Below are 576,716 nucleotides of genomic sequence, written 5' to 3'. Positions count from 1 at the left end.
CTCCTCTTCCCCTCATGAGGAAGTTGTACCTGCACTGAGGTCTCCTCCAGGCTGAACAGACCAACTGACCTCAGCCACTCCTCATAAGTCTTCACCTCCAGAACCTTCACTATCCTTGTGGCCTCCTTTGGATGGTCTTTAACAGCTTAATATCTTTCTTATATTTGCTGGGCATGCAAAATTGCCTCCAGCACTCGAGGTGAGCCCGCCCCAGTGCAGAGCAGGACAGCCCCCTCCCTTGCCTGGTTGGCCATGCTGTGCCTGGTGCCCCGCAGGACAGGGTTGGCTCTCCTGATTGCCAGGGCACTGCTGACTCGAGTTCAACTTGCCACTGACCAGGACCCCCAGGTCCCTTTCCATGGCACTGCTTTCCAGCCTCTCATTCCCCAGTCTGTCTGTACATCCAACGTCGCCCTTTCCCAGTCACAGAATCTGAAGATTGCCCTCGTTAAAATTCATATTGTTGGTGATTTCCCAGCCCTGTAATTTGCTGAGATCTCCCTGCAGGGCCTCTTCAGCACAGACAATCTCAGGAGAGGGTATTTCAGGGACCCATGATGGTACTGGTGACCTTTCAGTGTAGCTGCCTTGGAGGAAATTAGGCAGCTGTGTACCTTTTCCAGTCTCTCAGAGGAATCTTCTGTTGTGAGATTGGTGAAGGTTGGAGAATGATAGATCATGATTACTACCAAAAATATTGCACTAACCAAGACTCCCCAATTCCCATCCATAAGTTGATGTGTTGACTGCAGAGCCAAGGAGTGATTAACAGGACTCACTCAGCCCTTAATATTTCCACATGGCCAGTGCAAAATTCTAATGGAGAATGGAGACTAACAGTAGATTATTGTGGACTGAATGAACTCAGGGCACTGCTGGGTGCTGCTGTGCCAAGCATGCTCCAACCTCCATACGAACTGGAGTCAAAGTATATGCCAAGTATACGCCACAATTTATATCACTATTTATATCACTAATGTGTTTTTCTCAATCCCTTTGGAGGCAGAGTGCAGACCACAGTTCACTTTGCCCTAGAGCAGCACCCAGTACACCTGGAGATGACTGCCCCAGGGGTAGAAACACAGCCCTCCTGTCTGCCATGGACTGATCCAGACTGCACTGGATCAGGGAGAAGCTCCAGAACATCTGTGATAAACTGATGACATCACTGTGTGCAGCAATCCAAAAGAAATAGTTCAGAAAGGGAAGCAAATAGTCAAAATCCATATGAAAGCTGGTTTTTACATACAATTTTTTTTAAAGGCAAACAGAAGATCTACCTTTTAGAAATAAAATGTCAAGATGGACTTCATCAAATCCTACTGGATGTGATCAACAAAACAACAACTACGTCTCCACCAACTAACAGAAGCTTTCTTAAGCATCATGGGTTTTTAGAGAATGTAGGTTGCAAATGACAGCCTGATTGCTAGCCCTCTCTATCAAGTGACCTGGAAGAAGAATGATTTCAAGTAGGGCCCTGAGCAATGACAAGTCTTTGAACAAATCAGGCAGGAGATAGTTCAGCTCAGGTGAAACCTTGCTGAAGAGGCCTCAGTGTATCATAAATTACCACTAAGTGAGAAACAATACGCCTTGTTTACTGATAGTTTCCTATTGCCATGTTATCTTGGAGATAGAGGTCATCTGTATGGAGTCCTCTATGCCAAGTCTGGAAACGGCTCAAGAAGAAGGGAAAATCAAGTCAGTTTGCAGAGGGGAAAGCTATCCACCTGGCTTTAGACAGGAGGAAAATGGCCAATATTTTATCTATACACTGACCTCAAGGAGGAGATGCAATGTATACATAGGCTCATGGTTGAGGAGTGGACTTGATGTGAATGTGAAACGCGCTGCAATTATCAAAGCAACGAATTAAAGTCTATGTGCCATGAAGGGCAATGGCTGAAATACCAGTATGGGAAGGTCTGGGAGATTGACTCTATCACACTCCCACAAGCCTGCCAAGTCATGGGGCCTGTCTCTGCCACTTTGGATTTGGGGATCTCTATCCAACTCCCCTTCAATCACACTATCACGGATATGACAGTAAAAGTCACTCAGATGTGGTCTTCAGGGCAGCTAGGACAAGGGTGAGAGACGGAGACATTTTGATTCTATGTTTCAGAAGGCTGGTTTATTATATTACGATTTATATTATATTAAAAATGCCACACTGAAACTATACTAAAAGAACAGAGAGAAAGATGCATTAGAAAGTGAGACAGGAATAGAAAGGAATGTATAACAAAGGCTTGTGACTCCCAGAGAGTCTGACTCAGTTGCCTCCTTGATTGGTCAGTAAGTAGAAACCCTTCACATTGACCAATCAAGGAAGTACCTGTTGTATTCTACACTAGCAGATAATAATTGTTTACATCTTGAGGCTGAGGCCCTCAGCTTCTCATGAGAAGAAAATCCTGACAAAAGGATTTTCATAAAAATATCATAATAACACCCAGATTAACCAAAAATGAATTTTGATGAAACCACACAATCTCAGAGGTGGTGGAATCAGATTTGACTTCAGCATGCTACAATCCAACACTCTTTCCTGCTCTGAAAGACTGCTATGAATGATGGTGCCCAAAATCATGGACAAAAATCTCATTAGATATTTTATAGAGATTTACCCATAGACTAAGGGAATGCTATCTGTGTATATCACAAGACAGGAAAGGTGATGGTGGTTAACTGGATGTATTAGAAGCTGTGGGACCTGGGCATGACTTAAATGCCATAGAATAACAGGTGGATACTGTCCTGATTTTGACTGGGATAGAGCTATTTTTCTTCCTAGTAGCTGACACAATGTGGTCCATTTTAGATTATGAGATAATTGCTGATAGCACAGTGATGTTTCAGTGGTTGCTGACTAGTTCATACCTTAAGTCAAGCACATTTCAATTTCCCATGCTCTGCCACAGACGACATGCACAAAAAACTAGGAGGGAGCATGGTCAGGAAAGCTGATTCAAACAGTTCTAAGGGATATTCCATATCATAAAACATCATGTTCAGCATGTGAACTGGAGGTAATTGACAGGAAGGGGCCAATCTCTGCTCAGTAACAAGCTGGGCATCAGTCAGCAAGTGGTAAGCAATTGCATTTTGCATCAGTTGGTTTTTTTGATTTTGTTCTTCTCTCTCCTCTTGTTATCTCCTTAATAATTACTACAAATATATCTCACTCCATTTCAATTATTAAACTGTTCTTATCTCAAACCACATGTTTTACCTTTTTCCAGTTCTCTTCCCCATACCACTGGGGTGGGGTGTGGAGGCCAGTGAGCAAGAGGGTGTGTAGAACTTAGCTGCTGTCTGGCATTAAGCCATGACAGGAGGGAACCCTGTAAAAAACAGTGCTTGCAATGCGCAGAGGACATGGGAAAAGAAATTTAAGAATTTCAAACAAAATTTAGAAAAAGTGAGCTCTTAAATTTTGTGGACGTGGTAATCACAATAATATATTATTACCATCACAATTTCACAGAATCAAGTAAGTGTTCTTCAAGCATAGTATGGAAATAAAATAATTGAAATTTGATTGAGCTTTGTTCTGCACACTGACAGCACAACCACACCTCTTTCTTGAAAATTTGCTCTTGAATGTGAATCTGTTTTCATTTGACTGTTGAGATTGTCCAGTTTACTCTGAATAAGGCTAATTTACTGGTTACATGGTATGCCTAAAATATATGTTGGAAAAACACATTTCAGGAGAACTGTTATATGATAATTTATAGCTTAATATCTGATGGTTTTTTCCATTTTATAGGATCCTTGTAACTTTAAATGAGAAGGGGAAATAATTTCTAATGTATTTTACATCAAATAGATTAATGTTAGGTACGTAGTGCTACAAGTTATTCTTTAATACCAGGTATTGCAGATGATAAAAGTTTACATTAATTCATAAAAACACTCAAAAGTTTTAACAAAATTTAGCTTACCACAGGAGTGGTACCAGCTGTACAAACCAGCTATAGCCCCATGGAATTGCCCATTACATTCTGAAGTTTCCCTATCTTTATAATTCTCTATAAATGTTCATATTGCACTGCCAATTTTTGGTGATCTTTCTAACACTTTTCCTGGTGCATTCTGGTGACCTTTCCCCTCAATAAAATAGTCTGATGGTCCCAAATTTTATCTATTTACAAATTTATCAAATTCATTTAACTTGTCAGAGATATCAGGAAATATTTACTACCTTATATTAACTGTGAAAAATGTCTTAATATTCCAAGCAAAGCTCAGTTTTGCAGCTTTTGTGTTTCCATATATCTTCAAAGCCACCTATTTTTTCTGTGAGTACTCCGTAGATGTTTATAACATTTTCATTAATGTGTCACCAGAGCAGTAGTTCCATGAGAATATGCCTCTTGTGATACACTGAAATACTTAAAAGAGTGTTGTCAGAGGCTCTAGATAGCTGTGAAATATTTCTACTTATTACTGGTTTAAATTAATGTACAAATAAACTAATCTTTTATAGTTTTATTCACTAGGAAGAAAATTATAACTGGGATTCTTGTATTTTAATAAAAATATTTTGGTTAAGACAATGGTCCATACTTTTTCAGTTTGAATCTTTCACAGACTACTCTCACTTCCTCACTCTGCATAAACAAGAGGTGAACACTGGAGAAATATTCCTCAAGCATTGGTCAAAAGCAGAAATGTTGCTAAACTTGGGGTCTGTCCTACTAAAGGAGCAGTAACAACCCTCTCAAAACAAGGATAGAGACTCTGAATGGGTAATTCATCTCCAAGAGTTAGTTATTCACTCTGAAATCAGCAACTCCGAACACTAGTCTGTCACATCTCACAGTTCATGAACAAACAGCTGGATTCCATGATTTATGAAAGATGTGTCATTAGAATGGAAAATGAAAGAAATGCAAGCAGCATAGATTAGAGAGGGTAAAACTCTGTCTTCCCTTTAAGATACCCTTTAGAAGGAATATCTCTGGAGGGCAGTGAAGGATGAAGAAACTCTACAAACCTCAGACAAGTTTAGAAACTGAAGTAGGAAAAATTTTTATTAACCTTATAATTCCAAATGAACTCTTCATTTTTATTTGAATATGTTTGAATTCACAGACACAGCCTTCTTAACAGGAAAGGTCTTTCTACCACTCCTAAAATCTAGTTAGTTGCCAAAGGTTTGACTTCAGGTCTCTTGCAACTGCTGACATTTGTGCAATTCTCCCTAACTTCTTGATCAGAAAAACTACACTGCATTTTTTTCTGCTCAATTATCTTACGTCATTTACAAAAATAATTTAAATGAATCTGTTTGATTTTGCATTACAGAAGTGGACCTTCCTGCATACCAAAGGATTCACATCCTTGTGACGCAGCCTGAATGATCAGGAAGGCAATGACCCAAGATATCATTCTGATACATGACTGAGGTTTGCCCTTTCCAGTGGTTGTAGGAGTCTCTTTCTTTCTTATACTGCACAGTATAAAAATCATGTGTAACTTGTTTTTTGTGAAAGCAAGGATGCTTGTATGGCTCAGAGCAGGCTCTTCACATCACTATGATGTAACAACTATTCAGGGAATGCTTAAATTTAGAAATTTTCTAAATTTGTTTCTATATCAAACTGTTAGCATCCTTTCAAATGCCCACAGAACAGCTGATCTCCAGAGGTCAGTCCGATGAGGAGTATTTTCAGTGATGCTGAAGAGTGAAGAACAAGTGTAACTACAAAACAAAATGAAGAAACTGACCCAAAAACTGACTCAAAAGAAGAAAATGGTTTTCAATGCACATTTGAGCCATGCATCATCCACTGTGCTAGCACTGTCAACACCTGAAGAAGTGTTTACCTACCTATTTATCAACTCCAGCTGTTGGTAATTGCAAGACATCTGAAATCAAATCATGGACAGCTAGCTTATTCTTATTAGAGAACTAAAAGACTGTTTCTTCTTAAAAAGGTTCTGGCTGAGAAATTTTGCTTTTTTTCATATCTAAATGAACATTCCCACAAATTTCAGGGAGAAATCCCTGTAATGTAACCTAAATTGTTGTCTGCACATTCCGAAGCGGAGGGGTTGCCTGAGAAATTCCTTGTTCTTTTTTTTCATTTATATACCTATAACAAATAAATCTGTCTTTAAGCCCAAGATTTTGCAATGTATCATTTAAAATTTGTCTTCACAGGTGACTTTATCTCAAGTCCGATGAGTAACGTAGTAGGTAAAGAAAAATAACAAATAATTTATAGTGATGATTATTAGCATTAGCAATGATTCTTCAGATTTGAAACCTCATATATCACAGAATTACAGAATTCTTAGTGTTGGAAAGGACCTTTGGAGATAATCTAGTCCAATCCCCCTGCCAAGGCAGGGTCACCTAGAGCCAGTGACACAGAAACGCATTGAGGCAGGTTTTGATTGTCACCAGAGGGGGAGAATCCACAAACCCCTTGGGCAGCCTGTTCCAGTAGTTTGCCACCCTCAATGTAAAAAAGTTCTTCTTGAGGTAAAACTTCTTGTGTTCACTCTGTGGCCATTGCTCCTCGTCCTGTCACTGGGCCCAACCCACTTGGCACCTGCTTTGAGATATTTACATGCATTGATGAGATCTCCTCCCAGTTTTTAATCAAGGCCAAGCAGGCCCAGCATTCACCTCATAAGACAGATGCTCCAGATCCCTAATCATCTTTGTATCTCTCCACTGGATCCTCACCAGTAGGTCATTCTCTTTCTTGTACTGAGTAGGCTAAAACTGGATACAGCACTCCAGATGTGTCCTCACTAGGGCTAAGGGAAGGGGGACGATCACCTCCCTCAACCTGCTGGCCACACTCTTCCCTATACACTCCAGGATATCACTGCCACTTACAGTCCATAATCCATCAAGGCTCCCAGATTCTTTTCCAAAGAACTGCTCTCTAGTAGGTCAGTTCCCAGCCTGTGCTGATACTTGGGGTTACTCCTTCCCAGATGCAGGACTCTGCACTTGGCCTTGTTCAGCCTCATTAGGTTTCTCTCAGCCCAACTGTGCAGCCTGTCAAAGCCCCACTGAATTGCAGCCTTCAAGTGTAACAGCCACTCCTCCAGTTTGCATCATCAGCAAACTTGCCAAGGGGTCATTGTATCCCTTCATCCAGGCGATTCATAAAAAAGTTGAATAAGACTGGACTTAACATTGTTCCCTGGGGGACACCACTGACTACAGATGTTCATCTGGATTCTACTCCTCTGATCATGACCCTCTGAGCTCAGTTCTTCCATTCAGCCAGTTCTTGATCTACCTCACTGTTCTTTCATGTAACCCATATTTCCTGAGATTACCTACAAGGATAGTATGGGGGACAGTGACAAAAGCCTTGCTGAAATCGAGGTAGACAGTATCCACTGCCTCCACTTGTTGACCTGTCCCATCATGCTATCACAGAAGGCTGTCAGAGTGGTCAAGCATGACTTGGTGCATCTATGCTGACTATGCCTGATGGCCTTCTTTATGCTTGATGATGATCTCCAGAATGAGCTGTTCCATCAACTTTTCAGGGATCGAGGTGAGGCTGACTGGCTGATATTTTCCTGGGTCCTCCTTCTTGCCCTATCAAACCAGTCCTTGTTAAGCTGAGCCCTGTAAGAAGTGATGCTTAAAGTAACAGAAGGGTTCACATTTTTTAAATCACATTAGATGAAACGTGAAAAATGCACAGCTAATACTTTATCAGAAGTGTGTAGAGCTAATACTTTATCAGAAGAAAGTAGGTGCTGTAGTGAACAGTGAAAACTGCAGGAAGTACATGCAACTAAGGATAATTAATGGCTACATTGAGATATGTGCTTTGTGTAGCTGGGGTGTGTGGGTGCAGCATAGGAAGGCATATCAGCCATTTTCAGTCTGGTTAGTTAATATGTGTATGAAATACAGCCATGCCATTGGACACAGATTTAGTGCACAATAGCAAGAAGTATGCAGATGTAAGTTCTCCAAGCCCATCCTGAAAGCAGCTTCATTGCTTTTGCACTGTGCTTGACTGTAGAGTTAATGTGTCAGCTCTCTTCTGGTGTTAGTCATGCCCACAGCTGAAGATGTGCTCTTATGATAAGCCTTAAGCATTATTGCAATTGAACCTCACAATTTCATCACAGGCATACCTTAATGCTGCCATTCAGCACTTTTGGTGAAACTGCCTGACATGAAAAGAGGCTGGGCAGAAACTCATGGCCTCAGGTGTTGCACTGAACTTGATTCCTCCAGGCATCCACCTCTTTTTCTGCAGTTCCATGTGTTTACTTACAGTTGGCAATTCCTAATAGTGGGATATGATCTCTTCTCACAAGGGCAGTCAGTCTTGTTAATGTATTTCATTTGTACCATCTGGCTTTGTAGCTTTATCTGAGAAACATATTGGCAATTTCAGAACAAGTGAAAATAAAACATTGTGCGCAAGAGGCTGTGGAAACAATCTGCCACTCTTACTTAGCAGATCCCTCCCACAAGTAAATGTCATTCAGGAGTGTAGCTGTCAAGTGAAACGGTGTCCCATGCAGCCCCTGGTGCCAGGCACTGAGCACATCTCTGGATGTCAGGAAATGTGCTGGGAGAGTGTGCTGTGCAGCTGCTCCTGGGTCAGAGAAACTCCTGGAGCAGCTTCTCTGTCCTGAGAGGGCACTGTGAAATGCAGGACTGTCTTTGCTTTGGAGAGAATAACAGGTGGGGGAAAACAGCGCTACTAGCAAAATTCAGCTTCCTCATAAATCCTTCTGAACTGATGCAAAAATGTTATCCAGGCTTATTCCCTGAAGCCTGTTATTAAACTCTGTGTGAATAGTTAAGTTTTTCAGCAATAGGTAAACAACTGCTGCAGTTCTGAGCTCAGTTTCTGAAATGTCTGTAAGAGATGTTGGCAGAAGCACAGGATGAAACTCCCAGCTTGGTTCTCATTTCCCAGTAAGCTTGAAAAGCAAAAGCAGTGTTACAGATTCATAGATATGTTTTTGTTTACATATGCATGCACTCATTACATTTTTACAAATGTACAAATAATTGCCAAGACAGATGAGGGAACAAGGGTGAAAATAGTCCTTCACTCTTTTATTGGAAAAAGACTGTGGTTGAAGACAAAAAGTTTTGTAGACTTTTCCTTTCTAGCTAAGATTTGGCAGGGGCTGCCCTTGGGGCAGTAGTGGTGAAGCTGGGTATCGCTGACCTCTTTTCTTCCTTTCCTGGGACAAGAAAACATTTGGAATCCCTTTGCTTTGACTCCAGGGCATCTGCATTAGAAGTACTGTTAATTCTTTATCCTGGTCTCAGGGACAGCAGCAGTGCTTGAATTTCTTGCACTTCCTCATGAGCCTCTGGCATCATGACATTTATTCAGAGTTTGGTTGACCTCTGCTGCCTTTATGTATCTTTAAAGTTCATTCCTGCGCAACTGTCAATACATCTATTTTGTAGCTTTGAAATAAGAAGCTTTAGGGTGACTAAAAGGACACTTGTAACTGTTCAGTCAAGTGTGGTTGTGATTTCAAAGCCCTTGCTGTTTCGGTTGACTTTTTACTAATACCATATCTATTTTCATCAACGTCTTGGAAAATATGTTGCATTTTCTAACCACTTTACCTTGTGTTTCATGAAGCAAGCTATAAGGTAGAAATAGAAGTAGTTTTGGGATCAAAATTTATCCCAAAAATATTCCCTGGAGCAATTTTTTGTTTACCCTTCAATCCTTTCTAATAGTAAAATCAGTTTTTCCCAGAATGATTGAGGTGGTGTTACCATAAAGCAGAAAGTAGACTTTGAGTAGTATAAAATATTTTTAATGCAATACTAAAATAGAAGTAAGAAGTGCAGACCATATAAAATGTACCAGCAATTGAGCACTGTGATTGAGGTTAGTTTCTAGAAGAGCTCGCAATGAAATAAGGGGATACAATGGGTCAGTTTAATTCTCTGCTGAAAAAAGGCATGGCTGTTATCTAATTTGTTACATTATATGTGACATTCTTATCTGGATAGAGCTACAGGAGTTGTAGTACCAGCTCTATTTCTTTTTGCCCATTATATGTCAGTGCAATAGTATGGTAAGCCTAATGCAAATGTATTTTAGGGTGTCTTTTCAAGTTTAGGACAACAAAAAACCCACGGTGTTTACCTTTTCGGTCACAGGCAAGAAGTCAATTGGCAACTTCAGGTAGGCTGTAGTAAGCTTGCTTACTTAAATTCTCGCTCAAAACAAGCTGCATTTTGTTCTTTAGTCTATGGCATGAGATACATATAGACTGCACAGATTGCATGAAAAGAAATGACAATGATGTATTTGTTGCACAAAATGTCAATTTTACCCTCAGATACCCTTGCCTTTCAAAGCTGTGTTTGCCATGTAAAGCACCATTGTTTTCCGTCTCCTTGGGTGATGTTTACTGTCAGGGGAGTCAAAGGACCCAGTGTAGCCTATTTAATAATCCACAAAAATATTTTTTCCCATCTGGAAACATAGGCCTGTTGTGGGCAGTTGTGCTCTGCCCACAACTCTTAGATGGCTAAGGTGTGCCTCATAGGAAACGGTGATGATCAAACCTGGAGATGATGTAGTCACAAGTTTCATTGCTAACTAAGGAGAGTCACAGTCTTTACTCTGAAATTAAAAAAAAAAAAATGCTATCCCAATGACTTGTGCCAGCTGGCTGCTGCAAGCCCCAGGGATGGAGCCGGTGTCTGAGGAGGTTCAGCTGACCAGGACCATGTCAGCAGCTCCTCCTTTCAGGATGGCACACTTCAGGGATATTTCCCACTGTACCAGGCTGTGCAGGCTACCAGTGTCGGGTCTATCTGCCAAACACATTCATCTTTTTTAAACCAGAGTATCTCTACTGACATTCTCATACATATATTTGGTTACGTGTATGGGTTTCCCACCTCCTTTGGCAGCTCATATTATTTTATGTATTTCATGCCTTCTGCTTTCTATCAAACTGTATCCTTTTGTATCAAAGACAATTTCCTTTGGTCTTTTCTCATTCTCTCTGGTGTTAAATCTGATTTTTTAAATTCTAATTTTTTGTTTATATTCACAATTCCCCTCACCCTTTTTTATATTTCCATTCTCCTCTTTTCCTGTTTCTATGCCTGCATTCTCACAATTCTCTTTGCTCCCTTCTCTTTCCTGCTTCCTTTATTTTCTCTCATTTCTTGAGAAGAGGAGGCTCAAGGGTGACCTTATTACTCTCTGCTCTCAAGTAAAAACAGATATCACAAGATGAAATACCCTCAAGTTGCATATAGGGAGGCATAGATTGGATATTAGGGGAAAATTTGTTCACTGAAAGAATTGTCAACCATTGGAACTGGCTTCTCAGTGAAGTATTTGAGTGCATATCCCTGGAGATTTTAGAAAAGGTGTAGATGTGGTGTTTAGGGATGTTGTATAGTGATTAGGGACACAGTTTAGACTTGACAGTGTTGGGTTAATGGTTGGACTCAATAACCTTAGTGTTCTTTTCCAACCTAAATGATTCAATGATTAATAATTTTTTGTGTCTTTCTTCTTGATCTGATTGTTAGCACTACATTGTGGTGCTGGATTAATCTATTTTTCAGTGACATTTACAGGCTGAGAATTTAAGTAAAACTAATTCATCTACTATGAATATAAATCTGGGATTTATAAAAAGACTTCTTAGTCTTTTGTATGAAACCCAGTAGAAATCCAGTTCTCAAATCCAACTTCTTTAGTTAAAGGCAAATGCTGAATTTACAATTAATCCCCTCCCACGCATACATCCCACTTCATTAGACACCTTTCCTTTGCTATAAGGTCACTGCAATATTTTTCTCCCTGAACTTCACAGTCCTGAGTCTAGAACTATTGCTTTTTTGGTTTTTTTCCCACTCCTGAAGAATTGTTTAGTTTACAAGCAATATCCTTTTTTTTTTTTTTTGGCTAATAGAAGAAGGATGTTTTTTACATCATATGGTAGTTACACAATCTCTCAGTCAGAATCAAACAAACCAGAAACTTAGAGTTCATTAAATTTCTTTAAAACTTACTCAGTTTTGAAGGCCCTTTACCCAAAAAAAAAAAAAAAAAAAAAAGCTAATTTTCTAACAAATATATTTTCCTTTCTCTTGGAAAAAAAAAGCAAAATACTATCAACAGTCAGGTAGATGTCAAGTTTAATACTAGCCTTCATTTTTCTGATGTCAATGATTTAAAGAGGACATTGCATTTCTGTGGTTTTAGTGGGATCTCTAAAGGACTTAGCAAATAGATGGTGGTCAAAAAAGCTGCTTCATACAGCCTAAGCTCATGTGAATGACAAATCTGGGTATCTGTGTCTTTTCAGAAACCCTCAAAGTCCTCATCTGACAGGAGTGAGATTAGCTGTCATCTTTAAATCATCAAAGCCTGAGATCAAGCAAGGCTCCTAATCTCAACAATTCTTTTCCTGCATATCTTGGTGTAGCCATCAAGGTCAGAACCTGCAGCTACAGCGCTTGCTCCTAATACGGTGGTGAGGGAAGTTGAAAATGGATGGGCAGTGCAGGCTGAGCAATGGGGAGAGAAATCTGAGTCTTACAGACAAGGGAACGCAAATCTTCAGATATTCCATGTATTTTGCACATGGAAAACAGAGTTGAAACTTCATCCAAGCACTGAGTAACAAATCAAACCTTTTTTTTCTTTCTACCAGCATTTCTTAACACATTGCCCTGCACTGGTTTATACCTACTTATGCTAGACAAGAATTTTTTCTTATCTTGTTCACTTTCACTAAATTGTGTTTTATTATAAACTATGCAGCACAAAGAGGGGCAGTTACAACTAAATTATTGTCTTTATTACCACTGTCTGTTTGGCACAGTGAGAATTGCTTTCTGATAGCCAAGGTTCATGCAAATGTCTTCTAGAGCGCTCTACCCCTCACTCTGAGCAAGGGCTGTCTGTGACTGAGCCAGTTCCCAGGAAGACCCAGAGCAGCTGAGGGAAGGAAGAGGACTCATGTGTTTTTTTTATATATATATATATATATATATATATATATATATATATATATATAAAAAACACACATATATATGTATATATATATATGTATATATATATATATGTATATATATATATACATGTATATATGTATATTATGCTGAAACAGCTCTTCAAGACTTAATATTTATTGACAAACTGTATTTCCAGTTTTGAAGTCTCCCCCATTGAAGGTGAAGGGCTTTACAGGTCTAAAGTCATGGGTTTGAAGTAGAATAACTGTTCAAAATAAAATAAAAGCAAATTTCCAGCTGCAGGGGTCAAGCCTGCCATGGATTTACTGTAACTCTTTTGTTGAATGAATATTGAACTGAATATTTTTTAGATTCCTGTGGCTGGAGATCATGGTAGTCCCTACAGTACAGTGATTTCAAAACTTTTTTGGTCAAGGAAAATATTTTGAGCACACATTCTCCATGTACCTACAGTTACTCATTTATAAATTATGTGCATGCACAGTGTACTATAAACAAGTCACACTCCAAATTGTACCAAAGAACAGCAATTTTAACAAGGATGATATAAAGACAAAAAAAGCCTTATTTTCAATTTTTAAAATATTCTATCTTTATTATTGATGGCACAAAAAATATTTTCTTCTTGCACCCCAAAGGATTACCTTGCACACCCCCTGGGTTTTATGTATGTCACCCCACTTTGGAGATCACTGTTACAATTGATGTGCTATGATGCACTAAGCACCTGCTCAGTAGCAGGACTAACAGTAGCAGTAACCCAGTGTAATCTGTCCACAGACCAGAAACTTGACTTTAACATCACATTCACATGAATTTTTCAGTCTTTCAAATCTAAGTCATCTTCCGCTTTGAGTCTTCTGAAATATATGTGTCTGGTTTGAGTGAAAAACACTGTTATTATGGTGTTAGGAAGTGATGAAGTAAGATCATATTCACATAAATTTTTCAATCTTTCAAGTCTAATTCATCTTCTGCTTTGTGTATTCTGGAGTATCTGTGGCTGGCTTGAGTTAAAAGCATTGTTATAATGGTATTAGGAAGTGATGAAGACTTGGCCGTAGCTGTCTGCTCACTTCCTTTTGAACAGAATCACAGAAATTAAATAAGAGAGTGTTTGTCATTTATTTAATTGTTTGGAAATGACTGTTTATTAAAAAGTAGGGGACGGTGGCTGATGCATTTCCAGTATTGGCTTCAGTACCTGAATCAACGTTGTAACCTAAAACCATTGCATTTAGACCTGAATTAATGATACATCATTTATCCAAGAGCCTAGCACAAACATTAACATTAATTCAAATTCATGAAAGTAATGAATTAATCCAAGTTCTGAAAATATTTTAAAATTTTCTTTGAACTTCCAGCTTTAAATATTTACGTAAATGCTGTAAAGCATGGTTGCTTTTTTGTTCATTTTTATGAAGGTCAAATATTTGAATACCACAATTTGGCCAGTAGCAAAATATAGAAGGAGATCAATGACCTCCAGAACTCTTCTGTCCCAAAACAGGACTCTGAGGGTGACCTGGGATGGACTGAACTGCTGCTGTAAAAACAGACTTGAGCCCTCTGATCTGCTGCCTCTGACACACACATCACTGTAGAAGCAACCTTCCACAAAAACTCCAATCTCAGAACTTTGCTTTTGCAGAAAAATTACCTTTAACATTAATGCCAAATAATTGAAATTCTTGCCTATAAATTTTTAAAGTCTAATTTCTGAAACTGATTTTTCTGTTTTCTATCCCTCAGAAAATCAAATCTGGCGTTCAACTTACTATTTTTCTCACTGTTACAGCTGAATCTCCATCTCCATGCATCTTGCCAAGTTGTTATGGTCTGGAGAGTGCCACAGCTTCCTTTAAGTATTATTAGGGAGTTGCTGAACCCCAGCATGTGGGAAAACATGGATAGCATTGAAGTTCATTGAAAATCCCCTTCCCAGTTAGAACCAAGTAATATACAAGCCATGTAAATCACTGACATGTAACTGCTCTGATTATGCCACATTTCTGCCACTGTTGGTTTTTCTTTCCACAGTTTAAAACTGTTAAAGGAATACTCATACATTATCTCTTCCTTGCAATAGCAAGACTGCCCCTCACTTAAAGCTATAAGCTATTATCTTGCCAAATTAAGGAAATCTCCTTGTGATTCCAGGATGGACATTTATTAATTCCTTTCTTGACTTTTTGTCAGTGAAAAGATATTCATACTTCTCTAGAGCCTCTTCAACAGCAAAAACTTGATCCTGCTCATATTCAGGTAAAAAAGTTCCCACAGAGCTAATTGGAAATGGAGAGTAGACCATGGTCAAAAGTACTGTAGTATGCAGACATCACAGCAGCACCTAGCTGGCAAGAAGATTAGCAAGCACATCTGTTCTGAACCATTAAAATGATATAAAGAAATTGCCTTTAAACCACCTGCAGGACAGTAATTTCATACAATCATTACAGAGTCATTAAAAGTTAATGTAGAAAAAACACCACTGTGGGAAATGCAATCTTCTTCTGTGTTCACTAGATACGCTAAAAATGTGAGCAGTCTGAAAATTATTGTGTCAGATGATTATGCCTTATCTCCACAACATATTGTCTCAAATATGTCCTTTGCCACGGATTAGACTACTTTCTACATTTTCAAGCCATACAGAGAATTTTCACATTGGACATGACATGCACATGGCAGCGGGATTTTGGAACTCTTTTGAGAAGATATTCTTGAATTCTGAAGGTGGCATAAGGATCTGAATTTCAGTTTTTTAAGTTCTTTTATTCAAAAGAGAAATATCAGGATGGATATAAGCAATGGACATAAAGAAAGATGTGCTAAAACTGAGAAGGGAACATAGTTATTCATGCTAGGATCAAAGTAAGACTGGAGAGAAAAACAGTAATGGAGTGCAAAAAAAGAAACCCAGTGTTTTAGATCAAAACAAGAGAAAGGCATAAAATGATGCAAATAGAACATAGTGGTTATATACAGGAATATTTTCTTATAATCCTTAGTTACATCGATAACATGAATGTGAAGGAGATATGAAGGGGGTCATGGAAAGAAGAAATATTACTTACAAATGCATTCATCTGCTCAGCAGGACAGAAAGTTCTCAATGACAGAATGGGTGGGAAGACATATATGGAAAGCACTATCTGTTGAGTTTGTTAAGACTTTGATGTTGTCCCCCACAACAGTCTTGTAAATAAACTATTGAAATACAAGTTCAGACAAATACATTGGGAACAGGAAAGATCCATGCACGAGGACAATGGTGTATGATGTAGAATCAGCAGTATTCCCTCATTAATTGCAAAGCTACATTGTGTGGAGTATTTTCCTTAATGAACAAAAGAAGAGAATAGAAAATCTTAATAATTTTAAATAGGATTAGAGATAAAAGGGCTTCATGAACTGGGGAGATTGGAGGAAAAGTTTGAAATCAAGAGTATGTATTTTAAGTGGTTCTGGATATTGTAATGATTTAATATAAAAAGCACATGATATTGATATGTGTAATGGAGTAAATTCTAGCTGTAAAATATACAGTATGAAAAATGTGTGAAGTAGTCTTTGAAATCTATTGAAATCTATTTGGGTTATTTTTTCTTTACTTCAAGAAAGATTTATCAGAGGTGTAATCTCTACCGAAAATAACCCAAACAACCAAACCAAACAAACAAAACAACCAACAACAACCACCAACAAACCATTAAAAAAACCCGCCAAAAACACAGAGCAAAAAGTGTGGTTAGAAATGTTGAAAATATAATTGACAGAGAAAAACAAGGAGACCTTGTATGGAGAAAGCTGAAGGGTGATGGATGAAACACAATCTATAAGATTTAAATGCTGATTTTGAAAAATTCAAATGCTTTAAGATGTTCCCCATTTCTCCTGGGAAGGATACAAGTGAGAAAACCTCAATTGCAGCAAACAATGGTGAGGTTGACTATTAGGAAAAACATCCATTAGGATAGTGAAGTAGCAGCATATGCTTCACAGAAAAGTTTTGAATCTCCCATCACAAGAATTTTTTAGACATTGTTTTGTCGACTATCAGTCAGGGAAATACTGATGTAATTGACTCCTCATTTAGTCAGAATTGCAGCTGATGTCTCAGGACCATTCATCTACCATCATATAATGTGGCAAATGCCTGGAGTTTTGGAATAAAGTCATTTGCCCAATCCACAACTAAATTCAGATTTTCACAATTCACAATTTTGCTACAGCTGCTGAAAAGGGGGGAAGACTGGAGTGGAAGCAGGAGTGTAAGGAGGGTTGGAAATGGTCTGGAAAGCAGAGTGCCATATAATCAAAAAGATCATTTTAAAATGTGTAATTTAAAATACGTCAGTAAAAGGTAAAGCTACAAATGCAATAAAATAATCAAAGGAAATAGACACTTCTGTAGCAAAAATATGGTCTTATGTCATTTAAATACACAAGCAAAAAGCCAATCAAGTATTCTGTGAAGCCACTGAGGGATATACAGAAAGTGGGAAGTAAGTTAATGACGTTAGTATTGCTCTGAGCCTGAATAAATTCTCTGCTTTCGTCTTCATGAAATAAGCCAAAGGTCAGATTCTGAGGATTGGGATATTTTCCCAAGTGGGAGGGAAGGGAATGGAAGCGTTGAAAGACTTTATGAGTACATCAAAGCAGAGAGGCAATTAGAGCTGATAAAAGTTCACATAGAAGCAGATAGAGATAAATCGCATCCCAGATTTTTTTTAACTTAGCAAGTTGTAGAAAGATGTAGAGGTTTCCAGCTCATAAGCTCTAAGAAAGCATAATAGGATTCAAGAGAACAGAGATTCAAGAGTCAAACTGGGTGGGACAGCCATGACACAGGTTTATTTATTTGAAGATTTATATTTTTGTTTATTTATTGTCTCAGCGACACACAAGGGAAAGACTTTATAATGAGATTCAGTGAAGTGAGTTATACATTGACAAAGGAATGAGATATCAGTAAGCACTGATCTGAAATCATCACTGTGGTGTTTTCAAAGTAATTTGCACTTTGCATTCTCAGGTGTTTGCTGCTATTGAAGTTGTTTTCTTAATATCTCATACTTCAATCAAACATGTCTGAGTTATTTTCTGTAGAATTATGACAGAAGATAATTCACTGATATTCTGTTATGATGATCTCAAATGTAATTTTTCTAGTACCATTTTAGCTGTCTTGAGTAAACGAGTTAAATAACATTAGCTTTCTTCTTCAGCCTACTTCATCTCTGCTCAATCGGGCCACCATATACAGAATATTACTGGGTTCTGAATAAACCAAAACCAGAGAGAACAGTTAAGAAGAGAGAGTTAAAAAGAAGTGTGAGGTTTCCAGATAACATGAGTTACTGTACTGCCCAATGCATTCAGTAGAGGGGACTGCTCTGATTTAGAGAAAGAAACTGTGGCAAACCTATAGCATCTACTGACGATTTTATGCTTACATGCAGAGACACTTGTGCACTTCTCTTTATGTGAGGGGCTTCCTGTACAGCTCATAAAATATGTATAGTTTCACATTTTCAGTATTACTCATCATTTTTTTGTCCTTCTACTTCCTCCTCTATGGCACCCTATAACCTGCTGGAAACAACTTTGCAAAAGAAAGTCGCAAAGTGATTTTCCTCGATCAATAAAAATCCAAGGTTCATCAGATGTCTAGATCCAGTTATATGTTTTACCACAAAATATTAGAACAAATACAATCATTAAAAGATTTCTCTTATTAACTGGTCTTCTAAATATGTCAACCCCAAAACATCAAAAACAAAAGAACATTGGCATCTCAGTCAAAATCTGCCTTTTAATGCATAAGCACTTAGTTTAAGTTTAGTAACAGAAGTAGCAGACAGCAAGCTGAATAAATCTGCACAGGAGATCCCTTTTCCACAAAACTGTTACAGTACACCAAAAAGCAGTTTCCAGTGAAAATGGTAAAAGGAAAGATAAAAACCAAGGAAAACTTTAATCCCTCTGTCACAAATTGCTTCAGACAATCCTTGCACGCGTAAAGATGGTTCCAGTTAGAGCTGATAGGATTTAGTCAGCTCCTGCACTTTCAGAAGTGCTAATAAAAATTCCTAATTGAGAAAAAATTACTTTTTAAACATTCTCTTTTCAGGAGATAAAATATCAAGTATATTTAATATTTTAAAATTATTTTTAAAAAGCTTCATATAAATATGGTCTATGTGATTACGAAAAATACATGTTAAAATGAACATTAAAATACTGAAATGCTATATAGCTCTTTGTGTGTGGTTTACTGGAAAAATATTCTCCTTTAAAGTGAAACTTTAAAACAAGCCAAAAAAAGATTTTATTCAGAATACCATTTTGAAGTTGTATAAATGTGTCTTATAGTTTTCAAAAGACACTTTTGGCAGATTTTAGATCACTTCTAGTTGCAGGCATTTGAAGTCAGTTTATTGAAAGTGTGGTTTTGAACAGAAAACATAAGCAACAATACATACCAGGAATAAATACAAGGTTTTACAAGAAAATTGAAATACATGAAACCTAGTGTGGAGGAATTTAATTTTTACTTCTGACTATCAAATACTGAATACTAATCCATTAGGTTTTTGTTAGATGACTTTTCAGCCCTTTCCACTCAGAGAGTTGAACAATTTCAGGGGTTTTCTGTAGCAGTTGCAAGTCACCTTTAGACATGGAAAGTTAATGTTCCCTTAATCTATACTGAGCATATGAGCATGAGTATCCTTATGGATTAATTGCTAAATTAAGTATTTCAGTAAGCAATTTAATATTTTAGTAAGTGCAGTGTCTTGAATCTCAAACCCTGCCTCAGCCCCTGGCTGAGAAACAGGCATTTTATGGATTATTTTATCTTTTCTTCCAGCTAGAGGAGTGGAGCTGAGTCACAGGACGTGTCTCCATTGTGTCGACACCAGGCACTGCTCCGCAGGGCTTTTCCACCTGCAACTCTAGTTTAAGCAGTGAGGATTTTTGGGGGGTTATTTTCCATCTCTTAATATATTTTATATGCAAAAGGCTGGTACCCAGCAACTAAAACAATGAACGACTGAGGGTATTGGCTTTAATTTCTGGCTTTGTGGAGATATCAAATATGTTGCTCATGTTTTCTACAGCATAGTTTCTCCTCCTCTGTCAGATGATTTTAATGATTCTAGCTCTGCTTCCCAGGAGTGTTCTTGATGAGCTTTAATTAATATCTTTAAAGTGTTCTGAGCTCCTTACCTATGCACTGTAATATCAATATGAAATATGATTAGATTTCAGAAACAATGACGATCCCAAAGGTTAATAATAACAAGATTAATAGTGCAGTGAATTTTATGTCATCAGTTAGCAGCTTGCATGTCAGATGTTATGGTTTATACTTGTACCTGCCTAGAGGAAAAGAGTTTTTGACTGAAGACTTTTTTCCTCTCTATTTTTGCATATCATGTCTAAACCAGTTCTGGTAAAAAGTCTGTTTCTTTCAGAGATTTAGTAGTCATCAGAGATTTTCCTTTTAATAAGTAAAATCACTGAGGTAGAGACCAAAATAAACCTCCTGCTCCCACACAGGAAAAGTGAATTTCATGCTCCTCAAAAAACCTCACATCAACTAAGGCTTTCTTCCTACTTACTCAGGCAAGTTTGCTCAGTACATTTTTCACTGTTTACAGATTTAAAATGGGATTGTGCACCTTCCCTCAAAATCTCAGTTTGAGACTAATTCACATCCAGTTAGGCCAAAAATCTTTGTCATCTGACAGCCATCCCGGGTAGTGCTGAAGGTGTTTTGATTGCCATGGTCTTGGGCTTCTGGTTTCAGGTAGTCACATTTGTGTTAAACCCTCCCTCTCAGTACTCTCTCAGATGTTACAAGCAGTCACAGAAAGAAAATCAATCTTGTCATGTTTTGAATTAAAAGAGGCAGTATTGGAGGGGTACTGAAAGTCTTCTGCTTCCACTGCTGCTCTTTGATTGAAGAAACGAGGCTTTTAGCAACATTACATGGAACTGGTCATCCAAAAATTGATGGCAGTGAGTGCCAGTGCTTCCTGTACACAGCAGGACTCTCAACAGAGTATCTGCAAGCTTTGCATGTGCTGACCAAGGCAGTACCCAATCCAGGCCATCCTGATTCAGCAGGATATCTCAAGGGCTGTCTTTCTGAATACTATCAGGATTGATTTTCTTTTCTTTTCTTTTTTCTCTTAAATATTCTTTATATTCCAGGATATAGATGCCAGTACAATTCCCTTTCTTAAAAAATTCTGTATCTTTATTCAAAACCCATGAAATAAATACAAAGTTTTTTGCAAGAGTACCAAGAATCCATGCTTCTCCCAGCCTCATTAATTTTTGCTGTTTTTCTGGCATCGTGAAGGGTTTTATTGCCCATTTATAATGAGGTATTTTCAACAGAAAGGCTCAATAAACATTCCTTTCTGAATGAATATTTCCTGAATGCATACATCCCTTTGGTTAACACAATTTACTAGAAAGCTGAGCTTGAATCTGCTCTGGCAGTAGCTGAAATTTGTAGAGTGTTGCCAAAGAGGGAATGTCACCATTCCTTGGAGTTGTAGGATAAATAATGGGGTCCTGATGTGTAGATGAGTTTAGAGACCTGGCCCACTCTGGATGTGGGTGCAACAGGCACCCTCCACTCTGTGGATACTTCTGAGATGCCAGCATCAAATCTGTTGCAGCTGGAGGGGCTTCTTGGATTCTTCCAGTACCAGAATTTTAGACATGAGGAAATGTAATAGTTTGAATTACTTTGGGTGCCATTAGGTTTCTTCAGGGTCAGGCAAGGAAACATGACTCTTTTCTCTGCCTCTCTCTCTTTTTTTTTTTTTTAATGACTACTTCCTTTTGTACACTTTTTTTGCAGAGGTACCAATGAAATTTTGATACTTAAGTCTAAATTTTAAAACTGCTGAATAATACAGTGAGCTCCCTATTTGCCAGCATTGTTTCAGTTTTGTCCAGTCCTAATTGCCTTAAAAAGAGTCTTTTGAATATTTAAATAAATTTGATGTACTCTTTTAATTTTTCTTTTGCTTCCTATGTTGTATAAATAATTGTGTGTAATACATAACTATATACAAATTCTTATACATTACATACGGAAGTAATAATTCCTGCTGTTCACCATTCTAAACTTACAATATTTTACTCTCACAATATTTCTTACTTATTTTTCCCTCTTACAATGAAAAATATAAGACACCATTTACCATATCTTGTTTTCAGCTAAAGCATTCATTTCACATCAGACTTTCAGTGCCTATTGATAGTTTCATTGCTTGTTTTTAATTAATATTATATGTCATTCAGCTTACAACATTCAAAGTAAATGTTAAACCTCTGGCAGAAAAAAATCCAATTGGCACTTTATGTGCCTCAGTAAAATGGGAGGCAACAGTTGGCACTGTTCAGCCAAAGAAGTGCTTTGCTGGGAAAATGGAGCATGATTATCACCTCTTCTGACACTGAAAATCTGTTAAGAGTCACAGAGCTTATGACACTGACCTCAAGGAGTAAGGTCCAACATGCTTGTGGGCACAGCAGCATTGCTGCACCATTGCTTCATCCCTGGGATAAACCAGAGTGCAGGACTCAGGCTCTCATTGCTCAGGACCTGCAGATGAGTTATGAGATATACTTTGGCCTCTCCTGAAACAGATGTCAGTCTTTGTGATAGGAAATTAATTTTATGGATAATCAAGCAGTATTATTATCTATCATTGTTATCTGATGTATAGCTGAACATTATAAACTCAGCTCAGTGATAATTATTACTGTTAATGACCTGTCATTTTCTCAGCTTGCACTGTTAACAGGGAGGTGTATCTGTCATCTATCATGAAGGTGTAAGAACGAACAAGAATTTCTTCTAGGGCCAAGCCAGGTTGCCTTTGTGTCTTTGTCACTCGATCACAGTTCTCTGTTTTGTGGAACATACGCACGTATCTGTAGAAAATAATAAAGGTACACCCTGCCAAACATACTCACCAGGATTTGTAGGTTGTTGAGACCTGTGCTGGAAATAGAACATTAGAAATGCTGTAGACATTCTGCCCTAGCAGGGTCCATGAAAGCTGCCTTGTTGCCTTCGCTGCCACCACCTAAGCAATGAGCACGTCTCCTTGAAACGTGTGATCAGTCCAAGAACCAGTTTACATCAAGCTCCCTAATCTTTTGTAGTGTCACCAGTCACCACAAACAATAGGGTTTGATTGAGATTTCTTCTCTTCTGAAGGAATCAAATTGCAGTTTTGTCTCCCATTAAACAAGGCTCACTGGTTTGTGATTAAGATGTATTATATATCATCACTTGTTTCCTTGTTTGTATGCCTATATATGTATGATGTGCTCAGCCAACATTGTGATAAATAGATTTCTTTCAAGAAAAATCTCTCATTCTTTGAGGTCATATCTCCTTGCATTATTTTCTGGCAACTGCAATTAACAATAGCTCTTGTATAAAGTTTAATATAAGGATTCACTTCCATACTGTTAGTGACTGGCAGGTAACACTTGTTTAGACAAAAATCTTATTTCCATGCAAATAATTTTTCTAGCTTTTCTATGCAAGTACAGCTCATGACAGAGAAGATTCTAAAGGATGTACAGTTGCAAAATGGAGGTCTAATGGTGGGAAATAGGACTTCAATAGGCTGAGGGTTTTTTGTTTTGTTACAACTCACCACGACACAGACCAAAATATTTTTACATATCTTAAAATTAATGTAAGATGGCGCAGTAACACCTTGTCAGGGCTCTGGTTTGGATATAGACGCCAATAATGTTCAAACAATTCATCATTTCACAAATAACTAAAAGAATGACCGTGTGATTCCTTTTATTCTAGGATAAAATAGGCAAGGGAGTTGCATAAGATGATCTTTAAAGGTCTCTTCAAACACAAACCATCCCATAATTCTGTGATTCTATGAATGGAAGTTATTTTTTTATGACGGTAATAAACATGTTTATAATAAAACACAAATACTCCAGCCACCCAAATAATACACAGAATAGTACACAAAAAAACTATACCAAATATTAATTCCAGAAGGGATATATACACCCAACTTTATCTCAATTCTAATGAAAGTGACGGAGAAGAAATATATTTCCTTTTCTCAGTTGAAACTGACACAGATTTCCCATATCAAACTAAATATCAGAGTTCAGCTATCAATAGTGCTACTCCTATTTGTTCTTTGACTTTTTAATACACCCTCCACTTACAGTGTAAATAGCACCAACATGCTGAATGTACAAAAGCAATTAGTTATGAATTATTTAATCATGGTTTTTACCATGATTATTTCAAATTATGGTACAGATATTGAAAAGGAAAAAAGAATCATGATTCCTTCTCCAGCTGACGATGTATCAAAAAGCTGAATTCCATTTTATGTATACAAATTTTATGTATTTGTGATACCAGAAAGACATAAATCATGATCATTATTTTGGATATATATATTTGGCTTGTATCCTTTCAAACTGGACTATTTTCACAGTATTACATTGCTTTGCACCAGAAAAAAAAAAACCAAACAAAACCAAAAACAACAACACCACCAAAAAACCAAACCCGAACCCCAAAATAATAAAAAACAAATCCACAAACAGAATAAGACAAATTTTCCATCAGCTCCTTGATACTTGTAATTTTTTTAATTAAGGCTATTAAAAACTTATTTAAAGCTACTGAAGAGATGGAATTGATCAAAAGTCCTGAAGCTGTGAAAAACATGCCAAGGATCTAACCCATTACTGCTTGGGGTTTATTACTGCTGGTCATGATGGGCATAAAGAATAAATTTGAAACTTGCCTGTGGTATGCTTAGCTCAATGGAACACAACCACAACTAGTATCACACAGGTATAATTTCTGTAAAACCATTGGTGTTAAACAAGCATAAAACTGCAGTTTTAAACCAAAGTTTTAATTGCAATGATGTATTGAGACAAGGAGGGAAAAGAAGGTAGAATGAGTGCTAGAAAGCCTCCTGCGGCAAAGCAACTGTTGGAAAGAAAACTAATCAGACACAGTTGGAAACAGCTGGCTTTGATAGACTGTAAACAGTAAAAGTCATGATTTCTCTCCAAGTCATCTGACACCTTCATTACTGCAATTACTTATTTAATGCCCCTCACATCAAAAAGCAAACACAGCTTTATTAGCTCATGCGAGCTTATTTTTTAATCTGTATTCTTCACCAGTACTTACCAATTAACACTGTGAATCAACAACCTGCATTTGTAGCAGCTGCTCAGCTAAAAATGTATTCAGATAGTAGAAAACTATTCAGAAGTGTCATACTCCTTCTAGGAACATGACTAAGTGAAGTCAATATTATAAAATACATTTTGAATTACAGCTTTTCGATACCTGAAAGGCAAATTTAATCTGTAGATTTATCATAGCTGTCCAGTTTAGCAAATATCAAACATTGCATTTCACTCTGTATATTCTTGGTCCTACTTTACAGATGTTCAAGCAAGAAAATATCTTGGGTTTGGCCCACAGGCATCTTTCAAAATATTTAACTTAAATATCAGCTTCTCATGCTACATTGGTTAACTCATCTACAGAATCTTGGTATCAGGGCTGTTGCAACCAAAACAGAGGAAGTAAATAAAACCAGGTTTGTGAGGAGAAGCAATACCCTTCAATAGATCAAATGTTACATTTTCCATGGAAAAGCATTCAGACTCAAGCTTTTCTTTAAGTAAGAACCAGAAATAACGAAGAAACTTTTGGGATCTCGTAATCTCATTTTGTAAAAATACGAAATTCCTGGATTGTGGCCACAGAAATTTGACAATTTTCAAAGATATCGCTTCCACAGAGTTTTTATAGCAGCTGTAGTGAGGCTTTATTTAGCCAAATGCCTGTAATACATGTTTATCTCCCTTGCAGTACTGAGCCAGATGTCAAGTGGAAGGCTTGGAGTGGTTTTTTTCAGTTTTTAGATTGATTGAACATTTTTCTGTCTTTCCAGTGTGCTGGTGCAGGTAAGAATACACTTGTAACACTTACAAAATACCAGTGAAATCTGAATAAGTGACTAGAGTTACAAAGAAGGGTTGATAGATTCAATTATCACAAGAAATATTATCAGTGTATTTTAGTATCATCAAGTATTTTAACCCTTTAAACAAAAGAGTTTCACTGAAAATGCTATAATGTGCTTTCAAAATATATGTCACTTACTGACAGGGAAAATCAGTGTATCTTCTTTTTTTTTGTTATTTCCTTGTTATTAGGCTGGCTGAAGAAAAGGTAGATAAATTCTCTATAGGACTGAAATGTGTTCCTTTATGTCTCTTTGTAACATGCAGAAATCATTCACCTGCACTTTGAGAATAGTGGGAAGATCTCAGATGGAGGTAGGGGCTTAAATAGAGGTAATGGAAGTCAACATTCCATTTTTTCTGAACACAATCTTGCATACAAGAAATATAGATCATGTTGCAAAATGCAAAAACTGAATCTACTGCATGATACTCTGTTATTTTATTTTTTGCTATTCCATATTTCACATTCCTTTTAAGGTTTTTCCTTCTTGAACTGCAATTTTAGTACATGACTTTGTCCAGTGAAAGCTGCTTCTGCAAAGAATCATCACGGAGAAGGTAATGTCATACATGCAAACTGAGTTATAGTAATTTCTTCTGTACCTTGAAAGTGTAAAATTCTTGTACTTTATGATCTCAGAGGAGGCAAGCAGCCCTTCTGTTCCAAGTCAGTCTCCATTAAAGTCCTGTAATGCACATTAATGCAGTGTTCCTAAGGGAATGCCATGGTGATATTTATCCTTGCTCGCCTACTAAGAAAATCCCTGCCAAGCAGGAGAGGAAGCATCTGTATGCGTGGTTGAGTGACATTTTTATGCTAGCAGATATTCAAGGGCTCTGAAAAGATTCAGATTCTGTAGGAAATGAATTTGAAGAAAAACACCTGAGGAAAGGCCATTTGACTTTTTTTTCCCCTTTAGTTTGGGGGCTTACCTTGACATTTAAAGTAATAACACCATCTGCAAAATCATGTCTTGTCCAGGAGTGCCATTATAACAAGTTGAACTCTTCCAGATTGGATGAAATAACAACTTAATTGTGGTCTTAATAGATTTCCCAGTTGCTTGCTGCAATCAGACCTACCTTTTTAACAGTCCTCATTGCTCATTAATTACATTTCCTCTCTTAATTTCTCCATTTCTTTCCTATTCCTTGAGGAGTATGGAAACCAGTACAACTAATCACGTCTGAATTATGTATGTGAATCATCCCAGAAACACGTGGTTGGGATCTTTCTCTAGGTCAAGAGGCTATTTTAGATACAGCATAATTTCTCATCTTGTGGTAGGGACTTATTGTGAACTTCAGTTCATCCAGAGGCTGTGCTAAGGCAGGAATTTTCATTCTAAACTAATTAACATGTCCTAAATCTCTAACTACAATAAATGAGAAATAATTTGAGATGACTGACTCACCTGATCATTCTTTTCTTTCCTATTAAATGCATTTAAACTCTCTGAGCACTCTACCAAATGGACTTCAATTAACCTAACACCCTGACTTCAATGATTAAATGGATGTGGATACTTTTCTTATACCATGTTGCTTTCTGAAATAAGTTTCTAGTTTAAAGATGTTACCTGGCACAATGCATTATTTATGTGATTGTAGGGGAGTTGTGATATGCAAATAGAAAAGCAATTAGAAGCAGAACAATGCCCAAAACAGGTATCTGTTTTCTCTAATAAATGAATTAAACACAATAGGTTAGCCAATTATTTCTGAGTAGCACAATACAGAAGTATCTCAAAATATCAAAACGTTGCACTTCTATCCTAATCCATAGTATTTTTCATTGTCTTGAATAGGATTCAATTCAGTTTTTCTCCTTATATGGGTCCTTCTTTGGCTTACCCATAAAAACAGTGATATAGTCCATTTTCATATCTATCCCCAGCTGATAAGAGTCGGGGGGTTTTTGGGTGCACACAAAGAAGATTAAATGTGATCTGGATATCTCTTTCGTTTTTGTAGATCTATAGAGCCAGTCAAGTAACTATAGCTTTGCAAGCCCTTGCAAAGTCCACAGATAATCCAGGCCTCAAGCGCTGCATTCCTTCCTGTGGAACACAAACCCAAATTTAAAAATTCAATTTTTTCAATTAGAAATTTTCTGAAGAGCCATGAAAGCTGTATTCCAATGACTCACTTTGATGACATAATGAACCTGAAGGTAATGGGAAACAAAGCTTTGATTGACCATGTTTATGCTTTATGCTGCATGGTTTCCTTCAAATTGTCATTTTCCCTGGAAAGTCCAACACCTGCCAAGAACTAGAAAGACAGCTATGGATGCAAAAGTGTGTTGGAATATATGTGCATTTATTTTTATATACATTGAGTGAATTAATAAACATGCAGCAAAGTATATTTTTCCAATTGTATTTTATTTATCATGCAACATTAAAAATGGTTACATATGCTACATTTTTCTACCTAAAAGTGTAGACTTCCTTAGTTCTGAGTGATATTTTTATATGTATGAGATTTCACTGTCTCTGGAAGTCTTTTGTGACCCAAAATATTATTTATTCTCTACATATCTGCTTTTACTGATGTATTTTAAAAAATAAAATCAGTACATCTGCAATATTGTCAACCATCTAAGTTTCTCTCAATCTGTCAATCTATACTACAAAACAGCCAGTGTGAAACTCAGTTAGTTTGACAAATAACAGATAGCCATAGTGAAAAACTATGATTTGCTGATATGTGATTTTCTTGTATGTTCATTTGGAATAGGACACTCAGATCCCTTGGATATTCGAGATCTAGTCCTTGCTATCACAGAAGAACCATATCAAATTACCAGTTTCATAAATGCACTGAATTTATGACGTAGTAACTTAAAATTCTAATTGGAACATGCTTCCATAATTTCAGCTCTTTCAGATATCGAGAAACTTCATCTCATTTCTCACCTAAATTTATTCTCTGCTAATTTACACAAACTTGTCTTCCACAAGCATTATCCTTTTTGTTTATGCTTTCTTTCTCCTATGTACTTATTCTTGACGGTGTAAAAAGGAAATTATGAAAATTATGGAAAGGAATTATATCAACTGTAAGGTGATGTTTTATTTTGAAATTATATTTAAAATAAAAATAAAAATCCAATTCACCAAGCTACTATTTTTTAGTACCTATATTCTGTATACTTAATATAACGGTCAATGAACAAATATAAAAGTCGTGGTTTTAATTACATTCTAGTTATAGTAACAGTTCTTTATGTCTACATGATTAAGGAAATACTTTTAAAACCTTCATAACTAAAAGAAATTTAACCAGAAATATGAAGTACCAGGAAACCCAAGAAATCACAATCTTCACAGTAATTGTAACTCCACACAATTACTTTTGACATAAGTAATTAACAGCGAGCTCCATCAAAGATGGGGCTATAGCTGTTGTGCATCTGGAGAAAGGGTCACATTCCTGCAAGCCACAATAATTCAGAAAAGTCATAGACATGCTGGCCCCTTCATCAAAATAGAAGGATAATGTACCTGAAGAGTACTTTGCTTTCAAATCTTCTCCAAATATTTTATGCAGAGAGGAGCAGTTCATTAATTAAATAAATTGTCTCCTAACTAAATCAAGTTATTTGAGACACTCTTCAAAATCCAGTTTCTTGGAATTCTTGTTTGCTGGCAAATGAATACTAGCAAAAGGAAAAGAAGATTGAAAACATTAATTTGCCTCAGTTACAGTGCAACCAGCTTTAAGAAGTCTAAATAAATGTTGGTGTGTGCTTGTATGGCTCAGCTTAAAACTTTCTACCACTACCAAGTACAAATAGAGTGTAAGTTCTTTTTCAATTTACTCTTATTTGGTTTTATTCTGTTTCCTTGTGCAAAACATCAGCAACACGTACCAGTTTAAGCTTGCGTCTCAGCTGCAGAATGGAAAAGGAAAATGACAGCTCGACCAGGTGTCATTGGTAACTTGTTATTTGTACACTTAAAATTATTGTCTGAATGAAAGTCTTTAATCAACACATATCTGAAAAGCTGTCATAGAAGAAACAGCAAAAACTAAAAACATGAATTAATCTTTTCTCTTAGTTATTTTGAATATGGGTAATTCCTCTAGCAGATATATAGGGTGTGAATGCATGTAAGCATTAAAAAACTTGAAGTTTTTTCCAAGATTTGAGCTGAAAATCTCAGAAAATTAGACCTAACTAAGTTTCGGTTTCTGAAGATGACAATGTAGAACCTGGAAAAATGTAAATGTTTAACAATTTTTCAAATAAATATCAGATTTTACTTTAAAATTAGTAAGGACTCAGATTGCTCTTGTTTTATTCAGTAGCAGATTCTCCCACAATGGATAGTACTCCATGAAGTTGTCTCTTTATTTAATGTCATTCTATGATGTATCTTGTGATGTAAATAAGTTACAATGAGTTCTTTCAAATTCCTTTGTTTATGTCCAGTCATAAAAAGAAGCCTTAAATAATAGTAGGTACTCATGGAAATGCACACTAGAAAAAAATTCTTGACCAGTCAGGGCTAGCCAAAAACAATGCTCTTTACTCAGCTGAATTTGGAAGACTCTGGTTCCTGAGCCTGTCAAACTCCTCTATTGATACACAGCTCTTGCAATATGTAATCACATAATGTAGGTTATAACAGCTTAAAATCTGCTTTAAATTTTACTAGAAAGAGTGTAGAAGTCCTTGAAACCATAATATTTTCTGCTGTGGTCTGCTGTTGCAGCTACAGAGTAAAGCTGCAGCAGGAAAAGTTCTCCTTCATTGATTTCTTCACTTTTTAACAGGAAATAATTCAATAGTCTGTATGCATTATAATTATGTAGCATGCTGTTTTTACACTGAGGAGCATCATTCAACAGACAAAAATTCATATAAAACCTAATATGTCTTTGAAGCAGAATTTCTGATCGATTTCTCTCAGGGAATTATTAAGAGGTAATGTAATTAGAAATATAACATAGAAAATTTATATGGATTAGTTCTTTTTACAAGGATAAGTTTTCTAGTGGCCATGGACTTTCTTACTAATCAGATCCTGCAAACCTATTTATAAAGCATAGCCAAGGAAAAGTCCCATTGAAATGTCATTCTGACTTTACCAGGTGAAGTTCTGTTTGTTCCAACACCAAAAAGCAATCTAATTACCTCATATATGATTCCAGAACCCTTCAGAACATTTTAAATCTGAAAAAGCTATTCAACAGTGCTAAGGCTAGGGAAATGAAATTTTGAATTAGCCATTCTTTGGGAAAATACATTTAAATGGAGCCTGAAAGTTACCAAATGGGCAATACCCAATTAAATTTGATCTTTACAGAATCAAACCCCTTCTCTGTGAAAGTAGGGTACATTGAGCACTTGTATTCTCACCTGTACTGAACAGACTATGAATCATAAATCAAAGAGCGATGACCCAAGTAGTCCACTCAGCTGGATTTCTTTATTCCTGCACAGCAGTAGACTAATGATCCAGAAGGTAATCCCTGTTGTAATCCTTTAGCTATGGATGAAAGGAGAGGCTCAGCCCCTTAGCATCACTGGCACTACACTTTAGCATGATATTTTAATATACATGACATAAATACACAAATGAGTGCCTGTCTGGCTCTCTTCCATCTTAGTTTTGAAGAATTAATGTGGATGACAAGCTAGTGTGTGAACTATACTACTTACTACTCGCAGGGCAAGTCAGAGGACATATAGCTGTTTTTACCCTAATCTCCCTGATAGTGTGCTAGGGATTTGTTGTGAACTGATCTCTGTTTTCTCTTCCATAGGCTGCCAAAAGTCAGCAAAGAACCAGGGCTTCTCCTGCTGCCACAGGTCTGTCCAGTATCACAGAGGATGGAAGGGCAGCATGAGGGCTGCATTTACCATTTCCCTTGGCTGCAGATTAAGGAAGTTGAATTAAAAATATAGGCTATAGCCATGTGTAAAGGATGCAGAGATCTAGGTGAAACTATCCAGTAATCTGGGCAGTTGCCTTTTTAGGAATTGAGTTTTGCTTTAGATTGAATTGAATGTCTCCCCCTCTACTTGCGCCAAAGAAGATTCCCTATATCAAGTGCTCAGTGATTCTGTTTCCTCAGCTTTAGAAAACCCACAAATGAGAAGCAACAACAAAAACAGTAGCCAGACTGAAAAATCAGCTCTTCCAAGATCTTCAAGACAGACCTGCAAAACCACTAGTCACTTTTCCTAAATGTCTGCAATACAGAAGAGACTTTCAGATTCAGTAAGCAAACAGTAATTTAGGAGTGGTAAACTAATTTCCGAAAATGAGCCCACTGGGCATGGGGCTCCAGCACAGTCTTGGAAACACAGATTCATTTATAAGGTTGGACAAGACAAACTGTTTCTTCAGCTAACAAAGCAGGGCTGGGAGGGAAAAGCAGTCTATAAATACATCTAGGAATACAGGTCCCTGAGAAGAGTAATGGTACTCCAACAATAGGGAGATTAGGATGGTAAGAAATGTTTGTAAAAATGTGGGTCAGTTTAGGCTGCCGGGAAAAAGAAGGTTCCCAACAAGTACAACTGCTAGATTGGTGCAGCAGCAGAATTAGGGACCAAACAACCCAGCTGTGCTCCTGAGGGAGTTTGCTAAGTTAATGAGTGAACTTAGGTAATGTGAGGTCCTGACAGCAAGAGATGGCTATTTCTTCTCAAAGCAAGACTCTTAAACCTGCAGAGAACAAACAGCCCTATATAAACTGAGTTTAACATCACGTACTTTTCTGAAGACATAGTCTTCACCTGCTCTACCTCAACATTTACCCGTTTCCTCTTTCTTACTACAAGCTCAAGACCAGAGCTCTGACTCCAGCTTTGGACCTCCAAGTCCAATGCACTGCTGTGGAAGGAATCATCAGATGGGACTGAAACTATTAACACCAAATCTTTATTTTCTCAAACTCTTCTTTCTATTTAACCAAGACTCAGTCTTTCTGCATAAATTATATATCCTTGGCCTTTTCATGAAGACTCTTCCTAGAATGCAGTAGTTTGCTTTCTATACTCCCTAATAAGAGAAAATTGCTTGCTTAAATCAGTGTGCAGATGTTCTGGCTGTGATTATGGGAAGAGGGACTGTCTGAAAAACAAAGATTAAGAACTGTGTTAGAATAGAAACAAATGGTGATAAGACATCTGTCAAACATATTTGTGACCACTTTTTGTGAAAAGCAATTCAATGATGTATAAAACAAGCAAACAACTAGAAGCCTCCCAGGCTTCCATATAACTGAAATATTCTCTACCAAAAAGCTAATGTGTAACAACTTGACACCTTCCAGTCAACAGCTTTGCTATTTGATAAGCTACGGACAAAAGTTGCTGCTCTGAGTACATTTCCTAAGAGACCTAAGTAGAAAGGTCTTCACAGATATATCTCATCTAACAGAAGATGGTGACTGTTTTTAGATTTTCTTCTACTTTCCCACCATTCAAAAAATAGGATATGTGTTGGATAAATTCTGACTAGAAAACAATCAAATAACTGCATCTAGATACTAAAAGCATTTCTATCTCATGTTTAGAAATAACTTAGGCTATAAGATTCTGTCTCACTGAAATGTTCAGGGCAGTTCTAGGAAAGGATACAGAAAATGTTTCTTATGCACCCTTCTCATGTACATTCTTCTAAGCATATTATCCTATGCAAAAGTTGTTCTAATACTAAATAATCTGCTCAAAGGGGAATAACAAGAAGCAACCCTCATTCTTTCCCAAAAATATGCTCTACTGAGAATATTGTTCTTACTATAATATTGATATTTCGATATGTATCTCTTTTTACTGTATCATTATGATTTATGTCACTTTCAGCTTAATTTTGAATAGTCAGTTATATTTTTATTTTCAAAGGTTGATTAATTAAGTTTTTGAAAATATTTATCCTCACAAGGAAAAACTGGGGTTTTTTTCCCCTCTTTAAGTGGCCTGCATGTATCTGTGAGCAAAACTGAAATAAAACCTTTCCTATTTGTTTACATCAGGAGAAGAATATGCATCAAATTATTCTTTGGACTTTTTAAAGATTGGTGTAAAAGATGGGTGCCTGGTTTCCTACTTCCAGTTCTAAACCAATTTGGCAAGCTGGCAAGCAATTTGTCTGTGACTGCTTCAGATCACAAAAACTGAAAATATTGTAGTTGCCCGAGCCAGCGCAAGCCCCAGGAGGACACGCGTTCTGTTTGATGTATCCAAGGAGAGGTCAGTCTTCTCTGCCAGTCACACAGCAAATGGGAAGTCTCCAGTGGTAAGTCAGGGACTGTTTGTGAGCAGCACAGGCTGCTCCTGCAAATCTGGTTGTGCCAGGTCCTCTGCAATCCTCCTCTCCATCAACAAGCCGGCAGTTCTTTAATTGCTACACCCTAAACTTAAATTTTGCTCTAATTGCTCTTCTCAAAAGGAAAGGTATATTCATACACCAACGTTGCAAGGCAACAGTGAGATTATTAAAGTGTGGGAAAGCCTGTGGTCAGTGGGAGGAGGGAGAGAAAAAAATTAGGAAAGACAAAAGAGGTAGTGGAAAGCATAAGTAGCATCACTAAAGGCAGTTGGCAGCCTCTTCCATCTCCCTGCCCCAAATATCTTTCATGCAAATAAATTATTCCTGTATGCATACAACTCTTTCCATCTTTGGGGAGAACTCAATATGTCTATACACAAAATTTTAACTATGCTTTGGATCAAAGCTACCCGTTTCCGTAGTTTTAAACAGATTTTTATTCTCAGACTTTCAGGTGGAACAAACACTCATAGCCCCTCAAATCCATTTAAAATATCAGAGGAGCAGTTAGGGTTTTATTAGTTTTTAATGCGCTTTACTGGCTGTAATCTTAAATTGTTTTGTCAACTTTTGTAATTCTCATGGTGTTATACACAGTTCTGACTGTTCTTGAATGGATGATGAATGCACAGATGCACACAAGCATGCAAATCCTCTCTATGGATTCAGGCCCAAAAAAGATCCTCTTCTAGTGCTGGTGAAGATGCACTAAAAGGTGATTCTGTACCTTTCTTTAAGAGCTCTAGAGGGAAGCTTTAAAAAGCTAACCCCATATGATAAAACAAAAACTAATTAGTTCTATCCTGTGAGACCACAGGTATTCCTACCATGTGTTAGAAGTGAAATCCTGAAGAAACATGGTGAGATCTTCCTTTAATATATACCCCAATAACCCATCACAGTTTTATTCCTTCCCCAGTGGCTTCATTTTTCCTGTAAGTGGTGCTCTTCTAAATCTCCTGGGTATTTTTCTCCTCCTAGTTCTCCCAACACCCCCTTTAGAGCTGACATATTCATTTCCTAATTGAAATGTTTTGATTCCACTCTTAAGACATTTTGCAGATGGGCTTTAGGATTGGTGGGATGTATCAAATCATTGACAAGATGAAAACTTGCGTCATTCAGTGAATGTTGCAATTTCTCTTCAATTTCATCATTTAACCTTACCCTGAGCACTTGCCCCTGGGCTTGAGGTGATCAATGTCACCTCTTCCCCAATTAACTACTCTCACTGTATTAATTGGGCTTTTGATCTCCTATGGAAAGTCAAAGGTTGCTATAACAAGTTAAAAGCCATCCTTCAACACAAATACCAAGACAAATATATTATTCTCTAAGTTAGTGCCTCCCCTGTCAGTGCTAGACTTTGCTACAATGTACACAAAATACAGCATGATTCTTAGACTGTCACTATTTGCTAACCCTCAGGGGAAGCTACCATGGTATTATTGAATTATTCCAACGTGTGTGTGTCTGTGTGTGTGTGTGTGTGTGTGTGTGTGTGTATGTGTGTATATATATATATATATATATATATATATATATATATATATATATGATTTCCTATGTTTTCTTCTCCATCTTCATGTAACAGAGAAAATACAGGTTCCAGATTCTGCAGTTTTCAATGGAGAAAAAAATATCAGGAAGATAATACATTGGCCATGGAAGACAAGTTCTTCCATCAGATGCCTTATTGGTAAGCTGGAAATAAATAAGAAATTAAAAGAAAAGTTTAGGAAAAATTATTTCTGGAATTGTGTAGTCAAAAGTTTCATTACTCTAACTTTTTTTTACTTTAAATGGAGTGAATGACATACATTTTAAAAGAACTCTGTGTGTAAAGACCATATGCAGCTTTGGTTTTGGTTGATTTTTTTCACTTATTTTTTAATGATTGCATCTCACAGAAATACTAACATTGTTCAAACTACACCGAGGAAAATTTCTGAAAAAGTATTATAGCATGTCTGTTAGTATCCTTCAAGTATTTACAAAGATGTTTTTGCTTTCAGATGTTCATAGTATGATAGGAATTGGGGGTGGAAAACCACTTTTCAAGAGACGACTTCAAAATTATGTCTTTTGTGAAAATATAACTTTTGTGAAACACTCATTGGCTTAGGCTAAAATAGATTCTGTCAAGGACAGATAGAAATAGCAATATTAGCACCTGATCTGTGAAAGCTGGTTTTCTTTTGACATGCAGTTGCCAATATTCAAAAAAATTGCAAATCGGAGGGCTACATATTTATGAGATCCAGTCTCCATAAATCTCAGATTTTATCATGTTAGAAGTTTCTTTCTAAATGAGAACAGTAAACTTGTAAGTGAAACTTGCAAATCAGTTTTATCGCTGTCTATGTGTGCATATGTATGATTTATAAATATACTTGAAATTCCAAATTGAGCTTGTAAGTAGGTCTGATAAGTTTTTCTACTTTCTACATCAGTGCTGTGACTCAAACAGCTGCAAACTTTCAGTTCCATGGTCATCTATGACAATAGAAAGCTACAGAAAAGGGGACCCTAGGTTTATTTAGTTGTCCTTCTAAAATAATATAGCATAAATCAGTAAAAAATATTATCTTCTCCTGTTACTACAGGACAGACAGCACTTAGAGGAACCTCTGTTGTTCCAGGTAGCTGTAGCACTGATTCAAACCAGCAATAACTTGCCATGATAACAAAATGATTTATTGTCTGCATATTCTGAAAATTACATTCATTCTGAAAAAATAGTAAATTGTCTTCAGGTCTATTTAATATATAAGCAATAGTTTCATCATCAAAGCTACAGACAATTAAATATAGAATAACTGATGACTTTAGGCATCAAACAAGTCAAAAGATTGCATTCTTTTAGTGCTTTGTCAGCCCCAGAGCATCTGAAACACAACTGAAAATAAAGGAGACATTTCTGATCTTAATATAATTTATATGCTGTGTAATATTAAAAATGTGAACCAGAAGTAAAGATACTACTGGAGGTCAAAAAATTCTTAATTCTTATTAATTTTTTGCTAGTTGCTTGGTTGCTTGGTAAACTGCTAGAAAAGCATTTCTTGGCAATAACCTTCAGAGATCTTCGTAAAGCAGTTTTACGCACTTTGGACATTTTTCCCCTCATGTTGTTATGTGTTCTTTATGAGGCTATCTAGAAATGCTTCCTTATTATTACACATGTTTGTCTGAAGTTGGAACACACCTAAAATAAGCCAATTAATTAGTCATGATGGGCTCTTTTCAGCTGCACACTCATTTTCAAACGAATTTATTGAAGTAAAGGATTTACAGCATATGGACTCACAGACTTCTTATGAGTTTAACTGGCATCCATATGTACAGCTTTCAGTAGAGAATGCTAGAGTAATATTTACAATGTAAATATCAACTTTTATTACGTAAGAAACAAATATATCACAACTTTCACTTCACAACATATTTGTTCTGGTTTGATGACTAAAGTCATCTCTTTGAAATACTATGTGGAACTCAAAAATAGCTTGTTCTTGTCATAGACTTTACCAGGTGTCCTTCAGAGGTCCTGAAAAGCAAAGGAGAGATGTGCTTTAGAAGTCACTTTTGCAAGCAGTTGCATCATGAGGTGTACGAGGGAAGACAGCAGGAATTGAGTAACACTCGATACAAAACAATTGCTGTGCTTGGGACTAACAAGCTGAGATGTGGCTGCTCACAGGAGTTTGCTGGGCATTACACTCAGACCAGACCATGGGATGAGCAAAGAAAGGCTGAAGGACTAAAAATGTTACTGCAGATTAGCCTACAGCACAGATTTGCTTGCTTTGGAAAAACCTATATCCTTGAAATGGATACACAAATTCAGGTTGCTCTTTCCACACTATATTAGCAACTGGGCACTGCAATAAAATGACAAGTAACAGTCAATACTGATTCACCTATAGGCAGATTTGCCTCATCAGTAAAGTCAATAAAAATGGAAAGGACTGAAAATGTTTTCAGGAAGACATCTACGACCTGCTGTACCACTATGCTTTCTCCCTTAGTTAATGCCAGAACTTTGAGAAGCTGCAAAATCCAAGAGCAGGTATTTCTTGTATTAATCTTGCCCAGAAAGAACATTGCTTTCCAGAATCATGTTGCTTAAAAATTATTTAATTCCTCAATGCATAAGCAGTTTATGTCCTTTCTAACCTCCAGGAACTTTAGAGGAATTGCCACATTTGTGGAAAGGAAAAGAACATTTTCTCATTTTATTTCAGTCTTGAAAGGAAACAACTTTTTTTTTGGGGTCAGAGGGATGGATGGTTCAGGATGATACAAGAAAAGATATTTCTCCAAATTTTATCTTCAAGAATAGCCTTTTTAATCTTTTTTCTTACTTTTTGAGACACAGTTGAATGCCAAAAACTATCCCATCATCAATTTCATAATACATTTTCAATAATGCCAAGCCAAATTTGCTTCTACCTTACTCTTTCAATATTTTATTCCTTCAAGTGTTGATATAGAAGGGATTATGTTTCAGTAAACTAAAGAGAAAATAATTGTGCATGACTTTAGAAAAAACAGCAGTAGCTAAATGGAAAACAGTAACTGCAATATTTGCATGTCAAGTACTTTCTTAGTGCATAAAGTTCATCTTGCTAATGCTTTTAGTTCTAGGGGCAACTTCTTTCTAATGAAAAATATGTTGAACAAAATCTGCAGCATTTTTTAATTAAAAGAAATATCCTCAAGTTTGTTCTCGGAAGAAGTAATGATCTTTGTAATTAAAAATCAGTCACTTCTGGTTTTATGCTGCAGTGCTCAGTGGTTGAAACACCCAAATGAGTTAGGCACATTATGAAGAGTGCCATTTAATTAGGAATTTTCAATAGCAACAATCATGTGATAACATAAAGCTTATTATTAAAATTATTATTTTATTCAGACACAGTGAGTGAAGAAACATCAGAAACATCAAGCTTTTCATGGAACATGACTCCCTTTCCTAGAATATCCTGATTTTCTGATAGGCCACACTCCATGTACAAATGATGTCATTTTATGGAACAAGTCAAGTAACAGATAGCAAGAGAAAAGACAATCTTGGCATCTCACCAGTGGGAGGTGGCTCAGCAGCTCATCTACAGAATCGTAGTTTTCTGAAAAGGATGGTTCTAGAAGTTCTGCTTCATCTCGAAGTTTAGCAGGATTTAGCTCTTCCTGGCTGTTGTGGATCAGAAACAATTTTTATTGTTCTCAGAAGAAAAAGCAAAGAAAGCAAAGCCTTCTTCTAACTGTAGATTCTGCAAATTTTCTTGTACTTAAACCATAGTGTTACAGAACATAAGAAATAGCATGTTTAATGAATACTGAGACACGATATTTAAAAGCAGTTGTCTGAGTGAATATACAAGGTCTAAAAAATATAATACAAGGTCTACAAAAATGTATGCTGGCACATCTCACCTAAACTGATGAGGACATTTAGTCCTTTAGGGATTTTCAAATTTTCATTTCATGTGTTCACAGAGAGGCAAATTTTCAACATATTTCTTTATAGAATTGTTGTTCATATTCCATAGCTCTGTGGATTTTTTGCCTTAAGAAGATTTTTTTCTAAACAGAAACTACTTAAGAATCTGTTGGACAATTTTTTTAATTGTCAGATGCCATCTCCTCTTTATTCTTCAATTCTGATTGTGCTGTCTGTTCCAGTCAGGAAAAAAAAAAAAGTTGTCTGTATTTGAAAACCACGCTATAAACTATGCTATAAGTCTTTAACGTTCAGTGCCTTTGCTTGTCCTCTCTGTATACATACATAGATATAAACATTTTCTGTCTTAATGCCACAGAAAGAATACGTATGTGCTTTCTTGTAGTACCTTCTTTTTCCAGTTAAAACTGAGTTTAAGTATTTCTTCACAGCCATCTGCTTTCGAAAGCGGCTGTAGTTGTCAGTGAAGACAGCATCAGAGTGGCGTTTGACAGGGCTGTCCTGGGAGCTGGCAATACAACAATTACAAAGGAATAGTTAAGGGACGATATCTGTTTAAAAGAAAATGCCATTAAATGAGTGAAATAAGCTTTATGGTATTGATTAGCCTAATAAAATCAAATTTTCATTTCAGCTTTCATTTCCATCTGTGACTAAGGACCTTTCTTCTGCTGAAAAAAAGCCACTGCTTCCACAGCTTACTATGTTCTTTAATAACAAGGATCAAATTCCAAAGATTGTTATTCAGCCTTTGGGGAGCACCTTCCACCGACTGTTTTCTCATCTCAGTTTTGCCATGGCCTATGCAATTAGGATACATAGTCAATGATTTCTAAAGTCCTTGTCCTAGGAGTTCTGCAAGATCAAGTGGTTAAGTGTGGATTTCATGATTCCTGCCTATTCTCACACCCCAGTTTGCACCTTTTAATAAATAGATTTTATTCTTATTTCTATAATTTGTGTGAATAAATTTCAGTATAATGCCAAGGTACAACCTGGTTTAAGTTGCAATAAGCTCTTAAAGGACCTCATCACTCTTCACATTGAACTCAGTGGAGGTGGAGTCTGCCACTGAGGAAAGTTAGAGTGCAGCATCACATAAGTAGCTATAAATGCTGGTTCTAAGGTTTCAGAAGACGAAACACACCTTGTGAAAGCCAAACCTGGAGGTCTTTTCTTCATGCACAATCTTGGGAAATGTCAGGGTGCTCTATTTTAAATAGTGCTACTTTAAATGTGTTACTTTAAAGCATATGAGAAACTGGAACTGTATGTTCTGGAACAAAGACAGCACTGACATAAACGGAGGACCTAATTTTTATTTGGCTTTTGAGCATATGAAGTAGGCACTCAGTGGTATTGTCACAGTGGCTCACAGTTGCTGTCCATGGATTAGAAAACAAGGGAAGTATATAGTGATCCTACCCAGCACTCTGTGCCCATTAGTTAATTGATGTACTGGTCTGGAAGCTGTATCCAGACCCCTAGTCTATAAATTTGCCTCATTCTTTTTTGAATTTTGCTGCAATACAGATCTCACAAACATCTGTCAATGTGTTCTACAGCGCAAAAAAACTATGCCTTTACATTTTCACTATAAACCAATCATTTATTGATTTCATTGTGTATTTCCCTGTTGTTAAGTATTGAGTAATCAATCACTTTGTTTTTACTTTTTCCACTCATCCACCAAGCTAGTAAAAACACTACCGAAAAAAAACAATTAGCAATTCAGCACAATAATCATTATAATATTTCCAGTACACATTATCCATGCTTTGTGCAGTGTCTGTTGCTCTACCTCTCACAGCTGTGTCAGGAATAAACAGTAACATACTCATTTAGTAATATCACTAAATACTTATATAGGATTTTCAGCTCCCCCATAATTATATAAGCTTCTCTTTTGGTATCTCTAAATCACGAAAAGGAGACCTTGGATACAGAAGGGTAAAAAAAAAATTGCCAATAAAGCCAGCTAGGAAAAAAAATCTACCTAATGTGTCACCTCACCTAACTCGTTTTCTAATAAGCGAATGCAGATATCTCTTCACAGCAAATTTAGCCAAAAGATGGCTGTAGACACTGGTGAAAATTCCATCAGCATGCCTTGCATTTCTGAAATGGACAATAAATAAACTCTACAATACAGCCTGGATTCATATAATTTTGAAAATGTTCATTTTGCAAACATACTGCTTTCCTTAATTTAACTATTGCACATATTAAAGGGAACTAATTTCATAAAATAACTTTCAGATTTTCACAATGTACTTTTTACTCCTTCCTGGAAAGTGAATCCATTCACCATGCCAGAATGGCAATACAATCAACATTTCTGCCGACATCCCTACTGCTACCACTATTCAAGCAGCGGCTGTGGGATTTTCTTCCGTAATTGAGTCTTCCTTTCCTAATCTCAGTTTGAAAATGTGAATGATTTTTTGGCAGAAATCAAGTAGTCCATCATCTTTTGCATTTATGATAATAAAGGAACTCACCTATCAATAATTCTGGACAGATCAAAATAGAATTTCTCATTTTCAGGTAGTGTGTTCTGCAAAATATCTGATTCTGACTTTAATGACCCACGGGCATGGTCAGGTTCACTGGCTCCATCAAATGGCATTCTGTTTCCCAATCTGTTGGAGAAAGAAACCGTGTAAAGTACAGCTAGCTGAGGACATGAGACACTTTACTGGAGATAACATTCTGGTTTCTGTCAAAATGCACATCTACCTGCTCTCATAGGTAAGGCATTTAAAAGAAATCTGAATAATTCAAAAATCACTTTCAGGTAGAATCCATGCTTAATTGTAGATTAATTGACATAACGCATCCTCCTCTAAAATTTATATTTTCTAGATAAATGTTGTTGCTGAATGCAATTTATTCCAGTGCATAATGTATGACAATCACAGCACAAGTGACAACTGTGAAGCTTTTCCTAACAACTGCATTTTGTATAAATGACGGATGAAATTAACAGCCTCCACCCAAGCAAAGTGAAAACTGCTCCTGTGACGTACTTACCTCCCAGTTAAGATATAAGATGTGCATTGAAATGCAGAATGAAACAGTTCTTAGGCCTTCTCCAAAGAAAGCAAATACACCAAGAACTTCAAACTAAATAAAAAGTGCTGTCATGTATTTCTATATGTTTTTATGCTCTCATGTTAGAAGCCAAAAAATCTTTTAATCTCCTCATATGTATAGTGGCAATTGCTCTGTATAAACTGATGTACAGTTACTTCACATTTTTGTAAACTGCAGTTTCTTATAAAGTGTCATATTTTATCAAGGGCAGTCTGACTGCATAGCAGTGGTTTGGCATCATTCCTTCTGGCTGCTCTGATATTCTGTGGCAGACAAGGAAATCATTGTAGGAAACCCCTGCGTGTGACGACATGTAAAAGTCACATACTAAAACTAAGATAGACTTATGCCCTTGTAATTTTAAAGTCACTTTTAGCACTATTTATATGTCTGATTCATGTAAATCTTCTGTCTGGTAAAAAAAAAAAGATTCAAAGTTGCTGGGTAAAATGAACCAGCTCGAGTCACAGCTTTTGGAAGTCAGTCAGTGCTTTTTTGCCTGGTTTTCATTGGTGCCTCTACACTTTATGTTTCTCTTACCTAAAGGCAAACCGTATCGTTCTGCCATCCGATTTAGTTTAGCTGGACCACTAACAGCACCTTCAACCGCCCGAAGCACGCAGAGGTACAAAACCTGCCCTCCGCTCTGTCCCCACGGACCCGTCCCAGGGCTCACCGTGACCCACACCGCAGCCGCCCCCCACTCACACCGCGGTCACCGCGACCCAGCCCGTGGGGCAGCGCTGCTGCAGCCGCCTCGGGAGGTGCGTGCGTGTCCCGGGGGCTTTTACCGGGTGGGTTCGGCGGGCACCGGCCGGGACCGCCTGACCGCAGCCTCGCCGCGGGGACCCCGCGCACCCGCCGATACCGGGCAGACACCCGACGGCAAGCGCTGCACTGAGCGCTCCTCGGGACGGCGCAGCGGAGGAGCGGCGCTTCCTACAGCCCCTCCGGCAGCAGCCGGGGCTGGGCAGGTCCCTGCTGGCGGAGGGACGAGGGACGCGGGGCGCGGAACGCGAGGCGTGGAGCGGAGCGCGGCCTTACCGCGGGACGGGAGGGAAGGCGGCGCCCCGCGGGGGCAGCGCCCGTGCCCGCCAGCAGAGGGCGCTGAGGAGGGCGAGGGCGAGGAGGAGAGGGGAGGCGCCGCGGTGCTCCATGGCCGCCACCTGCGGAGGGAAGAGCGCAGCCGTCACCCTCCGACCCGGCCCGCCCGCCCCCGCTGGCCCCGCGCCGGGGCACCGGGACATCGCCTCGGGCCGCCGAGCGGCTACCCCTGCCCCGCTCCCAACCCCGGTCCCTGTCCCGAAAGACGCCGCCGGCCAGCAGGGTCGCGATGGCGGGGGAGCTGCCCGCGGTCAGGGAGAGCCGGCATCCCCGAAGGCGACCCCCGGCCGGTGCGAGGCACAGAGGTGCCCGGGGCTCAGCGACTTAAGCGGTAGCAAGAGAGGGTCCGCCCCGGCTGCCCTGGGCTTTCAGAATCTCTCCCCTCTCCCCGACGGCCGGGATGGCTTCCCCGCAGGTCCGGGAGAGGCGAAGCGGAGCGAGGGTACGGGACAGGGACATCCTTCCTCATGCGCTGGGAAGTTGCTGCTGTGGCGGGGAGAAAGTTACTCACGGGGCCGCGAGTCCGTCGGTAGGTCCGGCTGGGCGGGCGCGGAGCGGAGCGGTGCTGGGGGAGTGCGCCCTGCTCCGCTGCGCGGCTGCCGGGGCGGCGGCAGCAGAGGGTGAGGAGGAGGAGGAGGAGGATGAAGAGGAGAGCTCCGTCTCGCCGCACGCTCTGAGCTGCCCGCCGCGCCACCGCGTTTTATAGCGTTTACACGTTTCTGCTTCCGAGGAAGCAATCACGTTACTGGAGAGACGTCACCCTTCCCAAGGGGACGGTCGCTTTGCTCAGGACACTCAGAGACTTATATTTAACACATGAGCAGTCGCGTACCTCTTCCCCCTCCCCCTCACCCCCTCGGCCATTATTTGATTTATGTTAATGACATAGTTTTGGAGGAGCGGAGCCCCGTCGGAGGGGTGATTCCGCCTCGCCAGGCGGGAAAGCAGGCGGCCGTCGGGGTCTGCGGGCGCGCACACGGAACATCCCTGCCCGCACCCGGGATAGCCGGAGCGAAGGTGGCTGCACTCTCCGGGGCCCTCCGCTCCCAGCCCACACTCCCCCAGCCCCCGTGCTTCCCTGAGGAGACCCTTCCGCGCCGCGGGGTTGCTCCTTTCCCTAGCTCTTCGGCAGTGATTCCGTGCTAAGCTGCTCCCTCTCCGTCCTTAGCAAATGCAAGTCCCTAACGGGGGTTCCCGCCCGAGGTGTGCAGGGAGCTGGTCTGAAAAACAAAATTTTCCTACGGGTTTTAGTTTGATTTTAGCAAGTGTCGGGGTGCTTTCTACTCTTCGCTACCTTGTTTAAACTGCTGCGTGTTCGTGGAACACGGATTAACCCCACATCCAAGCGCCTCTTGGTGCAGCCGAGCGCGGTGTGTGCTTGCGACGGCTCCGCGGATCCCAGCGCCGAGCGCGCCTGGAGCATATGTTAATCTCCCCCTGGCAGGAGGGGGATCATCTCTTCCTGCTAAGGTGTCTTAAGCCCAAACCTCGGGGATGCCACAGCAATCAATGGTTTCAAGCCTTTGATTTTTCTCCTTCGAATTTTCCCTGCCTCAGAGAGATCTGTGGACAGCAGAGAAAGAAACACAGGGGAAGTGGGCGTGGGACCCGTGGGGGGGCCGGCGGGACGGCGCTGCTCCAGTAAGCGGCTCTTCAGTATCCCACCATGTCTTTGCAGTGCCTGCCCTGAAATATTTGCCAAACAATCGCGGAAGAATTTCAGCTGTAAAGATTATCACCCATTTTTTTTCCTTTTTTTTTTCTTTTTTCTTTTTTCTTGAACTTTTGTGCCTCTAATCCTCCTACTCAGTCGGTAACGATTGTACCAAATCCATACGGACGATTTCACCATTTCTTCTTGCTTCTAATAAGTTTTTCTGTTTCATGTTTCGCTAAAGGTTAGGCAGGCTCAATGCCGAAGATTCTGCGATGCTTAATCACATTTTCTAATTCAGTTACATAAAGAATAAGTGAATTAGATTAAAAATGCCTGGAAATTTGTTTCTCGGATGACAGCTGTGACTAAAACCAGAGTTCCTGCAGTAGTCTAATTTCAGGAAATTTTCCCCTTGTTACTACATGACTAGGGGTCGAAGGAGCTATTCTGCTCCGGAATGGCGGGATGAGCATCAATGGCACCGTATTCCCCTCACCTCACAAATATCCCGGCTAGGGCGAATAGGCGTTATGCGGTGTGCATGACCTGGGGAAACGCGGTGGTCTTCACTCAACTCCTCGCAAGAGGAGAGAGGAAGGAGAAAGCCATCTCCTGGAGCGGCGAGCGACGAGGGGAGGCTGCACTCGGGACCCCGCGGCCAGGGCGGGTTCGAGGGGTTGGCGGCTGCCCCGGCTCCCGCTCCTCAGCCCCAGTTCCCAGCCCCTCTCCTTCTCCTCAGTCCCGCTCCCGCCGAGGGCGGCGCTGCCGGAGAAGCCAAACGCTGTTGGCAGCAGGAAGCGGAGAAGAAAGAAGTTTCCTTCTAGCGCTGGCAAGCCTGAGCTAGCGCAGCCTGTAGGGGGGGTCTCGCAGGAGTCCTGCGGACTGCGGTCCCCGGGAGGAGGAGGGGAGCGGCCGACTCAGTCTAAGGGATACGTGAAAAACAAGTCTGCTGCCAGTTGCTCTGTATGTGTAGTATGGGTGGCGGCGTGCTCTGGGGAGATGTATATAGACTAAAAACGGGAGAATCACTGGCAAATCAGGGCTTTCTTGCCATACTCAACCATTTAGGGCTGTGATGTACCGCACTGCACCCTTCCGTACCCTACCTGGTGAATCTGGTTTGCTGTAACTTTTGTTTTTGCAGGTAGTACTCTAGGTTGGACAGCAAGCTGTCAGGCCGGCTAAAGCGGCCTCAGAACCTCTCTAGGGATGACAGTGCTGATAAAGAAACCTCTCTAGGGCTCCCGTAACGATCGGAGAAATCTGTAGTGCATCTAATCTTGCAATACCATCTATTTTCCCTATTCTATAGACCAGAAACTGAGTCATAGGGAGATCAAGTGGTTCCTCTTGTTTACTCAGGAAGTCTCCGGTGCAGCTTTGAATTGGCCCCAAATGCCCCGAGCACTCTTCAGTTGCACTAACAACTGCCTGCATTTCCCTTCAGCAACCTGTTGCAAGCAACCATCTCCTCTTCTTGAAGACAAACTGAAGAAGAGATGCCACCTCCTCCTTTCTCCTTAGTCCTTCCTCACATTTCTTGAGAGGATTTTCATTGAAGGAGGATGGTTTGAGATGACAAGGGTTTGGGATGGCAGTCCAAATTCTATCTTTTCCAATTTTTTCCCCAAAAGCTTACATACGCTACTCTTTCCACATTTGATAAGAGTAAGTTATTAAAAGAAAAATAATTGTTTGTAAACACAGAGCTGGAGAAAAGACCCTTTTCCATTGACGTCCTAAGTGAGTCCTCCAAGATCTAGGCAGATGAACCCTTTTTGGATGGTAGCTCCCACTGTTCTGTACAGGAAAACCTGTGCCCTTTTAGGAAAGTGCCGCTTGGGAGAAAATAGTGCTCGAAAGCATCTCCAGGATAATAATTACACACAGGCAGATCCTGGGAAATCAAGTATTTTTCAGTGGTTTTTACAGGAATCCTGATGCACAGCACCCTCACATTTACTGAACCTTTTATCTTTATTTTATGTGTTATCAAATATCTTTTGGTTACTCTCCATTTTTGCTTCAATGTCTTCTTAAATGTTCCACTTAATAAAACAAAAACAAGTTACAATTATATTAAAATCAAAAACGTTACAATTATAAAATTGCAGTATTTAGGAATGATGGAAAACCAATTAGACCAGATGGACCAAAGAGCAAAAGTTTTCTGAAAGTTTGTCTCACTATTTGTACACAAACTTGTGCAGTGTACATAAAACAAGTATAACCTAAAATAGGTAAATCATCTGGAGTAAGAAATTTGGAGTTCTAAGGTTTGTTAGTCAGATTTGTTTACTATTTTTAGCTTGTAAAACTGTTCTGAAATTGATGTGCTAAAAATCTCTAAAAGCCAAATCCTTAGAAGAGAGAAACCAGCTTAGTTTCATGAAGGACCTGCTTCACATTTACCAAATTTATCATGTAATTGTATTTGAAAAAGAGAATTACATCAGAAATAGAATTAACATTTTGTTTGGCAAAAAAAAAAAAGTAAAAAAAGAGAGAGAGATAAAAATACTAAGAGATTTGTTTTAGGACTTCCATATTCTATCAGAAAAGAAAACTTTTACTGACTCATGAGCTCTCTCTTACGAATCATTGGGTTAGCAGAATGTCCCCTGTGCATTACAGCTCATGTTGCTGTGGATGAGTTCAGAAACTCTGCCTTTGATCCCATAGCCACAGCACATTGATCCATGAGTTTTTAGAGCTTATAGAGCAGATTGATGGTGCACTACTAGTCAGCAGCTAACAGAACAACTTTTTCAACTTTCACAAAAGAAATAACATGAAAATTCAATAAACTGTATACGAAGAATAAAAAATACAACTAAAAAATTGGTAAACCAACTTGTCCTTTTCCAATCCTTTAATGGTATGATTAGCATATTCTCCAATATCTGCTTTCAGCACCATGTTGCACTGCTGGATACCACTCTCATAAATATTCATATTCCTCAATATCACCTGGTTTGAAAAAATGGATGAAATGCTGAAAGGAAAATGCTGAAACTTTTTCCAGTGTCACTTTCTTTGCAGCTATCTCTGAATGCTTTTCAAAAGAGATAAGGAGAAAACCATCAGTTTATTCTTTTAGGTAAGTTTTATTACAGAAGTACAATCCACATACCTTTAGCCTGAGTGAGTTCTGCAGACTCAGAAATGTGATGTCAAGCAGAATAAAACACAGACAAATAATTTTAAATTAAAAACTCATGAGTTGTCTTCTGCATCAGAAACATTCAGGAGAATAATGCTTGTGTCCTCAGATCCCAGGCTGCAGGAGGGCCACAGGTGAAACAGGGGAGCCTTCATTTCCTCTCTCACCCTTTCTGAGTCCTGCATTCAGGTCAAAAGTGTGGATCCTCAGAACAGAGTTATCAACTGAAGCAAATTCCTGCAGCATGTAAATTGTATTAACAAACACGATACTGTCCACACCACTTGAACAAGTTCCTCCTGTTCCAGGTGGTACCTTCACATTATTAATCTGTGTGGGTTAACAATTTTCAAAACCAGCTTTCAAAATCACTGGAGCATTTGGATTATGCCCATGATTCCCAAACATACTTCCACCGTTTGCATTCGTATGTCTGGGTATGTCACCAGCATCCATGTCAGAGACCTGCTTGATTAAAACTTCTGAACAGATGTAATGATGAGCAAAAGCATGAAAGAGAGCTGCTGAGTCCTGTGATACTTACAAGGTTCTTTCCCCCTTGCCTGGGATGTTATCTGGGAAAACTCCTAATGCTTCTAGTATAGTTCTGTGTTTTCATATCCCTGCTCCTTCACCCCAGAATGCAATCTCAGCTTCTCTCAGACTCCAAAGCAGTTTGGGATAGATATTTTGTTCTCCATATGCTTATGTCCGGTATGTGTGTGGACTACTGCTTCATGTCCATCTGGTTCACGATATGCAGCTGTCCTAGAAGTGTCAGTCTGAATTCCTTCTCATTCTTTAGCATGGATGTGGTGTTTTCGCCATCCCCCTCTCACTATCGGACACATGTATTCTGCACTCATACCACAGGAGGATCTGTGACTGCGCAAGCTTTAACAGGAGTTTTAACATATCTGGTTTTCTTTCAAAGCAATTTCCTTCTAATGTTTCACCTGACTTGTTTAAAAGGTTTCCATTTACCTTAAAGCCCAGAAAACCACACGGTGATCCAAAGTTTGCCAGCAAGCAAAGTAGTTTCTGATTTGGTCGTGTTATATTCTTTGTTTTGAACAAGCTCTCTGAAATAAGCCCTGTTTCTATCAGCACAGTTATAATCTTCAAACTTCAGCTAAGGATCAGATGATTCTTTCATCACCAGGTATGTTTCCCTCCTCCTTCAGCTCCTCCAACCCAATCCTCTTCTTGGCAAATCTAAAATAATCTCTGTATACGACAAGAATGTGTATTTTAGATGTCATAACATACATAACATTTAGATGACAGAACACACATTATGACACATATGTGATAACATAATTCAGTCTGAATTTCCCATTAATTTTTACCCAGATCTTTTCTTCATGGTTTTGGATTTAAAAAACTGGATTTTCTATGGTGAACCTTTGAAAAATCACTTTATTTTTTATGATGTTCTTACATGTGTAAATATCTCTAAGCTAATATCTAATTATCTAAACAGATGCTAAGAACAATCTTTCAAACCCATGCCCCTACATTTTCCCCCTGCTCTGAGGCCTGTCACCTGTCCTACAGGATGGGACCTTATGGAAGTCCTTTTGTCTCTACCTGCACAAAAGGAATGCAGAATAGAAATAACCTCCAAAATTTATTTGGATTATCTATTAAAAGTAAAACCCATTAACAGCGCCATAGTGTAGTTCAAAATTTAGAAAACTGAGACCAAACCTGCCTAGGGTGCCTTATCTCACTGTGATTCACTATTGACACTCACCTTATGGAGCCTGCAAGTTTACCAGGATCTTGGGGAATCCAAGCTTCCTTGGGAAACTAACAATGCTAATGACAAGGAGTGCATCTGCAGGTGCAGGCAAGCTGTTAGAAGTCTCTTTGCCTCCTTAACTAATTCCTGTACAGATGCCTTAGGTTTTAGTTTTTATATTTTTCAGATTCTCTACTGCTTTAGTGTGTAGTTCTGATATTCATGTTAGGAGATGGTAAATTCTCTTCACAGAGCAGGTAGACGAAACAATTCCTTCTCTATCTGGGGACCCAGGGACAAGTGATCCAAATTTCAGTCCCAAGAGCATAAACAACATGGGCTGAAGAGAGAAAAACAAGAAGGATAGGACTTCATGGGCTAAGGCTGTAATTGGGTAACTAACTCAAATATGGTAATGAACCAGAACTTATAAAAGTGAGAGACCTCATGACCGGTCGTCCATTTTGTGACCATTCGGTGTTCTTGGGTGTAGCCCTGGCTGAGCTCTTGTGCTGCCCAAGGTGTATTCACTGAGGCCTTTTAATAAATACCTACTTTATTCTTTAACTCCATCTACCCTCTATTCTAGGTCAGCCTTCTCAAGGCATCAGTTTTGCAAAAGAGTGCATGAGGAAGGAGAGAATTTAGTCCATTTCCACATTTGTAACTATATGATAGGAATCTTTCATGGGTTGTAATTGTAACATCTGTGCTGAAAACACTGGTGTACTTCCCCAGTTTTGCATAGATCCTTTTTCCTCTGTATAATACAAGATACTGGTTCTAGGCTGTGTGGACAAATTCTTTTTGTCTTCCTCAGTGAATACTGCTACTATTGCACTGTCTGGAAGCTTGTGAGAGCAGACATACCAGCTCAGGATATAAAAAACCCCACGTCAGTCGGGCTGGAAGGCTCATCTTAAGATGCTAATTATGCCAAGATAACTTTATCCTTTGAACTGACCTAATCATCACAAGTTCTTTATTTACCAAGCTGAAAAAGGAAACCATCTAAAAGCTAGAGCAGAAACAAGCTAAAAATGCTTCAGTCTCAAGCAATTACCACTATTGTCTTCATGGAAAAAGAGCTGAGAGAGGTTTTCTAAAACTGTCCATGTGTATAAAGAGCATAGTGTAATGTGCTGTCTCTCAGCACTACTCTAAGCCTAATGTACATTATTATGGCTGTGAAAATCTATATTCACATTTAATTGCCACAAAAAAGCCATATGGAAGAAAGTATCAACTTGCTCGTTTATCATCCTTAATAAATGATATAATTTGAACATGACTGTTTTTGAAAGAGTTTCTGTAGTCTTCATGGACAAGAGAGATAGATTTCCAACTTAGTTTATCATTTAGTTCAACTCCACAGGTCATTCGAACAAACGATAACTTCCTACGTCTTGTTTAATTGGCTTCCTGGCCAATACATCAATGGCTAATTACCCTTTCCATCTTACATGAAGTATTAAGAGTGTTCCAGTAAACATGGCACCACAGTCAATATATTCCCCTTTATAAAGTACATGTGAATAGATGCAATACTAATAAGTTCCTAAGAGATTTGGGGAAATGACAATCATCACAAAGATAAAAGACATTAATAGGCACAGCAACACCTTTGATAGTCATCCTGTGTGCTGTCATTGTGTATGTGTATAATTATATTCTGCAGTTTGCATTTTTGAATGTGACAAATAAATTAAAGTGATTTCTGCAGAAATAAGTGAAACATTCAGCACCAGAATCAGCATTATTGAATATCAATATTAAAATGTTGCTAATTATTGGATTTAAGCCATGGACCTTAGCACCTTAAAATTTGCTAAACTTTCTGTTCAAATTGTACTAGATCATGAATTCATAAATTATTAATATAGATTTGAATCTTGCTCCTGGTGACTCTGTGTCAATCATGTGGTTACATTGATAGCTGCACAGTAAAAATAACTGTGTAACTACTTTCCAGCATGTACCTACAGGATTTTCAAGTATTATTTCATGTAGTAGAGAATTATTCTGTACACTTCCAGCAGTCCAAGTCACAGGTAATTTTTTTTTTGTCTGGCCTGAGATATTATCTGGTTTAATAGAAAAATTTTCCATAGATGTGAAGTCACGCAATTTCACAATAGAAAATTATATCACAGACCCACACAACACTAGGTGTGAAAAGGAAAGAAAACATCATCTGTCGCAGGTATTCTTCCTGGTTTATTTTCAGAGATGCTCTCAGGTTGCTTCTAGTAGCTTCAGCTTGGAAAGAGCAGGGAGGATCTTTCAGAATGGTTAGAAGATTATCCAGACAGGGCTTCTTTGTCTATTACATTACTCAATAACTGTTGTTATTTTGAATACTGGATTCAAAGACTTTCAGAGTGAAATAGTAGCAGAACAATTGGCTCAAGGATGTTTACCCTTTCCTCGGATCTTGAAACAAATACGTTGCATAGCATAGCTTGCTTTTTAAGACATAAGGTAGTTTAAACTGAAGCTGAATCCACAGTTCTGTCTTGGCCTCTATTCCCTTATGCACATTGCTCCATCCAGAATTTTATGGCTCAGAAAGCTCATCCTCAGCACAGCTTGTGGTTCAGGTGTCTGTGACTACACAAGGTCAAGGATCAGCTTCTTCCAAGCAGAAACAAGGGCTGCATCTCCCAACTTGACTACCACTGGCAGGCTGGGGAAAACTTAATGATTGTCAGCTTGGAAGCTGAAGAGCATAGTAATGTGCAGTGTAGTCATATTTTAGCTACCTACTATGTACACTGCCCAGTAAATAACTGTGCTTACTAATAGGGTTGCATACAATTCTTCATGCAGAATTTGTGCGCACAGAAAAAGATAGCCAAATAAAATTGTCCTAATAGATAAAAGGTTACAGGGTCACTCAGAAATGCATGCCATATACAAATTTAAGAGCATGAAAATAGGCCAGAAACTGGAGTCATTAAAAAAAATTTCAGCCTCCTTTTTGCCTTGTCCTCCAGAAAAGGCTGCAGACAAAACTGAACCTGGAGGGACATCTCAGGATCTATCAGAATAATGCATTTTGTCAATTCCTCATGCTGTCTAGAGGCAGTAAAGATTAAAAGCAATCTTTTCACAAGCTTTTAAGAGACTTTTCTGCTGGGGACAGTTTGTCTTCAGAAAATCTTGATTACAAGCAGGATCATTGTAATGTTTGCCTCAACAGTCAGAGGAGAGACTGGCTGGCTGATGCTAGAACTGTCTTTGCCCTTCTTTGCTTTCCAAACCCACCTAAATGCCCCTCCAAAAGTGGTGTTTGCCAGTGTGAGACTCTAGAAAGACTTCTCTTTAGTCTTTCTTGCTGTCATCCAATTTCATAGGCACATAATCCAGAGAGATGAGATAATGCAAAAACCTATATTGAACAACAGAAGTACCAAGATTACCAGGCTGTAATCCAGAGGTTCCTAACCCTGCTCTCACATAAAATAATGGAAAGGAATGGCCAAGCATTGATTCATGATGTTCTTTGTCATCAGCCTCTCGTGTGTCTGCAGAAGGATATAAGGATCACCCTTATATCCCTACAGAAATTTTTACATGCTCAGAGAGAGACTGGGCAGGTGAGATGGGCAGAGCAGTTATGTGTTTTCACAGGGAAGAAACTTTCAAGAAACAGAAGTCATTTCACAGATAAAAATTCTGTTCCTAAATTATCATCAACTAGTTCCTAAACTGGAATTATGTGCTTTATGAAATTATATTCTGATTCAACAGAGTTATTAAATATATGAGTAATCTCACTGCAACCAATAATAGAGCAACATAGATTAAACTACCACCAGTCAGCCAGAGCATTTGGAAGGTTAAGGGTGGATTACAAACAAGTTTTTTCTGGATTGGGCTTGTGCAGCAAGGCCCTCAGTTGTGTTTCTAGCATGTCCCATTTGCAAACCTACCCCTTACGTACAGCAATATATAATTCAGTATATTTCTTATTTTCTTTTGGTTCACTATTGTGGTTTAACCCAGCCAGCAACCAAGGCCTACTTAGCCCCTCACTCATTCCTGCAGCAGCAGGATCAGGGGGAAAATCTGAAGGGTAAAAGATAGAAAACTCATGGCATGGGCTGAGATAAAAAAGAGTTTAATAGGGAAAGCAGAAACTGTGCACACAAGCAAAGCAAAAAAGAGAATTAATCCACTGCTTCTCATGGGCAGGCAGGTGTCCGGGAGAGCAGGGCCCCATCACAGATAAGAGTTACTTGGGAAGACAAACCATCACTCCAAATGTCCTCCTTTCCTTCTTCTTCCCCCCACTTTATACATTCTGAGGATGGCAGAATGTGGTCTGGAATATCCATGTGGTCAGTTTGGGTCACCTGTCCCTGATGTGTCTCCTCCCAACCTCCTGTGCATCCCCAGGTTCCCTTGCCATGTGGCAGTAGCAAAAGCAGAAAAGACCTTGTCTCTGCAGTAAGGCCTGGTCAGCCATAACCAAAACATCTCTGTTTTTATCAACCCCGTGTGCAGCACAAATCCAAAAAATATCCCTGTGCTCCCGTACTAGTACTGTGAAGACAATTAACTGAACCGAGCCAAAACCAGCACAACTGTTTTGTTGTACTGTTAAATAAACAGCCTTGAAACTTTTTGATTGCTAGTGACTCAGATTTTGAGTATAAGCACAACAAGACTGTCTGAAACATTCTTGGTTTATTTTTAGATCTTTGTAATGCCCAGCACTGGAAGCAGCTTTTAAATCACCTAGCCATTTAGTGTCTTGCAGGTGCTTTGAATGAAGCAGGAACATCTACTTATACCTCTGTGAACTGAGAGAAAATGCACTCAAAGGTATGTGATGACATCTAGCCTTCAGTACCTATAAAATGTCTGTGAGAAGGCATGCAGAGGCATATGCTTTGTTTTGGATCAGGGAATGATCATTTCAGGCATCTTTCAGGAACATTGTCAGGACATCAAACACACTCACTCTTCCCTTATTTTGTGAAGTCATGGTAAATCTGCCATTCTCCAACACATTTGGATTAGTTGAATCCTGTCAATCTACACTGAGCTTTCACAGTGTCCTTATTTCTCTCCTATATATTTTTGGTTTTATTTGGAATATCTCTGCCCTAGAGCAGGTTCCATGTATTGGTGAACAAGATAAAAATTTGAAAATGCTTAACTTTGGTGTCTCAGAGACAGTTTATTTTTTTTAAGCTAATACATTCCAAACATGATTACATGATGTGGAAATGTATTTAATGTTCAGTTTCCTTGTCAGAAGTGATTCAATGCCTAGAAGCATTTAGAAGCTTTGAAAGATTTAATTTAGTGTATATACAAGTACCCAAAATTGTGTTCTTGTGCATGCAGAATTTTTATAGAAGTAAGTTTTATATTACCCAAAATGATCCAAAAATATCTTCATCATGACTTAGTGCATTGTGGAGTTATGAGAATTTTGCAAGGCAAATTCTAAATGTTGTCTGCCACTCAGTACTGACAAAAAGGTGTCTGTATCTTTCCATGACATTTGCCCAAGGGATTAGGGGAAAAAAAAAAAGAAAAAAAGATCAGTGCTTTGATGCTGGCAAACTAGTGCTAGAGAGCTTATCACAACACAAACCAATCAATTCCTCAAAGTGATTTTCTATATAAGAAAGTTCTGGCAGAACAACAAAAGAATGAGATAGAGTGAAGATTTGTGTATTTTTATCATCATGCTTATCCACAGATAGATACTCTGGAAGTAAATGGAGAAGCACTAAAGGAGAAGAGAAAACCTACAATCTGTCTAGAAAAGGTTTAAAGGGAATTCTTCCCTCTTATTAAAAAAAAAACCCAACAACTTTAGAAGATCATGAGGATATATAGTACAGGAACAGAGAACAGGCAAAAAACGGGACTCCTGCTTGCCTCTCCATGTACTCAAGCACTAGACTGATCAGTCTAGGAGATTCATCCTATTTCAATGTGCATTTAATCATCAGCAACTTCTCCAAACATGTCAAAGAAATGCATATCACTGCCAGCTGTGGTTTGTGCTCTTCTTAAGTTGGAACAAGAGAGCAGCATCATCCTTCCTTCGTACACATCAACATGCTGCTATAAAATAAAGTGGATTGATATGGATGCAGGTCTGACATGAATTAGATAGGAATAATTTTGCATTCCAGTGCCTTTCCATGCTGTTCCTAGTCATAGGCACATCAGACAGTTATGTCCTAAATCAGCAAATCCAATTTCCTGCTATCTCAGTCCCATCACTGTGCGTAATCCCTTTCATGATTAAGCTACTCTTGTTTAAAAGAACTCCTTGGTCTAAAATAGGGCAACTGCTCCTTCACAGCCCTCAGCACACAATCACTTGATTCTGCTGCTAAATAGATGAAAACATGTCTCTGATGCAGAACATCTCCGGGAATGCAGACAGGAAACATGTTCACTGAAATAGCTCCTTAGTCCAGTCCATGCCCATCAGGCGGTGCCACAGTCATGCACTAGTGTCGTCAAAACCTGATGGAAGCCAAAAGCTTTCACAGAAGTCAAAAGCAGAAACAAGACTCACAAACCAGACTCCTCCACAGTTGTTTCCTTAACCTGCAGACTGTTTGAGGTCAAAAGCATGGAATAATGCACAGACCGCACCTGGCAGTGAGGCCAGAGATCTGTAGTGGAGTCACGGGTGTTGCTGCTGCTACAGTGTGAGGCATTTTGTTGCTTTGTGTGCTTCAAAAAGAGCTGTTGCCAGCAGTAGTTCACCTACTGAGTACTGCAGTAATTTTCTCAGAACTCTCTAGACCAGCTGGTTGAAAAATACTGAGTCAATTGTGGCCAATATTAATATTAGATTGAAAAAGATCCTGACAAGATCAGGATCTTGTCATCCTTTTTTGGCATTCAGAAAGCTAAATATCCAGACAAAGTAATATAGGAACTCCAAATACTCAATCCCTTTAAAAACTCACTTTTATTAAGAGAGCCAAATGAATACAAAAAGGTACAGGTATTTTCCTTGAGTTTTAAGACTTTGTAAGTATAGTTTCTAAAATACTGTTCTCAGTATTTTGAAGTTATATCAATGCCTTTTTCTTTAGTCTGCTCTGAACTTGGAAGAGGTAAATTTCCAATTAGTAGTTTCTTTCTTTTTTTTGTTCCAGAAGCTGTACTGCATCATAGACATCACCTAATTTTATCAAATGCTTATAGGTCAGGGATCTGGCATGTGTCATTTCACCTCTGAGAGATTATTTCCAGCGAGCATAGTTTTGGGTTTATATTTAAGAATGGATTTTGAGAGGATTCAAAAGTTTCATGATAAATTACAAGTGAACTTTAAAATGTGATTTGGCAAAAATATCGCATGTTCAGTGTGCTACAGTATGGTCATCAGTAGCTGTCTGAAGAGGTGATCAGCAGCTCTTCAGTGGGGAAAGATCAAGGAATATAGCATGAGCTACTTTTGTAAATAAGATGGAACGTAAGTATTCTCTGACTAAGAGCTGTCAAATTCTGCCTTCTGTATGAACCCATAACTGGAGTAACTTTTTGTGGACATGGACATTAACAAGATAGCATTTCTCTTCATGAAGAGGAGAAGTAGTTCTGCTTACTCAGAACAAGGTGTCAGGATATCTGGATGTTGAGCTAAGTTCTGCCTATCGGTCCCTATGTGATTCTGGCAGCACCACTTTAATTGTATTACATGCAAAATAGTCAAGTTCAAATTCATGCTTGTGAATGCTCTGAAATCTTGAAATCTGCAGTAACACGCTGTTTTAATTCAGCTCTTCTTTCGAGTACTTTAAATTGAAATAAAAGATTATTTAATCAAGCAAATATAATCTTTTTTTGCATATCGAACACACAATGATTCCTGAATCCCAGTGTTAATTTAGGGGTTGGTTCTGTGCAGTGTGCTTTGGTCCTAACGCAATAAAATGTGCATGAGTTCATTTAAGCATGAACCTTATAGTGATTGCCCTTTTGCTTAAAGCAAGCATTTGCTCAAACACAATGTGAATTGAAGCTGAAGTACTTAAAAAGCTGTGGATTTAAAAGCTGTAAGCACTGTTATTTGTGAGAGACCTTCTCACTTGTAATCCTTTGAAGCTGTTCTCATAGGGCAAATTCTGACCCTGACTTCAAAATAACATCAGTTTTGGGGTGTTTCCCCACAGAAGCAAAGGAAGGAGGGAGTCCTCATTCACATTTCTAACTGTATCAGCTTGCATAATTAAAGATAATACTCTTACCTTTAAAGGATCTTTTATGCAAATCACCGTATTCATCATTAAGAAAAAACATGAGCTTGAGATTATAGCATCTAACTTTATTCCACATTCCGAAGCTTCCTGAATGCTTGCAAAACATTTCTTTCAGATGTGAAAACAAGGTTTAGGCTTCTGACAGTCATATTGGCTATGCACCAAACATGTGCGGTTTTAGTCTCCCTAATCCAGGCCACATAAGAAATGTTTCAATATTCAGTGCAGATTTCAGGAGGAAAAAAAAATACAGTGCATTTAAGTTTCCCTCTTTACAATGTTTACTAAATACAGTGTAATACAAGTAATAATTGTGTAATAATTGTGCTGTGGAGAGTTCTACTGTAGCATGCACTTACAATCCAGGAGTAAAAATTTACTCATCTAAAATGATTTCACTCTCAAGGAACAAGCAGTTTTGGCCAGGTGGGTGCAAACTGGGTACATAGCTGGTAAGGTAAGTTGTCTCTTCCACAGTCCATCAAACCCACTAAAGAAAGGGAGCAGGCTTGAATTCTACTTTTTGTAGGCAGAATACCTATAAAATAGGCTGCATCACCTATTCTATAGGAAGGACATATTTTTGCATGCAATGAAATTCACCAGACTCAGAAAAAATCTAAATGTGAAAAAAAAATTAATGAATGAAAAAGCATAACATTCTTTCTTTCTTTCTTCAGAGGACGGCTATTTTAAGTCTGTAGCCTGTGAGCAGCCAAATGCAGTGTTACAATCTTATCAGCAAATTCTGGGTGTGCTAGAACCCACAGTGTCTGCAGTGAAATGCTCTGTAAACTCTGGAAATGGTTGTTCTCCTAGCAATAGCATACATCTCTCCAGATGTGCTGCACACTAAAAATAAAACAGTGAAATCCAGTCAGTAAACAGTATACAAAATAATTTGCCTTTACAATACGGAATACTTGTTGTTTACAGTAAGTATTGATTGTAAGCTGAATGTTTTTAGCATTATTTGTGAATGGGTGGATATTGGGCTGGAATACTGCAGGTCAGAGATCAATGCCAGAGCTTCCCAAGGGATGTTGACCTCAGCATGGTGCCAGTCTCGAAACGCCTGGAAAATCTGGGAGATGTTAAGCATTTTGCCCATTCTCAAAAGCCGCTGAATCTTTGTCTCTCCCAGAAGAGAGACAAGAACTTGTTCTCCCTGCAGAAGCCCCCTCAGAATCAGGAGTCCTGAGGCTGGTATTGCCCAAGCCTTTTAGAAACAACAGGCATATTTGCAAGTGTGGAATGTGGACAGCTCCTCTACTTGTGGAAATTCTTTACCCTTAATTTGAACATGAAAAATTTAACAGGAAACTGATACAATAAGACTTAACTTTGGTCCCATTTGTCTCTGTTATTTCCAAATCCTGAACATTTGTCATATCAGTGCAATTATTCTTTACTAAGCCAGGGGTTAGCTTGGCATGACACACATATAAAAGTCAAGAATACATGTAAGCCTCAACTAAATACTTCATCTTTGTCTTCATATCCCAGCTCATTATACAGTCCCTGTATTCAGCCACAGATGTCTGAAATCTTGTTTTAGTGAAAGACAAGATTTCAGTGAATAAAAGAAAGAATTAAACGTTGGTACAATTTGAGAAAAAACATTTGAAATAAGGAAATGACTAATCCCATAGGAAATCAGGAAACTTAATTAAAAAGTAGTTGTCATTCATACTGCTTATCTGGATAGCCAGAGCTAGAAAAATGAAACATGAGGAGCTCTGCCCATGCAGCCTCACTGGATATTAAAACATGACTACCTGTTCTGCTGGCTGCTGACAGAAAAGTCTTTATAATTGTTATCATGCATTTATTATGTTGCTCAAAATTTTGTTCATGAAGCTATATATACTTCACAATTTTTTTCCCCACACTGCAGGGAATTTGAAACAAGCATCTCTAATATGGAGTCTTTTCAGATCAGATCTTTGCAATCAACAGAACAGGATGTCTACAGCAGCCAGGACTGCATCCTCTATGAGGTCTGCATCTAAGGTTCCTCAGACTGAAGCTCTTCTGGGGTTATAGCAAGAAGGTGGGTAACAGGAGGTGCTCTCCGAAAATGTAACAAAAACATGTGAAATCAAGACTTCTTAAAAAAAAAAAAAAAAAAAAGAAGAGTGACATTTGCATTGATGTGCTGTGTATATCAGTAATCTCTAGTATTATCTGTTTCTTCAAGAAATTATTTAGTTTTTATGTGGCAGCATTTTTCCCTCTAAAATAAAGAGACAATGGCTGCAATTAAAGATACAACACTATAAATTTGCAAGCATACAGCAGAGCAGTAAATAAAAGGCAGCAGTGCAAAGACAAATGATCTCTCAGACAGAGAGATGTTGGGATGTTGGGCTCCATGAAATCACTTCTACATGCCGCTTGACAAAGTATGTCCCCTCTGCATCTGCAGATAGAGACTTCTCAGAGACCTTCTTCATGCACAGAAAATTGTTGAGATGATTGAGGTTCCTCCTAAGATGCATATGTGTGTTTGCAGTGAGGATGAAGCTCAGGATTCTGGGAAAGCTTTTATGATGGTTTCATAGGCAGGAGGTGGGGTTTGCGTGGAGTGGCAGATGCGGAGGTTGTTGTTAGACCAGTGGAATTCAGGTCGACTCAAGCTGTTGGTGGTGCTTCCCACAAGAGTTGTGGTGGTGTTCGTGGGAGTGAGGGTGATCAGCTGACTGTTCGTCTCCACGGGCAGGGGAGGACACTGCAGAAAAGGGTGGAAGGTGGATGCACGGAAGCTTGACTTCCTGGGGAAGGAGTTGGCCTGCTCCAAGGAGGCTTGCCGCTGGAAGGTAAGGCTGGCCAGGCTGAGGTTGCTCCGACGTTCACAGCTGCTGTTACGGTAAAATCCAGTCCTGCCGGCAGTGTGGCCATGGGAGGAAGGTCTGGACCGGCGGCTGAAGGATGAGGGGCTCCCCTGGGAGATGTGGGCACTAGCTCTGCGACGGGACAAGCAGGTGAAAAATGCCCAGATGATCCCTCCAATCACCAGTCCAATCAGCATGGACACTGTGAAGGCTATTGTTATCTGCTCTGAAATACAGCAAAAATTAATCTCAAAGTTAATGAAGTAACTCTGAAGGATATTCCTGCAAGAAAATGAATTTAAAATGCCAATCTCCTTAAAAGATGAAACGGCCCTTAGATCTTTGTAACACATGAACTTCACAACACGAACACAACAGTTAAGGGTGCTCTTACTACACAGTATTTTGGTGTTTTGTGGGGGTTTTTTTGTGGTTTTGATATTTTGTTTTGTTTTTGTTGATTTTTTTTTTGGTTGCTTGTTTAATTTGCATAATTCAATAACATCCAGAAAATAACATTTCTGTACCAAGGCAAGGAAAGTCTTTAGCCTTTCCCAGAATCAGCCACTCACCAGCTCCAAGTGTTATAAAACTGCCAAGTATTTCCTTCTCTGGGCAATAGGAGGTGTGGATTTATGCAGACTTGTCCTTCTGGTTATAGACCTTTATGTTCTGTGTGTATGTGTTTGCAAATTCACCTATTAAAACAGCGAGGTACCCTCTGCCATGTTCTTAGTGGAGTAAGCTCTATATTTATTACAACATAAGAACACTTCCCAGCCTTTTACTGCTGAGTAACAGATAGTTTAAATCCTCACAGTAATCAATGTAAATGACTACATCCTAAATAATTTTGGTCAGAGATAACCATTTGTAATACTGTCTCTTGAATATTTCCTATCCCAAATGACCAATTTTAAGATGCATCAATGTGCCATTAAGAAAAGTAAATTTCTAGCTCTTTAGAAGTGTTTTCAAGGCCTGCAAGATCTGAAAAAAAAACAAAGAGGAAAACCAAAACTGATGGCTAGGATTGTTTTCTCTTGCACATGGTCTCACAGGATGGAGAGATGTGATTTTTCCTTGTGTATTTCTAAGAAGAGGACAGTTACTTCAGAAAACTTCACTCAGTTCGCAACTGAGCACCAGCATTATTGCTGTTGTAAAAAGTCCAGAGATATACTTGTACTCCTGGATAAGGCCTGAAATAAATGCAAAACCTTTATAGATCCTCTCAAAATTCAAGAAGTGCTTGGATCTAAAACAAGAAGGAACACTATGTTGACAACTGGTGTAGCAAAGAGGGAATAAGCAAAATATATACATGGGACACCTAGAAACATGTTTGTTCTGTCTGTACTGTTCTCTCATATTTGTGGAGCATTTTTGTGAAAAAGCAAAATGTATTCATTAGATAGAGGAAGGTGAGTAACTCCTAGAGCATACTGAAGAGCAGCCCCAATAACACTGTGCCAGACAGCAGGTATTAACTCGAGGACTGGGATGCAGACATTAGAGGCCAGAGAATGCAAGCTGAGACTAGGCTCAGAATTTTCTAGCAGCCACTAAAGAGTTTCCCCTGAATTTATGGTGCTGTACAAACAGTCATTCCCAAACCCTATAATAATGACAGTGCATCTGAGCTGTGGGACTTGGCCAAAGCAGGTGCTGAAGATGCAAGGAGAGTGAGCAGCCTGAGTGATGGCTATGGAGAGCAGCCAGCACACCATGAAAAGGGAGCAGAGGTGCCAGGCAGGACTGACTTGCAGACAGAGGCACCTCAGTACTGGCACCCTGGAACAGATTCTTCTGTTTTAAGTCAGCCCTTAGCTTAGGACAAGTCACTTCAGGAAAGGGGAAAGAAATATTATCTTTGCTTCAAATAGAAGAAATGTACATGCTTATTGGTTAATTGCACCTTAAGAAGCAGTCATTATTATCTTCCTTATCTACCTTCTTACTTTTCTCCCTTCAGGGAAAAATTGCTTGTGATGTGATTCATACTTGGAAGGCTCACAATCCTACTGTTCCTGGCCTGTAACCTCTGCTTTCAGGTAGGCTTATAACATTATCCTTTTCAAATAAAGACTGGCAAGGATAATGCATTGGATGTTGTTGCAGGGGACTGCTCCCTCTCAGGAACACTTTGGTGTCCTTTCAGTCCGAGACAGGTCAGACTTGACCCTAAAAGACAAATTTTCTTTAAGCTCTCATTTCTACAACTCAAAAACTTTTGACTGGACACACTAAAGACAAAGAGTGACTGTCCAGTCTGCTTTCTGCAAGAACCCACAGGCAGCATTCTGCACTGCAACTCTTGGCTTCAGAACAGATCACTTATAAGCAGCCTTCTTCTCACAAGCTCAGTGTGATTCTGCCCTTTATAGAACATCTTTAGAGGCACAGCAGGACTTACTGTGCCCCCCTTTTGGTCAGGAATAGCTTATTATGCCATTTTAATAGATTGAATACATTCTGTTACTGCAAGTTCCTACTCATACTCCCAAAGGTGGGAAGGGAGAGCCAGGACTCAGTGACCTCCAGTTGAATAAATCCCAGGGGGAGTCCTGAAGACAGCACTTCCCACGCACTACTGCTGTCCCTGCGTGGCTATGGGAAAGTGGAGCAAGAAATAAAAATTTATTGTGCTCATTTCTTCTGCACTTCAGCTCAAATGCTAGTTGGGTTATATTTGAGGCAGCCAAGGAATCCCCCAGGCACAGGGCTCTCTGCTGCCACTGGATATCCCTGCAACTCTTTGGGTTCTCAGCTGGCAAAGGGGATCTCCACAGGGCTCAGCAGCCTCCAGCATAAGCAGAAGCACAGCAAGCAGCACAAGTGTACCTGGCTCTGGGGTTGCCATGCACCATGGTGAGGATTTGTCCCTGTAACCGTTGAGTCATGATTTTCACCACCTGCACAATCTAACCAGAGTTTCACACTGTTAAAAGCAGATAAAGGAATTGACAAAAGTATTGAGTGCAGCTCTTCAGTCCTTCCCACGTGCTGTTCCCCTGTGCTGGAGGTACAGCACAGGCAATTATCTCTTTGGATAATGGCGTCATTTTCTTTAACTTGTTTAGATCTTTTATTTCTCTATCTCCATATATGATGGAAAAATCGAGGGTCGAATTATTCCCTGATGAAGCACAGCTGGGTTTACACTATTTAAGTTGCCAGGACTCCATATGCTCTCTTCTCCATTTGGACCTACATTTAACCCTCTTGGTTCTTATTACAGGAATATCCCTAGACCCATTGGTTACAGACATTTCATTTTTTCTATTCCCAAAATCTCACTGACTTCAGTTGGAACTGTGGGTCACAACTGGGCAAAACTTGTTCTTTGCTTACTCCCTGCAGAGGATGAGTTTCACAGAAATGTAATTCTGTTCTAAAACCTTATATTGTAGAATTGTAAATCTATGCCCATTGATTTCCTCTTTAGAATGTCCAACAATCACTGCCCTGAGGTACATTGGAGAAAATATTATCAAACAGAGAAAAAGATCAAAGGCACTTGCTGCACCTGGGATTTTGAGTGGAACAGCTGGCCTTCACCAAATTGTTTTTCTCTTCCTTAATCTGGGCAGTGCCAGAGCAGAACTAGCCTTCAGGGTAGTCAGAATGATACTAATACAAAGTGTCTCCCAAGGGGCCATTGTAATAACTTATGGCTTCCTGAGAGCTGCGCCTGTCATTCTGTCCTCTGCTTTTAAGGAAAACAGTAAAAGAAAGATCTGGGATAAGTTAGGGATGCTGCTAATAACAGCAACTGCCCAGTGCCCAGTCCCCTAAATATGTTTTGATCTGTATATTTCTCAGGCTGCTCCCATTGTCTGCTTTATTTGATTATGCCATAACAGAAAAGATTTGATACCTCACCTCAGTCAATTCTCCACTCTCATCTATAACACCAGCTGAGGTGAAGAACAAAGGCTTTTATCAACAGTGCAGGACAGACTTTGAGGTACAAAGCCAGAAATGAAAGGCTAAGGTAGAAAAGCAATTGGATATCTTAGCCAATTTACTTTTCTATCTGTGGGACTTCCAACATGACCACACAAAAAAGGTTGGTATTTCATAACCCACAGTAACACCCATAACTTCATGTTACCCCCAGATCTGAACATCAAGTCAGCACATTTGTCAGCCCAACATCTATCCAGATCAGGCAATTTCTTTTGAAGTCTCTCTGTTTCCTCCTCTCTAGTTTCTGCACACAGTGTTATGGAAATGTGGTGCTACAGGCTCTTACAGGGGATTATGGCATCTGCTGTGCAAAACTCTCTCTTGGTCATTGAAGCTTTCTTCAAAAATTTCATAACTTTCCATGAACTATATATATTAAGTGATAGCATATATCCTATCAAATTGATAACCTCTGGCAAGCGCTTATCACTTGACTGAATCCACACTGGAGAAATTTACACACAATTAGGCATCACATTAGTAACATGTGATGATAGACTGGCGGATGTTTTTCCTAGTACTGAGCCCTGAATTTTTTTTTCCCATCTGGCCTGGACATCTGAAGCAGGGCCAACCAAAGGTGGCTCATACCAATCAGTAAGTCTTGTCAGAAGTGTACTATGTTCCCTTCTTCCTCCCTTTGGGTTTACCTCACAGAAAAAGAGCAACACAATCCCCACCTAGATGCATCAGTCCCTGAAATACCCAAAATATTCATAAAAGAGATTTGCTTTTTGTGATAGAGTATCCTACTTCCATCATGTAGGCTTGCAGGATGCTAGCATACATACTAGGACAATCTTTTACTGAGTGTCAATTTCCTTTATTTTATGGACCACATCAGCCATCCCTTTGAATTCAAAACACATTTGTTTTGGGGATTCAATTTCCCAAGGAGTCTCTCTCTTGCCCTCAGCTCTGGCTGCAATGAGCTGCAATAGGACTTTGTTCCTTGACCTCAGGAAATCCTTGGGACTTGTATATTTCCTATATCCTTATGGTAAGTTCCCCAAGGTGTAAAATTAAGGTGGGCACGGGATCTTCCTTCCTCTATGCTCCCAAATATATACTTTGGAAAACTTTACATCTAGCCATGATGGGAGAGTGGTACCTTTCAAAATCATGTAAGCAGCACCCTCAATGAGAGCATATCAATGAGAGCAGCACCCTCAATGAGAGCATATCAGAGCATGAACCAGGGTGGGGTGGAGGAAGACAGGAGAAAGTATTGAATGCAAGGGAAAAAGAAAATGAAAACAGTCTTTTAGTCAAGCTGTGGACACGTGATGAATTTGAACTGCATCTTTGCCAATATTAGCTAATAAAGAACCACTCATCTTTCCAAGCATCTGTCCTGCTCATTTTATTCCTAAGCACAAGAAGTCAGAAAACACCACAGGTTGAGATGATACCCACACACCTGATTTGGTTTCTAGTGGGTAACCTCCATATATTGCAATCTTTATGTTTTAGAGCTGTTAAATTTTTTTGGTTATTCCATTGTTCTTGTTTTAGTCAAAGAGTAATAATTAGGCAGTTGTCTTGGTTTTGGCCAGCACAGAGCCAATTTTTTCACAACAGCCATGAGGGGGCAAAGCCTGGAGCTATGTGGGCACTCTAGGGTGCCATTCCATGCCACTTCATAGGGTGGAAATAAGGAATTCTTACTTCCAAGAAGAAGGGTGTGGCTTCAGGTGGGACAAAAAGTGTGGCAGGGTAGGGAACCTGTTGTTTCACTGTCTGCAGATCATGCCATGCTGCACTGAGCTTTTGGTTTTTTCACATGTAAACCACCCACTTTTTGTATACTTTTGTTATTCCTATTGCTGGTGTTGCTGTTTGTGTCATTGCTGTTTCCAGTAAATTGTTCTTATCTCAACCCATAATTTTCACCATTTTATACATCAAAATCTCAGCTCCACCCCTGGGGAGGAAATTGGAAGGGGAAGGCTCTGGACAGTGAGCTAATGGAGTCTGGTTTGGGAGAGCCTTGGGGGGCTGGGGGTCACTAAAGTGAGGAGTGTCATTTCTAGACCACAACGGAAGTTTTATTTTAAAGTTATTAGAAGTGGTAAGGTAGCTTGTCACCCAAAAATGGCATTTTTCAGCATTTAAACTCAACATTCTGTAGAGGCATTTTACTTATACTACATTAGAGCAAGACTCTGTTCATTTACTTAAATGTGTGACAGTAATTTTCCTATTTTTCTTTTTTTCCATCTGCCCCAAACTAGCATGAGACATTATGCATCTGACATGCAGCTTTTATTCCATGGGGACTCCAGCAAGCTCAGAGGTAAAACATACAAACTTATTGATTTCAGCTGTGTTATCAACAAGAAATATCAGTGCATATCACTGTGACATATAGTGGAAGAGAGTTATTTTTATCCTTTAAAACAAAATTCTAGAATTTTAAATTTATTTCCATTCTATTTCCTTCCTTCTCACATTTTTGCCAGCTCTCTCTCCTTTATGTGATGTCATGTGCCAGCTACACAAAACTTGTTTAAGTTGGTAAGCATTCCTCTCCCTACAAGCACACTCATTTGCACCAACAACTTCAGCTTGCCTTGACCCAAAGCTGAAAAGTCTTGGTAACTAGTAGAGGGCTTGATTTCAAACATGAAAAAATCAGCTCAGCCTTTTTTTTTTACTGAGATGATCTTTTCCCAGAATGAAAGCTCGGTACAAAAGCAGATTTAAAATGCATGCAAACCAGTATGGGAATTCATACCTTACTCATCCATTGCACGGCTTAGTATGGAGCACCAGCTAGTGCACTAAAGCATGAATTGCATTCCACATATTATAAAGCTGTTAACCTGATAGTATCAATGGTTCAGACACTATTTTTGAGGACTCTCAGGTTTCAAGCGAGGTTCAGCTGTCCTTAGCAGAGGATCATAGCACAGTCTCTTTTGTGCAAAACCAGAATGGAGTAGCCAGAGTTCATCAGAGCTTGAACAATCTCACTGAAACTTCCTAACAGTTCCAGTGTTAAGGGCACCTCCCTGTCTGACCGACCAGGAGCCACTCTGGCAGTCACACTCGCACCACCAGAGCTGGGACAGAAGCCCTTTCACAGCTACACCCCCCCAACCCACACAGTCAGACCAGGTTTTCTTACCAGCTCAACTCCTGGTGTCCCACAGCAGAGTCTCAGAACTCTAAATCCTAAAAATCATTTAATCATGATGCAATAACTAAATAACAAAATAACAGCTCCAAGAAGGCTCGAGCCTCCAAGAAGGGACCCAGAACAAAGGAACCTCTAGGCTTTTATCCCCTCACAGTCTAAGGGTGGGAAAATCTGGGGTGCTTGGCTCCTGCTGTCTCCAAGAGTCCAAGTGTCTGGTCCTGTGGCAGGGCCACAGGTCCCTGGGCCCTTTTTTATGCAAAGGGTCAGCAGGTCACGGGCTCTTGCCTTGGGCTCAGCCTCCTGCCTCCCTGAACACAGCCTGTAGCTGGCCCTGAAGCTGCACTCTGAGCTACCTGCATTGAATAGATTCCTCAACAACTGTAAACAAACATCTCTAATGGACAGGCTGCAGCTACTCATCCTCATGTATCCCAGGCAGCGAGTTTGGAAACAAAGTACACCTGGGGCCCAAACAGCCTCCACTTCTTCCCACCACAGAAGGCTTGAAGCAATTAGCTGGAAATTTTATGCTGGTTCTACCAGCTCCAAGGAATCATTTTAAAGCTGAGGCTAGTATCAGTAGCCAACTCCTGTGCTACTGTTGTCATGCTGAGCTCAAAAAAGCAATTTCTTTATATCTGACAAGTGTTGATATTACTATCTTCCCAATTGCCACTAATTGTGTTACCAAAACAGCCTCTCATTAATCATTTGTAGGCAGTCCATGATTCAGTTGGGTGGATGAATCAGTTGCTGCGTAATATCAGCCAGCTGTGATCTTAGTCATGGCAAAACTTCAAGAAACTTCACACATGACTCCTGTGAGATGACTGAGGGGCAAGCTGCAGCACAAATTGGTTCAGGTAGTTGGGATATCCAGAAAACAGAATCTGTAGGAGAAAATTAGCTGAAAGAAAAGCAGACTGTGCAGGACATAGGAACTAATAAGTGAGATAGACTTGCTGCCAGAAATATCAGAGTTCTGCATTAAGACACACACTTGCCAAAGGGATGTTTTATTCAGCCTGTGCTACTGCAAGATTCTTTTCTACAGCAACAGAGAGCAATTCTCCCACTTCACCTAATAACAGGGGTTTTTATGTCCACAGCAGATAAAACAAGATGTGCTCTGTTTAAAATAAACAAAGGAAATTAAAAATCTGGTTTTAACTATGAGAACAGGTAAGAACTAGCATAGATAACCCAGGCATGTAGATCATACACCCCCAGTAAAGATTTTAAAAAGCAACATCAGTCAATGCTGCTAATTCTGTCTTGAAAAAAAGAAGGTAGAACAAATGACAGCTCAAGGTCCGCACTGACATTGTGAAGCTTTGTGCAGCTTCTAAGATTTTCTTTGATTCGGTAAGCAAATGGCCTCCAGAAGCATCAGAAAATTTATGAATTAAATGACAAGTTAAAAAAAAAAAAAAAAAAAGGGTAGTCCGTGCTTTTGGATTAATGCTCCTTTTGAAACGCAGAGGGGCTGGTTGTTCATCAGAGGGTTAACTTCGCAAATGAGGAGCCTATCTAGGAACAAGATTGCCCTCTGCTGGAAACTGATGCTGGAAATCGAAACTATACCGAAACCACCTTCATTCTAGTAAAACAGGGAGCCAGAAAAAGCTCTCGAGAAACAATGCAATGGAAGATTACAGAGCTGTTCTTGGTACCTCAAAAACCAGAAAAATTCTGAATTGCATCACCATAAAAACTTAGGACCGGCATTTTGCAGAGGCTTTGAAAGTGAAGTAAACCAAGGCACAGCAAAAGTGTTCAGAAATTTAAAGATGTAAAACTTGTACAGTTTTGTACCTTGATGCAAGTATCTGTGATCATGGAGGAGCATAAGGCTACGTCTATTCTTAAAATCATATTTCTTGACATCCACAGTGATATCCAGAATGATCTTCACGGACCAGAGCACATTTGCATTGATTACTAATATAATTCATTGTGATAAAAAGCCAGAGGAGTGGAATATGCCATCTCAATATCCCACAAACCAACTCAGAATTAATGATGTTCCCTTGATATTACTGGCAGTTGTTTTTTTACTGGAATGACAAATAAAGAGTAATTGTAAAAATCAGAAGGAAACATCTAAGATAGACATGTCAGCGTGTTTAATTTAATGCCTTTGGCACAACTATGTAAAACAAAGCAAAGATTCCTTCAGGCATACTTTGCTACTATGTGGTTTCATTGTGATTCCTAATGCATAACAAAAGCAGTAATAGAATTTGATCATTTCCGCATATGCAGCAAGCAATCCTCTGGCCAGACATTCTTACCCACCTCACAAAAGCACAGCTAAGCTATATGGCCTCTGCATAAACCTAAATCAAACACTAAATCACAATCTGACACAGCACAATATGACATTATACCTATTAGTTAATTGATAAAAAAATAATCTACACCTGAGAATAAGTAATCTCATATATGAACAGACCTTAAAATTAACCAGAAGTTTCTAAAACTCTTAAAATTAAGGATGAAATACTGAAATGTGTAGCCTATATTTAAGAAAACAGAAGACATTCAGAGGTAGAACACAGCACAAGGATTTGAAGGGACTATTGGGAAGAATGTGGGGTGAGGAATATATAGAAAACATCCTCAGTCCCACCACAGTAATTCTATTGTCAGTGCCTGACCCAGATACAGCTTCAGGTGGAGCTTGTTCTTACTTTAAGAACCCACAAAAGCCAGAAAGCATATTGGAAGCCCAAGCCTTATAAGAATATAGAGAAGAATATTTCAAAAGATTCAGAGTGGGAAAGCACACTATGAGTGCCTTGAGACACTAGCTACACTAGAAAAGGGTGACTAGAAAGGGTGACACAGTGGCTCCCAAGGCAGAGCTTGCAGTAGAGCTTGAAAGCTTTGTGCATGTCCCTCTGAGGCTCAAGAGTCCCTTTCTGTCACCTGAGAGGCAAGACCTTGTTTTTGCTTCTTGCTTTTGGCAGTGCAACCTCTCTCCCTCTCCCCCTGCAACCTGCTCATCTGTTTCCCTGTTTCCCAGGAGAGGAGCAATCTCCCCTTTACAGTTCCATAACTCTTACTCTCCCTTTTGAATGCACATCACGTATTTAGCAAGGTATTGGAAGGTACCCCTTCCTATGGCAGACAAGTTGGACCTAGATGATCTTTAAATTCCTTTCCAATATAAACCATTCTATGATTTTGTGACTAACATAGATAAAATTAATGAAACGTGTGCAGCATGGTGTCTTGGCAGAAGCTGAGGAAATCTACTGAGGCTCAAAACTGTGAAGTTTCTCCAAAAGAGTCCCTTCTCACTCATAACATAGTGCTTTTGAAATACTTCCACAGTGCATTCTGCTGACAGTCCAACTTCTGCATTACTTGTTCAAAAATAGACATCATTGCAGATACTGCTTACTACTCTATTTACAATCTCATTATTTTTTGAGATTGCTAAAACAAGGACCATCTTCAGGTGAAAATTAAAAAAGATGTACAAAGAACGGAAGGAAGAGCTGTTTGTGAAATTTGCTGAAAACTTTTCTAAAGTATCCAATAAACAAGTATTCAAGGAGCAGGAATAGTGATCTGTATTTTTTTTCACTACAGTAATATCTGACCTACATCCAGTAATGCAAAAAAAAATCTCCTGCTGCATGTCTTCCTCTGCAAAGAGGTGTAATAGTGAGCATTTTGAGAACACAAAAGTATGTTTATATGTAATAGTACTGTACTCTTCAGTTACTAACCTGAGGTTTAAACCTGATCTTTCTTTGTCCCAGTACTTTCTGGGTGAACATCAATCTGTTTGGGAGAGTGCACAAAATATTTCCATGAATATCTGTATCAGTGTGGGCTAGGAGATCCAATTAAATAGCAGTCAAAAAAATCTGTGCAACCACAAGCTAAGAAATGCTGACATAATTTCTAAATGAATGGATCACTGATCAGGAGTATTAGTCAACTCTTCTTGACCCAGGACAAATGATCCAGGCTGGAGACTCAGGATGAAGTGGGATGTTGTGCTTGTCTCACATGAGCCAGTGGTCTCTGGGAGGCTGTATTTGCACCAGGCTGGCCCAGGTCCTGCTTGCCCAGAGATTCCTACACTTTTCAATTAACAGAGCCATCAATGGCTTCCTTCTTTGTTTATATTGTGTCTGCATAACTCATGCACTTCCCACAGAAGCCATGTGTTTGCTCGGTTGATTCATCTTCCATTACCCTGGATAACAGAGAGATGGTATTCATGTAACATAATTTTTGAAAGCAAAAGGTTTAAAATTACCAGACGTCACTCAAATGGTCAAACATGCTATAAGTGTGTGTTAGGATGCTGGATTGTGAATGCAAATGTCCGAATCAGGGAATTAAATTTCTTTTGCAAATAAGATGCCAGAGAAGCAAGGCAGAGGCCTCTGGTGAGAAACAGAAACTGCCTTCAGCAAGCATTTTTCAGAGCCTAAAGAAGTTTATATACTATATTAAACTGACTATTTTTTTCTCCCCCATTTATTTTGCTGAAAATTTCCCAGATGTTATGTCATAACAATGCTGTATTTATTTATATCATTGATGGAATTTTGGTTGTAGTCATTTAATAGATAAATCTTAAAATACGATTGTCTCTTTTTCAATATGTGACGATCAAATTAATGTATTTCCTGCCTCTTCAAGTAAAAGGGAATAAATTGTGTTAGAAAAATAATTTCTGATTGCTTGGTGCAAATTTCAGTACAAAAAATACAATAAGTTTCAAAATCAGAATAAGTACATTTTTGTATAAGTGAAACTTCCTCCTTGAAAAGCAGGGGAAAATTACATTGTTGATAAATTCTGATAGTCTTTTCTGACTATTTTAAATTTTTCTTTTATTTTTTTCCAGACAAAAGGATGTTGTGAGGCTATTGTGTGGCTAACAAAAGGCTATTAGGTGAAAATAATCTTAGTAAGAAAAGGATTCAGTCTTGAACCTAGATTTTGCCTTGCGCTCCTGTTTTTTGATTTTGGACATTTCATTCCCCCTCCATGCTTCAGATTAATCTTCTGTATAAGGAAGGTGGTACCACACACAACCAGTCATTTGGCTCCCAAAGATTTTAACAAATATTATAAACTCATTTAACTCCCGTTTAAAATAAATTACAATGGCAAAATGGGAAATTGTGTATAAATACAGAGCATTTTCCTTCAACAAGTTCTGCAAGAAGAGCTGAGGCAGAACCATGGCTCCCACAGTGTGCTGACCAGTGATTGTGAGTATGAACACTCTTAGGGCCTAGCAGGTGACCATGCAGCCTCAGGAGTTTTGTCCTGGGGAGAACACAGAGTCATAAGTTGCTTTGCTTATGTGACACTTTCACATTCCAAAACGTTCCCTGGTGTAGTGCATAAGAGAAGAAATAGACTTTGTTTCCTACAGACCAGATTTCTGCATTTGGTGGATAAAGAATGATGCTTCTGGCAGCTCATGTAACAACAAGCAGCACCACATAATTAGTCAATAATGTAGGTGTAATTGCTAAAATGTGTGCATGCTGTCTGCTTGATTATTATTTAAATAATACTCTGAAAAGCCTTTTCCTTTTCTTTGTACTACCTCAAGTTTGTGTCCTTCCTGCTAAAGATGGCAAAGCATTTGATAAATCAATGGCTATGTATAGTGGGGTGGGTAAAGCAGAAAAGCAGTAATTAGGATGCCACAATAGACAGCCTGAGGAATGACATACTCACTTTAAAAGAATAATTTATATACCAGGAAGAAATTGTGCTCCAAATAGACAGAATGCAAGAATAAGACTGGTCTCTTCTCTTTGTGACATAGTTTGTTGCTTTCATCCAACTACAGTAATAACGCTCTTTTCTTTGGGCTTGCCAGAATAAGGGCAAAGAAAAAAATAAGTTCCTCATTAGTATCTACTTTTATCTCTCTGACAGGCTTGCACATAAGATCTTGGAATGCATTTACATATTAACTTTTTCAGTGTAAGCCTCCCTCAGTCAGACTTTGTCAATATCTGACTATTGTTATGGTCCCCTTCGCTTCAGTAATAGAAGGGAAAACTTTAACGTGTTTATCAAATATTTTACCAGATAGAAAAATACATATAATTATATTAAATTTGGGATTTTTTGATAATTCTTCCCCCTCAGAAGACAGAACATTACTTTTAAAGCAAAAGGACACAGCCACTCCAACAAACAGAACTGCCATGTGCATAAGAAATCTAACGGAAAAGTTGCATACAGCTCTTCCCAAACACAGCTGAAGGGGAACAGAAACATGGGATATCTTGAAGCTGAGAAGGGGAAGATGAGCAATGCCTTCATTTTTAATTACACAACAGCTCATGGATTTATTTCTTTTTTCATATGAGAATATTTCTGGAGGACTTCAGATGGAGAGCCAGGGACCTTGAGTGTTACAAAAGAATAAGATTCACTTCTGTCATGCTGGCACTGCAGAGCTGATGTTCAAATGCAGTTGCTGCCATTGCTAATGCCTCACCATCACATGCTGTCTTTTATCTTCCACACCCTTGCTGCCATTGCTCTCAGTATGACCACTATTTATATGACTGCTGTGTCCTCTTTGAGTCACGGGCCCAGGCTGCTCCGCTGCTGCCTTGTGATACATCCCAAGTCAGCTCAGGGGAAGTGAAAATGGGAAGATCTTCTGGTGATTTTGACCTGATAGATAGGACAATAAAGTCTTCCTTGTAGAGATCTTAAAAGATTCAAGAAGAGGAAAGGTGGTGTGTGTGGGTCTCACTTGCCCTAGAAGTCTTCTGGCTACCATGTTTTTTGTTCAAATTATGTGGCATGCTTAAATCAGCTTCAGACTACTTGATCACTTGATAAGTTATTTATTTATGTGATATTTTCTATATCTCTATCACAGGATTGTCATGCAGATCAGTATCTTATCTGAAGTGGAAAAGAAAGCAACTGAAATATCTGTAGCTCTGGAAGCCATGCAACAAAAGCTACTCCTGATGCTGCTGAGCCTGTGAGGATGCACAATCCTACAGCCCTTTCCAAGAGGGAAAAAAAAGGCTGTCTCAATTCTTATATAGGTCAAGCTGAATTTTACTGCTGTTGACATTATTTGGTTTTGCTTGTGTTCTCAGGGTCTGTCTGATGTCCCAGTGTGTAGCATTTGTAACAAAAGCAAAACTGGCCCCTGTCCTAAAAACTCTGCTGAGATGTATGGGACTTTCATAGCCCTGATTTCTGCAAATTCATTGTGCAGGGACATTGCCATTGTTCTTCATCCATACAAACAAGGTTACTCACTCAAGGTATATATTTGGTGAAGTAATCTGGAAATATGGCTTCACTATTAAATTTATGGCATCATGTAGCATTTCACTGAGGAGCAGGAAGGAGAACATGTAGGTACTCTAGATTTAAATCTGGTAATAAAAAGGGAAACATTTCAAGGATTAAAAATTAAAATAAAGATCTTACTACCTTTCAAAGTGTTGTTTAAATGCATCATATTTTATATCTGTGTTGTACATCTGCTTCTCAGCTAAATCTACTTGAAATAGTCATTGTGTTTACAGGAAACCTTTACAAAGCCAGAGATGCCTTTCTATCTGATCATGTGTCATATTTTACCTCATCATTTTTCGCTTGAGAACATTCTTATGATGAAGCACAGGGAAATTATCTCTTATTTTCAGATAGGGACCTGAAACATTCTATCCATTCTATCTGATACCATCTATCCTCTCTACCAGAAACCCAACCAAAAATCTGTCTTCCATTATGCCAATTTCCAAAAACATATTTAAGGGAATCCAGCTTGTTCTAAGTTCAAGTTGCCTGTAGGAAAATAAGACAATTCAATTTCTCAGTGAATTTGGGAAGAATAAAGGTATTTTACTCCAAGTTAAGAACTCCACATTCAGACTCCTGGCTCAGGAGTCTAAATACATTTTGAAGTTGATAAAAATTTCTCATAGGAGGAGTGTGAGAAGGCTTTATGTCACCATTGCCTTTACTCAACACAGCTACACATCCACTAAGCAGATATGCTTGCAGGTGTCTTATTTGACAGAATCAGAAATCTTCAGCCCCAAGGACATGGTCTGTCCATACAAGACTGACACAAAGGTGTATAGGCATTCCCTAATTCTGTCTGCACTATACCTTGTAGTATGCACTCACACCATTCACATATTTTGCACATACTTTAAGGAAATAGTGCTCTAATTAGCCCATATGACCAATATCTTCTGGGCTAAGAAACAAGGCTATATTTCTCAGCCAGTTTTCCTGGCCATTTCATGTAGTGAATTCTCACAGTTTTCTGACTAAACTAAGAAATGCATCCCTCCTTATTATTTACTATTTTATGTTAGACTACTTCTCCATGGGGTTGCCTGAATTCACATGCTACTGACTGATACTAGAATAAGACAACGAGGAGGGCATTTGGATTATACACTCTTCAAAACAAGGTCTTATTCTACCATCAGTAGATATACTTGGCTTTGAAATAGGAATGCAAGATAAACTGCTTTTTTTGCCTTTTTTAAAGGCTCCTTCTTGATTGAGTAAAGGAGAAAAATCTTAGTTAGAAGATTAAAGGTTAGGCAAGCAATAAAGAACTATGACTCGAGGAAATTTATAATAGCAAATCTGCTACTTATTTGCTTGTAAAAAATAGGTGAGGAGTCGGAAGGTTTGTTCACACACAATTAACTCTCATATCAACTCCATCATTATGGATACTGCTCAATGTCTGCTCAATGATTTGAGCCCCTTAATATCATAGACCATGAGCTAAAATCCCAAGCTGCAAGTAAGTCCTGAGCTGTGGATCAGTAACCCTGATGAGGCAGAATTCAAACTCTGAGATCCAAGAGTTAAGCAAACGTGCTAAAGCAGTGCTTGATAAAGCACTCTGGGAAATCTGAGCAGGAGAGTGGTTGCTGTAGATATTGTCAGTGTACGCCAGATGGGGAGCTGCAGATTCAGTGTGCAGACTGCATTTTACATATACATATATGGCTGGCTGTGACACAGGAAAGGTTTTAGTACAGGCTCCTGACCAAAGAACTCAGATATATTCCCTCAGATTTGTCTGAATTCACCAGATCAATATGATTCATTCCTTCCTCTGATAACATTTGCTTAGATCGTACTGCTCCTTTCCCTCCCATTCACTATGTATTAATGAATTTGACTTGCTTTTAATTTTTATTCTTATAGGGTAATCATAACTGGTTTTTTATAGCATTTTAACTAAATGCTAAAACCCAATGAGGTTAAAGAAATTAAAAATTGGCAATATCAGTTATCATTGGAATTCAATTTTCATTTATTGTTTATTAGAGTTGTAAGGCTCTATCCTTACTTTAAGTCTCTGTTTTCTAAGAGTACCTTTTATTTTGGATTAGCACTGTAAGGAATCATTCCCTAAAACACTACAACCAGGCTGCATGATGAGATTGAAAGAAAGCATTTTGCCTCTCCCTGTCTCTGTTCTCCTATTGGGGCTGCTTCCAACACAGGAGCCTGTAAAGTCTGAAGTCATCTGACTCCAGCATGATAATTTCAAAAGGAAGAAGCTCCTTTTTCCAAATTTTGTAGGCATTAGTGATCTAACCCAAAGACTCTGCAGAAAGAGATTATATCTCCTGGAAAAAAAATTTATTCCTTGTACTATGAATTCCTTATGATGTGTGATATGCTGCCAAATATCACACTTTTAAAATTATTGGTTTTTTTCCAAATCACAGAGAATTGACAAAACAAAAGACACAAACTGCAAGGAAAAACTCCAGGTGATGCAGTGTCTGCAATCACCTTGCTCTGTTTTGGCTCATTGACATGAATTAAAATACCAGAAAGAATGAATGCACACACTGGCGTGATTTTGAAAAGGGAGAAAAGAGAATTGAAGAGAAGAATAATAACAATTTAGGAAATACATCCTTGAGGTTGATAGATCACCTGAATCCAAAGCTGTAATTTTGCTGTGTTTTCCTCCCTCTTTTTTTCCACTTCAACCCTGAAGGTTTTCTCTACTGAGAAAAAATCTTCAGTGGTATAAATCAGCTGTAAGTGTTTCTATGTCACAACTTTACTTCCTCCTTTCTGCCAGGAAAGGAGCTGCATTGTCAGCTCATTGAAATCCTCTGCCCTGTTAGCAATGGCAGGATAAAGGCTGTATGGGTGACTCTGGTTCAAAGACACTGGTCTCTTTCAGTCATCAGACTAGGAACAGTAGTGGCTCGTAAGAAGATCCCACTGCCACATCTGCTTGATGTCAAGTGCTCCACAGCTGGCGCCAACCTGCAGTCTTCCTGTGTCCACACGTCCAGCAGGACAGCTGAGGCAGGTCCCTGAGCCTTTTTGTTGCTGCTAAACTGTGCCTGGAATGTGTACACAGCATGTGAACAGGAGCAAAGGGAATGAGGGCAGACCAGCCAGGGGCTGTGCTGGAAATGGGCTGACACAGACATCCAAGTGTAAGCCAAGAGGTTTAACCTGCTGCACCACAAATGCTGCTTTTCCTACCTGCAAGGAACAGGGCTGGATCTCTTGCTTATGCTTCGACTCTGCCATGAATGGCACTCATGAAGGATCCCAGAAGAGGAATTATGTCCCGTGGCTGTCTAGGCAGGACTTTGCAGTGCCCAGCAGCTGTGTTACTGATTGTGGAAGTGCTGCCCTTCCCAAGTATTACTCCAGTGCACAAAGAGAGTGATGCACAGCCCTTAACCACGATTATTGCTACACCAGTAACAGGATAAACACAGCATGAGGCATTAGAATATGCTCATCTTTTATGGCATTTTCTTCAGCAGAGCACATGGTCTGACTTCTTTCAAACAAACAGACACATTTTAATGAGGAGAAGACCAGTGGGTTGAGGGAGAGACTAGGAAAACTTGATATATTTAAAAGCATGGGTGCATTTGTGGCTTATGAAGCCAAGCAATATAGTGCTATAGTGTGTGCTGAGTACACAATGCCTATAGTGTGTGCTGAGCAGTTTGCAATCTCAAAATGCTGGAAGCCAGCTGATATATGGCATTATTTCCACACACCAAACAAACAACACCCTGGATTCTGATTCAAGAAAAGAAAAGTGTCCTTAATGTTTTTAAGTTATTAAATTTTAAGGTTGAATTTTTAAATAGACACTTGAGTAAAACTAGACTGAAGGGTAGTCTAGAGATCTAAGTTAATGTTGATTAAATTCTGCTTGCACTTTTTCTCTCTGCTACTGTCACATTGATCAAATGTACTATTTAAATTAAATTTCCTGATCTGTAATTATATTGTTATCTATGCTGAAGAAATATTGTCTTGAAGACATTTATTGTATTTACTTGTGTCCAACTGAAAATGCTTTTAGGAATTACAAGAAATGCACTCCTGGTTTAAGTGGAAACATCTTTGCTCCCGCTGTTATCTTATAAATCAAAATGAACTCAATAAAGTCTATATTAAAATAGTAAAAAGTGAGATTATTTGTTGATGAATGGGTATCAAACCTTGAATTTCTCACTCAGCTATTATTAAGCTCAGTGAGAGAGATGAGCTCACTCAGCCTCCTTTTGAAACTAGTAATAAAAAAATACAATCCAGACTCTCTGTCTACAGTTACAATGTGATATCAGCAGTACTGAAGTTCAGCAGGGACTGCCTTTAAGTGCTTCTCTTCTTACCACTTCCAAAGTACCATACCATGGATTCCCACTGCAAAGGAGGGTGGGCAGGAGCTACATAGCTTCACAGAAGCTGGCACCTCATAGAAATGAGCTCCTGCATCCTGGCATTAGCTCAGACAACTTATCTGAAACAGACATGGATATCTACAAAGACTTTGCAAAACATCTGTAGTCGGAAAAAGCTCTAGCCAAGTGAGAGTCAGGATCTAAATTTTTTGCTTATGACACATTACACAGAGGTCATTTGCTGACAGGGCCAGGAGGTCTATCATAAACTCATTAATTTAAAACAGAAGAAGAGTTTAAGATTTTTCTTTTCCTAGCAGAAGTGATTTTGGGCCTGCAAAACAACTTTTTTGCTTCTTTGTTTTCCTCCACTGCATAACTTAGCATTCCAAAAATACTGCAGATTGACAATGGTGGCATCTGAATTCAAAGAAGAATTCCTGCAAGGTCTACAGCTAAGCATTACAGTTATTAACTCTCCAGTCTGTCACTGATTGTAAACAGAGCTTGCAAAAAAATATGTACCAATTTTTAAAAATATTATCATTTTTCAAGGTCTTTGCATGAGAAAAAGGGTTTAGACTACTTAGACAACTCACACAGAATGACTTATATTGAGGTGTTTATAGCTTGTTTTTCTCTACACAGCTTGCTTGAGGCACACTTGCACTGGCCTGGAGCAACTGTAAAATGATTTATATGTGCTCACACATAAATAAGCAGAGGACAGCTTAGTTTGTTCATTGTTCTAAAATTCTTAGAGTCACTTTTAAGAAGCTATTGTGTGAAGTTATCACTGGAAACTGGGAAACTATAGAAAACAGGATGCCTGTATATTTTCCATCATAGAGAACCAGTTGTTAGACAATAGATGGTTTATAAAATCATAAGAGATTAAATATCATTATGAACAGCTGCTTGACTGTTTTTACAGCACTGATTTTTTTTCTCACAAACTTAGTCCCTCTCAGCAAACCTTTGTGCATATGCTGAAGTTTGCACTTTGGCTGAGTCCATGGAAGATGCTGAGAAGTCACACATGTAGGGAGAAGGAATGTATCATGGTAATGTAATAACATCCACATCCATGGTTGGTGGCTTAGAAAACATCCTTTAAGCCATGTCCAAAAAAATCAGTTCCAAGTACTGCATTCTTATTTAATAAAGAACTAAATTTTATTTATATCTATTATGTATAGTTTTTGGGGTTTTTTCCCTCAAGTCATGTATCTCCAGGATGTCAGGAAACACATTTCTATTGTTTAAAGTGATGTTTCCACACAGTGAGCTTATGTCAATCATCTTCTAACATAAACTATACAGTCACCCTTCCTAGTCTACCATACATGATGTACCTACAGGAAACAAAGAGAAAACTATATTCACTCCTCTAAAATCTGTCAGAAAAGTAAGAAAAATCTGAGAGGCATCTTCCCTTTCAAGAACCATGAAAGCTCTTCACAAAAATCCAATTTCTGAGGTTCATCTGCTGTCAGAGCCTAAGAAAATGGGATGTGATCAGGTCTGGGCACAGTGTCAGACCAGCCAGGTGAGCGATGAGGATGAAAGGAGGTGTTTACCCTTTCAATAATAAGTCTGATAAGGCGTGTCCTGCTGTGTGTTGTCAAATGCAGCAAGTTTTTATTCTGGAACAGCCATTTTAGAATCACATCCACCTTCACTGTAAAAAAATGATTGCTGTTCTTCAGAGTCCAACAGACAATCTCCAGACAAAAGACTCTGAAACAGTAATAACTCTAATTTTTCATCAGTTAGTCTGTAAGTCTTTATCAAAGATAAATATCAGTACTCTACTCTAAGATTATCAGTACTCTACTCTTTAGCCCAAGACACAAAAATTAAGTGATACTTTCATGTCTGTCAGTAGGAAAATATATGTGTCACTGCAGGAAGCCTAGATGGCATCCAAGAGATTCTTGTTCCTTATGACAAGAAAGAAAAGGGACTTCTTTCCATCCACTTGTATGGGGTTTTTTTTTTTCCACTCTTTTCCTAGTGCACTTCTGTGCAACTGAAGTTGTATTTCACTGATGCATATTATTTTGTAGTTTTAAATAGTGTTCAGATTCCTGGAGGGATCATTGCTCAATAGCAATAATACAATAGAGAAAACCAGATGTGTAATTAATTCCAAGCTAATTGCTAATAAATGTTAATATTAAACAGAGCAAGCAACAGAGGGAATCTTTGGAGGGAAAGATTTTCCACAGCAATTGCACAGAATCCTTTAAGATCAAATCAATTAATCTAATTACCCTGAATGAATTTCAGTATAACAGATACTTTCACCTCACACTGTACATTTCAGTTTATGAACTATTCCCAGATTTGGGTGAAAGAAAACAGCCATAATAGATAATAAACAAAATACACATTGAGGAAAAAGTAAGGAAAATCTCGCCATAAGGCAGCACAACAAATTACAAATAACTTTTCATTCTGGAGGAATAAAAGTTTATTCCAAATGTTGAAACACATTTAGCCTTTGCTATCCCATTTTCATCAAGAGATGAAACAGATCATGTCTGCTGTGTAGGTACATCCATTAAGCAGTTGAGAATGTCTACCTGGTCTGACTATTGACTGAAGTCAATGGACACCTTTTCAACTGACTGCAGTAATGAACTTTCTTAAACAATCAATTTTGCCCTGGCAGCTTCTGCTGTCTTCATTCATTTAAAAACATTATAAATCTTTGTCAAAGAAACATTTGGAAAACAGTCTTATCACTGCAGGAAATACAAAACCTATTCATTACTCTTTGCATCCAACATGAGGCTTGAAAGTATATAGAAGTATTTTTTTAAGGCAATCAACAACAAATATCTGCATTTACATTAGGAATATTCTGGAAAAAAAAATCAACATCCTTACCCCAAAACTTTGGTGGCCATGTGATTGGAGTAAAAGTACTGTTCCTATCCATAACATCCAAATAGCAAATACAGAATGGTACGTCCACAGAGGAGCAATAGTTTTCTGAATTTTGAGATTTTTGTACTAGAAGCAAAGCTTTTGTGCTGCCACGGAACTGTGTTGTTTGCCTGAAAGGAAATGGATGTATCACATTTCCTGCTTCTGGACTCGAATTAGTAAGTGCTTGCCTTATCTTGGAACACCACATGGTTCCCGAGACAGGGAAGTAGTTTCCTTCTCGTCATTTCCTTAGTCAGAGCAAATTGACTCAGAACAATACCAAATCACCTCCTTCTCTGAACTTTTAGAACTCCAAAAGCCCAGAGATAGAGAGATGAAAATTCCTTTCTCTTTCCTTTAAGGATTTTCTATGTTGAAGACGTTCCTTCAACATCCAAAAGAACTTCTATACGAGTAGGAATTTTCAGTAAGAAAGAAATGCATCAAGAGGTTTTTAATGGACACCAATTCTTTAGGATATTAATTTAGGGTATGAGGATGGTTTAGTATTTACCATTGCTCCCTGGCTGGTTTGAGGAACTAGCTGGGCCTGACAGTTTAACTGTACATTTTTTCCTTTCCACACCCCATTCTGAAATATGAGTTCCCTGGCACACAAACAGGCTTTGAGCTAATTGCTTGGACACGTTTAATACAATGTGTTAATTCCCCAATGGGATTGTAGGTATTGCTGCTATATATAACATATAGCAATACCAACACAGCTACAAGAGAAAATAGCCAAGACATTTAACGCCATAGACCTAGAATTAATGGAGAATGAGCAAACATGGATTAAATATATTATCTTGTACTTGTGTGATAATTTCTGTAGAATCAAGCTTTTAACTATTTTCTTCTTAAATATATTTCAGATAATGGATGTCCATAAACATTCTGCTATGAATGGAAACCTCTGTTCTCTGAAGAGTCGTAAGAGGGTTTCCTTGCCCTTATACTATAAAATCCCCAAACAAACCCAAACCCAGAACTAGCTGAGTTTATTTTTCATAATAAATATCTAGAATCCACTAAATTTAGGACTATTTCAATATTAAGATGTGTATGGGGCATAATTTTAATCTTAAATTATAGACTCTTTGTTGTGCTTCAGTTTGGTTTTGTTCTTCATGAAAGAAATTTTTAAAAATACTGAGTAAAGACACCCTGATGGTTAATGGACACTGATAGTTTTCAAAGCTTGTGCTTAAAATTGCATATCCAAATACTGAGTTAAGAACTTAAATGAAAAAGATCTGGTTTTCAGATGACTGTGAATAAGATACAACTTCATAAGAAGTTCTGAGATTATTTAGTTTCAGTTGGGACACTGATACCAGAATAGATGTTAAAAATATACAAAATAAGTAGTTATCAACTAGGGTTAGATTTGTTTTCCAAGACCATAGGGAAATAAACCAAAACTGAATTATTGTAAACTCTAAAATGAGGAAATTAAATTATTTTAGTTTACTGACTGCATCTACTGAGATGATCATTGTAAAAAAGAATTTAACACAATCTAGTTGAAAAGCATCTGAGTTCAGACACGAACATGTATACAAATCATTGCATATTACCCATAATCAAGTGTATGAAATAAAAACCTTAATTCTTTGGGAAAAAGCTGACAACACTGAGAAATAGGACAGTGTCTACCTGGACAATATGTTCCAAGATGGGAGTTTTCTTGCTTTCCTCAGAAACAAACAACTGATATGGGCAATTACCAGCAGCAGATCAGAGAAGCTGCACAACCAAAAGTCTTACCTGTGACACACACCCATAATGCCTATCAGCAACTTGCAACAAATAAAGTTTTAAATGAGTAAAGGTGATGTGGGTTTAAACTGACTTGCTAAGCAGGAGGCTCTCTCTGGTCAGTTTCAATCTGTCTTTCCACGATTTACTCTTGCAAGAAGAAGTAAGAATTGCTAGTTCAGGCAACAGAATTTATCTAAAAGGGGTTCCGCACATCATATCCTGAGACAGACTCATAGAATGGTTTGGGCTGGAAGAAACCTTCAAGATCATCTAGTTCCAACCCCTTTGCCTTGGCAGGGTTGGAACCTTCCACTAGACCATGTTCCTCAAAGCCACATCCAACCTGGCCTGGAACACTTCCAGGGTTGGGGCACCCACAACTTCTCTGGGCAACATGTGGAATCTTCACCAAAAAGTGAAAGCAGATTGTTAAATTTTAGACTGTTCTTAATTTATTATTTTAAGTGTTAGACTAATTTTATTTCTGTTCTCTTTTTTTCTGAGTATTACAAAAACATATTTTACTGGTAATCCTACAGATTCTTTAATTTCTCTCTATTGAGAAGTATCTTTTCCTGCAAATAAAATCATCATAGCTCAAGGTACCCTCATGGATAAAAATTCCCATCATCTTTCATTATACTGACAAGCATAACCCTGTCACTTCTGACTGATGGGATATAGGGATATGTAGATGATGAGATGTCAACTACATTACTAATGTGAGTTCAATTCCAACAAAATGAGCAGTCTTTTACTCTTTGAAAAGACTAATTTAATTCTGTCCTTAAAGGTTTCAAACTCACTGATTAAATTAGGGGAAGTGCTTTGAATTTACTGCAGCACCAGTCCTGATCCTGATGAAACACCTGTATATATATTGAATTCTCCTGCACAAACCCACAAAATGTTCTTATTTCAAATGTAAGCAGAGTTCACTGAAAAAAAAAAAAAAGAATAGAATGAGCATCCAGTGAAACTTTTTCTTCTTTTTTTTTTTTTTTTACACTTTCCATCTGGAGATTATGATTTAAACTGGGATTTCCTTTAATTGTTTCATATTTCAGCAGTTTCATGTTTGTCCTTGGTTAGTTTTGAGCTCTCCGGATGCATGAAGAAAAAACTCAGGAATTTTTTTTTTATTTGACCAGTGATGAAAAATGTTCCTGTCCACCATCACATTACCAATGTTAAAAGCTGCTCATAATGTGACAAAGGGCTGAAAAGTTACATCTTGAATTGACTGGCTTTAATGACTCGCTTCAAGTTCAGATAGCAAAGTTCTTCAGTGTACCAGCTGCAGGTTAAGTGTCCTACTGCCTCATGGAGGCTGTGTCAGAATACACCTTTCAATGTGATAAGGATGCTATAAATGAAAAGAAACGTGGCTGCAGTAACATTACCCTCTTAGAAAACACACTGGTTTCTGGGAGTGTGTTTGTTGTTACTAATTTTCCTCCACATTTTTCAGACAAAGAATCGTGGGTAGGAGTTTCATGAGAATTTCAGATGTTCAGATTTTTTGGGAGCTGGGAAATCCTAAGGATATTATGTAAAAAGAAGATTCCTCATTGCTAAATATGCACCATGACATGATTGAGAAGACAGTGTCACTGTGCAGTATATGAATACTCTTTTTGTTTACTGGAACATGTGTAACATTTTTAGATACGATATTCAACTCAAAACCCTGAAACCATATTATTATATACAATATTCAACTCAAAACTCTGAAACCATATTTTTTTCCCTAATGTGGAAGTCTTATATTACTCAGCAAAAGATGACTGAGACACATAAAAAAGAGGCTGAGGAGAGCACTCCCCTTCTGCCAACTGGGCACTTACTGATTCCTGGTTTTTTTTCATGGTATTTGAGATATTGAAGACTGTGTGTATTTATGTGTGCATGGAAAAGGAAGGAGAGAATTAAAAGAGAACAAACAGCAAACATACTTTATGTTACTGCGTTTCAGCACTGGTTGAACTTAAGGTAAGAGAAAAAAAAAAAGAAAGTATTTTTGATTCAAGCTTAAATATTTTAAATAAAATCTCAAAATCACCCCAAGGCAGTGGGTTCTGCTGGAAGCAATAGTGGTAAGTCATGTGGGCAAAAGAGATTTCTAGCATCTTGGTTCCGAATTCCCACAGGCCAGTAATATTTAGGGAGTATGGTGCTGAGAGCTGACACATTATGGGGCTTGTGGGAGTCCATCTGCTCACCTCAGTAATGGGTGTCATGCTCAGGGACACAAGGAAAGAGGGAGGGGGGAAAGATGAGCTATTTGAGGCTAACAGAAAATCAGGGATTTCCTCTCTCACTGCTTCCTATCTAGCAGATTTCTTGATATTTTGTGGTGGCCTACATGACACTAGCAATTTGGAAAGCTGAAAGACCCAAATTCAAACCTTTATTAGGAAACTAAACTGGAAGTAACCATCCCAGAAGAGAAGAAAACAAGGTACTGTCATTAGCTAAGATTTCTTTCCTCACAGGGAATTAAAATGGAGGCATAAATTAATCTAGTTTCAACCTTCAAGTTGAAGTTTCACAAATAATTACAGAGGATTATATTACATGATTGTCAATAGGGACAGAAAACTGGAGTCAGAAAGCCAAAAAATCCTTCATTGTTAATTCTCCTACAAATGCATCCTGTGAACCTACTTCCCACACAGCAGATGAAAATGAAATCCACCAATATGCTTTCCAAAGTGTGGAAAATGTTTATCTAATGGACTAATTTGTTAATTTTCCATAAACTTACAATCTAGGAAAGTTAGCCATTATGTTCTTAGAGTACAATATTTCCTTGTCTTCAGCTAGGATGCTAGAGGGGTAATGGCAGAGCAATAAACATGGGAGTCTTTCTACTCATTCCTGCTCCCCTGAAAGGCCTGAGACATGCAGTGCTGAAGCATGACATTTACCTTAACTCAGGTTGCTCTTCTATTCTTTCTTCTGCCCCCTTAGAAGGGAACCAAGTAAGGGGACTGAAGGCAACAACACCCAAAAGCAATTCAGTCTAAGATTTTATTTTAACACTTTGATGGTAACTGATAGAGGTCTACAGTTGAACTGAAAATTTTACCTCCACCTACCAGTACTGGTACAAAATCATCTCTTGCTGTTGTATACTGTCCAATCTGCTGTTTAAAAGATGGAACTGAATGGAATCTATTTCTCCACCCCCCTAGAATGGTCTAAAATCTATCATTTCATTGAAATAATACCACAGATGTAGCTGTATTTGTTTATGCTGAGAGATACTTCTCTTTCACAGACACCGGTCTTCTGAGCAGCAAGTCTCACCTTTACAATTCACAAACTGTTTAGAAGCAGAATTGTATTTCTCCTGAGTGGCCGCATGGAATTTAATGGACTTATCATGTAGCCTTCCCTTATTACAAGAAAAAAATTCCTGTGTACTACCATTTGTGTGTGGAGTTGTGCACCACACACAGTGAATCTGTGTGCATGTTCAGTACCTCTGCAGTGCTGCTGCCTGTGGGTGGGCAGAGATTGTCATCTGCAATCCTTCTGCTGAGATGCAAACTGGGATTTAGGACTGACATGGTCTTCATTTTATGACACAGTTAGTCAAATCAAGAAACAGCATACTGGTTTCAAGGTATGTTTCTGGGACCCATTTTTATAGTCATTTTTGCGGGCAGGGTTCCCCACAGTTATTTCATTACGAGTGTTAGGTAAGAGCCTAATCCAAACACATCATTGCTAATGAAAACATCCCTAAACATAATGAGATATCATAGTAGGTGTGAAATGGAAAAATAAGCCTCTAGAGGGTATTTATAGCTCCTGAGTATCTGAAATATTTTCCAAAATGAGAATAGAATGATGGTAAGAACAAAATCTTTACTGTTCATATGTTTATATTAGAGCTGTTTCCAAAGCTAATTCTTCTATAGATTCCAATGCTAAAAAAAAAAAATCAGAGTAATTTTAAAATAATTTTTTCCCAGTCTAAGGTATTATATCTAGATTACTTAATTATTTCTTTCCAGACCTATATCTGGTCTACCAGGCTAGTCACGAAAAATAGTCTTCCAGTAACCATATGCCACCACAGATACCATTTTGGTTTGATTTAGTTAGGTTTACTGTGGGCATACTGTTTAATTTTCATGACTCCATTTGTGTGATAGATGAACAGATTGAGAATTCTTCTTTCATTTTTCCAGCCAAATGTCTTGTTGGAGTCAAAATCTGCTTTCTGAGTCATACCATAGGTAAGTGAGTAATGTGAAGCAAAACAACAACAAATGTTTGACAATTATAGCCCCCTTCATCAGTTTACTACTACTATAAAAAGTCGAGTAAAAAAAATTTGCTTTTCTCAAGTTTAGAGCAAGAGGAAATCCTATGGTGAAGGTTAACACTGGAGGCATGATGAACAATTGAAGGAAATTGCCTTTCAGTATTCATGAATGTTTAATCTTCCCGTCCTCCGATTGACAGGATCACATCATAGTCATGTTGTATCCATTTATTTCTATAAATCCAACAAGCTGGAAATGCCACTCGTGAATTTAGCTGGACTTGTATTCCTCTGTTACAGTACTTTTGTTTTTCTGATGGAAAACTCAAATTAATATGATGTCAAAATGTTCTAAGTACATGAAGACAAGATCAACCATTCAGAAAAGTACAAAGAGTGCAACAATACCTCATAACATTGAAATTAGAGGTTTTGAGGACTATAAAGTCCATGGGCAATGCTTTGTAGGCCAACTTACCTTGCTTGGTTATTATTATGGTTTCCCCAAGGCTTCCCATCTGTCAATCCCAAATCTGTTGTACTTAAGTTCTGTACAGACAGATTACAGTGAAACTAGATTATTTGCATTTCTTTTTGTGCAAGTTACTTTTTCCTGCACTCTGCAGGAAAACATCACAATGCAAAGCAAGAGTGCAAGCTTCCATTCATTGTATTTTTTATTTTCATTTATTTTATTTGCCCTTCCCCTGAGAGCAGTGTGTGAGGGGTAAAGAATTTCACAGGGAGCTTGTTTGCCAGGTTTGTAGTGCTTGCCTTGCTTGTTGAGCTGCAGTTGATTAGAGCAGGACCATTACTTGCTGTAACAAGAAGACTCTGGCAGCAACCTGTTTGTCTGACCTTGTCTTAAGCAGAGAAGTAGTCAAAAGCAAAAGCAGGTACTTGATCCTGTTTAAGTGGGAAAAAGAGAGAGGTCATGTAATGAAAGCCGTTCTTCCCTCAGCATACCTATGAGTCCCAGAGAAGTTATGTCCCAAACTAATTACAGAATTTTGCTCTGATGAAGGACTGCAGTAGTCATTCCTCCCACATATACTTTCCTTCCAGTCATTCCAGAACTTTCCACTGTCAAAACCTTCAAACCTTTGCCCTCAACCATCCTAGCCACCTCTGACAATCCCTACTCACTCTCTCCTGAGCCCCCACACGAACATCTGTACTTGTAACCTCCACACCGCTGAGCACCCCCGTCCCTCAGCAAGCTAATTGGAGAGCTCCGCAGAGAATGGAAATGCAATTATGGTCCTTTGGAAACTGGTGAATAATTAATTTAACCATTTTGTACTGCAGATCATTAATTTTTACTGCTCTTAGATAGCTTGTTGTTAAGGAGAGTAAGCTTAATAAATCTTGGGCTGTAAGGGTAGGAGGCTGTGGACACAGGCATCCAAGCATGGGGTGACTACATAAACTCCAGATGTAGAAAATAATTTACCAGTAAGTACAAGGAGCTTGGTATTCCTTGAAAGAATGCATGTGCACTTTCATGCATGCTTTCAGTTTTACAGTGATGAAACTTTCAGTAGAACAACTCCTGATTTATTCTGCAAAGGTCTTGGGAGACAAGCATATCTAAGATGTTGGAATTCTGAAACAGATTTTAGCAAACAGAAATCTGCATCGGTTAATTGAATCACACGTACTCACAATCGTGTTCTGAATGATTGAAAATATCAGGAAATAAAATTATGAGAGATGAGGGAAATGTTTTGGAAATGAAACTTAAGAAAAAGGCAAAGCGTTCAACAACATGACTACTTGACATGGGCCAGTCAAACTTAAGAAACTTAAGAAAGAAAGCACTGTCAGAAAGAAAGCTCAATAAGAATAAAATGTAGAATTAAAGGACATACATAAGAATGACTGCTAACCCTTTGAATTTAGATTACTTGATCTTAACCAAAGATTTCTGGACTGATCAGGGAACAATCTGAAGACTGTCAGGACAGTGCATGGAACTAGATTAAAAAATAAATAAGAAACAAGTGGAGATTTAACTAACCAGAAAACCATCAGAAATGGTATGGGGAAGCAGGAGTAGGGGAATTAATGTCAGCAAGAATGCTTCCACTTTCCAGTTTTGAAGACAAAGATAAGTCACATGTCTTTTGAAACAATGGGTGTTGCCAGTTCCCAGGAATATATTATGAAAGGTTCTTGTATGGTGATGACTACCTAAATCTGATCTTCAGATGAAACCAGTGAAAATATCCTCTGACTGGGTGATTAATTTCTTGCTGTTCTCTTATTTTGAAGCACAGTCAATAAAATGAGCAGGCTGACCTCAGAATGAAATCTGTTTGGATTTTTCCAGGGATGGGTTGAACTGGCTGGAGCTGGGATGGGAATTTTGAGATGAGAAAAGAGTAGCAAAATGTGGAGCATCTAATGTGGTTTGCCTCAGAAGACAACAGAAAACAAAAGAAATCAAAAGGATCTCGAGGCTATCAATGCTGGGTCTATGCTGAACCTATTGCACTCTTCTGTGTCCAGAGAACATGACTCTGTGGCAAATTTGAGCTGTAGAGTGTTGGTGGTCCAGATGCTTCTGTGGCAGGTTGCCCTTTTAATTCCGGGTGATGCACTTCAGAGTCAGAGGTGACTGTCAGAACAGTCAGTAGCTGGTATAGTCATCCCTACGAATGCAACAGGAGTACAAACCCAGTATTTCTGACAATATTTTACAAAATCTGTGTAAACAACAACAAAATCTGTCTCTGGAGAACAGAGAACATGTATGAAATCTCCAGAAATTAGCACGGAGGAGCAAGAAGCATCTGGGCCTTAATACCATAACTTTGACAGGCTCCTGGAAATGGCACTGCATAATGGTCCCTATAACACTGAGGAGCAGTTTTATTTAAGGTGATACTGGCAATTTAAAGCAAAGCCCTGTAAGGATATAAATCACCAGTGGGCTGCCTGAGCTTCTCTTTCAACTATAAAACTTTATTTTTGGAGGTCAAAGAGACACAGTTATGAGATATTTTTCACACAACAGAAAAATTCTTCCAAAAGATTGTTTGTTCTCCCAAGAACATTATTTAACAATTATTTGGTCTATACAGGAAAATATATTAGTCCAAAGCATTAAGGTAGAAAGAAAGAATTCCCTTGGGGACTTTTTGCCTAGTGGAAGAGCATATTTACTGAATAATTATTGTGATGAATTTAAACTACATTCTGTATTTTTGCATTGTGCCATAGTATTTTCCTGAAATAAATGTTGCAGTGTAGTCTTGAAACTACCTAATTTCCTTGCAGTAACAGCTAAATATTGAAAACATACAGTGAAAAAATATTCAGACATTGTCAGAATGAATGACTCACATGAAATTGCAGCCACCTTCAGGATAAAGCATGGCACTGAAACAGTGGACACAGTTAAAGCCAAGAGAGGGGTAGCACATCATTTTGGGGAAAAAAAGGAGACATTTTGTAGGCCTGATAACTCATTCTTTCAACATTTCTTGGCCTTTCTACTGGCCATTTAGAAATCTTATCATTTCATTCTTAGGTTTGATCTACCAATTCAGAAAATGTTTTTTCTTAATAAAATTCCTGCCTGTCTTTGTATAAGAGAGACTTGTGTACCATTATTTTTCATTGTCTCTTTATTACATTATATTATTCTTAAATGTCTTATTCTAAATAAGCATTTTTTTTACAGAAATTGCAACGCTGTTTTAAACAACACCATCTGTTTTCACAGAAAACAACATGCTTCCTACTCATTATATGCTATTAGACAAGACATAGAGCTTCAAAATCCTGAATGAAAATGAACATGATGAAAAACATGGATGTCTCATAAAAGAATCCTGACGTTGTTCAGAAGAACTTCTGGTGCTACCTGTCAACATCAAATGATAGAAAATATTATCTGATTACATTAATTTCACAGAGATGGCAGATTTCTGCCCTTGGAAGTTCACATGAATACCAAGATGGTTCTTTCACCTAAAGAGTTTAAGGTATATTCAAAATGAGGTCAGGAAAGATTTTAGATAAATTCTTTCACTCCCGCAATAGTGTTCAGTGGCTCAGATATATGCCTTGTCATTTAAAATATTTACCATATTAGACATATTTTTGATATTTAATTTTAATAGTTTTTTTCATGTTTTCTGTTCAGACCACTACAGAAATCAGAAAATACAGCTTTGAAACCTCAAGCATAATGGCAGTGACAGAGAATAGCCACTGAGTGCCAGTCAGCCAGTAGCTGAGTTATGATAGTGATCATGAGAGTCTTAAATATATTGATTACAGATTATGAAAAATCATGGGGCCAGGGTTTCCTCCAGGTAAATATTGTATTATCAGGGAGACTAGCTGTGGGGTTTCACCCCCGGATTGGGATGACCCCAAAAGATGGAAAAGTCCCTCCTCCAACCCGTGCCTTTGAAGAAAGACTCAGTAGTCTTCTGTTGTCTGTTCTCAAGGTTGTTTATTGTTGGTTATCTACAAGATTCTTCTCCCTGAACTGCTGTGGCCCGTTCAGCAGCTCAGACAAAGGCACTCTGCCCTCTCAGGGGGCTGGTGCTATCTTTTATATATTACGTACTACATGTTTATACTTTTTCTCCAATACCTACTATCTATATTGAATGGTGACTTTCTACTCTAAACCAATCTGTGAGTGCCAACATCACCAAAGACATGGAGGCTAGGAAGGAGAAAGAAAGAGGACAGGGCACACCCAAGTCCCTCCATCTTAGATCTCCTGACCCCAATGTACAAAACTTGGACCCCTGCGTACAAGGCTTAAAACCCCCCTGTACAGCACTCAGAAATCCTTCCTTTCACTTCGTGATTATCTCTACTATACTATCTAAACTTTTGTGACTTCTTGTTCTTCCTGCAAAGTTGGTAAACTGTTCCATGGGTCAGATTCAAAGCCACAGGGGTCTCTGGCTGCATGCCAGGGTCTCAGATGCTTTTGACCTGGGTCTGGAACGTCCAAGAATGTCTGTGGGACATTCTGAGTTCCGACAACTAGCCTCATTCTAGACCCATATGCTGCTTATAGCAACTGAAGTAAAGCAAAAAGTTTCAAAATCTATTTCTTATTAGAAAAATAATGCTTTCTCCAATCTCTGACTGATACCACCTGCCTTCTCATGTTTTGGCAACATCAGTTTGTTCTTGCAAGATGCTGTAGCTGCCTCATTTGGCACACCAAGATTCTCACTCCTTATTAAATACCCTGCTCTCAATTTCTGTTTAGATCTCCTTTCAGATTAGATCTTAAAAGACTGCTCCACATTGTCTAATAACCCAAACTTTCCCATGAGCCGTCTCTTCCTACCAGGATAGTCTTTTATTTTAGTCTCCAAATCATCATTTTACTGTGGCCACTGACTTATGCTGTGGTTTCCATCTTGTTTATTGCTTTACCACGAGGATTTGTTGTTTGACTGCAATATTGTATTTCAGAGAGGTAATTATTTTGATTTCTTTAAAAGTTAAGATAGATTGTTTTTTCTGTTCACACATGCATCTCCAAGCAAGTAAAGAAATGCAATTATTCTGCCTAGTCTTACATAACAGGAAGATAATTCACCAAGTTATTATGACTTTTCCTGATAAGATATTTGTCTATGTTTGTTTGAGATTGGTGCCAGCTGAAAATCTGCCCAGTGCTGCTCAAAGGAACAGCTCAAAAAGACATTTTGTCTCTATTAGAATTTAAGGAAACCCAAAATGACTTTTGCTTCAGTGGCTGAGAATTTCTTGGACTGTTCCTGCAGCATATTTTTAGCCCAGCACTAAAGGAAGCATCTTTTTGATACAGTCCACAGGGTGGCACAATCTGATCATGATTGCTTTGTACTACTGGTTCATTACAAAGAATTTACTCTTACCACGCTCATCTGAATTTTTTTTTATTTCTATTTTTTAAATTTTTCTATATTTTTAATGTTAAAAAATGTTAGGTTATGTGTTTAAAGACTCATCTCCACAACACACAAAGGGCTGGAGGCACAAGGGTGGGTAGAGGAGCGCGGAAAATGGAAGGCTAAGGGGATAAAAGGTGTCCTGTAAAAAGGAGCAGTGTTTGTTGATGGGTCAGTGAGTCTTTACCTGCCAGAGGAGCAGGACTCAGGCCTCAGGAGCTGGGCAGACTGTGATCCAGGGGCCAAGTGCTGGCACAATGGAGTGTTTTACACCAACTATGAGAGGGGTATACACACTTATGGCTGTATGTGTATTTGATTATATTTTCTGCTCTCAGGCTTTCACCCTGATGAGGCAGGATCAGGCTGGTCCTGTGCCAGGTGTCAGCATGAGCACTGTGATTTTGGTCCCTGCTGGGCTCTGCATGCAGCCACACATTCCTGTGCCTGCACATTTATACCATGAGCACACACACCTCTTGGGGGTGCACACTCAGCTTTGCTGCTGGCTGCATGTTGGGATAGGAACCCATGGCAGCCTTGCTGCTATTCAGCTGCTGGATTGGGCAGCTTCTAGTGGAATTTTTAGGCTGGAAGTTCTTCTGCTTGATTAAGACCTACAAGTAATAACCTTCGAGTCCTATTTTAGACAATATTGGAGCATCCACTTTTCATTCTTGTATAGACGTTTGAGATTTTAGGGTTTTTTTCAAATTTAACTTGTAACTTGTGAAGCATAAACAAGAGAAAATTGTCAAAACAATACATTTTGAAAGGATATAATGACTTTCTTGACAAAAAATGGGGTGACTAACACTAGAAATAAATGCCATTTGTTTTAGCTCGACTCTTGCCATATGCTAGACTGAGCTCATTCAGTACATATAAATCCTAATTATCTCTAAGCTGTTATAAGTTAATAACTTCACTTAAAAGAATGTATCACATATCACAGTATAATATACTAGTTTAGCAGATTATTTTTTCCTGATTTTTTTTCCACTCCCACATAATTTTGTGTAATCTCATCCCACTATATATATTTCAGCACAATGCAAGGGAAGTGAAATGGTGTGTTGCTGTATTTCATGTAATTCAGTGTATTTCATGTAATTCAGTATTTAATGTAATTTCATGTTAGAGGGAATGTATTCTCTGGCTTCTAGTTGTATCTTTATTTTATTTTCAAAATTTGTTCGCCCAGGTTTTGTTACACTCAAATATAAAACTTAAGCACATAAGTACAACATACAAAACTATGTAAAAAAATCATGCAGTTTTACAGCTTAGAGATTCTTGGAGAAGTAAGGAGAGATTTCAGCTACCTTGGACTTCTGGAGGGCAGACTTTAGCCTGTTTAGGAGACTGGCTAACAGTCCCTTGGGAGGCAGCCCTGAAAGGCAAAGGAGTCCAGGAAGGCTAGTCATTCTTCAGGAAGGAAATCTTAAATGTGCAGGAGCAGGCTGTCCCAAGGCACTGAAAGATGAGCCAGCAGGAAAGCCCGCCCTGGCAGAACAGAGAGCTTTGGCTCAGGGATAAAAGGTGGTGCTCCACAAGTGTTCCCCAGGTGTCAGTCCCGGGTCAGTTCCTTTCCTTCATTTAATATCTTTATCAACGATTTGGGTGAGCGGATCAAGTGCAACCTCAGTCAGTTTGCAGTTGTGACACCAGGCTGGGAGGGAGTGTGGATCTTCTGGGGAGTGTGGATCTGGACAGGCTGGGAGGGAGAGGGATCTGGACAGGCTGGATCAATGGGCTGAGGCCAATTGTATGATGTTCAACAAAGCCAAGTGCCAGGTCCTGCCTCTGGGGCACAACAACCCCAGGCAGTACTAGAGTCTTGGAGAAGAGTAGGTGGAAAGTGGCCTGAGGGGAGAGGAACCTGGGGTGCTGGTCAAGAACCACTGAGTCTGAGCCAGCTGTGCCCAGGTGGCCAAGAAGGCCAACGGCAAACAGATAAAAAAAACCATATCCAGCAGGACCAGGGATGTGATTGTTCCCTTGTACCCAGCACTGCTGAGGCCACACCTTGAATCCTGTTTTGGGCCCCTTACTACAAGAAGGATATTGAGGTGCTGGAGCATGGCCAGAAAAGTGCAACAGAGCTGTGAAGGGTCTGGAGCACAAGTCTTGTGAGGAGTGGCTGAGGAAGCTAGGGTTCTTTCTCTCCTAGAGAAAAGGAGGCTCAGGGAAGACTTTTCTGTTCTCTCCAGCTGCCTGAAAGGAGGCTGTAGCAAGATGGATGCCAGTCTCTTCTCCCTATTAATAAGTGATAGTACAAGAACAAACAGCCTCAAGTTGCATCAGGGGAAGTTTAGACTGGATTTTAGGAAAATTTCTTTGTGGGAAACATCATTCACTGGAACAGGCTGCCCAGCTACATCATTGATTCCCTGTCCCTGGAGGTCCCTCTCATTTAAAAGAGATGTAGATGTGATGCTTAGGGACAAGGTAAAGCACTGGACATGGACTGGGTTAACAGCTGGGCTTGATGATTTTAGAAGTCTTTGTTCAAACGATATGATTTTTGATTAAATGTTTACATATTTATGCTTGATGCAGTACTTGGAAACCAGATGTAGTGTGGCAACGCTTCCAGGTTGTACATAGATACTGTGTGGCAGTTTAGGACAGGAAGGAAGTGGCAACTATTGCTCACTACAAAACCTGCAGGAGGAAGGGTATGCTCTTTTACTCAAACCAGGCTCACCATCAAACCAGGCTTCACAGTTACAACAAATGGACTCAAAAGAGATCAAGACATTTACAGAGACATCTTGTTCTGCACCCTGACAAAGTACTAAAAAATTAAAAATGCCTTCCAGGAACACACTTGTCTAGTCTGAGCTTAAACATTTTCCATGACACCAGTTTCACTTCCTTCTTATGGTATGTGGTGCAAAGCTTTATTTCCTTCTAAAATTTTTGGTTCTGATGTGGCAATATCATGTACAAGGTAAGCAGATTACTTCTTGTCCTATGTACGGTGGACACTGAGAAATGATGATTCCCTTCCTTTCAGTGCTCCTTTAGAATGTTTTTATACCTCATGCCAGTTTTTAATCTCCAGATTGAATAATGATTTCAGACTTTTCTTTTGGATTAAGTGTTCTAAACTTTCCACCATTCCCATGGCTGTCCTCTGGATTTTCTCTACTTGATTTAGATATTTTTTGAAGTCTGGCAACCCAAACTGGACCAAGTAGAGAGTGATATAATACTGAGGCAAACCAAAATGTTACTGTACCTCTTTTATAGGCAGCATTTCTCTTTTGAGGAAGAGTACCCCAAATTCTTCAGTGTGAAAGACCTCTTCATATCTCAGCTAAAAGAAGAAGCCCTTGAGGGTGCTATATATTATCAAATCTAATTGTCTGTCCTTTCAGAAAAGATATTTACACATATCCAAGTGGCAACAGTTTCAGATCCTGATTTTTTACCAGTTAAAAGCAAAATATTAAAAGTAATAATTACAAATACATTGTTCTTAGGATAGCACAGACAATTTTTTTTCTAGCTGAGCTTTCAAAATATACAGTGCCGCATTTAGTGCTGAAATTGAAGCTTACACTAACAAGTACTTAGTACAAGCTGAACTGCTTCAAACAATAGTAGTATTACTATATGAAGTCTGAGCTTTTGCAGTGAAGATGCTCTCATTCAGGTTAACACTCATATTCTTAAACCTAGAAAAAGTAAGATAGTATTTTCTGAAAGAGGCAGCAAAGTGAAGAATTTTTTCAGCAAAAAGATGTAAGTAGAAAGGTGGAACTCAGAAACAGGTTAGCATCCTCTTCCTTTGCTATTTTGGGTACTGCAACTGGCATGGGGTAAGGCAGAGAAGAAGGACAAAGAGGTAAGAAAAACTGAATGAGAAAAGCTTTTCAGTTCCCCTCCGGCACACCCTCCCCCCAACCCAGAACATCCCTCCCCCCCTCCAACCAACCAACCAAAAAATCCCACAACCCCACAAAAGGAGAAAAATTTCAGGCCCAATATGCCTGGTTACACTCATTGTCAGAAAGAGGTAATTTCTGTGGATGGCTGGAGGTGACCTAGATATGTACATCCCAGTTTCACATGAATTCTTGCTGTAGCTCCTGGTATGTCTGCTTCTTCCACACAGGACCCTGGCTCCAAGTGTGCAATCCATAATTGCACGGTGTTGGGATAGGTGCCACAAGTGTAAGTGTTCGAATCACAAGGGTAGCACCAATGTTACTATGTCTGGTGCTAAAGGATGGGTGATGCTGAGTAATCTCTGCTGCCTAACTCAGATTTTATCCATCCACTCAGTAAACACCCTGCATGCTAATGTTGTAGAATGACTGCAGCACTGCCAGAAACGATGAAAACTAAGAGGTTCATTGGCACTGCTTCTCCCAACTTCTCAATTTCAGCTCCAAATGAGTGGGTTTTTTTTCCCCAATGACATAGAGCAGAGATGATCCATCTCTTAAGCAGAAAAATATCCTTCTGTCTCCTGCATGAAGCTAGCCTTAATGGCATCAATAAAATGAAGCAGGGAAAAAGCAAAATTAAGTCATAGGGATTGTGCAATGTCTTTGGAAGAGGCAGAATCACGTTTTATGCTGGGGACACAAGCACTGTTGCATGGTTAGCGTGGTCTGAGCTCGAAAGTGGCAGACCGTCTTTCCAGCTCCTTTGAATATTTCTGTCCTGCTGCTGTTATGTAAGAGCTGCTGTCCCAGTTTGCTTGTGCAGCTCTCTGCCTTATGCGTGATGATGCTCTGGAGCCTACGCCAAAGGTAATGCCCTACAGCACGCTCCACATTGCAGCAATAATAATAATAATAACAATAGTAATATAACTAGTAATAGTAATTAGCAGCGACAGCTAGATACAGTCGTTCTCAGGAGTATTTCGGCTACTCGCCAAGAACGCACTTCGGGGGTGAAGCCGGTGTCTTGTCCTACCACTCCCCGGCACAGCGGTCAACGCAGCCGCCCCCGGACAAGCTGCCCCGGCTTTGCTGCTGCTGCTGCAGCCGCGGCGGGGCGGGGCGGGGCGCGGCCCCCCCGCGATGCGCGCAAGGACAGCGGGCACCGGGGCACGGGCTGCAGCTCGCAGGCGGCGGGGCCGCGCACTGGGACGCGCCGCAAAGGTACGGCACACGCACCCCCGGCACACGCACCCCCGGCACACGCATCCCCGGCACACGCATCCCCGGCACACGCACCCGCGCTCCCGCCCTCTGCCCACCCCCGCACCTGCTTCCTCGCCGCGGGCCGGCGGGGCGGGGCGGCGCGCCGTGTTGTGCTCCGTAACCAGGCAGCTGCGCCGGGCGCACCGAGGCGCGGAGCAGCGCGGTGCGCAGGGCTGAGGTAGGGCGCGGCGGCGCGGGGCCGGAGCGAGGGGCTCCCGGGGACGGGGGTGTTCGGCGGCTTCGGTGAGCCCGCGAGTGGCAGGAGCGCGGCCGGGAAGAAGGGGGTCCCATGGGGCAGCCTCTGCCGGCTGCCCCCCAGCCGCCTCCTGCCCCCCCTGCGCAGAACTGTCTTGAGGTGAATCCGAAACTCCGTGCCGTGGTTGCGGAGTTTGGCCGTGTTTCGGGGTGGGTTTGGGGTTTTGCCCTTTTCGGAGCGGACAAACCCGGCGGAGGGCTGTGGTGGTTGTCCTCTCGTAGTGCGCGTACGTGTGTGTTGCAGAGATAGCCAGTTTTATGCTCAGTCACACACTGCAGGCCAAAACGTAGTTAACCAAAGGAAATGTGACTATTGATGGGCGCTCCCGGGAAGCCAGTTTTAGCCTGGGTTGCACGCAGTGATGGTGCAAAAAGGACAAGTGCACCACGACAGAGACGCGTAGAGCCCATATGTTCCCTGGCTTGTGTGGTAACTCCTCGGAGGTAAGACCTGCTGAAATACTCACCGACAAGGTTGTTACTAGGATTTTGCCAATCGTATTCGTGCTGAGGAGAAGTGCTTGTAAGGAGTATTAGTACCCTGCCACGAAAGACCATATATTGGAATTTGATGAGGAAATACTTATGTAAATCATCTGTTTGATGCTGAGGGAAACTCCAGTGCATCTGGCTGTGAGGGATGTATACCTATGTGGCTTGTAGGGAAATAGTATGTGGTGTTTCTGGCTGCCTGCCAGAACTCTTCTAGTGCGGAGCCTGTTGAACGACTCCTAACAGGCACACGCTTTCCTGTAGTAGTACTAGTGATGGACTGTCTGCTCCCCGTGATCTCTGATAATTATTTTTGTGATTCTTGCGTGCACTTCAATATTAAACAGATCCCAAGCTGTAAATGCTGATGGGCTATGTTAACATGTTGCCACCAGACAGGAAAAAAAAAGGCTGCTATGTCATTTTGGTTGGTAAACAGGCTTTCTTTGTTTGTTATAATAAATGTTTGTTGTGTACTGAATGACATTAAAAAAACTGCTTTCTGAGGTACAGCTTTAAAATTTTGGAGTTACTTCTTTTCTGGTGAGAGTCAGGCACTGTTATTTGGAGTGTTTCACACAGATGTTTTGCCCTGAGAAAGGAGCTCTCCAGAATGAGCATGGTGCTGCGTGTTGCAATGATTAAATTCTCATCTTTGCAAACCCTGTTAGATGTGAATGCAGAAGGAATAATCCCTACAGTTCCCACCTGTTCCTTTAATTGCTGTTCGTAGTGTCTGCTTTGGTTTGTTTTGTTTATTATTACTTTCAGAAATAATATGTGTCAATATTATGAAATTCCATGTTGCTGAGTATAAAACACCAGTGCTTACATATTTTACAGGTGAATCTAAATACATTTGAGATTTTTTAAAATTTTATTCTATTTTTACTTTAGGCTGTTGTAATAAGTTTCAGTAGTGATTTGGACTGCTGTCATTAATACAGACACAGGAAACTTGTAATGACTGTATGCCTTCATGCACTATTACTTTCTCTTTAATAAATACGAGAGTCCTCAATGATGTTTTTTTGAGACCTTAAGAACTTCACTGGAGCCATGCAGAGTTACACAGCCTGTCGGTGAGCACACTGCTCAGAGAAACTAACTTTGATACTGGATCAGAGAGGGCAGAGGCACACAGGAAAAGAACAGCACTCTGTTAAATTTGGGGACAGAGTAAGAGTTCCTGGCAATGAAGAGGATCTTCCTGGGTGAGGCACTGAACAAGGCATGAACCTTTCAAGGCCAGCACAGTGAGAGTGATTGGTGGGGGTCTGCAGAGCTTTGGTCCCAAGAGCAATATACATGCATTCACCCTTCAGACAAGACACCACATTAACCCACCTCGGCTATGCTATGTTAAAGGAAGTTCAGTTGTGGCTCAATTCTTTTCTTAGCAACTAGTGGCAGTAGTTTTTGAGAAAGTACATACATTAAACATGAACAATTGTTCTTATACTTACTCCTTACCATAGCTAGCGACAAAACTTTAGAGTTCTTGTGTCTCCTTAGAGGTCATAAAACTAACAGCGGTGGTGTACATCTGAAGTCAATGGACTTTTCGCTTTGTTTCACCCATAGGCACAATTTAAAGGGAAAACCAGAGGGGTTTCTGCTTTTGCATTCATTTGGCAGTTGTCTGCCACTTGCTTGTAAGTTATAGCTAAGTTTCTTGCTTGGGAGATGTGCAGGAATACCAAAGAACTGACGCTTACTTGCTTATCTCAAACTTGGTTTGACCCACCCTTTCCTGAGATGCTCCAGTGTTTTCTATTTTAGTGGTCCTTTTTATTTTTTCTCCCACAGATGTACCTCTGCAATAGTCTTGTGCTATAGGTCATGTTATGCCACAGAACTCCTAGATACCATCAGTGTTAAACCAGAAAAATCAGAACAATTCTCCTACAATTAACTGGCTTACACTTCAGATGTGAACTTCACTCTGTCCTATTTGCTTGTGTATTGTGACCTCTGATCTTAATCTCACCCTGTCTTTGTCTGCGCAGATAGTAAGCTCTTTTAGGCAAGGATTATATCCTGTGTTTGTAGAAGGTAATGAACTACTGATCACAGTAGTTCATTACCTTAGTCCTGCTATTACCAACAGCTATATGACTGTAATATATTCCTGCACAATTTCAATCTGTTACTACTTCTAAATTGTAGTTTAGGCTGTCTTTAACTTTTTGTTGTGTCAATAAGTCTGAATGACCTTTCTTTGCATATATCTAAAAATGTATGTTCTGCCAATTTTCCTAAAAAAAGCAAGTCTCTGCCTTTTGTTTTCTCCTAGAACAGTTTGCATTTTCTGTTCAAATGGAATTACAGCTTTCAAGACAAAAATGACACCATTGGATTTTCATCCATCTTACAAAAATACTAATAAAAAGCAGATAATAAAATGCTCACTTGCTGAAATGTAAATACATACATAGGTATGTGCATGACTAGGATCCTACAAATATTTTTTAAATACTGGAGTACAATGGTAGGTAAAACATAGAAGATTGTGTGCCATATATGCCATTTAAATGTCAGATGTGCAAATTACCTTGAACTTGCAAATTATTAATTGCTGTTGCAAGACCTTCATGCAGAATGAAAAATACTTCTGTTCAACTCCAAAATATGCTTAAGGATACCTAGATGAACCAAAATAATCTGGAGTTCCAGAAAGGATCTAAATCTCTCTCTCTGCTGCCCCACTTTCCCCAAGAAAAACAAATTTCAATACCTCCAGGTAGTTACTGCACATTAAGTCAGTGTGAGGTTGGATGGTCAGTGAGAAAGAACATTGTGTTTCAGTGTTCCTGTTTCAATGCATTTTTTGTCAGTAGAGAAAGGAAGCACAGATTGACAGTGTTGGTATTCAACCATCAAAAACACCTTTCAGAGCCAAAATTGCATTTTCCATGATCTTATGTGGTGTGCGGTTACGTCCCATTGCCTTTGGGAAAGTTCCAGTATCCACTGATACGCTTCTGCTGCATTGGGTTTAAGCGACGAACTGCAAACTTGCAGTTCAGCTGTCAGAAAAAATTACCAAAGGGACTCCTCTGTTGGCCTGGATTTTGGAAGATCAGTGAGGAGATACTGCATTTTCTTTGAGGAAAATATAAGAACCCTGTTGAATCACTCTACCCCACTTCTTCATCCTAGCTCTGAATTTTATATATCCAGTAGGCATCAAGTGCAACTTGACAGATATATTCAAATAAGTTTACAAATGGATTCTCAATACATAATCTACTGGTTATCAATATCCTGGAATGAATTTTATTGAGTTTTTCCACTTTTAACTTTGAGTTTATTTAAGAGGCACTGCTTCCATTTTTCATCATGCCTTTGTCTATCAGAAATGTCTTCAGTGGAAAAATCAGTATAATGCTAACTGAGGCAAATTAATCTCCCCTTGATCTTATTTTCTATTTTGTTTTTACTTGTCTGGCTAAAAACCAGTTGCTTGCTGTCTTTATTTCTCAGATGGTCTTTTAGCACGTCTCTCTTCAAGCCTGTATTCAGCACACACTATGGCAGTGCTCTTCAATTCTCATGCTCTGTTTCTGCCCACTTATTTCTGAGTGATGGCTCTTCCAATTACATCTGGAGCAGTTTTATTCTGTTCTGAGCAGGTGTAAAGCTGCTAGACTTTGGATTTAAAGAAAACCCCAGCCTGCATAACAGGGGAGGCACTGTGCTTTTCAGTCTAATTGATCTCTCTGCCAATTTCCCTTTTATTTTTTTAAGCACTGTGTTTCTAAATCATCTCCTGACCTCCTCAAATGCTTTGGATTATTCTTGTAATATTTTGGACAACGTCAATTACTTCCTTAGTTGGAGCTATTTTCTATTGATTAGCATTTTCTTCCTACTAACAACTAACACCCAACTAAACCAGCTGTTTTTCTGACTATTTGCTGTTTAAAAACGCAGTTATAACCTCCAGAAAATTCTGGTTCCTATCTTTCTGTGAGTCATTTATTCCTGACTGGCAGGAGGCTCACTGCTGTCTCATAGAATTGCATCTGTTCCAGTAGTGTCGACCAACCGGGCAGCATTTCCAAAACCTCTTCCATTTCAGAAATGGAATCTGTGGATCAAAGTGGACTTCTAGCACTACAGCAGTAAACTAGGCTTGGAAATTATTTTCCTGGGGTTTTTTTTTCCCATTTATCAGTTCCGTGCAACTCTTGCTTACGAGGAAGTCTGCCTGTTTGTTAATACATAATGGCACCCCAGCGCTTGACCTTATTTAAGTTGCTCCTGAGATTCTGTTCAGTTCATGTGCTATAGTTATTTCAGTCACTCCACTGTATTTTTTTTATCTGTGTAACATGTGATTTGTAAATGTCTTCTAGCTGCAGGACTTCCTTGAATTTATTACTCTGTTTATTGTCCTCTCAAATATCTCTTTTTCAAATGTCCCAGATTAGGAACAGTCCTTTCACTGCCTGCCCCTGTCTATTTCTTGCTCTCTTCAATATCTTTGTTTATTATTTGTGTATCCTTGTTTATCTGGAGTTTCTTTATCTATTCTGGTGCTATAATGGGAGTTTATAGAAATCTAAACCAGTATTTTCAGCTACAGCCATACTTTCACATAAGTAGCTTCTTCTCCTGGCTGCTATATGTGGCATCAACCTGGTGTACTGGGAATCACAGAATGGTTGAGATTGGAAGGAAAAACTGGTGAGGTCATCTGGAATTTGCAATTTGTGGCAACATGAAGTACAGTCAGCGAATTGTTTACCTCTTCTTGGTCAGGTTTATCTTCAGCCCTTGTTGCACATTGCATATGTCCTCTGCACCTAGCGGATGTCTCCTTGTTTTTCTGGAACCTGCTGACAGGCAGGTCTGTTTGCCTTTAATATGTTTTGTAAACTTTAAAAGATAAATTACAGTCTGGTCTTGCCAATTGTATTCTAGTTTTACCAATAAAAGGAAAATATCTTTTCTAATTCAAAGTGCTCCTGAGCACAATGAGAAAAAGAGGATTAAACAGGGGACCCAGAAAAGTTAACCCACAATAGGTGCGGTGTTTTTCTTACTTCTTCCATAGAATCGTTGTCTCACTTTCCTGGCTTTTGAAGGGAGGAACAAAATAATCCAGAGAATTATAAACTGCAACTAATAAATCCTAATGGCTCTTATATGAGAGAAGTTAATGTTTCTTTTTTTCATCAAAACCCAGAGTACCGGTACATTAATATAAGAAAATAGTGTCTGTGTAACTTTATCCATTAAATCTAGAAAATTGGCAAACATAATAAAAGATTTACCTAATTTATATGCAAACCCTATTTCACTCTTGTGTGTTGATTCCATGTATGTTCAGATTTAAAAAAAAAAAAATATAATATTGAATAATTACTTGTTGAATGCTAAATCTGGGAATAGCTCATATTCAGGGTTAGCTTCAGGCAAAGGCTTATGAGATTTAAGCCATGCACTTTATTAAAAACCCATGTATTTTGAAAACATATCCATCTGAAGACACATCTTTGTGTCTGACACACAAATTTAAGTCATTCACTTTATTAAAAATTATTTTGTGTGGCAACTATCCAAATAATTAACATTTTAATGCTTAAAAATCTGAAAAAGGTAATCTTTCATCAGGAAAAAATATTTTGTTGATGGCTTTAAGTATTTGTAAAAGCCATGAAAAATTCCCATTCTACATTACATTAAATACGTGACCATCCACATAGGATTTTTTGTTCTGTGAAACTTCAGGTATTGCCTGAAGAGAGGTGAGAAGAGTGCATGAAGCTTTGTTTTATCTATTCTGCTGGTGTTTTGCTGTGTTCTGAGCTGTGGTTTTCTGCCTGTGGAGGTGACTAGGCACACAAGAATCTTTCCTTCCTACCTGTACTAACTCATGTCACCTTTAAATGAGTTAATTCCTACTGCTTGCAAAGGAGCTTTTGAATGGGGAGCCATATTTAGAAACACACATTCTTCTTATGCAGCGTATAATTTAATATCAGCTAAATAAATTATTAATTGCAAGTCTGCCATTTATCGCTGCACAGTGACTCAGCCTGCTGTATGAGTATATTGAACATACATCTTCATAACACTTTCCCAGACTCTTTTAACTTGGACTTGGATCAGCATGTTCCACAGCTCCTGTAAATGTGCTCATGTACAGCTGATTTATGCCAGCTCTGTCACAGTGTGAGTGAACTGGTGTTCTGATATTGTTACTGCTGTAAGCCAAAACCCCAATCAGATGAGGCATTTTTAAAACCCATTATCCCTGCCCATAAATTAGTCTAGCAGTTTGCTACCAGAAGTGGCTGTACCCAGCTTAGAGTACTGCTCAAAATGTTAGCAGCGCCACTGCTGCACAAACAAGGCTACATGTAACCCACTGAGTTACAAATATTTCTGGTTTGGATGAGGTTAGGAAAGCTGATGTTTCATTTAAATATTGCAGAGGACGCAAAGTTCACCAAGCTGTCATGTGGGAGCACAAGCAACAGAAATCCTCCTCCTGCTCCCCATCCACTCAGTCAGATGCTATTTGGTGTGCTGTTGCTGATGCTCTCTGCAGAGATTTAGCAACACCAGGGGACCATCAGCCCTAGCCAGTGTTGTGGCTGAAAGGTGCGTTGGTGGCACCTTCTCATGCCTGGCTGACACAACCATGAGGCTCCTTCCAGGGTCCCTCTCCATGCTTGGGAAGTGGTGACTGATAGGCAGAGTCCCTGTGTACCCCAAGAAGTGTGTGGGGCAAAGCCTGGAAGGTGGGAAGGGCTATGAAGGGGAGAAGCCCCTTAAAGGAAAGAGCAGACACAGATGGAAAGAGAGTGGTATATATGAGCATCCAGGTGTCATGTAGAGTGTAGACATATGTAAAAATAGCAGCAGTGTGTCTGGAGTGGTATTAGTACCACGAGGGCCATGGCATGCAAGAGAACAGCACAGAGACATGGGTGGACTTTGCAGTCTGTTCTGCCCTGTGGCCCATCAGAAGTGTGCCTCCCTCACCTCCACTGATTTAAAGCCAGCTTGGGGCTGCTGATCTGAACAGCATTTAGGTCTCTAAGACACAAGGTAAACATACAACAAAAAACATCAATAAGAGGGAAAGCAGGATGGGCCTTGGGTCAGGCATGGGGTTGAAGGGTTAGAAAAGGAAATGTTGAAATATCATTTCCTCTGGCTGCCCTTACATGTTGACACAGCTCCTTTGGGACAGTTCATCATGCCTGAAGCTGTGCAGCCTAAAGGCTTGTCTGATAACGGAGGACTCTATTCTCTGACAGACCTTGGGGCCAGGAAAAGAAGAAAGTGCACAACACAAATAAACCCACTCTCATTTGTGATATTGATCAGCTGCATGTCATCTTGAATTTGGGGTGCACCCAGACTATATGATATAATTATTATTGGTGTATATACATTTCTTATCAGGGAAATCACTGCATACATACACAACATGCACTTGTTCCTCAGAAGATAAGATGTTATTGATAGTATTATCTGAAAAATCTAATTAGATTATTTTTAGACCAGATTTATAGTCACATAGATTTTTATTATAGATGTAGAAGTGTAGCAGTGTCTGTGTAGCAGTTCTAGTTCACAGCTTTTGATGTTAAATGACACAAAATACAGCACTGTTATACAAAAAAAAATACATACAACTTTATTTAATAATTAAGTATATTAATCTCAATATTTCAGAATAGACCACATTGTCGAGTGGACTTAGGAGTTATCCTGACCAATGAGTTTCTGTTAGATGCTACTTCCTACAGTGGTGGAAGGAAATAGAATGAGAGTTATACAGTTTTTGGATTTTTACAAGTGGTTTTGTTTTTCTTTTAAGCTTAATAGTCTCTACGTTAAAAAGTATTACAGTATTACTTTTAATAAGTATAATATTATTATTATTTCTAAAACAATATCCAAAAGCATCCTCAGGAAAGCATTGATGTCTGGTGCATTGCCAGTTGTATTTAATGGTTTGTTTTTGCAGCTTCATTCTGCTTGATGATTGCCAAGCAAGCCTTCAGCATTAATTATATCGCTGGCTGGGGCATACATTACTGCCAAAACACAAACCCTTTACCTGTTAAGATAGCTGTTAAAACTCAGACTGCTTAATTTTTTCTGGTAAAAGTTTCCTCTAAACTTTGGTACTTTCTTTCTCAGATTTTGAGGTTGTTTACCATTGCCTTGCCCCGGCCCTATGGGGGCCAGCGTTGGACTGCGAGTGTCTGACTGGCCCAGGGATGCTCTGCCACGGCTGAGGGTTGAACGCTAAAAGGAAGCTGTCCAAGATCCTCATCTCACTGAGCTCCACAGCTTGGAGGGAGAATTCTGTTAGGGGAAGTGGACTCGCTGCAAAGAAATCATGGCTTCATCCCGACTAGTGGCAAGATCTAGAGACATTGCCAATGTCATGCAACAGCTTCAAGGTAAGTGGCTGTCTTGGGCTGGCACTCTCTGCTGCACCCTTGTAAGTGGAAGTTCCTATTTTCTACTATACTAAACAGTCAGAGCAATATCTCTGAAGTTTAGTAACTTTTCTAAACTTATCTATGGGATGTGCTTCTAGTATCTCTTAATGGCTGTGATTATATGTTGCTTTTGGCATAGCATTAGCAGTGATGCTTAGAGCAGTTGACATGGACGTGGCTCCATGGGACAGTACACTGAATTGAAGCTTATGAGACTGGTTTTGGTTCTGTTTCTTCCAGGTTATCTGATGTGTGTATCAGTTTTCTCATAGAAAAGAGAGTAGAAATGATGCTCATCCTTTTCCCAACTACGAAGTCATCTGGTAGATCTTTTATACTGATAAACTAATATGTATTAGTTTAGTAATGGGAACAGCTTTATTATATTGTTAGACATTGAAGAGTTCATAGCTCAGTGAGCTTATTATTAGTCCTCAAGTTGATGACCTTTTAGATAACACATCACAGGATGTCTTTTTAATATTCTTTGAGTATTCATTATAGTTTTATGTTCCTCTAATATAGCATTACTAAATAAATTTGTGGTGTTTTTTTAGAAGTTATATGTCTAACTGCTGCTGCTAAAAGGTTGCATTTAGATTTTTTTTATTCAAATAATGATATTGAAAAGAAACAAATTTTCAGTGCTGCTGTAGATTTCACTCCTATTAACTTTTAAACTCGACCATAAATCCCTGGCCTTCTTTCCTCTACAGACTAGTTTCCGCTGACCTCAACAAAAGCTTGTATGCACAGAACCTTTGATACCCTCTTCTGCATCCTCTAAATCTGGAAGCTTCATCTCCTCTTGGGTTTTCCTTCCATTTATTGTTTTTCAGTTCAGGAGATCTGAACTTAGCTTCCCAGCACCAGCTACTACTAATATGAATGATTTTCATGTAGCCTCAGTAGATAAATGGAAGAGTCTCTTCTATTTAGACCTGCTACAGAACTTCATCAAATCCAACATGGTTCTGCTTGATTTTCTTCAGCCTTTTGTGCATTTACTATATGTTCCCATTCTGTTTTTATGTCTGCTAATTCTTAAGCCACAGTGTTGGACAATGGCTGTTCAAAGTGCCAACAAACATTGAGTGAGGAAATATTTTGTGCTCAGAGGATTTATGGTTTAAGCATTAGACTAAGACACTCCAGGTAGATTTGAATGAGACTGTGCAAGGGCACAGTGAGGCAGCCTTGCCCACAGAGCAGGCAGGGGTCTTAGGACACAGTGTGTGTATACCACAGGATACTACACATTTGTATGAACTCATGTTCTTAGTAGGTATTCCAGAAAAAAAATACTGAGACACTTGAAGCAAGAAATGAAATAATTATGCAACTGTGAGACCTTCTGAGAAATATGAAGAAATGCATGAGAGAAATGTACTCAAAGGATATGGAGAAATAATGCAAAGGAAAGTGTCAGGGGGCTGAGCTGTGTTCAGGGAGGATTATCCAGGCTGGTACTCTGAAGCAATGCATAGGAGGATGCTACAGAAGGTATTTGCCGAGCATGGGGGCCATGAATTATCAGACTGTTATGTGCTAACTTTCTAAACATCTGTAAAGCTGTTGCTGACAAAATGGCTGTTCTGTTCATTTGCATTTTGGGTTTTTTTACACTTTTTCTTCATTTTTATATATTTGGCTCTGCTGGAATCTGATACGTGGTTCAGTCTGCTATAATGTTTTTATATTATTTTATTTTTGGAAATTAAGCAAAAATAGTTATATGAATTCTGAAGTGAAGACATTTGAAAAGAAAACATTTGAACTAAATGGAAATTTGGCATCGCATGTTAATTTCAAGTCGTACCTGTAACTGGATTCTTTGCATCTCAGATGAAATCAGCTCAGCTTGGTATTGATGGGATCTGAGTTTTGCTGCAGATGCACTATTTCAATAAATCACCTGTGCCAAAGCTAGAGTGCTTGGAGCCTAAATCTTTTTTTAGTCTGTAGTTCTGCATTATGGATGAGCAGGCAGTCTGCACTGCGACTACCTAAGCCCTTGTGTATTGAGGTTGCTCCACCTTTCAGAAATTACAGTCAGCTGAAATTGGAGTAGATGGGCATAGGAGCACAGGGATATTTCTTGGTGTGTTTGCGTGGCAGCCCAGAGTCAGTGCAGAGCCGGGTGCACAGCTCAAGGAGAGAGTGGAATTGACAGCATTCAAGGTGTAACAGGAATGGCACTGCTTTGGGGCATCCTCAGTGCAGAGCAGCAGTTGTGCTTTACAGCACCTCTTTTTGTACCTGGCTGTAAGCTGAGGCAGGAGAGTTCTTCTTGTGTGATACTGTTTAGACAGTGCTGCAATATGTCAGTGCTGGAAACTCATCAGCATTGAGAGGTAAAGCAAGCTGTGCTTCCTCCTCCACATTGTTCTCAAATTTGCCTCACGGGTTTCCAGTGAGTGCTTGTGGTGGGAGAGCGTAGGAAATATCAGAAAAATGCCACTCTTCACTGGGATTCTCGACACCAGTTCTGAAATATCTGCTGTACACACTTTTAGTGAACACAACTATATGTGCTCTCCTAATATCTTTCAGAGAAAAACAAGGTTGATTCTGTGTTGGTTGGGTTTTTAAATTTGTTTATTTGGGTTTTTTAATATAAATATTTCCAGTCACTTCCATTTGGTAATTATGATACTTGCAATACACTCTGTACATGTACAGATTTTTTTAATAACGTTGTGTATCGCTGGCTCAGAAATTCACCTGGGACAAACAGCCAAGACAAACTTGCTAGTTCTAGGTTTTGTACAGTACCTTATGCTTCCTAGTTGTTAATATGATAAAAGCACCCATAAAACCTGGACAGAACGGGTGTACACCATCAGTATGAGTTACATTCCTGGAACTGGATTTTGCATAACTCTGGGAATTAAAGCCAGTTGGCACAAAAGTGCTGCTCCTTAGCCTACAGGAAGTGCAAGTTCATTGGCATTGTAAATGCACACTGAAGATTCCTAAAGCATCTTTGATGGCTACAAATATCAAACCAAAGAGTGCTGGAGGACAGGCTGGTAAATCTCTTACGAATTTGCAGTCTCTGCCATGATGAAATGAAATATTTTCTGTTAGTATGCACTTTACTGGCAGACTGCAGTCATGCTAATGCTGTTCTGAAGAAAAAAAACCTGAAAAACAGAAATATCTCATTTGTCCCATTCCGCAGGACCTTGTTATTCCATTATGTTGATTTGTTCTTACTGGCTTGTAAGGGGATGTTGAACAGTCACTGTAGCATACTATTACTGCAGGCTTTTCTAATTCCCATGTTTCCATCCCTCTGGTTTTTTTTTCCTTTCAATTTCTCATTTAGTAGTTTGTGCTGGATGAAGACTTCTGTGAGTGTCATTGTGTTCATTATTGGGTGGTCCATATAGTCAAACAGGACACTTTTTTCCTTAGAGTGTACAATAATTTAAACAATGCAATGTTACAAGACAATAACTTCATTGTTACTAGCTCTACAAATGATAGAGAAGCATAAAAATTTTTTTTCAATTATTCATTTCTTCTGGATTGCACCACAGTTCTTATTAGGCTCACTTTAGATTTTGGGTATTTTGGGGTTTTGTAAAATCACTATAGAGACACTTCATGATGCTAAGGTGGGAAAGCAAGCAATGTGATCATGCATGAAGACTAACCATGCTGGAAAGGAGTCATCATTCTAGTAACACTCATACACTCCAGAGAAGCCTCAATACAGGCAGGTCAAATTAGCTTCAAGACCAGTCCTTATTTTATGTAAAATTACATACAAATGGCTATAATCTTCTGTAGTTTTATGCCTTCCTTACTTTAGCACTGTTCACAGATGTGTGTTTGTTTTTCTCCTGGGTTGTCCTTCCTTTCTAGCCCTCATCCTCTTCACCTTAAATTTTGGCTCTTCTTTTCCTTCCTGAACCAGCTGAGAATTGGTTTTTAGAGGCCAAGTGAGTTCCTGGGGAAAAGGCAGTGTCTCTCCTTCAGTGCTGTTTATAATTTTATTGTCGGCAAAACCAAAGTGCAAGATTACATTTGTAAATGTCAGCAAAATTGAAAAGGAGTGCTTGATCTCGAAGGGCATGCTGCACATCTTTGCACAATTGAGTTTTATTCCCATATTACAGACACTGCTCTGGTCAAGATTTCCTTCTATCCAGTTTCCTTGTGTGTACTGGTTCCATGTGGTCATGCTGATGCTTTTTCCTTGCAGTCTTTCACTATCTAAAATGCCCCAGTTTGTTTCCTGCATCTTTCTTGGATTTTTCTTGAATTACAGAAAATGCCAGTGCAAATTATTAGTCTTTCAGGTGAGAAAATCTTGTATCTAAGGCAATCTATTTCTCACTGGCAGTGTGTTAAGGGAAAATAAGCACTTTTGACTCTATTGACTGGTATGAACTCTATGATCTGAAGGTCAAGTAAATCTAAATGATGAACTTGGAATCTGAATAACGTTGTAGCCCACACGTTACTTAACAAGAGGAAATCAAGCAGGATTTCAGTCTCTTTTTTATTACTTTTTCAGTGTGAGAAAATTTAAGTTAATGCTATTTCAGAGCAAAATCCTGAAATACAAAGTTTTTGTGGGAAGGTTAAGATAGCCGAAAAAACCCCTCCCATCACAGCTGAAAAGAAGATCATTAAAGGGTAAAAACAGTGTTTTCAGCTACTGCAACAAAAATATGTGAAAGGATAGTCTGCACCAGGGGATATTCAAGTAAAATAGTATTTATTATTTGATAACATCATCATTTTTAGAAGTATTTAATTTCGGTTTCTGCATGTGCAAACAAGTTCAGTGAGAATCCACTTTGGGTTTTTTCTGAGCCAGGTATGTGATGGTAATAATCTGATATATTGCTGGTAAAGAGAAGTTCTGAACTACCTGTAGGTATTGCAAAAACATGAGGGAAAGGATATGATCAAAACATTTCACTGGTAGTACAAATGACTAAAGTATGAACTGAATTTAGGTATCATGTTATATTAGAATATTTTGTCATATAGTTAGACTGTTTTGACATATGGTGCAATAAGTGTCTCAGTGGAAAAAACCATATGCTGCCTTTTTTTTTTTTTTTTTTAAACTGCAGTTAGCTTTCACTTTGTGTTCTCTTCAATGAGAACACAGTCCTGGGGCAGTATGTGAAATGCAGAATGTATTTTAGTGAGGCATGGTCCTGTATTTTTTTTTAGATGGTTTTTCATCATTAACAAATTCCAAGTTTGTGATTTAAAGTACATTTTAATAATTTTTTTAAGTTAATATTGCCATCTCTTTGCTTACGCTTTTTTCAACTGCTTTGACTACAAAACTAACAATGTAAATCAACATATTCCTACTTTTGATTATCACAGTACAGTTTCCACAGGTTATTAAAATAATCTGTGCTTCTCTTTCCACTTGAGTAGTCAACCAGCATACAAAGCACTAATAATCACACAGGTGATATAAATTGAGTTTATATATATGTATACATTTGCATTTGAGTTGCTTTTTAAGGAAAAAAACAACAACATATTTTTCCAGTTTTCATCTGGGATCAAGTATATATTTAGGGCAGAAAATGGCTGACATGGTGGTGTCTCACACTGAAATTGCTTTCATTTGGATGTGAAGAAACACAATTCAAAAATTGAAATTCTTCTCCTATGCTACTATTAAAACACTGACAAGATTCGTTGCACAAAATGTAGGAGGCAAAATGCAAGAGAAGAATCTTCCTTGAACAATTTTATAGATAGTGGTTAAAATGCTGTGTCTTAAATATACTGGGTATCCAAAACATGTCAGGCAAGTTGTGTTTTACATGAACCTGTCTTCAGCAGCTTTGTGCTGCTCACTGTGATTTGACAAGTTTGTATGTAGGCATCCACACTGCAGCTGTTTAATTTTGGTTTAGATAAAGTGTTATCTGAGGCTCAAAAACTGTTTTCAGTTAAGATTTTGTCTCAAAATAACATCTGCCATATTTGCTACTGGTGTGAAAAGAGATATTTCAGGAAGTCTAAATAGGGACAATTATGTGTCAGTTTTGATGGTTTAGTGAAGATAGAGATTTTGAGAAGGAAAATATTGCAGTGTTTATTTTTGAGAGTGCCCCCTCTATTCTGACAGGCTGCTAGACAGTTATTTTAGTAATGGCTTTGGGTTGGGGGTATCAAGAAGCAGAAGAGATTAAAAATATTTTGATAACATATTTTTATGCAGGTTAGACAACTTATCAGCTTTCTGGTTTGTGATTTCCTATTTCTATTATATACACTGCAGGCTTGAAAAATTAAACTTTATTTCCTCAGAGCTGTGCTGTTATACCTTTCTACAATATATTTTGGTGTGTTATTAAATTTGAACATAGCTTATTGTCATCACCATAAATAATGCTCCCTTTTAGAATGCCACATTTGTTGCTTTTTCATACTAGAAGAACTGAAAAATGCAGGAGGACATGCCTCTTGTTAATAAGTAATAGGGATTAAAATAGTTTTGTAGATGAACTACTGCTGATCATACTTTTATACTGATGTAGAGACTTCTGTAACATTAATGTAACATTAAGGTAAAATATTTCAATGAGAAAGTTCTCTCTCTCTTTTTTTTTTTTTTGTTTTTACAGTTTTGCTGTAATCATGTTTTCTCTGTTTATAGAAATCAAAAGCTTCACCATCTTTACTTACCAGGATGATAATATACTTTAAAGAATATACTTGCAAGTAGAAAAAAACACATAGAAGAAAATTACCATGTAACAGTTGCTAAAAATTTATTCCACAGATTTTTTATAGAATGCCATTTTTATTTTGCACTTTAGACTGCATTTGCTTAAAAATACTCTCATTTCTATCACAAAGCTTCTCCTCATGACTCATATCACCGAGTTCTAATTTTAGACTCACACTGAGGTTTTTAGTTGGCAGTTGTATGTATCCAAGGGAATCGTCTATTACTGGGTGCAGGAAAACAGGCTACTTGTTCTGTCTTTCATCCAAGATGAGAAAGAGCTTTATGAGGGTAGTGTCAATGACTTACTAAGAATCCAGTAGTCTGGAAAGAAAGAAAGAAAGAAAGAAAGAAAGAAAGAAAACCCCCCAAAACCCTCTCTCTAGCTCTTTGGAATTGACGTCTTCATGGTAAACTAAAAAGAGATGTTTGAAAGATATTATTACACTTTACAAGTAGCTATAACTGACTGCTAATTGTACAGCTATATTTAAAATTCAAATTTTGATTGCTAGTATTTTGGGGTGTAAGTTTTATTATTCTAATTTTTATAGACTTTAAGTTGGAGCTACTCCATGTACAAGGTTCTTTGCACAACGGGTGTAAAGAATCTGGGACTAACATTAAAAAACTAACCTACATCCTGTACTTTGAAAGAGATCCTGATTATTTTAAGTTCTCAGTAATTCAGTATCAGAACTGTTAGGGAAGTAGCAGAAAAGAAGCTTGATGTTTCAGGGTAAGCAGCCTCCAGGTAAGGAGGAGATATGCTGAGTTACTGCGCAGTGAGGACAGTTCTTGGACTTCAGCTCAGCCCCTGCACAGCTTGGCCTGGGAGCCAAGAGCTCGTACCTTAACCTTCTCTCCCTCTCTCTCTGGTTTATCTGCCTCTCATGCTTTCCCTGCCAAGGAGTCATTGCTGTTAACAGGGATTGCTGTGAAATATCTTTTGGAGCTTCATTACATGGAACATAAACATTAACATATTAAGAGATACCATTTGTGAAGATTCTTTTACTGTAATTTCACTAGATTTTGTGTAATTACTTTTCAGTATTTGTTACATAGTCTTTTATACTTTTAAGAGGATTACACCCTCGCTGATGTACATTGGTTTAAGTGACTATGGAGAATGTATGTAATCTCGTTGTAACGCTGTTAGGCTTGTGACACAACCCTGCAAAACCTGTAAATCTCTAAGCTGAAGACTCTTGTATTCACCCAGATAAGAGATACATCTAAAACATTTAATACCTTTTACCCACATAGCCATTGCTGCTAAACAAGAGTAGAGATTTCATTTATCCAAATCACCGAGCTTTAGCTATGCCAGTATAATTCTGGAAAAATTCATCATCCCCTTACAGAGATGCCAAAGGCCTGTACAAATGTAGTAAAATGCTCCCTTGCTTTCTGTACCTCACTATTAGAGACCAGCTCATGAATCTTGCCATAACTGCATAGCCTGTCCTACATCCACCAGCATGCTTGGGAGCCACCATCGGTGTGCCTGGGTGGGCACAGTGTCCTCACTGTACAGTGTGGACTTCCTGTAAGTCTTTACTTAAGGTGCTATTGCGAGAAAGCCACAGACCTTGTCAATGCAGCAGCTGTTCTGTAAAGACTTTATCTTAAGCTCATTAAAACAGAGGGAAAAAAATCTTCTTTCCATAAGGTGAACGGAATGAACTACAACGGCAATTGTATGTGAAGAGTATTACTGTTAGCTTTCCGGTCTCTGAGGGGAAAAAAACCCAACTCTACATGCAAAGGCATAGTATTCAAGATGATTTGTGGCCAGTGTAGGAAAGGAGAATATTTACTTGCTTACAGTGACTTACATATTAGGAAAAAAAAATCCTACTTGGGAATGGAGCACGTAGTTCTCAGACTTTTCTGTTTATGAGAATTTATGGTAATTTGTAGTAAATTCACTTTTGGACTGTGCTTTCATTCTCCCAGGGAAATTCAAGTAAATTATTACAGTTGAGCCTATGTAAAGACCTATCTCTTTATTCTGTTTGTTTTGGCCAGGGTTTCTATTTTATTGTCTCATTTGCCAAGACATCCCTAAGCTTTTCTAAGTCCATGTAGTGCAGCCATTCTCAGTTCTCAGGCTGCAAACTGCTGCTGGTCTATACAAGACAAATAATACAGGCGAATTTTCTCTTTTACTTGACTCCAGAAAAATCCACTGGATAATGCAGAAACATCATGTGGTTTTTCAGGAGAGAATCAAGAGTCAGCATCACCAGGTACAGTAGTTATGAGCCAGTTGTACCAGCCCAGTCATTCTCTGCTGGGATCTGAGTGCTGTTTTGCAGACGGGGCTTTCCTAGTCCATTCACTCACAGGTGAACCTGATGTGCCTTGGTACAGTGAGGACAAGAAGTACCTTTCAATGGAAGTCACAAAGGTTGAGCTCCCATCCAAGTGAGGAGAGAAATGTTGGGAATGGGCTCTTCACTCAAATTTGTAGCCCAGCTGGCATTCCCCCATTGGAGTGTACTGGCACAAAAGCTCAGACTATGGTGGTGAGATGATTCTTAAATCAACCAAAACTCAAATTTGTGGACAGGATAGACAAAGGTGGGACTATGCAATGATCAATCACAAATCAGTGGGAAAAAAAAGTGACCCAGCCACTGCGTTATCAGAGGCTCCAGGCATAAATGTTTATTAGGAGATGTGAAATCCAGTAATAAAACACTCTGGTTTGAGACTTATTAGACGGGACATAAGTCTAATTAACCTGGATTTCTGGCTGTTTTGCATTACTGAAGTTGTGCAGTGCAGGAAGAATAAGATTTGAAAAGGCATTCGGGCACCTGGAAATAGATATTGCCATAAAAAGGCATGATGTGTATTTTTTAATATCTCTTTAGATGCCTTACTTCAGCTTCTAAGACCTGAGTTCTTTATAATCCATGGACAAACAAATAAAGCGAATTAAAGAATCTTCAATGAGATTGTACTGAGATTCTAATTAGTATTAAGAAATTACAAGTTTATTATTTGCAAATTTATTTAATACCCTAAACATAGTTAATATTTCTAAATCTAAATTCTTGTTTATCAGCAGTTGAAAGATAAAATCAGTGGGCTATCTTGGAACTTCTAATTTTGTTCTTTAGTCCATTAAGTGAAAGTGAAGCCATGTGACCACTTTGTTTACATTTCTAAAATATGTATTCATCCTACCAAAAAACTATACCTATATTGAAAGCTTTGTATTGATTGCTGCTTTTTCATTCAAATGAATGAGAATGAAATCCTTCTTAAATAGAAAGCCTTAAATCTTGCTGTGAAGATTTTGCTTTCTGCTTCCCAAAGAGACAGGAGCTCTTTTTTTTTTTTTTTCCTGGCTGACTTTCTCAGGAGCAGAAAATCTTCTGCTTCTGCTCTGCACTGCACTGTATCGTGGAAAGGAGTTTAGTTGTATAATCTGCTTTCTTGGTCTTGCTTTCCAGAATGGCCTTTTGTTTGGTCACTTTGGTGAGCATGTACAAAGCCTCGTTGCATAATTCTTCTTCTTTCACAATCCTGAGCCTGCCTTTTTATTTGTGTGGTTAGTAAGAGAGCTGGAGGTGTGATCAGCTGCCAGAAGTGATTTGAATAAATGAGAGGAATCATGAACAGTTAATGGTTGTGTTTACATCTGGTTTCTAAGAGACTAATAGTTCAGGCTTACTGTTTCTCTGTGTTTGTATTTGAGATCTTGAGCACATCTAAATCCTGTATTCCCTGGGCACACTTTTGTCTGCACAAAAAAAAATTACACTTCGTATTTTTTACTACGACGTCATCAGTGTTGAATAGGGAAATACATCCATTTATGAATGAGATTGAAAAATGGTATGCCATTGTGCTAATTCTTACCGAATCAAGGTGCTTTTTGTTGCTAGGGTTTTTTTTTGGGGTTGTTTGGTTTGGTTTGGGTTTTATTTGGCTTTAGAAACAGGTATGCCAAATATGTAGTGAAGTGGCACATTTCAACCTGTGAGGGAAATAAAGATAGTATCACTTTCTGGGTTGGAATGAAACAGAAAAGTCTCATTCTCACCATCTCCTATGAAAGTGTAGGATGCAACATGGCCCTTACTGCAGTCAGGAAGAATTAATCAATTCCTGAAACTACTGAGCTGCTTCAGTACCAGCATGTTTTTACGGATCACGTGCACATCTATGTACTGACAGAAATCAGCCCCACATGTACCCACTGGTAGTAACAAGTAGCTATTTTTAATTATTATTAATAGCTGGTTTTTCCTGTTGAAGGGCTGAAATAGTGTTATCAGGAATAGGAAGTAACTTAAAATTTGGCTTAATATCTATGGCTTATATCTTCAGCAGCGTGTTTGAAAAGTCACGCTGTGAGTTTCACCAGTGTATTTTCTTCGCATTTTCTACATTATTATATGTATTATTATTATATGTATTCTACATTATTATATGCTAGTAACCAAACTTCAAAGTTTTACAGGCTGCAGTACTTTAAAAGAAATTAACTCTTGCCATAGTTAAAATGCCAAACATCGGGGCTGCAAATAGCTTTAAATAGCTATTTAAAGTATGACAATACAATGAGGGTTCTCCAGCTGGAATGCTAATTTCCAGCAGATATGTATTTTGAGGCCAGATGAGGAATAAATGAGGCCAAACCTGGAATATATATTTAGTGACATCAATTATTAACATAACATTAGTGACACAGTTAAGGTGTTTAGGTTATTCTTCCAGGCTTATGATTAAGTTTAAAACTATCAAGCTGAATTTTAGTAATGTCACAGGAAAGGAAAAAAAAAAAGAAAAAAAAAGAAAAAATATATAAAGACTTATATGAAGATGTACATTGAATTTTCTTTGTAAGGAAGGAAAAGATTGGAATTGACAGATCAAAATTCTCAACACTTGGTTACTTCTTTTTGCCAAAGGAGATTGTAAAGCACAGAAATCAGAACACACACTCACACACACACATCTTGTAATGCTTTCCTTACATCTATGAGAAAGATAAATTTGTAATTAAAAGTTAGATAGAAGGCTTTGAATAATGTATTTTCAAGGAAACTGAACAAGCTAACACATAGGAATTCACAAAGAAGTGAAAGAAAGGGAAATGAAAGTGAAAGGAACACATACAGGCTTCTGATAGGTAGAAATGTAAAAAAAAAATACTGAAGAAAGAAGATTGGATATTGAGAAGAGCAATAACATTCCCTTGAGAAGCAAAAATGAGAGAAGTTGCTTTACATCTCTGAGCATAAAAATTATCATGGCAAGAGTTTCAACTGTGTTATTGTTTGTCGACTGTTCTCAGTCTCAACATCAAAGAGCATGTTTCAAAATCATTACATGCAAAAAAGAGATGTCTTTCATCTGAATAAGTAATTTTAGTTCAGGCTACAATTAAAATGTCTATACCACCATTACTTGCTTGCTCCCTGTCAGGATTTGGCTGTTTGCTAATTACTAGATGACAGGTGGATGCTGAGCTGTGCTTCCCTGATCCTGCAGCATTCTCTTACACTTGCCCTGGCAACAGCAAGAGCTGTCCTTAGTCTGTTATAAAGAACTATCTCAGTTTCTTCTCTCTTCCTGATAAATGGATCTCATTTTGTAGGTGATTACTTCAGTTACCAAATAATTTAAAGCCCTGAGAACTTGTAATTAGAGTAGTTTCTTACTAGTCAAATGTTACCTTTTGGTTCTCTGGCCTCTTTTACTAAAATCTGTGGCTTGAATTCCTTTACACTCTAAAACCTTCCAATTTAATTACATGTTTTTCTAATAACTGTCTTAGATGAGAACAATTTCTTTTAGTGTTATTTGTATTTTAACATTTTTTGCTGCAGAACCAGAAAGAATTAAAAGCTTGTTAGTAGCTGATTTGCATTCAGTTAAGAATGTGCAGTGGCTATTGGTTCAGATTTATGGATAGATATTATCCTCGAAATTTATAGGCACTTTCACCTAGATTTATATTCTTGCATAGAAATACTCAACTTGAGATGCTGAGAAATAAAGATACAACTCAATAGCTTGTCTCTTAAACCATATGCTGCATTTAAATGACCTCTTTCACTCTGTCTCAAATCAGTGCTACAGGATGCTGATCATCTGTTCTCCAGATTTTTTTTTTTTTTTGGCCTGTGACTGGACAGAATTGGTGGCTGATTGCCAGCAATGCTGGACATAAGCTGCTTTGACAGATTTACCCTTTTAAAACTCTGCTTTATTTGCAGGGAAAATTGTCTCCTTCCCCTTACAGGAAAAAGCAAAGCCAAAGGAAAAAAAACCTTCAGAATAAGACTGAGATAAACCTAGTGCTAAAATATCACTATGGCAAAGAAATCCTAAGCTTAACATTTTTAAGTTCACTAGGTTTCTGTAGTCACAGTGAGGACTGACTGTAACCAGTAAAGACAAAATCAGATTAAGTTGTAGGGTAGTGATAGAATGTATAATCTAATAATCTAATTTCTCTAGTTTCCCTTTTCTTCACCCATTTTACCATCCAGATTAGGAGAAGGTATACATCTGTACTTCTTTCTGTAGCTGAGACTCAAATACAGATTGAAGATACAGACTGCAGCATAAGCCTCTTTCTTGCTGTAAAGAAAACACTCAGACCTTGAAGCCAATGGGTTGCCCTTGAGGAAGAGCAAGGCAGACTGAGACAGACACTTTTGGAGAACCTAGCACAAGATGTACCAGATAAGACTCTGAGCTAAACCGAAAGAAATCATGATTGTGAAGCCAGGAGATTCTGTGCTGATCACCTACACAATTTCAGAATCCAGTCCTGACTGATGCTGTGTCTCATGTGACCTTGTAATAGTGAGAAGTGGAGTAAAAACGGGCACAGGGAATCTCTTCTCCAGTTGCAAATATTATCACATTGATTAATTTTACACTGAACTGTGCGTGCATGTGTATGTGGAAAAGGGAACACATAAGGACATAAAAAAGGAAGTTGTACAAATGAATAAGTTCCTCTTACCTCCTCAGATAAGCAGTTTGCATTTTGCAAGTCAAGATTACCTAACCAGTAAACTTACAGAAGTAACTGTAGCTTCTCTGTTCAAAGGCAGCACCTCAGAACATGAGACTTACTAGACTCCACATAGAATGAAACCATGCTGGAGGAGAAAGGATTTGAAAGTACGACTTCATGTTTTGGAGCTCAGTGTTATAGAAGCTCTATGCATTCCTGCTTGTTGGAAGGAGTTTGTATGGATGGGAATCAGAAAAAGATGTCTTTGCATGTTTACCCTCAGCTAATCAGGGTTCAGAGCATCTTGAATATTGAAATTTGCATATTATATGACTTTTGTCAATATGAACACTATGCCCTTGGACACTTCAACATGTCTTGGGCTTCTAGTGGCCACTTTCAGATCTTCAGTCTGGATTTAATCTCTCTAGCAGTGCAAAATTGGAGATAATGTGTAAATCTATGTGTATAAACACAAATACAAAGATAGTAAAGCAATAGATACAGATATTTCAGGTCCAGTTGATCAAATTACTATCTAAACCAAAAATGCTTACTACATCCCAAACAAAAAGGAATAGTCCTTAATGAACTACATACATCGGTCATGGTCATCTAATTGGCAAAGCCTGAACACAACAAATGTAGAAGTGCTGTGATATCGTTTAGGTAACTATTAAAACCAATTGAAAACATCCTTTTATTCCTTTTTAGGAAGTAGAGCGCTGCTGACAAGAAACTGAAACATATTCATACCAGATTTATTGCAGTTTATTGCAATTGTGTGATCCCCATTACCACATTATTTAAGTTTCTCCAAATTCTTAAGATATTTATCTTTACAACATCTCTGCTTGGAAGGCAAACCACCTTTTCTTACATTTGTGGCGTAAAGATGCTCTATACCTGGTAATAAGCATATCAAATACAAGAGATGCAGGCAGAAGCTAAGTACCTGTTACTGCAGATTTCCATGGGGTTTTTTGTAATTACTATGATTACTAGTTATTAATGATTATGACTGATAAATAAACAGGATGAACACATTTCTATATTCACCCTGTGTCTCTCATAGATTAACGTGCATATCATTTAAAAAAACCCATCCAAACAAAAATACTGGGAAGTAACACACCATAAAGAGCCTAAGAGCCTCACAGATCATGAACCCTTAACTGTGGAAAAGGCACTGAACCTTCTCCTGCTTTAACCAGAGTTGTAGCTGAGGTCATAGCTGGCCTTTTCAGCCCCCGTGGTACTCCACCCATTTGTTGTTTTCATGAAGAACTTGAAATCACGTCAAAAAACATCAGAAGGAAACAACATTTGTGTTGAATTTATGCTTGGATTGTTTGTTTTCTTGGAAGGAGGTTGTTCTTCAGATTACAGTTATTTTTAGTGCCTATGAAACTGAAAGACCGCGAATGCTGGATGGAGCCGGGAAAGCTGTGAGCAAATATAGTATTGGGGAGAACTTGCAGCCAGGAATAACTTAGTTTCCTTTGTCCTAAGCACCTCCTATTCTGGATATTGGCTTCTTTTAAAATAAAAATGCCCTGTTGTTGGGATATGGTGGTGTGGGTGTGTGGTCTTTCTACAGCAGATCATAAGTTACTGTTTTCTGTGACCTAAGGCACGTGTAACTGCCTCTTTCCCTCTATTGAAAAATATCAAATTTTGTCCTGTTAGAGAACCCAATTTTCTATATGCATTGAAAAAATTAAACCTCAAGATAATTTAATGGGTAAATTAATACTGAGTTCTTATAGTACTTTAAAAATCTTTTATCACATGCTGTACATTTTTTAATTTAGGTTTTTTTTTTTGTACTAACCTGATATTCTTTAGGCTTCATAGCTGCTGTAAAGTTCTCAGTTTAATACTGAGAAGAATTTCTGAAACCTGAAGAATGCAGAAAATACTATTAGGGCATTACAAAAATTCTGCCACCTCTAATGGTGATGTTAGGCTCTTCAGATGAGGGGCAACAGGCAAAAAAAAATAAAAAGAAAAATTCCAACTTAGAGGAATTAAGTAGAGAGCAGTAGTGGCAACTGCTCTAACATCAGTTCCCTACTCGGTTTAGTAAAGGATAAAATTTGTGTGGACAGTTTTTACCTTCAAAGGCTAGTCTGAGTTTTAACTAAACTTCAAAGTCTGCATATATAGGCTTGTGTTTTTGTGACCTTCAACAAAGGTAATCTGCAAACATATTCATCAAATGATTTGTGCTATCAACTGAGTATTTAGAAGCTGTAGATGTAAGTTTTCACTCTAAGAATCTGATCTGAATTTGCAAACTGTATGTAAAGTCATCTGATGACTTTGAAGATACAGAAGATGCTGTCTTTCAAGAATTTTATTTAACCAAGAAATGTCATAGATTCCCCCATATTTTTGAGCTCTAAGGAAAGGTAATTGCAAAAGGGTTTTCAAAGCTGAGAGTCTCAATTGCTTGATACTGTGTGATGAGTCAGCCATTTAAGATAAGGAGAGCAGTCTCAAAGCAAAGCAAGTGAAATAAACTATATGAAAGAAGAGATTGTCATAAAAGGCAGAATCCATTGACAATTCAAAAGAGTTGTGGAGAGCCTTGTTTGTTTGGGATTTTAAAATGTTTTTATTCAAAAGTGGCAAAATACCAAAAAGGTATCAGTTAAGGAAATCACATTGTTTAGCAGATTGCTGAAGAAAATTAGTTTTATTAGCTGCATTCTACATCCATTAGAGAACACACTGAACTGCAGGAAAAAAATACAAAAGGGAAGGTGGGTATAGGTGAATAGATAGACCAGGCATGGATTGTCTGTAGGAGAAGAAAGAATATCTTTAGTATTTTAGGATGACATGAAGATAAGGATGATAACGCAGAACAAATTATTTTAAAATAATTCCATCCTGCAGCCAAATGACTTCAGTTAAATGCTCTTCTGAGAAGCTTAGTTTTACCATGAGGAACTGATTTGCTGTTTTAATTTTACTGCACCTAGAACATTGCAGAACTTCCTTCAAAGAACTTTGCTTCTTCCACCTTTAAAGCTTTGGAAATACTGAAAGTGTAGAATGTACATTCACAATTTTGAATGATAGTCGCCTTTTCCACTTCTGACCTCATTTGTGCTTCAGTTTAGCTTATTTTAGTGCAGTAGTTTCCTTGCTGGAGTTCACCAGACTGCTTATAGCAGTCTCTGCTTAATCAGCAGTTATTTATAAGGGTGCCTGCTTGACCTGCATGACCCTGCCAAATCAGCCTGCCACGGTTCTGATCTGGCCTGAAATAGAAAGATTGGCTTGGTCTTCAGGATGCTCCCTTTACCTGCAGAGTGCATGTGCCTGTTATCCAGCTGGGAGGAAGAACAATGCACATTGTCCATCTGGAAAAATCCAGCCCACTGTTTACCTAGAAAAGTGAAAATATAAATATCACTGTTTCTTTTTGTTTGGTTGTTGTTTGTGTTTGCTTTTTTTCTTCTTCTTCCTCTTTTTAAATACAGTATACATTAGTAGAAAATAATGCCTGTGATCTGGTAGCACTTTTACTGATGTTCTTGGCCACATGTCCATGTGTATGGATGCCCTGGTGAACACAGGGAAAACTCATAGGAAAAACTATTGAGGCTGTTCTAAAAATCTTTGAAATCCTGGCCCAGGTCAGAATTTAGGAGATGCTCTTGGACAGCACTTCTCACGACTCAAAAATTTTTCTGGAAGGTAGGATGGAAGAGTGGTTTGACAACTCCTACACAAGGCTCCTACCACCTAGATCGAGTCACAGATGATTATTTAACTGTCATTTAATCTCAGAAGTTATAAAGTCTGATCCTACATGATATTGAAAGGAGGTTCATTTTAAGTGACATCACAACAATAGGAGGTGGGATTCTCACTCTGTAAAGCAGTACTTTTTACAGTGAATTAGCTGTGAATGGTACTGTTTCTGCATGTTTACATTTTAAAAAATTCTGTCTATCGAAAAATTGTTTCATACAAAACATCAGGAAAAGGTGAGGTCAGTAATTGATGGTTCCAGGTCTGTAGATTGCTACTTTTGCTGTTGTTTGGTAACACATTTCTAATACTCTGGTTTTTTGGGCTCGTTATCAAGTCATTTGTGTTTCTCCAGATTTTCTTTATAATACTGCCAGCACACTGTGTGGTTTATTCAGGGGAATTTGAAAACTGGGCTATTTCCTCTAGAAAGCAAACTGTTATTAATTAATCCAAATCTTTAAAATTATCAAATTAATTTTATTTTGTAAATTATAATTTTATTCAATATGTAAGTTTGTAATTTCCCCATATGTTTCTTCAGCACTGTTGAGGGCAAATCCTTCTACATCAACATCCAGAAACCAATGCAAGGAAGTATTTGTATCAATCAAGAAGTAAATTCAAAGTATGATTTGTATCAGGACAAAAACGGGTGTTTCAGTTGAAAATCTTATTTGATTATGTCTACATTAAATTATAGATGAAAGATGCTTATAACTTGTAGATTCAGTGACACAAGCTCCACCAAGCAAACCACATACAAACATAACTGTATTAAAATAAAAGTAATTGAAACTCTGTCTCAGGGAAGCCCTGTAGTAAGATTGGTGGAGAAATTCCTACTGTGTGAAAAAGCAGTGACAGAGCAGATAGCTGAGAAACACAGTTAAGGTGTATGCACTTAGTTCCAGTGAGAAGGATTCAAAAGTGTGGTCCCATATTTATGGTAAGGAATTAAGGATGTGTGGAGATATCCTGTCGCTGAGGAGATGATGATGAATTTGTGAGCCATGCAGGGAATCAGAAAGGAAATATGCCCAACAGGACATGGCCCTAAAGAAAATTCAGGTTAAGCTGGAGCAACCTCAGGCAGAGTAAATTGGTGCAGGGACCAGATCTCAGTTGGTAAGAGCAATCAGTGAGGAGAAGGAGGATCATTTCAGCCAAGTGGCAAATTGAACATCTAGAAACAGCTGGTGGGATGACTCAGATGGCGTTTGGGGAAACCCTTTATTCAGGCTCACAGCCAGGCATTGACTTACAAGGCTTATCCTGCCTCTCAGTTCTCATTTGGTAGTAGAATCTGACTGCTGAGGTGGAGTCTGACAAAAGCTGACACACATTTATCTGTTCTGGTTTTATTCTTTGTGCAGGAAACTATGTTTTCAAATGGAGACTAAGGGTACTCTTTTTATTTTAATATGTGTATATTTTTTTTTTCCCAGTAGTGAAATGCTGACTATTAAGTATTGCTAGCACTGAAATGGTCAATAAAATAGTTATATGTTCCACAAATTAATGTGGGCATGTGATGTGCACACTTACATTGATTGTGCATTCATCTATACATGTGCATGTGAGCTGAAGGGTATTATCCAGGAGCACTGGCAGAGACACTGTCATATTTTATTATTCTTCTCTAAAATGCTATTTGCTGTTGGGGATGGAGAGGAACTGTAATCAAACAGTTCATTTTGTAGTCACACTTGCCACTCTGGTAATCATATATTTATGTAGGGGGTCGTTTCAAAGTGCTTAGCTCAGATGCAACACTTGCGTTGTATATGCCTCAATATTTATTTTTTAAAGGTTACATTTTTAACTTGGATCCCTAGAGAGATATTCACATTTTTGTACCTAAATAAAAGTGGCCTCATTTTCAGAAATTAGGAGCACCTTCAGCCCCATTTGACGTGACTGAGATTCTTTTGCTTCTTTGATAGTAAAAAAATTAAGTTACACACCATGTCCCATAATACAGTCTACAACAGCATTAAAATACTGAAGTTTTTAAATATTCTCTGCCTCTCATTGTCTTCATACAGTATTTTATTGATTCATCAGGAAGGCAGACTAGTTTTGACCTTGATTGGATGTGACAGGATGCTCAGATTCTGCTTGCTTTTACTTCCAAAACTGTACTAAACCCCATCATTTTGCATTCCCTGTTTCTGTGTGAAAGCCTAAGTACTTTTAATTGCCACAGGAATTGTCTGTTTATTTATTCTTTTGCTGGTTTTTGTAAGAGCACACACCCAAAACCTGTGGATATAATCCAACTTGGCTGAGACTTAGTGCCAGATAGACAATTTTTCATATTCAGTTAATGTTACTCAGTTAATCTGTTCAGAATTAATTTTTTAACACATTTTTAAGTTGTGAAGCTCTGCTATTTTCTGGCCCAGGGGGATAAGAGATATCCAGAAATTTTGAATTAGATTTTAAAAAAATACATAAAGGCAAACATAGTATCTTTTCCCTTGCCCAAATCTGTTTCATCTAAAAAGAACTCTATGTGTTTTCAAACATTACCAAAACCTCTTGTTAAAATTTACTTTGAAGGCTGTATTTATAATGATGTAGACATTGTGGGTTATTTAAAATGCCATGTTATGTATTTATTGCTTGGGCTTTAGTGTAATTTTAAAAAATTAAGCTATAATTTGTGCAACTCCTGGTAAACAAGTGTGAATCCATTTCTGTTTGCTCTCTACCCACCTCATTTTCTGTCTGTTTTTCCAATGTTTGATTGCATTATGCTTTGCCTAATGCAAGACTTACATAATGGTGGAAATAACCTCAGTCAGGGTAAGTTGGCATTGCTCCATTTCACCTGGCTGGAGCACTGAGGAGCTGCCCTGCATCGTTCTGCATGTGCAGTAAATGATTTCCACTCCTGTGTCAAAGATGGAGGCAAACCCTCTGAGCAGGCACTCTGGGTTTTGTCTGTGTCCATGTGGCACCAACCAAATTCTGTGTTGCTAGAGCATAATGCTGACAAGCATCCTAAAATGATAAATAGGAATTGGAAATGGGGGTTTTCTCTAGGCACTCCACTAAGCTAAACACACTGTATTAAGGCCACTAAAGAGCATGTTACAGTAGGTCGGTGTCCTAGAAATGACTGGTGCTTTTGCACACAGGATTATCTTGCAGCTTGAATCAGGCAGTAATGATGCCTGGCTGTGCCTGCACTCTGGAAAGTCTCAGCAAAGCCTCAGGGGAAGTTACAGAATTAATCACTTCCTCCTTGAAATCTTTATCCACACTGCTTTCCCTGTCCCTACCCTTACCCTATCCCTTTCCATATCCCTCACTTTATGGTGCTGCATCGAGGGAGAGGAAAGAATAAAGTAACGTTACCTGTTAACCTGATTTTGCATTTCATGCAGAGAACTTCTTTGCAGATCTGCTGGTACAGAAAGCCTAACTTAATGATTCTGAAAAGCTTTTATTCCTTGAAGCATAAGTCTCATGGCCTCATCATGATATTTGTTGTACATGTTCAAGTAAAAATTGGCATGCACACTTCATACAAGCATATAAATCCATAGACATAACTTTACTTTAATGTATTTTTTTTTAATATATGAGATATTCAAAACACACTTGAATTTACTTCTAATTCTCTGTGTTGAGAAAACTTAAATCTATGGTATGTGTTTTTGGTAGGTGCCACTTTTTTCTGAGATGTAAATATTGTCCAAAGTCCCAAATTTGGTTATTTCTCTGTGGCTTGGTTGCTTACATTTCCTGAACCAAAGGGAGATCAGTTGTCTAAAATCCAGAAGTAGATTGACATGGAACCAGATAATGGACCTCGAACATTTCCAATTCTGTGTACAATGGAATGTGTACAGACACAATAGGAATACAACTACAAATGATACAGCTTAAGAGGAGTCAGATTTTGAAGAACGCTGTACTCTGCTACTCTGCAGAATGCTTATTCTTACTCTCTGGTGTTTATTATCTGGGACATACATGGGTGATAATGAAAAAGTCTTGAGAGCAGTTGCATGAAGAAGATTTTTCATTAATAATTCAATTTATGCCTTTAGAACCTACCAGGTAGTTCAGTTTTATCAAAATAGCTTGAGGTTAGGGGTTCAATATCACATCTAATTTTTTACTAATTTCACTGATAGAGTCATAGAATATCCTGAGTTGGAAGGGACCCATGAGGATCACTGAAGTCCAACTTCTGGCCTGGCACAGGACAGCCCCAAGAGTCACACCATGTCCTGAGAGCATTGTTCAAACACTTCTTGAATTCAGACAGGCTTGGTGCTGTGACCACTTCCCTAGGGAGTCTGTTCCAATGCTCAGCCATCCTCTGGGTTGAGTCTTTTCCTAAAGTCTAAACTAAACCTCCCCTGACACAACTTCAGGCCATTTCCTTGGGCCCTGTCACTGCTCACCACAGAGGAGAGATCAGTGTCTGCCCCTTCTCTTCTCACTTGAGGAAGCTGTAACTGCAATGAGGTCTCGCCTCAGTCTCCTCCAGGCTGAACAAACCAAGTGACCTCGGCCACTACTCATTCATCTTCCCCTCAAGACCCTTCTCCATCTTTATTTCCCTCCTTTGGATGTTCTCTAACTGCTCAATGTCTTTCTTACATCGTGACACCTGGAACTGCCCCCAGCACTCGAGGTGAGCCCACTCCAGTGCAGAGCAGAGCAGGACAATCCCCTCCCTTGCCTGGCTGGCCATGCTGTGCCTGATGCCCCACAGGGCAGGAGTGGCTCTCCTGGCTACCAGGGCACTGCTGACTCGTGTTCAGCTTGCCATTGACCAGGACCCCCAGGTCCCTTTACATGGTGCTGCACTCCAGCATCTCATTCCCCAGTCTGTGCCTACATTCAGGATTGCCCTGTCCCAGATACAGAATCTGTCATTTTCCCTTGTTAAATTCCATACAGTTGGTGCCCAGCCCTTTAATTATTGAGTTATCTTTAAAGGGCCTCTCTGCCTTCAAGGCAGTCAACAGCTCCTCCTGATTTAGTATCAGTGGCAAACTTACTTAGTATTCCTCTGAGTCCTGCATCCAGGTCTCTCATGAAGGTGTTGAAGAGAACTGGGCTAAGATGCTTCAAAGCACTGAAGACAAAGACAAATTATAATGAAAAGTGCAATTTCCATTGAGGCAAGAGCTAGTGCAGTTTGGAAGGTGTTCAGCTAAGGGTCTCCATACTTATGTCCTATTTTTTTAGCTCTAGAATGTTTAGAATGTCTGCCATCATCATGTACTTAAAAGACCATAGTCAGCCTTTGATTACAGAATGGCCAGCTCATAATATTTGATGCTTCCGGGATTCAATTATTAGCAAAATACTAAAATAAAATACTAAATAATTTTCTGGCTTTCATGGTTGAAGAGGAAGGTTTAGAAACTAGATGCTAATATAATTTTAAAAAAATTAAAAATCACCATTGGGGGGAGTTGTTGCTTATATCATATCCTGATAACTCAGTTTATCATGAGAATGCAACAGGCTCTAGTTTGGTTCCTGCAGGGGAGAATTTAAGAAACTTTTCTCATTCACTTTGCCTCAAATGTAGAACTTTTCTGCAGAAGTTACCATTTGAGCTGATTATCAGACAGAAAAGTTCCATCACACTTTTGGCTTGGGACTGCTTGTGGTTATACTCATCTGGCCTCACAATGAGTAAATGGGGCTGATCTGAAAACTGTGGGCTTTAGCTATATGTTCTCTGAAACTTCTTGAATAGTTACATTAATTATTTTTGTACTAATTGTGTTAATACTTCAGTAGCAGTTACCTACACAAGTACTGGTGTAGTAGTTTTATTTTACCCTGTGGAGGTGACAAAGTTGTCCTCCATCTGCTGGAAGCCTAAAGGACCTGCTTTTTTTCTTAACCCTAATGGCAAGTGGTCTTCAGGGTAACTGCAGGTACTTGCTTTCAGAATCACTCTCCTTAGTATGAAAAGTTGACCAGCCAAGTTTGGACTACTCTAGAATAGCAATGGGAAACTGAGTTTTTCACTGCATTTCACTGTTATTCTCTCCAGAGAGGACACAAGCTGTACCCACTGAAGTTTATAAAGGCTTCTTGGACTTTGATCAAACCTTCAGTGTCTTTCAGGAAGTATAACCCCTTTGTCAAAACATTTAGAAAATAACGTGGCATGCAGCTATGAGTTTTTGAGGCATAGATCAAGATACTAGGTTGTAGCACACAAGCGTTTCCGTTACAGTTTTTCTAGTTTCCTGGTATAAAAGAATATCATAGTCAGACATCGTTGCCACGGATATAAAAGCAAAGTGAGCTGAAAAACATTAAACAGTTTGTTGTAATGCAGTGAACATTAGGTCCCATTAAGCAGCTGAGTGAAGTATTTCAGCTCTCTATGCTGTGGCAGACTTGTTTGTCGACCAGACAGCATTTAATTTTTCTACTCTGTCACAGATACAAAGTATTGCTTTCCCAGATTAGGGGAATAATTCAAAATTAAGAGGTGCAGGCTTTAAATGCAGATATTGTCATAATGAGAAAATCATACCCGAATTGATACAGGAAGAGTTTGTGTAAGCATGGTGTGAAACACAGCCTTGAGCTGGTGGGAAGGAATCCAGGTGCTGATTTTCAGGTGTCCCTGGAAGAGGCTGAGTGTTTAATCCCTCTTGGGGCCAGCTCCCACCTTCCCCCTGTGCCTGCTCCCTTTTGCAGTTCTGCTGCCATGTCCAGCCACTCTCACCTTGTTGCACACTCTATGATGTTATGCCTAGACCCGACCCCATGCTCAGCCCCTGTGCTGCAAATTTGTTGCTTCTAGGAGAAATTCCTAGAGGTCACTCAAGGTTTCTTCATGTGTGTGATTTGTCTGGAGTATGGTTTCCTTTCAGGAGGGAAGGATCTGTTTCACCAGCTAGAAACAACAGTGATGATAAAAAAACGAGTAGCAAAGTTTAAAGGTGGTAGAGATTCACTCAGTAATACATTTCTTTGTTAATGGGAGTTTTTCCTGGGACATGGTTTCTTGCTGCTCAGTAATATCTAAGTTCTATAGTAATTGTTTATCTTGTTTTTCTTGGCAAAAACAATAGTTAAATGGAAATTAGCAAAACTTAATACCAGAACTACTGATAATGCTACATAGTAGGAATTAGCGCAAGCAAATATTTTATTTTTTTACCTTATTATAAGTATTTTTATTAGTAGTAGTATTTAGTATTATTTTTTGATTTTTATTATTGTTTATTATTTATTTTGACCTTATTAGTATTTAGATATTTCTTTATTAATTCTAAGTGGCTGGCCTCTTCTTCAGGGAACATACACAAAGAAGAATGGGCATCTGACCTCTTAGGCCACAGACTTCGATTTCCTACCTGGAAGAAACCAATATTTTATCTTCACTGGAGTTGATTGATAGGCCAGGTACGCATTCTTACCCAAAACAGCAGAGGAGCTGGATAAATTAATTTTTCTTTTGTTTGAGTAAATGTTAACAGAGAAGTGCCAGCTATTTCTCCCTTTCTTTTCACAAGGAGAGTAAGAGGCAAATGTTGTTCCTGTATTGCAAGGTTCAGTTTAGAATGAGTTTTATCAGTTGCTGCAGTCTGATAGGAAATACCTATTGGTGTTGTAATTAGGGTCACTTGTGTTCATGAGCCAACGCCACAGTTGCTTCTCAGTTACAGCATATGGTCATGTAGCTCTATTTCTAACAGGATATGAATTTCAGCTCTTGTACTGCCCTTTCTGTTTTCATTGCATCCTTCTGCACTAGCAGATACCAACAGAGCTTTTTTAACACCTCTTGAGAATGTTGTGCATTTAATAGAAGTGCAGTTGGCATACATAAAATAAAGGCAGCACGTTGCCGTGCAGGAACAAGGTCACCACTGTGCTGCTGCCTTTGCCTGTGCCAGAGCCCTGAAAACCCAAGCTGGAGCTGCTACTTCCCCCATGGAGTCAGGATAGTGGCTACTGCTGTAGGAGCAGAAGGGATGGGAATCTTTGGAAGCCACAGTTGCTGCTCTGACTTTGTACAGGGTCTGAACTTCAGGTTGGGCAAGCAGCTTTAGTGTAATGCACCCTAACTGCTAAGATACTTTGCCTAAACCCCAGATCTTGGCGTGTTTTGAAAAGTGAATTTGAAACTTATTATAAGGAAATATTTTAGGGTGTGATTTTTGATGAACTGCAGTTAAAACCTTTCACTAGGTTCATCATCATTATCATCATAATCTGATCTACAGCACAGTCCTCACGTTCTGCTGTTTGGTATTTGGTTACCTTTAGAGAAAACTGACAAGTGTTCTTGGGAGTACTCAGGGGTTTTATTTACGACTCTGAAATGTAGAAACTGTATGGATTCTCATGATATTTTTTTTTTCTGTTTGGAGAATGCAATAGAAGCATCCTAGGGAGGACCAAAATGAAAAAGCCTGCTTAAGAATGGGGAAGTATAAATCTGTGTGGTCTGTTTTTCCTTCCATGTAGACTGACTTTACAGCTGAATGTAGACCCCAATATGCTCCTCTCACTGTAGTTCTCATCATGCTCTGGTTTATTCTTATGCAGCCCTAATGATGTCAGTGGAATGACTCAGTGTGAAATCACAATCAGACCATGAGCTTTTTAGCTTTCTAGAAGGTAGCCTCAGGTATGCCATCAAACAGTGACACAGAAAAATGTAGTGAATAAAGCAATAGTTTTACCAAACAAGCACAATATATGGGTTAGATTTACAATTTTTTTTCTTTTTTCTTTTTCATACTGTGGTGATTAAAAACAAAACAAGAAACATATACCTAGATACAATGAAAAAGAGCCTACTAACAACAAACCAATATTTTTTCTCAATAATTGCTTTAACAAAGTTTTACTAGTCGTTTTAATATAAAATATAAAATATAAAATAGGGGGAATTTTATGCTGCTAATGAAGGTTAGTATTTAATCCTTTCATTTAAAAGTAAATTATGACTTTTTAATAAAGTAAATATGGAAGTTAGTTTCAGTGCATTTATCATCACTTTTACTTTATTGAATGTTTCTGTTTATTTCATAGAAGATTCATGCTTCTCACAAAAACATTTAATTTTTTGAGATTCAGTATTAATATTTTTCATGCTAAGTGAAATATGGTATTACACAGTAATAAATGCTTTTTGTTGTTTCTACTGAGAGTGAAGTAAAGAGAAGAAAGTTGGGAGTCTGCAGTAAAATTTGTAACTAAGTTGAAGGTATCCTGAAACCATGGAAATCCTACAACATGAAGGCTTCCTGCCTTCAGTATTCTCTGAGTTCATGAGGTTACTGTTTCTGTGTCTGGGATACAAACAGCATGTTGTGCCTATTGGAATATGTTACCATACCGATTGCTGATGTCTGCTGCACTGGTAGTGAGCTGCCTCGTCACTGCCATTGATGGCAATCAGCACATTCTTGCCCAGCATGAATATTAGAAAGATGTTTGAAAAAAAACCAAACAAGCGCAAACTATGTCAGCATTGATTTGACTTCATCTTTGGATTAGACTGTGGGTTTAAGGGAACCTACTTTCATGCTGTTCTAGAAGAATAAAATGAATTTAGAGTCTAGAAGTTGTGTAAGGGATTTTCTTTCTGTTTAGTACTGTATATTCCATGCCTTCCCGTTCTGCAGAAGAGTTGTGTCAGGGCAACTGGACTAAATACAGACAAAATCTTACAAAATGCACGTTCGGCTTGCAGAGCTTCTTCTGAAGTTCAGTCTCTGGTGTAAGGTGTGAATGAGCTGAAGGAAGTGAGGTTTTTGGTATTTGAAAGTGTATTCATACTGTGTTTTTCTGATTGATTATGAATTGGATTAAGACAAAGGGGTTTTTCCTAACAATTTGTGGCAAATCAAAATGCATTTATCTTACAGGTGCTGTTTGAGACCAATATTCTTGTTACTTCCTTAACTACTAGCAGTGAAATTTTGTGGACTCTGGAATGTACCTATAAGGTTTATCTGTTGAAGGGCTGGAGATCAAGCACTGAAATTCTTGGCAGTGGGAAGTATTAATTAGGATTATTTTGAAGCTTTATGCTATGAGAAAATTAGATGGACCTGAGAAATTTCAAACTTTCTGAGATTCAATAAATATCACGCTCAACAGAAACTTTCTAAATGTGTGCAGTCGTGAGTACTCTGTTTTGCAGTATGGATGAGTGAACAGTCTCCTAACTGCTTGTTACCAGTATGGGATGAGTCAGTCTCCTGAAAAGCAGCATGGTTATGTATGCTTTTCCAGTTATTGTGTAGGTATCTGACCTACTGAATAACTTCTCTGGGTTTTACTCTAATTAGTTATTTACAAAGTGTGATTTTCATCACCTCTTTGTCCGGAGGATATGTTTCATAGGCTGATAGGAAAATTCAGGTTGGAAAGAGGTCTGTTTTCCAACTTCCAGGTTGGCCAGCTGGAGCCAGCTGAGACCAGATTTTTAGGATTTTATCTCCATATTCAGAGATTACAGGTGACCTGATCCACTGCCCTAAAGTCCTCTGAGCAAGAAGGCATTCCCATTCCTGAGACATTTCTTGTTTCGGCTTCTGCCATCGTCTCTCATCCTCCAACCATACTGTTTAAGAACCCAGCTCCATCTTCTTACTGGCCTCCCTATAGCTGCTAGGGCACTGCAGATAGGTTCCCCTGAAGCCATTTCTGCCCCAGGCTGAACCAGATCCCTTGGCTTAGCTTCTCCTTACAGGACAAGTGATGCACGGCATGGTTCTGTTCACATAAGGTCCTCTGTGTGAAATATTCATATTGCTCATTGCTACCTACCTGTGTACTAGTGGCATAGTGTTGGAATTTTTAATAAAAACTCCAAGTGAGCTCTGGCACCGTCATTATTATCCTGTTCTTTTATTGGAGTGGGGATTCCCTTCACTGTGTTTCAGATGTCCCTGGAGATGGTCTACAGTCATCCACTTATATGAAAGCTGTGATGAAGCCTTGAAAACTTTTTTGATTAAAAATATAAATAAGAACTGCTGAGTTTGACAAGAAATATATTAAATGTGAACAGTGTTTAGTCACAGCATGGTTCCTGGGCAAATTTGAGATATCACTGTTTTTATGAATTTTGTCAAATGTTTCTTTATTGTTTTGATAGTTGTTGGTGTTTTGGTTCTGTTTTGTTTACTGAACACACTGCTCTGCAATACTTGCCTCCTCTTCTTTCTCATACTTTTTTAATATATTTTTGCATGTCCAGTACATGTAAAATTTCCTGTGAGGAAATACCTTTTTCTCCTTTTTCTTATACAGAAGAATGTATCTGTCAAAATCAAGATCCAGTCAGTTTAATTAGAATGGTGTTCCCACAGGGGAACATAAATAAATTCTTTCTGTGATCAGTTGTAGACTTGATGAACCTAATACATCTTATGATTTTCAGACTTCTTGCAAAAAATATTGCTTCAGGAAAAAATTTTGCTAGGAGGTGCTAAGTGCAGCAGGACCCAGTAAGAGCAAAACATTTTGTATGCCAAAGAAATATTTCCTCCTTACAAATATACATGCTATAGAATAAATGAAAAAAGTGTACATTTGTATTTCAGATGAGAAATAATGGCCATCTGGAGTATAATCCAAATGACAAATGCTCATTTCTTTCACTGGCCAAATTCTCATTAGTTTCCATGTTGCAGTATTAGGGCAGGAATGATGAATAAGATCATGGTTATGTTTAAATGAATTATAAAGAAAATAATTTTCGCTACCAAGAAAAAAATTGATAAAAGAAACAGATACAAGAGTATAACAGCCTAGCAGACTTTTCAACAAATAATTGTCCAAAACCAAAGTTAGCATCTCACTTCTGTCTAAAGGGCAGGAACAAAGTATCATAAATGCTTGAAGTCACTTGCCCCTAGCTATTAGGGGTGAAAACAATTATTTGATTGCAGACCACCACTGCCTTTCCCTTCATTGTAGCCCACTTCTTTCTAACTCTTCCACTGGACTTTGAAGCTCAATTTCTGTTGAGTGGGAAAGGACATAGGTGGGCAGAAGGCTGCTTTCCCTCTCCCAGGGCATGGACTCTGTTCTAGCTGCCCCTCAACAAATTCAGGGGCTTCATTAGTCTAACACAATTGCCCAGATTTGCTTTTTATCCTTTTAAGTAATATAATCACTACAAAAATTCTCTTACTTGCAGAGGGTTGTCTGTGATTTGCTACTATGGAAGGGACTGTTAAAGGCAAACACAGTTGGGACAAAACTGTTTTGTTCTACTCTTACTTTCTTATTGTGGTGTTTCATGGAAGAATGTCAAATCACCTTTAAAAATACTAATCACTGCGTAGATATGTGCATTTTAGTTTGAATAATGTCTGATTCTTTTTGCCAGTGTCATTCTCTTCAGATCAATGCAATTCCATTGAGCAGACTGGTGTGGTATATGAATGGCTGAAACTTGTAAGTGAACATGCATAGTTGATGATGAGTTATATCCTAGGACTTTGAGGCAGAATGATATTCAGAGAAAAGACTCTGATTTCTATGTATGATGAGGACCATCATTCCTAAGTCTTGGTTTCAGAGATTGAATTGTCTTCAATCAAATTTTAGACGTATTTTTACATTTTTCTCTTCAAAACATTGGAATTCAAGGATTTTTTTCAAGGGTTTGTTGGGTTTTTCTTTTGAACTTAATTATGCCTCCCCCATTATTTTTCATAGTATTTTCATAACAAAGAGAAGAAATAGTTACAGAAATAAATAGTTACAAGAAATAGTTCAACTCTTTGCAAGATTTGCAAAGTCATGTGCATAATCATTAGGTCTGTCTGGGAGAGCGACATTACTGTAAACAATAAAAAAATAAACCCCACAATTTATTCATTGACAATTTTCCCTTCATGCTCAAAAAATGTTAGGGAGCATGTATTTAGAACCTGTTTGGTTAGGTAATTAAAGTCTGGCCTTATCACCCATGTAGAAGAGGAGAAATGAAAATTTGTAAGGACATGGTTACAACTGGAATATATAGCTTCTGAGTTGTCTTGGCAATGACAGTAGTGTCATGCACCCCAGGACAGCACAAGCAGATTTTGCCTGTTTCTTTCACTTTTTCAGATGACAGTCAGAGGTTTTTCCCACCTTCTGAGTGCATGCTATCTAGATAATTCACATGTTTCTTCTTTCCTCCTTAGATTCTTCCCTTTAACCCAGATTTTCCCCCTTCTGTGCCTGAAACAGAGAGCTACATCCAGCTGCCATCATGGGGATGAGAGGGAAAGTGAGGATACATGTTGGGCTTGCAGCTTCTCTGTGATATTATTTGAAGCTGAAGCAGTTATGAGCAGTAAAAATTTGATTTTTTCCCCTGTATTCCCCAAGCTGAAGCATGTTCAGCCAGTTTTTGTGGGAACAGTTTGTGTGCAGTCTGCTTAGTCTTCCATCAAGGCTGTGAAGGTGGGTTGTTGGAGAGTCTAAGTGCTAAAATTCGAGTGTATGTGAGAATTTGAAAAGGCTTGTAATTTGGAGATATTAGGATAGATTTTTTTCAGGGATATCCAGAGCTCTGATTCTTGCCAAATGTGTTGCTCTGAAGGTCCTGCTTATTCATTCATGTATTAAGAAAGAAGCAAAGGAGCAGCCAATTTAAACTTAAGACTCTTTCCATCACAAATAGCTTGTAGATGGATTGACAAAAAGTAATTTCAGTTCCACTGACTTTTTAAAGCATTGTTTGCCCTAAGTGGTAAGCTTGTTTGTAGTTCTTTGCTGTCTGTAGCATTTTATCAGGTAGTTTCTTTACTAGCTTTGTTTATCTTTCCATGCTTGAGCAATTACACAGTCTTCCAGTCCTACACAGCACTTAGTTACCATAGTAGAATTGTCTGTAGGAATGAAGTTTTTACTGGAAGAAATCCTAATAGAATTGCACTTTGTAGCTCACCAGCCTGCCTTGAAGTTTTAGCAGCCTCTTTTACCTTTAGGTGGCTGAACTGAACACCATAGACAGATGTATGATTCTTATCACTTTGAGGGCTCATTGAATGTTTAGGCCATTTGATGTTCTCAGTGGGCTATTTGGTTACTTAACTTGAGAATAAAAGTGACTGAGCTTAAAATGGTTGATCCCATGCAGCTTTCATTAAAAGAATTTACTGGTTGTGAATGAACTCTGTCAGAAATGGTGGTCAAAGTTGTGCATTTTTCCAAGATGTTCATGTGCCATGTAGGACAGACAGCACAGAGACTGCAAGAATGTGGATCTCAAAAGTAACTATCATTTTCAGGGAAATCTATTTCTGTTCAAGACATTGCCCAGTTTGATTTCCTTGAGAATCCCTCACTTTTGGATAGTTAGCATCTCAAAATACTGCCTGGTGTTTGTTGGACAGCTTGCTTCCTTTCTGTGTGGTGTGCTGTTTTTCATCTTATAGCATAGCAGGATATATTATTTGGTGTCACAAAATTTAGTATTGTTTTAATCCTTTGTACCACGTTTATGTTTTTACTGATTTTGAGGTGTTCTGTTTTGCTCTAGCCTCTTTTATTCATATTAGAGTTGTTAGAATATTTGTTACTATAAACAAATAGAAATGTTTACTATAATTATTGCTGAATATTCTGAGTTCATGAACAACATACTAGAAATACCACTGTTGTAAAATACCTTTATTTCCTGATTTAATCCATTGAACAGTGCGTGCCCAGTATATCTCCATTAGTTTTGATTTATTTCAGTAGGTTCTGTGCTTTTCCATATCCAAATCAAGTTTTTTCTCACGGTTTTTAGGCTAATGAATTCACTTAGGCATAGAAAAATGATAATTTTACTACTGTAGTAGAAATTTGCTCCAAGCAGCGGATTTGCTGCAGAGCATTTACGTTTCTGTGTCTTATGACAGAGAAAAATTAAACATTCAAATTCCAATTCAGTTCCAACATTTTTGTACAAAGTCTCTCTCAAAGGTTGTAGTGCATAATGTTATGAGCAGTCCTATTATTGTCAAACAAAATTAGCAACTCTCCTGCAAATCAGTGGTGACTGTTGCAGTAATTTGCCTGCCTGACAAGGCTGGCTTCAGGAAAACAAGACTCTCCATTGTTTTAGGAGTTCATGTAAGTATCGTAGAGTGTGTAAAAGATGGAATCAGAGCTTGTGCTTTCCATTTTCAGAGATCTGCTACCTTCAAACTGATCTCATAGTTATTTTTGTATAATTACTTTTTAAGTACCTTTCTTGACTGCAGAATGACTGCTTCAAGCCCTAACTAATAAATGTACTTGTAGACATACTGGTACTGATCTAGATTACCTATAGATCTATAATCATCATTTAAAAATATTCTTTAAATTATTTTCTTTAAATAATTTGAGGTGAGTACTGCTTGTCTTTAAGACTTACATTAAAAATGAGGTTTCTTTTCCATGTGACATGTTATTTTTTAAAGTTGACTTTGTCAGAAGCTCTAAGGATGTTGGTCAACAACACACAAAGGTTATTACACAAAAGGCTTTCATGTCAATAAAAAAAAAAGGCTGCAGAACATGAAAATGGCAACATGATGCCAGTTGCAGAACTGCAATGGGCTGTAACAAAACCCTCAAAATGTTTGTTTAGGACCTTTTTTTTTAAAAAAAAAGTTATGGTAATTGCAGACGCTACTGTGGTAGATGGTTTATAGACAATAGAATGATTTCTTGTCAGTGTCTTTAAATACTAAAGTCTTCAGGAAAAATAAATTTTTAAACTGGTGTGCCTACTTCTTTGCATGAATGATTGAAGTAGGAGTGCTATGCTTGTTATTCTTATTAATGAAATTCACTGGATTCAGTGTCCATATCATCCTTTTAACTATATAATTAAGGAAAATAAGTAATTCTAAGAAGAAATGGCGAGTTCATTCATATCAGTTATATCAGTTATATCAGGCTGTTTTTACCTTATCTATTGGTGCAGGAAAAGATATGTGTGTGTAAACACTTAATTTCACTGTCACGTGTGCCAAATGGGTGAACAAACAGACACCTGCAGAGCAGCAAATCCTGAATCTTTCAGACTGAGCTGAAACCATTACACATGATTAACTCAAATGTTGGGTGTCCTGATTTTAGCTAATATCTTCTCCAGGGTGCTACTTTTAAAAATGAACCTACAATGGTTTTCTAAATGGTGGCATTTTAATTTCTGACTGTATTCTTTTGAGTGTGGATACTATGAAAGTGAGTCACATGTGAGTAATATGTTTACATTACATGGAGATTAAGACAACAGTCAGTGGAGATGAAAATAATAGTGCAGCAGCACAGGCAAATACACAGAAAATATAAAATGCAAATATATTCCTTGATTAGCTATGAATGTATTCGGCTTCTACACGTGTGGAAGAGCAAAATGCAGCCCATCTAGGTAAAATATGGGCACAGCAATTTAATTTCAGTTTCTTCTATTTTTAGTCACTCAAAACACAAAATAGGAGCAAGTATGCTGCAAGGACTGGAAATGGGAAAGATGCAGAGTCAAAAAAAAAAAAATCTTCCAATCAGCTAAAGAACTCATATTGTTCTCATTCATTTCTCCAAACACCCAGGGGAAGCTCTTCTGATCAAATCACAGAGCAGTTAGGGGCAGTGCAGTTATGCCTAGACCATGCCCTGGCTTCTAAGAATCAAGATTAAATCACTGCACTGTGCTCTGTTCATGCTCTGCTCCTTCCTCTGAAAACCAGAGCACAGGAAAGTGGGGGATAATGTGAGTCTGGATGGCTCAGAAGCATCTGATGTGCTCATAAGAATATGGCCACAACAGGGCCTTAACTTGGATTTAAGGACTGGAAGTCTCCCACGTTCCACAGTATGAACATATTCTTTGAGAGTCTAAGTGCTGCTGTGAGGTGCAGCCAACAACCCGAGTTAAAGCACACACTCGTGGTGCTGGCTAAATTTTTGGTTTCCCAGATTTCAAAAATTTCTTCTGCTTGTACAGTCCACAACATGTGTATTCAGAGAGCCTGTTTGCTGATTGTGCTTGTAATAAATTGACTGAGAACAAAAGAAGACACATTGATTTGTTCAGTTTGTACTTTATTCTAACCTGATATTTTTTAAAATGCGACCTTCTTTGGATGATAAATGGAATCATTCTTTGTATATTTCTAAATAGTGGCTAGATAGACACACTCTGTCTCTTAGAAGTGCAGGAAATCAATAAGAATTTCTTCAATTTAAAATACATATTTTTAAAATACATTTCAGACAGTAAGAGCAGAAAGTCCTCAGCTGTGTGCCAGTTGCTGTGCAGCAGCATGTGACACAGCAGGCAGTGCTGCTGCAGGTGTGAGCCTGCTTCTCCATACTTCAGTTTCCTGTAATTATTCCACCAGTGTGTGTGTGGGTTTTCTCTATTTCCACTCTTCCAAATGACATAAAACCTTTGGCTCTCAAAGGACTGTACTAAGGTTACCTGTACATTGTGCAAACCCCAGAGAGCTGATCCCCATCATTTTCTCTAGTAGGTAGTAGGGGTTTGGCCAAGGATAATTGTTTTCCTTCTAGCCCTTGTGCATGGATTTCCTTTCTGCAGAAACTGATGGGGAGCAGACTGGTGCTCAGTGGTGGAGCAGGCTGGGAGTGATGTACAGACCTAGATCCCAAATCTTGGAAATTTAGATAAATGGTCTGTTACTGTGGCCATCTCGTCATATCTGATAAAGCACATCCAGCAGAAGCACGTATCTGAAAGTTGCACTTTGACAAATGCTGTCTTTCATCTTAAAATACAAAAATTTGATAAATGCATGAGGAATATAAAAATATATCCCCATTCTTTGTATCAATGCTGCTGTCTTGTTGTCAACTGAGTAGCAATGGCTGCTGAAGACAATTCTTCCCTCTTTGCTTTTATGTTTTCTTTTATGCTAGAGTCTATAAAGTTACTGTTAAACCTAGAAACTTAGAATAAATTTATACTTTAGAGCTACCACCAAATTTAATTTGTTTGTTAGGGTTTTTTTTTTTAAGAATTAAAACTTTCTTGGCATTGTCCCATAAAAAACATCAACTGGTGGTTTAAAGGACAAGAAATGGATTTGCATTGCCCCTGTGCAGTGCTCCTAATTGGGGTAATCTCCCTGTAATGGAAGTGTTGATTAAATGACGTAGCTTAAAATATTGCCCCTTATAAGCAGTGTCCCCCCACTATTGCTTTCACTCTGCAAGCTTTTCTACAGCTGCTTGAAGTTAAAACTGTCCTTAATGAAGATAGGAATTGTTATATTACATAACTTTCTGGAGGCCTTACAGAATGTATGCCATACTGCTCATCAAACAAAATTTTCCACTGAGGTGCTGTTCACTGCTTTCTGTACTGTGTTTTCAGGTGACATTGAAACATGGCAGCTGTTTTGGGACACTTTTCTGTACTTCCAGCTTGATTTAGCAGTATGAGATAAACCTGGAAAACAAAATAAGACAAAAAGCTCTTTGATGCTTTTAGCTCAGAACTATCGGAACAAAGAAAACAAAAAAAGGATACTGAAAATGAGGAGCTGTGAGGAACTTGAATTTCACTAAAGCAAGAAACAAAACAAATCTTCACTTTTTCAGTCTGTGAGAATCAATCAAGATGCTTTCATTAGACAAATGTGAACTTGACTCTGTTGTGACTCTGTGCATGAGCCTCTTTCTTGTGTTGCCTTGAAGCAGAACCCATTATTTGCTGCCCTGCACTATCCCATCCCCAAGCACTAGGATCTTGATGTGCCATCTGCTGCTGCACTGTACACACCTGTCAGCAGGATAGCAGACAGTAGAAAAAGTGTGCATGATGACCATTCCATCAGCATCTTCATAACTGTCTGAAGATGCATAGTTGGTTGTGTTCATTGATCCAAGTAATTTGTTCTAAATGTTTTAAAGTAAATATATCTAATACATTTGTCTTTTTTGCCTAATCAAAAAATTCTTGTAGAAAAGCAGTCTGTTGGTGACGCTTTAGTAGAGAAAGGGTTTGTAAAAATATGAAGATATTTCCAGCTAATTAAAAGAAGGTTTAAAGGATTAAAGCTATCTTTCTTGAAAAATTTCTTACAGATCCAGAATCAGACTGTCAGAGTCCTTTTGTTTTACAGAAACAGAAATTTGAATTTGACCTCTATAATGTTACATTTACAGTAATGGCATAGTAAAAGTGAGCCTTTTTATTCTCATTTCAGTAGTGTTTATTACTCTGTTGGCCCCTGTAGGGGAATAACATATGAATCTCCACAAAGAATATTTCATATCTGCCTTCATTTTACCAGAGGGGAAAAAATATCTGTTCAATTGCTCTAGTGCTCTGGCTTGTTGAAATTGAAAGTACTGCATATTATCAGAAATTTGAGTACATTTCAGGCTGATCGAGGCACTCTCCAAAAATTCTCAGCATCCTTACGTTTGTTTCGTGCCCCTTGTACAACAGATCAAATACATTATTCAAAGCGAAGTGGCCTAGATATCTATTCAAATTCATTGCTTGCTATTTCTTCCACTTCCAGTTGCAATGCTGAAGGACATCTCTGTCTCACAGGAGTATGCAGTGAAGTGGTTGTTTTTGAAAGCTGTTTTCCTTTATATGTGTGACAACCTGGAGAAGGAGGTCTGTGCCATTTAACCATTTTTTACTTACTGAGCACTACGTTAAAAAGGCACTGGTGAGAAAGCTGCATCAATTTTTGCACACATCTTTTTGCTTTAGGATATCAGCAGTGTAGTTGGGTTGTCACGGTCCCTGGATGAATTATTCAAGCTCTTGACATCAGAGATTTCTGCTAGCGGATTGGCTGGTGCTGGGATAATAAAATCTTTCCACAGAAAAACAGTGGAGAAAGATGATGGCAGTGAGACCAGCAGAGCTGCTGCTTCCAATACAGCTGGCTTTGTCTGGCTGCAGCCTCTCTGCAAGAACATATAAGGATGTTTTTAAGGTTTGGCTTCATGTGAATTCTCAGATAAGAGACAGTGGAGGGATTTTTGTAAGAGGCCTGCCTTTCCAGTGAGGGAAAGAAATCGGATCATTGTTGAAGAATTACTTCTGGCTGTATGCTAAAGAAACGCTGCACATGAGAGAGGGGTAGGAGTCACAGCAGCAGCATCCACATCCACAGCAGCAGCAGCAACAGCAGCAGCAACAGCAGCAGCAGCAGCAGCAGCAGCAGTGCCTATGGCTCTGCCTAAAGGTGCTGTTGGCAGAAATGTCCTGTCATTGAATGTGCTTCCTGAATTCTTTCAGTGCCAGCAGGGTAAGTGGTGCAAATATGGAGCTGACAGTCCTTGTGAGTGGGGAGAGTGTAAGGAGCTGTGTGACACACAGGTTTTGTGGGTAAACAGTGGGATAAACAGTACCTGTGCAGAGAATTTAATCAATGAAAATAACACAGTTGCTTTCAGGTAAATTTTTAAAGGCATTTTTACAATGGAATTTTAAAAATTAATTCACTCCTTGTGTTATGTTGAGACATAGATTTTACAGTGGTAAAATCTGTTCCTTTTAAGCCTATACAAAATAAATGCTAGAACCAAGGATACTTTATTTAGTAGTTCCAGTTGGGCCCATAAAGAATTGCTCATGTATTGCTCACATAAATTCCCTGGCAGCTGTTTATTTCTAAGGGTTATTTCTGCTGTTTGTTAGTATGAATGAAACTCTGTGTGTCTTCTGCTTGTAAAGGGTCTCTTTAGAAGCTGGAAGCTGGTTGTCTGATTTCCAGTTTTTGTCAGAAGGCTGTTTCTTAAATCACCAAGATGCACTGGAACTACAAATTATGGAATCATTTCGCTCATTTCATGGATGAGAAGTTTAACTACTGAAGGCCTGGTTTATTTCTTTTGGCACACCTTTTTGTATCAGGGTTGCCTGGGAAGATTTTTTTTAATTACAGAGGTGTGAATTAAGGCAGAAATGGATTAATTGTGTGTGCTTGATCTCTATCCCTACACCTACTCACACACAACCCAATCGAAGTGTGCAAGTACTTCAGTGGTAAATAACTTGGCTACCTATATAGGTAATTACAGAGCACAGCTGACATTTACTGTGTGTCAAAAGAAAAGCTTATTCAAGGTTAGGAACCATGTGGTGAGAAGTCTGTTTTTCAGAATGTAGAAACAACTGTCACATACAAAGTAAAGACACCTTCCTGCAAAAATAGTCAGTGTGGAATGAAGCATGATGCAGTACCTTAGTGATATTTTTCATAACTTGCCCATGACTGCAACAAGTAGATTCTCAGTATGTAAGAAATTTTAAAAACTTACTTAATCCTGCCTGCCCAATGATATCAAAGGAAAATATAGAATGCAGAATTATTTTCTTAGTCATATAGTGTGATAATCTAGCAATAGATGCTGGTGACTGTATGTATCTTTTTTTCCCTCTTGTATTTCTTATATGTGAGATGGTATTTATATATAAAGGAAATATTCCTGAATTATAATGCACAGACATTTTTGGGAGTTTGTATATGGCCACTGACCAACTGAAGATAACATTTTGACCTATGAATTTTGTGTGGTGATTTCTATCCCTGTGAACCCTAATTGTGAAGCAGCATTGCATGAGAGTAAATTAGAGAGTTTATTGCTAGGAATGCAAGCAACAAGCTTAGTAGTTACCTATTCCAGAACTTTAATGGGTGTTAAGGTATATTCCATTTTAATTTTACAGATGTGGAATAGGAACAATGCTGTTCAATACTACACAAGTCACCAGCAAATGCAGGAGCTAAAATTAGATATTCCATCTGTAGGTTTTGGGATATGTGCATATTCTTATGAAAAGTAAATATCAAACAGCAATTGTATTTATTTGAATTTTCTGTTGGAAAATGAAGGTGTTCATTCAGAATTGATGATGGTAGTAACATGACTTGTTTTTCCATGAAATAGATGTTTCCTCCTATTTTTGAAAGAAAAATCTCTGTCGTGAATACTTGAATACCTCTGCTGTGAAATTATTCCATGGGTCAAAACTGATTGCCCACAAGAAAGGGGCAGGACTTTGTGGATTGGTTATAATGCTGTGATGCTCTTCCCTCTACTGCTGTGACCCTTGCTGCTGAAGCTGGAGGCGCTGATTCAGGAGCTATTTTTATCTGTGCATCCGGCAGCTGTCCCGCAGGGACAATCTGACAGTCAGGGAAATGCACTATAAACCAGACAAGTGCTTCAAGACAGGACTAAGGGACCTAGTAAGTAGTGGTGTAGAAACTGCCTGAACTAGCTAATGGCTCCTTCCTGGCAGGATCTCCCAGGGACAAATAAGTTTAATAATGTAATTTCAGTCTTTAATTCAACATTCTAAACATTGTCAAATACATATGGTAAGAAGTATTTTTTCCTAATTCCCTAACTGTCTTTTTACATTAAAGCAGCTTGGCTGTGGGAGATGTGGGTTCTAGTTAAAATGTATAGAGAAGTTCTAGGTGCTCAGACCTTGGGTAAGTATAGTATGGATTTAGAACTGAAATTTATCTCGACATTTAGATTTTAAATTGTGTCTTTCTGGTCATTAGCTTGTTAAGACTTGAGTTTTGCTGTAAAACTCTTCAAATAGTCAGGTATCAGAACAATATTTTAAAAATAAGTAGTATTTCTTCTGACTATTTAGAGGCAAAATTGAGTGTCTCATTAAAATATAGAGTTATTTCTGGCAAGTGCAGAATACATTTGTTGTCAGTAGGAAATTTTACTCTTCCACCATGTAAATCTGAAAGTATCCAGTGATGTCTAATCAAACTGATTTCCTTTTATTCTCAGATGAGCAAGAGTCAGTGCAGAAACGGACTTTCACAAAATGGATCAATACTCATCTGGCTAAGGTAACACATGGCTTTGAAACTTATTTTAAAAAAAAATCAAACCTTTCAATCTATGCCTATACAGCCCAGGAGTATAGAATATGCCAGATTTCTCTGAGCAGTATTTTCTAAAGTTAAAAAAGGATGCTCCTTGTCTGCACACCATTGGGGATGAGTCTCATCATGGCAGGGGTCAGCTGCAGAACTGCGAGAGGTGTTCAGAGGCAACCACCCAGCTTCTTTGGCCAGAACTGAAAGGTAGCACAGTACCTGGTATTTCAGCCAGAGGAAATATCTGAAACTGCTTTCTATGAAATAGAAATATTAGACTCATTGAGCACAATATATTTGAATAAAAATTAAGTCATGTCTTGTGCAGTTTGATCTGGTTACAGACGTAAGTAGTGCTTCATGAATCCAATGCTGAATTAATGACCTGATGCAGTATGGGATATGTCATCAAGCCAATGTTGCGTCTTCTTAGCACAACTTAAAACTCCTGGTCTTAAGACTTACACACAGTTTAAAAGTATTAAGCTACAGTTGGTACCAACCTTATCTGAAAAGATAAGCAGTGAGATCAGTTTGGCATTCCTGGAGTTTTCACACAACACAGCTCTAACTTTAGTTATCAATTAGTCTAATAAATTAAAATTTTAAACTCTAAGAGCAGCTTTTTGAAGTGCGTATTTTTAAGCCTGAAGATTAATGATCATTAAAATTGAGTAAAGAATAGCTTTTAACTTCTGTGTAGGGCAAAAAATCCCCTCAAAATGAGCCGAGCAAAGCAGGAAGCCCATGTAACGCTGTATCATGTGATTTGATGTGACAAGACAATATGGTAGAGCAGCATTATTTATTTACATTGCTGAGGAATGTAAAGGAAGAACTTACTGTGAAATTAACTGCACTGGCATAGTAAAATTTAACTGCAAGAACAAAGTTACCTTCAGGACGTCTTGGCAGTGGATTTTCACTGGAAACAAGATCTGTCCCCATATTGTCTTTAAAATAATTTGGAAAAGCCCCCTGTGTAGGAGAGACCTTAAGCACTCGGTTCTGTTTACTTCAACTGGAGTTAAAAGGCATTCTGTGTTTGCTAAAGCATCAACTAAGGGGGCTGTGAACGACTGTCAGGAAAAAAAAACACCTCTTATTTCATGTTCATCTGTTTCTTAATTGTGTTGTGTCATTAATAATAATCTGATAATTATGGAAAAGTAGAACTGTTAGGTAGGTTATCTATACCATATTGTTAGATATGATGAGCGTGTGTGTGCGTGTCATGATAATTCCCTAGCCTGTAGACTAATCCATGGCAAGAGTCAAAGCAGTGGTGGTAGCCACTAAGAGATCTTGCCATGGATTGGGATTTGTGAATGTTTCCTGCTGTGCTAGTCTATTTGGGCCATGAGAGCTCACATGAACCTTTTGGCTTACATGATCTAGGTGTGTAGTTTCTTAATGGGCCTGATACTGTAAGACTGAGCCAACACATTTGAACCAGGCAGTTTTGCAGCCACAGCCCTGACTTTTAGCTACCTGAGGTACCTTCTAGTTACTTGTAGTAACTGATTTGTCTTCATTCACACTTCACCAGGAAAGCTGTGTCTGTGATACTTTTTTTGATGGCTTTCAGCACGTTTGCCTCACTACCTAAGTCAGATCATCTGGCTCTGCTTCCCATTTTTGTGGTTATGCTGCCGAAGGGAAGCACTGTTTATAGAAATCAGACTCAAAGTGACCCATGCCATTCAAATTCTTAGGTGTTTAAAGCTTAAGCTTCTAAAACTTTGTTAGTTATGTTTTTGGAAATATGTAAGTGGAAATATGTTTTCTGATTTAATCACAACTGTAGGGAATACAGGTGGGTCTCTGAAGTGCCCAGGACTCCACCTGCACTCATGTTCTGACTTTTCATTCAAAATTTCAATATTTAGGCTATTTGAGTTATGTAAAAGGTTGTTGTGGTTTCGATTGTTTCAAAAGAAACTGGAGATATGTAAGATCTCCATTGTCTGGAAGCTTTTGAAATGTGATATGGAAAAATCCTGGAAGGAGACCCACTTTTAGGCAGCACTGTCTGCATTCTGCTCTTGTCTTTGACCCAGTAAAAAGTGGAGCATCTACTAGTCTGGTACCTAGTGAGGAACACTGTAAAGTGCTGGCCTAGACTTACAGCAGAGAAACAGCAATAGATACTGCACCACTGTGGGGGGGGGGGGGTAAAGGAGCTGGGAGTGAAGGAATGAAGCTGAGCCATGGGAAAAAAGGGTAGACAGGGGGAAGGTAATTTGAATTTTGCCTTTGTGTCTCACCATTGATCCAGAAACACTGTGCTACATTTGACTCAGTACAGGCATTCCAAATTAACAATAAATTCATGTCAAATTTCTCTCTGTCTTTTGGCTACTCTTGGAAAACTTTGTATTTCTTTCCTTTCATTGCCATTTTTGATAATCTCATAAAATTATTAATGGAAAAAGGAATAGGAGGAAATAAGAGAAAACTGAGGACTATAGGGTATTTGTTACTCTTAGCACCACGTCTATCTAAAGAAATGTTTCATCATAAATGAGTTTGATGGGTTTTGAAAATAAGTACTGCATGAAACCTCAAAAGCAGGAGAAATTAATGAATAATTTGTATGCAAAGATTGATGGGGTTTTACTGTAGTGATTTGAAAGATGGTTTAGAGGTAGGAAAGGAAAGGAAAGGATACTGCTTAGGTAGAGTTGTCATTCTTATACTATGTTGATTGAGTACAGCAAAGGTGGATCTAAAAAGGAGCAGTTTCTCACATTGTGAGGAGTAGTGATTTGAAAGAAATGGAAATACAGAAGTGATTTGATTGTTTTAGGTAGAACCAAGACCAATTCATAGCTTGGGAACATAAAGCAGTATGTGATAGTTTGTCAGGGTTTGCTAGGAGCAAAAGATTCTTCCCTGCTAATCTGAAAGATCTTCGTGTATGTTTTTCATCTAAAAAGTCGTGCTCTAATTGAGACAGAAACTAATTCAGTAACTAAGGGTATCAAGTACATTTAACCACTTTTTTTTGGCTATTTAATGTTGGGAATGGGTTTGAGAATATGAGTACAAACAAATACTAATGAGAAAAACAGATAAATGAAACGAGACTGTTGCTGAAATTTCTTCACCAAAAGGGTTGTCAGGCACTGGAATTGGCTGTCTGTGAAAGTGGTTGAGTCATCATCCCTGGAAGCATTTAAAAGAGGTGTGGATGTGGCACTTAGAGCCATGGCTTAGTGGTGGACATGTCAGTGTTAGGTTAATGGTTGGACTTGATTTTAAAGCAGTTTCCAGCCCAAATGGTTTTATAATTCCATGCACTGAATTTTATGAAAGGCAATAGGAGAAAGGTGTGAATTTTTTATTCTCTTTCGCTCTTATGATAGAATGTTACCTTTTAAAGATTATGTTTCTCATTTCAATGTTCTTTCACGAGCAGAGGACAAGTAAAGGACCTTGGCATCAGCTAATTATGGGACAACTCAAAAGATGGATGTAAAACAGCCTTGGTGCAAGTTGTGCCCTCATCCAGAGGGGATGAACAGAGAGGAAAGGCCTGCAAGTATGCTAACTAGCAGGTAGTGTGGTGCAGCTTCATTTTGGGTGAGCTGTTAGCACAAGGCTGCATCTTCCCTCTGCTGTCTCCCTAAGCCCAGCTGTCTCTGTTTGTGATTCTGAGCAGTAATCTGGTGAGACTCATCAATTGGAAATCATGTTTTTTCTGCCAGCCACTTGCAGAAATTGGGTCATAATCTTTGAAATTAATGTGGTCCTATTTCTGGCCATCCTTTTGAATTTTTGTGCATCTGTGCAGTTCTACTAATGATAAATGCGATATGCATGTGTAACAGGACAGGAAGTTTTCTGATTCCATATAGTTTGTTAACATTTTTCTATGGTTGTAGAACTGCCTTTCCTCATCTCAGTCTCAGGTTCAAAGTATACACAGAATTTGAGTATGCTTCTAATTATCATTTGAAGCATCTTTTCAAATTCTAAATTTAAAATACAGAAATACAGAAATTTATGCCAAATATTTCAAAAAGGAGGCATGACTTGCATTCAGAACAGCAATTACTTAAATATTTTTTCACTTCATTACCTATGCTAATTTTTGAAGTAGGGGATCAGATGAGTAAAGAGGATGAAAAATATATCACTTTCTGTAACAGCTGGGGCATGTACTTTTTATTGCCTTTCTCACCTTTCATGAAGGTTTAGGGGAATATTAGTTTCAAAGTTTGAGACACATACTGTCAATTGGTTTAACCCAGTCAAACAACATTTTTGTTCCCAGGTGTAGGGTTAATTTTAGTATTTGTACTCACCAAAGTAAAGTCACTGACAGAGTGAACAACAAATACCTAGTGAAATAAATTACTAATAAGTTTTTGTTTCTGTTAAGAGGATGCACACATATAAAAACAAAAGCAGAGGATGGATATCAATTAGAAATATAACTAAGAATGGATGAAAAATTTTTATTTTATTTATGCAATATTTATATAATGCTGAATTAAAACTGGACATTAAGCCTAATGTTAAATCTTCTGAAACTGCAAAATCTTATATCTTATATCTTTCATAGCAAAGAAAGGAAGAAAAAGAAACAGATATATCAAGACTTGGAGCTCTCACACACAGTGCTGTCCATGTTGTTAACTGGTTCTTAAAATTTAAATGTAACTTGCTCTTTTGTGAACCTCATCAGTTTTCATCATTTAACTGAGTCTGGTCCTTTTGGTCTTTTTCAAGTGTGAAAACAAAGGCTCCCAGTATCCTTGTCACTGACACAGAAAAAAAATAAGCTACTGTCCACCTTGACTGCATAATGAGGAAAATCTGGGTGGTAGTTTTCTGTTTCAACAGTTCCTATATGTTTTGAGCTAGTATTGCATATAACCTCTAATGTTAAGCCATGAATGCTAAATTAATTTGTGCGATGAAATTAATCATGTGAAACTTAGAACTGAGTGCCTCAGCTTTAGTAATTAAAAGAGTCACTAAGAGCAAGGAATATGAAAACATTCATATGGATTTAGGAAGTAAATTGTGCCAGAGAAGGGGTCCAGCTATTACAGAGTAATGGAAATTTCACATTGTCCTTGCTGTTCTCACATATATTTCCCTGCAGAGACAAATTCAGCAGTTACATAGATTTGTTCCTGTCTGTGCCTGTGGATATATTTTCTTTTTTTTTTTTCAGCAGTCTTTAAAAATTATTTGAAAATTAATGTAGCAAAAATAGTATTCAATGTCTGCATTGGCATTCATTATGATGCAGATGCTGTTATTTGTATAGTATGATTTATTCATTAGAGAAGTTAAGTGCAAGGTGTGAGGAAAAGATTCCTGTAGAAAAGATACAAATGAGAAATTAAATGCAGGAAAAAGCCTTTCAATAAAAGAGCAAAGCTTAGCAAATATATGTTTGTTCCATATCTGAAGTTTTGGTTGTTTTGGTTAATTCGGTTATTAAAAACTTATTTCCGTTAATAAGTTAAAAAAAATTACTTTGGTTAAAAACTTATTTTGCTGCATACGAGGAAGATTTTCTAGATGTTGCAGGTCTACTAAAAATCTTTCTTTGAGGCTTATCAGTAAATTTTTTTTATGTGTACCAATGTTCAGTTCTTTAGGTTATTCAGGATATTTCACAGAGACTACAGCAAATTAGATAAGTTTTAAGAGCAACAAGTTTATGCAAAGCATTTCTTCCACAGTTCTCACTTATGATCAGTTCTAAATACAGTTATTTAAATAAATATTTAATATGACGAAAATCTAGTTTATTAGCCTTGAAGATTTGTTCTCATTTAATTTGTATTCCTCCTACAGATCACATGAATTTACTTGTTCTGAGTGTGACTCCTTCCTTGGGACATGACTGTTCCTAAATATCATTATCACTATAAACTGCAGTTACTGTGATTGGATAAACTGCAATGAAGGAGTCTTCAACAGAATTCATGCCATGCAATATGTAGCAGATAATTAATCTGCATTTGCTCTTCTTCTTTCTTGAAGAAGCTTGCAAAAAAGCCTAGTCAAATACTGAGGCACCTGAAATCATTGTGTGGACCACCTGACAAGTTGGTTGGATTTAAATTCTCATTATTCATTGAAGTATATTCTGACTTTTGCCAATAAATTTTGTTCAAAAAGTTTATGATTAAAGGCTTTTCTTTACTATTATAGGAGAATTCTTTGCACAGGCTTTCCAACATTCCAAATAGCATGTATAAGGGTCATTGCAGCTGATTATGTTGCTAGGGCTATACCCTTATGTGCAAAAAGCCAAAATCTGAAGTACATTCAACATTTTAGAATTGCAAAAATTTAAGTTAGTTTTCTTTCTTTGCTTTTATTGATTTACAGTTAGTATTTTGGCAGCGCATTAAGGAACTAAGTGAAAATTTGTTAAGTCTGAATCAATAAAATGTTTTCATTATATTCTAAGTGAACATAGCTTAAAAAAGCCCCAAACCTTTCTTCTCTGGAGGCTAAAGAGTAATCAGTGTTTACCTTCATCTTTCACTTCTTTTGACATTATATATGCAGCCAAAGAGTAGGTATTTACCCATTCCAACAGAAGATGTGTTAATATCAGTGGAGGATCTGCTAGAAAACATTTAAGTAGCTTAAGCCGTGCTGTGCAATGGTCCATATATAATAAATAAGTACATGTGAACTTCTCAGTATCAGCTAGTGTGTGTATCAACACGGGGAATAAGGTTGATATCTATGCTTGTGTAAAACAGGACTCTATTTTTCTATATATGCCACTAGAAACATAACTCATTCCATATTTCTGAGAGTGACTGAAATAATAATCATTGTCATCATAATTTAAATTCCATGCTTATGTGCCCAAAGTAGAGTAGTTAAAAAAAGAAAAAGGTGATTTATGAAACATGATGAGAGTGTAGCCTCCTTGTAATTAGGCATTAATGTCTTCAGGGTAGTGTAAAGCATTATATTATGTAGTGTATTACTGAGACTGTTTCTGGCAATCTATATAATTAACTAAATTTTAAACTAAATTTCCATATTAGAGGGGTCTTATACAGAGCATCTTGTGACACTGGTATTGTATTTGTCTTCTGTTTCAGTTTTATTGGTGTAAAGATCCAGTTTTATTGGTGTAACATCCATGGTGTGTGCTGCTAAACACTGGCAGTGTTTGCAATTACACCACCTTCTAGCAGCAAAAGGTACATTTCAGCTGCTGAGTTAAGGACAATTGTGATTCTCACCCTTCAGAGCAGGAGCTCTTACCAACTTTGGTGCTTGATGGTTTCTTTTCTGCTTTTCATCTTATTCAGTGCTGTCTCTACAGCTGTTTTTCCCCAAACCAATGTTTGATTCAAGTAGAAAGTACTGTAGATGTAAATTTGCATTTGCTTGGGGTGCTTTCAGTGCCTTACCGTAGTACCAAGCCTCAGTTGGGGTGTAAATCTAGTTTTTGTAGCTTCTGTCAGTACCACTGAATACACCACTGTGGTGGTATTCCATCAATACCACCACTCTGGTGGTTCAGAGCAAGAGTTTGGCTTGGATAGTCAGAGGTTTTACTACAGAGTGAAGCTATACACTGGGAAAAACTGAAGTGCTTCCCAGACTTGCTTTGCAGATGAACTCCAGATGACTTTTGGCTTCATGTTGGCTTCATCTGCCTCGATTTGTGAGTAAGGATACCAAAGCACACAAGTGAGAAGGGAGCTGTGTTAGGCTCAAAAAGGTTGTCTGGCAAGAACATTATGGGCACCAGAATCACAGGGTACAGTAAATTTCACTAACCCTTCTAAACCCAATCTGAATGTATCCTAAATTGCCCACTCTAAGAAACCCATCTCTCTTCATTGCTGTAGAGTCAATTTCAAGAGACAAACCTCGCTACTGGGGCATTTGGATAGGTGGTTTTTTCAGGCCTTCACCTCCTGTTGGATTAGGATGGCAGCTGCTGTAATCCTCTCATCTTTATGGCTGAATTGTTTTGTCATGTGGTAATACTGATAAAACCAAAGCTGCTCCAAGCTTCAAACAGGAAATGATAACATAAAAGGTGAGGAAAATTAATTGCATTTGTATCAACTGCCTGTGATGGAAGACTGGGACAAATTAATCTTCAGTGACCTGCTTGCTCCATTGATTTCTTTGGTGTTATATTAAGGAAGAACATGATCCAAGGAGGAACATTATCTATTGCTTTTCTAGGAAATCAAAACGAACTATGACTAAATATACCCTCATAATGAGTTGTAGTGCTACTTTATTTTATATACATGAAAATATAGGATCTTCTATTAGTGTGACTATTAGAGCATGTCAAATCTGAGATGAAGTCTGCTTCCAGCAGAGGAGTTCTTTTTTCACTTTATGCCAAAGTTATGTTTCTTTGAAATACTATTTTATTCAAGCGGAACAATTTTTTTTTTTTTATTTGGGGAGCTGGAACCTTTTTTTCCTCCTAATTTGTTACTGCAGTTTTACCTTTTCAAAAGCAATGTTTCATTTGTTAGATTCATCTTTTCAAATCTCCATTTCTACACAAAAATAGTAATAGATGTGTTGTGCAAGCACTTCTTTTGACAAGTATTCCGAAAGTAAATGATTAAACCTAAAGTAGTTTCAAGAATTTTGTATTCTCATTGTAATTTGAGTGAATGAAAAGGTATTAGTATTATTATCATTATTTTTATTATTATCATCATCATCATAAGGTATATGAACTCACAAGCTGATGGAAGCTGGAGGGTGCCTATTCTATTTGTCAGGTGGACCAAGTTTAAACTTTTTGTTTCTGGGAGACATTTTGTGATCATTAAGCTACTGACCAGCTGAGAGCCATAATTCCACAAACTGGTGTGCATTTAAGAGTTTTATTATGTGACCTTGTTATTTAAAATTTCTAAAATATCATCTGTTTACATATTTTTGAGTATTTTCATTGTTATTCTTGTGTAGGTAAACACATTTGGTAAGCAATTTGTCTTAAGCAGGAGCTGAGACAGTGCTGACGGCATCCAAAGGCTGCAAGGCTGGAGGAGAGGAGAGAAAATACAGCAACTCAGTGTAACAACTGTCAGCTGTGAGAAAGTGGCAGCATCACTCAACCTGCTATGTTAGGATTTTCCCTTCATACAGCTCCTCCTATTGCTTGGACTGAGAGAGTGAAATTTCTGTGAAATACTTAGCACGAGGGAAAATAATCTGGTGGATTGAAATGTGACTATAATATTACTTCTTTAAATTGTGCATATTTTGTAGAACCAGAAGCAGCTGTTGGTGTGTTTCTCTGCTTGTTACAGGAGCCAGGAGGTTTTTCCTTTGTATCATCAGTTGCGGAAATCCACAAAATTTTACAGTCCTGTGCCAGAAATATTAAGTAAACAATGTGGTGGCAAAGCAGTAGTTAAAGGATATGCTTAAATTTAAAATTATAAAATACAAAGAAGGGGACCAGACACTCTTTTTGGGTTTCTGTTCAAGAGGAATGGAACTGGGATGTAATACTGGTGAGCCTTTATGATATCTGAAGCCTTCTCCCTTTTCAGCGCAATCCTCCCATGCTGGTGAATGACCTGTTTGAAGATATCAAAGATGGGGTAATGCTAATTGCCCTTTTGGAGGTTCTTTCAGGGCAGAAGCTGGTAAGTTCTTCCTTCTACAAGAATTTTCTTCTTCTTTATACAAGATAGTTACATAACTTCTGTGGTGTACAATTTTCTAATAAGTTTCTATATTTCTGTACTTTAAAAAAACTTACTCCTTCATAGGAAAATAAGTTTTTCACTGAGTAGATTATCTGATTACAAAGCATTATTACAGATTATTGCAAGCATACTTGATTGTACGAATTTTTTATTAATTTTGCCGTGTAGCTCATACAAATTTCTTATTTTTAGTAGTCTTTGCAGTTGATCTGGGTTTTACTGCTATGACACAATGCAGAAGTAACTGCAAGTTACTTCTATGCATCTTGAAAAAAAATGAGACTTTTCCTGTAAAATTTATGGCTTTGTCTCAAAAAACCCTCAAAGAAGCTACTCAAATTTCATGGGGGCTTATATCCATTTGCCTTGACAGTTGCTCTGCTACTGTAAAGAGCCTTAAATGATGCCAAATGGCTTTTTCACAGCCAAGTTATGTAAAGAGGGGGTGGTGTGCACACAGCAAATAGGCTGTCTTTTGGGAGGTAGACTAGTTTTGTGCATGGAGGAGAAAAATGAAAGGATTTTAGGTCAAGGGCTCTGACTTTCCCCAAGCTAGCTCGTAGGTCAGGTGACAGCATCTGAAGGAGCAGTGCAGTCTGTCGTTCAGCTGGCTCCTGGGCTCAGATGTTACAGGCTCCTTCTCATACAGGCAGTTTGCTCTCCTTTTCATATCTCCCCTCTGTTTTGATTGCAGGTGAACCCCAAAATTAGGCAGTAAATCAAACTGCAAAAGTGATTTTACGGTGAAATGGGATAAAGCTGTACTTTTCAGTGTGTTTCTGCTCCATTGAAATATATCCCTTTCAGTTTCTGTTAGTCTGAGACAGAAAGCCTCCCTCTTGTGGCAAACCAGAAGTAGTAAAACAGGAAAAGAATTTTAGTGATGGCACCTGTTGCAGTGAAATTCACTGGATTGTATCCTGCCTATATTAATTAGGGAAAGACAAGAGATATGCCAAAACTAGAATAGTGTCTGGTGAACTTAAAGGTTATGTGTACCAGAATATGATATCCTGTAGTAACTGCAAGAGGGATCCAGAATTTATAGTTGGCCTTTGTTAAAGCCATTTGTTACATCATGAACAGGAATTTAAATTAAAATAGTTGCACGTTTGCATTACAGTATAAAATTCTGTGGGAAATTTAATTCCACTTTCCAGTATTAGAAACCTAGAATATGTTCTTGATTGAATTTTTAAAAAAATATGTCTTTTTTTAGACTACATGTCCCAAGTTCAGTGAAATTTATTGTTTAATGGGAATTTAGCTGAGGTTTTAATTGCCAATAAGGTACGAGAGAGATGGGATGAAAATTCTTAGGCAAAATGTCTTCATTGAAGACTGATTTTAAAAATAACAGCCACTTTGACTTATACATTGAAGGCAAAAATATTTCACTGAGAGAATGTTGTCTTCTCTCGAATACATGTATGTATATATATATAGACATACCTAATATATATGTGTGTTTGCATGTGTACAAAAACATTAGAAAAAAAATTTCTCTGGTGTAATGATGTTTATGGACTGAAGCCAACAGTTTGCATCCTGACATTAGGACATATGTAACATTTTTATATTGGAATTATCACACTTACGTCCCCTGTATCTGTCAGTCCTCTCTCTGATGTATTTGCAAAGGTACAATTCAACAATTCCACTGTTCCAAGGAGCATTTTTACGTAGGCATTGACAAGAAATCTGAAAGTTCAGTTTCTGAAGCAAACTGGCATAAATCTAATTGAAGTTTAATCTGTTCTTTCTCTTTAAGCCATGTGAGCAGGGACGTCAGCTGAAGCGAATTCACTGGGTTGCCAACATTGGCACAGCTCTTAAGTTTCTAGAAGGTAGACGGGTAGGTATGGTAGCACTTAGCCCTGGTTTTACTTTTTTTTTCCCTTGTCTCCATAAGGATATTATTTGTATCCACCCATCTGTTTTTATTCTCCAAAATTTGAGCTATGTGTGCAGTCTTCAGTTTCTACACAGTGTCTAAAAGCTGCTGTAAAGTAAAAATTGTAAGTTCCAACACTAATATGTGGCAATGCATGGGGTGAAACTTGTCTTTTTGTTTTTAAAATTAATAATGGATCACCTTGGAGGATTTTCTTTTTTAATTTTTTTTTAAATGTGCCTATTGGGTCCTCATGATCTCTACTTCCCTGTTGCTATTCTCAGCAAAGAATGAATTTTAGTTCAGGAGAGACACTCATTTATAATTAAAAAAAATAGATTTCTTGCCTTCACTTGCAAGAACATGCAAAAATCTATTCCCTGAAATTACAGATATGAAAATTTAGCACAATATGACCTCTTATTAGCTTGCCAGGACTTCAGACTAATTCCTGGATTTATTCAGGTACAGTCAGTGCTGTGGCTGTTTTAGAAAAGAAAAAGCAATAATTTTTTAATTTAACAAAAGATTTTAACAAAAATTTAGAAACTAATTTTCATCTAGATATGAATATCATACAAAAGCAATGCATTCCTAACCTTTTTCCTGACTTCATTGTGTACTGTAATGACTAAAATCTGGATTTTTTCATTGTATTGTAGGAATTTTGTCCCCTAATTTCTGCATTTTACTTCAGTGTTTGCCAATGCAGATGTCACACCTGATGAATTTTAGATCTGCACAATACAGTTCACTGGGATTTGTTGGATTTTGGCAATCTTTCCCTGTCTTTGACTCTCTGACATCTAGACCTAATTACAGTTATGTTATATGGGAAACAATCTTAACGGATACCTGTAAAAATAAATCGGAAAGAGAACTTTTTAAAATTGAAAATGTATAACCAAAGCAAAGAAAAATGTGTTTCTGAAGCAAAAGTCCACTTTAGCCCACAATCTACCTATTTGAGGAAGTATAGTTTATTAATACAAAGCATAAGGCAGGGCTGGGGTGAAGAGCAAAATGCCCACACCTCCTTAGTTTCCATGTCACAGCGTGGTGGGTGACCCCGCTAGGATCCCACAAATACTATTGCAGTGCAGCTGGAAAACTGGCCCTACCAAGGATCAGGAGAGGTTGCCAGAGCTCTGTGTTTTTCCTTCTGGTATCTCAGGATTTTTGTCTGAACTCGTCTTCGTAGTTGTATTAATGTCCCAGATTTTCTTCTAGAGGGGGTTGGAAATATGTGGGGTGTCAGGTGTATCAGGGTGGCCAATAGCGGTGTTCCATAAGCTGAATCCATCCTAAAGGATGCCTCTATCCAGCCTGTCACCCTTCTCCTCCCAGAGGAGGTGGGGATACTGTCCAGGCAACAAATGCCCCTTCAGCAGCTGAATGCCATCCCTGGGCTGTACTCAAAGGACAACAAACACAGACAGGAGCTCCTTCCTCTGTGGGCTCTCCCATAAATAAACCTTATTACACTTTAATCAACTTCCTGTTTTCACTGTCCAAAGAAACTTTTGCTAATACTCCTGTTACACTACGAAGTGCAGCTTGCAATTAAGAGGTACTATTCTGGACAAAATTGGTTTTCCCATGGTTCTGAAAAGTTTATTTTTAGTTCTAGATCCATCTTAATGGTGTATAAAATAAAGGTAACTCAGTAACTAGACTAGATAGGCTGTGCTTCTGTGAACAGTAGCCTAATCAGAAGCTTTAGCTGAGTCTCTGTAAGTCTTTTGATTTGTAATAGATACTAAAATAACCTCACTTTCTAGAAAAAAGAAAAGCTTTTCTTTGAATTGGTCCAGCTGAGAGAATGAGGTGTATTTTTTAAGACAGAGGATAGAAGATTTTCATTATTGACTGGTGGAGGATCTAGTAATGTCAGTCTTCCTAGAGTTTTGTTGATTTCTTGGTGGAAAGGATTAAAAAATGTGAACTATGGGGACTTCTGCTCTGCCTCTTCAAAGCAGCCTGCATAGATTTAATTTGGAAAAAAACTTAGAGGTCTGGACAACATTTTGGTTTTACTTGACATTATCTAGTGGATTTCTAACTGCTTATTCAGATAAATGCAGTTTTTTCTCTGTTTTGGAGAGACAAATGAGGTCACTTGAAGTCATTCTCCATCTTTTCTTTAGACTGCTCACCAGGGTTTGTCCACAGCCTTTGTCTTTGAACAAGCTTGTGGTAGATGGGCACTTTGGCAATCATTCATATTTTTATCATGATTGGTGTCTGACTCTTAAGTTTTGCTGCAGAAATAAGTGCTAACATAGTTGCTAACTTTTCAGTACTTCTTGTTTTATCTCATTTCCTAGAGCATAATCTACATGTTTTTTTTCTTTATCATACATTCTCCTCTTTATTTCCTTCTATCTTACGAATCTATTTTCAAATTTATTATTCAGACTGTAGATTAGCAGTTGAGAGTTAATAGTCATGAAATCTGTTCCCATTTCTGTTGAAAAACTTAATTTGACCTTGGACAACTAATTTTTTCCCCACTCTATTTTTAAAAGAGCTATTGTTAGGCTTGTCTCACAAAGGGGCCTTAATCAGTGTTTGTGATATCCTTTACAATAAAATGCTCTTTGCAGGAGAACCCTAGCATTATTTTTTTCCCTTTTCTTTCTTTATGCTTTTTCCACCCCTTTCTTTTTCCATTTTTATTTTTAAATTCACTTTTCTCTTTTCATTACACTTGGTTTAGAACTTTATCAATAAACCCCTGTATAATTTAAAATCTGTTGCAGAGTATTTAATTCGTTCTCTGGATAAAATTTTGTTGTAAGATAGGCCAAAAATGTGCTTTATTTGCATTAAAAAAATGGATTAATGCATTTACCTAATAATTAATCTTTTAAAGTTTATTTTTGTGTCATATTTTTCCTTTTGCTTTTCATGCTAGTCCGTATACAGAGGATCTCCGGTTTGTACAGTGTTTTTATCTAATTTTTATTTCTGCTTGAAATTATTTTTTCTATAAATAATAACATGGATTGGTCTTAAAAGTATTCCATTACTTGCAAAACCTTTCTAAATGTGAAATTATAATTATCTAAATGTGAAATTGCACTATTCAATATTTGGGTTTTTTTAATGGAGAATCTTGTTTGATTGCAGAAATGCATTTCAAATATAGAACCTATTTAAAATGCATTTCTTAATTGCTATACTTTGTGTGTGATAGTAACACATTTTCTTTTCTATGTAGATTAAGCTTGTCAACATAAACTCAACTGATATTGCTGATGGCAGGCCTTCTATTGTGCTTGGCTTGGTGTGGACCATAATTTTGTATTTTCAGGTAATACATTTTTTATACTTCAGAGTTGCTTGCTCAAACAGTTGTTCAGATCATCACTTTAAATGAACTGGTGTAGTTCCAGTCTTTCACCATAGTTAAGTCACTTTGGCATTTGCTGAGGATCTGATCCTGAATAAAGCAACAGTTGATGGTGCTTCCCATTGCGTAAAATTAGATACCGGGCTGTGGAATAGATTGGTCTTTGTCTAGAACAGAGTTCCTTCATCACTGAAACATATTCTTCTGCTTTCTCTAAAGAATACAACAGAGCAAAAGTGGAAAGTAATAGAATTGTGGATTCTTGTTACAAATATCTTTAGCAACCTCAGTGGTGATTATGCTGAACATCTAATTCCAGTGCAGTGGATGTCAGTCAGTAATTATTCTCAGACTATACATGTAAACATGGTGATTTCACTGGCAGATGCAGGTATTTGCAAGGATGAAATTTAGCTGTGAATCATGTAGATTGAGAGGGGGTTGAATTTGTAGAGGAGAAATCACTTGCATTCTGTCGAAGTTAGGTGGGAGGTAAAACTGGCTTCTAAATCCTGTCCATATGGGTTAACAAAGTGAGTCACTGTTCAACACTCAAAATAACAACTAATTTTATTGCTCTTCTTTATGGGGTTCTTTGGCTCTCTTGTGACATCTCAGGGATGCTGTTCTCCTCAGCACCAACCACTGTGATGCCTCCGTAGTTCAGAGTTCATCAGAATAAAGTTAGTTAGAGTGATACTGACATTTTAATTTATAGCTCATTGAAATGAAGAGAGAAGATCGTGTTTTCAGTCTTACTGAAACTAGTTCTCTGCATAATTTTTGTCATTTTTTGACCTTTCCTTTAGTTCTCACCGGCAGACACATAATTTTAACTTGATTGAAAGCAGGAATCCGTAAGAGCTGTGTTTCTCATTCTGGCAGACTCATTCTGCCATGTGACAACTTTGGATTTTAAGAGGACAGCATAAAAAAAATCCTGTAACTTCCTCTGGATATAGCTTTGTCATGTTAAAGAACCAAATTGTTAGTCAAATTAATGTTCTTGAAAGAATCAAGTTAATCAAGATTTTCCTTTGATGAAAGGCATAATTACCATCCTACACTCCCAGCAAGCACTTTTAATACACATTGCCTGCAGTACATTCACTATTTCATCACAAGGTACCTCTAAGTACCTTTGTATACAATTGAATTTGTGCTGCAACACATCCAGAGGAGATAATTGAGGTCACTGCCATTCTTTAATTGAATGACACTCTTCTGAAATTAGTGGATTATTTTATAATCTGAAGTTAAACTACATGTAAGATATTTTCTTCTATTTTGGTGATAATTTGCTATAATAGATAACATGACACACTTGCATATTTTTCTAGCTGTAGCATGTGAAGTCAATAAGTGTTAGATGCCTAGTCCTTTTGAATTTAGGACCATCACCTGGGCACATACATTAGCATTTCTAAAGCTCCTGTAATGTATACTTAAATAAAACACAGTTAATTATAGCTTCTGCCCAACTTTATTTAGACAGGTGTATTGAGAAATTATTAAAGAAACTGGTGTGAATCAAGAAGGTTATCTGCAAAGAGTTCATTAACATTTTTTTACCTGCAGATTGAAGAGCTTACAAGCAACCTCCCACAGCTGCAGCCCTTGTCTAGCAGTGCTTCTTCTGTGGAAAGTGTTGTCAGTTCAGAAACTGCAAGTCCCCCAAGCAAACGGAAGGTGGTAACCAAGGTCCAAGGAAGTGCCAGGAAGGCTTTGTTAAAATGGTTACAGTACACAGCAGCAAAGTAAGTAAACTACAGATGAACTGATTTTATATTTTAAGTGAAAGCTTTTAGCGCAGATTCTAAGCTCTTTCAGTCAGGGATTGTCCATTTGCTCTTTATTTTTATGGTACCTTCCTCTATATATAATTATAGAGCCCTTCACCACGTTCTTTTTGACAACTGAAGCTGCTAAATGTTACCACCTTACAACAAATGAAGTAATAAGTAATGATTTACATTAATTTTGCATGCAATCATATTTTATAATTTCTGACTAATGAATGGGATTATCTCTGACAGAATGAGGAGCTGAAAGGGGGATTAGATATCTGAATGACAGAGCATTAGTCCTGCTGCCAAAACACTCAATGTGACACTGCCAGTACCACACTGATTAAGTGTTCCTCAGTGAAAGCATGTAGGAATATTAAATTCTGGCACTTGCTGTGGAAAGGAAAGTGATGAAAAGTTGTGTATATCCATCTGCAGTTTTTTGATACAATGGAAATATTATTACACAAATTGCCCTGAATTTTCATCCTTCTTCATCCATGTTATTTTGGAGTTATTTCTTGCTATGTCTAGTTAACTTAAGAATTTTTCCCTTTAATCTGTGTGATTATCCTATGCTGTTTCAGCTTTCAAAAAGGCATTAACCCCCTCATAAATTATATCAAAGATGCTGTAGTAGTTTGATAGCTTCCACAATAAGAAAATCAGAGATGTAAAATAACATGGATTTGTTTGCTCAAATTAAAGACTCGCTGCTATTTCAAGATATCAGTTATGCAAAATATAGAGGGAAAATGGTCAGTTACTGGATGGTGCCTCAGAGAAAATAAATGTAATTGCAAAGATTCAGACTTCCGGAGAGGTAGAATGCAGTCATTTATAGTGCAGTGCTGTCTAATTTGAATTTCTTCCTTTGCACTGTTGTTGGTAAGACACTGGCAATGGAAAGTGATCAGCTTCTATTTCCAGACATGCAAACAAACAAAGTGAAAATATATTCATAAATTAAACTGTCAGTTTTATTGGGAAGATTTGGTAAAATATGCTGAAAGAAGCCAGGTGATGCCTAGTGGTACACTTCACCTGGGCCTGCTTCTCACTGTTTGCAAGGGCTACTTCCTTAAAGTCAGTGAAGGTGTTTCACTGATCACAGAGACATTTGAATGAAGCTCTATTCAGTTCCTGTTGCTTGAACCTCCCAATGGCAATACTACCTTAGTGTCATTGTGTCCTGAAAGGATGCTTGCTTGCCCAGACCTAGTTAAAAACCATCTTGCTGTCTTTGGATCACCATATCTTTCAGAACTACTGGTAAAAGAAGCAGTGATTCAGAAGTGTGATTCAGTTCTGACTACTTTCTTATTGTATATTGCTATTTCTGGATCATTTGTGTTTATTTTTTAGTGGGCATATTAAGTCTTGTAGGTATATGAAATTAAAGTATCATTCATCATAGAGAAATCTGAGTGTTACAGTTTCCCCTAAACAGCAGTGATGTTGCTCTTCATGCCATCATTTTATTTTATTCAGGTTAGTGCAGGTTTTTTTGAATTTTATTTGTATGATACTGATGTACCTAATTGAACTGCAGCAGTTTTAATGGAGTGATATTTATAGGGAGGAAGATAACAGTGATTGGAAGTGTGTACATCCACAGACTCTGTGTGTCATATAACAACTTTGAGAACTTTGGGCACTTCATGGCTCATTGCTTTGTGGCTTACTGGCACTAGCAAGCCCACTGGAGACAAATAGATCATGTATGTGATAAAAAACACTTGGATCTTCATAAGCAGAAATGAATTTATGCAGTGGGTAGATGGAACTGCAGTTGGCCTACCTGGGCCCTACAGGAGCAAGTGGTTTAGGTTTAATGATGGGTAACCCCTGGGTGGAGCATTCACGTCTCTCCCTGTTTCGTGTAGTCCTGATGTTGTTAGTAACTTCTTTCCCTTTCATATTTTTTAGGCAAGTTGGAATTGAAATCAAAGATTTTGGACAAAGTTGGAGGAGTGGTGTTGCTTTTCATTCTGTTATTCATGCTATCCGCCCAGATTTAGTGGACATGGAGAAAGTGAGGGGAAGGTCAAATAGAGAAAACCTGGAAGAAGCCTTCACAATTGCTGAAGCAGAACTAGGAATCCCAAGGCTCCTTGACCCAGAAGGTACCTAATACTTAGTTGGAAAAGAATTTTTTAACTTGAAAAAATTTTAAATACTTGCTGTGTCTTAAGCCAGATGTGCTAATTCCCGATGGTTAGATATTTAAGCAGCAGTTTGTGCCATTCAGCTAAAAAATTAATTTTTCCATGTTTTTATTTGTCTAGATGTGGATGTTGAAAAGCCAGATGAAAAGTCTGTCATGACCTATGTAGCCCAGTTTTTGAAGTACTATCCTGATCCTCATCATACAGTGACCGATGTGCCAGAGAATGATGTAAGTTTCTCTTTCATAACTATAAAAACCAGTTTATAATGAAGGGGAGGGGCTTTATAAATACATTTTATAGCTTTCTTTTGGTTTATTCTATTTTCTTTTGATGAACAGTTCAAGTGACAAGCACACTAAGAAAACTGGGAAAGATTAGCCAAGAATAAAGGAACAAGTCTTGCAGATGTTCAGTAGGTTGAGAAAATAGTATGGTGATCTTGCAGATATTTTCCTCTTTTCAGGAGTAGCAGGAGAAAAAAATAGCACTACCAGTTATTGTAAATAGTAGCAAACCAATGGATCCTAAAGTTCCTTAACAGGTTTTTAAGCATAACACCAATGATATTGTAATAATTTGTTACCTGAAACAATGTGTCATTTATATTTCTATCACACTGGGTTTCTGGATAAGAACAAGAATGGTCCAAGATACTGCTTAGGTAGAGTCTTTATGGGCTTTTATGCTTGAGAGGCATTTACAATTTTGGCAGAGGTTAATTTCTATTTCACACTGATGTTTAACTCTTTGTCGTAAGGAATTGTTTTCAGTCGTGTTTTTTATTGGAATTTGTTTTGTGTAGGCTCTAGTGCATTGGCTTTGCACTGGAATGCTATGCTCAGCAATGCCAAGTTATCATGACTCACTTCCTAGTGCTGATTTGCATTCTCCATGGCAAACACGGGAAGCACTGCTGAGACAATCTGCTCAACCCCAGCAAGAGAGAAAGAAGAAGCAGTTTTTTAATCTGTGTTTCTCTGCATTCCCTACAGAGGTAGAAAAGAGCTTTGAAAGGAGTGAGTCTCCTTCTTATGCCTGTGTGAGGCTAAGTAGCTGTAGCTTTGCTGTTTGATTCCAGTGCCTGAGCACTGGAACTTATTATTTTCCTTCCTGCAGCATTAATCTAAGTACATACTTGTGCCAGTGTCTCAGCATCCCACTAAGCAATGAGGCTGCTCAAAGGATTGAGTGAGCACTGAAGCCTCAGGCTGAGGCAGTCCTGCCATCTTCATACCATGGCACACAGGGCAGCTTCTGCTGCCAACAGCCTTGGCCAGGCCTTCTGCCATGCTGGGATTGGATTTTGAGGAACAACCCCACCACTTTCCCCCAAGGTTTATGCAGAGAGGATGCAGGAAAATGCAGGATTGAGCCGTTCCATGCTCTGCCTGTCTCTGGCTGTACCCACAGAGGTGCCAGCACACGAGTTACGGAAGGGCAAATCCAGAGTTTGTATCCAGAGTTCTAAGTGAATTACTAGGAAGCAGAACACAAATCAATTTGACATGCTAACGTGCTGATCTCAGAACCACTTCCTCTTCTTAGATATTCCACTAGCAATCCACATGAACTTTGGTAGAAGTGCTGACCCCTTGCATGTCATGCTGTAGAAACCATTAACTTCCAGACTTCGAGAAGAAAGTAAGAGCTTGACATTGCACTAAATTTCTAATGTCATCATTCTTTGTTTCCTGGAGGAAGAACTATATTCCCTTTTACTTTCCTGGAGGATCTGTGTCCATCTTTAAAATATTTGGTTAGTTTAGTTACTTAGAACAGGATTCACCTTTAAAATCTAAAAGCTTACAACACTCCACCTGTAGTCAGCAAAAGATAAACACTTTCCCAGATGACATCTTTCTTATGACAGTGTCTTAAACAATCTTCTGGAAGCCTGTGTTGCAGGGCATTTCAACAGAGATAAAACAGAGTCAAATTAATCCATCCCTTAGGTAACGATATATAAAACATTTTTGGCAGTTGATTGATTAAAAACTTTTTTTTTTTTTGTGACCAGTGTAAATCTTTAGCCCCTGCTATTTCTAGCCTCTGTCTTTCTGCTGAAGTATAGTCTAAAGAAATACTTATCACGCAATCCAGGTACCTGGAAGAGATAACCTTGCAAGACTCTTGTCCCCTGAACTCTTGGACTAATCTTAATTTCTTGTTTAAGGATATAATTTACCTGACATTTGTTAAGTGCCTGCTGTAGAATAAGTTGGACATTAGATGCTAGATACAACTGGTTTTATCTACCTTGCCTGAAAAACTGAGAAGGGACTATCCTAGTTGCAGATGCCTACATTTGGTTAGAAGGCTCCTACTTCAGACTGGACTGTGTCTGGGTGAATTTTGGCAGGAAGAGGGAGGGCAAGAGGAGATTTCTAACCCTCTCTCCCCCCCTCCACCCAGCTCAGCTGTCACTGTGTTTCCTCAAGATGTGTTGTCCACACAAATTCCTGTTCATCTTCCCTCCTGATTCAATGCTCAGTTTACAAAGAATTTGCATTGGAAGAAGTGGAGTAATGATTGAAACTTATCCCTTATTTGTGGTCAGAGGGAACAGCTATTTGCATGTGCATTTCAGAATTAAAAAGGGTCTAATCTCTCACGCATAGACCAGCTATGAACATGGATGAACTCATGTAGTCAACACATCTCAAAGAAACACAGTGACTCCAAGGTAAGTAATTATTTTTCCAGATAAAATAAATTATGTAGTGACTAGCAATCTGGAAATCAGATCTAATATGAAAACTACTTCACTAGATATAATACAGACCCATGAGCTTGATAATAGTTCTAAGTACATCTTGTATTCCTACATGTGTCCCTCTTACTGTTCTCTCCGGACTTTCTGCCTGCTTTGCTTTATTTTATTTTGCTTCTTTTCTTTTTTTTTTTTTTTTCCCTTGCTTCTTGTTTTCCCATTTGTTTCATATTGCTAGGAACTTCAAGCAATCCCAACTTTTGTCATTTCTTTTATGAAATTTAAGGTAAGGGTGTATGCTCAGAATAATTTCTTGAATTAGACTTTCATGGTTGTTATCTTTTTTCATCCTGCACTTACTTGACTTTAGATTTTTGGGGGGGGGGGGGGGGGTTAATGTACATTAGTTTGCTTACCTTAAGTTTATCTTTCCTGAAAAACAATGCATTAACATGATGAATCTAGGTCTTCTCTCTTACATGAGCTGACCCTAACAGCCTAACACTTAATTTTGCAAATAACTTAACAGAAATATTATAGAAAAGAAAGTGACATTTCTATAATAAATCTCAGACTATGCTCTTGGTTTTCTTAAGTATAGATAGAAACATGAAATTAATAGATTATAGTTCAGTGTTTCAATCTCATTTTAGATGGATATTTTTTAGGTTTATAGAGTAGATAGTAGAGTGTATGATCGTGTAAGTGATGTGTGTGGTTTGGGGGTTGGAAGGAAAGTATTCATCTGTAATTCTGTGATGTGCTGCTCCTTTTTCATCTAAATTATGATATTTTAAAAAATATACTTTTTAAACCATCCTAGACTTTGAGGTACTTCTAATTTTCTAGTATTGACTGAGAAAAGTTCAGAAGCCTAACACGGAGTATATGAAGTGAGCATTCAGAGGTGAAACTGGAAGACTGCAGAAGTGAATACATTGTGAAATAAATAGCAGGTGTCTCTGCAGTCAGTCAGTAGTGTTTATAGTTTGATCTGATCCAATTAATTGCCTAGATTCCACATTCTTTGGGGGGTTTTGGTTGGGATTTTTGTTTCTAAATAAATTTATAAAATAGATTGTTTTAAAATTACTAGGATCAAACGTTCATCTTCATCTCATATTATGTATATCTAGCTAGTGATATATTGAAGCAAAGATTTATACTGATAGCAGAATTACTCCTATATTCTTAATCCATTCAAGCAAGTTTGGGCACCTTTAATGTGACTTTATAAATCCTGAGCCCTCCACAGCCCCAGTACATTACTTCTTAAGTCAGAGGAGATTTGAAGTGGTAAAAGCTCTGCCGATTTCCTTATCATGGTATAAATTTAGCTGTACTTAAAGCTCACCCCCTCAAAATATTTCTGATGTAAAGTCTTTCTCTTCTTGTGCTCTGATGAGCAAGTAATTCAGAAGATAATCCTGTCATCTCTGACATTTTTATGCCAGCATAGTTCCCCAGTGTAAGAGGAATTTCCTGAGCAGCAGCTGCAAAAATAGCTTTCTGAGCTTTTCCAGGGATTTAGTCTACTTCTGCAGCTATTCATTAATAGTTCATCCCTGAAGGTGATGCCTGCCTCAGCATTCACCCTGTGTCTGTGATACTGCTGTCAGGGAGTGAGTTTCAGTAACCTGTATATGTATATATATATCCAGTAACCTGTATATATATAAGCCAGAGTTTTCAAAATGAACAGCATAATCAGCTGAATTTATGCATAAATGTTTTTGAAGGGACTTCATTTTCTCAGTACATATACAATACAATGATTCCATGTCCCTGAAAAACAGACTTAAGCTTTTTTTATTTAAAAGGTAATGTTTGAAAATTCTGTTGTGTCTGTGCCTGAGAGTTTGATCAGTGCATCTTGTTTATAATTACATGTTAGGGAACTAAACAGAATACTTCTTCTCCAGTCCATAATTAAGATTTTTATTATATTTTAAGCTCTGCAAACCCTACAGTATTCTGTATTATGTAATTTTCAAATTAACTTTGGCATATCAGTTAATAAAATACTGATTCTGGGCTGAAAACTTTCTTTGCAAATTTAAAGTGTACTCCATTATCATATCAGAACTCATAAACTCTTCTCTCTCAATACCTTCTTTGATGTTCCTTGTCAGCTGAGTGCTCCAATTCTGTTCATCTCTACAAATATGTGAACATTCATGGAATTGTGTAAGGATAAATTAATATTTAGAAATGCTGCTTGGAAGTAGCATACTGAATGAACTACAGGATTTTAGATAAATTCAAATAAGTGGATCAGAGATCAATGGTCCTCATGCCGGAGTAAGCACAAATAGTTAAATTTTTTCTACATAACTTGTGTTTGGTGATATATCTTCTGATCTACATGCTACTTCAGAGGGGCAGACTTTAGAAAATAGTTTACATATCAGTGAGAATGTAATTTTGATTTTTTTTTATTAAGAGTAAGAATACTAGACACTAACAAAAGTCTTTTTTAAGAATGATAGCTCATTAAATCTGGTGGGTGTTGATGACAAGTACCTTAATGTCTAAGAAAGTGAATCTCTTCTGTTGATTACCCAAACTGAGACTTTAAAGTGCTTTAGTATCCACCAAGGACCACAGAGTTTAATTTGCAGGCGGTAAGTGGTTTACTGAACTAGAAACCTGTGAAAATATATGAATAAATAAATAAAAGATTCATCGTGCATTGTTATACAATGTAATTTATAGCATCCAGTTAGGTGGTTGCTGAAGTATCTACATCTTTTGCAATTAAAGTGATCAAAATTTGCCTAAATTAGTAGTTTTTAAAAATGCAGAAGGCTAAATGCTACCTGTTAACTTAGTATCAGAGAAACTATATGTGGTCTGTGAGAGGTGAGGATGTTCCTGTGTTATCTTCAGGTACCGTCGAGGTATTCTTAATCACAGAGATACTCTAATTCAAAAAAATTTGATCAGAATGAGTTTTAAATTTAAATTTTTCAGCTGATGAAGTAATCATGCAAAATACCTGCTTTGCTCAGATTGCTGTATGAACAGTTGCAGGCATATAGATGCACTGTCAAAGTCTTACCTTAAGTAATATGAGGAATATAAAACAGTGTTTTATGAAACCGAATTTTATAGTGTGAATTAGAAGTAGTATACAGAGAATTGGGGCACACTTCTTCCCTTCATCACTTCAAGAATATCTTACTGAAATTTTCAGTCAGTAAGATTGCTGTAGTATTTTCAATCCATTAAGATGCATAGTTTAGTATTGCTTTTATGCAGCTGGCAGTCTCAATAGTCTCACTAAAGTTAGTTAGTCTCACCTTCTTAGGAATAGAGAAAATTTAATACTAAAGTTCTTTCTTTGTGGCTGAATGGGTTAAGATGCTCTCTTTTTATGTTCTACTTGGTTGGATTTGATGATCTTAGAGGTCTTTTCTAACCTAAATGATTCTATGATTTTCTCATAGGGGAGGGTAGTCATGAATTGCTGGTTTTCTTAAAGAATCTTGATAATATGTTCACACACACAGACAAGAAAAATAGAAATTTTATTCTCATTCTCTTTATTTAAATGATTTAAAAATTTGGAAGTTCTGGGAGTTTCAGCTTCTTGCGACACCAAGGAAAGCCCAGTATTACAGGTAGCTGGAGCAGGGAAGTGTATCTGTGCTATACTCAGGTATACTGTGTATTGTGCTGTTTCTCAGGTATCAGCCTGTGTGTGTCAGAAGGCAGCAGCATGAGCTACAGAGAGCTTTGTTCCAGCACAGCTGCTCTAACAGCTTGTTAACCTCACTGCAACTACCTGGCTATCAGGATAACTGTGATAATTACAAATCTGTTGTGCAAATTATGTCCAACCAACTACCACTGTTCTGAGCAGAAGCTCAGTAAAAGAAGTAGTAGAAATACATCAAAGATTTCTTTCTTATCTGAGGAACCAGTCATTTCCTTGGCTGAAATAAAGCAAAAGCTTTATCTTTTAAAAATTATTAAGGGGAAGTTGTATTTTACAAATTTTAGGCAGCTTTCAAAGAAAGGAGCCATAAATTGGCTTCTTTCCCCTGTCAGGTTTGTTTCTTACAAGACAGTACTTTCTTCGTTAAATGCAGGCAGTGACTACTCTTTTTTTATCCCGTGGTCCAGTTTTTCTTCTCTCATGTTATGCTTGAAGTGTGACTCATTTTAGGTGATTAGCATATAATATGAGATGGAAGATGCATTTGTTCTGTCATAGAAAAATTCGTTGTTTGTCTGTAACAGACAAATTTGTTATTTGTCTGTTTCTGACAGATTTTACAGTAATAAGGCTTCTTTGGTTTCAAAAAGTATCATCTGATTAACAGCCAACACATCTGGTTCATTGTTTGGAAATCTGAGAGGGACACTTGTATCCTACTTGACCAGCCTTCTTACATAGTGCACAGAACACTTTCTATTTCCTGATAACGTCTGCTTATAACATGCTCACAGACCTGAGACTTCCTGTTAGTGTTTTTCTGTCCACTGCCAGGTGACTGAATTCTGCAGAGAACTTTGCAGCCTTACAAAGCTGCAGTGGCAGCTTGAAGTGGTAAACATGGCAGACTGAAGTGGTAAACTGTAAAACAAATATGCTTTTCTTCAAAGCCATAAAACAGCATAGAAGGAAAAGAAACCTAATATACTTGGCTTTTCTTTCTTTCTTTTCATTTTCCATGTTAAAATATTCTAAATATTTTGCTAACTTCCGAACTTGGAGTTGCTATCAAGGATTACTCTGAAGTCAATCAGACAATAACTTCTTTTCAACAATAGCAGACCAGCTAATAAAATGGTGGTTCCTGCCTCAACTCAATTAACTTTTCAACTGAAAATTGACTTTGCCAATCTATTGAAGACTGAAATTAGTGGTTAAGATATCTTTAAAGAACTTTGTGTTAATTTAACATCAGATGAAAACTGCTGATAATATCTCTGACACTCCAATGTCCCTGTTTGTCATGATTTCACTCCTGGAAGACTCGTGTCTAGTTGGCGACTTCTCTCATACTGAGAGAATGCTTTTCACTTAGACTGTAAGAAGGTAAATGATGAGAGAATTGGGGATGTTTGCTTTCACTACAACTAATGACCTTGACTTGCTATAGAGGTGTTAATTTCTGGACTACATATGACAGCTCTACTAAAAGGCTGCAATGGGGTTTTTTTTTTTAATGTGTGGTTGTACTACATCATAGAAGGAAGACAGACTGGTGCTGAGAGACCTAAAAGTGTGGGCAGAACAATTTGAAAGAGACATAGCCCGAGCACAGGTGACAGAAACAAGCTTACAAGAGAAATATCAGGTAAGCAGCAGGGAAATTGTGTATGATAAGAAATCTTTGTCATCATTTTGTGTAATGGGTATTGCAGTATTTTGTGCAGTCTGTATATATGAGAGTCACTATAGTGTTTTTTAAAGAAATAAGGACACAAAGTGTCTTGTCTATTATTGGTGGAGGAGTTATAATGCCAGCTCCAGCTTTGCTACGTAGGACAGTGCACAGATGGTTTGCCTAACACAGAGCTTTTCCCAGCAGTGTGAAGGACTGTCCTAGTTAGAAGAGAGCATGTGTCTGTGCCATCCCTCCAGATCCTGCATGATTTAGCTCAGATAGGAGGTATGACTGACGGCTGGATGAGGTGACAGGTGGAGAGGACAGGACTTAGAGCTTTATTTTCATTTGCTCTCTCAAAGGTTAATGTCTAAATCAGAAATACAAAACTTGGCCTAAATTTTCTCCTGAAGCTTGACTGTTCTGTAAATGCAGCCACTGTCCCAAGTAGCATTAAATCCAGTTGCAATTTTATTGGATCAATTATTATCTCATTTCATATATAGTTAATGGACCTGATAGCTGAAGGGAAATATAAAAGTCCTAACTATATATAAATAAAAAATATGCAAGTAAATATCGAAGTTAAGTTCTAGTCCTCTTTGGGAAAGATTAGGACAGCTATCAGTACAAATTTCCGTAGGTTGTGGTACTTCATAAATGTTAAAGCATTTAACTCCTTCACTGTCTACTGCAGTTGATTTGGTTTACTCTTTGTGCAGTCATTTAAGCATTTCAGAGTACAATATGAAGTAAAAAGGAAACAGTTTGAACTTGCAACCCAGTCAGTAAGGAAAGATGGTAAATTATCACTTGATCAAGCTGTGGTGAAGCAAGCATGGGAGAGAGTTACTTCCAGGGTAAGTTTAAAATAACTTTGCTATGTATTTTTTATTAAATGAAGGGTAGAATTTAAAGTAATTTAAACACCTGTTTGCTATTGATTTTATTAGGCATTAAGAACCTAAAAGTGGACCAAATCTATGGCACTGCTGAATTATTTTGCATTTGTTTTGAGAATATTTGCCGCACTATCATCTTTAATATTGCTCAAAGGTAGAATATGAACTTTAAGAAAAGGACTATATTGGAGATTTCCATTTACTTGAAAGAGTGGTAACAGTGCTCAGCCAACTTCAAGACATTGTTGGTAGAAAGAAAAGCATACACAATGCCACTTCCAAACCCAATGTTCCAATGTAAATTGCTGGTTATTTGAGAAATTCTAATATAACATTTTTAATATAACTAAAAAAATTTCTGTGCAATACCGAATATGTTATTAATAAATGAGGTTTTAATTCTATTTTTTACCTATTTTCAATAGTAATAAATTAATGTTCATATTTATGATTGGAATTTTGAATAACTGAATGAAAAATCCTCAGCAAATTATACTGTATGACCCAAATTAAGAGTTATTAAAACATTATTAATAATATATCTCCATACTGCATATATACTTTTTTAATGTCATGTATTTAACAGAAGATCTGTTTAAAATTATTCTGGAGTTTTCACATAATTTTCATGATGCTTTCACTCCCATATCTGGGATTGCCAATAAGACACAGTGTTTTATTGCTATATTCTCCTCTCCACAGTCTTTTGAGACTCATGTGAACCTTACATGTAGAAGTATGTTCAAAATAGAGATATAAAGATTTTATGCAGGAACATGAATTAAATAACATTGGCAGAAGAAGGTCTTGTATCCCTTTTCTGTGCCTATTAACTGATGAAATTCCAGATATTTTGATTCTCAGTTCCAGTTTATTCGTGATCATTCTGTAACTCAGTTACCATTCAGAAAGGGAAATACATAAATCAACAAATTCCTATAGAGATTTTGTTGCCTGTAAGAATGCTATAATTTCCAAACTCATGTGAAAAAAAATACCTAGACTTATGTCTCAATTATACTCTGTTACATGGGGGGTTGATTTTACAGTGTAAAGTATGGTTTTTATAAATACACTTATTTGTATTATTTAGCAAGGGAGGAATTTCAGTCCTTTTCCTTTTACTCCCTAGATGCTAGATTGGCACATACACCTTGATAAATCCCTTCCTGCACCTTTGGGGACCATTGGTGCTTGGCTCTACAGGGCAGAGGCTGCTCTGAGGGAAGAAGTAACTGTTCAGCAAGCTCATGAGGAAACAGCAAACACAATACACAGGAAGCTTGAGCAACATAAGGTAGATGGAGATGCATTCATTCTGTGTGTTACCCTCCATTGTTTTCACAGCTGATCATAAATGATCCATACTCTGCAAAATAATTATTTCTACTTTCTGTGGGTTGTGCTGTCCTGGTGGTGGCTAAAGCTTGGTGTCTTGTCATGGTGAATTTGAACTGTGATATCTGTGTATCTTGAAACCAATATTCAGAATTGCTTTCAAATGATTTTATTTCTTCCACCTCGAGTGGGTCAGGTATTACTATTTTAATTTCTATGGTAAAATTCCATCTGGAGCTCATAATATTGGGTGTGTTGTTCAGCCAGTATGAACTAATTGGGTGAAACAGGGAAAAGGGAATAAATGCACTAACTGTGCTGATAGTCAATGCAGGTGACATTCATGGGGGGGAGAAAATGAGAATGAAGTGAATTTTGATAGTGTTGTGATGACAGATAGCATGATAGCCATCTGTGATGGCAGATAGCGTGCTGTGGTAAACTGGAAATTTTCCAGATGAATGTAAATAATTGTACCATCGCTCTATGCTGAGTCCAAGTTCTCACTTAAAACCAAAGCAGTGAGTTTTTTTCTGTGGATTTGCATATTATGTGTGAGAAAAATATATTGGTGAAAAAATATGCTCGTGAGATGATAAAAGAAACGGAACCAGTAAATGAAAGGGAAAAGACGGTGTAGAGAAAGGCAGTACTTGAGGCTGTATTGTTTTGTATTGCTTTTTTTTTTTCTCCTCTATCATTACTATGTTAAACCTTTTTTTGTAAATTTGTTATTTTTTGTGTTTAGGATATGGGCAGGGTTTTTTCATCAAAAAGAAATGTTATATGATGAAAAGTTGAGAAGTTTCATGGTCACCGGATTCCTTTTTATTAGAACAATTGTAGCTCTTCTAACTTGAGTAGTAACTAGTGAAATTAAAAAAAAAAAAAGTTAAAATCTGTAAGGAAGATACAGATTTTTTCAGGGTCTTGTCTCTTGTAATGCTACATTTCACTGACTTTCTTGGTAGCATCAAATATTTCAGGATTCATGGGATTTGACGTTTGTTTTTAAAAAAAAAAACAAGTCAAACACTCTTTTGTTCTTAGAATGTGAACACTGTAGACATCCTTTTTGATACATTCATAAGAAGTACAAAAGAGCGTGCCCTAAACTGTTTTTTATTTGCATCAGAAGTGCTGTGGTGTGAGATTTCCATGCCAACAAATAAACTTTGATTTAGGTCAATCTGTGCCAGGGGAGTTTTCCCATGGGAGTGGGATGGAAAAAGCTTCAAGAGAAGCATATATAATTATATCTATTCCTGGAGTTTGTTTTGTTGTTCAGATTTGAATTGATTACTCCAGATGTGCTACTGGATAGTACCAGAAGTGCATTCATGTGATTTTTCAGTCCTTGTTTCCCTGTTGCCGTCTGGTTTGTTTGTTTGTTTGGATTTGTTCAGATGACATCATTGCTTCTTTTTTTATCTTTGTCTCATCTGACAATGGGTTATTTTAGTGAACTTTATAGCTGATGGCCTAATTGAATTTAGTACGAAATGTACAAGCTTACTTGGACAAACCTTGTGCAATCAGGCAAGCACCTATGCTTATTTTAGTTGATATTGCTACCGAGATCCAGGAATTAAGGGCAATGTCTGTGCTTGCTTAGGGTCATTTCCCAGAGCAGGATTTCATTTTATGAGAATACTCTATATAAAGTTTTCATGAGCTTCCTGTTGATGTTGGATGAAACTACTGTGATTTGTTTTGACTCACCAGTTACGGGTGCATGTAAGGGGTATCCCTTTGCATCCTCTGCATCCCTTGTATGGCAAGGTCTCAAATGCAGCTGAGATATTTGTTCCAAATCTTTCCTTTTTGTGAGACTGTGTCAGTCACAGGAGTTTCACCATGGTAAAATCAGCACATCACCTGCATCTGAGAATGCCTAGCTCATTTCTCTTCGCAGCAAGGTGTTGGCTGAAGCAGAAAACAAAGAAAACCCAGGCGGGTTGATGGGGATAATGGGGCCATTTGGTGAGCTGAGCCAGAGAATTTCCACTGATTCCTCCTGTGCAAACACCGGGATTTGGCTGGGTAGAAGCCCATCCTTGGCACGTAGGAATAAATACATATGTAGGATCTGTACAGAAGCCTGCATTTTGTTCCCTGAGGTGAGAGAGGGGGAACCTTTGTACGATCATCTTTGCTAGCAGGCTTCTGAGCACCTTGTGCTAGCAGCTGTCTGTCTGCAGTAAAAAACCCCCACCATTCTGTGCTCTCTCAGCTGCTCTCTGGGGACTTGAAGTGTTACTGCTAAGAGTATCTCTTCAAAGACCGCTGCCAGTCATTCATTTCCATATGTAATCTCCAGGAAGCCGTTTGAAGCGGTGTTGCTTAGTTACGGTTGAAGTGTGCTCTGCTGTAGGGGTTTCACTGGTACAGTTCAGATCGCAGGAATACAGGTCGGGTACCACAATCCGCAGTTGCTCGTGCTGTAGTGAGACAGCCATCCTGAAGTCTTCTGATGGTGAGAGAGTGAAAAGTTTACTAAATATGGAATATGTACTTAGAGAAGGAGCTATAGCTCTTCTTCCTATATATAGTAGAGCAGATTAGTTGCTTAAAATTTCAGTCTATACTTAGCAAAGGTTAGTATCTGTTATAAAGATTTAAAGAGTGAATTTAGGAGGATTATGCTTTTGGGATGTTAGCATATTGGCAGACTGAATTTCAGAGATTATTTCATACAATTAAGGGTTCTTGTTTTGTTAAACCTTTTGCAGTGTATCCTGTTTTAAAATCTTTCATAATTGTTCCACATGGCTGTAACAGAGCTTCCCATAAGGGGGTTCCCTGTGTAAATGTTTAAGTTGATGTAAATGCTGATGTGGCATGGTTACCTTGCATGGAAATGTGAGAGCACGATCAAATAGTTAACTACATTGAGTCATCAGAGCCGGCTTAAAATTGTGCTTATTAGTTAGATAGCCTACTGTGAGCCTTTTCTATCCCTCTTCTCCCTCCCCCCACTCTCTTAATATCTCTCTCTTTCTTAAAATCCAATCAGGATCTTCTAAAAAACATAGATGGTCACAAAAAGGCGTTCCACGAGATCCACAGGACCAGGTCTGTTAATGGCGTGCCTGTTCCACATGACCAGTTAGAGGATATAGCAGACAGGTAAGGCTTTCAATCTGAAATGGAAAGCTTCTGTGCATGAAAGGGAGCCTGTTTGCTTTTTTATCTGTTCATGCAGAGATCACTGTCTAGTTTCATTTCTCAGTGGCAAACTGAGATGGATGGAAAAACCTCCTAAAATATACATTAAAAAATAATGAAAAACCTGATGCTTTTAAGATTGATTAGAATCAAAATAAGCAATAGATTTTGGATGGGAATACTTTTTTTATACTGATCCTGTTATTACTTGTCCCTGGAAGAAATGTTATATAACAGCCAGGATGCATGTGAAAAAAAAGAAAAATGACTTTGCAAAACTTAGTAACAGAAGTGAACCGATGTGTTCTATGATTAAAAAGACATTTAATTAGTTTATTGTTCAAGAGCAGTCATTAGAATATCATCACACATAATTAAATGTTTACAGACTCTAAATGAGGTGAAAGATTAGAAAAATATCCAAAATACTTTCAGTCTCTTCTGCAAAAATGAATATTGCTGTATTATATTATACTGTGATTCATTTTATAGGTTTAATTTTGTTGTCTCTTCATCTGAGCTCCATCTGTTGAAGATGGAGTTTCTGGAACTGAAGTACCGTCTGCTGTCACTCTTAGTCTTTGCAGAATCAAAGTTAAAATCATGGATTATCAAATACGGAAGGCGAGAGTCCGTGGAACTGCTTCTTCAAAATTATATTGTGAGTTGGGGTTGTCCTCTTTTTATAAGCATTTTTGAAATTTTCATATTTAAGTTTGCTAGAATTGTATAAAAGAACAGAAACAGATATCAGCTTTGTCAGTCATCAATTTTATGACTGCATTCCTGTGAAATATATCTTCAGAGGTGAATCTGTCTTCCCCATAGAGGAACTTTAGTCAAAAGGCTAAAATTGAAAATTATTCTCTTTGCATCATTTTTTTGAAAAAGAGAAATATTATGCCAGCTGCTGGATTTTTGCTTCCTTTTTATAGCAATTCCAAAGAAGTTAATTTAATCCTCTTTTACACTTGGATAGAAGCACTTTATAGTGACTATACACAGTTTAAGAGTTAAAGACAGAGGAGGCTTTTGGCATGCATTCACACACAGTATTTTTTAGAGTCTTCCAAAAGATTAATAAAAAATAATGTAATTTTACCTCCATAATACCTCTTTTTTTACATAATATACCTATAGGGGATTAATTTTCTTCTTTCAAAGAATGATTTTTCTTTTCCTACTCAGTTTTAGTATATTAAGCCCATTTTTAAATTTCTATTCTGGAAAGAGTTTGCTCCAGGTCTGCATCAGCCATTTACAAGGTTAAGGAACAGAAACTGTTGATTTACAAGTGTTCATTGATAAATTCTTTTTCAGTGTTACGCTGCTGCATCTTTTTAAATTCACACGTGCAGTGCCAAGTGTAGGTAGAATGATAGTATTGCTGCACTTCTACATTAGGGCATTAGAATTAGAAGGATTCTTTCAAAAGCAGGGTTGGTCTAAATATATCTTTCCCTTCTATCTAATCCATATGGAGAAACTTGCATGCAAAAATTAAGTCTGAGAAGAACTAATACAGTTACAGAACCATTCAGAGCCAGGTCAATGAGCAGAGAAAATTATTGATGTCCCCACTTCTTTTAAAAGAATATTTCAAACTCAGTGAAATTTGGGTGAAATTCTCAGTCTTCAAAGTGTTTGAACTTTAGCAGTTAGGGACACACAAAAATTCAGGAGTCAGCTTATCTTCTTTTATAGACAAGCTTTACAAACTTCAGATAATTACTTGGATTAACTTTGTTTGCAGGAGTGATGTGCAATAACTATGATTGTAGTCCATTTTTTTACTCTCTAAGACTGTAAAAAAAAACTACTAAAAGATGACATCAGAAATAATAAAAAAGTGAATAGCTTGAAGTTTCGGGGGTTTTTTTAGTGACTTTCTTGTTTTTTTCTTTTAAAGGAACATGAAGTTATTAACTTGTATATTAATTTACAAGCGCCTCAATTGTTCTTGTAATTCAGACCACTGATGCTGAGGTGTTCTTTAGGGAAGGATAATGCTTCCTTGCATTGTTTTTGGAGCTGTATAACATCAAAGTGAAGAAATCAGGACAGGAAGATAAATAAATCTCATTTTCACTCTTGAAATGGCCTTGACTTCTTCTCCTTCAAGATGTGATGGAAAGAGAATTTATTTGGTTTGGCTTACTTGGGACTAGTTTTCTAGGACTGAGGGACAAGTGTGACTCTTCCAGTATATTAGGAGTCTTACATAGGAAAGCTGTAGTCAGTACCTTATAGTCAGAGTGATTATATTAGCAGGAGATAAAAATGTAAGTCTGTTTGTCTGCCAAAACAGACTGGGGAATGTCAGCATTCTAGGAACATGCGTAATTAGGATCTGGATAAAACATATGCCTGGAAAATATTTATGTACTGTAGCTTAAAAATAAAAGTGGTGATTTTTACTTAATCTTAACATCTTTTCACCCGTCTGTCATACACCAGAAGTAAAGGTCAGCACAGACTGTACACCATCAACCTGAATAATAAACTGTACCAAATTCCACTGTAATGGAGATACTAGGTACAGTTATCTATGGATTTTAACCAATGGAACTGTGTTGTAGCACTGCTGTGTTAGCACTTTTTTAGCATCATAAGCTGCACTGGTTTGAGAAAGCTGCTTATTTTCTTCAAGGAGTCTTGTCAGAGGGTAGACAGTATTAATTAGTAAAAGGTCTTTATTTAATTTTTGAAAATATTTCAGATAGCTCTTGATATCAGTGTTATTTTTTTTTTTTTTTTGCTCTTTCATGTGAAGTCTTGGAGATTTTGGTTCAGGTTAAAATGTCTGCGTGGGTTGGGCAAAGGTGAAATCATGAGTCTGTCACACAATTCATGGTAAAGCCCGTAGGTTTTCATACGTGGCAGATTTTGTTTTAACAGGAGAACAGAGAAAAAATTGTGATTGTTCTTGACTTCTAGTTTCCTTAGTTATAAACACAGTTCTAAATTATCTACTAGATAGCTGTTTTAACCTGACATAGCAACTGTCAAAGGGTTTAAATAGAAGGGTTTTAGATATATACTGGCAGAATTATTTTTAAGTGCATTTTTCATGTTGTATAATATGGGTTTATGACCACACAAGATCTGATTCTCCTGCTCAAAATACATTGAGCTTAGACTTCATTTGAAACCTGGTTTAATCAAAATCACACTTGCCTGATTTTGTCTATTCTGGCATTCCAAAGCTTGTGTAGACATATGTGGGGTATGCATGCCTTTATTTTATAATCTGTAGCTAAGGAGGGGTGAGATGTAACATAAATTACAGAACCATTCCAAACTCTACCTTTCTCTTCCTGTTTAAACACTGGTAATGCAAGATATAATATGCTTGCATAATGTAGAGCTATAATTCTGTATTGCACTTAAAGGAAATAACATTTCTGAAAGACATGTAAAAAAAGGTCAGTTTCATTTGCCATAAGGGATAAGGAGGCATAAATGTCAGAGGCACAACTTTTTACCCAAAATATTTCCAGATAATTTATTCATCGCACTATAACACATCACAGAGCTAAAGCATCACTCACAAAGGAACAGCACTGTGTCACACTTTGGAAAAGCAGCATCTCTTTGTGCAGTGTTTCCATGATCTTACTTTTTGGCACTTGCAAAGGAGGTAAAGAAAAATTGAAGAATAAAGCAAAAGTTTTTCATCTGTTAAGGTGTAACCTGTTTTACTGCAAAGGCTTAGTATAGGAACAAATGGATTTGATTTTTGTGGTGACATATATGAAGGAAAATTTCTGTTTTAATAAAATTATTCCACTTAGTCACTTAAGTGTAAAAGTTTTCATTGAATAACTTGTTAGTTATTAAGTTTCTGTATATTCTAAGTATCATATGCTAGTAATTACCAGCAAGACAGCAAATAAGAAAACTTCACATAGCCTTTCCATGAGGAAAGTAAATAAATCTGTATTTAAAATTATATACTCTGCTGTACCATTAAATTGAAAGGGTGAAATTTGTATGCTATTTTATAATTATGGTATTAAAAATATTACTTTATAATTATGAAAATATGAATGGAGAATAATGAAGTTAAATGTCGTCATCAGTATCCTGATGTAATTTTATATAAAATGATTGCTAATCCTAATACCCATCTTTATTTTATCTGTTACAATATTTTTTTTCTTTTCAGTCTGTTATTGAAAATAGTAAGTTCTTTGAGCAGTATGAAGTTACCTACCAGATCTTGAAACGAGCAGCTGAAATGTATGCCAAAGCAAATGGCTCAGGTAAAGGTCTATATCTTTTGTCACTAGCATGTAGGCACCTGGTCCAGAGCAGCCTCCTGATTCTGAATCTCCAGAGGAGGGGGGTGGTCATATTCAGACTTCCTCCTGGGAAAAGCACATTGTCCATGCTAACTCTTGGATTATTTCAGTGTTGTTAATTTGGGATAAAAAATTATGACAGAAACCAAATTAGGAGTAGGGAAATTGTGTTCTAGTGCCTGGAAATGCTCCCTGGCTTCACTTAATTTAAAAGAAAAAGGCAGCTGGGAGTTGGTCCCAGTGTTGTAGTTGCAAAATCATCCCTTGGTTTATTGGAGGTTCTTCATTAAGTTTGAAAATCTGCAAGAGGAACTCAAATTGTAATTGCAGTATGGATATACATGAGAAAAAAGGTATAGCTGATTCAACAGCTGCCTCCTGTCATTCTTGAATACTGCTGAGTTCAGTGAGAATTTGAGGTCAGTATTTGACCTAGATAATTACAGACATGAGATCACTTTAATCTGTAGCACAGTAATGTCTTTGGAGGATTGTTGCAGCTGCTGCTAAGGGGGGGAGAAAGTGGATACCCTTGTTTGTTGTGAAATTTAAATTGATAGTGACACCCAAATTTTACAAAAGTAAACATTTTTTCAAGGTATTCTTACAAAGAACAAAAGTCAGAGACTTATTCAATGCTGTTAGTAAAATCCAGTAGCAAATTATTTTCTAAAGAACAAATACTAACATGTACGAAATCAGCAATAGCAGTTCAAATTAGCTAAAAACTCTTTAAAACAAATATATTCTGCATATTTTGTGAAATCTCAGCATTTGCTTGCCCTTTTCTTCTTCTCTCTGTTTGTTTTCCACTGGAATGAGGACACATTTTTTCTTTTCTTGCCATGTGGAAAATGCTAAAATGGCAAAAATTAGCAGCAGTTTGGTTTCAAAGTCAATGGCAGGAAGATCAGAATTTCATTCCATACTTTTCAAGGTAGACATAATATGTGTTTTTATATTATGCAACTCTCATCTTCTGCTATTTTTAAGTCAAGCCTGTCTCTTGATTTCTTTTATTGCAGATTTGAAATGGACACCACACACAATATGCAGTGTTACTGTTTTAATTTAGCAATCATTTTATGTACTTTCCTAAGTCTTTAATTCACACATTTAATTTCTCAGTCGTGATCTTGTGCTAAAATTGGGCTATGAACTGAACATTCATATATAAAAGCCTACTGAAATAGAAGTTATGTTAAAATAACATTCCCTAATGACAGTGAATAAGCATGATATGAGGTTAATCTTTACAGAAATGGTAATGAAACAAAATAATCAATGTCTTTCCTATATCTCAGTGGAAGAAGTTGAGAATGTGATGAAATTCATGAGTGACACCACAGCTCAGTGGAGGAACCTCTCAGTAGAGGTGAGAAGTGTAAGAAGCATGCTGGAAGAAGTGATTGCTAATTGGGACCGATACAGCAGCACTGTGGCAGGTCTACAAGCTTGGCTTGAAGATGCTGAAAAAATGCTGAATCAGCCTGAACATTCCAAAAAGGTATGCACTAGTAGCATATTCATATGGCTGTTTTGTAAATTGTGAAACACTGGATTTTTTTCTTTTTTTTTTTGCATTTGCTTAGGTTTTGCTCAGACTTTGACATCCTGTCTTCGTTCAACATAGGAGTTTCAGTGTTTGCTTGTATAGCATCTAGAGACAAATATATATATAGACAAGTACATATATACACGATGGAGAAAGCCTCCTCTGGTACCATGGCTAGAGGCATCTTTGACATGAATATAGAGCATCAGTATTGCTCAGAGATCAGAATGTTGCATGATTCACTCAAAGGCAAGTGCAGCTCTTAGCACCCAAGTGAGTAATCATGGACCTATAAAGACATTTCCAGTGATTTTTCTAGATGACAGATTTCAGTAATCATAACCTTCAAAGAGCAGTGTTATTAATATGTGTTGTTATATTTGATGGCTGATTAATTAACCTATTTCCCTGGCATTTCAGAAATCTTTTAGACAATTGATTTTAGGTACCTGCAGTTATAAAGAGAGTTCTGGTTTTTTTGGGGTTTTTTTCTGTTGTAATGTTAGAGTACTGAGGCACTGAGATTTAAGTTTGTAAACCTTCAGTAAGAACCTGGATTGCCTTGAATGGTCTTGTGTTTACTAGGTGCTGAATTTGCACCTGATCCCAATGTAGCAGCTATACAGCTCTTCACACTAAAGTAGAGCTCTCATTGGTTGTAAGATGGCAAACTGACATCAGGTCAGGAATGAGCATTTCATGTTATGTGAAAAAACAGTGTATGGTTTTTAAAGTTCGTTAGTTCAAACTGGTGTAAATTAATGAAATACACTTTTTAAATAAAAAATAAAAATAAACCAGTGGAAAAAAAAAACAGTCTGGCATAGTATAGATTGAAACAATTATTATTGGGCAGGAAGGATGACTTCTGCTGATCAGGGTGATCTTAGATACAGGTTTATCTGGATACAGGTGTATCTTAGATACAGTTATATAAGTAACTGGATAATGATTAAAATGAAATATTCTTAAATCCATGTATATGAATAAAATCAAAACATTTACTTTTCTGATTAGATGTATAACTTTATCATCAAAGATTTCCAAAGCAGAAATTTGAACATACCCATACAGTATATACTTGCTTTTGGTTTCTAGCATTAACCCAACAAATAATTATTTTCATTCTGATGTATGATTTCAAAAATTTCAAGAAATCGTGATGAAAAATTTAGATATGAAGCTTTATTCTTCCCAAAATGCTAACTTTTTTCTTAAAACTACATTGGCTCAAACCTATTCAAGGTTTCTGAGTGGTAGCATCTATCTGTAGACTGAGATACATATTTCAAAAGCTACTTCTAATGTTGATTTAAGCTCTCCACCGCAACAATGTTCACTTAGATAGTTCCAAGGATAGGTCTGACTTAGCAGTTTTAATATTTGATTATTTAAACCAAAATAAATTCTTAGAGTGGTTTGTAAAATTAATAGTCTTACAGCCATGAAGAAAAACATCTGGAATACCAGGTGAAAGATGGTAACTATTGTTCAGAATATGGCATCAAACATTTTTAAACATTTCAAAAAATTTTTGTGTAAGCCCACAAAGATATCAGTAATATGATGCAAAGTTGCCCATTTCCAAACCTTACCTGTGTTACTTAAAGCCTCTATATTCTATCCTAGGCAAAGGCCACAGTAGCCCTTCATCATGCTGTCATGATTTCTTCTGCTTTCCATTATCTCTGTATCATTTCCAGTCTAGCATGTTTGGTTTGGAAAATAAAGTGGCTTGTTTGCTTTCTCATTGGCTTCAGTTTTCAGAAACCTTATTGTGAACCTGTAGCGCTGAAGATCTTGCAAAAAAAAATACCAGTATGTGCTTGGATTTTTCAAACTGTTCATTCTACAGCTCCTTCACTTACTTCCAGTACCTCTTAAGCACTTTCCATAATTTCATTCTAACTGCACCCTCCCACACTTTTCTCACACAGCTGTATCTAAAAGGTTTCAGAGAGCTTCTAGATCTCATGTGGTGACTGCCTTAAAAAAAGCTGCATTTTTTAAATTGAGAAAGAGGTGTGCTTCCCAGTACCTTCCAAACTTGTTTAGATTTAACACATGTCTTAGACTGGCTTCTGAAATGGCGAGCCTCTCCAGCCAGGTCTGCAGAAGGTAATAGTTGTGGAAATAAATGTGCAGAAACAAGGATGTGAGTAGTTTACTCCACGTGCTTTTTTTCTTCTTGCTCTCCAATGAGCCTGACCATTGGAAAGCTGACCAGTGCCAGTCAGTAGATTTTATTTGTTTTGGATGTGCTCATAAAGGTTAGCCTTTGTACAAAATAAGAGGGTTGCTCCACTGCAAGTGGAAAGAAGGTTACTTGGCTAATTAAATTTATTCACTGATACATCAGTACAGAGTACCTGAATCCTATTGATCTCAGCTTTAAGGAACTGAAACACTGTGTGTTGTTCAGTTCTCTCTTCAATATATTGGACCCGTATACAACCACGTGACTTTTTCTTTACAGTTGCATCTGAACTTCTTTTATTTGTGCATGGGTTCTGACAGATACAGTTTCAGAACTGTAGCTCTGAAACTTGGGATGGCTGACAGTGTGGTTGGATAGGAACTTTTCTCATGAACTATTGAGCAAAGGACTGTTTTGGACTGTCACATGGAAGGTGAATGGCTTTGGAATTATAGGGTAGATTGATAGTCGTAAACAAAATGGATCACTGCCTCCTCCTAAATCCTGAGGATCAGGTAGCTTGAATCCTTCTGATTACTCCTCCCCTGAAGGAAGGCACCCTCATGATCCAGACTGTTTGGAACATACTGTGCTGTTCATTGAATTGTTCATTGTTTGGCTGAAGGGGAGCAGGGGCGAGCCAAAACCATGTCAGAGAAGATGTGGACCATCATGAGACAGTGCATGAGTCCTGTTTTGTTTACTGATATAGGTGGAGTCCTAGAGCCCAGGGATACCTGCCTTAGGAACAATTGCCCCTTGTCTGGAAGAGAGAAAAGGAATGGAGGGAATTTGGTCTTTGTCTTCCCTACCAGTTACGTGCATGTACTTGCCTACAAGATGCATACAGTCTATTAGGCTGTCTCAGTGAAGGGGACAAAATCACTGACAGCCTTCTCTTTCCCCTCTGTGCTCACCTGCTCTGAGATAGGAGGAAGCAGTGATAAAAAAATCAGTCTTCAAAGGTCTTGTGAGAGGCCAGACCTTGGAAAGCTGCATGTGATTCACAGCGGGGGAAGGACCTCTCCACAGCCTATATATGACTGGGTTACTATCAGCCCACACTGTTTAAGGACAACACAAAAAATACTTGAGCCCTAACAGCATTTTCAGTTGCAGAGTTTCTTAAGGAGGAGTTTCATTAATTTAACTGAAGCCACTCACTGGAGTAAAATGAGCTGTAAGTAAACTGGCAGTAATTTTTAATTCCACAGGTTATATTCACAGACATTAAAATTCTGTTATGGCATATTTGATGTGAAGAGCATCAGAAGATAATTGTTCAATGAGTTTATATCAAGTCATGAGCGGGTGATTAAATTTTAGTTTTATGATTTAAGATAAAGACTAATTGAAAAGGTTTTGGAGCTGTGTTTTTATTTTCTTCCTCAGGATTTCTTCCGGCATTTACCTCATTGGATCCAACAGCACACAGCCATGAATGATGCTGGTAATTTTCTAATTGAAACATGTGATGAGACCATTTCCAGAGATCTTAAACAGCAGCTTCTGTTGCTAAATGGAAGATGGAGAGAATTGTTTATGCAAGTTAAGCAGGTCAGTGATTTTGTCCTTGTTATTTTTGAATATTTACTTTGTCATTTCCAGGCAAGCAAGACAGATTACCTTGTTAGCAGGACTATAGGACAGCTTTCTAAAGTGCCTAACTGTTCATCAGTATTTAAATTAGAAATGACTCCCTGACAGTAATGTGTTGTATTTGGGCTCTTCTTTTATTTACCTTTTTGGTTATACAGCTATTTCAGAGCTGGTGGGGGTCATTTTCAACTGAGCTGTAGTTTTTCATCATAGTCACCTGTGTTGACACAGTGAATGTTACTTATCCACAAGTTCTTCTGTTCTACAAAGAAAATGACTGTTTTTCAGTACCTATTGCAACTGTAAAAGCTCTGTAAAGCTAAACAGTGAGCATGGTAAGATTACTATTTTCACTACTCTTTGATGAAAGCTCCTACCAATTACTGTACTGCAACCATAAGTAGGGACAATAATTAATTTAATTATCTAAATTTTTTCCCCATTTTGGTCAGACTTTTATTATCTTGCCTACCAGCAGGCTCTGATAGTAAATGAATTAACTGACCCTTTACCTCATGTAAGACATTTGGCTGATACAAAAAGAATTGTGGTTTCTATATTTGCTCTTTAAAAATCAAAGAGAAGATGTAATCTTAATTACACAGAACTATTTGACACCTCATCAACACATTAGAAAATATCTTTGATCTTCTCCATATACATCTATCAGTATTGTTCCCTTTCAGTAATTTTAAATAGCAGTTGCCTGTTTGAAGGCACTGAGTATGTTTTCTTTACTGGCATTATTATCTCCTATGCAGTCAAGTTAAAAGGAAAAGCAAAAAATGATTGTCTCTCTTCTATTGTAACTTTTCCAGACTGTTGACAAGAATGTTCTCAAGCTTTACTTGCTGATGCTATTTAGGGTGATTCACTGATGTAAATGTCTCTTCCACTACTTATGCAGCTTCTTTCATATGCTGGCTATGTGGGGTTTTTTTTCCTCACAGGCTTTTTCACCATTTTTGTCACACAGCTCTTTCTACTTTCTAAGGCATGTGTTTCCCCTTCCCCCAGCCAGCATTCCTTTATTAAGATTTTTCTTATTCTTTAGCTATTCTAGGCTTTTCATGTTCTTCGCTGAATTTTCAAAATTGATATTGTAGGTAGTGAGAAATTAATTGGACTGTTGATTCTAGGGTAGAAACAAATGAGTCTGGCATTCCCCAGACCTTAACAAAAGGCTGACCTCCTGTATGCATGCTATCATCTTAGCATCATTGCTCTTGAAACTAATGCAGATGATTAATTTAGATGACTTTACATTATATTGTATTTCATTGAATGTAATTGCACTGAAAACATGCTAATTCTTTTAAATCATTACTTATTTGCTAGATATCTAATTTGGTCTAATTTGGGTTGGGTTTTTTTGTTTTGTTTGGGGTTTTTTGTTGTTTTGTTTTGTATTGTATTTTTTCCTTTTCCTTCTCTTTTTTAGTATGCTCGAGCAGATGAAGTGGACAAAATGAGGAAGGAGTATGTGGATGGTGTGGCCCATTTGACAGCTTTTATTGAGGGAAGCAATACAAAATTTTCAGTCCCTGTAGAAGTGTCCTTTCATGATGTCAAAAAGTTTGTGCAAGATTTAGAAGTAAGTGTCTGCCATTTGTTTCTTTCTTCCTCCTTCAAAAGAAAGAAAATTGCAAATATTTAATTCTGATAGCATAAAATTATTTTAGTATACATTCCCATTATTAATTGGGGTTTTTACCAGGGGTGCTTTTTTTTTGGTATGATTTCAGCTATATCTAAAATATATATAGTTGTATTCTATTAGTGACATTTTTAGAGCAAATTTCCAAAACACTGTCTCAGTAGATATTTCTTTCTTTGTAGTTTCAAATCACATTCAGGTGAGTTGACTGATCTCTGCCTCAGCTTTCATGGATTTGAAATATGAGCCAATGTTCAATGAAATCAGTGATGAAAATAATTTACAATTAGAATATATATCGTTCATCATTCTTTTATCTCCCATGAGCACATAAATACTGTTGGTGAAATATTTTGTGAAACTTTTGTTTCAGGCTGTCAAGCAGAAATTGCCTGCAATGGAAGCTCAGTACCAAGCGGTTACAAGAACAGTGCAACTTGTTACTAAAGAAGTTTCCCAAGAGGAAGCCAATGAAATGCTGGGAACTTTGACACGACTCAAAGAGCAGCTGGGCAAGGTTGCAGAATGCTTTTTTTTTTACTACGTATTGTAGAATGTTGAAATAACAAATAGTAGGGTCCTGTACATAAATTCTCACAGATATGCATTTGAGCAAGTACATAGTTGTAACAGTAGATTGATTCAGGGTGGAGAAGGTGTTACTTCTCTTTAATGCTATGACTACCATCCTTAAATTTAATACTCTTTTCATTAGGGAGTAACTCAAGATCAGGATTGCTCTATCTTAAAAAAGAGTAGGTAACAACTATATTGCAGAATCACAGAATAATGAGGTTGGAAGAGACCTCTAAGATCATCGAGTCCACCCTATGCCCTAACACCTCAACTAGACTATAGCACCAAGTGCCATGTCCAGTCTTTTTCTTTTACACCCGTCCAGAGACGGTGATTCTACCACTTCCCTGGGAAGACAATTCCAGTACTTTATTATTCTTTCGGTGAAAGAATATATAAAAATATAAACCTACATGCAGAAAAAGCTGCTATTTATTGAATTTTACAACTGTTTCAATAACTGTTTTTCTTGACCAAAAGGTTAAGGAGTATTCCAGTGCCCTGCTGCATGAATGCCAGCGTCTGCTGTCTCCACTGGAAGAACTGGAGAAACAAATCACACACTTTTATGAATCTCTTGAAAAAGTAAATGAAATCATTTCTATCCTGGATCCTGAAGCACAACCAACAACTGTTCTTAAACAAAAAGCCCAAGTAAGTTTCAAGAACATCTTACAAAGGTCTGCTGTCTCTGAGTATTTACAATTATCTTTCTGGGAATTTGGATTGCAACTCTGTAAGCTGAGCAAATATTCAGGCAACAGATGTAGCCTTATCCTAAAGTCAGCTAGGCACAAATACAAAAAAATTTGAAACTTTTGTTCCTATCTAGTGTCCTTGGTTTAAATCCAAGAAGTAAACATAAGACTTTTTTTTTTTTTTAATCTAGTGGAAAGAGGACTGATGTACAAGCAATACATTGGAATTTTTATTAAGCAGATGAAAAATCAAGATCAGAAACTTCTCTAAGTTTCTTTGGACTATTATTGAATTTTTTAAAGGCTTTGAAAAGTGCATTATTTGAAATTAATAACAGTGTAGCATTAACTTTTCCTAATTGCTAATAAGCATTTCTTTCTGGAGGAATTCAGAGCTAATCAGAACTCCCTTGGAAAGTTAAATGAAAATAAGATTTATAAAACTTTTTTTCAGCCTACTACCCAAAGGGCTTGAGTACATGTCTGTATATTGTTTTGTGAATAGCTAGAGATCTGTTTGGGTACAATAGTTCACATTCAAGGAGAAAGTTGTGTCATCTGTGTTATTCCATGTAATATTTTCTGCAGTGTCTTTGTGATGGTCCTGTGACCTCATCCCTTTTGTCCTTACTGTCAAAAAGCATCTTCCTATTATTTTGCCAAACCTTTTTCCTTTGTTCCTGGCCAGGTGGATATATGTTTTTTTTTCTTTCAGGATTTGGTAGCTTATCAAGAAAACTGCAAGAAAGATGTGTCCCTAATTGAGAGAAATAGTCAGAGTATCCTTCAGTGTGTGGCTTCGACTGAAGTGTTACAGCATTTCCATCAGTCAACATTTCAGAAGAAAGTTACACAAGTTCAGATTACTTTTCAGGTAAAAATGCCATACCTTGGTGCATATTTCTCAAAATTTGTTTGTGTGCAGCTGTACCTACATTTCATCACTCTGTAGCTACTGTTCTGGGTAGCTCTCCTCTCTGATGTCAAGTTATCAATTAAAGATTTGTCTTTGTCAGGTAATAAAGGGTCAGGGGATTGACAGTCATGTTCTCCATGCGCTTATCCAGAGATGAGCCTGCCACAGAGTAACCTGGGATTTAAGAGAACTTTAACATGCCTCAGGGTCCTTTGGATGGGGGAACCTGAAATCCTGCTGTTAGGGCTGCATGGTTTGTTGTTTCTCCTGATTTTATTGTCTTGGCTAATAATTTGCTTCTATATTCCCATACATCCCCTTTCACACAAAGCATGGAAGATGGAAACTTGTACATGCTACTATTGCTGGGCTTTTTGTTTCCTCAGAAAATGCAGTGGACTGTGAATATTAAAAGCTGCAAATCTATCTCATTTGATAGTACAAAGAAGTGGCCTTTGAACTATATTCCCCCTTGCCTGCTGTCATCAGTTGCTACTGCTATTTTTGGGGCTGTTCAGCACCAGTCTAGACCCACTCTAATGTGAATTTAGTCATTACATGTGGTGTGATTTTTTGGGGCTGTCTTGTGCAGTGCCAGAGATGAACTCAGTGATCTCTATGTCCACTCAAACTGAGGATTTTCAGTGATTCTGTGACTATCTTTGAGTCAGATTTCCACATAATGGGTTTTATCACATTTATTTTCAGGTGATTTTTATTCAGTATAAAGCTATCCAGGCTGAATTTTAAACTGCAAAAAACCACCTATCAATAAATAGCTCTCTCTGAGAGGTGAATTTCAGAATTTATATTTTGTGAAGTCTACTTAAAGATAAGTTGCAATTGATTTATAATGTAGAAATAATTGTTTAAGTTTAGCTTATAATAGCAAAAGCAGATGCACTTGTAACTTGGTAAATTTACCATGTTCAACATTAATTACTCTGTTTCTATAAAGCTGGTCTGTGGTTTATCTCTTTTGTGCTAGAAAATAAACCTAAAAAATAGGGTAAAATAATACAAAGTGTGTAAGACCTGGAAACTGGCAGTTTTTCATATAAAGAGTACAACCCTATACAATTCTATTGCTATGCAGATATTTTTATCAGAAAACTTTGAAGAGATTTAGCAAGATGTTTAAGTTGAGAACTACAGGTTTGATTTGCTGGCTGGGTAAACTCACCAAAATTCCTCATGCTGAGGTTTGTAATCAGTGAGGATGGTGAGGTGGGTGTACAGTAAGCAGTGATGCAAGTGCCTTGCAGCAGTTAAAGTGCTGAGAGTGGTTCATTTCTCCTGGTGAGTTTTCTTACTTGCTCATGAAATTGGAGCCACTGGGGTGTACAGGGATGGACTAAAAAGAAGACTAATAGAAGAGCTGTGACTAGGGCTGCAAAATGAGGATTTCAGCAACTAAACCACAAAATTTGCTGTCTTCTAAGCAGCTTTGTGCCTGGTTACTTATCTGACTTACTGGTGTGATAATCATACAAACCTCTTCCAGGTCAGAAGAACTGTAGCATGGAACTGGTTGGATCCATGGGTCAAACCACCCTCACTTTGAGTCATGTCAGGGGAGGTAGTTTGATGCTAGGAAAAGTGAAATGTGATCATACCAGGTGCTTTACATTTGAAAGCAGGCTTTGGGAAAAAAACTCACTAATCAAATGGCAGAGGCATTCTCTAAATATCACAGACATCTAATCTACTAATTTTTATTTGAATGATGACATTAGCACAAGCTTCAGTATTGAAAATTGGGGAAATGGGATCATGAGAGGGAGAAGCATGGTGAAAATCATATATTTAAAAGAGTGAAACAAATTAAATGCATGTTTTGTAAGGCCATGGTAAAAGAGAGCAAATAAAACTCAGTATAAAAGTGCCAGCTCATTTTCTTTGCTTGTGACTCAGAATATGGTCAGGAAAGCTGGTGAGTGGAGAAAAAACATAGAAGCAAATAGCCGTTTGATGAAGAAGTTTGAGGAGTCTAGAGCAGAACTGGAGAAAGTAATACAGATTGCCAATTGTTGCTTAAAAGAAAAAGGAAATCCTGAAGAGCTTCTCAGGAAACATAGCGTGAGTAAATTCTCTGACCCTCTTCATGGAAATCTTTGAGTGCATGAAATAAAAGCCTACTTAATTCTAAAATTGGTGTGGATTTCTTGCATGTGTAGAAGTTATACAGATCAGATCAAATACTAATATTGAAAAACGAAAAGGAAAATTAGCAGCTCACTTACTGATGTAAGATTGGATGTAAGCAACCAGAAGGTGAAAAAAACCTAGGATGGGGTTTTCAGTAGAACCATTGAGAATTAGAACACTGTATTTTGACAATCTCACACATCCACTGCTCTTTTTTTAGATAAATATCTGTTTCTGTATTATAACCATAACTTATGCATGTAGCTTTGAAATGTCTTGTTAAAATACTGTCTCAGTGTACTGGCTGAGAATAAATTGATTTGCTGGACTTGAAGTGGCTAGAAATAGTTATTTCCTTTATTCAAACATTAATTCTTTAATGGAACAAAAGTAACATTGAAACTCAGTGTATTAGGGAACTTCATGTTTGCATATCAATATCCAGCTTCATCTTCTCACTTTCTCACTTTCTGCCTCCACTTCAGGAATTCTTTAACCAGTTGGATCAGAGAGTCCTAAATGCCTTTCTGAAAGCTTGTGATGAACTTACTGATATCCTTCCAGAACAAGAGCAGCACAGCCTGCAGGAAGCTGTGAGGAAACTCCATAGGCAGTGGAAGGTTAGCGAATGACATTTCTGGGTATTGTCAATCAGTCTTGGAAAGTTTCTGAATGACCTGTATATTGAAAAAAATGGAAAGAAAACAAAATAATTTACATAGAAGTAGTGGGAGTAGTGTTTTATCTCTGTGCTTCTTTATTTCCCCTGTGGGTGTGTAGGATCTTCAAACAGAAGCCCCATATCATTTGATCCACTTGAAAATTGAAGTACAGAAAAGCAAGTTCCTGGTGACAGTGGAGGAGTGCAAAGCTGAACTAGCTCGACAGAACAAGGTGTTATCCAGAGAAGGCAATGAAAGAATGATCAAGGAACACATGGTATGAGTTCCATGCCTCCAAGGGGGTGTTTACAGAAATACATTTCAATGTCAGTAATAAGCAGAAGTTCTGACTAACTCTTCAGCCAACAAACTCTTTGTGTCCAGCTTACGACAGATCAATTCTTGAGGTCTTTAACAAAAAAATTATTTTAATTTAGTAGTTTATGAAAAATATATAGATATGCTGGGTGGTTTCTTCCAGTTTGCATTTCTATTGAATTTTCTGCTTTGTCTCCCATCAGTTGTTCTTCGGTGATAAGGGATCTTACCACCTGTGTGAGAAAAGGCTACAACGAATGGAAGAACTGTGCCAGAAACTGCCAGTTTCTGATCCAGTGAGGGGTACATTGGAAAGCAGCCAGCGAATCCTGAAGGATCTGAAATCCCAGATAGACAGCACATACATGAAGCTAACAGAGCACTCGGACACCTGGAAGGGCTATAAGAGCAGGTGTCACCTCAGTTCCTACCTGGGTCTTGCAGAGCCTTACATGGTCACTCTTCTGTGTGTCATCATAAATCAGTACCATGGGAAAAATGATACCGTGATCTTAGCTTCAAGTAGAAAACTATACTTTGTGTAAATTCCACAAATTATAGTGGGGCTTCAAGTGGATTTTATAATTTTTTGCCTACAATTAAGAGGTTGTTGTTTTGTGGTGGCAATTTTTGTCTTGACTTTTTTTTTTTTGGTTTTTTTTTTCATCCTGTGATATCTTATTTCAGATTTTCTGAATTGGCAAATTGGATTTCATCAACAGAAAGAGAGCTAAAGAAGATAAAGGAAAACGTTAACGATACTGCCAAATACAAGCAGTGCAAAGCATCTGTGGGGGTGAGCCCTTAGCTTGTATTCTAACAAAGCTGTGGTCACTGCTACTGGGACTCTGGATAAAATTCTGCTCCAAAGCAGTGCAACTGTTTTACTACAGAGACCATAGTAGCTCTGTTGATTCCTGGTATTCTTAAAAACATTACCAGGAGAAAGGTGCATGTTATAGCAAATGTAGCAGAAGTCCTTACTTTTAATAATTTAGAGAGTGATAGGTCCCTTTCCTTAAAATTATAGGGGCAGATGAAAAAATATTTGCCCCTCATCTTATTGCATGCAGAGTTAAAAGTGCTGCTCAAAGAAAAGCAAAAACTTTCTGAATTGCAGGTTTTTGAATGATCTTACATTTAATTACTTATATGTAAGGAAATCTTCTATTATAGAAATTCTCTTCTACCATGGTATAACAAGGGAGGGAAAAATATCCTACCATTCAGTTTTGTACTGGTGACTGATAAGAAAGTGATAGAATGGCTGAAGATTGAGTTGGTTAGTTAAATTAGTTTTAAGCAATAATTTATTGTGTCATTTGGGACCCAACCCTACTGAATGTCACATAATAGGAGCACCTACATACTTCAGGTGTTTATGTGAAATTCACAAGCAGGTTATGAGTCTAATTATATGGAGAAACATTATTAGGATAACCTGGATAAAATTGGTAGATCCTTAGCTTAATAGGTGCTTCTGCTTCAAAAAACCTGATTTACTTATGTAGTTTCACTGCTGCCAACATCTCATCAGCACTGCCACAAAGATACAAATGAACTACAGGCTGAAAAGAGTTGTGGAAATAAAGCAATTTAAATAGCAAAACATTACACTTAACTTTATATTGCATGAAATCATATATTTGGGGAAGTCAGCAACTCAGATTTAAATTGCAACTAAGAAATATGGTCAATATATGGAAAATATACATGTGGTACCTGCCCTCTTTCTATCTATCCGTAAGTAAAAATGTTTGTGAAGGAAAAGTATTCCACTACTAGCTAAAGAACAATCTAATTAGTAGTGGAGAAAAGTCTGTGGAAGAAGTGCAAAATTCTAGCCATTGTCTGAAACAGAATCTGATAGGGCTATGCAAATAGAAAAATACTACATTTCTAGTGTTTCAAGCTAAAGAGAAGTAGTATGTTTACACTACTAATTTTTGAACTGATGCCATGAATGTCAGTTATTAATGTATTTTGTTTGTTTGAAGAAAATATGTTTTGATTTTTTTTCTGTAGGAAATTAGGAAGCATATTCACAAGCATGGAGAAAACCACAGCTGGCTGAAATCTAGACTCGCTGTTTTGACCTCACTTTGTCCTGATTTGGAGGCCAAAGAGACAGAGGATGAGCTCTGTAAACTTTCCAGTGACTTCAAGAGACTTTTAGATTTGCTGGCTGAGGTACAGTATGGCAGACCAAGAGCTCTCCACTTACAGTGTCACATGAAATGACATCAACCATGGCTTCACAAGCACAAGTTCCCTGCTGTGTTTTTTTAATTAAACTGCAAGCCTTCAGCAAGGAAAAATTAATTTGTACTCCATGGGTAGCAAAGCACTGAGACTACCAGGCAAAAAAAAAAAAAAAAAAAAAAAAAAAAGACATTATTCTATTGGGTTATTGGATCTTTTCCCTTTGCAGAATTGGAAAGTATCATAGTAAATGTTTCTGCAATCAAAATGTCCATTTTTTAGGCTTTTTTAAATCAGTTTGTAGTGAACATTGTCAAAACCATGATGTACATCAGCTAGTGGATATAAAATTTCACTTTAAATATGATTTGTTTATCTTTTATGCTGAAATAAAGCATTACTTTGGGGTTGTTTCTAGTCATTAAGGATGTGTATCATGTCCTGAACTTGCAGAAAAAGGCTGCAGTTCTCTGAGATCTGAATGAAAAGTTGATACTGTAACTTCAGAAATCATGGGAAATTTCTAACTCCTAACAAGCAAAACCTCTCAGAAGCATTGAGCCCTGGGGTTCTGTGGGCTCTCAGGGAACTTACTGCTTCACAGTTTATATAATTAAAAGAAAAATCATGTGAAACAGAGTATCTTGCACTTAAAAGGTGGAATAGACCCACTTAAAAGCAAAAAAAGAGATCAGGAAAGTGGAAGAGTTCAGACTTCAGGATTTCAGTATTGATGTCAGTTCTTGTGGGGGCCTTACAGAGGTTTCAAATGTATAAAACTCCTATGTATTTATTGAAAGTTCTCCAAGCTTCTGTGGTGTAAAAGATGTTTGGAAAGTTTGGGCAAGAAATGTAATTTTCACCTGACTGCAAAAAGCTTAAGTTACTGTCTTTTTTTTTATTATTTTTTAGTTTTCTGGGGGGTGATTTTTGGAGTTAAATCACTTGTTTTTTATTTCCTCTAAAAGTTAGAACTAAATGTAAGTTAATGAATATAACTTAATGAGGGTAATGTAAGAAAATACTTGGTTTGAATCTAAAAGCATAATCTAAATAGCATTCTATATTATAGTTAAACAACTACTGATTCTTAGAAGTCAGAATACTATTTATAAAGCTTGTTAATCAGATGGATGAGACTGTTTAGGCAAGGACTGATACTAGGCATTGCCAGAGTTCAGCAATAGTTTTGGAGACTAAAACCTAAATATTTATATAACAGGAAATTAACTTGATTGAGTTCAAATGACTCTCCAAAATAAAAAGGAAAGGAACAGGAAAAAAAAAGGAAAAGGATCTAGAATTGTTTATGATTAAAACCATAAAACACAGGAACTATAGGAGGAACAGAGCCTGAGAGTCAGCTACATGGAGATAAAAATGGTTTAAATATAAAATAATTTACTGTGTTTTTGAAAAGGTATTGCAAATATAAATGTACCCTAAAAATATAGATGTGTCTTTCAACATGAAATACTTAAAGTTATCTGTGATGTTAGATTGAAAATACCTTAGGTGCTGTTGGAGACTGTGTCCAGTACAAAGAAGAAGTTAAAAGTGCAATTGAAGAGTTGATCAGCAACTCTAAAGAGGTCCAAGCAGAGGCTGAAAAGATCCTGGATACAGAAAGTTTATTACAAGCTCAGCAACTACTGCTTCATCATCAGGTAGGGCAATTACTCATGTCCATATCCAATTTTTTTTAAAAGATTAATTTATGTAATTACAAAATTTTGTTACATCCAATAATATAAGTCTTTATATTTGAACTTGAAAAAGGTATAAAGGAAAACAGTCCTATATGGCCTGGAATTGATTTCTTTTAATGAAAAATGTTTTCAGTATCTTTTAAATGTTAATTGTCAACTTTTATTTACTACGGGTTTTTGGGACACAAAACATTGAAAAACAAACTTCATTCACTTTAAATTTTGGGTGAGTGTATTCTGCAGATATGTAGACTTTCCACTTTTGCCTTTTTATAGCTTGAGTTTCAGATTCAATTATGGTGAATTGGGCACACATCTGGCTTTGGAAATTTCTCTATTTACCAGTTTGATGTGGCCCCAACTCTAAATATTGGAGGAAGGTGTTGCTGTAGCCTCATTTCTTTCTCTAGATAGCTATTTTTGTGACAGATGGGCCTTTATTCTGTAGGAGTAGAGCAGGAGGTTTTTAATGCACTGATAATGGATCAAAACATCTACAGGCTACAGTAATAATCAATGGTATGGCTTGCATACACCAAGAATCGTGGCTTTTAAGGGCAGGTATGGGAACATAACTTTCTGAGCTGCTCAGAGCTAATGAGAACAGGAATCATTTACTGCCAATGTTTGGGTATTGTTTCTGTTTTTTATATTAACATCTATTTCTGTGGAGTCAGACAGCTTAGTGTCTGACCCATCACTATGTCTTACTTGTGTCTTATCTAAATTCTTTGGTGTTTATAAGCACTATTTTATGTGTTAAGGTTTGTATTAATTCTTTAAATACTCCACATTCCTTATCCATTTCAGGAGAGATAGTAGAAACAGTTAACTTCTCCTTCAGCTCTTTTTCTTGTGGTATAGAGTCTACCAAGGCAGAAGCAGATTTTGACACAGACCTGAAGGTCCCCAGAGTAGAATTCAGCTAGTTGTGAGTTTACATAACAAGGCTGGCTGGGTCAGGCATGTTATAAGGGAGAGAGGATGTATTCTCAGGAGTTTCTGATAGTGTGCTACAAATCAAAAGCCCTTCCAGGACAGAGTTACACAACTTAGCCACACCCTGCTGCTCTCTAGGAAGTCTGATACATTGCTTTGTTCAATCTGAGGCTCCAACCTGTGCCTCAGGAGTGCAGAGCAGACGTGGATTCAGTCATGAGGAGTACATGCACCTGTGACTCCTGCTGTGGTTGCTCAACTGCTACAGCTTCTGCTTTCTCAAATATGCTTTGGATAAATGGCCACATTTTCACTCTTTTTCTCCATGCATATGCCACAAAAAGCAGCATTTGACATTTTGGAAGTTAGGGCATATACTTGATGAGTGTGAGACTCTCAAGAATACTTGCCCATTTGTCCCTTTGTCTGTTACTCTTATTGCATACCCCTGCAAAAACAGAAAGGGGCTGCATTGTTCCAGTTTCCCAAAGGGGCTAAAAAGAAGTAAGTAATCATTCCTGTTGGATGAATCCTTTTAGCAAAGGACAAGGAGACTCCGTGCAAAAAGGCAAGATGTGCAAAAGCAGATTTCCCAAGCCAAGAGGCTGCAGATTGAAGGTGGACTGCCCAGCACAGTACGAGAGGATTTACAAAAATTAGAGGGAACATTGGAGAACATGCAGCAGACTATGGAGAAAAGGGAAGAGCAACTTCAGGTGGGTCTTTTGGTCTTGAGAATAAGACCTCATGCTTACTTCTTCCTCTTTTTCTGTTTTTGAACTTAGTAAAACCTAGTTTTTTAATATCAAGAAACTGAGCTCATTTTCTCACCTTTGACTCTTGGTCCTTGGGCTTTTCATGATCAGTACCTCTATGAAAATTTCTTGGAGTGATATACCTCTTAAATAATAAAGAAATAGCATTCTGTCTAGAAGTGTTTAAAAGTCCCAGCTATTCAGTCATAATAGTTCACAGTTTGAATTTATCTGTGAATTTATTTTTCAATGTCTCTTTTCTGGTTACTAAAGATGGCATTGCTCTTTAGTTGAGTGTCCTTAGGTTGGATATTAGGTTTATAACACCTGATGTGCAAATAATCCTCACAACTTCTGTGTGAAATACATGCTGTGATCCTAAATTTAAAGACGGAGAAAGTCACAGGGAATTCAAATGGATTGCTTCAGCTTGTATAACTTGTATAACTTGTATGACTGGACTGGGATTAGAATTTGTCGCTTCTTGCACCCATATCTGGTTTGCTCTTTACATGTTTCTGATCAGAATGTTAATCCAAATGGCCACTATTCCGTGCAAATGTTTAAAGTCACCAAAATTATTTCCCTTGAGAAAACACAAGATGAGAAACACAATCAATAAACCTCAAATAACTTCTTAATATAAGCACTAAATATTGAAAAAAAATTCTCTAAAAATTCCCATATGTAGAGTCTTAATCTGTGCTTCAGAATCAAGAAAATAATTGTTTAAGCTGTCATAGTTCTTGTGACTTGTAATTAAATGCTGTAGGTTAATCATAATTCTACATTAACAGAAAAGAGCAAATAGGCCCTTATGTGTGATTTTCCTGTCAGTAGGGATTTTCTTCTAACATTTTACTGCAATTTATTTCATTGGAGAACTTGAAAATCCTTTTGATATTTTTTACTACTTGTCACCCTAAGTATCTGCATGTATTACTTTAGATGTCTTACAGGACATAAGATTTAAATATTGCTGGCAACTTAGAGAACAGTGCTTTTTTTGCACAGCAGAATATGAATCGGCAAACATTCAAGGATTAAGTTTTATTTAGTTTAGAAGAGTTTCATCTACTCACTGTTGAGTAGATGGCTTCTCAGGAAAAATTATTTTATGTCAAGACTCTCTTTTTTCCTTTTTCAGTAATGTACAGGGAAAATCTTGTTTTCTCTCCTTTGATCTCCTTGTGTTCCTTTTCTTGGTTTTGTTTGTCTGTTTTTTAGGTCACAATAAATAAATGGGAGCAGTTTGAAAGAGACAAAGAAACAGTAGTAAAATATCTCAATCAAGCAAGCTCTGTACTTGAACGTATCTTAAACTTTAGCAGTTTAGAGAGCCTCTCCTCAGAACTGGATCAGACAAAGGTACTGACTGTGTGAAATGCAGGAACTGAGGTGTCTTTCTGCCTTGCCTGTTGACATGGGCTGAGTGCATTGTCTTCAATCCTTGCATGGTTTCCCATTAATGCCCATGCAAATTGCATATACAGATGAGAGATCCCATAAACTTCCCAGAGTTAAAAAGTCATTTGTGAAAAAACCACAAAGGATATCTCAAAGTCTGCTTCTGAAGCTTATAGTTAAAATAAGCTATAGTTACCTATAGTTATAGTTAATATAAGATATAGTTATCTGAAGCTGAAAGTTAATATTATTTTGAGGACTTCCCATTTTATGCTCAATAATCATCTGTGCTGGTAATCCTGTGTCGAGCACTTGCATGTCAACGTAATTAGGGTGCACTTCGGCAAGGTTGTGTGGAATGTGACAAATTGCATTCTTAGACCTGAGAAGAAAAAGGAAAGATGTCTTCCCACCCCATGGACAAGAGCAATAACATGCCATTTGTCCTTAGTAACACAGAATTATCCCAGCCCATTTTATTTACTACTACAGAAGTAATAATAGTGCTTGTTTTTCCTAAGTGCCATGTTTTGCACACCACTGTTAACCTTTGATGAAGCCAATAATAAATTGTACCTACCTTGATTATGCTCAGCATCAATTTTTCTGGTGGGTGGCTTTAATGTTTGTGACAGAAAATAATTGCTAAATGAAGGGAAAATACAAACTATGAGGTATTGCAAAATCCACTTGGTGAATGGTGGGATTGAAAAATTAAGTAAAGATGTATAATGTCTTCTGCAATGAAAAATAAATTACTTGAAGAGCTATGAAAGAAACTTTGATTTTTGAGTTAAAAACTTTTGCACATACAGCAACTCTTGGTAAGTTTAATTCAATCTAGTTTGCTCAAATTGACTTTTCTTACATGTAACATAAAAGTAATTTCCTTCTGAGATTGTTTTTATGTATTTACAGTCCCTTCAGAGTATATACGTAGGACACGGGTACTTTTTTCCAACCATAAGCACTGAGGAAAAATACTTTTTGTGTGAATATATGAAACTTTATGGTGGTATTAATACATATTGCATCGTTACAGGAACTGTCTAAACAAACTGAAGCAATGGCAGTACAGGCTGAGAATTTGGTGAAGAATTCCTCTGAGATACAGCTTGGTTCAAAGAACAAGCAGTCCCTTCAGCATCAGGCAAAATCAATCCAAGAACAAGTGAAAAAAATGGAAGTTACTCTTGAAGAAGAGTATGTTCTTAACAAGTCCTAATATTTATTCTTCACTATAAGATTGTATCAGATTTCTAGACTACCTTGTCAGCATCTTGTGTTGTCTCATCAGCTCTGTCATTTACTGCTTTCTCTGGCATAGTAACCAAGCTATGGTACCAAATATGTCAAAAGAGTGTGTGCAAACTAACAAATGGTTTTCTTTTAATTATATGTGGTTCATAAAAGTTAGTTACATTTAACCTGTCACTTATCTTTAAGCCTCAGTCATGTGAAGAAGGGATAATTGAGTTCATTCTTGAGGTACTGGACTCTTTTGGAAAGAAAAAAAATCTTAGAATATTAGAGCTGCACATTACCACATTTGCCTCATTTTTTAGTATTCCACTTTCTCTACAGGAGTGTCAAGAAGTGCCTTCATCTTAGCTGAATGCCCAGATTGTATTGCATGGGCAATAGCAAAAGCTGCTTCTGCTGCCAAAAAAAAAAAAAAATAAAAGGCATCATTTCCAGATTTTGTTTAAAAATGAAAGGTTCAAACTCCAAGGAAAACTTGATAAATATTAATAGCTTTTTGTATTTTTAAAAAGTTCTTCCCTTCTCTCAAGTGAGTAATTCAGTTATTGAACTTGTTACTCAAATTCAGAATGTTGCTACTCTCATTTTTTCCCTATACAGATACATTTGTATGTGTGTATGAAATCAGTATTTTTGCATACACTAGATCTGATACACAAGTCATAAATACCTGTGCCATTTATTTTTTGTCTTACTGGAATTACGCTCTTGAATAATTTGCTGTACAAGATTAAGCAGGTACCATCACCTCAAACAGAATATGAGCAAAGGGCAATACCCAAACAATTGGGGTTTTTTTCCTCATAATGATCACTGTCATGCTAATCTGATTTTAATTTAGTGCCATTTTCATCCTGATGTGAAAGAACAGTTATAAACCAGAATAACTAGCCTGTGCAGCAAATGGTGGTCTGACCATTTATGTAATACTTTCTCCAACATGAAGTGCTAGAGTCATTTGCAGTCAAATTCTACCATCTCTTACTAAATACTTTACGTATTATTTTCTCCACTGTAAGAGAGAAAACTAGTGTGATTTTTCAATCTATGAAATTTAGCCTTCCAGCAATGAAGATTTGCTTTTCAAATAAAGTAATTTATTTTTAAATAAAAGTCATCATTGTTATACCCTTTCAGTGTAGATATGAAATAGGTTTTAGTTGAATGTATGGATAATACAGAATGTCTGTTGGTAGTGTGACAGATAATAAAAAGCTAAATACCTTCTGCAGAAGATGCAAATACATACAACTATCTATAGGGTGTCTACAGAACTCATAGTAAGTATGTAAGAGTTATATTTTAACTTACATCATCAATAAAAATCTTGGCTGAGTAATTTAAAGTGAAGTTATTCCAAACTCCTAAGTTACATAGTGTGCCAGTGAACAGAAAAAGGAGAGAAAAGTTTGAGCAGCTCTCCACAGTCAGCTACTGTAACAACTTAGCCCATCTATCTTGCAAGGCAACTGTGCAGAGCTGTGCAGTCTGTTTGGGGTTATATTCTTTAGTCTGTGGCTTTGTTAAAGAAACTCATGCAACAGCAGTTGTGCCACTGATTTGGTCCCTGGATTCTGATTTCCAGCTGTATTTTCATGAGCTGGACTTGAGCAAAATACTTTTGCTCATTGTTTTCCTACAAATAACTTGAGTTTGCATACACTCTTATAAGTAAATGGCTGTTGACTATTTTTTTTTAATTTTGAAAATCAATAAGAAAAAATAAAAAGGCCAACTTTTACATTTTTAGGCTACATCTTTTCTTAAAGCTTCCTCTAGCTTTACTGAAGGGGGAAAAGTTAAGAACTTTTTACAGTGGAAAGGTTTTTAGGCTATATTTAGAAGGAAAATGTATTTTGAAATTTTGTAATATTCAAACTTTTATGATGAAACTTTAATATTTTCAGTGAAATAGAAAATGTGTGTTTTTCAAGCTGTGTGCAGGGCCTACATTAGCACTGGTTTCAATTACTTGAAAGGAGCAGAAATTTGTATACTGGAAATTAATGCTGTTAGGCCTTGTATAATGGCCTTCTTACTTGTGACAAAAAATAGGTTCTTTGTTCGCAATTCTAGACATAGAAAAATCAGTCATAATCTGTCTCTGTTTAACATACCTATAATGTAGAGCTACTAACTCTGAGGGAGTTGAGTCACAAGTGTTGATTCTTTGGCTTGATAGGAAATCATTGCCACAGTAAACATGAATTCCTATAACAGGTGGAGATTTCTGTTATAAAAAAGCAAGATCAATAAAGCAGTCAAGCATTGGGGATTGTGTGTATGTCCACATTTCACTAGTTTTAATCATTCTGGTCTAGGGACTAAATTGTGAACATCTATGCACTCAGTTATCTAAATATTTAGATTTCTGATGTAATCATCATTCCATATTATTTCATAGAAATTTCATCCTGTTGATGTTCCTTTTCCTTTCTCTTCCCGCTATGATGAGATTCTTGCACAGCTGATGAATAAAGCTGTACTTTCTTTTACTTCTGGATGTCCCCTCTATTGCTAATGCATTTGTTTGACTTTTGGTGCATGGTCTAATAGAGAACCATGTATAAATTTAGATGTACAACTTGATCTTCTAAAACGAGAACTTTTTAAAGTGACCCTCCTGTAGATTAAGTTCCATTTTTATTTTAGCAAGAATATGGGCAGCTTCATTATATTAAACTGTTTATTCTCTCTAATTGATTTGGTTAATTTTAGTATTAAAAGCATGGAAATGGTGAAAAACAAGTGGGATCATTTTGGCAATAATTTTGAAGCTCTGTCCAACTGGATAGCTGAACAAGAAAAAGAACTGGAAACTTTGGAAACATCATCATCTCCTTTGGACATACAGATCAGCCAAATCAAGGTGATAAGTTCTTGTTATGTTTAGTATTAAAAGCCCATTTTTCTGTAATTTTGCCAGAGGCCAAATGAGAAAAGAGACATTTTACATGTTTCAAAAGTACCATGATGAAATGATGGCACATGAATATACCAAGCAGTAAGGTCTTATATAAACTAAAGGAAAATTTTTACAGGCTGCCTTCTCTTTTAGTGTTCAGTTTATATATATGAAGTCTTTATGTGTATGGTTAAAAACATAATTTATACCCTTCTTATTTTTTGAGTAATCTCAACAAAATGGCTACGTAAATACAAGTGTTTGTTGTTTTTTTTTTAAACATACAACAGTTAGTGGCTATAGAACTTGATTTTAATCCTGCAAGCTAAAGTTATAACTTGATTTATGTATCTTTTTTGCTGAATTAATAAAGAAACTATTGCTCTTGGTAACTTGAAAACCTACTTAACATTTACTGTGATTGTATTTGCACTGTCTTCAGTTCCATGTACATTCCTGCAGTTACACAGTGGTTTAATTTCAAATTGCTGACTGAGGTGCATATTGTCTCCAAGAATTTAATCTCAAGGGCTGACTTTGTATCCTTCCACAAATGGTAATGTACCTTCTCTGAAATGGCCTGTTTCTAAGGGTGCAGAGTTTTTCAGTAGGCAGGGCACATTGCCATTTTCTTTTTTCTGTGACCTACTTGTTCTTCAGGAGGTGCACAGGTGTGCAGCTGCTTGCAGACCAGCTTGACACTGTTTCCAAAGGATCCTATTAGGCACTTGTTTCATGTGACAGAAACAGTTTGTCAGCAGATTATCCTGTTCTTAGTTTGTTCACAACTTTACAAAGACTAAATAAATAAAATCTCTTGACTTCATCATTGAATAACAAAACAATGTTTGAATTCTTGCTTCATCACCACAGCAATTCAAAACCAGTTTCCTTATGAAATAATATGTATGCCCTTATTACACTGGCATATATTGTAATGTTGTCCTGATTTTCAATAATTAGTGGATAGGATTCCAGTGTTTAAGACAGAAAATAAGTGCATCAAATGATGCTAATATTGCATTAGAGTGTGTCAGTTCTTGTCTGTCTAAATGGAGCCTTAAGTCCTGCTAGCCTATTCCAACCAAGTTTCCAGAAAGATTGTTCCTTACTGAAGATGCAGATAAGCAGTGATTTTTAAACTGCATTGAAAGTTTCTGAAAATTCATCCTAATTTTTTCACATATAAGCACCATGGTCAGCAGACGATGTTTATGAACACCTGAGTGAACAGACAAAACCAGAAAATCCTCCACATAAGGCATTGTAACACAGGTGAACTAATTTATGAGCTGTGATAAGTGAAACGTGTCATCTCACCTCCAGTGCATGGACATAGCCGGATCTGCTTCCGCAGCAGCATTGCTTTCTGCCTGATTTTGAAGAGTTTGTTATGTTCTGTTGTAAGTTTCCTGATGAGCTACTCAGCTTCACAACACTAATCAGCATACTTAGTATACAATCTCTAATACACCACACTAGTAAGGAACATTTCAGCATAGGGCAAATGACAAAAAAAACCTAGTGTGTTCCTTGACACCTTTGGCTGATCAGATAAAAAGCCTGGGGTCAGCTGAATGTAATTATCCTACATGGTAGTGGTAATATTCTGGTTTTGGTGACGTTGATTGCAAAGCCCCAGTGACTTCAGCAGAGCCAGATTTTCACCTACACATTTCTCTGAAATTCCTGGTGGAACAAAATGACAGTTATCACAAGTAGTTACCATTGGTGGCAGACTCAGTGCGAGTTTGAAAGCCTCAATTATCCACCTTCTTTTATGTAACTGATTGAATTTAACAGAATAGCGTAGGAGTGAGAAAGCACTGCCTCATTTGTATCTGCTGCATTGTTAGATAATTTCAGCTTCAGGGCTGCAAATCCAGTATTTTTCCTCAGCAACATGATCTTGTGCAAAAAAAAAGGTATTTTATAATCCAAATTAATTCAGAATATATTGCATAAAGAGAAACTATAAATTCTTATAGCATCACTTTTTTTTCTGACAGTCACCCTGCTAATTTTTGACTGAATGTTGCAGCAAGCCACTCCTGAGCTTTATAAAGGCTTTATAAGAAAGAGACCATATTTTTATCACTATTGTATTAGAAGCTGGGCACTCCCTATGCTTTAAGAGTGCATTTTCAAGAAAGTTTTTGGTTGCTTTCATGTATATACATATTCTAACTTTTTTTTTTTTTTTAATCTGAGAAAGCTATTGCCTATGTCAATTACAAAGAACTCACTTTGATCTTTCAAATCTCTCCCAATGGGTGTTTTCCATTGCTTCTGTGAGCTCCATGGACATGATATATCAGTAGTAATTTAAAAAACCAAAACTAACTGTTGTGAAAAAAAAAGCTTAATTCCAAGTTCATTGGTGCCAACTGAATAAATAGACACTGAATGAGAAACACTCTAAGTTTGTTTTTTTTTTGATGATGTAGCTGCCAAGTTTGCCTCTAATTTATAATAAGACAAGTACAAAATAATAGGAGACAGTTGCTGTTGTGCAGCTGCTGAAATGTAAAGCCAGTGCAAGTTTGTCTTTATGCATTTACTAATTGAGGTACAGGACAGATAAAAAATTCCCAAAAACCATTATCACCCTTGTTTCATTATTTCCAACTTAACTTGGTTCTTTTTTTGATCTTCTGCCTAAGGGCACACTCACCCTAACTTATGATCTAATTAATTTTATCCTTTATTAAACTGTAGTATTTTAAATTAGAAAAGGAAAACCATCTCTACAGCTTTCTAATCATGGCATGTTTTATTTGGTAAGTCCTTGAAAACCTATTAAGCACAACTAACCAACTGTTAGGGTTCAGCTCCTTGACAATATTTTTTCAGTGACACAGTCATGTTTCTCCATCTTCTGTTTATTTTTAATCTTAAAGAGAATTGTGTACTACTTTCCTGTGACATGAGATGCTAAAATATGAACCATCATGTCCGCTTGAAAATATGCACCTCAGCCAATTCTAATTGCTCTTCACACACACTGGTTCTAGGGTAGCCTGCATTTTAAACCTTTGCCAGAGATAGTTTCAAAAATAAAAAGGGTATTTACAGGTCACGTTAAAGACTTTGGTTACTAGTTATTTCAAGTGGTCAAAGAACTCTCCTCTTATGTAATTTTTTGATGAAGGATGTTTGTAGCATAGAGAAAAAAAAAGAATGGGAAAATATTTTTCTAATAAGTAAAAGCTTATTTTGAATCTTTTTGCTATTGCTTTATGTTTTAGGTTATTAATAAAGAGATAGATGGTAAAATAACTGGAATCTCAAACCTAGAAGAGGAAGCCAAGTCTTTTTCCCAGTTTGTTACCTCTGGAGAACGTGCACATATTAAAGCCAGACTGACTCAGGTCAAAAGGTATTGGGAAGAACTAAGAGATCGTGCACAGAGACTGGAAGGAACAATCACAGGGAATGCATCAGCACAGCAGAAATATGAAGAAAGTCTTAAACAGGTAGATTATGAAAAATCTAATGTCTTGTTTGCAGCAATTTATAGAATTACTCTATATTTTTCTAAAATTGACTATAAAATGCATATTATAACAGGATAGACTAAAATAAGTAAGTGGATTTGTAAGGTAGTTGCAAGACCTAGATACATAAATTTGTGCTTTGAATTACCTAAAAGGCAGCCTCAGAACTGCAGTAAAATATACACACTTTATACACATAGAAATTATGTTGTCTTCTTGAAAAACTATGTGATTCTCCTGGATATTGAACTATTGAACCACATCCATACTTCTTATAAACATTTTTAACTTCATTCTTTGGTTGACAGAAGGTTGTAAAGAAAATAATTAAAATATTATAATTCCCCCAGCTGGGAGGGACTGAGCACTGTTAGCATCTTTTAACTTCAAAAGGCACTCAGCACTACAAAGGCTTAGGATATAAAATTCTCTTAGCAGCAAACATTTAAAAGATGTTATTTAAAGAATCATTTATGTAATTCTGGCTGGTTTTAGCTTCTGGTTTGCCTTTTGTTTTTTTATAGGTGCAGCAGGCAGTGTCTGAATTTGAAGCTAAGCTAGCTGAGCCTCTCACATCGTGCTCTTCAGCAGCAGCAACATACGCAGCCCTTCAGGATTGCACGGTGAGCATGTGGCCAGCTGCGCCTGGCACTGAGCCCAGTGTCACACTGACCTCCTTACAGAAACTTCAGGTCAGGGGCTGACTGATGCCACACAGCTCAGGGTGAAGGCAGAAGGAGGCAAGGACTGCCTGTCACCATTTCAGACAGGATTAGAAAGTTTCTTCCCCAGTGCAGGGGGAGAAAGCCTAGGAGTACCACCTAATCCTTCAGGTTATTGGTTTGAACTTTATGCATCCAAAACATCATGAAAAACAGGACATAACAGAAACAAGTAATAACAGAAACAAGTCTGTTAGACATTTTTCCTCTAAGGTTTTCATGAAACTTGGATTTTAGTACAGGTAATCTGTAATTAAAGAAAATATATCCTTGGAAGTAGTTTTTCTTGGGCAATGAAGAGGCTGGACAGAGTTTCAACTTAGAAACTTTTATCTGTGATGCTAGGAATCCATGGGTATTTGGATATTTTGTTCAGTCCATTACAAAAGGAAAACAAGTATTGGACTGGTAATCAAGCTACAAATAATCCCATCTCAGGGAATTTGTAGTAGTTTTGGTTGTAAATTCTGATATGTTTTTTCAACAATAATCATAGCCTTTCTTTCTAAGAAAACATTACCAAAAAAATTTGGTGGTATTGTTCTTGCAGTAAAATGCATATAATATCTTCTGAATTTAGTGATTGATAAGTGCTTACAAAGGCTGTTGTCAGGGGGGACCTGACCTTTCTGCTTCAAAAAAGCTTGATACTAGTTGAGGAAAAATATTTTGCATATGGGGAAATAATTTAGACAGCACTTGTAATCATCATTTTTATTGACTTTTAAACATTATGAATATGCTGAGTATGCTGTTATAAGGTCTTATTCTCTTTAGGGGATCATGATGATTAAATATCTTGATGTGAAATTATCAGCAACTTGCTCCTGTATAATTAACATTTCCTCCTGTATATGATTTGTTGTAATTATAAAAATTACTATTGTTACTATTGCACACCCAGGAGTTGGAACTTTCATGATCTTAAATCAGTTTCATTTTGTGATTTTCTAACTCACTGTACTACATTTCAATCATTTTCATATGGACAAGTTTCCCAGCTTTCTAGAAACAGCAACACTGGAAAATGTAGTTCACATTAGATGTCATTTCTATGAAAAGGACCTTTAGCTAATGCTGACAGAAGTTCCAAGTAACTCTTCCCTATTTCTCCCATGTCGTGACATTGGCTGCAAGTCCAGCAGTCCTCACCTGTTGGAATGAGGTTTTGAGTTTATTCTATATAAATTAGAGTAACTCTTAGACAGACCTAAGGGAATCTCGAGCTTTTTTCCTGAATGTGGAGCTTTGTCCTACATGGATGATACTTTGTGGCATGCCCATTCAGAAGATCTGACTCTTTTGTTGCAGGGTTTTTTTGCTTTAGCACTATTTCTAGGGAAGTCTTTCACCACTACAGTCTAGTTCATTGGTATGCTGGGAACATGTGGACCTGAGCAATATCTGAGCTATGAAGCGACTTCATGATCCGATGGATGTAGCATTGCTTCAAACTTATGAGTAGAACTAGAAAAGTTTTCCCACCATTGTTACCATAACTCTGTTGTTTATGCATGTCAATTCTGTTTCTTTTACATGTTCACTAGGACCTTTGTCATACTGTGGAAAAACTGAGCAGCCCTCTGGCCTCTCTCTCAGCTGGTGTCCGAAAGGTGGCCGACAAAGAAAAAGCTGCTCAAAAGGTCACAGCATTACAGCAGAAATATGAAAAAGTGCTGGAAAGTGCTAAGGAGAAACAGAGCTTATTAGAGAATCTTCTGGCTCAGTGGCAGAAGTGAGTAAACTCCCACATCTGTTGTGGTGGACACAGAGACCTTCCTGGGCTCAGTGTGTGAGACTTAGAGGATGACTTGTTAACTCTAGGTTGTGATTTTGCTAGGCAGGAGAAGGAACTGTCTGCCTTCCTGGCCTGGTTGGAGGGGTGTGAAGCTGCAGGCAGGCCTGCAGAGCAGTATGTTTCTGCCGACAGAATTAAGCTGGAAGGGGAATTGCAGGCATTGCAGGTATGTTTGAACTGAAATATTGTCCTTCTGCCTTTTCTGGTGTATTTCTGTCTTTTAAAGAAAGGAATTGCTCAATTATAGTCTGGAAAGTAAATTGATTCTGGGCTCTGCAAATCTCCTAGGAGGTCTTACATTATCACTTGCTATTTCTCAATGACTTTACTATTACTTTTAATTATAATATGCCAGCTAAAGAAAAAAGGAAAAAGGTGCCTTGGTATATCCTATTATCTATCAAGGAAGGACATCAGTCTGCTTGTTAGAAGATCCTTTCTCTAGGGAAATTCCTTTACTAGGCAATACTTCTTTTCTTTTTTTTTTCTTTTTTTTTGCATGCGAGGAAAGCTTCTCAGATGAAAAAATGCTTGAAGGTTTTGAAATTGCAATGGAAGTCTGGTTCTGATCATTGTTTTCAAATGCAAGACTTTCATCCTATTCTAAATTATGCATTCCCTTGGAATTTTTGCCATTTGTTTTTAGATTAATATGAAGCAGTTAGCCAAATGTAACATCTTTTATACCTTCTTCCTTGAAAACAAGTAGAAAAGGAAAATTAATCGAGGGTTTGGGTTTTTTGTTGTTGTTGTTGAGTGTTTTTTTGTTTGGGGATAAGTTTGCTGTTTGGTTGCTTGTTATTGGGTTTTTTTGGGGTTTTGTTTTTTTTAAGGGTGGGTTTCTTTGCTTGTTTGTTTGTTTGGTTTGGTTTTTTTAGTGTTTTGCTTTGTTTGAACCAGTTTGCAACATTTCCTCACAATGCTCTAGCATGCTGCACACAAAATCTATTGCAAAAGGTGGTGTCAGTTTTAGCCACTGCCATCATACAATAAAGCTGTATGGAAAAGTCCCACTTTGTCCTGAAGGAGAGAAAAATACTAACTTTGATGAATCCCTTCTGAATTTAGCTGCCTGAGAGGTACTGAGTATCTGCTTGTCCTAATGGACCTCAATTCCTCCAAGGATTTGCCTCTGCTCACTCACTTGACTCAAAGTACTGTACTGGAAATCTGTAGCTGGTTTTTTATTAATTTTTGTTATTTTGCATAATATGGTGCCATGCTTAAACTAAAGGCTTTTCATTCCATTGTTATCTCAGGATTTGCGAGCAGATATTGAGTCCCACACTTGTGTCTATGAGAGTCTTTTACAGTTAAATGAGTCGCTGTTTCCAACAGCTTCAAAGGATTGTGTGAAAGCAGTAAAAGAAAAATTTGAAGAGCTGGATGGAAGGTGGAAAGCTTTACCACAAATTGTTGATAAAAGGTTTGTGTTTCAGAGTGTTTTTTACATGTTAAAGTAACTAATATCCAGATGAGGAAGCCCAGTCCCAAATCATATTTTTTTACAGTATTACCATTAGGAAAACAAAGTTTTAGGTCAATACCGATCCCTGAACTCCCAGGAAGGGGGGGGTGGAGAATCCCACACATTTATCATGACATCTTTTTGACATACACTCCCCCTACTTTTTTTTGCTAGAAGAATCTGTTTTATGAGTGTGGGGCAGGAAATGAAGGTGATGTTGCATTTCCTCAGAGTCAACTTCCCAAGTAAATTCCAAAATCTCCAATATTCTGTTCTTGATTGTTTCACTTATATACTTTATTTTGTGCAAAGCCACACTATTGTAGTTTTAAACTCACTTTGAAATTCTAATTTGCCATAAATACTATAAATGCTCAGTTGTTAGGCTACTGGCTCATGTTAAGCTCAGAAAAACTGTCACCTTTATTTCAAATTGTGTGTTATCATATATTTAGGTTTCAGTTCTTTCCATGATGAACACACATAGTTTTCCATTTGTGATGTGGCTTAAATAATAGATCCTGATCAATGCCATAATCTTCTAGGTACTTTGTCAATATGATTGTTTTACAATATAATGATCTTCTACATGTTGAAAATCAGGTAGAGAAATTCATAAGGGAAATGGGAAGTTAAATGACATGGTCTTTTCTAAGGTCAAGGTTAGGATTTGGTACTTATTTAATTCTGCTGAGTACTCCTCTGGACAGATTCTTCTTTTGAATTGTGTTCTTCTGATCAGACTTTACCCTTTCCTACTTCAGTGGAAGTTGAATATGAAATACCTCACCCCCTGCCTAAATTCATGAGACTCTTACCTTAATTCAGTGTTTCAGATGATAGACAAAATTTGCTATGACTCAAAATCAAAGTTTAGCTTCCATCAATAACATTGTCTTTGCTGGGATTACAGCCATAAAGAAAATTTGAAAAACATACCTTGGTTTTTTGGGGCACCTCTAACAGTTGACATAAATAAAAGAGTGGAAACAGGAAAGATCTAAAGGTGTTTTCAAATGTTATGTTATTCCCCAGAATATAAAAATCAATATGGAAGACTAATGTAACATTTCCTACTTTCCTTGCATCTGCAAATTTCCTTTCCTTGCTGACCAATCAGCTGTGGGTTTGATTTTGGGAAGTGATTAAATTGCATCAAGTGCTTTCATATTTACATCTGACATTCTGTAGGATCAACTTCCTTCAATCACTTGTTGCTGAGCATGGGCAGTTTGATGAGCTCCTGCTCAGGTTTTCAGACTGGATTAAGCAATTTCTTGCTGAACTACAAGCCACTTCAGAGATAAACACAGCTGATCAACAACTAGCTGCATCTCACATTAAGGTAAACTTTTGGATGTAAATATTAAAGACGGAGAAATTGTACAGTGCATTTAGCTAAATACTCATCTATAACTAGCAAGTAATTTATATGTTTGAAAATCAATGTGCTGTTGCAGTCACATACAAACTTCTGTTATTTGACAATTTCAAAGCAAAATTTTAACACTGAACTATTCCTACTGAAAACCTCTCGGTAGTACTCGTTTCACTTGTAAGTTCCTGAAAAATGTGTACTGAGCTCTTGATTTGAAGAAGAAACTCAGCTCTATTTTCTTTCTTTCCCATAGAACCACACAATGGAAGTTGAAAGTAAGAAACAGGAGTTACAAAGTCTGAAGGAACATGTAGAGAAATTGGGTTCTTTCAGCAGCCCAGAGGACCAGCAGACATTACAGGGAAAGACTGATGATTGCTTTCAGATCTTCCAGGAGGCAAGTCAGATAACTAGCCAAAGACAGGAGGCCCTGGATCAGTTGCGAATATTCCTGGAGCACCATAGTGCTGTATCAGGAGTGCTCCACCAGCTGAGGCAGACAGTGGAGAAAACAGGAAATATGGATAAAGCTAAATCTGAATTACTGGAGAAGGAACTCAATGGTGTTATTAAGGATCTTAACAAGTTGGAGTCTGATGCTATCAGTTTGGATGGTTCCCTTACTAAGGCTCAATATCATCTGAAACACAGCATTTCTGGGCAGAGGACCTCCTGCAGGGCTATGGTGGATAACCTGGGTGTGGAACTGGAGGCAGTTCAAAACCTGCTGGGAACCAAACAAAGTGAGGCAGAAGCTCTTGGAGCCTTGCAAAGGTCTTTCATGGAGCATAAAGAACAGTTACTGAAGAGCATTGAAGATACTGAGGAAAAGGCTGACAAGGAGGGCCTGAAGGAGACAACACTGCAAGCCCTCCAGCAAAGGTAAAAACATTGGCACTTTGACACTTGATTGCAATCTCTAGACCTTTTATGATTCACTGAAGGCATGTGTGTGTTTTCTACCTGGATTCTTTATTTCTTGCCAAGCATATGCATCTACTGAATAAAATTTTGTAAATAAGTAGACTATTTGGATGTACAAAACATTAAGCAGGTCCTGCTAATCTTTTATATTGAAAGAACCATTGTGAAAGTCTACGTCTCAAAAATATATTTTGTCCAAATGAATCTAAGATCCAAACAGCTATTAGAAGTCCCATATAACATAACTGTCTCTACCTTGCAGAACTGAAGATTGTACATGGGATGATGGAATTAAAAACACTTATTGTAATAAAGTATTAATCTAAATATCTGAGTATATTTCCAGGTGACTGTTTGAGGGGGAGGTACATATATATCTATATGATTTTATAGCAGTATATGTATCAGAAAAATTACATTCTGATCCCAGTTCTAGCAGAAAAAAAACCCAAATATTTTAGGAAATACTAGAAAACGGGAGGTTTATGCACAGTAACACTAAGAACAACTGTTTCATACTTTCTTTCTCCTTTTTCTTGCAAAAAAAAAAAGTAAAGATAAGTATATTTGAAACTGGTCTTTTAATGATCTTTTAACTTGCAGATTGAGGGTCTTTAACCAGTTAGATGAAGAATTGAATTCTCACCAGCATGAACTCCAGTGGCTCATGGACAAAGCAAAACAAATAGCCCAAAAAGATATCACACTTGCACCTGAGAGTGACAAAGAGATAAATCGCTTAGAATCTCTGTGGAAGGATACCAAGAAAGCTATACACGAAAAGTAAGTAGATCTTTAGCTTAAGCTAAGAAAGGAGAAGATTGGGAAAGAGACACAGTTATTACATGAAATATCTTCTTGCTATATTAGTTACAGGGAACAATAGGACTTGAAGGTAAATACTTAGTAGAAGATGGAAACACGTTGTTAACAGGAATATTTGTACCATTTGCACTTACGCTGTTAATAAGGCCACAGATAGGATCTCAGTACAGTATGACAGATAAACATTTTATTACGTACATGCTACTTTGCATGTTATTCTTTTCTGAAAGGTAAGAATTCTCCACTGAGTTTTTGCTATCACTCTAGGTGGCACATATTCTCCTTCTAGCACAAATTTTCATTCTCTATTGGTTATGTGTTTCTGACAGTTCTCTATTCAGGGGTTACAAATAATTTTTAAATTTAAGTATTTCTGTCTGCTCTAGGGAACTGGTTTATAATAATCATTAGTGTGTAATCAGTTACAGAGTTTGTATATGACACATGGTCAGATGATCAGTTTTATCAATTAAAGTGGAAAACAAAAGAAGCTAAAGAAATTAGAGAAAGTTTTATCATACCCTTTAGTTTGTCTTAACTGCCTCATGATCATCTTTAAAGAAAACTAGCAATGTTTTCTCTCTCATAGACAAAATTTTAGACCCTCCCAAACCTGCTTATTTTGGGGAACTCTTTGGAGCATTCAGAGATGAGCCAGCTCCTAAAACAGTTGCTTATTTGTGGGTTTTCTCTTTTTTTTTTTTACTTTTGTTGGGGTTAGGATTGAAGGTGCTGGAGATGATAGTGTTTAGATTTAGGTGTTTATTGTTTTTTATTAGTGTTAACAGCTTTATAGATGTGAGTTTTATAGTCTTTTATTAGTAAAGTATAAAATGGCTAATTATTTTTAAGGTTTTTTAAGGCTAAACTATCTAATTAAGAAATGACACTTAAATTATTTTCTTTTTTAACTTAAAAACTGATTTTTTGAAGTTTGTAATGTGGACTTTTTTGTCTAATTACAAAATACTACTTAAATGTATGAAGAAGAAGGAGGATGAAGGTAAAGAAGAAAACTTGTGTCTGCTCTAATAACTTCTGTTTTGCTTCATATTTATTTTTATATTCGAAAGCATCAAACTCTAAGTTTTCTACTTTGTGATAGTATATACTTTTAACTGATTACACACTTGTAATCTTAGTGCTATTAATTAATATTGGAAGCTTTCTCTACAGCTTCAGGTCAAATGTAGCGTTCTCTTGCGAGTCTATGCCTTTCAGCACAGAAAGTTTAAAATTCTCAACATCCAGGGTTCCAACACTCCTCTTTTTTGACAATGTCATGTTTCCCAAAATCCTTTCATTGAAAAACACTGTTTCACAAATAGACATTGCATATATCCAGAGTATTAGTTTTGCTTCTCTCTCTTCAGTATAAATGCCAGGAATTGATTGAATAGGTCTTTCTCCTCTGTCCATTGCCTGACCATAAATAAGCTTTCCTAGATAGAAGGTAGGAAAAAAATTAGGCTTGTTTTCAGCAGAAGGCTAATTTATTCTTAGTAGAAGGGAGGTAAGTTGAATATAACATTTTAGTCCAAAACCTGCATCTGAGAATTGGAGGGCAAAATAGGCAGACCTTAGTATGCATTGCTTTAGTCTTTATTTCTGCTTATTTTTATCCCAAAAAACACTCCATGTTAAAGAAGCAAGTTTGTTTGTTTGTTTTTAAATTAACTGTGAGCGGCAAAATAATTATAATGTGATTTTTGGTCAAAAATATTTACACTTAGGGACTGAGAAGCTTGAATTCCAGTTTCAGTTTCCCCTTCTACTGAAGTCAGTTGCTTTAGTATCTGACACATATGTGATGGCAATTCACATTCATGTCTCTTCAGTAAGATGTTTTGTGATGGATTGACAGTGATTTCTAAACCCAAAATCATATTTCCTTGGCTGCCCAATTCATGTTTAGCACTGCATCCTCGTTTTCCCGAGGTGAATTGCTTTTTCATGTTACAGAAAGGAGCAGTCCTGTGTTCTGATTGATCTGATGAAGGAATATCAGAGCTTGAAGTCAACAGTAATGAAAGTCATAGACAGTGCTAACAGTGCTTCTGTGACCAAATCCATATGGAAGGATCATGAAGATGTCAGGCGAACATTATCAAAGGTAATGACATATATTTTCCTTTGAGGAATCTTAACAATTTTTTTTATTAAATTGACTTTTTTTGTTTTAAAGATTCCCTTGAGCTGTGTTTAAAGGTCCTTTATTTTACTGTCAAATCTTGTCACACTGATTTTCAGAGTTTAAATTGTGCTGATTATGATGAGGAAAGAATATAGCCCCTTTTTACATTTTGGTGAGATTTCTTAATCTGTTGTTAATGGAAATGCAGATTCTTAATATATGGAAAGCATAAGTGGAAAATAGTGAATAGCTCTTTATATAAAATACCTTTAAAATATATATTCCTACCATAGTATGAAAGGATAGTTCTAGTCAACTTATTTCAATGTTTTTCTGTATTGGGTAAATTTTGGAATAGATAAAAGGCCACAAAACACATGAATTGCACACATTTCTGATGTGTAAATTTTTTATGTCTGTCTCTTTCCCTGAGAGGGCTTCTGCCATGGTTTATAATGTTGATACTAGCAATTGAGCAGAGATAAGGTATTTGGATCCCTACATTGTATTAATTTCACTGGATTGTGTTTCAAAAATACTAAATTCTGCTGTCCATCAGCCTGCCAGGATAAACAGTTAGGAGTTAAATTCTTTCTGTTCCTTAGGAAGGTAATTTAATTTGGAAGCATACTGAGCTCTTGATTCAAAATCCTTCAGGCAGATCTGTATAAACCTTATTCTAAACTGTGTATATTTATGGCCTCTTTCTAATAGACATCTTAAAAGAACAAAAAAGCCAGAACAGAGCTCACCAGTCTAAAAAAGAATTTCATGAAACTTTGACATCATTCCTTTGAGTCTTGGGCTGAGGAAAATTCCCTGCTGCTGCCATGGCCATATATAGGCCTGAAGAAGTTTGAGTGCAATAAATGTTTTGGCCATAGTGAATACAGATTAGTAGCTTATTGTACTGCTCTCTAGTACTTGCTGTAGAAAAAAAGCATAAGATTCTTACTGTGATCCATTCTCAGCATCTCACCTTTTCAATGACAATGTTCTAAAGCTTTCCCTATGCCTAGGGTTGCAAACTAAGTAGCCCTAAGATTTTGTCTAGTTCCTTCCAGAACTCATTTGTACTTTTGTTTTCCAGAATGTTTAGTAGTGATGGTGTTTTTAATCCTAAATTTTATTTGCAGTACCTCTGTTTACCTTGCTATAACTCCTGAAGCAATTATTCAATAATGAAGAACGGAAAGGCAAATAGAAAAATGAAATTTCCCTAAGTCCAGAAAATACCAGGTTACCAAGTGAAAGAGACTCAAAATTTGTTTCTGTCACTTACGTGATTTATTTATAAGAAAAATCATCCTATATGATTATGCTCATGGGAAAACCTTGTCAGTTGCTTTTTATTTTGTGGAGTAGTTAAATATTAGATACGAGAATTAACAAATTCGTAGCACAGGGCTAGGGAGGGGTACCTGGAGAACTGATTTTTCTTTCTTTAAGGCTTCATTAAACAACCAAATATTTATGTCCACAGCATGAAGCTGCCAAGAATGATCTGAGTGATAAACAAAAAGACCTGGATGCTTTCACTAATAAAGGAAAACATTTGTTAGCAGAACTGAAAAGAGTGCATAACTGCGACTCCACTCCACTGAAAACAGATATGAACTCCGTGGTGGACAAATGGCTAGATGTAAGAATCTGGTGTTTATATGACAAATATGGTTTTTAAGTTTGGCTAAGCTTACAATATTTCTATTTTCTTAGGATCTAAGAGTACAATTGTTTTAGTAAGATTTACTTTGGAGTATAACTCAAAGTCTTAGTCTGAGAGATTTGGCATCCACTGTATGCACGACGTTGTGACATCAATTTGATGGATTTTAAATTATGTATTACAGCAGTGTATGAATGCTACTTCTGTAACTTTGCTCACACATTAAGACTCACACCTAATGCATACCAGCAATACTATATAGAAGTAAATTGGACTAATAAGTTCAGCAGCAAATTACATTAAGATAAATATGTTGAGAAAGACTTCACTATAGGAGAGAAACATAAAATAAAAGCTAGTTACAGAATCATGGATTGGTTTGGGTTGGAAGGGACCTTGAAGATCTGGTTCCAACCCCTTGCCCCCAGGGCAGGTGCATCTTTCACTACCCCAGGTTGCTCAAAGCCCCATCCAACCTGGCCTTCAACATTTCCATGGATGTATCTACAATGGCTCTGGATAATCAGTTCCAGTGTCTCACCACCCTCACATTAAAGAATTTCTACCTAATTTTTTACATTTTCAAATTTATACTGCTTTAGTACCAAATTACTACATTACAATAAGAAGGATAAATGTCATTTTTTTGAAAAATAAAGTTTATTTGAACATGGAACTCTTTTCCAGTAAAAAATATACAAATATTTGGAAGGACACACATAAGATTTGTGTTTGTTTTATGATCTGGGTAAGTAAATTGAAATTAGCATTCAGAACCTAGAACTAAATCCAAGAAAATTATTTTACCCAGGGTTACTAATTATTTTTTATGCATCTGTCTTATAACTGTCTGCAAGATAGAGTCTAAAATTAATTTGAATGGTATTGATATATTCTTCTTTCCTAAAAGGTGTCTGAAAGACTTGATGAGAACATCGACCGACTGAGTATAAGCGTGTCGCTATGGGATGACATCCTGAAAACTGGAGATGAATTGGATGGATGGTGTAATAAGTGCATTTCTCAGCTGAATGAAGTCATCAACAACTTCAATAACAGTCAGAGAATGGAAGTCCTCCTGAAAGATTTCCAGGTTCTTACCCATAAATCAGTGATTAAAATGTTGTGGACCAAAATGTCAAGTGATGTTCAGCAAAGACAGTAGACACAGCTGTTGTAGACCTCTGTGTCCTCTGTTCAAGTGATGGTACCCAACAGCTAGCTGAGAGCATTCCTGTCCTTTTTATTAGAAGGTGTTTGTTTCCGACAGAAACAAAAATGTCACATCTTTCTAAATCTAAGCTCCACAGTTATTTTGACTCTTGCAGTTGTATTTGATTCTAGACTGAAGTCTGTTCCAGTAAAAACCAATGGAAATTTTAGACAACTTCTGCTACATTTTAGCAAAGAAAAGAGTAGTTTCTGTAACCTCATCCAGGAAAAGTAGGTTCTCCAGACAATAAAAGAGATATCAAGATGGCATAGATTGAGCCATATTCTACTTCATTTGGAAAAAAATAATATCCTTAACAAGATGCACAGTGAACATATTCAAGAATTGCGGTAGAATATAAACATCAATAAATCAGTATTTTGCTCAAGGTTAAGCTTTATCAAAAGCCTTATGTAGCAATCTGACCACCTAAATTCATAGCTGTTAAAACCAATTTGGAGTAAAAGCAGACCACCCCAAACCACAGCTGCACTTGATATGCAGGAAGGCCAGAATAGCAGATGTGATCACTGAGTGTACATTTACAGTCACTGAATGCATATTACCTTTTTTTGGCACTTTGTTTCGCAAAGGCAAGAGGAAGAGCAGTTTGGTGACAGCAGGGTCCTGCCCTTTCAGCAATCAGAAATAGATGAGCATGGACAGCAACAATCAGTTTACCTCTTCTGTGGCACGTATCAGTGGTCACTTTCTTCACTGCCCACCTAATATTATATCTTCCCTAGCACAAAATACCCCCTAACTATTCTTCTGGGCATTCAGGGCAGATGTTAAGTTGGGCAATTTAATCCTTCAGTGGAACCTGACCCCCCCCAGTAGATACTTCCAGGCAAATAAACAATGACATTTTCATCTTTATTTTCCCAGTTTTAACACACAAAATCTTTTAGAGCATTGTAAATGCTCTAATTTGTATTGTTATTTTAAAGGAGGGGAAAATTACTCTGAACTGAATAATAACTCTGAACTGAGTCTAATAAGGAAAAAGAGATGGGAGATTTTTAAAACACAAAATTAGTGCACAGTGCTTTTCCCTCTGGTTGCTAAACTGTGTTTACATTTTCTTTCCATTTTGAAATTGATGGAGAGTACTTCTGAAAGTCTGAAAGCTTCTTGTAGTTTGGTATGAAATTTTGTCCACATCTCTTTTACAGTCTGAAGTCAAGAATAAAGAACTGAAGTTGGAGCAACTTAGTTCCAAAATTTCAGAACTCAAAGAACTGACCCAGAGTCAAGAGCCTCCTGCAGATCTCCAGGTAAAATAAAGAAAAGACATTGGTAACCACAGACTGTGCTCAAATAACCAAGAAAACATTCTTTCTGAAATGTTTGTCTTTCCTACACTGCCTTTTTCTTTCAAGGTGACAGATGTAGCATTATTATTTATATGTAGCATAACTATTCTTTGTTCATATTTCTCTAGGTAACCTTGATTTTTTTTTTCAACAGTATGTCATAAAATAAGTGAACATTAGGTTTGTAGGAGTATTTTTTTAATAAATCAAAATAGAATAAATAGTTTATAATGTAGCTGATAAGATATGAGACTACAGATGTTCTCTACTCTGCACTACATTAAGCCACATCACATGTGAGTGCATGCAGTTTGTTTCCTTGAAAGGATCATAAGGCAGTAAAATATGTTCATTTGCTTTGTTAACCAAAAAGTATTCTTTAGTGGACTAGAATAAGGGCCCTGAACTAGCTCTAACAAGAAAAATGTAAAACATGAACACAAAGGTGAGCTGTTAAACTTTTTGCCAGATACTTATTTCTATGTTCTAGGGCAGTCACAAAACCAGAGTATGACTATTTTGGCAGTTTGATTTCAAACAGAAATTGGTATTTAAGATTATTAGCTTAATGTCAGAAATTAAAAAAAAAAACAAGCTGACTTCTGTAATTTCCATGGGCAGGGATATATCTTGATACATATCAGGTTTTAATGGAAGTTAATGTAACACTCAAGCCTTGCCCACATTTTGAAACAGGCTGTCCAGGGAGGTTGTGGGGTCTCCCTCTCTGGAGAAGGAAAAAAACCCATCTGGATGTGTTTCTATGTCACCTGCTGTAGCTGACCCTGCCTTGGCAGGGAACTTGGACTAAGGAACTTATGAAGGTCTCTTTCTAACCCAAAGGATTCTGTGAATCTGATCTATTTGTAGTACTATATTATGACAGATTCTATTTACTTCTATTAGTGAGTGATATGTGCTCAGCTAACATCTACTACAATTTTGCATATTCCTGACTTTGAACAGGTCAACAGTCAAGATTGTAGCTTATTTTTGTTCTGTCTTCAATTTTCACCTGCCTTATACTGAGATACTTTAAGCCTCAGTACTCTTAAGGCTCATTCCCCAATTGATATTTATTTTTATTGAGCTGTTTGTGTGTAGGTCATGTTCTGTATATATGGCAAATTAGTAAAGGGGAAATACCAACTGTTTAATTTTTCAGAAATGTATAATAACTACAATAGTTTGCAGTCTTGCTTTTTATAAGTTAGTATCCCTTCTTTGGATTATTGTATATCTAAGACTTAATACAATGATTTTCTATTTGTAGGTATATAAGTATCTCCAGTTAAGTTTGTAAAGAGAGCAAAATTATCATTGTGTGCCACTTTCCTACCTTCCATTTTTTCAATAAGCATTTGCCATAAGAAACATTTTTGTTGCTAAATGCCTTACTACAGAACATTTTGGTTTTAGTTTATAGAATCAGATTTGAGGCAGAAGTTGGAACATGCCAAAGAAATATCAGAGACAGCAAAAGAGACGCTGAAAGATTTCAGTACTCAGAAGATGCAGTTACAGAAGCTGATCGGTCAGATGACAGACTGGCTAACTCAAGTGGAAGAGACACTGTTAAGCTGTGCACGTAGCTTGGATCCTGAAGCTCTAAATAAACTAAAGGTCAGTGCTGAAGAAAATCAATATACTTTTCCATATGCATTTTCCTTGTGATCTTTGGGGATTTTTTTAATGAGCTTTATACTTAATTTTTCTTTGATAAAAAATGCATGTCTCCTGCACAGCTGCTAGAATATTAGCAAATAATACAGTGATAATTTTCAGGAAGTTGCACCACTAAACAAAAGTTCTGATTTATTAGCTTTTTAGAAAATTTTAATGAATGATACAGTCTTGTGGCAAGAACTGGTTTTGTTTCATTGAACTCCTTGGTCATTACTCCAGCATGTTTTTAAGTGCATTGACTCCCTTTCAATAAGCTACGGAACTCACAGCACATCACAGTAAAAGACACTGGTCCAAATTCAATTTTAACACAAACTTCCGCCTCAGAAATCCTCCTCAGTCATCAAATACAGCAATTCTTTTTTCTACATCCAAGTGCTCTCTTGACTGGATGCAGTTATGTACATCATAACATGACAAACCACATGGAGATATTTAACTGTGAGCACAGTTAATATTGATATACTAGCCAATGCACATTTAATTTTCAGAAAATGTTTCTCTCAAGTTGTATGTAAAGTCTCCCTCATTCAGAAGTCCTGCCAAATACCAGTGTCATATTGCACCCCACATGTACCTTCAGACTTTGCTGAAAATCTATTTCTATTCAATATGCCTTGAAATGTGTTTATTTATAAGAGAGTAATAAATCATGAGAAACAACACTTTTCACCTTTCTACAATGGCTCTTTACTTTCAAGGTTTCATCTCACTTGGAAAATTCAGGAAACACTATGCAGTGCCTCATCCCTTCATTGTGTCTGGGATGACTTGTAGACCACAGGAGGAAAGAACATATGGCAGGAGTAGGAATGCTTGAGAAAAAGCCAGTTCTTTTGTTTCTTTATAAATATCGTAATTGTGTTGTAACTTCATTTTCAGGAAACACAAAAGGATCTTCAGCTTCAGCAAAGCAGCATTGACTCAACCCAGGAGACCCTCAACAGCCTCTGTCGCAAATACCATTCGGTAGAGCTGGAAGCTCTTGGTGGCACTGTCACTTTGTTAATAAAGAAGTATGAAGCTGTGAATCTGCTCTGTTCCAGAACACAGGCCAGGATGCAGGAGTCCTTGGAAAAACATTTCCTCTGTGAGTCCTCAGCTGGTTCATATGAGTGAGCCGTTAGCCCACAGCCGTGAGTCATTCTGGAGCCTGCCAGAGTTTCCAGTGACATCACTTGCAATTACAACTTTATTTTCATATGGAGCCTCTCAAAAAGTCCTGTTACCAAATGTTCATGGATAACTGCAATGAAACAAAGCATTTTATATAAACAGAATTCAACTCTAACCACGTAATATGCATGAAAATGCACCTTTTCTCACTATTAGGATTTACCTCTATCACATAAATACAATTTGTTTATTTGCAATAAGGAGAGGTATATCAAAAAATGGAGGCATTTATAATGTAAAAGCACCCATCTCAAGTCTTTCCTGGGTTCCCTGGATAGTCAGTGGAGAAAAGTAAGCAACTTTTAGTCTTATTTATTAAGATACTGATTTCGATTTTATCTAGCATGAAACTGGGACGTGTCATGAACTGAAGTTGACTGTCAAGGGCAGCCTAGGAAGACTGTTCAAATTTGGATGTTTACAGTAGGAACATCTAGTTCCTTATGAAGTGAATGCTACTCCCAAGGTTATTGAAGACAATTAGACTGTTTCTGTTAGCTTTTATACACTGTTCCTGAAGGATAAAAGAATTGTTTAAACAGCTGTATAATATTGTGGGTAATGCTGTATCTTAAAAACTATTCTCTTCTCTATACTTTTTTATTAAATAAGACTCTATGCAAGAATTCCAGGAATGGTTTTCTGGTGTGAAGGCTGCAGTAAAAGAATCATGTGACAAGTCTGGGGACAGCAAAGCCATAGAGGCAAAGCTACATGACTTGCAGGTATAGTGAACAAATTAAAATAAAACAAACAGTAATTAGCAATTTAGTATAGGAACCAATAATATCTCTAAAATAATTTGTAGATGCTAGCACAGTTGTTGTTTTTGTTTTTAAAAAGCTAATATAAGAATGGTTTGAAGTAGCAGTATGTACTGCAGAGGGAATACAGTGAAAACTGTGGTCCCTGTTCTGAGAGATGAGAATTTAATTTCTGGGAAGTTTATTTGTAACTATAAGCTATATGTTCTTGTTTCTGATTATTAATATTTTTTCCTTTTCTTCTTTCTTTCTCTTCCTTTTCTTTTCCTATTTTTATAACACTTTTACTTATCCAACATTTCAGAATAATATTGCTAAGTCAAAGATTGTATGTGTATACTTTTGGTGAGGCAGAACATAAGTAGCAGATACCTATTGTAAGCAGCCCTAATTCCTGAAGTGTGTAACATCTTCAAGAGATTATTGAACTTCAGAGAAAGCCATGACCACCTTGGGATCAAATAAAAAAACGGAGTGCTGTGAATTGCAGTACCCCTTAATAAAATTTTAGTTGAACTATCTGCTTAGAAGCTTTTCCACAGCTAAACATGGCTGTCATCTTCTTGGGGAAATCCGACCACTTCTCATAGAAATTTTTCCTATCTTTAATTATCAAATCTTATGTGTTTAAACTACATTTTTTGATTGCACAGGTTGTGCTGGACTCTATTGGTGAAGGACAGAAAAAATTAGATGCTGCCTGCAAGGAAGGAGAAAGTTTATATGGTTGTTTACCCAAACCAGTTGTGAGCCATATTCAGGAGCAAATAGCAAAGTCTAACCAGAACTTCCAGGAATTTCTCAACCAGTGTCTGACTGACAAGAAGGCCCTGGAAGCTTGTGCCTCACACCTGGAAAAGTGAGTAATTCCAGAAGTCACAAATAGACTGCATGTAATGGTCTGGTTTCCAAAGTGCAGGGCAAAAAACCAAATTATTTCCAGTTGCTCGAGTTCTGTTTGCTTTTTTCTTTGGAAGTATTTAAGAGAAATTGGAGTTCTCTGATAAAAAAAAAATTAAAAATCAGCAGGTCTTGCTCCAAGGGCATCAATTTAGTTAAATGATGAAAGGTCAGGATCCTATATGCAGAAGTTCTGTGTATCTTATGAAACTCCAAATCAGCAGTTGGGGTTCCAGTAATTTAAGTGACATTTTTGGGACAGAAAATGTGTGATGAAGTTCATTTCTGCCCTGGAGTTTGTAGACAGTATGCATTTTACATGTGCCTGTTCTCTTCCATTCCAAATGGACATATTTCCTAAGGAGCCAAGAAGAAAACACCCTTAAATTACTGCTTAGGGCTTGGATTTTGAGAAAATATTTTCAGATCTAACCAGATTCAAAACTGTTGCTAATTGAAAGCAAAGTTAGTGTGGCAGTATTGGGTAAAAGAGCAGGAGAGAGGGTGTGCCTGCATGTAAGAAAAAAGGTTTCAAACTTAGGGCCAGAATTTGTTTTGCTGAGTTCTGAGCAGCCAGTGTTCCAGTTCTCTTCTGTAGGTGAAATTGAAAACACAGCACTTCAGGTGTTCTGCACATAAATGTTGACCAAAAAAAACCCCACTTTTACCCATTGTTTGTTCTTAGACTAAATCATTATGAGAATTTGAAAAAAAGCTTTATTTTGGTCTGCTTGTATTTAATCCAGTAATAAATAAAAGCACTGTCACTTTAAATTTTGGAGGCTTCTGGTCTGCCTGTAGTTCCCATGATTTTGCTGAACATTTTTAGAGAGTTGCTGAATATTTTTAGACTAGTAGTCACCGTGGAATTATGTTTTGTGTACAATTCTTATTCTCGAAGCCTGAAATTGATACCCAGTCTTGAAGAGATTAACTTCTTCAAACTTTACTCCACTTGAGAAGTATTTGTTAAGAGATTATTCATCTGCTCTGTAGCTTTGAAGATCAGTACAAGAAGCTTGCCCTGTGGATGCATGAAATGGAAGAAAGAATAAGCACAGAAGCATTAGGAGAGAACAAACAGCTTGTTTCTGAGAAGAAAAAGGAGGTGCAAAAAGTGGAAAAGTTCCTGGAAGAGTTGCTGAACTCAAGGTATTTGAAAATACATTTTCTAATACTCTCATTTTTTCCTCTACTAGGGCAGAAGTGAAATTAAACTGTTGGGGTAAAGTGTAAAATTTTTGAAAGCTAGAGGGATGTGTTGGAAACTACTCTGTGAAAAGAGGCTGAATCCACATATTTTGAGTTCTAACGAATTTCAACCAAATCAAATATTTGCTCTTGATAAATTAATAAAAGTTTATCATACTTTCATTAATAAATGGAAACTGAAAAGTGTAATTTTTAATAATAAAAGATAAAAATACTGCTTTCAAAAGCAATAGTGAAAATTACATTTATAATTATTTCCCTTTTAAAATTTTCTTTCTGTGCTATAACATTCAGATCCAACCAGGTTAGCAGAATCCCTTTCCCCATACAGCTTGCCCAATAAAAGAGCTCAAAAAGCATTCACATTAGCTGTGAAGTCTTTCTAAAATTCAGATTTTTCCAGTTAATGATGAAGTAATTGCCATTTTGCGTACACAGAGGTTTTTTTTAAATTTTCTTTTCATTATTGGGTTGGTGAAGGTAGAACAAAAACAGTAGTCAGTTTTCCAAGTCTCACAGCATCTTTAAAAGAAACACCCAGTCACTCCCTATGGCCTCGAGACTGATGCAAGACATTTTGGTTTGATGTAAATTCCCTGTAGTAATCAGGTATCAGGAAGGGCGATCAAGTAGATTGAGATTAATTGAGGCTGTATAAACCCAGTTTTAATCTCTTTTACTGACTCTTGTGCTGAATCTGAGTCACTGTCTAATCCTGGACAAATGACCTTTCCATCATGCCTTCCTACCTGTCCAGGAGTACAGACTTCTTAGAAGCTTTAGCAGGCACAAAAGGGTTAGGGTTCATGTGGAAATGGAAAGTTTGACTGCTGAAAAGAAAACCAAGGCAATTTTTAACTTCATTGTTTGTGATCATTCTGAGCACCAAAATTCTGCAAGAAATGGCACTGCACCCAAGAAAAGATATTAATCAGTACACACTGCTTATATTCCTTCAGTCTCTCCTAACTACCTTTTCAGTTGACTGTGAACTCTTATCACTGGTGGAGTAAGTGTTAACATCAGCAGCCTTCATAACCTCTGGCAATGGCTATAATACTTCATGTTTTCTGAAACGTTTAGTCTCATTATTTTCTTTCAGGGACTCTTTTGATCAGCTCTCCCAAATGGCACAGACTTTAGATGAAGAAGGCCATGGTGCAGGGAGAGAAGTACGTCTGGCTTCTCAGCATCTCACCAGTTATCAAAACATGGTCAAAAGCGTCAAGGAGAAGCTGAGGACATGTCAGCTTGCACTCCAAGAGCATCTCACTTTTGAGGAGGCATTGCAGAGTATGTGGTCATGGGTGAAAGAGGTTCAAGATAAACTGGCATCATCACAGAGCACTCTTGGAAGCAAAGCCACCCTGGAAAGACGATTGACACAAATTCAGGTAAAGAAGGATAGATAAAAGATAAAATTGATATTACACATCAAAATTAATATTGGGTGGGGGCCACTTCAGTGGGAAAGGCATATTTTTTATAATTTATTATTTCAATGGTTATGAAGAAGAGGATCAGAATTTAAGGTTATCTTGAGAAATGGGGATGGGAAGTAGAAAAAAACAGGATGAAGTTTAATGGAAACAGATATCAGGTATTACATTTCATAAGAAATAATGAACTATGAAAATGTATATGCAGGTCCAGAAAGCTTTCTAATAGAGGGGAGGCCTTGGAATAATTAACAGAGTCTCTTTGTCATGGCTGTGGTGTGTCTTCTTCAGGAAGAGGTTAGATGAACAGCTGATAGGAAGGTCATTAAGAGATCTGCCATGGGCTTTCCTGAGGCTTCTTCTAGCTATGAGCTGCTGTCTTACTGTGCAGTGCTTGACCTACTCAGTATCTGCTGCAATGTGAGAAGTATTTTAGATTTACCAATGCAGTGAAAAACTTGTATAGCTGTGGGAAAAACTACTTCATCACTTGCACATGACAAGGTACAGGCCCTTAGAAGAAAATGTGCCTAGGAATTCTTACTGCATATGACTTTTAAGGATGGATGAGCTCAGAGAAGATGGTGTTCACTGTTGAAAGAATAACAGCTCTCATGTCTCATCAGGTTACATTTGATATTTTGACTTGTTTTGCCTCACAGGAGATCCTCTTACTCAAAGGTGACGGTGAGGTTAAGCTGAACATGGCCATTGGCAAAGGAGAGCAAGCACTTAAAAGCAGCAATGAAGAAGGACAAAAAGTGATACAAACTGAGCTTCAGATGCTGAAGGATGTATGGAATGACATCATCAGTACCTCGGTGAACTGGCAGAGGTAAGAATCCCTGAAAAACACAGGTCAGACCCTGCCATCTTTGCTTACTGAGAGCGCTGCCTTACAGCATGTAGAAATACATTAATTCATTATTGGTATGTGAGGGGAAATTTGCATTATCAGAGAGAACCCAAATTGCCTGGAAAAATACACAAAATTGCCTGGAAAAAAATTATGAGTTGACCCTATCAGATTAACCAAATTTCATATGAGTTGGTATTTCATATTGATTTAAAAGTTAATAAAAGTCACACCAATTCATACAGAAGAAAATCTAGAAATCGCTTTCTGAGTTTTTGAGCTTGTACTTTGGCAGGACCAAGGACATGTGACAGATATTTATCTACCTTTTCCATACATAACCAAGGAAAGGTTTCTCAATTCTGTTTTTCATTGTGTTTCTTCAATTAAAAAAGAAAAATCCTGATATTGACTCCAAATAATCTTTCTTACATATTAGGCTGATTTCATCTCATCTTGACCTGTGTGGAAATGGAAAGTTTTTCTTATTGCCTCTGTGAGATAACTTTATACATCTGAAGGCCTCCGTCATCTCTGTTCTAGACAGACTTAAGTTTCTCAATTTCTCTGTGGTAATATTTTCTGGGCCTCTATCACACCTGTTTTGTTATTCAAGAGATTGAAGACTATCACCAGTTTGTCTAAATTCTTAAAATAAAAAAACTGAAAGTGATGCCACTTTCTTAGCTGCACCAAAATAGAAATTGTAATAGTATGTAGAAAATTATAGAGGGCTGTCTTAATGATGTCCCTCAAATTTCATCCAATTTTGATCATAAAATATTTTTTAGATTAGGTTAGGCCATGGCATTTTGAGGGAAAATCTTACACACCCTTGTCTATCTGTAAGTCCCGTGAAACGATAACTACATTCCTCAACATGAATCCCAGAGAGGTATGGTGATCTACTAGGAAAAGCAATTTATAACAGAAGGGAATATATCTTATAAATTGTAAATTAGTCTATAGATAATGGGTTTGTTCTTTCAAAACTTGCCAGAATATCTCTTAATTGACAGTAATTTCATAGGCTGCTGCATATTTTATTACTCTGATCATAAATAACTCCAGTAATGTTCCATATTTTACTTTGCTGCACAGACACTGAAATGTGCTTTTCATTAGTCTGAGGCAGATAGATTGCTCATGTAACCTGTAATAGGGAAGCAGCAATGTTGGTTGTACAAAGGGGCCCAAAAGCCACAGGAATTCTAAAATAACTTGGATGCAAGTTGATGTAGGAAACAATAGCAAGATGAAGAAAAAAGGGATCTTCCAAATGTATTGTGTATGGCTACAGACAGTGTAACAATTAAGGTAGAGGGAGCCTCTTTTTTTTTTTTTTTTTTCCAAGCTGTTTAAAAGTTCTCATCTGCACTTTGTTTCTTTTAATGTAAGCTGCCTAGATTCCATCATTAGCCAGTGGAATGACTATCTGGAAAGGAAAAACCAGCTGGAACAGTGGCTAGAGAATTTGGATCACAAAGTGGAACAGCCTTTAGAGCCACAGATGGGTCTGAAGGAGAAGTTTGCTCAGCTGGACCATTTCCAGGCTATTGTTTCCGAGATAGAGGATCACTCAGGTGATTTACAGCAACTCATTGAAAAAGCTGTGGAACTATCTGAAAAAACAGGGGATGATTCCTTTGGAGATGCAGTGCAAGAAGAACTAAAAACGCAGTTTAATGACATCACAACTGTTGCCAAGGTAAGATAAGTATCTCCATTTCAAGCAAGTAAAATGTTTATACATTTTTATGTATAGCTAAAAAACTTTGATTTTTGTATTTTTTAGTTACTAAAGGATTGACTCTGAATAATCTTGCCTCCGGTATAGTTGAGTCTCATAAAAACAGTGAATATAGTTTACTAAAATTTAACAGAATGCAAAAACGGTATTGAGAGTTGAAATGGCTGTGATTATGATTTTGGAAAAGTGAAGGCCATACGTTTTATTTCTAGTTTCTTATATACAACAGTATTTCTGGTATTCTGACACATTTATTTTCATCTAATTATTTTCATTCATTCCTAGCATTTTTGTTTTTTCTTTACCTAGAAAGGGAAGAATAAAATGCCTCCCTGAGCAGGAAACATATTGTCATAAAGATAAATCCTATTGTCAAAAAGATTTATGCCCATAATTTGTGGTGTTTCAAGCCACTAAGTGCTAGACGTGCTATACGGTATTCTGTTTGATTTCTAAGGAAAGATATGTGAGCTGAGACCTTTTGCCAACCAGATCATGAGAGTGAAACTCCGTGCCTCCATGCTCCCCTTGTACTGGTGCTACATTTTGGTGTGAGCAATGTACACAGAGATGCATGGTTTCCTTTCCTATGAATCTTTTGCTGCCCGAGGAGGCTGTTTTGGTTAGAGTCAGGTGCATGTGGACATTTTCTTAGCCTGTTGCTGCATAAAATTCATTAAGGTATAAAAACTTTGAGGATACACTTTAGGTCTTCTTTGTTTAGCTAGTAACTATCCATTGTCTAGTTGACAATGACACATTCTGAGAGATTGTGATGATTATTTTCAGAGAGGACAGCAGGTCTTGTTAATCTAACTTATTTTTTAATAGCATTTGTTGAATGTTGAGTTACTCAAATTTTAAAATAACAGAGTTTAATTTGTAGGTGGTTTAGTTTGTAACTGGCTCCAAGACACTTCAATCTAAATTAGAGTATCTACACAGTGGCAAAAATCGGTTTTATTAGCTCATTTCACTTTTGGTTAGTTTTGATAAACATTCATTAGTGCTATCTCAAAATAATATAGCAACAAGTTTACTCAGTTAGACCAAAGGCAAACCTCAACCACTGTACTCTTTCACTGTGTCACAGTAAGATAAACTGACCCCACTCTAAGCTTACATTAAAAAGCTAAGATGGAGCCTGGAAGCAGCTGCTTCAGGCAGCTGTGTCAGGGAAAGCAGCGTCCAGGACTGCAGGGTAGGTGGCTGGGGACAGCCACCACTTCTGATGTGATGGTCAAAATAGGACACAGCACCAAAATAGGACACAGCACCATTTTGCCCTTTTGGACAGCCAAAGTTTTTGTGGTTTTCCTGTGGTACATCTCCATGACTCTGCTTAGCATTTGTGGAGACTTGGTGTCTCTAAGTAAGAGCTGTGTTTCTGGCAGCAATGCTGCACCCTGGGAGTGCTCATGAGTGATCTGCAAGACCCTCTGTGAGGTGTATTGGGAAAAGCATGCCAGAGTGACACAGCTGCAGCATTGATATCTACTAAACCATACATTAGACTATTTTAAAGTGTATTTTTGCATCCATTTTCAGAAGGCTTCTGCTCCAGCAGAAAATCCTTGTCCAGACCAACCCAAACCAAACCTTTCCCAGTGTTTCTCAGTGTTTCTCAGTCTCTGTTTTGATGCCACAAGCTATACATTATTCAAATGCATGCTATGGAGTCAAACCAGCATTGCATGATTAAAGCCAGCACAGTATTTAAGTACTTTAATGGTCTTTCTTTTTTTTTTTTTTTTTCTTTTTTTTTTTATCTGATTGATAGGAGAAAATGAGGAAAGTGGAAGATATTGTTAAAGATCATTTGCTTTATCTGGATGCTGTGCATGAATTCACAGACTGGCTTCATTCTGCAAAGGAAGAGCTTCACCGCTGGTCAGATGCATCTGGAGACACACCAACCATACAGAAAAAGCTGGCCAAAATCAATGTAAGTTAGCATTTATGATTTCTGCTGCAATTCAGACCCTATGCTTTAAAAAAAAAAACCACAGTCAAACAGTTGTGGGATCTTGCTTTTTTTCCTTTGAAATGGTGATTACATTTCAGTGAGCTGAAAGCAAGCTTTCCAAGCTGTGCCTTGTTTTCGACTCCCTTCTCATATTAACAGACGGAGTAAAAGTATAATCAGACCTAAGTTAACCACGGCACACATGGAAACAATTTGCAAGAGCGGAAGCCCAGTGGCATCACAGAAGAATGTGGCTAGGCTGATTAATGAATACTTCTCTTTCCTCATCCCTAAATATGCCTTCTCCATGAGCAGAATTGTCTTCTAAATCAGAGACAACCTTTCCTGCTTTGCATGAAATGGAGATGTGTAAAGCAGCATAAGCATTGTTCTCCTCAAACATGGTAGAAATATGTGTTTTGCCTCCCTGTGTATACTCTCCTTAGCCTGGAACCTATTCTTAGCCATCTGAGTGCTTAAGAAATTTGCATATTTCTGAATACAAGACTAAAGCACGCTATGTGTTTTGCCCATGCCTGGTGTTTACATTCAGATAATCATGCTAGCAACATTTTACTGTGTTCCTAAGCATGAGAGAATGGGACAGTGAACTTAAATGGTAGATGAAATTCGGGATCCCCAAGATCAATTAACACCTTTTTGTACATTCTGGGGTAATTTTCAGTCTCCTTTGTGCTCAAACTCCTGATCTGTAAAACGGGAAAGGGAGGAGTTAGCAGCGTCTAGTCCATAAGATGAACAAGGGAAGAAATAACATTACTGTTTTGGGTGTTATTTATACATTCTCCAGTTTCTTAAGCTGAAAGGTCCCAAGATTGAGACGTGTGAGATTGAAATAAGGACGCCATAGAAAGAATTTAACTCTGAAAACAAAACCAAAACCATATACTCAGAAAAACACCATGTTCAACCAATTCTGGCACACCACAGGTCACAAGCAGGCTGAAAACAGCAGTTCTGTTTCTGAGACTGCTGCGAGCAGCTGCACACCAGCATTTCTTACACAAGAGATCGCAACAAAGTCTTTTATGTTCCGCATCTCAACCTAAATAGTATTTTTTCGAATCTAAACCACGGTTATTCTTTCTGTCTTTCTCTCCAAACCTGAAGACAGTTTCAGAACTGCTGTTGAATCCCCGCAAGGGCCGCTGTTGACTGGGTTTTACTCCCCCCGGTTCCCAGACCGCTGCCGTCAGGGAGCCGCGGCTCGGGGCGGTGCGGGGCGCTGGGCACGGGACGGGACGGGACGGGACGGGACGGGACGGGACGCGCCCCCGGGCGGTGGCGATGTGGCGGCCCCCGGGTTACCATGGCAATGTCGCCCCGCAGGAGCTGGTGGAGTCCCGGCAGAGCGGCGCGGGCCGGCTGAGCCGAGTGGAGGCGCTGGCTCCGGCCGCCAAGCGCGGCACGACGGCGGGCGGGTGCCAGCTGCTGGCGGCCGAGATGCAGGCGCTGCAGGCGGACTGGCGGCAGTGGGAGGAGAGCGCCCGCCGCAGCCAGGGCGGCCTGCGGGACCTGCTCAGCCAGATGGCCCTGTCGGAGCGGGAGTTCGCGGCGCAGGCCGGGCGGCTGGAGGAGGCTGTGCAGCGGCTCGCAGGGCAGCTGGCCGCCTGGGCGCAGGGGCTGGCCCCGGCCGACAGCCGCAGCACGGACGCCGAGGTGGTGGAGAGCTGGCGCAAGGAGAAAGTAAGGGCATGTCTCTTTTCCTAGCAGCATTTCCGCTGTAGATGTGCGGTCACCGCGGGCAGGAAACTTCCGCCAAGCGGGACTATCCGGTGCATCGTAAAATCAGTACTTGCGGAAGGGATTTCTGTGACCCCCCGACTTTCCAAACTCTCTGTGTTACCGTGATCACAGCGAGCAGTGTTGGCAGAACACGTCCCTCCCCTTGGCCTCTGCTGTACCAGGCTTAGCAAACGCTGCCTGGATTTTAGGTGTTAAAGCCAGGGCTTGCCCCTCCCTGGGAGCAAGCCAAGGAGCTGGCACACCGGCTCTGGGCTGCTCAGTGGTTCGAGCCAGAGTAGCGTTTGATGGAGGAAATGTGAAGCTTTTCCTCAAAGCCCAGTAAGAAACCGGTGCCATTAAAATTTGTCAGGAATGTATTTGGCTTATACTTTCCTTTTCTTGAAATATCCTCTACGTTATGCACGTTGAGATCTTGCCCAATATTTAAAGAAGTTAATCTGGAAACGGATCTAATTCCTAATTGCTTTGCTTTGGAATGCCGTAGAATCGAGAGAAATAGAGGTTGTTTCTGTTCCCGATTGTCTCCTAGCAAAAGATTCCCTATGTATATATCACAGCCCCTTCATGTAAATTTATACACATATTTGCAACAATCAAGATACATGTTTGTAAGTATCTCAACCACAATGAATTGCAGACGTTGATGAAAGATACAGAGTATTTCTCTGTCCTAGTAAAGCAATTTCAGTAGAGGGGGAGAGGTGTGCATTGCCTACTTGCTGACCCCTTGACTGAAGTCATGTTCAAAAAAGCCCCAGAACACCTTTTCTTTGAACTGAGATTATTGATCTCCTTCTGCAGGGCCTGTGCCAAGTTATTTCTGTGGCTTCCTCTTTCACAGAATTCCTTGCATGGATTTATGAAACCTGCTTGCTTGAGTGCCACTATTTGTCTGTAGGAGTAACAAAGAGGGCATTAAGATGAAGCAAATAATTTTACAAATGTGCAGTGTTCCATATATATGTGTTTTTAAGAAGAAAAGGAAGACATGGGATTGTTATCAACCCGCCAGACATTTTTTGTTTCATAAATGGAGAAGTATTATATTGTCAGGCTATTGCATTTATTAGTAGTATATATAATATGTATGTACTGTAGCTCAGTGTAAGAACACTTTGCTAAGATTAGACTATACTAATGTTTGGCTAATGAGGGAGCTGCAGAAGCATCTCATGAGATAACTATGCATAGCCCCACTATGTAATTTTATTTATAGTTTGAAGAAATGTGACAGTAATCTTCCCATTGTTGGACCCCAGGGAAAGGCCCTATTGTGAATATAAAATAGCACTGCAGTTTCCATTTCTATTGTCTCACAGTGATTCTGTTGCCATGTTAGCCAAGGCCACAAATTAAAAATGCATTTCCTAATTCGTAGAATTAGCAAGATCATTCTGCTACTCTGTTATACTGAAGCTCTGTTCCCTTAGGTATGTGCAGCATTAGAGCAACAGATTTTGTGCTTGGAATTCAGCAAATTATTTTTGTAATTGTCAGATTCAATGTTAAATCCAACTGGCTGCAAACGTGATATCACTGTATGGAAAAATGCCATAGTTAAATTTACCCTGTTTTGCAAGTTATTGCTCCTGTTTGTTAGTAGGCCATGCCTAAGGCTGTATGTAATCGGAATAACCTCTTAGTAGTTTTTGAGGTAGGTTATTTGAAACTGAAATATTGTGCTGAAAACAGGGGGTTCTAACCTTGTGTTAGTCTTAAGAGATGATTTCTTTACATAATAAAGAGGCTGTTAGCAATTCATTATAGTGATTCCTGCCCTTGGCAATTTGTGACATCCTGTGTTTAGGTACGTAATGCCCATTGTGATGTTATTTTTAATGCTTTCCAAAAGAATGGTTTCAGTAGTTTAACTGTAAGTAAAGTAAGCAAAAAGTAGTTTAGGGCTTTTTTCTAAGCATTATTGCTCTTACGTAATAACTTAGTTCAAATGCTACTTTATATGGCACTGAAACAAGTGACTATTTCAAGTATCTCTTAATCATGATTGAAGAGATTTCTGGTGTATGAGTGGCTCAAAGAAGATAGTCCATAATATGATAATGAATAATGTAAATCAGGGGAGTCCTGAAAATCTGCTGCAGCAAAATATCATTTGTAGTTTTCCTGGACCTTCAGTTTTGTGCAGAACTCTTTACAATGTATATTTTTAATCATCCTCTTTTTTACTGGCACTTTAGCCAAACTATTCCATACATGCCAAATGCTCTGGTCTGCCTGCACTGCAGAACCTCTGCTGCTAGCCTGAGAGGAATGTCTGAAGAGTTTAGTTTCTAGTGAGGCGAGGAGCCAAGTCTACACTGCTCATTATGCTGGAGTAGCTGGCAGCATTCTGCAGTGGAGATGCTGTGGACATCATCAAGCACTGTTTTTGTTGGAGTACTTATCACACCTCTCCTTGTGACGCAAGCCAAGCCAGCAAAATCTCTTTTTTTGTTTTGTTGGCTTAACTGTCTCCAAGGCACGAACCGTTCCAGTGCATCAATGACAGGCAGTAACCCAGTTACTCTGACATGATTGTGAGCAGCTGTACTTTTAAATTATGAAGTCGCATGTGAAAAGAGTTGAATCAAATCTGTTAAAAACCTTTGTGCATAAATTAACTTTCTGGATACAGCTAAAAAAAAATTTAATTGAACCTATTAAGCTCAAGTCAACAGGGTAGTTATATAAACACATATCGTTTGCTATTCTCTAAATGTATGTACTTTTATGTGTGTACAGCTAATTAACAATACTATTGCTCATTTATTAGAATGAAATTTATCTCTTACAATGGGCTTTGAGAATATTTTGAGCTAAGGAAGTTGAGGCATCCAGAAACTTGGTCTCTAGAAGCTTATAATTTCAAATAAGGTACTGTAGACTTGACAGCTAAAATATTCTTGAAATTAAACATGTAGATCTTAAATGAATTAATTTAAATTCTGATAAACTTTGATTAAAAAGTTGTGGGTTTTTTTAAATATTTACTCACCAGTATTTTTCATTTATTTTAACAGGAAACATTGGATGCTCTAGTAAAGTCTGAACAAATGACAGATGAGATCAAAACTCAGTTGAATGATCTTTGTAGATTTTCCAGGGATTTGAGTGCTCATTCTTCAAAAGTTTCAGGATTGATTAAGGAATATAACAGGTATGCATTCATCTTGTTTAGAGTTTATCTCGTGTGTGTGTGTGTGTGTGGGATGATGAGCTGTCTTTAAAGGAACCATTAATTAGACCTTTAGAACTAGAGACAGACATATGCAATAGTTAGAATCATTATTTTGATTCTGGTGTCAACAAAAGTTATGCAAAGTAGTAATTTGATTTTTTTTATTTTTTTTTTTTAAAGCCAGGCTATGCCATTAAACTCAGCTGAAACTAAATGTACCTCTATACCTGACGTATTACAGGAATCCTTATAAAAAAGTGAGGTAGCAGTATGTCTTATTTGTCTGAAGTCAAACGAACTATACCAGCTAGTTCAGATATTTTTCTTGATTTTGTTCCTTCATATTATTCTTTGTTTAGTTGTTTTTTTGAAGCAGGAACTAGCTAGGGAAGGTAGCATTTGCTTGCTTGCTTTCTCTCAAGTCACTCTGATTTACTTTGGAGTATGACACCTGCATTTCAGACAGAAGGGTCTGTTGTTTCTTGCAGGAGATTACAGCTTCTGGCTTCTGTAGCTGCAGGAGGATGTGATTACTCAGATTGATCCTTTATAACCTTGTGGACTTAACAGAGCCACAGAAGTTAGAATTTTATTCGCTGTGGTCCTGCGCCCTCTCCATAGAGAGAGAAAGAGGCTTGCAGAATACATTGATGCTTAGGTGCACTGACTCACTCTGTGGAAACACTTGTACCTGTCATATCTGTGACAGCTATGTCCCAATTTACATGCTTCACTTTTGAGAACTGAAAGCTTCTAATGGATTTCCTGGTGCTTCAGTTAGGTGCATAAATTTGGTAGGAGGAATCCAGGTTAACCTACCCTTACCATTGTGTTTCAGAGAAAAAAATAATAGCATTGTCACCTAACAGAGTCCTGCCCTTCCTCCCTCCCTCCCTCCCTCGCTTTTTTCTTCTTCCCTGATGTGATAAACCCAGCCTCTGCCTGCAAGCTTCAAAAGGATGTCAGAGCAAAGAGCAGATCTTGCAGCAAAGATTTCGGACGGCTTTCAGGGACTTTCAGCAGTGGCTGGTCAATGCAAGAATCACCACTGCCAAATGCTTTGACGTGCCTCAAAACATCAGTGAAGCTTCAGCAAGTCTGCAGAAAATACAGGTAACTTTATATCAGTAAAATACTAGTCGAAGAGAGACCAAATCAATTTAATGGTCAGCTCAGATTTATTTCTTTGAATAATTACTGCTTTTGTTAATGTTGTTATTGTTAACACTAAAGGTGACCCATTGCAGAGAAATAAACACTATTTTTTTCCATTTTGTTTAGTTTAATTACTGGGCTACAGTTTGTAAGTAGTTATGTCTCATAATAGTTTTCCTTTCCTGTTTCTTTTTTACAATGGGATAAAAATGTGTTTTAGGTGGAAGAGTACTGTAAAATCAGAATGATACCAGAATCAGGTCTTAGTACCTGGAGTTATTTCACAATTAGGTGAATACTTTTCATCATGTATGAAAGTGGAGCCCTTATGGTACAGGAGCAGAGTTAAATTATATGCAGTGTGAGCAGGCATTTAAAAAGAATATTTTCTACATAAAACTAAAGTAAGCCCAAAAAGTTCAGTGGAAAGGAATGACAGTTGAAAGTATATTTTAATAAATCAAATGAAAGAAAGTTATTTTATTAATAGAACATAGCTATAATTTTAACTGACTCTAACAAAATGAGAATTATTTAATGAGGCTATTGTACCTTTAGTTAGATAGTATAACAGAAGAAATTTATAACTGTTTCTCAGAAAACACCAAAAGCCAAATAATCTCTTCCTCGATTTGGTATATTCACTCTCCTTTGCTTAAGGAGTTTACTTAAAAGCCCAAATAGTGCTGTCTTGATATATCAAATATTTGGCTGCATCATGTTGAGAATATCTTCAGAAGGGGGAAAAGTCCTGGTATTTTTTTACATTAAATCAATGTTTTAGCAAGGCTGGGGGTTTTTTCAACAGTGGGTTTCTTTTTTTTTAATCACTACAGCCCCCTTATAATGTAAGACCATACCTTGTTCTCCTTCTCTGTGAAAGCTGCCTTAGGTGAAATAAACTTTTTTTGGACTGCTTTAGGACTTCTAAAGATGTCTTGCTAACCTGCATAAACCTAAAATTTTGTTTTTCTTGAAAGTTAATGTTCTGTCTGTTAGCACATTTTACATTATTAAGTCACCAACATCTTTCATTTTGATATAGCCAGAATTTATAGTCCAAGTATCTCAAAGTTAACAGACCCTTTGCATTCTCCACTGAGACCTCTAGTGTAACACAGAATCAGAACCTGACCTAATAATTTTGGTATCAAGCCTGTTACTCCTGAGCATGGGCGTAACCTAATGATTATGTGTATTACATAATCATGGTAATAAAAGTTTAAAATATTTCTATATAAGACTACTAAATTTCTTTGAGTTCTAAATGCTTACAAAGTTTTTTAATAAGTTACAAAGAGATTATCCCAAAAATTGGAATTTAAAAACCTGTCTGTTTCTTTACATTTCTGTATAATTCCTATACCTGCATTTTCCACACCCTTCTTGCGCACCAGCACTGTGGAAGATTTCTGTGAAGACTAATATTTCCAAACAGGGAAGGTAAATTAAGGATACAGAGTCATAAATCACACAGATTGGACATTGGTCAGGTTCTGAGCATCAGCCCACACCACCACATGCTCATGGCAAGTCCAGCATAGCTGCAGCTTGCCCCATGGGCAGGGGTTGGGTCCAGCGTGTGCCTCTGAGGGTATACCTGTGTTATCTCTGTTAGGATAACAGTTCCCTGAAATGAAACTTTTATCACTTTTTTCTGCACTAGGGATATTTAAGGGAATATATTACCCAACTAAATCACTAGTAATTGTCTCAGGAAGTACTGAAAATACAGGTAATCCTAGAGTCTTAATATATGCATTCTTGAGACACTTTCATTTCTGGATCAAGTGGCTGTTATCTGTAACTCCCACCAATACAAACAATAATGAAATGAATTTACTGAAAATACATCAGCACGTTAACAAGCAGAAACAGTGAACTCTCATCACTGATAAATTTTCTAGCAGCTTGACTTTATTGGGACTCAAAGTTCACCAGTTAGCTTTTTTTATTACTATTTTTAGGAATTCTTATCAGAAAGTGAGAATGGGCAACAAAAGCTAAACCTGGTGGCATCGAAAGGAGAACTACTATGCTCTGTTTTACCAGAGGAAAAGGCTAAAGTTGTCCAGGACAAATCTGCTGCTGCTAAAGAAGATTGGAAAAATTTTATCACCACACTCCACCAGAAGAAATCTGCTTTGGAGGTATTGAACCAGTCACAGTGAGGAAAGACTGGATCTAAATTTCCTTTTTGCTTCTATTTCAAACAGCACTGTTTAGATGTTGTATATATATCTGTGAGTGTTTACTATGTGACAGAACTAAGAAATAGATACTTTCAAGAAGCCTTATTCTTCTGCTTGCATTTTACTTTTGTTTACTTCTGCTATCTCTATGACCTGATTTCTCTTTGATATGGTGTTTCATGGAGAAGGGTGTTGTTCAGAATCAAAGACAGCAGTTCCTGAAATTCAGTAGTCTCATCAAATGTACTGGGTTTCTAAAACATATTTTCTTTCTGAAAAATGGTTTTAGTACAGGTTTCTGACACAGCTGCTTATTGAATAGTCCAATAGAGTATGTAAACGTTGTTTCTCTTACTGCAAATAGGTGAAATGTACTTATTTAATTCAGAAGCTTTTTAAGTAAACGCAAGTGACTTTCTCTGTTTAGAACTCACAATTCAACCAGTAGGTGGTGAATATCTTAAAATCATAAACTTTTTAAGGTCATAGGTTTTAAGGTCAAAACATCTCATCTGAAATTCCCTGCACAGAATAGGAGAATTAAAGTTCCTAGGCATTCTTGGTTCAAAGCAATGCTGCCTAGACAAGTGAGAAAAAGTTTACACTTAATGCATTATGTAGGAAAGCCTCTCAAAGAAATGCTCAGGTAGCAAGGACTTACCTTTCTTCATTTCAAGATTGCCATGGAAAGAGGATGTTTTCAGAGGTTAGTCTTTTTGAGTCCAGCATTTTTCAGTCTTACTGGCTTAGTTTTTCATTCAGGTGTTTAAGTGATACAGGTGTAGCTGAAAAGAAAATTACATATGTCTGAGGGGAAAATACATTAAAATAACTAGGGCCCAGGAGCTATGCTGTTCAGGTTTATATTCCACATGAATTTCTTTAGGTGCTCTTTTATTAAATAATGCAGAATAAGCCTGCAAGAAAAGTATGCAGGCCTTGAAGGAATGCCTTCTTATGCATTTAATGAACTTTCTTATGACCAAAATTTTACTCTATAAAAAGAATATAACCAGAAGTGTTCCCTAGGACTGGGTTGAATTTAGACATTACCTAGAAATATTGGCAGTCCATTTAAGGAGGGCTTAATGTCAATGACTGAAGTCAAATATTAGATAACTCACGTCCCAAATTAGCCTTTATTCACACTACCTTAGTTACGTGAATTAGGATTAGACTAAATCAAGTCTCATAAAATCTGTAAAGCTTTACAATCAAAAGAAATTTGCTTCAGCCTCCCCTCAGCTGTGTAGTACATTGTTGCTTCCATTTTGCTTTTTTAAAGTGTGCCCTATCAAACTTTTATTTCTGTGTCTGTGGGATAGGATTAGGCAGAGCTGATGTAATTTATTTGAAGAGTTGTGTATAATTTGCCTACAGTTACATATCCTTTTTGTGTGCCTCATCTGTGTGTTGTGAATTAGTTATGTCTTATGCACTGGGACTATTCATCGAAATTTGCATGCCTTCCTTAGAGCTTAAAGATCCAGATGAAGGACTTTGAAGCAACTGCTGAGCCTCTGCAGGAGTGGCTGACCACAACTGAGAAGATAGTACAAGGAAGTAGCAGTCGGCTCCATGATCTTCCTTCCAAGAAGAGAGAACAGCAAAAGCTGCAGGTGACTTATAAGGGCTCTTAACACAGCCAGACCTTCCTGTTCCATTCTCCTGGCCTCCGTAGTTACTTACAAAAGCTTAATCATTCTAGCATCCTGACCTCTAAATAAGATGGGAACTGTTTTTGAGGTTTACTGTTGATGATCCTGTTCCATCAAGTTTTGCATCTCCACATTTCTTATGACATGCTGCTCCATTGCTGTAACCGTATGGTGTGCCTTTCTCAGCAAGCTTGCCATATGTCACTTCTATTTTTCATGGCACCTTCATGCTTCTCTATCTCCTGCTTTCTTGCACCCACTCTTATTATTACTGTGCTTGTGCTTTACAGTCTGTCCTTGAGGAAATAAGCTGCCACGAGCATCAGCTCAACAGGCTAAAAGAGAAAGCTCAGCAGCTGTGGGAAGAACAAGCTGTCAGCAAAAGCTTTATGCGCAGAGTGTCTCAGTTGTCTTCTCAGTATCTTACTCTAAGCAATCTGACAAAGGTAATGCATCCAAAATGTATGTGCTCCTAAGCAACTCCTGTGATGTATGTGGGGAAAAATAAAGTCTGAAATGTGAAACACTGCAGTTGTCTTGCTTGCCTGCTCTGTGGTATGTCTGAGCTATTCTGTCTTTCGCATTGACTTATAGGAGTGGAGAGTAAGGACTGTCAACAAAATGTAACTGTGATTTTTATTATTATTATTTTAAAGCCTACAGATTAAGAAGTAAATCCTACCTGATTATACAATAATCAGACTTGATTTTGATTCTTTCAAGCACTGAGAACAGTTTTGTAATAAGTGGCATCTGAAAGAGGTATTTTTCAAAAATTAGCAGAGGTGGAATTTTTCCTAGAAAACACAGGATGCAGACAAGTTGTTATTTTGTCTTATCCTATAATGATGATTATTGGTATTGTAACTATTTTCACCTAAAAGTAATAGGTTAGTCTTCTAAAAAAAATTTACCTCTTAAGCTGATTTTGAATGTTCAAGGGGAGGCATAGGCCAAATTTTAAACCATCAGACCAAGAACTGAGAGTTTAACGTAACTCTCTTTTTTTGAGCTTCACACACTTCACCATTTAATAGTTTAATTTAATAGTTTAATAGTTTAATTTAATAGTTCTACCATCTCTCTAGTGGAGACAGATAAGAAAACCTCCATATTAAGACTGTTGTTCTTCTCAAAGTTCCTGTCATGAAGAAGGCTCGATATAGGCTTGCAGTTGCTACAGTAACTAGAATGATTAAGGATATAGGAAATATGTTTTGAAACAACAATTTATTTCAGAAAGTATTTGTGTTTAAGGGATTGCTACTTTGGCAATTCCTACTTTTTCTATAGAAGTAACAATAATAAAGCGTATCTTTGACTTACTGAAAATGATTGTATGCATGGCCATAAGAAATTTTCATGTCTACAAAATGAGAAAGTGAAAAATGAATTACTTACTAACACAGGTTAATGTGAGCAGAACTTGTACGGGAGGTCAGGATGAGCAGGAGTCATCTAAGGTGCAGGATACATATGGTCCAGCCTATTAGAGAAACCCTGAACCCTTTTGGATAGCCATGGATCTTGAGGAAGATCCCTCTCAGTAATTTCCAAAGCCTGTTACATTGACTTCACTTTAGTTCTCTGTCACAGTGGAAAAAACACACTCTGCCTTGTATTCTTGTTCACCTCGAGCCTTTTAGCAACGTAACTACAGCATTTGATTGCTGTAGTTACAAAACTACAGTTTTTGATTTGTATGAGTGTCAGTGTTTTTTCAGAAGAATGATTTTACCAGTAAGAGTCATTGAGGAAAATAGGTCTTTACCAAATATCAACAAAGCAATATTGCTGCTGTGGTGTAGCTTCTCAGGCTTAAATCTGTTGTTGCGCTGGCCGATTTCACAAGTTAGCTTCCATTGCAACACTGACATGGAACTTAAAATGTGATTTACCAGATGTTTAAGAAAAAGTGAAACTAGAAAACTGCAGTTTTAGATTTAGAAAATAAAAAAATTACATTTCTGAGATTTTTGTGTGTATTTTATGTTTGGACGATTCATTTGTGTGTGAATGCAAAATCCATTCCATCCTTAAATGTACTTGTAATTATTAGTGTATGAAGCAAACTTCTATGTATAATTGATGAGACTCATTCTAAAGTCCATGAGTTGGTATGGGGAATAGGCAATCCATTAAATAGCTGTTGGTGCTAATTGATGTATGAATTGCAGGAGAAAGTTTCCAGAATGGATAGGATTGTAGCAGAGCACCAGCAGTTCTCACAGAGTGTCAAGGACCTCCAGGACTGGATTGCTGATGCAGTTCACATGCTGGATTCCTACTCTCATCCCACTGCAGACAAGAGTGTTCTGGACAGCCGGATGTTAAAACTAGAGGTATGGAAACAAGAGTTCAAAACCTGCTATTTTTACATCTATATGAAGAATACAAGTATAGGATACTTAATTGTTGCATATTAGTCTAATAAGTGTTGTTCAGATGCTGATTTTCAGTTTACTCAAAAGCAACTCCTTTTGTAGCAGAAAGAGCTCGTTATTAGAACTTTTCTCTAAGAAGTAGATAAGGACCTTAATGACATGGACAACTGCATATATGAAAATTCTTGAAGTAATCAAAAGATGTTGTGTGGCTGATGAAGGTTAAGGGGAAAAAGTAGGGTAGTCACTTCTGTTAGTTTAGTATTTTTCAATATATATTCCTAGATCTTACAGGTGATACAGTTGATTCAGCTGATCTTTTCCTTTAATTATTTGCTTTTTAAATGGTGATGACAGTTAAAAAATAGCAGCTGTTGATAGCAGAACACAATATTGTTAAAGGGCACTATTTAGAAAACAATGTTTTCGTTTTATTGATGTCTTGAATTCTGAGCCAAAGATCTTCAAAATTATAAGGCTAGGTCAAAAAGCAAAAAAATTGTAGCATAATACTAGAATTATGTTTTGGCTTTTGTTCATTGAATCTTTTGGGTTCATGCTTTCAGGCTTTTTGTGACTACATAGTGTTAAAAACTGTGAGTTTGCAACTGCACAGCTCCAGGAGCTGAAGTCTCTAGGCTGACGTTGATGGCAGATTTTATTTGTTGATACCTTCATGCTGCAAATATTTCCTGGAGTGGTAGAACTGTATTTCACCCCTGTAGAAGAGCTTTGTCATTACATCTTGTTGTCTCTATGAATGCATCCTCCTGTTTTCCATCTAAGTGATGTTTTCTTTGGAAACATTCCTTTGGGTGTTTCCTTTGTTTTTTGCCTTTTCACTGAACAGTACCTTTTCTGATATACTCTAAGTACCTGCACAGATTCCACAAAAATGTCCCTGTTAACTAAGGGGTTTTTTAATAGCCTGAACCTGCCCATTCAAAGTCACTTCCTTTTGTGAAGCCCAGCTCTGAACCTCACTGTCCATCTTCTAATTCTAAAGCTGCTAGATATGACCAGGTCATGTTCCATTAAAGCTAGTTAGAATATTCATGTCCAGGTAATGATAAAAATAAAATACATCCACTCACTTCTTAGGGCCTGCTAGCTGTGAAACAAGAAAAAGAAGTCCAAATGAAAATTGTTCTGACAAGAGGAGAATCTGTTCTGCAAAATACTTCTCTGGAGGGAGTACCAGTGATTGAAGGCCAATTGCAAAATCTGAAGGACAGCTGGGCTTCTCTTCTGTCTGCTTGTATCCAGTGCAAGAGGTAAAATGGGAGTGAGGTGCAGAATGATGCTTAGTAACAAAGCACTGTCCAAACTTTTGAAAAGCAATTTTATTGCTTCAAGAGTTAAATTCTTGTGAAATGATTGCATATGCTAAACACTTTGGGTCTAGAAGTTGTGATATATTCATTTGAAGTAGAGGAAGGGGCAGAAAATGTGAGAGATCTAAGCTTTATTAACATTTGTTAACATTTGTCAATGTACTCTTAAAACTGGATTCCATGTTCATAATCTTGAGTATTTTACTTTGTGTTGCACTTGATGATTTGAAACCTTCTCAGAAATTAGATTTTTTCATGGACATTAATGGTTGCTCTGTCCAAATCCTGCCTGCATTTCCACTTGCTACCATTCCAAAGAACTTACTGTAAATTACAGTGTCCAATAGAATAAAGAAATAAAAAGGGAAAAATGGAGATTTCTTTGGTGGAGCATCAATAGTTGCAAATATTTCAAGTTAAAGAAACAAGTGTAATTAAACATTAGAATGCAACAACTTTTGAATGTAAAGGGGCAGAAAAATTCTGATTCTGGGTCTTATGCTTTCAGTTGCAATTCATTTACTAAACCTAGAACGTGTCAGCTACATAAATTACAGATCTACTTAATATTCCAGGTTTGGAAAACTTAATTTCTCTTTGTTAATTAAACAGTGCTGCTAGTTAAAACCTGTAGGATTTTAACAGATTGCTTATCTTGTGATGTATCTCTCTCATAAATATATTCTAGAATATCTATATATGACTGTCTCTCACTGCTCAAATAGTATGGGAACTTTCACTATCACAAAAAAATGTATTTTTTAATTACAGTCAACTTGAAGGAGCTCTCTCCAAATGGACGAGTTACCAGGAAGATGTTAATCAGTTTTCCAGATGGATGGACAAAGTAGAAACAAGTATGAATGCTTCTGAAAGGCAACATGCTGAACTGAGGGAAAAAACAGCTGCCCTCAGCAAAGCAAAGGTGTGTTTGATTTACAACAAACAATCAACAAGTACATAACACCTTAGAGGCAATAAACCAAACAAACTGCAAGATTAATCTGTGGTCTTGTTTTAATGGTGTCCTTTATGTGTTCTTCCCTTTCTGCTTTGCAGCTACTCAATGAAGAGGTGTTGAGTCATAACAGCCTGTTGGAGACTATTGAAATGAAAGGAAAGGGGATGGCTGAGCACTACATTGCTCAGCTTGAGCTGCAAGACCTTCAGGAGAGGTATAAGTTCCTCAAAGAAAGAACAAAGGTAGAGTTTTTCTTCGTAGCACTACTTGTTTAGCTGGCAACAAGGAAAAGATATTTTCATTGATCATTTATTTTTACAGTTAAATGAGGATTAAGAGTTTGGGGACAGCTGTAACTTACTGTAACAGAAACCTACTAGGGTGATTAATAAATCTGTCTTCCTGTACTGAGCTTCACATCTTTCAGAAGTGTTTTAAAAATCAGGAGAATAGTCTGAGGAGCTCCATGTCAAAAGGTTCATTGCCTTCAGCACAGATATAATTTTATCCAGTGTGACTGAAATGTTGAAAAAATCTTCAGACTTGTGATTTGCCTAAATATATGGTTGCAATAGATTTTATCAATCAGTTGAGTGATTCACAAATGGCTGCAAGCTACAGAGATTTTAATAATGAGCACAAATCTTACTAGCAAGTAAACTGACACAAGTCTAATAAGTGCTACATTTCCTGATAAATATTGATTTTGTATATCTGGAAAAGATTAGGACATAGATTAAGATCAGGATGAGGTTTAGGGTAGGATATAAGGTAAAAAAGAAATAATAAAAGACCTGGTGATAGAGATAAAGCTAGGCAATTACCTCCACTTAACCCAAGTTCTTCTGTGAACTAATAATTAAATAATTATTATTTATAATAAATAATTACTATAATTAAATAATGACTAACACATGCTCAGAAAGCCAACTTTGCTTCAGGATAGCAATGTAGTAAAATTGAATTTTGTTGTCTCACTGATGCCTTTGTCATGTAAAATGACAAAATTCAAAATTCAGTCAAAATTCAGTTTTTCAAACACGTAAGTGATTCAGTGTTTTGTGGACCTCTCTTCCACAACTGCAAAAAATGCCGTGCTTGACATAATTCTTTTGAGCTTGTGTGAATAAAATTGCTCAGATTTGCCAGAGAGGTACATAAGTCCTGGGAAGTGCTACTGTCCCATGGGGATACTCTAGTCTACCTTTTTCTCCTGCACGAAGCTGTATAAGCTGCCTTGCTCAGCTTGAGTAACAGCATGGGAACAATAAGTAATGGATGATGGCTCACAGAGGCAAGAGTTCTGTACATCTTACCCCATGTAGCAAATAGCGTTCCTTCTTTCTCTTCCACCCCATATCCCAGGTGACTGGGCTTCCCTGTTCCTAGCTGTGGTGATAGAATTAAGTATCAATAGTGCAATCAACCCTGAGAAAGAAATTCAAAATTCAAACTAAATAGCTGGAAAGTAAGGAATGTTCAAATGTTTTACTGATCCTCTGGCCAGGCAGGAAACCTGATAAGATTCCCCAAGGATTTATGGCCCATGTTTGAGCAGACCAAGACTTGTAATTTCCTAAGCCCCTGCTGAGAGGCAAGAAAACTGGTCTGTCTTTCCCCCTTGCCACTTCTGGGCATGGACAAAGCTTTTAAAAGATGTGATAGGACTCCTATTTTCCTCTTTTCTCCCATTAGACAGACCTGTTAGAAATAAAAGATAAAGCAGACAGTAAATTCATAGGTTTATTCAAGTGTTTGTCTTTTTATGAACCTGCTGCTCTCAAATGAAGCCTGTCTTGTCTCCATGAGAACTTGATTCTCCATTCCCATAATTTCTTAGAGGATGTGAATTACATATAGTGTATTTTACTTGCACTTAGTAATCCTAATCTTGTGCCAATAAATGACACTTTTCCTTCTGTACTCCAGGTATGGTAATATTTTAGTGCTGAAATTTTTGTAACTTGCTCACCCACATACAGAAGACTTGTAGTCTGTTTCTTACTGTGCTCTGTAGGGACTGCAAATATCTTCAAGCCTAAGATAGTGGATACTCCTAACAGAAGATTCCAATTCCATTTGCCAAAAAAAAAAAAAAGTCATACAAAAGAAAAAAAAATGCAATTTCTAATTTCTAAGCTCATATGCTTATTAATCGCCTCATCAAAGTTAATTTAAATTGCTGTCAAAATCAAGGAAGTCTTTTGTTATTAACCACTAAGTGTTATTTAAAAGTAATCCCAGATCAAAATTCTAAATCTTAGAAGTTACAAACTTACCTTCTGGAATAATTATTTTTACCCCTACATGTCTCCCTCTTTCCCTGTAATCAGGTCATCTTCAGAGTTCAAGTACTGTTGAACTCTTGGAAACTTCAGCATCAGATACAAACCTTTTACCTTGATGCATGGCTGGGGTTTATGTTCTCTTGGTTTGACAATACACTAGGGTATGTATACATATTTGTAAATGTTTTCACATGCAGGAGGCTGTAACAAAAGCTGAAGGGCTGCTTACCTTACACCAAGAGTACCAAAGAAATCTGAAGGCCTTTGAAGTATGGCTGGAGAAGGAGCAGGAAAAACTTGACTGTTTATCACATCTTGATGGTGATGCCCAGGAACAGGAGGCAACACTCCGAGATTTACAGGTGTGTGATGTGTGACACCCTCAGGGAAAAAAAAAAAAAAAAAAAAAAAAAAAAGAATTAGATTTAAAAAAATACATCCTGTGATGGTACAGTAACAGAATATTTTATTGCCAGACAAAAATTGTCTTGAGACCAACTTGAAATTGCACTATATATGAACACTTTGTTGCTCCAAATTAGTGCCAGTAAAGGCAGTGGAAATATTGTTGCTCATTTCTGGAAAAAAGTGTCAGGCCTTGAATGAAATCTCCAGTCATTCTAATCCTTTCTTGAAAATGTTGAACTTGTGTTAATGTTGGTCTATCTCTTCTTTTCCCTCTGTGTTTCATAAAATATGAATAGTATTTTCATTGGCGTTCCATCTTTTATTGCTCACAGTGCAGGTGCACCTACTTTCAGGCAGTTTCAGTCACACAGGCTCCCATGGTGAGTTGGAAGACTTCCACTGACTCACTTCAGTGGAACTGAACAGTGAACCCATAGTGCTTTAGTTCTTCCCTAGTTATTGTCTTAAGCTGACTTAAAATGCTTTAATACCTGTTGTTGAAGGAGCAGAAAGTCTGTAGTTGAGATATGAAATGTTTATTACCTTATTCGGGATACTGAGAGGGTCTTTGTATGATCAGAGACTCTGCATATATTTCTGCTCATTATAGTTACTCTACAAAACCCATTTTGAAAATCTGGATATGTATCTCAAGTGAAATCTGAGATGAAACACAACTGTGTTTTGTTAAGGTAATTTCCTTGTTATGTTTTCTAATCAGATTGAATCACTTTGTACTTTCCAACTAAATGCATAAAAATGCCATATATGTCCAGAAGAGGGTATCAAAAATTAATCTGGAGTGTCATCTCAAGCATATGTAAAAATAAAAAGATTTGTTTACTTTAGAAGATTGAAGCCTTGGTTTTTAAAGAGATTCAACTTTAGAATCAGTCTTACAGTCTGCTTGCCACATCTGGAAAGCTTTGAATTTATGCTGTGGTGAATGGATTCCATCCATCCCATGCTGGATCCAGGCAGACAGTGTTTCAGAACTGATGAACGTGGCAGGAGAGGAAAAAATTTAATGCATGCTTCGTCAATAACTTTCTGCAGTTCAATTGACACTAATAGTGATACTTGGTGTGCTTTGTAAGTGAGCATGCTTTAGAGGAAAGACTCTCTCTAATATATGTTTAACCATAGATAACTAAAGAGAATGCCCAGCTGTCTTCAGAGGAGCCAAGGGGGTTTTTGCCATACGTGACTGAAAGCTGTCAATATAGAGTATGTAACTAACTCTGCCTTTACAGGAGCTGCAGGTCCACTGTGCAGAGGGACAAGCATTATTGAATGCTGCTGTCCATGCCAGAGAGGATGTGATTCCCTGGGGTATTCCCCAGATAGAAGACAGAGCCCTGGAATCCTTACGGCAGGATTGGCAAGTCTATCAGCACAGGCTTTCTGAAGCAAGAAGCCAAGTAAATGCCACTGTGAGCAAACTGAGGTTAATGGAGAAAAAATTTCAGAAGGTTAATGACTGGTTAACAAACCTGGAGGAGAAAGTTGCTATCAGGACGGGGAGGAGGTCTGGTAGAGCAACAAAAGAAATGCAGCTTCAACAAATGAAGGTAAAGAATATAGTTAAGGCATTCCTTAAGCAAAATAATATGTGAGGTTTTCATGTCAATTCCTGATGGCACTGTGAAAATGAGAGTAAGCTTTTCAATTTCTTCTCTGTTGTTGACTAAAATTATGAGTCCAAGAGAGCCTTCTAGATCCAGGTTCCTCCCATTTTACTGGTGGAGGTATGGCTATAACAATGTTGAAATCTTGCAGGGAGATGTGTAATTCATATGCTCTGTAGTGTGTGATGATGTAACTGAGTACAAAGGCAGTGGAATGGAAAATAATTAATATGGTAACAAAAGTAAAATGTGACCAACTGTGTTATGAAGTCTCCATTGTGTTGATGTAATAATTCTCCTTTAGTCATTGGAATGAGTAGACGTGGTTCTGAATAAAAACAGGAAGCAGATCTGAAGTCAGGTTACACTTTACAATCATCTTCAAAACTTCAGGTGAAATCCATAGAAAGTCCAGATTGTATTTCTACTATTATTTTTCAAGGGGGAAAAAATTACAAGTATTGTATCTGTAGTAATGAAATGCAGTCCATGTGGGATGAAAATCTTTCCAGCATGTTTGCTACAAAAACTTTCATCAGATTGTGGTTTATTTTCCCGTTGTAAATGAATGTTTACAACCATGTGTTTGTTTTCCTTTTCAATAATTTCCTGACTTAGTTGCAATTAAATTCCTGTTAGTTTAAGATGTTTGAATCAGTCATATAAGTTTGATAATTTCTTTCTCATAGAAGTGGCATGAAGACATTACAATCTACAAAGATGATGTAGAGGAGGTTGGGGTATTGGCTCAGCAACTGCTAGAGGAAAATCTCACTGCAAGTAGAATGGGAAGTCAGGCTACACAGCTTACATCTCGCTACCAAACTCTTCTTCTTCATGTCTTGGTAAGTAATAAAAAATAATTCATTGTTACATCATAAATTGCCAGTTAAGAAGCAAATACAACTGGACTTTTGTGTGTTTAATTAGACTTTATCAGAATCTGTTCATTACTGTAGACTCAATAGCATAACATTCACATATATACTCATATACGTATACACAGAGATTTCATTGGATTAAATGTATTACAAAAACATCATCAGGATAATGGAGCAGAATGCCCTGTCACTATCTTTTTTGATAGTTTCAGGGGAGAATTTCAGAATAAAGTATGATTGAATGCTAATTGACCTCCAGAGAAATGTTTTCAAGCTGCCACTGATACACATTAGTATGTGGAAAATTTGATTTGGTAGGGTAAAATCTTCAGGTTAATCTAAGTAGTAATTGCCTCATGGTACTGTAATGAAAAGTCACAATATAAAAGTTCAAAATGTGAGTACATTTTCAGTGTTTAGTATTAGTTCAGTTTTAACATTGATGATTGACATATGTGCACCCTGACAAGAGCCCTGTAACAATTATCCACTATTTATGAAGTAACTCAAAGCCTATATGTTTTATTAATAAATAGCAATTTATTGTTATCTTAAGCCAATACCAATGATAAACATCTGAGTGGTCCTTGTTTCTACCCCTTACCCTCTGTATTTGTTTGAAGGAGCAAGTAAAGTTCCTGGAAGAAGAAATACGCTGTATGGAGGAGTCTGAATTGTCTTTTAGTGCTTACACAAATTGGTATGGAGCTACTAACAAGAACTTCAAAAATGTGATCACCAAATTTGATGTGGTTGATAAAACAGTAATGGAGAAAAAAGTGCAGAAACTAGAGGTACAGCTTTCTTAAATGCAATTTTTGTTTCTGTTCACAAACAGGAGGTTGTAGTTTAGCGTATGTCTTAACAGCTGCTCAAAATTCTGACTTTACCTTCCCAGAGAAGATAATGGGATAAAACCGCACAGTACAAAACTTTCTGTTATCACATCTCATTAGATAATAGTTTGGCTATTGAAGTTACAAATAGTCCTAAATAACATAGCAAATAATCCTAAATAATATAGTCCTAAATACTAGTCCTATCCTTCTATAAGGCATGCTTGTATCTGTTTTATGTTAGGTTAAGGCTTAAAATAAATTCCTATATCCCCAATTTTGTGCACTGTGTATTTTCTATGTCCTGTGACAAGAAGTGCTTCCTATTTCTCTTCATTGAAACACTCATGTTTCATCCCAGAAGTTGTAGATGAGCTTCTCATATGTCCTGCAGCTTAAGCAGCTTAAATGTAATACACTAAGGGAAAGCTTTCATCTGTTCCAGAATTTGGAGCAGAGATGCTCTCCTGGGAGCCCTCAGCTCTGTTAAAACTCACAAGCCCCGTGCAGGGCAGAAGTATTTGCTTTATCTGCTTCCTTCTAGCTTGACACACCTTAACTCCAGGCAATTTTGTACTAAAAAGTCCACTCATTTTTGCTAGCAATTCTTTCTGTGTTTGTAGCAAAGTTAAAAAAGGCAAGTTATCATACGTTTTCTGTTAACCAAGGTTTTCTTCACAGGTGCTGTTGAGTGATATGGACATAGGCCACAGTTTACTGAAATCAGCCCGCGAGAAGGGGGAGAGAGCTATGAAATATATGGAAGAAAATGAAGTTGACCAGTTACGAAAAGAAATTGGAGACCATGTGGAACAGCTTGAAGAGCTGGCTGGCTCCATCAGAAAAGAGCACATGACTTCAGAGAAGTGTCTTCAGCTGGTAAAGGAGTTCTCAGACAAGTACAAGGCCCAAACTCAGTGGGTCATGGAGTACCAAGCCATCTTACATGCTCCTGTGGAGCCAAAGAGTGAACTCTATGAGAAGAAGGCACAATTGTCCAAATACAAGGTAAAAAGGGGTTATCTCATAATACTACTGAATTTATTTTAATGTAGTGATGCTCAATAAATCCTCTGATCAGGTATTCAAATTTCTTCAATAATTACATGAGATGTTTCTGATGTGGATGTCCCAGTCAGCATCCATGAAAGCATGCATGATACCTGCCTCTACAAACCAGACTGAACCCCAGGATTTGAAATGTGAACATCTTAAAAAGGCGTCCATAGCTGAAAGTTTCCTTTAATGGAGCAAAATTCTTTTATGAGTTCACATATGAGTAATTGCATTGATCTCAACAGAGGTGATTGCAGTTGAAGTGAATATAGAAATCAGTTGGCCTTTCTTGACTTCAGACATTGTCACTGTTTACATTGACTTAATCAGCTTTCTGGTTAAAGCTGGATGTCCCAGCTCAGCTGATATCCCAGACAGTCAGCTGCTATAACCTCCCAAGTTTTTGTCAGGATTTTAATGAAGTGTTTGGGGTTATTCTTCAGTCACAAAAATGAATATAAAATGTGCTGACAAACCCCATTTCTTCTTCAAATGATGTTTTCGTAAAATACTCCAGGATTACAGATGTTTCATAAAATGTGTACTGTGCCCAGCTAAGGTGGATTTAACTGTCCTCTCAGCAGCTCATATAGCGCTGTGTTTTACATTTGTGGCTGAAAAGATGTTGCCAACAAACCGATGTTTTGGTCATTGCTGAGCAGTACCTTGCTTCAAAGCTTTCAAAGCTTCAAAGCTTTCTCACTAAAGCTGGCCAGTACCCCTTGCCAGCTTCCCTGCTCAAAGTTGTATGTCACAGCTATGTGCTTGCTTTCTACATGTTTGGGGAGTTGTACTCTCTAGAGTACAGTGCTAGGCACTCATCACACACCATCTCATTAAGGGGATGGCTTTGGTGATACTTTCCCACCTATTTTCATAATTTGTTCCTCTGAAAAAAATTTATCCCTAGCACTAGCCACTTCATGCACATGAACTCCTTTGCTTCACCAACTCCAGACTGTAGCCATGCTGCTAGCCACCCTCCAAAGGACCTGTTGTTTTTACGTGTGCACAGGTGTTGTCTCAGGGCAGGGCTGAGAAACAGAATCCTGCATTGATAAACAAAGTTCTGCCTGTCTGAAAAGGATGGTATAAACCATGGTAGAAGGCTGTGCATCAGATCAAAGGGAAGTTAGTGAAATACATCTCCAGTGATCAGTAGATGTGTTTTAATTCTTGGTTGCATTGTAGTCCATACAACAGACTGTTCTGTCTCATGAGCCCTCAATAAAGTCAGTGATTGAAAAGGGAGAGGCGCTTTGCGATCTGGTGAATGATGTGGCTTTAAAGAACAACATTCAAGACCTTCAGAGCAGTTACCAGGAACTCTGCAGCAACACAAAGGTAAAAAGGAAGAAACCTCAGGTTTCTAAATTTTTACCCCTCTTTAAGAAATTAACTATTTATTTCATGTTGACAGGTCTGTACAAAGAACCAGCTACCTTTAATTACTCTTGTTCCTTTGTTGGTTTTTTTTTGTTTTCTTTTGGAGGGGGGACAGAAGTGACAGGAAAATTTTGGATATGGAAAAAACTATAATAAATCTAACCAGGGTAGCTGAAATGAATTCTGAGTGTGGCAGGTGAAGTCTATGTGTTTTGTAGCACTAAGGAGGTATGTATCAGTGACTAGTCTGTGTTATTGTTACTACTTTTAAAGCATTTATTAGAAGTCTAAGTGCATTATTTCTTGAAGGGACAGGTGCCCTTAGATTAAACCCTCTCTTGTTTCTGCTTGATCTCCACAAACACTGTTTAGTTTAGTTGTTGAATAAAAGGCACCAGAGAAAACAAACTGCAAGATGGATATAATTTAATTCAGCAAGGGCATTATTAATTAACACTGATTAATTAGTCCATATGTATGTAGTTCTTTGAAAGGTCTAATGCTTCTAAATGCATCCTAAAGTATGATTATTCCCAAAGCTTTTAATAGGTTATACTCCTAACAAGGATTAGCTCTGTAAACCATGTTAGTACTTATGTTTGACCTAGGCACTTTTAATTGCCAATCCAGACACCAATAGGAGATGATTTTATTTTTTTCAAGGTTGATTTTTAGTTTAAAGACAGCCTCTGATCTGTAGCAAAAAAAGTGATGCCAATTGCATTAGATATAATGTTGGGGGCTGAAATTTAGAGAAGCTTCCAAAAAAGAATAAATACTTTTTATTTAACTCAGTGTGTACGTTCTTAATTTGCCTACCACAAGCATGGGCAGTATGCACATGCAAAGGCTGTAAGCAGCAGCCATAGCATTACTGTTAGTGAATTCAATGTCGAGTTGATTGTGCTAATTTCTCAAGTGTTTCCCTTGAATATGGTATTTCATCTGGAATGAAAATACTGCTCGGTACCACAGAAGTAATTATTCACAGAAATGTGTTCACAGAATAAATGTGTGTTTTGATTTCTTCCTTTACAGTCTATTCATTTGAGATTTCTTTACAGGAATATAAATTTAGATGATAATTCTTACTATGTTTTCAAGTTTGTGGTGGGTTTTGGCTTGTGTGTTTTTGTTTTTTGTTTTTTTTAATATTGTAATTACCTGAAAAATTAATTTCAGTTATTGTGGACCTGCAGGCATGTGTTGAAACCTTAGAGGTGAGAGTAAAAGAACATGAGGATTACAATAGTGATTTGCAAGAAGGGGAAAAATGGTTATTACATATGTCCAGCAGATTAGCCAGCCCTGACCTCATGGAAAGCAACAATCTTGAAATAATCACTCAGCAACTAGCTAACCAAAAGGTGGGTTTGCTATTGGTGATCTTCCTTTGTAAAATAGAATTTTCTTCTTTGCTTCTCTGCCTCTGCTCCACAGCTCTAATTATTTGTCATTCCCCTATTTTATTTGTCTTGCTGCTAACTGTGTAAATAAGCATCAGTGTCATTAATGCAGTTAACAATCTGGCTTGTTGTTTGTATCCTTACTTGGAGGGAACTGCTTTTACTCAAAGAGCTTTGTTGTACACTGAATTCTGTGTCAGATTTTCCCTGAGACTTCCCAAAAAATGAACCACAAAAACTGGATTTTGGTCATTTTACTCCTGAAGTATTTTTTTTCTAACACTTCTAAGGTTAAAAAAAAACTACATTGAAATTTTTTTTTGGTATGGATCTGCTAACAAGAGCTTTAGAAATGTGATCACCACATTGGATGTGGTTGATAAAACAGCAATGGAGAAGAAAGTGCAGAAACTAGAGGTACCCCTATTAGGTTGTTCTAATTCTAGGTTCTTCTATTAGGTTGTAGTTTTTAGTCAAGGTGATGTTATGGTTGCTGTTAGTGAAAATCATTTAATACCTTGATATCCAATGCTTTCTAGAAGATAAAAGAGAACAAAATCCAACCTACCACTACCTGAAACTGAGATTCCAATGGCAAATATTGAAGTCTTTAAATTATTTGTGATTGGTGTGTTATTATTTAAGTAACCTCCTTAGATAAAAAATTGGCTCCACCAAAGTCAATAGAAAGAACTGTCCACCATAAAAGAGCTTATGGAATGAGATATGATTCAGCATGAGATTTAATTTGCAGTACTAGACACAAGAGAAGCTGGAAAAGCCCTGAAGAGCATGCAACAAATAAAGATTAGGCATAATCTTGGGGTCTGAGCAGACAGTGTGTACACATTATGACAGTGCTGCTGCTATTTCTGTGGGGTATCTGTGTAAAGACTTTTGACAATGACTTTACAATGAACATGCAATCCAAATCTTGACTATGACAAGACATGTTGTCTGAATTTTTTTTTCCCAAATCTGAAGATGAATGTGTTTATAGGAGGGAGAAAAAATGTTCTGCACCACAGCATATTTCTTCAAAGTATTTTATCTGTTTCTTAGGCTATCATGGAAGAAATTGCAGGGTTTGAAGATCGCTTGAACAACCTTAAGAGTAAAGGTGATTACCTGATCAGCCAGTGCTCAGAACATCTTCAAGCAAAATTTAAGCAAAATATACAAAGCCATCTTCAGGGAACAAGGGACAGCTATTCTGCCATATGTAGCACAGCCCAAAGAGTAAGTCTTGTTTCAAAGGGGTTTTTTTTTTAATGCCACTTAAAAATAAAGTATATTTTTATTTCTAAGAGTTATTTCTTTAAATGGTATAAAACTCTTCCTACTGTTTCCATTTCAATTGAGCCTACAGGTTACTGAGCACTTCATTGTTCCTGTGATACCGCTGAATTCCTTGTGATCCAAATGTTGTCTTGAAACCAGCAAAAGTAGTGGCCTACTGGTTCTAAATCTTGCCACATGCTCACTATCTTCATGTTACACTAGCTTCTGAGCAGCTGCAGCAAAAAATAATAGACCTTTTTCTACTTAAAAATCTAGGGAGCAAATTGCAGTCTTAGTGTTGATAGTTTGCATACATACATAAACAGGTCTCAAGTATGTGCTAGGAAATACTGTCTCTCTCATTAAAACCAAAATAAGAAGGGCCAGCTGGGTCATTCTGTTAAACCAATTAGGAGATCTGGCCAGCAGGCAAAAAAATGCCCAAACAAAACCCAAAAAACCCTAAACAAAACAACCCAAAAACAAACTAAAAATAATCTTATACAAAATCAATACAAAAATGTTGGATACAGGAAAAAGAGAGCATGCTCTTCATTTGCATCTCTGTTTTTTCTTTTCAGAATCTGTGCATTAAATACAGTATTTAATGTCTGTACATTAAATACTAATCTTCTTCACATGTTATCAGGGTGCAGTGAGAGTTTAAGGAGCTTTCAGCCCTTAGAACTTTTATGTACAAGGGCTAAAATCTCAACGTCTTAATAATTCTGTTTTATCGGCAGTTTTCAAGGTAGGAAAAGAGAGACAATGGTGATATTTGAAAATATGATAAACTTACAAAATGTTTTGTTTAGGTGTACCAGACTTTGGAACATGAGCTCCAGAAGCATGTTAATCATCAGGATACTCTTCAACAGTGCCAGACTTGGCTGTCTACAGTGCAGTCAGAGCTAAAGCCAACAACCTGGACAGCGTTCAGCCTGGCAGATGCAGTTAAACAGGTAAAAGTTTAGCACTTGAGAAAGCTCAGTTATTCTTAACAAGGTGAGTTCAGATAAGATATTTAAATGCCTAGAAAGTAGATCTTTTCTAGCCTTCTCAGAAAGCTGTGTAGCCTCAATGCTGTGTAGCCCCAACCCCAGAAGGAATACCTGGAATGCAAAATATCTGTAGGTGAAAAATCAAAGAGGGCTTTTGCTAGCTCAGCTTAATGCTTAGAAACATGTTACCTGGAAAATGTTGGCTAGTTAGACAAATCAGATACTCTGTAGATGTGTTTAGTAGAGGGGTTGTGTCTTTCTCCTTGTCTAATTGCCCATCTATATATAGTGTTCCTCATGAGACCTTTTCACACTGCCATGGACACAGAGTCAATTATCAGGCAATTAAAACAATTTTTCAGTCTAAGAGCATAGAACTGCCTGTAGCCCACATTGACCATTAAGAATTTGTTCATTGATTTTTGATTATTCTTAGTGACAATGCATTTTACATTGGATTTGTAACTTGGTTTTAAATTAAACTGGTATGGTAATAAAAATGCTGGAATTCAGAGCTGTCTCGTCCATTGTCTCTCTTAATAGAGACCTTGAAATACCAGAGATGGCAGACCTACAAGGGGAGGGGAAGCAGGGTGTGTGTGACACAGGGAGACCAACACCTAAATGCCACTAATCTGAATTTCTCATGATCTGTCAGACACTGGAAAATTTTATAGATGTAGGAACAGGACATTGTTGATAATCCCATAAAGCTCTGATTCCCATTCACATTGGGAAAGTCTGTCACCTTGTTGAGACCTTGTGTTTCTAAGAAATAAGCTGTCTAATTCATATGTCTATAAGTGCTTTGGTAATTTGATAATAATCAAGTTTTTAAGGATTATTCCTTTGCATAATTATAACATAGCAACATTACCTAAAAAAAGAATGTATTTCAACATTTAATTTTATGGAAAAAATAAGAAGGCAGAGCAAAAAACCTAAAATGTATGATTGCAATAAAACAAGATATTATTTCCAGTCTCAGAGTTTATTTTTGAGTTGTCTTCCCTCAGGTTAAACGTTTCCGGGCTCTGCAGGAGCAGGCCAATACATATTTGGATCTTCTATGCTCCATGTGTGATCTGTCAGATGCCACAGTGAAGAGTACAGCAGCAGATATTCAACAAACAAAACAAACGGTACAAGATAACCACAGCAACCCACTTCTAATCCTATTTAGAGCTTTAACTGCCTTGATCTGTTCCCTTTTAAAAAGGTCATATTGGGTAATGGTTTAAAGAAATGTCATCTTACTTTCATCCTAAGTATTTCTGTAAAAATAGTTAAATAGTTTCTCTTTCTGTTTCTTTTTTTTTTTTTTTTTTTTTTTAATTATTAAATCCATACATTACTATCCTGGTACTAATAAAAAGACACACAACTAAGGTTGCTAAAGGTACTTAGGCAACGTTACAAAATGTTTGTCCAAACCCACAGAAATAACATTATGTGGAAGAAAACTTTATTCAAGTTATGTTTTCAAAAAACAATTCAGTCCTGTCTTCCCTGTATTTTATTACATCTGAGACATATTTTATTGTTATTCTTTGTTCAGCAATAGACTGATGTTCATATTGGCCTATATTAATAGATTGCTAATAAAATAATCATCATAACAATAGAAAATACGATGGTTTAGTTCATGAATCAAAGTGCATCTATTTCAGCATATTAATTTATAGAAGTTTTCCTCCATTTTAAGTTTTAAAGTCACTTAATGCTTAGGTTTAAAATAGAACTATAAACTTAAGTTACTGGAAAATAAGTATTATGAGCATTCCTCTTGTAAACATGAAAAATTTAGTCTCTCTTACACAGACACACAATCAAAGTTTTGAAGTTACTTCTAACAAGAGTAAAAATCTAATATATACAGTAACAGCATTCCATACCACAGAAGGCAATTGTACAAATCCAAATAACCCATGAAAATATGGCAGGCCAAGAAGTGATTAGCCGAAAAACATCCCAAACATCAGAATAAGACACTCCTTTGACATACAAAGCAGTGAAACATTGCTAAGAAATCACAGATGGTATAGTGCCGATATATGCTAAGCTGGTTGAGTGTCTAAATCTTAAAGGCACCCGACTGCTGTATTTAGAGCAAAAGCAGCTGTGTCACTATTGGTGTAAGAGGATTGATGGCTCAGATCTGGTAAGCATTCTTCTTATTGGCATTTTAGAAGAGGCATATAGGCAAAATAACTGGGCTAAGCATATTAAATTGAACTGTTCAGTTGAAACTTTTATGTAGGGTACACTCTAGCAATAGTCTTGGCATGCAGCAGACTAAATTATACAATTAATTTAAGCTTTAACAGAGGACAGAGAACATTGAAATACAGACACTCATACAAACACTTACTTGCTTCTCTCAAGGGTGAATGATAGTAAATTTCTTTTTTTGTTGTTGTTTTTGTTTCCACCCAGATTTCCTTTGATAGGTAAAATTTTTGTGAAAATCTTTTGTGGATAACGTTAGCCCCTTCAGAATCTGGTGCAGAAATTGCTTTAGTACAGTATTGTGCTCAGAGAAAGAATGGTATTCATCCTGCATTCCCCAAAAATAGATGAATTAAAGCATTCCTACTCCTTTTCATTTTTTCTTCTAGATTGAGCAACAGATAATGCACTCACAGTATTTGTCTCAAGGCTGGGAAGAGATCAAACAGTTGAAGGCTGAGCTCTGGATATATTTCCAGGATGCGGATCAACAACTACAGAATTTAAAAAGGAGACGGGCAGAGTTGGAGCTAAATATTGCCCAGAATATGGTACTCCAGGTTAAGGTAAGGAGACTTTGGGTTAAGAACAGACAGTAAGGAAGAAGTTCATCCTGTGGCTGATATTTTTTATGATTTATATTATATGCACATACTGCATGCTGTGGCTAATAAGCTCTAAATAAGAGCAGAGAAGATAGAGGAAAGAGTGTTTCCTTGTTGATGCTTCAGGGTGATTCAGAGAGCAGACAACTGTACTTTAGTATTTTTCTGGCTTTGTTTTTTAATAATAGACAGCCTACTGATGTGATTTGCCTTTGCATTTTGAGTAGACTAAATGCTGATCCCGGTGGACCTGAAGATAAGATTTACAAATTGTGCTTGCTAAATTCTTTGATTTCTATACTTCTAAATAGTTTAGAAGTATTTCAGAAGTAGTCAATGAAACAACTTGATGTTGCTCATCTCTAAGAGGTATGACAGAAACACAATTTAATTAATGAGACAAATACCTTCATATCTTCTCTCATTCACTGCAGAACAGAGACATTTTATGACCATTCTGTACACATCAGTTACTGTACATACCAATAACTTAACAAATAATTTCTTTAATAAATTAATAAATATGTGCAGTTTTCATTTTTGGTTTAGACTTTGCTTGTATTCTTTTTCTGATGTGCCAAGAGTTAGGTGGAAAGTAAACAGCAATTCCTCTCCATTTCTGTTCTACTCATGCTTTGGAACAAAGTCAAAGCCTTTGAAGATGCCTCAGCACAATCTGGACTGAAAGCTGTTATACCAGCTATCATTAGAGTCCAGGAAGAAGAAGGAGTCTATTTCTTCACTCTTTCAGTCAGTAACTTTGGATTAAAATGAAAGGGAGACACCCACTGCACTGTTAGATGTGGCACAAAGTGGTTTTTTCCTAATCATTTCCCCTGGTAAAGGAAGATGCCTAGCTCCATTTGAAGCCATCATGAAGAGGAATGAGCAGAGCTGGAGATGGGTGTGCTTGTTTAGTTATAGTTACTGGAACTAGAATGTAGAAAAAGATTGTATTTACCTTTGTGTGTAAGGGCTGAAAAATATTTGGTTAGTTTTAGTTGTCAGTATATTGTGTATTCTTCTTTTTGGGATCTCTCTGACTTCTTATTTGGTAGGACGTGTAGGCAGACGAACTCTTTCAGTTACTAGTTATTAATCACACCTAGGTAATCCATGGTTTTGTTTCAATAGTGACAGTGGTAATGATTGCTGTTACAGAAGATAGGAACAATACAGAGTATGGATATGGAGTCTCACTGACTCATGGACTCTGCTTCCTATTTTTAGTTTCTAATGAAAGAGGGGAAAAAATAACCTAGTAATAGTGCTGGTAAAATGAATTATTCTTGTGAGATTCAAGAATACCTTGCATGTTTTAGTGTATGGTGGGAGCTGTGCTAGTCCAGAAGCCTGGACAACAGGATGTGACTCGATCACGAATTCTGTTTTTATCACTGGCACTTGGAAACTCCTCTGGCTTGCTTTAGCATCTATTACCAACTTGTCTTCACATGAGAAGATGGAGAGGAGAGTTTGGAGAGGAGTGAAAGCACTTCTTCCAATTTACATCTGCAGAACATTTTCCTGGGAGATAATTAGTTGATATACAATTTATTTCAGAGCTTTTGTTTAAGTTCCATTTTATGATTTTGAATGCATATTATTATATTGGGTTTTACTTGTATCTTTTTCAGGAATTCAGTCAGAAGTTGCAGTCTAAGCAGTCAGCTCTCACCTCTGTGACTGAGAAGATGAACAAACTAACCCAAGGACAGGAATCACCTGAACACAAGGAAATAGGAGAACTGAGCAACCAGTGGCTGGACCTCTGCCTTCAGGCACATAATTTGCTCATGCAGAGGGAGGAGGATCTGCAGAGGACAAGGGATTACCATGATCGCATGAATGTTGTTGAAGTTTTCCTGGAAAAGCTCACAAAAGAGTGGGACAACCTGGCTAGGTAAAAAAGGAGTTGCATCCGCAAAGCTAACTGCGAATATCTGCTGAAAGAGCTGTTTACAGCGTGTCTCTAAGTGGGAGCCACTAAAAGTCCCTTTTTGCATACTTAATTAAAAGCACACCTCCCTCATTAATTATCAGGCAATTAATCATTTCTTATGAGATGAAGAGAACTTGACAGGCCAGATCTTCAGTGTTTGTCTTTAAGGCAAGTACTGATTGATCCTGTCTCAGGGTATAGCATTTGCTGATATTTCAAGAATGTTGACTATTTCGTTTGAACTCTTTCATTTGTGGTAGTCCATGAATTCCAGGCTCATTCACTGGTTCATTTTCATTGTGATACTATATTGTATCTATTGGACTATTATATTAAAGCTTAGTAACTACTCCTAAATATATGCAGCTGCTTTGCATAGGATAAACACACCAGCTATGAGTAAAAAAAAAAAAAGGTGAGTATTGCTGCTCCTGTCACTGTCATGGAACAAGATTCACTTCAGCCTCAATACTTGCTGTTGTTCATATGTGCAATATAATCAGTATGGTCTGTATTCATGTAAATACGTATGGTCAGCCTGAAACAGCAGATGAATGGGAAACTAATAAATTTGTGAAGTTTTTAAATTAGTGTTCAAGGCTGTTACCTTCAAGTGAATCTGAAAACTGTAGGTCTTTATATCATATTGATTTCAGTATGCAGTGGGCTTATAATTAATCCTGACCTCTCTTAAAAGCCTGGGCTGAAATAGGATCAGAATAACTGATTTTTGTCCTGTCCTTTTTTCTAACAGATCTGATGCTGAAAGTACAAATGTGCATCTTGAAGCTTTGCAAAAACTGGCAATTGCACTACAGGAAAGGAGATTTGCTCTGGAAGATTTGAAAGATCAGAAGCAGAAGATGATAGAACATTTGAATCTTGATGACAAAGAATTAGTAAAGGAGCAATTCAGTCATTTTGAACAACGCTGGACTCAGCTGGAGGACCTTGTCAAACGGAAAATTCAAGTTTCTGTTTCAACCTTAGAAGAGCTCAGCTTGGTGCATTCCAAATTTCAGGAACTAATGGAATGGGCAGAGGAACAGCAGCCTAGTGTCTCAGAGGCTCTTAAACAAAGCCCTCCTCCAGATATGGCTCAGAGTCTTCTTATGGATCATCTTACCATTTGCAGTGAGCTTGAAGCCAAACAGCTTGTTCTGAAGATGCTTGTGAAGGATGCTGACAGGGTGATGACCAACCTAGGGCTCAATGAAAGGCAAGAACTGCAGAAAACAGTGTCTGATGCACAGCACCATGTGGCTTGTCTCAGTGATCTGGTTGGCCAGAGGAGAAAACACTTGAATAAAGCACTGTCTGAAAAAACCCAGTTTCTCATGGCAGTCTTTGAGGCTACAAACCAAATTCACCAGCATGAGAAGAAGGTGATGTTTCCAGAACATATTTGTCTTTTGCCAGAAGATGTGAATAAACAAATCAGGAGTTGTAAGAATACCCAGGCGAATCTGAAGGCCTATCAAAATGAGGTCACAGGCTTGTGGGCTCAAGGAAGGGATTTAATGAAGGAAGCAACAAATCAAGAGAAGAGTGAGGTGTTAGGTAAACTGCAAGAACTACAGAATGTGTATGACACTGTTTTACAAAAGTGTAACCAGAGATTGCTAGAACTGGAGAAAAATATTGTTTCCAGGAAATATTTCAAAGAAGATTTAGATAAAGCTTGCCATTGGCTAAAACAAGCTGATATTGTCACTTTCCCAGAAGTCAATGTAATGAATTCTAACACCGAATTACACAGCCAGCTGGCAAAATATCAACAGATTCTTGAGCAATCTCCAGAATATGAAAATCTGCTACTTGCACTGCAAAGAGATGGCCAAGAAGTCCTACCATCACTTAATGAAGTCGACCATTCTTATCTAGAGGAAAAACTTAACAGTCTCCCTCAGCAATTCAATATTGTCACTGCTCTGGCAAAAGAAAAATTATATAAGGTTCAGGAAGCAATTTATGCTAGAAAAGAGTATGCCTCTTTGATTGAGTTGACGAGTAAAGCTCTGACCGAGCTAGAAGACCAGTTTATTAACATGGACAAAGCTCCAGCTGCTGTTTCAGCCAAAGAAGCTGTGTCACTCCAGCAAGCCTACAAAGATCTCTTAGATGAAGCCACAAGCCTTGCTGCAGCAGTGGATGAACTGAACCAGAAGAAGGAGGCTTTCCGAAGCACTGGCCAGCCCTGGCAGCCAGATGAGATGTTAAAACTTGCCACGCTATATCACAAGTTGAAGAGGCAAATAGAACAGAAAATCAACCTGTTGGATGACACAATAGAAGCATGCCAGGAGCATGAGAAGATGTGTATGCAGTTTGAGGCACAGCTAGAGACAGTGAAAAAGGAGCAGGTTAAGGTGAATGAAGAAACTCTCCCAATAGAAGAAAAGTTGAAAATATACCATTCTCTTGTGGGCAGCTTGCAAGACTCAGGAAGTCTTCTGAAGCGAATAACTGAACATCTAGAAGCCCTTTCTCCTCAGGTTGACACATCTGCTTATGAGACTGCAAATCACCAAGTTAAGGCTTGGCAAGAGAAGCTGAAGTCTTTGCATTCTGCCATTGTTGACACGGTGATGGAGTGTGAGAACAGACTTGTGCAGAGCATTGACTTCAAAACAGAAATCTGCCGCTCACTCGAATGGTTGAGGTGGGTGAAAACAGAACTTAATGGAACATTAAGTTTGGACCTCAAACTGCAAAACATCCAAGAAGAAATCCGAAAGGTTCAGATACATCAAGAAGAAGTGCAGTCGAGCCTCAGAATAATGAATGCCTTGAGCAATAAAGAGAAAGAGCGCTACATGAAAGCAAAGGAGCTGATACCTGCTGACCTGGAAAACAGTCTTGCTGAGCTGGCAGAACTGGATGGTGAAGTTCAAGAAGCTATACACATGAGACAGGTTAGTCCACTCAAACCATTATTAGTTTCTCAGTCACAAAGCTGAAAAAGATGGCTCTGTGGTTTGATCTTTACAATCATCACAAAAAGACTCAGTTTAGTAATCCTACTGTCTTGGTTTTTTAAATTACACAGCCTACTGTGATTTTATGTTTGTGACTCTCCCTTTTATTTCAGGCTACCTTGAATAAAGCATATAGCCTCTGCCAAAGGTATTACCAAGTGATGCAGATAGCAAATGACTGGCTGGAAGATGCTCAGGAATTTCTACAGTTAGCAAGAAATGGTCTAGATGTTGAGAACTCTGAGGAGAATCTAAGGAACCATGTTGAATTTTTCAGCACAGAAAGTCAGTTTAATGATCATTTGAAAGTGTTGCAAGGCCTTGTGTCTGAGATAGAGCCCTTTTTACAAGCCACAGCAAGTGAACAGCTGGTGCAAAATGTAACCGCATTGGAGGAAAAGGCCAAAGGGACAGAGCAAGAAGCCAAAACCCAGCAAGAGCAGTTACAAAGGTATATTCTTTGGTTTTTTTTTCTTTACTTCTTTTTAAGATCACTTTATTGGTCATGAAAGAAAGAATCAGAACATTAATTGAAGTCTTTAAATATTTGTGCTGCTTTTGAGAGAAGTGGATATTGGGGATTCAGAGCTGTTAGATTCTGCTTTCTTTTCTGCCCTTGACTGACTAGTTGTGTGATCTTAAAGGAGGTGTGGTAGAATTGTATTAGGCTTGGAACAGCACAGAGAAGAGCACAGAATAATTGTTCTATATTTCACCTGACAGAAGATGTATGCACAAGCAAATGAAATTGAAGCAGATATTTTGAATTAGAAGGAAATACCTTTTTAACAAGCATAACTATGTTTATTATTGTTCCTGAATGTTCTGAATCCCATAAGTTTAGGTAGGATTAAGCCACAACATAGGCAGTCTCTGAGGAAAAGGGCTACTAAGGGCTCAGCTGTGTTTTTGTAAGGCATAGCGGAAAATCAGGAGCATATGCTGTTTCCTAATAATCTTTCTTTTCTTGGAAAGTACTGTGTAACAGCAAAACTAAGCAGTTGCATTAGAAGCTAGGTGCACTAATATTTCTGATTTTCAAATGTTTTTATATAGCATTAAGTTGTTCTTTCTGGAACTGTATTTGTTTAAGGTGTGCTTCTGAGTGGCAGGAGTACCAGACATCAAGGCAGAAGGTGATTGAAGTGATGAATGATGCTGAGAAAAAATTATCTGAATTTTCAGTAGCTAAAGCTGCTTCTTCTCATGAAGCAGAAGAGAAATTGCTAACACATAAGGTAAGGTACTGATAATTACATGAAACCCTTCTCTTTCAAAATGAATGTATAATATATAGGTCTCTATCTGTGGTAACATGAATTTGAGTTTTTAGATCTTTAGCTGTAGCATTTAACTGTGTCATAATGCACCAAGACATGTTTAGTGCTGTGCAAAACACACATTTTATTTGTGGGGTGGTGGAGACAGATACCTTTAATCGCTTTTCAGCTTGTTGTCTGTCTATGTGCCTATGACTGTAGAGAAGTGCAAAGAGTGAGGAGGTTCCTAAAAGCCATGGGTCTGTAAGCCCCAAAATTACATACCCTTCAAGAAACTCAGATCAATAGAAAGATCCATCTACTTTTGATCATGGAACAGGACAGGAAGAGTTTACTAGGATATGAAGAGTTGGAGTTAAATATTAATTCTTGTTTAGTCTAAAAGCAAGAAATACAGCTTAAAAAATTTACTTTCTCCTGTTTAGAGTACTAGTCAGTTGCCTTAATATAGACAGTCAGTGACATTTCAGGCATGCTGTCAACTGTGTCTTGTGAAATCAAGAATCTCCCCTAAGAGTAATGTCATGTCTGTCAGGTTCATGAGAGTGTCCTCAAATCCTTGGGCATGTAGTAAGTTGCTGAAGATTAACAGGACATAAAAGTACACTTACACACCTGAATTGCTCCTTCCATTTTTAGACTGTTTAGAAATCAGTCTTTGCTATGAGAAGGACTCTGAATGCTTATTTTCATCCCTTTTGAGGGGCTATCAAGGAAGAGAAAAGCTGATTACTCCAGGTTTCTGCTGCTTCCAGAAGCTTGCATTTTGGACCAAGCAGCTACAGCTAATACATTGCCTATGAGAAATAAAGTGAGACCTAGCCACCTCACTTAAAATACAGTACCTCCTCTTCATTTGCACTGGATGGGGGTGGTTCAATTCAACCATTCAACTTGCATGTTGAATGCTAACGAGTTGGCTTGTGGAAAAGGAAAACAGTGCTTACTTTTGCTTTTTCAGACTCTTGTGTCCATAGTGAATTCTTTCCATGAGAAGATCACAGCCCTAGAAGAAAAGGCTTCACAGCTGGAAAAAATCAGCAATGATGCCAGTAAAGCATCTATAAGTAGATCCATGACAACAGTTTGGCAGCGCTGGACACGGCTCCGGAACGTAGCCCAGGAACAAGAGAAAATTCTGGAAGATGCAGTGCAGGAATGGAAGGGTTTTAATGATAAGGTAAATTCTAGTATTGGTAAATCCTCCCTTACACATAGGTTTTCACTCATTATGCTGCCTTATGAATCATCTTGCAGTAGAGAAAACTGATAGCAGGAATAACTGATTTTTTTTCCTCAGTTCAGAAAAACACAGCTGTGAAAGATCCAGGTTTAGAATCATTGCCTCTAAAGTCTGGACTGTTCTTCTCAATGCATACAATGTATGGTACATACAGAGTTGTTTTGGTTTCTAGTGCTTCTTTAGATTCTTCTCTGTTTCCTTTCCTCAGATGTTCTATTCTAGATTATGTTACTGGGTTTTTTCTTCTTCTTCTTCTTCTCTCTTCTTCTCTCTTCTTCTCTTCTTCTCTTTCTTCTCTCTTTTTTCTCTCTTTCTTCTCATTTTCTTTTTTCTTCTTTTTTTTTCCTGAAGAATATGAAGTTGCTCCTTTTAAGCATAAGCAGTGAGGATAGTACCTGTCACTGCTCAGTGATCATATGTCTTTTTTTTTCCCTTATATCCTACCGTACTTTTTTTATCTGTCATTGTCCATTATTCATGCTCAGATAGCGGGTTCTCTAGGAATCAGGAAAATCATTTTGTTAAATGCGTGACTTGTGCCAAATATGGGTGTACCCCAGGGTAGAGCTCTAGTTCATATGGAAATAAATGTAATAAATGCTAAAGGTTATAAGAAGACACCCATAACTGAACAAAAAAAATTCCTCAGAAAGTCCTAATGCCCTGTGAAGAGCACGGGATCTGACACAGTAGAGCATGAGCCCTTACCACAATAGTTTTATAGAATCTAAATGTACAGCACTGGGTCTAGCACTTTTCAGTGTCAGTTGTACTAGCTTCTTTTGTAATCTTATTATTGACAAGACTGCATCTCTTTCCATAGATTCAGAAAGCCACCATAGCTATAGATCAGCTACAAGGTCGCTTACCAGAAAGCTCAGTGGAAAAGGCATCCAAGACAGAGCTCCTGGAACTCCTGGATTACCACGGCAGTTTCCTGCTGGAGGTGGACCACCAGCTGTCGTCTTTGGGCCTGCTCAAGCAGCATGCTGTTAGCATGCTTCAGGATGTGGAGGTAAAGCCTCCATCTCAGAAGGAACTACCAGTTATGCAAGAAATCAAAGCAATGCAAGATCGATGCCACAAGTAAGGAAATATTTTGAAAGATTCAGCAGAAAAATGGTACCTTGCAATTCATCATTAAGAGCTTATGTATTGTTTTTATATCATTAACAATTAACATGCCTAAATAAATATTAGCTATTATTTTTAAATAAGCATCACTTTTAATTTAAAATTACTTTTAATTAGTTTTGAAATACCTTTTTCGCCATTATTTTTATTTCCTTCACAAAGAGTATGCCTTTTAGAATACGTATTTCTTGCCTTGCTCAATAATAACTTATATAAAAGCTGCATAAACTGCATTGAAGTTATAACTGATTTTAAACACTGCCTTCTCACAGTAACAGTGATCATTTATCTTTTTGTTTCCTCTTTTGATTATTTTATCACTTTTTTCCCTTGTTTGAAGTACTTAGGTACCAAAACTAGATCCTGTATGACATTTATAAGGAAATGTAGAGACTATGCAAATGAAACATAATTTTTCACCTTGAGGCCATGCAAATGTTTATCTAAATTGAAAGCATCTTCCTATCATGTAGAAAACAGGAAGTTTAATGTTAAGTTTTAAGACACATCTCTACCTCATAATTACACTAAGATACCATTAAATGGATCTCCATGATTGGAAGACAGAGAGAAAGGAGAAATGACAAAGTTGTAAACCCTGCACCAAGCCTGTGCAAAGTTTATTATTACAAATAATTATAGTAAAATAGCAATCCCTGTAGAAAATTTTACAATTCCATTTTTCACTTACTTAAAATTGGTTTCTAAGATACAGGGTCTGTGATGACCTCCTGCTCATGTAAATAAGGCATGATTCATCTATGCAAGGTTATGCAAACATAAATTAAATATGGCAATATCCATGTCACATGTATAAGAGCTACAAGTAGTCCAATAGAACTTTCACAGAGGTGTCATTTTTTCACAGGAGAGCCAAGTTCTTGAGGAATGTGCAGAAATTCTGTCTTAGTGGAAGTGTGGAAATAGGCCATGTTTAGATGCTGGATCCATAACTTATCCTAAGTATTCTGCTAATGCAAATTCCATCAATAGGAGTGGAATTTATCTCATGTTATTTTACATTCTAGATATCACTATCAGAGCAGGCTGTCTTGCTCTCTAATTAGTGTAGAGAAATAAACAAGTAAGATACAGTTTTTCTGACCTATTTTAGAAGTTTCTTTTGGAATGACAATGAATAATCCTAGTTCATGCCCTGCAATTGCCTGTTTCCTCTACTGACAATCAAGGCAGTCTGTGGTGATAAGCTCAGATATAGGGATCTCTATTGTATACATTAGCATTTTTTCAAAAGAATTGCATGCCTCATGTCCAAACACGTAAAACCAAAGAATGGTCATGAAAAGTTTAATTTATTTAAATTTATTTCTCTGGATGTAGTGCTCTTAATCACTGTCTTTATTGTTCAGCATTTTTTGACCAAGCACTATTTTTAGACATTGCTTAATTCTTCACAAATAATTATTATTTCTTTCTTTCTGAAGTATGCAACAGAAAGTTAAAAAAGGCATGAAGATCGTGAAACAGGAGCTGAAGGAGCGTGAGGAGGTTGAAGCAGAGATTAATATTGTGAAGTCCTGGATCCAGGAAACAAAAGAATATTTATTAAGCCCTGATGCGGAAGTGGACATTCAACTTCAGGAGCTGCAGGTAGGCCCCATTTGTCAACTTCTAAATCAAAATATTTATCTTCATTTTAGTCTGCTAATGAATGTTAATAGTTTCAAAACCACCACAAATTCAAATTAGACAATATTCATGAGCATTTTAGAAACCCACTAGACAAATTCATAAAGCATGAAGTAGATAATGGACTGTGATGTTTTATTTTAAAGATATTTAAGATGTATTCTCATTGTTCTTAACAATAATTTTTTCTGTCATTAGTCTCTCTTTGGTGAAGTTACTACTCATCGCCAGGCTGTTGAAAAACTGGTTGAACAACAACAGAATAAATACTTGGGGCTTTATACCATTTTGCCTTCTGAACTCTCTCTTCATTTAGCGGAAGTTGGACTGGCCCTCGTAACTGTGCAGGATGAGGTAAAGTGCAGTCAATAAGTGCCAGACAGATCTGTAGCCATTCTTTGGGCTTTATAACTTGGTATCCTGCTGTGGCCAAACTGTGGCAACACAGAATAGTTTTATTACCTTCCTCCTTTGAACTAAAGTTAAATGAAAGTTAATTTCCTCTAAGGAGGAGTGATTTCTGATTATTGAATTTAATTTGTATTGTTGACAGATTCAAACCAAAGAAAGAGAAACTCAGCACATCAAAACATTGAATCAAGAGTTTGATCAGAAAATCCAGGGGATAGCAAATGAACTAAATACCATTCTTTCCAAACTGAAAAAGAAAACTAATGATATAGCACAAGCTAAACTTGAACAAAAGGTAAGAGAGGGCTTTTCTTATGTGGTTTTGCCATAATTTTTTCTGAATTGGGAAACTCACTTCATACCAAAGTGTTGTTTGTGAAGACTTGGAGAAAACAGTTTGTTAATGTAGTTCAACAAAAGAGTTATACAGAAATATGGGTTGACTGATAAGATTTTTAAAAATGTATTCTTTGCAAACTGGCCTACACAGATAACAGAATTTGAAGGAAGGAGCTGAGTGTTAAAGTCAGATGGACAAAATTTCACAGTTCCTTTTCAGTAATGAGTATGACTACAATCTGGGAAAGGCTGAGGAACCTTCAAACTGCTCCTTGTTCTTGTCTGTACTGAAAAGATCATTCTTTATTTATGATAAATAGATCCATAGAATTTTACTTGTAGCCCATCTCACATCATTTGGTTCAACAATGAGGTAAAGTACTACACATGCAATTAAGAGTAGTGCAAAAGGTTCTTGGTTCTGTTTGAAGGTTTTCATAGTCTTAGGTGTGTGCCACACTCAGAAAAAATCATCTGTACTGAAGTGTAATGGCCAAATTAGGATTATCATATGAGAGTAAGGGAGTCTGGGGAGAGGAGAGGTGGAAAAGGGGTTGGTTGAGAGTTTGGGCTTTTTTTTGTTGGTTTGTTATTTGAACTAGGCAAAGATAAACTTGTCCAAATTACTGTCTGAAATTAAGCAAAGCATACAAAATAGGAGAAGATTTAGCATGATTGGTATGTCATAAATTACCTGTTTATTTTCATGAGATGCTCAAGATGTTCCAAAATACTGTTTACTTTACAGGAAATGTCTCTAAACTATATCTGTGGTGTATCTCCTTGATTTCAGTAAGAAAGCAGAAAGCCAGTGAAATCTGCTTTCTTATGTTGCATAAATTAAAACCCTCTGTTACTGGAGATGTAGTAATATTACAACTGCTTTTATGCATTTAGCTGATAGTCTTGAGACTGGGTTGGCTTTGGTTACAGCAGTAAATATTTTTATATTAACATTGAAACAGATTGTGAAAAAATAAAATAAAAATCTGTTTTAAATCCATGTGACTCAAGTCAAATGGATCCTTCCTTCACAAACAGCATATAAATTCTGCATAATATCTGTAGTAAATACATTTATTTATGCTTGCTGTAATGTGTGTGTCTTTGTATTTAGATAAGCAGTTTAACATCTGTCTTTGTGTCTGCGTGTAGACGGTTATGTCTCCAAATTTGTGGAATAATACTGATTTATTATAATGGTTGATCATAACTTGTACTCTGAGGTGTGTCTGCAAGGACAGCCCTGACTGAAGAGCTTGAAGTCACTTCTTGAAGCACCTGTAGCAGTGTTGTGAATGATTGCAGTTTAAATTTGTAGAAATAATTTGGAGAGAGGCTAGGCTGTTTGTCCAAGCAGTGGGACAAGAGGCAATGGGCAGAAACTGATGCACAGGAAGTTCCACCTGAGCATGAAGAAGAACTTCTTTACTGTGTAGTGTCTGTGCACTGCAGCAGCTTGCCCAGAGAGGCTGTGGAGTCTCCCTCACTGAAGATACTCAAGAGCCTTCTGGACACAATCCTGTGCCACGTGCTGTGGGACAACTCTGCTTGAGCAGGGAGGTTGGACCAGATGACCCACCATGTTCCCTTCCAACCTCACCTGTTCTATGATTCTGTGACTTTTTTTTTATTTTACAAAAAAAAAAAAAAAAAAAAAGGAATTTTTAACACCTTGGATATGAAAAACAAATACAAAAATAACCAGTAGCCTCTTCTCAAGAAAGTGCAGCCCAAGAGTATGCTTTAAATCTATGACAAACTTGAAAAATTTTTAATCTTCCTTTTCAAAATATTTGTGACTATGGTAGGAAAAATTGATTTTAAACTGTGTTTCTATTGAAACAGTCTAGCACAATCAGACTGCTCCTGCATCAAGCTCATGCTATGAAAATGCAAGTTTAAAATTAAAATTAAAGTTTTCATAATCCATTAACTACATTTTTATGAGTTTATAAACTTATATTTTTAGACGGCAACAAAACAAACCCCTTTTCAAATAAACAAAATTCTTTGTCACGGCAATCTGTGCTGACAATCCGTTTCAGAAACAAACACAGAAAGATGCCTGAGAATAGTTAATGTCACACCGAAGTGACTCAGTCTTTGGCTACAGCAGGGAAAATGGTTATCCATTCCAGCCAGGAAGTCAGAGGAGAAAGAGTAATGGCACATACTTAAGAGATGACCAAATATCCTGCTGTTCTGCTTTCCTGCTTAAAAATGGAAAAACCTGTGAGACTTTGGACAGGCTATAAAAGTTGCAAGGTGGACCAGAAATAATCAACCAAAAAGCTAACACTTCCTGGATCACTGATTTTATTGTTTTTCTGCCTAGATCCTTGGTGACGAGTTGGACAGCTGCAATATAAAGCTGTTGGAGTTAGATGCATCAGTCCAGGACTTTGCAGAGCAGAACGTACCCCTGGCTAAGCAGCTGGCTAACAGGATAGGGAAACTCACTGCACTGCACCAGCAGACCATACGGCAGGCTGAGTACAGAGCAGCCAAGCTCAGTCAGGTATGATCTTAAATCCTTTCTGCTGTTTCCTCTCAGAACCAGAGGGAGCATGCAAACATCTCATTTATTTTCCTGGAGTTATGCCAGACAGGGCATTCCTTGTCACATCTGGCTATTATTAGTCAGGGTTTGCATCACATTCCAAAGAGACACAGGTCAAATCAGAGGATGAAATAATTCTCAGATGCTGCTTTAACACCCTCTTGCATGGATCACCTGCTGATTAGTTTCTTTGGTGCCCTAAAAAGATTGTAGATCTCACAAACAGTAGCATGCCTGGAAATAGTACCTCGTTGTGCTTCTCAGGGTCTCTGTTTTGTCACTGTTACCTATATTTGCAGCATTAAAAAAAAAGTTTAAAAAAATTATTTTGCTCTAGTCCCAATCCATAGAGTGTGAATATAACTTGTACATTCAATAGAAAAGCCTATATACAATGGCCCAAATAATGCAAATATTTATACAATATTTTGGCATTCATAAAGATGCATCCCCTGTGGTTCAAAGTGTCTGAAATTCTCTCTCCTTTTTTTCTTAATTGTTCTTATCCCCAAAAACCTCTAGCTAAAAGCAAATAAATGGATTTTCTATGTTTCTGCCATCAATACCCTGATAAATTATGACTTCTCCTTTCTGCATGCATGAATTTGCTTCCAGAAGAAAAATTCAAAGTATTCTTTTCAGTTTCCTCTGAAAAATTGTTTTTAAGAAGAGATAGAAAACTATTATCAAAATCAGAACTCAGTCAAAGGTACTTGGTAAAGAGATTTAACACTTAGGATATTTTTGTTCATCATCAAAAGATCTGTTTATCATAAAAATGATAGGTACTGGAAACTGCTTGCAAATACAGTTTGGTCACCTTGGATTTGATAAGGAGGAAATTCATGAACATCAATGAAAGTATTCCTGCTGAAAAGAAAACTGGGGCTTATGACTGCTTTGCTAAATAGAAATTGGATTAATCAGAAAGCAGAACTTTTGTCCTGTATTTTGAAATTGTGCAACATTTCATTTTTTGGAAATATGGCAGACTGAGTGGACAAAGCAGATTGTAAAAAAAAAAAAAGGTGATTTGGAGGATGTAATGGAAAGAGACATAAAAAATAAGAAATTGAGCCACAAACTCAAAGAGGAGGTATTTTGGAACTTATATGTGGGGCTGAAATATGCACAGTGTATCCTCTAGGGATATATCTGAGCATCAATGGACTCTCACAGTGTGGCCTACATTCTTATAGTGCCTTTTTTCCCCCAAAACACATAATATTACTACTGAAAACGTACCTATTTTAACTCCATAAATACAAAAGAAAATTACTTATATAATACAGGAAAGAAAAGTTGTTAAAGTGATCCCCAGGTTAAAACAATGAAGGAAATAAAATTAGTTTTTTCATCCTCCCAGAATTGTACAAAATTACATCTTAGGCTTAAGCAAATTTTTCTTTCATCCAGGCTGCTTCACACTTGGAAGAATACAATGAGATGCTGGAGTTCATATTGAAATGGATTGAGAAAGCAAATATCCTAGTGCATGGTAGTATAACATGGAATTCTTCTTCTCAGCTTCGTGATCAGTTTAAAGCCTACCAGGTGATTATGTGAGCTATGACATTTTAAAGGCAGTGTATATATGAAGTTATTTTCAAACCAGTGGAGTTCTACTTCCTCCTAATGTGCTAGATTTCTTTGGCTGTTCTCCCAGGCCTTAAAAATGATTCATTGTTTTTGGACAATTGTTTTGAAAACTGAAATAAAGATATATTGTAGAATAAAAACATGTGATTCAAAGTTGATCTCCGTGCTATTCAAGTAGTTTGGTTTCATAGAGGCTTTTGGCTGAATAGTGTGTCTATTTTTGGAAATAGTGTGATTCTATCACACCAAGCACTTTATTGCAGCTCATACTGTAAAGCTTTAGCTAATCAGAGACAATTTTAAGTTTGGGCTTCTTTTCTTTCTCCATTATGCTAAATTGGAGTAGCCTTTGTTCTCTTCTAATGTTTTATTCCAAATATTCTCAAACTGATACCTAATAGAAGAGGTTTTCCCAATCTCTTCCTGAGAGTATCACATCAGAGTAATTTGCTGTCCCTGTAATTGTGCAATATGTTCTCTGTGTGTCTGTGTGTGGAATGTGTGTGTGAGATCAGTGAAACGTTTTTATGAGGTTCAAGCTTGCCTGGTGTTACATGACCGTGTGAAAGAAATCAAGGCATCATAAAAATGTATCACTAAAACCAGTGGTATATATACATTACTTAATTGTCAGCTGCATTCATGTACGTAAGTGCAGGGTAGTATGTCACACTTTGTATACTGAAAAGGAGCTTCCAAGCAATTTATCCTGAGGAAAGCTGGAGACAGAGTTTCTGGTTTGGTTTTGCTATGGCTTTTTTCCTGCTTCAAAATCTGATGATACAGACTTAACCAATGCCATCCCAAACAATGCCTCGGCAGTGAACATTTTAGGCAGCATTAACAACTCCTGCTCTGGTAGAACACTGCACCCAAGTGCTTTCTGCTACTTTCTATTACTTTTTTACACGAGGCTTCCAGGACAAATCTTCTCCATAGATTGCATATATTATATTTTTACACACAAGTGTGTGTGTAGCAAAACACTAAAATTAATGTGTTGGTAAGTACAGCTGCTGAAGCTTCATGACTTAATATTTTGTTTCCCATAAGCTGAAGCACTTCAGCAGACCTTCAGAAATAAGCATATTGCCTAAGCCTTACAGGAAATCAGTGGAACTTAATCATAGGCTCACGAATGCGCACAGATTGAAGAGTTTGCAGAACAATATACTTAGAAGATATGTGTCATGGAGTCTCAAACCTGACATTCAATTGTCTCTATCTCCATCTAGAGCATTCTTGATGAGTCTGGAGAGATTCATGGTGATCTGGAGGCCATGAGTGAGAGGATTGATTACTTGGCAAGTGTCTACTGTACTGAAGGGATGTCACAGCAAGTGCTGGAACTGGGGCGGCGGACGGAGGAACTGCAGCAAGTTATCAAAGTGCAGCTACCAAACCTCCAAGATGCTGCCAAGGTAAATGAAAGCAGTTTTCTAATGCTAGCTGGCATCTAGGGCGATGTATGCATCATACTACTGTACTGAGATAATTACCAGTGAAGATAATCTGTGCTCTGTACAGGGCATGTCTTTGTTGCCTGAACTCAGGTGTCTTGCGCTGTTCAAAATGCTGCCTTCAGGTGCTGACTCAGATGGGCACAAGATTTCTACAGGTCCTGTTCTAAGTGCCCTTTCTGGATTAAGATGTTTGGGGTAATGGTGTGTCTCAAATAGCACTGAGCACCTATGTTTAGATACTTGAGAAGTGTATATGTGGACTCTTACGTTCTTCTATTTCCTTTATTCTTCTTTTAAATGATATCTAAATGCTGTTATTTATTAATTTAGATCAGTAGTCAACCAAATCAGAATTCCATAGTGTAAGGCCTACAAAGTAGTGCAATGAAAAGAATGAACATGCTTTTTCAGTTTTATAAAGTATATACTGTATTTGAGATTGCAGTACTTAAAAAATAACTCTGCCTTTGCAATCCTTTTTTCTGGACTGTCATACAACTGGTTTTTTTTTATCTAATATGTTAAACATTTAAAATTAACTGTCAAAACTATGAATTGTTGTTTGCACTGTATGTAATGGGGATGTACCTGCAAAATCCAGACAGATATATTTGTAGTGATTTCTATATTTTCTCTCACTCATCCCTGAATCAAATGTGTTACAGGATATGAAGAAATTTGAAATTGAGCTGAGAGGCCTACAGGCTGCTTTGGAGCAAGCCCAAGCCACGCTGACGTCCCCAGAGCTCGGGCATTTGAGCTTGAAAGAGCAACTTTCTCACAGACAGGTAAAAGACCAGGATCTCAGAGTTAACATTTGAGTAATGTGATCTTACATAAAGGATAATGAGTGTTGATGAGACTGCTTTTTGTGTTTCTTAGGTGTGTCACTGTTTCAGAGTGTAGCCCCAAATTACTGCCAAGGAAATAAGGGATGAAGTGAGAAGAATGATTCCCTCAGAGGGAATGATTGAAGTATAATTCTTTATGAGCTAGTTCTTAGACTGATGCAGTTCTGAGGAGTGTGCATCCAATCCATTTAATCCATATCAGTAATTTTTATAAAGCCCAATTCTTATCTAGTGCTTATGGTCAAGAGGTTCTTAAAGTATTTCAAAAGGAAATCAAGATTGTTATCATTCTTGTACAGATAGAGATGCAATGATATCGTTTGTTGCCAGCTTCTCCAATAGTAATCTGGAGCACTAGGAGACAATTCACTTTTCCTTAAACCCAGTTACCTTTTTGTATGCATAGTTGAATTAATCTCCATAAGATATTGTGGCTTTCTCTATTGCATTTGATCTGCTATGGAGATTTGTCAGTTTGTTAGTTTTGGTCTCAGTCTATTAACAAGAGAAATAAGGCAAGTTATGGCTTTCTGAGTTTCTCAAAACGTGTTTAATTCTGCAAATTTATATGGAGATTTAACTGTCTCAGTCTGCCAGTGAAAACTGGATGGATGTCAGCAGGTTCACTGTAGGATTAAAATCTGCAGAAAGACATATGGAAGAAAGGTAAATTTGCACAGCTTTTCCTTTTCATTAAAATATGCGATCTTTATTCTGGGGTCTTGCAAACAGATTTCAGAATGTAGCCTTGAAGAGTGTAAGTGAAACACATCACCCACCATAAGAATAAAGGAACATGGAGGTTACACTGGTTTTATGTGTGTTCTTTGTCCTGACTTTAGCAGATCTCACAATACAACTTTCTTTTGTATAGAAAGGGGTTGTAGCCCCTGCCCACCTGTTTCACCAGACTAGAGAGGGGACGTTGAAAAGGGCCTGGCTGGCACACAGCCCCAGGGTGCCTCTGGGTGCTGACTGAACAATAAAGACACCCTTTGCCAGCAGTATGGGTCTGACAGAGTGAGGCCCCACCTGTGCTGCTCGAGGAATAGGTCATTATACCAAAACTCTGGTTAGATTATCCACCATATGTCATGAAACTGCAAAAATAAAAACTGAACCACAGTCCTGTCATCAGTATGCACTTCAGACCCACTTAGCTATCATTCTGATGTGATATAGGGGAAGGGAGATAGCCAAATTCTCTATCCCTGTTTGCCTCATTGTCCAGCTGATTTATATCTATTGAATCGAAAATCTGTTTCTAATTTCCTTTTTATCAACTTTGCCTTTTCCTTTTTTGTATTGGGTTTTTTTTCATATCTGTACATGCATTAAACTCCTCAGTGTAGATAAAAATAATAGTGATCAAATCTATTTTCCAACCATTACACTTAGACCCTTCTCATGCATATGAACAGACAGCTTGAACGGACTTCTTGTATGGAATAGGCACTATTCACAAAGGCATACAGCTTGTGAATATTCAAAGAAAAAGGTTTCTGTGTAGCTCTGTTCCTTTCTATTTGATTGTCTTTTGAATTTTAAGCAACATTTTCAGCCATGGCTTGTAATTTCTAAGGAAAGTTGTGAATACAGTGGGATTCGTGTGCAGTTTTGAAAATGTGCTTCTATGTCACAGCAAGGAGTTCCACTCAGATTATAACACTAAGACACATGTATATATAAACTAGTCTTGTATACATAATCTGCTCTTGGGCTGCTTTGATTTGTGGAGTTTGTAAATCTTATTTTCTCAAATCTGTTAATAGAAATATTTTTTTTTTACTCGGACACTTAGAAATAGGTACTACTATGCTTTTTAATTTACAATTTTTATATCTAGTATATGGCCTTTTTGCTTAAATAATCATTGTTCTCATTTGACAATGAGCAACTCCAGAGAAAGTGTTTCTAATTATATGCAATTTAGAAAATAGAGAATAATATTTTTCTTTTGTTGCTTGAATGTACCATTGTTTTTCTTTGGCTGCATGAAATGCTCCGGGAGTTCTGAAAAATTGCTTCATTGTGGCACTGACTTTGTTTCTAGCATCTGTTGTCTGAGATGGAGACACTGAAGCCAAAAGTTCAGGCAGTACAAGACTGCCAGAGTGGCCTGAGGATCCCTGAGGAGGTGGTCACCAGCCTGCCCCTGTGCCACAGCGCCCTGCGGCTGCAGGAGGAGGCCAGCCGCCTGCAGCACACGGCCATCCAGCAGTGCAACATCATGCAGGCAAGTGCAGCCCCATCCCACAAACCACTCAGAGGAACTTGAACAGCAGCATACAAATTGTGACGAAAACACAGAATTTCCTATGGCTCTGCACTCCTCTGTTCTGTAGCACCATTAGGAATTTCCCCACTAGTCTCAGTTATTCCTGACTTTAATATTCATGACCATGTTAAGTGTTGATTTACACATCAGACTCTCACCTAAGTTGTCTCCTGGATATTGCTATGATTTTTGTAATGCTGTTAGGATTAACTAGACAAACAGGTAATATACAACTGTATGCAGGTTAATTTTATAAGATATATAATCAATTAATAAAATTTATATAATGGTATAACATCAGCAGCTTCTGAAGATTGTTTAAAAACTATTGAGTTAAATAACTGTGGTATAAAAATAATTATTTTTATTCTCTTGTTTTACAGTTTATATATTTTTCCTTACTTTGGAGCCATTTAATGTCTATTAAATTTGTATTTTCAAGTTTTGCTAAAGTACGAGTAAATTAGATTTTGTTTGATTGTTTGGATATATAATTAAATACATAAAAGGTATTTCCAAAGAAGAGAATAGGTTTTTTTCCTCTGCTGTTTAGTGACAGGAATATACATAGCATATTCCATAGGCTAGGGTGCAACTATAAAGTTTCAAGTTGCATAACAGAAGAGACTCGATGATTTAGGGTAATTAATGATGCTTAAAACAAGAAAGGCTACAATGTCACACTGAAAATTTAAAAAATGGGTTAGACAAACTGCTTATGCGTCTATGATAGAAAGAACTGATACTGCATTGGTAGAATAATTATCTGAGTCAATCTTCATAATCCTTTCCCAGTTGCATTTTCTGTAATATCTAAGCTTTTGTTATAGTCACAAATGAACTCCTGAAGTGAAAAAGCAGATGAAAATGCTTTATAACAAAACCATGAGAACTAAGCAAGGCTATCTTCTTGTGGCTGTGTTTCGTTCAGGTACTCGTTGGAATCACCTTACATCAGGAATCTAAAATATTGTGTTATGTGAACTGTGGATTTGGGAAATATTTAAATAAATGAAACCATAGAAATCATTGCAATTTACAATATTTATGAATAGATATTTTGGTGACCATACTCCTTACTCCTTTGCTTATCAAGATGTGAGTGCCAGATACTTCATGAGGGAGGTCTGTCATGCTTAGACTAAGTGAAAATTAATTTTCATGTAGATACTCAATCTTTTTTTCTCTTCTCTAGGAAGCAGTGGTTCAGTATGAGCAATATGAGCAAGAAATGAAACATTTGCAGCAGATGATCGAGAGCGCCCATCGCGAGATCCAAGACAAGCCAATAGCAACCAGCAACATCCAGGAACTCCAGGTCCAGATTTCACGTAATGAGGTATGGGACCCAAAATGCATCAAAACATTGGGCTCAATGGCAGCTCACTGACTCAGGCGACTTTTCATAAGCAATAGTCATAAGATAGCTGAGTTGCTTTTCAGATTTTCTAAAGGCTAGTTGAGCAGATAGGCTTAATTCCAGAGAGGGAGCTCCTGCTGTTGGTACAATGTGGACAATTCAATAGGATATATCCTAACCTCGGACATTATGATAAACAAAAGCATTGCATAATTAAGGGGCACTTAACATTAAAACTTGACTGAGGAGTGTCCTAAAAGTCAAAGTTCAACAGTTGGTCAGTTAATCTCAACTAGTTTGGTGATCCATATGTACATATGTATATCCTAAAGAACTTGTATATATATGCATGTATATCCTAAAGTACTTGCTCATTTTCATCCCAGTTACACTCTGTAAAGAATACCAGGAGACTTGAATCAAAGGGAACCCACAGTGGATTTGGAGGAAAACTGCACCATTCACTCCAAAGGTTTCTTTAAAATCTTTGTAGGGAAGATTTTTGTGCTCTCGAGTTGCAGGTCCTGCCCACAAACTCCTGGATTGACAGCTCTTGAACAAGTCACAGTAGTCTCTGTGCAGCCTTCTTGCTGTGCTGGCTTCAGAGCTCCTCCTGAGCCCCTTTCACCTCCACCTGTCCGTTGTGAAATTCCTAGGATAGAAAATGCATCACTGAGCTCTGTGTGTCACTTCTGGCACTAGATGGCACCATTTCTTTCCCTTTGAATTAAAGCTATCCCTCCTGGTGTGTACTATAACCTAATATTACGTGTTGCTCATTTTCTGTACAGTTGTTACAAGTGTTATTTAGTATAAATTTAAGAGCAGTTTGAATATACAAGCACATTTTGTTTTATTAGTATTGAATTGATAACGCTACCATTCTCTAGGCAAATATTCTGGAAGAGCAAAGGCAGGAGAGTGACCATTGATTCAGGGTAATATTGCTGGAGGAAGAAATAATGCTGCAGGCAGGAAGGAATTAAAAATGGGGCAGCTTGAAGTTTCGTGTACATTTGAGCAAGTTTAGTAGCTAGGAGTGGTCCTAAACATCTGCAGGAACACAGCTCCTTTATGATAATGCACATTTTAAGATTAGCCAGAACAGACAGACTTCATATGTGAAACCTTTACACCCCTTTAGGGGTAAGGGAATTTTTGTGGTAAGCATATTTTTTGCTCATGTTCTCTTTGCTAAATATGTGTGAAAAAGCGTAACATGAAGTGAATGTTCTGAACCACATCTTATTAGACTACTTCAAAAGTCAAGTCTGTCGAGATGTCTGTTAGGTGTGTTACTAATTTTAAAAAATATCAGTTACCACATCCTCTGTTAAAGGCTGTGTGTAAAAGATCTTAAGGGGGCATTTGTAGTAGCTATATTTAGAATTAAAGGGGTAGAAAGAAAGTAGAAGGAAATTACATCTTGATTTTTGGGAAGCTTGTATTAGTATGCATGTATGTAAGTAGATACCATGTCTACTGACCTGTGTTTCTCTAGAATTTCAAAGAATGTAGGCAAGTATCTCCATACTTGAGAATTATTTTAATGAAAAATACAATACCTCATGGGACATTGCTTTTATAAGATACTTTATTATTTTTAATTTTCTTTTTCAATCACATTTTTGCTTACTCTTCCTTGTTTTCATTGAAAGAGGCATTTTAGATGCTCAGTACATTAGAAATTAATACCACAAATGTCATTGCACTTGGTAATGTGAGGGAATAGAGTGTACTGAATGACAGTAATTTTCTACTGAGGCTCAGATATGTCATTCATTGAGCATTTGTGATTGACTGGAATTTGCCAAAGAGCAGATAACTGTTCAAGCTGCTAGTCATTAAATTTGTGGCTTGATTTGATTGCAGCTTGGTTTTTTAACTATTCTGCTTGGTGTTTTATAATCAAGACTTTTATTATTCTTCAAAGAAAGCTTTGGAGCACCAAAAAGAGGCCCTTTTGTTGCTAACATGGCAGATGGTAACAAGGTGCCATTGCCAACTCAAGTAGTGAAGTGTCATGCTCAGTCTTTGAGCTGTTTCAATTCCTAACTTGGTACTTCTTGCAGTGAGTGTTCTGCACTGTAATTTTGAAGAAATTTCTTACTGGAAATGTCATACAACCAAAAAACGCTTCTAATTTATCAGCCTGAAGCAGTAGTCAATTTACTTTTGAAAAGCTATTGTTATAATATATTTTTATGCCTACTTTATCTTGCAACTCCTATTGCTATTTTTCCTTGAAAACTTGTGGGCTTTGAAGAAGTAAAAGCAGATATAAAAATTAAGCAGAAATATATACTGGAAAAAAAAATCATCAATTTAGCAGGCAAGCTTATACAAATGTTTTCACTTCTTAGATCAAAACTCTAACTTGTTACTGAGCATCTAGGGAGACAGGAACAATAGCTTCAGCGGAAATGTGAAACACTTCCACCATTTCTTATTTGAAGTATATTAATTGAAAGCTTTGAAACTGGATACTGAATGGGGCAACAGTATATGGTAGCAGAGAAGACAAGGCACTTATGAATAGTCATAAGGCTATACATTTTCATCTTTCTTTCTAAAAATCGTAAGTTTATGATGGTGTTTGGCCACATAAATGAACCATTTCCTAAGCTAAAACCCCCAATAGTTTAAAATATAGTCTGCTTTATGCTAGTTTCCCTGTCTCTTTTTAAAGAAAGGTTAGTCCTGTGCGGCTCAACTTTGAACTCAGTAGACTTACACAAAACCAAAAGGAGATTAAAATACAGTTTATCCAAACAGTGACAAAAAGAAATCCAGTCTGCATTTAATCTTATTATGTGACTGATTGTTCCTATCACTTTTGAGCCTGTTTGACCCTGTGAGTTATTGTTTGGACAATTCATTCTTTCTGGTGAGAGCTGAATGGGGCATTTTTTGCAGTTGTGGCTACTACATGACCTCATTTCCCTGGCATGCACTGTGCGGGGGAGCTTCATCTTCCTCAGATAAATGGAAGTAGATGGGGGGCGGGGGGAAATAGGGCAGGAAGGGGGAGAGACGCTCCCCTTCGCTGCAGCGCGCAGCTCACAGAGGTGGGCTCAGGTTCGGGCAGGATGCGAACGTGAGGCGTCCGTCCGTCCGTCCGTCCGTCCCCGCGCCCTGGGGTGCGGCGCACACGGAGCCTTGGGCTCGGGAGCCGCCGCTCGGCGGTGTCGCAGCGCGGCCAGGCGCGCCCGGCCGGGTCCCTCCTCTGGCGACATCCTGCTCGTCAGCAGAGCGGCAGCGCTGCCATGGTACTGGCTGCGCTGGGAGGAGACTGCTTCGCTTCGCCGCGGAAGCTGAAATGCTGCCGGTCCGGTGGCCTTTGCCGGCTGCATCAGCACTAGGGGGAAAAAAATGTTTTCTCAGGAGCTGGCTCAGAAGATCAAAGGATACCAGGAGCAAATTGCTTCTTTGAATTCCAAGTGCAAGATGCTGACAATGAAAGCAAAACATGCCACCATGCTGCTGACAGTGACAGAAGTGGAGGGGCTGTCCGAGGGAATGGAGGAGCTGGATTCAGACCTGCTCCCAGCACACCCCACTCATCCCTCAGTGGTTATGGTAAGCAATGCCTTGGTCACTACTTATTATCTAAGCTGCTTCCTCTTGCATCATTACAGCACTCCCGTGCAGCAAATTGCCACAGCTCACATCTACCTTTTGAAATGGCTGTAGTGTGGCAAACCAAACAAGTTGCAGCTTCCCTTTTCTATATTTTACTTCATGTGGGTTCTCAAGACTTGTTGATAAAGGCTGAAGTTATTTAACAGACAAATATGTGAAATTTGTGAGCAATAATATGCAAATATTGTGCTCTTAATTTTGTAGCTGTCAGCATGCAAGAACAAATGCTAAGAAATGGATGAGTTGCAGGAATAAAATAAAACCGGAATAAGTATGATTCCATTAGATGTTGCAGTGTAAAGGCTTTTCACACATTAAAATGTTGATGTGATAATTGACAGTATGCTGCTTTATTCTCAGATGAGTGTACTGGAAATGAAAGCTGTACTGCCATAGGCCTAATGTTTGACTTTGCTTTGTTTCTAACTGAGTCTTGTTACAAACATTCTGCTGATGCTACTGAGATTTTTGTCTGAGTGTCAGACTTCAGGATTTATCTCTCTATAGCAACACTGGGGAAGGAAGGAGATTACATTTGAATACTGGGTTATGTGTATTTTATATTTCAAGTCTGTTCCTTGTGGTTCCAACTGGACCTGGATACTGAGACAAATAGTCCAGTGTTCTGTAGCTCTCCACAGTATTTCTATATGCAGCAGAGATTATATTAGAAGATGTTTAGGCAAACCTGAATTTGTTATTACTGAGTTGCTTGCTCTACGTTGTCTTTTAAAATCCATTAGGGCACAAGAGAGCATTTTCATACTGAAGTATGACAAGTAAATGAGACTATTTATTCAACAGATTTCTAAACTGGTAAATGTAGGAGCATGAAGCATGACTAATTAATGTCGTGGTAATTCTGGCCATGTGTTGTTTTGATCTCAGTCTAAGTCAAGCCTCAGCTGAGGTAACTCATTTTCTTCCTGTGCTCTGGGGTTGCTTTTCCTGTGGCAGATGACTGCTGGTCGCTGTCACACGCTGCTCTCCCCTGTCACTGAGGAGTCTGGGGAGGAGGGAACCAACAGTGAGATTTCTTCTCCACCTGCCTGTCGCTCTCCCTCACCTGTGGCTAATACAGACGCTTCTGTTAACCAGGTACCTCTCTCTTGGCATTCATTCAGCTTTTATCTCAGGCATACATGGTTCCATTCCACAGGTGGTTTATTTAATCCTCTGAAATAATGTTTAGCTATAGCTCCAAAGAACTGAGGCTTAACCTCTTACCAAACTGAACCTTCAGGTTCTGGTTCAAAATGGATACAGGTAAATTGTATAAATCCATTGTTACAGCTATTCATTATTTTTAAAAATAAATTTTAAGTGACAATTTCAATGTCACCAGTGTTTTCTACTTATAACATAGTTTTTATTTTCTTGGTAGTACTGAATGGAATCTTGCATCCTGAGAAAAAAAGCCTTTTTGTACTCCCCATAATGAAACATTGCGTTATGTCCATATCCATCTATCTTACTGTACAGTTCCCATTGTGGCACTGAAATCACAGACTGGTATCTTCTACTTAATATCATTTCAGTTATTAACTTTCATGTGGGTTTTTTTCATGTATTGTTCATTTCCATGGCAGTCTATTTTAAGCACCAGTCAGGCAGATCTGTGAAATAACAGATACTAGATTTTAAATCAAAACTTGCACTTCTAGTAGGAGCAAGTTTAAGTCAGTATTGATTAAAATGTAAACATTAAGCCAGCACATTGAGCATCACGCACATAAAATCACACATAAAATGTTATGCTTTAGAAGTTTAGAAGTGAGCCTTAGAAGCCATCACCACCTCACTGAATTCATCATGTTCTGGATTTTGTGGTTGATTGGTTGGTGTTGCATTTGTGACTGCTTTCAAGATTGACCACTGCAGATTTGAAAGTTAGAATGTGTTGTGTTGCACTGCTGAGTAGAATTAGACAAGTTTGAGCAAGATGCTCATCGATTCTTTCTGCTAATTTCAGAAATGCATATGGTGCTATAGAAGTTGCTAAATACAATACGTAAGAAAAAATAATAATGCAAGATAGTGAGTGACAAAAATCATCAATGGCATACTAAAAATGTTGTATAATGCATAAAGGGATTTTTTTCTAGTTTTCTATCATTTTAGATAATCAGAAATTTCCCTGTGAAGTTGACTTACAGTAGAAAGGCATCTATATATTTCAACATAGAAGTCTTATGACACCATTAATTAATGAAGGAATTAAAGGACCAAAAGCAGCTTGCTTCCTAATCAACAAAGCTAATGTCAGTTCTTTCCTTTTCTCTGAAAATGTAAAACAAGTCAAACAGCTCCAGTCTCTCAGACAATAAGGAAAATACAGTGAACATGCTGTTGCACCATGAGCTGACACCAAAATACAAGTTTTAGAATAAGTGATGTACTAGGGCAAAATTGAAAAATATTATGTCTTTCATTTAGCAGAAGATTTTTGAGAAAGGTAAAATTGATGCTGTTATGACAATCTTAAAAATATAGAGCTGAAGTTTTCTTCAGTGTGGTTAATGTTGAAATGAACTTCATGTATTAAACAACAAGCGGAAGAACGCTCCAAAATGCAGTGGTTTACTTACAAAATTCTTAGGCTCACACTCACATGAGATTAAGACTAAAGAAGCTATGAAACTGCCAGTGCTAGTGAACTAGGACCTCAAATGTAAGTTATAAACATTTTGTATTTTTACAGCAAATCACCAAAATAAAATTGGAAATATTTTGTTTTAAAAAGTAGCCAGAGTTAAGAACTAATTTCTCACAGGAAGATCACCTGTAAACTACCAGAAAAAAATGTGAGCATAAACTCTAGAAAATTAAGAATAACATGAGTTTCGTCTTCGGAAAAAAATGTAAAACTCTTCTGAAGAGGCAATTGGGGAAGGAAAGGTTATGTTTTAAGACTGCTTTTTAATTCATCCTGAATAACTCTCTGTAGTGTTTCATCAGTTTCCTAGCATCTCTTGATGGTGAAACATAGCTTGTCTGAATTCAGACATCTAGACACTTTATTTACATTTTTAACAAGTAATGAAAATATAAAACAAGTGCCTACTGCTTATTAGTGAAATAATGAGGATATGTATTGCAATAGATTAAAGCAAGACCAGAAATACAAGAAAGTGAAAATTCTAGTACTACCATAAGTTTAAAAATGTTTTTTTCCTGAAATTTCTCCAAAAACAGCAGGGTGGGGGGAACTGTAAAGGCATTAATGTTGGAAACACTGAGGAATTTTTTAATATATAAAATATTATGTTAACAGTTCTGAAATGCAGATAATTTTGATGTTTACCAAAGTCAGACACTTATCTGTGCTGCAGTACTGAACGAGAATCTTTTGAGGCTAAATCTTGCACTTACCCAAATATGTAATTGATTAAAATTGGACGTGCTTTCTAAAACTTGGTTTCCTGATACACAATGCAGAGCAATTGAACTGGAAAAGCTGAAGTGTTGGCATGATGCCCGTAGGCCACAGCTGATCCTGTGATTTTAGTCTTATCCACTGGGTCACTGTTAAATGCTTTTCTATCTCCTTGTACACAGCCTGCTTAAGGATTCTTCCTCTTTCCCTTATGAATACTCATCTAGGTTGCACCAGCCCTTGTTACATATCTTATGAAATCTGAACACACCCTTTCGCCACTGCATCTAACAACAAAACTTGACCACTGTTCATTGGCTACTTTTCATAAAAACAGCCATGGGATATTAGGGCCTTTATAGGGGCAACAGAATCTTTTACTTGCACGAACATCTGGATTCCTGCTGTCCTGATGTGAAAGCTCTACCAAAGAGAAGTTGCCATGTTGTATACTCCAGAAAGCAGTTGGAAAGATGGGGAAAATTTTCCCTCTCTGTGAAAACAAGCCCTTTATTCTGAAAACCATATTAAGAGGTCACAGAAGCATTGGTCTTGAGAGATGACTGGCAAAAGGCTGGAGAGTAGCTGCAGGCAAAGCAAAATGAGAAGTTGCCTCCACTGGTGCAATTTTTCACCATTACTTGGAAAGATCACTTGTGGTCAGAGTGAAAAATTCTGAAATTGCAGTCCTGAGTGCTGTGCTAAGCTGTTACCTATTCCATGCTGGCTCCTGGACATTATAACAATTTCATAATTTAATTTTTTAAGTTTCCCATTTATTGTCTTTGAAGAAGTACCTAATCATACACTTTTGGTCAATTTTGTGGGAGTGATATGGTTTCTGTGCCCTTCCAGAGCTTGTCTGGTTTTGTTCACATGTAGTATTAGATAACACATTTGCATTCCGTTCCAAATTAGGATCCTTCTTACACTTTGAGCTCCAATACCCCAGAATTAGTCTTGTTTAGTACCTGACTTTTATACATCTATACAGAATCACAGAATGGTTGGGGTTGAAGGGACCTCCAGAGATCATCTGGCCCAACATCCTTCATCAAACTGGACCATGTACAGCATGTGTCCAAGACTTTATTCAGGTTGATTTTGAGTGTCTCTAAGGATGGAGACCCTGCAACTTCCCTGGGCAGCCCATCCCAGTGCTCAGTCACCCTAACAGTAAAAAAGCATTTCCTGGTATTCAGAGAGAATCTCCTGTGCTTCAGTTTGTGCCCATTGCCTCTGTTCCTGTCACTGAGCACCACTGAGTCTGCTTTGCACCCTCCCTTGAGGCAGCATTTTTCACCTCCCAAATAACGTAGTGATAACTGTGATACATGATTTCAGTTTTAAATAATCCTTGTCATCAAGTCTGCTTTCCTGACCTAAGTATAGGTACTGTACTTGTTTCCTTAATTCTACATTTTCTGTAGATGTTTTCAGTTGTCATGTGCAACAGTTGAAGAAATCTCCATGCACTAAGTATAGAATTTCTGGTGAGAAATAATTCCACTCTGAATTTTCATTGGTGGTTTGAACATTTTCCCATTTCCTTAGCAATTTTGGTCCCTTTTCTGAATATGTTTTATAAGTTAGTTGAGGCTCCCTGTTTGTTTGAAAGCTTACAATAAGCTGATGCTTCATACTCTTTCTTCCTCATTTACCAGTCCTTCAGTATATTCCTTTTAGGTTCTTCTGCTGCTCTCTTTGTGATAGTGTTCATTAGGTTGGTGTTTGTCATGTACAGTACCATAGTCTGTTGTCTTTTGTGATGGGTTTTCCCCTGTGTGTAGTTGTAATGGTGCTGGAACAACACTCTCATTTATAGCACTTCCCTTCCCAGCCTTTCTGTGATTGTCCACAGTTACCTTCTGCACCTCCTAGCTAAAATGAACATGAAAAAATGTGTCCAAAATCCTCATCATAGTGAAGGTCCAAAAAATGGTCAGTCTGCTACTATTAAATATTGATTTACCTTGTTATTAAGAGGTTTCCTGGTGGTTTTGGCTTTGTGGGCTTTATTTTAATGGACATATGCAATGGGGCAGTACTGGGGGGATAGCATGGAGTATCTTTCTTTTTGAAAGTGCAATAATGTACTTCGTGCTTGTAGGACATAGCTTATTACCAAGCCTTATCTGCTGAACAGTTGCAGACAGAAGCTGCTAAAATTCAACCCAGCACCTCAGCCACACAGGAGTTTTATGAACCAGGCTTAGAATCATCTGCTAATGCCAAATTGGATGATTTGCAGCGTTCTTGGGAAACACTGAAAAATGTGGTAAGTTTGCATTTGGAGACTTCAAAATAGTTGGCTACCTTGTAAGGAATAAAATTCAAATAGCTGGCTCATATATTCTTCCCTGCAGTTTTTTGTTTTCAAATGGTAACTTTAATAAGAGTCATTAAAGCTGATAGTTGACTTCAGAAATATTGACTATGGACAGACTGTATTCCATAATCTAGTAGAGATATCCAATCATGCTGGATGAGTAGGCAAAGAAGGCCCAGAATCCAGTTTCTCCAAATACTGAATCAACACATTTCTGTATAGTTTTGCAGCATAATCGTTCAGTGATGTATGAAAATGGTCAGAGTCTTGATCACATGCTATAAAATTTAATTCCTTTCAGAGACACATTAGCTGTTACAGGATATTAGGAACTATGTGTCTAGCAAAAGTGCGCATCCACGTTTGAGTGCATGAAATCTAAAATAATGCATGAGAATGTGCATAGGTTTTCCCTGTTCTATTAATGACTATTTCTTTTAAGCAGCAGAACCTAGAATTTTACTGATGAAGTTTTAAGTAAATAAATATTTTTAATATGGATGTTTTGCTTTGTAATTTATACTCTTGAAAATTTGTTGCAAGTTTTTTGCTTAAGCCTAGGGACATATGAAGCAGACTAAATAGCAGAATTTATGCCTCCTATTCTTTTTCAGATCAGTGAAAAGCAGCGCACACTCTATGAAGCTCTTGAGCGTCAACAGAAGTATCAGGACACACTCCAGTCTATATCCACGAAAATGGAGACCACTGAAATGAAACTAAATGAGAGTCTAGAGCCAGCCAAAAGCCCAGAGAGCCAGATGGCTGAACATCAGGTAAAATCTTATATGTGTGGAGGAGAGGGAGAGTGCACATTGCCTGCGTATCTTTTGTTCTGTTTTTTAGACAGTAACCTTCTTCATGGCTGGATACCTCAAATATATAAGGAGCCTTTTTGGAAGAAATACAATAGATCATAAGAGTTTGTCCAATTGAATCAGCAAAAGCTTTTGTCCAAGGCTGTGTCCAATGACAGCTATACATACTGTTCTTCAGCATCATTGCTGGAGAATATTTATAATGTTGCCAAATTTACTAAGATCATAACCAATACTGATACACTGTATATTGATCAAAATAAATTGTTCATCTTGTTAAACAAAACATACCAAAAAGCACACAAAAATTCCCTCACAAGGGAAGTCACAAGAAATAATGATCTGAGCAATAAGAGAATACTTTATTAAGTAACGCATCTGACATAGTTGAGTTGTAATCACCTAAGCCTTCTGTCTGATAGCTTGAATCTGTCTGGTCTGTCCAGATTCAGAGATTTATTCCATGGTGCAAAATCAGTTTCTACTCTTATTCTTATCCTATGAACCAATTTTCAAGATACCTATAAAAGGATGGTACCATGGAATTAATCTCTGAATATTTACATCTATTGCTGGATGTTCTTTATCCAGTCATAAAGTTTTAGGCTGGAAGCTGAAACATGCCCTTATTTTTCTCTCACAAACACACGCTCACTTGTTCATTATCTTCACTGTGAATACTAGAATGCCCTACAGATAATTTATTGGAAGAATAAATTTCCAATTTCCAAAATAATTCCTTGTGATATGTTTGAAATTCAAGATGTGTAATTAAATGCATATTTAAGTAACCAGATACATGATCCTAACTCAAGCCTCTAAAAGCAGGACTCGGTCCTTATGGAATACTGGCAGTGATGGTCTGCTCTACTCTGTGTTCATGGTGCTCCTCGAGATAGTTGTCTTGAATTTTATATTTAGTCTGTGTCTCCTGAAATACTTCCTTCTTGCTGGTAAGTGAAGCAAATGCATTCTCTGCTCTCATTTCTTAATAGGCTTTGATGGATGAGATTTTAATGTTGCAAGAAGAAATCAGTGAGCTTCAGACATCATTGGCCCAGGAGCTTGTTTCAGAACCACTGGATGTGGAAGGTGCTGATCAAATGGCTTTGCAGTCCACCCTCACGGTCTTGGCAGAGCGAATGGCCACAATTCGAATGAAGGCATCAGGAAAACGACAGCTATTAGAGGTACAGGAAAAAAACATCACCAATGTTTTTAGTCACCATAAAAAAAAAAAAAAAAAAGTCATTTTCAGTTCTGCTTATTTCTCACAATTCCTTTCAGTAATAAATAACCATTCTTTTTTTAGTGAGCCCCTCATCTTATTGCTAAGTGATAAGCAGTCAGAAGGAACTTGGAACACACAAATATTATATATGCTCCAAGTTTCTCTGGCTATATATAGCCATATGGAGATACACACACACACATATATATATATGTATAAATATATATATGTATAAATACATATGTGTGTGTGTGCATAAATGAAGCACAGATATTAAAAGTCACATTGTCTACAATATACTTTTGAGGAATCATCTCTCCAAGCTGCTAGACAAGAGAAGAGGGAGAGCTTAAAACAAGAAACAGCTCCTCTTCCAAATCTTTGCATTGTTGTCTACGCTCATCTTCCCAGTGATTTCCACGCAAACTTTTTTTCATGGAAGAGGCACCCTTTTATTTCTTTGCCTACCAACTTTACCAAAAATTCTTTAATACTAAGGGGATTTTTACAAGCCCTTTACAAGTAGGAGTGTTGCTCTATATGTTGTACAGGTGAGAACATGCAATCATGCTAAAGCTGGTTACAGTTTGGCTACTTTGAACACTGCAGGGCAGCTTTATTTCTGTACTGTTAAGAACTGCAGCAGTGAATTCACAAACACAGCAACTACTGCCTTCATATTTTCCATCATCAATTGATTCAGAGAAGCAGAGTGAAAATTGGCTGTGTGGATCTAACGTGTGGTGCTTAGTGACCAGCTGGGTTTAAACCAAGACACTACATTACAGTAGAGTCTCAGGGTGCTTCAGCTGCTTTAGTTCTGTCCAGCCACCTAGGACAGTGAACTCACTAGAAAATATGTTTTTTAGTTTTAAAATAACAAAGTTGTGCTAACCTTTTCCTTCCCAGAAGAAAAATAGCTTTTAATTAAAAATTAAGGGTTGGAAGTAGAATAGGGAACCTAGCTGTTTATAGCTTGCTCCCCATGGAGGATCTAACAGACATCTTGGTAGCGCTTAGGAAATGCTAACTAATAATTTCAAGATAAATCATGAGTCAAATATTACTCTTAACTGTGCTTAGGATACTTTGACACTGTACCACAAGTATTCCCTAATAATCCTGGCTAGGAAATACATATGATACGTGGACAACATTCAGTGATTTAACCTCTGTACTTCATAGCTCTGATTTCACAGATAAAATCTTCCAGAACACCCCAGGGAAGTAAATGTAGAAATAAAGATAAAAGAGGTGATGAAAAAATTTTGCTGGTGAGGGTGTGGACTGGTAATATTGTTCTTTCTGTGGACCTAATTCAAGTAACTAGCATTTGAGAACTGTTCAGGTCTGGATTATGCAAGACATCTAACATCTATCACTATTCTTTAAATTATTCTAAAAAGCAATTTAAAAATTTTTAATTAAAATTGAGCATGCAGAAAAGCTGTGCAAACACTTCTCTGTGTGATGAAGTTGTCCTGAACATTTGAGTCTGAATTTCCGTACAAAGTGTTGTAGATTCACCCTGCCAGCAGCCAAACATCCACCTTCACTCCTCTCTCCTGAGATGGGTTAAAAATAGAAGGCAGACAAAAAGACTCATGGATCAAGATAATGACAGCTTAAATAGGGTAAGGAAAAGCTGTGCATGCAAGCAGGGAATGAGGAACTTATTCGCTACTACCCAATCAGCAGGCAGATGTTTAGCTACTTTCCTGGAAAGCTCAGCATGTGTTTCTTGGGAAGACAAACACCATAACCACAATGGCTCTCCCTCTCTTTGTCTGGGCTTTTATTGGTGAGCATGATCTCATCTGGTGTACAGATGAGATCATTTGGTCATTTGGTCAGTTCAGGTTTGCTGTCCTGGCTATCTCCTCTCCCAGCCTTTTGCCCACCCCCAGCCTATGGACCTTTGTGAGGGGCAGATAGAAAGCCTTTATGCTGTGCTCAGCAGTAGCCATAACATTGCTGTGTTATCAGCACAGATTTAACCACAGCTGTAAAGCACTGTGCAGATTGCAATGAAGTTAACTCCATCCCAGCCAGATCAAATACAATCCTTTCCTCTTGTTCCATAATATTTGCACCATGCTTAGGTTTCACATTATCTGATACAACTAAGTATCTTCTGACCATCCTATTTGTTTTCTTACCCGTGAAATCCCCTCTATTCTCTCCAGAGCTCCGTGTGTCTCTTGTATTGGGGAGCACAGAACTAGACATAGTACTCCAGGTGTGGACTCACCAGTGTTAAGTGGAGGGGCACGATCACCTCCCTCATCCTGGTGTGAGCACTCCTAAAGCAGCTCCAGACACCACTGGCCTTCCTTTGCACATTGTTTGGTCATGTTGAATCTGGAGTCCACCAGGACACTCCTTCTTCTCTTCTGCCAAGCTGCTTCCCATCTGCTTAGCCTCCAGCCTATACTTGGTGCATGGGGTTGCTCCCCTGCAGGTACAGGGCTTCACACTTTCCTTTCTTTCTGTCAGCTCATTTTTATAGCCTTTCAGGGTCCATCTGGCTGGCAGAATAGCACTCTGCCTATCAGCCACTCCTCCTGTTTTGTGTCATTAGCAAATTTGTTGAGGCTCATTACTGGCCACTCACTAGACTTTGTGCCACTGAGCACTGTCCCCTGGCCGCAGCTGTTCAGACGGTTTTCAGATTCATATGGGACAATTAAAGGGTGAGCAAGACTTGCTGATCACTCCCTGTCTTTCCAATGGATGGATGAGCTGATGGATGGACCCAAGGCATCTGTGTTGCTGTGATATAAGCAGCTATTGAAGCTTAATGTCCTTCCACACCCCATGGCTCAGGGATCCTCTGAGAGGCCAGAGAGGGTAGACAGCTCTTCAGGCTTCTCTTTAACCATGTGACTGTACCAAGGCCCCACCCATACTTTGGTTCTTGAAGTATCCCTCTTGTGCCTCTCTTGAGAGACAGTAAAGCTGACTAACGGCCTGCTGCCAAAAAAGGCAAAGTAAAGTTGCTTTCCTTTCCCTGCAACGCATTCTCAGCTCTGTGTATTCCTTTTCTTCATGTGCATCTTTCTCCCTAAGCAAATAGTGCTGCACTAACTGAGCAAACTGAATGAATGTGTGGGGAAACCCACAGGAGAGCAGCAAAAGGAGGCAGAAAAGACCTCGCCTTTAGAAAGCTGTAATAGCAGAGTTCTACCAGAGAAAGTGGAAATATAGTGGCTGAACTGAAACAGAATTTCAGTCATCAGAAAAACACACTTATCAATTGAAAGAAATAATATTTTTTGAAAGATAGGTCTTAATATATCTTAGAAATCCTACATAGGATTTGTGCAAAATAGAGAGCAGCAACTTTTTGGAAGTGACTGTTATGGTTTGTTTTTCCTAAAAAGTAAAATATAATTTGTACCTCTAGGAAAAACTGAATGAGCAGCTGGAAGAGCAGCGGCAAGAGCAGGCCCTCCAGAGGTACCGCTGTGAAGCTGATGAGCTTGACCACTGGCTACTCAGTACCCGAGCAACTCTGGACACCACTCTGCTTCCTGCAGAAGAACCTATGGACATGGAAGCACAGCTGGTAGACTGTCAGGTAAAATATTCAGACAGTTATTGAGTTGAATGAGCCAGTATATTTGTGGAGAAGTTTCTGAGCTCTTTAGCATCTTCTGTATGCTCAGTAAGCTTCCTCAAAGATTTGTGAAACACAATATAGCCTGTTCTTAATTTCTCATTTGAGATTGCAAACAGCACTTTAGAAAGCCCATGTGAACATAGCAGTAGGAAAACAAAATGTCCTGACTGCAGTGAAGTTCCACATCTTTCAGATGTAGTTTTGTTCAGCTCTAAAGGCATTGTATTTGCTTCATTTACTGTTTTTGTTCCCCTCATGCTGAAATTGTTGAACAACTCACCTGACAGGTATGAAAACACCTGCAGTGTACTTTCCTACACGTCCTTTTCCAGCTGAAGAACATACTGGCACTGGCAGTGATGACTGGGATAGTGATGTGTTTTCTTCAAGAATAATCCTTACATTCATGCAAAAATAAAGGATAATCATCAGTACTTACTGGTTTTATGGCTTGAAGATTAATCAACTCAGAATATCAAAAAAACCAAGAAAGACATGTTGCTGCTATAAGAGTTTTTGCAAACACTTTTATTAACAAGACTTAGATCATTCATAACATCCAGGTTCTCATATTAGTAGAAGTTTTCTGTTTTTAAATGATAGTTTACAATTATATGATCATTATAATTAAAATTAGAAAAGAGACAAGAAACAGATGGACAAAAGATCAATTTTCTTATTAAAGAATGGTGCTCTCAATTATTTTAGGCTAAATGAGAGTTAAGTTTCATGCAAGTCTGAAGAATTTTCAGTGATGATACTTCATCACTGGAATTTTCAGTCTGCTTAGTCTCAAGAGTCCTTCATCACCTGTCCTTGAGAGCCCTTTGTTGTGTGTACATAAACCCTATGAATTTAACAAAGCACTATTTTTTTTTAATACAGCCTGTAGAAAACTCAAAAAGAAAAGTTAACTTTGTGGAAGAGTTAATACTGCTTTTCTTTTGCTGCTTCTTAAAATCTTAATGCAGTAAGTTTTATATTTTTCCACTTTTTAGAGACTCTGGCGATCTTATTTTGCACATATTCCTTCAGGAGAAATATTTCTAAATTCATACTTGACAGTTGCTATGGAAACAAAAGCATTTGATGTCAGGCTAGGTTTTTGAGCAAGACTTGTTTGAGCATTGAATCTGGGAGATCAAAATATGCATAATGTCTTTAATACATGAATGGTTAATTGAATGTCAGGGAAGTAGCTTTTGAGAATAAACATGCCAGAGATTTGTCACTTTAAGTCTCTCTTTAGACTAAAGAGGATTATACAGAAATCCTTAAGTCCATCATGCACCAATCAGAAAGAGCAAATAGTGACAAGAGAAGCTTATCAACACAGCCAGAGCAACACATAGGAGGAGGCAGGAAGCACTTGACTGCGTGTAAATGAAAGAAGAGGAAAGAAGTAGCTCTGGCTGTGTGCTTCATTACTTGTCATCAATGGATGTCAGGCTTGCTTTTTAGCCTTTACCTTTAATATGCAAATAAAGAGCATCTCCTCTGCAACAAGTTATTTGTTTCAAGTAACTTTTTAATTTCCTATTTTGGAAAGGGTTGCAAACTGAAATGGCAAATATGAACATTTGCAAGCATATTTTAAGGAACTCTGAATGGGACTGGAAGGCAAAGCAATGCTAATCTGACTTTCTCTTGGTTTGAACACGGGTGAGGTAGGCCACAGGTCGTCTTGCCTGAAAACATCACAAGTGCTGGAAAATGTATGAATTCGGGTCTTTGTTTTTGCTGCTGCAGAACATGCTGGTTGAAATAGAACAGAAGGTGGTAGCCCTGTCAGAGCTGTCTGTGCACAATGAGAACTTGCTTATGGAAGGGAAGGCTCACACCAAGGACGAGGCAGAGCAGCTGGCTGTGAAGCTCAGGACACTGAAGGGCAGCCTTCTGGAGCTGCAGAGGGTGCTCCACGACAAACAGATCAACATTCGGGTGAGTGGCTCCTTCCAGCTGTTCTCATGGTGGGCAGGAGTTTGGGGATTTCATAGCAACTTTATGCAACTGGGAAAAAAGGGTGAAAGTGTTGCACTGATTCAGTTTGAGTTATTAATCTTTAGTTAGTAAATTGAATTATAGCTCCAAAAGAAAGAACTGTCTAGAAAGCTTTAGTTGATAACTTTCAAGTTAACTTAGCTTTATAGTAAAGGTATCCTAACCTCAGTATCTTCACTAAAAGGACAATAATAAAATAGATAAATGGTTAGCTTGGTCTGGATATAGTCTATTCCTGTTTCCAATCTGTATAGATTATATATGGTCTGTGGGAGGATTGCTCTCCCCAACCAAAGAATGATCCTAAATATTCGCTTTTTTATGGTGTGCACAACACAGTGAACAGATAACATAGGGGAACATTTTTAATTATGGCTAATACTTGCTGGCATCATTATACCAAATACAGCATTATATAAGCAAAAATTCATTTAACCTCAGTCTTGCCCTAGGTTTCTTTTCCTAGCAGCTTTGATCTGCTAATTGTCACTAATTCATTGTATTTAACAGTTGCTTTTGGTCATTCTTTAGGTCAAACTAGCATGTGGAGAACAGAATACACACAAGAAACCAAACCATGTAATGTGACTGACTGGTTTTGAATTTGCTTGCCCTGCTGTGACTCCCCCCCCCCCCCCCCCCTTTTCTTTTACTTCTTTTCTTGGCTTTGCTGTGCAAATTAAACATGATAAGCTTCAAAGATTTCTGGCTTGTAATGCAGATTAAAGTCTACTGAGAGGTTAGCTTGAAAAGTCACTTGATGTTCTAAGAACTATTTTTAGTCCAAAGCAACTGCATGGCTTTAAAACTTCACATAATTTCAGAAAAACAGAGAAATAAAAAAGAAAGGAGACCCCCCACAGGTATTTGTTCCTACTGCCTCTAAGATGAAGTAACTTTAATATTATTCTTGCTTATTAAACCTCATGACTAGGCAAATGAAAAGTTATCAACACCATGTGGGCACATAATACTTTGTTCTCATATATTACCTGTGAAGCGAAAAGGCATCACAGAGTTTTTTGCTAAATTTTAAAATATTTTAAAATGCAGTGATATGATTTAGTTTACTTCTTAAAACAGATTTTTGGATGATCTTCTAAAATCTAAAATAACAACAAAATAACTTCCAGATGTAGAATATGAATCATTTAAGATGGTGCATGAAAGACTCAAGTTTCTTTATTAATTTCAAGTCTTTCTTTGACTTTATTTACAGATCATGTAAGAAAATAGACACAGGCAGTATAACATCTTCTAATCTTCACTGAGCAATTTTTTTCAGATAAGAAGTTCTATAATGTCATTTTCCAAACACTGAGGACTGAGACCAAGAGCATCAGATGCCCCAAATTCTATCCAATGCCAGTATTACCCTTGAGAAACATTGCAGGCTAACAACACTGTTGTTCATGTGCATGTAAAAAACTCAGATTTTTACTTGTCTCCAGATGTTCCGATAACCTTGTAATAGACCAGCCTCCTTTCAAAAGAAGGAACCTCTCAAGTAGCCCTGGACTGAGCTATGTTTTTCTTAAAATGTATTTCAGCCTGTCTGTTATTCCTATGCACAAGGCTTTTTAGGAGTCAGTATGAGATTCTCTTGACTTTCTTGGAACAATTTCAGTGTTCTTCTGATTTTAGTTAATGGATGTCACTAGTGATACAGTTGGAGACCAACTTCTTTATTCATAAAATAATGAAACTAATCAGAAACATGCTGGAACACTCCTGTTCCAGACTATACTGTCTCCAAAGGTAGCACTTTGAAACACACAAAATACTTTGTCTGTTATTGTTTATTCTCTGGCTTAGGGGCAATGAAACACAGACTCCTTAAAAACCAAAGAAGTAGAACAGATTCTGCAGTAAAAAAAAAAAAAAACCCTCAACAAAACAGATAGTGTTTCCTTACTTTTTATTGCAAATGGTGTGTAGGGGAGGAATGACTCCAGTTTCACAAGAAAAGTATGCCTCATATAAGTTGGTATAATTCTGAAATCCTTCGAAAGATCGATTTCATCACGATCTTCTTCAGGGATTTTCCATTTATTTCTGTGCTAGACTGGACAATAGCTGGGAATGACAAGTTCAAGCTTGTATTTCCCTGGTTGTTTAAAGGAAATGTAATACAGTTCCTTCAGACAGACTTCAAATGAAAATGCAACTGTAAATGCAAATGTAAGGTTTTTTTCAAACTTACATTCTGTAATTTGACAGTGATAAAATCTGGTTCACAAATACTTTTGATGTAAAAAGTATGTACAGTAGGATATTTGAAAAACATCATTGCATCAACAAATACCACAATCCTTTTTACACTCCTTGCTATTGCAGGAACCATGAGACTATTAATTATATGTGTTAGTATAATTCAAAAACTGTCTCTTCTCAGTCCTCTTCCCAGAGAGAGACCCAAAATGTAACTGAAATCAACCAGCCCACTCAAATGCAAGAAAGAACTAGATACTGTTCTCTAAAGAAATCTACAAGTTGAATAACTGTGGTCCTTAGAGCATATAAAATTAAGCAGATTTTTCCCCCACAATTTACAGAAACATTGTCTGTTTTCTAATTTGTAATAGAAAAGCTATAATTTCAGATCTTCTTTACTTCTCACATACTATTTTCTTTGCTGAGTCTGACATTCTGTAGTAACGTTGTTCACACTCCAACTACGTCAGCTTGTCTAGAAACTTGTTCCAGAAAAGTAAAGTATCAGTTTACCTGCAAGCTGGAACCTTAGTAAAACAAAGTTATTTCATAAAGCAAGGGCCAATAGTTCTTTCCAGTAGCAGTTACTTGTTTGTTTTGCACCTTTTAACAGTTTATATCCTCTAACATTGATCAGTCCTTTCAACTTCACTACACTCAGCATCGCCCAAAATTAGTCTTACACCTAACCTTCTACTGCTTAGCAAAACTCTGCTGTTTCAGTGGCTGGTGCCAGGGTCGTTGGTGGCAGAGATCCATCCCAGGTGTTAGCATAAGGAGCACCAGGTGAGGCAAATAGGATTTCTGCACCCACCTTCTGCCATGCTGGTCCCTGTCTGATTTGAGAAACGTCACCTGGAAGGCAGAGTATCTGTGGTTTGGAGAGCTTGTTGCTGAACCATTTGGCAGTCTTAATCTATTTAGAATAAAAGCCGAATCATGGGCATAATAGGAATCCTACCAAAATGAAATATATAGAGAAAATGGGAGGAGAGGTATTAAGCCCCAGCTTTAGATCTTGAAGCTTTCAAAAAAACCAAAAAGGTGCAAGCTCTACAAGCATCATATGGCTGCAAATAATATCAAATAAGTCCAGAGAGATGTGTACATCTAAGTAGCCAGATCTACATGTCTGTCTTTAACATAAGGCCAAGCATGTTAAGATACCTACATTTGAATACATTGGCTGCTAAAATTACTTAAACTTTCAGCCAACATGGACTTTGGAAGCCAAGAAGTTGATAAAACATTTTTTTGAGATATTGAGGCATTTGGGTTTTTTTTGCATTGCTTACACAGAAGGCCTGTCTAATCACTCATGTTGGAAAAACATGATAGAAATATGAATGGAAGGATCTGTTGCTTTTGATGTGCTGTTCTAACATTCTGTGGTTTGATCTCTCTCTTGCTTTTTCTGCTGTTCATATCATTTCATCTGCTGTTTACCCAGTGTGTTTTTGCCTAACATAGAGTTATGTACTTACTGATAAATAAATATTGACCAGAATGACAACCAGAATTTTCTCCTTTTAATTTAGACCAAAAAAAAATTACTTTAATTAGATAAAAAACCTGGCAGAAACAAACCACTGAATCCCTGCATTGCCAGGTAAAGCTGCATCCTCCTTTACAGGTGAAGGCTGTTTTTTAGAAGCAGAACAATCTTTAGAAACACATCAGTCCAAGGTCTCTGACCTGTGGTCTCTGATTCTGCTAAGTGCATGTTTATTTTTACATTTTTAGGGATATATTTCTCGCTAGTAACCAAAAAGCCGTAAAAGTCAGAAATCAAGTCCTTGCTCACTTAAGAATTTACATGGGCCAGCAACTTGAGAGGTTTTGTATAGATGAGCTGAACCTGCCTGCTCTCTAACAATGTAGGAGATTTTTTTTAAAATCCTAATGTCTCTTTCTCAAAGCAGGGATCTTTACAAGAAAAGGAGGAGAGTGATCTGGACTTCGTTTCCTCACAAAGCCCCAGTGTTCAAGAATGGCTGGCGCAAGCAAGAACTACTCGCTCGCAGCAGCAGCAGAGTACCCTGCAGCAGCAGAAAGTTGGTGTTCTGCCTTTCTTTTACTCCTATTTTAGATTGCACTTAATGCTATAGCTGAGGCACTCTTGTTAATACATTTCCACTGAAATATTAGTTTTTACACTGTTTCATACTCACTGCTTTGGTAATGATGCATCTGAGTTCCCTGCCTTATATCTGTAACAGTCAGGCGGGCTAGACTTCCTGGGTGACTATGGTCAATTCATGTCATCAGTAGAATAAAATTTGTCCATCAGCAGAATGAAATTGAGTCAACCCTTTAAGCTACTCTAAGAAGAGATGATAATATGCAAAAACTTTGTCTTCGTACAAGCAAAAATACAGATATTACATTATATATTGTGTTGAATGATTTGAAGATACTCTCACTAAGGTAGGTTCCACAAACTGCATTGTATGAGTTAATTAGTTCAGTAATCCAGTTTATCTATGCAATTTTTCTGTGTCCCTGGCTGGAGATTTTGGAGTACTTTTGGTGTTCAAGCAAGCCATTTCAAAATAGCTCAGCTAACTTTGCATAACAGTTAAACAAGGTAGACATATCCTTCCAAGGCAAAACCAGTCTGAGATTTGTTCTGTTTTTTGTAACTTGCTGTGCTAGGAGCTGGAGCAGGAACTAGAAGAGCAAAAGAATCTGCTTCGATCCGTAGCGTGCCGTGGAGGAGAGATCCTAACGCAGCAAAGCTCTACTGAAGGGCTGTCCATAAAGTATGCTTTCATGTGTTGTTCCAAAAAGTAAATTTCTATGGCTGTATTTTGTCATCCCTATGCTTACATCCCTCTTCTTCTCATAGTCATCTAATTTTTGTTTTATCATTTTTATACACCACCGAGGCTACTGGAGTCCTGGTTTATAATTCAGGGGTCTGATAATACAGTTACACAAACTGTTTTGTGATAATAGATCACCTTCATCATTTAGAAATGCCCTTTATTCTTATTAGCAGGAATCTCACTAAAATTAAAGACTAGCAAGACTCATTAGACAAGCAGTAGATCAGTTACTGTAACTTTATGGACCAGCACTGGAGTGTGAATCACATCTACCTCAAACATTGGCATCTGCCATTGTAACCAGATCTTCCCAGAGATCTCATTGCTTAATTTTATTTTTCCTGCAATTAGCAAGTATTTTTCCTTTTGAAGCCTTAATTCTAATGCCAGAAAGTACTTAACCAGTCTCCTTCTGTTTGAGGCCTACTTGTGTCAAGTGATGGTGTACTATAGAAATAAAAAAAATAAAATCAAAAAAAAACAACCAAAAAAACCCCACAACTCCACAAACAAACCACCAAACAGAAAATTTTGACTGTGATTAACTGTTTACCAAAGCTAAACTCATATGCTTATCCTCCATTAAACTATGTCTGCCATTTTGAGAAAGGAGGTGAGGAAGGAGTCAGATCAAATATTTATTTTAATTCATGCTTTGAACTAAAAACTCTTTATAGGTTACATTTCAATGTTGTATATATTCAGTCTGGTTTGGGGATTTTTTTACTTACTTTGGGTACTTGCAACTTCAAACAGACTTTTCGAAAGTACATTTTATTTCATCAGATAGAACTTCTTGCTGTTCAAACAAGCCATTATGTTATTTTCAGAAAAACAAAACCATAACCAACAAGTCAAAGCTTTAAAAAGTAGCATTCAATTCAAATGTAGAATTTCCTAATGGAAAATTATAACTTTAAACTGTTACAACTTTTGCATTTATTAAACTTTTATTCATCTTCTGATTCAGTGGGAAGCCTGATGTACTTTCTGAGGAATTAGTCTTAGAAGGTGAGAAGCCATCATCTGAAGAACAGATGAAGAGGAAATGGGAAAGCCTAAACCAGGAATTCAGTACCAAGCAGAGACTGCTCCAGAAAGCTTTGGAAAAAGAACATCTGGTAGCTTTCTAAAATTTCTCTTTCCATTTTCTCTTTGAAAGTAGTTGTTACAAGAAGAGGTACAATATGTGGATCCATTAAGGTGCTGTAGTTAAGGCATGAGATATGGAGCAATTTGGTTTTGTGACACCTTTAAAAACTGTTACATATTGGCAACAGCACTTCTCATGCTCAAAGTTACTTGAATTGCACTACCATCAGGTTAATGAACTAGAAAGGAAGAAAGAGCTCAGACAAAATGTTTATCTACTTATCTAACTCAGGATAATTCTGTAGCAAATCATCGCTCTGGAATTGATCAGTACTCTGGCAACAGCTTAGAGGAAAACTGTTATTTTCAGTTTGAATTTATTGGTTACATTCAGTTCTTGATCTTAGTGGGTGAGGAATTTCAGGAACAGTATTTCTACTGAAAGAAAGGGGGATTAATCAATTAAACTGGGGACAAACTTAAGTCTATATTAACATACATCTTCCATTTTATTGTTAATAAACCCAAATCCACTCTTCTTTGTATAAAACTCCATTAATCACCTTCCAACATTCTTGTATTAATTAAAGAGTAATTAATAATATTGTTGGTAAAAACTAGTAATTTTTATTTCCGGCTACAAGCATTTATCCTGCATTTCTAGCAAACCTCCTGTTAAGCAATATTTACACAAAATATTCATGACATAGAGCATTTGTGGGAGGACCATGAGCATTAGCAGGTGATAGCCTCAGTCAGTAGGGAATCTGTACAGCTGAATTTTGTGCCCTACATATGGTAGATGCATCCTAATTAGTGCCTCTCCCTCAGCAGCTTTATAGCAGACCAAACAGACTAATACCTGGAATGCCTTTGTGTAAGGAGGAGACACAAGATGAAGATAAATCCTTAGTGTCACCAGTACTGGTTGAATTGAATCAGGCCTTTGAAGATGTCTCATCTGAGGTAATTTTCAAGTGTCTTTACACCTGTCCTACAGCAAGCCACATTAACAGTGAAAACTCCTCCAGCTATGACCTGGAAATCCAGGCCTTTCCCAAATATTAGAAGTTAGGAAGACTGTCTTGTACTTCTTTGCTGGACTTCTGTGGTTCCTTTTGCCCAGGCTGGACGGGTGGAGGAGACCCTGCATCTGGAACAGAAGCTGTATGATGGTGTCACTGCCACGTCCATGTGGCTGGATGGTGTGGAAGAGCAAGTCTTTGTTGCTACAGCTCTATTGCCAGAAGAAGAAACAGAAACCTACCTCTGCAAGCAAGAGGTGAGGAATCCATGAGTGGAAGTTTCTTTTAATTGCCAATAAGTGTGCATTTTATGTAGTGTTTAGAACAAAAGTATAAGAATCCTGTGTAAGTGACATGGTGCTGACATAATCTCTATGTAACTGCAGCATTCTGCAGTTGACCATGTAGAGAATGTTGCAGAAAGCACAGACTATAGACTTTTTCTTCTGTTTAACATCTTTTATAAGTATTAGCAAACACCACATTGTCAAAATTGAAACGAAGTGAGAAAGAGGGAAGGATACTCTGGGATATAGAAACAGCGCAGGTTCATCAACATTAATTAGGGGTGAGGGAGGTGGAAAGAATTGAGTGGTGGGGGGGGAGAGAGACAGGAAACAGGACAAAGGAACAACAGTTTTCAACTGAAGAGGATAGATTCAGACAAGATATAAGGAAGAAATCTTTCAAAATGAGAGTGTGGAAATGCTGGAGCAGGTTGCCCAGAGAGGAAGTGGATGTCTCATCCCTGGAAGCATTCCAGTTCAGGCTTGAGAGGGTTCTGAGCATCCTGATTTAGCTGAAGATGATATTTACTTCAGGAGGGTTGGACTAGATGACTTTTAATCCAACCCAGATGTTTCTGTAGCTTTACATTATTGTGTTCCAGCGCTTGTTTTCCTTGGAGCATTGAATATTTTTGCTGTCAGAGACTGCTGTAGTTTCCATCTTTTTCTAGTATGTGCGTATACCAGCAATGTAAAAAAATTCACTACATCATTGCAAAATTGCCTATGGTTATGGCAATGTTTGCCTGCTTTCCAGAATGTCTGACTGTCACTTCTGTTTTTCCACAAAATTAGTCTCTTGCCAAAGAAATCAAAGACATAACAGAAGAAGTGGATAAGAACAAGAGTTTGTTTGCTCAGATATTTCCTGACAGTAGTGATAAGAGGGTTATTATAGAAGACACTTTGGATTGTCTCTTGAGAAGACTGACCTTACTGGAGTCGGTGGTAAATCAGAGATGCCACCAGATGAAAGGACGACTCCAGCAAATCATCACATTCAAGGTATGAGGTGTTGAAATTAATAGAGGTCTATGTCAAATGGGGGATGTAAAGGCTGTGAATTTTTGGTACCAGTTCAAAAGAACAAGATTGTCACCGGTTTTTTATTGACAAATCAAACTTTTCAAGCTTATGCAAAATTTGATACCCTAATGATTACTCAAATTCTAAACTCTCCACTAGAAGGCTTCTACAACTCCTGCAATTACTGAAAAGTGATAATCTTTCCTTGCTGTCTCCCCCTGCTGGCATTACCTAAAAGGAAGTCTGTGTTGGGCAAGTGTAAAAAATTCTGATAAGTGGAGAAATGTGCAATCTCTGAAAATTTTGAACAGAGTTGAGAAATGTTTCAGATCTTACTTGGTCTCGACCTTATCTCCTGTTATTATTATTATTGATATTGTTAACATTATCATTGGCATTAATATATGAAGCCCTTCAGTAGGGTTTATTTTTAATTAAAAACCCCATAAATAAAAAAAAAAGATTCCTTGTGTCTTTAGATTAGGGTCATCTTTTCATAGATATTTACTACTAGATTTCCTTTCAAATTCCATAATCTTGCCTCTGAAAGCGCTCATTTTTCAATGAAACATTTCCCTTTGCTGATGACATCAAGGTTGATTAGAATTCATTGCATTATTTTTGGAAATTTTCAGTATTTAAAAGAATTACTGAATATAAAAATAAATACTGAATCATTAATGCACCTCTTATGTAATGCTGAAAGTCTCAGAAAAATGTGCTGATAATTTTCTGTTGAGATGAGTGCAAGAAAAAGATGATTGATTGTATTTAAGCAAAATTGTTAAGTAATATTTATGTCTGTTCTGATAAAATATTCTAAAAGTTTCAGCTTGTGGTTAGCCCTGTAATGTGTGGAGGTCTTGTTTATTTATGTGTTATATTAGCTCAAGTTTGTAATTAAAACAACTTGCCTTAAAAAGTAAAACCAAGCTTGTTTGCAATCATATGTGGTTGAATAAACTGCGCAAGATTTATTTTTTTTTTTACATGAAGGCAATGACCCTTGGTAATTAATCATTTAAATGGAAGGCAAAAGTAGAAGTGTCTTCATGGGATATGTTTTAAATATGAGTTGCTTTAGCTCTAAGTCTCCATAGCTGGATTTTCAGCAATATTAAATGTTTTGCATTGGCTAATTATGGTGCTTTTTTAATCATTTTTATGCTGTAGTGCTACCATGTAATATTTAATGCTGCTTTAAACTTTTTGAAGCATGGAATATTTTTCAGTTTTTTTGTGCTGCAATTGGCTATAATTTGTTGGTTTTGTCTCCTGCAGAATGATCTGAAGCTCATGTTTACATCGGTGGCTGATAACAAATACTTACTTCTACAGAAATTAGCAGAAGCAGCTGACAGACCAGAAACAGAACAAATGCAGGTACGACCACGTATCTGTCACTTGGGGAGAGGGGAAGAGGTAAAGTTTTTACCTAAACTATAAATGGATTCTAGAGAACAGTTCCTTTAAATGGGAGAGCATACGTGTTCACATTAAGTATAGGAAATTGTCCAAGAGTGTACTACACATATTTAAAAGTAAATAAAACAAAATGTCGCACACAAAAAAAAAGGTGTCTCTCTTATGTCCCCAGCTGACCTGGTACCTAGTCATGTTTATACTGGGCAGTATTTGAAAAAAGAAAACTTCAATGAACAAAAAAAGTTCCAAGTTTTGGTTTTTTTTGACTATTAAACTTTATTAAGAACCAAAGGCACTTTCCTGCTCACTGGTTTATAGTTAATGTTACTTTAATGTTACTCGTTTTAATTTAAGGCAATTATTATTATTTCTTTATCAGGAATGGCCTGATGAATAATTAATTATTTATATGAAAAAGTGTATCCTGTTTTCTTGTTTCTGTTTTGCCAGTGAGAAAAAGGAATGAAGTATGCTAAGGGCTACTTTTTGTAGATATTTCTTGTTAGTGATGTCTGGTGCCAGCAGGTGGCTAAATGGAAAAGATTTACCCTTCAGCTAAACAGAAATACTGGCCTTTATATACCCAAATATAAAGGGGTATATAAAATTCAAATTCAAATTTTGAAGAAGTTTGAATCTCCTGTATGAAAAAGAGAGGTCACACTGTGTCTTTCTTTTCTATCTTTCGTGATGCCAAACATTGGCAAAAAATTATTTCCAATATGATTAATTTAAGTACGAGGTAGGAAAACAGTGTGGTAACAAAAGCAAGTGAAATTACTTGTTTCAGAAAATCTCCCTTGGCTGATAAAACCTTAAAAAATTAAAAAAGCATTGCTGCTTGTTCAATATGTGATTAGGGAAGTAGAAATAAGGCCCTTAATCAGCATGGTGACTTCAGTTGCATGAAGAGGAAGTTTAGTGACTGCATTGTACAAACTCCATGCTGCTGAAAGGCCGGAGTTCTACTTCACATACATAGTTTAAAATATTTGGATAGGAAGCTTCCAGAAGGGGCCTCAACAAAGGACTTTAAGTACAGGAATCTACCTTGCACTTTTAACTTTGTTATAATCTGCATGTGTTACTTCAGCAGACACCAGGAAAGCTTGTAGCTTCCACTGGAAAAACTCACCACCTTCAGATACTTGCAGATACCAATCTATGTTCTTAAGTTACAGTTTTCCAAGTGCAAAAGGGGACGTACAAGTAATTTTAGCCCCATCCCAGTCTTGAAAGGGAACTGCACAGAGCTCCTTGATTTCATATGTGGGTTCTGCTGTGATGATTGTTTGCTTGGTGCTCAGAGATGACAGGAATGACTGTTAATAAAAAAATTATTACATTGTTACATTAAAAAAAAACCTTATTTTGAGCTTCTACTGTATAGTTAAAAGCATGGAAATTCATAGCTGTGTTTGGTATAAAAATACTAAGCATAGTATTTTATATGATACTAAAACAGCTTGTTATTAATAAGTAACAATGGTATGCTTATTTAACTTTAGGAAAAAAACTGGGCTCTCCCAACTTTTAGTTAATACGTTTCCTTCATAGCATCCTTTAATTTCAGCACATTGAAGGTGTGATTAGTACTACAAGCAGAAAAAAATCTGATCATAGGCCAGCTACAGTACTGTTACTGAAACTTAAAACTAAGCGATGAAATTTTCATATGCAGGTCATACTGCAGGCAGAAGAAGGTTTAAAGGAACTAGATGCTGGAATCAATGAATTAAAGAAGCGTATAGATAAGCTACAAATTGACCAACCTTCTGTACAAGAGCTGTCTAAGATCCAGGTATGGTTCATTAGTTGCATCCTAGACCTGTCCATCCCATCACCTTACTCACCTGTGATATCAAAGGAATGCTTCTTTTTATTGATCATCAAGCAGTTTAGGAAATGGGATTTTAAGGCATTTCAGTACGTATAAAAGATTATGTTCTCTCTGGTTCACCTAATTTTACAATTTTGTTTCTCTTCAGATTTTCTAACATCACTGATATTAGCAGTATTAATTTTAAAAATCTACAAAACCATGTTTTCTGTCAGCTCTCATCCACTCCCTTTTCACACAGATGACGTTAAGCATGTAAACATAAATTTGTCTGCTGAAAGTTCATCCCTGTTCTCACCAGAGTCTCATGACCTGCAGTTTAGTAATGTCTCACATCTGTCATTCAAAGAAGGAAGGGGGTAAAGGAGGACAGAGAGTGAAGTGAGACCTGAAACTGGAAATGTTCTGCTTTTGCTAGAACCCCTCTCATGTCAATACGTGTGGGCAATTGATCCACAACTTCTTAAACTTGTTGAAAGTCCTTTTTGAGCAGTTTGGCTGATGCAGGGGAATGCTTGAGGAAATATCAAGGACAAGGTTTATGAATGAATTTTACCATGTACAATGATATAATGATAAATTGGAAATAAATAAAGCAGCTGGAACTGGACCATAAACTTAAGCCAACTAGACAATGATATCAACTAAAAATGAATGACTAAGAAATAAATCACTAAGAAATGTATTTTGTGCCCAGTTCTTTATCCTTTTGGTCTTAGTGCCTCCTCCTGATATTTGGGAGGTTTTGGGGGGGTTTTTTGGTTTGTTTGGGTTTTTTTGGTTTTTTTTTTTCTCTCAGTTTATGTGCCATTATGTTCCCTCTCTCCTTCATTTCAGTTTTTAGAAAAGCCTTCCTTTGGCTTTTTCTGACAGTTTTGCTTCTCACAAAGTTCTGTTTAAGGCTAGGAGAGCCAGCTGCACTGGCTCTTTGGGCTATTTGGGCACTTTGTTGTGGCACTGGATGATCATAGAGATGTTTTGGTTGTTGGAATGTTTTGTATAGATCAAAAGTATGGGCTTGTTTTGGTTTTTACAGTATGTTGTATGTATCTTGCTTGATACCAGTAAGATTCTGGGGAAGGAGAAGGAAGCAGACTTGACTTTGAGATGCCTATGGTCTGTATCCATGATGGAATCCATGCAATTCTCAGCATTATAAAAAGTAAAATGTAAACAGCATCTGCATTGCACAGTAGTCTCTGTTTTTTGATGCATTAAGCCAAATCTTTGCTACTTACACAAGCCTTTGGAATTCTGCTATCTTTTTTCCCCAAATGTACTTTAAGAGTTGCAGGTCTTGCTTATTTTTTCTGTCTTTAAATGGTGAGTTAATTTATCAAAGAAGTCAGTATACCTGCAAACTCTTTTTGAGCTGTAAATAAATGTTATTCTGCTAGTATTCACAAAAAGTACAGGGACAGTTACGTTGCTTCTAGGAAGACCTGTAAGGTGTGAAATAAGAATCACCATTGCTGCCCTTTGCCCCCCAGGATAACTATGATGAGCTGCTGATGATCATTGGATCCAGGCGGAGCGATCTGAATCAGAATATGGCTCTGAAGAGGCAGTATGAGCGGGCTTTGCAGGACCTGGCTGACCTGGTAGAAACAGGCCAAGAGAAAATGGCTGGTGACCAGAAAATGATTGTTTCTTCCAAGAAAGAGGTTCAATCACTGCTTGAAAAACATAAGGTAAGAAACCAGGACATATTTCAGGACTAGTAATGACTGTAAGCTTTTTGTCATGCTTGAGCCCCAGTAAGAACCACACAGCTGCTTCCTCCTTATGTGTTCCTTCCTTGGGGCAAAGGAGAATCGGAAGCAAAGGTAAGGAGAATCAGAAGCAGAGGTAAGCCTTGTGGATTGAGAGATGAATACTAATACTAATTACACTAATAATAAAAATAATTGCAATAGTCAGTATAACTGTAGTGGAAAGGAGAGAGAGAAATAAACACAAGAGAAATAAATAAATGATGTACAATAGAGTTGTTCACCACCTCCTGACCAATAGCCACCCTGTCCCCAAGAAGAAATCAGCAGCTTCCAGACAGCTCCCCCCAATTTAGTTACTGAACATAATGCTCTATTTTGTGGAATATCCCTTTGGCCTGTTCAGGTCAGCTGTCCTGCCCATGGTCCCTCCAGGGTCCTCATGCACCTCCTCACTGGAAGAGCAAGGGAAGCTGAAAAGTCCTTGACTTGGGGGAAACACTACTCGGCAACAAACAAATCAGTGTGTTATCAACATTATTCCTGTAGTAAAGCTAAAACACATTGCTGTACCAGCTGCTAAGAAGAAAATAAGCTCTATCCCAGCTGAAATCAGGACACTTATGAAGAGCAAATTGCTAACCTTCTGTTCCTAAAAATTCAGGAGCTTTTCAGAGCAGTGGGCCAGACTGTATTTTAAAGTGGAGCCTGTGAACTGTTCTGACAGACTGAGTTTCAAATGCTTTGTTGAAGGTGAACCCAGATAGATTGCATTTTCTTCATTATTCTAATAACAAGTTCCTGGTAATGTCCTGTCATGCTGCATAGCAATTTCATCCACCACTCCATTTATTTTCAACAGAAATTTACATTTGGTAATAGCACCCACAAATAGGACAAGTATTTTCCACATTTTCATTAAGTAGAAATTTTTGGGGTTGTTTATCTGATTTAAGCTGGTTTTGTTTATGGAATGAGGGTCAGGATGCAATATGTGTGGAAAGAATGACTGACTCCTTTCTTTGAATAGACCACTGTCCTCTTTAAATTATGTTGTACTTCATGAAATGTTGTGAAGTTAAAGGTTCACCTAATTCTGTGTAGATACTTGATTGTACTGCTTATGTCTTAAAATGTTCTTTTAGTGGTAGTGAATTGAGTAATAATTGCAGTTTCTCTTTTCCATTCTCCCTCTCCCTCACATCTGAATTTTTCAGGAATATTTTCAAGGGTTGGAGTCTCACATGATCCTGACAGAAACACTTCTTAGAAAGATGAGTAGCCTCGCCCTCTTGAAGGAAACTCAGTCACATTCAGAGATAATGACACGAGCTTCAGCTGTATTAAAGCTGGCTCATAAACGAGGTGTGGAGCTGGAATACATTCTAGAGGTGAGAATTTCTGTGGCCTTTTCTATACTTCCATTCTGATCAGCCACCAGGATATTCTATAATGCTGATTTCCTGTGCTTGGACAGAATTGATGATTATCAGTCCATTTTGTCATACACACAAAGCACCGATAGACTACATGCAGCCTTTTCTGTTTTACTGTTGTGACCTTCAGGTGGCACAGTTGTGTTCCTTTTAGGTCCAAAGAGCTGCTTAGCTTTAGCTGGTTAAGGAAAGCATGACAGTTTTATCCATGTGTTCTTATCAAAAGTTGAGCTTGGCACAGGGATGGTGTCTTTTTACAGGTCCGCTGGTCATTTGTGCTGTTATTTCTGTAGTTTCCAAATAGGTAGCTGTAGGACTTCATATTAAAAAAAAAAAAGTAATTCTGGATACCCAGATTTGCCATATACATGGATAATTTGTGCTTGTAGACCTGGATGCATCTGGATGAAGATTACCAGGAACTCACCAGACAGCTGGAGTCTGTTGAAGGAAACATCCCCATTGTTGGGTTGGTAGAAGAGACGGAGGACAGGCTTACAGACCGGATTACACTTTTTCAGGTTGGTGCTTTGTAGATATTCTCTGCAGAAAAGAGGGCTTGAAGGGATCTCTGACAGTCATCTAGTCCAGCCTCCCACTTGAAGCATTACAGTTGTCACAGGCTGGATCACCAACAGCTTTGGAAACCTCAAAAGTAGGAGATCCCACAGCTGACCACAGGACTGGTTGCAGTCCTGCACCACCACCTACTACAAAAGATTTTCTGTAATGCCTAGTCAGTAACATCAACTTTCAGCTTGTCACCATTGTCTTTTTCATATTGTGTGGCACTACTGAGGAGAATTTACCTCTATCATCTTTTTAATTTTACTGCAAACAGCTGTAGATCTTTGTTAGACTGGCCTTTAGCCTCCTGCTTGTCAATCTAAAGCAAGCACATTTCCCACAACCTCTTTGGGAAGGGCATGTGCTCTAGGTCCCTAAATAATGCAGTAGTTCTGCACCAGACCCTGACTACTTCCTTCTTCTTCAGCTCAGTGAGACATGAGTCAGAGCACAGTCAGATGGAGTAGATTTGGCCTCATCAGCACCACCTAGATGAAGATAATGAAATAACTTAATTTGATTTTCACAGTCCTAATAGAGGCCAGTGCTGTGGCTTGCCTGATAAACTGCCACAGGTTAAATACACAGCCAGTTTCCTTCCTGACCTGTGCTGAGGTACACAGCTGGTCAGCCCAAGGTGCAGACATTGCATTTCTTCAGCCTTCCAAGGTTTCTGCTGTCTCCAACCTCAAGTTTAGTAAAGAGTCCCTGGAGTCAGTCTGCCATTTTTTGTTCCAGCCACTCTTCTGCATTAGTGTTGTCCACAGATTTACTGAGGGAATGCTGTCTGCCATGATCCATGCCATTAAGATGTTGAAGGTGTTTGGGTTAAAATATCACTAATCTCTGGAGTACCCTGCCCATTGCAACCTGTCAGCCAGGCATCAGGCCTTTGATCACTAGCAATGAGACTGGTAATGCAGCTCGTTTTCAGCCCAGCAAACAGTCTATTTATCCAGCCTGGGCTCTCTTTGCTGCTAGAGGAGGGTCCTGTTGGAAATGGTGTCAAAGGTTGTGCTGAAGTCAGTCTGATCCAAAGAGACAGTAATTTTGTTATAAAAGGCTGTTAGTGAATTTAAGCTGAGTATTCCTGCTCATCTCTTGGTCCTTTTTGTCACTGAAAATGGAATCCAGGAGTATGTGCTCCATAATCTTTCCAGAGATCAAGGTGAGGCTGAACAGCCTGTGGTTCCTCAAATTGCCTTCCTCCCCAGATGCAGCCAGTGGTTTAAATACAGTTTTTCTACCACATCCTGTTTCTTTGGTCTAGTGTTTTGTTTTTGTCTCCTTATACTCGACATTTTAGTTAGGGTTTTTTCATTTGCTTTTTTGTTTTACAGAAAAATGTCTGTCAAATTTTTCTTGAAAATTGACTTTGTGTTGTTATCTTTTTGGTTATTTTACCAGACAGCTTTCTGCTTTTCATATGATATGAGGACAATTTCAGCAATCTGTTGTGTAGTTGTTTTGGTTTTGTTTGATGCTAGGCATTGTTTGTGTTTGTCCTGACCCTGAATTAGTTTTCTTCTTTTCTTCTAAGTTGTTCAAATCTAGATTCTTGTAGTCTGTTATGTCATAGATTTTATTAATTGGCCACATTTAGCTTTAAAATCCATCATAATAAATTTATTATTATCTTAGAATTTTTAAAGCCTCTGTCTAGGATTTCTTTTGTATATATGTTATGTGCAAATACACAGACTCACAAATATATAAAGATAATTTTTTTAATCTATTAAAAACTATTTTGTGAAAGAGGAAATGAGAGCGATAGAAAGTTCATGTAGTCACTATAAGATTGGTCATTTTGTACCTTTTATATTCAGATTACTTTCATCAGAACTGAAAAATGGGAATGCGTGTACATTTTACACTCAAACTTATACCAATGTACAGATGTTTTTAAAATCCATACTATTTGGGTAATGATAGTGGCATTTAACAGGTATATTTGCCCACATGTACAAATTCTTTAGCCATCCACAAGTCACCATTTAAATTTAATCTGTCTCATTTTGGGTAATAGTATTAACAACTTTCCTTTTTCATTATCTTTTTTGCTTTCTTGTGCAATAAAAATTGGTCTCTGTGTTCAGGGGTTTGGATGGATGGGGCGATCTTCTGTTTTGTAGCCATGAAGAGCAGGAGGGTAAATCATTAAAAGAGTGAGATATCCAGAGAGCTGAAGATAGGCATTGGAAGGGCTGAAGAGGGAACCATTGTTAATAATTTATAAAAATTTATAATAATTTATAATTATTTATAATTATTTATATTGGACATACTAACATTTGTTGCAGTAGATGGTAGGTTTTCAGCAGGTGGTAAAGTTCTGGTATTTTAATCAATTTCTATCAAAAATGGTCTTGCCCCACAAAGATTTTTTTCAAGTTTAGAAGATCGACACAAAGAAGGAGTTCATCATAAGGAGGAACCATTAGACATACTGACATGATTGGGTTTGTGGCAACTTGTCCAGCTTTTGAGCAGATTACCTGCATGATGGTTCTTGGGGAGATCTAGAGCTGGAGCAGAGAAAAAAATTGATGTTCTGTGGTGACATTGCATGTGCAACAAATTGCAGTAAAAGGAAACTAAATGTTGAGAAAGTGTGGTAGCAGAGACCTGCGGTTATCTAACCATCTTCTCTGTCATTACAGCATCTGAGATCCAATCTGACTGAATACCAGCCTAAGTTATACCAAGTGCTAGATGATGGGAAGAGGCTTCTTTTTTCTGTTAGCTGCTCAGAACTTGAAGGTCAGCTGAACCAACTAGGAGAACGCTGGTTAAGTAACACCAGCAAAGTCACCAAGGAGCTTCACAGGCTGGAGACAATACTAAAACACTGGACAAGGTAATGCTGATGTAATGGTAAATACAAAGTTCTTCACCTGTGCTTTTCAGTCAAAGCCATTGTGGACCCAGACATATTTGATTTCACTTTTAAAAGAAAGCACTTTGAGATGTATGTCATAGTTTGACTTGCTCTCCTGTTCCACAGAACGTATTCTCTCATTTGTAATAAAAGATGTAGCAGATAAAAGCTCGTGCAAGGAAATCTGAAAATGCTTACTTAGATGATTAATTCAGAAGCCCCATGTGCGTACAGGTGTATAAGAAATGTTGCGTGCTTCGCTGGGTAATGTGAGTTGCCTCTGCATGTTTTAGTGGATGCATTGCAACTTCTGGGTTCTTGTCTGTGTCACTGCATATATGGAAGGGAGCTTTTGGTACCTTACTAATGTTCATATGCTACTTTAGGAATTAATTATCTAGTTGGTATAAAAGCTTTGTCTATGAATCCCTGGCTAATGTATGTACACTCATATTCTGGTATCTCATGTGCCAAGTATCACATGCTTGGCATGTGAAATGATATGGAGATGGTTTCTGAAAAAAATAATTAATTTCTGCTCTGAGATACATTTTTGTAAAGATTTAGGAAGAGTGAGCCTTCTAATGGAAATGAAAAGTCTGTTTATGTGTATTGGATGGGGTTACTGCCTATCCAAAGGTGTTTGGGACCTATTTACTGTCCTTCATTAAACTTTTTTCTAAAGGCAAAACTCAGGGGCTATTAGAAATTGTGAGCATAGTGGTTAAAATAGGAGCTTCCTGGTACCATGCCTGTCTGTAAAATTAAATTATGTTTTTCTGAAATTCAATAAAACTAAAATTTCAAATCTGGCATTCAGTATCTTTCTCTAACACATAGAGGAAAGCCTGCTCAGTTGGAAGCAAGAAGTGGCGATGACTGTTTCAGTCTTCTTTAAATATCTTGCCAGGTATCAGAGTGAATCAAATGAATTGACACAGTGGCTGCAATCTGCAAAGGAGCGACTTGAGTTTTGGAGCCAGCAGTCTTTAACTGTTCCTCAGGAACTAGAAACAGTCCGAGACCACCTGAACTCCTTTTTGGTAAGTTGTTCATGAACTGGGACACCTATTTCTCTCCAATTGTAATTAAACAGTTGATTAATCAAATGGTTATACTTCTTCTTACCATTGATGAGGATGTAGGTAAGCTATTCTTCAACTGGTGTGTATGCACATTAGGCAGTTCTTTGCTGTATGCAAGGATTGTAAATCTTGAGGATTCTGAGAACAGAAAATGGCTTTAGGAATGAAAACAATTTTTGTTCTAACTTACTCTGAAGTGTAGCTGGTGAATGCTAATAGAAAGTACATATTTTAAAGGGAAAGGAGGATATTCTTAGCTTTTTGGTGTTCTAAAACACTAAGTAAAATTAAAAAGTACTTAATTATTTACACAAAAAATGGTTCTGCTTACAGGAGTTTTCAAAAGAAGTGGATACTAAATCATCACAGAAATCTTCTGTCCTGAGTACTGGGAACCAACTCCTCAGGCTTAAGAAAGTAGATACTGCTGCCTTGCGTGCAGGATTGTCCCACATTGAAACCCAGTGGACAGAGCTTCTCACACAAATCCCAACAGTACAAGAGAAGTTGCACCAGGTGAGAAAGCCAGAGATGGCTTTTGATATTCCAGAAAACTAAGACTGTACAGTTGGTACTGACTAGTTGCTTCCTTTCTGAGTTTGTCCATGTGAGGAAAGGTAAGAAAAAAAGTTATTCCTGTTTTATTGTGGGAAAGCTGACACTTAGTTTCAAATCCTGCCTGTCTAATACCCATCAGTATTACTTTCAGACTTTCATAGTTATATTTGTTAAATTTTAACTAAAGAACAGGTGAGGGTTTTTTCAACATGTTGTTATGCTTTCTGGAAGAAGGGATTTCACATCCTTGTTCCCTGTCAGGTTTGGGTAGTGGTTTTGTTCAAATTGAATAGGTTAGGTTCAAGTCTGTGGAAGACAAAATAAATCTAAAAACATTATTGATTTTTGCTAGTATGTGTAGGCCAGGATGCTTTTGGTTGTGTAGTTTTGGGGTTTTAATGCTATAATACTGAACTTAGAGAATTATACTGGTTGAAAGTTGCCTAAATATATAGCTGCTATCAGTGTAAGCTGTTGCTTTAGTTTATAACTTATGATGCTCTCAGAGTTAATAATAACTTTGTAATTTACGGGGAGAGAGGTAGGGTCACAAATCTTAATTGAATCTGGGATAGTAAACAAGACAATGTCATTCTGTAGTTCTCTGAATTGTCTTGTAATGCAAAATATATATGTCCACTTAAAAATGCCATAGAACATATTCTTGAGTAATTAAATGCAAGCAAGCAGTACTCTATTGACTACTGAAACTGTGTTAATGCAAAGCAAAGAATTCTTATCCATTTTCTTCACAACATGAGCTCTAATTCTGTTATCTCAACAGCTCCAGATGGACAAAATTCCTTCTCGCCATGCCATCACTGAAGTTATGAGCTGGATTTCGCTGATGGAAAACGTAATTCAGCAGGATGAAGAAAATATAAAAAATGTAGTAGGACAGAAAGCAATTCAGGGTTATGTCCAGAAGTACAAGGTACTGGGTGGAAATATTATTAATTTTCCTTTTGAATTATCTCCATTATTATCACCATTAAATATGTAGAAATATGTAAAATACAAGTGAATTAGAGAAAAAAAATCACCAACTTTGTAACATACAATTCCGAGAGTGGTTGGAATTGTATGCAAGTTAGAACTGCGAAATATTTGGTACTGTGGAAAAGAAGCCAAAATTACTTTTACTCTGCTCTTTTCTTATGGCAGGAATATAATTTTTAATATGCTTACCTTAATCCCTAGGAAAATCCAAAGCAATATGCACATTATTAGACCTTATTATATCTGCCAGAGTGAATGTAATACTCCAAGCAGGGTCTTGCAAGAGCAGAGCAAAGGAGCAGAATCACCTCCCTCGGACTGGCCGCTCCTCTTTTGAAGCAGCCCACAATGCAGTTGGCCTTCTGGGCTACGAGTGCACCCTGTTGGCATATGTCCAGCTTTTTATCCATGAGAACTCCCAGATCCCTCTCTGCAGGGCTGCTCTCAATGAGTTCATCTCCCCAGCCCAGGTGCAGCACCTTCCACTTGGACTTGTTGAACTTCATGAGGTTCTCATGGGCCTAGTTCTCAAGTTTTCTGTGCTGCTCAGCTTCATGTCCTCTGCAGACTTGCTGAGGATACATCTGATCTCACTGAATCATTGATAAAGGTATTAAAGAGCACTGGTCCCAAAGTAGAGCCTTGAGGGACTTCCCTCATCAGTGGTTTCCACCTGCACACAGAGCCATTGACCAAAGCCCTCTGGCTGTATCTATCCAGCCAAATCCCTGTCCACAAAACAGTCCACCCTTCAAACCTATGTCTCTCTAATTTGGAGATAAGGATGTCATTGGGGACTGTGTCAAAAGCCTTACAGAATTCTAGGTAAATGGCATCAGTCAGTCTTCTCTTGTGCAGTCATTCCATAGAAGGCAGCTGGATTGTCAGGTGCAATCTGCCTTTAGTAAAGCTGTTCTGGCTGTCTTGGATCATGTCCTTGGCTTGTATGTGCCTTACTTAACATTGCTTCCATGAGCATCTGTTCCATGATCTTCCCAGACACAGAAGTGAGGGTAACCAGCCTGTAGTTCCCCAGATCTTCCTTTCTTCCCTTTGTAAAGACGGGAGCAATTCCAGTCATTGGGTATTTGCCTGACCACCATGATTTTCAAATGTGATGGAAAGTGGCTTGGCAACAGCAGCAGTCAGCTCCCTCAGGACCCTGGATGCATCTCATCAGGTCCCATAAACTTGTGCCTATCGAGCTTCAAGTGGTGCTGAATCTACTCTTTTCTTACAGTGGGAGGGACTTGTTTTCTAATTCCTGGCCAATTGCTAAAAAGCCCTTCTAGTTGAATTGTGATAAAGATGTAGCTGTTGAACATTTTTCCTCTCTTTTGCAGGAAGGTGAGAAATTGTGGTTCTTATGTGCGGCTTTGTTTATTCTGGTATTCTGGGTTTTTTTTTTTTTTCCTAGGGTTTCAAGATAGATTTAAATTGCAAACAGCTGACTGTCGACTTCGTGAACCAATCAGTGCTACAAATCAGCAGTCAGGATGTTGAAAGTAAACGCAGTGACAAAACTGATTTTGCAGAACAGCTCGGAGCAATGAACAGACGTTGGCAGATCCTGCAAGGCCTGATAACAGAAAAGGTAAAGAAAAAAGCCTAACTGCTCTGGAGTGAACTTCCAAAATGTGTAGAACAATAAGATAATAACGGTTAGAAGCCTCTTCAGGTCATCTGGGTCCTGAGCAATCTCCTGCTCAAACAGAGCTAATTTTACAGTTAGCTCAGAGGGAACTTGGTTATCTGAATCTTGAAAATTTCCAAGGATAGATTCCACAAACTCTTCTGGGTAGGTGATTCACGCTTAACCACTCTGGTGGCGGACAAGTTTTTGTCTTGTTCCCAATCAGGATTTCCCATGTTATGACTTGTGACTGTTAGCTCTTCTCCTTTTATTCAATATCTCCCAGAATAGTCTGCCTCTACTTTCCCCATGCCTCCCTATAAGGAATGGACAGCACAGTGAGATGATTCCTTTGCCCTCTTTTCCCCAAGCTGAATGAAGCCAGGGTTATTATTAATTCTGTAAAAAATACTAGATATATTTAAATTTGAGTGTATATACTGTTTTTAAATTCTGAAAGCACTGAATTCCAAGAAGGCACTACTTTGCATTGGTCTTCAATGATTTATATAATTGACCCAACAATAAAGATAATTGTATGAGAAAGTATATACTCATTTTTCTTTGCAGATTCAGCTCTTGGAAAGTCTGCAGGAATCCTGGGCAGAATATGAAAATAATGTGCAGTGCCTAAAAACTTGGTTTGAAACCCAAGAGAAGAAGCTGAAGCAGCAACAAAAAATTGGAGACCAGGCTTCAGTGCAGAATGCTTTGAAAGACTGTCAGGTAATGTCTACTTATAAATAGTAGTGTTCTCTTTCCAAGAGTTTGAAACCACACTTGATAAATCCATGTGAAATCTTCATATTGGTGAAGTCGGTGACTCAACTCTTCCTGACTTCAGTAAAGGAGAGATTTCATTCCTAAGGTGCCAGCAATAAAAGAGGAGGAAGGAGCTGTAATGTCTCAAAGTTGCTTAAGACCAGCTAAAGTCATCTTTTTAACACTGGACATTTCAAAGCATGCCAGGCATACTGAACTAGAAGACTGTCAAAGGAATATGATGTCATATCTGTTTAGCCAGTCTTATGGGGTTTTTCTGCCTTTTCACTATCTTTCCTCCACATCCCACTTTTTTCCATTCTTTTTCCATCTCATATGTTCCACCTGACTATTCAGAGAAAAATTCTAGAACCCAAGGAAGTTTTATGCTTTCATTCAGAAAGTTGGGAATTGTTTTTTTGTTGGTTTTTTTTTTTTTCAAATATTTAGCTATCCAGAAAAGGATATAGGGTCATGATTATGATGTGCAAAGATGACATGAGGCAAAATGCAGCTATACATAATGCACATAAGTTCAAAACCACCACGATTTTTCACATGGAATTCACACAAGGATGACACAGCAGTGTTGTAGCTGTATAGGGTATCACAGGGTATCACAGTTTTCTCTGAACACCTTTTTCAGAGCAGCACATATTTAAATAGTAAGAAGCTTACCTCTGGAGCTGTCAGGCCAGAGTTAAAGCTTACAGGTGTATAGGCAGAACAGATACTTCTGAATTTATAGACAAGGCCTCCACACAGTATCAGGCCTCACATAATTTTTGTTCAAAATAATTTTGTCCTACCAGATACCGTGTAATAAACTTCATGCCAGATTGAATTAAAACTGTCAGGCCAACTGAATGCACAAAATCTTGGTGTTCTCATCCCCATAAAAGGGATTGAGGAAGTGTGATTATATTTATGTATCTCTCCTGCATGAATTTAATTAATGGGACAAATATAAGCTAGCATTCATCTCTTCACAAAGAGAGCAGCTGTAAATTCAAATGAACTGTATGAAAGAATTTGCTATATATTCACCAGTACATTAAACCCATCTTTGTTTCTGTAAAAGCAAATAGGGTGGTTAGGCCAGATATGTCAGGGGTCAAAGTTTTTTCTGAAATTGCTGACCTGAGTTTTCAGTCTGTCTGAAGTGCTTCGTTTTAATTCTGGTATCTTTATGGTTTTAGCACAATAAGCCCATACAACTGAAGCAAGGGTAATATAACATAGCCTGACATAATCAGCAGTCTGTGCTTGGCTGGAGTTCAAAGCTGAATCTGATTTATCACCTTTTTGGTTCCTTTTGGTCAGGGAGGTTAGCAAATACATTTGGGGAGTTAGTTATGAATGGCAAGACTTTGATCAGCAGAGAAACAAATTGTTTAAGAAATAACTGTGACAGGCACTCCCAGATATCCGGTTCAACTAGTACAAAAGCTGGAGTTTATTTATTAACCAATGTTAGTCGCTGCTTAGCGTCATATTAATAAGTGAAGTTAAACATTTTTTCCTGTCAAAATAATGCATCAATAATTCAGTTATGAGGTTTAAATGATGAATTAAAAGGCACTTTTCCAAGAGAACCAGAAATATTTGCTGGTCTTGGTGTTTGAAACTTTTGCCTATTCTGAATTTTGGAGCAACCTTGTGTAAAGTTAAATTACTTTTTTCAGTACAAAAATCCACTTTTTTTGAAAGTCAAATTTACTATGTTCAACTTTGAAGTGCTGTTGTCAGCTGGTTAAAAATTGATATATTACTCTGGCAGTGCCCTGGAACAAGGTCTTGGCTAGATGTTTGAGGGAAGGTGAAATAATACAGGAGAATAAAGGCTGAGAAAAAATAGTGCCACAAAAAATTGCTCTCACAAATATGTACATAAAAGAGAGTGTGTCGTATTTATGCAGGGATAAATTCTGTTTACTCCAAAGACTTTCCCAACTACCTACAGTGTAAAGTCTCATATGGCAATGGTTCAATTGTTGTGTTTTGGGATTCACAGGGAGTGAAATTTATTGAAAGATGTGGGGTTTCAGGTTGACCAGAGTTCTGTTGTATTCTTTTCTTTCTCTGTTGATCTGTTTCTCTCAGTGAGGGGAGGCTTGCAGAAAATTACAAAATAACCTGAGATCACATGGTGTAAATGATGGGTAACACAAGGTTGGCTGTCACCTCACAGTCTGCTTTCCTTATCATACTGACAGGTAAACACAAATCTGTGCTGGCCTGAAACCTGCAAGCCCTACTGTCCCTCTCTGCTCAGACTCAGTGTTTGTGCTGCTTGAGACCCCAGGGCTTCCAGATGAGTCAGAGCACTGCAGGACTTTCATCGACCTGCCTGCACCATGCCATGAAGTTTCCCAGCTTTCCCAGCTGGGAAGTTTCCCAGTTTCCTAGCTAGAAGTGGCTATTTTTAAGGAGTTTTCTATTCTTACAAGAGAGCAGAAAATTATACAGAAGTTTTACGTACGGGACGTGCTTCTATTTAAATCAATGACAAACTGCTAGACTTTAAAGGGAACATAAAATATTCAATGTAATTGCTGATGAGTTGTGAATGCCTTGAGAATAAAAAGTCAAAAAATGCCAGCATGTCTCCTGTTTTTTAAACTAAGGAGCTCATGGGCATCCTTTGTATACCAAGGTATTATTTAGCCAATTAAAGAAGCAAAAATACTCAGGTTTCTTTTTTCTTCTTTTTTTTTTTTTTTTCATTTTAGGAATTAGAAGAATCAATAAGAACAAAGGAAAAAGAAGTAGAAAACGTAGAAAAGAGTGGTCTTTCTTTGGTACAGAACAAGAAAGAAGAAGTCTCTTCTGCTGTTATGAATACACTGCGAGAAATTAACCATTCCTGGGCCAATTTGGATCACATGGTAAAAGAATTCGAAAGGGGAAAATTTTACCTTTAGGAATAAGGCATGGAGGAGAGGGAGAATTAACAGTTGCAGCTAGTGGATTTCTTCTGTGTTGTAGGGGAAGAGATTCTGAATCGTGTCCCTCTTTCTTTCTCTCTAGCCATCAATCCCCAAGTTTGTGTGCACGCATGCCACATAAAATGGGTGTAATATTTCTTGTTTCAACAATGCTTTTAGTCATTGTAAGTGAAGCTTTTTAGATGCTTCCTGATATTTAGTGTAAAGGTACCAAGATATCTTCAATTTTCAATCCCACAGGTCTCACAGAAAAAGGAAGAGATCAGCATTCAAAGTTTGATGACATCTGTCTGCCTTCTCAGAATGAATGCAGTGTGTTAGGGCTAGCCTCTCTGCTGATTCCCACAGGCTGATTTCCCTGCCTTAGGGATATGTGTAGTCTCAAGAAATTTCCCTTGATCCTGCTTTGGACCAAAGTAAAATGAATTTTGACATCTTTACAGTCCCCTCCATCCAACCTTTATAAAATGAAGTAGAACTTTATGCTGTTCCCAGTGTCAGCCAAAATGATGGTTGTACAAAATTTTCATTATCCAATAGGTTTAAGATTAGGCATTTAGGGCAAGAAGCATGTGAGATCCAAAGGAAGAAAATAATTTAAACAAATCCCACATAGCTTGAATGCTTTTAATGTACTTTTGTGTGTATTCCTCCCTCCTCTAAGGTTAGCCAGCTGAAGATATTGTTGCAATCCGTTCTTGATCAGTGGAGCATTTACAAAGTGGCTTATGAAGAACTGAACAGTTACCTGACAGAAGCCAGATACTCCTTGTCCCGTTTCTATCTTCTTACTGGTTCTCTGGAAGCTGTGAAAGTCCAAGTTGATAAACTTCAGGTGAAAAGAGTTAATTTTGTCTGAAATTACATGGATGCAGATAACTAGGTTTTGGCTTATAAGTTGAAGACATACTGGCACATTAAAATCACATGACATTAAGAGAACATGCAGACACTGCATGTTTCCTTTTGGAGAAAAATTAATTTGGGATAGTAGTTTTCAGATTTTTGATGTTCTTTGTAATTTTGAGCCATACCATCAAATAGTTACAAGTTTTTAAATCATGCTAATGGCCATAAAAACTAAAGTTTCTCGTGCTACTTCATCAGGCTTCAGAGCTACAGGTGCATGTTGAGACCACATTTTTAGCCCCCCACCAACCTTGCAATAGATTGATGATCAAAGAAAATAATGTTCCAGGAGCTGAGACACTCACATGATCAAGTAATTTACCATTGTAAAAAAAAAAAACCAAAAACATATTAGAGCATATTTATATTAAACAACTTATTTATATGAAACACATGAAATCAAGTTTTTGTTCATAAGCTAATGCAATTGATGCATACTATTTTAAAATGCTTCTACATTATGGAATTTTATTAACTCATGGTTTTGTTTTGTTTCATTATTATTCTACTTTAGAGCCTACAAGATGAATTGGAAAAACAAGAGAATAGCTTACAGAAATTCGGTTCTGTGACCAATGAGTTGTTGAAACAATGTCACCCACCAGTAACTGAAACACTTACCAGCACTTTGAAAGAAGTGAATATGAGGTAGAAATGTCTTTATGTTAAAATTTCATTTCAGTAGCAGTTCTGTATTTATCCATTATCCAGTTTTCCATTATCCCTGTTTTCCTTGTATTTTATTATTTTAAGTTCTGGGGGTCATGAGGGGTTTATTGGAACAGGCAGGATTATTCCTTTTGCCAAGGACTGAAGTAAAATTCTCATTTGCTGGTCATAATTCCTAGTTGTAGGAAGGGCATCATAGACAGGAATATCTAAGCCCCTCACCACTACCTTGGCAATATATCTTCCCCAGCTTTGAATTCAGGCAAGAACTAGTAAAAGGGTTTACTCAGATACAGGAAGGGAGGTTCCAGAAGAAAAAAGATAGTTTGGTGGAAAGCTGGGAATTTTTTTGAAAGCAGAATCACACCGAATTTATTTTAATCTGTGTTCAGTCCTGTCCTAGAAACTGGAAGTGGGAGGAGGGATTATTAAGATACCATTGAATTTAACAGTTTCCTTGATGGCTGGCAGAATTTTTGCTCCAAAACCTTTGCTTTTCATCATATAATAATAATTGAGAAATACTGTGATTTTCTTTGGTAAGCAAACAACTAGGCAGTTTGGTAACTATGAGTACATTTGAGAAAGCATGTGTTCCTGGTTGCTATTAGAGAAAAAAATTCACTTGGAAGTTATGATAGGAAAGAATTCAAAGGGAGATTAGAAGTTTAATTGGATAATAGAAATATAAAGACTTTTATTATGTCTGGGAGTATTTTACAAGTGAGTTACGCAGAGCTTTATGACTAAATACTGCGTCAGAGTAAGGGAGAAAATGGCAGAAGAAATAGTGTCTTGTTTATAGCTGTTCTGGTCCTCTTAGGCCCTTCCAGGAATCTGCTATTGGCAATGCGTGGTTGGTCATGGATGCTTTGTGATGCTGAGGATACTAAGTGGAAATAGCAGGAAGTTCACTACAAAAAGTGTGCTGCAGCTCTGACCACCAGCATTAATAAACAGCATCCAAGATGTAGCACACATCACATGCATTGTGACAGCTCAGAACAGCCTGGTTTGGTATTGAAACAGAAATTCCTTGGTTTGGTATTATTTTCACCAAATGTCTGGATCTTTATTATTACAATTTTTTTTTAAAGTCCAGAGACCATGGGAAATAGCAGAAAGAGGGACACAGATTGTTATTGTGGATTCCCAGGCTTGGATCACTCACACAGTCTCCTCCCCAGGTGGAACAACCTCCTGCAGGAGGTTGCAGAGCGGCTGCGTGCCAGCAGGGCCCTGCTCCAGCTGTGGCAGAGGTACAAGGACTGCTACCAGCAGTGCTCTTCCACAGTCCACCAGCGAGAAGAGCAGTCCAGTGAACTCCTGAAGACTGCAACCAGCAAAGACATCGCTGATGATGAAGTCACTGCTTGGATTCGGGATTGCAATGTATGTTCAGTTAAGCTTTGCAGCTTTTCTCAGCTCTGTGGGCTAAAAAAAATATCTCAAGAGGCTCGCCATTGCTAAACCCTGTAGTTGGTGTTTTGGAATCTTGTATATTATATATTTCATTTTACTGATGCTGCCTAGGCATAGAAGAGAGCTGTATGTCTGCTACCCAAATGTCATGAGTGTCTCTAAATTTAATCCCTTCATTAGTTGTTGTAATGTTGTCTCAGAAGCTTGTATCTAAAGTCTTCTGTCTGGAGAAGGTGGATAAATTACATCATTTGATTCAGTCTTAAGGTCCATCTTAATGAAGGTATTCATGCTTGGGAAAGTGTCTCTACCAATATAGTCAAAGGATTTTGAGTTTCTTTCTATTATAAGGAACTTACAGAGATATAAGTTCGTTATTATAGAAAGAAACTCAAAATCCTTTGACTATATTCCCACCAATCAAGACTGTTCACATTTTCAGAAAGATGGAGATGTCTTTATTCTTCCTTATGGAAAGACACCATTCTCTCTGAACCCTTGAGATTCTTCCTTTTTCTAGATTGCATCTCAAGGCAGCAGAATACTTTATATTCTCTCTGTGCTTACATTTTGGTTCTTTTGAGCTTAAGTTAATGTTAAGTGTCATTGACCAAAAAAATAAAATATTAATTGTCTCAATGTAAGCAAAACAAATGCAGTGAGAAAAAATGTTAGCGTTTAAAAAATAAACATGTTCATGATCTTTTGGAGCATTTTCTTCCATAATCATGCACCATGGACTGCAAATTCAAATTGTTTGGTTCAAATAATTTATTTCCTGGTGTCCCATTCTATAACAATTATGTTAGGTCCTTTACAAAATTTAATTTTTCAGTCCTCCTAGTAAATCATAGCAGGAAGAAAAGGAAGGCCTACATCTGATGGCTGCCACTGCTTAGGACCATCATGTCAGTAATTCAAAAGGTTTCTTTCAACAGCTATTGCCTCATCAACAACTCAGGCTTGCTTAAAGGTAGTTGAGCACTGTCTTTTTTCTGTTCCTTTCTGTACAGGTTCTTAACATATCTTTTTTTTTTTATTATTCTTTAAGTCATACAGAATGTAACTGGAAAGTTTGATATTGAAATGCAGTACTAAATTAAAGTTTTCCTTACAGTGCCTCAGTTCAATCACTTCATTCTTCCTTTAAATCAGGGGATGATGATACCACCAGAGTGCCAGGTTAATTGTTTACATTCTTATTCAATGTGTTGCAACAGGATGTACTCACAGATTTGAAAACAGCACAGGAGTCTCTGGTTGTTCTCCAAGAACTGGGGGAGGAGCTGAAAAGCCAGGTGGAGGCTTCAGCAGCAGCAGCCATACAGTCTGATCATCTGTCTCTGAGCCAGAATCTGTCAACCCTGGAACAGGCTCTCCGCAAGCAACAGGCTGCACTTCAGGTATGCAGACAGTGTTTACAGTCCTCAAATGTGATCATCCTGTGGCTCCTGAAAACACATAAATTAGCTAAATCTGCCTGGGAAAAGAGGGTAGTGTTACCTGTTAGACAGCTTTTCCTGGAAGCCAAAGCTGAGAGTAGAAAATATGCTCAAGTCCAGCAAAGAGACCTTGTAAGAAGGTCCAAATGCTGGGATAAGGATAGCAAACCTCATGCAGGAAAACATCTGTCTGGAATGCCAGGGTGGCCACGTTTTCAGAACACAACAGTAGTGCTAACAGCTGCCTCCACAGCCACTGCTCCCCTGAAGACAACCACTCTTCCCAACTATTTCTTCAACAGTAAAAGAAATGAGATATTCTGAATATCGTGTAGAACTGATTTTTTGCCATCCCTATTAATGTCAGTGACCAGACTGACGCCTATCATTTGTGTCAAAGCCTGTTTGGTAGATGTTGCCAAATTGCTTGTGTCAAGAGGAAAAAAGGAGTGCAAGAATGTATTTGATAGGAAACTATTTGGATAAAAAAGCCACAAAGGTAGCAGCTTCTGTTTGAGAGAAAAGAGGATTTACTCAAGAAATCTAGCAGTGTCTGGGATGTTTTTATCGTATCACTGTACTGTGAGGAAAAAAAACAAAAAAAAGGTTTTTAATTTAAAATTGCAATAAGAAATTACTAGTTCTCTCTGCTGGCAATAAATCAAACAGAGGAGTTTCTTTCATAAAAGAAAGTTAGAAAATATTATCCATTTCAAGGTAAGGAGTCATTTATGCACTTTGCTGAAATGTTCCCTTTGCTATGATCAAAAATCCTCTTCTAACCTAAAAACATCCAACTAATTCTACAGTCTGCAAGCAAAGCAGCAGTTACAATTGCTCCTAGCCAATTCAACTTGCAAATCTATAGTGAGGTAAACAGGAGTGTAATGTCAATAAGGAGGCTCTGAAGCCGAAGTTTAATTAAACTTCCTTTTGTATTCAAGGCTGGAGTCCTGGACTATCAAACCTTTGCCAAGAACCTGGAAGTCCTTGAGACTTGGATAACAGAAGCAGAAGAAACACTGAAAGAGCAGGATCCCAGTCACTCATCTGATGTCTCAGCAATACAGAGTAGAATGGAGCAGCTCAAGGTGACTAATAAACAAAGGAAGTGCTGAAGTTTTTCTTCTGTTGGCCTGGTTATTTGTAGTGCAGGGTATCCACAGATATCAAATATGCATTCTGTAGGTGGTAAAGGACTATCACTCATGAAAAGTGTAAGACTGAGAAATTGAAGTTTGACAGCAGTCAAGGAATGATTGTCACATTGTCCCTGAGTAAAGATGAGAAGGGCAGTCAAACTGTTCAGAAGAAAATTAATAACATATCAAAATGGGCATGGAAACTAGCAGGTTTTGAATTTTTCCTTCATCTTGTTTTCTCTCAACTTTTTTTAAATGTATTGAATTCCTGTCTCATTGGTATCTTCTTTAGATATGAAGTACTTTATACATTTGGGTAACTTGATATGTTGAAGGAACAGTCATAGGGTAGACTGTGTGATCTCCATTTAAGGTCTTGCACGCTTTCCTTTTTGTGAATCTTCTTTGTCTCCTCTCCTTTTTTCAGAGGCCATGACAGGAAGTTGCTAAACTTTGCCATCTAGGCTGTTTTTGTCATTGTAATCTTCCATTATTTTTCTATCAAGATTAGCTAAAGACAGAATTCCACTTTGTACATGCCAAAAAGCAGAGCATTTTCCTTGTGGAGTGAATTGAGTGTTTCTGTACTGCAAAGCAAAAACCTAAAAATAAAAGGTTGAATAATTTCAGTGCGAATTTACCACCTTACAATTCAAGCTAAGAAACAAGGAAAAAGTCACTTATTTTGACAGATAACTGTATGGCTTTGAGCACCAGCTTGCTTCTTCATCTCTGAGCTGTAAATCATCAATTCAGCAAAACACTTCCATGCAATTTGAGTATGCTTCTCTGCACACTTTTAAACATGAGCACAGGTATTCTCCTGGTCTGGGACCAGAAGATGAATACGGGAAATACAATTTTTTCCCTGGCATGGAGATTGCTTACCACTTGGTGGCAACCAAGGCCATTTGAAATCTTAACTGAGTGCTAGTTCATCATCTCTAAGTCATAATAGTGTAATTCCTGAAGTTCCCAGTTATCATTTTTATTGTTTGTTGCAGAGTCAAATGCTGAAGTTCAGCAGCATGGCCCCTGATTTGGATCGTCTCAATGAGCTGGGTTACAGGCTTCCTCTGAATGACAAGGAAATCAAAAGGATGCAGAACCTGAACAGACATTGGTCTCTGATCTCATCTCAGACTACAGAGAGATTCAGGTGAGGATAAATAAAGATTGTTCTACAGTTTTCTACAAATTAGATAGTATACCTTTTGCAGAATATAGAAATGTTTCAGGTATTTTATTGACGAAAATTCCTTTTTTTTGGTGTACTTATAAATAAAGAGCAAAGCCATTGAGCTGAGATGCTCATTTTGCCACAAATTACCAGGATTTAAATGAGTGGGACTGCTACTTTTCTAAGTGTTGACAAAATAAATTAAATGAGGCAGCTAAGTGGGGAAGGTGTTACCCTGATTTGGAATTACCTGAATCCATCTCTCTTTCTTTCTTTCAGTAAGTTGCAGTCTTTCTTGCTGCAGCAGCAGACCTTCTTGGAGAAGTGTGGGACTTGGATGGATTTATTAGTTCAGACTGAGCAGAAGTTAGCAGTAGAGGTTTCAGGAAACTACCAAAGGCTTTTGGAGCAGCAGAGGGAACACGAGGCAAGTAATCATGTCTATTTATGCATCGCTAATACACATGCTATTTATACATGGGAGGAATGCACATTCTTTTTTTAATGATACAATAGCATGCCTTGAATTGTTTTTGTGTGCACCGTATGAGGAAAACTTTAAAACAGAAGCATGCAAATATGTCAATAATAGCCAGGGTGGAGGAGGACTTGAGTGTCTGTGTAATGCGTCATTGTGCCTATGAGTGCGTGTTCCCTGCGTTTAGTCTACTTTAGATTCATTTGTACCAAGGAAACCAAAGCTGCTTTAAAAACCTAACAATTCTCATGTTGTTTGGTTCTTTGCTTTCACTCATAACTGGAGAAAATCTCTATTCTGATTTTTTTTTTATTATTTACTAAGTTATCAATGCATATAGCATTTTAAAAGCACGTTAAAGGAAGACTTTTCGGTCAAGTACTCAGTTATACAATTCACCATGGGGTCTCCATTTGATAACATTTCCTTGAAGAACAGACTGATTTGCTGCATGCTAGAGTCATTTGTTTGTAACAAATCAGGAGGTATCACAGCTTTTGCTGCAGGGAAAAACTGATTCAGAGTTTTTACTAGTACTAGATTCAGAGTTTATGATTCTTCTGTGAAGTCAAGTGGTGCACATTTTTTCTCCACCCATATTGTTACTGCCAAGATTCCTGTTAAAGATCAAGTAAAAGAAGTCAATTTTCATACCAGAGCTCCCATGTGGCCCCAGTAGTTTCAGTTCCCACAACTTTTTCAGCTGACCTTCCCCTAGACTCAGGCTGGATTACAGGAAGAGTTAAGTTCTTCCCCCTCTCCTGCCTTATATCTCATAGCATAGAGTTTGAATGAGTGTCTGATAGAAAAAAGTAATTCACAAACATTTTTAGCATACGTTTGCCTTAGCATCTAACTGCCTTTGCTTTCACAAATGTCATCCATTTCATTTCCTTTCATTGCTGCCAGTATTAACTGGACAGTCTCTGTAAGTTGAAGCATCTCAGGTCTTTGAGATTTGAATGTCCAGAAATCATTTCTAATTGGATGATTTCCTGCTTTTGTTGTGTCCAGTCATTGCTATAATTATCCGAAGGGAGTTCGAGCAATCTTCTGCATTCATTTGTCTGGAGATCTCAGCTTAATTCTTTCCTGAAACTTTGGTCTGCGCAGATGAACATTACTTGGGCACTCTACTTAAGCCCTTTTTTTGCAACTGTAAAGTCATCTCAGAATTAAGATGATTAATATCTGTTTTTATAAGTGCTGCAGTTTATCCTTAAGAAACTAACCTGCTTTTATTTTTTTTAAACCTTATTTTTGGCAATTTTATAAACAATATGTATTCATTACAAAATGTCCTTTTCAGTGCTTCCTGACAGTCACTAAGAATTTTCTTTTCACTACTTGTGGCAGAAAGGGTCAAATATCAACTTCTTGAGATGCATTTTCACATTGTTTTGCTTCATATTTTTGAAAATAATGAGAAAATACTCTGTTTCCACCTAAAAAGAATATCTGTCCTAGAATAGATATTGAAATGCTTCCAGCTCTATTATTGCCTTTCCAGTGACTCATAACTTTTGCTGGTTTTTACCCAAAGAAGATCCCAACTACCTCAGTGGCCTTATTTATAAATATCTTCCTGGTGGAGTTCACAAGGTGGAGGTGATGGCTTTTTCAGACATCATGTGCTAGCACTGACGTCTGCATCAGTCTGCCGGGACAATCTCATAATCACTCTTGCACGGTTCTCCAGTACATGGGACAGTGCTTGGGACTCCCATGCGCTGGGAGTGCACTGAGACAAGCACCTGAGAGAGTGCTGGCAGGGGAAGAGGAAGGAAGTTCCTTGCCAACTCAGTTACCAAATTTTCCCCCAGAATACTGGTGTTGTGCATTTTAACACTTGCCTTCCTTTCCTCCTCATTTGAACTCCTGTTTCTGTGATTCGTGGTGATCTACACATGAGAATAAATTTGGGTGACAAGTGGTCCCAGGTAATGGAATATCCCTCTTATGTACAGAGTGTAAATATGGAAAGGAAGTGGATGGTGACTGAAATATCTCTACTTTTGTGTAGAGCTTGAGTACCTCCGCTCTAAGCAGAGTTCTCATGCTTGATAAGTTTTTATTTCACCAGTCCTCCTAAAAATTTATTAAAATTTTCCTTTTTGAAGGAATTGGTTTTGCTGGTTTTTAGTTTAGTTTTGTTTTGTTTAGATTTTTGGGGGTGTGGAGAGAGGGGAGGATGGGAAAGGTTGGGGTTTTTAGGTGGGGGACTTGTTTAACCAATTGCAGCAGTTGTGTTCTGTTTAGTCTTGATCTGTCAACAATGGTGGTAAATGCTGTTACCTCCTGTGCTTCGTGTCCCCTAACTTGACAAAAATAGATGTGACAGAAAGTAAAATTCTTGCCTTTTTGCTTAGCTTTCTGAAATTCTTAGTGCCACACTACTGTGGCTTCATTCATGAGATAATAATAGCATTCAGTTTCCCTCTGATTCAGGCTCAGTCAATGATAAGTGCCAAGGCATTCAAAAAACAGTCTCAAATATTTCTGTAAAGAAATCAGACAACACTATTTCTTTCTATGAGAAAATTTATGACCTGAGTAGCACCTCAGAGTTAACTCAGTAATTCAGAGAGGCACAATCTCATTTTGAAAAATTACTGCATCATCTAGAAGACCTAAACTACACGTAATGTGCTTGAGGGATTTAAATGTGCACGTGCCAGTGGGTGTTCTGCTGGCAGGTGCAGATGCAGGGATTGGTACAATCACAATTTGAGCTGGTGGGATGCTGTATAAGAGAAGTGGAGAACAGTGGCTCTTAGTTCAGGCAAGGGTGAACTTCTATCAACTGCAAATACCATCACTAACTAAAGAGAAAAAAACTTCAAGCTTCATGCCAGTATAATTTTTCTTGGAAACTCTCTGTAAACCTTTTGAACATAGAGTCAGTCTAGTGATGCCTGCATGTACCTTCATTATCATAAAAATATTCCTGAAGAATCTTACAGAGAGTTCCATGTATGTTCCATTACTAAAAGGAAAGATGTTTTTGAAAAAAAATTTAGGTAGTACATACACTTGAGTTATGTTTGCTTAAGTATTAATTAGGAATTTTTTTATCTTGAGTATTATTTAAGTAATAAGAGGGTTTTAAAAGTATTTTGAAAGTTTATTACACTGTTATTGTTTGTGAGGAAAATTGGAAAATACATGTGAAAACTTGGAAGAATTGGAAAATTGATTTCTAACTCCTATATATACACCTGTCTGTTTCTTTTAAGGCTCTATTGGCAATGTAAAAGTGTATTAAAAGTTTATATAACACTATCTCACATGGTCTGTATAAAAAAGCAAAAGATTATAAAATTCTTAAACATGTCAGAAAAAAAAAGTGCCCTTTCTGTCCAAACAAAAAAATATCTTGTCTGGATTTTGTTGTAGATTACAATGTCAATCACACAACTGTACTCAGAAACATAAAAACTATCTCCTATTGATATAATTTAGCTTATAATATTGGTCTTGAGGAACTAATAATGATTACTAGAAGCAGCAAGTAAATCTAAAATGAGAGTTTTCAATATGTTTCTATTAAGGTTTCTATTAAGGTTTCTATTAAGGTGAAAAATCCCCCATTGAATTTATCTGAAATGTGATTAAATACATGAAAATTCATTTTTATCAGTGCATACAGACAGATTTAAAAAGTAAGATCTTGTTTTAACCTCCTTGTCTCCTGTACAACAGCTATTCCAGGCAGAGATGTTCAGCCGCCAGCAGATTTTGCATTCAATTATCTCTGACGGGCAGCACCTCCTAGAACAAGGACAGGTGGATGACAGGTAGACATTGCTGTATTGTTGCTGCTGCTGGTTATGTGAAGTTAGACTAGTGAGAGACTTCCAAACAGAGAAGGTAGCAGATGGCAGTGTTCAAATCATGCTCTTCTGAAGTGGAAGTTACTGTTGCTGTGGTTAAGCTGTTAATTAGCCAGATCTTAAGACATTGTTCTTCAGAATGCTATGGGGCATGTGAACGCATTTGGGAATACAGCAACCTTCTAAGGCTGCTTCTCTGACAAAGATTTGCCTTGGAATATCAAGCGTCTTACGTATATATCTATTCTGATGTATAGAATGTCACTACATGTCACTTTCACCAAAGGCGCCTGCAGTGACACTGCATTTGATTTATGCCACCTGGGGATTGGCCTCCACCAGGAGGATTCCCAACTGCCATTTAAGAACACCTGCAGCCTTAATGTGATGGAACAGTAATTCATTGTTGCCTAGGATTTAATTTTAAACACTTGTGATCAAATGAATGAATATCAGTGGAACACCAGTGGCTTCACACTTGTGCATATGCATTGACTTTGCTAAGGTTATCATGGTACAAAGATGAAGTGGTTTTTGGAATGTGAGAATTTTATTAATACTGTGTGTATCTTGTGCCTGCTTTGAACTCAGTAGTAAATCTGGGGGTAAATTGTGAAATCTCCATGATTTACTATGAATTTGACTAATCCAAGCTGGCAAAACTTATGGGTTTTCTTTGTGTATTTCTGGGAAGAAGGTAGAAGAGTTTTGTGCGTTAAGGGTTTGGGATTTTTAAGGTGTCAATAGTTGGATCCCTTTAACTCTCCCAGTACATGAAGTGTGAAGTTCTTATCCTCAGTCAGCCTTCAGAAGACTTCAGTGCTTTTCTCTTAGTGTCTTGTAATTGGCTGACAGACACCTTCCTTTTCACTCCAATGTATTTCATTAAGCAAACATATCCAAGTATGAAGGTTACTGTGTCTTTTTTATTATTTATCTATTTGTAATAGGGATGAGTTTAATCTGAATCTGACTCTTCTGAGTAATCAGTGGCAAGGAGTAATTCGCCGAGCACAGCAGATGAGGGGGATCATTGACAGCCGGATTCACCAGTGGCAGCGCTACAGGGAGATGGCGGAGAAGCTGCGCAAGTGGCTGCTGGAGATGTCCTGTCAGCCGGTGACAGAGCTGGGCAGTGCTCCTATCCCACTGCAGCAAGCACGAGTGCTGCTGGATGAAGTGCAGGTATGTGCAGTGTGGTTGAAGAAAAATGAAAAAATCCCTGCCTTCTTTACAGTCTTCAGCATTTAAAATGTCTTAGATTCAGCCTGTCTGCTCTGCCAGTTCTTTTCTGGAACTGGCATGATGTCAGAAGAGTGATGGAAGTAAAGGTGGTGTTCATAAAGAACATGAAAGAGAGAACTTGCTGAGTCCTTGTTCTTGAGCCGCGTTTGCTTCTGTTTTTGCTTTCACCCAGTGTCACACTGAAACGGTCTTGAAAATACAGTGATGACCTGCTTGTGGAATGTATACTAGATAACAAGGATCCCTTGAGTCTCCATCTTCACAAGAGGTTAACAGTGTCTAGTAAGCAGCTTGGTGTCTTCAAGCTTTTTAGCTGGAAGATGGATATAATAGTAATAACTCTCATAAGCATAAGAGGATCTAGAGGAAATCTTTCTCTTTAAGAGCAGCTGAGATACTGACATTAATGGGGACAAAGAAGTCTTTCATGTCTTCATCTCCTTGGAGAAATTTTCTAAAGGTTTGCTGCTGTAAATGATTGTAAAAATGTTAGGATAAAGTGTTTGGGCCATAGCTCATACGTAAGACAGGATATGCAACCAACTAAAATATGGGCTTGAGAGTAAATTACTGAGTTATAATTAAATGCTAATTGTAATTAAAAGGACAAAGCTGACAGAAAACTATTGATATTTGCAGCTCAAAGAGAAAGTTCTCCTAAGGCAGCAAGGGAGTTACATCCTCACTGTGGAGGCTGGGAAGCAACTGCTGCTCTCTGCTGACAGTGGAGCTGAGGCAGTTCTCCAGGCAGAGCTTACTGAAATCCAGGAGCGCTGGAAGATAGTTAGCACTCAGCTGGAACAACAAAAGAAACAGCTGGCTTTGCTGCTGAAAGTAAGTGTGCAATCCCTTCTGTATTTCTTCAGCAAATTTATGGTTTCTCACTGTGAACCCTGGTGGAGGAAAGCTCTCTCAATGGACAAGCACAAATACAGGAACTGCATTTACAGTACATGAACTAACAATTTCCCTTCACCACCTCTGAAACTGGGAGTATTAATACTTCATAACAGGCTTGCATGTCAGTTGATACATTGTAATTGATATTTCCAGAATACTGCCAATAAAGTATATCCATACCTCTCCTATTTTCAAAATAGTGCAAAAATTTATTTTATTTTGCACAAATTTTGTTCAATTTTCTGCACATATTTGTATTGGGTTTGAGTGGCAAAGTTTTTCTAGATGGAAGCTGCTGACTTATGTGAGCTGCCAGAAACTTTCCCAGTGTCTGATGGAGCCAGTGCCAGCTGAGTCCAAGATGGACCCACTTCTGGCCAAGACTGAGCCCAACAGTGATGGTAGTAGTGCCTCTGGGATAAGTTAAGAATATGGAAAAAAAAAAAATTACTGTGCAAGAGCAGTTGCATCCAGAGAGAGGAGTGAGACAATGTGACAGCAGCAACTTTGCAGACACATAGGTCAGTGAAGGGAGGGGAGGAGGTGCTCCAGGTGCCAGAGCAGAGATTGCCGTGCAGCTCATGGTAGAGACATGGAGCTCTACGATGGAGCAGAAATCCACCTGCAGCCCAAGGAAGTCCATTGGGAAGCCAAGATCTACCCACAGCCCACGGAGGACCCACACCAGAGAAGGTGGATGCCTGAAGGAATCTGTGACCCCATGGAAAGCCCACACTCAGGCCATTTTGCTGGCAGGACCTCTGACTCCATACCTGACCCTTGTTGGAGCCTGTTCCTGAGGGTTTGGAAGGAATCCATGGAAGGGACTCTCTCCAGAGTAGTTTGTGAAGAACTGCAGCCCATAGGAAGAGCTTATGGAAAGCTTCATGGAGGATTCTCTCCCATGGGAGGGACCCCATGCTGGAGCAGGGGAAGATTGTTAAGAACATCACATGCTGTTTTCACACAAGGTCATATTATTTGATATGGCTAATTCTTCATCAAGATCATCATGAAATACTGGCATAGGCTGGGAAAAAAAAAAGGAAGGAGAGAAATACAAAGGCAGTGGTAGAAGGAGAAATTCTTGAAACAGAAGACTTGGTTTCAATACAATGCAAGTTTCAATACAGGTTCTGTGTTTTTTGGTCTCACACAACTGGTGTTCTTTGGGGGCTTATTAGGGATCTTTTTGTCTTAATATAAGGCTTTAACAAGCAGGTGAGGCAGGTAAAACCATACTGCTACTTTATAGGGTTTGTTTGCATTGAACACATTAAAAATTTTGGAAAGTATACAAACACTAAAGCAGACTGCAGCTGCTAGAATCCTAATTTAAAGAAGATACTGAAGATGCTGATTTAAAGAAGGTACTTCAGTCTGCACTGAATTTGTGGTTTTCCCAGGCCCTTTCTTTTTTTTTTTTCCACAGAGATGAATGCACCTGAATGAAGCTCTTGTAAAAGAGTAATGGTGTGTTTAATACAGGCATTTAAGAAAGGAATTGGAAAATTAATTTTGTCAGGGAGAGACTGCTGAAAGGACGGAGTTGGATCTAGACAAAATTTTAATAACAGAAGACCTTGTGTATTTCTTCTAACAGAGACCTACACACAAAAAATTCTACACATTTCTACACATCACTCAAATTCTGAGACTTTTTGTATTATTTAGAGGGAGTTTTTCAGGGCATGTTATTTTTAGGCAAATCAACTGATATAACACAGATCAGAACTGAAGTCTTATAAACATTCTACTTTCAGGACTGGGAAAAATGTGAAAAGGGCATAGGAGACTCCCTGGAGAAGCTAAGATCATTCAAGAAAAAGCTTTCTCAGCCATTGCCAGACCACCATGATGAGTTGCATGCAGAGCAGATTCGTTGCAAGGTAAAGCACTTCTCTGTTGATTGTTGTCTCGTCTTTGTTTGCCTTTGTGCAGTAACTTCGTCTGTTGTTAACTGGGTTCATATTACTGAGAATGCAAACTAGTCAGCTATCCCCATGACAAGAAACTGTCTATGTAACATATGGACACCATAATACCAGAGTGATCTCACCATAATGCAAGTCCTTCAGAGTAAATATAGGTCTGATCAAAGTGATACAAGAATAGGGTCTGAGAAATACTGTAGAAGGGCTTTATATTGGTGTGTTTCTATGGCAGAAATTCTAAACTCAATTTAAACTCATGGTATCTAAACTTCTGGTTGAGTGATTTCTGTTTGAGGTGAAGTGACTCTGGGGGATTTTAGACAACACTTCTAGGCTATATTATTTGCATTTTGGAAGGGGATTACAAACTTGAAAATATTTTCGATACAGAGAAATCCAAACCAGTACTTGAGCATCCCAGATACCTCTGAACTTCAGAGAGTTGAGTAGTATCTTAGTTTGCAACTTCTTGTTGCAAGGTTGATGTTTTATTCTCTACTGGGAAGTTAATACCATCTCTGAAAATATTGATGTTGATGTTTTCTTTTTCTTTGAGATGGGGCTGAAACAATCAGCTTGACATGGTGGGTCTGCTCAGTTGTGGCTTAAATCAGTGGGTAACACTGCTTGTCTGTTTCATCAACGTACTCAAATTTTTATTTGTTAGCAAACGTGTCCTTTTTCCTTGTGTTTTTCTATTAAGGAGTTAGAGAATGCTGTTGAAGGCTGGACAGATGACCTTGCACACCTCTCCTTGCTGAAGGATACCCTGTCTGTATATATCAGTGCAGACGACATCTCAATCCTCAGTGAGCGAATAGAGCTCCTGCACAGGCAGTGGGAAGAGCTGTGCCACCAGGCAAGTACAGCACTGGGCACTGATGGGAGCAGTATGCAGGCTACAAAAGTGTTGGGAGAAAAATTGAATCCAAGTGGCAGCTTTTAGAAGAGATTCATGTAGACACACCTATATTCAAAAATGAATTCTTTCTGAGTCAGGGGAAACATCCATTGAAATATTCCTTTAGTTACTGCTAGTACTTCTAGATCTCTTGAACTTTGTAAGGTCTGTGAGGTCATATTTAAACAGCCTCGAAAAATCAACCAAAGGATCACGCTGTGACCTGTGGGACTTGGCATGGCTGGCTGGGGAAAAACACAGAAATAGTACAGTTGCACTTTTCTTTGGTGGAAAACCTGTGCTCAGAAAGGTTGTCCTCTCCCCACTCAACATTGCCCTATTGTACCTTCAGTTCTGCTGATACCTTCTCCTACTTCAGGCCTCAGTGTCTGCATTTATTTCTTTTAGTCTGAGGGTGACTTGCTTGCCTGCAAAATCAAGCTGAGCAGTAATGTTTATATTTTTCAGGTGCATCATGCTATTAGTGTGCTTTTGGCCTCTGATTTGCACTCCAGGTAGTGGAGTCTTCCTTTCCCAGCTTTTCAGATTATCCTGATGTCATTTCTGTGGTTCCATAGAGATTGCAGTCCAGATATGCTGGGGCTAACTTGAAATAGTTACCTTATGTAAAGTACCTGTAAAGGCTTCAAAAACTCCCCCAAAGCAGGAAAATTGCTTCACAGTTACCAGCACAGAACTTGTTATGAGTTAGTTGCATTTGAATGAGCAAGGGTAGATACATCTAAGTTATGATTCAGTTGTATATTTGTGGTAAAAGAAGGAGGCAAGTAAAGAAGTTTTGAGCATGCTGAGTGTTTCAGGATGTAACCTAGTGCAACCCTTCGTTCATCTGCTGCTTATTTCCGGAAAGCTGTCATCAGCTTTAGAACCACAAAAAGGAAATGCAAGATCACGTGTATGCCCATGTTCATGCTAACGCTGTAGTTAAAAAGCATGTCACTTTAATTTGTGAAAGAGCTTCATCTTTTCAGCTGAAATTATGATACAAAGTCAGAAATAATCCAGATCACAGTGGGGAGGAAGTAAGTAGTTGTACCAATGTCTGAAGCTGGAAAGATAATTTTGCTGCTTAGCATGTTCTGCTATTTTGATTTCAGTGTCCGTCTTGGTCTGCCACTGCAGATGGTACCATAGTTACAGCTATTTCTTAAATGCAGCAATGTTTTCCTTCGTTCTGTGTTAACTGCAGCATTTGCATGTGTCATGCCTAATCTTTCCTGTCAGAGCACACCTCAGTGCTTTGGAATCTCTCAAGGTGTCATGCCTGTACACAGGAAATAGTCATCTGTGATGTTAGTGTATTGAGACTCAAGCAAAAAATTATTTTGCAAAATACGGTGTATCTTGGATTCAGCTTTGTATTCATGTGCTCGTGCACAAATGGCACAGACTTTTGGACTTTGGCCTGTACTATATTTGTTGGGGCTTTTTTTATGCTTTGGTGAAGGATTTTTCTTTTTAATTTAATCACTGAGACTAAAATATTTTATAAAATTTTATAAGTGAGCAAGAATTGTAAGAAAATACAATTTTTATTTTGTAATGAAAACTTCAGGTTAGAGACATTATGAAACAAGATATGGACAGACTGCTGAGCTTAACGCTTGGGTGACTGTCTCTGTGCATAGGATGTGGCTAACAGGAAATCTGAGATCAGCGCTTACCCCTGAACTTACAGGCAGTCCCAGAAATTTTTGCTGTACAACTCCAGTTTGTTTCGATGGCAAGTAAGTGGCTGCAACACTTTTTCAAGGCTAGAGGAATTCACATTGAGGCACCAAGTGTTTTAAGCATGTCTTAAATGTGTTTGCTATTTTAGTTTCATTTGCTCTTTGCAAATGGTTTCAGGTCTCCTTGCGTCGACAACAAGTTAGTGAGAGACTGAATGAGTGGGCTGTCTTCAGTGAGAAGAACAAGGAGCTCTGTGAATGGCTGACACAAATGGAAAGTAAGGTGTCTCAAAATGGTGACATCCTCATAGAAGAAATGATAGAGAAACTTAAAAAGGTATAGTGTACACTTATATACTCTTCTTTGACTGTTTGTTTGTGAATTAGCTGAAATTAAGGTTTTACCTTATCCTGATGTGTTCTGGTGTTTGTGTTCTCTCACTGTGCAGCATTTTCCTGTCTTTGTTGAGATAGGACCTCCTAGAGTACCAGAAAATTAAGTGAATGCAAAGTCAGAGGCATCTGAATGCTTTACTAAGTGTCCATCAGAATTGCCTGTAATGAGTTAAACTTTAGCATATTTATAGAAGGCATTGTGTTTTGGGTTGTGTTGGGTAGGTTTTTTCATTCTTCTGGTAGTTGTTTTTGTTTATCCATCAAAAATATAAGTGGTTGTCATTCCACTATACCAATCAACTTATTTTTGCACCTCTACTTTTGTAGTGTAGAGTATAGACTAAGTACCCTGTCTTCTGATTGCTCTTTGCTCTCTAGGATTATCAAGAGGAAATTGCTGTAGCCCAGAAGAACAAAATCCAGCTTCAGCAAATGGGAGAGAGACTTGCTAAAGCCAGCCATGAGAGTAAGGCATCAGAGATTGAGTACAAACTTGGCAAGATCCATGACAGGTGGCAGCATCTTCTAGATCTTATTGCAGCCAGGTAAGACAGTTGTTTTGTTTGTAAGTTTTAAGTGGGACAGATTAATTTGCTAGGCATCATGCATTTAATATGCTTTATTTTCTGCCTTTTTATCATAAACTCTGCAATAAATTTGTTCTTAACCATCAACACATTTCTGTAAAAATTACTTGCCTGTTTTACTTTATGGTACAGGACAACATTTCTTCAAGAAGAGTAATTTAAAAGCTTCATTATAACAGTATGATGATGGTGGTAGGTTGGACTTGATCTTAAAGCTCTTTTCTAAACTTAACAGTTCTATGTTTCTACAATATAGGATCAGTCACAATCAGATTTAGTAAGCCTTGCTCTAGTACCGCCTTACTTTACATGTTGCTTAAAACCAGATGCAAATGTAGTTTTTCTAAAAGTTTCTTGACAGTGGAATCAAAACAGTGCCTTTGTGGTTTTGTATTCCAAGAAGAGCAGGTCCAAAACTAAGTCTTAACTTTTCTGTCAGATCGTTCTTTTCATTGATGGAGAAGAGTAACTGCAGGTAGATGTATGCACACTGGCCTTAAAGAGTCTTTTTATTCAAGGTCAAAAGTATAATTGGAATTTTCAGAACTTAGAAAAAATACAGGATTGTTGTTTTATATGTAAAGAAAATGATGTATTTGTTTCAACACTTTCTGTTTAGCTGTGTTACAGCCTTCCTTCCATTACCCACAATAATTTTCTCACAATTTTTCACTTCATGAATTGCATAAATAGCTCATATACTTTATAATTCACATTTCTTTGATTTAAGGACATATGCATTAGTAATAGTTTAGTCCTGTTAGCAGGAAAAGTTTTGTTTATTCTCATTGTCTTTTTTTGTCTCTTTTCATATAGTTTTAGTGCATTCTTCCTCTGAAATCTGTTAGCATGGGAGCAGTAAATTTTATGGAAGCAGAAGCATTACAGTGGCTACAGCTCCTTTAATAGTAGCTCATTTTACAATAATGAACACCATATATTTCTTACAGAAGGATTAAGTCAGGAAGTTGCATTACTGTCGAGGAGCCTGCTTGGTTTCAGTGGTTGGGATACATCACCAATTGTTGAACTTAAAATATATTCGATATATTTTTATGCTACTCTTTTGAAATACTCAGAGAACTGTTCAAATAATACCTTCAGGAAGTTTCTAGCAAAAAGGGATTGCATTCAGAAACTGTAGAACACATCTTAAAATTATCTGTCTTGTCTATTCAGTATTACAGATTAGTCCCCACTACAGGGAGAGGTGAGGATTTAGGATTTTGTATCATTCTCAGGTGGGGAGACATAAGATGCAAAATTATAAACTTAAACCCTCTCATTCTGTTATCATGAAGTGTCAAGTCCTAGTTCTAAACTAATGGATGTAAAGTATTATTTACTTTTATTTTCAGATCATTTCAACTTAGCCTTCTCAACTGGCATGCTCAACATTACTGTGTGCAATTAAACATATAACTCTTCACATTCTAGTGCCTACTGAAGTGAAAAAAAGACAAACTCTTCAAACTTGCTGAATTTTGGAAATAAATTGTGGAAAGGTTTGATGCTAGGCAATGAAAAGTTTAGTAGTTCAGCTGTATCTTAGGCTGGAAATCATTAAAACCCAAGCTGTTGATTAATGTAGGCACAAAATGCTTGTATTAATGTCTAATTACCAGTGGACAAAAGGGTTGAAATCCCCCAAGATAATTTTTTAGAATGCTCCAGAGACTCTTTAGAATATGTTCTTATAAATTGGCATGTGTTTCTGTTATGATATTTTGGAATTTGGAGTGTATCATATCACACAACATAATTTTGGCTCCATTCAGCTAGTAAAGGCACATTAGTTGTCCTGGTACTGAGAAAAAAAATGCATCTTTTCACGTCCTGGATGTCTGACAGTATTAAATTATTAGAGCCTGCAGACTTTCCTGCAATGCTACAGTAATCCCTTGCCTGGAGCATTTTTCTTTTCCTACATCTGTGAACTAATAGAAAGTGCTGTGTGAAAGTGCTTTAGTAATATTTTATGGTAATACATACCCAGTCTAAATCTTTACCTGTCAGTTTTATACTGTGTGGTGAAACTTCTCCAGTCACCTGTGAAAGCATCTTTGTTTGTCACATTACCCGTTACTCCAATTTCCTCTTCATTCAGAGGAGGTCTGTAACTACAGAAGTGACAGCTGCAGAATTGTCTCTGCACCACAGACTTACATTTCTTTCCTTCTAGAACCATGTAATCCTTTCAGATGAATGTTTTCTGATATGTCAGCCTCATGAAAAAAGTTGCCATTGTTTACAGCCAGGAAATGGTGCTATTGCTGCAACTGGTCAGGCTTTGCAAAGAAGGTTTTGTATGTGTTTTCATCCTTTCCCCTACCACTCCCAGTCCACATTCCTGGAGATCAAATCTGGCACATGTCGATGAATGCAGGTTTTATTTAGAAACATGACCACTTGTCACCATCCAGTGTCATGTTATCAAGCAACGGCTGTTAACATTTGTTTGGCATGAAACATTTTCTGTACAGTAGTCCCCAGCAAAGTGCGTCCCCTTTCCTCCCCCCTCCAAAAGAACAGTGTTTGCAGGCTTTGGGAGTGGAAGTTCTTCTTTTTAATACTGGAAAATTTCATGGTTGTGGTGGAAGACTTGCATGCTGTGAGAATGGCGGAGGACAACAGTGTGGATTCAGACCTCCCAGACTGTAACTGTGATATCACAAGGCAGGCAGCTATTTTTGTTTGCTTTTGATTGATACTATTCTTTCTGAAGTCTTGGCTTGCTGGGAAACTGACTGAAATATTGATATGTAGAAATCAGTGCTATAGCTAGAAATTACTGTTTTCTGCTCAGTTAAAAAAAAAACAGTTGACAGTGATAACAGCATACTTTGTTTTACAGCTAGTACTTTTAGATCCTGGAATATTTTTTTTTATAGTGATGGAGACTTAGAACTAGTAAAATCTCTTAGCTGTCTGAGAGAAGCTGTAGTCTGATTTTACTGCTGTTTTCAAATACGAGAGCATGTACACAAATGAGAATAAACAGACTGCATCTGTCTGCTTGATGTTTGTGTCATCAAAGGGGCATGACTACAAGCAAAAGGCAGAGAAGGAAAGAAGCTGTAAACAGAGTGTTTCAGACTTAACTTATCAAAGCCTGGCTGTCCTGTTCATATTAACAACTGTTTTGTAACTGCATGTAATGCTTGAACTCAGCCTACATCATCTTGGATTTTTGATTCAGCTTCTCTTTTTCCCTTTTCTCATTATCTTTTCTAGAAATTTAGCTCTTATTCACAATTCTAGAAATTCAGTCTTTGAAAGAGCAAACTGATTGGAGTAGTAAATATAACTGGCTTTACTGGTGTCCTACTACACAGTAGTACTGTACTTTGGAAAATAAATTCTTTTTTACTCATAACAATGGTATTTTCAAACTGATCTTTTCAAAGCTGATTTTAACAGTGCAACATTTTTCACTATTTCAGAGTGTTTCTTTAAACTTTGTCTACTGTTCCAAGTAGATATTTTTTTTAAAAAGTACCTTTTCTGTTTTCTGGTGTGTATTGTATAGACTTAGCCAACATGCTCTTACTGACTTTTTTCATGTTGCTTTTTAAGTTTAATATTAGTAAGCAGCTGTCTAGATGACTAATGCAGTAGTTATGACTTCTATATGAAGCATTTTTCTGTACTTACGGGATTGTTCCCATTTAGATTTAAGTGGAATTTAAGATTTTCTTCTTTAGGACTAGTTGAATTAAATACATCTGTGCTTAATTTTTGCTCCAAGTTGTTTTCCCACTGTCTTTGCTCAATGTAGAATGATAGACATTATTAATAGACAATCTAAAGTTACTGGTTTCTTGGGAAAATTGAGGCACTTTAATTGGAACATGCAAATATAAGTATCATAAGCCCATTCAAATTGTTAGATGATTTTTCATCAGTAAACCTGGAAAACAATTGAATTCTGCTGTATTTTCCTTTCTGAGAGTTTAAGTATTTGTAAATTGTAACAAGACTGGGGGGTGCGTTTTATGGAAACAACCTTCAAACCAACTCTGTCATGGTTCTAACCCTTTGATTTCAGTGCAGAATTTTTATTATCAAGGAGAAAAATTATTTGAAGTCTCTCACAGTAACATATGTAGTTACTGTACTGTCTGGTGCTTCAACAAAAGCATTAAATAACTGTTGGAATCATTAACACATGAAACATAATGCAAATGAAATCTCAAAACATCAAAATTACACTTGGCTAGGGATCCCACATACCTATTTTAAATTTGACTGTTTTCTCTTAAGCAGAGCTTTTAGAGCACGGACAGCTTTGCTTGCTGAGATTCAGAAGGAAAACTCTCAGACATGTTGGATTGCATCTGTTATTTGATCCCGAATATGTTTTCAGTGTAGCCGGAGGCACAACACTGTACTGCAGTTCAGTCAAAAAAAAAAATCTCAGCAGACTCAAATAAGCGCTTGTTTATTTGTTTCAATTTGTACCACAGGCTAGGAACCTCTTACATTAAACTCAGTACAAAAAAAACAGTGTTAAGGGTAGACGTAGTGGGGGTACAGGAAGGAAGCTGGAGGGTTTGGGTTTGAGTTTGGTTGGAGTGTTCTTTTAGTATGTCACGCTGTTTTTCTTTCTCTCTCTGAAGTAACTTAGATCATGTGACTGAAAATATTGGTAGTTGGCCCAGACTATTTTTTATGCTCTGGCAGGGATGTACTCCTGTGCAGTTTGCCTGAGGCAGAGGGCACTTTCTAAACTTTTTATAGTTCATACTCTTTATAGTTGCTGCAGGCAAAATGTAGATGAAATCCAGCCCAGAGATTAGCGTACACACAATATCAAACAAAAAAATCCTGGTCCACAGTTTGGTCTTGCAGATGATCGAGTGACATTGCTTCTCCATAGGGCTGGCATGACTCATTGTTCCCTTTCCTACTCCAGCAGGTCTGCAAAAGATCAGTAGCATCGAGCCTTGAAAATATAAGCAGAAAATGGGCAGGATTTCACTCCTTTTCAATAATGTCAGAGACTTAAAAACTGTATGTGCCTTCCAGAAGGGTAATAAGGTGTTAACCAACTTTCTTGGTTACCCTATGAGCAAGTTTTTCGTTGGTTCAAACCCAAAAATCATTGTATGTAGAACCAGAGGTGACAAGGAGAGGGTACCCTCAGTGGGTGTTCTCCTACCATCTCCCTAAGCCTAAACCTGTGTTATGATACATAGCCTCATGATAAGGACTAAGGCAGTCTTTCAGCATAAGCATTTCAGCACTGTATTGACTTCAGTCCCATCATGGACAGATTTTTACATTGCCCAGATTTTTTTCCAGTTACCAGGTAGGGTTTTTTTACAGATCAAAACCATACAGCTGTTGGTTATAAGACTCCAGCTGCTGCACTTGGACTGTTCTTAAAGGTTTTTAGCTATAAAGAACCATGGTTTAAACATCTGTGAGCTAAAGGGAGGACTATAAAGAGAAGAAAATTGGAAAGATTTAACTTTTTTTCTTTAAGATGGCATTAATATCTATGTGTTTCTCTTAATGGTCAGTTGCAACTACTGCTTTCAGTATGGAAGTACTTGATAAGTTTGCTGGTTAGTATTGTGAGAAAAATGTGAATTGCTTAATTTGAATTATGGGATAGTCAGGTGGCATTTTGTTTCTTTAACAAACCTGGCAATCTTGTATTTTTCAACCCAATTTAGTCAGTCTGTTCCCAACTGCACTCATCTCTTAAACCTTTCTGGTATTGAAACACTTAAGTAGAAGAGCGATAGGAGTATAAAGGGGAATGTTACTCTAGATTGTTTTTGTTACCATACAAACAGGGAAAAAGAAAGAGCTTAGAAAAAAATGCAGAATTCCTAATAATGTATGTTGTGAAACACAGGGATAGGAAGCAGAGAATTACTGAAGGACAGTTTTGCAGTTCAAACAGATTGAAGGAAAAATTATTGAGATAGGATGAAAGTTTAGTTGAATTTATTCAGTCTCTAAGCTTAATGCTCTCTTGATTTAAAACAAAAAAACAACAACAACAAAAAAACACACAAAAAAAACCCCCACAAACAAACAGAAATGTATTTAATTTTTCCTGCTCATTGGTCTTCCAGGGTCAAGATTCCAAGAAAAATACTGGTTAGAAATCACTATGCCATTCCATTCCAATTTCATCTGTTTAAACCTGAAATAGTCCAACAACACCAACTTAAAGCAGCCCTTGGAATTCAAGAATTCTCCCCAAGTTCTGAGCTGGACTTCTTGCTCTGAAACTTATTTATTCAAGGACATTTATTCAAGGTCTTCACCCTGGAACAGGTTGATCAGAGAGGTTGCCCAGATGGTGCCCCCTCTCCAGGAATGTTCCAGGTCAGGCTGGATGGGGCTCTGAACAACCTGATCTAGTTGAAGATGTCCTTACTAATTGCAAAGCAGGTGGACTAGATGACTTTTAAAGATCCCTTCCAACCCAGATCTTCTGTGTTACTTAGTTCAGTGTTTTCGTGGGTGTGAAAAAGGCCTGTTCACTCAGTGCACTCTCCCACCAGTACATGGCTAAGTTATTTGTGCTCTAAGAAGAGCAGTTGCTGTCTATTGGTCAAATACACAACTAAATAACTTAGATGGTTTTGGGGGTCAACTGATAAAGGTACAGAATCTTTGAAAATGTTGTGCAGTGTTCATAAGCATTCAGATTTTCTTAACCAGCAGCTATGAATGCTGGGCTCAATGCACATATAATGTACTTCTGTTACTTAATGAAGGAAGACTTTACAGAAGAACTCACCATCTAAGTGAAGTTTCTCTGAAAACTTCCTGAAACACATGCTGTGAAAATTTTCATTCAGGGTGTACTTAATACTGCCATTTCTTTTTTCTTTACAGGGTGAAGAAGTTGAAGGAAACCCTTGTTGCAGTGCAGCAGCTGGATAAAAACATGAGTAGTCTGAGATCTTGGCTTGCCCACATTGAGTCAGAGCTGTCCAAACCTATCGTCTATGAAACTTGTGACTCTGAGGAGATACAAAGGAAGCTAAATGAGCAGCAGGTAAAATACAACACACTTACCAGGTGAACAGTGACATGGGGAGAGCCAAAGTAGTGTCCTTGGGCTGCCCATACCCAGTTCAGTTGAGAGGGCATCAGGCAAAATGCTTAAATATCAAGGCAAGTGGTACTTACTGTGTCACTTATAGAGCCTTCTGCTGGCCTTGACATCGAATCCACCAGGAGCTGATTGACATTGCCAAGAAAGGTAAGGCACCAAGAGATGTAACCTGAACGAGTAATTGCAGTTGTTTTCCTTTGGGGCTTGTCGTTTTTGTTTGTTTGAATTGTCTGTTCCCAGAGGCAAAACTGACACCTATTAGACCTTGCAAATTTTGCAAATGCTTGAAAATGACTATTTTTAGCAACCTTTCTAACTCAGTTTTATTTTGCAGCTTGTTTGAGAGTCACTTTGCACGCAAAGATGCATGAGCTATACATGTGAAGTTAAAGTTGGTTGGTTTATACTACACAAAGCCTTTATGCAGTGCTAGATTAAAATATGTAGAAAAATGTGAATTCAGCCAGTTTTTGGCATTGAAAGTAGTGTTACTTCTAAGATGATTTACTATACTTTCTCCTTCCTGTTACACTTCACTGCCCAGTGCAGTTTTACAGAGGAGCACATTGCTGGAGAGAGCTGCTGTCCTTTGTGCTCCTATTGGTTATTTGTTGGAAAAAATAGCTTTCTGTTTCCCACTGGAGAGGAGTTAGATGTTCTCCTGGGTCCTTTCTCCAGAGGAGAAAGAAATGCGTGGGAAGAAGAAAGACAGGATATTTTGTGGATAATTTATGAAGAGTACAAATGGGCAGTTTGCTCCTTTAAACTGAGGGTAGAACTGAGAGCCAAGAACTCCCTCAGAGATTTTTCCAGCTCCTCTACTGATTTGCTACTGCTCTGTTCAGAATTACTTATTAATATTTTATATGGAATTTACATAGGGATAATAATTTATAACACAGAAGTGTCATTAATGAATGGTGTTTCTGAGACTATAAAGTGCTGGGAAGGGCTAAGCATTGCTACCAACAAAGTAGGCAGTTGAGATTATTTACTAGAATCCCTATGCAGACATCCCATCCAATCCCAACCACTTCTTGAGGGATTTATTTTGGGGACAAAGACTGGTATATCTCTGCCTTTCTTCTGGTGACAGCCTGCAGTGGTATTCTGTAGAAGTGAGAGTGGTTTAATTTGAACTCTAAAAGGGAGGAATCGAGGTGAATCTTACCATGGGAGGATGCCATATTTGGAAACATGGTGATGATTTATATGATAACAACCAAAGACGTGGTTATAACAATAATAGTTTTAAAAACCCACCCACTTTCAATGCATGGCAATGAGTACTTTTATTAGTTGGAGGCTATATCACTATACACCACACCTCAGAAGGCTACCTTCTCAAATACTTTGTTCCCTGTCTCTTCTGTTAGTGACTTTGTGTTCTTTTCCATGTTTGATCTTCCACTGAGATCATGTTATCTTCCCAGTTGTTCATATGCAAAATTAGTTTAAAGATGGTATGTTGTGAAAGAGGAGGGACAAATTCCATTTATGAAGCTCCATTATGTACTTCTCAGCATCTACTTCAGCCAAGCATCAGCTTTGCAGATTGTTGGTCTCTAGTGAAATTAAAAATGCGGTTGAATCTGGATTTCCTGGGGGAAGGTATGGTAACCTCAATGCAGTATTTTTCTGGGATAATGAACTTAATTCAAAGGATTACTTGTTTGTTTATTTTCTCAGTCTCCTACCTCATGAAATGTGAACAAATTATGTTTGCTTCTGGGCAAATGAAATAAAAAAGAGGTTGTACATGGGTGACAGCAGTGCATAAAAGTGACACTCCTTTGTGAACTAACCCAAAGGCTTAATGTTGTCTAATAAACATAATAAATTTTAAAATCTGGGAAATATTAGACTATGGAGAAGAAATAGTCTAGATATTGCTTGTGGAAGTGTTCTGTAAGTGAATCAAAAAAGATTAATTCTTAGGAATGCTTAGGACCCATAGTTCTCACTACTGCTTTACTTCAAAACATTAGAAAGGAGATCATGTTACCTGAACTCACTTAACCTCAAGTCTCATAGCTGTCTGGAAGTGTGTGTTTCATAAAGAGTGACATCTGATTATAGTATCCACCCTTCTATAATAGTTCAGGGTAGATAGAAAGAAAAATAAGCATTTTGACATCACAATGAAAGTATTTTTCAGGCAAGTGAGAGGGCCATTGCTGATGAATAAAAGATTGTGATTTTCCACTTGATGTTGTCAAGTAAAAGTTTACAAAATAATTTTCTAGTTGAGAAGATTAACTAGATTACTTCATTAAGTGAAAGCCCAGTTATTACAAACAACCAAAAAATGGTTGCTATAGATCCACCTTGCTCTGTTTCAAATTTCCTGTTTTTTAATTTGACATTTAGATCTCATTTCCTGCTGGAAGACATTTTCATGTTACGTTGCTAGCTGTGAGAAAGTTCCTCTACTTAGCCATTAAATATATGTAGACACAATGTATTGACACAGTATTTCCCTTTGCATGCCATAGTTTATTTCAATAGTAAAATTATAGAGTAGTTTATCTCTACTCATCCTCAAGCTGCCACATTCTCCTACATAAACCTCCACATCTCTAATTGTCCTATTGGTTCCTTTCTTCATCTGGATCAGAATTGAACATATCTAGTATTCTAGATGAAATATAGCACTTTTTCAAGCAGTTACATTATTATTTTTTTGTCACAATTAAAATTAGGTTGTCTTGGCTTTGTTACTGTCCATGCTGATTTTTTCTCTAATATTCTGATGATTTATTACAAATGTAGGCAAAATTCAAGCAGAGTTTCTTTTAATTGCACTGATCGAACAGCAACAGCCAGTTACTTCTGTGGTTTGTCTTAACTTGAATCTGGAGATCCAAACTATGGTGAAATATTAGTTCTATAGGACACATTATCATCAGCGTAGAACAAACCATTGAAACCAAGAAACCATCAGGAGGAATAATACTGATCACATATAAATAAGTGCTAAGACAGTGTGAGTGCATTTTCTTTAGGTGTCTGGAATTTTCATTTTCCATTTCCAATGAAAATACTGTCGAACTGGAAACCTGAAGGAAGAAAAATCTCTAACACGTGCACTGTTCAACATGTGCTGCTGCCAATTTCCGTATCAAATGTGCCACTCTGGAGCTATCTCACATGGGGAGCAGCATGTTCATGAAGGGTCCCTCTGCCAAACCCTTGCAGTACATTAGAATGTACTTCCTTGTCACACTTCTCTTACTAACTGCTGCTTTACATTCTCTGTCATAATGGGAAAGGGCTGAGAATACCATTTATTGGTGATGTTGATTAAATGTGTGTGAAAGATGCTCAGCTGAGCATGCAGAGCTCTGGCAGTTTGTCCCAGTTAATGGTTTGGTGTTCGTAGTCCCTGGGAGAACTGTGCATGCTGCCAGGTTCTCCTGGCTTCATTGACCACATTGCATCACCACTTGCGTAGATGCACTCTCTTAATTGGTATTACTGGATGTTTTTCCTCTGTTTGCAAGCTTTTTTCTCTTTTTGAATGAGTGGAATATAAATACATTTGCATGGATGCATGTTTAGCAATTTCTCTTAAGAACTAATCTCTTCACCTGCAGGAACTCCAGAGGGACATAGAGAAACACAGCACTGGTGTGGCATCTGTTCTCAATCTGTGTGAAGTACTTCTTCATGACTGTGATGCTTGTGCCACAGAAGCAGAGTGTGACTCTATCCAGCAGGCTACACGCAATCTGGACAGAAGGTGGAGAAATATTTGTGCAATGTCAATGGAAAGGCGACTTAAGTAAGTCTAAAACACCTACAGATGAGTATTTCCTTCCGCAGGCAGGAATACAGGATGAGATGTATATTATATCGTTGTAGTACTGAATAAAAGAGTGTAAGGTTCAGAAAAAGATCATACACTGAGTAGAAGCCAATACCTGATATGCCTCTGTGAAAAAAAAGAAATTTTGAGTTGCACATGCCTTTATACAAAGTACCAATAACAATCATCAAATTTCATTCACAAGTTCTTCAGTAGAATTATTTATTATTTCCCATGCTTCATAGATATGATGAGAGAGAAACTAGAGAAAGTTTAGATGATAGCAATGACTCCAAGAGACTGAGAAAACATGACTGAAAAGGGAGGTTTTAACACTTACATTTACACAAGAACTACAGAGATTGATGGGAAACTAGTTATTGAATGGGTTTAACGTTATTCTGGGTATTAGGGTTTATATGTAGCTGGTGTTCCTCAGCAGTTTCTCTTATGTCTGACTTTGTTTATTTGGAAGAATTTGAGGACTAAGCACTTACATGGAATTTCTTCACCTGTCCACCTTAGCTGTGCTGAGCAAGTGAGGGCCACAGTACCCAGGATTCTTGGGTGTAGTCTGGGTAACTGCACCTGCTTAGACCATCATATTCAGAAGATTAATTGTTTTCTGTTCCCACACAGAATAGTGTGGTGATTTCAACAGCAATAATAATTGAGGCAATGCTATGTACTGTGTGCTGACTTAGTAATGAGACATGTTTACAGATTTAAACTCATGTATTTGAGATATTTTCTTTAACTTTTTAAGTTATGAAGTTTATTTCTGTCATTTTTATACAGTCATATAAAAAAATCTAGGAAGAAGTTGATCTTTCAAAATGCTGAATTTAACTTTTCGTGATCTTTCATTTTTTGGGATATTCTTAATGTCTTTAGAAAGGTTTCTTGTTTATTTTTTGCAAAACATGTATTGCTTTTAAGGTTTGAATCTATATCCATAGACTCATATCTTTAAATAATTTTATACTATTGCCATGGAAATTCTTGAATTGTATATATCTGTAAGGTCTATGTTATAAGTTCTACTTAGAACTACATTTATAAGTTCTATCTTTGACATAGTCTGTCATGAACATACATGGGCTTTCATAACTTTGTGTCCAACACATTAATTCAGAACTATTTTAAGTTAATGGGGAACTATGCATGGAACTATTTTACTTTCTTAGAATGTACACATTATGCTTTTGTGGATTTGTACTGGTACGTTAACTGAGCTATCAGTATTTAGGATCTTTATTGTACTAGAAACAGTTATTTGTATTAAAGAGCAACTTTACTGATGTCACTGGCACTGCATTTCAGAAGTTATTTAGTGTGTGCTCAGCTTTTTAGAGCTCCTATTACAAACTTAAAACTTTTTTAATACTGATTCCAAAATTAGTTGCATTAAAAAAAAATGCCTTCATCTTATTCTAGCTCAGTCTGGAATGAGCCAGCCTTCCCTGTGGTCTGTTTATCAGTCTGGCTGGCTGAGTTAGATTATTAGTCAGTTATTGTCTGGTGCAGTGCTGGTTTGCTGTTGCAGATGACAGGTTAAAATTCTGTAGGTCAACTGGCATCAGTTCAAGCATTCTTTAATTTTCTGTTATCTGTTGCAGAATTGAAGAGACCTGGCGGCTGTGGCAAAAATTTTTGGATGACTACTCTAGATTTGAAGAGTGGCTAAAAACCTCTGAGAGGACAGCTGCTTTCCCAAGCTCCTCTGGTGTGCTTTACACTGTTGCTAAGGAAGAACTGAAGAAATTTGAGGTAATTTATAGTGGTTGAAATTCAATACCTACTGATCACATTGCAGCAGCCAGCTGGTTTTCTTCCTTCCCATAACCAAGTTACAGCAGAGATGCCGTATTAATAAAGTGGAGTTGATGATTTTGTAGCTGTCTTCAGTAGCAAGTTCCTAAGATAAAAAGACAGTGGAAAGTGGCAACTGGAGGTACCTCCCCTGTTTGTTCACAAAAGCCAAATTCCTCACCTTTTTTATTTCTGCAAGTTTTTAGTATGTCCAGTCAGTCAGAGTTCCATAGCCTTCCTAAATCTCCCTTCACCAAGTGCCTCTTCAAATGCATGCTGCATGTTCTAGCTTTTGCTTTGATTTTATCTCTTCTCTTTTTTCCATAACTCTCTGAAGCAAGCTTTCTGAAGTCTCTTGCATGATGCAGAGTATCCCCCCTTTGGATCCTTATACATGAAATTCATGTTCATGCAAATATTGTCATATGTCCACATAGTGTCCCCTGTGACTTAAAGAAGTTCAGCATGCTTCAAAACTGACAAGCTGTCCCTTTGGTCAGTGCTTAGGAGCTTCTTACGTGACTAGGTTGTGTCCACTGCAATGTGAAGGCTTGTCTCATGGTTACGAGGGATTGTAAACCTGTGTGTAAAGCACACACATACATCGCCTGGTGAGTCACAGAGGAAAATGTTTTGCTTGGATTCATATTTGCAAAGACTATGTCAAGATGGGAGAGAGGAAAGAGAACAAATTATTTAGGCAATGCCATAAACATTCAGACACTGTGAAGTATTTGCTGTGAAGAAGAAATGCAAATTTTAAACAATGTCTAAGTGCAGTTGATAGGTTTTGGTTTAACAGTTGAATCAAAAACATAAATTGTGAAGTGCTGTGTTCTATAATTGACATCCACATTTATTAATCTACTGGCCAGGTTTTGGTTTGAACAGACTTCATTAGGCCAGACTTCATTATGGCCAGGTAGATTGCCATAGTATAGAAACGTTTGCTTCCTGGACATAAATACTTTGCCTCAGAGCTCTTTCCCATTGTCCCCCTATGTGGTGATCAGGATTAAAATCTCGTATTTAGTAAGTCTCTGTATGAGAAGCCATACCCCAAGTATATTGACTCTGATTTTTACAGCTGGATTGACTTTGCCCAAAGTCTGTTTTACTACGACCTTTCCTCTGCAGCAGACTTGTGCACTTTTTACTGTCTATAGAGTGTCAGCAGGAACAAGATGAAAAGAGAACAGTGTAGCCTCTCCAAAAGCCTCCTTTCCCTGTAGTTTGGTTCTTTCTCTTTTTTCCTTCTTTTTTTTCTCTTTTTTTTTTTTTTTTTCTTCTGAGAACCTCATTTCTTTGCCTACCAAATAGCAGAAGGGCAATTTGGTATTCAAATCCAGTGGCATTCAGCAGCTTTACTGTGAATTCAGTATTAAGTCAGCCACTTAAACATAATAACAGCAGCAGGTTTCTGCTTTAACTAGGCATTTTTTAATAATTTTATTTTCTTCTGCATATCTGCACTTTGATAAAAAACAACTCATAACAAAAAGAGCTCATCAGACCATATAGGACTATTTCAGTTCTAGAGCACAAAAGTCAGAGATGGCTCTCACTGACTTCACTGTACAAAACCAAACTCCTTCCTGTCCAGTAGTTTATGGAGAATTGGAAAGCGGTAACAGGAAGGAATGCAACAGATGAATTCTTGTGTAGCTGAGATGAAAAAATGGAAGGCAAATAAACAGCTGTTCTTTTGCTGGAGAAGACTTGGTAACAGGTGAAACAGCAACTGCACACTTTTAGATTTCATGATCCTAGTAAATACAGTCAGAATTGTGCCTTTAATAAAGGAATATTTGTGCAATTTTAAATTAATTCAGTTCTACTGATCATTTCATCCTAGCTGCAAGCGCATTTACTCCTTTTTGGTTGTCCCATACCCAATTTGATGGCCATCCAATGCAGAGAATAATTATATTGAGAGGACTCTACAGAATCTGATCTTTTCTTGCCAACCGGTTCCTTTACTTTCTTCTCTGGTATTACAGCAGAAATGTTCTTATCTCATTATAGCTTTGAATGGTGCAGTATGAAGTGTATATCTTTTTACGTAGAAAACTCACATTTTTTATTAAAATTTCTCTACAGAAGTATATAACCTATCCCAGTTCTACAGTCCTTATTAATGGAGGTGTCTAGTTTTGGAAGAGATTGACTGTTTTATTTGCATTGTGAGGAATATCAGACAGCAAGTTTGTAGAACTACAGTGGGATCCAAACCCTACTTGTATTCAAAAGAGAGCTGGTGTAATCTCAGTTTTTAGGTCTTCCTTTGATTGTTTTTCTATTTTGGTGATTTGACAAGATAAAAAGAAGTAGATTTTTGAAAAAATACTCTGTTGTTATTGGTGGTAGTAGTGGTAGTAATAATTCAATCATTTCTTTACAAGGTGCTTCCCCCACACTTCGTGATTGCAAGTCACAACATAAAAGTCATGGGTGAAGTCACCTGTGCACCTCAGCTGCATCTCTTTGGCTCTTGTTACAGCAGAGCAAGCACCAAAAGTACATGGTGCAAATATTTGCCCAGACAGAAGTTGCCATGGATATTCGTAACTTTTTCTTTTCTCTGAATATTTTAAGACAAAACTTACTTGCACACCAGTATACTAGATATAAAGAGATGTCTCATTTAGTATCATGTTTCAGAATAAACAATTGCTCAAATCTCTTCAATGTTTGCATTTCAGCAAATTCAATATGTGAAAAGAAATCCAATGAAGCCACAGGAATCTTGGATTTCTGTTGCTTTTTTTTTTTTAAAGAAGATTTTCATGTTTATACTTCTGTTCTCAAATACAGAAGCATATAATTTCACAGAAAGAGGAGATGGTTTTCTTACACTGATTTTTGATTTTGATTTGATTTGATTTTTTTTTTATTTTTCCTTTGTAATTTGGATATGCATGTTGCAATTTCTCATTCAGTGAACCGTGTCAGTTTTATGAACTTTTTGGGGATTTTTAGTTTTTTGGTTTTGCTTTTTTTAATCAGAAGGCAGCATCTCTATAGGGTAGCCCTCGGAGATGTCTCCAATTAGTGGAATTTATTGGCTTACATAAGTCAGAGTGCAGAAGAAGGGTCAAAATAAGGCAAGAGATCTATATATGTATACTGATTTCAGTAATTAAAATTCTGAAGGTGTCTTTTGTTCATACTGCTTTAGGCATTCCAGAGACAAGTGCATGAAAGCCTGACTCAGCTGGAGCTGATCAATAAGCAGTATCGGCGCCTGGCACGGGAGAACCGCACTGACTCCGACGGCAGCCTCAAGCAGATGGTTCATGAGGGGAACCAGAGATGGGACAATTTGCAAAAGCGAGTTACCTCCATCCTGCGCAGGCTAAAAGTATTCTTCCATTTTTAAGGCTTCAATTTCACTACTCTAGTTATGAGTCAAGGGTACTTCAGCAGCTTTCAGTTTAATGCATTTGCACAGTGGTTTGAGCAGATTTCTACCTTTGGAAGAGGAAGGAAGCTCATCAGTTCACTTAGTCAAAAGTAAACAAACAGACTGCAGGGAAATGCTTGGTGACATCAAACACCACCTTCCTCACAGAAGATAACTTTCTTGGGTCAGCTAATTGCAGCTCTAGATGGTGTTACTTAAAAAGGAACCTCAGAAAGCATGTGGGAAATGAAAAGAAGAAAGTGTACTGAGTTTAAATTTGGTTTGATGGGGATGAAAGTCATTTTCCTCCTATTGCTGAGGGTTTTCATGTTTCTGGTCATTTCATGCCACTCAATTTTCCATCCTCCAGCATTTTATTGGCCAGCGGGAGGAGTTTGAAACAGCACGTGACAGCATCCTGGTATGGCTAACAGAGATGGACCTGCAGCTGACCAACATCGAGCATTTCTCAGAGTGTGATGTCCAAGCAAAGATAAAGCAACTTAAGGTAAAGAACGATAGTTACATGAAGAATGTAAAGAATGGATAGTTACAGAAGGAAGGATGAAAGAAGGGAGGGAAAAAAAAAAGATGCATGGTAAGAAAAGAATTTTAAGAAACATTATGCAGAAATGCAGCCTGATATGGTTCCTTTACTTGCAGGCTGAGACTTCAACCTTTCAAATTATGAGTTATGCCAGATTCCAATACGTACTTTTCTGTCAAAATAGAAAATCTTTGATCTGGGAAAAATGTAAAAAGAAAAACCAGGAGTGATAGTGTACTATCCTGCATCAAAATAGTAAATATTAATAAAAAATACTTATGTAAGGTCTCCATTATTGCTACTATCTAATAATTATTACATTTCTCAACCATTTCTGCATAAGAAAACTCCTTCTCTGGAGAGAACAATACCAAATGTCACATTATCCAAAATTCCACTCTGCTAGGTTTAGCATCTCTGTTCATTATAGACATTTGATCATTGGCATGGCTTGTTTAGAGAAGAGATTTCTTTCCAAATTCAACAAGTAAGGAATGAGATGGTAGACCATGAAGTATCACTGGTTTTGGCTTGAAAGACTGCGGAACACTAAATTTGATTTAATTGCTCATTGTTGCTCATGACAAGAGTATTTGGCACAATCCCAGTTTGTTACCCACACCATTCTTTCTATAGAACTCCTAATACTTGCATATTTAATTACCCTGATTGTTGTCATGTTGATTGTGTTGATAAACCATGGGCTTTTCTTTTACACAGGCTTTCCAGCAAGAAATTTCCCTGAACAACAACAAAATAGAGCAGATTATTGTGCAAGGTGAGCAACTCATTGAGAAAAGTGAGCCCCTGGATGCAGCTGTGATTGAAGAAGAACTAGATGAGCTGCGTCGTTACTGCCAAGAGGTCTTCGGGCGTGTGGAGCGCTATCACAAGAAACTTATCCGCCTTCCTGTGTGTATATTTACATATGTTTTTACTTGTTTGGTCCATTGCCATTTTACAAATGTGAAATAGGAAAGATGTTGAAACCTAAGTAACTTTCCAAATCTCCTGTGGTTAAATTTTGTTGCAACCCTGACCATCTGCCTCCCTTCCATTACATGCTATTTGTGTCCTGTTCAGAGAGCAAGCTGACAAGATCAGGAATTTTTGTAAATCATCATGAAAATGCATGCAAATTGAAGATTTATAAAACTTTATCCATGGGAGTAGCACTGTGGTACTGGTCATAAGAACATCTCCCTGCACTGTCAGATAGTTTGACTGGCAGCTTAGTCAGTTGTGTTTTAAAAAAACACAATGATAAAATTATTTTTCTCATCAGAAGAGACAGAAATTTTTCTCCAGAATTGAACACCAGCTCAAATGTGGAAAAGGAAAACAAAAGGAGAAAGCGAAAGGAAAATTTTTGGTAGCTCAAGTCCTACTGAATGAAAGGAACAAAATACCGGGGTTTCAAAATATGAAATAACATAGTGAGAGCAATACCCATGATAAAGATCACTTATGCTTTCTAGTAGTTGATTCCAGACATTTTACTAACTTAATATTGGCATTGAAGTAACATCAGTGAAGTCTGGAGATACTTGCCTTATGTGAGACTTTATGTGCCTCAAGTAATTAAAATGATCTGGCACTTTGATCTTCTTTGTTGTTTTCATTTTTTAGTACACCTTAAAAATAATGAAGGGAAGGTGCAAAAGGAAATGTGCAAAATGAAAACCCCACCAGTGTGCCTGTCACCTAATGCTGCTTTATTTCACTGACCCAGGCTGACCATGCAGTGCCTCTGCACGTTTCATTGATCGCTTCTGTTTGCATTATGCTTCTAGCTAACAGATGACGAGCACGACCTCTCAGACAGAGAGGTGGATCTGGATGAATCAGCAGATCTCTCTGACATACGCTGGCATGACAAATCTGCGGACAGCGTTCTCTCCCCGCACCCCTCTTCCAACCTTTCGCTGCCTCTTTCCCAGCCGCTGAGGAGCGAGCGATCGGGGCGAGACACCCCTGCGAGCGTGGACTCCATCCCCCTGGAGTGGGATCATGACTACGATCTCAGCAGGGACCTGGAGACAGCTGTTTCACGGGCACTGCACTCAGAAGAAGACGAAGGACAAGAAAAAGACTTTTACCTGAGAGGAGCAGCTGGCATAGCAGGTATGGTGGCAGATTGAGTGCTCTGTTTTCTCCGAGTAAAAAAAAGGCAAATGTTATATGTGTGATTGTGTGGCCAAGATTCTCATGGAAAAGTACTTTAAATAGCCCCTGACGACTTTTAATAGTGTTTCCTAAGTGATCTCAGTGGCCCTCTGGCCTCAGAGACAGTGATGGAGATTCCTGGATGACGACAGCCTTGGAAAATGGCAGAGGCGTACATGATATGGCAGGGAATTGGCTGTGTATCTATGCATGAGGCCTGCCAGATGGGATATGTCATCTGTAACAGCCCTGTGTCCTAAGTTATTCTGACTAGAAGAAACTATACTGGATATGGCAAAAAGTACAGAGCAAACTAACGAGGAAATGCTGTGGAAGAGACCCACAGAAAAATCATCAAGTGTTTAAGTAAAACCTAACTCTGCCCTGATGCAGGCAAGACTCCAGCAAATGAGTGTTTAGTCTGAGGTGGGATCTTGGGTCTTGTTCTCCAGTGAAGTTAGAAATCCTTTCTAAGTGTTTGTGCTTTGTGTAATAAATCTTGACAAGTGAGAGTGCCCAAATGGAGTTAGCTGTGGGATAAGACATACCAGTGTATTTTACTCTGATCTTGTGGCTGTCTTTTGCTTTCCAGGTCATTGCTCTGGGAATAGTCAGGATCTTAAGAGATCTTTGTCTAGATCTTAAGAGACTTTATAGCAGCCTCCCTGTGTTTCAGTCTTCATCTTTTTCCTTTTCCAGAGAGAATGTTTGCTATTGGAACAATTTATTTAATCCATCCCATGGAAAGGACTCCTGCTGTAAGGAGATGGCCATTGCTGAGCCATCAATTCAGATTGTGCTTTTATTTTTTCAGATGTAGAGATCCCTGAAACTCTTGAGGCCTATGTAACACTCACAGAAAACGCCCTCAAAAATATCTCTGGTAGGCATCATAAAAGACTAAGCATAGCCAGATGCAAATACCATGGTGCACAAGTGTAACTTCTTTCTCTTCTCCTAGCATCTGCTATCTTTTCACAACTTACAGGATAAATATTTCTTACATGGCATTATTGGCATATTAATTTAGAAGTATCCTCCTGCTTTACTGCTGTGCTTAAAGGTACCATTGGGGGCATGGATGAAACAATGATGTCTGAAGTATTTGCCCTCCCACCTTGGCTAACTAAACTAAACTGATCCTGATCTTATTGGTCTTTTTTCTCTGGTGTCCATCAACCAGACTTAATACATTGTTACATCTTAAGGCAGAAGGAAAAGTTATAGAACAATACCTAATTTTTCAGATTCGTATTTTATTTTTTTTAACATAGACACATCTTGGATTATCATGCAGATATAAACTTTTAGGTTAGTTGTTGTTTTGTGTGATCAAAATGTCAAGTTGAGGTACTGTCTTTATCTCAGTCTCATATATTGGAAAATTATTTTCTTTTCACATTGCACAAGATTAAACCTTCTTTCTCATTTTTTGATTACTCTCTCGGAGGAAATAGATACATTTGCAAATACTTTTTCTCATGATTTCACAATTTTCCTCTTTTTAAATAATTACTTCATTGCAAAAAGTAAACAATTAAAAGCTTAGTGTCTGTGACACAATCCTCAGGTTCACCATCCATTTCTATTTACTCCCCTAATTAGTGAGATAATGTTATTGATTAAGGGTATGAGTAATAGCAGTACTTATGGGAAAAGTGTGTTTAGTTTTCTGACCCATGAAAATTTTTCTTAAAGTGATGAGCAAAAAACAATGTTAAGCACTTTTTCCTGTCCATTTGGGGTGAGGTGGTGGTGTTATATATGAAAAAAAGATTAATCATCATAAGAGGCTTAATTTTCTGTAATTTGGTGGACAGAAGGCTCTCCTTCTCTATTCATGTTTTTAATTGTGTCTTTATGAATAAATTCAAACTGTCTTTGTAAACACATGGAAATCAGGCATAGTGATAGAATATGGATAAGAAGGATCTCATGGGGTCCTCTAGGCTGCAACCTGCTTCACATTAGCATTGTCTGTAGCTAATTTATATCACAGAATTCAGCTGACCCCTATAAGGAAACTACAAGTTAGTCCTTCTTCAAAAACATTGATATTGATTCCCAATTGCTTGAATTAATAATTCCATCTTGCAGATATGTTAAGCATGATCTTTGTCAAGTACATAATTGGAAAAATGCTATAAATTTTGCTGGTTAGTGTGGTTGCCCAGAGCAGCCATGGACTACTTGCTGCATGTCTCCAAGATGTCCAGTCATCTGTGGATTTTGACAATATGATTGTAACAGTAACACTTAGCATTTGTATGCCACTTCTAGTCTCTAAAATTGTATACAAATAGGATCCTTTCATGGAGATGCAAATTCTGCTGCTTTCTAGTGGGGAGAAATAGTACAAAGAGAAAGTAAGCTACCAGATTTTTACATGGATTTAGATCATAAAAATGGAAATTTGGGTTACAGGGTTTTATTTGACAGTGCTTGTGAAAGGGAGCAAGGTGTTTCCCAAAATCAGTGAGGTTAGAGTATGCTATGCTGAGAACTTTCTCTTTAAAAAAAGACAAGGCATTCAATATGGGGGAAAAGTCACTTCAGAATAATTTTCAAGCCTACTTTAAACTGTGGACTCTTCTGTAGTACTCTTATGGCAAGCTTGTTCATTGGTATCATCTTTTGAAGGTTGCTAACACTCTCTAATGTAACTAGTTATCACTTAGCTTTGACATTGTGCCACTCATACTGCTGCTGCCACATTTCTCCATCACTGCCTAATCTAAACAGTATTCCTAATATCTATTCTGGCTGGGCAAGGAAAAGAAAATTTGTAAAAGTTGGGGTGACAGTCCCTCTTTTTTTGGTATTGATACAGGTGAACCAGGTGCCCTGGAAGCACATATCCGACAGCTGGACAAGGCCTTGGACACCAGTCGCTTCCAAATACAGCAAACAGAAAACATAATCCGTAGCAAGACACCTACAGGACCAGAACTGGATTCCACTTACAAAGGATATGTGCGTGTGTTTTGGAGCCCTAGTCAGATGTGCACTCAAAGCCTAGCTTAGCCATTGATGGAAATGCAGCTGCTTCAGCACAGCAATTAGCTGTAACTGCTTCTCAGACTCACTTGTGTGCTTACTACCCTTAACCACATGCTCTTGGTGTTTATCTTATTAGTGTGTTTACAATAGCATTAGAGGAACAAATACATTAGAGGAACATGACTCTAAGGAATTTATTTCCCTGTTACATTTTTGCAGTTGTCTTGAAGTACTTTCTCACACATGCTTTTATCCATCTAATGATGATATCCTTGTTTGAAATTCCTCTGGTTTTAAAAGCATGTTTTATAGCTTCAGGCACAGTATTCATCTCGCTAATGAATTAAATCATGCATCATATAAGCAAGGTTGCATGCATATGGAATCCCTGATTAAAAAGCTTTTTCAGAGAGGTTTTCTGAAAGATAAATCTCCCTCTAAGCCATTCAAATAATTTTATTAAGGACAGAATTTAGAAATTATCTGTCTGCATGCATAGTAATATTTCCACATTTAAGTTAATTTTCTTTATCAGTCTTCTAGTGTCTTTGCCATAGTGTCTTAAAATTTAGAAAAGATGGCACCTAAGACATCTAGAATGATTTGGTATGATGGTGCTAAGTTATTTCTGTATAACTTATGCTTTAGGCCTTTATCATCTGCATATACATTTTTTGTAGTATCAGCACAGATTGTTAAAATAATAGATCTTTTTCTTCATGCTTATACTTACTTTTGGAAATTTCTGGAAGATGCATTGTAATTCTCACTGTCTATACAATTAGTCCTGTACAGTGTATATTGAAAAGGAATATTTTGTTTGTTAACACAGATGAAGCTGCTAGGTGAATGCAGTGGAAGCATAGACTCGGTAAGAAGGCTTGGATATAAACTGAAGGAAGAAGAAGAAAAATTTTCAGGGCTCATTAACATGAACAGTACTGAAACACAAACAGCTGGTAAGTAACATGTAGTTCATTTGATGAGCAGCAATTATGGAAAGCAGCACACATGCAAAGCTTTTCTGACTAAACATTTGGTATTATTTGCTGACATATATTTACATGACTGACTGTTACCATGTTCTGTTTAACATTTTTTAATAGGAATAGTAAGGAGTAGTAAGTATTCCTTGTGTATGAAGAGTTTAGGCATACAAGTCCATTTTAAGAACCCCTTCATATCATGAGGCATAACCCTAAGCCTTTCAGGAGGTCCCTGTGGATGCAATATTGGTTTTTTTAAGATTTCTCATGAAAAAGATTGCTTATATTGCTGTACAAAACACTTAGACCAGCATGTTCTCCCAGCCATTGTTTCTTCTAATATTAGTTTTCACCTCTAAGATTACCTGCCTAGAGTAAAGAAATTTATTTTCACCTGATAGAAGTATTCACCTGGCTAATTTTAAACATCAGCTGTAGAACAAGAGGCATTCGATTGTGAAAACATGGGTTCCCAGAGACTATAAAGACGTCATCTCCCTTCTTAGATTGACAAGATATGCTACCCATATAGTCTCTTTTATTTTTTGTGGGTTTTTATTTGTAAATTTTAAGATGATGGAGTGATACAACTTCTGCCTTCTGCCTTGGCATTTCAAGATAACTAGCAAGAAGAAATAGCCCCTTATTCATTTCTTTCTAGTGTATGTGTTTATCCAATGCATCATCAGTAGCTAAGGCAAATGTAATGAGGTGTGACCATCAAACAGTGATAGGCACAACTACCAATGAAAATATTAAGTATCTGGTTAGTTAGATGTATTAATATTTCTTGTCTGGTTTGCACTTGTCTGGTAATTTGTCTTTTTTTGCCAGCATAACCTGTTTTAGAGACTTGCATGAATCAGCTTAATTCTGCTCATAGAAGTCTGACATTAGAAAGCAATAAAATTGCCTGTTGACTGTAATCATCCAGATTCTTAATTCTTTCCCTCCAACATCACTTTCTTCAATCTAACTTTGTTTTAAAGTGGTTATTGTTTGTGGCTTTGGCTTTTTACAGAGCATCTTTTTGTTCTGAACAGTATTCAATTCATGCAATTGTGTGTGTGCGAAGCTAGTGGGGTTTTTTGGCTTTTATTGCATTTGGTATTTGTAATTCCAGGTGTAATTGAAAGATGGGAATTAATCCAGGCTCAAGCTCTAAGCAAGGAGCTGAGGATGAAGCAGAACCTTCAGCAATGGCAGCAGTTCAACTCCGACCTTAATAGCGTGTGGGCTTGGTTGGGAGAAACTGAAGAGGAACTGGAGAAGCTCCACCGCCTTGATCTCAGCACTGACATACAAACTATTGAGCTCAGGATTAAAAAATTGAAAGTGAGTTTTATTTCTCTGTTCTATGAGTTACCTTCTAGAACTGAGTGCAACAGGTACGTTGAAGAGGTTGCCAATAATTGCAGCTGGTTCTCTCCACAAAGTGGGCTGCTGCTGGTTAAGTAACTGGGAAAGTGGTTTTCTGAATCACCTTTTGGTAGGAAAATGTACCACTGGCTATCCAAATAAAGTTTTGGAATAGTAGTTCTGTCGCAATTCTGTAATTCCAGAATGTACAGATAACTCCTGATGTCACCCACATTGATGAAACTTTCTAAAAGTGCCAAGTTAGATCAATTCTCTTCTACTCAAATTGTTAACAAAATAGCTGGTCCAAAAGAAATGCCTCATTGAGACATTACTACTTTGTGTGGAGGAATGAGAAGGAGTCCAAAGGTGTTGTAACCTACCTCATGTCACCAGTGCAACACAGGAAAAATTTGATGCCACTTTGCAACATTCCTTTTATTCTTCTGTCATCTGAGGAGCATCAAAACCTGAATGTTACTTTTTCATCTCTCTTGTGTATTTCACAGCTATATAGAGATCTGCAAATGTGGGGGTCCACAACTTCACATTTAGTTACTAGTATCTTACAAGCATGGGCATGAAAATATGTGACCCAATGTCAAAACGCACTGTGCTTCATGCCAGCAATGAGGTGAAAAGGTAGTAAAGGCTGTTTCCGGCGGTGATCCATGTGAAGCGTGTCAATGCTCATCTTCACTGTAATCCAAATATAGCTGCCATAAGAACTGCAAAGGTTGCTGTGACACCGTGCTTTTAAGTAAATGCTGCAAAGTAGGTGGAAAACGGGGCATTTCATAAGAATTCTGTTCTTATCTCACCATCTCTTTGAAAGCCCATTAGTACCCTCCAAATCAATGGAGGTGGGGTTTCTTTTGTGGCTTCCAATGTAAACAAATCAAAGTTTTTATACAAGTTGTGCTTCTATAAATTTAAGTTCTTTATACTCTTTGTATGTTTTTGTTTCTCTCTGTAAAAGCTTTTATTTTAAAATACTGATGACAGCAGATTCCACTTGAAAATATGTTGGTTTTCATGTTTATCAGCAAAACTGAGAAGTGAGGGCAAAAGTTTTATTGTGAGCTAAAATACAGTTGTGCTACATCTTTAAATTTTGTTAGACCTACTCTGTCTTTAAAATATCTGAAACATGAGCCAGATCTTTAAAATTCTGACTTCAGGCTTTTAAGACTTTACAAGTTTAATTGGCTTGCTCTTGTTTATGCTCACAGTAAAATTTTAGTAGATGTTAAAGAGTGAACATTTGCAGAGTCACAGAGTGAGCCCAGAAGCATCATATCCAGAGTAAAGGGACAGTTACAGTATGGTGCCTTTCTGCAGCTGCTGGTGGCAAAGCATTGCAGTCTTGCGGTGTGTTCTCTGCTTTGTGTTTCTGAAAGTCACGATTTACCAATTTCCATTCTTTCTTCCCCTTTGTCTTACAATCAAGGAGCTGCAGAAGGCAGTTGATAACCGCAAAGCAATCATCTTGTCCATCAATCTGTGCAGCTCAGAGTTCACTCAGTCTGACAGCGAGGAGAGCAAGAAGCTCCAGGAGCGGCTGTCTCAGATGAACGTGCGCTGGGAGCACGTGTGCAGCATGATCGAAGACTGGCGCAGCTCGTTGCAGGATGCATTAATACAGTGCCAGGTCTGTACTATGTCTATTTCAAATTGTCAGCACTGAAAATATAACCATTTAGTTACCTGGTGTGCTCACAATCCATCTGAAACTTACCCGTGAAAGCCATACAGCTTTGGCTTATGTTTTTCTCAAGGATACACCTGTGCTACCTAAAACATGTATTTACAGCCCAATATTTACAAAATCTTTCATCTCTGGAATAGTATTCTAATATTCTATTGTATGCTCCTTGGATATTAGGATGTTTTGCTTCTTGGTTATTTTATTTAGCTAGTAGAATGTATCAGAGGATAAATTAAAAACCTGAGTTTGACTGGAATATTCTGCTTCCCTGTTAAAACCATGATTCATCATTTGTAGGATTTCCATGAACTGAGCCATGGTTTGCTGCTTTGGTTGGAGAATATTGACAGAAGAAAAAATGAGATTGTGCCCATCAATCCAAATCTGGACTCAGAAATACTGCAGGATCATCACAGACTTCTAATGGTAGGACTATAATCACCCTTTTCTTTCTCAAAACACATCGCCACAAAAACATCTAATCAGATTTCTCTTTCTTGTGAGGATTACCACTGTACATTGTGTGCTAACACAGAGCTGTGGGACCAGCGTCAGGGACTGACTTTGCCTTGATAGAGAACACCACTCACTTTCCTTAGTAGCACAACGTGTGATTTTAAATCTCAGGCAGCTACTAGGCTGCTGTATATCCTCCTGTCAGATTAGAAATTTATATTGCTTCTCTTCTTTTTTCCATTTCTTTAATTTAAAATGTTGAGTTTTGTGAGTTCTCCCTTTTTTTTTCTTTGACTGCTATTAAAAAAATTTGATGCTTGCCTTGGCAACAGCAAATCAGACGTGAGCTGCTGGAGTCTCAGTTGAAGGTGGCATCACTGCAAGATATGTCTTGCCAATTGCTAGTCAATGCTGAAGGCAAGGATTGTCTTGAAGCCAAAGAAAAGGTACATGTCATTGGAAACAGACTGAAGCTGCTCTTGAAAGAGGTTACACGTCATATTAAAGACCTAGAGAAAATTCTAGACATTTCAAGCAGTCAACTGGTAAGTCATTTCTTTTTATTCCTTTCTGTTCACTGAGCATGTTTCCTGCTGTTCTGAGTGCCTTTCTCTGATCATTGCTATTGGCTGCTCTGTTTCTGTGGTTTGCAGTGCTTATCAAGATGGAACATGTAATCTTGAATATCATAAAGTAATCTTAAACTTCATATTGTAAATATCTCTTCTGATATAGGGGGGGTTTAAATTCAGTATTTTTTTTCTATTTGGTGTAGCAATTACTGAACTTCTTGGTTTGTTTACCCTGCTATTACTGAATCAGTCAACTGGCAAAGTATATGAGATAATTATCCCAGTAGCAGTACTGAAAATTATAATATGTCAGTTGTCACTGGAAAGGAAGTTAATGCACACTCTGTCAAAGAGAGAAAAAAAAGCATAAAATAAATTCTGTAATAGGATAAGGAGTCCCTCATATGTGCCTCTTAGACTGTGAGCTATGGTCCAAATCTTTTCAAGTTGTCATGTATCTCAGGTATTTGAGAGGGAGTTACAACACGTCTTTGCCACCAGTGACAGATACAGAGTAAAGATTTCAAGGCTCTCCTTTAGTTCACTTTTTTAAAAGGACTTGGATTAGCAGAATGCTTAAAGCACAAGAACTCAGCTCTTCCCTTCTTTTAGTGGATTTCTACCTGTTTAATTAAAATCTTGATAGTACCAAATTCTTCTTGTAGTTCACAGCCGATAAAGAACAACTGGTTTTTTCCCTTGTATTGACTTAAGTGGAAAATGCGTCACCTAAGCAAAGGAAGTTTTAACTATTGTTTGCTTTTCTTCTCCTTTAGGGCTGACAGAGAAAACTTGTAATGCCTTAGTCTTTTAAAATTTGATAACAAAATTTAGCTGCTTAATTTTATTTGGCTTGGAAATAACTCTGCTGGAATTTCATTCAGGGTAATTTTTCTAGTCTGCTTACCTGTACAGCTAGTTGCTGTATTTCTGAGCTCCGTTCCTTCTGAACTTTAGGAATTGTCCTCATGGTCTTCTGATGAATTAGACACATCAGGCTCAGTGAGTCCTGTATCTGGAAGAAGCACTCCAAGCAGACAGAGAACGGTAATTTCATGTAATTTATTTTCTTCCGCCTCTTGGGTGGGAACTGTGGATACCTACAGCAGTTCTAGCCAGCTGGAAGTCACCCCTTCCCACTTGTTAGGAAAGGAAATGGCATAAACCAAAAGGAAAACACAGCTGCTTTCCCCAACCCTGCTGCATATCCCATCCTGCATGAAATCAGAAGTGGTAAATACTATCTGAAACCAGGGCTGTCAGTGTGGTTGGTTTACCATGGTATGGCATGTCGTGTCTCTTGTATTTTGCTCTAGTGATGGCAGCACCCCAAAGTCTGGTCTTGTCTGGTATAATCAGTCCTCCATTTCTGTTTGGCCTTCTCTTCAGAGCTGCTTCATCAAGAATCTCAATAAGTTCTTTTGTCATTTCTGATGCAGGTTGCAGATGGTCTTATTGAGACTTTGGATGAATGGCTAAGTAGAGCTGAAGGGCACAAAAACATTATTCAAACCAGCTAGCAGTGCAGGACCTAATCAATGGCTACAGTGGCAACTCTGGAGTTGTCCATTTACATCGCTGGCACAAAATTCAAGAAATATAGCAATACATGCCTAATACTTAACACTTCCATACTCTGAGCCCAAATTGGAACTGCAATTATTTTGTCTTTTTCTGCAATTCTATTGGTTGATTAATTTGCTTTTTTCCTTAGTTCTTAAGACAATCAGATTGGTTTTGTTTTGTTTTGTTTTTCCATTTGCACTTTTTTGTAAAGCCTCTGAGTTCTGTCTTGATAAATCTATGGCTCTTGAAATTAATTTATATTTTTTAAATTTTTGTTTACATTCACTAGTTTCCTTTTAGATGCTAGTATGAGAATGTAAAGGAATACTGGCTTTTCCAAAGGAGAAAGAATATAAACCTTAACATTTTATTTCAGAGGTCAATGCTTTTGTCTTTTAAATTTAAACCTAAATAATTTGTAATAACTCTGATATCACAGGTGTAACTGAAGGTTGCCTGACCATTACAGGAAATGGAGAAGTATTTTACAATAAATCTTTGTGTAGAGAGCATGTAGAGCTAGCATAGGTTTCATCTTAATGTTTTAATAAGGATTTGTCTGTCTCCTAATTTGTTACTGTTCATATACATGACTACTCTTTTTTTTTCTCCATAATCCATAGCTAAGTTGTATGATTCCTTGGGTCTAGTTTTCAAACTTCTGGGTTCTGCACCCACACAATTTTGAAGATTAAAGTGATACTAAAGTGTTTAGAATTTCAGTACCAAATATGCTGATGCTAAATAAATAAATACTAATACAAAAGAAATGCAATCAGAATTATAAACATCTAACTGCATTAAATAATCCAGCAAATAGCTGTGAGTGCAAGAATGCCCCTACAGTTATTTGGCCTTCAAAATCGTGGGGTGTAGGAGAGGCAAAACTTGCCAAAGGAGGGTCTTGGACCTTTTTTCCTTGAGAATAATAATTTTTCTGCATGTGCAATTTTAAATCTATATATTTTTCCATATTCAATTTAATAAAATAACATCTATTTCATATCGCCTATTATTTGAACTAAATTTCTAGAGATTTCATTTTAAAACCCAGAGCTACCGTTCATAAAAATAATGTCTAAACTGTTATTTTTGAGTTCACTATGTATGTTCCAATAATTTTCATAACCAGCTAGTGCAAAGAAAAGCCAGTTTCCTTAGTTCATGGGTATTGGTCACTTCATTTGATTTTTTTTTAATTTTTATGTTTCCTTTGCTGCACTTTTAGTTTCATCAGTAGCTTGTCTTTATTTGCCTGGACTGAACATTCTTCTTTCTTTACCCCCTGTTCATTGCAAACAGCCACGGGGCAAATGTAGTCTCTCACAGCCTGGACCCTCTGTCAGCAGTCCACATAGCAGGTACCTTATTCTCCTGGTTTCCGCACTCTGTTCTAGAACGCCAAGAGGATGATAGAAATTGGCCATGGTTCCTCTCAGTCCCCCTGACTCCAGCAGGTGGTCAGGACTTACACAAGTGCTAACTTCCCTTTTGTTCGGCAAAAGGGACTTTCAGTTACTTCAGATTCTTTGTTAAATAGAGATACGGGCTAATCCTTGTACAGCTGCAGCTTTTGCTTCACAGAAATCCCATGTAATCAACGTTTATTTTCCATATGGCTGATCAGAGTGAGCATGTGTTTACACTCATGATATTTAATAATTATTTTATTTTGGTGTGATTTAAGAGGAGTGCTAATAAGTTCATGGCAAACACTTTCTATCATCCTCTTTACCTCTAGATATTAAATTAAGGCAGGTAATAGGCCAATATCATATTCTGGAATTCACAAAACCCACAGATCTGGATGAGACATACTAACATCCTTTTATTTATTTATTTATTTATTTATTTTTTCTTCCTTTTTTACTTTTGTTTTTCCCTGAAACGTTTTGTTCAGTTTGTGGGTTTTCAATACTTTAGACTCAAAACTATAAGTCAGAATCTGGGAGTATTGACACTCGGGATCACTTTCTCTCCCCTCCTCAGACAAGCTGCAGTATAACATGCTAACACTGCCATGGCTCACCCAGTGCTTGCATCCCTGCATTGCTCCGGGAGCAGCTCTGCCCCATCTCTGTCTGACCAGTAGAGAGCAGGCGTGCAGCTACAGCTTCTTGCTTTCCACGGTGTCTCCAGCAACCTGTCATCTCTGCAGCTAACAGTGCTTCTGCATTCTTGTTGTTGTCAGTGTGATGTGTGTACCTTCGCTCTTTCACTGATCGGTTTACTAGCCTCAACAATTACAAAGTTTAAAAACAAAAAATTTTAAAAAGCAAAGGAGCTACCCAACATGTGTAAAGGGGACATCTTTTGCTATTTCAGTGTGTTGCACACTGCTAAAATAATCAAAAGGTGTGATTAAAGTATATTTGTTCTTATTAAATCTAATAATAAATCTCATTTAACCTAAATCTCATTTACTCTCTGCATATCAAAAATTAACTGATTTGTGTGTAAAATAGTTCCTGTTAAGAGTCAAAGATTTTATGTTGGAAAGAAGAAAGCACAAAATTAAGTAATTTTTTTTAAAAAAAACTTCCGTTAGAGTCAAAGAAAGAAGTGAACACTAGATTTAATACAGTGATTGAGCCACAAACAAGCAGACAAAAAATACCTTAGAGCATTTTTTTTTCATGAGCAAAATCAAGACTTTATTCTCATTATGAATGAAGAGCAAAACTATTTACCATGTAGATATTTACATAAACACCTCTTTTAAAAAGTTTGCTTTGCATGTGTAGTTAGGGACTGTGAGTGAAGTGGCATTGTTGTAAAACCATGTAAGAGATAGGACAAGTATCTTTTACTGCTTCCACACGCACTAAGAAGCTGCCTATTTTTAAGGATTTTTTTTCCTTTGAAACAAAAGGAAAGCACATAGAAATAAGGGATCTGTGTAAACTCCATCTTTCTGTCTGCTGGAGAAAGAGAACTAATTATTCAGCTCCAGTCTGCTATGAAGCTTGGCATTTTGTTTCTCATAGGGAGAGAAAAAAGGGAGGAGAGGGGCTTTACTCTGCAGCCACTAACAGCGAGGAGGAGGGGCAATGCCTTTGACAGATCCGCACGCTTGCACTAGCTCCATTGTACTCAAGGAACACATTGTGTATGCTTTTCCACTCTCCTGTGTAGTCAAACCACTTCTGCGGTCTGAGGTTTCTGGTTGTAGGTGCAAGCCCCCAGCTCAAAGAGCAGCTAGCAGTGTTTGGCAGCTTTGGGATCAACCCCTGTCCTAGCAGTGGCATTGCTGTGGCACCTTTCAGATCAAGGCTTTCCAGCACTGTTTATTAACACATCTTGTAGCAGCACAGCACAATGTTCAATTTGTCATTCAGACAAGCATGGAATACGAATGAGTCACTGTTGAATAGGAAACTTAATCAAATGCGCAAGCCAGACAGGTTGCGGTTGATGTATAATGTGGTTTTAACTGATAATGCGGTACAAGCTGTCACTGTGTTCTTTAATATTTTGACATGCCTCTGATCAGAGTACTTTGTGTTTGATGTTGCACTGGATCAGCAAACCCTGTTAGGGTTTAGTATAAAGGAGAAATAAAGTCAATCCTAAAAGGTTTATCACACAAGAAGTTGTGAAGGAAAGTTCATCTAAAAAATTAGAGGGCCCATGCTTTGTGTATAGTACGTGTCATATCACTTTGCCTTCTCCATTATCACCAAAAAAAGACAGGCAAATATAGTGTGATGCTAAGCAACGTGCAGGATTAAACTAGACATTACATTGTGGATTTAAATGGAGTCTCATCCAAGCAGTACTAGTAATCGTGTGCTAGGTGGGAAAGAAAATCCAAGAAGCAATTCCTCTTTCTTCATCAGTTTATTAGAGCTGTCATAAGTGCACACCTGGATCTTTGCCTGTGAAGTTTTTTGAAGTGATTAAAATGTTAAAAGATTAGCATAGTTGTTCAGTTTGCTCAGGGGTGTTTACATTGTTTCTCTTGAGCAGCTCTATTCAGGTCTTGGTGCCACAGTGCCAAACTCCATTTCCTGCTCTCCCCAAGCCTTCCCAAATGACTAGTGGATCTTTAAAGGTCACTTGCTGTTCCTGGAGCATACCAAACCACATCACTCTTTGTGCCTTTGCCCACAAAATTATACTCATGGCTACACAGTAGCTCGAACACAAGGTTTGGGCTTGGCTTGCTGTGATTCTTTTCCCAGTTACCTCCCTCACTCTCAATTAGGGCTTGTTACTTAAATATCATATACAACTGCTGCTTCTTAAACTTATTAGATTCACCCACTTTTTTTTTCTGTGCAAGAAGCCAATCCTGTCTGGTATTTGCAAAGACCTTCAGCATCTGTCATCATAGAGATGAAATTTACTATTCTTATATTTTGTGCAGTAGTCTTTTAATAAAGATATTAAATTAAGGCCCATTCTTGATTAACTGCAGTAAATAACATCCTACTAGGCCAGCAGTGCTTCTTTCAATGTAAGCCTGTTTTCCGCATTCCATTAGTCACTTAGCATTAAATTAACTTTATTTATTTCTATCAGCTTCACTTGAATGATAAATTCCTTTTTGATAGCTTTCAGATGCTTACTGCAATACAGATTGGTTACATCAGCCATATTTTCCTTGGGGAAAAAAGTAGCAATCATCTTTACAAAAAGGTTCCCCTCTGAGCTGAAATTAAAGTTCACTTTGACCGTCCTATCTATAGCCTGGTAAATTAGCTTCTCCCCTCTTGAAATGCTTAGAGAAGAGGTCCAATATCACTGACATTACAAACTCTCAAAGTAAGGGTAACTGTTGCTTCCACTTAGATTAATATATAAAATTTCTTGACATGAAGGAGCTTACTGTTGGCCGGGACTGCAGCTGTGCTTCCCTCTTTCATCTGCTTAGTAGGAATTGTGTATTGGAGTGAGTAGCAGATGGCCTTACCTCTTTGCCTCCTCACAGTGTGACAAATGGTGGTGCAATCAGAAGAGACAGCTAAAGAGACAAGCTCAAGAACAGAAATTAGATTTTTCTCCAAAGTGGCGCACAGTACTTCAGTTTCCTTTCTCCTGCCAGGCTAAATAGGTGTTCTGTCCTTAAAAATAGTGAGCTTTTTTTTTATTAGCAAAGTATCATTTTAACCATCTCTCCTTACCAAATCTATTAAACACTCTAAGATGGCCCATTCCATTTTTCAGCCAATTATGTGGATTGCAGAGGTGTGCTTGCCATAAACTCAAGCAGTACAGCCCTCAAACTTTTTATAACTCCCCCTCTGAAGATATTTTTGAAACATTCCATTATTTGTATTTTGAATTGTTTTCATGCAGTATTATTCTTCAATACCCTACTTCACTGCAGAAAATATTGTTTGCTGTGAATTGTTTTAGTTTTTGAAAGTTTATGTTCCTTTTGAGATCAGCCATGCAAGCTTACATTACAATTTTTTTTGTAAAACACCAAGCAAGAAGTGCTGGATCATGCTACTAAACGCATAGGAAAAAGAAAAGAAAAACCAGAAATAAAAACTTAGCTACCTTTTGATTCAGATTTTTGGAAATTCCCCTTCTGAAACCCAGTGTTGCCCCAGAGTAATTCTGGGGCAATGAAGAAAATGACACTGAGCTCATAATCAAACACCAGTTAGCAGCTACAGAAATGTGGTCATTTTTTGATTTGGATTAACAGCATTTATACAATGAGAGCCTTGTAAATAGGTAGTCTGTGCGATCAAATGCTTGGAAGGTAATTAAGCTCTCCTTGTTCCCTTTTTTCCTGCCTCAGTCCATTAACTTTCTGTCTTGGTATTCTCAGAGAGGAGAAGTCCTGATCTAATTGAGCTTTTGTATGGAATGCTCTGGTGCTGTTTAATGTGCCATGTCCTTTCAATATCTTTTTTATAATACGTGATCCTACATTATGCAATAAGCAACTTCCCATCTGGGCTACAATAGTGTGAATTTAAACAACACAAGATCTGATATTTTCATCATCACTGCTTCCTGGAATATTTAGTTCAAGCTAATAATTTAGCATATCTGCTAAATTAGTGTTTATGTATCTGTGTGCCACCTGAACTTTACCAAATTTGCTTGGCTTTGTTGAAGTCCTCATAGTGGGACTCTTGTCATATATATATAAATATATATGAACAAGAAAATAAAATACTCTCAAGCACAAAAATAATTCTTTTCGGAACATGTGCAAAGGGAACACTTGTTAAGCCTGGCATTGTTTTGAAAATTATATTTTCATTTTCACATACTTCCCCACACAGATTCAGATTTATCAGGGAGACAGAATCAAAAGAACAAGGGGAAGTCAAAAGAAACACTGAGGAGCCATCACCCCATACTTACTTTACTGGGGAGCATTTCTCCCCAGCCAATAAGACTGATTTCCCACATCTCCTTATGAGAATTTTTATCTCTTAAACTTTAGGAAATTATAGATTTTCTGAGGCCTCATGATCATAGCAACCATGCAAATGTATTATAGCAACATACCTGAGACAAAATTTATGATCTAATGTCTTAATAGCAGAGTTCTTGTAGCCTCTGAATTCTTCGATTTTTGGATTGTGCTGAAAGACAGTATTTTCCCATGCCATTTAATTAGCACACTGAGACCATCAGATTTAATCTTTCCTAGTCACTCTTTTCAGCTCTTGACAGTTTCAGTCAAAAAGAAAAATGTGAAATTTATGTCTTTATCTTTCAATTAAGTAATAGAATGGATTTTTGAAGTGTCCCTCTGGAAATATTTGTTAGATCTCTACTGCCTCATAGACATGGTAGGTATGTGCCATTTCAAGTCAGATCCATCAACATAAGGGAGAAAAATCATTTGGAAGGTGATGATATCAAGTCAGTTGAGCAGATAGATTTTAACTGCTGATTCTGTGCAAGATTCAAAACACAATGTACCTTGTAGAAAATAAGTCCCCATTACCTGTATATTGGTGTATTGATTGACAGAAAATTATGTAACTGAATCTCAATGCATTATACCCTCATGCTTACCGTATACATAAAAAAAATGTTGAAACTTCTGCAAATCAAATGCAACTGGCCATTTTAAACAAGAAAGCCCATCTTTTAGACAGCATGCATTGAACAAATATGGCAGGTATGGCCCACCTTTTATTTTCCACTTTGCTATAGCACAGTGCTTTAACTGGAGAGTCTTCCCCATAAATGATAAAGGGGCTGTGGGGTCACAAAGACCCTTCTGTTGTGATCATTTGGTGTTTTCTTACCCAGTCTAGAAATCCAGGGTCTCTTAAAAGTGTTAGGGAAATAGCATGTTCACTGAAAAATACCTCTGCAGTTGTCAATCAGAGTCTGTGCAAACTGTAAATAGGCCTTCAGGGGAGGTTGAGTGCCCAAGGGCAACCTCTGCTGCAGTAATGTTTTAGTGTATTCAACTGCCCATCTTCTTTCCTCAGGTCCACAAGAGGTGGCTCAGGTTCCTCCCCTTCTGAGGCTGGGCCAGCGTGGCGATGCCCGTCCTTCTTCCTCAGAGTCCTCAGAGCTGCTCTGCCACTTCAGCTCCTCCTGCTGCTCCTGATCGGGCTGGCGTGCCTGGTGCCCATGACTGAGGAGGATTACAGCTGTGCTATGGCAAACAACTTTGCCCGCTCTTTCCACCCCATGCTGAAATACATGAATGGTCCTCCTCCATTGTGAAGGAGACCTGTGGGACAGCGGGAAACCTTGCTGGAGTGCTGGCTGGGAGCAAGATGGTTTTAAAGGGTGACAGGGTTCAATGTGGCAGCTTTACCTGTCTGCTGTTGCCACTACTGTGCCCGTATCTTTCTCTGCTGGCACTCGGCTGGAAACGCATCAGTGTATCAGTATCAAAGTGCACAACGTATTACCTGAGTAGCATCATTTCAATACTCACATCCTGGGTACTAAGGAAGATGCAATGTATGTGAGGGAAACCTCTTCTGTACAGCTTTTGGGATCTTCTAGCCACTTTATATCCAGGTCATTGCCCTGTACTATGCATAGCCAAGGACTTGATACTGTAGATCCTTTCCTGTGTGCTGCTCCAAATGACCCATTAGCCAGTCTTTGTTAAATACCCTCTCAGTATCTACAGTATACGAAATAACCAATGCTTAAGGAATTTTAGAGCATTTGTAACATACAATTTTAAAGAATCTTGTATGGCAGTGTATTATTCCCTGTGGTTTCTGTTTCAGGCATGGTGTTCTAACTTTTGCTTTGGATGCACAAGGTGTAAATCTGAGAAGCACTTTTTTTAAGGTTTAAAAAAAATGGATGTAATAAATAAGATTGCAGAAGTTTTTATGAGGAAAAAATGTTGAATGTCAAGTTTAAAAACAACATATTTATGTATGTACAGTTTGCTAAGCCAAGTTTTGTTTGTATTGATTTCTTTGCATTTATTATAGATACCATAAAATATTTTGTCTACGTGCTTTTTAATGACAACTATGGAAACCTCTAAATTTAGAATGATATATGTACAGTATAAAGAAATAGAAGACATCCATATGCACTTCAAAAAAGAATTAAAAAATTCTGTAACAAATTAATGGCATTAGGTATATGTTTGAATAACAAGATCTGGAAAATGACAACTGGCAGAATACATGGGAAAGTATCACATTAGAAGCTGTGGTAATATTGAAAGCAGTACATGTTTTAGATTAATGATTCATCACTTCAGGTTTTTCTTTTTTTCAAGCTGCTTCTTGAAGTTCCCTCTCACCTGTGTGGGTTTTTTTCCATCTGTATTTCTGTGTATGCACTCATGTGCAACCTTTAACAATTGGGGTTGTACCAATCCACACTAAAGCAGATTTTTCCTGTGGGTATACTGGAAACTTGATATTCTGATAGTCCTGATGTTCTCCATAGCAGCTCAATAGCAAGATAGATACTTGTGTTTTACCCATCATTGTTTTAGTAGAATAGGCCCAAATCATAAGTGTAAATAGAATAAGAGAACAAATTGAAAACTCATTAACTTTCCAGAACTATTGCAAAAACTTGCAGTCTACTCAGTGGTACTCTGCCCAGCTTATCAGTCAGAACTCAACTTTGAAAGAACAGGATTCTTCTCAATTATGAAAAAAATACAGAGCATGGCTCTTAAGTTACTGCTCTTTAATAAGTTGGGGGAATTTGGAGCCATGGCACACACAATGTGAATTTTCCTACTGAGTTAAGTGTTTTTGCTTAGAATATATTGGCTTGCGTGACAGAAATTTAAAGGCCAGAAAAAACTACAAGCACATTAATTGTTGTTATGTAAAATTACTTTTTGGCATGTCATCCTTTGAGCTGTTTGGAGGAGAGGGTGGTCAGAGGTAGGAAACCACAAACTGAACTCCAGCATTTGGAAGAGCCAAATAAAGCTTCCTTTTCAGATAAGTGTAACATTACCATTTTTGTGAAAAGGATTTTGTATGTTCACAAAGTATTTTCAATGTCCGAGACACAAGTCTGGACTGACATAAGTATGTGTTCTTTTCAAGGCTGTTCCCTTCATTGCTATTCAGAAGTTATTCTAGGCTATACTAGTATTCATAATCACTCATTCTTAGTAGACAAAGATTTGGGCTACAAGGAAGAGCTGTTACTTGCAAAAGGCCTGAAATATTACATTAATTTGACCCCTCCTCTCTTTTCTGATATTGTTCACTTTGGTGACATAATTTAATCAATGGTAATCAGTGCACCTCCATGAATAATTCAGCAGTTTGCTGGATCTGTTAGTCTAGGTCTGTGCATGCTTTAGACATCCTTTCATCAGCCAGTCTCTGGGTCTGCTGGTTAATTTTTTGTTGAATACATTTTTTTTTCTTTTTAAAAACACTGTAAAGGGAAAAAAAAAAAGACTCATTTAGGGAGACATAAGGATCTTAGTCTCACTGTCTCCTATTTTCCAGGAAGTAAAGAATGTGGAAGATCACATAGTCAAGTATCAATAGCCCTTTCGAATTCAGTGCATTTTTGGCTGGTGATTATGTCCCTGCAGGACATACATGCACTGTCTCTCCTCTGCCTAGCTGACGAACTGGTGGACAGTGTCCCTGTCATGCTTTGCTTCCTTCCAGCTGTTTCAAAGTGAGGTTTCTTGTGTTCATACCTTCAAGCTCTGATCTGTAGCCATAGATCTGACTATCAATGTACTGACAAGTTGATGTAGAGAACGTTTTTTTGACCCCAAGGGATCTGCTCACACAAAGCAGTCCTCCCAGTGAACAGCAAACTCTCTACAATGCCTGTGAATAAGTCAGTCACATACGGCGACAGAGACCCATTAGAAAAATGTCATAGACAGGAAAAATGCCTGTTTGTAAATCCTAAATTTCCCATTCCTTCAAGGACAGGAATGTCAGTCTGTAAGCTGATGTGCCAAGGGAATCACAGACAATTTGCATCACCAGGTTAGAGGGTCGTTTGAGTGCCACTTTGGATTTACTGCTTTTGATACTTTAAGTCTTAACTCAAAATCAGCATCAGACCACTTAAAGTAGTTTGAGAAATATGCTCCTGCAAAAGGAATTCTAGCCAGGCACCAATTCCATTATAACTTCACATGTGATTTTGCTGAACTGGATCTTGATCCTAAAAACTGACACTAAGAAAGCAAAATTTAAATAAGTGGGCAGGCTCTTCTCAAGTTCCATCCCAAGAGCACCAGTGACTCAGAGGTCTAGCTTGAGTTTCAAATTCCCATGAGATATCAGCATACGCATTTATCACCACAGCAGGAACCACATTAAATGGGGCAACTGTAGGGGGGAAAAAACACACCCAGAAAGCTCTCAAGCATTGCAGCCAGTGGCACTAGCCAGCTTAGCAGCCTGGGCATCTTTCTCATCCTGATAATGGGATGCTAATAAGTGCACAAGTTAGAGTCTGAGATGCCCTGTCTCTGTGATAAGCCTGCAACCCAACACCTCTCCTCTTTCTGAAATGTCACCTACTTGGGCTCTGCAAATACAAGGGCTGATTTCTGGTGGTGCACCTTGAGCCTCGGCACCTTGAGCCTCCTCATGCAAGGCATGAGGAAAGGGAGGAGCTGCTGAACTCTGGGTCTGTATTGACATTTTGTGTTCAAGCAGAGAGAAAGTAGATTCTGCCTCTTGGGGAGCTCAGGTCATAACTATGTGGGTTTTTTTTCCCCTTTTCTACTGTAGATAAATACAGTAGCTTCTGTAAGAGGTGTAATCATCCCCCCAGCTTGACATACCTGGCAACTCTGAACCTTGCTTATTGGCTTCTAGTCACCTCAGAGCTAGTGAGTGTTTAAAGGTAACTGGTTGCTCATTGTCTCCAGACTGTAATATCAAGGCACTGTGTCATTATGCTTGTATTGATAATAGTGAAAAATAATGAGCACAATTTACGCTGGACTCCCTGCATCTCTTTGTGGAACTTCATTTGTGGACCATGCTTTTGCAAAATCTTAAGGCAGTCTGCAAAGTGATATTTAGAGACATCTGACAATGTTAGGAGTACAAATGATCTCAACTTGACAGAAGTAGTGTGCCCTTATTCCTGATAGCTGTGGGCATGATGATACACATTACCTATTCCCCACCCAGCTCCAGCAGCGATAACAGCTTCTTTCTGCAGCAGATCAATAGTTCCTCACCACTGGTTTGCCACCCTGCCAGCTTTGTGAACACCTTGTGAGCAGTATTGCTCTCTCCATCCTTAAAATGTTTTTTCTGCTTCTGGCTATTGAACGAGAGCAAAGATGCTGGGCTTGCTTATGAGTAGTCATCCCTGGCCCTCAGTCTTGTGTTATTTGTGGTTAAGGGGTCTGTTTACAACTGATAGCATCTCTCAACATGCTCATCATCATCATGTGCATCTGAGTGGATGTGTGTCTGTGTGTTCAAAGGCATAACACACTGGTTGCTCACAACCTTCAAACTACAGATGCTATCAAGACTTAGCAACTGTAGGAGGATTCTGAGAAACAAGAACAAGTCAAGGAAAAGAAATGTAGATTCTAAAGCAATTGAAACATTGACCTGCTCTCTTTCTTGCACTTACCATATTTTATTTGGTGTTTAAAGCAATAGATTATGGAAAGGAAAAAGGCAGAATAGTGAGTTTTGATGTAAGCTGGGGGGTTTGGCCACAGTCAAATGCAGAATTAATCTAAAGCACTATTTGTGTAAATTGAGGGGAAAAGGACAGTGCAGGGAGGGATATTTTGGGTTGTGTGTATTTATAGGCATAGAGTTTCCCACATAAGGGAACTTGTCTGGGCACTGGCTGAGTGGTTTTAACCTTGGCAGCATGTTGTGAAAAGCACTACAGCCAGCTGAATTCTATTGTTGTTTCCCTGTTTGGCTGTAATTAGACCCAGAGGGACGTAGGCATGAAACCTGTATTTGGGAGAAGTTGTGCTGTGGTCATAATATTAAGAAGATTAAAATGTTCTAATAATACTCCCAAATAAATAAATGAATAAATAGGAATTATTTAGAGAATTAATTTGTCTTCCCAGAAAGGAGTAGATAAAGATCTGTGAAACAAGAGAAAAGGAAATGAATAACTGCTAGCTGAAGCACTGAAGATTTGTCATAGACTACGGCCTGGTTAAGGTACAGAAATTTGAATTTTGTTAGATATGGCTCTAAAAGCAGATAGGAACTGAAAACTGTAGCATCTATTGTTTGGTGGCAGCTAATATATCATTCCAGAAATGAATTGGTCAAAACTGCTTTCTTCAAGTAAAAATCTATTTAAAGATCTGAAACACAGCAAATGGATTTGATCACAGTGATGTCTGCATTACACTGGCACATTCAACTTTTCGGAAAGACAGGGTGCTTTAGGAAAGTATTGTCCATTTCTTGTATCAAAGGTGCCCTTGGTGAGGAGGGAGAGGTGCACCAGAGAATTCTTCTGGTCAGGGATCATGCAGATGTGGATGTAGCTTGCACAGAGGTTACTCAAATCAGACTTTTTTTGTTGGTTTGTTTGTTTTCTGGCATGTTGTAATTCCTGGGAGACTGCTGTTATGGACGTTGAAATTGTGGGTTTTTCCATTCCTTTGTTTTTAGAAAGGATGTTTTAAAAACAGCTGGAATTAAACCTACCAGAGTTCACTTTTTTAAGTAATTGCTCACAAGGCTATCCAAGAAGTGGGACATTCATGGCTTTAGGGTTTTTTTAATAAATGATTCAGAAATTGTCTGAGAAGCTCTCCTGGCCATAGAGCTGCAGGTTAAAACATGGTTGCAATTTTGACTCCTTTGCTAAACTTGAAGCATGGTGCAGGCAGGTATGCAGACTATGGGGGCAAGGGAAGAAAAAAGTACTGCAAGAAAGCATGATGCTGTAGCATTTTGGGTGATATAGATAGATAGATAGATAGATAGATAGATAGATAGATAGATAGATAGACAGACAGATACAAACGAAGACATTTTTGAGCCGTAGTTTCTTTTCCTATTTTCAGATTTTATGTAAGCAAAAATTAATCCTATAAGGGCAGACTGGAATTCAGTCTTTCCTGCTTTCCTATGAATGGCTAAGCTTTCAAGCTTTTATGTGCTCTGACTCTTACCACAAAATGGACAGCACTTTTTGTTCATCTCTAGAGTATAACATACTTGTTCGTATTTCCATAGATGACACAAGTTCTGAAGAGGTGAGTGAAAAATATAAAGATTTGCTTCTTGTCAGATTCTTTTTTGTCTTAGACAGTAGCACTCAATCTTTATCTGTAGATAAATACCTTGGTCCCAAAAGTGTTGCAAAATCTGGCTAAAAAATGCCTGAAAACACATCCTTTCCTCACATGCACATTTTTCATCTGTTTAAAATGGTAACATTCTGAAGTTATGCACAAATGTGTAGGAATGGAAGACAGCAGGAGATAAATTTCATATCACCTGTATGCCTGCAGAAATAAAGACATTAGCAGAATGACACCTAAATACTGCAGCACAAAGTTCTTAAAGGGATATGAGAGCTAGTTAGCCTTGTTCCTGCTGAGATAAGTGCCAAATGTTATTATTTTGATGGTCAATTTTCCTGAAGACTTCATGACCATTTTTACACTTGAGCCTTTGTGTCTGCAGGATGCCATGGTGAATGGTAGTAATTGGAGCCTGGCTGGGCATAAGAAAAAATACATACGCAGTGCCCTTCCTTGGGCATTCTTTCTATGTGAGCACTCTGATGAGTGCTATTTAATGTGTTTGGATTTTCCTCTCCTCTTGACTGTGTAGGTGGTGGAGACAAGCAGTGTAATGCAGAGGAAGGAGATATAAAGCTTTTCCAGCCTAAGAAACAGCTGTTTCGTGGGGCTTCTAATGTTGCAGTATCTGGATAGGGAAAAAAATTAAATACTGTCATTTTATTTTGGGGAATAAGCATGGTAAAAAGGCTTTTAAGGAGGGAGGGTGTCCCACTGACTGAGAACACAGAAGCTTTAGCCCATGAAGAAGCTGTTGTCATTGCATTATGAGGATTGCCTGAACTAACAGAAAAGAAAAGCAGTCAAATATGTTCTTTGATTATGCCTTAAGAATGTCTTACCTTTCTAATTAGTTAAATAGAATAAAATATACTAGAACAAGACAGGTGTCACATGTCAGCAAAAAGAGAAATAAGGAGTGTGGGGGATGCCAATGTGTCCAGCTGTGTGCATCTATATAGGATCCCCTGGGGGAGCTGCTATGTAAGGTGTTTTGTGTGCAGTGAGGGAAGTGAGTGTGATGGACTCAGGAGTTTTAGCTGCAAAAGCTCAGCAATGAAATAGAAAGGAATGTCTATCCTATATCATTTTTCAAACTTCTTCACCCAACAGACGCAAGAAATTGTGAATGAAGCTGGAGTCCCAGATGGCTCCTGACTATTGAAATGTGCCCTGCCTGGCTGCAGAGGCATTCTTCCTGGTGGGTTCTGAGTGTCTGAGCAAAGTGACATCTCATCCACCTTCTCCCATCACAGAAGACACATCATGGGAGGGAATGAAAGTGAGTGGGGCAGACTCTTTTCAGTTGTTCCGATTGACAGGGCAAAAGGCAATGGGTGCAAATTAAATCACATGAAACTCCATCTAAGCACAGGCAAAGTATTTTATAACATGAAGATCATCAAACACTGGAAAAGGGTGCCCAGAGAGGTAGAAGAATTTCCTTTTGTGACTATTCAACATTCAGCTGGGCATGGCCCTGAGCAATCTTCTTTAGGTGATCCAGCTCTAAGCCAGAAATTGGACTAGACAGTCTCCAGCGACACATTCCTAGTTCACTGCACTGTGATGCTGTGTTGCCGTGTCATTCTGCAGAAAGAGATGGGCAAAAGAATGCCTAACCTCAGGCAGTATGAAATCCCAGGCAGTGTGCAATCCTTTGCTTGTTCAAATTGTTAAAACTTTTGCAGAGGTAAGTATGTTCAGACTTTATCTGTGCAGTTTTTCATTTAGGAGTGCCATATTTTTGCTTTTGCAGGAATATTCTCCTATTCTCTAGCTGCTTTTTTAAGGTCAAGTCTCTAAGTTCAATATTATGTAGCAACTGTCTTCTTAAGCCATTTCACCATGAACTGTAAATGCTCATTTGGTCCTGTGGTTAAAAAATTGTATAAAGCCATGAAATGGTGTCATATTTTGAATCAGCATTGAAAATTACTTTATTATTATGAGCACACATACATGTGAAATTAGTCCCTATTACTCTGATGTGCCTTTTGTGGCCAAAGAGGCAACTTGCAGTCAAGTTCTGTGTTATGGAAGTTCAGTTCTACTGAACCATTGTTCAGTTCTACTCAGCACTTAAAAATCCCAACAGTCCCCAGCATTCTTTTAGAGTCTGAGTAGCTTATTTGCTTTTAACAAGCAAATAAGGTGAGGTTCTGCATGAACGAAGTATAATGCCTGTCTTGTCTTCATCATGGAGATGGTACTTGGAATTGAGGTAAACATCTTATAATTTTTTCATTTTAAGTACAATGAAACATCCCATAAAAACCAAGAGCTTTTACATATATATTCATATAAAAGAAGAAACTATGAGCCAATAGTCCTATGTTGAACCAGCATGGCACAGAAAATAGATTTTTAAAAAATCAATATAGGGACCATATTCTCTCCATGTTACTGATAAATATGTATACTACAAGTATTGGAATATGTCAGTATGTATGCAAATGCTATAGATTACTGGTTTGATTCTTTGCAAACACCAAATATGATTTTGAGATTGTTTTACAGAATAGAGTTGAGTTCAAAGTGGTCTTATGTCAATAAAAGTGTCTTTCATTTCTCTTCATCCCTTCCTGATGGCTTAGTCAAGACTTTTTTTTTTTTTCCTGAGGACTAGTTTCACTTGGGAAAGGAGTACTGTTTACCTTGATATAAACTAGCTCATGGTTAAGTGGCAGCCAACTATAGAAGGCTAAATTCACACAATTTTTCACTTCTGCCATAATCTATTTCACAAGCCAAAATAAGGAATGTAACTAAAATACTAAGAACATTAAAGCACATAAAGTACTGGGTACTTAACTAACTTCCCTGGTGTTAGTTCCCTGGTTTCCTGGTGTTCCCTACATCTAGCTTGTTTTTGACTCTAGATATGGAGTCTCTGATTATTTTCAGGGAAAGTGAAGAAACTAAGAAAGAGTTTTAACTTTCATTTATATGCACAGAAACAGACACATTCTAATTCTTTCAAAAACACTGTGCCATTTTTCTGTGCACTGGAAAACAATAAGCAGAGAAGCATATTTTTAAAACATGCAAAAAAATAACAAAATTAAACAATGTGTTCTGATTAATTCTTTATTTTCAACATCAAATACATTGATAAAAATCTTGCACCAATCAGGTAGCCTACCAGATTTTTTATTTAGACTCTTTTAGAACTTTTTTAGGTGCAAAACAAAGAAAAAAATACCTCACCAAAACCAAAGACGTCAATAATTTCATATGCATCAGTGAAAGAACAGAATACTTCGACAAATACATTATGACAGCTGAGCCTATACCAAAGAAAGGACTTTGCATTGACAGACTACATAGTGCACACAAAAGCATTGGTTTCATAGTACATACAATAAGGTAATACATAAAGTGGCTTGATAATGCAAGTCTCGTGACCAGCAGTCTATCCCTTCCTTTTTCAATGGGCACTTTCTGAAGAAACAGACTTCTAATCATAGGCACACAGGCTTACAGAATTTTCTAATTTGCAAGTTGGCAGCATATATTTTTTCTAGATTTTATTTGTTTATTTTCTTTAGGCACATTTGAATGCACAAGAATTTAATATATCTCTAACACAGTGCAAAACCAAATACCCTTTATGGGCAGCAATCTCTTTAAAAACAACTTTCAGGATATAAGGCTACCTACATTTGAAGGATGAAAGGGAACTGTGAGTAGAAAGAGTAGGACATTAATATTGGGAAAACATTAATTTTAAACTCTCAGATCAATTTGAGATTACGCTACACTTGCAGGTGACAGCAAAGATTAGTTTGTATTACGACACCATTGTTAACATCACCCTTCTATTACATGTGTTGACTTTCTACCTGTAAAGCCATATCATGGTTGTAGATAGCGTTGAAAACATCAATATCTTTATTCAAAGTAAGAAATGCACATCACACAAATTCAGCTGAGAATGCCTTATATACAAAACCCATTATCTGTAGGTTGAGTTGCACTCTAATTTTAAAGCAGGAAATTATGTACACAAGAGGGGCTTGCCATGTTCTTACTAAGCCTGTAATGAGACTAAAGACCTACTGAGGCAGAATTTTTATTTTGTTGGTAGTTTGTTTATTTTTAAACATTTGGCACAGGTCTTAAGAAATTAGTTGCCATCAACTGAAATGGATGGAGGCTCCAGTACAAATCTTGACTCGTATGAAGGGGATGGTTTGGGGGTTTTTGCTTGCTTTTTTTCAACTCAAGGTCCAGTGATCTCCTGACAGTCCTTGCGATATTGTTGGGAGCTCAGTTTGGATTATTTCTTTAATTACACTTTTAACCCCCTCAGTGTAGAGAAGGAGAAAAATCATCAAGTGATGTCACTGAAACATAACAGTAAATTTATCATAACACACACCAATAAACTTTCATTAAACTATTTTACCCGAGTACAAATCTTACTACCCAACTGGGAGTTTTACCTGAGACAAAGTCTGCAACATTGAGATGTGGCTCAAACCACTATAAACCAGAGTAGCTTTCACAAATTCACACACTACATATTCTGACACCACTAAGTGCTACACATCTCCCTATCTCCTCTTCTACCTCCCAAGCTTTTTGCAATATTTCAGTAACAACCATGTCCTCAAGCAAAGCAAATTCATCTGGTCTATTGATGTTTGCCTTGTGCTGGTATTACATTACCTATATTTCTAGAGGGTTTCTTTGTTTTTTGATGTTTTTGTTTTTTTTAAAAAATCCATGTATAAATGTTATAAAAGAATTATTTTGTTAGCTGTCCAGAGACATCACTATGAATGTTTTGGTAAAAGCATAATTAGCTGCCTTGAAAAATTTTCTTTCATTTTTTTTTTAATATGCTATATATTTTTACGTAATATCCAGCACCAGATATTCAGGTAGTACTGGTTTGTCAGCTGCAAATATAAAGTATATATGTATATATATATACACACATAAAATAGCATCTTGTGAAATAACAATTACCAAATGTCAGGCACAATTGCTTGCATACATCAAGAGAGCATCATTCAGAATTACATATGAAAAAAGTGATTTTTGTATCATTGACTTTATTTAATCAATTGAATAGCTACATTCATCTGTCTGATATGTGGGCCATCTTTATAGATAACTATATTAACTATAGATATCTATATTAATTAAGGTGCTGCTTCAATAAAAATTAATCCTAAATCTGCTCCGAGGTAAATTAATGTATTACTGGGAATCACTCTTTCTAGGTTGCCCTTCACCGTTGTTATCATAAACATGGGAGGACTGGATGAAAGCTAAATTTCTTCCTTGCAAGGGCTGAGCTTAGGAAAGAATTCATAATTGTTGTGGGCTGCCTGATATTATTCTGTATATTCCAAGACACATTATGATACCCTTCTGACGGCTGCATACCACTTCAAATCATGCTTTTCCATCTTCACTAGGAAAATCTTATGTGAGTAAAACTACTTGCCCTTTATGGTACCATCCAAATCTGACACTGTTGTGAATTGCTCTCTGTGAACTACCTTTTATGCTCTAGGTCAAATTTACACTTGAATCAAGGTAATGACCTATTCTGGGACGTAGAAAGGGAGGCATTCATTTAAACCAATTTGCCTTCTAGCTTATGAGCTTGATCTGTGTGTTCTAGCCTAGAGAACAACAAGTTGCATGTACAGTATTTAAAGAGCAGCTCTAATGCACACTGGGCTACAAGTGAATGATGACAGTGTAAGCATGTGAATTTAACAACAGGGATTCCTGTGCTCCATTCAGATCTTAGCCTGCCGCTCATTTCAGTAAACTCATGTTTTTTCTAACACATCTGAAAACCATCTACTGAAAAAAACCAAAATTTCCATTTTCTTTCATGACATTTAGGAGCCCTCAAAAAGCCCTTAGGTACCAAATAAGCGCTCACGCACACACACACATACACACGCACGCACACACACACACGCTTTTACTGAATACACAAAAAGACAAAATCTTCAGCACATTCAGAAAAAAATGACACCATAATATGCATCAAGAAAAGGCCTATGAACTTACGGTGACTGCTTCACATGTTTAGGCTTGCACAGTTTTTGAGGAATCTTCTCAGACATCGGTAGCATGTAGCTTTAGGCTTTCAAACTGCTCATATCCTCAGATATGTACATTAAACTATTATAGAGATCATTATGTACATTCACTAAAGAATTGAAATCTTGACTTGAAGCACAAACCTGTCCTATGCCTTGCTGCCTTCACAACTGCTGTGAAACTTGATCTCACTGCACACAGACTGCCTGTTTGACAGGGAGCGTAATTAGGCACTCCTGTATGGCATTACTTGCACTGTTTCCTATATTTAGTTTCTACGGGATATTCCAATCAACATAAAGGTTTCAACTATAGTAAAAACATCCCTGAACCATTTCACTAGCACTGTAGCCAGCTGCAGTGGAACAGCCTGCACATGTGCTAGGAAACAGCTTCACTGGTAGGGTGGTTGCTTCCAACCAGCTGTTGGAATAGTCCCTGGTCTGTGCTAACTCCCAATCTGCACCTGCCAATCAGAAGTGCAGATAGCACAGGCAAAGTTTATCATTACATTAGTAAAATAACCCTGGCATATGTAATAATCTCATTCCAGTACCCAGCAAAGTTCCCTGACATTTAATTTCCTAGCATAGAGCCAGTAAAACAGCAGCACCAACTCCTACTTTGGATAGCATATCATGTGGAGTTCTTCAGTCTCTTTCACGTCTTGTTGAAACTCTTGATGTCAGTGGACCTTTTGTATATTTACAGTTGGTCTGAAGAATCAAACTGATCCTTATGAATATCCTTAGGAGCGACAGACATGCATGGAGAAAGATTCATCTTTCTGAACATGCAGTCCCAGAGTCTACATCATGTGTGAGGCTCATTGCCCAGTGTTGGTGTCACAGGTGAGCTGGCTCTTAACAGTGATTTTGAAGCATGCCACAATAAGAGCCAAAGAATGCCAAGGCAAGGAAAAGCCTGATGCTCTGACTGTGATACTAGCCCTCCCACACAGAGCTAGACCACACTCTGCTGAGTGGGATGGGATCATCCCACCCTTCTGTGCCAGTCTCGCACTGGCATCCTCACCCCTTGCTTTGTAGCACAACAAAGCACAGGATAGGGGGAGGGATTTTTTGTAAATAGTGCTGGATCCTGTATGTGTGTGAAGACCTTTTTTAAAGACCTGATGATTTTTGTAATCATCATTTGCCATGTTGCCCTGAATATACACTCTTAGGCAACAAAACGATTTAGCTTTCTAGGATCAGACAAGATAGCATGCATGCAAAGCAATTCATCTAGAGGATAGGGTAAGGGTACCTAAAAGTTTGGTCAGAATGAGGTTGAAAGGGAGTTGTCTGGTGATGTAAGCCAGCGAGGTAAGATACTATAATTCTCAGACAGCAGTTCCTTTATACTCTAGGAAGAAAAGAGGCAGGAATCTAACTAGACTACCAAGGCAGTCTCTCTCAGGGCAGCTTCCCTATGGCACACTAAATGCCAATCAACTTTCTCTTTATACTGCCCAAGAAGTCATCCAGAATCTCTACCAAACTGCTTCAAAGTTTCAAGCAAGTAGAAGGGCTAAGTGAGCTCAGAATTTATGATGATATTAACAAAGACCACCACTCATGAAGATACCAATATACATAGGTGGTATGGCCTATCAATTCATAGTAAAATGAATGTATGCTTCAGATGAGGACTTAGTTACCCAAATAACATGCAAAATTAAATTAAAACACTGCAAATTTTAAATCAAGTTAGCCAGACAATCCTTGCTGGCTATCCATGACAATGAAATGTCTTCCATTTAGATTAAGCAATCAATTTAGGCAAGCGTTTGACAAACACTCATATGGAAAATGCTGGTGTCTGTTGTCACTGGAGTGTTTTCAAAGGTGGCACTGTAGATGAAATGAAGCATGAGCTAGGTAGAACACTGCTGGGTTTCTCATACCCCTGTATATGCTGACTTCTTTTTATATTGTATTCTGCATAGTCTCCTCTTCTTTGCTGTTTACATAAAAAGACTGCAAGGAATGAGATGAAGCTGATGCAGCTGTCAGCTGGCTTCGGTTCTCCTCTTCCATGGGTGCAGCACTCCTGGCTGCTGGGGCGTGCAGTCGGTGAGCGTCCAGCATCTCCAGCAAGAGATCGTAGAGTGGAACTACGTTCTTACACTTCATATTGTACAGGTGCTCCATTCCTTTGTTGCTGTGGGTTGTGATGAAAAAAGTTACTTTCCAAATATGCTGTGGGGCAGGGAGGGGGGGAAGCTACCAGCTAATAATATTTGCTGAGTTCATGTAAATCCTGTTTTGTACTAAACAACTTAGCAGTGCATTTGCTGTACACATCTCGTACAGTTAGGCAGACAGCAGCACCTTCAAAGAAATAGTCAAGAATGTAGCAGACTGCTATACATCTGGAATTTCCATAATTGTACAAATTCTTTTTAGAGGGAAAAAAAAAGGTTCATTAACACAAGAACAAAGAAACTCTATAAAATTTACAAGTGAAAAAAGCCGCATGCACACATCCTTTGGCTTTTCTCAAAGACCTGTGTATCAGTTCAGGAGGTAAAATCTGCATGTTTCAGCTTTAGTAGCTATGATGTGGTGTTTACTCTAATTTAAATTTCATTAGCTGAAATAATGAAAATTAAAATCTGTGTAGCAATACCTCCTGTGGTTTCATAATAATAAAATCTATAGCATATCTTCGTAGAAATTTGTCCTGTTAACACATCATCCACTGAGCAGTTACCTTAAGATGTAATTTGGGAGAATCATTTACTGCAATTACTAATAGCGTGTCAGGCAGCTCACCTCTGATGAGCAAAAGGCATGGTCCTCTAGACTGGAATTTAGTAGTTCTGCATTTATCCTCATCCATACAATTCACATAATAATCCTAAATCTCTTTTCTAAAGTGATTTGCAATCATGACACTTGTGAGAAATGGCTGCATAGAAGTGATAGTTTTATGAAATCTTATAGGAGACTACAGTTTGCAGAGCTAGGCTACTCCTACATTAATATTCTACTCAGTACTTTCCATACACCTGTCCAGGCCTGGGGTCCTCACCCTGAGAAAAACTTAGACCTGTTAGAACAGGTTCAGAGCAGGGCCAGGAAGGTGATCCAAGGGCTGGAGCACCTCTCCTATGAGGAAAGGCTTAGACAACTGGAGCTGTTCATCCTGGAGAAGGCTCCTTACACAAGCCCCCATCACCTGAAGGGGACCTAGACGAGAGCTGGAGTGGGACTTTTTACAAAGGCATGTAGTGACAGGACAAGGCAGGGTGGGTTCAAACTAAAGAGAGCAGGTTTAGATTGGGTACTAGGAAGAAATTCTGTACTGAGAGTTGTGATGCACTAGAACAGGTTGTCCAGAAAAAAATGTGGGTCTCCCATCCCTTGAAGTGTTCACGGCCAGCTTTGACAGGGCTCTAGCAACCTGATCTAAGTGGAAGGCATCCCTGCCAATATCTGAAGTGTTGGAAGTAGATAATTTTTAAGTACCCTTCCAAACCAGGCCATCCTGTCATTTTATGACACACAAGATTAAAAGCAGATACTGCTTTCTATCAAACTATCAGCACGATCAAACAAAAGGCAGAGGAAAAGACAACTGGAAGGGACAAATGGGATAAATATTTTCATATGGATTTTTTTTTGGTAACAGCCCTTCACACAGTTTGCCCTCCCATCCATGAAGGAAAAGTGTGCATGTGCATGTGCGACATCTCTCTTGCATGCACCCAGTACAGAAGTGCTGACTGTGTGCTTGCTCTCACCTCATGTGCCTGATGTGAGAGAGGATGAGGAGGAGCTGAGCCAGTCGTCTGTGTTGCTGCTGCAGAGAAAGACCTGACTTAGCCATTAAGTGTATCAGAGTATCTGTGATTTTGTCCAGAACACGGTGAATATAATCTTTCTCTTCCAGAGATTTCAAGGTGCTGGAAAGAAAAGTGTACACACCTAGAGTAGGAGGGAGAAAGAAAAGAAACAAACCACAGACAAAAATTACTATGGTGGACTCAGAGTTGCCCAAGGTATGCCCTGTGCTGCCTCTTAAGTTGTGTTAAGCCACACAATCTGACTGTGTGCCAGCTCTCTTGCTTAGTAGCCATGTCGCTGATCCGAATGACCCTGGAGTATGGCTTTGGGCACTGTGGGAAAAACAGGAGGAGGAAGAAAATGCCACTTTCCTGCCTGGGTCCTACCAAGGTCTGTACCAGGTGCTGGGTGACACCTGCAGCTAGCCCTACCTGTGGGCTGTGCTCTTTTCCTGGTCACTTGGCTGTGAAACTTGGAGGGAGATGCTGTTCCCCTTGAGAGCTCTGCAATACTTACCAACCAACCCAAGCTTTCAGCAGCTTTTGCCATTTCCCCTGCTGTTTAATATTTGATTTTTAGTGATTTTTCTACTCAATCTAGAACTGAATAATGTTACTACAAACGATGTAAACAAAACCAGGGTTTGTTTATGGATGTTTGCCTCAATGAAATCCTCCCAACCAAGCAAAAGCCTTGAAAGGTGTGCTCCTTCACCTGCAAAACTGACTCTCCTTTAAAAACCGTGTCTAAATCAGCTTGTGCAAATTTAGCTGTCTTGAATAGCTTACTGCTGAAAGTGAGCAGCCTGAAGGTTTGGACCAGATAAAAATTGTTCCAGAAGACAAAACACTTGAAAACTCCCTCCCCAAGAGCCCCTCTACATCACCTACAAAAGCCTCTAATCCAGGCATAAGAGCTTTTGCTGCTAGTAAATCTTGGGAGCATGAAGCACATCAGCTTTCAAAATGGGAAAGTCTAAACTATTTTGGGCTGTTTTATCTTTATTTTTTTCTGGACAACACACAGCCAATGTAGATCAGGTCACAACAACACTGTGCTGCCAAAAGAGAGCTGTTGCATTCAGCATCAGTTTTTAAATCTTTTGGACTGAACCAATAACTCTAAACAGGTCATATTGCCATAATCCAGTCCTGAGGCACCAGAGGTTTAAGATGTACATACAGGAATACAATCAAACTGGCTGCATCATAGAGTGTTCATCGTCCTGTGCCTATAACAGACTTGACAGATCCTGTGCTTTGGCCCTTCTGCATCAGCTTACACAGCCAAGAAGAGATCTGGATTTGTCCTTGGGAAAAAATGGTTTCTGGAATAATTTTTTGTTTTACTTTTCTTTAAAGCATCATATATAGCAGAATATGGAATGTAGTTAGTGCTATTAAGAATAAAAGACATACAGACACTAGCATGCACACACAGACAGACATATATGCTATAGCTTGTCAGATATACATGGTATAGCTTGTTTTTATTGTTTGCAGCCTTGGGGCTACCACTGGATGTGAAGATGCTTTGCTGTGCATCTGAGCAGTCCGGGAGTTGAGATTTTTTTTAACATCTTGGCCTCCCTCATCTTCTCACATATCTGGGTACTTCAAGGACCTGACACCTAGAACTACTGTAACCTACAAGTAGTTTTTATGATTTTTTTTTTCTTCTGTGCTAAAAAGAAATGTAAATGTGTTTGTGAATGTGAGTGTCTCTGGGAAAGAGTAAGCAAAAAACCGTTTTAAAAGACCGCAAGGATAACTCCAACATAGTACAACTTCTGAAAATTAGCAGAGTTCTTAGTTTCGGTAATGGGTATTGCATCAAACTTGATATAGAGAGATAGTACAGTGGCCTGTTTTGTCTCATGGCTTTTCATAGCTGTTATTATTTTTACTGAAATTCACAAACAGAAACTGGTCCTCGGGCTTTTCTCAGCTGAACCTTTCTCAGCTGACTCTGAACACTCTCACATATGCCTACTGACAATACAAGGCTTGATAGCTTAACGTATACCTGTAGGGGCAAGATTCTTAAACATCACTGGCACAGCACAATCCACTAGAAGGAAATATTAATCTTATAAATGCACAGTGCCTCCAGAGAAGTTTACTTCAGCCACAGGAACCTATTGTGCTCTTGCAGCAATACCCCATAGCCTCACAATATTGAAACTAGTAAAAGAAAAGAATCTTTTAGGAGGAATTTTTTCTCACCTGGGTCTAGTCTAGAAGCTATTAAAAACTGTAAATCACAAAAGCACTCCCCAATAACTGTAGAGAATTCAGGCAACTGCCAGTCAATAACTGCCAAGGAAAATTATAAATTATGTTTAGTTTTCCTTTCTACATCCTCACAGTGATTGCTCCTGCCCCAGGGCATTGACCAGAGATTGCCCAAAGAAAATGCTGGCTATCACACACTCATACACATCCAACAGAGCTTTCAAATGAGGGTGCAGAAAATTGCCTTAGCGAAGTGAAATTTAACAGTCTCCAAGGCCTTTCCAAGCCTAAATTCAATAGCTACCAGGTTGATTTCCAGCTCTTTCTGTGGGTCAGTGTTGTAAAACCTAACAGGTGCAAGAACAGAGAAAGCAACACCCCACAAGCAAGGAAAGCCTGTTGGTCCATGCCCATAACACATACCAGAACAGGATCCCTTGGGGGCTGCAGGGCTACCATGCCAGCCCTTGGCACACATTGATAGATTTTTATACCTCCCACCATAGAGAATTATATATTTGTTGCACATATTTATATATTTGTTGCATATATATATATATTTGTTGTAGAAGAGATTGTCCTCAAAATCTTTTCTGTCACAATAAACCCCAGTTTAAAGTATTTTTTAAAATATAGAGTGCAGGGTCACAGAGCAACACCCAAGGCTTTTATTCTTCCACTACACCAAATTGCTCTGAAGCTGTAGCAAGACAGGCTGAGTTATGAGGAAATTCATCTCTGTACCATGCACTCCTGGAATCATCCAGCCCCCAAAATAAAGAAATAAAGAAATAAATAAGCACAATTTATCAGGAACTGAAAAAATTCAGGAGAAAAGAATATCAAGCAGTCACGTGGAATAATGTATCAGGAGTTCTCCTGTATTCATCAAATCAGCGAAATCTTTCCAGCTCTGTGGACTAACCAGCTAACTAATTAGGTAAATCAGCTAAAGCAGATGTGACCTGCATCTCCATGTCCAAAATGAAAGCCTGTTGCTTTGTCACATAGCACCACTCCTCTTCTCTGATACACTCCAAAGTAAAACATCTGGCATCATGCTGCCCTTTCATGATTCTAATGCTTATTTTTCAATGTTAAGCAACAGTTAAATGTGGTTTTCAAAAACACTACTTTGCTTTTTAGTCAAAAGATTTATTGCTGCAGCTTTAGAGGGGGACCTTTAGGCTTGATATTTAGATGGACACAATTATGTCCTTGTTGTTACAGACATGTTGTCATCTTAATATCTCAGGAAAACTGTGGAAGTAGCAGAAGCATCTACCTTGGTTTACAAACAAAGCCTTCCATCCTTTCTACATGCACTGAGCAAATCTAAAAAAAAAAAAAAAAATTGTCTTTTATCCAAAACCACATGGAAAAGGAGTGTAAAGATATTAAACAGCCTTGCAAGATGTTGCAAAACCAGAAATGTCCAACAAAGGCAATAAACAACGCTACTTCATGTGAAGAGGCTTCCAGATGTCCAAGGATTTAATAAAGAAATGTTTGTGTACACTCGCTGAATTAAATCCACACAAAGATTTAGAATGCAAATGCGAACTGCTTTTAAACATGAGATGTAGCATAATCATTAATTAATTTGTTTAATTAATCCACTTGTTTAAACCATTTTGAGATCTGCTGATATAATCACATGCATATATAATACAGACAGCATAATAAGCCAAAAATTCATCGTGTGTTTATCTGCTGTTTCTTAAGTAGGAGATTTGTGAATATTTACGCATGCACTCACAGAAAGAAACCTGGTTAGGGTAAGTTTGGAGGTCATCTAGTTCATCCTCTTGCTCAAATAGTGGTAACTTCAGAGTTAGAACAAGCTGCCCAGAGCTTTGTCTAGCTGAGTTCTGAGTATTTGCAAGGATTGAGATCCTACATCTTTCTGGCTAACCTGTTCCAGTGCTAAACCTTTCACTGGGTAGAGTTTTTGTTCTGTTTATCTGGTTAGGATCTCCCTTGCTGTGGTTTGTCTCCATTGGAGATTGTCCTTTCCTCTTGCACTTTTGAGAAGGGTCTGGCCCTGGCTTCTCCAAAAGCTGTCATCTCATCATCTCCATAGCCAGCTGTTCATCAGCTGTCTGAGGGCTGCAGTAAGACCCTCCTTTACCTTCTGTTTCCCTGGATGAACCAACTCAGCTCTCTCAGCCACGTGCTTCAGAGCACATAATGTTTCATATCTGTCCAACACTTTATGTAAGGAGGTTGGCTATCTTCTGTGAAGTAAAGCATCTCCAGAAGACATTTTAGAGGATCTGTGTGAAACACTGACACAACTCTTACACATACCCCAAATTATGCTACTTATCTCTGTATTGCAGTCTAATGCCTCTTAATTTGAGCATCTTGAGAGTCTGATAGTCAGAAACTTGCATTCACATTCCCACTGTCTAGTTATAAAATTAGTTTGTTGTAGGAATACAAATACTGAAATGTACCTTTATCATAAAGACAATGACATTCAATACAGACATACACTCTGTGGCCATATATACATTGAGTTTACAGTGGTCCCATCTCTCATACGTGAAGAAGGTAATCTGCCTCTGATTATCACTGACTTCACTTGTTATATATATATATTCTTTTTAATTTTTAAATTTTTTTTTCACAGTTTTTCCTTAGGAGAATCTTGTAATGAAAAAATCCCATTAACATAGTGAGATGTGCTTATGAAGGATACCTGGTGATGTCTGGCAGGGCTTTGTCTGAATAAAATATTTTGGTTTATGAACCAATACTAAATACAACATAGGCACAAAATTTGCTTAGAGCATGACTTAAATTCTTCATGTTCAAGACATGAACATCTAATTTCTTTTATTCAAACTTCCAGTTCTATTTTCTCTAATTAAAATTCAAAATTTTTATAAATCAATTACATATTCTAGATTTATTTAAGAAGTTAATTCTCTTTGAATATATTAGCTAAAATGCTGGAGGAGCATTACTTTCCAGCAAGAATATTTAACTCTAGGAAATATTCTGTTATAATTATCAGGGCAATAAAAGGAAAATAAAATGTCAAACAGTAATTACAATTGTCACATCATGGCAATTAAGGTAAGAACAATAGCCCTTCATCCCCTATATGCCACTTGCTTTCCTCAAATGTTACTTTTTGGCAATTGTTTACAACCACAACAAAACCTGAATCACATTCATATCTCATAGAACAAGCATTTTATATTAGATTGTATAAATACATAATTTTGCTTGAACTTCGAGGAGACAACATCCAAGCTTCTGTAAAAGAAAGTGCCTGATCAATAAAGCAACATCTGCTGCATTTACAGTTAGCCTTTGATGTCGATATCCTAAATTTCTTTTTCCTGAAATTTGGGCAAGTGATCTGTTAGACAACTGGATAAAACGGAAACAGAGCCCTTCACATCTGTTTTCTCTAGAGGGTGGTACCATCCACAACTTCAAATGCAACAGGAAAAACTTTACAAGTGGGTAAATCCTCAGCATTGGGAAACTGTGGCATCTTTAGTCACCAGGTAGCAGCTTAGTAGGGAATTGTGTCAAAAATTTTTCACTTTGGTGCCTACATTGTTATTTTAGATGTCTATCATTTCTATAAGAATACCATGGGTCTCATTTCTGCACAAAAAAACAAATTGTCTGGAGTTTTTTTTCTCATTTCAAGCAGAAAAGAGACCTCTAGTGTGCAATAGAAGTTTTCTGTCACATGCTTCAAGTTAAATTTGCTTTTTCCATCATCTCATGTAAAATTCAAATCATCTAAGCTTACATATTTATATTTGTATCTGTACTTACACTTGTTATCTAGTCACTTACACTTGTTATCTAGTCATCTATTTTTGAAGTGTATTTCAGGATGAGATTTACAGCCAAAAACTATAAAGGAAGTGGAAAGGGGTTACATCAGTTTTAGATGCTTATAATTTAAAGTAAACCATGATAAACTCAATCCCATTTTTGCCCTTATTTCCTTTTATTTTGCCTCACCTGAGCACTGCAGTTAAGCATTGCCTTTGGGTGCCATGTGTATGGTTCCAGCTACTTCAGTGTCTTGTAAGCAGAGTTTTAAGACCTGCCTACATGTAGTTCAAAGCACTTCTCTGACCACTCTCCACATCAGCTGCACACGGTGTGTCATCTACTCACTGCACCCATTATCTGGGTCTCCTCTACATCACCAGACAGGTTCGACCGCTCCCACCCCTGCCTGGTGGTCCTGCCTGCATCTGTGTTGAAAATCCCTTTCCATTGTGGCTGTCTCAAAATGCAATTGCATTAAGGACAGCAAGCAGTGTTCAACCACATGCAGAAGCAGCCACAATTACCCAAGTGACAGCAAAGCACACAACTTACCAGAATTGAGCAGGATGATGGACTTAAGGCACACGAATTCCTCCCCTTGAATGTTCATCATGCGAAACCGAGCAGCAGTAGCCAGCAGCATGTCAAAAATTTCCACCATGCCCTCTACACATTTCCCTTGATTCCTGTGTGAATACCATCAATGGGGAGACATTCAGTTTTAACCTGATGGTACCATGAGTTTTTCATCCCCTTGGACCAATAACCTCCAATTTGATTTCATCAGCTCATGAGCAAGTATGTGACTTCCTATTCTATGCACATCTGATATAGATGTGATTACAAAAGCACTGTTCTCGGCGTTCCAAGTAAAAAAAATAAACTATTAAGTACTGTATAAAAATCAGTTTCAGGAACTCATCACATTACTGTGGTGGAATATTTTAAATTGACTCAACCAAATCCTTATATTGAGGAAAATATTTGTTTAAAACTACATTTTGATTTGTGTGTATGTGTTCTGCTTTTGTTACTTTGCTTCCTCTTTCTTTTCTTTTTTTCTCATTAACTGAAATGGTCTCAGTTCTTTACAACTCTCCCTCCCTAACCATTTGCACTTGTTTCTAGCTGCCCAAGCAACCTTTAATGTTCCAACACACTTCTCTCGATGTTCAATGTCAACATTATCCCTCCTTAAAAAACAAGCTTATTCATGAGCTCAAGAAGGACCTGGAAGGCCAAAATCATGTCTGTATGACTGATTAAAACTATCAGTTCACTCTACATATCGAGTAACTTTTTACATTGCAGCATAAAACAAAGCCAAAGTTTGGAACATCTCAAAGTGTCCATTAGTAATGGCAATTAACCATCTCCTTCTGCTCACAGAACAAGGCATTCCCATTCACTAATTTTCATCTTGCCCACTCAACCTGCAGCTGAGGAATTAATGCAGATTGTAATTATTTTTTGTGAAAATTTAGTCTGCAGATCTTTTGGTCATTTTCATTGCTACCTTTTACAAGAACTACCTACTTTTACTTCTCTTAGGCCTTCCTGAGTGAAATTTTAATATATAAGACTTAATGAGGGATCCAATCTGCTGTTTAGAAATCTAATACCTTTTAGATATGGCTTTCATCAACAAAATTAAGATCATTGCTACTGGGAAAATGCAAAAGAAATTTCAAATGAACAGACTACAGACTATGATTTATAACATAAAAAAGATTGAGCATGTCCTAATTTCATTGTCACAAGAAACCTACCAGCATAGAGACACCTGCCTCAAATCTTAACACAGATGTGCTGTTGAGAACCTGTAGCTGATGTCTGAACCCACACGAGACCCTCAGAGAAAGCAGACATCTTCCCCTCTGATTGCAAACTGAGAAACCTCTTTGCACTCTCCAAGGCATCAGGACAAGTTTCAATGCTTCTGATATATTTGCCCACAGCTATAGAAAGATTAATTTCCTCTCTATAGAGTTTAGAACAGAGGACTAGAATCCTTTAATAGTTTTCCATAAACTTAAATAATGCCCCCCCAAAAAAGTTTGTTTAAGAATTTAGTATTTCAGGATTTTGCAGAAAGAAAAAGCTTCTGTGGATGAAAAAATGACCCATATTAAAAAAAAAAAAAACAACTTCATGTCTGACTAAGATATTTGTTTGGTTCCTAGAATCCACAAAACTACAGCAACCAGCATTCAAAGCATTTCAAAATATTACACAGTCTGTTCAAATTGCAAAATTTGCATGTCTACCATCAGAGGAAAAAAAAAGAAACAGGAAGTTATTTGTAAAATCAGACTAATTAACATGCCTTATGGTGCCTCCTGAGACAGACATTCTGATAGCAAGTAAGAATGATTCCTAAGCTCCTACAAAAATAGTTCAATAGACTGTAGTTTACAAAATCAATATTCCAATCATGATTCTCCTGCTGACAAGTACAACCTCTGGACAAAACCCCTAATCCAGCAACATGTATTATATGTGCTTAAACCAACATGTGTGCCTCTTTCCCATCAACTGAACACGTACAATACAGGATTAATAAAAATGATGTAAAGTTAAGAGAATCTAAATTGTTCCTAATCTCTTTTGTTTTGCTGTCTGCTGTGTGTGTGAAAGACCAGGCTACTCTATAAAGGAAAAAAAAAAAAAAAAGAAAAAAAAAGAAAAAAAAAAGTACCTCTTTAGGTAATGTACTTTAGGTGAAGTTATATATCCAGCTTCAGGTATTCATGTGTGCATGGAATGACCTAGAAATTTGTGCTTTATTTTCAGAGGTAGGAAGCAGATCCAGCTCTATTGACATCAATGGAACTGCAGGAGCTAAGTATCTTTGCTATACAGGGTTTTATTATTTTTTTATTATTATTATTTAGGGTACAACAATTATTTTCTTTGTCAACCAACAAGAAACTATCTGAAACTGGAATCTCCAGTTCTCCTGAATTGCCTTTTAACTTTCTAACATAAACTGATAATACCATCACATCTGAACACAGTTATGTGTTCAGTTGATAGGGAGGCCTATCTGGGAAAGCCTAGAGAACTTTCCTGAAAGACAAATTAGCAATAGATTTAACAATTATCTTTATCCTACCATCTTGCTGTTGTCTTTGTGTACTCTCATCTCAATGAAAAGAAGACAACAAAAGCTTGTTTACTGCACAACATCACAGTGTATTCTCAGAAGAATCCTTTCAATTTGACTGTTGGAGAATGTTTAGGAAAGTTAAATCATTTGAATTAAAGGTCTTAAGAGACTGCATAAAAGTACTATGTGTATTAACTTTAGTAGGTCTATAGAATCACAGCACCATCCAGGCCAGAGGGCAATTCAGAATGACTTTAGTCCAGCCTGCCACTCAAAGTGGGGTCAGCTCACTCAAGGCTTTATGCAATGCTCGTCTTGAAAATCTCCAAGGATGGCGACAGCACAATCTCTCTCAGCTTAATTACTTTCATCATCATGCTTTTTTTCCTCCCCTATATCCAGCCAAAACCTCCTCTGCTTCAATTTATTACTCCCATTTCTCAATCTCTCATCAGGCATTTTAATAAAGAGCCTTGATAACCTCCTTGCAGACTGTAGGTTATGCAGACTTAAAAGCCCTTTCTCCTCCAGGCAGAACAAATCCACTTCTTCCAGCCACAAGGCATGGGGTCTGGCCTTGGTGGCTCTCCACTATGTTTACTGAAGTTTATTAATATATTTCCTGTAATAACTGGATATGGTATTCCAGATAATGAGTGCCACATAAAAGCAGGATAATGGCTTCCCTCCCTCTAATGCCTACACTACCACTGATAGTGGTATCAGTAACCAGGGGTAACTATTCCACTGTAGGTAGGAATAAGAATCTAGATTTTGTTTAAGTCTTGGGAAAAACCTAGGCAGCAGGAATGCCTTTAACAGAAGCACAGGATCAAGTAAAAATTAATAATGAAGGGTGCTTGGGTAAAGGGAACAGGGACTCAAGCACTCAATGGATGTTCTCAACAAACTTCTAATTCAAAGGGAAATGCTAAAGACAGATGAACCATCAAAACAAAGTCTGACTGTGTTTGTTATCCCTCTGTCTTCTTTTACCATGGTACTTCATTTGATGAAAAGGGACTGCCAAGAAGAGATGGGATGCACAAGGACAGGGAATATCAGCTTCAAAAGTGGACTTAGTAACTTGGTGATGAAGCCTCTAAACAAGGCTTGGATGTGTTCCTAAGCCTAAAGGTAGGTTAGAAAACAGGGGAGAGAAAAGCTGCAAAGATAATATTCACATCCCCAGTTAGAAAGGAGGGCATCCACAGACTTAAATGCCCGTGCTCTCACACAGGAGGAGAACATAAGTCTGTACACAGACTTCCAAACAAGAGATGATTTTTATAAACATTAATGTATTCTATATAAACTAGTTCTATTAATAGACTAGTTGGCAGAAGCTTTCTGCTCCTATGTGAAGCAATGCACTAAAACAGCTTAAGGAAGTGGGATGTCAGGAAAGCTCCATCTGCTGGGATTTAAGTCCAAATCAAGAACATATATTTGGATGCCTTAAATACTTCCAGACAGGCATTATAGGGCTACTTAACTAACAGAGGATTCCACCTTTTCTCAATGGTGTGCTTTATCAGTCATTAAAAGTTGAGAAAATTGTTATCAGCAGAGAAATTTTACTTCTGACCATCCTGCATTTAACCAGTAGTACCAAGGGATTGTGGAAAAAGTCAGGGGAAAAGTAAGCAGGAAAAAATTAAAAACTGAAAAAAATTAACCCCAAAGCTCTAGAACAAAACAACAATCTGGAAAGAACAGGAGTCAAAGAGAAAAGCAGAAACTACTAAGTCTAAAGTAAATCACAGTGTCAGATACAAGTCCTGCTGATAAAGAGAAATGCTTATTGTTCTGTTAGTATCCAGGAGGTTAGCTATCATTTTGCTTTGGAAAAAATGTTGTTTTGATCACAGCAATCTAGCTTGCACCTTCACACAAATCAACCAATAAGTGGTAGGTGGTCAAGAAGCTACAGAAAGGGACAAATTAATTATATGCAGGGCTTGTTCTACAGTTCCATTTTGTTGTTTTCTGTGTGGTTTTTGGTTTGGGGATTATGGGATTTTTTAATTGACTTGTTCATAAGCCTTCAGAGGTAGCAACATCTTTTACTCATCCCATTTCTCCCTGAATACTGGCTTTCAATTAACACACCCTGGGGAACTTCACAGACTACAGTCAATGGCTGGTATTACAGCCTGCTCTTCCAGAGCATACTGTTAGGAGCCCATTGTTTCTTATTCAATATAAGCTTAAGAACAAAGATTTGGGTCAATTTCTGGCTAAAACACATTCAAAATTTATAAAATTAGTCCAAGATTCAAAATTCATGATTGAAAAATGTTTGCACTGAATATGAAGTAGCACATTTATCAATAAAAAAAAAAGAAACAAATATCTATTTTGAAGTTATTTTCACCTAGAGTTAGTAACAGGTTACCAGAGCTGCTGATATTGCATGAATTGTTTGGAAATAATCTAGTTCAGTGGCCCTGCTCAGGCCTATTTATTGTTGGGTTTTCAGTATCTCCAAGGTCTGAGACTCCAAAACCTCTTGTCCTGTCACTGAGAAGAATATTTGACTGCTTCTTTACTTCCCCTCTCCACCAGATATTTATCACACCTGAGTCTTCTCAGATTCTCCTTGTATGAGGGTTTTTCCAATCCACTCTTTGTGGCCCGCCAGTGGCCTCAGTCCAGTATGTACATGTCTGTCTTGTGTAGGGTAACTCAGAACTGGACGCAGCACTCCAGATTTTCCACAGCATGTCTGAGCAGTGAGAGAGCACCACCTACCTCTAGGTGCTGCTAAAGCTTTTCCTAAGGCAATGGGGAGGGCAGTCTGCTGGCTCAGAGGGCACCCAGTTGTGCTGAATTCTCAGAAAGTTTATGGAGTTCCCCCCATCATGGTGTCCTGGAGGCAATTCTGTATTTATGTGCGTGCACATACTTAGGGAGGTTTCCTCCTAATAGGTTTTGTTATTATGTCTTTCCTGTCCACATCATCCTGGTTTAAAACTCCCTCACCAGGTTGGCCAGTCTGTGGAAATCATGATTTTCCCCTCTTTATGGTATGGATCTCATCTCTTCCTAGACATTCTTGATCCTCCCAGCCGGTTCCATGATAAGAAAGTTCAATCCATGTTGTTGATACCAGCTATGCAACCAGTTGTTGCCCTGCAGGATCTGCCCAATCTGCCTCAAGCCCTTTCTCCTCAGCAGCCCCCATCGACAGGACCACCAGGGCTCCCACATGCTTGACCCTTGCACTCAGAGCCAGGTAACCAGTGAAGTGCTTTTCCTGACTAGATGATCAGAGGATCATCCAGCTAGGCAAATAGGGTAAGAGTAGTACTCTGCACATTTGAGCAGTGGCTAATCAGCTCTGAAACACAATTAGCTACTAAGTACCTTTAAAAGATTTTTCTCTTTGTAAAATATAATGTGAAATGGGTCTACAAATACGCCAAGTAGGAAAAAATCCCAAAAATGCTGCTATGATAGTTCTAACAAAACTAATTATTTTTTGGTCACATTTAAGACATTTAGATTAGAAAATTGTTATGAAGGCTCTCCATTTGGGAATAATAAAGCTAAAATAATTGGCCAAAGAAAAGTTATTCTGATTTACAGGAGGGCCTTTTTCAGTTTAATTTATATTCAGTCTGAGTCACCATAAAGCCAAAAAACATTTCAAAATTCTGTCCATATCAGAAATGCAAAGAAAGTTTGATTTTGGAATTAACAGCATCTCAGTACAATGTGACCTAGAACTGGGGCCTGAGCTTCCAAGGTCAGGATTACTAGATGAACAAGTAATCTCATAATTTGTGTAGGGACAATCTTGAATCCAGAATTATTTCATTTTCTTTGAAAACTTCTTTTCTGTTCCTACAAGTCCCCCAGGGAATCTATCAGCTGAAAACTGTGAAGATGTGGAGATCATAATGAGAGGGGGTTTTCTTTTTTTAGGACTTCATTACTTTGAGCATTACCCAGCACTTCTCCAGACTCTGGAAAGATTGTCCTTCTTTTACATTTGAGTTGTTTGAGTTAAAGAATTGGGTAGTCTTTGAATTTTGCCCAAAAAGACAGTAAAAACTGATTTACAATAAACAAACAGTAATTTTTCATTCTTTTAAGTTTTATCATTCTGTCTCTTGTAATAGTATGGGTTTTTTCCCTCTACCGGGTCTGCAGTGTAATAATACATCTCAAAATTCAACCATACAGTGAAAGATGAAAGAGAAACTTAATTATTTCAAGAGATTCCTTAGCTATCTACAAGTTAATCCATTCAGCTCTATCAAGCAAGTGATAATGACAAGATGATTTTTTGAGCTGGGTTTTCTGGATGGAATCTAGTGCTATTAAAGATGTGATGAAAAGTAAGTGTACAATTGCTTTTCAAATCCATTTTGAAGGGCAAATTAGGATACACTTGTTGCCTATGGACTTTTCCCTTTTGAAATAAATACAAGCAGAAAGTCATTAAGGAAGCATTCTGAAGCAAGCTCTTGGGATCACTTTGCTTCAATTTTTCTAATAAATCAATGGTAATTAATGCATCCACAATTTCACATGAAATGTCATGCATTTACTCAAGTGACAGACAAGAGTGGTGTCCTCAGACATTTGGAATATTTTACAAGTTGAAGGACTAGAAAAACATACTCAGATTTCATCTTGATGTTCTTCTATTGAATCTAATTTTATGTCTATCAAAATATAATAGATAGACATATCTATTATATGATAATATAATAAAGAACGTAAAAGATTCTTTTCAGAAACCGTGAGAAAAGTTCAGAAAAAGAGCCATGAAAGCAGTAAATTGATCAGCTACCCTGTCACGCAGTGAATGCTGTAAGGTTTTTTGCTATTTGTGTTAGTTGCAGTTTAAAGACATCCACAGTCTCCTGTCATTGCTCAATACAAAAGTCAGTAAAGAAAAATTCTTCTATTTAGAGAGAATGAAAAATCTCCATCAAGCACTGGAAGTGGAAGTAAGTTTCCAGATTAAAATGAACCCTGAAAAACAGATTCGCTTTCTCCATAAAAAGCAAAAAACCTGATAGAAACACCGAAATACTGACTACATTGAACTGAAATTTTATAAATCCCTAGACAGATTTTTTTGCTACGAGAGATTTTTTACAACCATGATAAGAAAATAACAGTAGAAAATAACATGAAGACAGCCATACTGTCTCATATCAAAGGTACATGTAGCTGTGGGCTAAGCACACAGGCATTTGGATCAGCTGGCTTCAAGTGACTACCTCTAGTGCTTGGCTGGAAGAGATAATACTTTGTGGATTACCACTCATCTCCTCAAAGTGCTCATGACTATACAACTCCTATCATCTTTACTTTGTTCCCATTCTTCTCATGAGTATCACAGGCAGAGAATCAGTCCTTTCAGTTAGTCTTTGCAGCAAAGCTTGTATCTCTATTTAATTTTCTATGCAACACCTCTGGGTACCTCTCCTATTCTTTGAATATTACTGTCAAGACAAAGAAAATCAGAAAGGCACAGTTTTCTCAGCACAAATGAAGCACAGAATTAAACAGAGGAATGACAATGATCTGTATTATTTCTATTTCCTGTTGTAAACATTCTAGGGGGGAAGGAGAGCTGCAGTCTCTGGCTACTGGCAAGCAAAGGACTGCTGGTTCTTTAGAACTAATTGCTGGTAACAGTGAGATGGAAAGATCAACTCAGAATGCTGTTTGGAAGATCAGAATTATTATTCTCCTATATACATTCCATCACATTTGTCTACATAAAATTTGGAACTTGTTTAATGCTTTTTGGAAATTTGACAAGATGTCCGTCATCTAAGTGCTTGTTAATTTCTTAAAGGACTTCAAGGTATTCGTGGCTTCCTCTTAAAAAATGCACAGTGGCTCTTTATCACTATGTAATTTTCATTTGACTTCAGCCAATTCTCTTTTTTAGATGGCATCCCATCAGCTTCTTTACTGTGGCCACCAGGCTACTTCTTTAAAATGCAGCACTGCATTTCCCATTTTGCTGAAACTGAGAATGTTTCAAGTGAGATTCAGCAATCCAGCTATTTCTATCATGAGTTTCTTCATAATTATGTTTCAAGCCTCTGAGTAACCTGGGATCAGCGTGATATCTGAATGCAACAAATCCTTTAAAAATAAAGTAAAATATGACTTTCTTATTCCTGAATAAACATTACATTTTCCTCAAAATTATAAACAGTCTACTGTCAGGCCTGACAAATTTCAACCCTGGTCTAAAGACATTTTTAAAGCCTAGTTTCTTGGGAACCCTCCAGACAGGAAACATCTGGTTTGTCCTACTAGAAACCTAAGCCTTTACTTCTAAATTTGCCTTATACAATATACTAATTTTCAAAAACAGAAAATAAAAGTCTTGAATTTATTATTTGATTTTAGTAAGTACTGTGCAATAATTGCAAGCACTGTGAGTGTGCCATTGTATTTCCTGATTGAGCCTGTTTTTCGAATCTATAATTATTGTCATTTGAGCATTTTAATAGCAGCAGTTGTACACTGTAAAAATCTACTAGTCCTATGTAACTGGCAGACTGTTGAAATTCCTGATTTTGAACCAAGACTCAAGTGTTTGGGTAATGCATTAACAGAATAAGAATGGATGCTTTACCTCACAAAATACACTGTCTAATCACAATGTAGACTTTGAAGAAAAAGAGATAATGCGATTATATTCATCCATACAGAAGACAGCAGTCTACACATACTGTCAACTTAATTGTTGTGTAATTATTTTCTTACAGGCAAAGGAAAATTTTAAAAAGCAACATAGAATTATTAAATGAGATCTGCTTTACAGATTTTTTCACGAAGTCTTCCAAGTGCGAATTGTCACAAAGGAAAGTAAAAGAAGTATTTATTTAAAAATGTAACTGGTTGACTCGCATAGAATTAGAAAAGACAGTTTCCAAAAGATCTGAGAGACAAGACAAGCATATGTGTAATATGACCCAAGTAGGAGGAGTGAAATGGGAGAAGAAAGATCACATTTTTTCAAAAAAAAAAGCAAAGCTGAAAGGTTATTTTTATGACACTTCAGATAGGAGTTAACAAGACAAGACTATATATCTAGCCAAAGGGCAAAAAAAGTTATATAATAAAATTTGGTGTGACCTAAGCTTAGGAACAAATGTATACAAATGACTACCTATATCAAAGATCCTTGACAGAAAGAATCTATTAGAATCAGGATAAGCCTGAATGCTAAAATGAAAGGGGTGCTCAAATCAGAGAGGATGTCTGCAACAGAATGATCACAGAGATCTAGAGGCATACACAAAGTATGGTAAAGCTCTGTATTAACAACATAGAATTTTCACTAAATATAGAAGTGTTGGATTGAACTCTGAGCAATGTGGTCTAGTGAAAGGTGTCCCTGCCCATAGAAGGGAGGTTGGCACTAGTGATCTTTAAGGTCCCTTCCAACCCAAACCATTTTATGTTTCTATGAATACTTGATGCAATGGAAGGGCTTCATTGAGTGAAACAGGCTTTGAATCAGTGTCTGTCCTGCCATCTCAAGCCTGACAAACAACATATTTTTGCTCTATAACATTCTCAAAAGCCATTTTGCCCAGATCAAATTAATACATCAAATAATTGTTAGCACTAATTAACAAGTAAATTAAGAGTTATTTAACTGATTAGCATATCAGTGCTTCCCAGAGTCAAGTAATTTATTATTATACTTTCTGCAAATATCCCTGCCAAATGGAGTGAGGCAAGTATATGATCACTTAGACACATGTTTCTTATTATTTGAAAATTAGAAGATGTAATAGATCTACATTTTTACAGTCTCAATTGCAACTTAGAAAACAGAGAGCCCTGAAGTAATATGTGGTTCTAGTTGCATGCAATTGTTTTCTTTAATCCAACAGTTGACTTAAAACTGTGTGAATCAACTGCTCAAACTCCATTTTACTGAGAGCATGGGGATTTTAAGTTGAGAAAGACCAAAATTTAAAAATTATTTCAAAACTGTTGCAGCTTTTTTGTGAAGATTATACTTACATTTAGACAAGCAGATATTTTCTGTACCTAAAATGAGAATGTGTTTTATACTTACCTAATTCTACGGCTTACAGATTATTGTACTTACACAAGTGGAATAGGATTTTTCCTAAGGCAATATACATTTCTCTATTACTGGGAAATATTATGTTTTATCCTGTTAGGTATTATCATTTGTATTTCACTGAAATGCTACAAGGAAGTCCTGGGGAGGTGTGTGCAAATAGAGGGCAGGGGATCAAAGGATTAACACTGCATGCAGGCAACCATGGAAACCCCACAGTCAATAGAGTACCCCACAGTCAACAGAGCAGTTGATCATAAGAAATTTTTCTGCTAATGAGAATTTTTATTAATTTACACAGCTGGTGGCTGCAGTAGCTGAGGGCACTGCCCTGGACACTCTGTTGCCACCCCTCTGCCCTGGCAGCTACCTGATAAGGCCAGGAGCTTGCCCAGCTCTTAGCTGCATCTCTCTATACTCCATCTCAACTTGGCTCTTCTGCTACTTCCAGTTTGGACCAAGATGCCAAAGTCTGCCCTGAAGGGACCTCTGTGTAAAGCAGCTCTCCCCTGCCAGCTCTGCAACGTGGGCAGTAGTCCTCAACGAAAAGGAGCACCAATAGCTAAGATTACTCTATCCTAAGAAATTTTGTCTGAAAATTTAATTGAAATTTTTTATTAAACTTTTCACATGACTAGGAAAAGAGAGCTTGAGTTTACATTAAGATAGTAGAAAATATGTTTTAAATTATCAGTCCTCCTGCTTTTAACTGAAGACTGCCAGCTAAAATCCAGGATATTGTCATATGGCACAGATGCATACTTTTTCTCTCAGAAATACTTAGCATATTAGTAAGACTGGCTAAAAAAAAAAAAAAGCTTAGTGAAGGGAGCAAGTATGTGTTTGTCATATTTGTCTCCAGTGTTCATGAGGAAAAAAACCCACAAACTTAATATATTCTCTATAAATAAATAAAACTGCACTTGAGATTCTTTGAGTATTTTCTACCAAAAATTTTGTCTGGCTGCTTGGATAAATTCATTTTAAGTAATAAAAACTAGGAGGATTTCAAATAAACAAAAATAACTATCTGAATTAAATTAATAGTGTTCCATTTTTAATTTAAATTACTTCTGCAACAAACAGTACAGATTATAAGAGAAATTTACTGCTGCCTTTGAAAGAAAGCACTACAAGCAGCAGATGAATCTCCGGTGTTTTACTTGTCTAATAAATGATCAGTTTCACATTCCTGAGCATTCATTTTCCAGTCTCACCCACCATAAGCCTGCTTGACATATGATGTACAGTCAAATTGTAGTATCTGTGAGATGATATCATGCTAAAAATTATTCTGATTGCTTCAGAAATAAATTAACTTAAATAATTCATAGCAACATGCAGACTGACCTGTCCAGTAACAGGTTAGGTGCAAATGAAAGCTTTCCTGGGTGTTCCATGGAGCGCCAGACTAAGCCGATCATCAGTATCTCTAACCAGGCACATTCCAGTAGATGGACCTGATCATGGAGTGTTAAATCCACAAATCCTGAAAGAATAAACAGGAGACAGTAAAAACACTCCAGTTTTGTAAGTGGAATAACATTATTCAGAGAATTAGGTTACAAAGTGCTTTAGAGATGGATAACCAAAAAGGGCAATAAAACAGACATTTGCTCTCTTCAAGTTTTGGGCTGAGTTTTGTCCACTGGAGCTCCCGGTGTCAGTCAGAACAGTCAGAACTTTCTAGTCTACTGTTTTAGTGCTAGCTGTACTCTTTCCAAAAATCAGGGCAAGAGCCTGGACAGCATCTCCATCCCCACACCTGTTGCCAGGGGCATGGGAATCCAGTGCATGCTGCCGAAAGGCGCATCTGTCTGCTCCAGCACCACGCTGCCTGGGGCATGAGGCAAAATGGAAAAATGCCTGCTATAAAATGAAGTGACAGCTGTAATCAGCTAACCCCAGAGCAATTCTCTTGGTGGAATGCTGTTTTACAGACTCATGGACGATTCACTGTGATGAAAGTGTGATACCTGTGTGGTAGAGGGACCAACAGGGCATTTCAAATAAACTATGGAGCAAATGCTGATATTTGTGCAATCAGAATTCACTGAGGAAACAGCTGTTCATATTCATACTGGACTATAGAACATGGAGGAAATAAGTACATTGTATTTCAACACTGTTTAGAAACAATGAATGCAAAATAAGAGATGGCTTATAACAATACTACAAAAAATGAAAGAGAAAGAATAATGGTGAAGGTACACATGTAACCATAATCACAGTGGTCCTCCCTGCGTTCATTTCATGCAAGAGATTGAATAATTGTCTGTTTTGAATTCTCATTTTTCATGAATGTTATTTTCAATCCAGAAATATAACCGAAGTGGAGATTGCATAATACGATTTATTAGATCTTGCGTAAGATATTCCTTGAAATTAGAATGAACTTCCTAAAATAAAATGTGCAGAATTTGCCTTAAAATAGGTCTTATTTATCTTTTACTCAGTGCTACAAGTGAAACACATTATTGAACCTTACCATAATTTTTTGGGGTAATCATAATGATTTATACTAATCTTCAGAATACAGAATAAAATTGTAAACTACCTTACCAGCCCTAAAATAGCGGGGATTTTCTCTGTGTTGTGTTCTCTCTGAAGGTATATGCTGAGTCAGTTTTGAGGAATATACCTGACATACACTTGAATATTATCTCGAGAAAAAGGAAGAAAAAAGGCACATATTTTAAAAGTTAAATTATGTGCCAAGAAATATGTTTTTCAAATAAGAAAGAGGTAGAGAATAAACAAAATGCAGTTCACAATAACTTAGAAAATACTGTTACATCTGGTAAAATAGTTTTCCATATAATTATGTTTAATGAAAATATCTGAGAGAGCTAATCAAGCTATTGGTAAGAAATCATCCAATAAAAGGAAACAGCTTTGACATTTTGAAATAAAACCCACCTATCAACCATTAGAAGTGAATTTAGGCAGTTGCAGTACCTACTGGTTTTATGGGTGTGGTAACAATAGAGGAAATAAATAATTGCTTTTTCCTGTATTTTTCCTTTATTACCAAGTTAAAAAATTATTTCCAGACTTCAAAGACTGTTGAAATGGCACTTGCCTGAGTCACCAAGCAGCTTGAACAATAGAGCTGAAACTTAAAAGTGCAACATTCCTAACTACAAAGCATTGGTTACAGCACTCAAGCACAAAACTGGCAGAAAGAAAATGTCTGTATATGGAGAACAAATAATAAACACCAGGTTTCCTATTAACTACTGCCTTAAAATGACAATACACAATAATTGCCTTGAAGGCTTTTTAGGTGACATTTTAAATTTATTATCTTGTTGTTGATGAAACTAGCTAGTTAGTTTAGTTGGTAAAACTGAATGTCCTGCCCAGAGAAGCTGTGGATCCCCATCCCTGGAAGTGTTCAATGGCAGGATGGAAGGGATTTTGAACAACCTGGTCTAATGGAAGGTGTCCCTTCCCATGGCAAGGGGGTTGGATGGAACTGGGTCATCTCTAAGGTCCCTCCAACCCAAACCATATAAAATAAAATTTTATAAAATAATAGATTTGATGAAACAAAGTTCTGTGAGATAACTAATACTGTAAAACCATGAAACACTTTCACTGAATGAAAATATTTTAAATTTCATATTTCAGTATGGCAAAAGGGTATGAACTGAACTGAAGTATTCCTAAAGGAAGAACATAAAATTTACTTCTTTACCATGGACTATTTTTAACAATGACATGGAAAAAACAGAAGGCATAGTTCAGACATCTTGTTGGCATTTGGGAAACATCTAATGAAGACAATGAACTTTATAAGTCTGAGAGCATAAGGAAGTTGAATTATCTCAGTATTACCTGAATCTGATAACCATCCTGCAAGTGGGATGAGAAGTTAGACAGAAAAGTAGAGAAAGATCAAAATTAATTAAGCATTGAAAAATATGCCCTCTGGTGAGGAGTCAAAGGAATTTAGTTACTCTTTGTGAAGATAAATAGTCTAGAGGGGTTGAAGGACCGCAATGGATAAAGATCCAAAGAAAAAAAGAATAGCATTACAGAAGGTAATGGCATAACAGAGAGAAGCCCATGCTGGCAGCTAGACTGGCTTCAAGTCAGACTGCAAATTAGGGGGCATTGTTAGCAACAAAAGTAGTTATTACCTAATAATAATCACATTAAATTTCCTTGAATTTGCTCTCATTTGAAACATTAATCAAGATCTAATAATTCTTTTAAGACATATGCTTGTTCAAGAAAGTTAATTCAGAATAAAGTAACAGAAGTTTAAATTAAATTATGAATAAATCATTAGTCAGTCAATCAAGTTGCAGAGCATGTTGTTGTATAGCATGTTGCACTTTAGTGTTGCTGAAATTATGTGTAGATGTGCACATAATTCTCAAATTTCAGTACTCTTTTCATGCTGGAAAGTTTTGAAAATTATTCAGACAGTATTTTTAATTCTAAATTTTTGATTACTGTGCTTTAAGAAAGACAGACATTCACTTCATTATTGATAAATTAACTAATTTGGATGCAGTTTGGATGTAACCTACATCTCACTCCATATACCAGAATGACTAATTCCATGATCTTATACCAATCAATATCAATAACCTAGATTGCCACTAGTCCATCCTATCTGACATGTATCATATGTTTGGCAGGAGAAAGATGCTTAGAGAATAAAAGTCATGCCTACACCATTCCTCTTTTTTTCAAATACAGATAAATTAACAGCATTTCCAAGTGACTGCCAACAACAAACGTTATGAATGTACCAGAAATTCTTGTAGGAATATGGAAATCTGAATTTCTGAAAAGCTAGAACGATCTTTAGCGTATTCAGCTAGGAGTAAGGGGCAAATAAACTTCTCTGTAGAACACAAAACTTTAATGTTCAAATTAAGTGATTTTCCTTTCTAGTATCAAGCAGCAATATGTGCTGCATGAGTGACAATATGACACAAATCTCTCTCTTTTAGACAGTAAGACACTCCATAGCAGGAGTGAGTCCATGGAGCAAAGGTTATTAAAAGCCCTGCTTTGGCAAGCATGACATTAGATTTGGCAATCCAAAATTGTATGAACCCACCATCTCAAAAAAAAGGAAGGCAGTAACTATTTACAAAACAAATAAACAAATATCTTTGTAACCTGGGAGTTTGGGCAACACAAGGACTATTGGAAATAGTATTTGGTGAAGCATACACACTTGAGAAAAGTGGTTTATGCCCTAAGTTGTTTGATTGCAGTAAGGAGCAACATAAAGCTCAGATGATTTTCATTTTTTGCTAAGGGAACATACATTGTGCACACTTCAGTTCTCTGAAATAACTACTACCAACGCATGTGTATGTATGTATGTGTGTGTCTCTCTGTGTGTGTCTCTCTGTGTGTGTCTCTCTGTGTCTAATTTTGTCAATCATTTTGAAACTAATAAAGGCAAATTCATCATTTCCCTTAGTGACTTTTGACCAAATAAGTAGCTACTCATTTTATGAGAAACAATTTCCATAGCAATTACTATTCTCTGAGACCCAATATCCAGTGTCAATGCAGATTCAATCCTTCAACAGGAAGTCCTCCACTGGCACTTACTAATATTTGAGGATCATTATCATAATTTTGCAGTTTCTACTAGTAAGACACAACTACAGGGTGTTCAGACTGCTCAAAATCAGTTAAGTAAATGTGAAAAAAATATAAAGAAACCCTTATTCTTACATGTGATTCAACTCTAATCCAACCTATATGCTTATACTATATCTCCTAATTACCATGATGTGTACCTAAAAGATGAATGTCAGCCAATTTTTGCAACAAAATAAATACTATTGTGTCATAAAGAATAAGTCTGTCTCCCAGTGCTTTGAAGGAAAGTAAAGTAAAAGCAATAAATAGTTTTAAAAGCAATAGCAAACCTCCATGTATCAAAGTATCCCATTTATGACAGAAATTGATACCAGATGTTTATGGCAAAAAATACAGCAGGAAAAATAAGCTTCTACAGGAAGTTTCCTCATGTTCCAGAGGGGTACAGCTCAGACTTGCAGAGCTGGAAATGGTCTTTTTGTGATTGATGTCCCATAACATTTTTCCCTCCAAGTTTCTCCAGGTGCTTTCTGAACCAACTTGGCATTTAATGTTCTTCAGATATGTTTTATGTACTCTGAAGCAGTAGTCTCCCATAAGAACTTTCATACTCTAAGTTAACACTAGGTAAATCACAATCTCCATTGTTCTGAAATGAACAAACATCTCTCTCTGACTATCTCTTGAAAAATGTAACTATTGTGTTGGAAGATTCCATCATTCCCTAGGTCATCATCTCACTTCTCTTTCCCAAACATTATAAGTATATTCAGTCACTCCTTAAATGAAAAGTTATTCTGTTCACCTTTGAAACAATGTTGTTCTTCTTGGAGCATTTTCCAGTTCAGCTATATTGTTTTAGAGACAGTGAGACCAGGACTGCAGACTGTTTCAGTCTGCCCTAATCTTCATCACATTATTCATCTTAATAGCATCCATAATTTTATCACTGTTATTCAGACCTTTTTTTTTTTTCCCCAGCAAACTCACGAATAGGTTGAACACTAAAGTCTTAAACATCCTGCCAGCTTGTCTACTATGTCTTTAACTTAACAGCAACAGAAATTTTTATAATACTTCCTATGGCAAAAACCAGGATATTGAACTCTACAAAAAAGTTGTGGAAAATCAGAACACTTAAATTTTGTGCCTTAAATGTGTCCAGACAGACCACTGTTTTTTTCTATCTTAATGCACTGTTTAGAAAAGTGGCAACAACCACTGAAAAAGGTTGTTGTTTACAATTCAGTGCAGTACCTCAGTCATGCGACAGTCATGTAATAGACCACATTTGGAACAGAACGCTAATTAGGTTGGCAAAGACAGAAGAAAGTAGTGGTGGGTGCTGCAACCTAATTGCTAGCAACCATCCAACAAAGCAATAAAATAAAGAGAGGCTTGTATCGAGAAAAATAGCTAAGTAGATGAAAGGCAAACAGCAAAATAATTCCTAGGCAAGTTCTGTTCTCGAAAAAACAGCCATAGAGAGGAAAAACATCAATTCCTCCTAACCTAAAGCACATTGAAGGACCACTACCTCAGTCACCACTGTTCGATCAAGTGGTGAAATCTATGCCTGTTTTAATGCCACGAGCTGGGTACCCAACCTCTCCATTTTAAAGAGAGTGGTGAGACTGCATCTATGCATTTATCTAGCACATAAGATGACATTCTGTTCTGAAATTGCATGGATCACTCAGCCTCTTCAACCTTTAAGGCTGAGCCCTGAAACCTCTTAGTTAAGAGGTGGCTAAAACCCACACCTTGACTATAGCCTTGTCTGTACACAACAACAGCAGAGCAAAACAAATTCTGAGGCCAAGTGAATCAGAGAACCACAAACACTGTTTTCTTTGAGCCTCAGTATCCACACAGCTATTTCTATAATGCTACTCATTCTTAATTCTTTCCACAGATCTTCAGACCAAAATTATAAGACACTTTTATTAAGTTCTTCCTCCTAAGGGCACTTACAGTATGACACGGACATATTGGTTTAATTGTTTACACAACACCAGTGTTTTAAATCAAGAATTATTTTGAAGACTGAAGATCAAAGATCTCTAAACCTCAACATTTTCAAACCAAATATTTTGCTAGCAGAGTAGTTTTGTTATTTCATTTTTTTAAAGGATATTGCTTTTGTTTCTGTAAGTGCGGTCAGAAAAAATTTAGCTACAATTTACTGAGCTCCTGGGAGGAAATCTGAAAGGCAAACACAAAGCAAGTGGCACAGTTGTAAGAGCCTCTAACTACCATGTCTGCTCTTTTACAATTCTCTATTTTTTCTGCTTATATAATTATAGTATAGCAGCACATCAATCCAAACTTACACACTGTCTCGTCTGAGTATAAACAATCTGTCAGAAATTAAATTTCTTGAGATCAAAGGGTACAGCATCAGCTCTTAATTACTGTTAATTCCTTTTGAAAATTGTACAGGAACTTTTCTTCCTCTCCTCAGGTACACACCAGTCTAAACTATGACCAAGTGCACCCTGCCTACATCAGATATATTAAATACTATCCTAGTTCAAGCTTCCCATGCCAGAGTAAGCTTGTAAATAAGTTAGGCAAGTAGAATGTCACATGAGAATCCTCCAGCCCAAATCCAGCTTGGCTGGCAATGCTCTTAGGGAGATGGACTATGTTCTGCCTGGGGGTCTTGCAGGAACACCCAGCATGAGAGCCAGCCCTTAGCTGTGAAGTGCTCCTGTGAGTATTGGGGACTGCAAGTTCTCTCTGAAGAGTAGCACAAGCAAATTGTTCTGTAGGATTTATCTGACTGCATGAAGATCTGTCCAACGATGGTGGATGGTCAGGCTGTATGTCTGAAGCTCAAAACTTCCTCCTTGGAGAGAAGACGAGCTGAGCAATGCTGTGGCTCAAGCCCATCCCTGAGCCAGGACACAAACATACCCAGTGAAGCTGAGTGCTGCCAAGTCCTGACTTTGTCACACTTGTCACTGTGTCAGCCTTGACTTAAACACAGGGGGTTTTCTGCAACGGTTGCACTTTGTTAACCAAAGATTATTCCAGAAAGTGCATTAGCAGTAACCATTTAACACAAATATATTGAGGCCTTCCATCAGGGAACATAATAAAAGTAATTGGCACTCACATAGCACTTTACATTTTCAAAGGGCAGTAAAACCATTAAGTATTATTAAATGTATTTTATAGATAGAACACAGGGAGGTTAAGTACCTCATGCAGGAGGAGGCAGGATTAGGACAGAGGTGTCTCAGCACACTCTGTCATCCTTTCAACCACAAAAATCTTTGAGTTGAAGACTACTTGAGCCCAAGTGAAAGTTCCATTTCTTGTAAATCAGTAAAGGTAAAAAAAAAACAACACCAAAACCAGAAACAACTGAACTTTTCTCATAGAGAAAAAGGAAAAAAGCTTTAAGAAGTTAGATTTGGGGGGAAAACTGTTTAAAATGTGAGCAGAAAAGCTGGATGCAGGGAAGTATTAACTTTAGTCAGTCTCACTAAACTAGGCAAGGTAACAACCTGTACAAACCAGATCTTAGGCTTAAGTTTTCCTCACCCTCTTAACAAGCAGTTTTAAAAGTTACTAAAATAATAATAAATCTTGCCAACAATAATTATAACAACTACTGTATAAGATTATTGTAAGTGAAGGCTGCCTGCCAGTTTGCAAGTGAAAGCTTATGCTACTTGTAATGTAAAGCAAGAAGGGAGACATACATATATTTTCTGTATAGAAAACAATCTCTTGAAATAATCAATAAAAAGTGATGTTTGTTATTGCATGGAAAATTCTTGCAGCACTATATAACAGTTATTCAAAGCATGTTAATGATATTTCCTTCCTGGACCGTAATCCAAATGGCTGAGACTTAGGGTACACTTTGACAATAGTAAGATGTTTCTTTATGGTTCTTTTAGCACTGAGAGCTGTGCCATTTCTCAGGAAGCTCAGCCTTGCAAATAAAAGCCACATAACACTGTCTGCTTATTGAGAATGGAACAGCAGCTATTCCCTGTGATTTTGAGGGTAGGAACATGCCATCAGCTGCATGTGAAGACTTTTCTTTGAAGATTGTCCTCTGAATTTTTCCCTGGACAGGTAAAGGAAGACACTACACAAAATTTATTAGCTGCTAACTAAAATAGATGGTATGAGGTAATACATCTATTATTTATTGTCTCTGCCACAGTTAATTACATTATAATAATTTATACCAGTACTCAGGCCAGTTGCAAGTAGTTTGGAGGGTTTTTTGGGGATTTGTCATTTTTGTAAGAGGTCACAGCTACACAAAATGTTTTCCATCAAAAGCAGATGCAGCTAAAACAATTTCTGGGGCTGGTTATGCATTCTTAACTGACTTTTATGAACTCAAAAGACAGACTTATAAATACAAGCTGTCCTCTCTACTTCATTCTTTCCCCTTCTCTCTTTCCCCACCCAACTAGGGCTGCCACTGCCGGTCTCTTCTGCTGGTTTATTTGTTCACACCATTGATGAAATAACCTATCAAGAAGGAGGAACATGAAAGTGACTGATGGGCAGTCAGGGAGAATCAACCACCTCAAAGAGTTTATACTTTGTGTAAATTTTCCCTAAGGTCATATCCAGCATGATGGAATTTTTCTTTTTTTCTGTTCAGTTGCATCCAAGACAGTATGAGGTTTTCCGCATTTGTTTGACCTCCTTACTAAAGTACCAGGCTATGCTCCAATCACAACCTAAACTAAATGGAAGTGATGGTTTTGTGGCTGTGAAAAAAAATCATTCGAGGCAAAAGGTCTCATTAAGCAAATCACTCTTTGAGCAATCTCTTTAAGCAACCACAGTTCTCAAGTAAACATATAATCTGGAAGGGGGGAAAGCAGGCAGACTGTGGTACAATCTTTCAGAGCACTTTAAATGACCCCAGCCTGTCCCTGCAAGGTTTCGAATGGTTGATTCAGTGCACAGTTAATACGGGAGAATTTTAAAACTAAAGAGCAAATACTTCCCAGTTGTTTTCCTCTTTTTGCAGAGCGCACCTACGTGCTTTTAATACATCCCCTTTCTGTTTGGAAAAGGCACTCTAGCTGGGAGAGGCACTTTGGATGGGCAGTGCCCTGATGGTGTCAGTGAGAGCAGCAAGCCAGGGGTGGTTCACATGGAGCCCTGCTGGAGCTGGCCTGGGCAGCACCCTATGCACAGCCTTCACTGCGGCACCAGGAGACAGACCTTGCTAGAGGAAGAGGCTCTGGAAAACCTCAGGGTGGATAAAGGCTATGCAGGGATATCACATCATCAAATGGTCATGGGGGGACATGACAGGGATGGCAAGTGAATAAAACTAGGTTAAAGGGAGCCTGGAGAGCTATTGTACCACAGGCAGCTCATTTGTACTGCTCTGCATCTCATTTTCCCCACAAATGTTAGGCTGTAAAAATATCTCCATTGCTGCGTTTTTTTTCCTTTTTGTTTCTTTAATTATAAGAGCTATATGAAAGACTTAAAGATCATCATAACACAACTTAAGAACATTTAAAAAGTATATAAAATTAGATTTGCAAGATAACACAACCAATGCCCAGCTTCAGCCATTCTTCTAAACTAACATTAATTATTTAAACTGAAATTAAGGATTAGCCCCAGTCTTTCTGGCTGTCCCTAAAATACTGTTTTTTTATTTTATTTCCAATAATTTTGTTTAATTCTTTATCAATTAAAGTTTCACTGTTTCACTTTACATTTCCACTCATGTATGGAAGCTTTAGAAGTGTCACATTCTAATTTAACACTTTTTTGACTGCAAAAATTTTCACATGATGAAACTGGGAGAGCTAAGCTCTCCTCTTCTTCATTCATAAAATCCAATGAACAAGGCATTAAGCTTTTTTCTCCACAACGTCTCCTACTACTGTGCTTAACACTGAACCCATTAGCATTCATTGCAGCAGCATATGGAATTAGAAGAAAAGAGGATTATTTTGCAATCCAAGGAAAAGAGGGGGAAACTGTCAAATTTGTAGTGAACAAGAAGCTTAAAACTGCTTCAAGACTACAAATAGAAATTGCTCAGAACATGGTGTGCTGTACCCAAAGAAATGAGGCATAACTTCAGAGTTCATGGTCTGGTCATTCTTTATGGTCACTAGGATATAAAACTAGCTTGACTAATGCACCTGCATCCATTTTTCCCTCAGACTGTTCACTTTTGAAGTATTATTTCTGTCTATTGCACTCATATGTGAGTAACAGAAGAACAAATATATATTTGTATGTGTACTTTTATCATCCATTACATTGCCTGGTACCTACATCAAAACAGAAACATAAGCACATATAAATGAAACCTCAAATGTTTCTTTTTCCTCCTATTTGTTTCATCCCTACATTACTGCTTTTGGACCGAAACCAATCTCGGAAAAATTGTCCAAGAAATTGTAAGGATACATCAAAGAGAAGAAAGACAGCAAAATTAATTGCAGCAATTTCCTTCAACCACCACAACTAGAAGACTGTTTCAGCAGCTGTGTGGGAGTGTCATCATAAGACAGAGCACAGGAATACTTTACAGGGAAAGCAAGACACTGGAATGCAGCTGGCAATTTGTATTAATCTTCTTGTCCACAGAGACCTAGTAAGTTATCAAGCAGCATGTTTGCACAAAACACATGTTAAGCCCATTTTCTCACACTCTCATTCAACGTGTAACAAACCCAAGGCGTCCTTAGGAAACTGTGACACATTTCATGGAGCAGGTTCAAGTGTGCACACAAAACGCAGGTGCTGCACTTGGAGAACAGTGACCTCAACTCGAACTCCCATACTGCCTGCTGAGATACATGCTGAGCTAGAGCTGGTTGGAAGCACTCTGGCAGAGCTTTTTACATTGGAAAGCGATAGCTGGCAAGTTTAAAACACTCTGGGTAACATGTCAGATTTCACAAAATGAAAACAAACAAATAAAAAAGAGGCTAGATTCTATCTGGAAACATGGCCTCCTTGTCAGAGCCTCATCTTACTTTTCAGCACTCTACCAGGCACCTATTCCCATTCAACATTGAAAAAAGTGTCTAAACTTCTGGAAATATAGGACCCTTTCCCTAAATTTTTTATTTTAAACAGGTGCCTGAAATATTTGAAATGTTATTGAAGTCTACTCTTTCACATTAAAAAAAAAATTCATTTCACCCAAAAAGGTTATTATCTAGCAGAAAGTTTCAAACATTTCATTTTGTATAAAGTGAGAAAATTTCTTTTTTTACTGTTTGTATCTGCCATGAAACAAAGAAACTAATTATTTACACAACTCTGATGGAGACAACTGGAAAAGCTTTGGAACAGTGTACAAGCTCATCCAAAATGACCAGACCTATAAACTCTATTTGTCATCCTTTGACAGGACTGGAAAATTTCATGGAATCCCACCACATTAAAAAATATCACTGTAATACCTTCTAATAAGTACAACAGCAGAAATTAAGGTTAGAAGAAAAATATGTAACTTAAAATTCAAAAATTTTTCCCTGGAATTATAATTTGATATTTTTTCTAACTTGTAAAAAAGTGGTAGTTTTCATCTTTCTTATTTCAGAGACGTTTTGATTTATTCTGTTTTTTTCTTTTCTCTTTCACATGCATATGAAATGCAAATTTGACAGACTCCTTATGGATGAGAATAAAACTTTGGCTTGGATCAGGAGATGGAGCCACTTCACACGGTTCAGACATAGTCTAGGAGACTATTTTACGTCTAGGATGCTATTTTATGAACAGCATCACCACACTGATCCTCAAAGCACAGTTTGGATCACATAAAGGAGACTTTTTCAGGCTGAAGTCTCCTATCCTCAGAGGCAGAGGAACTGTGCTTGGTGTAGGAGCCCCAAGGCAGTCAATATCACCTGATTGTTACCCAAATGCTGTTTTGATGATATCCAGGAAGTTATGGGTTCCTATTACACATTTCTACAGCTCATATATGTTTATATTCTCCCATGGCTACCTGGCTGCCACGAGGAGAGTTACCAGGATGAGATGAAGTCATGCAGTAACCACAAACAACTCTCACAGAATCGATGTTGCAGTGTGACAGTAAAAGGCAATCTTCTAAACTGAACAAGAGACAGAAAATATGAAACAACAATGTGGTGGAAACTTGTCAAGATGATGACACAGCATTTTAACTTTAATTATCCTAAATACCTAAATATGTTTATTAATGATCTGACAGGACAAGAAAGCAATGAGGCAGCAAAATATGAATATGACAGAAAATAATTTAACTTAATCAGAACAAATAAAACAGGAATTTCAGAGATACTCAGAGAAGTGAGTCACCTCCTAACTGTTTCTGTTAATTCTGGAATCAACATAAATTTTTAAGCATTTTTAGGCTGCATTTTTGCAGAGATAGACAATCAAAACATGAACTGAGGAAGAGGGATGAACTTGGAAATTCAAAAAGAAGAGGAAAAAATCTTAATATTATTTTCTTACACATACACAAAAAAAAAGGCTAATTCTGAGTGTAAAATACAGTATCTACAAACACATTTAAATATAGTCCTGCTCTGATTAAACATGAAGTAATTAGGAAGCTGCTCAGAGACTCAGAAGCCACTAGACTCTGATGGTCCAGGAGGCTGGCAACTTGTTAAGAAGGGGGAAAACAGCTCATCAGCGTTACACTGAACTACTTCTGGCTTCACATTAGTAAATAATTTCAGTCATCCACCAACATGAAATCACTTACAAGTTACTCCATATTATTTGTAAATAAAATAACTCATGGAAAGCTGGTAACAGTTATTCACTGTCAGCTGAAGAAAAGCAGATCTGGATTCATCAGCCTGCAGTGATGGATTTTTACCAAAACCTCTCAGAAGCCCTATTACTGACAAATAAGGTACAAAAAAGCTCATCTGGAATTTAAAGAAAAGAGCACTCTGACTGCACTGTCTGCTGCAACAAGGCAGAAAAGGAAATGTATTTGTGCTGCCTGCCTGACACTGCCTCATTCAAATGTTCAAATGTGTGTCTATTTAAACACTTGATTAGAAGTGCCCCCACCCCCCACTTAAAAAAAAAATTTAAAATTTAAAATTATTAACTGAAATACCCCAAAAAGAACCAAACCAAGAGGACAAGAACAAAACAAACAAAAACCAGAACTAAAATACCTTTTAAAACTTAAGCATGTAAAAATTTCTGCAAAATATAAGCCACTTTTTTGAGAAGAGAGGCATACTGGCAAGACATAAAGGACACTTTAATTAGCCTACTCCACCACTTTCCTCATCATTGTGAGTCAAAGTAAAATTACATTTCTTTAATTTTGGTTTTCCAAATCAACCTAAACACTCCAGAACATAATTTCACAGATAACACAACACATTTAGCCTATAAGCAAGATTTTGAGTGGTACTTTTCCCCTCATCCATATATTAACCTTGATTCTGGGTCTTCAGACTTCCTCCTGCCTTTGGTTCCAAACCAAAAATCTCAAGCTGCAGAGAAAAAAATAACTGAAAATTCTGACACGAATTTTCTTTTTCTGAGACCACTCTGCTCACAAGGAATACCAGATAGCTGTGAGAATCACTGGATATCTCTGACAGCCTGAGCAGTGTCCCTCTCTGGTGGGCAAAGAAAACAAATATTGAATCAAAGTAAAGATTCCTCCCTTCTGTTTCCAGGACTCCTCAAGAGGATTAAGAAGCTTTAGGTCTAGACCCAGAGTCTAAGCACAGTGATAAATATTTCACCTCTCTCTCCTGCTCCATTCTGTGGCAGACAGAGGCATTTCTTACAAGCAACGGAACTTTACATAAGGAACAGAAGGCAATAGTTCCTCATGGGCACTTAGCTGAGCACAGACTCCTGGAGGAACAAGGCAATTTCAGACTTCTCATCTCCCATTCCACTGTGGGATATTCTTTATCTTGCTTACACTAGTTTAAATTCACAGCAGTCCATAACTAGCATGCAGACAAAACAACATACTCTTTCCACACATAGTTCATTTCCCGGAGAGATAATCAAAGAAAACAAATGAGCTGGTAACAGATGTGTCATATAATGCACCACTGCAGCAATACAGACAGGGTAAGAGCCCATCCAGAAGTCATCTGCAATAAATCTTTCCCAATTATTTCTATGTAACTTAAAAACTCCTATATGTCTAACATGAGATTTTAGTGGGTGACTCACTCGAGCAGAAAACTAATACAAATGATATTAAAATAACCTCTAAACGGGAATTACAGCTGACTGTGCTCAGAGATATAGTACAACAGAGAACCTAAAAGAATTAGGCTGAAGTTACTAAACATCAAGTAAAATGTGCCAATTTGTGTGAATTATGTGAACAAGAAACAATGGATATGTGCACATGCACATACACATCGCATCAGTGCTTTCCAACAATCGCATATTCTTTTTGTAAATTATTTTAAGAAATAAATAAATCAGGAGGGATCATTACTTACTGTTTACTTAGAGTAGAAATTAACGAGCATTTCTTGGAAAGCTCCAGGGTTCAGCATAGCTGAAGACTCTAAGACAGATATGTTCATCCAAGAGTGTAAATTATTTATCAGCTAAAGAAAAATAGCAGGAAATGTTTTTATAAAAGGATCATATCTTTTAGAAATAAAATATTACAGTTTAAGTATTTAATTTTCTAATGTTTTGGCTAAAAAAATTATAAAGATTATTACTATGAATGTTCATTTTTGCCTTTCCATTTGCCAAGACCAATAGAATCTCATCTTCAAACACTTACTATCAACTGAACTTGTATATCATTGGATGTTCAATGAAGTCCATCATATAAGAAGTTCTTGTTAAAAGAATTTTACTCCTTCTTATCTGTTTGGTGTCATTTTTCATCTGTCAATATATGACAAACAGGTATCAGCCTTGTATGTCAAACAAGGATCAGCCTTGTAATAGCACTGTGGGTTTTGATTTTAAAACCACTGTGTACAGATGGAACTATAACTCTATAATATGTGGAGTAGCAGTCTTACAAAAACTTTTTGGCTATGCACTTGCATAACGGCATCAGTAGCTGATGTACTCTTCAGAATCTCTTCTTCTGGACAACAAAATAAAATCTGGAAATCTACAGAATTAGCTTTAGGAGTTTGCAGAGAAACTGATAAGAATAAACAAAAAAATATGAAATGTTGAAAGTTTATGTATGAAAAGTTTAGAAAACTCTCAAGGATATATTTCTGAGCTCAGTCAAAGGTTCTCTGAAGAAATACTCTAAACGGTTCTCTTAAGAAATATTCTAAGAGCTTCCCTAACTACTTTTCCTGTTCTAAATCTGTTTCCCTTGATTGAAATTTTATGCAAATACAATGATGCAGTTTGAACACATTCTTTTAATGCCTATGGCCAGGAAACTCCTGGGGAAAGAGTGGGGAATAAAGCTGGAACACTATGGCTTGGAAGATGAAATGGGAAAGAATTGTGTGTAAATCAATCCCAGGGCTCTTCTTGCGGCAATAAGAGCAGGCAACAACCAGACCCATCCTTGTGGAAGAGCACCAGATCAAATTACTGCCTTCAGCAGGAACCCTAGCAATAAGAACCCCAGCTCTTACTGTTGCATTTACTGTTGGCTCATCTGACTGATCCACGGCATCTTTTTCCTCTGGTCCTCTTGCCTGTGTTCTTAACTTTTTCTCACTGTTGCAGTCTCCTTGCTGCTAGTCAGCTTGTCCTGATGTATTTCTCTCCCCTTCTATATCACTAACTCTAGGTACTCCCTAGAGTTTGAAAGCCATTGCATTGGGATACCTCTTAAATTTCCAATATCAGAGTTGTAATTCAGACCTTGATACCTTCTTTCTTCTGCTATAATTTTCTTCCAGTCTTCAACTAGTGAAACCACCGCCTGTATTTTTGTTTTGTTTTGTATTGTTTATGTTCCCTTATAAGCACTTCTGCTGAACTGTTCCTTCTCAGCTTTGGCTTTTTCCTGTCTGACACAAGCTCCTGGTGCATATAACATCTCCCTGTCCCCTAGAATCAGCATCTCCACCCCACCTCTAAATAGCAGGCCATTGTGGCACAGTGTCTTGTCCTTTTCACTCATTAAAAGTTCTGTACAAGAGGAAATAGAGCTCTTCTTTTTTTAAAAGCACTACAACAAAGTTCTAGAGATAACTAAAAAGGGAACTTGTAAGTGAGGGGTTTTCTCATATAGCACCCAGAAGCTGGAGGAGGAGAAGGACAGAAAGGAATGCTCTTTTGGTTTTACAAATATAGACAAGAAAAACTTGCTTCCCAGACTAAGAAAACACAGGGATGGAAAGCTTTAATTTTGTATTCAATTATTTAATTCTGCTGCTCTTCATAATCATTCTATTGAATGATATGTCTCAATCTAATGTTCAAATTCAAATGGTGTTTACTTTATTCCACTACAATGTTTGATACTTAAAATTTCATGGTAACTAATTGAAATTTCACAGAAATTAAATTAGCAGAAGCAGCCATAAAGTAAGATCCAGACGCCTATTTTCGTTTCTCTTTCGCTTACAGATTTTCTTCCTCTGTTTTTCATTTAAGAAGTGGGGGGGCAGAGAGTATCACTTCAACAGATTAAAGAGATAAGCAAAGGGGTGGGTTTTTAAATGACATTTTAGAAATGTCCCCAGCAAGCCTGTTAGGCAAAGGAAAAGAGACAGCAAAATCAGTAAAATAGATGTTTTGAAAGGGGTATTAAAAATTATTACAGGAATGACAAGTAATTTCTTTTTTTAAATAAATGTAAATTATTGGCGGGAGAATCACTACACTTAGGAGCTCTATAAGCATTCCTACATCTAAAGGGTTATAAATACATACCACTCTCATCTAAGACATCTTTCCTTCCACTGCAAGCTCACTCATTTTTTTTAAGGTTTGGTGCCACTAAAGTGCAGTGTAAAATTGTGGCTATTGGCCTTTTTACACACTGTTCCTGATTTAACAGAGCAGTTTAGAAGGTCAAACAGGAAAACAATATCTTAAGAAAATAGCAACCTCTGTGGCTTTGAAATAAAGAATTAAAAAAAAAAAAAACAAAAAACCAAAAAAACCCAGTGCCAAAATGTTTATCTCCTCGGTTCATGAAGCCATAAAATAAGTACAGCACTGTGAATCATCTCAAAACTTCAAAGCCTGTATGCCCAGTGTACCATTTTAGGGCTATTAAGTTGTACAGCTACTGTACTTGTAGTAAATAGTTATACAAGATTGTAGCAGTACTGCCAAAGATTTCACCCTCGCAACAAAATTTCCTTAAAGCTACATTCTTTACCAGGAGCTCACTGCATAAGCTCATAATGTCTCTTACCATCTCAAGAGATTCTGTACCAAAAATGCTTGGTTGATTACATTGAAAATGCCAGCTTCATTTAGAAAATACAGTTCTCCACATAAGACATTAAACTAAATACACAGTAAGTCAATAACTAAATACAGTAAGTTAATTCCTTTGACATAACAGTATTTTAGTAGAAAAGCAGAGTAATGATTTTGCTCATTTTATTAAAGATTATTCTGAATGTGGTACTATATCCCCAAGATGTTATGTAAGTCAAGAAAATAAGAAGGCATGTCTTTCAGGAATATGTGATTCAGAAATGAACATTCATCTATACTGATACTTTGCCTACATGTGATTTTTAGTGATTTGTCCCAATTAAATTAAATTTAATGGTAAAAGGCTCAATTTACATGTAAGGTCTAGCCCACCACAATCTGTTTGCATCCACCTCATGTGCAGCTGCCGGCTGTTCCAACTGGCTGAGGGAATCAAAAGGCACCTTCAGTATCTTACAGAGGCCACCTGGAAGGACTGCAGCCTAAATCCCTATAAGGCCACATAAAGACTAAATCCTGAATTTTTTGTTTATGGCATAGGACACTGTACAAGAGTTTTGTTCATTTAATTGGGCAAATCCACTTGTATTAGGGGCCAAGGTTTTGAAAAAAAAAAATTAAAACAAGCTTTTATGTGCTTGGCATACTATGAATTGCATTGTCATAAGGGAACTTGGTTCTGACCTCAGACAAAAATCATGTTATATCTGGGTACTAAAGATTTTTTGAGGTTGTGCATAAGAAGCTGTCACAAGTTCTCTTTTCCCCAGAAACTGGTTAACGCCACCGACTTTGCAGAGCCAGTTTAAGCAAGTTTGAACTGAATCTGAATTAGTTGCAATTAATATTGAGACTAGTTCTGACCTTCCCAATCAGGGCATGTCTGAAGGATACTCATCTCATTTTGAAGATTTTCCTCAGCATTTCTTTATAACAGATCTCTGCCTACATTATTTTACACAATCTATCACAAATTACATTGTATTACTCCATTTTGTACAATAGTTTCACTTTTATCTAATACATCTAATTAGCTGTTTCTTCTTCCATGCCCACCTCTATTTATCATCAGAGACTGACTAACCAAAAACTATTCTTTAAAGCCTACAGAGCAAAATAAACTCCAAAAATATCCCTGAAAGTCTTTACACTATTTTGTAAACTGTATCTTCATTGCTTTTCCGCTCTGTTGATATAAATTTCTTCCTTCCTCAAAAAATGTAATCTTTTTGGACTTCAGTAAAGCTTCCAATACTCTCTTCAAAATATGCTTCTGGACAAAATATCCAGCACAAAGCTGTTTCCATACTTTAGTTCAAAGATGAGTAATTACTTTTATCACTAGAAGTTCTTTTAATCGTTAACATTCAAAAATAAAAATATTTTTTCAAAAATAAAAATATGTTCTTCCAAAAAAGTATTCAGGCTTCACTAACCAATTTAGTTTTGGAGTTGAGGCGTAGGCTAAAGTGTGTGTGTGTGTGTGTGTGTGTGTGTGTTTGTGTTCAGGGGTTGTACAAAGGAATTGTTTAAACTACCTTGTAACATCAAGCAATGGGTGAGCACCTGGCTCACAGGTGGGGCACAAAGGGTTACAGTGAATGAGGTGATACATGGCTGGTGGCCTGTCACTGGTGAGGTTCCACAGGGCTCCATCCTCTGCCCTGTACTCTTCTACATCTTCACAAATTACCTGGACACAGGATTGGAAGGGATACTGACCAAGTTCACAGCCAATATAAAACTGGGAGGAGCTGCTGACTCCCTTGAGGGCAGGGAGGCCCTGTGGAGAGACCTCAATAAATTAGAGGGCTGGGCAATGACCAGCCATAAGAATTTTAACATGGGAAAGTGCTGGATTCTGCACCTGGGACAGGGCAGCCCTGGATGTACAGACAGACTGAGGAGTGAGAAGCTGGAAAGCGGCACTATATTTTAACATACTCAGAGTAATTATATCTCTAAAAATCCATAGAAAGGCAATTTGAATTTATCTGTTTTGATAGTGAATAGCTTTAACACTATGTACATATAGGTTCGTTTTTCAAAAGCATTTTTGTAATGGCATGATGCAAAACATACTAAATTAACAGCAGAACTGCCCTTGACTTGAGCAGACTGTGGATCAGGCTTCAACCACCATGACTTTGTCAAGAATAAAATTCTCAATGATTTCTTACAAGATACAATGAGAAATGAAACACACAGAGGTCCTCATTGATCATAGCTGGAGCCCACAAAGTGACATGTGAAAAGTGGCTGAAAGGGAACCCTTAAGGACCGGAAAAGACATGGTTATTGATTTACCAGGAACAGTCTTGCCAAGTTTAAATGAAAGAAACAGAAAAATGGCATAACCTGGGTATAACTCTTTTGAGGCAATGCACTATGTGAGTGAGAGCTGTGTTTGTTGTCTCTAGCATTCCTTCTACAGCATCTACACACTTTTAATTAAATACATGGCTACAGGAAAAAACTTAAAAGATCAGAACTCTAGTGAATTATGAAGTATAAATTACCATGTATGCCAGTATTTTTGCCAAGCTGAAACTATGACATGTGCAATAAATGTCTTACGAATTTTTAAATCTTATGAAGAGTATTTGTGTAGACCAAAACTTTGAAAGGTGACGAACTTTAACAACAAAACTACTCTCTCATTTCATTTATATTGATTAATTTAACTACATTAATGAATATATAACATACACTCAAAGAAAAATGTTACATATTTCCCACAATTCTGTAATTCCTTTTGGGAAAAGAGGGAATCACAGTGCACCAAAAATAATTTCATACTAAAATTTTTATTCTGGATTTGTTTTTCAAACCCAAAACTCATGAAAGATCTGTAATTCACAATCAAACTATAACCCAGCAACTTAATAAATCATAGCAATACTTACAGGCTTAGTAGAGATACTGAATTTATGGCTTATATTATATATATGAGAGTAACCCTTTTCTAAGGAAATCAAAATACTTAACATAATTTGATTAGATCAAATTGACTGCATTTGACCAATATTCTCTTTCAACCTTTAATTTTGCTGAGTTTTGTATGGAAAAAAAAAAGGATTTGCAAACAAAAAACTGCCCAACATCCTACAGAGTGGAGAAGATACCTTTTCTTGAATAAATCTTCCCTCAAAAGTCACTTACATTGCACAGCATTTTATTGACCAATATAACATAAACTTTGTTTAATGTTGTAAATTTTGTTTATGTATTTATATTTAAATAAACAATTTTAATTAAATGAGAATAGGTAGTCAGAAAATCAATATGTGAGTTTTCATTTTTGGTTGTTGTTTGTTTGTTTGTTTGTTTGTTTGTTTGTTTGTTATCTACAGGTTTTATAGTTGACATGGGCGTTTTTCCTTACCTGGAACTCTCTTTGCCCAGTTGATCATGTGCACCAATTCTCTGTCTGCAAGGTTGGTCAACAAGGTCATCATAGAGGCTTCATTGAATGGTCTGTTTGGGTCATATTCAGAATAAACTAGGGGTGGCTCAGCTTCCAGCAAGGCACTGACCATCTGTTCTGCCGTCAGGGACAGGGCTGGGCTGTTCTTCTTGTTATGTTTAACAACCAGTGGACTTGTCCAAAGGGTGGGAGCTCGCAGCTCTGTTGAAGAAGCCTCCCCATTCCTGGAATCCTGCTCCTCTCTTTGGCGTTTTTGTTTCATCACTCGCCCACCTCTGCGGTCTTTCCGGATTCCTAGAGACACACAAGAATATCATGAACTCCTTCCCTTGAACTTAAGTGTTACTTACACTTGGCTTCAGTCAACAGCAGATGCTTTTGATAGACCCAGGCAGCACTGAGTCTTGATTAAGACTTCGTCAGGAGTCTTATACCACTAGTTGGACAGAAAACCTATTTTTTAAAGTATAGTGTCAGGAATAGTGGACCCCTTCCTAAAATTCAGATCAGATGGGCTCATGCAGAAATCTAGACTAGTGACACTGTACAGCTGCCTTAGCCCCACAAAAGGAAGTCACTTACTGGGAACAAATAAATATTTCTTTATTGCCCAAAACTTCAAAGTATGTCCCAACATCCTAACATCTTGCAGACCATTAGTCTATAAATTATGAATGATAAATGAATAATGTTGGCGGGTCAGACGGATCACAGAAGTAGCTCTCAAAAAATATCTAGCATATTTTGCTTAAGGTCACCAATTATTTTAATTAAACATCATCCTATTACTGAGCCTGTGATCTTCATAATTATATAAAAAACACTCAAGAAAGTTCCCATTATAAGATGAGTTTATACAGCAATAAAGAATGTCATTTAAGTAGATAAACATAAGTACGAAAAGGAGAGATAATTACGACCTCAGATTCTAATGTGGGAGACCTACTGTCAAAAGACTGAATTAAACCACAACAGAAACCATTATTGTCATTACTGCACATTTCTGCAATGTGCTTTGCACTGTATGACCCTGAACTTAGGATATTATCAAGTCCACCATACCAATTCAAACAACATAAGACCTTTTCAGTGGAACAAAATCTCCCTTTGTGGAAAGGTTACAAGAAAAATACAATGATAAAGCCCACGTGGACTCCAAGCATAAAGGGAAGGTTAAGTCTGGATCTAAGTGGAGGAGTAACAGGCATTTTGAGACTGAGTCAAAAACTTAAATCCATCATCAAGTGGAGGCAAGGGAGGACAAGCAAGTAATAAGGAAAGCCCACAAGCAATTGAGATATGAGAAGGCAGCTTATGATGCGGCCTATGCTGGAGTTCTCATGCAATAGGGAAAAGCAGCACTAGTCCCAGCTTGAAATGCACAAGAAGTGTCTACAGAAAATAAAGATATAAACCATTCAAGAAATAGGGAAGAGAAAACATTTGAAGCCAAACCAAAACAAACCCAAAACACTTGCAAGCAATCAGGTCTTTCTAATGGTTGGGGAAAGACAAACACAACATTTGCTCAGCTCTCTTAACACCACAATATTTCAAACCTTTAGAATCCCAGTCTTTGTTGGCAGCATTTTCATCCCACATACAACATGATTTCATATAAATGTTGTTCCTTTTCAGCCTCAAAGAAACAGGAAGAATCTTTAAATATCTTTTCCTCTTTCTTGAATAATGAATTCAACACTGAATTTGTATTTGGAGACTAGGCATTTTATGTTTAATTCATTCAAAATCTAGTGGGCTTTGTGATTCCATTCTATTAATCTATTCAGATAAAGAGAGTTCAATAAATCTCTCATCATTCCTATTACTTAACCTATCTACATTCTCCCATTCACTAAACTGATTCTAAGCCAAAACTCTCAAGCGTGTTGCTGTTCCCATTTTTCCTTCAGCAGTACCAATATTTCCTACCACTAAACAGTTTCTGTTAAGGAGAAGCAGGGAGATTCTTGCTATTCAGAAAAACACAAGACTTATTCTGGCAAATAGTCATCACAGAGATATTCTCACTGGTAATTTCCTTGCAATACTCAATAGCAGGCATGCTCTATCTGTAACAAATCTTTTTGTTGCATGCTTTGTATCAATTTAATGGTTTTGAATTAAACTGCCCTGTGAAACATGTATATATAATCACATGAACAAGCCCACATGGTTCACAGAAATTAAAACATTTGTTAACTTTCTCACATTCCAAATTTTATAGCTCCTCATCTAGAAATTTTCTTTCAAAGAGAAAGCATCTTTGGGGTCTGTAGTGTTCAACATACTCATAAATAGATAGGCAGACATAATTCATAAACAAGAAGTTGAGGTTAGAAAAATACTATAAAAACATCAGATAAGTTTAGAAAGTAAATAGAAGGCTAGAAATTACTAGGAAAGCAAGGGAGGACAGAACAAGTTCATAAATCACCGAGTTTATTATGGTGAGGCACACTACAGTGAACACTGCATGCAGTTCTGTTCTTCCCTAATTAAAAAGAGATACAAAAATAAATGAAGAAGGGATAGGAGAAAAACAAGATTATTTTGAAATGTGAAACAACTTTGGTTTAAGAACTATCTAAATTGACTATATCTGCTTGGCCTGCAAGCCAGATACAAGACTAGAAAATCAGGAATAGGAAAAAGATGAATAAGGTACAAAACACTAAAGCTTCTCTTCTAACACAAGAAAGTTTCAAATGAAAATACCCCATGCAAGGTTCAGGACAGACAGGAAGAGGTTCTCTTTCACACCATGGAGAAAGAATACTGACAATGTGAATAAATTAGAAGGTGGTATATTTAGAAATCTGTAGACTAAATGTGAGAGACAAAAGAATCCATTAAAGGTTAGTAAATATAAGTCGGGCAACTTCAGCATTAAGTCTCCATCATACAGATGGAGATCACAGTTTTTGTTTTTGCTTTTACTTAGTCCAGGCCTGCAAAACAAGGATGTGACGATGATTTTACTTAACAGAGGAAAGATGGCAAATGTAAGCATATTTCGCCATTTACAAATAAACCAGATGTTAAATAAGAACAATAGTTTTATTTTTAATTCATCTGAAAGCCTACCACTGGCTTTTCTTCACATTAGAACAAAAAAAAAAGCAGTGCATTGAGCAAGCTGAACATAACCAGTTTGGAGGAGATGCCTCCCACAAATTTATTTTTTGCATTTTCATTTCAGGATTAAAAAATAAAAATCAACCAACTTCAGCAATTTCACTACTGGATTTTGTAGAGACTAAGTCTGAAAAAAAAGTCAGTAAGAGTATGCATTCCTTCTGCATCACATCACCAGCTTTTATGATCACAGATAGAAAGGTCTCTGAATCTGTGTAAGTATCATATTCATCAGAGATTTACAGAGCTTACTACTTACTCTTTACCTAAGGCCTAGATGGACAAGCAAAAAACTAATTCATTTTCTTGAACTAAATAGGAGTGAGTATCTCTCTGAAAAATGCAAGTGCTCCCACATCTCCTTCAACTTAATCAAATTTTATCTCTGTTAAAGAGAGATAATAGTGACACAGTCACTAATTCCAAAAAAGGCAACTTGATCAAACTACAATTTCTGTGACATGAGTGCAATGATTCTGTAAGGGTTTTTAAATATGAATGCATCAATTTTAATTCAACAGTTCAGCAAATAAAGGAACCTTAATCGTCAAGTGTTATGAAATACAATATTCTAGCAAAAACTGAAGTACTATGCATCTTGCAAGAGCTCTAAAACAATTTCCACTTGAGTTTTAAAGCTGCAAGAGCCAAGATTTCAAAGGCAGTTCTATAAAGCTTCATATGTAAATTCAGTCAGACTTTTGGACATGGAGACAGGTTTCAAAACTGCTAAGTAATTATATAATCAAATCATTAGAACCTGATCAGCAGTAAAATTGCATATGGACAATAAAATTGCAAATGACACTCCCATGGCAGGGGAGTTGGAACTAGATGATCTTTAACATCCTTTCCAACTCAAGATTCTGAGTGTGTGATTGTGAAAGAAATGTTAACCATATGAAATACTTCCCTAGTGTTTTCCCACATCATTAAAACAAAACAAAATATAAATTCCAGATCATTAAAACAAAAGATCCAAAATGAAAAATACACTGAATGAGCATTGAATCTCAGCTATACAAAAGCCATTTTTTTCCTACTTATTGCTAATTTTAAAAGCTCCACTTTTATACCTTCATATAAAATATTCAAGAATATTTAGAGGAAGAAAATGAGGAGACCAATTAGAATCAAATTTGCTTGGCTGTGTGTGAACTACAGAATAATACATTTTAGATTTGAAGATACAGGTATAATCTCCTATTTTATTCAAGTTAAGTATATTCCCTGTGAACTGGTTTGTATAATATTTTTCAATTTCTTTCTTGTTAGAAATTTGGGGGGGGGGGGGTGTTTGTTTGGGGTGTTTTGTTTGGTTTGATTTTTTTCTTTTTTCTTTTTTTCTTTTTTTATTTAAGAAGACAACAAAAAGATGGAACTATGATTTGGTTTGGAAACAGTGATGGGTAAATGGTTTACCAGCTAACTTCCCAGCCTGGGACAACCTTTGAACCTGAGGCTCTTTGTCCACACTTCTGCTCCTCGTCAGCAGGCCCCAGAGGAGAGACATTTGACACTTCTGTATACATGCACAGCCTTGTAACATTAACAGCCTATAATTTTGTCAGTTTGTCAAAAGAGTGTTTCAAATGTCCTTGGAAGCACCTTCTCTTCCAAATAATGTTGTTGCTCTTCACAACCAACCAACCTCGTTGGCATCCTGTTGAAAATTGCCAGAGAGAATCTCTGTTTTAGAGAGAAAGAATCTCCAGTGTTTTGTAAATCAAACCCTGCTTGACAATAAAAGACAAAATGTATGTGGTAACCGAAAGATATTATAAATAAGAAGGTATCTCTCAGAGAGGCAGAGAGTCAATTGCCCCGCTGATGATCAGAGTGTTAAGGGAGAATGCACAGAACAGGCCATAGCAGAGCTGCCGGACAAATCCTTTACACCAGTGTTTGCAAAGGGAGAAACTAGATTTTCTTATGACATAAACCTACCTTTCTGAAACTGAAGTTTGGTTTGAAGAGGCCAGACATTCAAAAGCCTCTCTTCAAATGTCCAAGTGTGGGAAGGATTTACTAAACAGTTGGGAGAAGATCTCTGGGGCTGAGTCCAGGCTCACTTTGGTGTCATTGCTGCTATTAGCCAAAATAAGGGACTGCAATAGTAAAATAGTGTGAACAAGCCAACAGTTCCCTTATGGACACAAATCTGAGTGTGTAAGCACAACTAACTCTAGAGTCTAAAGGGCAGATGCAAGTCAGGTATATGTCTCCCAACAGCCTCTTAACATCAACTTCACTTTACAGGTAGGCACATTAGGCATACGTCTGCTGAATTCAACAGCTTTATAATGCTTCATTGGAAATATACAGCATCCTACAGCTTCCTTTTAAACATAAAGTCACTAGCTGCTGTACATAAGCAGAAGTCAATAATATAATTTTATTCTTGATAGATTTATACCAGACAGAGATTGCTGAAGGTCTGACTGCAGTGTAGGTTCTAATATTGTAAAGCATCTTAGCATGGTGGTCCTTCCATGGTGATCTTAAAGAGTTTGGAGATTTTTGGGAACTTTCCTGCTTGAATCTCTCTACATAAATACATTATTTGTTTACAGAAAAGTAACACCACTTTCCAAATTCAAATTTATAGCCTAATAAATCCTTCTTTTGAATATGATTCAGACAATCAGCCCCTTATTTCATTCCCATTTCTCTTTCGGAAAATGAAACAGTGATGTAAATTGTGCTGAAAACCCAGGTGGGTTGACAATTATTTTAAATGAGAAACATTGTCTGAAATCTTCTAAAAAGATTAATCAGAACTTAATGTCTAATCTCAAACAGACCTGCCCCAAGTGACAGTGCTTAACAGCCTAGTTTCTGACAAGGATATCAAGACACTCAGTACTACCTGGATGTCGCAGTCTTTTTGATTCCTGAGTGCTGATCATCTATATATGTGAGTCTTTTAAAAAAAATATCTCTTATCCTTTTCCTAACTGGGGCTTTTTTCTCCTCTATAATCAGGACCCCCTTCTATTGGAGATAGAGGGAGAGAGAAGTCACAGTGGGGGTTTAGATTCAGATAATCTGGTTCAACTCTTGACTCTGCTACCAGCTTGCTCATTGACAAAGTCATACTACATATCTTAGTGCCCCAGTACTCCTACTAACTAAAATGCAGATCATAAAACTGGTCTTTCACGTGAAGTCTTAAAGACCTGATGACAAAAAATAGCTTTTAAAAAGCAGGCAAATGTCAGTTGGGGTCTGTAATGACTATTCATAATGCACAGTTTGAGAACCAATGATCTATTAAATTAAAGATGAAGGTGCGTGGCATGATCCATCCTAATCTGTATTTTTGTATTCAGTCTTTGGCAGTCATAGCACATGTTTTAAAGAGCATCTTAGGACATGTAGAAGTGAAACAAGACAAGTTCAATTAACCCATTATTCAAATAATCCCTTTCAGTGTCAACACTCCTGATAAACTCATACCAAGTTTTGGTTACAGTAAGTATGGCAACTGCCCAATTTCTAGACAATATTTACAATGAGCCTTTAGACATTTTAGGGATCACAATAAAGCCTTTTGAGGAACATTCTCTACCTTTACATCAACCATGATTTGGGAAAGCCAGTCATTTTAGGACAATGAATTGGTATAAATCTCAAAGACAACAAGAAATTTTAATTGCTACATTTTAGAAATTGAGTATTGGATGTGTTCGGCCTGATACCAGGACTGAGTGCTAAAACTGAACTGTAAATGTCTAACCAAGAGAAAAGCCAAAATCATACAATCACAGAATCATGGACGGCTTTGGGTTGGAGAGGATCTAAAAGATCATCTAGTTCCAACCTCCTTGCCATGGTCAACGACCCCTTTCATTAGACCAGGTTGCTCAGAGCCCCATCCAAGCTGGCCTTGAACATTTCCAGGGATGGGACAACGTTTCTGAGCAACCTGCTCCAGTGTCTCTCCACCACCTTCAGAGAAAAGAATTTTCTCATCCAAACCTATCCCATCCATCCTCTTCCTTGAAGCCATTAGCCCTTGTCCTACCACTAAATTATCTAATAAAAAGTCCCTCTTGAGCTCTCTTATACCGCTAGTACCCTAGGAATTACTCAAGTAATGAAAAAAGTATGAAAAGACCAAAAAGCCAATGTAAACTAATATACAACTATAATCAGCTTCACAATTTCAAACAAGTGTTCAAGAGTTAAACATTAAAAATTCTGCTTTAATTCATCTTTTTTTTTTTTTTTTACATATCCAGTTATAGCATATAACTAAGCAAAAGTCAATTTGTCCCATTTTATCCCATTTCCATCTGGCTGCAAAAGGTCTTAACTATGTATAAATTCACTGCTGAATCTGCTTTGAGCAGGTGGCTCAACAAAAGACTTCCTAGACTTCCTTCTAGCATAGATCATTTTATGAAGTGGAATTGGAAGATAAATAATCTTTGGCAAAGGTGTTCAAAATAACGGTCTCTCTTTCTAATTTTGGGGGCAGAACACAGGAATATTGTACTTCGTGACAATTTAAAGGCAGTGATCCCCTTTGTATGTGTGCAAAGAGGAGAAAAAATACCTCACTAAAAAACCTAATTTCCACCTTATTTTCCCAGAAAACTGCTGCAAACTCACAAAACGTTGCTTCAAATGTACATGAGTACATGGTTTCAGCCCAACAATTCCAACTTTAAAGAGTACATTTCCTCATCAGACCCCACCTACAGTTATTTGGCTGAGTACAGAACAGTATGTCTAATAAGCATCATTGAGGTTCTCCTTGAACAAACCAGAATCACTTCACATCCACAATCCATTTCCTTTCATTCATTAATTTCTCTTTTAAATATAATAGTTCATTAAAAGATAAGTACATGAAAATGTAGAAGACCTTGAGCCCATCCAGTGGTTGCATCAGACATCAATTTACTTCTACTTTTGAGAATGATTTTAATAACCCTCTAGCCATTTTCATGAGTAAATATAGAATTCAGCAAGGAAGTATGGATCTCTCAATTTAAAGACAAAAATCAGCAGTCCTTCTCTGAGAGAATGAAAAATTTGTTTTTTAATTTTCCCTGTAAAAATTTATCTTAAACTTCAGCAAGACTGTTGCCCTGAACCAGACTGGCTTAGAGGTGGATAACCATTTCAAAAGAATGTAAGAGAAAAACTGAAGCCTAGAGACTCCAATCTCTAGGAGTTTATGAAAATGTCTACAGTCAAATGACATGTGTGTTTAGCACTCTGTTACGGCAGCAGAGAGTTTCACTCCCTGGGCACTATCGCAGTAATTTCTGAAGTGTTCTCAGTTAGTTTGTGAGGGTAACATCAAAGGATGTAGGGTTCAAATGTGCTGTAACACTAATTTCATTATCACAACAAACAGTACACAGAATCTTCTCTCTACAACCTGAGATTTCAGGCTGTTCCAAGACAGTAAATACCCCATGTCATATACAAAATCACTATTTGAATGTAGCACATGAGCATTCATATTCTTGATGGCCACATTTCCTATGATTTGATGCTAGGAGGCCAACAGCATTTGACAACCGAAAGAATTATGGAGGTGTCAGGGTGGTTAGACATGGACTATCAGGAAAATAATGGATTTTTATTTAGGTATCTGGCATTTAGCATTATGGCAATTTTTTGCCATAGCCATGAATCCCACTAGGACCTTGCTGCTCTTATTCCACACAACACTTAGTGATAAATCTGTCTTGTCACACATTGAAAGGAGGGGAAGAATGCAGCATGCTAATTACTAGAAACCCTCATTCACTTACCACACTATAAAAATAATAATTAAAAAAACAATAAAACAAGGTGCTTTTGGTTTCATAAAATTAGGGTCTTTGGGCCCAGGTCACCAGAAAGCTTTTAAAGCAATGGAGAAACAGAAAATTAGCTCTGTATCGGAGCAGGGGTCACCTGCGCCTTACATATGGTTGGAGCTTCAGTGTTGCAACTGCTGTAACAACTCCATTTGAAAGCTGGCACTCTGCATCATGTGAAAGTTGCAGTACACTTCCCCAAACCACGACAGTGACAAGCTTCAAGAAGGCATCAGGAGATTGTAAACAAAAACAAGGCTTCTCCCCGCTGCTACAGAACAGAAGTAAAAGGGACATGGCAAGGAATTTATTCGATGTGCCCACTTTATCCTCACGTACAAACAGGAGAGCACAGATTAATTAATAACACATAATTTCAAGGGCTTATTCAGAAAGAGAGAATGAAGTATTTGGACAAAATTATGCCTCAGATGCCCGCCGCATCAGCAGAGATTCTTGCAGTCTAATTGTCTCTTGAAGCAGCACAGTAACAGATGCAGAAAGAAACACTTGCAAACACAGGAGGAGAGAAAAAAATAACTCTTCAGTACTGAAAGAAGTTTTTAAAAGACCCGAGAAGATGGAAGAAAAAAAAATCAATAAAATTTCCACAGGAACTCATAAGAGGAACTCATCAGTAAATGTTCCTACCAAATAGTTCAAGGGCCACTTGAAGCCTGCATTTTTTTTTCTGCATGAAACCTCTAAAACATATTTCAGTTGTGTCCACTCTACTAAAAATAATATATATGAACATTTTTGTTCTGCATTAAGTGACCTTCTGTGAAGAAAACCTCAGCAACCATATTCTATATCATATGTTTAGAATTAACCAGAGACATTTAATCAAGATTTTGTCTACCTTCCACAATATTTACTGAAAGTCCGTATTTAATATCAGTTATTACTCATATCACTTAAATGGCAGAGAAAACTCACAAGTTGGCAACTTTTAAAGTTTATTGATAAACTCAGCTTATTTAGTGTAGAATAAAAAACTGGGATTACATTTAGGGGAAAGAAAGATTACATGTGTTTTCCACTATATTTAAAAGCTGTATCATCATAAGGGAATTGTGAAGACAGAGATAAAAGTGAGATAAGACACAAACAAATATTCAAGCATATGGTAGAATTAATGCCTTAAAAAAAGACAAATCCTTCAACATGAACATGAGGTAATTTTTTAAATTAAAAGATCCAATCACAAGAACTAGGAATTATTGGAGAACACTGTGAATCTTGAGTGAATCACAGAGGTACATTATTTTAGTATGTTGAAGAAAAGATCTATTATATCTATTAAAAGAAAAAATCTTCACAGCTCTGCTCGGAAAAAAATTAAAAATTAAAAACATTTAAACATTATTACTTAAAAGTTAAGCCAGATGGCATAACAAGAATGTTTACTTAACCTTTATCTTCATTTGAGAGAAATGTGACAATTAAAAAGGTCTAGATTTAGAAGAGTTTAGAGCTTAGGCTTAGATTTAGAAGAATTTAGAAAGGTTTTTCGTCCCCACACATTCATGTGGCCAATAGGAGATCAATGAAGACTCCAGAAAAACTTTTAAAGTTTTACTTCATGTACGTTAACTTTACCTTCCTTGAAGTCATCTGCAGGTATGACAGATTTATTACTTGGGAACTGAGGGATCTCAAGATTTTTTCAAGACTTCATAAAATAAATATTTTAAAACTCTTGCCTATGAACCAGTGATGAACTTCATGCATTATTAGTAGTACTATACAAGCAGATGCAATTTATGCTGATCCTGATCTCCTTGTTTATAAACTGTGAGTTTAGTTTCTTAAAAGCAGAAAACAACAATAAAACAATAAACACTGACAAATTAAACACCACAACACTGACTATTTTTGAACTGCCAGTTCCTGTAGTGACTACAAAAATCTTACAGCATTGTAAAAGAAAAGGAAAGGATGAAATCCAGATGCGTTTTCTCAGGTGAGAACCACTGTATGAAATAACGATTCCAGAACCTTTCTATTTGAAATTTGGACAGAATCGCAGTATTTCTTTTGAACTTCTTTAATCTAAAAAAATGCTGGTTAAGAAATCTTTACAGTTTTTGAGAGAGTGAAATAGTTACATATAGAATAGCCAAAAACCTATTAGAACCTGCATCCTAGAGAAGAGATATGAAAAATGTAACAGTGGGAGAGTGGATCATTAATTAAATACATGTAAGTGTAATGGGATGTAAACATGCCAAATGAAAAATGCAATTTCATCAACAAAAAGCATAATTATAAATCCTAGCTATGATCTGCCATGTGTACAAAGGTCAAAGCTAAATCTGCATGGCACATTCATGTATGGCTTCTCTGGTTTTAGTGTGCCTTTCTTGAACTTCTATCTATTCTGGATCATACCTGTGATATTAACGACATATCCTTTGAAAAGTTCTAGCCATATAAACCAGGATGTCCAGATCAATACATAAAATCTCATTTAAAAAAAAAATCAACCATTGTCTTAACTTCTAGAAGCAAAAGCAGATTTTACGTCTTCCTCCTGCTTGCATCCCAAAATTGAGATTAATAAAATCAGTCTCCATTCTTTCCTAATCCTTGAGTTGAGAAAAATACAGATCCAATCTTGAGTGCAGCAACAACTGATTATTTTTCCTTTAGTCTTTTCCTCTTTCTCCTAAGATTCTCAGACTTGGCATACCTTTGCTGGACTTCATAAATGATTTTTTGAGGAAATGACAAAGGTGATGAGCTCCTCTTCTGTCTTGCACCAGACTTTCTGTGGCATAAGTAAGCATTAGGTATGCCAAAGAAAGAAAGAACCAGTCTATAATCTAACTAGCTCTTTACACACAAAATACATGGGCTCTAATCCCTTCTGCCCTGTGCACTTACTAGTTTGCTAAGTTTTTCCTATAGATATAGGTTTCCATAAAGCTACTGATTACTCTTCATTGATAAAATCAATGTGAAATTTTTAGCAGCCTACAACAAGCCATCATTATAACAAATCTTCTAAGAAAGTGGCATTTATCACAGTTCTTATAAAATGAGTAAGCCTTTGCTATTGTTGCATTAAATTCAAATCTGAAATACGTGTGCAGTACCAGAACAGAGAAATTAGCTTTCCCTTCCAGGATTCACAGAACAAAAATTACATATCCAGAAGTTTATTTAACAAATATGGACTGATTTGAGGTTACAAATGCTCTTCCTACTGAACTGCAAAATACTGCAAAATCTTGAGTTAAATTTCATTCATCAGGATCTGAAGCCCACCACGAGAGACCAAAACCACACTGAATTAAAAATAATAGCAGAGGAATTCTAATTCTATTGAAATCAATGGCCCTCTTATTTTTCATGCAAATTTGGACGTGATAACATGATATTCCAGAGCTTTTCATTTTTTATTTAATAAAATAATTTTCATTTAATAGACTTCAACTCAATAAAATTAGTAGCTCCCTCCTTTAGTTAGAAACCATATCAGCTGCCCAATGAAGTGAAAAGGCAGGAGGGCAGGCAGCAATGCTGAAGATTTGATGATGGCTATGTACATACCACCTTTCATCATTCCCACTTCATAGCATTTTCTCAGCCGGCAGGCCTGGCAGCTCTTCCTTCTGTTCTTGTCAATGGTGCACTGGTTAGTAGCAGGACACATGTAGTCATTGTGCCCTGTAAAACCAGAGGAAAAGTAAGGACACAGTTATACACAGACATAACAAAAATTACTATAACATCTTGGGAAAAAGTAGAGCTACCATCATAACCTCTCGTGAAAGTGTTGATACAGATTTTGAAACTGACATCTCTATGGCACACATTTAGTCGCAAATTCTTTAAATTAAAACTCCTGTAGAATAATTAAAATAGTGAACAATTAAAGCAACCACAAAAGAGGATCTATTAATATGAACAAGCGCCTTGACTTCCTTGCTCTCAGGCCGAGAAATACAACACCATCTGGTTTTGTGTGCCTGTGCTGATGTTTAACCAATAGACCGAAGAAAATGAGGTTTACGAAATTAAAAAGGTCTACGCACAAAAGATTTTATCTATGACAGTCAGTTCCAGTAAAGAAACAAACAACAACATAGAACAGAAGCAAAAATCTTCAAATAATTAATTGTACCTCAGGGATAAATCAGTCACTAATTCCAGCTGCATGTCTACTGCTTTGTGCAAAAACTTTCTGACACGACAAATTCTAAAATTAACACACGCTGAAACCAAGATTGTTACTGATATCTTCTCCTTCATAGCTCCTCTTCCTCATTTCTTACTCTCTTTAGCATTATTTGTTACTGCCAAAAAGCAGTATCTATTCCAATTTGCTCTTTAAAAAAGTGTGCTTAAATCTGCTAAAAAATTATTTGCCAACCATTGACAAATGCTAGCAAGAATGAAAAAGCCTCTTCAAAACTATCTCATTGGTGCTCTGTATTCATCTGAACATAACTAAGGTACAGCACACACATGCAAAAAATAAAAAAGTTACTGCAGAACTGTTTGTTCTTTCTTTGAGGTCAAGGGATCAGCTTGAGGTAAAGTAGGGTGGAAGTTTCACAGAGGCCTTGGTCTCATCAAATCATCTATCCTTGACTACAAATTAGAAAATAGAGTAAAAATTACTATCAGATTACACCAGGAGCATCTGCTCTCTAATGCTGCATGACTGGGATCTCATCAAAATAAGTAGCCAGCCTCTAAACTTGTGAATAGGGGAACAGCTGACTATGCACTGTCTCAAATAGACAGAACTATTATTTTTTAGGTCTACTGGATAGAACAAAATAATACTGGAAAAGTCTGTATCCATATGCTTTGCTCCGGCACTGCAGTAAACAGGTACAACTACACCACCATCTCAACCCAGCATAAGAGAATGCTTTAATTTTCAGTTCCTCTGGTAGGATACAAACTGTTCTATATCTGATTCAAAACCTTTCACATGTAAGGAAATAAAAAAAAAAAATCAAGTCAGAAAGAAAACAGCCTCAACCACATATGCAGTATCTACAGAGAAAAGGAGCAGAAAAAAACCACCATATTTTTAAGCAAATGCACCCATATTGAATCACACTAAGCAGCAGCAAACAATAGTAGCACCTGACTTCAATCACCTGCCTTGTTTCATTAGGCAACTTTGGAAATACTATGAGAAAAAGATGGAAAATTTTAATTACTCTTTTTAAAAACAAAGAAGTACTTGGAAAGAATAACTAATCTTCCTGGTGAAGTTAAAAGGTAAATTCACATGGTGAATGAGTGCAGGCTTTGAAATCAGCAAATAATTCAGAACACCATTTAGATCTCTCTAAAATGAGCAGATAAATCCCACTTAGGTCAAAGCTGAAATCATGCTAACCACTTTTGCTGGATTGGCTGATTTTCATAGTGTTCAAAGGTTAAAAACAATTACAAAGTGACTGCATGCAAAAACCAAAATTCAAGTGTAATCAATATTGTCAGGGCAGCCATCCTATTTTTGCTATGCTTATGTGGGTGATAACCTTCTCCTTGGCTATGAATCTGTGTGTACTTGTGCAAACCACAAGTGTTTGGAAATAAACACTTGGATTCTAGAATAGTACATAAAATAATCCTATTTGTAATAGAGCTACAGTTCCTACATTCATATAATAATATTTTTCCTTTTTAAGAGTTTTATCATGAATTTTCCATTTAAATGTTAGCGTAATTAGTCTGTTTTCATGCACATGATCTGCACCTTAGACAATATGCTGTTCACTCAAAGTGCTTGATTGACTTCACAGAATAAAGAATGTAAAATCTGGCTGCTAAAAACAGAAAGATCTGTGTGTGATGGGCATACTTCTTTAGATTGCAAGTATCATTGTTTAGCCTTTCAGATTTCCTGTAAATCTAGGAAAAAGATGATGCATTTAATATTTATCATAATTTTTGTTTATTTTAACCAACATGACTCCAATAGATGACAAAACATGTAAAAAACCACAAGAAAATGTTTGATAATTTGAGAATACAGTAAAAAACATGACCAATTTAATCAGGAAAGAAAAAAGAAATGAAGGGAAGAAGAAAGACAGGAACCTCTCCTGCTTCTCCACAATACTATCTGCTTTCAAGTATTTAGGTGCTGGAAGTGAAAAAAGAAGTTTCCTTTGCAAGGCACAGACAGATTGGGGCAGTCTAGCTTGGGGTACCATGGAACAGAAAAAGGCAGGAAGACACAATTAAGGAATAGGTAATATGCAAAAACAAGTTTTACTTTAAAGTGAAATAGTATAGAACTGAATAACCTTGATGTAGGTGAATTGTCTTTTAATTATTCTACCTTTTATCTAATGCTTAAAGCTCATCTCTTGGCAAAGTTGACTCCAACCAATCTGACATACTAGAAGGGATTTCTCACTGGCAGGAATTGTCAACATGAAAATGGGACACATCAACAGATTCCCAGCTGCCCTGCCCTTTGCTTTCATGGTATCCAAAGCATGGTACATGCTAGAGGGCAGGGTAATTAGGCTACTTGAGAGTTGGTATCTCAGGAATACCAAGACGAAGAAATGCCTACTGATGCTTTTAGAGGGAAGCATATGTCATTTGGGCTCTGTGATCTTACTGAGGCTTTTAAAAAATTAATCATCAGATAACCTGCACAAAATTATAGGCAGAGAATTTAATAGGAGGGATCCCCTAGTTTTAATCCCCCATAGGTATAACTTGCATTGTCATGAGCTACTACGGAAGAGTCTAAGGGACCTTTTGGAAGAGCTGAGGGAGGGGTGGTCTAGTTTTCTTATGAAAACTCATTAATTGCACAGTTTAAAACGTAAAAATAAAATTAAGTATATAAAATGAAGTATATTGTAGCACTTCAGGAAACGCTAAGGTCTCTCCAAAATGGGGTCCAAAAATGAGACCCTTTTCTTATGTGACACTCTGGATGATAATGATCAACAGTGGAGAGGTAGAGGAAAATGATGCCTGAACTGATGTAGATGAATTGACTCATCATGCATCTTAAACAAAGCCAGTAATAATTATTATCCTCTTACTGCTATGTGCTTTTCCTTTAATTATTCTTTTATTTTCAATCCTCATGTCACATATTTCTTAAACTATTCTTTACCTATATGAATAAGGCAGCTACCAGCTTAGCCATTACCTCTGGAAGCTCCAGATCCTTCTATGTGAAATTAGCAGTGAAATTAGCAAAATTTTCATATATGACAGCTGGGATCAAAGGAAGGAAACGAAAGCCAAATTGTAGATTTTATCCACACCTTAAGGTGCCAAACAAGCAAGGCAGGATATGAAAAGCAAAACCTTGGGAAAAATTACATTAAAAAGAAAAAAAAAAACCAAAAACAAAAGCACTTGGACATTACATAGGCTTACCCAGTAAAAACAAATGTTGAATGTAAAATTGAAAGTAACATCAATTTTAAGTGCCCCAATAAAACTGCACTTATTGGTTTTAAAATCACACTTTTTCCTAACAGCTTCACAGAAGAACAGAAGGTTATGTCCAAATCCTTTATAAGCACAGATACTCAAATTCACAGCTTAATTGCTCTCAGAAAAGGTCTTTGGATTGGGAATTTGGGTTCTCTTAGCAACTACTCAGCACTGCTGAGAAGATTAATCTTCTTTCTGGTTTTAAACAAGCAAAACATTAGTAACATGACAGTGAGGAAAGAAGTCTAGAAGGCTGTAAAACATCATTTGCATCCAGTGAGGAAGTCCTCTTTTTCAGCGTACCCCAGGAGGAAAGATTATGAAAAATCCTGAGTTAGCAGGGACCTGCAAGGATCAACAAGTCCAGCTCCTGGCCCTGCTCAGGACAGTCCCAACAATCATATCACGTGCCTGAGAGCGCTGACACACACCAATCACAGAACCACTGATGAATGAGAAAGGAGGAGAGGTTAAAATTTGTATACTCCATGTTACGTCCTTCAGCCGTGTCATGGAGCTCACAGGCTGGGTTTGCCTTCTAGTGGAATCTTCTTGCCTCCACTTAGGTATAACTGTAACTGCTCACATGAGCAGGTAATTCCAGCCAAATGACTGATACTGAGCTCTTCTTAAACCTTTCCATACAGTAACAGGAAAAATGAAGAAGGAAGGAGAATGGGCACTGCATGAGAGTACCAAGCCTGCTGCCATCTCACCAGTATAATAATGCATGAACTTATATTCTGAAAAAGAGTGATATATATTTTAAAAGCCACTATTTAACTTTATAAATCTATAAATATAAAATTATATTTTCTACTCAAGCAAATAATTTTGAAGTTTTTATTATTTGCCTTATCTTAAAATTTAATTTGGTGTTTCATCTACTATTTCAGGATTGTGATACCATGTGCACAGTTTACTTTTACCCTGATCCAATTTTTCTAATTTTAGACAAGGTAACAAAACAGAAAGGATATTTTTTTCCTCATGACAAATAAAAATAGACAAAAATACTGATTCAATCTTGCAAAATCTGGCAAGGAGTATGACATCAAGTTTCTGTTTCCCTAGCTGATAAATCACAATTGTTTTAAGTCTTTGGCACATGATTAAAACAACATCTGTGTTAAAGGGAAAAACTCCCACAAATGTATTACTCACAACCATCTCAATATGATCTCTCCAGAGACAAAAAAGCATTTTCAGAGAGAGTTATAGGCATGTCATGGCCATCTTATTCCCATAGACTTTGAATGAAACTCTTGTATTTTTAGCTTCCCATTTTATTTGAGCCAGAATGGGAAGGGGTAGAATTCTACTAAAGAAAACTCCCACAACTATTATAAAGAGCCTAAGAAGCTAAAAATATTTCAAATTACTCTCGTGCACTCAAAATACTATCAAATTTTATTGAAAAAAACTGTCTCTATTTTTATTCCTGGTATAACATCAGGTTTGGATCTTCAGTACCTGAATGGTTCCTGCTATCATACATTTTTCAAGGATCTGTGTGGCAGTTTTTGAACTGAGTTTTCTGCACTGAAGTCTGTAAAACTAAAACCTCAGTACAGGCAACAGCTGGCTTGCTAAATTATCATACTAATCTTTGACACCAGTATTTTGACAAAAAAAAAAAAAAAAAAAGATTTTTCTGCCTGTGTACCACTTTGTCCTGCAAAGCACAACCTAGTTATATACTTCTTAAATTAACTTACATGTATCTGTGATCCTTGGTTTGCTCCCTCATACCCAAACATCGTCCATGCTCTACAGTATGAAGTCATCCATTTTATAATCAGAAGGGTCAACCAAGGTATCTTAGTCTCTTGTCCTGCATATCTCTAGCCACATTTTAGAGTGGGAATAGCTGTGTTATCTGTCACACTCTCTAAAATTAAGTGGAACAGTTTAGCACTTTCCTGCAAGACAAAATTTGCATGTTCTCTTGTAGTTTCTAAATGTAAAGTGCTTTTGTTTCTCATGTGAATATTTTGAATTGCTGAAAGGCTCAGTCTTGAACTAGAAGTAATGTGAGTTTTCAGATAAAATATTCACTAAACACTTGTAATAATGTTTATTAAACATGTAATGGTGTTAAATTTTTTGTTGCTGTTGCTTGATACTGCACAACAGTCATATTCCAGAGGAAGGAAAACAGCATTAAAGGTGATAATAGAGGGTACATTAAGAATAGCTTCTAAAAGCCAGAAATTCTGTCTAGGAAGCGGGAAGAGCTCTGGATTTGGCAGAGGAAAAACAAATGACCATTTATAAAATCAGATAAGAGTCAGTTCTCTGGCAATGTGTGTTGCCCAACTTCACAAATGTTTTCAATATTGCCTACATTAACACATCATGTGTCAGCTAGGATATATAGTTCAGATGATTTCAGAAAATCAGTCTCAGAGAAGGACTGTCAGAGTTCACTGTTACAATGGAAGCTGATACAGAATAAGGCTCCATAGTGTCTGTCCAGATCCAGTTATATGTATTCCTCACAAATGGGTAGTGATCTGGAGTATTTCTTTTATTAATTGTTATTCATTTTTAGATGACATTTATATGCGTTAGAAGAACAGAGGAAACGCCAGACTACTCTGCTAGCCAGACTGAAATAAATGGCAGGAGAGTACAGAATAAGAATTCCAAATTACCTGGGCAAACTGGAGATAGCACATGCGAAAACAACAGCACAAAAGCACAAAGTACAAAGGACCAGTAGAAATCTCTGCATTAAAATAGGAGTAAGCATATGCACAAAACAATGAAGAAAATAAATGGTTTCTTCTGCAGAAAAATATGCCTGAGTTTATTCTGCATCACACATTGATTGTAAGTGAAGAGTATCGTGTTTTTGTAAATAAGGCAAACATTACAGTGTGATGGATATAGACAAATACCATGTGATGGATGGGTTTGTAAGATAATAATATTGCTCTGTTCAGTACTTGTGAAAACCCATATTGAAGGAAATCATGCTTCAAGAAAAAAAGAAAACAGTAGAAAGTGGAGAACCTCCATAGCAGAACAACTAGAAGATTAGAAGTCAAGAAAACAAGATCTATGAGAAAATGTTGAATAAACCTTGTTTCCTCACGTTGGGTAAAACAGAATAATTTTTTTTTTCAAGTGTGATAGCAAACTTCCATGATTTAAAGGTTGTTGCAGAAAGAAAGAGAACACTTTTTTTTTTTTTTTTTTTGGTGGCATGATTCTCAGGAAAATAAGTGATGACCTTAACCTTCAGGCAGGAAGATTCAAATTTCCCATTAGCCTTCAAAGATAAGGAGAATAAGACATTGGATCAAGCTAGAGGTTTTAAGAAGCAGATCAAGACACATATATAAGGAATTGGTAGAAGCTGATCCTATCACAGGACAGAAAGATGAACTAGAGCTCAGGGTCCACTGCAGCTCTATGATTTGCTTAGGCCTTGAAAAATAAGGAAGTATCCTGGATGCAAACATCTTAAGCTACTATCACATCCATGCTGAACGCAACACTTAAAATTTGCTAGAAAAGTACCACATTCAGAATTGTCTCACTAGAAAAAAAGAGGTACTGACTCTTGCCTTTCACTAGCACTCAAATTTCTGAAACGAGATCACCATAAATTGTATAGCTGAAATTAAAAATGCATGTTAGAGAATGCAATCAGAGCCAAAAAAATTGAATCAGAGCATGTGTTTACCTCAAGGAACACTGAAGAAAAACTACTAAATGCACAAAAATAAATCAAAATAAGTTTCAGACTAACCTGGCTGACCACCAGCAGTTAGAGCAGTCTCAATGACAGCTAAACCCAGATAGACTTTCCAAATCCATCTTTTCCAGCCCTCAAACTTCTAACAGCCATCTCCAACTGCAACCATGTGTTTTCCACCCTGAGGCCAGATGCCCATCTACACCTCCCTGTTGATTGACTGTGATTAACTCCACTAATCTCACTGAGGTTCCTGTTCTGTAGTTTGGCTGACAGCTCATAGTACCAGTGTACAAGAAGTCTTATTAGGGAGTTTCTGCCTTCTTGGCTTCAGGATCTGAGCTGTTATAAAACAGATTACAAAAATACCATCAAAACAGAAGACAAGAATGGAAAATTAAAGGGAATATCTCAGAAACATCCCAAATTGACACTATTGCAATTGCTTCACTTCACCATTACCTAAACACTCACTTTCTAGCATGTTTTACCAGTAAAATTCTCTCAAACATGAAAATATGTATACATTACCACCCCTCTCAACATTACATACTTTCAACAAAGTACAGGTCTATCACTGTCAAATAAAAACAATTGATAACACTCAAAGTCTACTGCCAAATCTCTCCTACTTGATAGTCAGAAAGTATAACTGCTAATTAAAATCCAGGTTCAAGGCAAGCAAGCAAAATACTTCACAGCTTCAAGAATTCCTGAGCTTTAGAGACCATTATATCTCTGATCAGGACATTAAAGGCAGGCCTCTGGAATTCCTCAGTGATTCATCCATTCTCAGAAGCCAACCTGTTCTGGAAATGCCTCCCATCATGGAGTAATTTTTAACTGACTATACGTGAAATATCCCAGATGTGAACAAAAGCTGTGAAAAAAGAAGAAGATGCACCTGAAAAACATAAGAAAGGCGCATGAAGGGGAAATAGAACTGGCAGTTTCTAAAATGCTTGAGCAATTCTGGGATCAAGATACCCTCTAATGTAAGGATTTACTCCTGATTTGTTCTGAATCCCTTGTGCTCCCTCTGGGGGATTGCAGACACCCATATGTAGGCATTTGCTGGATGCTTGTCAGAGGTGGTATGAGTAATTCCTTCCTGTCTCATAGGGCTTGGTGGCCATCCAAAAAACAAGGGAATTAGAAGGGGGAAAGAATGTGTGAGTCACAAGGGGATTTTTAATTTGTAAATGGCATTTGTAAGGCTCATGTTGAAATACATCACCCAATTCTGACATCCAGATTTTAGAGAGGCTGTTATGGGTGTGGGGGGATGAGTAAAGGTGCAAATATAATGGAATCAGAAGATAGAAAGATATACAACAGGAGAAATATTTTTAGTTCACTGAAATATTTAGTTCACTTAAGATATCAAGGTGATTTGATGACTTGATGACCTAATTTTCAAGAACTTTCCACATGACAAAGACAGTAGTAGTTACTAAGACTGGTTCATGAAAGTGATGTAAAAGCCAAAGAAAGACACATAACTTCGAGTAATACACATTAATTTGGTAAATTTTTTAGCATATGGGAGGACAAACCATTAGAATAAATCACCATTATGGCTCAAGAAAATGCTTGAGCCCATGGGCATCTTGAGTCTGGGCATCTTCTAAAATATTTACCTCCATCAAGTTACTAGGCTTTGGAGATGGATAGCATATAAAGTTCATTTTGAGAGAAAAGAGTTATTTATCTAAAGGCCCTTCTTGGTCCTAAAATTCATAAATATTTTAGGAGAGAAGTACAGTGTGCTGTGGTGTGGCTCTTTGTTATGCTTCTGAAATCAAGTCCCTCAACCAAATACAATTCTGAAGGCTACATATGCAGGGGGAAGAGTAAAGCACTCTTCTATCACCAAGCCACGTGGTATCCTTGGTGTCCTGTGACTTTTCTTTCCCATGAAAGCTTGTACATTAATAACACTCTGCACTGAGGTTTCTCGAAACAAGGTCCCAAATCACTTTTGGGACATAAACTAACAAAATAGACTGACATAGGCAGTTTCAGGGCACAGTTCAGGTTTTCAGCAAACCATCTGTTTAAACAAAACTGAAAACTTGCACATATTGAGACAATTTCTAATTCAGGTTACCTCTTAAGCTTTAACTACTTGACAACAAAGAAAAACACCTTGGATTTAAAACTCACAAAATACTAACAGGAACATTCCAGATCCCCTGGATAAAAGTGAACATTGTCACCTCAGGTAAGTTACAATGCAGATGTGAGTTTTCATAAAATTTCAGTATATACTTACACAGCTAAATATAGATACCTCAGATATCACTGAGAATAACAGAGGTAATTCATTACCACATACAGCTTTTTCGTGTCCGTCCTTACTTTTCCTGTGGTTCTATTAAGAACAGTATAGAATGTTTGTACACAGTCTACCAGGAACATCAAGGTTCATTACAGCAATTCTCCTATGAAATTTCTGATGAGAAGTACAGAAATTATTATCTCTGCATCTATATATTTATTGAGAAATACAGGTTAGCAAAGAACAAAGTAGCATAGTTATCTTTGCTGAAACAACAAAAAACTTTGCTTAAAGCATTTTGGTTATTTTTGTTCGCACAAAAAAGTTTTGTGAACTTCAACAGTGTTTGATCATATGAGTCACAGGAATTTTTTCCATTTATTTTAGGAATGCAGAGCATATATACAGTGCAGTATATATAATAAATCAAAAATATATACAATAATATTTAGTCCACGTTTTCCTCTATAAATATACTTGCACGTAAGTAGCATTCCTTCCTAGCTATCTGATCACAGTATATTTAAAATTATTATCATCTGCAAGGTAAATGCATGTTTTTGCATCTATTCTCAATCTAAAAATTACTTTGATTTTCATAAATTGCACACATGTTCAATGAGAACATGTAACTGCAGAAATAGAGATCTCTTCCAAATCCAGTAGAAAGTTCAAAAATTACCTTAGTTCATCAAGACTGGGTAGTTATGACTTTAAAAGTTCCAAAGACTTTTCTTACCCTCTGTGATCAAATGATCACAATTCTCTCATAAGTACTCATATTCTTGAATTATTTTCTTAATACTTGTGGATGTCATTTTTTTACCCTAACTTAATCACAGAAGAGGTGGATCAACTGGAGAAAGTACAGAGGAGCTTAACAAATGGGATCAGAAGTCTAGAAAGTATGTTCTACTGAAAGAAATTGGTTTGTTTAGTCTAAAAAAGAGAGGACTGTGAAAAGATATGATAACAGCCTTCAACTGTGTAAAAGGTTGTTGTAATAAGCGTTCTTCGTGCCCACAGGAGATAGGGCAAGAAGCAAGGAGCTTAAATTAGAGCAAACATGACTTATAGATCATGAAAGACACTTAATGGGATGCTGGAAACTTAAGTTTCAAGATTTAAAAGCTTATCTACCTAAAAATTACATTCAATATATATATGTAGCAAGAAGCAAATTTACTAACTAGTCTTTAGTGTAGCACAAATAGAAAACAGATCCAGTGTGGTGGACCACAACATTTGTCCATGTGGAGACCAGGGCAAAACCACCAAGTGCCAACAGCAGAAGCTCAATGAAATGGATTAATTTCTTCTACCACAATGGCCAAACGCTGAAGATCTTTGCTGCACAATTACTTGATAACTCTTATTTTTGCTTAAGGCTATTTCAATTTCCACTTTGTTGGGATTTAGTTCAGTTCAAGCACAAGCACATAATTTCAAAAGTCTAAGAATAATTCTGACTTTGTCAGAGGAACTGAAAAGGAAAAATAACAAATGCACAATAAGGGAGCTGTTCTCCTGACATCACAAGTTAAAGTAAATTACTCTCATATGAAGAAAAAAAAGCATTTCACCCTTTTTCCCTTCAGTGTTGCTTATTATTGACCTCTGGCTCTAACTACTCGTTCTTTTAAAAATCATTTCAGTGTGTCTGGGCAAATAGAAATATGAGTAACTATTAACTAATCATTGTCATTCAAATAATTCCATCAATGTCTACTCCTCCATCATTCTTTGACTTTTTTCCTTCAAGGGGGGGAAGATTCTGAGCTGAATGTTGGAAGTCCTATTTAACTCACTTCAGTGCTAGTCATGCAACAAAACAGGCAATAATCACACCTTGTGATATGATGTCAAACTTTTCCACACTATGTTTACTTCAGTAAACCAGGCAGCACAAATTTTTGTGCCTATGTATCGCCTGGAGATTTAAAAAGCTATAGAAGCCTAAATAAAGCACAGCACTTTAACAGTTTTCTGTTTAAAAGGAAGAAATCTATTTTATTTTCTAAATCTTAGATATCGAACAGTACCTGTATTTTCTGTGGAATTATAATTACTTCTTACTCATTTTAAGAGATGTTGAACAAAGCAAAAAAAAAAAAAAAAAGCATCCATTCCACAAAGTGACAGGCATTTAAGGAAAGAATTATCTCTGTCACAGTAATTAACAGTGTTTTTGTTAGATGCCCTTTACTCCACTAGCCTTTTTAACCACAACAAGACTGTGAACAAAACCATTTTGTGTACAGTTCAAAGCCCTGCTTTGTTGACAGACACAAGTAATATTTAATCAAGGAAACATTCCTTTTCAATACTGGCTCTATGAAGACATCTAGCATCTTTAGGAATTGGGATTTGAACTGAACCATCTGGCTAATGGAGCACTAAATTAAGATTAATAAATCAATCAGCAGGAATTAATCATCTGACACCAAATTCTCAAAAATGCCTTGGATAAGAGGAGAGATATGCATAGCCTGAAAGAGTGATCATCTTGGTCCAATATGTATTTTTAAATTAAGTTTCTCACTACCACCATGTTCAGATATACCTAAAGCAAGGATGATATAGAAAAGCTTTGCTTTTCCTTATTAATGTTGTACTAAGTAACAATATATTTTATACCTGCTAAAAGCATTCACCAAGTTCAGAGCTAAAACTATGTGGGAGAGCATAATTGCTAATGAAAACCCAATAAATGTCATTGTCCAGACTCAGGCTGGAATCTCAAGTACCTTCAGTTTCCTTAAGAGTAAAGAGTAAAGGTGACTCACTTGAACAGTTTATTACCTTGAATACTCCTTTTGAAGAAGGCTTTGCAGCCCTCGCAAGACCAGACCCCGTAGTGGTACCCTGAGGCGTAGTCGTTGCAGACGGCGCAGTACCGGGTCTCCTTGGTGGACTCCATGGCCAGGCTCCCCTTCTCGGTGGTGCTGGACATCCTCTCCCGGATGCTGTGGCGCCTGTTATCCGAGCTCGGCCTGTCGGTAGCAGAAAAAAACAAAAAAGAAAGAAAAAACAAGCATAGTTCTTTCAGGGAGATCAAGCTTCATCCTCTGCTTCAGGTTGTAAAAAAGAAGCCTTGCTTTCTTGAAAACAACTGATTAAAAAAATTTTTTTTAAAATTTCTACTGCCCTCTCTACTAGTTAGAAAGTTGCAGAATTAGTAAGGTACAGTGCAATTTCCTATAAATCCACCTGAAGTTATTGGGCATTTTACCTTGAAAAATATATTTTAAAAAATGATAAATTAACCAAATAGTTGGTAAATTAACCACATTTTCAGCACCACAAAGAAATACCAAAAAAACAGCACTATTTTGTGTACCTGATCCCGTCCAAAGGTTTCAGCAGAACTGTAATATCGCAGTTAGGTTGAGAATCTGAGTCAAAAATCACTTATGATTGCACCTGAATTAGTTTAATTATTAACTTAAATTATTATATTATATAAACCTAAATTATTAACCAAGCTGTTTTCAAGTGTTATTGTCAAATTAGAGATGCAAGCTTTCCTTAACTTGTCAAGATCTAATACTTCATTAAAAAGTGCCTTTTCTCATTACAATACCACTTTCAAAAAAATTAAGACGCCGTTATAACACGACAAAAAAGGGTGTATTATAAATGGTTGCCGAAGAACTTTTGTTCCAGTGACACAGACGTTACCAGACATGTACCAGACATGCACATGACCAGCATGTGCAGGATGCTGTGCAGGTGAAAACCAAACAGAGCTATCTGCGAATGGCAATGAATGCACATCCACTGAACCTGGTAAGAGGTTATTATGGGTAGCTGCTGCGGGTGTGGTGCACAAAGCTGAGAGGATGTGAAATTGCCAAGGGAGCCCCCAGTGAACTCTGGGACTGCCCCTGGAAGGCAAACGGTTCTTTGCAAAACATGCTTTCCAGTAAGAGTCTGCACTAAAAATTGTCCAGGAGACAAATACCATTGGGTGTGACAGCACCAGACAAGCTAAAGCATGAAGAATCCTACTGTTCATAGTAATTCTCCACTTACATGCATGCTTTAATTGCTGGTCAGTAAATAGGTGGCTTTTATCTCCCCAGTCTCAACATTTTCTCAAATAAACATATCCTGCTTTTGAGCCTAGGAGACTCTTTCAGATTTCTTCCTACATATCTAATTTGCCTTATTCCCTTCTTGAGAGCAGCAAAACTTGCTATGCTTTGATGAACCGAGACATCTGGCACCAACCACACCTTCCTGCTCCAAACCTGTACTCCCCAGCAGCTTTCTGATTTCTTTTGGTATGCTGTAATATCTCATCCAGCCTAAGTTCCCTGACATCTCATGCTGCAGTACCTCTCAACTGCTTTCTACCAGCCAAAGGCACCTGGACACTCTCACATGTGCTTTCAGCCATCCCCTCAAGACTTTATATATATAATTTCTGTCCCCAAATATGATATTAATTCAAAGTTTTTCAATGAAAATATACCAGTTATTAGAGGAACATGAGGCTTTACGAAGTTAGCAGAAACTGCTACTGGCATTATTCAGGAAAACTGCATTTTTTAAACTCAATGTTCTTTGCCAAGACTTATACATCAGCTAATTTTGAACATTTACTTAAATAACCTTTCCCTTTTGCTTGGAACTTGTTCAGAAGTGAAGAATTGTAAAGGGTGAAGGGCTGACATGACACATCTCTGTGTCATGTTTTTAGTGAGACAGGAAAATTGGAGAATGTCACAATTGACAACATGATTCTATGAAATTAGGCTGGTGGAAAAGTCCTTGAATATTTTGGATTTTAAAATGTAAAAATTAAAAATTTCAAATGTACCAAAATTAATACAGTATCATTAATCAATCATTATGGATACAACACATACATTGTACATATAACTACCTTTTCCCTTTTCCAGCCCAACAAACCTAGCAAATACTTTTTATTCTTCTCAAGGTCCTGAACCTTCCTTTGAATTTGCTTTATCCCAGTGCCTCACTTAATTGACTTCCTTTTTTTCTCTACTAAGTACTGATCAAAGCTGTTGTTTCTTATCTTCTCCACCCCATTCTCATCTGTCTCCAGCTTTATCACCTCTGTCAGTATAAGTTTAAATAAACCGTGTTGTGGTTTCTTTAAAATACATCCTTTTAGGTGCACATAACCGCAAGAATGTTTCAAGTATTTGAAGTAATCCAGCAAGCAATCTAACACTGTCAATATAATTTTAACAGCCATAGATTAATCCATTAGGTACACATGATGACTTGATAGATATTCATCATTTTTGACCATTTTTTTTAAAACTGATACAAATATGCATGTTATAGGAGATAAGGTTCCCAGAATTATTTTCATATCAATAAGAAGTAGAAAAAAATCAAAACTTTGCGCTTTAAAAAACAGTACGAGAAAAAAAATTGAAGTTTCAATACAATTACATATTTTTGCAAGTGTGTAGCAGTCTTCCAATATTACATGCTTGCTAAAGCAATCCTAGTTTCCCAGTTGGATACAAAAGAAAATCCTTTCCTAGGTAAAACCAAAATGAAGAAATACCAAAAAGCATCAGTCATCACTGATCTATCAGTCCAGATAAATTAAATTTTCATCTCTGGTATCCATCCTTTTTCAGATCAAGCCTGGGTTCACAAACACATTTTTATTGAAGTTATACTTAAGAAAGATTAAAAATTACTCAAAAAATACCTCAAACAGACAAACAAACGAAAAAGCTTTTTCTAATGTAGAAGGAACGAGAAAAATTCATAAAATATGTGCACTCCAAAGAAAATAAGGTACATGAAAACACTGAGAAGAAAGATGCAGTAAAGGCAGATATCTTTCCATGCTTGTGTGGACTCTGTCCCACAGGTCCTGTCCATCCTCAGTCACACAAGACCCCTGTTCCACAGGGAGGCTGCAGGCAGAAGCAGTGAGAGAGCTGGCACCCTGCTTGTTCCCAGGGATCACAGGGAAGCAGTGCTGCTGCTCACGCCTGCCTGCAATGCCCACGTGTGTCAAACCTGACTTGGGCCTCCATCGCCTCCCTGCACACAAACTTGCAACACGGAGAGAGCACTATGAATCTGTTAACACTGGCTTCACAAACCAAAAGGAATCTAAAGATGACCTTGCTGCTTCCTGCCCTCAGAATCAGTTCCATTCCAGTGGCATTTGGCATTTGCATTTTGCAAACTGGCTCTGCAGGGTCACCACATTCAGGTTTTGGTGAACCACAGTGGGAAGCATACTAAAATACCCCTAGCCCCATATTCCCCAAAAATAACATTCTTTCCATTTATATATAGTAGAAATAAAAGCTGGTAATAAACTAAGTCAAGCAATTATTAGAGGAGGTGAGGAGAAGAACTTTTTGTGAAAAGAGGATCCCAATAATAGAGATTGCTAAACCAAAATAGCTTATCAGATTTCATCCAGAAACCATCTCCTAGTTAGTGTACATCACAGACCACTGATGCTGTGTCCTGACCAAAAAAAAAAAAAAAAAAATTAAAAAACCACCAAAAAAAAAAACCAACACCATAAGCCCACTCTTCATCAAGTTTTCAGTTAGGTTTCAAGGGCTGGTCTTCTGGAGAACACAGTAAAACAACTCAACCCAGCTTAATGACTTTGGCAAGACCATCATTCCCAAAATATAAGAGCAGAACCTTTTCTGCAATTCCCTTTGTAACCTATGCAAACAACAACAAAAAATAAAAGACCAGAATATCTTGCCAATTATGTTTACCAAAAAAACATGCAAATCACAAAGAAAGAAATCCCCAGATAAAGCTCTCTCTCTAAGGCCTGCACAAAACCAGAACAGATTAGAAATTGAATAAAACCCCAGAATTTACTGCACATTTCCAAATGTAATAACACAGCAGAGATAAAATGGAAAGTGTTTGGAACCCACAGAGCAGAACAAAATTGTCTCCCACACTCTTTCCTGTTTCACACTTTGATGAGTGTGTAAAGAAACACACCTCTGCTTTATACATTCACTCATCATCTGCAGCTCTGAATCAGAAGGAGATTATTAAACTTATATTATCTGCAAAGTAAAAAGGAAGTGTGCATGAGACAATTCCAGTTTTATAATGCAAACTCAGGTTTTTTTACATCAAGAGAATCTGACTGGCAGGCAGAATGAATTTAGGATAGTCCAAAGTACACAGTCCATACAACAGTGAGGTTAAGCCAAATTTATTCAGAACCCCAGCCTTACCTGAAAAAAGAGGTTCTGTAGTCAGGGAAATTATATAAATAGTTAAAAAAGACACCTTGAGAAATTCTAATTTTCTGGATTTATTTTCAAACACAAAACTTTAATCTGCTTACCAGAATGGCTGAAATTTCCCAGGGTAAGGTGCCTCAAAACTATTGTTCATTTCAAAAGCAGTCGAGGTCTAGTACAAATATTTTTCCACACATTGGACTTATAATGACACCAGTCTGCCATTCCATATGAAATTAATCGGCTGTTATAATATGAACTTCTGTATGGGGCAAAATACTTATGAAATACTATTTGAACAAATCTAAGTGCTTGAAAACACTCAGAAGACATCTCAAGGAGAAGTACTGCAATAGGATTGAGTAAGTATATAAATAAAGAGAAAATTGCCAAATACATTAAGGACCTCAAAACTGTACTCTCAAAAAGTAACCCAAATGAATCTGGAAAAAAAATCATATGTCATGCAAATGAAAGCACTGGTTTAATAAAAATCTTAAAATGTCTAGGGCTGTAATTAAGCTAAGTACAACCTCATGAGAGAGAGAATGCCTTACATGAAGTTGTATCTCAAATGGACAGAATCACAGGATATTTTAGGCCAGATAGGAACTTTGGGACATGACCACATGCCAAACCAGCATTGGCACAAGAGAGGTTACAGCCATGAAAGTGGGCTCCAGCAATGGGAGCAGAAAGTGGCATCGCTCCTTGCCGGATACTCCGCTAGTGATGAAGATCAGCAAGGGCTCACCCCAAGACCTCATTGTCAATAATTCCTGATCCATGGCTCTGAGCACATGCAACACACGCTACTAAATTCTTGTCCTCCCAAAACAGGATGGTTTTGTTTATGACACCATAGGAGAACTCTTGCATAGCTCCTGACCCATGTCCTGGGAGAGAGCTACTTAACCTGGCCAAACCCTGCCTGGTAGTGTGAAGCTATTCAGCAGTGAGAGCTGTCATGCTGATCTTTGCACCATGCCCTGACCTTGTCTAGGTAACTAAAATATATGCAGGACTTTCTTGCCCCACTATTCCTCATTTTATTCCCTGATGATCAGCAATGTCCCTGATGTAACATCAAAACCAAGAGCAATAACCACTTCCCTTAGACAACGATGATGTCCCTTCCAGCTTAGTGCCTCACTGAACTTGACATTCAAGTTGACCAACAGCTTCTGTATGGGATAAACATAGCTGTGAATGTTTGGCACTCCTGGGTGAAAAGAAGCTGTAGGATGAGGAAGAGCTGCCTTTAATTCATACCTCTAAATGGAATGCATGACTAGATCCTTCTCTTCACTTTCCCACAGCCCTGGCAGCTACCTGTGCCTTCACAAGTCTTTCCGTCAAGGGAAATTCAAACTGCAACCAGGAAGACCACCAGAGCAGAGCTGCACAGCAGCTCCTTTGACACCTGGACAAGACAGGAACAGACCATCCTGACAGAGAAATGCTCCTCTGGTAACAATAATTTCATGACTTTTGCTCATATCTTGTCTTCTCCTTTGGGGTAAATGCAGGGGACAGCTCAACAGAACTACTTGCATAGAAAACCCCAAGGTGATGTAGTGAATGGATGAGGTGAAGAAATATTGACATAAAAGAATGAGGAAAATATAACTACTTTGAATATAAAAGAAGATATATATTAAGGCCAAATAAGAATAAGGGAAAGGGGCAAGGAAACCAACTGAAAACTGACCAGCCTCATTGCAGAAAAAAAGAAAAAAATATAACTGACAAAAGAGAAATGTAAGAAAAATAAACAAAAATAAAGTTATATGAAAGTTTAATAATAAAATAATCCTTAAATGCTGTCAGTATTTCACAGTGTACCAGCAAGTGTATTTAGAAGATATTGAAATGCTTTCTTTAGAACTAAAATTAAGTGAAATTTTATTCTGCAACTTAAATTTTAAAATTTATGTTAAATATCTTGGTATTGACCAAGAAACAGTAGTGTTGAGGACAAGCTCTGGCAACATGAAAACAAAAGCTTATCTTCTTAGGTCGTCAAAACTTCTTATTTGATGTGAAATTGAGCACTTCCTTTGGCATTAGTTTTATCATCTTCCTTCATTCTTAACCTGGTTAATTTTAAAATGACAGATTGAAATGCTACATTTTGATGTGCCAAAACTAAATCACTCCATGTGTGTGTCCCCTAGAACTATCTAGTAAAGTCAGTATAAATTTGTACATTCTTACAATCCCTTAAAGCTTCATTTCTGACAAATTTAATTTTATTCTCAGATCTATCACCAACATAGACTGCATTAAAGTCTAGAGATATGTGCTTATGCATTGTCAATGACTGGTCCACAACATCTCCAGCCACATTTCCTGGAGGTTCTACTGATGGGAGAGTAAAGAAGCCCAGACTACTTTTTCATGTGTCAAATACCTGAATTTGGATGTTTTCAATACTTTCCTCTCCCATACTTTCAGTCCTTGGATTCCTTTTCCATGGCTTACACATGTTGGGTAATAATTTTGCAGCAGATTCCCTTGACAACATAGAGGTTTGCCCAGCTTTCTGAAAAACGTTTTTCAGAAAGTTTTCAGGAAGTTTTTCTTGGAATAGCAGGAGAGTGAGGGATGGCTCTAAATGGGAAAGAGCTCTATCTATTTGCCAGTTCTATGGGTCCAAAATTTAAATCCATACCAAAAAGTCTTTCAAATAAATACCGAGAAATTGTCTCTCTTCCATTCTGATTCTCAAAGCTGTCAGAATCTAAACTACAGCTCACTTATAGGGTCATTTTCATTATTCTTAAGTAAAAAATGGTGGTGTAGTTGTATTTTATGGAATAGCCCAAAAAATGAAACAGTTTTGAAGCAATAGCAACTTTCTGGGGTTTTTTTTCCTTATGCAGAGAAGTTTAATAATCTCTTACTGTACATAAGGTGACTGCAGAAACACCCACACATTTTCTTTATATGAGTATACCTTAAAAGATTAAGATTTTAAACACAGAGTGGTTGAACTGCATCTTGCAAATGCTACTCAAACCTTCATTTATCTGTCCTGTGTATTTGTATGTTATCTTTAATTATGTGACCATACTTTTCAAAGGGCAACAGGCTCATCAGTGCACCAAATAAAAAAGAATGTATTAAATGAGCAGCTACTCTGTCTATGAGGCTTTTTTTCCATGACTGCTCAGTGTCTGGTGCCTTACTATCAGCACATTGTCCGAATTCAGAATTAATTTCCTGCCAGTATTTCCATGCCACTATAGCAATTTAGCAGCTGGCAGGTCCTAATGAATGTATTTTTCCAATACTCTTCTGAGTCAAAAGGATAAAAAATGAGACTGAGAGAGACTAAGGTCAAAAGTATATACTGAGTTATGGGCAACCTGAGTTTTTAAGTACTCACCATTAAATAGGTTTTGAATGCTCAGAGTGCTACTTTTCTTGTCTGCAATTGCAAGAGCAAATGTTCAACACTTACATGAATCAGACTGTAGGACTTCCATTTTGCACAAAGAAAATTACAATACAACACCAGAATGCTTGTGAAGAGTTTGATTTAAATGATTTCTGAACTCAACAGAAGCATTTGTGGCAGAATTAGACAGAAATTTAGTTCTTCAGGCCAGAAAATCAGATGCTTCCACATAACAATTTTTGCCTCTTTCTTTTTTTAGTTACCAGCCTTTGGGAAAAATGAGTAGAGAATTTCCAGTGACATATTCCACTATAGAAGAATGACACATTCCAAGATGATCCTTTTCATATATTGGAACTGCAGTCCACTGATAATTACCTTATAAACATGGCAAAAATAATAATAATAATCACAGAGGGACCAAATAAGAATCACACAGGTCACCTTATCTTGGGCTTAATAAAATTACAAGTCTGCAAATAATAGCTTTTTGGCATGTAGCTTCTCACCTTCTAAAGAGGACATCTAGAAAAACAAAAATGTTACCTTTCTGCCTCACAGAGTCACAGGCAGCAGAGCAGGGCCATGCTGGGGGACCCCTCACTTGTGTTAATGCAGCATGGGATGACAGATCACTCATTCAGCAGCAGAGGAAGGGTATCAGTGACATCCACTAACTGCTGTATGTAGTGACAATACAAGTCCTTTCTTCTACTCTGTTTTAGGAAAAGTAAAAGCTCTTAGACAAACAGAGGCTGCTGCCACTGGGAACCTCTGCTCTGTTCTCCCACAGATGTTCTTTGTCTGCCCCTCTCATTTGACCCATCCAGCCCCACTGGTCCCATTCTTACACCCACTTTCACCTTTGGGCTTTCCTTTCCAGCATCATCTCCCTGTCCAGAAAGAACAAACTTCCCTCCTCTGGTGCCTGGCCTGACTCTGCCTGGCTGCTTCCCTCATGCCCAGACTCCCTGCAGGCATTTCGTCCAAATCTCTCCTCTCTCTCTCACTATTCATTTTCCTCATGCCTTGGGCAGGATGGCTCCACTCTTCCGTCTCCCTCTGCACCCCAGCAACCCAGTCTATCATGATTATTTAGCTTCTGTAATATTTATTTATTTATTTATTTATTTAGAATCCTTTTTTTTTTTTCATGTGACCTGACCCAAACACATACTGAGATTTGTAACTAAAGATTTGAGGTACCTTAGTATTGCCATCTCTTGACAACATATAAGTCATTAATCATAAAATGACATAACTCTATATTTTTTATCAAGGCTGAATTTAAAATTTTTGCAATCCTGTGGTGAGCAGCTCTTTATAAGTGCTATCAACCAGACAAATGATGAAGTTTTTCAAGTCAGTCCTGCTAGAATTTAAAAATTTAAAATATAAAAAAAAATCACAAGTATTTCTTTGTAGTACCTGTAAAGTTATAAAATGTCATTTATGTATAGGGCCTCGCCTTATATAATTTGTAATTCTGTCTTTTCTCCTCTGGAGTGGAACTGCTTCTCTCAGAAGACAAGCCTTCAAAGTAACTACTCCCCATTGCCTGAAATTTTGTGTGCCAGGACATTTTGCCCATGGGATAAAGTGAAAGCCAGAAATACATCTGAGAAGAACCAATTAAGAGATGTCATGCAAGCCATAACACATGATAAATACTATTACTATTTTATATTACCATACTATTTTATGCCAGAATTTAACTTCTGAAATAAGAGAAAATATTATTCTCTGATTAATATTTTGAAGACTACTTAAATCACCACAGAAATCTAGTTTCTGCAAAGAAAAAGTTCAGACAAGAAAATTTCTCTCCTTCAGTTTTCAAGTCAGAAATATTTACAGTGGGATTTCCACTTTACAGAAATATTGATTTTTTAAAGATTTGACAGAAATACACTCAAACACCAAAACCTTTTTTTTTTTCTGCAATGCACATTTACAAAGAAAAAACCATGTATATAATTAGCATAAAGAATAAGAGACACACCCATAGGTACTATTCTGCCTTGTTAAGCTGCCAAACTGCCCTGCAGTCCTGATGTGATAAAAGTAACATCAACAAGCCCACAGAAATTTTATAGTCTGCACTCATGCTATAGTAGCATCCAGTAAAGAACAGCAGAGCATCACTTATAAGACTGTATATCTAGACCTGCCCCACAGGAACTTGTTTTAACTTGCCTTTACAGTATTTCCAATTATTAAGCCTCTCTCTGTGAACTGTTTGCTGCTTCACTACCTCATGGCCAGCCCAAGTCCTCTGCTGGAAATAAAGTTTATTTTCCCTCAGCTATTTCCAGTTAGCCTGGAGAACAATTCACATACTTCTCTCTTGGTACACATTTTCCCTTCCCTTTCCTGCTACTCCACCCATTCTGCCTCCTCCTTTCTTTCCTAATTCTCCTGCTCTCATAAGGACTTTGTTTGCCTAAGTGAGCATAAAAATCTGAAAGATGCCTTGCCTGTCTCTCTTAAAACAGCACATTGACCTGTTCATGTGTTTTTCTGCTCACAGATTAAAATCTGTCTTTTCTGCAAAAGATTACTCTGTTGACTTGTATCACACTTAAGACCTTCTCTTTCATTTAGACTATTTCTTATTCTGATGTCCTTTTCTCTACTTAGTAATTCTACAGTTATTGTACTTGTTCATTACTTTTCTCCATCCCAAAGGGCAGATATTGCAGTGATCCATAGAATTTGAGAAATATTTAATTTTTCAGATTCTGTTGTGGTAAGCAGCACTAGAAAAATATTCTCTTTCATACTTACATTTCAAGTGACCCATTGAGAGACCTCTGCTACCTATAACAACTGGCAGATAACTTTCAGTTATTTAAAAATTAATGGTAGTGTCTGATCTGTGGAGTAAAATCTCTGCAAATTATTGGTTTTGTGTATCTTTTGAATTCCTGCTCATTGGATGAGCCCACTACTCTTTAAGGAACAACACCAGTGGGAAAAAATTTTGATCCAATTCCCTAGGATATGAAATAATGACTGGTCAAATTGCTTAGGGTTTTTCTGCCCATTTCCACCTCCTGCCAAGAGCAGCTTTGCCTGGGCACGATCTGTCCCTGACACCATCCCTGAGTCCCAGACTCTGCTGCGTGAAGAGTCACATAATCTGAGGAACCTCATTCCGCTGTCTCAAAGCATGCCAAATTTGATGAAAAAGCTGCTGACAAAGTGTCCCAGGGCGTTGCATAAGATATGATTTTCTGGCAGCAATACCAAGTTGCTGTGTGGCTCTGTGGCTCTGGAGACAGGAGCAACAGGGCCCTGAGTGTGGCAAGTAGCTGTGCCCACAAATGTGCCAAAGTGTAGCGCTCAGTAGGCAAACACTCTGGAAGCGTGCACTTAGGATATCTCACTTGAGTGTAAACAATCTGAAGAATAGAAGGTTTGAGAAGCTGAAAGCATTAACAAACCAAAAGGCCAGCTTCAGCTAACAATCTCATGTACATCCTGTACAGCTTTCACACTTTTAGAAATTCCCTGTCATCCTTGTCTCTATTAAATTTAATTCTATCCCTCAAAGACTTGGCTAGAAATTGCACCCCTGAATTTCTTATAAGAGTCTTAGAATTATAATATGGCTTTTGTGAATAGGCTGAAGTTTATCCTTTCATAACATATCTGGAAGTATTTTCTCCAGGTTTCACTCTAGTAAGCTTTTTCCAAAATTATCCAGACACCAAAATTATCGAGGCCACTTTTTTTTTCTTTTTTAATGCTCAGATAAACTAGCACAATCCAACCACCTGAAAAGAAAAGGTTAAGTGCATTCAATAGATTGGAAAAAGGTATTTCAGGAAGTGCTGTCAGATTCTTACACTTACCTCCAAACTATTTCAAAGGTAAGTGCCAGCAAAAACACAGGAATCAGTCATAAATCTTTCTTTACTGTGCTTTTATAGGACTTCTAAGTGCTCATGTGATCCTTTTATTTTTGGCAAGCGTTCTTTCAAAATATTTAAGATGCATACAATGTTTAACCAATTATCCAAATGTTCATTAAATTCCTTGGAAAATCTTTCAATGACCAACATTAAACAAGACATTTTTTAAGAAAAATGCTTGAAATACTTAAATTTTCTCATTTATGTCACGCTCAAAAAATTGAGCTAGGAATGCTGATTACAAAATGCAACATTATAATTTAGATACCATTGTTTGGAAAATTCCAACCAAAACCAATCTAATATTTCAAATTACATTTCTTTAGAACAAAATTTTAAATGTTACTTTAAGGGGCATGCTGCATTTCATAATGGACTTTTGAAATAAAACACTAGTACAGCCATGTGTGGTCACAACAAAGAAATCTGAGGGCTCTAGGCCACAGGAAAATAAACCTTGGTGAAATAAAAGACTACTTAAAGCAGTGCTTTGAAGTTCATCAAAGTGCATGCAGACCTCTTGAACCAGCTAGAGAAGAGACAAAAACATTTTCCCAAACAGATTACCACCAGGCCATCTCCAAGAAACTATGTGCCAGCTCTTTGCAAGAATACAGAAAAAAAAAAAAAAAAAAGACTTGGCAGGGGTGCCAAACCCAAAAACATGATGGACAGCAGAGAATGAAGGAGGCACTTGGGAAAATCTGACACCTGCTTGTAAAAATGCTTGAGCACTTACCCCAGCAAATAAGGTTTATCTGAAGTACCTTTTTTTTTGTCCCAAAACAGTAATCCCTAGGAACAGAGCCACTAGGAACAGAGCCACTACAGTCCCTTGGATTAACAGTGCACACTTCAGGGCCAGTAAAAGAAAAAAACAGTTCCTGAACATACAGACCCATTTGTGCTTAAGCCAATTTCATTAAACCAAACTAATAAATACACACATTTAGAGTAAAATTTTGTCATTGGTCACAGACAGCATGACTTCATGAGAGGAAAGTCCTGCTTTTCAAACTTAATCTCCTTTTATGACAAGGTAACACACCTAGCTGATCAAGGGAAGCCAGTTGATATAATCTTTTCAGATTTTAGTAAACTTTTAGATACTGTTTATCACAGTGTCCTTCTGGACACAGTGTCCAGCTCATGGCTGGATAAACTCATCATGAGATGGGTGAGCAACTGGCTCATGGGCTGGGCACAAAGGATGATAGTGTATGGAGTGACATCAGACCTGTCACTAGTGGGGTAACACAGGGCTCCTGCAGAGAGACCTAAACAGATCAGAGGGCTGTGCAATCACCAGCCTTAGGAAGTTCAACAAGAGAAAGTGCTGGATTCTGCACTTGTGATGGGACAACCCTGGATTTACAGACAGACTGGGGAATGAGAGGCTGGAAAGCAGAGCCACAGAAAGAGACCTGGGGGTCTGGTCAATGGCAAGTTGAACACGAGTCAGCAGTGCCCTGGCAGCAGGAGAGCCAACCCTGTCCTGGGGAGCATCAGGCACAGCATGGCCAGCCAGGCAAGGGAGGGGATTGTCCTGCTCTGGCTCTGAGCTGAAGTAACCTCACCTCGAGTGCTGGGGGCACTTTTGGGAGCCACAAGATAAGAAGGATATAAAGCTATTAACATCCAAAGCAGGGTGACCAAGATGGTGAAGGGCTTTGAGGAGAAGCCGTATGAGGAGTGGCTGAGGTCACTTGCTTTGTTAAGCTTGGAGAAGAGAAGACTGAGGAGAGACCTCATTGCAGTAACAGCTTCCTCATGAGGGGAAGAGGAGGGACAGACACTGATCTCTTCTCTATGGTAACCAGTGACAGGACCCAAGGGAATGGCCTGAAGTTGTTTCAGGGGTGGTAGTTTAGGTTTTAGGAAAATACTCTTGACCCAGAGGATGGCTGAGCACTGGAACAGGCTCCCCAGGGAAGTGGTCAAAGCACCTAGCCTGAGAGAGTTCAAGAAGTCTTTGGACAATGCTCTCAGTCTCATGGTATGACTCTTGGGGCTGTCCTGTGCAGGGCCAGGAATTCAATGACCCTTGTGGGCCTCTTCCAACCCAGGATACTCTATTATTCCATGATTCTGCTGGTACATGTACAAGGAATATGCATCCCAGACATTTAAATGACTTGAAAGTCATATGCCCTAAAGTGTAACAAGGGTAACTGATGGGAAAAAAGCCCATGGACAATCAAAGGACTGGTGAAAAAAAGTCTGACAGAAGGCAAACAAACAGCCAATCTGAAAGTACATCATACTGTCCAGTCACTGCATGCAAGGACTGCATTTCCCCTGCAGGGATGAGCTGCAAAAATGGTCACACTACTCAAGAGCAATCAGGCTAACAGAATGCCTGTGCTTTGCAGCTTATTTTACATATCTATATATATATATATACACACCCACACCCACACCCACTTCTTTTCCTCTGTTAATAAAAATTAGTAACAAATTATGTCAAGTTTCAGCTTTGGACAGCCTGGACCCTAGTAGAGGAAATGCAGGCCTTACAGAAGCGTGCTTTGGTTTGTCCTTTCAGTCGAAATGGAGGCAAAATGGATGCACAGAAATAAGATGCCTCACAAATCATGGTACTTTGTGAGGAAACTTCGATCCAGCTGAGGTATTTCACTTATACTTGTCCTCTGGACATTGCTGAATTCAACTTCGAATGTCAAGTCATTCTGTGAATAATGATGAACAGAAAACCATGAGATAAACATGCTAGAGTTTAACACACAGCAGTGGAGTCTGTCAATACCATGTACTCTAGTTCTTAGGTGTGTCCTCGCTTTTTAAGGCCAGACCCTGTTAACACACAGTAATATAAAATATAATTATTGATTACGTATGTCATAGAGGTTCTCCAGAAACTGAAAATTACATATACTAGACCTGTCATAGAATCACAGAATTTGGGTTGGAAGTGACCTTAAAGATCATCTATTTCCAACCCTCCATCCATGGACAGGGACACCTTCCACTAGCCAGGCTACCCAAAGCCCTTTCCAGCCTGGTCTTCAACACCTCCAGGAATGGGGACTTCAGAACCATGTAAGAAATAATAACAAACAGAACCTAAACAGATTGTTATATAAAGGACACAGTTTGAGACACCCCCACCAAAGTGATTTTCAAGATTATTTGATTTCTCAGATTCTACAGCTCTTCTTTCAAACAAAGACAGCCATAAACATTCAGCCTCTCTCTAAGTAACTCTTGGACATCACCTCTGAAAATTTAGTGTTAAAGGCTATAAAGGCTGTAATTTTTCTTTATGTCCAAAGCATAGAAACTGTAAATTGCTGCCAGACAGGCAGTCTAGCTCTTTTTTCATTTCAGAACATAGATGTTGAGGCCTGGAGTAGAAAAGTAATGCTGTTTAACATACAGCCACAAGACTTGAGATGGGAGGAGGCCAGAAAATGCAGAGTAAAGAAGGAAGGATCCCAATTGTGTGGTCACACTGGTTTACTAATCCAGCCACAGGAATTGTGACCAGTAATGTGACAAGGGAAAAAATACTCCTTCAGTGTCAGCTTTCAGTTGATCAGACTAATGGTTACATTACACCAGAATAAAGAGCAGATTGAAAAACTGGACCATGTTCTTTTCCTCATTCCTCTATATCTTCTCTTTCCTGCAGATCTTTCTTCATGTGCAGGTTTCCCAGTCATCAGTACTAAGCGAGTAGTAAATGGTAAGTTTTACACATCCAAATTCTCTAAACTATCCCAAAGTAGTTAAATTATTTATTCAGATAATGTTCAAAGATTAATTTCCATATACCGACTATGCGATCAAGAGAAAGTAAATAGAACATGGCTCATGAAAGGTAGGAAATACATTCATGTAGCCAACTGCACATAATACATGGTTGCAACACAGTTTGTTGACATATTTTTGTGGTGACTTATGCAATAATGTGTGAGAAATTAGGTCCATGAGAAATACATAAACTTGCCTCTTGTGTTGGTGATAACTTTGTTTCAATACATTAAACACTTGTATTTCACTTTGGCAAATCCATATCTATTTGTGGCATTTCTTATTCCTCACAGAAAAAGTTCAAGTTCTTCACCGGTGCCACAATATACCACCTCATTAATCTTCTCACTTTTTATTGTTGGTAGACAGTAATTGCTCCCTGCCCTTTAAATTACAAAAGAAGGAAAAAGTCTATTAGACAAATAAATGCAGAATTAAATGTACAGTATTATGGACACAACAGCCACACTTCCATCATGACATTTAAAAATATGTTTACCCATTCACATGGGAGACACCTAATACCAGTCTACTAGACTCCAGGGACTCCTGCTGAATGTTTATTTTCCAGATATTCATGCCTCTTACAAATGAAGGGGAAAATAATCCATCCAGGTTTGAACTTCTGTTTGTTGCATAATACTCTTTAATGGCTAACTATTGCAAAAAACTCATCTATTTACTCATTTCTAGCCAAAATAGTCTTTGTTGCATACTGCTGAATGTTGGAAGTGGATGTTGCACTATGCTTAGCACAGCAAACTTATTAACCCACCATGGTCCTGTCCAAGCCTTGATAGGAAAGCAGCAGCTCAGTGGAGCTGAAGCTGGCAGCTGATGGCAGTACATCCCTCCTCAAATCTCTTCTGGGAAGACCACAGGATCCTACCCCAGCCCCACAGCCTCTCATGGCTCTAGACCTGCAATAGCCAGCAGCTCTGACAACTTTCACCAAAAACACCTAACATATTTTGCATTTCCTCACACCTAAATTGTTCCAAGAGCTTCCAACACTCTATTTCAGACATTAGTCTTCCAGAAAATTACCTGAATGAGCAGCAAATTAGAAGAAAACACCAGGCTCTCATCTAAGCTTACTGTGGTATAAATATGACTAAAATTAATGTTTGATTTTTAAATAGTCCATGTATTCAAAATACATCTGCATATGGTGAAGTACTGGGTCCTGCAGTTGGGTGACCATAATCCCACACATCGCTACAGGCTTGAGGCAGAGTAGCTCAACATCTGCTCAGTGGCAGGGACTTGGGGGTGCTGGCTGACAGCTGCTGAACAGGAGCCAGGTGTGCTCAGGTGGCCAGGAAAGCCAATGGCATCCTGGCCTATATCAGGAATAGTGTGGGCAGCAGGAACAGGGCAATGATCATCCCCCTGTACCCGATACCAGTGAGGCCACACCTCTAATCCTGTGTCTGGTTATGGACCACTCACTTCAAAAAGGAGTGTGCTCGAGCAAGTCCAAGAAAGGGCACAAGTCTCATGAGGAGCATCTGAGGGAAATGGGGTTATTTACTCTGAGAAGATTCTCTACAACTGCCTGAAGGAGGTTGAAGTGAAATGGGGGTCAGTCTCTTCTGCCCTGTCTCAAGTGAAAGGACAAGAGGAAGTGACCCTAAGTTACATCAGGGGAGGTTCCAAGAAGATTTCAAAAAATCACTGAAAAAGTGGTTAGGCATTGGAATAAGTTGCCCAAAGAGGTGATGGAGTCACTGTCTCAAGTGTTCAAGAGGCATCTGGATGTGGCACTTGGGAATATGGTGTTGGAGTGATTATGTTGGTGCTGGGTTGGCAGTTGGTCTAGATGATCTTGAAGGTCTCTTCCAACCTTGATCATTCTGTGATTCTGTGATATCAAAAGTGTTCTATAAGACAAACAGGAAGATATTTCAATTATTGCCCATAAGCCTCTGTTCTTTGATTTACTCCTGGTTTGGTTTTAATTTAGTTCTAATTAACAAAAATATTTTGAAACATCAGTAAGTTCTAAAATTGTACTGTCTTTCTTCATTAGTTCCATCGAGTACCCTAGTCACTTAATTTTGCATACATATTTATGTGAATTTACAGATCACAAAATCAAATAATTCTAAATAGTTCTTGTCTATTGCCAATTGCAGAATCCAAATCCAGCTCCAATCAGGTCATGTTGAACAGTATAACACATAAAATGGAACGATAAGCCAGCAGGGCAGAGATTCTGAACGAATATGACTTAACTGTCTCTTCTTTCTCCAGCCTCAGCACTGCTCCACAAACCCCAGTGGGAAGTGCCATATGAGACATATTTTTGATTCCTGTTTTCATTTGCTGATAACCCCAGTAACCTTGCTGGAGAACCCTTTGCATTCCTACCCAAGAGCTCAGCTGCCTTCCAGCTGCACTCTCTGGCTCACACATCCCTCAAGAACTGAACAGTGATGCAAATGTACACACAGCAGCAGGCTTGGGAAGGTAAGTACACATAACTCTGCATCAGGAGCAAAGAGAAGGCTTGTTGCTGCACATGCCAGTGAGTCAGAAGGTGAGACGAAGGTGTAGGGAAGGACAGAGGTGATAAGGGGCAGCTCTGCAAATGCACAAAAATCCACCAAAACCAACAGGCATCAACCCTTAGCTGACCTTTTAATGTATGAATAGATACCTGCAAGTAGTTTTTGGTTTATTAAATTTGATTCATATTCAAAGCACCTTCTAAAAATTTATTTGGATTCTTTTTTGTTTAAAGAGACAGGCAATATTTTTCTGAACCTGTCAAAGTTCACTTAAACCCTTTGATACACATGTGCAAATGCAAAAGGCAAAAGATCATATTCTCAGACAAGAAATTAAACTGGCTCAAACTTTTTTAAAGACATTAAACAACTGTTATTAGTATTTTGAAATAAAAAGTAAAAAAATTTAAAATGGCAATTTCAAGTTCAGCAGCAAGACTCCTAAGGCAGTATCTACTCCTACTTTAAAATTCAACAATACTCTGTAACCACAAGGTAGCCTTGCTAAATTAATGAATCACAATAGTTCAACCTTTTGTTATGGATACTCTCATCATCAAAAATTCATTTGACCAAAAATACAGTTGAAATTTTCTTACAGATTACATCTATGCAAAATCATATTTAATAGTAATTACTCCAGTGCAGTGATAATTCCATTCAGTATTTGACTTCAGCGAACAGGGTGAGGATTAATATCATGTGAGTATCTGAATCAGTACTGAATTTCAAACCTATCTCAGGACCTCTGATTACAAGGACAAATCATTTTTTTACTACATCTTTCACATCTTGTTCCCTCTACAGAGCAGTTAGGTATATATCTAATGGTAGAAACAGCACCCCACATCTTCAGAAGATCCAAAGATTAAACAGACAAAGAAAATAGCTTGATAGTCCTGAGACTGACAAAATGGAAATCCAGAGAATAAAAGTAGTTCTTCAATTAATTTTTCCCCAGGACAAATTTAGTACAGAATCTAGCATGGACCAAAAAAACCCAGAAACAAACAAATTAACTAAACTAAAACAAAACAAACCACAACAACTACCACACCTCGCAAAAAACCACCAAAAACCCCCACACAATTGGACAGCATGCACCAATAACTTTCCAGCTGCAGAAATACCAGTTCTAAACCTTTCTGTAGGGATTCTGAAGTAATGATTTATAGTATGCAGTAAATGAAACTTCCATTCCATTCCTTGACTATGCTGGGACAGCTGAGGTTTACAATAAAGCCAGCGATTTCAGATTTATTAAGCACTGAAATCCTTTACTACATTTCCATTAGATACGTATTTCTTTTTTATTTCTAGTTAGCCTATTTTCATTGGACTAACTTATGTCTGGCAATACACTTTTCAAGGAGTCTCAGTTCTCACAAAAACAGTCTTTAATACCTCTCACACATAGAGAGAGAATGTTGCAATGAAAACTCTGGTTTTGAATCTGTGATTCAGGAATGGGCACAGGACAGAAGTCTTGTCCTTATTTTTTAAAATTTGTCCTCTGATGTCATCAGAAAAGGATCAAGTAGTTGGCAGGCACATACCTGAGGAATTTCTCTGGGACAAGAAGAACTTCCCCAAGTAATCTGGTAGCAAATTGACCGTAACAAAGAATACCTCCAGACTTCATCCATTTTAGGCTGCTACATGACACAAACAAGGCTCTCATCAGAATTAATGAAATGGTGGTTTTGGGGAACCAGTTCTCATTTATTTCTTACCATGACTCCCTGTAATAAACAAGACAAATAATTTTGCTCTTCTCCTCTGGTTTTTAGTTCTAGAATAACCTGGAAGGACCATGGAGAAGTGGGGCCAGTCTCTTAGGCAATGCAGCTTTCAGGTTTCTTGTCATTTCCAGACAGACCCACATTTGTTGACAAAAAAGTAAATTAAAGAGAGAGGAAACAAGGCATTTATGAGTCAGAAAATGGGTCATACATGAAAACAGCTTGAAGCTATTAACACTTCCATTTAAAAATTTTAAAGCTTCCATTTAAAAATTTTTTTAAAAGCTGGTACTATCAATACAACATTTTAAATCTTCTTGAAAAGGCAGTCTTTCTCCTAAGTAACACTCTTAAATGCTTTTGAAAAAAAAAAGAAAAAGGGGGGAGGGGTGCTTACAGACAACATTTTATATTTGCTTATGTACTGATTTTTGTACCAAAATGCATCCCTCTCTCTGAAGAGTAAGATCTTCACTGCTTTGCTGAAATGAAACCAGTAAAGTCCTTAATCTTAAATAAAGAATACAATGAACTGAAGGTCATATCCAAGAGTTCATAACAAAAGAATATGAAGTCCTTGATTCTGTGCAGTCATCCCTTATCTACCTATAGAATAAATAAATGCAAGGTAGCTGAACATACAATTCCTTATAAGGACTGAAGTGGAAATATATTGATGTTCCATTCTTTCTGAGAAGTATGCTGGGTATGTGTGTTTAGCAAGCTTGTAAACAGTTTTTTTTTCCATTTCAGATACTGCATTTAGTAATACCATTGCTAGTTTCCAAACCCATACTCACTAACTGATTACCTACTCAATATTTTAGTTCTTTTCACTTTTACTCATATGTAGTCTCATGCCCTCTTCCTTAGTGAAGCCTGCTATGGATCAGTCCCGTAGATTTTTCACAAATTATTTTCAGTTCATTATTACAGATGGACACTTTACAGACACCCCTAAATCATCACAGGTATGGTAAAACAGCAGTGCCTTCATTTCACACGCTAGGACATTAGGCTGAGAGAGGGAGGGATCTAAGCACACAAATTTAGTTCTCGCATGTTTCAGTTTCAGGAAGGCAGCTGTTATGATCTCAACCATAACTTTATTTTCTCTATGTGTATGAGAAATACCAAGGCTTTTAGGAATTAAAATAATCAAAATCCAATCAGTCTTTGTAGTGGCATTTGTTTCAGGAGCGATGGAAGTTCATGTGTACAGCACCAACATCGGCCGCACTGGGCCTTTGATCCAACCAACATTTGGGCTAATCCATCACTTTCTGGCTAAATCTGTAACAGACAGCAACAAAATGCAAGAGTTGCACATATCTGTTGGGAGGAAGCTCCATAATCCCTGTTTCTCCCTGTGAGCCTTTTTATTTCTCTATGCTTTGCTAACACACACTTGCCTAATTTCAGTTGTGTTTACTGCCCATTCCCAATCCAAGCCACAATGCCAGAGAATTAAATTCCACTATTTGTCTCCAGTTCAGACTTCTTCAGCTTTTTCAGTTCTGGAGGTTCTCCTTCATCTTACTTTTGCAGTTCATCTCAAACTCTTCCAGGAACATGATCTATTTTCTACTACCAGAGCAAGCCTTCCTCCTCCATGTTCTGTCGCATGGCACACTACAGCCTGCTACAGCACCTCGCCAGAGATTCAAAGTCTCTACCTCACCAGACCCATCAGATTTCTGCACTGGCCCCATCCTGCTCTTCATTGAGACCACCTTTATTTTTTCCTCAGCCCATCTTCCCATACTGCAAGATCATTTTTTTTTACTGCATTTTGCTGATGTGACTTTGGCCAAACACAGAAGAAAGGCACCAAAAGGACAAGCAAGACCAATTTTCTGAATCCCAGTGAAGTGCAATATGGGCTGCCTAGAAGATGGATGGAAAATGACTGCTAGTCTCAATAGACTTTTATCAGCAACTGAAATTTGGCAAGCTTGCAGTAGTATTCATGGGCAATCAATACTGAGGTGAATATCTCACTAACAATAGAGATGAAGGGAGAAACTGCATCCCTAGCAAGTTAATGACAGATACCAAGCTGGGGGACAGGTAACATGCAGAGTGGTGGATTTGCTGCAGAGCAAAGCTCCCAGTAAGGTGGACCTCAACAGGCTGGAGATATGGCCCAGCAGGAATCTCATGAATTTCAGCACTGGAAAACGCAGAGCAATGCACCTGGAATAGAATAACCCCATTGCAGAAACACAGAAGGAGCTGGACTGTACTAATATGAACATCTACACGAGGCTGAGAGCAGAGCTGGTTCCCCTGTTCTTGGCAGTTGCAAAACTGCTTCCAATCTGGGGCTTCCAAGCTGAAGCCAGTCTTTGACAAATTGGAGCAAGTCCAGGGACAGCCACAAAGATGAAGAGGGGGCTGGAACAAATGCAAATGAGGAGATGCTGAGGGAACTGGATTTGTTCTGTTTTTCAAAGAGAAAATTAAGTAGGATTTATTGCTGTCTTCAACAGTATAATAGGACTCTTTAAAGGAAACAGAGCCAGAATCTTCTTGGAGCACACCATGAAAGGACGACACACATCCGATTCATCTTTGGGCGAAGAATTTTCTAATTATATATTAAGAAAAACTTTTTCACAGTGAGAGCAGCTCAGCACTGTTCCAGGTTGCCCTGAGTGGATGTGGAGCCTTCATTCCTGGATATCCACAAAGCACAACTGCATCAAGGTCTGAGAAACCTCAGCTAGCTTTGAAGCAAGCCCTGTTTTGGGCAAGATGTTGACCAGATAATCTTCAAACTTTTTCTCCCATTCAAACTTAACATTATTCTGTGATTCTCATCTCTCAGTAAACTGCCCCTGCCCACAGTAATATTTGCGTTTGAAATGTCATGCAGCTGTGCTATGAAGCAACTTCACACATTTTGTCAAAGGATGCTCTTGCAATCAGGTCAATAGGCAATCCCTGAGGAAAGATGGAGCACATATGATAGAAAAAGTTTCATAAAATTTAGCTATCAAATGCAAACAAATTCCTATAGTGAATAGTGAGGTGTTTCAAGAGTTTGTACCTTAAAATTGAGCAAAATTTCTGGGGAAAAATTAAAGAAAAAGAACCCTGATTTGACAGCATTCCCCCACTACCAAGAATCAGGTATGTATACCTATAATATAATGGTGCCTAGGATGTTCAGTGAAAAGTTTATGGGTTTTTTCCCATTATTATAGCAAAATTTTCTTTTCTTTCATCATACTTAGAAATTTGAGCAATTTTTCTCAAAATGCATTTTTAAAAAAAATTACCTGGGACGTCATCTAATATGTAAAATATAAGCCAAAACTAAACAATATAAGTAAGCAAAAAAAAGAGGAACCTAGTCGACTTAACAATAAACAGTGTTACTAGAACTGCCAACAAAATTAAGTTGAGTTTTATTCTGGGATGTTTAAAATTTCTCTGTAAAATCAGATTTACTTCCACTTTGTTTGGCTTTTTTTATGGCTTAAATCAAGGAAAAAATAGTAACAACTTAGAGGTGCAACCTGCTTTAAAAACATTTGACTCCTTAAAATGGCAGACATCTGGTAGATATTATTGCATCTTAACTGATTCTGATGTTATTACCATTAAACATTCAGCAACATTATTTTATATGGGTTTCTATCTCACCACCTTTCTCCATGAACATAATTAGAATACTCTCACCACTTCCAGGGTTTTCATGATCTATCTGTAATTGATATTCCTGTAGATTAAAATTAGGATTATATTTCTCATAGCATGGCAAGAATAAACTAGCATACTTTTCAACCCATAAATTCTAAATAATCCAAACCACAAAAAGGTATTGCAAGGTAACAAATCTGCTACAGCGGCTGTTGTGCTGGCAACATACATATTTTTCCTTGCTTGTGGCTATCAATATAGCTGAAGGAGAAGTATCATTTTACTGCAGGATGGAAACAAACAGACAAAGCTGTCCTTTGACATATTAGTTCCCCAAAGGCTACTAGATTTGCTGTGCACTCTCAGCCACGGTATTCTTTGCCATGGCTACAGTGTCCTGAAGACGAGGGTTCTCTCATACGTAATTTGAAACTGGGATCTCACTGTCAAGTCCAAGCTGTAAATAATAATCAAAGCAGGGAACACTTAATTAATTTATTTTAGACACTAACTGATACAAGTTATTCAGTAATAACTAGATACTGCTTAATCAAGGTGGCCCAGCAAATGAAATGTTTTAAGAATATTTACTGGCTTTATAAACTGAAAACAGAGATGACAGGGTATTATGTGGCATTTTATTTTTTGCCAAAGATCAGGTTTTATAGCACTTTTCTTCAACAGTAAAATTAATTTACAATTTTTTACAGTTAGCACCTTCCAAACTTCCATCTGTTTACAGATCAACTTGAAGAAGGAAAAAGCGTACATTTCTATACACCAGAATATGTCAACAAAGAGCTGGAATGCACGAGGCTCCACTTGGGGATGGATGTGGAGCCAACTGAGAATTTATAGATTAGGATTAAAGGGAGGGCAGGGACAGGCGACATTACAGTGGAGATCTGCTACAGGCCACCATATCAAGACGGTCCAGAGGAGGACCATAAGGATGATCAGAGGAATGGAGCTCTTCCCCTCCTCTGAAGAGAGGCTGAGAGAGCTGGGGCTGCGCAGCCTGGAGAAGAGACCTTACAGCAACATTCCAGTACCTAAAGGGCGCCGACAAGAAAGCCAGAGAAGAACTTTTAGAAGGGCATGTAGTGACAGGACAAGGAAAAATGACTTTAAACTGAAAGAGGATCAGTTTAGACTGGATATTAGGAAGATATTAGCCTTCTTTGCTGTGGGAGTGGTGAGGCACTGGAACAGGTTATCCAGAGAAGCTGTGAATGCCTCATCCTTGGAAGTGTTCAAGGCAAGACTGGATGGAGCTCTGAGCAACCTGGTCTAGTTAAAGGTGTCCCTGCCCATGCTAGGTGACTTGGAACTTGGAAGTCTTCCCTTTCAAGCCAAACTTCCATGATTCTATGATCTTTCACTGATTTTTGAATTAATAGATTTTATCTCACAAGCCTGAATTACATTTAAAAGAAAAAATGAGAAGTGGAAAGAAAGTATTAAGAAAGCAGTAGGTATTACATATTCCAATTTTAGCAGAGCTATATGCAAAAACCACAGTGAAGGCTATTTGGAAAGCTATTATGAGTTTCCCAGCCTTGTGATTTAAGATTTGGGGCCTAAATCATGCCACATTTTCTACTACAGCTGCTGCTTTCTGCACAGCATCTTCCTAATGTTTTTATTTATCATGAGCTGAGCCTTTTCCTGTGTTGCAGTAAATTTCCCTTCCCTCTTCTTCCAGCTTTGATGTACCCTTTGTAGTATCCTAGAAAGTTCTATATAGCCATTTTTTAGCAGCCCAAATCAGTACTAAAGTAGGCTGCAGTGATCAAAGCACTGTTTCTGCACAACAGCAAGTACTAAAAGGGGGAGAAAAGACTTGAAGTAGCAATGAAATTTGCACTGGACATTTGCTCTGCAGATTGCTGAGAAACTGGAAAAGTCTTCACTGGAAGAATACAGGTGTTCCCTATAAATTCAGTTTAAATTAGTTTCCTTGATCAAGATAGTATGATCAAGGTGAAAAAAACCCCACACTGCTTACTCACGTGGCTTATGAGTGCAAGGTGAAATGCATGGGCACTAAATGCAGCCCAGTGCTGCCTTGATGCTCACTGGTCTGTCATCCTCAGAGCGGGAGAAGGTTCTCCCCTGTAGCATTCAACAGTGACCTTGCACTGGTTCAGCTGCCAGGCTGCTGGGGAGGTCAGTTCTGGCAGCTGACAGCATTGTGGGACAACAGCACATGGAAGCAGAACATGAAAAATCCTGCCCATGCTGTCTAACATGATGGGAACTGCACCCTTGCAGACAACCCAGTGGTGGTTACATGCACCCTGTTCACTGTTAGTCATCAACTGCTTTTTTAAGTCCTCTCAGTTACTTAGTTACTTTCAACTTTTAACCTTTACTACTATTTTTCACTTTTACCAATGGTTTCCATGCAGCAATCCATCTTATTTCTTATATCTTATTTATATAGGTGCTGGCTGTTGTGTCATAGTTAAGACTGCAATGGTTGGAAGACCACGGCAATTGTTATGTACATGTATCAAATAGGATTTACATTTAGGACAGTCATATTTAAGCTCTCTGTCTTCTGAGGACCATATTCTCTTTTTCTAGTAAAGGGTTAAAATAAAACGCCTAGATCACTCCTGAATCCAATGTTGTTATCAATATCTTATCAAGGAAAAATGTTATCCTGCAGATTTATGATCTTCTTGTCTCTAACAGGTATCACTCATTCTTTGATAGTCTTACACAAGAATATCTTGAGTGAGATGAAGTAAGAAGCCTCCCAGCAACTGGAATCTGAGCTTGGCAGAAAAGCAGAAATGCCTTGCCTTGCCCAGTGTCACACTGATCAGGGCTCCTAATGAGCTGTGGTAAATTATAACCCTTTGCAAGTCACTGGAAAGGCCACTCAGGCTCAGATGTGACTTGTCCCTGTACAGCAAATTTTACGAACAGTCCCTGCAATGAATGCAATGAAAACAGCACTTCAAGTGAGAATGTTGAAGGACAGCATCTCTGCTCTAATCTCTGTTCTGATGCCTGAATAGATAATAGAAAACTCCCTGCAGACAGACCAGGGAGTTCATTATTTGTTTCGGTGTTTCATTGTCAACATTATCAAACCAAAAATTTCCAGAACCTCAATTTTTTAGGAAATATGGATGCACTTCAGTTGCCGGACTATTCTCTTGTGCTTTTTTGGAGCAATGCCTTAGATCTGGTCAGCCTATCTTGTTGGTTTAATAAAAAATGCTGGCATCTGATGTTCACTTTGCAATTGCTGAAGGAACTGATGCCAGCAACTAATGTTTTCCATATCAAAGCAGATACGGCCAGCAGTGTTTGTTGTTTCAATAGCCTCACAGCAAGAGTGATCAAGGCCAATGACACAGAGTCAATTCCCCATCTCTCTCTCAAGGGACATAATGCAGTGTCTATGTGAAGGAATATTACAGAGCATGACTGTTTTGGTTCTTTTCAAGAGATGTATGGGTAGGATCAATTTCACGTAACTTTGAATATCACTGGGTATCCATCTTTATCCAGTAGCTATCTGGAATAGAATGCAGCCATCTTATATAATATAGGAAGATAAACTTGCTTTTTTTGAGCCTAATGCACTTGGTCTACTTTAATCAGGTAGCAAGAGACAATGTGTGTTCTCAGTGTCTTTTTCTCTATGTGTCTCAGAGTAAGAAGGGGGTGCATGTGCAGGTTTGATGCTGTTGTCAATGCCATTTGAGGTGTTCCAGGTGGTGACCCTCAACGACACACAGCTCCTCCTCCAGAAAGGTATTGTTACCCAGCAGGTCCTGTGTCATGTCTGCTAGACCCATGTGACCTTCTGGCCTCTCAAACGGCAGCCTAAGGAATGGAAAAATGAATACAGGCCTAGGTGTCTACATTTTGTCAGATGAACCCCAATTTCACAGTCTGTCTTAACAACCGTGGGTTTAGACACAAATTTCAAGTCCTGTTGGGAAGGACTTAATATATGAAGCACTACCTATGTCTTTGGTTTATGCAAAAAAAAAAATAACCTGCTGCAGAAATGAAGTTTTCTTCAATGAGAAGAGAAAACAAGTGAGATCCATCTCCCTGCCTTGGCAGAAAGGAGGCTAATGAGGAAGCATAAAATCTTTTACCGCTTTCCATCACTGTCTGCCCTTATTCAGGGCACAAGGAGGCACAGATCACATGTGCTTCTCAACAGTGTGGATTGGAGATTTATGGTGCAAGCGTGATCCACATCAGCACACGCTCCAAGAAGGGCTGCAGAAACACTAAAGTTGGTTTGTACAAGTCCCTCATAATTGTCATGTGTGAGCATCTCAGAACACTTCATGGGCTTATCTTTACAACATTTCCATGAGATAAGAAACTATCCATGAGATGACTCTGTGTTTTCCTGTCTCTTTTATTACAGTCATCTATTGCTGCAAAATTGTCAGATACCAACACAAGGCCTGAAAACAGGAACACTCCAGTGTTCAAGAAATTGCCTGAACACTTGAACTGTTCAAGAGAGTACCTCTGAGCAGACTGACATTTTAGAGAAAAATAAACAAAAAAAGCAAAGCAAAACACTACATTACATCATACTCCATGTTATGAAATACTGTATGCTACATTTAAAAAAATAAGAAAAATCATCTTTGAACTTTGTATTCATTTCAACACTTTTAATTTTAAAATTTGGAAAAAATCTTCTGTATTTAGAACTCAACATGAACAGCTCGAAAAATTCATAATGAATCAGACAAGGTTAACAAAGTTTATGTATTTGGTTACATAACTATTTTTTTGGATGGATGGATTAACGAATTTCAACAGGACAGAGATCGATCTACATTTGTAATCTTTCTTGGTTTTGGCAAGAATTAAAATTAAAGCTATGATCATATTGATCACAGACATCAGACTCAATGGCAGTATGATAATTGGGGCTAATGCTAAACAAATACTTTACTACATTAAACTAAATATAGAGCCTGAAGTATTGGAAGATACAAATTAGCCACTAGAAGTGAGGGAGCAATTAATCTCTTATTCTGTTTGTACATTGATTTGCCCAGCCTCTGTCCCTCACTACAGACTGCTGACGGACAGTTTTCTCATCAGGGAGCTTTTTTTTTTTTTTTTGGGGGGGGGAGGGGGCAAAGGGGGGGGCAAATTTGGAACCTGCCCCAAATACAGGCTACAAAGGGCCTTAAGTATATGCATGATTTCACTTCAGATCTGCAGAGTGCAGACTCAGTGGGATGACACAAGAATGTCACACACTGGCAGAGCAAAAAAAAGGATGTTCTTCTGTTGCTTGTAGGAATCTACTGAGGTAAATTAGCTACTGAAAGCTTTGGTTTTTCCCTGAGTGGATCAAATCTTGCTGAATACTCAGAGGAAATAACCAGAAATTACCTGAACTCAAATTCAATAGTTAAGAAAAAAATAAACATTTCCATTAATTTACTGTAATAGCCATGAGTACAAGATTTCCTGTAATAATTATCAACCACTAGTCAGCATTTAATAATTAAAAAACATTACTAAAAATTATCAATAACATTTTTAGAAAATGAGATTTGACATTGTCAGATAAGAAAAAGGTAATTTAATTTGGATACCTATAAAAACAGCCGCAAGATCAGACATAAAAGAGGTCTATGTATAGACAGGGCAATTTGAGTTAATTAAACCCTTTTTTCTCCACTTTTCAAATTTTGATGCCTCATGATTTAGAGACACCAGAAGGGACATTAACATATTTATTGCATTCTTTAAAAATCATTATTTTCATGTATCATTATGTTCTTCAGCTAGATATAGAAGCCTACCATTATCTCACCACAACAGACTAACACTTTTGGAAAAAGAGTCACTATTTGAAAGACAAAATATAACTTCAGAATTAGCAGACATATAGTTATACACCTATTAATACATATCTGTCTACAGGCAGTATGATTTTCAACACTTACTAACAAAATCAAAGACATTAAAAGTTTTCCTTATCAGACAGAGTAATTTGTTAGTTTTGTGACTGAAGATTTTTAACATTTTGTCCAAGTATCAAACGAAATATCATCTCGGCCCCAACCTATGATGTTTATTTATTGTCCTAGATATCACTAAATGTATCACTGAATGCAACACTTGCATGTCAAATTCAGAGTAGAATAGGGTGATGCAATGCAAATATTTCTGCCCTAAAAGATAAATAGCACAATTCAGTTACACAGAAAGGTAAATGAGAATCGCAGAGGAGACTTACTGAGTCTAAGGTTACATAACTTTTCATAGAAACAGGCAGCCATATCACAAACTAATCATGATTCATTATAACTTTTTTAGGACTTATGTTATGAGATTTTTTTGCCTTTACTATTCCTACTGGTAGGCCATCCCAGAAACTCTCTGTTTTGGTAGTTAGACATCTATCAATCTCCAGCATCAATTTAGTCATTGCCAGATTACACTGCCCTATGCTTTCTTTTCTCCCATAACCTAAGTAAAGACAATGCCACTAGCCAAATATATAAAGCGAATTGGAAGTTTTTTAAAGAACTTATTCTTAAACCCAATGGCTAGACATTTAAATATTTCCTAGGCAGTGAACACATATTCAAATTATTTTTGACAGACTACTGGTGATTGGGCTCATGCCAAAACACAAGAAAGACCTAATGTTTAATGTTGTGGGGGTGAAAACTTCACAAATATGACCTCACAAAAACGAAAAGCAAAAAGAGTAAAGATTTTTAAGTTAATTTGAATAGTACCATGCCTGTTCACAAAAGATAATCATAGCAAGAATTTGAAACACATTTGGTATTACCACATAAGATGCGTTCCACAGAGTTATGGCTGGAAGGGGCCATTAAATCATTTGTATAACACTGCATGCAGATAAACCTTCTGGCATATCCAAGATCATAAATTCACCTAATTACTGCTGCATTAAGCCTCAGCAATTTCAAAGGGCTAATACACATCCCCAAGGGTGACACACAACCTTGATCAGAAATGTCAGGAAAAGGGGAATACAACACTGGTCTTACACGTTTGCTCAAGCAGTTAAACTAAAAAAGTACCTTAATTTTATTTTGAATGGTCTCATCTCAATCCACAGCTTAAAAATTAAAAGAACACTATTTCCATAGCAACTTTTATGTCTAGGTGATTTTTAGGTTTGAATCCTCCTGCAGTACAATATCTGACTATAGAACATTTTCTGCCTGCATAATTCAACTTCGCAAACTCACTGCTCCACTGTTTACATACATAAGGTTACTTACACACTTTTCACCGTAGATTTGCATGGGACACTCATGTAAGAAAAGTCTTTTAATTGAGCACAAAGGCAGTTTAACTTTCAAGTCACTGGTAATCATTCAAGATCACTATGCTCTGACATGTACTTATTCTTCCAAAAAGTATTGTATTTGGTTGCACTAAAAAGAATTTTGCTAGAATCAATTCAGTTTACAGATCACTGTATTGGACAATTTAACATAACTATTATCTATGATTTCACCAGTCTTTATTCTACCTGTTCCCCAAAACTGCTCAATCCGTTGCAAAAAAGTGCAATCGTTTTGTTTTCTGGGACCAGATTTTACTACCAGATTCTTAGTCTGGCTGAGTTAGACTTCAGAACATACGTTGCTGTTCATGGCAACATGTTATATTGTGCAAATAAGTCTAGCAGAGTCTGGCCTTCAAGATGGAAAAAATTACTTTCTATTATTTTTTCAGAGTTGTTACACTTCTAACAAACTCACCTGTATCTCTCAAATCAACAGAGAATGACCGTGTTCAGAAAGAAAAATACATCTTACTGTTCACTTTGATTCACTGAAGCCCAATATAATAAGATGTTGCAAAACTATGCTATAAACACTGCACAAAACATTAACAGCGTTGGTATAGGTATGTATGATTTTTTGGTTTTAGTCATAAGTCATAATTCTATTAATTTCTGCCACTTACTTCAAGAAAAGATGTAATGTTTTTCACAATTGACAATAAATATTTAAACCACAGAAATTTATTTCCCCCTTTCAACAATACTTTAGTCTTTCTATTCCAGACCAAAAAGAAAAAACATGAACGAACCTCCTACTGAGGGACAAAAATATTAAAAACCCCGCTGAACAACCCTATCTTTTGAAAAGCAGCATGCCAGGTTTACAGTTAATGTAAATCACCCTCCAATGAAAAATGCATCTTAATATGCACACAGCTCTTTGGGTAGCTCAAGAAGGTGGTTACTGACTGAAATACTGTCACTGAGTCAACTCTAACACTTTGGTTAGGAAGGATATAGTGCTTCTGAACAACTTCCTATATAAGTCACTTCTCACATTGCAAAGGAAGGCAGAGGAGAAAAATACTCTTACTACCATCTAAGAGCTGAACAAACCACTCACACTGAAAAATGTGTGATGGTGGAAGTCTTTTTAGTATACTTCAGACGGTATTATAATGCATTACAACACTGAGGTCATCTGCCATTCTTTATTCAATTATGATTTCATGTTTTCCCAGGAAATATTTATGCGCATTATCTGATGGGTTTTTATATGGGTTTTCAAAATTTACAGCTTACAGTCACAGTGGGCTGTGAATTACAGTTTGTTTTATTCTACACTGTTTCTTATGGTCTATATATTACTGGTGATTCAGTTAAATCACATGCTCCTTAACACAAAAAGCAAATATTAGGGCATAACAGATTTTTACATTCTAATTTTCTCAGATTATCTGCTTAAATAAGAAAGAAAAAATTCTATAGCATTTACCTGTAGAAGGCTGGAGGAGCAGCTTCCCTCATCCCAAAGCTGCCCTGATCATTTTCAAGGTAATAGGGTACCTGTTGGCTGTGATGATGGATGAAGGGCGACAGCTGGGGTGCCGTTTGCAAAAACACCACCGGGCTTGGTGGAACACTGTTCAGTGAGTGAAATCCTGCCAGACTGCTGGACCCAAAAGATTCAGATGTAGGGGCATAACTGAGCGTAGAAGAGCTGTAGACGGGAGCTGTAGTACCAAAATCATAGGTGGCTCCTTCTGGGTAGTTAAAAACTCCTGTCTTGTTGGTCTCCACGTACATGTCGCTGAGCGATCTTTCCAGGGGAATCTTCAGCTGAGGTCTGCTCAGTGTCTCCAGTTCAGTGCCTTGAATCTGGTGCAGCAGGGTAACTCCAGAGGTTTTGGTGTGAAGGGTCATGGTCAGTACTAGTGGCAGTGAGCAAGGAACATATCTGCTTTTACTGTCAACAGCGAGAGCGGCAGCTGGCAGTCCACCTAAAAAAAATACCAGAACCTATTCTGAGGCTCAGCAGAAATCATAATAAAGCAGCACTACACAGGTATTCCTCTAATCTCGGCAAGGAGGAGGATACAAACAAATGCAGAGTGAGCACTGAAAACGCACATTCTCTCTCTCTTCTTCCCTCCCTCTCCCTCTCTCTAACTTTTAGGAACTCCTCATCTGCGTTAATATGCATTACAAGGTGCTGGCTGCGAGCCAGGAGCCCTTGCCTTGTGCCGACGTTGGTTTAAACATCACTTCAGAAACAATTCGTTTTGGAGTTATACCAAAGAATTGTCCGTCTAAATGTTACTTCATTCTTACTGATCGTTTAATTTTTCACTTCAGGGTACAGTGCTTTGCAGGAACTAACGGGAAAGAACACTTAAATCCAACCAGGAAGACCAGTCCAGTGGTCAGTCAGATTACTGCCTTTTATTTCCTCAGCAGGCTCCAATCTATCTGTGCTTATCTGTCCTCCTGTTTGATTCATTTTCATGTTTGCTAGAAATATGTAATGTGTACATTGTACTGACCCTGGGCAGGACTGTGCTGTAACCAAGATAGGGCAAAGCAGAATGTGTGTGTGTGTGTGTGTGTGTGTGTGTGTGTGTGTGTGTGTGTGTTTGTGCAAGCATGCGTCTGTGTGTCTGTCTCTCTGTGTGTCTGTGTATGTTTGTGTATCTGGGTGTGCAGGGAGCAAGCCCCAGTCAATAAAGCCAGCTAATAAAAGTAAAGTGCACATGATACCCACGCAGAAGAGGAGATTTATAATATACTTTCATCAGCAACACCAACTTGCAGTTACTAGAATACTATAATAACATTAAAAAGCAAGGAAAAGCTTCAGACAAACCTAAAAAATTATGCTTCCTTCTTTTTATTCTGTAAAATAATGAAATAAATATAATTTACATTTTGCCAGAGTCAGGAGATGGTTATTTGATTGCATGATATATAAATTGAATACAGGAAATTCTTTTTCCTAGTCTTGTGAACAAAAGCCTAGCAAACTTGAATTTTGAAATCAGACTAAAAAAATCAAGTAATCTAAAATAATCAAACGGGATTGGCTTAAAAAAAACCTGACATGCCTCTCAAAGTTATATTTAGAAAGAAAAAAAGGAAAAGAGAGAACATAATGAAAAGGTGTGGCATGCATGCTTCTTCTTGCAATCTCATTCCATATAATTTTAACTTCGCACAAACCAGTTCTCCTGAACGAGCTAAATGAAAACCTCCAGAAACTGTTTCAAGTTCTCCAGCTTCACTGCTGTGGTCTGTGGTTCAGTCAATGAAATAGGTTAATGTCAACCCTAAATGCATTAATATATGGGCTCCAGCTAGTGTGCTTTGAATACTAGCAAAGCCTATGCTATACTTAAACAACTCCACAGTTATTTGGCTCAACCTTCAAAAAACCCAAGAAACTGAAAAACTGAATATGCAGGTCACTAGAAGTGTGACCTTAGTAGACACTTTTTTAGTAAGCTTTTCTTTCAGAAAAGTTTACTCAAACTGATTTTATTTTAGAAATAATACAATGCTTTCAGAACTTCTACTAAAACAGCCACCATTTTTTACATTTACAAGAATATTCAGAAGCAATATATGTTTTTACCTTCACAGGCACAGAGCTGAGAGATCAGCACACGCATAAGTATGTACTTGATATATTTCCTCACCCACCCAGCCACCCTCCCTACCCTGTTCAAATTTCAGATTGTAGACTTTGATCAAAGAGATAAGCTTGTTTAAATAACACTGGACTAAACATGTTCCCAGTTAAAAAAATAATAATCAGACTACCATACCCAGCAGTTCAGAAAGTCTTCTCAAAGTTATGCTGAAAGTATGCCAGACAGTGTGAGAGAAAAAAAAAAAAAAGAGTGTGTGCATGTTCTCTTAGAGTGGGCGACCGTGCATCTGCAGACTCACAAAACAGCAAGTAAGCACAGCTCTCAGCAGCCAGGCTGCAGGGCTGCACAGGCTGAAATGAATGGCACTTACAAGTTTAAGCCAGTCGCCCTTACACATTTCATTTTTTGCTTTGAAATACATAGAAAAGGCATCATCTCCTATTAAACTGCATAATCTGAGAATTAATGTGAATCTACCTGCCATAAAAAGTATCCACTTCTATAGTGTGCTACAAAATGGACTTTGAATTTTTATCTAAAGCCTTACCCAATATGTATGCTCTGTCTAATACAGTGATATGAAATAAAATTTTTCAGTGTAATAGCTATGCAGAAGTGAAGAAAACACAGAAAAACCAAGTCAGAAACAAAAAACCAGAAAGTGAGCGAACAGAGAGTTGACTTCTGAGTGTGCCCTGTGCTTCTTACATGCAATTTTTAAGAATCTCAATAATTATTTTTGGGAGGCAGTGTGTTTCCAGGGAGTCAAATATTTAAAATTTCCATCAGATGTAAACAGCATTAAACATACTGTAGGGTTAAATTGAACCACCATCACTTCTGCGGTGTACCATTTAAATTAGGGACCCTATGAGCAGCTCTCGACAAGCCACAGTCTTCCCATTGAAAGGGCTCAGCAATAGACAGCTGCAGTATCCATGCAGCACACAGTCTTGTACACATCTTGAAGGGAAAAAAAAAGTGAATGCCACAAACAAGATCTTGGGGATTGGCTGAGAATCTTTGTGACAGCATCCTGTAATGTCTGACTTTTCCTGTGGAAGAAAAGCAAGAGAGTAAGAAAGGCCAAGGGTGAGGTGGGGGGTGTGTCAAGCCAAATCCCATGAAGAAGCTGAACTTTTGATTTTTATACACGGAAAAAAATCAGGCTCTGATTCTTCTTACTATATATGGGATTTTTAGATATAAAGAAACTATGAAATGCAAAAGTTACTAGAGGGTTGTTTTCTTTCTTGTCCTACATGGTAAAGAATGTGCTGCTTGCTCCAAAGTAGCAAACACTGCTACTTCACCCTGCTTTAGAGTTGGCATTAGGTGCACCCGCCTGTGGACTTGCCTCTCAAAAAAAATGAGATCAAGGTTTCTAAAACCTGGATTTTTGCTTAAAGGTCAGGACTTACCTCACCACTCACTTTAGTCTGATCTATTACATGTCAGATTTTACATGCTCTAGAATATGGAAATATTAGAGTATGGGAACGGGTACAGGATCTAGCAGTGATATTTACTGCTCTTTAGCAAAACATTTATGCAAAGACTTGGTTTTTCTAAATCCCACATCATTTAAAACTATGCAGATCTTATACAGAAGGACTTGTCTCCTTCACTCTGGGTTTTTTGTTTTAAATTACATGTAGTAACAAGAGAGAGTAAATAAAAACATGAATTGGCTGCAGCACCTTCCTTTCCAGTGCTAGACAGATGTGTTCAAAATGGGAATATCTACATTCTCAGATCTACTACTTTCTCAACTATTGTGTATTCAGCTGCAGCCAAGCTGCCCTATATATTTCACCTCTATGAAGGTCTAATATGGTTTGGAGTTGCTGAGCACATACTGCAGGAGATACATAAAAACAGAGAGGAAGCGATTCTACAAAATCTAAAGATCTGATAACTTGAGATCAGGTATGGACTGGGGGGTTGCTGTATTTCTGAAGTTTGCAACATAGAAATAAAATTTGGCTTTGATCCATCCAGATTTATGCCTGCACAGGAAGGAAAGAAAACAGCATTTAATGAATACTGAAGAAGTAGGAGGGACTAGTCCACTGTGACTGAGGAGCACTACAGAGATGTTAGCAAAGAAGGTCAAAGCAGAAACTGTATCTTCATACAGAGGGATTTTTAATGAGAATCAGTTGGGATGAAACAGTGAAGACTCAGGCATTACATTTCTCATGGAAATGAGAAATTAATAGTTTAGATAAATGAAAGCGACTGATTAAATCCTGCGTTCCCCTTTTAAAAATTTCAGCCTGTTTTCCTTTTATAGATAGGCCGAAGTTCCAGTGCTGAACTCAGATTTTCCAGAGTGGGGAATTTACTCTGATTACACTAACAAAATATAAAATGCAGATACAATAAAACTAAATCACATTTCTGCTGCTCTGTGGTTAAACTAGCATGATTCACAATTGAAAAATATTTAGGTATGTTTCTAAAGGCAAATTCTGCTTATTTTGATTAACTGATGAATAGTTTGCATTGTTTGTTTTTTTTTTTAATTTGTTGACAAATGACAACCGTGATCAGATGAAGTTAGCAGACTATGGATACAGTAGTTTGGCTCAACTGGGTCACTTGCCCAACACTTCAAAACTGGAACATAGCTTAAAAAAAACCCCAAAAGTAGCCTTCTTCCAATGATGGAAAATATTGTGGAACCAGTGAAGTGATCTCAGAAACAGAGAAAAGAAAACAGATAATTAAAAACTTAAGAAGATTTTTTTTTTAACTTCTCTAAATAACTGGAAGGAAGTTTGAGAATTTTCAGAGCCATTAACATCAATAATTTTCTATTGACTACAAGTCCTGATAGGCAGTCAGATAATGGTAACAAAATAAGTTCATTTTGTAGGATTAAAAAAAAATTACAGGAAAAAGGAACAGCCTGAACATATTTTTGCCATTTGGACAAGATAAAACGGAAGTTTGAGGGGAAAAGAGATAAACCAAAAAATACTATATGAAGTATGGTATGCAAAGTATATATATATATACATTTCTATGTATATATAAATATACACAAAGGCTATTAAATTTATAGGAAAATTTAAAGACAGAAAAACTCCATTCTCTAACAGGCACTTTTCAGCACTAGTTTTAGTAAGTATTGCAACAAAAGATGGTTAACTCAGAGCACATACTATAAATTTTCCATAAACCTGCTGACAGTGAAAGACCATAAACTGTCGCTTTGGTTCCACAGCTATAAAGATAGAAGTTTTTTTTTTAGCTGCTGCAATTAAAGAAGAATCTATTGTACATAACAGGAGGAACATTATGTTTTTCCAAGATTCCACAGTAACATTACAGAGAAATTATGTTGTGTTTAGTCCAGTGAGGAAACTCCTCAAGACAGACAGCTGGAGAACAGCACCATCTACCCCACTGCCTTATAAATCTTCTCTGGGGAAAGAAAAAATACAAAAAAATTAAAGCTCTTGATACCACTAGGCAAATGAGGCATGCTTAAAAATTTCTCAGGCTCCAAAGACAGATAAGTGCTTCATGCTGTTAGTGGAAGTTTTCAACATTTAGTTTTATAAGTCGATACAAGCTGCATGCTTCTTTTTTCCCCTACTCCCAAGTAACTCACTAGAACTAGCCATGGCACCAAAAGTCTAGATCTAAGATATCTAACCCTAAATTTTTGATTTAGGTTGGTTTTCCTGTTGAAAGGGGAGCTTCTGTTTTCACATGTCAAATGTAATTTGAAAAAAAATTGGCCAAAATAGTTCTTATCACAAATGGGAAACTGTTGAATACAATTATTCCACACATATGTTTATTAATTTACAGCATTTAAATATGTCTTCAATTTTACCTGTAATTTTTATGGAAGACCTATTACATTCTCTGAAATTATCTGTGCAAACACAGGAAATATTAGGCTAGGATGTCGGTACATCTTTTTAGTTAGGTATTCTGACATTTTATATGTTAAGACTTTGTTTTCATCTATTTACGACACTCTAAGATTTTAGCCATTCAGCTGGAAATTTTGTATGTCAGTGATGAGCTCAGTGATAATAATTTGGAAGTACCTGAGCCAACTGGAAGGAAATTATGTGCTTTTCCCTCCATAGAGATTTCTAGAAACCCTTTTTCGAAATAAGAAACCTTTTTACTGCAGCAAATAAGGAGTTTGGAGCAGGAACTCTGAATCTGGCAGGGAGCTGAAACACTGTGTCACAGAACTGGCTTTTGCTGTTCCTCTGCAAATCCATCTAGCTTTGGCCAATTATTCTACCCTTGAAAAAACTGCAAGTTTTTAAGAGTTAAGATTCCTAAAAGCTCTTTCCTGGCTGAGCCTGCTCTCCCCTCTTTCAGATCTTAGTCCTGACTCGACTTACCAAAAGAATGAATGACATGCTAGAGTCCATAATAGTATAAATACAGAATGCTTTCCCCTTTCATTACTCTTCTGGGGCAGAGTAATAGTGTGGGATTAAGTGCAGATTATTGTGTCGGTTACAAGACTGAATTTCAGACCCCAGATGTACAGACTGAATTTCCTAAAACCAAAATGGGACACCATCTCCCTTTTCAATCCAGCACTAGAAAACAATATATTAAAATATACCCTTTTCTGAAAGAGTAGAAGACATCCTGTAATATAAGTAGCTCATGCATTTTTTTCATTTTTTTGTACCTCAAAGAGGGGAGAGGATAAAACTAAATAATTCTGCCTGACTCATACAGAATAAATTACTTACTACATGTGTAAAATGGGCCAAAATACCTGAGTACTCTGGACAAACTCAAAAGATATTAGCAAATACTAATGTTTCAAAGAGTTAGATGTTTTCATGGATGCAAAAAGACAAAAGCAAAAAAGAACATTTCTCTGCTTTCCTACACAAAATGTTAACTACTTGTGAGCAAGGATGTTCACTGGTAGAAAAGCAATGATACCTTGACTTAAGATTAAGCAACATTCCATGCTTAATAACAAACACATCATCCTAAAAGAGTATTTCTAATAGATCTAGCTTTATGTAAAAACCAGAATGAACTGGAAAATGCAAAATGGCAGCTTAGTATCCCACATTTAGAGAAAAAATTGAATGGACTGACTGATCACCATGATCACTAGCATTAGTCTAGCAAGAAAACTATTTGTTTGATGTCTTGTAATTGGCTTAAGGTTGAGGCATCTTCAAAATGACCAAATATTCCCATGCCTGAGCTCCCAAACACAGTCAGAAATGAGACACCTACTTAATCCATTTATGTGGTGAATCTCTCAAACAAAACTCTCAAGTTTTTTTTATGAGATAAGAGGAATGAAAGTGGGTCCAGATTCCCCTGCTGAGCCTTCCTATCCTTAAGCGAATCAACATTCCCACCCAGCCCGGTGTCATCTGCAAACTGGCTGAAAGGGCACTCAATTTGTCCAGATCAACAACAAAGATGTTGAACAGCACCAGCACCAGCATGGAACCCTGAGGAACAGCACCTGTGGCCAGTCGCTGGCCGGGGGTGGCCATATTTATAGAAACATCTTTTACTCTCATGTGTGGCAGCAGTCAAATAAAACTCTGCTTGGGCTTTGGCCCTTCCAGTTTCCTCTCTGCATAACCACATGACATCCTTGTAGTCTTCCTGAGCTCCAGACATCCCAATATGGTCAGGATGTATGAGGACAGGCTCAGGTAGCAGAGCCTTTTCAACTTGTAAGCAAAAAAGACTCAGTAGTACCTTACTGCTATCTACAACCATCTGAGCAGAGAATACAGAGAAATTACAGAGACAAACACTTCTTGGAGGTGCACGGCGACAGTCCAAGGGGCAACAGGACACAAGATGGACTATGGGAAATTCTGACTCGATATTAAGTATGATTTTTTATGTTAGAAAATATATAATACTGGAACAGGCTGTCCAGAGATGCTGGAACTCCTTTGAGTATGAGACTCAACTGAGTTCAAGACTCAACTGGACAAGTCCCTGAGCCTGATTTAGCCTTCTTTGAGGAGGGGTTTGGACTAGACGGTACCTTGATATCCCTTCCAATTTATTCCATGATTCTATGTGTCTAATACATAGATCTGCACCAAAACACTCAGAAGAGATTAATTACCTTGGTGATGATGGTCTATTTCCCCATTTTCCATAGATGCCTGATGGCAAGATCTTACATGTCTCATGAGTTAGGAAGAAAAAAATTCTACTGGCCTCACTGTATCTTCTCAGCATTTCTGTAACTACTTCAGTCCTTACCCAAAATATCTTTGTTGCCCATTGCCTTAGCAATGGACCCACCTGTTCTCAGTAGTCAATGGCACACCTATGTTTGAACACTCACTGAGACACTGGTGATAAATAATCAACCATCTTTTGTGGTTTCCGCAAAGCAAAACCAGCTGCCTTTTTTGATGGAGATAACTATCTCCACCAAAAGACTCATGCTGAAGTGTCATTAGCTCCCTGCATCAGTGTTTCTCCATACATACATGTGGTGCAGGTGCCTGTACAGTAAAGTGACCTGAGCGTTCAAGTACTTAGAAAGTAAAGCCTAACCCCAAAACTGAAGGAAGTATAAAATCAACCTTATGACATGACCTCGTTTCTTCACTCATTTCTCTCCAGTAATGGCATTCAAATACACCAAATTTGGTTTTAATATTTACACTTTCCTATTTCCTCCCTAGAAGCTGATCCTCCAATAGAAAGGTCCAAGTGATGAGGCTAACCCTGTCACCTCAAGCAGTTACATTTACTGTGACCCTCAGGCCAAGAGAACTCTTCACCTAAACTACTTGGAAAAGCTTTGATGCTTTCAGCATCCCATTTTTATCTACCAGACACTTTCTGGGCATCTTCTGGTAAATGGGTTTGCTTTATTTACTCCCCTAATCACTGTCAATCAATCTCTGCTATTGCAGCATGCCTACATGTACCTGTGAATAATCTGCAATCAGCACATCAAGTCCTCTTGCATGCCTTAGGTTCTCCCTATCTAGTCAGAGATTATCACAGAGCCACTGGACTGTTGCCAGTGCCACATGAGGAAGGTGTCTCCGTTTACCTTTGGGCCTATTCTTACAAATCTAAAGTCCAAGAGGAAAATTCCACAAGGAGTATCAGCTGTTGAACTAATCAGTGTTACTATACGTGTTTCTGTATTCTCTCCTTGATGTCAAGAACAGGCTTGTTATTGCCACTACCAGCCTAGACACAGCTACAGCCACATCTGAGTGGTTCGTTGCTGCCATTAGTCATCCCTCTGGACCATACTCTAGAAAAACACAGTCAGACAGCAAGTGTTCATTAAAAATTACCCTGTCTAGCAGAGAAGGTACTGGCTGCAACTGTCCTGTGCAGACCTCAAGCAAAGCAGCAAATTCAATATTCTAGAGATAAAAGTATGGTAGATCTTGTAGGGAAAAATGCTTTGTGCTAATGCAACCAGCCTCTGTAGGCTGGAGATGTGTTGTCTGCACTAGTCTACTTCTCAAAATCTTCTATCAGCAGTGAAGAAAATATTTCTTAATTCTAACAAAAATTCAGACCTTCTACAAAAGAAGTCTCAGTAAGAGGTTCCCTCAGAAGATATGATTCTATTTAAATAGCAGAAATGTAACATTTATATTAAAAGATGCACTGTGGACCTAATTAGCGGCTTCTTCCACAACAGACATAGCAAAGACATGCACAACCAGAAAGATGTTGAAATGAATCCTTATAAGGCATTTTCTGATATGTTTATTTCCTTCTTCTTTTTTTTTTTTTGAAATTGATAGGGATTCTATTAAATATATAGTCCTAAATAAGGCTGTGCTATATATCTTCCATGATAATTTGAATCAGTTGTTGACTCCAGGGAAACTGATCACGATGAGCTAAATTATGAGTTTAAGTGCTTTCCTGGATCAAGGCCTAAGTCTTATCCTCACGCACACATCAACTCCAACCATCAGAGAAATTCAAAATTAGCAGAGGTTATGTCTCATTTTTCAGGAATGACTTGCAAGCTTTATATAATTCTGGTTCTGTGATATACCATATCCTCCTTACTCCAGAGAAGAACTTTTGAAACTGACTTAACAAGCCTACAAGAACAGTCAATGGAATCTGAGCGAAAAACCAATGCGAAACATTCAGTTCTATTGTGATTGTTATTTGTACTCAGGAGCACCTAAGATCACCATCAGAAATTAGGTTCTCGTTGTGCTAAGTACAAGGTATACTTAGAACAAAGAATGTTTACTCAGTAGCCCAGATTTAAATATATCACTGACTAAATGCAGCACCCTTAAAGAATAAGTGTCTCAATTTCTCTTCAAAAATCAAATAGACCTGGTAATGTATCTCCTGCTTCTGTTTCAAAGTTGCATTGTTTAATAAGACAGGTCTGTTTTCTAAACTCTAAATATAAAATCTTTTGATCAAGCTATCAAACAATTCAACATTTACAAATACGATAAACTTGTACAGAACTGATGAATTAGCTATAGCAACAATTGCTCAAAAAAATCAGGGACCAACAAAGAGAGCAATCACCAAGGACACTCACGAACTAACCATATTGTAGCTGAAGCATCAACGCATGCTACAGCTGTTGAAGCATTCTGTTCTTGCCAGAACAATCATGAGCAACAGCAAAATCATACGACTTCAGTGTTGTCTAACCAGCACCTCTCAGAAAATGGTGACACAAGCATCAGCAGGGCACCATCACAACAAGATGGGAAATAAAACACACACACACACACACACACACACACAAAAAAAAAAAAAAAAAAAAAAAAGGAAAAAGAAAAGCAAGAAAGAAAAAAGAAAAAAGAAATCTAGTACTGGAGAAAACCTAGGCTTCTTGTTGGAGAAAACTTTCAAAGTCTAGGCTTCTGTAGAAAGACAAAAATGCATTGTCATCTGTCAAGCGGAACAAATAGGACCTTAGTGATTCAGTAACAGTTGCACTCTCTTGGCAGATATTAGCTTGTTTAAGGCAGGGAAGATCAAAGGAAGTAACTAGATGCCAACAGACGGGGAAAAAAAGGTCAAAGTTATTTATTATTTCAGCAGTCCCCTATCTTTATTTGTTCTTCCACCATTTTCATTGTTTTGTGCAACAAGATGGAGGTCTTTCTGAAACACAGCCATCAGTAATTTAATGAAATGGCTCTTTTGCAATACAGGCTCTTCTATAAGTTCAGAAGTCCATCAGATCAACAGGTTTCCTATCCATTAGGGGTGAGTGAAATAGAAAGTTCCACGTACTCATTTAGCACAATGGTCAACAAGCCACAGAAATTATTATTAATGAACTACAAAACCAGAAAAAATGAACAAAAATCATTGCCATTATAAATGTCAAATTTATGAATATTGATATTTGATTTGATGTCAAATTATAGGAAAACCAGAGTTAATATTAACTAGTAGCCATTTTTCCAGGGAACTGAGGTTACAGTTGCAAAACCTTTAAAAGCAGCAAACACTGCTGGTCCAGAGACCTTTCACACCTGTGGTAAATTAATTTGAATTTTTAAGCTACTTTTTTTCCCTGGAGAAATACCAATAAATTTAATTTCTTATTGTGCAACTAAGAGAAAGGATTACTCCTAGTAATTCCAAAAGGAGCTCTTGCCACAGTCAGAGCCTCAGCAATGCATCACTTGTGCAGCATGACAGAGAGAAAGGGCAGATCTGTACTGGACAGAGACAACTGATACAGAGACTCCCAAGCCATCTTTACCTGAATCACTACTGAAATGTGAAGAAACACTGCTGCTAGCAAGGTGCCATGCTGTGGATTATTAACCCCTGTCTCACAAGACAGCATGTTGCTAGTACAGTTACACTGCCTTCTACACCAAGTTCCTAATTACCAACAACTAATTCAGGCAGTGATGCTGCACAATTCTTTCCACCACACTCCTTCAAAGAGCAAAGGTATAGCTTAGAAAGGCTTCGTGATAGAAAATAAAAATTCTCAGTAGTGTAGACTCTATTGATTGTACTCCTTTGAGTAGAAACAGTCCTGGCATCATTAGAGCTATAGGGGCTGGTGACACACTACTGAATCAATGTGATGACTTCGTGGATGGCACCAGGAAGGCTGGGAGCCCCTACAAGGTGGTTAGCATGCAGAGGCAAGGGTCACCCACTTTCATCAGAGGTGGCTGAGAAATGAAGAGGTGACAATGAAGATGCTGAAAGCATTTCCCTCAGGAAAGTACTGCCTTTAATGAGATATGGGTCAGTAAAGATCAAGGCTGTTTTTAAGCTACTGAAAATAGGACAGACCTGCAGATTCTCTGCAATTGTATTATAAACTGTTGTAATATTTCATGAGATATGTTTGGCATGTGCCAAACAGCACTACCCCAAAATATTCCTGCACTTGAGGCATTGAAAAATTACAGAACCATTAATACTATTTAGTTTTCATTCACCCACTGCTTTGTGAAAACTATTAGCACAGATGCAAGCTATTCTATGGGCATAGAAATCATCTTGGGTGTATTTGATTTATGTTTATAGCTAAAGCTCCTGGCTTTTAGGTTTGATCCAAAAAACTGGTTTGCTATCTACTTGTTAGATGACAAAGTTCAAGAGCAATGCAGACTGCTGAAGCCTAGGCAAGCCTCACTCCCAGCAGCTTCAGCATGACTTGAGTATATACAGTGAGCTGTTGGGCACTTCTGACCTGAAATGGTCAAGGGAGCAATTGGAAGGCACATAGGAAACACATGCCTGCTTCAGCGTTCAGGGAATTCACCTTCCTGAAAGCCAGCCTGTAAAGTCAATCTTTCATGCTTCTCAGGGTTTTAAAAAGAGTAATTCTGCCATACAGCTCAAGTGATTTAGCAGTGAACTGTTTGTCAAAAGTAGTCATATCCTTTCTCCAGCCTTCACATTCCTGCATCTTTCATGCTTCCAGTCTGGAGACGGACATTAGCAAAATGTTGTTGTTGTTTTTGAAAGGTAAGTCTCACACTGGTGCAGCTCTTGAGCCAGATTAGGAGAAACTGCAAGAGCACATGGCGAGAATGAAGATGAAGACCACCTTGTTCAGCAGCAGGAAGCCCTTAGATTAATTTAACAGTGCACTCAATGAGCCAAAGCTGAGAGGATGTAACTCTCAAAGGATGCGTCTATCACTCATTCAAATTAGTCATGATGAAACTGAATCAAATACACCATGGGCTACATACACCTTTAACACAGTTTATTTATTTTCTATTATCTGTATTATACTATGCTGTACAAAAGAAATCATTTTGTTTTATCTAAAGATTCATTGTTTTCAAAAGAAAAAATGGTCCCTGATTAATATCAAGTAGCATTTTGCTTTTCAGAAGTTTTTATGAGAAGGTTCCATTCACCTTGTTACACATTTCTATGCATAAAAACAAGTGCAAGATGAGCTACTTATGACGAACTCCTGCATATTTGTGATTAGCCAATATTGACAAAGAATAATATAAATAACTACTACAAAAATTATGACTCAATTTCACAATAACACTGAGTCCTGGCTTCTTTTACTAGAAGAAAAATATTTATCTAGAATATAATTTTCTTTTTTAAGTTAAATAAATATAAAGTTATTTTCAATACCCGTCACATAAAAAAACTACTCATCCATAATACTAATATTAAGAATTTTTCTTCAATTAAAGTTAGTTTCACATAGGATTTAAAAGATTGCTGGAGACAAAATACTAGGGTTAGCAATTCAGCACTTTGCTCCAATATAGCAGCAGTCCCTGTATGCCTATGTTTCATTTTGTCAGAGGAGCTTGAATATGGGTAGATGAAATTACAAGAATACCTGTTATCATTCATACTATCAATGAAAGCCTGCATCTGCTACTGAAGAAGAAAAATGCTTATCCTTGCTTTCCACCATCTCACTGCTCTAACCAGAAGAGTTCCATGGCTGTAATACGAACTTCAGCCTGCAAAATCTGCACCACACAGAAAGCACACGCTTAGTACCCATGACTAGTCACAAAATCCCCTCCATTTCAGTCTTCAGATACTAAAAAGCACTATGATGTATTCTCTTATGTAATCTGGATCCTGACATTTATTATCCATCCGCAAAATATTTGGAAGCAGAAGTAAAAGATGCTATTTCTATTCAAAATTTTATCCTTCAATATTCCAGTTCTAGTTGAGATAAAATTTAGTTTGTGTCTTACAAACATTTCAATGAGCCAATTTTGAGAGACTGATCTCCACTGAATATCTATGTATGGCTGTGAAATATATTTATTGAAAAAAGGAACAGAGGGCAAATATTGGACAAGTATTTCTTTTGAGCTTATACCATAAATCAGCTTTATCAGTTTTAGCATAGAAACAGTAGCTAAATTCCTTCCTATTGTGTAATTTGACTATGCTTAACAATACTGCAGCAGTTTCAAGTCAAGTGCGGAGGCTATGTGTGTTTAAAGATTGCACTGGCTGTCAGGTAGCATTTTGGGCACTACATAAGAATGGTTGCTTATCAGTCCACAATGTACATTGAACACTGATGACTTGTAAGGATATCTCCAACTTCACTGTGGGGAACCCATGCTCCAAAAATTTCCAGCATACAATTTTTCCAGAGGGAATTCTTGTTAAATTACTTCAGACACAGCTTATTTTCCCGGGCTTTTCAATCCACTCTTCCCGATAAAGTATTCTTAACTTGCTGTTCACTGTTCATTATCAAATAACATAAAATGTACTTTTAAAAAATAAAAGCACTATTAAAAATCTAGACCTGCTTTGTGACAAAACAAATGCAGATGGCTACATTTTTTTGCTGAGGCATCCAGACTGCACAAAACAACCCTTGATAAAACTGAGTGAAATTTGTCAATACTTGAAAATTAACTTGCAAACTTGCATGATGAGCATGAATGTACGCTCACTTAAATCAATGAATAAATAATCCCTATAAAATTAATAGGACTATCCTCAAATATTCAAAGTGCTATGGAAAAATAATATGGGCCTTCTCATTAAAAAGGGGGGAAGGGGGAAAATCCACTGCAAGGTCATATTACTTTGCCCTATCTCTGCTTTGAAATGTTGATTGTTTAGAAATACAGGAGCAAATGCTCTTACACAGCCCCACTGACAGAATTAGCATTTGATTTTTGACAAAAATCTCTCACTGATTACTTACATTCTAAATTCAAGGAGAAAACAAATGACCATAAAAGACACTGTAGCAGCAATGTTTGAACTCCAGCAAAGTTGAACAGTTTTTATTTTGTCAGGTGCACAGTTTCTTCTTTGAGGGATTAAACTTTAATCTCCCAGACATTGTCAGTAACCACTGATGCCATCTGACACCTTTCACTTTCATGGATGGAAGTCCGTGATGGAAAACAGAATAATCTTAACCATTTTAAACACATTCTAGGTACGTTTGCTCATTTTGCAGAGCAGCAACAAGATGCATTCACTTGCACTTCATGCTCTCTTCCTTTAATAGATACAGCAAATTCACAATCATATTTGGCAATAACCAGGCTTTTACCGAAAGCCATCTAATTTCAAGAAAGTATTTAGAGGCAAGAACTACCTCATCCTATAGTATTTTGTTTATTTCTACCTAAATATTTTTAAAAACATGGAGTTCATTGCTTAAAAAAATTTACAGCTGCAAACAAATAAAGAAAGGTCCAAAGCACAGTTAGCACTCTATAAAAATACTGATTTTGGGCAAAGCCTTCAAACATAATAATTTTTTTCTAGAAAACCCAGATATGCTGTCCTTGCCATAGCATTTGCAAGAGAAAATATCTGGCCTACACAGGATATGGGACACAAGCAGTAGAGCCATTTGCTTCATATTTTAAGTAAGTTACTTAATAGCTTCACATCAGCTGCTTACTTTCCCCTAAACCAAAGCAGCTCTATTAAAACATCCTGACTGAAACTACAACACCACAAACTTGAAGAATAGTCTTAAGTGAAGTTTCATAGGCTCACATTGCTCAAAAATGTAACTTGTAAAGAAGCAATCAAAAGAGATCACTGTGAACAATCCCAGTATGAAAAATTAGATACTATAATCTTATCTCAAAGAAATGGAAGCGCCTGTAACATCACAGAAAGCACCCTCCAGAAGAGATAACTTCCTTCCAGACAGAAATGCAACACAAATGTTCATAAAAATTGAGGCCTGATCATCTCCTAGAAGCTGAAGGCTTGAAAACCCTGCCAAGGTCATCATCTCTTCAAATAAACAGCAAGATGCATATCTGCAGCTAAGTGGCTGGTAATGCTTGTCACTGCATCATCTCAATTGCTTTGCAGAATCTTTGAATTCCACATGAATTCCTTTCCTAATTCTACCTATGTACTCATATCTTGCTCCATTTACAGTCTGTCCCTCAGTAATTACATATTGTGCCAACAGAAAAATTAATCAATTGAATAACCTGCATTCTAAGGAACACCAGAGGTTAGAATTATTAGATGGGAACAAAGAGTTACAAAACAATGTAACTTTTTTGTATGTGTAACACATCTAGAGCACTTTGAACATATAGAAATATTGTCCAATAGACTAGAATTTTCCATATCTAAATATATACAAGCAAAACCTATATTTTCTTCAATTCTGAATCAGCTTAAACTGTCAAAGAGTGACTTCTGAATTTTTTGCCTTTGCTACATCAGTGTCTTTTACTGACAAGGAGTCTGAAGAAAAAAGTGAGAAGAGCCAGACTGCACAAATGCCATCATCAGTATGTCTTAGAGAAACAGTTACGCCAATCTGTAAAAACTTTGTTTTATTTACTTCCACATATTCTTGCAAAAACTTCCAAATTGTATGCAGGTCAGGTTAGCAGTCCTTGCTTTTGGGAACGCAGAAATTTCTTCAGACACACACACAAAAATGCACAATTCATACAGTTACCAATCTGTTATACGTAACAGTTAAAAACAGTACTTTTGCATCCAATTCAGTAGCCTAAACACAGCCCTTTCGCACCTTTTAGGTCTCTCTAGGACACTCAAGACACTACACAAGGCTGGCACATATGACCACAGAGGAGACCTGTGACCTTTGGAGCAGCTGTGTGTGGGCAAGTGGCAGCTACACCTCAGGGGCCATTGTGCTTGCGCTGATCAGCCACACACACACACACAGAGCAAGTTGAAGGGGTTTCCTTCCTCTTTTACTACCTATCTTTCATTTCTCTATTTTCAGGTGAGGTATGGCCCACCGTGTTCTGTGCCCACTACACAGGCAATGTTGATTGTGTTTTCATCTGGCATTAACGTCCTCCTTCTACTTCATGTTTTATTACCATTTCCTATATGGAATTCCAAATAAATTTCAAATCCATCATTCAACTTCTACTTCATATAAACTAAAGACAGTGTTAGTAAAGATGAAGTGATCATAACACCTATCCACATTTTTTTTAAATATACCTATAGTAACACAAGTATTTTAAAAAATGCTTTGGTTTCTGGAAGAGCTATATCTGTTATTAGCTTTCCAAAGAGAAATTGTTTTCTTCTTGCATTGTCAACACATTTTATTTTAAACAATATTAAATTCTGATAATATTAAAATTGAAATTTGACATGGAGTCTTTTTCTGTGGTATTTTATATTAATAAATCAAAGACAGAATAAAAGCATTACTTTTTCTTTTCAAAGCTACTGTCAATGTTTTGCATTCAATTAGTCACCAAGTCATATTTTATTTGGAGTCTTACTGATCATCTACAACTGCATGAAAGATATATCCAAAACAAAATACAAGAAAATTTAATCACTCTACCAGTTTTCCAAAATGAACAAAAGCACAGTTTTGGGGACACCAAGGAGCTCAGATCTACTGACCCTGCATGACTCAAATGCACTATATGAAGGCATGAGAATAGGTGATAGACAAAGCTAGTGCTTTGTGGAAAAGTAAACCATTGGTTGGTAGAAAACAGATGCCTATATCTGAAATCTTTACTCAATAAAGCTGTTTAAATTGGTCTAAGAGGATAACTGGATAGAAACAGAACAGACTGGATGTTAACTGGAGGAGAAGTGAGGCCATGTTGGTACAGACACAGATTCCCCAAGCCCTGAAATGCTTTCTTCAGAAACCGCAGCTACAAATGAATGTTCAGGGAATGGAAAGAACAGGACAAGTATATGTGATATTTATCCTCTATATTCTCCTAGCTTCTGCTCACAGGATATGCTGAGCCTAATCTAGTTATCTATTCAACAATCCTCAACGGAACTATCTTTCAAGTTGTTTTCATTTTCCCTTCAACCTGTACAAACTGTTTCTATCCATAACAGCCTTCATCAGAGAATCTCACAAATGCCTGCTGTGTAGGAAATTACTTCCTTTTGCTGGTTCTGAACATGGTTTCTTGAAGTTTCACTGCGTGGTCTATTCTCCTTTCGGAATAACATCTTAACACTCAGTCCCTATCCATTCTCTTTATTAAATTCAAAACTGGGATCCAAAAACACACATCAAACCAACTCTGAAGACCTTCAGAAGAACCTGAAGTCACTAAAAATCTCCCTGCTTTATCTGGAAAATGATTGCTTTTTCTCCTTTGGTACAGCACTGAACCCATTCTCCCTTGAGAATGTTGAGCTCCCAGTTTCTTGACTTAGGCAAGCTGGAATACATAAAAGAGGAAAAACAGCATTAAAGATCTCTCTGGATAATTTGGAATGAGTGCTCCAAACACATCTAACACAGCAATACACTAAAAGAAAGCTTAACACAAGTTAGTTACTTATTTTATTTTTATTTTAGGTGATGAAAGCATGAATAGAAGCAAGACTGCAGCCTGGTGGTTGGAAATTTCACTGGGTAAAATGAAAACTTGCATTTTGGTCTTGCTCCCAGAATTATTTGTGATTTATTCAAAGTTTTCATGTAAAACTCACAAAATAAGTTTCAGATGAAGACTGAAATGCACAACTGCCCTGGTTTCACCAAGCTAAATAATACAGGAAGATTAATGATTTCTCTGGGGGGTCTATTAAAGCCCAAACAACTTCATGCAAAGTATATATGCTAGGGTGGCCCATAACACCAAGAGAGAGCAGCAGGCTCAGAAACCTACTGGGGCAAGGTACATAACCATCCCTTGCCAACATTAAGGCAAAGTTTCTGCCTGTGAAAGAGACAGAGCCTGGAAAAATTGCTCAGCTGATCACCAGATAAAATTTGTTAAATGAAAAAAAAAACTATTCATACTTTATTTATATTTCTGGATAACCCTCTCCGAACTCATCCTTCCTTGAACACATAGCTAAATATGTCAAAGAAACAGTTCCCATATTCTCATTATAGTCCTAGAGGACAACGATAATAACACATACAAAACATAGAAAGGCAATTACAAAGTGTTGTTTTACTTTCTGGGTGGTGGAGTTAAGGTATTACTTTTCCATAAGGGATGGCTTTCCAACCAAAAAACAGAAATTACCTCTCACCAGAATATTTATCCTCATAAATGATTAGCTTCCTGTCAAATTTTAAACTAACAGTTATTTTTATGCCTAAATTGCCAAGATAATTTTGATTATATGGTGAGTGGCAAAAATGAACAAATTTTCAAGAGAATGTGCACATCACTCAGCCTAGCTTAGGTTTATATATGTACCTGTGATTGCAAAAGTACTCTGCTGCTGTAATGCCATGAAAAGCAATGACTGGATTGCTCCTAGTTTGTTTACTTATTCTCACTAAAGAAGGCTGCAACAATTAGTAAAAAAAAATTATCCATGACCCTTCCCTGTCTGACACACACAAAACATTTCACTTCCCTATGTCCCAATTTCATATACGTCCTGTAAGTTCATAGCACCTCACCCACTCAGTCTCACAGTACCATTTACATGCTAGCACCAGGCAGTGTTCTCAGAACAGTTATAAACATTAAATGTAATTAATATTTTTCCTTATTCAACACAGGGACATGACAGGCTTTGTCATACTACTTTAGCAACAGAGCAGGATGAAACCTAAAAAACAGATGCTTTCCTCTTTCTTGATCCAAATGTGTTTTCTCATTGAATACCATCCGTCAACAAAGTGTACAACTCAAAGGCTGCTACTACTTGGAATACAATTTTGCAAGGTCCAAAATTCTAAGAAATCTGAAACCAAATGAAGGCCACCTTTGAAAAGTAGAAATTATTCCACTGATAATCCTGTCACCCAACTGTGCAGTCATGTGCTTGCTGCTCAGAGGTGGTCAATATCAATGGAAAAGCTTCCTGTTAAACAGAGATGGAGGCATGGGAGAAGGTACTATTGCACTATAATCCAGGCATCTGTCTCAGCATTGCACTGGAGCGTCTGTAGCCAAAATATATGAAACTGCATGGAGAGTGGGTAAGGTTAGGGAAAATAGCCTGAGAGCCACTCTAAGTGGTTTAATAAGTAAATGAATAAATAAATATTTTAACCTTAGACATGTTTTCTAATTTTGTTATATTCTTCTTCTAGGTACTTAGCAAGAGCAGTCATTTTCCATATAGGAATCCTCCCAGTACACTAGTAGAGTCCCAGGAAAACTACCATATCCAGTATTCATTATTCTGAATGCACAAGGGGGAAAAAAAAAGAAAAAAATCTCTTAGTTTAAAATAACACTTTATTGTTTGAAAATTGTTATAAAAGTTCTTTTGCCTTTATTCCAAGAACAATCTTAAATTTTTAACCATAATCGGTTTTTCTCAATATATAAAAAATCTAAAGATGAGCAAAACACTGACATAAGTCTGTTGTTACAGCTTTCAGCTACATTGGGAGCCATCATGCAGTTCAATGGCTCTGAAACCATTACAGATAACATTTTCTACTATGCTCGTTCCATTAGGTGATTCAGCATCCAAAATGTTCAACACTTGCCTTCCCCAGTGTGTCTGGTGATTCCAGCAGGAATACTATTTTGAGAACTTAATCAATGTTTAAAAATTTTATTCTACACATAGGTTAACCTGATCACTCTGTTTCATCATCAGAATATACCTATTGCATGAGCAAATCTATTGCTAGTTTAATATAATTTAGTAGCATTGTGGTTACTCAGGTGCTAATTAAAATCTGGCTGTACTATTTCAATCCCATCTGTTCTCTCTTCCTCCCTTACCCTGTTGGGAGATTGGTTGGAATATTCATAGCCACGAGAGTAAATCATGTCCTGTAAAGATGGGTATCTGATTAATACAAGAGAAGATTCAGGAAAACAAAGTTGTACTGCTATTGTGCAACAGACATGACAGAGTTCATAAATTCCTTAAAGTTGTTATCACCATTTGAAACTTTGATTAAACAGAGAGCCTACACTCTCTTAGACTTCTCAAAGTGCAGGTAACTTCTGTTTCTGGTTTTCAACTTTTCAACATTTTTCTAAAATGATAGACGAATGAATCAGTATTTTCTGTTCTGGTATGCTTCAAGCACTCTTCTCAATCCTTCATAGTGTTTCCCTGTTTCAACATCTGAGGATTAGGTCTTCTTGTCACAATATTGCACAAGCAGATCACGGTTGCTTGGTTCCCTCACATACTCTTTCCAGAACCATTGTTTTCTGAGACACAGAATAAAATTATAATAAATGTGCAAACATGACACTTGCTTGGCTAATTTTGTGATTCACATTCAAGTCCTGTTTTCCTAACTCACTGTACTGCTAAACTTCTAATGTCAATCCTGGGATCACTGCTGGAGTGATCTAACCAGCTTAGAGCAAGGACTGCAAATTTGGCTGAGTTTCCCAGGAAACACAAGCACAGCTCTCAGCCCCATTTGCTGTAGGGTTCCCTTCAGATAGACAGTATGCATACATTCTCTGTTTAGTTTTTTCCTTTCCAGGGCATTTCTATTCCCCTCAACCCAAAGGACTTGCATCTTCTTCACCTGCAGCCAAGCATAAAAAAGCACATCTTATCACCCAGGTAAACAGGTACAACCCTCTCACTATCCAGGACATGAAACATGTTAAGAATTGTGCCTCGGTGCCACATGGGTCATGAGTCCCAGCACTGTGGTATGGATGCAAACACTCACTCTAGAGAGGATCCATTTTGGATTAGTTCATGGGTCTGGTCCACAAAGATAAGGTAAGAAGACCTAAGGGTTTATTTACTTTGAAGCAGACATATCATTGTAAAGTCCAGAACATATTTACATGGAGTAATGCTGCTCCAAAACATCTAGATGAATCAAAATTTTCTTGCAAGCAAACTAAATTCTACTGGAAAAGGGGATAAAAAACAGTATTTGTCATAGGACTGAAAGAAGTTCTCTACAAATAAGTTTGCCTCTACTTGCTTATGTGTCATTGTAGAAAGGCACATTCATTCTCATTCTTCTCTGGCTTAACTCACTAAATCTCCGAAGAGTTTGCTGGTTTTTATTTTAAAGAAAATACTAAAATATTCTTGTCACAAGGATACCTCAATGACTAGGAGAGAATTAACTGAAATGTGCACAAATCTGCCCAGAAATAATACTTTCAGCAGACAAAGTAGTGCATCATTGCTACAATGCCCATACAACCAGCATTTATGACAGAGCATTATGACTAGCAACAAAATTCAGTGTTGACAATGAAAAGCAAATGTGAAACAGCACATTGTTTTAAAGTGATTCATTCTAATCCCGTTGAAGACATTAGTAGTTGGGCTTCAAACTTAAATTAGAACATTTTAAGACCTTAAAAATGAAAACTAGGGAACAAGTCTGGAGCTAGCAATGTTGGTTATAAAAGAAATCCATTTGAATTACAAAAGGAACACTCTCTAGAAAAATTGTAAAAGGCATTTGTATAACAGCAGATAAAAACTGGCACTCACTGAATATAAATCATAATCACTACCATTTGAAACACAAAGGGAAAAAAAACAAACCCCAAAATACAAACTATTTTAAAAATCCCTCAGACACATTTAATTATCCACTCACAATAAGTATGCAACAGTTGTTCTATGGTAAAATCCCATCTTATTTAAGTAATATCAGAATAAGATAAGTTTTCTAAGGTGAGGAGGAATTAAGTGGGGAATATCACTACTTTAAAAGTTTTAACTAAATGCCTGAAGACAACAACTCTTTCAGTTAGATTTCCTAGTCTATCCAAATTTGTAGAAAATACAACATAGTGGAATGTTCTCTGGGTGATCCGCGGTAGGAAAGCAATGAAGTAGAAAGTGGTATGCCCTGGAGCAGTAAGGTTATAAATTTTTAAAAAGGCAATACACTGAGCTATGTCGTAGAGGAAAATGGGCAACTGTCCAAATTAAGAATAGGTAGATGAGGTAGATGTGAATTACTTGTACTTACCTTTGATTTCACCACTGGAAAAGCTGTCTTAGAGTATTTACTTTTAAAATATTCTTACCACAGTGTATTGCAGGAAATTCGAATGTCATAAATATGTATTTTTAAAATAATATAAAGACAAAAAATGTTATAAAATTTGAAAAATCATTTCAAGACTTAGCTATCAAACTCTAAGTGCTGTGGCTCTACCAGCTGTATATTCAAACAACAATGGATGCTAGCATTCTTTTGGATAGGGCAGGGAGGGGCTAAGAAATAGATAATTACTTATTAACCACAAGTCTGGTTTGCAAAAGGAACCTCCTACACAGATAATAAATAAATTTTGACCTCTTAAGAAGATCGGTTTGAAGTGACAACAAATTTGAAGTAAAAAAACTTTTGTGAATACATTATACTATATATCCTTTTCCAGTGCTTACAGAAAAGACAGCAAATACAGAGAAAGCATAGAAACATAGACTTCCTAGAGGTGGACAGCCAGCCAATGTATCTGGATATGTGCCAAGAATCTGGAATGAAAAAGGGATAAAAAGCATGAAGTTCTACAGATTTAGACCTGTGGAGTGAGCAATTAAATTAGAAAGCTTTACATTTTCTGCTCTAGATAACCATTGTTCTGAAAATGGCTGATGCATATAGTTTTTTCTCATTTAACATTCTCTGTGGGTTTTGGAAGACACTTCTGCCCAATGACAATGTTGAATCATCCTCACGTGTAATATCACCTATAGACTGTCTTTTGTCAGTGAATACAATTTTGAAATTGCCCCTTTAATGGAAACAAACCTCAGAATTCTGGAGCTGGCAGAATTCTGGAGCACAGTAGTGCTGGCAGCTCTTAGCAGAAATGTTGACTTTACAGGTTGGAGGAATGTAGGGTAGACATCCATAGATCCTAAGATAACTGGCACAAGTGCACCAGCCTAACTGGCCTCCTACAAACAAAGTCCCTCAGGCAGAAATTGCCATGGGAAGCCCTGGAACCTCCCTCCTCAGAAATGAGATGTCACCTTCATTCTCTCAGTTCACAAGTGGAGTTATTAACACAGAAGAAAAAGTACAAAATATGAACTCCACTCACAGACATCTGCATATAGCGCCCTTTCCACAGCAATATCATTACTCTTATTTGCAAAGTTGTAGCATGTCAGCTTATTTAAAAAACAGTCCTACAAAGCCCACAAAGAGAGAAGCTGAGTCTGACCGTGCATCACACTGTAATTTGGCCAGCATCATGCACTGAATCTTTTCCTTCATTTCAAAACTGGAGAGTTCTGCCATCTTCTTTGACTACTAGTAGCTAAAACTTGGCATTCAGCTTTTCATTTCTTATTTGTCTTTCAGCCCATCCCTTACTGACACTGCTGATAATACGTTGGAAAAGAAAGATACTGATCTAACACAGGAAGCCTCAAAGCTGCAAACTGCTGGATAAAGTGCATTCTTTGGTTATATTATAATAAATTTATTATATTCTTATATATTTAAATATACATCCTCTTTTATCACTGCTGGAGACAGGACTTTGTGCCACATAAACATGTGATCTGACCCAGTATGGCCTTTCTTTTGTTCCTGGAGTTCATTCTAACCAAACTGCTAAGCCTTATATACTACCTAACTTCTGTTTCAGAGATGAAATAAAATCATTTTGATCTCATAGATTAGAGGGCAGCAAGTTATAAGCGGATTGCATCTCATCTATGTGAGAAAAGCTTTTTAGAATTGTTCTGCATCCATTGATGAAAACAAACAGGAAAAAAGCTTTTTTTGAAAAGCCAAGTACACAGGCAAGAATTAGCAAGCCTATGTGATGCATTTTCAACTAGTTTGTCAAAACCAGAGACATTTCAGACTGGAGAGGATCATGCCATAATGTCTCTATCATCCACAGAATTCAGCCTTGAAGATATACCCTCATGAACACTGTTCTCCTCAGAGCACAGGAATAGTCCTTCCTCTAGCTTCTCATATTGTAGAAATCTGACCTGGTCACATGAGATCCTTAGCCATTTCCTAAAAGGAATCCTCTCTAAATCAAGTGTAAATTAATTCTTCTGGAAACCTCTAAAAGCTGAAAACTTGTTTCAAGTGATTATAAACAGAACCTAAAAAGTTTTTCAAAACTTGTGGGCAAACATAAAGGGCAGAAACAATGCCACAAAAGCAAGAGTATCACTCAATACAGACACAACTTCTGAGGACCCAGCTAAACCTGGCCCTGAATCCAGTAACTCATTTCCACAGCCACAGGTGACAGGCAGCCCAAAGTGACCCACGGTCATAATGACATTCTCACATTCAAGAGGACCGAAGACATAACGGCTTCATGTTTGCAAACAGTGCTGAACACTATGATTAAAATTAAACAAGGTCAAGTGTTAAGAGAAATGAAACCAGGGGCATAACAATACACGGCTATGTGAACCCTCGAGCACAGAAAAGCAAAATGGCAACCTGCCGCAAGAGTTCCCTTTATACAGCATCACAGGACAGGGACAGATCCAAACTGGGGTCTGCTCAGCCACGACCAAGCCATGGGACAGGAGCTCAAACAATTCACAACCAAAAGGGCTAATCTAGCCAAGAAAAAAGGGCTCCTGCAAAGTCCACACCTACTTCTCCTTTTGCAGTCCTCTAAGTTTCTGCGTTTTATTCACTACCATGACTCTGGACATTTGCGCTGTTCTAGCCGTATTTTACTTCTCTCGCACATACTTTCTGTCCTAAATTTCTCTTACTTTGTGTGATTACTCTATCTAGTTCTTCCCAAGCAGTATGTTCCTCACCCACAATAAAAAGGGAGGAAGGGAGCAAGAGATGAGAGTTAGTACAAGAGTTATACCTTCTCCCTAGAAAATAGGAAGTTATTGCATCACATAAATGAAAACAAACAAGAGAAAATGGATTGAGAAAAATGTCAGACCAGAGATACCCTTCCCACAGATAACTTTTCAGGCCATTCAGCAGCACAGAGCAAACCTCCCATTATCCCACAAGTTCTTACAACATGGACCCACATGGATTCATTCCCATTAATCCTACACACTACCACTACCTCAGGAATGCAGATGTTATTTGCATGAGTAAGAGTGGTGGAAATTAAGTTAAAAATATATACATTTTTTTCATCTGTCAGCGCAGAATATCTAGTTGTATAATTACCTAGAATTCAGAAAGAAGCTTGGGCAAATTATTTTTACTGAAGAGTCATGAAAAAAGAAGACAGTTGCTATGTATCAGGCGGTATTGAAACAATGAGATATTGCTAATACTGGGAAAGAACACGATTACTGTCATTATTTGGTTACTAAAGGTTAAAAGAAAGAGACAGTTGTATATCTACTTCTAGCTTTTAAATGGATCAAGATTAATTAAATTATAATAACTAGTTAAATAGGAATCAAGTTGGCTTTTGGTGATATAATTCTATTTTCTCTCTGTAGGTGTTCTTCTGACCTTGTCTGCCTAAGCAGCAAGCTTTCATTTTATTCTTCAGGCCCTTTGCCGGCTTCTTCTTTCCTGGATTACCATAATACTCTGTGAACTGTGGTAAAATCTGAGATATTCATGGAGCAATAAGGTGATTTTACTACCAAAATGTTTCTGACAATATACATGTAGGAAAAGAAGCGAGCACTTCAGAATGAGAACACTCATGCTGAAAAGCATGCTATCACTCTAGTGCAAGACACTTCAAGGTGACTTGACATTTGCTGTCTGTGCATGTTGGAGAACCAAGGGGAAAAGAGAAGAGGTTGTTTTGTTGGGGGGGGGGGGGGGTGTTTGCATTTGTTTGTTTTGGTTTTGGTTTTTATTGGTTTTTGTTTTTTAACATCCCCCCTAAATCAGGGATCTGTGGAAATCCAGAGCAGTATTTCTGAGATAGAAGGTGGTTAGGAAACACTCATGTATATTTTTATGCAGATGATGCATGATCCTAAGGAATAGCTGAATTGAGACAGGCAAAAATATAGGTTCCAAGGAAACTATAGTAGAAGACCAAGATTTCAGTGGTGTCATTTTCTGAATGTTCACAGCATTCTGCTCAGAATCAGAATGAGAAGTGGAGTACCAAGATTTACACCTACCTCAGAATATGGCAGAAAGAAAGAACCAAGGTTCAGAATCATTAGAAATTGAGGCTGCTTCATCAAAATAAGGGAACCTTCAGCTGAAGAAAGCAGGAACCAATCAACTGATGCTTCAAACCAAAAAAAAAAGATCATGAGAAAGGTTTTAAACAAAAAAAGAATAAGTAAGAAAATACCAATGTGGGAAAAGATACCACACCTTAATGAGTTAACATCTCTGTTACAGATGACGAAGAGAAAATTCGGTTCAATCAGTATCAGAGGACAGGAGTTGTCAAACAGTTAAAAAAGAAAACAAGCTGGCACTTTAAACAGAGTGCCAAGAGAACAAAAAATTGGTACATGTGCTTCCATGCAAACACTGAAAGGCATAAGAAATATGAACACCCTGGGCATATTGGAAACTAGTGAATAACTCCTGATGCTAGCATACAAAATACACAGGAAAAAGGAAAGCAACCAGCTTTATCAGAAGCAGACAGGGTACACTTTTGTAGGTTAAAGAGAGCCTAATGAAAACAAATAGATGAGCTAAGTATCTCAAAAAGTTGAGCAGACTCTAGGGCTTGAAATATCAAGCCTACACAAAAAGAACGAATGAGAGTCTGGGAGCCTGCTGTTGGAATGGGGACATAGCCTCTGATGTGCTCAGTGACGTGAGACCACACATGCAGAAAATCAGACAATAATGTCAGAATTTGGCGATCTCTCTGTAGGGTCAGAAAATGTATTAGGCTACAATACAATGACCAAATAAACAACACCTTTAATTATTGTTTCATGGAGCTAATAGTTATATAGTCCTCAATAAAAGATGCAGTGCTTAAAAAATCTTGCAAGCTTTAACAGCCCATGTAGAACAGCAACCATTACATGCCTACAGACAACATTTCTGCAGGGGCATGAAATTCTAAATACCCACCATAAAGCCCTCAGATCCAAGAGGACATTTAAATAGAATCACATTAAAAAACACACAGGGAGAGCTGAGATAATGAAATCCTTAGAAGTGGCTTCTTGAGGACACCATCTCAGGAACAGAGCCACTTAAGGAAAGGCTTGAGAAAGGGCAGAGGGAAGCCAGGAAGGAAAGGGAGTAGATTATATGCAAGAAAAAAAAAATTCCAAAGACTGAAATCGTGTCTAAGGGAAGAAAACAGAAAGTCTGATGAGCTGTGAGAGATTAGCACACCGTAAGGCAGGCCAGAAAAATGATTGACAAACAACTAAAGTAAAACTAGCACTACATTATTCTTGAGACACAAGCAGAGCAGACACCTGCCAAGGGCACCAAATACAGCAAGTAGAGCAAGAAGAGCAATCCTTTGCAGAAGTACATGGACTAACTAGACAGCTTTTAAAGGAAGCACAAATTTGCTTTGTGAGCAACTCAAGAAAAGATCTGTCTGAAATGCTGCTGAGTGTAGAACAGGCTATAGAAAGATATGAAATAGTGCATACAAAAAAAAAAATTGCTAGAGTCAGATTATCTCTAGCCAGGACAGCTATAAAACTCCAGAATTAAGTAATTAGGTTATAGTAATGAATGGTATACACTCAAATATAACTTCATACATTATGATTGGCAAACAGCCAACAAAGAATTCTGCCATAAATCTGGTTTTTTATACCTGGAATACCAGGTAAAATAGTTGCAGGTTTTTTCCCTCCTTCCTAAGCAGTATATGCAAGTACACAAAAGGTTTAAGATAACCAAGGATGACAAAAGGTATGGACAACATGCAGAATGTCTACTTTGTTTGAGGGATGAAGAATAAAGTAAACTGGGATTGCACTCTTAAATTAAAAGAGACACATTAAGGGAGCACAACAGAGATCAGCCACATCATGAATCATGTGGAGAAAATGGGTGAATTTTAACTCTTTACCAGTACAAGAACCACAGGACATGAAATGAAACCACTAAGAGCCAGGTTCAAAACAACCAGAGATAATTTTTTGCATAACAGAAAGCTCATTGCTAAATTATTTTCAAGACGTTCTAAATTTACTTGGATTGTAGGGGACACAGAGAAAGCTGAGAAAATCAATGCACTAAAGTTCACTAAATACTCAAAAACCCAACCTGGCTCCTCAAATCTCTAAATTAACTGAAGGCAGAGAGAGTATTAGAGGAAGCATATGCATTTGCTTTTCCTTCTCTCATGGGTCTCACCCTTCTCCCTGCTAGCAACATGGCTGGGCTAAAAGGAAGGGAAGGTGGATGATTATCGTTGAGCTTTTTCAGTAGCAGAGGTCCCAGCACATGTGTAGAAAGAAGAAGCCACAACACAGCTTTCACCTATTCAGTGTGCCTTATCCCATGGGCTCCCAGCTATTGCTGGGTGGTCTAATTAAGCTGGGCTGCTCATAATGTGCAAATAGCCACGGTCTGTCCAGAGGCTGCACAGCCTCAGCACAAGACAAGTAAAGGGAGAAAAGCATAAAAGTGACTTTTTCTTTTCAACAGCACTTGGTTAGAGTGCACCAGAACTGACCCTAGATTCAGAACATTGTCTTGGAATGTTAACAGGCAAATATTATCATGTGCAGAGAATCATTCTAAGTTTGTATCTGTTTATGCAAATCCCGTCAAGCACAAATGTTTAGCTAACCAAAAGTCCTTCTAATAAACCCAATTATTTTCCTCAAGTGTCCTGAACAGTAGTGATACACATGAAATAGTTCTATCCTGCTACATACAGCAATTCTTACCACTTCATGCAGTTATGCATCTGGCTCTAACAAAATATTATTATTTGATTTAAGAAGCCTTATAGAGCTGCATTATAGAAAGTCTAGTGACATTGCCAGTAATTAAGGTTGTGCAATAACTCTTTTCATATTTTCAGCTTCTTAAAACAGTTTGGGATATAATTTATTGCAGTGATTTGCTGTGCTTTTCACAGGATAAATTTTTCCATGGATGATCTGTGATGTTCCCAAGGACAACACTGAGAAGAGTACATCCATTGTCCTTTTACTGACCATTTCAAATACTTCTGTATTCTCAGAGTTCAAAACAGGGGAGTTTGAACTGTAAGTTAGAAGGATCTTCAGCTTTTCTGTGAAATTTTACTTAATTTTTATCAAATTAGACAGTTCTTACCAGCTAAAATTTCACAGTCTAAGAGGAAAATTATTCTTGAATCTCACTGCACATATTTTAAGAACCCCTACATTCATATCAACTTTCAACTTGGTTACTGCCTTTTAGCTTAAATAGCACTATCCATTACCTGAAGATTACAGTCCTTGATTCAGAGTATTCTGTCATATCTCTCATACTTCTTCCAGATTTCTTCCTTTCAAATCACAAAATTTATAAATTTTTTGCTCATCTCCTAGTTCAAACCAATTTTCTAGCACATACGTGACCTGAACAAAAATTATATAATGCAGAACCTTTTACAATTGACTAGATATTTCTCTACATCCCAGGATATGAGAGTCACTAAGGGGAAGAGACCTTGAGAGATCTATTAGTGTAACCCTCCCTGCTCAAGCAGGGGCAGGCAGAGCATGTTGCTTAGACTGTGCAGGGACAGATTTTTAATATCTCCACAGGCAGAGACTCCACCACCTCTCTGGGCAGCCTGTTCCAATGCTTGACTCCCCCCTTACTGTAATAAAAGTCTTTTCCTATACTTCTGCAGAATTCCTTGTGTTTCAGTTTGTGCCCACCACCTCCTGTCCTTGGGCACCACTGAGAAGAATGTGGCTCCATCTTCCTTCTTTCTATATAATACATGTACAGAGCTGCCCCCCATCAGGTACTCATACACATTGATGAGAACTCCTCAGACTTCACTCCAGGCTGAACAGACACAGTTTCTTCTACCCCTCAGACACCCCTGAATGACCTCTGTAGCCCTTTGCTGGACCAACTGCAGTATATACTTTTTTTTTTTTTTTTTGTATCCTGAAATATCCACTGAAACACCTGAGCATATTGACTCAATTACAGCTGTAACAATGGTATCCATTCATAACCACCCAATTAAAAAATTGATGTATGCCTACAAATCCTAAACATATCTAAGTATACCTGACTTGAAGTATTCTTTAGTTGACTTCAGGCAAGGAGATCTCATTTTATAGGGAGAATTGATAGTATTACTCACCTTTCATTGAATAGCATTACAATTCTGTTTTACAACTGAGTAAACTGTACAGTTCAGTTACTGCAGACCTTATGCTTTAGGGATTTTAATCATCACCAGTCTCATTAATATTTTTTCCTGTGATTTTCCCCAAATGGTTCAACTAATGTTGATCAAACCAGTAGGGTTTTTTAGTCTGCAAAATATATTATAAAGAAACAATAAGATTACTAGGCACAATAAATTTTGGTTTTATTTTAACTCATTTTTTCTTTATCAGCTAGTTTTTAATCCCTCCTTTTTTCAAAATATGGTCTAAAGCTTAGCATAAAACTGAAGACAGACTGTGGTTATCATTTTTTTTTTGCAAATAACAGATACTTTTTTTGCCAGTATATAATCAAAATATTTACAAATTGACAGAATATAAAAATATCAGCCTTGGAATCTCAAGAGTAATATCTCTCAAATTATTTGATCATCTTACTTTAAATACACTCAATTGTAAGTTTTAACTTCCTGTGTAAATCAGAAGTAAAGTTAAGATTGACACTTAACCCTCAGGGTTAAATATGAATATTTAAAGTGCTTAGTAATGCTAAGTGCTGAGAAAAATCAGGTCTCAAAAGACTAAATTCTACTAATCTAATTTTTATCCCATCCATGATCTCTAAAATAGAAATAATACTGCTCTCTTGTCCTCCAGTGATTTTGAAATGGTGTCTTATATTAAACCACAAAAATATTAAAAATAAATTAATAAAGTTATTAATCTCCATAATTTTTAACAGCAATATTTAAAATAAGGGCTTTACCATATATTACACAATGATGATGAAACATGGAATAGATATTCATCAGTTATGCTTCTTGCATTTTGGGCCAGAATTAAAAACTTTACAAGAAATATCATGCAATCATGTCATTAGAACTTTACCCTATACTCTACATAAACAATAAAGCTGAACTAAGAATGAAATAGCAGTTCTTGTAATTTGGCAGTATTTGTATTTCTGCTTTGATGTTCAGTATTTATTTGATAAACACATAACTGAAAAAGTAACTAAAAGCATGTTTCTCATTAGCAGTAAGGAATCAAGTATCTATACATACTTTGTTTTACTAAAACACACTGCTGAAATAATACTTTAATGGCAATTGAGAAAACTCATTGTTTCTCAGGCAACATTCTGGACATGTGCCAGCAGACATTGTCTGATACACTAAGGAGTGTTGTGATATCTGCCATAAAGTATCAAAGTGCACAACAGAAAAAAAATCTCTCCTTATCCTCATAAAAACATCATTCCAAAAATAAATGTAAAGATGGAAAAGCAAGGCAAGCAAAACTTATAGAAAAAACACAACAAACACAGCCTTCTTCTTAAAATGTTTTCTGAACTTCCTCTTGATTTGCAGTTGAAAAAGTCTACGGTCACCAAGAATTTTTTTTTGAAACTGCTCTGTCTAGCTTCCCACTTCTCTCCCTGAATCAAACCATGAAGAAAAAAAACAAAGCCTTTAAAAAAAAGCCTGACATACCCAGATGATGAAGGTCAGTTCTCCAGGAAAGGACTGCAGTTATAATGCACTGTGTTCAAATACACGTGGTAAAAAATAACAGTAGATAATAGATTTTAGGTAAGTAGATGATGACTTGAAACTGATCCCTCAAAAAAAACCCCTCATTTTGGATATATGCCCAACTAAAGACAGTTACACTAATACCAGTTGCCTTCAGGGAAAAAGGACATGCACAAACATCACAGGCCAGAGTCTGGCCACTAGAAACCCCTTTTATACCAATATGACCAACAAAGTCAGATACATACAATTTTTATACAGATCAATAGAGAAAAATTCCCTAATCTTAGGTAATGGTTCCAAGTCAAAATACTCCCATAATCATTTTTCCCACCACTACTAAGGTCGTCTCTCTAGGACCCTACTTATTGAAGTATTTGGCACCTTTATGGCTTGCCAAAACTTGAGGAAATGAGCACAAATGTGATCCCTCAATCTGCTTCAGGAGGTGTTGGCTACCATGTACCACACCTGAAATGTTTCTACACCGATGCAGGCAGCATGAGGAACAAACAAGAGTAGCATTGGCCCAGTCTCCAAGATTTGACATCAGTGGTATACGTGAAACCTGGTGGTATGAGCCCCTGGAAACAGGTTTTTTGCAGGTGCTGTGGTCCATCAGTGCTTGTCACAGGGCGCAGGAGCAGCCAATTCCCAAATGTAAGAATTCAAGCGGGTGAGGGCAGATGGCCAGCTTGGCTGAACAGGAATCTTCTCTTGAAAATAAGGACAAAAAATAGAACGCGTATGCCCAGTAGAAGCAAGTTCAGGTGACATGGGAAGAATACAAAGATGGTGCTTGCCACTGTAATGAGGAAATTCATGCTACCAAAGCTCATCAGCTTTTTGGACAGAAACATAGGGGAGAATAAAAAGAGTGTTTTCAAATATATTAATGGCAACAGGCAGTGTAAAAATAACCTTGGCCCATCACGGGATGAGCATGGTCACAAACAGGGAAAAGGCAGAAATGTTTAACACATTCTCTGCCTCTGTTGTCAATACCAATGACTGAGACCACCAAGGGGGGGGGGGGGGGGGGGGTCTCAGTGCCCTGAGCTAGAGGACCATTACTGTGAGATTTATCAACTCCCAGTCAACCCTGGAAGTGGCTCCAGCTGATGAAGGGCCTTGAGGAGAACTCGGCTCAGGTCACTTGGTCTGTTCAGCCTGGAGGAGACTGAGAGGAGACCTCACCCAGTCTCCAGCTTCCTCATGAGGGGAAGAGGAGGGGCAGGAACTGATCTCTTCTCTGTGGTCATCAGTGACAGGACCCAAAAGAATGGCCTGAAATTGTGTCAAGGGAGGTTTAGGTTGGATATGAGGAAAAGTTTTTTCACCCAGAGGGTGTTTGGGCACTGGAACAGGCTCCCAGGCAAGTGGTCACAGCCCCAGCCTGACAGAGTTCAAGAAGTGTTTGGACAATGCTCTCAAGCACATGGTCTTCAATGGGAGCAAAAAAGGAGGAATTTTTATAATATGTTTCCTTTCCACAATGCTTATTTTCTGACTTATAGGGTTCTTGGCCTTCCATTTTCTGGTAATTCCTTCCTAAAGTTAAGCCACTACTTCAGTGGAATCAGAAGTACTGCTGGCAGGTTGCATGGTTTCCTGATCCAAGATTAAAATGCACATACACACAGCTCTCACAGTTACTAAGTTTTTTTTAGATCTGCTCCTGATCCAGATTCCAGCGCAGTTCAACAGCCAGTGAGTCTGCTCTACAGAAGGGGTGACAGTAGCTCTACGAGAATGACCAGCAGGACAGCCAGAATGCCTCAAGTCAACATTGGTAACAGACTGTTCATGAACTGAAATCACTGCCTTCTTTATTTTCATGCAATGTCAATGTTCATCAACTGTGCCCATAGCCTTTCTGGCTGTAGTCCACTCATTTTTAAACAGGTATTAGCAACTAATTTTATTTGTTTTAAATACAAAGTGAGCTACAAAGTCCTTCACACCTGAAATTATTTTCAAATGCACAAAAAAAGACAAGTCTGACAAATTCCCCTGAAGAAGAAAAAATTTGCTAAAGCTTCTGGGTAAATACATACAGACATGCACAACTATATATATAAAAAGCTAGCAGGCATTATCTGTGTCTGCAGAACATGTTCATAAGTTGCCTTGAAGACAGCAATGATATATAGATTTAGTTCTGCACTGTTAGCAGTGGGAAATAAGGAAAACATTGTTTTAATGACCACTTTTTCAAATCACTTGTATTACATTTCAACAGTCAGTAAAATAATGTGGCACACTAGAAAAGGAAATTGGAAATCATGATTAAAAGGTGCTTAAAACCCAGAGGACCAGGATTTAAATTTTGTTATCTCAAATAAGCACTTCTGGGAAAATAGGGTTCTGAAAAAAAAAAAAACCCAAACTTGGTCCAGGTCTTGCAACCACAAATCATCTACTAATTAATTTTTAGTTCATCAAATATTCTAACACACAAACAAAAACAGATATGAGATGCTCTATGTGAACTTACTGATGTCTCCTTTGCACTCAGGCTATGTGAACATTTGTGTATGCTATGTATTACTTTATGAAAAACTGATTAGTCTCACACACTTCCTATCTGCCTACATATGTGAATAGTTAGAGCAGGAGGAAAAGAGTAGCAGGTATTTTATTAACTAACTGATTCTCAGAATACATAGTTCAAATAATTTCACCTTGCCCAGTATTTATATGTTATAAAATTTCTTTTCAAATTGTAAAGATTTGATTAAGAAAATTATTCTTTCAAAATCTTCCAACTGTGAAAAGGATATCAAAGCACACATAAGGCTATACATGTATTTTATTTATGCATATCTTTAAATGTGGTGTTTATCTGCATTCTTTGCCTCTGTTGTCAACATCAATTACTGAGACCACCAAGGGGGTGGTGGTCTCCCCCATTTCATTCCATGCTGAAAGTTCTTTCTCCTAAGAAAAGAAATCATATTTTTATAGTATAAGTGATATCATCTCCCAGAACAAAACTTCCAGGTCTGAGCCTCATTTTTGCACTGCCTCTCTCAGGTAAGATGCATATGCATACAAGTTATAATAGAGACCAGTGCAGCCACTAAAATAATTCTTTAAGAAATAGCGCACTCAGAATTCAGAACTGCTACAAAATTTTAAAAATACAATAGGCTTCATATTGACTACTAAACCTACATAGATTATAATGCCTATAGCATTATAATTATACCTATAGCACCCCCTGGCCTCCAGAATTAAGGGAGTTGATGGAAAAATTGAGAGTGTAATTCTTACAGAGAGTTCCTCAGCAGCATAATGAGAACACAATGAATTTTCACAGGAACTCTGGAAAGTTATTTCTCTGAAGATTGCAGTCCATAATATGCAATTATACAAAATATAAATGGGAATATTTTCTTCATCGAATCCAGAGCCAGAGATCCTACAACACACAACTGACTCTTCCACTTCTAACTCCAGGTAAAGTTGCAATACCAGCATTGGAAAAAACAGATTAGGAATCTGTATATCCCTCTTATACACACTACTAAATAGTGGATAATAAATTCAGGATAATAATAGGAACAGTGAAACTAAAAACATAAAATCCTTTGCAAGTAAATTCTCTTTCTGATTCAATCACAGTGACACTACAGAAAGCATTGTGCTTTTTTCCATTAGTAAAAGATGTTGCTAGGGATACCCAGACAAACAAACAGGCAAGAGAGGAGAAGACAAAAAAACTCCAAGCAAAAATGTCTGGAAATAAAAAAATTCACACGGTGTCTTCATGGTGCTTTAGTCTGAGAAGATTGATACAGAAGCTGTTTTGCAAAGAACTAGAAATCTTTAAAAAAAGTAGACAGACTTTTTTAAAGCCAACAATAAACTGAAGACAATGTTAAAAGATTCAAGGATGTGTCTATTAATAGAACAGATGTGCCCAGTAATAGTCTTAAAACAAGGCTTCATATTACTGTGCAATACCAGCATGAAAATTTCAATAAATATGTCAATATTAATTAATAAATTTCATATTACAGCCATCGGACACTACCCCATCTACCTAAAAAAATCACAATGAGAAAGTCTACTAGGAATCCCACAATTATCAGCAGAGTTAGAGTTAAGAGCGAGCAGACAATGGGTCAAGAGTAGTAGAGAACATGTAGTAAAGAACAAGAGCTGTGCAAAGCTTTTTCACCTGTGCATGTGACAATGATCCAGGAAAATTCATTTCCTAGTCCTGTACTCCAGTCAGACAATTTATCTTCTTTTTAAACACTGCTCCCTTTCATAAACTATACGCTAACACAATGGCTGGTGTGTCTGAGTGGATTTTCTAATAGGAAATATCTTCCTTGAAAGTTACCTAGAGAATTGCATCTTTTCCAATTGTTAATATTCTTCTTAAATATTTGCATCTTTTTTGCAAGCTTCTGACCTTAATGTGTTTTCACCTGCTACCTCAAGGATATTTCTATTATGAAACTGTTATTCATACACAGAAATTGATAAACTACCACCTTTTATAAGGCTGATTGTCTTTGGTCGAGACTAAGCCAGATGTTCTCCTGGAGCTCTCTTACAGTTTAAGGGTTAGTTTAATTCTTGTTATTTCAAATTTTTCAGTTGGGGCAGGCTCACTTAGAAGAAAGAAATAAATAAAGTATGTGTCTTTTTTACAGATTTTATAAATCCTTCAGGCCTTTATATCCAACATTCAGCCTCCAGCTGTCTTTACAAGAAACAAGCTATTATGGAATTTTTTAAAAGCCATTCAGGTAAAAGATGAGACCCTCTTCTTTCCCCATGTGAGAATAATCTAAAAAAGCTTATGTGTGCATGAGTGTCTATTGTTTTCCTAACTCAAATGCAGGAAAAAATTCTATTGAAAAGTGGCTGGAAGCACTGTAATAACCTGTAAAACTGTAAAAACTAACTGTAAAAAAAAGTTAAAAAAAATAACCAAAAAAACCACCACCAAACCAGAAATCTACACTAAGTGCCAATTTGAGAAACAACATAATTTTAGTATAGCAGTATTTTCAAAGCAAAGCCAAAATACAGTTTCAGGTCTGAAAGGAAAGATGTTGAAGGGAGAGCAGGGGAGTAAGAACCTGTCCTGGTCCCGACCAGGACAGGGTTAATTTTTGCTGTAGCCAGGAGGTGACATGGCTAAGACACAGAGATATTCTATATGACTTCCCATCATTTTCCAGGGATAGGGGAAGGGCTCCCTTCTGGGATTAACACAGCACAGCAGAAGGAGCAGTGAGGTACTGTCTGTTGTCAAGGGATTCATGTGAATCATTCATTTCTTGTACCCTCTGTCATTAGTATTGTTGCTATTACTGCTGGCTCTCTTATCTCATTGCTGTTTCCAGTAAATTGTTCTTATCTCAGCCTGTGATCTTTATCTTTTGTATCCCCAATTCTCATCTCTAGCCTGCCACAGGGAACGGGGAGGGAAAAGAGAACAAGCAGCACATGGTTTGGAGAACCTCAGTGGGAGCACTAAATCGGGGAGTACCATCCCCAAACCATGACAGAGACAAGTAGCACCTCTCCAAAATTAACTCCTTGATATATGACATTAGTTTGTGCTAATGGCATTGTCATTACAGACAAGAATAGTTAAATATATGTGTGTGTGTGTGTATGTATGCACACACACGCATATATGCATGTGTATAGATATATATGTGTGTGTGTATACATATATATATCTATATATATACACACATTAATATATTCATGAAAAAATGAAGCTTAAGTTTTTCATGGTATGTGTCCAGACTCCAAGGAAGCAACAGTTCTCCAATGGGAAAAAAAACAAGATACTTCAAAGGTAGTTACAAAAACTGCAGCTTTGTGATTCACCTCTTCCTCAGAGATTTTGTGGCAGTTTGACTTACTTTGAAGTGAGAATAAGCTGCAGAAATTGAAAGCTGTCAAATTTATCTGAATTATGCTTTTGACTTTTGTACTTTCTGAAAACACTTTTGCAACCAAAGCCATTTTCAAACCATGAAATGAATCAAAGTTCCTACACCATTCAACATGGAGAAAATAGTCAGAGACTTCCGCAACATGTGAAGATGTCACTGTTCTGGTTATGCCTCTCCTCCCTTCTCCAGACAACACGGGCAAACCTTCCTGCCTCTCACAAGAGCTGTGGATGTGATAGACATGGTAGCTGCAGGATCTGAGGAGACCTTCCAACAGCCTCTGCCTTCAGCAGACCCTGTCAGCAAGAGGAACAAGGGCTATCCATGAAGGAATCGGGGAGCAGAACACATTCAAGGAGATACCACACAGGACAGACAGCAAAGTCTTGGTCAGGACTGTCACCATCTGAGATGGTACAGGGAAGATGGAGGAACAGTGAAGAAAGTAAGGCCTGAAGAAAAGAAGAGAGAGAGCAAAAAGTAAAACAATGAGAAGGAAATAAGCAGGTGGAAAAAACGTGGTTACTGTCAGCCAGTAGAAAGTCCATCACCAAAGGGACTAAATAGTTTCCTTCTGAACCAGGCCTCGAGTGGTAACTGGCAGCTGCCTGGTAACCACACAACTTCTTGAAGGGAAATAGTGTGGAAACACACAACTAGCAATGCCTCAGCCTGTGGAGCCTGGGGATTACATCTTGCAGCAGCACAGCTGTATGTGCCTTCCAGTCTGAGCCAAACCACGGCAGGTACCACCAGAGCATCTTTAAAGCAGGGCTGGGAGCAGTTCAGCTCAGCCGGTGGTGAATTCTTCCTTCATTTCCCCTGCTTCCAGGACACAGAAGGCTCCAAAGACAAGCAACATTACTTCAAGTACTCTTCATGATCATTTGCTATGTTAACATTCTGTGGGCTTGTCATTAGACCAAGAAATCCTTCACCAAGATGGAGGATGTCTTCTTTAGGCTTCACATTGCCTTGTAAACTGACGCACAGATAAAATACAAAACATAACACAGAAAGGGGAGGTTTCTTTACCTCATAGGCTGACACATCGGGGCCAACTAAGAAAGTCATTCCTTCAAAGACATACCATCAACAGAACAGAAAATCAACTTGCCTGTTCTGGTTGCCAAGCAATAATGAAGAAAATTGCTGAAACCATCAATCATGTGCACCCAGAACAGGCTAATATGCTTCAAAGTTAGAAAGCAACTTAGAGGTGAGTTATTTTGCTATTTCAATTTAACAGTCATTTCAGTAAGAACTGAACAGCTCTATTATGAGGATAGGAGGAAGGAAAGAATAGAAAAGAAAGAAGGAATAGAAGCAAAGCAAGTTTTCATTAAGTTGGAAGTCATTTCAATGTTCTCATTTAGCAGACAGGGTAAGGTTCATGGTTTCAAGTTCACAAGTGTCAACGATTTTGCAAGTATCTATGAACACAGACAATGCAGAACAGTGGAAGTATTTTGTAATAGTACTTCATTTGTAGTATTTCTTCATGTCACCACTGACTGCTTTTTCTAAGATAGCAGTATCAGCACTTCCATCATGAAGGCAAAGGGAACAGGCCGAAAAAATGTCACCAGTCACCGTAGTCACAGTTTACTTAATTCCAATACTGTAATCCAGAAGTTACGTAAGAAATAAAAACAAAGTGGAGGGGAAAGGGCGTTAATGACTGCATTCCTGATGATTCCAGTGGAATCTACTGAACACATATGTTCAGTAGTACAGGTACTTTCTCAAGGTAGGCTGTTTTGATATTAATATGACACTAAATGGACACAGAGTCAAGATTAGTAACCTTGATAATGTAAATCATTCTTTTGAGCTATTAACTGTTAGTAGAGATGTAAAAGACTGAACAAGGAGGATTGGGAAAAAGAGAAGCCAAGAAAGAAAATTGCATGAGAGTTGTGGGATGTGTAGACAAGGCAAGGAAATATAAAAAGAACAATGAATTATAAGAAAGCGAAGCACAAGATAAAGGTGCTCATAAAAAAAAGGAAGGCAGCAGAAACTAGGGCATAGATCCAGAAAAGCTCTTATGTTCTTAATGTTAAGTATATGAAAGTAAAGTAAATATATGAAGCACACTACAAATAAAGTTAGCGATGTATGTTGAAAGACAAGGAAATTTACAGTCAAGGAATGAAAAGCAACAGATCAAAGAATAATATCCAAAGAATTAATAAAAGAGTTTGACAGAAAACTAGAGCAAAATTAAATATAGAGTGTGAGCCACCCTTGTCACATGGCACTTTCTTCTGAATTTTCAGTGTAAAAGAATCTTTGGATACCCTAAAAATCTTACAAAGTAATTTCTCAAGTCAAAAATTGCTGAATCCAACTTGAGGAAATTACATATCATTAGACAAAAGAAGAAGAGATAATAATTTAACAAAAAAAGTTTACAATCACAGGGATGCCATTGATAACCACTAAGCTGCAAAAAGTTGTAATTATATCAAGACTAAATCATATATATATATATATATATATACACACACACACACATATATATACAGACACACACGAGCACACCCAAAACCTTTCTCATTTTAAAGGAATAGTTTCACAGGCATGAAAGAAACAAGGATTAAAATCAATTGAAAGCAAACATTTGCCTAGAGTTATTAAATTGGTATTTGAAAAAATTTTAAGCATACTTTACTGGCTCTTGGGAAAAGCTATAATTCACAAAAAATATCAGAGTTCAGAAAATTAGGAAAGGAAAACTAAAACTTGGCTCACCTTTGCTTTAAAAGATTAACAAATGAAAAATTATAAATTTAATAATAATTTTGGGATAATAAAATTTTAGATCATCAAATGATAATGGCAAGATTAAACACATGCAGAGAATATAATCATAGAGTGAAAACAGATACAAAGGCAGTATTTCACGAATTCTAAAAAATTACTAACTAATCTAAACAATAATTTATACCTAAATCAAAGGGACACTAAAATAAGGGAGCAGTTCAGGCAAGGAAGGCTGTTTCCTAAAATAGTTAGGAAACAACAAAAGAAATCCTAAGATTGACATCAGACAATTCTTAAAATGAAACTAGTATCCTCAATAAGAGTAATACAAAAAACACCCCAGCAGCATTCAGTAAGTCTGTTCTGGTTCAGAAAATCAAGATTGTAATTTAGTATTAGACACTTATAAAATAACATCAACCAATAGCATCATATAGGTACATTATGTATAAGTATGAAGTGATTCTTTTTGAATTCACTGAATAAATCTTAATTCAAGATTTTTGGCTGATAAGAACAATAGCATTGTGTAATATATTTTGCCTACTGTAAAGCATGCAATACAACATTCCAACAATTGTAAAAATATGAAACAAAACAAATTGCCACATAATAAAATAAAATAAAACTGTTTACTATACTTTAAAAATGCAATGATGAATGGAAAAGAATCAGCAACCAAGCATTCTCTAGTGCTATTCAGGGATTTTGGTCGTATTTTCCTCAGGGTCATGAAAGCAAGAATAATAGCATTACTAACCAGATGTGCAGAAAAACACAGTACTTGGAATAATACAAAAATACTGCTTTTAATCAAGGGACACAACATGGAATGTTTTATAGCCTTCCTTCAGGAAAACAACAGAACTTCCAATACAGCTAAATATAAAAGCATGTATGGGGGGATGGGGAGGAGGAAGGCATGTGAAACAAGCCATTTGCAAGACATACTACTCTGTCCTGAGGAGAAGTGACTCACAAAGATTTTCAGCACTAGCAGACAGCCAAACAGGAGCTGTCAATGTTACCCTTTGATAGTTTGATAATCCTGGTGTAATATAGCTCAGTAGGGAGAAACAGAATAGCAAGTAAAGTCACATTTGCCTCTGCTTATCACTGACACACCTCCTACTGGAATACACACATAAAGAGTAGAAATGAACAGCACTTTTTAACGGCACAGATAATTGCCCATCAGAAACCTATGCCATGCTGATATCAGACTGATATTAAGTACTGAAGCAGAGTTGCTTTCCTCACCCAGCTATATTTCAAAAATATTTGGAGAGCTCCTACAGGTTGTGCTACAAAACAAGTCAGCAAGGACGGTCAAAGCAGGCATTTTCAGCCACACAAGCTCTGAAAAAGGCAAACTCTGCAGCAGAGATGTTTCCCAAGGTCTGTCTTACAAAGCCTCACAGCAACCAGATGCCAAGAGTAGAGACAAGAGGAGAAAACAGGATGGACTCCAAGAAGCAGTGGTGTGAGAAACCTGAGCAGCACTGCCACTCAGAACTTCCTACCTCTGCTGAGGTTTTTCCAGTGCCGCCTTCTTCCTTCATGTAAGTGCAAGGTGGTGGCTTTATTTTAACTACATGCTCTTCAAATCTCCATTCCATCCCAACACATCAAATTCAGTCACTTGGTCACCACACCAATGAGAAAGATATTGTCAGATTGGAGGGTATCAGAAAATAAAATATCTAAGCTAGTCTAGGAACTTCCCAGCAATTGATAAAGTCACTAGGGCATATTTAGCTGGCATATTTCAGAATATAACATAAAAAGAAAATAGCACAAGAGATGTATGATACAACACAACATAAAAAGACATGTAGAATAAATAGCAAGAAACAAAATTTAGCTGTCGGAAAGCATGCTTACCAGCAGAAGATATTCAGCTGCATGACACTAATTTGAGCAGATGAAGGGAGAGGGGGAAGAAGAAAGACTCACTGATGGTATTCTTAAAAAGCCATAAAATTCAAACATACCTGCCCTGAGCAGAACAGGGAAGGGAACACCCAGTACAGTGTTTCTATTCCTTATTTCTCCAACTATGCTGTAGCTGGTGACTAGTGATACAGAATATGCATTTGCCAGAGATGAGAAAAACTATGTGAGCAGACAGAAAATGGTCCTTTACAATCAAGTAAATATCAAAGTTGTACACGATTGCAAAATCAAACCTTTAGCCACTTCCAAATGCTTCAGAGAGCAGACAAACACATAACCCACAAGATAAGCAAATACTAATTTGACACGGCCTCATAATTTGGAATTTTGCTACCAAAGAGCCAGTTTTTAACAGCAGTCATAAACCCCTTAAATTTATGCAGGAGAAAGCAAAGCCAACAAATCCCCTAAAACACTGTTTGATTGGAAAAAATAGGAAATTAAGAAGTTGCAATTAAGGATCCTCCAAGCAGAAAAACAGACAGGCAAATATTTATAGGCAGTACACAGAATATATTGAGTGATGCAGAGCAAACATAAGGAAAACCAAAACAGCTAACTACCAACGTAAGACATTATTTGAAGCGGGCCTTCAAAAATAAATTCTGAAGATGTTGTCTTAATGAGGACAATAAAAGACAAAATAAAACTCTGGCAGACTGAATGTAAAAATCCAATAAGCCAAGCCAAAAAAGGCTGGACAAATAACTTGCAAGGGGTTCTTTTTTATGCTAGGGTAGTTACGAGTGAGAGCCAACTGCAATGAGTTGGAAAAGGATTTCACAATATAAAATATGGAATGAAATGGCAGCTGGAATCCAATAAAGATCTGAGGGCTAAAGAGTATACTAAACAAATGATGACTAAACATTCAACTTTCTTAGCTAAAAAACACCAAGATCGGAGGAAAGCTGATTACTCCCTGTAAATACATTAGGCATAAACATCAATACCTCTAAGGTATTTAGGACAAAGAAAGAAAGCTGGCACTGGAAATAAATTTACTATGGAAATTACAAGCCTCTCAGCTGACAGAACAGTGAAGCTCTAGATCAGCCTGTCCATGAGAGGAAAAACAGCCTAACTGGGCTTTAAGATAAATGTGGATAAGCACCGTGAACAAATTACACGATCTGGTTGCTATGACAGCTCAGTGCTGAGTTAGCCATCCAACTTAGGCTGGATTCAACAAATGACACTGAAGCAAAAACTTATCAGCATGAATCAGATGAGTTTTGCCTATGCAGAAGCAAGTCATAGTGCCTTACCTATGCAGAAATAAGTTTCGCCTTAAATGCAGAATGTTTCTGCTCTCTTTAGATCAAGAGAGTTGAATTGCTTTGTGTGCAAGAAACCTTGGACTCACATGCACTAGACTTCAATCACTAAAGACAGATTGAGTTTTAAAGGGTGTTGTTAAGAAAAAGAATGCTCCACTAATATAGAAAAATACCTGGTTTTGCTATTGATTATGTTTTGATAAGAGCAGAGGTAGCTTTAAAGCCTGAAGGTCTAGCCTTTCATAAGGAGTTATTTGTCTTGTCAGAGCAGATCCAGGGCTGAGACAACTTAGTGACAGGTTGGTTAGCTAGAACAGGTAAGGAAATTTGTTAACAAAAATAATCTGTGTCTATGCTACCGGTTTTGCTCACAGCAGTAATGATGTTTTCAAGTAATTTCCTTCATAAGCTTGGACTACAGAGCAGCTGGTATGTGCATAAAACAAATTCCATTTGGGGCAAACTAGACAGAGAACTCTGCTCCAAAAGTGTACCAAACACAGACTGACTCCTCACAGAGACACAAGGCTGGCTCATTGGGCATTCTCGAGGCATATGTCTTGCATTGTATGCCAGCCAGGACACCAGACCCTCATCACCACTTTGCCACACATTCACATGGATGGGCACCCATGTCTGGAAACCCACCAGGAAGACCATGCCAGGACAGCAGCACACAACAGGCATGGTCCTACATCAATCCAGATATCCAAATGGGAATATATTTGGATATCCAAACTGGCTGAGTATTTGCTACAATTGTTCGTTTTACAGAGGTAACAGGTTAGGTTGAAGGGTTGGCAACACCAAAGCAACAGATATGGGTTTGATTCAAAAACAATACATTTCCCAGGAACAAAAATTTTACCTTGAACATAAAATGTTTTGTCTAGGTTTTAATCCTTTAAGTTACCAAAGATCAAATTTGCTGAACAGCTTGTCTTACTCGCCACAGTTTAATCCCTGAGGGAAAAAAAAAGATCAGTTGCTTGTGCCTATTTCTTATCTTAAAAAGAAAAATATCATAATTGACTTGACATCTATTTCATTAAGTTTCTTGAGTCTCACTTGACTCATCTCTCTCTCTTTTATTTTTAAAAGTATTTCTACAAGTGTATCCTTTACGTTGCTAGGTTTCAAGGGAAAATAAATAAAGGAAGAAAATAAATCAATATTTAAGAAAATTTTTTTTGTCAAAAAGTCCAAAAGGAATTATGAAAGTAATCTTCTGTTACTTATGTCAGCCTCCCTTTTTCTCTAAATTTGGTTTCCCATTGTTTGCAATGGATACTTTGGATGGTGACACAATGGACAGAAACTGTGCCAGGGAGCAAGTGCAAACACTTTATTAAGAAAAAGACCACCCCATAAAAAATGAGGTGTTAAGGAAATAATTATAAACTTGCTTGTAATGACAAAATTTCATTCAGATGGTACCTTTAAAGCCCTCCTGCTTTAAAGTCCATGTATGCATATGCAAGAGTGAGCTCTTGTGTGTCTAGGAGGGAGTGCAGGACCAGGTATTGGCACGTCTTGTCTCAAACATGACACTGTTAAAAGAGGAAAGATGTGATCAGAGAGTGTCCTCTCCTGCAGAGGTGGGGCAGCACTGTGTTGAGCCAGCTTCCTGCTCACCTTGACACTAGAGCTCAGTCCCCTCAACTCACTTTCTGCAGGAGGGCTGAAAGGGCTGAAAAATCTATTTTACACCAAGAGGTGCGCACCAGTTTAACAATAAACAGAAGGGAATCAGACCCCCTTGCTCTCTTATTCCTCTCTCTTTCACTTGCACTGTTTTTCCCAGCTCCAGACTATCCATGTGGACCAACACAGGATCTAAGGACTGCTGATACTCTTTGTTCTCTCCTTTTTCTGTCTTTATCTCTCTCTCCTCCAGTGCTTTGCCGTGGGCAAAGCATGGCTATTATATTCTACTCATTACTGAAGTTTGCGGTTAAGAATGGGAAGCCTGTGGAAGGCTGCTGCAACTTTTTAGCCAACAAATTTGAGCAGTGGGGTTGTGACTTGCTAACAGGGCCTTTGGTTATGTGTTGTGGCTTGTTAGCCAGCACCTTTGACAAGTTTTTTCTGAGAGTTGAGAACTTAGCGAAGTGTAGTGCACAAAATCTAAGGGTTTCCCAGCCATCATTTTTGAGAAAGTGTACTGTTAGAATTTAAGAGCTTGTTAGCCAACACCTTTTGAGTGTAAGCAGCAGGCTGGTTGCCAGAGTTAAGGCGACTACAATAAAGCTTGACACAGGGCCCAGAGTCTTGTTCAGCCTGAGAAGAAGTTACAACAAGCATCATTCCCCCTACCAGCGGTCATGGCACTGGTACACCAGTAAATACAGAAACACCATTGGAAGGTTCTCCTGTTTGGTACAAAGCAGCTGTTAGCTGGATATAGCAACACACAGCACAGGACGAGAAACAATTCCACAAGAAATATGCCCAGTTTAAAAGACAAAAAGTTCAGGTTGACAAGGAAGAACAATCAGACTAGCTGGGACAAAAATATTATGAAACGCACCCAGCTTTCTAACGAGCACCGGAAATTAAGAGTTCAGGGTTGCTTTTACATCCAAATGTGTCCAAGCAAGGTATCAATGCCTATATAGAAGGTACCCTTCAGACAAAGTCAGAGGAAGACAATACAAGCAGCAATTGAATGATTTCTTGGGATAGTGGGAACACAACTTAACAACAGTTGCCAATGGGCCTGCCTCAGCACAGTCAGAGATTAATGGCATTTTGGAATGAATAAGCAGGTTGTCGATTTACAGCCATATAGCAATGTGAGCCAAATAACACCATTCAAGTCCATTACCTCAAAATTGATGAGGCAAATAAAATGAGCAGTGAAATTCTATATAATACTATATAACTGCAAAACAATCTCAATGACCCTACTTGTGAAGACACAACCAGTTTCTCTCCACTTGAAGAACATAAAAGGCAAAACTATAGGCAGTTACACTGAAGTTACCCAACAAGTTTCAAAGAACAAAATATAAAGAAGATTTTAGTTTTCGGTTGGTTTGGATTTCAAACCAAGTGATTTGACAAAATTGCCAAAATTCATATCTGACCAATTTTGATTTTACGGTGTTTACGTTTAGCTGCCACAGATGATACAAAGATTGAATCGACAGTTATGATAATCCCCAAGGCATCTTGGCAGATCTAACCCATAATACTGTGCTATTGAAAGCCATAAAAATTGTCAATGAAAACAATTTGGAACTGAACAGTAATTAATACTAATTAGTATCTCTATATGGATCTGCAATTGGACTCTTTAGAAAACAAAAACATACAATTTCATTGCAGATTATTCTCCTTGAACTATTCAATTTTTTAAGTAATCAAAATAAATGGTATTTTAGTACCTGAAGGGCTTTGTATAAAAGTATTATTTTTATTTGATCATTAAGAAAAATATAAAAAAATCCCACCAAAATTATTTTTTTCAAAATCAAATACTTTTTCCACTTTAGAAACCAAGTTTTACCATTTAGATTTTTGAACGTACTTGAACAAAAAGATTCTCTTCTTTTGTCTGCAGTAAGAAATTGTGACAACAGAAATAATTTAAAAAGTAAAAGCAAATATTGACAATCCAAATAATAGGTTAGTGAAACTATAAATAAAATTACTTTTGTCATGCAATATAGAAATGGACTTCTTACAGACCAAAAAAATATGCAAATATACAAAATGCTATCCACAAAAAAAAATATACCTCACAGATCTAGCAAATATTTAAATATCAATTAATTATTTAAAAATATTTTCCTCCAGATTTGTCTTCTTTCTCAGACTAGTTTTCAAGAATCAACTGGATGATGCCAGACTGAGCTGCTTCTGGCTCCTTGGAATGTAGGGCTTTTTCCCTAAAATTCATAAAAAGGAGTATTTCACCCTTGCTCATATCCATCATCAAGAAAGCATTGCACAAATTTATTTTCCATTTATCTATAGCATTATTCTGCAAAAAGGAAGAAAAACAAAAGCAAATAATTTATTAAGAAAACAAATTGTCATATTTTTAAATGTGTCTTTTTCAGGAAAAAAATGCTGTCTAAATTCCAATTACACTATTTAGCCAGAAACAGGAATAGACATCTGAGTCACTGAGTGTAATCCTTGATACCAAACCCTCATTACCTGTAGCCAACTCCCTGAGCCTGTTGTAAACAGCGACATGTCCTAGCCTACCCTTCTCATAGGAGGCTGAACCCATCTGCTTTTCCAGCTCCAGTCTGAACAGTCTGAATTTATTCACAGTCACCTGTTTGGATTTATGTTGGCAATTGCTTTCAGGATGAGTGTTCCAAATCTCATCAAGATAAATAGTCCTTAAGCAAAATCATCACCTACAGTATTACGGCAGAAAGGGATTTAAAATAATCTTTCAAAAACACAAGTCAAACTATTGGTTTTTGTCATTTTTATTTAAAATTATATCCATATGTTAATATGAAAGGTATTACTTGAACTATCTATGCCTTTCATGCACATTTTATGTTGCTTTTTCTATATATAAAAAAATTTTAAATTTTGTTTTGTCTTTTCTCTGCTTTCATACTTCCACTTCCTACCCTGTGATCTCATGTTCCCAGTGTATGGGACTGGGGCTTAATGTTTTTCATCTGCCTCCAAGGGCTCCTGTGAGTTGTGCTTCTTCCTCCCCTCCTTCCACAATCCCTGGCACAGCCTGTACAATCTACATCCCCTCCTTAGCTTCTGGAAATGCCACAATGAGATTCAAGTAGAGTAGAAAGATGGGTGTAAGAACTCAGTTTGTGTTGGTTCTGTCCCTTTACTTTCTATTTACACCCTTCCCACAGTACTCCCATTAATTTTACTCCTTTCTCATTCTCTTTTTATCAGTGTCTCCTCAGTGCCTGAGGAGACAGCAGACAAAAGATGTGGGATTCAAGACTGCTGCCTGGAGTACCTTGGAGTAGCTGCTCTCACTGTGTCATCCCTTGCTGGGCAGTGACATTTCAGGCAGGGTGTGTTGGGCCATGGCAGCAACAAAAGACATGGCAGACAAACATGGCAATCCTGCCAAATGAATGATTAATGACTCAACTGAGTGATTCAAAGTTGATTCTCAAATGAATGAATGAATGACTCAACTGAGGAGCAAAATGACAAGGTCTAAACTATGAGAGTGGCAGTCTGAGATTAAAATCTACACATGACCTTTGATCTCTCCCCAGAGTAACGTGCTGTCTACAGCTCCAAATGGCAGAGGGAAATTCTGATACTGATGGGATCACTGTGGCTCGGAAGGACCTGAGTCCCTGTCATGCAGCACAGCCCCCTGCTCAAGCAGGGTCACCCCACAGCAGGTTACTCAGGATCAGGGCAGGGTTTGCTTGGGAGTATCTCCAAGCATGGAGACTCCACAACCTCCCTGGGAAAACTGTGCAACTGTTTGAATGTCCTCGCTGCCAACCTTTATACTGTCCACCATCCCCCTTTTTTTTTTTTTTTTGTATGCTCTTTTTCTCTTTCTGTATGTTCCTTTTCAGAAACGAAGACAACCAATGAGCACAACATTAAGTAAATAAATCAGTAGGGGGAAAAAATAAAAAGAAAATAAGTGATAACACAGATCTTCTAATTTAACTCATTATATTTCATATATCACAATTTTTCCGCTTGCCACAAGACTGGCAAAATTCTTAGGCTTGTATTCACAAGCCTGACATTATGTTGTAGGAAGCAACAGGAAATCCAGCTCTCAGTCGCAATCTCAAAGTTCCCATTATTTGCACATTGGTACCATGCAAACTCATGGAGTGAAGGCAAATAGGAAACACTGGGTTAAAGCTTGGTTTATAATCTAATTGACGTTTTTCTTTAAATCATTATAAACAATCTTCAGTCCTGCACATGCTTCACTTTATCATCAAAACCAGCAACACAAACCTTTTAACTAAAGTTATGTAAGATTGGCTCCTAAATTTCATCTAGTTTTAACAATGAGCATGGCTTTTTCTGATTGCTTTCAGTTTCTGAGTCAGCTATTTAGAGATGCTATTGCTCTTCTGACACTGCAACAATTCAACAAACACAGAATTTGGGACTTTTTTTTCCAGAGCCTATGATGATGGGAACTGAACTGAAAACCTAACGTGCTCTTTCTACTTCAGTGTAACCATTTCTCTGTTCCAAATTAATTTGGGGAAGGCAGAAAGAGAAGAAAGTCTTCCAACAGTCCTTCATTTAGTACCTGCTTGTTAAGGTATAGATCAGAAACACAAAGAAAATATAGCAATGTTCAGTAATGGCCTCTGCACCTCCAAGTGATGTGACAGGAGGTCCATGCTATAGGCCATGAAGGGAAATAGAAAGATTCCAGCTTACTTCATTACACCTTTTTCCAAACACTCATTCTCCAACTTTTGTCTGATATCAAGGCATATCACTTAGGGACCCCAGTTTAAAAGAAGCTTAGCAATACTTAAATGCTAACTCCAAAACTTAAAAGTAAACTTCAAAGAAAGCATGTGTAATTTGGAAGCAAGAACCTTAAAGAAAACTAAATTAAATCAAAACAAAAGTCAAAACCACAAAACCAGAAAATAAGTAAAACATATATATCCAACCATGGGGGAGAATGATTTTTGGAAAATCATATTTACCACAAAAAAAAATGCAGTTAGAGAAAACTATTACTCAGTAATTACCAAGTAAATTCTAACAACTGAGTTCAGAACCTATGCTGAAAAATAGAAGGATCAGTCTCATACTTCGTACCAGGAAGCACCCTGATGATAACTCTCACTAAATACATGGTTTCAATATCATGTGTATAAGTATTGCTCAGCATTCAGCATCAGCTGAGATCAAAATACAGTATTTCACTTCATTCATACCAGAAAAACAATATGCTCCCTTGGGTGTGACTGCCCTCTAATTCAAATAAGTCCTTTCCCCATTATGTCTCAGCCAATTGGTAAAGGCACTAACATGTGATTTCAGATTATTTTCTCTACCATTGCCTTTCTACCTCCATGAAGAATTTTGACTGAGGGGCTGGAGGACGGGACGGGGGGGTCACATTGTTCTTTCGCAACGGCAGCTCACGATTTATGGCACCGTCTATAGCACACATTAAACAAAGTACTACTACACCTGAAATATTCACCTTAAAACATACTTTAGGCAACTTTTGCTATGCCTGTGACTTGTTTTCTGTTGTTTTTTAAGGCTTCTCAGCGACACTGCAGGACACAGGAAAAAAAGGAACATATTAAGAAAAGTAATGTCTGAAAGAGTAAAAACTAAATCCAAACCAGAACACCCAACTTCCAAGCATTTCCATAGGTATAACTGGGTGTGCCCAGCAAAGGTTCAGGGCAAAAGCAGCACTTAAAATTGACTGTGAGGGACAGAAACTGCAAAAACCAAGAGTTTTTTTCTGACTTACATTGCTCCCAGCAGGCTGTTGCCATTCCCTCTGCGGGGCTCTCACTGGCCAGAGGGATCACATGACACTGGGAACCAAAATAGAAAAGTCTCGGGAGCAAGGAAGCTGAACCAGAAGCACATTTTCAAGAAAAGCCCTATCGTGTGCACGATAACACGCCCTTAGGAGCAGAGGGTGGTAAATTTAGACAGGAACCTAGGCACTGCTGAAAAATGTGTAATGCCTTGAACTTTGCAATCTGGCATCAGCTACCCTTACAATGCATGGGAAATGTTCGTAAATCTCAGCCTGTGTCTGTATGTAACTAAACCTGCTAACTGCTGTAGTAAATCACCAGACCTTAAAAGAAAATAAGATCTATCAAATTTTGAAATTAATCTATTGAAGTTTTAAAATAGCCTCCCACAATCAGAACCATTTTCGTCTTAAGGCTAAGTTTTCCAGTAGTTTGTAGAGAGGAAGCAATTTTTTTAAAAGGATATGCTCTTAAGATAATTGGGCGAGCTGTAAACACATTTCAAAGATTGCTTTCAATTCTTTTACAAGTGAAAAATATGGTTGCAGACCTGTAGGTTTGTAAAATGTCACTGTAAATCTATAAATCTAATAATTTAAACATAAAGATATAAAAAAAAATGCAAAGAATCCGAGTCAAAAGCTAAACAGATGAGTTAGTGATAAAATGCAAGTTCCATCCAACAATAAAATATCCTCTAAATATATTAAGGCTGCTGTTTAGTTATCCCTGTTAGAAGAGTAACTCTTTCCATTTTGTAAATCTTGTAAAAAATAAATTCCAGCAAAATACTATTCTTGGGATTACAGGAAATACAAGTTACCTTCTGTAACAGCTAACTTTTTCATCATTTCCTAGTCATTGGAAATTAGATTGTTACAATTTTTCATTCTATATATTGTCAAGATTTCCTTGTTTCCAGTGAATATCAGGACAGTCATTGTAGAAAAAGGCTTTACTGAAAAATGCAAACAGCAGTAGACAATCTGTGATCAAGGAAAAGGAAACATGCTGCATATCTTAAAAGGACAAGGACAGGAAACAATTTCGTGTCCTAACCTTTAGATGCAATCACCCTCACCTTGCAGTCATAAGACAAAAATATTGAAAATCCCACCCTTTCAATGCAACTGGCTCACAAGACCTTCTGGATAAACAAAGGATAGAGAATGTAATTCAAAATCCTACATAGCAGATTCCCAACTCTGCAAGAAAAAAAAAAATGAAAATAATATGAACATGAGTTAAGAAACCAAACTGTTCCCCTTTCATTAAGAAAAATAAACGAATTTAAATAAATGAAACACCCCCCCCACAAGCAAAAGTTCTTAAGAAAATCTCAGATTAAATTTCCCAGAAAGAAGTGCACACATGTATCAAAATATATACAATATCAGAGGATATCTTCAATCAAGACAGATAATTTGGTATTAAAAAAACCCAGATCTGCTTTATTCTGCAGGATACCCCAACCCAGTTTTTCACAAAGTGAAGTACAAGTCCACATAAACATGGTAGTATAAAAAGGCTCCTTGTATCTTCCCTTTTCTTATGAACAAGTGTGAAATAAAACTTGAGCATTGACTCAAAGTAGTAGTATGGAAGTATGCACCAGAGCTGTTGCCATTGGTTATTTAAATATAAAGAAAACCTTTCTAAAACTACAAATTCTAAACTATTTGGTGGGGTTTTTTCGGGAATAAAAGGTAAAAAATAAAAAAAAGCGTTCTGAAAAGCATATTACTGTGTATATGCTTCCAAGAATTCTACCAGGTACATGACTTCTATCACTGTGGTTTTAGGAGAAGCTTTGCATTACTGAAATTGTGCCCTTTTGCAGGTGATGTGGCAGAACTGAAGTGGATGGAAGCTTGCCATTGATCATGGCAAGAGATCACCATTGATCATGGTGAGAGACAAACCAGAGCAGTGATATAAGTACACAAAATACACAGAACAGTAGGTTTTGTCGTAGCTCTTAAAATTACTACAGAAAATTGGCTTCAGCTACCTCTTGTTTACTGGCTTCAGAAACCTGCATGAAAAATCATCCCTTGGATCAATTTTAAATGTAACAGTGGCCTGCTTTACCATATTTCAGACAAAGCCCATCTAAGTGGCAACATTTTTCTCAGGGTATTTTCACAGTACATCCCAAACATAGTGCAAATCATCTCAGGAACCCCTGTGTGCTCAAACACATAATTGATTTCATTTGCTTTGTGTTATACTCTCCTCTGTTTCATTTATCAATTGGGACCTATGAAAGCTGCAAAACACACAGAGCGCGTGGGGGCTGTGCTACAGTATTCCATCATAGGTAAGTCAGTGGGCTGGAAACGTAATCATATGGGGAAAAAAAACTAAAGGCAAACACAGTGAAATAAATGGCTAGAGGAATGCTAATTTAGGGAAAGACATGCTGCACCCACGTGGGATAAAAGCACAGCAAAGAGGATGTACACAGTGTAAAAGACAGAGTATAAAGCCTTGGATAAAAACAGAAAGAGTGTCAATGTATCCTGGAGCTCAATGCAGAGTGGGGAAGTCTTGATACAGAGTAGAATGTCTCTTTATGCAGCTGGCATCAATGTTACTCTACATGACTGCTTTCCCCAGTTTTCTGAACACTGATATATAGAATCATAAAATCATTTACATTGGAAAATATCTTTACAATCAATGAGTCCAACTGTTAGTTGAGCACTGCCAAGTTCACCACTAAACCAAGTCCCTAAGTGCTACATCTGCATTTTAAGTACCCCAGGAATGGTGACTCCACCACTTCCCTGGGCAGCCTGTCCCAATACTTGACAATTCTTTTGGGGAAGAAATTGCTCCTAATATTCAACCTGAACATCCCCTGGTACAACTGAACATCCCCTGATACAACTGGAGGCCTTTTCCTCTCATCCTGTTGTTGGTTACATGGGATAACAGACTCACTGCCACCTGGCTACAATCTCCTCTCAGGCAGTTGTAGGAGGTCCCTCTTCAGTGTCTCTTTCTCCAGATGAAGCACCCCCAACTCCCTCGGGCACAAGACACGTGCTCCAGACCCTTCACCAGCTCTGTTGTCCTTCTCTGGACACCTCAGGGTCTTTCTTGTAGTGAAGGGCCCAGCAGCCTCACCAGTGCCACGTACAGGGGGACAATCACTGTCCTGGTCCTGCTGGCCAGGATTCCATTGGCCTTTCTGACACCTGGGCACAGCTGGCTCATGTTCAGCTGCTGCTGACCAGCACTCCTGGGTCCTTTTCTGCCGGCCAGTTTCCACTCTGCACCCGAGCTGTAGCACTGCAGGGAGCTGCTGTCACCTACATGCACGATGTGGCACTTGGTAGTGAACTGCTTAAATAGGCACGCATTGAATGAGCAATTTGACAAATATGGTATTTCAATACTCCACTTATTTTTTAAAATACTGTTCAGCATATATCCATCAGTTTATAAATTTTCTGCTGAAAGTATATTTGGGGCAACCACTAATATGTTGATCTGCCCTGGTAGTACATTACTTTCCTAAAGAAGTCAATTCATTGATAGTTAAAGAACACTATTTAAAGCAGTGTGCAGAACAGTTTTATCAATTTAAATTGCTAGAAACATGTATCTCTATTTTACCTTCTTGGCAGGTAGCTCAATTATTGAGCCAGAAGAAACCAAGTCAATGTTTTCAAGCTGTGGGCTCACTTACATCTCGGAGTAGGACTAGATTAAATCAATTTTCTGAGATAGTCTCTGTATACTAATAGAATACTTAATAAGTGAAATAGCAGGGCCAGCAAGTTATTCCACATCCATGGATAAACTCAGTATTTGGACCCCTTTTTAGTCACAATACTAATACATCCTCAAAATAGTTTTCTTCACCACCCCCCAAAATTTAATTTGGACTGCTATCACCAAGTTTCCATATGTTCTAAAGGTACAGTGGGAAATTTTAGTACAAATAAACAGAAATAGACTAATAATATGTTCATCCTTCCCTATACCCTCAGTTTAGAGCAAAAATTTTTTGTTTTAGTCTTAACTATGCCTGCAAACAGGAATAATTCCTTTAATTTCTTTAATTCCTCTTGTAAGGAATTAACTTAATTAACTTAACTATGGATTAATACTTAATTATGGATAACTAACTGTAATCCATAGCTATTTGAACAAAGTGTAGTAATCCTAGTGCTACAATTTGCCCTTAAGAACCTAAAGATAATCCTTTGTAACAGACAGTCACCCCAATTTACTGAAATTCACCACACACATCTTTCCAAAGTTACAAGTGTGTGGTGACATGCCTGATCTAAGCACTAGCATACATACGTTGCTCACAAACCATTCTCTTGGCAAACTTCATCCTCATACAAGATATTTAAACTCCTTTAGTGACCTTCTATGATTGATTCCAAGTGGTGATTTAAAAAGATCGTATTCCCAACAACCAGGAAAAAATCATTTCCAGTATGTTCTAATGTAATAACAAAACATAACCCTCCTACCCCAGTGATTACTGCTTCTGCTGGAGACTTTTTTCTCCCTAGCAGATAAAACATTTCTATTTCCCTAATAGAAATAGAGGTGCTGAAAGGCTAATTTTGTGCTTTAAGGAGAGAATGGAAATAAGAGGTATTTCTAAAACTGTTTACATACATAATGAGAAGTCATATATAGAAGACAGCAGCCAGTTTTATGCAGTCCCTATTTCTGCTAAGGGAAATAAAAAAAAAGGAGAAATGTCAGGTTACACAGCATTATCCACTGCCTGCTGTGTCAGCCATCAGTATGCCACAAGTACTATTCTACAACAACGATGCTACCAAATTGTTCTAAGACTAGAGATATACATTTATTTTTGACTTTTTTTTTTTTTTTCAAAGAATGCTACCAGGCTCTTTTTTAGTTTAAATGAAGTAAAAAGATGTATATGTAATGTTTGAAATGTAATTAACTTTGGGTTATCTTGATGCAATGCAATTTGACCAAATAGTTTGTTATAGTAACTTACATAAATTCAATCTATTTAATAGGAAAGGACCTTTACTTTATTTCTGTCACTTAACATTAGTAAGTTAGAGTATATACAATTGGAATTTAGCCTTTAGTGGAGGACTAAAAATGTAATTTCAGAAAAATATTGTCAGAAGCATATGCACCAAACAAGCACATGTCTAAGCACCTGGCCAGGGTCAAGAGCTTTACATCTTTTATGGAAAACTTGGAACAGATTTATCCAAAACAGATATCCTTGTGATAAACTTAGGTTCTTGCACGATCATCAGCAATCAAATATATTACTTAGGCCTCATATTTCCCAAATGCCATTCAAAAGCATCCTCATTGCCATCATTATCACCATCTGTTCAAGAAAGGTCAGGATTCATATGAACACATTAAGTCTTAGAAACACAATATTAGAAATGGTTTTAAACAAATTAGTTTCAAAAGGTTAAACAAATTAATTTCCTTGCTATGGCTGTTGAGCATTAGGAGAGACAAAGTACATTCAAGCCAGTAGGGAGCTTCTCTTTCCCTCCCAACACTCTTTAACAGTCTCAAGAATACCCATAAGATCTTTATGCACATTTTCTTTTGCTCAAGATCCTTAGTGCCTAATAGGAAATCAGAAATATTCATTGGTTTGAGCAGAGGTACCTGAAGAAGCTGAATCTGCAGGATTTACACTGCCTGGGTTTTACTTCTGAAGTGTCCAGTGAGAGTATTCCTTTTTCCCCAAAGTGCCAAAACTTTAATTCAAACCAGTTTTAGTTCAAAACTCTTCCTAACACTAAGCTGATGTCCCAGGAAAGAAAGCCCTATTTGATTTATCAAATCTAGAAATCACCTTACCACAAATGGACAAATCCCCAAGGCTTACCCAATTAGTCACTAGACACTTAGTGATTTTTTTAGTACTTCAGAATCTGAGTACACATTCAAGCACAGATCAAATAGATCTCATTATCATACAGTTATAAACATACAGTCCATGGAAGGGACACAGGAAAGAAAGTCTGCAAAGCTGAGCAAGCAAAATCTTACTGTGGAAATATGTATTACGGAACAAAGTTAGAGTTTCATTGACATTTACAAAATATGTGATTTAGCAGGGAATTCCTCCATTTCAAAAAAGCATAAAATAAGAAAATAGAGAATGTATTGCTTAAAAACCTGCATACCACTGCAGGAAAAGAGACCAGTTTAAAATTATAGATAATGATCCACCTTCATTGACTTCTCTGCTCTCTTTGTGTATGTCTATCTTTCTAATATTAGGGACTGTCTGAAGTCATGAAACTCAAACCTGCACTGTTGAGCTCCTGCCAAAAACAGATGTTGTTGTTATGAGTGACAGACTAGTAATATATTGAGGTCTCAGCTTACTCAATACCTTCAAGTTAATATGGGACTATTTATTATGACTAAAGTATATTGAGGTTTTTTTTGGTATTATGAACAACTTTGAACTATGAACAACTATGAACAACTTTGTTTTTCCTCTAATTTTTGAACAAGAAAAAAGAAAAAAGAAAATAAAGTCATCTGTTCCTAACAGTCAAATAGAGGAAATTATAGCCTAAAGGATGAAACATCTGTAAAGGGAAAAATAAAATCAAAAAAAGAGGTTATAAAAGTTACAATAAAAAAATCTCTTCCTGGGGAGGCTGAGTTCCATAGCAACCTGTGCCTCCTTCCGTTGGCATGAGGCATGTACTGCCTCTTCCACTTCAGATCCACATCCTTTTCCAGACCTATTACTTTTATGTGACAGAAGTCAGGTGTTAAAGGAGAAGAGAGGGTCTGTAGACAGGGAACAGTAACAGGATTCACGGAAAAAAAAAAGATGTTGTGTCTGAGTTTTCAACAGAGGAACAGAGAAAACTCTGAAAAACGAAAGCTTGCTGTTCCGCTTCCAAAACTTTGTTCATATTCACTGAATCGGAATTTTACCAGCTGACAAATTTCTGGTGCCTCTCGCTGCTTGCTTATGTCCTCTTCAAAAGGAGGGGATGAGCTGTGACACACACTTGCACCCATGTGTGCAGTACACAAGTTAATCTGTGACTTGCCAAGCAAAACAACCGCCACCCTACCCTGAACACAGAGACTCCTGTGACTTCTGTGAGGAAAAATAGGAAATGCATTCAATCACCCAGAAACACAGCTGAGGCTGCTCCTAAGTAGGATGAGGAAACCAATGCACGTAGGTAGCCAGGAACCAGCAAACATTCACATTTGTGAATCTTCAGACAGCACAGCACTGATAGTTTGATCTGTACCACATCTGTTTGCCAGCAAAGGCAACCAAAAAGACCTCTCAGTCTTGGCCTGAATCTTCCACAGGCTCAGCACTCCATGCCTAAAGTATGAAACAGTATCTGGAACCTTCAGGGCACAGGGAAGAAAAACTAAAAGCACAAGAGTTCACGTTTCTCTGTTGACGTTTCAAGGTTGCAGACCAAGCTTGTAAAAGTATCCTCTTGGTGGTTAAGTCAAACCCTATTTGTAATGATTAGATTTGGAGAGTATATTGGCAGGGGAATGTGCCATGAGATGCTTCTGTCACATCTTTTCTCTTGATGGACAGAAGCTACCAAAGTAATTCAATTAATTTCCCCCTTTGAAGACTGGGCAAAATTAATTACCAACAACTGAGCCTTACACCCCCACATCTTAGTGGATGGTTCTCAAGAAAGTGGCTTTCCAGCTGGATGCTGGGGACATGCCATTGCAGCAACCCTCACCCACAAGTCCCCTGTGGAAACAGTGCTGGAGAGCAAACCCTGTGCTCCATATTCAGGGCAGTCCAGGCCATCAGGCAGTAGATAGGGAAGGCCATGCTGGGTCAGACAATGGCCCAGTAGCAAGTTTCCAACACCAGCTATATGCAAGTGTCTTAGAGGAGCAGGTAGGCGTCCATGGCAATTCCCCCCATACTTAGCCATCTCCAGCTATTCCCATCTGTGGAGGTGGCTTCCCGAGCCAGATGCAGCTTCCAGAAACCAGAATACATGTATGTTTCTGGGAAAGGTTATTCAAGTCACAGGAACCTAACTACTCCCCTCTTAGCTCCAGCTTAAGATGCTGTATTTTCAGTAAACACACTCTTGAGAAAAATCTACAAAAAGCCTAAATTGAACAGAGAAACCAGAAAGATTAATAAAAACAAGGATCTTCTGTCCTGTTCTAAATCCTCCTTTGCAGAACACTTTGGCAGAAACTATCAGCAAATTCATCCTTAAAAGCACTCTATATTTAAATACATATTTAAAACTTTTTTATTAAAAATGAAGAAAAAATCTGGCATGCCTCTGTTTATAAAACAGGATATAAGAAAATTACTGCTTTTAGTTTCTAGCATAACTTTTTTTTTAAAAAAAAAAAAGGACAAAAATGTTACCACCTTCTTGTTTTCAGATTCCCTAAAATATCAAAGAACAATTATTTTGAGACTTCAAACAAATAAAAAGGAACATACTGACAAATTTACAAGGACATGCAAACTGATTTCTAAATTTGTGGGACTGGCATTCTTTAACTTGCATGAAGAAATGAATGCTTCTTTAACACACAAGCCAAGAACATTCCTTGAATCTTGTACCCCAAGAGATTACTGCTGATGGAAAATGAAAAAAAAATCTTGTTCTCTATTTGGAGTTCTCTGAAATAAAGGTGAATTGGAGGGGGAAAAAACAATCTATTAAGCTTATTAAATACTAATAAGTTAATTCACACTGCATGAACATAATAGCCACCTTGCTCAGAGTTTGTTGTGCATTTCTATCCATGCAGTCATACCGCCAGGCTGCTGAGGGATAAACTGATCCTAGGAAGTCCAACTCAGGCAAGCTTACTCAATAAACAGCACCACTGACAAACTTAGTTTTACAAGACTCTGTCAGAGAGAGTGAATTCTTTAATGGCACTTCACTTGAACCATAAAGCTGCCCTTTCTCATAAATCTTCCTGCGATTCAGTTACCTGTTTATCACCACTAACCCCGCACAAGATTGCCTGAAGGCTTCTCAGAAACACGGGCAAGTGGGCTCTGCAAGATGGTTGAGAGCACAGCCAGAAGTTCAGCGAGAGAAAGAGAGAGGAAAAGAGAGGATAAAGCAAGAAGACAGGCTGATGTAGAGCCCTAACTAGCCAGCCTTGCTGCTGCTTGGCTGCCAGAAGAGCCAGGTGAGCCTGATGAGCACCAGCTGCAAGATCTTCCTCCAGCAATAGCCTTGGCCCAATCAGGTATTCCCTCCCCTGTCGGAGGCTGTGGCAGCTGTATCAGCCACTCTGCCTTTGAAGGGCTCTGGTACTGGCAAGACAAGTGGTAGGATTTACTTGCAGGTCTGCACTGAAATCTGTGGCTATATTCTAATTCAAAGGTAGGAAAGTCCTAAAACTCAAGCTTACAGGAAATGCTAGGAGAAAAAAAATGAAATAAAATGAAACAGTTAAATGAACCCTTGTGTGACCTTACCTGTTAGAGTTCAGGCAGGCTGCAGCTACTGGGACATAATCTCAGATGTTCTGACTTCTTTACCTAGACAAACTGTTACTTCACATATCAGTAAGGTTCCTATTCTTATGATCTAACTCACACAGAATTCAGAAATACAGTCTTTGTAATCTTAATTAGTATAGTAGTAATAGCCTCTTTCTCCAATGCTGCCGTATTTCTATGTCAGAGGGGCCAAAGAGCTAAATGAAGAACAAGATATGTGCACCTCAGCAAGCAATGTTAGGTGATGTAATTCTGTCCTTATGCCCTGTTTTCATTTCCTTCAAGCATATTTCTTACCTTAAAACAAAATCCTCAGTCTTCCGTGTTCCCAATCTTTGGGTGTTTGTCCCCCAGAATTGTCATTCCACGTGACTGCCAATGCTACATATCCAAAAGTCCTCTCTTCTTTCAGAAGAGTTATGATCTAGGGTTTCTGGTGGGTTTAGTTTGGGGGATTTTTGGGAGTGGAGGGCATATCTTCTTTTTTTTACCTTTTGGGCAAAACTTTATAACTGATCAGTGCATTTGTGAAGAATAGGTGCTCATCTTTAAGAGAAGAGGAACATAGTGAAATCATATGACTTTGCCCTTTTTTTAATTAACAAAGTTCCCATATTGTGTAAATCACAATAAAAGCCTGAAGTAGCTGGCCACAAGGCATGCTGTCCAAGTCTGACACTTGCCAGAAGTCCTATATTCCTTCCAGCTCCTCCACATCTGTTCTTCACATCCACACCTCAAGTTCATGTCCAGTTCTGAGCCCCTCACTTCCAGAAGGATGTTGAGGCGCTGGATCAAGTCCTGAGAAGGGCACTGGAGCTGGTGAAAGATGTGGAACACAAATCTAATGAGAAGCAGCTGTGAGAGCTGGGGTTGTTCAACCTGGAGAAAAGGAGCCTGAGGTGAAGCCTCTACATCTACCTAAAAGGAGATTGTAGCCAGGTACATGATCAGTCTGTTCTCCTGAGTAACGAGTGACAGGACAAGAGGAAATGGCCTCAAGTTGAATCAGGGTAGGTTTAATTTGGACATTAGGAAAAATTTCTTTACTAAAGAAGCATTGGAACAGGCTGCCCAGGGAAGTGGTGAGTCAGTATCCCTGGAAGTATTTTAAAAATACATAGATCTGGCCCTTAAGGGATGTGGTTTAGTGGTGGACTGGAGGGTGCTGGGTTAATGATTGGACTCAAAGGTCTTTTCCAACTTAAATGATTTTATGATCCTACCCTCCTGGCAAGGAAGATAGTCCAGATGTCTTGAACCTCTGATGCCCAAACACAGAAGTTTTGTCTTCTAAATCCTGGACTGTGCAGACAGGGATTCTGCACTTGTTTGCTGTTACATTTGGGCTAACATCCCAGAGGCTGAACATTTAAGACAGATCAGAAAGGGCAGCAGTAGAGAGCTTTTCTGGATTTCACTGGGAACAAGGATTTACTCCTGTATGGATGTGAAGCCCTCAGTGAGGAGAAAACACAAAATATGAGCTGCTTAAAAATTTACTGCATGTGCAGTACCATCTAATAAAAGAGTCTGAATAAACATGGAAATTAATTTAAATTTATTTAATTTTTTTTTATTAATTTCAATTTTACTTAAAGGGTTTAATTTTAATTAGTGATTCAGCATTGAATGGCATACAGCGAAGATGCCCCAAGCAAAGTTGAAAACCAGGCCTGAGCAATAGGAAGGATTAGAATTTTCTCCCCTGTGCCAAAAAAAATAGTAAGGGTGACACGGGAACAAGGAAGAGGAAAAGGAAGAGGAATGAAAGCGATGAAAAGAATTCTGTTTACTTTAAGCTAATGGCCAAACATCTGTGAGAAGTGCAACAGGATTTTAGACTAAGCGGAAAGGGGAATGATCTGAAATAGAAAAAAATGGTGCTTGTTCTGCACTCCTCCCTTTCCTTCCACTCTTCCCAGGAGCACTAGAAAATAGTAACAAAGAGGAAAGAATTAATTGCATGAAGATGGAAGTGCAGAGAAGTGCAAAAAAAGTTAAGATCTCAGGGGAAAGCTTATGGATTATTGCCAGATTTCAGAACATTTACTTTTGCTTGCTTTCCAAATGTAATCACAGATGATAAAATTGATAATTAGGAAGAAAATAACAACCTAGAGAAAAAGCAGAGTGCAATGCTTGCATAACTGATAATGACAAAGAATTTCCAAATCCATTATTCATTGAGGATAACATGAAACAACACCTCTTAGAGATAGAGACTTGATAGATTATACCCTAGGGCACTATTTGAGGCAGCCAAAGCAATCTTTGGCTCGCTAATCTAGCAGCAGAGCAGTTGCAAAAGACACTTGGCACTTCTTGGCATTTCTCATAAAATTTCCGCAGTGATCCGGGCACTTTGCAATGATCTGGTCACACCTATTAATCAGAGGTGGGGAAGTAAAAATCTCAGAGGACAACATTTGCAGAGGATTTAAAGGCTGGTCATCAAACATATTTGGATCACTTTTCAGAGGTTATTATTGAAGGCCTGTGCAAAATATCTAGGAATGTAGGTCAATTGTGGTTGAAGACAGGGCTTTATCCCATCAAATTGTAATGGAAAATGTTCGATCCACCCTGCATGATTTCTGTCATCAGCCACACTTGAGCACCTGGTTAGAGAGTCCACTATCCTGGGCAAGCTTGCTCTTCAACTCACCCATCTGAACAGCATGGATTTCCTACGTGTGCTTCCGGCCTTTTAGCTACAACCCCTGGGATAATGACCCCTACCAGCAAGGCAGCTAAACGGCAGACACTGGTGCATTGATCCATCCTGAGGCTCACACTGGATCTCAGCTTCCCCAAGAGCACAGGACCACGTTTTTTTCCCACAACACTACAGATGCTTCCGTTCTCTGGCTCGGCAATTAGAAAGAAAAGCCTGCAGGAGAGGAGGAGGTAAGTGGAATTGTGCATCTGTACATAAGTGCAAACAATGAATCCCATTGCAAATTTTGAGCATTATCTTGTAGAGGAGAGCTGCCAATCTTTTAAAAAATTATTAGTGTTTAGGGAGATGCTGGAAGAAAGGAGAAAAATAAGTAAATGACATTTTAAAAAAATAGAAAATATGCAAGAGGGTATTTCTGGTAATCTTCCTCTAAATTTATCTTCATTCTTAAACAACAAATGGAACAAATGCTAAAAAGTTATTTACTGGCTAGCAATAGGTTTATGTGAATCAAAGAGTATTAAATTATAGAAGAAAAAGCTTGCCAGAAATCCATGGCCCTTTCCAAAAAAACAATTATCAAATTAGTGAAAGAAGTGAATTACCATGTGACAGTAAGAGGAGCACTAGATTTCTTATAAAATCATATCATAAAAATTAATTCCAGCTGGCCTGGATAGCAACAATGCCAAATTCAGTGAAGTTATCTATAGCTACATTGCTGTGACCATTTAATATTTGCAAAGAACAGAGAATTAGATAATAATATAATAAGGTAAGTTTTAAGACATGTCTTACTTAATATCCACAAGACAGAAGAGACAGCATGCTTGTTTCTTTATTGCATTAATGCCCTCCAATTCTATTAAAAAAAAAAAAAACCTCTTTAAAAAAAGCCTTGTGTCAATGGACATAAGTAAATTGAACACTGCATGATGATGTTCCTCCTTGGACCCCATGAGCTGTGCACTAACCTCTTGACATACTAACCTCTTGCTGGAAAAAGTCTGTTTAATTCTCCAGTCACCTTCCAGTCCTCTTTACTTGATACATAATTCAGGCCAGCTCGTCCATGGTTACCACTGACTCACCATGAACTCTGTCAATGTTCCCAGTAGTAAACAATAGGGGAGGAAAAGAAAAAATTAAAAGAAGCCAAAACCAGGACAGGGTCCCATACTACATCTAGAGGGGACAGTGTGTGCCTGGCTAGGGTGCCCTGGCACGAGGAGGGATGGGAGGAGGGAGGGGCCAGCCACTGAGGTATAAAGGGAATACTTAGTGAGAGTATACCTTTTGGACCAGCTGAAAATCCATACTACTGTGACCCCTTTCAGGAATTAGCTAGCCCAAGAATTACTAAATCAAGATGCGGACAGTAAAGAGGTGCTTTCACTTCGTGGTCTGAGCTGCCTTCTCTACAGCTCCAGCACTTCTCTGCTGACGAGCTGTGAGGATTTGAGGGGAATGATTTGATCTTCTGAAATGTGTAGCAACAAACTGAAAAAATGCTGTGTGGACTTCTACAATGGGGCAATATTCTCTTCAAGGCTTTGGGACATGGAGGCATTATATAATTTGGGGGAACCATTTTTGTCATAAAGATATTGACCAAAAAAATTCCCCATTGGAAGACAAAAAAAAAAAAGAAAAAAAACTTTAAAACAATCAAACTTATGAAAAATATGTCATCTGAAGTAGCTTTTCATCTGTTTACTTTTTGTTTTGTTCAAAAAAGTACTACATTACTCCTTAACCAAAAAATTCTGGGAGGATTAACAAACAGGGAAGATTAAAACACAACGTGCACTGAAGTCTGAAGAGCAACTTTGCTATTTCTAGTATCTTGAGTTCTAAATTAGAAAGCTTCCACAACCTCCATATAATGAAGATCAATCTTCCTCTTATCTGATTGCCGAAGAAGAGCCATCCTGAGCTCTGCCTTTCATCCTGAATTTAAAAATAAACTCTTTTCCACAAATTCTGTCCAAGCATTCTACCTTGTGCTGTAAGGCAAGCCCAATCTGTTAGTCCTTTATGCTAGACAGAAAAGAAGACTGCTCCTCTGAATGATTTACTGCCCTCTCTGAGTTTTCACTGATACAAAAATTACTTTGTCTGTATTTTTTCAAAGAATGTTTGTTTGCAACTCCTCCATGCCCATGAACGAGCTTAAGGAGTGCAGACAAATGCTTTAAAGTGCTATCTGTTTTCCAAGGTCTGAAACACAGATGTCTCTTTTTGGTAATGCTGCGTGCCATTGACCTTACTGAGGATTTGATGTCTTCCATTAGTGCACAAGACAGACATGATTTGTTAGGTAAAGGGGTTGGATTTTGTGAGGGCTTTTTTTAGAAGCTTGTTTCAACTCCCAGCCTTCATTTAGAGTTTATCTTAATGTTGTTTTACTTTTCAACAAGTAATTTATACACAAAGGTATAGCCACTTGATTATAAAGGATCTTAACTAGCAAAGAAGGAAATATTAAAGTAACATCTTCTCAGTTTTCAGTCTCTCAAAATTTTTTACTCAATTAGCATCTTTCATTTTCCTGCCCTTCCTTCCCCCTTCCCTTCCTTTGTCATTGTATCCATGTTTTGCGAAGAAAATTTGGAAGAACAGATTAGAACTTACCTGTATGATATATATATCACAGCTACACCTAAGTTTGAAATGCTGTCCTTTATTTGAATAAAGCTTGCACAGATTAGAATGGTTAGGTTTTATTCTCTTCAGTTTCTCCTAATTTTTAGTGTACACTTTCTGTAACTTCTTAAATCACAATTAATGAAGGAGAGTCCATTTTCTTTCCTGTTCTGCTAAATCATAATGGTATTTTATATATTTGATTTCATTCTATGCCACTCATAAATTGCTCAAACACATTACCCCATGAATACCTCCTTAAAGAAATAATGTTCAGAGCTAGGGAGATAGTATTTCTCTTCTCAGGGGAAAAAAAAGTAACTTTCAAACTCTGGTGAAAAGGCAACGCTCTCAGGAAACTGCCTTGGCTTCTGGTAGCTTGACACCATTGGAACTGGTCCATTGGTGCAGACAGGTGCACAGACTAGGCAATTCTTCTAGTGTCACATCTTCAGAGCAGAATAGAGGCAGATGCTCAGGGAACAAGTACCTATGATACTTCTGAGTACTTTATTGTGCTCCAGCTATTCTCCCTCAGAGTATTTTGTGGAACGGATCTAGTTTGTCCATTTACTGACCGATTTATCCATTTACTAACCATGTACATAGTATTTTTGGCAAACTTATTCACACGTCCTTGAACATATGTAAACTAGCACACATATAAATTAGGCTTAGTATACTTTAAGATTTACTTGCTGCATGACTGTTGCATTAAAATCAAACTCATCTTCTTGTTTTGAACCTGGCTTCTGTTATCTTTCATGTACTGAAAGAAATTATGAACTGTTAACATCATGCATAACTTAGAAGATTTCTATCAAACACCCCCTAATTCATCTCTTTTAAGTGTGATGAGTCTTAACCTTTTAAACTGTTCCCCATTTAATCTCAGTGTATGAACAAAACTCAGAAATCTGTGACTTAAGAGACACTGCTAACAAAAGTCCTCCTTGCAACTGCATAATTTGTTTTTAACAAAAATACTGTTAAAAAAAAAAGATTATTCTTTTAATACTCAGACCCATGTGTTCTTCTGTTTGGGCCAGATTTTAATTTCTATGTTTTATATTAATTTCACATTATAGAAATAATATAAAAACATAATCAAATGCACAAACAGAAAAGAAAGAATTTTTGACTAGGCAGCAAATGCATCACATGTATCCACAGAAGCTATTGATTGCTATATTGCTCACTGATGGGTCCTCAGATGAAGAATTAATTTTATCCATTCCCAAGGAAAAAAATTAAACAAATCAGGATCTAGAGAACTGTAACAGTATTAGAGGATTTAAACAGAAAAGGTGATGAAAAGATAAAAAAAGACTGTGCTAATTGGGTTTCTTTTCTCTGAAGTGAAGGCTGGGAGCAGATATGACAATGATCTTACAATAAGTAACAGAGCTCTATAAAAGGATGCTAATCAACAGCTTACAGTGTCCACCATGAGAAAAAAAATGCAAAATACTAAGGCTGGATATTATCTAACAGTCAGAGAAAAGACATACCAAAATAGTCTAAAGAGTTCTGGAATCTGCTCCTCTGAGGGTTTTTAATATCTTCTAGGGTGGCATGCTCGATCCTTTCCCAGTCTATGAAGATAAAAAAGCGGTCTTCTAAAATCCCTGTCAGCTCTGCACTTCTATGGTTCCTTATTGATGTAATGAAACATGTGGCTTTAATGGGACACAGCTGCCTAAAAGCATTTCATGAGTTCTGGCAGCTAGCCAAAGGAACAATATATGGACCTACAAATAGCAGGACTAGGACACAAGAGCTATTGTTTGTAGTCATATGGTTTCATTTGTATGTTACTTGGTTGGAAAAAGTTAAATCTTGCCTATTCACTTCTTGCTGATTCTGTCTAAGACATGTAAAGTGGGCAAATAACCGAATCAAAGCTCTTATTTGGAATTCAAAATTTCCAAATCGCTAAGGGCAGCTAGGGGCTATCGGCACGGAGCAAATAGAGTTTGTTCTTGGGAACAGGCATAATGACAACTTTGTTCCAATTAAAAGATATTTTTCCGTTGTTGTCTCTCCATTCTTACCATTACAATCGCCATGACATAATGGGAATTCAAGCTTGAGCTTATTCTCCAAAATTACAAAGATCTACTTCTTAAATTATAAAATCACACACCTTCCACCTACTTGTGGCAGAATTTGCTCTGATTTTGGGAGGTGAAGCATGTGGGCCCTCTGTTGCATCTGATAAAAGGAAGGCACATCATTAAAGGCTTCTCATGGCAGCTCTGCTCTGGTGAGCATGAGCAAGACTGACTCTAGGCAGTAACAGATGACAGCTGAAAGACATCACACTGCTGAACTTTATTTTGACAATGTAACTTCATTCCTGATTTGCACATCTCATTTTAGCACCAGAACTAACTAGGGGAGAGATGTGGGTCCTAAACAGCAAATTAAACCCTTTCCATTCAGCAGACAACCAGAGACCATTCCTAACAGGCACCTAATTTAGATGCTCACCTTCTCTGGGCACAAGCTGACAGCATCTGGTAAAGAATATTGGGGAGATCATTTACTGCTTATTAAGCAGGCAAAATCTTCAAACAGAAACAAACTTGCAAAAGTTAGATACACAAAACACTTACTTCTTCCAAGCAGACTCAAAAGTAAAATGAAGTTATACGCACACCTGCCAATATTGTGACTTGGAGAAAAAGCACCATATTTTAATGCACATAATTTTAATTAAATACTGATCTTTTGGTGAAAAAATACCCGTCAGAGTTCATGGCAGTAATTCAATTTCATGCGGAAGTTATACACAGCCCTTACACACCTTCAGGTAGGGCCTAGAGAGGCAGGTTAGTGACCCCTGTATTCATTCTTGGGTCCTGATCCAGTATCATCTGCTCTGCATGAAATATTATAATATTTTTTGGACTGTCTTATGGAGAAAACCAAGAAATTTCCTCCAAGAATTAGAAGATCATTAGAAGAACAGAGTTGTAAACTTGGGCACTCAAAGTAAAAGAACATCAAATCTTAGCCTTGTTATTGTTATTGTTATTGTTTCTATTTGTAGATTTCCATTGCCACTTTGCTGCATACACTTCAACTTAGGTTTCATTTTCCTCTTGGTTCCAACAGAATAGCTCAGTTTTAAAAATTATTTATTTCATACTTTGTTCTAAAATATTGCATACTGTTTAGCTCAGGGGGACCTTGTGCCAGCTAGTGTAATATATTTATTAAAATCTATTGCTATTAAAATAACTGTGACATGAATTTTCAGGCTGTTCAATCCCCCTATTTTGTGCATCTGTTAGGCAAAGGGAAACATTTTCTGGATGTAAGTAAGCAAGGACAAAATTAAACTTGCATGGGATATTTTATCTCTGGAATCCACTCATTCTGAGTTTTGGCACTGCAGATCTGCAAAAGCACTGAGAATAGGTGTTGTGTACAGTTGTTTTGGTCTGCAAAACAAAGTAACATTCTTTCAGTTATGTGCATTGTTCTGATCCCTTGATTCATGTGAATGCTAGAACCACAAAACCCACAAAACCATCTTCTGTCCCTTCTCTTATTTTTTTCATTTCTTAGACTGGTGCCCTCTCATACATAAGTCTTTCCATTTTGTCTTTCAGAGCTGATTTTAGTGTTTACTGATTAGCTTTCTGATTGAAGTTCATCTTCTTATAGCCACTACAGTGGAACTTTTTTTTCACTATTCCAGTCCCTCCCTCCTGCAGGAAACCCCTGCTTTGGCTATATGGCCCACCAGCCCCATTTCTTCTGTTCAAGGCTGGTAAAATAACCTCTGGCTATGCCTCAACTCCCTTCCTCGTTTGTTGCCCTAATCTCTTTGTCCAGATGAACCAAACCATTAAATCCTGGTTGTTTTTACCCAGCAGAGTAACCCAAACACTGTTTTCACTGCCCCATAAGCTCCCAGTCCCTGTATTCTGTGGTCTTCTACAGCTGGATCCCTTGTCCTAGTCTCTTGCTTGATCCCTGGACCAAGGTCTCCTCTGTTATTGTTTTAAATTTTATAATTTTATGTCATAATTTTATAAAGCTTTGGCAAAGAAGAAAAACAGCCCCCGATCTTTGCAATGATGTCCGGGGCCAGCGTAGCCAGCAACAGTTTGAGAACTTCAGTTACAGGAGACATCTGCTCAGCCTGAACTGTCCCAGCCTGGGCACACAGAGATAAACTATAGGGAATCAGGCTGAAAACATCCAGCAAGCATGAGCATATTGGAATTACGTGTTCTTTAAGCAGCTTACAGCTTTGCCAGATTTGGTCTGATTTCACGGAGATAAAAGCTGTCCTTTAGCCAATAGCCACTTCTCTTCCAAGTGTCAAGTCTCCACTCAGAAAACACAGATGCACTCAGGCAAGAAATGAGAGCCAAATACGCTCAAACATTGAAAATACCTTTGACAGCCCACACAGTATACGTGAAAAAATCCATTAGGGTCCACATTTTCTACATTACTACAAAGCCTATACTGACTCTCCTCACACTAATGAGATCATGAAATCATGACCTGCAGATCAAAGATCACACAACTACATTTAGAGTTCCACGAAGAGCAGATTATCTTCACTGTGCAAAACAATTTCTCTATTCTTATTAAAAGAAACCCCAAACCTGGGGAACTTTTTAAAATTAATTTCCACATGAAGCACTTCAGCACGCCAGTACAAGAAGTCAGATTTCAACTCAGACAGTTATAGTTTGGCTACATTATAATCATCTGAAAACAAAGTCTGTGATGGGAAGTGTCAGACAACTTTAATAGGTGGGGCTGATACAGGCACTTTATCAGAGGGAAGCACACAACACATGCAGGGAGACCAGCCATAAAATAACCTCCTTCCCGTTATTGCCCTGCAGGTCCAGTAGCTCTCACACTTGAAGCCACTTGAATTTTGGCAGCCCAGTGACTAACAGCCAGCAGCACAATTTCAAGCTGATGATAAAACACGGACCTCTCAAAACAACTCATAACGGCTTTTCCAGCTTGTCATTTTCAATGGGTGAAACGAGCAGGAGTTGTACACTTGCTGCTACACCCTGTGTTCCAAGTTATCAGTACTTTCTGGAAATTTCTCCAAATGTACACCTGTAGCTGATAGCTTCCGATATAGTCAATAACCCCACTGAATAGAGGCAAGAGTTGTTATGCATTACCAAGGGTAAGGTTATCTCACAGGTACCTCCCCAGCCCGGTGCACAATGTAAAACACTGCTTTGGTGCTAATGGGTATTTCTGTATTTCTGCAACCTGGAACTTCACAGGGAGCTGTATACTATGTATTTTACTTGGAGTACAGTAGATAAGCTGTCATTTCTGCTTTGGGAAAAGGGCATCCCACATCTTACTGATTATTGCTCCAAAAGCCAGTTCTCCCAAAAGCAGGCTGAGACAGAGTCCTGCTCTCATAGTCTAGAACACAAAAATGCACAACAGGTATAACACAGAAAAACCTACGTTGACTTACTGTACATGTAAATAGAGACATGCAATTAAGTCACAACAGATATAAATCAAAACAGAAACAAACAAAAAAAAATTAATTACCTACTTTGACAGATTCATACCTGCAGTCTTCTCATTCTAAAGGAAAAAGCCAGGAGAGAGAATATTCAAATTTCTTGTCCATTTGGGTGGCTTCTTTGCACATGTTCCTGAATTTTCAGCTATGATGAGATCCGCTCATTGGCAGTCACCAAGAGGCTGATATGACCATGAAATGAGGAAACACAGGGAATGAAAAATAAGGTACTAGCACCACCGTTTGCTGAGGGCTGGGAAAACTAGCAAAAACTTTCAGAGCCCAAGTCGACCTATTTCTATAATGCTAGCTGCTTTTAACTCACTTACCATTGCTGAAATTGGAGATGCTTGATCAAAACATGCTTTCAGCATTAATTACTTGCCAGGAAAATCTTAATGAAATCCAGATGATGATTTTTATTCCCAGCACTATAAATCTTTATATGTAGGAACAGTTTCAAACAAGGGGTTATTTTAGCAATTTGAGTTAAACAAAGATATAGTTGAGAGCTAACCATACATTGAAAGGGAACATAAAGTGGCTGGCAGAGGTGGACTGAGACAGCTTCACACAATTTCTTTCCCCCTTGAAAACACGTATTTTATTGTTGCTCCTTTTCATCCCAACACTAAGAAATATGGGGTTTCTGCAAAGTGACCCTGGAAAGGATGAGCTCTCCTCGGCCAGCATGGCCCTTCCCCACTGTCACATGGTGTTTCCATTTCTGAAGCCTCCTGTTTCCTGAAGGAATTTAAGTTTGCTTCAAAGAAAGAGGAGGTCTGCAAAGCAGAAAGGAGCACAAATCTTATTTAAGCAATTTAAAGGAGCATAGTTTGATTTTAAAATATACTGGTTAAGAAATAAATTTCAACACCTGCATTGCAAAGTGTAAATGAGATTCGGATAGACTTTTAAAATCTAATTTTCTTCTGACTTCTTTGCTGTCTGCTAGCTTAATTTTGCTTCTCTTGATGTAGATGATACAAATGGCAACAATCAAATCAATTAATAAAAAATTGATATATTACACTTTCCACAGTTTCAAGAAAAAACTGCTGTGGAGGAAAAATCCTTTAATGTGCAACAAAAATAACTCTACAATTACTATTTCTATAGATTTAATAGAAACATTTCTATTGCACTTACATGTTGATAAACTTCTGTGTTATCAAGACATTACTGTTGGGGCAAACAACCTAATATGTGTCCCTTTTACAAAATTCTTGGAGTGATATGTTTAATTCCTTACTGTGGTTTGTTCCTCCTTTTTGAAAAATTAAAAAAAAAAACAAATTTAGTTCTGTGAAAAACAAAGAGCAAGAAATAGCTATTTCATCTCCTCAGGATGTTGTCTGATATCTGCTCAATGCAAGGTAAGTTCAGAAGGGGGTGAAGAAGAAAAGATTAAGTGTACCTTCATCTTTTTTTAACTCTTTCTTGAAAACTACTTAGGCCTGGCTCACCACTCCAAGCTTATGATTGAAAATCTATAGTTTAGGGCAACAACCATCATCACTCTTAAGCATTCTTGCTCGGAAGGAAATCAGACATCAGGCTAAAAAATCGCATCATTAGGAGCTTCTCTGCCGTTGCTGGTTTTCCTTTCTCGCTTCAGGATTTTTTGAAGAGGCTGTGTGTTCCTGAACCTCTGGGATTGGTGAGGGAGATACACTTGCAATTGGAAAGATGTATTAGTCAGAGGGAGCAACTTCTAGAGGGATCATGGTGAACAAGCCCTTCCCTCACAGCCATTTGGGGTGAGTCCTCGTGGGACAGGAATCAGGGTGCCAACATTCAACTTCTCTACCCACATCCTTCTGGTGCACTAAGGAGAAAGATGGGAAAGAAAGAATGATGGCACAAACCTCCAGAGGTCTGTCAGACAGTGGAAAGCTGGGGGAGAGCAAGCTGCCAGAAAAACATCCTCCAGGCACATTGGAAGAAAGAGGTGAATGTGATAGCTAAAATTCTAGGCATCAGGCTCCCAAATACTGCCACCTTGATTAATTTCAAACCACTTTAGAGAAGCCAGCCTCTCCTTAGGTAAGCCTGTTGCTTCACACACACGTCTCAGTGCCCCACAAATGTCCACAAGTACTGCTAATATGTGCTAAAACATTTCTCTATGCACTCATAGCACAGTGGCACTGTATAAACTGGGGGGGAAATGCCCTCTTGCTTGTATGGCAGCTTACAGGCATCAATTTCTTCTCTATGGTAATGCTGACACTAGTGATGATTCTGCTCAAACAAGCACATAAACCAGAAATAGTTCTGCTCATCTCCAGTTTCGTAAGGGAACAGAAGTACGCAATAACACAGGGATTGAACAAACAACAATAAATTTGTATTTTCTAGCTTCTGAAACTGGCATCATCTGAGCAACAGAAGAATTAGCAGCCATTTTCAGTAATCACTTATTTACTGGGATCATGTAAGCAGATATATTCAGCATTATGATTGAGGATTTCTGTGCAGTGCTTTCACACAGCATTTATGTAATTTATTCTGTAACAAGCTCTTCCCATCTCTATAAGGAAATTATTATATCCTACATTCAAGTCAGCGTAAATCTTAATTCCTTTAAGCTTCCTTTTTTTTTGAAAGGTAGAACACGGATGTAAAAAACCATCACCCTTATGAAAGCGACTGCTGATAAGAGACACCAGAACTGAGGCAAGTGAGAGGACAAAAGAGATAAGTGGCTAAGACACCTGCAGCTTAGCAGGGGGAGTAGCTTCCCTCTTTCAAATAAAAAATGTACATGTGTGGTACCTTTGAAAAGAAAAAGGGATGTTAAAATAAGAAGTACATAATTACCTATTAAGAGAGAACATCAAATTTGCATGATAGCTTTACTGGCAGATG

At 37.7% G+C, this 576,716-nt stretch overlaps 4 protein-coding genes across 29 annotated transcripts; 1 reads left to right on the top strand and 3 right to left on the bottom strand.

The window, feature by feature from the left end:
- Positions 1 to 37,636: 37,636 nt before the first annotated feature.
- Positions 37,637 to 44,826, bottom strand: LOC119699878 (vasoactive intestinal peptide). Of its 2 annotated transcripts, XM_038133914.1 has the most exons (7): positions 44,571 to 44,823; positions 44,000 to 44,121; positions 42,361 to 42,501; positions 41,873 to 41,977; positions 40,248 to 40,367; positions 39,481 to 39,589; positions 37,637 to 37,942 (listed from the first exon to the last, which is right to left on the bottom strand). In XM_038133914.1, exons 2-7 carry the CDS (start codon positions 44,110 to 44,112, stop codon positions 37,934 to 37,936), a joined length of 597 nt encoding a protein of 198 aa, XP_037989842.1. In that variant the 5' UTR covers positions 44,113 to 44,121; positions 44,571 to 44,823; the 3' UTR covers positions 37,637 to 37,933. The 2 variants fall into 2 exon arrangements, with proteins under 2 accessions (XP_037989842.1, XP_037989841.1); XM_038133913.1 differs by lacking the exon at positions 41,873 to 41,977 and having other exon boundaries at positions 44,571 to 44,826.
- Positions 44,827 to 58,919: 14,093 nt separating this feature from the next.
- On the bottom strand, positions 58,920 to 83,603 carry MYCT1 (MYC target 1). 2 transcript variants are annotated; one of them, XM_038132998.1, is made up of 2 exons: positions 83,409 to 83,603; positions 58,920 to 61,935 (listed from the first exon to the last, which is right to left on the bottom strand). In XM_038132998.1, the coding sequence occupies exons 1-2, from the start codon at positions 83,458 to 83,460 to the stop codon at positions 61,403 to 61,405; spliced, it is 585 nt and encodes a 194-aa protein (XP_037988926.1). In that variant the 5' UTR covers positions 83,461 to 83,603; the 3' UTR covers positions 58,920 to 61,402. The 2 variants fall into 2 exon arrangements, with proteins under 2 accessions (XP_037988926.1, XP_037988927.1); XM_038132999.1 differs by lacking the exon at positions 83,409 to 83,603 and adding an exon at positions 64,554 to 64,651.
- A 16,488-nt stretch (positions 83,604 to 100,091) lies between these two features.
- On the top strand, positions 100,092 to 389,640 carry SYNE1 (spectrin repeat containing nuclear envelope protein 1). Of its 24 annotated transcripts, none has more exons than XM_038130864.1 (147): positions 100,092 to 100,180; positions 109,496 to 109,761; positions 150,057 to 150,118; positions 159,688 to 159,783; positions 161,618 to 161,701; positions 164,658 to 164,678; positions 164,964 to 165,056; positions 166,674 to 166,852; positions 168,812 to 169,008; positions 169,171 to 169,280; positions 172,002 to 172,049; positions 176,965 to 177,072; positions 177,825 to 177,962; positions 179,137 to 179,301; positions 182,359 to 182,471; positions 183,003 to 183,171; positions 186,679 to 186,775; positions 188,119 to 188,321; positions 191,959 to 192,123; positions 193,607 to 193,759; positions 194,196 to 194,339; positions 194,879 to 195,052; positions 195,812 to 195,970; positions 197,927 to 198,091; positions 198,646 to 198,780; positions 198,941 to 199,099; positions 199,344 to 199,552; positions 199,828 to 199,936; positions 201,166 to 201,330; positions 202,842 to 203,009; positions 204,530 to 204,706; positions 205,973 to 206,113; positions 207,195 to 207,355; positions 210,134 to 210,284; positions 213,569 to 213,796; positions 214,342 to 214,440; positions 216,087 to 216,274; positions 216,380 to 216,503; positions 217,597 to 217,763; positions 218,997 to 219,150; positions 219,437 to 220,065; positions 220,711 to 220,890; positions 222,895 to 223,045; positions 224,550 to 224,708; positions 225,643 to 225,825; positions 227,121 to 227,222; positions 228,681 to 228,884; positions 229,830 to 230,037; positions 230,736 to 230,848; positions 231,541 to 231,746; positions 232,784 to 232,939; positions 234,102 to 234,393; positions 235,101 to 235,273; positions 236,693 to 237,002; positions 238,825 to 238,989; positions 240,361 to 240,717; positions 243,798 to 243,934; positions 244,891 to 245,068; positions 247,078 to 247,260; positions 248,778 to 248,921; positions 249,251 to 249,406; positions 251,138 to 251,302; positions 252,446 to 252,618; positions 253,450 to 253,603; positions 253,738 to 253,881; positions 256,125 to 256,289; positions 257,589 to 257,906; positions 258,653 to 258,808; positions 259,468 to 259,638; positions 260,362 to 260,688; positions 261,928 to 262,080; positions 263,322 to 263,489; positions 264,591 to 264,767; positions 265,625 to 265,771; positions 266,827 to 266,952; positions 268,429 to 268,605; positions 270,282 to 270,547; positions 271,341 to 273,501; positions 273,678 to 274,015; positions 274,658 to 274,802; positions 275,806 to 276,024; positions 276,911 to 277,173; positions 278,667 to 278,832; positions 279,070 to 279,225; positions 279,425 to 279,577; positions 281,960 to 282,142; positions 283,601 to 283,738; positions 285,019 to 285,204; positions 285,912 to 286,034; positions 288,151 to 288,333; positions 289,571 to 289,714; positions 293,120 to 293,314; positions 294,335 to 294,475; positions 298,864 to 299,031; positions 299,697 to 299,858; positions 300,896 to 301,090; positions 304,538 to 304,711; positions 306,503 to 306,694; positions 310,888 to 311,022; positions 311,624 to 311,730; positions 312,767 to 312,917; positions 313,720 to 313,854; positions 314,015 to 314,170; positions 314,996 to 315,205; positions 316,508 to 316,609; positions 318,333 to 318,452; positions 319,982 to 320,182; positions 321,421 to 321,594; positions 322,029 to 322,160; positions 324,867 to 325,063; positions 325,995 to 326,127; positions 326,503 to 326,685; positions 327,512 to 327,661; positions 329,144 to 329,320; positions 329,930 to 330,085; positions 332,854 to 333,009; positions 333,734 to 333,904; positions 334,493 to 334,626; positions 335,835 to 336,039; positions 337,290 to 337,472; positions 338,456 to 338,602; positions 339,658 to 339,812; positions 340,113 to 340,260; positions 344,014 to 344,108; positions 345,095 to 345,329; positions 346,029 to 346,223; positions 348,053 to 348,178; positions 348,927 to 349,082; positions 350,994 to 351,152; positions 351,590 to 351,756; positions 358,660 to 358,822; positions 362,479 to 362,666; positions 364,310 to 364,460; positions 367,681 to 367,863; positions 368,276 to 368,413; positions 369,173 to 369,364; positions 370,246 to 370,576; positions 371,433 to 371,501; positions 373,449 to 373,591; positions 374,451 to 374,577; positions 375,728 to 375,939; positions 377,414 to 377,614; positions 377,969 to 378,097; positions 378,460 to 378,672; positions 379,657 to 379,746; positions 381,568 to 381,626; positions 387,684 to 387,924. In XM_038130864.1, the coding sequence occupies exons 2-147, from the start codon at positions 109,698 to 109,700 to the stop codon at positions 387,922 to 387,924; spliced, it is 26,481 nt and encodes an 8,826-aa protein (XP_037986792.1). In that variant the 5' UTR covers positions 100,092 to 100,180; positions 109,496 to 109,697. The 24 variants fall into 24 exon arrangements, with proteins under 24 accessions (XP_037986792.1, XP_037986791.1, XP_037986813.1 ...); XM_038130863.1 differs by lacking the exon at positions 100,092 to 100,180 and adding an exon at positions 100,206 to 100,537; XM_038130876.1 differs by lacking the exon at positions 100,092 to 100,180 and adding an exon at positions 100,582 to 100,757 and having other exon boundaries at positions 370,393 to 370,576; positions 387,684 to 389,640.
- A 7,194-nt stretch (positions 389,641 to 396,834) lies between these two features.
- Positions 396,835 to 503,008, bottom strand: ESR1 (estrogen receptor 1). Its single transcript, XM_038131347.1, is given in 10 exon segments — positions 396,835 to 401,967; positions 401,970 to 402,184; positions 403,770 to 403,953; positions 410,409 to 410,542; positions 422,402 to 422,540; positions 443,376 to 443,711; positions 455,936 to 456,052; positions 468,613 to 468,803; positions 500,823 to 501,327; positions 502,956 to 503,008. Coding segments are annotated over 10 exon segments (1,977 nt in total). The 5' UTR covers positions 502,993 to 503,008; the 3' UTR covers positions 396,835 to 401,848.
- Positions 503,009 to 576,716: the final 73,708 nt, after the last annotated feature.

Source organism: Motacilla alba, chromosome 3 (assembly GCF_015832195.1).
Source record: "Motacilla alba alba isolate MOTALB_02 chromosome 3, Motacilla_alba_V1.0_pri, whole genome shotgun sequence".
NCBI lineage: Eukaryota > Metazoa > Chordata > Aves > Passeriformes > Motacillidae > Motacilla > Motacilla alba.
Note: the sequence above shows the minus strand (reverse complement) of the source record. Positions and strands in the feature narration are given on the sequence as shown.

Coding starts and splice junctions, on each gene's coding strand:
- LOC119699878 (XM_038133914.1), bottom strand. CDS start 44,112: ATGGAGCACCGCGGCGCCTCCCCTCTCCTCCTCGCCCTCGCCCTCCTC. Junction 40,368..41,872: donor CTTATTAGAAAACGAGTTAG/GTGAGGTGACAC, acceptor TTGTATTGCCAG/CTCCCAGGACAGCCCTGTCA. Junction 39,590..40,247: donor GTTTTAACTGGAAAAAGAAG/GTACTACAAGAA, acceptor GATCCACAACAG/CCAGGAAGAGCTAAATCCTG.
- MYCT1 (XM_038132998.1), bottom strand. CDS start 83,460: ATGGATAGGAACAGTACTTTTACTCCAATCACATGGCCACCAAAGTTT. Junction 61,936..83,408: donor ATGGCCACCAAAGTTTTGGG/GTAAGGATGTTG, acceptor GCTGTATTTCAG/AGCAGATAACAATAGCCTTC.
- SYNE1 (XM_038130867.1), top strand. CDS start 109,698: ATGGCTTCATCCCGACTAGTGGCAAGATCTAGAGACATTGCCAATGTC. Junction 198,781..198,940: donor AACTCCATAGGCAGTGGAAG/GTTAGCGAATGA, acceptor GTGGGTGTGTAG/GATCTTCAAACAGAAGCCCC. Junction 369,365..370,245: donor AGAAACTTATCCGCCTTCCT/GTGTGTATATTT, acceptor TTATGCTTCTAG/CTAACAGATGACGAGCACGA.